This window comes from Camelina sativa, chromosome 14 (assembly GCF_030686135.1).
Source record: "Camelina sativa cultivar CO46 ecotype springtype chromosome 14, ASM3068613v1".
In the NCBI taxonomy this organism is placed as follows: Eukaryota; Viridiplantae; Streptophyta; class Magnoliopsida; order Brassicales; family Brassicaceae; genus Camelina; species Camelina sativa.
Window position 1 is genome coordinate 7,060,258 of NC_141893.1, and position 519,321 is coordinate 7,579,578.

Consider the following 519,321-nt stretch of genomic DNA (forward strand, 5'->3'; position numbering starts at 1 on the left):
TAATTTGCGGTATTGGCAAAAAAAATTATGAATAACGCACATAGTCACCATTCACCATTATTATTCAGTTGTTTGCGTTTTTCCATAAAGTAAAAAATGATTCATTTGTGTTTTTCCAACGAGTATAATAACTCATCGACCGCGTTTGGTTTTTGATCCTTCAATTATACAGCGGGTTGTTTTAAAAAACGCACCTAAATAAACAAATTATTTATTTATGTTTATTTTAACTTATGATTTGAAAATAACTAATCAACATTCTATATATCAACAAATTTCTCTGTGTTAAATTTGTTTTAATTTAAAATTTTGTTAAATGATTTCATAAATTTTTTATTTAAGTAAATTTGGATATTTAAGATTCAAAATAGTTTTTTATTAACGCAAAGAATATTATAATTTACAATTATTTTAATTATCTATATTTTTACTAGTTTATTCATATAACTATTTTAATAACTTTATTCATATAATTATTTTAATAACAACAAAATCTATACATATATATAATTTTATTGTGAACCGCAGTTATTTTTTTCACCAATCAAACATTATTTTGTACCGCTTATTTTGGAATAACCGCACTTGTTCCGCAAATACATTTGTCCCGCACATACCGCAATTGAACCGTACCATACTAACAAATTTTTTGTCCCGCACAATTAAAACCACAGTTACCATTTGGACCTTAATTAATTAGTTAAGTGAATAAGTGGCAAGTACGAAGCATTTACTGCCAGGCATAGACTGTAAAGTCTGTAAATACATAAAAATAAAAACTGGCGAATAAATATGAATTTAAGTGGGAAAAACTAGTCATTAAAGTTTTGCTGACGTAACTTCACTTTCATAACTTAACGTTGATACCAATAAAATAAATAAAAACTTCACTTCCGTAGGGCAACGATGCATGTTATCGTTCATCAGTTCATGCTCACGCAGATACATACTACTACTACTCTACTTATATGTAAAATATCAGTCCAATTTAATTTGTACCGGGTTTCAGTTTTAATTTATTTTTAGTGCATTAAGACAGAAATAAAATATAAAATTGTATGTTCTTGACATAATTTAATTGAAAAAATAATATATATATATATATATATTGATAAAATTAATTTCAGCAGTCTAATAGATGTATACGTTAATAAGTAGGACCTAAACTAACTTCGTAGAATAACTTTTTCATTAAAAACATTCCTGATGGATTACGGTATGCTATACGCTTTGGTTGGTATTTGTCTTTATCAAGTTATTGAAAGCTCTAGTCTATTTATGAGTCTACTGTTACAAACTTTAGTTTAAGTGTCAATACATGATTTTATATCATAACATTATTTGAATTAAATAAACATTTAAAACTAAAGATTATTGGCAACAAAGTTTAATATACATAATAAACTCCACGGTTCAGCATGTCCAAAAACAGATTAATAGCATGCATTCAATACAAACAAAAAAAATTGCATATTTTCTTCTTCTTTTTTACTGTATGCAAAATTATTTATTTTATGAATAACACGTATATAGCTGATATAAACGATTCTTATTATAAATTAATTTGATAACTCATATCCAAAATATAAGTTCCGAATAGTGATATAACTAACAAAAACATCTCTATATACAAGTTTTGTTATTATTCGAACAATAAAACTGCATCGCACTTGCGCATGTTTCTATTTGGGGTCATAGGTGAACTTTTTGGTATAGTATTGTATATTTTTGGACATAAATTATCGAGAAAATCATGCTAGTGTAAACAAAACCAGTTAATTGGATGGCGACCTTTACTAATAAATACCAGTTAATGCTCTTAAAAACATTTTTGAGTTAGTTTTAAAAAATCTTTTAGGAAAAGTCTAAAATCTTCAAGTCAGCATCTTACATTAAATTATGCTGGCACTTAGTATTGCTTCAAAGGCAATCCCGAAAAGGGAGAAATACCATTTCTGATTGTAAATAATAATAATATTCAAACGTCATTATATTGCACGTCAATCGTTATTAAATAAAAAGGGTCATGGAAACAGCGAAAATTCAACTTCCCTAATTATGCAATTTTTGATAATATATTTAGTGCGATATACCTCAAGCATTTTTGTATCCAACATTGCTTTCATTTTCTCAGATTCCTTTTGTTTTTTGTTTTCACATTATTTCTCAGCCCGTAACGATTCTACCTACAGTCTCCACTCTCTCCGTCTTTAATAAGTCCTCAGCCTTTGTCTTATTACGACTATCAGACTATGTTTAGTCAGCTAGGATTTCGAAAAGGTGTGGTGGAAAATTTGAGGTTAAATGACGTTACTGTTCTTGGATTTCACTAAGTTAGCTTACATAGTAATTTAGACCCATCTAGAAGTTAACATTACCATAACCAGCTCAGGCCCAATACGATGTTAATTTGTGTGATCTCAGTTTAAAAGTTTCTTCCAAATTACACTTCTCTGTTGTTGTTATTGGTATGTAAATAAGCATAACATTTTTTTCTTATCGGTATGTAAATTTATACAGGTATTATAAATACTCAGTTACTTACACACATATATGCGTATGAATTTATGATATACAAAGTCGTGGTAAATACATCATTAGTAGTATTCCTTTAATAAGAGACACTAACCAATTCTTGATCTAGTGGTGTCTCCCTAAAACCCTCTAAATTTTGTAGTTTCTAATACCTTAAGTTCGAGTGATCATATGTAGAAGAAATTATAGCAAACATGGTCTCGGCTATAAAATTATCGAAAATTTTCACCTAAAAAAAAAAACAAACATATATACAGAAGTTAGTATTTTTAAATTTTAATAAGTGTAACCATATACTACAAAAGTTGGTGTACGGATTTAAGGTTGCCAGCTGCAAACTCATGCTTTGTTGTTTTATTTATGTACCTTATTTTACTTTATGCGAACTAGTTAGCTGTTAATTTAGTTTCCCCAACTTCGTACGAAATGAACTAGCACACATATGCCATAGATTTGCCAAACCAACCTTTAAAGGCTTTTAGCAATCATAGACAGCCACATCACTAGTCGTGCTACTTCTTTTTATTTTGTAGATCTCGATAATCCGGAGTACATAGTTCAACACCGTATCATTCATCTCGAAAACATTATTACAGATATATGTATATATATAGATACATGATAATTTATAACCGATAATGCTATTATATACTATAATCCATTTTCTAAATTGTTCTTTATATTTACCAAAATATCATCACCATGAGTCATTGTAACAGTAATGTATTTTCATAGCTTTAATTGTTTGTACGAGCTTTGGTTTTGGCTATTACAATTTTGAAGATACAATGCTTCTATTTTATTTCCTTCATATAATTGTAGACATGTATATAAATATGCATAATCGATTTTAACTTTGAATAGTTATATTAAACACACACACAAAGAAAACCATATATGTATATATATCATGTTTTCTTTTTGTTGGTTATATTACAAATAATTTTTTTTGTTGTTGTTGTAATTTTGGTCGAATGTCTTCGACTGGACCACCTGTAGTATATATATATACAAACGATTAACGATCAACCGTTATCAACTTATCATAGCTACCATCGTTGTAATACTTTTTGTCAATATATAAAAATTCCAATGCAAATACTGTATACTAATATATAGTAAGACCATTTTTTTAAATTTTGCTGACAATGATTTATTCTAATAAGCAGTAGTGGATTATCCACTCAATTAATGTAGTGATATGTATTATGTACATTTAGAACTTTCGGTGTCAGATAGCCTTAATTAAGGTTATGTTATATAGAAAGGGGAAACAAAATTGAAACCTGTAAATGAAAGGTTAAAGTTTGACCTAAACTAAATACTCCCTCCGATCCCATATAAGTCGTTCTCGACTTTTTTTAGTAGATTAAGAAAACAAACAATTTCACTGTCTTAATCTCTGAAATTAAACTAATTTACCATGTTATTTTTTATTTTCTTTTTTATTCAATAAATTATTTTATTTTTTCTTTTCTTTATCTTTTTCTTTGCGAAAATAGAGTCATAACTCCAATTTATTTTGTCTGCACCGATTAGTTGATTAAGAAACATAAATCTCAATTCACTTGATTCCTCAATTGATCTTATCAGGGAGATAAGCAATTGGGAGTGCAAGCTGAAGCAAATCAAAACCAAGAGCGGACTCCATAACTGTTTTCAAAGCCATGGCTTCGGTCGATAAAGCTGACGCCGTGAATCGATGGGAGCTTGAACCTTCAAAAAGGGAGAAACCTAGGGCATCTTTGATAATCCAACCCAGTCCACAATTTTCTGAGGATCTGGTCCAAGCGGTGTCGATAAAACAAGAGAGCTTTGCTGGGTTTGGTTCATTGGTTGCAAGCGTCCGAGGTTTATGCAAATTGACAAGGGATTGTTGAGCTTTGTGCCAGGCTTTAGCTTCGATTATGGCTTTAAGGATGGTTTCTTCTTTGGTGAACTTTCAATCTGCAAAAATCCTCTGATTTTGTGCTTTTGAGAGGATTTATCGGCCAAAGTTTCCGTGAAGCAGAAGTGTTTGCAATAGAGAGACGATGACGAAGAGCTCTGTTTCATCTATTCTTCTTACTCCTTTTAAATCCTCAGTTGGTACATTTTGCTCTGTGTTTTTCTCTATTGGCTTAAGCATAGAGGGTTTTGTAGAGAGACTTAACAATGGCTTAAATCTTGATTTTTTGCAGGCAAAGAAACGCAATTCACCGCCTCCGAGTATGCGTATTAGAAGAGCAACTGCAGGTGCTTTGTTGGAAGATGAAAGAGAAGCTCCAAAGTCAATTTCAAAGTTGGCTTCTCCAAATCATGAATCAAGTACAGTAAGTTGGAAAAACCAGAGAAGATTTTCAGTCTACGAGGAAGACTTAGCACACTGAGCAAGGTTTGTATAAATTTGAATGGTAATGAATATAGTATGAAATTCACAGATTCTACTTATGTAATCTCTCTAGATCCAGAGGAGACGGAGAAGCGCGGCGGCGAGTTGGTGAGCAAAGAGAGTTGGCAAGAAGGATTCCATTTGTATGACTTAGAGAGCTTCTCATTGAATTCTTTGAGAAGGTTGTGATGCTTTATCAGTCGTTGCAGAGGTGAAAGGTATTGTCTCTGTATCCTCTTATTCTAATTCTGATTTTTAATCTTCTCATGTCTAGACCTTTGTTAATTTGGTTTCAGCATCTATAGACCATTATGGTATCGATGGTGTATGAAATTCACAGATTCTAATTCATTTAATCATTGCAATTTGGCCTTTTAGTATTCTTCCCAATTTCAATTACTAACAACTTTTACTAAATTAAATACTTCCATGACTACGATGAATAGAAGTGGAGGGAAAGGAAAAAAATTCATAGAAGAAGAAAGCTAATGGAGGCAAGAATTAAAATTCAAATATTTTCACAATTCTTTATATTTGGAGTAACGTGAATTTTATTGATCATCTTCCATGGCTAACTTCGATCTAAATCTTTCACTTTCAGAAAATACAAACCATTCCTTTGATTTGAATACCATTCCAGCGAATAGTGATGATCATGATTCTGAATATGGAGGTTTAAGAGATGACGGTGGCTACGTTCTTGCGGGTGAGGAAACAATGGAAGCAGATGTAGATCCAGCTGTAACGATTATAGCATCATCTGAAAGTACCATCGTTATCAATCTCAACATCAATCCAACAGATGAATCAGTTGCTGATATTTTAGAACTACATGCCGATGAATTGTATGAAGAAAATGAAGATCACATTGGAGACCAAGGTAAGTTGAATTTTTTTTTAGTTGATTTATATGTACTGTTATTGATGTCAATCCATATTCTCCATTTTGGATCAAGAGCAAACGAAAATGAAGAAACTCAAGATCACTTTGTTGGAGAACAAGGTTAGTATTCTTGTTAACTTGAAGAAGATTTTTTAAAAAATTACATCTGATCTCAAGTCTGAAGCTTTGTTTAGTTGCAGCTTGATGATGATGGTAATTTTAGTTTGGTTGTTCAATCACTTCGTCCTTGTTTATAGTATTCCAGCGTTTAGCAAATGACATGTTTTGCAAGATGAGCCGCTGCATCAATATCACAGTAAGCACCGCAGTTGATTTATTCTTACTGATTTCAGTTTTGACTATTTTCCCTTTCCTTTCTTTCCAATATTTGTTTCACATCAAAGGTACGACTGTTTTTTTGCAGAGAAGAGGCTATCATGATGTCTCAACAAGAAGGTACATACTCTAATCCCAGGTTTTTGGAGTACTATGGCAAATATATCTCTGAATAGATATATTCTTTCCAGGTTCTTGCGACTCCTTCTTTACTGCTTCCATATTTTAGACCGACCAATTTTCACTCACAGATAAGAAAAGAACTGAAGCAATGTTGCTTAGATGCTACCTGAAGCGTGAAATGTCACAATGGAGGTATCCTCACTTTTGTTACTCAGCAACCAGTTAGCAAGCTTTACTTGTCTTGTGATTCCTTGTTTTCATCTCTCTTTTTCCTTGAAAATTTAGGATTTAGTTAAGTCCAAGATGCTAGCAATGGATGAAGATAACTTCAAAGAAGCCATTGAAAGGTGTAAAAGATCATTTCTTTTTACGTGAACCACTTTGATCGCTTCATCGTTGAAACATTTGTTTTTTGTTGCTTGTTTCTGGTATGGATATGTGAACCTCTGATATTTTGAAACTGGATTTCTCTTTTTTTTATTATTTGGAGAACAAACCATAGGATAACTTATTGGTGATCATATAAAGAAGAGACCACTAGTAGAAAATTCAACAGCAAAATCTAGTAATAATATGGAAAATAAATTTTATAGAATGTCAGAATCATGTCTTGTATCTCTTTGTCAGGATGAATTTCTCCTTCCGCAATGAAGTGTTTGTTGAGATCAAAGTCATGCACCACTTTTGGCTTCACATCAGTAATCTCCTTGCTCAAATGAAAGTCTTCTTCTTTCTCAGGGACTTTGTCATCATCTGAAAGTACCATCGTTATCAATCTCAACATCAATCCAACAGATGAATCAGTTGCTGATATTTTAGAACTACATGCCGATGAATTGTATGAAGAAAATGAAGATCACATTGGAGACCAAGGTAAGTTGAATTTTTTTTTAGTTGATTTATATGTACTGTTATTGATGTCAATCCATATTCTCCATTTTGGATCAAGAGCAAACGAAAATGAAGAAACTCAAGATCACTTTGTTGGAGAACAAGGTTAGTATTCTTGTTAACTTGAAGAAGATTTTTTAAAAAATTACATCTGATCTCAAGTCTGAAGCTTTGTTTAGTTGCAGCTTGATGATGATGGTAATTTTAGTTTGGTTGTTCAATCACTTCGTCCTTGTTTATAGTATTCCAGCGTTTAGCAAATGACATGTTTTGCAAGATGAGCCGCTGCATCAATATCACAGTAAGCACCGCAGTTGATTTATTCTTACTGATTTCAGTTTTGACTATTTTCCCTTTCCTTTCTTTCCAATATTTGTTTCACATCAAAGGTACGACTGTTTTTTTGCAGAGAAGAGGCTATCATGATGTCTCAACAAGAAGGTACATACTCTAATCCCAGGTTTTTGGAGTACTATGGCAAATATATCTCTGAATAGATATATTCTTTCCAGGTTCTTGCGACTCCTTCTTTACTGCTTCCATATTTTAGACCGACCAATTTTCACTCACAGATAAGAAAAGAACTGAAGCAATGTTGCTTAGATGCTACCTGAAGCGTGAAATGTCACAATGGAGGTATCCTCACTTTTGTTACTCAGCAACCAGTTAGCAAGCTTTACTTGTCTTGTGATTCCTTGTTTTCATCTCTCTTTTTCCTTGAAAATTTAGGATTTAGTTAAGTCCAAGATGCTAGCAATGGATGAAGATAACTTCAAAGAAGCCATTGAAAGGTGTAAAAGATCATTTCTTTTTACGTGAACCACTTTGATCGCTTCATCGTTGAAACATTTGTTTTTTGTTGCTTGTTTCTGGTATGGATATGTGAACCTCTGATATTTTGAAACTGGATTTCTCTTTTTTTTATTATTTGGAGAACAAACCATAGGATAACTTATTGGTGATCATATAAAGAAGAGACCACTAGTAGAAAATTCAACAGCAAAATCTAGTAATAATATGGAAAATAAATTTTATAGAATGTCAGAATCATGTCTTGTATCTCTTTGTCAGGATGAATTTCTCCTTCCGCAATGAAGTGTTTGTTGAGATCAAAGTCATGCACCACTTTTGGCTTCACATCAGTAATCTCCTTGCTCAAATGAAAGTCTTCTTCTTTCTCAGGGACTTTGTTGAGATCAAAAGCATCCACCACTTTGACATTAGTTTGCTTATCTCCATTTTTTTCTACTTGCACTGGATTTGCCATTTTGTTGCTTTTCAGGTTTGTAACTAACCCAATATATATTGTTAAGTGACTCTTGTGATATCCATCATTAATGCAGTATGTTGATGTAATATTTTCAATATTTGGTATTTTCAGTTTTAGTAATCTGTGTTAGTTTAATTAAGGGTATATTAGTAATTTTGGTTGTGTTATTCTATTTTCCAAAACTAACGACACTTAATAAAATAAAATAAAAATGTCCTAGAACGACACTTATATGGGATCGGAGGGAGTATACGCTTGCTGATATGCAACTAATAACCTCTTATCTATAATTTCTGTATAATTTTATTTTACAAAAGCTCTAAAAAAGTATACGCCAACAAAAACAGAGTGCATGTCGACTGTGCAATTATATAAAGATATACTTGTATATATAGTAGTATATCTTTATATATTTAAATATCAATGGATCCCTTGGACGTTTTATCTGATGGATCCGTACGGTGCACACAACTCCATGCTTTATTAGAAAATGACGAAACTAACCAGGTGCTTGTCTATAAATTACCATTTTCGGGAACTTAATATCTTCGTTTTTTCCGTTTGTGGATGCAGAACATATCCTTCCTAGTAGTATGTATGACTTGATCAGTAGTATATTAAACTAATGAAACAAATCAACTGTTCAGATTCCCATTTTTTTTCTTTCCTGTAAGCTCAATTGTTTGTTACATAGTTGAAATCGAATTTTGTAGTCCTAAGTTTGCGGTGGTCGAAATCCATAAATGTACCAACTCGTACGGTTTCTTGGTAGCACACCTATGACTTGTATAACTAAAACGTGCAATTCCGAAATTGAGCTAATCTGATTCATAAACCAAACGGTACATATAACGTGTGGGACGCACGTTTCTTTCGTCTTCTCTGTTGTTGTTATTTTACGCTTTTTATATTGGCGGCCAAAACCCCCCCAAAGACGTTTCAATTTCTGCATTTTCAGATTATATCATTCTCATATTATGTTTCTTGATCGGCTAAAACAAAGATTTAAGTGAGCAAAGTATATATATTTACAAAATCGAGATATAGAAAACGGAAACTTGAAAAAAAAAAAAAAAACAGAGAAAATATCAAATCGCCGAATTTGGATTATTCATGTTCAAAAGCTAGCTACTCTGTAGTTTCAAGTATCAACTCATCATCACCGGCAAGCAAAGAAGCGACGAGATCCTGTATATTCTCACCGGATTCCTCGAATCCCCCTAACCGGAGCGTCTCCACCACGCGCTCAAACACGATGACGTGGCAAGGGATATGAAGAACTCCTTTCTGAGCGTAACCGTATTCTTGGGCTGACCGGTTAAGCAGACCGACGAAGACCGGGTGGTTCATAAGCTCTGCGCTCACAACAAACCTCTCCATCTCTTCGCCGACGTAGACAGGCACGTGACCGGCGGGGACGGTGTTGACTCTTCTCGCCGGACATATCGACCACGGAGGCGGCGCGTGGATACGGTGGTGACCGCGGCGGTTACGGAAGGAGGAAGCTGAACGGCGGATGGAGAACTCGGAAGATGAGTCGGCGACTCTAGAGAGGCGGCGGATGAGATGCTTCATTTGACTCCGGCGGTTTAAAGTATAATGAGAGATAAATTTGAAAACGAGAGAGAGAGAGAGAGAGAGAGGTTGCTAGTAGTAATATATATATAGAGAGAGACAAGACATGTAAAGATTATGACGAGAACATAGAGGCGAGGGTACATAAGCAAGTACTTGCCAGGTACAACATCCGAGAAATTTACTTTTATTTGAGCTTGTACAATTTTAAAATAGGGAGTACAATTCTACTACGTAAAACAAAAAACGTATTGTTAATGGACTTACAAAATTATCAACTGAAATAAATTTGACCTAATTAATTTGCCATTAACATAGTGATGAGTTGATGATAAACCTATCTCTATTTTATTTTTCGTGGTGTGTGGATTAATATTAGCTAATAATATAAATTTATATAAATGGAGCTAGTGGAGTTTAAACCAATCAATCGAAATAGTCCGTGATTTCGATTAAAATCAGAATAGAGTATGATTAACAAGTTGTTCTTACGTCATTAAGGTCAAAGATGAAAGAAACAGGAAATGTTTTGATTAACCTTATTTGTGTGGTTGGTGGTTCAGTAGAGTTGATTCATAGTATAATAAATAAAAATATTCTGAGTTTTTTGTTTGTTTTTGTAAGAAAAATTGGTCAATAGATTACAGATGGTTTGATGAGATATCTGCGGCTAATTTAAAGTTCAACATTCTTTAAGATTACTCGAAGACCAAGAAGTCAAATAGAATAGTACTACAAGTAAAATCATATTAAGCCGGCCCTTCGTTTTCATTATAATTAATTTGTTTTCATGATAACTTTATTTATTTGTTTAGTGATATTCTTAAAAACGTATACAGTATGATTTGTTTTACGTTTATTTCTATTCTTCGTGATCTGCCCGACAAGATTTATAAGTTTCTCAACATTACAAATACATTTTTTGGTTCATTTAAATAAGTACTTCTTGTCTGCTAAACGTCATTCGCATGTCTCACAAATGTATAATTACTTGTCGCAGGAAAAAAAAAACCTCAAATAGTGACAAAGTATGTAAATAAAAGACATCGAGGCATAACACACAAAACATCGACAGAGTTCGGAGTCACTAGACAAGTTGTTCACGATACTCTTGTCCCATAGCGTTTTGGAAATTTACGATTTTGTTATTATTTATAAATTTAAATGTTACATAAACTAAACGGCATGTTTTACAGAAAAAAACAAACTGAAACGACATTTCTATCAAGTTCTCCGGTACGACTTTTCAACAGTTTCCATATATACGTATGTAGTTATAAGTGATATTCCTAGAAAATGGATGGGTTCAAATATTCAATTCAAAAGTTATTTTTATTATTACTATTATAAATAGTAATATCAAAAAAAAAATCAAAATAAAGAAACATTTTTGGGTTAAATGACGTGTAATTAAAGGTATTAAAGAGTGGCAGGTGGGTTTGGTTGTACGGTCATTTATTCATACAGAGTGTGACCCACCAACTCTCTGCCTGTCCTTCTTTTTGTTCTCTCTTACCCTCAGTACGGACCCTTCTTATTTTTCTTTATATATTAGATTACAGTTTAATTATTTTATTTTTATAAAGTCATTAATGGTTGGCGACAAAAACAAAGTTTTACTATTTAAACAGTTTTGATTTTTTATCAATCACAAAAAACTTTATTAAAAGCTTTATTTTTAGTTTTTTTGTACAACTCTATTTTGCACTATTAAAAACTTTATTAAAAACTTTATTTTGCACTATTCCGTAAAAACTTACAGCTTTTTCTGTACAGTTTTAGGTATGTTATCAATCAGACAATATCTTATACATGACCTTATGAAAACAAAAAAAATAATATATATATATATCTCAAATAAGATAAAAAGAAAATTAAAGCAAAATAAGTGAGACCTATTGGTTCGGCCCAATATAATTGAGGTTCAGCTTGGGCCTTTGCATGGATGAAGGTCCATTATTTTCTTATCGGACATAATTCATTTGTGTATTATTTAACTATATTTATAGATACAATTAACTGTATTTAGTATTACATACGATTAACGAAACTATAAATGTAAGTTTAAGATTAACAAATAATCTAAAAATAGAAATATTTGAAGAGGAAATTAAACTAAGTTGGCGATTAGGACATTTCTTGATGAATCGATAATTTGCGGCTACTTTTTGCCAAAATAACTTATTTTTAAACCGGTCTATATATATAGGATCGAGCTTGGAAGACTGTCTTATTCAGAGTCCTTGATTGGTTGGCAATTGGCATTCATTGTTGTTTTTTATCTGACTGCCGTAGACTAATTAATACAGTATATATTAACTGTCACGAACTCATGATATCAAACCGAATAAAACATTTTCTTTCTCCTATTACGAACGTTCGTTGCTTGATACCAAACCAGACAATAACAATACCACTTATATGATAATCACTGTTCTATAAGTTCCGGTCTAACCCAATCAAGGTTTAATTAGTTCTTAAAAAAAAAAATGAAAGAATTAAGTAAAGGAACTTATGATCGTGATGAGACTGGAACGTCTGCTTCTAACATCATTATTAATTATGATTTAATTATAACGATAAGTACATAAACAACACAAAATTAACTACAAAACTATACCAGCAATATCTTTGATTGCAGATGCTAGGAAAACACCAGAGAATGTTACATTAAAATCTCCCTGAGCTTGTTGTTTATCGGTGAACCTCAACAACGACGTCGTTCCAAGCTCGCCGACTTGATTTACTGCTGAGATATTTTGGAACACATCGAAGAATCTGAGAAAGACAAGAATAATTAGGGCAAGAAGATAACATATCTGAGATGCGTTGAAGAACAAGTGATAAGCTGCAACTTGAAGAAAATACATCCTTCTTTTTTCTTGTTAGCTAAAGAAAGAATTCTCAGAAGAAGATATCGATGTTTTTTTCTTTCTTCGCGTCGAGATGTGTGTATATATAATAATAGTATACCGTATACGTGTGTGTGATTTTTGTGTATGTATACGCACACAGACAATCAGACATACTCGACGAGACCCACTCTGTACCGAACAAACAATGCAATAAATGCTCAAAGCCGATACTTGTCTCTCTCATCGATTTTGGTAGTACTGTATAGTCCGGTTTTCGATGATATACCGGGCGATACAACCGACGTGTAGGAGATTAGGATCGATTAAATCGTCCAAATAATTAATGCAAACCGGAAAAAACCGGATATGTTTTTATACATTTAAGGAAATTTGAATATACGCAGATACGAAATTGATATGCATTTCAATACGTGTCTGGTATTTTCTTCTGCTCAACTGCATTAGATGTGACATCTCAACTTCATAACTACAAAATTGCTGAAACCTTTATTATTGCAATTCTAATAACTTTTTGAGGATTTTATTATTTATATTATTACCCAACAGGCCAATATGCAGTATTATTATACTATATTTTAAAACCACATAAAATTAAATGCGATTTCACGTCATTATTTGTCTTTTTGAAATGTAGGACCAAATATGCACTCACAATTTAATTTTCTTGATTTTATTTTTGTAAATACAATTGTGAGAAATATAAAATTGTTGTTTTTTTTTTTTTTTTTTTTTTTTTCTTTAGTTTGGAGGGAAATTAATGAAAAAGTGGTTTTCTTAAAATTCAAAATAGAGACAAGAAAAAGATAGATAGCCAATGACAAAATGACAAGTGTAAAGGCGTTTTGTCTTCTGCAACAACAAACAACAAACAACAACTAAGGCATTCGGACAATTTCAGAGCTGAAAACCCTAATCTATCTTCTCGGGGGTTGTCATCTCCAAAATTTTAAGGGTTCAATCTCTAACCTTATCTCCGGCGTAGAAGGGGACGTTAAGGGGGGGGCGGAGAAATGGGAGACGACCAGCTAGATTTCGAGCTCCCCGAAGAGGTTCTGTCGGTGATTCCGATGGACCCTTTTGAGCAGCTGGATCTCGCTAGAAAGATCACGTCAATGGCGATAGCTTCAAGGGTCTCTAATCTAGACTCTGAGGTGGTGGAATTGAGGCAGAAGCTTGTGGATAAGGAGAATGCTGTGCGTGAGCTTGAGGAGAAGGCTTCTCGCCTTGAGAGCGATTGCCGCGAGGCTGATTCGAGATTGAAGATTGTTCTCGAGGACAATGTGAGTTTTTATTATAATTTCGTTTCAGTATCCAATTCTGCCGAGATAATTTCTTGTTGATGGAGACATAGTCTTAGGGGAATGACTAATTAGATTCTGGATTTTTTTTTGTGTGTTAGAGGACAATTTTGTGTGTTTGATTTAATATTTGGTGTATTGGTTTGATGTTTAGACTTGAGAAGTGTTGTATAATGCTGTGAATTTGGTATATAGGTAGTTATTTATTCAGCTGTGGTCTGTATATTGAGATTTGTTTGCTCTTATCCAATCAGTGTATGAACATATCTGGTCAAGTATAACAAATGATTATGGTGTCACGCTCTTATAGACTGTAACTGTCTTTCTTTTTCTGCTAAAGATGAACCTAACTAAGGAGAAGGATTCACTGGCAATGACTGTAACAAAACTCACTCGTGATTTGGCTAAGGTGATACTTTTTTGTTTGGTTTTCTGATGCATGTTTGATTTTGTGTTGCAAGAGAGTTTCATATCATATACTTTTGGGAGCTAATGTTTCTACTTTTTTAGTTGGAGACATTCAAGCGGCAGTTAATCAAATCCCTGAGCGATGAGAGTGGTCCTCCGGTAAGAGATTCAAGCTTTTGTTTTTAGTGCACTCCAGTGAGGGACTAAAACATTTCCTACTATTACTCTCTATCTTGCAAGCTTCTGGCCTCTGATTTAAGAGATTGATAGTTTGCTCCTTCTCCATTTGTTATTACAGCAAACAGAACCTGTTGATATCAGGACATGCGACCAGTCAATTCCTGGATCATACCCAGGCAAAGGTACTGCATCAATATTCAATTCGCAATTAAAGAGTTGTCTTGTTTTGGTCCATCTGTGAGCTAACTATCTTTCAAAAATGCAGATGAAAGAACCCATGCGCACTCAACAAACTACAGTGGATCTACAGACATGACCAATCCAGGTGTGGAAGGTAACATGGAATCAAATATCCTCTGTTATTTCTGCTTTTATCTCTGTGCTGCAACTGGTGAACAACGTATGAGTTTTTAATCTACAGCTTCAAAATACACTGGAAACAAATTTTCAATGACACCGTACATCTCTCCACGTCTCACACCAACCGCAACACCAAAGATCATCTCCACAAGTGTATCCCCTCGAGGCTATTCTGCAGCAGGTTCTCCTAAAAGGACATCAGGTGCGGTTTCTCCTACAAAGGCAACTCTCTGGTACCCATCAAGTCAGCAGTCATCAGCTGCAAATTCTCCTCCTCGCCACCGCACACTCCCAGGTTCATAGGATCTTAATGAGAATGTTGCTTGTATAAATTGGTAAAGCTCAAGTATATGCTTCTCTCATAGATATTAATGTATAAAACTCTTTTTTTTCAGCTCGAACACCGCGGATGGATGGTAAAGAATTTTTCCGGCAAGCTAGGTGAGGCTTTTCATCAGTTTGTCTTTGTCCTAACAAGTGTCGGTTTTATCATTAATCACAGTTTCAAATTATTGATCTTTTTCACCCATCATTCTCAGGAGCCGATTATCGTACGAACAATTCAGTTCCTTCTTAGCTAACATCAAGGAGCTCAATGCTCAAAAGCAAACCCGAGAGGTAAAAAACCAGTTGTAGTTTTTGTGCGCCATTTTTTGTTTTTGCCTCTCGATATGTCCAGATTACAGATTTGAAAAAGTTGATGCTTTTGACAGGAAACTCTGAGGAAAGCAGACGAGATATTTGGGGAAGATAACAAAGATCTCTATTTATCTTTCCAAGGCCTCCTTAACCGAAACATGCGTTAAACTTTCATAAGCCCATTATCTTGAACTGCCCAATGTGATAGGATCATAACCATTGTAGTAGTATGTGATGTGTATTCTCGATGGGATTTAGTGACATGCAAAGTGTGCTTGTGCTTCGCAAAAAAGAAAGAAACATCTCGTTTTGGAAAGTGTTCTGTTTCTTCCTCGTAAAGTGTTCTCGCTTTGGTCCCAACTCTTAAATGCATTTTAATAGATATTTTTTGCTTTGAAATTTAATTGAAGTTTTTATAATGATATAAACCAACATATCAATATGTAACATATACATCCAAAAGAAGGCAGAGAGAAATAAAGTCCATAATCTTAATACTTGTAGCTGCTACTTGATAATAACTACTCTAGACAACTACTTAAATTAATTTAATCGTATACTTGTTCATATACACATCTTATAATTTATTTAGTTATAACTAATGCAAAGATAGAGTACTAATTGAAAAGCTAGCACGACCAAAGGGAGTCTCCGGAACCATCCTCGTACACAAAAGCCATGTCGACGTCACTAGAGAAGTCTTTGTTCGTCGGGAAAGTAACGGTGCTCGCTGTGTATGGCGAAGGTTTGGTGTCAATACGGCAGAGCGTCCTTATATGCATCAACTCGGCCTGAGTAAAAGCGAGCTGAGTTTGGAGAGCCTCGAGTTGCCTTTGTAATGAAGAAATTGTCCCTACACGTCCGTACACAGGATCTTGCACCCTCGCGTTGGCCTCGTACACCATAGAATTCACGGCGTCGCCCCGTTGGTTCTCCGATAGCTCCTACGATCGGTGAATTAATAAACTTAATTAGGATATTTGTAATATTTACTTTCACCCCTTATTATGGAAGTTTTAGTGATAATCAAATAATAATTTTAAGTATGTTTAAAACAAGTGATGCATTTGTTGTTTCATTGTTTGTAATGATTTTGTCAATGATATCATAGTAATATTCATTATTCAATAGTGGAAAATAGTAAGAAGTCGCTTTTAGACATGGATCAATTATTCACCGCGTCATACTTTGTCATAAGATAACAAATTATAACGTGACATACAATGTAGACTTTTGATATCAAACTAGAAAGAGACTTCCTACAATATTCTTACACGCGGTTTCGATATTTTCCAAAAATAACAAAAAATCTTTAATAAAGCAATGTCATCATCACACTGAAAAGATCGAACAAACCCCAATTGTTAAAACGTTAAATTGCAAAAATCAAAAACAATTTACAGAATTTAACAACCAGAATGATCCATCCAAACTTATTTAAAATGTGAACATTTAGGTAAGAAGATTATACAAACCCCTTTCTCCCTATAGCTTACACGACTATAATATCTTAATTGCGGGTTAACATCACACAATGATACAATTGAATCAAGAAGAGAATATATATCACAAGCCTTTACACAGCTTAAAAAATAAAAAAATGGCTAGAGAAGTGAATATTCACCTGCAACATCTTATTGACATTACTAGCACCAAAAATCTTGTGGACAATGGCAAATTTGTAAGGTTCTTTAGACGGAAAATATGGAGCAAAGACGCAATCTTTCACACACTTCCGCCGGAGAAGCTTACACCCGGCACAGGGCGATACTGTTCGTCCGTGTCTGTGGCCCTTTTGTCTCATTTAGAAAAGAAAAAAAAGTGTTTTGTGACAATAAGAGAAGAAGAAGAAGAAGACTTTAGAGAATAGTGTGTGACTTGTGTTTATATAGACAAAGAAGAGAAAGTGAGACATCAAATCTTCTTGTGGGTCCGACCCAAAAGTAAATAAGTCATTTAGATTTGCTTTCTTTGGACAAAAAATCCCATCTCTATTCCTTAAGATTTCTTTGGCCCACTTATAAAATTCTCATGGTTTTTGTTATTTATGTGTTGAATCGGTTTTTGTCTGTATATTGAATTCAATACTAGCTAGTTTCCCCTATTTGTTTCTTGCAAGTTGAAGCAACATTGCTTCACTATTTTTTCTCCTTGTTTTATCAAATGTTATTTACATTGTAAGTTGTGTTGTTTTATCAAGACAACAAATGTATATAGTTTATCAAATGTTATTTACATTGTAAGTTGTGTTGTTCAAGTGATTCAAAATCGACGAAAACCGTTTGGGGCTCTACTAGTATAGTAACAATTTTCGTTTTACTTCTGCAAGAAGTTGTATAATAAATCGTAAATACCAAACGCAAGATCTTTGGGTGTAGATATCAATATACATCTACGCTCACGTAATGAAATAGTTGGTTGCTCTTGGTCGGTTGTTATAACTTCTACCTAATAGATAATTAATGATATACTTTGAAACGATTTCAATCATTGGGATAAAATTTCTAAATAATTTGTATCTTGGATGAGACAAAATTCTAACTTTTAAAACTTATTAATTAGTACTAGCGTTCGTGTTTGTGAGAACAATATTTACGTTTTCGTTTTAGCGTATGTGTGCGTGTCATGCGTATATGTTTGTACCAGTGATAGCATTTTAGATGTTTGTTTCACCGTGAGCATAGAAGTTACATTTGTGTCATTGTGTGTATGTTTCAGTTTAGTGTATTATGTTTCAGTTTAGTGTATGTGTTCGTGTAATGAGTTTGTATCGGTGTTAGCACTAAAAATGTGAGAACTTAATTAAGGTTTCGTTTCCTAAATCAAATAATCTTGAACGAACCTCATGCGACCTAATAAAACAAGGGTTAGGTTACGGCATAATAAAAAAACTCTGAATAAATTCATCAGAACAAATTAGAGATATAGAAACCTTACTTGCAGAGAAGAAGAACAAGGAAACCTTACTTGCAGAGAAGAAGAAGAAGGACGATGATCGTCGCCTTCGCAAACGGATTTGAAAGAGAACGACAACAATTGTGAGAGAGAGTGATTTTTTTTTTTTTTTTTTTTAGTGAACGAACAAACATCGCGACCTCTTTATATAGGCATTCACAATATCAGGTAAGTCGGTTTAATTATAATGGGCTTAGGAGCGTCGGCCCATTACTTTTGTTTTAGGCAATGTTTTGAAATCCGATCCGGATGGTGAACTGGACTAGCTCTCAGTTCACCAGATCATCGGATCAACCGGATTCGACTACGAGTTAAATGAGTAAAATATATTTAATGTATTTATATAAAATAAATATTTTTAAAAATATTATAAAAAAGAATATCATATTTAACAAAATATAAGTTTAATAATAATAATAAAATGATTAAAATTTTTAAATCCAAATAGAAAAAATAAAAAACACTAATAAAACATCTTCAAAAATAACTAATTGTTCTTACCCAAAGTTCGAGAGATGACAAAGAAGTTGAAGACCAGAGCTGTGTCGTGAGTCATGTGTTACCGTCTAAGTTATAAACGAATAAAAGGTTCTAAAACTAATTGAAACTGTGAATCTCTTTACATTTTTTCAAAAATTAAATAGATTTTTTTGAACCATTAACCGGCCGAGTCAACCGGTTCACCTGGTCGTGGATTAATAACGATTTTTTCTGAGTTTTACCGGTTTTATTACTACCGGTTATTAGTACTATATCCGAACCGGTGAAGTTTCCGGGTCGAAGGGGCGTGAAAACATTGGTTTTAGGTTTCCTTTTTTCTTAAACTATTTTCCTTTGTTTTTATTTTTTAATTGTTGTTTCGTTTTCTCCTAGAACCATATTTCCTTTTTGCTTATGTAAGAGAGAAAATTAAAAAACAATTACGTGGCAAAAAGGAAACAACTATTTTAAATAAGCCGGGAACGACCGTCTTACTTCTCCCCGGCGATTTATCAGAGAAAGAGAGAGAGAGAGAGAGTTATATCCTTCGTTTCGCCGGAAAAAGGAATCGGAGGAGTCGGAGATGGAATCGTTTCTGAAAAAATTCGGAGATTATTATGGATACCCAGATGGTCCCAATCACATCAATCAGATCCGCCACTCCCAATTCAAGCGATTAGAAGATCAAGGTCCGTTTTTTTTTTCTTTCTTTGGATCTAATACAGCTCTCACTAGTTTCGAATTGAATTTCAAATTGAGTTAGGTATGTAAATTGAAGATATTTTAAATCCGGGTTTACGGTTTTTTAAGACTGGTGGTTATCACTCTCTTATTATCCATCCACACGGTATTATTATATTGGAAATTGAAACTTATGAGAGCTCTTGTGGGTATATATGCAGGTTTTGTTTACTTGGATCATGCTGGTTCTACTTTGTATTCTGAGTTGCAGATGGCTGATATCTTCAAGGACCTTACTAGCAATGTTTTTGGAAATCCACGTATCCTTCTCATCTTTTTCAACCTCATAACACATTGTCTTTTTTTTTTTACTAGATGAGCACTAAGTTAATGACTTGAATATGTGAAAATTTTGATGTTGATTGGTGAAAATAGGGTAGATAATCTCTTTTTCTGTACGTCTTCTTTGTTGGAAAGAGGTTCCTTAATGATGATTTAGATAGTCAAAGTGATATCAGTTCTGCGACCAGTGACCTTATAGCTGATGCTCGACATCAGGTATCTTAACATTTCTTCAACTGATGTATGGGAAGTTTTTATATTATTACTGCTATTCATCTTCTAAGTTGGTTCTATATGTTTCAATCATTTCTTCATTGCACACTGGAGTTAGGTGCTTGAATACTTCAATGCTTCTCCTGAAGATTACAGTTGCATTTTCACCTCCGGAGCCACCGCAGCGCTTAAGCTTGTCGGAGAGACATTTCCGTGGACCCAAGACAGTAATTTTTTGTACACCATGGAGAATCACAACAGTGTACTTGGTATCAGGGAATATGCATTAGCTCAAGGTGCTTCAGCATGTGCTGTGGATATTGAAGAGACAGCTAACCAACCAGACCACCTCACAAATTCAGGACCATCTATCAAGGTAAAGCATCGTGCTGTGCAGATGAGAAACACTTCTAAACTCCAAAAGGAAGAGTCAAAAGGTCCGTTAGCTTGATAAGCTTTTCTTTATTTATTCACGAATGCATCACATGTCATATTCTTGTACGGTGGGTATATGATCGACTTTTCTGGTTTGCTTATCCTGTGTTTCACTCTTATGTTTACAGGAGATGCCTATAATCTGTTTGCTTTCCCCTCAGAGTGCAACTTTTCCGGCGTCAGGTTTGATCTAGATCTGGTGAATTTGATCAAAGAAAATGCTGAAACCACGCTAGAAGGTTCTCCCTTTAGCAAGTATGTGGCACTTTACTTTCTCTCTTCCTCTGCTTGGATACATATTATGAGGTTTAGCGATGCTATGCATAGAACAATTCAACTCCTTGAGCATAGTGAATTTTTTTTGTCATGGTCTTTGAGTGTGAGTTAAATACAGCCTTGGAACAGGAGAAGTATTACAGGAATCGGCCATATCTTTTTGATATGATTTTTCTTCTGTTAATGTTAAATAATAGAGAATGATCTGTGCACATTTTGATGATCTATAACAATTGATAATGTAAGCCTAAAACCACTAATTGTTTTTTGGAGGAACTACTTTGGCTTGATTTGATACTTCCTTCTTTGTTAATTCTGTGTATAAGACTTAAGAGGGTCGTTCGTTTTGGTTTCTATTATTTCTCGCTCATCATGGCTTATATACGTTTTTATAAGGAGCAAGCGGTGGATGGTCTTGATTGATGCTGCAAAGGGTTGTGCTACACTACCACCTGATTTATCGGAGTATCCTGCAGATTTTGTTGCTGTGTCATTCTACAAGGTAACTCCTGGATCTTTCTAAAATAAATGAAGCTCTTTTGTTATCAGATTTTGACTTTCTTTGTTTTCTGCTGTTTTTATGAAGTTATTTGGTTATCCTACTGGGCTTGGCGCTCTCCTTGTACGTAATGGTGCGTAATTTGTTCCCTAGATTTATCTCCTTCAGTAAATAATCACAAATATGACTGTAGTTCAGAAACATTCTCGTTAAATTCATCACTTAGATCAGAGCATTTCTTTTGTTAAGATCTCCAATATTTTTTTCCATTTCATTCTTATCACCTTTGAGACTAAATTCTCAAACAAGATCTGACATGATATTTTTCTCGTTATTATAATCTACAGACTCAGCCAAATTGCTCAAAAAGACTTATTTTAGTGGAGGTAAGCATCTCATTTAGTTGTGTAAAATGTTTATATTTGTATGGGCATTTGTTGAACGTAATACTTACAGGCACTGTTGCGGCTTCTATTGCTGACATTGACTTTGTAAAAAGAAGGGAAAGGGTGGAAGAGTTTTTTGAGGATGGTTCTGCTTCATTCCTGAGCATAGCAGCCATCCGTCATGGCTTCAAATTACTCAAGTCGCTTACACCTTCTGCAATTTGGATGTGAGTAGAACTTTGCTCCGTTCAGAATTTCCAATCTTGAAAATGACTTCAAAATTTCCTTAGAAGATCGTCTAGTAGATTCAATATGTTATTTATTCTTGTTAATCATTGTTTGAAATTTGCAGAAGTTTAAAGTCCCCTCCAAACGATCTGATATAGTAGAAGCTAAGTGTGTTCTGTATCTATTTACTAGGCACACAACGTCACTTTCCATATATGTGAAAAAGAAACTTCAGGCGTTACGACATGGAAACGGAACTGGTGTATGTATTCTGTATGGCAGTGAAAATCTGAAGGTCAGTTCTTTCATGATTAAAAAGTACTCAGTTCATATATGTATATTTTTAAATGTCATCATTTACTTTAGAAGTCATATGGAATTACTCTTCTTGTGACCATAGTATTTGATTCATTCTATGTTTTATGTTTCAGTTATCTTCACATAAATCAGGCCCAACGGTAACATTCAACTTGAAAAGACCTGATGGCTCTTGGTTTGGCTACTTGGAGGTGGAAAAGCTTGCTTCTTTATCTGGAATTCAGTTACGGGTATGTTTTGGAAACACAGTTTTATTCTCTTTGAATTCTTCCACCCCAAAGAAAAGAAGTTATGTAAGTAAGATTAGGGGCTTGCACTCGCTGCCAAGGGGTAATCTTGCATTAAGTCATTTGACGCTGATATTTCATCTGTCATTTTACTTCATTTTGGTGTAGACAGGATGTTTTTGCAATCCTGGCGCATGTGCAAAGTATCTCGACTTGTCTCATTCTGATCTATTGTCTAATGTAGAGGTATAATTGTTCTTTTTTTTTTGCTGGCCCTGATTTTTTAGCAGTTCTGGTATTATATAGTTGAAAATGACATCCTTTTAATTTAACCTAGGCTGGGCATGTTTGCTGGGATGAAAATGATGTGATAAATGGAAAACCAACAGGGGCTGTTAGGGTTTCGTTTGGTTATATGTCAACCTTTGAAGAGGCCAAGGTATGTATGTTCCTTTATTTAGATTTTCCCCAAATCCATGTATCGGAAGTTGTCGTAAACAAAGCTCATTTTCAACATTTTTTTGTTGCGGCCACCTAATTCAAAGTGTATACTTCATTCACAGAAATTTGTTGATTTTATCATAAGTTCATTTGTTTCACCTCCAAAGAAGATTGGGAATGGAAATGTCGTCAGTGGAAGGTTTTCTCAACTTCCTAGTGAAGGTACTTTCTTTGAAATCTTTTATGGTGCTTTGTTCCTAGTAACACTAGCTGCTGTTATTTAACTCTCTTGGAGCAGTATTCACTCACGTTGACATAAAATGGACTTAGTATAATTGATTCCACCACTCGTTCTCTGGGATGTAACTTTATTAAAAGTAACCATCTTCACATGCTTACCTTTCCGTAATTTTTGGTAAAAGATGCTTCTGTTAGCCACACAAATAAAGTGCATGGAGCTTGTCGTTACTTCGTATGATCTTTGGAAAACCACGAGACATAACTTGCTAGTTGCTAGATAGCAAATATTTCATATATTATAAATGGCGTCTTAATTCTATGGATCTCCGCTTTTTGTTGATTTGCAGAACTTGAAAGTAAAGAATCTTTTCCAAGCCACTACCTTAAGTCAATTACTATATACCCAATCAAGTCATGTGCTGGATTTTATGTGATGCGTTGGCCACTTTGCAGAACAGGTATTTCATCTAACTTGCTTGGTTACTCCAAATCGGTGCTGCTGTTTGTGCAGGTATTAGTGGTTGGGATGATCTCTTTGGCATTTATGCATAACTTGTGTTTATTTTTTAAAACATAAAAGGCCTGCTGCATGATCGAGAATGGATGGTTCAGGGTCTGACAGGCGACATACTTACCCAAAAGAAGGTAATACAGTATCTTCTAGCTCGAATCTTTCTAGGTACGGCTATAACGAAATTTTGATTTACGTGGGAATGGCTTCTAGGTACCTGACATGTCTCTTATAAGAACCTTTATCGATCTTGAGGAAGGGCTACTGTCTGTAGAATCTTCTCGCTGCAAAGACAAGTTGCACATAAAAATCAAGTCTGGTTCACATGCCAACATGTATGCATTGCTCCGTATCATGTGATGTCTTACATCAGCTGCTTGTAATATATTTGATTTTGTGTTGCAGACTTGAAAACCTTAATGAGGAAACTAGAATCAATAGTTGGTTCACCAATGCCATTGGTCGACAATGCAAGTTGCTACGGTATTCTAGCTCTACTTCAAATCACTGCTTGAACAGAAACAAGAGTCCTGGATTCTGCAGAGATTTGGAAAGCAATATCAACTTTGCTAATGAAGCTCAGTTCTTGTTAATCTCCGAGGAGAGTGTTTCCGACTTAAACAGAAGATTAGAAGCAAGTACGTTTCCATCACCTTTTAGTCTTACATCTTGTTCCTTTTCGCTTGATTAAAACTGATTTGGTTGCAGAAGATGAGGATTACAAACGGGCTCATGAGAAACTCAATCCATACAGATTCAGACCAAATCTGGTTGTATCTGGAGGTGAACCATACGCAGAAGATAAATGGAGAACTATCAAGATAGGTGACAACCATTTCACAGTAAGTCCATGGATCCACACAAGATCCGTAATCATATGTATAAACGTCATGGTTCTCTGTTTTTTATAAAGTTCATTTCTATTGATGCAGTCGTTGGGCGGTTGTAACCGGTGCCAGATGATAAACATAAGTAATGAGGCTGGACTAGTGAAGAAATCCAATGAGCCCTTGACAACTTTAGCTTCATATAGGAGAGTAAAGGTTCAACATTCTGAAACCAATCATTTCCATTAAAAAGGGTATTTTTGATCATTGTTTGTGAAGTAATGTAACCATTCTGGGTGTTTCATTGGATTCAGGGAAAGATCTTATTTGGAACTCTTCTGAGATACGAGATTGATGAGAAAACACAATGTTGGATTGGAGTTGGGGATGAAGTAAATCCAGATATTGAATAGGTTCAAGCTCGTGTGTATTACTAAACATAAAAGCATAAGGAGAAGCATCAAGCATATTAGAAAAGTCTGTATACCATTGTATTACTCTTTCAAGTTTGTAGAGAAAAAAAAAACAAATTCTCGACCATATAGCTCAGAGCCTCAGACATTAAAGTCTTGAGTATACCAAATACTGTAGTGAGAAAATCAAACAATATGTAATACTGTAATAGAAAAGGAATAATACAAAAGGTTACATTTTTACACATTTGAGAGACACTAAATTAGGTTTTTCTTAATCCGCTGCCTCCTCCGGCTGTGTTAGTTGTCAAAAAGCCTCCAAAAGTAAGAAAGACTAAGACTTTAGCTACTGAAACCCGCTCTAAGCAGTAGGATGATGAGGAGAGGGCGTGCCCGCGGTCGCGGCGGCGGAGGGGGTGGTATGGGCGGAGGGATAAATCGTAGATATCTGAGTCAAGTTATTGATTCATGCGGGAAGGATTTAACAACGGCGGAGGATATCGCTGATGATCTCCGTTCTAGGTACGGTAACTTTGCCCGGTTGACTCGGCAAGTGCTTCTGCTCAACGTCAGACAAATCCTTAATGCCAGAAACAACAAAGCCGAAGAGGAAGATGATAACAACAATGGCGATGAGGAACCTGCTGCTGCTGCTAAGAGGAAGAAGTTTTCGTCTTCTCCGTCTTCTTCTTCGACTTCGGAGGACGAGGACGCTGTTTACAGCGAGAAGCTGAGTCCGCCGCGGTTTAATTTGATCAATAACAGTCTACGAGATAACTATGTCAAGTTGAACAACTCTTCAAAGAAACCAACTGAGTCGCCTGTGAAAATTAACGTCGAAGTTGAGACTGTGAGCAACAAAGGTAGAAGCAAGATGGATACTATGGGGTTGAGAAAGAGGCTAACGGCTCTCGTTCTGTCAGTGGAACTACTGGTAATGGTGATTTGGAAGTGGTGGATGATAAAGGACCTACTTTTAAAGATTTTGGTGGGATAAAGAAAGTGTTGGATGAACTGGAGATGAATGTTTTGTTTCCGATTCTCAATCCTGAACCGTTTAAGAAAATAGGAGTTAAGCTACCAAGTGGGATTCTTTTTCATGGACCACCTGGTTGTGGAAAGACCAAGCTGGCCAATGCCATAGCCAATGAAGTTGGTGTTCCGTTTTATAAGATTTCAGCTACAGATGTGGTTTCTGGAGTCTCTGGTGCTTCTGAAGAGAATAGTAGAGAGCTCTTCTCTAAAGCATATAGGACTGCGCCTTCCATTGTGTTTATCGACGAGATTGATGCAATTGGATCAAAGAGGGAAAATCAGCAAAGGGAAATGGAGAAGCGGATTGTAACGCAATTATTGACTTGTATGGATGGACCTGATAACAAAGGTCCTGAGTCTAGTGCTGGATTTGTTCTCGTCATTGGAGCTACAAATAGGCCTGATGCTCTTGATCCTGCTTTGAGGAGAAGTGGAAGATTTGAGTGTGAGATTGCTCTGAGTGTTCCAGATGAAGATGCAAGGGCTGAGATACTCTCGGTTGTAGCCCAAAAACTTAGACTAGAAGGTCCCTTTGACAAGAAAACTATAGCTCGTTTAACACCGGGTTTTGTTGGAGCCGATTTGGAGGGTGTTGCTAACATGGCTGGCAGGATAGCCACAAAGAGAATCTTGGATTCAAGAAAATCTCAACTCTCTGCAAACGGTGAAGATGATAATTCTTGGCTAAGGCATCCCTGGCCAGAAGAAGAGTTGGACAAACTTTTTGTCAAAATGTCTGATTTCGAGGTATGTTAATTGCAGGGGTGATATGAGTCTACTTTTCTGTACTTCAATGGTTACAAATTCTTGTTCTCTGTTATCTACCAGGAAGCAGTGAAGCTAGTTCAGGCATCTTTAACAAGAGAAGGATTTTCTATCGTGTCTGATGTCAAGTGGGAGGATGTTGGTGGACTTGAGCATCTACGACTTGAATTCAACCGTTATATAGTCAGACCTATCAAAAAGCCTGATATTTATAAGGTACTAATACAAATCACTTGACACTGTCGTATAGACAAGCATACTTGCTTGTCACTTGAGGTCTAACTGTGTGTCTTTGGATCTTTTTAGGCTTTTGGGGTAAACTTAGAGACAGGATTTTTGCTCTATGGACCACCGGGATGTGGGAAGACATTGATTGCCAAGGCAGTTGCTAACGAGGCAGGAGCTAATTTCATGCACATCAAGGGTGCAGAACTTCTAAACAAGTACGTTGGAGAAAGCGAGCTTGCTATTCGGACATTGTTTCAGCGTGCCAGGACATGCTCGCCATGTGTAATCTTCTTTGACGAGGTGGATGCTCTGACAACAAGCCGTGGCAAAGAAGGTGCCTGGGTTGTTGAACGGCTTTTGAACCAGTTTCTTGTTGAGCTGGACGGTGGGGAGAGACGTAATGTATACGTAGTGGGAGCTACAAACAGGCCAGATGTAATTGATCCAGCTTTCTTGAGACCCGGTAGGTTTGGGAATCTACTTTACGTACCCCTCCCTAACGCGGATGAGCGTGCTTCGATTCTTAAAGCTATAACAAGGAAGAAGCCCATAGATCCTAGCGTTGATCTGGATGGTATAGCAAAGATGGGATGTGAAGGTTTCAGCGGAGCTGATCTTGCTCACTTGGTGCAAAAGGCTACATTCGTGGCAGTGGAGGAAATAACAAGCACCAGTGAAGATGATGATGAAGATGTTACAGATTTAACAAAGTGTACCATCAAGATGACTCATTTCGAGCAAGCCTTGTCCTTAGTATCACCATCTGTGAACAAACAGCAACGAAGATACTACGAGGAGCTTTCAAAAAAGCTCCAAGAAAGCATAGGAAGGAAGGATTATATATTTGAGATATATAAGAAAGGTTTTGTTATGTTACAATGTTTTTATTTTAGGTTTTGTTACAATGTTTTTATTTTATTTTGGCTTGATAAAATACAACAAAGGTTTTGGTATGTATACTTATGATAAATTTTGTATAGCCAAGATAATAATGCGAAAAACGGCGTCGTTTTCTCTTAAAATAAATAAGGCACGTGCTCTTTACTTGTCCTTCGTCCTCTCCATTATTTTTACAGCGAGAATAATATTCTTTGGAGCTTTTTTAACCTTGTTGCGAAGACTCAGGCTCAGGCTCAGGCTCGGAGGTGCTCAGTCTGATCTGCGATTCTTATTTTTGTGTTGTCCTTGCGTAATTGGTACATCTCTTGGGTGTTAGGCTCTCAATTTGATTTTACGTTCTGAGTTTTCGATAATCTGATCGAATCTGGAAATCGTAGGATTAGATTATGAAGGAACCTGAAATTTTTATGGTTTTCTAACAGCGAGTTCCATTGTTGACAACGAGATTCTCTAGTTAGTTTCCACAAGTTCCAATTAGATAGAAAACGATTTGTTTTGTTTTTGATTTGTAAAAGTTTCCTTCTTTCACTGGAATGAATGATCACTTCCTTTAATGGAATTGAAGATCTTCATACGGCCTAATCCTATTTTTTATCTTCCGATTTTGATAGTCTGATTCATATTTTTTCGTGTGTAGATTGCATAGTTGTTGTTCTGCTCAGATGGCAGTCCGCTACTGGACAGCCCTGTTTCTAGTGTTGCCATGCCTTTTCAGTATTTCTAATGCTAGTGCTGGCGATGCTGATCCAAGTTACAGGTATTATAAGTTAATTCACTTTCCTTAGGATTTATACATAACTTATCTTACTTGCTTTGATATATTAGAATTTGTGTTCAAGATAAGCATGTATCTTTTATTAAGTTTATAGCGTGAACTTGGTTTAGTAGCCAGGATGTTAGCAGTCTTTTACTCATGGACGTTATGAATGAATATATCTGGCAATTTCGTATCAGGTCATGTGTTTCAGAATGTGAGGTTAGCGGTTGTGTTGGACAAGAGTGCTTTCCCCAGTGCAATTCTTCATCCAGTGGTGCTCCATGGTACATCCAAGAACCTCTGTATCTACAATGGAAACAATGGGGTTGTCAAGGTGATTGCCGTTATCAGTGTATGGTTAATAGAGAGGGAGAACGAGAAACTCTTGGTCAAGCCCCGGTCAAATACCATGGTAAATGGCCCTTCAAGCGTGTACTTGGGATTCAGGTTTGTTTATTTCTTTCAGTCACTTCTGGATTTCTGGTTGTTTCCATTAATCAGATTGAGCATGATTTTTGACTTTACCTTGTTCTTTGATAGGAGCCTGCTTCTGTTGCTTTCTCCGTGCTCAACCTAGCAATGCATTTCCATGGTTGGCTTTCCTTTTTCATTACGCTGTACTACAAATTGCCTCTGAAACAAGATAGAACAGCTTACTATGAATACGTTGGTTTGTGGCATATCTATGGTCTCCTATCCATGAACTCGTGGTTCTGGAGTGCTGTTTTCCACAGCAGGTAAATCATCTACCCATTACTTTTTTCATACACAATCTGCTTCATCTATCATATGATTTTCTAGTAATCCGTCCCCATGGTTCTCAGGGATGTTGACCTCACAGAGAGGTTGGACTACTCATCAGCAGTAGCCGTTCTTGGATTCTCACTTATCTTAGCCATCTTAAGAACCTTTGATGTTCGGGTTGAGGCTGCAAGGGTCATGGTATCCGCTCCAATACTAGCTTTTGTAACCACCCACATACTATACATCAACTTCTACAAACTCGACTATGGTACGCTACAAACTCTTTCACCTATCTGAAACCGAGTCAATATTTTTTTGGGTGAATTTCACTGGTTTTGAATGTTGTTTACAGGTTGGAACATGATTGTGTGTGTGGCAATGGGAGTCTCTCAGCTTCTCCTATGGGCAAGATGGGCCGCTGTCTCGAGCCATCCATCTAATTGGAAACTTTGGGTGGTTGTGATTGCTGGAGGCTTAGCCATGCTTCTAGAGATATATGATTTTCCTCCATATGAAGGCTACTTTGATGCTCACTCGATCTGGCATGCCGCCACAATTCCCCTTACCATTCTGTGGTGGAGCTTCATCAGAGACGATGCTGAGTTTAGAACTTCCACTCTCCTCAAGAAATCTAAAACAAAGGCAAAGTGAGTCGCCAAATTTCACAAGGTTTTCAATTCGATTGCACGATTTCTCTTAGACCACATAAGCATTGGGGAAAAAAAAAACAAAAGGAATGGATTCAAATATCAAGAAGGCAGAGTCTTTTGTTTAAAGCTAGCTGGTCTGGATTTAGTGACACAGGTTTCTTCAGTTTTTTTCCAATGTTGTTTATACGTGAACTATTGAATTTGCTTTGAGCCTTTCCGAATTTTGCCTTTGCCTTAAGTTTGGTCAATTGAGATTTTGATGTCATTTGCTCATTCATACAAACTCATGCCAAAATCGTTTTGAAATCAGACTTTTGTCAATATTTTTGAGACAATCTTGTGATATATATGATCGTGTACAAAAGTTTGAATCTACAAAATAAGTTTTTTAAGCCCACCAATTTTGAGTCTTCTCTTTCATCAATCCGCTATTTGAGATACGACCTGCATGGATCAGACGAGACATATAATGAGAAATAGCCCAACAAAATTATGTGTCGGATATAGAGACAAAGCTGAAGGATTCCTACCTGAGTAATCAAAGGTTTTGCACAATCTTCCCACTCTGTAGCCCATCGACCCGAAGAACCAGTCTCCATTGCACCCGCTTTAAGCGACATTAGTGCATCACAGTTCCGGGGAAAACCCTTGAAGAGAATCTGTTCAGAAAAACAGGGCACAAGAACATTACTACTAGTGTAGATTAGGTGAAAAGTGGCTTTAAAAGAAAGAAAAGTTACTAACTAATAATTGATCTGCTAATTCCGTTGAAGACGAAAACAAGAGTCCGTTCTTCCCATCCTTAACGAGTTCTTGAATGCTTCACAAAAGTTCAAGGTTTAAGTATTATAGTCTTTGTTCGTGAAAGTATTGAAAGTCGCTGATTATTTACCATGAGTAGGAAACCGAGCAAACTGGGAGGCCACATCCAAACATATCAACAACCTAAAACGCCAAACATCCGTAACAAGTTGACAGAAGGGAAAATCAAACCTAAGTCTTTACCTTATTAGCACATATGGGCTCTAATTATAATGGACTTACCTTCATGGGAAGGTCTAAACCTGATGACGAAGTGTGTAGGCAAACACCAAGATCTGCAGAACCTAAAAGCAATGGATAATCTTCAGCTGCAAGCCACATTGTACGGAATGCCACATGTTTGAGGTTTAATCGTTTAATTTTCTCCTCGTACATTTCCTTTTCAGGTCCTTTGCCTTCATGGACAGTATAGATAGCTCATGATCAAAGACAAAACAGCAAAAATTTGTTGTGTTCTAAACAAAAACGAAACCATCTTTACCTGTAATGATGAACAACAAATTGGGATAAAGGTGTTGCTCTTCTGAAATTTCAGCTGTATCACTTCCTTTTAATCTTGCAGCAACACGCCGATCATACATCACTGCAGCTTCCAATAGGATACCAAAATTTTCATCAGGGGTCCTGAAAATTTCATGTCTAGTATTCAATGTCACGGAAGGCTGGTGTCACAAGAGTAGTGAACAAACAATGATGAGGTGTCCTCACCAGCTTGTACTGCTCACAACAAGAGCTGGTCTGTTTTGCTTCAGCGAGATGTCCGCATTGTTTTTGGTAGTAAAAAGGGTTTCATTAAACTCTTGATTCTCCAACTCTAAATTTGAATTACAAGATTGGGCATCAGAACAAATGGAGAAGCTGAAAAGGAATCAAAAGATGAACTTTTAATTTAAAGGGGATACCTCCACTGATGAAATCATACACGCCAATTGGATGGCAAAGATCTTTCTTCACTCGGCAAAACAACTAAAGAAGTAACAAAAATTTACATTGCCCTCGATACAGTACTCTCTACCCAGAGTGAAAGTGACTGATAAAAACAATCTAGGATGGAAGAAACAAACAGCTAACCTCGTGCCTTTCTTCAAGCAAAGCAGGGCGGAAAAACTCAGGAGGCTGATCATATAAAACTTTGGCTCTGTTTCAGAACATTATTTCATACGCAATCAGAATCACATAACTTTCTTTACTTCAGAAATGTTACAGGTTACAATCTATGAGATATTCCATCTCACCTCACTCCCCAATTCTGATCCAGTTCATGTTGCATTGCTTTTGTCACACATAGCGAACCTGTTGCCATCTTTCCATAATGATTCTCAAACCTAAATCATCCTAATCTTATTATTCCACCCTTAGAGATAAAGAAGTTCCAGAGATCGTTTAAGCAACTGGTTGAAATACATACCAGCGGTATAAAAATACAAGCAAATTGTTTCTTCCTAAAGACAATGCCAACAACGTATATCCAAAATTATGCCAATCTACAACAAACGCTGCACGTCTCCATGAGCTCGCCCACTTAACAGCAATTAGGGTTGGAACAGAAGGAGGATTCTGCAGAAATAACTACGTGTAACTTCTACAAATTCTGCAAGAATATAGAATTTACTGGAAATTTTTAAAGTGAAAACGATAAAGACTTTTACCTGGACCAAGAAAATGTCAGGCGCTGGTACTTTTACGAAAAGAAACCAGAGAAGCATTGTAAACTGAATAAATGCCTTGAGCAAGAGAGTAACAGGGTAAAGTATCTTCGGCAAGAGCTGAAGGAATCGAGGCTGCGCCTGTTTAATCCCCCAAAAAAACAAGAAACTGATGATCATGAATCTACAGATTTACTAGTAGCTAGCTTATATAGAGGATTTGATTGTAGCATACCATTGTATGGATGTGGATTGATGGATGATTTAGAACAGCTTCATGGGGTATAGAACCTATTCATGAATGTTAAGAACATTTAAACAATGCATTCTGATTCACAAGAACACTGAGTTAGGAATCCTTACCTCCATATGAAACAATGTCCACTTGAAACGATGCCTGCAGTTTTATGTGACAAGCAGTGTATTGATACATAAACTAAATCCAATAAACTAAGGTATTAAAATAAACTCAAAAATCGAATCAACTGAGGTGATTAGGATTTGACCAAATGCAACATTAATAAAATGAACCTGACGAGCAAGAGAAAGAGCGTGATATTGCATCCGAGGACTTCGACCAAGATCTCCAAGTACCACTACACAAGCCCTTCCTCTTTTCCCCATCTTCACTAAAATCTCATCACAGAGTTAACCATTAGTATACTATGTCGAGCTCACGATCATGTGATTTTTTTAGTCAGACTCTACTGATCCATAGGAAACTAGGGTTACAAACAAATTCAAAGAGAGAACACGAACAAAAATCTCAGAAAACAAGATCAAGCAATCGTTGAATCAAATCTTACCGGTTCTCCCAGATCTCGTCGATATTGCTCCGGGCAAAATTTTCCGATGAAGCGGAGGAGAAAGAGTTACATTAATGAAAAAAAAACACAAAATTGGGCCCTAAAAAGAATTTGGGCCATGAGTTACAAGCCCATGTCTTATAGTTCTGTAAAGGAACAAAGAGTCACGTGTCTGTCACATGTTTTGATTATCTGACGGCGAAAGAAGGAGGACTTCGTATTCACGGCGAAGGCGCCATCGACGGCGAAGTTATGATTCGTTCCTTAAATCACAGAGGAGGTTTCTGAGATTGTGTGACGCTAATGAATCGGAAGGATGATAATCATTCAGGTAACTCACTCATTTTCGATTTTCAGTCTCATAAAAACATTATAGTATAGTACTCCTATCTATGAATTTGGTTTCTCAAAAAATTTGTGACTTTTGGGTCATTCAGGAGAAGTTGCTCGCACTGTGGTGGAGTTTTTGGAAGTAGCCATCACAATGATTGTATCCCTCGAAGGTTTTTACCCATCTGGTGAGTAAAGAGCAATGGATTGTGTTTTTCATTTTGATTTGCATCCATCCCCAAAGTGATTGATTGATTTGATCATCTTGTGTGTTGTGAAGCGGCATTTGAAAGGCGGAGATATATGAATGTTGTGGTACAAAGAGCAAGGCATCCTGAGCTACGCGACTATATCCACTCTGCTGCTTCTGGGCTACTTCCTTTTATTGAAAAGGTGTTAAGTCATATCAATTCCAGTATTATCATAATAGAATATCACATGAACAGTGTTTGTTGTTGCTCACTGAAACTTCAGGGTCTTGTTGAGAGAGTAGCAGTCATATTTTTCAGTGAGGATAATGTTCCTGTGGAGAGATTCGTCTTTAAGCTCACAATTAACACGTCTTGCGCTGCTTTAGTAGAAGAGTGTCAGTTGGAGTTCGCGCTTAGGTCCTTCTTAGTCAAGCTTTCCGTTTCAAAATCCCTTGTCAAGCCTCTTCCTCAAAGTATATATATGTTTATGTATACATTTCTAGCTCCACCCTTTTTTTTACTTCTTATTCGCCATATTCTCTGTTCTTAGAGCAATGTTTCCCACTCGAAAACAGATTGTAGATGGGAGGTAACGGCTTATCTGAGGTCACTTCCTGAAGTGGGTTCAAGCAAAGAAGGAGAGCTATGGATTCCAACAGACACAAAACAGTGGCAGAAGCCACCAGTTATAACGCCTGTCAAGTCTTTGAACAGCGAGCCACTCTGTTTGCAGCTTTACTTGGAACACCCAAATTTCTCTGAACCACAACCTTGTCATGCCCAATGATGTCTCAGGAAATGCACTCCATGAGCCATAAGTCAGGTAACACACGAGCTTGGGGGCGCAGTTGGACACAATTTCTATGCAAAGATGCATTATTGTTTTGTATTATTTACTCCCATTTGTTTTTGCAGGGTGTGAAGTTGAAGGAGGGCCATCGTTGAATAAGGACCATTTGTTAACAAATTCCAAATATGCATTTAAAACATGTTTGAGATTGTGAAGTCAAATGCATATATGGCATTAATTAACGATGAAGATGAAGACTTCATTCCAAAGATATTAAAGTACCATACTGTATGTATTAATCTCGCTCACATCCTCTCTCGAGTAGATGCAGAAAATAGTACAGTGATGTAATAATTCATATTATATATAGAACATCTTGCGGAGTGCTCCATATAAAATACGATGTTATGTAGCTCAAGTTAGGATTTCAGCAGTAAATTTTGAAAATCGTTTTCCCCTGTGTGAAAATATGATATTTTGTTGTTGTTGGTGTGATTAAGAGAAAAACGTAAAGAGTATAGGAGAAGAAGGTCCGTATTTGTTGGTGGAAGGAACCTTTATAGTTGATGCTACTAATTTCTTCCGTTAACTTAATCAACTAATTTGTTGTGTATTTGATATATAGTTTATGTGACATGTATAATCTTAGTGAAGGAGCTATTCTTCGAGAAGACTGAATATATTAATTAAATACTTTTAAATGGACAAGTCAAAATATCACTGCAAGATCTAATGGGAGATCCATACATAAAAGAAGATTAAAACATCCAACACTACAAAAGCCACAACTCTCATTTGGTCTCTGCTAAACATTGTATCTGTTATAAGAAAAGAGGGCGAGACAGACGATAAAGATAAGGTTGTTGAAGAGAGCTACAAGAAGACTCAAAGCTTTTTTTTTATAACACTTTTACTACCTTTAAGTTTTGCGAGGTGGAGGTGGAGGTGGCGGCGGTGAACTGCTGCTGCTGCTGTTACTGCTGCTTCTTTTTCCTCTCAGTGGCCTAAACATACCCAACAACAACAACAACATTTTTTCTTTGATGATTAGACAAAATTATTCACGGAATCTTTAAACCAATTCTAATCTGTCTTTGTATGATCACAGTCTCATTAACTAATCAGATCCAACATAAGCAAAAGTTTTATTTGCTACCATATCTTAAGCTTCGGTATCTAATTGCCCGGAGCTATCTACGTACGAACTCAAGATTTCAACATAGTGTAGGTTTCAGATGTTTATGGTGTCTTTTTTTTTATCACGAACTAGAGTAACCTAGTCTCACTACATATAACTTAACAGTGGAGCTTTTTTACTAATGCATGCCACAGACTAAGGTGTTCCCAGTTTAAGAAGAGGAGAGGACTAGTCTTAAGACAAAGAAAGTGTTTACCTTCTAGGGCTGCGGCTTCTTGAAACCTTCCTAGGAATCTGCAAGTTTTTATAATGCACACAGTATAGAGAATTAAAACACATAACTCCACAAGGCACCAACAATTTTATAGCTAAAGAGGGATCTGCAACAGCCCCTTACCCTTCTGGGACTTGGTGAACTGGAGTAAGAAGATGACCTCCCTCGTCTCCCAGCTGGACCTCGTCCCCTGCTTACAATCAAAGACATAATTACACCACTAATGATTGGAAAAAGTAGGATGCTGGGGTATACTCAGTAATTATGCAAGGCTCAAAAACATGTTATGAATCTTATATCATTATATTTACTATCTTAGCTACTCCTCTGAAACAAAATACAATCAAGGAGACACCGAAGATAACCGTGGTAAAATTTTAAATGAGTTCAAACATACCTGCGGGGTGAGATGGACCTTGAACGAGAGCGACCAGCTCTACGAATTGGGGATCGGCTACGCCTGCGGATTGGGGATCTTCTGAGAGGACTGCGTACTCTCCTTGCAGGTGACCTGAAACACGCCCAATACAAATCATATATATAAAACTGCACATTTCTCAAGATCTAATTTACTGAGTACTATAATCTCTAAAGCTGTAATTCCTATCATCCAATTACTACAGCCGTAGTTAGGGTACCACAAAAGAATTACCTTCTCCTTAGAGGAAGAGGAGACCGTCTTCGAACAGGACTGCCACGAATTCTTCTAGGGGAACCCCTGTTCACAGATAAAAATGGTGAGCTCTCAATTCTAAAAACATCACACATATCATATGGTGCCACAGCTAACCTTGGAGGAGATCTATATCGTCTTGGAGGGGGAGAAGATGGAGAACGGCCTCTAGATGGCGATGCTGGCCTGCGTCTAGGTGGTGTATCACCACGACGGCGGATAGGAGATCCAGGCCTCCGGCGAGGGGGAGAATCAGGCAATCGCCTAGGTGATGCGCCTCTCCTCAGTGGAGGTGATCTCCTCCTTGGAGAAAGTACTGTTTTCCGTTGCGGAGATGCTAAGCACATATAAATCATAATCATTGACACAATACAAATCATGGACTACAACAATAACAAAAAAAAAAACGTAGACTTACTATCTCTTGGGCGCCTGGGACCATCTTTCTCAATTTCAGCACCGGCATTATCAGATTTTGATGCATCTCTCTTTGGTGCACTTGAGACAGGTTTAGGGGGTGGAGATACTTTGCGACGAGGTGGTAGTGTGAAACTTGCTTTAACAACATTTCCATCAATTTGGCCCTGCGTTAAGTACAAAAAAAAGTTTGCATAAATCTTCTCAGCAAATATGTTAAGTACAGAAATATAGCAGTTCGTATCTGGAAAGAGACGTACACCATCCATGAACAGCTGCGCTTTCTCAGCATCAGCTCTTGCCTTGAATTCAACATAGGCATGTCCTCTTGGAAGATTAACCTATTAAAATAGAAAAGATATATGAGCAACTTTCATAACAAGTGATACCAGTAAACAAAAGAGAGTAAAGAAATAGCAACTTACAGCTCGATCTATCGCAAGTTCCACATGTATAACTTCACCAAAGTTGCCTAAAAATTCAAAAAAACAAGCCATTAATAACATAAAGAGTTAAGACTTAACATCTTCGCCAAGCAAACTAGTCATCCAAAATAAAGTAATGACAATGCTAGTAATGGGTGATGACCTATACACTACTGATCAAAGTTGAGGCGGCCCTAAAGCACTGGTTTAGTAGGTTATGGTGTAATAAAATCAGAACAAGACAAAAGACCAATCAACATACCAAAAATTTCTTTGAGATGGCCTTCGTTCACATTCCTACTAAGAGAACCAATATGGAGGACAAGAGATTCTTGAGTAGGAGCAGCTTTCCTGAAACCATAATTAGATTGTAAAGTCAGCAAAACTGAGCATCTGAAGAAAGCATGAATTATGTGCACGAGACAGGAGTTTCGAGATTACTTAGAAGGTGATGAGGCTCCTTTAGATTGTGGAGGAGGAGAGCGACCTCGCCTAGCAGGTCCAGCAGGACTGCAAGAAAGAAAATATTTATCAGAACATCAATGTCACGATTAGATATATATATATAACCCAGAAAAATAGGTCAAATTGCAACAGCCTCCGTTCTTACAAACTTCTTCTTCCCACAACAAGGATGAAAGCCAGGAATCAAATTGGAAATTGGAAAAACTTTGGAAGAAAACCAAACCTTTTTCCACGGCGTGGAGGACTACGACTCCCAGAACTGACGCTCCGGGAAGGAGATGAAGATGAAGAGAGCGATCTAGAACGGGAGCGGGAGCGCGAAAGAGACCTAGAGGGACTCGAACCAGAGCGGGAACGGGATCTGGAGCTGGAACGAGAAGAAGAGCCAGACAAGGAAGGGGAACGACGGCCACGACTTAGTTTCGCCATTGGCGATATCGACGACGCAACTAGCGAAACCTTGCTTCAAAACCCTAGCGGATAAAAAAAAAAGATTAGAGGAGAGAGGAAGGAGAGACTGTCAATTTTTTTATTATGTGGTCCTTTTTTTTTTTTTGCGCACTGTGGATTTATTTACACAACTAACATTATAATCCGCGAGATGACACGTGACAGGTTTTTATTTGCTTAATGTTGAATAAAGGGATTTTTAGCATTTGTTAAGAAATTTAAACCATAAAATTCCAAGTTAAAAATTACTGCCATGAAACACTAAACAAAGATAATCCGTGTCGAAAAAAAAAAAAAAAATGCTCTGTTCTCTCTCCTTCGAGACTTGTCCTTTATGGCGTCTTTTGGGTCTAGTAACTGCTCTTATTTTCTCTGACGAAGCAATTGTCCACCGACATATTCCCAACGGAGTAATTTGCAGGCTTCCCCATGATAAGGTTGAGAATCATTTTAAACGAATTGATTCCATTTGCTTCCCTTCTACCAATCAAAACCTTTTTTTCCCTAAAATTTCAGATATCGAAATCTATCAAAATATTTCAGAAATTTGGAGAACTATTTCAATTTCGACTTGGAAGAAGAAGAAGCAAATATGGATAAATTTTTCTCTCGTCCATTGTCCCTCTCAACAGAGGTGTTATCTTCCGTTCGATGTTGATTCGTTTACTCGTCTAACCATTGGCGGTGTTCTTCCGGTTACATCCGGCGTTGTCTTTCCCATGGATTCATATTCCATCGGCCGTTGTTTCATACTTATGCAAATTAAGGGGCAAATCCTAACGGCTTTGCTTTGGAAGAAACCACCATGGAGAATAGTACGAGATCTTGGTTTTGGAATCGTACTTGCCTCCATTATCAGTGCACATGAGGTTAGTAATTTACCATATATATGGCATTCCAAAATAGAACCAGTGCAACAATTATATGGATGTTGGAGAGACACACTGATATTGGAGGCTAGGAGTAAGGGATATTTATATGAAAAGCCGGTCAGAAAATATTTATCATTATGTCGACAATCATGGATATTATCTACAATCAAGAAAGATGTCATTTCTTGGTACAAGAGATGGCAATATGTATATGGTTTGCGATGTAACAGATGGATCGCAACTACTGATTTTCGAAGAAATTATTGGAGTTTCATCAAAAAGATGATAGCCAGAAAGAGAAGATCGAAGACGAAAACGAAGAAAGAAAATAACCGAGTTATTACTCTGTTAGCATATAAGTCTTACCTAGTAAAAGAAGCAGCGTTTAATTTTGCTTTTTCGATTATTTTGTTTTACTTTACTATTGGTTATATATATATGTTTATGAATAACTATGTATTTTCTGATTCAAGATAATAAAATCAGATGTTAAAAAAAAAAAAATATATATATACTGCCATGAATATTATTTTTATGGCTTTTTTACAAATGAAAAAAATACGCTTTAGTTGAATTTAAAATATCAAAAAACTAGTAACTCATAATTAAAACTTAACCACTTGTTTGAGAATGTTCTAATTAATTTAACAATGGTGCTAATCTCTTTGTACACAGTACACACCACCAACTAAATTGGCTTACATTCGTAGTTTCTAATAAAAAGATTATGGTCGGTTTAATGTAATAAAAAATATAATTAAAGGATTTTTAATATTATTTTTTAATGAATAAAAAAATAAAGGAAGATGATGATATGTAAATATCGTTTTCAAGTTGCTGCTCCTTTTTAACATATAAAAAAAGCTGGCAACCGCCCAACCCCACCCCACCTCCTCTTTTTCTCTCAAATAAATTTTTGTTTTTTCTTCGTCAGAATTATTCAATTTATCATTGCCTCCTCCTCCTCCTCCTCCTTCTCAATCACAAATTTCTCCAATCTCGCTATCTTCTCTTCCCATCTAGGGCTCTTCTTCTCCTCCTCGTCCCTGGAGCCTAACAAAACTCCAGGAACCCACCCAATCTTGCCTCAAGTCACAAAAAGTTCGATCGTGAACCGATCTTCTCAGTTCTGCTACATTTACGATTTACGAATCGTAATTTTGAAATTCGTTTGGGGATATTTCTGGTTTTATTTGTCGATCACGACTTGTTAAAGAACGCTAGTAGGGGTTAAAAAGATTTAACTGAAGATTTTGGATTGATGTGGGTAAAGCTCTATAGATTATGAACGGTCTTGGCTCTGGGAGTAGTATCGAACAAGCTTCCCAATCCATGGATCTTAAGCAGATTGGAGATAATTCTACAGGTTTTATTCTGTTTTCTCATGTTTACTAATGCTCTTTTGAGTTAAGTTTGCTTTTGTTTGGTCTTCAATGGTTTACAAGTAGTTTCTAATATTGCTCTTATTATGAATTTGGAAAATAAGATGATATGTTGTCGATCCAACCCTAGAGTTCAAATAATGCTTGCTTCTCATGAATGTTGATTGATGGTTTCTTTGGTGCAGGTGTCTTCGATGCATCTCAGTATGCTTTTTTTGGTAACCATGTTGTTGAGGAGGTTGAGCTGGGTGGATTGGAAGACCAAGAAGAGGATTTACCCTTAGCTGGAAAAGAAGAAGATTTTGCCTTTGATAAGGAAGAGGTTTGTTCTAACACCATCTCTATCTTTTCCATGTCTCCTTGTTGAGAGTTCAGGGGAATTTGTGGTGTTTTTTTTTTTTTTTTTTGGGATTCATCTGCTGGTGTCTCATAAGATTCTCCCCAATCTATGCAGGCTGAAGTTTCTAGAACTCTTTTTGACGCTGATGATCTTGCTAGTACATTTTCGAAGGTCAGCTTACATATGCCCAGCGAATGTTCTTACTCTCGTGTCGTAGCTTTTTCTTTCCTTTTGCTCGATCCAGACTTGTTAATTTATGCTTCAAACAGGAGAAGATTTCATTGAAGCTTATAATAATCTGAAGATTTTTTGTTTTTTCTTGTTACAGTTGAATAGGAATCCTGAGAAATATAGGAGCACGGTACCCGTAGCTGGTAACGGTTCAAGACAGAGTGAGTTCTTATGTGCACTGGTTTTTAACTCAAAACTCTTTACATTAGAATGGAAATTTGATTATCGCATACTGTCTGTAGACCTTGTGTCAGGGTTTCTCTATGGTGAACTTAAAACATTTCTATTTTACCATATTATTGTATGGGTATGATCTATTTAATTGTGTAAATAGCTTTAGATTTATGGTGCGACAAGTTCTTAGCCCATTATTTCTCCTCCGGCCATGCATTATTTCTCCTCTGGTGTCTCATAAGATTTCATTTATGCTCTTTGTTTACATTTTACTGAATTTGTAATTCACCCTTTTATCATTCATCTTTTCCCCCAGATTATGTTGGTAATGGGTGGAACCATAGGGAGGAGTTGCCAAATCGGTATAACCAGCAAAGTTCAGACTCTGAGGCCATCCAAGATGACATAAGGTGGCCATCACAGCCTTTTCCTACTCCAAATCTTGTTGAGCAAAGAAACCTGCATAGAGCAACATCATATCCTGAACCACAGCATCAACAGCCCCCATACCAGCATCAACAACAATTTTCCAGCGAACCGATTCTTGTGTCAGATCAGCATGTAGGCCCTCATATGGGATCGCCATTTCCAAGTTCTCATCCTCAGTTGGTTGGCATGCATCATGAATCACCGCAACACACTGGAAACATGCCTCAACTGCGACCTTCTCTTCTCGTGAACAATCGCCCCTCAGCTCAGTGGATGAATCGCCAAAATATGTTTCCTGGGGACAGTTCTGGGATCATGAACAATATGTTACCACAACAGCAGTTATCTCATCAAAACGGTTTGATGCCGCAACAGCAAAGGATACCTAAGATGCAGGTTCCTCAGAGTAGGTTACTACATCCGATGCAGCCTCACGGGCATTTGCCAGGAATGCAGCCTCAACCATTTAACTCCCACCTTTCTCGATCAGCGTCCTCGGGCAGTTATGATGCAATGCTTGGGTTTGGTGATCAGAGGGAAGCAAGACCAGGATCGGGTCAGGGGAACAGACACAACATGCGCTTTCCTCAACAGGGTTTTGATGGTGGGCTTCAGAGGAGAAATAATGCATGGCCTCCTTTCCGGTCTAAATATATGACAGCTGATGAAATAGAGAACATCTTGAGAATGCAGCTTGTAGCTACACATAGCAATGATCCTTATGTAGATGATTATTACCACCAGGGGCGTCTTGCTAAGAAATCTGCTGGCGCCAAACTGAAGCACCATTTCTGTCCGAATCATTTAAGAGACCTTCCATCTCGCGCACGTACTAACAATGAGCCCCATGCATATCTTCAGGTTGATGCTCTTGGTAGAGTTCCTTTCTCTTCGATCCGCAGGCCTCGGCCTCTGCTTGAAATGGATCCTCCAAATTCAAATAAATCTGGTAATCTGGACCAGAAAGATACAGACAAGCCCCTTGAACAAGAACCAATGCTTGCAGCTAGGGTGATTATTGAGGAAGGTCTCTACCTCTTCCTCGAGGTAGATGATATTGACCGATTCTTAGAGTTCAATCAACTCCCAGATGGTGGAAACCAGTTGAGGCAAAAGCGACAAGCTCTGTTGGATGGGCTTGCAGTGTCATTGCAGCTTGTTGACCCACTTGGTAAAAACGGGCAAAACAGTGGGCTTGCATCTCAGGATCTTGTCTTTCTAAGGATCACCTCCCTTCGAAAGGGCCGGAAGCTACTCACAAGGTACCTCCAGCTTCTTTTCCCCGGCAGTGATCTAATGCGAATCGTCTGCATGGCTATTTTTAGACACTTAAGGTCTTTGTTTGGAGTGAGATCATCAGATGCCGAAACCACAAAAACAACAATCAAACTTGGAAAAGTTGTCGCGTTATGCATTCACACCATGGATCTTGGACCCGTAAGCGCTTGTCTAGCAGCAGTTTCTTGTTCTTCCGAGCACCCACCACTTCGCCCTTTGGGTAGCCCTGTTGGAGACGAGTCTACTATTATACTGAAAACTGCACTCGATAGAGCTTCCGAGCTTCTCAGTGCTAACAATTACAACAACGCAGGCATGAATCTGTGGCGTGCTTCCTTTGATGAGTTCTTTAACTTACTGATGAAACACTGCATAAGCAAGTACGACAGTATAATGCAGAACCTGAATTCGCAATTGTTACCACACTTTGCCACAGAGATGTCTGACGCTGCTGCACAAGCTATTGTCAGGGAAATGCCTATCGAGCTTCTACGTGCAAGTTTCCCGCACATTAGTGATGAGCAAAAGAGAATACTTTTGGAATTCTTGAAGCCTGGTAGCCAGAAAATCGGATAAAAACTATAAGTACAACATGGAGCAGAAATAGTTAGCAACTGAGAAATAGTATCCTACTTTTTCTTCCACTAGTGGTTCTTCTTTCTTTGATTCTCTATTTTTGTGTGACGATATGAATGATGTAACCGAAGCAGGAGAAGTTAGGGTTGGCGTGTACAGAGAAAGATCTGAAGCTTGTTTTTATCCATAAGATAGGCAATAAAGATGACAGTTACTACTTTCTGTGCATGTTTATCTCACAAAGGTTTCGATTTTTTACTCGGAAATCAATAAATCTTTTTCACATGTGTTTTGAGTATTTCTCTTTTGTTATTCATTCAAATGGTTCCTAAACGAATATAGGGTAATAAATATTTTGCTACGAGTGTTTGTCTTCATCTTTTGTCACATAAGTTGTTGATATTGTAAATTGTTTTTGCCCTTGTTACAGACAAACCTAAAAGCAATTCTCAAAACAATGAATCTTAGATTGAATCAATAACATCAAAGCCATTAAGGTTAATCATACCAAAATATTCTTCAATTCTTGCAAAACTTTTTTATTATCATCATGGTGTTTGAAAGTGTCCATCGTTTTACAATATACGAGAAGAGAATTCAGAAAAGATTAACAATATTATTTTATAACTAGACGAAAAGGTTCATCATATGTGTGGAGTACAATGTCTCAGACAATTCATAAAGCCAGAAACTTCAAAGGAGAAAATCAAAACTAAAAAGCAAAGATTCCCAAGAACGCAACATACTACTTAAGAGCTTCAGTGAGATGGAAAAGCTTCCTACCAATCAGTAGTTCATAAAGTCAAAAGCTAAATCTAACTCATTGTCCAGAATGTTGATGGTTCCTGATCCTGCTTGAACGCCTCACAGGTGTTATCATCTCTTTCTCTTTGTCACCACTTCTCTTTTGTATCTTCTCGTATGTTGTGAAACTCCCATATGAAACAGTGCCTATGGAGTATTCTGATGCCGAGGAAGCCATGGATTCGCCGCTATGATTACTCTTCTTGCCTCCTCCTCCGCTTTGATATTCTTTAAGATCATCTCTGTTGTTGCTGCAGCTGTGTAATGATTTGTTCTTACTGAAACTGAAGCTCATCTCAGAAGGGAATGATGATACCTCTCTTTCTCTATCATCACCAACTTCTTCTTCTTCTTCCTTGAAATTAAGTGAAGAAAGCCTTTCTTTGATCAGATTCTCTACTGGCACGTGCTCAACAGTTGCAGAGACTGTTGTTGGTTCACAATCTTCACGTTGTTGCATCTTCACTGGTTTTGTCATCTTCTTTGCTAATAAGAAACCAGCTGCTGCTGCTGCTGCAAGTAGAACCATCACAGTCGAAAACACGACTACCGCTTTCTTCTGATTACTCAACGCAATTCCCTCCGAACCTGCATCATTAACAGACTCACCAAACCCACTCTCTTCTTCTACTTCATTACCATCATGTTCTACATCTGTAACTTCTTCTGAAACACCGAAGCTAATTTCTCCAACACCTTCTTCTTCTGATACAGTTTCAGCATTGCCTACTTCTGTTTCTTTTTGCTGATGACCACTGATTGTAGCAGACTCCACATCATCATGCTGGTGGTGTGCATTGGATTCAGATTCTTCCATGTTCTTCTCATCGTTGTGGGTAAATCCAGTTTCAGATTCGTGACCTTCCTCGATGTTCTTCTGGTCATTTTCTTCATATTCTCTCTGCCGTTCAACAACTTCAGTTTCCTGGCCACCTTTGCCTTCTTCAGAAAGAGGTTCTGAATATATTTCACCTCCATTCACCTTGTTCTCAGCCTGCTCATCATATTCAAGACTGAATTCGCCACTGGTCTCCGGTTCTTCTTCAGGTTCCTGATGACCAACAATTTCTTCTTCTATATCCATTTCTGAGCTCCAGTCTTGGCTATCAACTAAGAACCCATCAACACTGATTTCACCACCAGTTGTCTGAAAAACAGAATCAGACAAACTTTTATCATCCAAAAGATTTGTCAAATTATGAAACTGAAAAGGACCATATCCCTCTTCCTCTCGTAGACTTGAGATCAGCTTATCAATATACACAAGAGATGATTCTGCGCACATCCTCAGCTTTTCACCCAACTGCTCAAAGCTCTCGCTTGCAGACATTACAATCTCTTTTGGGATGTGGAACTGATAGAAAGGTGAACCTTCAATGATGCTTGGTTGAGTAAATGCCACCGAAGAAACCAGCAACACATACGCCACACCAAGAACCATAATCCAACCAAGCAGCTTGGACATCTTGAAACGAGACTGTTTTGAAACCTGGTGAGTTTCTTCTTCAACGCTTTCACACACCACATCTACTTCTTTATCACTCTCTGCTGCTTCCAAACACTCTTCACCATCGACATCTAGAATCTCCTCTGTCTCTGCTTTTACTGCAACTTCTTGAGAATCAACTTCCTCTTCTTGCTGGCTATCCTCTGCTGACAAATCAGTCTCAGAAGAAGAGCTGAAAAGCTCCTCTAGCTGCTTGCACTCATTGAAACGAATTCTTGGATTCGGCTTGTAATGAAGAAACTGAGGCCTTGGTGACAAGTAGTTCTTCTTCGGATCATAAGGTGCCACCATAGGATCCACTTCATGAGACTCAAACACAGGGAACGTGTATGGAACAGAAGGAGGAGGAGGAGGAAGAGGGCTGATCTTGAAGCTTGAACCATCATCGCTCTTATTCTCAAGATTCTCATCGAGATCAGTTACAGTAATATCATCATACGATTCCTCCTTTTCATCGATGCGAATCTCGCCCCCAATGATGCTTATCACATCAGAGAATGAGACAGAAGATGATGACTTCACCTGATGATGTGCTTTGTCGAAGGATCGAGACATTTCGTTTTTATCAGACAAGATCTTCTTCCTCGGGGATGGGTTGATCTTAGAAACTGCTGAAATCGTCGGTGACATGAAGTGCTTGGAAACTTTGAGACCTTTGTTGACCACCACATTGGAGGAGATTAGATCCTTGTCGTTCTCTTTATCTCCGAACTCAACAAGATTGCTGCTCTCTTTACCAAGAGAGTTTCTCCGGGACGAATCTGCCGAGAACGGGTTGCCACGAAAACTCCTCCGCATCAAGTCTCCGGTCTCGGAGTTTCTGGGTTTAGGGTTTGGTCTGGAAGGCATTGAAGGAGAAGAGGAAGAAACAGAAACAGAGATATTGTTCTTCGCAGGAGAAGAAGAAGAAGCAATAATTTGAAAAATCACTTGTTAAATTATTACTTAACAAATCTCAGATCTTTTCTTTTTTATCGCTCGTTAAAGGAAAGAAAAAAAATTATCTAGAATCTGCAAGATTGTGAGAATGGCTTTTTAAGATCCCAAACTTTTGAAATTTTTTAAAAGAGATCGTAACGGCTAGTTCGTCTATTTATTTTATGTCACTGCAGAGATACTTTTTGTTTTGTTTTTGTTTCACCCCTCTTGTCTTTATATTTTTGCATCCCCAAGTTTTTCAAAGATCTCTCTATTGTCTTTCTCCCATAAACTTTAAATGTATATCTTTAACTCCTATGCTTCTTAATAGTGTTCATTGGAAATTTTTAATAGAATAAGGTTAAAAGGGCACATAATTTTAGTTTTTGTTCTAATTTTAAGGGATTTTATGAAGAATGTAGAAACAGTTGGAAGAAAATGGTATTTCTTAAAATATTGGGGGTCTGATTAAAAAGTAAAATTTTCAATTTATGTTGCCGGGAATGGTGGACCACGTGATATAATTTGACCGTTACGATGATGACACGTCTGATCCTTGTGGGTCTCGTAAAAGAAAAGAGCCGTTAAGAAACCATTTAATATAACAATTTGGATCAAATATGAAAAGCAGCTGTTGGGCCTATAAACTGATGAATTAGTTCAAGTAGCCATTATTAGGATGGTTGTAGTCTATTTATTTATTGGGCCTTTTTACTGAAAAACGGAAAAAATTCAGTTATCTACTACGGCCCATTTAGTTCACATCTTCTCTGACGTCAATCCCAAATTAAACTACCCCTTTGCTGTGTAAATCTCAAATCCCACATTAGTCATGACACTTTTTACAAATATCTGCAGTTATTAGTTTATTTCCCCAAGGATATCTTATTTTAATTTATTCTGTTTTATTTTTGTTAAAGACTTAATTTTGGGGTCTAAAGGGTTTCTTTTAAAAAAAAAAATAATTCAGATCAAATTTGGCTATTGAATCCTTACTTTATTTCCATTGGATATCTTATTCTTTTTATGATCATCTTTTGAATTAATTTTTGTCCAGAAGGTAAAATAATTATTACTGAAGGGTTCCTTTTTTTTTTTCTCATAATTCAGCCTTAGGTTTATGAACATATATGTATTTACGGCTTATGAGCGTACATGAGAACTGATCCAAAAAACAAAATTGAAAGGTCTGTAGTAGTAATCAATTTACAAACATAATTAATCAGAACCAATGGTTTGTAGTAGTAATTAGAACGAATCTTATCACAAGTTTATGCCGAAACAGGATCCAAAAAAAAAACACTTCCTTAGCAAATATTTTTTTTTAAAAAGCCATTAAAAAGAAAACGAAAAAGAAAAAGAGGTAAGGGGAGAGGGGGAGATTCAGATGGTAGTGCATGATGGAATGATCATCAATGATGGTCAGAGTTGGATTGTTCTATGGAATCATCTTTCATCATCATTATCATCCCCTCTCTCTCTTCTATTCACTATTTTTTACAAAATAAAAACAAACACAAAAAAAAATCGATTTGTATATTTTACTGAAGAACCAACGCTACTTCTACAGATCGACAAAGAACTTTTCAAGAAAAAAAAAACCGAATCGAGGTTTACAAAAAAAAACCTTTTTAACATTGAAATTTCTAGAGCTGAAACTATTTTGAAGAGAACTATGCATCGTACAACTAAAGATCTGAGGCTTATATAGCGGAGAACTCTAGGGTTTTTGAGTTGCTAGCTCGAGGCTCGTTACTGGGCTAATGGGTTGTATCATTTAGCCCAATAATAAGAGCTCATCGGTGATGGGCCTAGTGAAATTAGAAAAGCAGTGTGAGAGTGAGACTGGTCAAAAGGTGTGGCAAGGTGTTTTAATAATATGACATCAATTCCTTACTTCAGAAAACGACAAATTAAATTTTCCTATCTTTTTCATTTACAAATAAAATTTAATAAAGTAGTTGGTGAGAAAATTGAATAGTCGATTAGTCACACCATTAAAGCTCAATGTCCCTGTCTCAACCCTTTTAAAACAAAAGGGTTGTTTTAAAAGTGTCTTCTCTTTCCATAAACTACAGACCTCTCTTTGTTCCTTTCTCTTCCATCTCTGGACTTCTTTGCTCGTAGCTACATTTGGTCTCTCACTCTCTCTTTTCCATGGCTGCCATTAGTAGTGAGGTTCGGTTTGTGAAGGCTTTCATCTCGCAGAAGTCATCTAAATCATTTGTGAGAATCTCTTCCTTCCTTCCTTCTTAAAAAGATGTGTGTGTAAATGTTTCTGTTTTTAGGGTAAACTGTTTTATTTAAACTCTATATATAATATATGGAGCTAAGAACTAATTAAGGTCCTATAAATCTCTTTCTCTAGCTTCAAATTAGCAAAAATATACAAGTTCAAAGCTTTCAATTGCCTTTTGTGTAGATTCAAGAAGTTATAGACTCTCTTTACTGAATCTTGCAAGATTTAAACTGAAATTATGTGTTTTGCTCTAGCTGCTGAAACCAAACATCTCTTTGGTAGTGTAAACACCAATAGTACTCAGATTTCAAACTAGAGTTTCTTGTTTCTGCGTTGCTGGTCTTGTCTCCTCCTTCCTAAGATTTGTTTTGTTTTTCTGTTCTGTGTTTGATTTTAGGCGATTCCATTGGGATTTAACGAATACTTTCCAGATCCATTGCCAATTACGGTGGACCTCCTAGACTATAGTGGGAGATGTTGGACGGTTAGAATGAAGAAAAGAGGAGACAAAGTGTTGCTAACACTTGGTTGGGAGTATAGCTGTCAATTGGGCGGGCCGCCCATGTCCATGTCCATATACGTAAGGGCTGACCATGGTCAGACCAAAAAATAAATAGTCTATTTGAGCATTTGATCATTTTTGTCTATTGACCATATAGGCTTAACCAAATGAACAATGGGTTGCCCACTTACCAAAATGAGAAATTCCATTTACAACTAAATAATTTTAAATTATTATATTTTACATTTATAAATTTTTATTTTCATAAAATACATTTATAATTTTTTTTTCATAAAACAGATAAATTATTGTATTTGCGGAAAAGTGATTTTACGATTTTAGCGGGAAAACACAGTTTTACAATTTTGGCGGGAAAATGTAATTTTACGGTTTTGGCGGGAAAACACAATTTTACGGTTTTGGCAAAAAATGTGGATACTCTAATTTTGGTTTTGAGGAGAAATTGTAATTACATAATTTTCCACCAAACTCATAATTTTAGAAGAGAAATAACAAAAAAAAATTAGATTTTATAAAAAAAACAACAAAATAAAATTCAGATTTTATAAAAGAAAATAACAAAAATAATACTCAGATTTTATAAGTGAATAACAACAAAAATAAATTCAGATTTTATAAAAGAAAATAACAAAAATAAAACTCAGATTTTATAAGTGAATAGCAAAAAAAAATTACAAAAATAAAATTCAGATTTTATAAGTGAATAACAATAGAAAAAAAAATAGGCTGTCTATGGTCATGACCATTTGGAAATGGTCTTAATGGGCATGAACACTTTGTGGACCATTGTCCATTGGGACTGTCCAACTTTGGCCCATGCAAAAGAATGTCCACATAGACTCGCCCAAATGGTCCATGGACGGACCATTTGACAGCTCTAGTTGGGAGAATTTTGTAAGAGATAACAATCTCGAAGATGGCAAGTACTTGAACTTCATCTATGACTGCGATAGGACCTTTTATGTTATCATATCTGGTCATGACATGTGTAGCGAGTTCAGAGACTTTCCTCAAGTCGTTGTAGATGTTGATGACTATGCAACCGGTGAAGATGATGAAGAAGTTGAAGAACAAAAACAAAAGTAAAAATAGACTTAAACTTGGATCTATATCCATCCATGGAGGGGGAAGCAAATGTTGCTTTTAAGTTATAGTAATCAGTTTTTATATTTGGATTTATGTAACCAGATGTTTAGTTTAAGTATCATGAATACTCTCTTGGTATCTTCTACATTATGTGTTTAGAACATGGTTTATAAAATTGACTGCCTTTTGTAATCTTTCTTTGTGATAATTGCATTTGGTGAAGAAGAGTGTAACAAGAGAATGTGTTTGGTAGTAACAGAAGAATACTATTGTTCATCTGATAGTGGTGTGGTGACATGAATCTAAACCTTCCATCCCAGTCAGAGTTTCTTGAAGATGGGTGTTATTTGTTTACGAATAAATAAATGTGGGGGTAAATTGAATCAATTTCAAAGTTACGAGGTAGTTTTTAGAAAACATGTAGACGGCTTGTTTCTTCTCAGTTCAATTTGGTCGGCGTTTGGCGGCGGAAACTAGGATCTCCATCGTTACTGCTACTCAGGTCATCGGGAAAATGAAGAGCAGCAAGTATTCTTGCAACACGAGAGCCGAAACCCTAGAATGGATCACCGCCATTATCGATTTCCTTCAACCTTATTCTTTCCTAATCAGTGCTCACGTTGTCAATTTCTTCAAGGTATGTATGGTCGGTGATTTGAAACAAAAATCTGAAATTTTTATCTTCCAGCTGGGTTGTGTTGTGTTGTGTGAGTTGATTGATGGGTTTTGTTTTCAGGATAAACAATGGGAAGCTGTTGATGAGGAATGGATGAGTTGCTTAAAGGATGAGAAGCCAGAAAACATTCTTCTTATCCCCTCCGGTGGTGTCCAGGTAAAGTTCTGTTCTTATATGATTGAGATGTTTGATTAAAAGGGTACATTTTTTTTAACTATGCTTGATGGTATGCGTCTGAAATTATTTTGTGTTATTGGATTTGTTTATTAGGATCACTGGCCTGCTTCACTCAAAGACTTTATTCACACGTTGCGGTCTCTATCGTTTCCTAGAGAGCAAGCGGATTTACAGGCGGTACTGTTTTTTCTTTGCTCTACATTTAACATTCTTTGAATTGTATTGCGGTAGGAGTTTCTCCATGTTAACTTCCTCTGGGAGTGTATGAATACTGAAGGTGGTATGTGTTTTACTTCTTTCTGCTGTATCTAGACTGCATCAAGGTTAATTATTTTTTTACTTTTGGCAGATACTTGCAGATGTGGATATGGTACCGCTTAGCACTGTTCTTTCACAGGGCATGAATCTAAAGAAAAAACATGAGGTATATTGTTATTATCACTTTCCTAGGTGAATTTCCATGTCTTTCTGTAGTATGTCTTCTTTGGATATGGACCTTCAGTAGTATGATTTGGTGACTAACCCCAACTTAAATTGAAAAGAGATGATCAATGTTTTGTAACTGTTCTGGTCTATTTACCAAAAGAACCCGGAAAAGTCATTTGTCACTTCACATGTAAAATAGAAAATTTAAGCCGTGATGATCACCAAAAGCTCTTAGCATTTATAGAGTTTTTCTTGGGAGTAAACCTATGTTTTACTATCTGTTAAATGTATCTTCATGTACCTTCTACTGGTCACTTTGTTTGAATGGATCTGTAAGTCACTTATAAAGGTTCATGCAGGTTGAAGTTCTTTCCGCTGTTGTTAGTTCAGTCGTTAACAGTGTTGGAGCTCCTACTGTCGTTGATGTCGGCTCTGGTCAGGTATCTTCAGTTCCTTTCTCATGTTTAGCAGTGTTGGAGCTCCCTTTGCCATAATTTGCGTGGTTACTTTTGTTTGCTGCATTGATAAATTCTCTTTCTGGTTGTCTAATGAATATTTCCTTTGATGATTTTTGCTTTATATTTGAGTTTTAGTAACTTTGTAGTTTATAGTTTTAACTAATTGTGTTAAATAACATCATTGGCAAATATGTTGTTCACTTGTTAAAAATATTATTTCAGGGTTATCTAGCGCAGGTTCTTTCGTTCCAATATAAGCACTCAGTGGTTGCAATTGATTCTTCTTCTCATCACGGAAAGGTAACAGATGCACGTGCAGCACGTATCAGAAAGCATTTTGCAGCACAGATGCGTAAATCTGGGTAAGGGACTAGCAGATTATAATTTTTATATTTAAACATTTTACAAAGTAACAGATGGTCCTTATTCTCGATGCACATTTCTGGTCTTTTATACTTGTTGATGCTACTTAACCTTTTCACTGTTAGTTCAGGAAACAATTGCCCTGATGTTCCAATGACGATTACATGCCGTGTATTATCTACAGAGATGTTGAAAGCCTTGACTGATGTTCCTCTGGAGAAATATGACTTGGATTCAAATGCAAGTGCGTTGAATGAATGTCCAAGGAGATCACTATCACTTGATGCAAACAGATCTTGTTCACTTGTTCTTGCTGGCCTTCATGCATGTGGAGATCTATCTGTTACAATGTTGAGGTTAGTTGGAATGCTTGCTGTAATTGTTTCACCGGTGTTTTCTGTTATCTTCTGAACACATTATTAGTTTGGTCCTGATTGTCCCTAAACACTGAAACAGTGTGCTAACTTGACTCGTCAGGACTTTTATGGAGTGTGAAGAAGTAAAAGCAGTAGTGAGCATTGGCTGCTGTTACAATTTATTATCTGAAAAGAGCAGTGAGAATTCTTGTTCCAAATGTGGTTTTCCTATGAGCGCTGGACTCAAATTCTTGAACTTTTCGCTTGGCAAAAATGCACGTGATCTGGCTTGTCAGGTATAGTCCATTATTTTATCTCTTTTGGATGCTGCAACATTTTTGTTTTATATCATAATGTTTCTTCTCAGTAATCTAATTTTGTAAAGAACTCACATGTGTTCTCTCAGAGTGCTGAGAGATGGAGCAGCTTAGGAGAAGATGCTGGTCTGCAGAATTTCGAGTTGCATTCTTTTCGTGCAGCTTTTCAAATGGTAATATAGGTTTGGTTCTGTTTGTGAATAGACTTTTTGTAAATCGGATCTGAATTTATAGCAACAAGTAACAAATCTATTTACTCTTTGAAGGTTCTCTCACAACATTATCCAGAGGTTTTGGCGACGAGTCCTTCCATTGGGCGCCAAGGGAAGGCATTCCGCCGTCAACAGCAAAGAAAAGCCCTCGAAACCCCAGCAACAGTTGATAACACTAGGAAAGGTCAGTAGGCCGATGGATTAGACTTTATAATAAATGAGACCAAGATCACTTTTTTAATATCTATAGTACACTGCAGACACCGATGACAAGAACTCCATGAGGCAGACAAGCTCGAATTCGTGTTCTTCTTTCGAGAAGTTTTGCCTGTCAGCATTTTCCCGCCTGAATCTAGAACATCCTCAAGATCTCGACCTGGATGCCACATGGAACGAAGCTGATGCATTCTCTGTAAGCTATTTCTCATCCTCTCTTGCATTCTCCTCTGTCCCTGATTCTCATACATTGATGGATGCTTGTATTTGGTGTTGTCAAACTTTATAAAAAATGAAAAAAATGCAGGAACTGATAGGGCCGTACTGGTCTATTAGAGCTGCATTAGGACCAGTGCTTGAGACATTAATCTTGCTTGATAGACTTATGTTTCTCCAAGAACAAGGCGAGTCCATTAAAGTTATGATGCTTCCCATATTTGATCCCAGCATCTCACCTAGGAATGTCGCCATTATTGCTAGAAGACTTTGACACCTAAAACTTTAAAAACCTCTCTTTTGATTCTGTTGGAATTGACGTTGAAGTTTTTTTTTTAATAATACATGTTGGTTTCATTTATAAAACTTCACTGAGCTGTGAAAAGAGAGAGAGAGAGAACTCATCTGAAGAGTAATTAAAGAACCTTTGGCTTCTTGTTTTAGCTGTCCTTCATTTTCGTGGTGTGAACACATGTCCCATTATTTCCGCCCGTCTCGCCGTGACGATTCCTCCTGACGACGAGTAGAACAAAAGAAAGAAATTGTGATAAGGTTTCCTTCCTTTGACTTTTTGACCCGTGTTAGGCTCTCTAATTACTGTCGTTGTTTATGTATTTCATCATCTAACGCTATATTTTATTTCTTATTTTAATGGATGCATCATTGAAACTTCTCATATATATATATATATATATATTTTAATACAACTGTACAAGCAATGCTGTTTTGTATTGGTTAAACACGTTTTCACATTATAACGTGTTAAATAGACTCTTAACGCATCAATTAAAGGTTTCAAATCAAGAAGATGCAAATAACCTAGTCCTACTAGACGATGTTACAACATCACTAATACAAAAATTATGGACTGTTAATCGTCATACTTATCTTTTAGTATAGTAACTTATATTTTCACAAACAAATCATAAGATATTAAGATTATAGTGTTTGTAGTTCCAATATTTCAATATTTTGTAACTACATTTTTCACTTGACATATTACAGAAATAAAATTATGTCAATACACTTGATCGCGTTGAACTGTGTGAAGAATATTTATATTAGAATAAAAATAGAAATAGTACAAAAACATAATCATGTTGGATCTTTTTGACAAAAGATGCTGGATTTTTTTTCTTTTTCTGACTATACATGTTGAAAAAATTTATTGCAATATTATAATCAAAAAGACAAATAATTAGCTCCAACTATAAATGAACTAGACAATAGTTTAAAAAAAACACAATATTTATGCCCATAAAAGAGAAAGAATTATGGGCAATGAGGCCATGACTGAAGCATAAAGTTAATGAATAATGAAGGAGTCAATAATTAAAAATTGAATCATATAATTCATAAAAGGCATTTTAAACACGAGGACAAAAAAAAATTAAGGAAAAAAAAAAAAGAGAGTAGATTTGGTCGTCGGAGCAAGCAACGTATTAAATGCTGACGTCTGGCTACGTTTGAAGGGCATTGACTTTTACCCGCCACCATTACAAGACGAAGACGGTCTTCCTTAATGTATTATTTCATTCATTCGTCTTTTAGTCTCCCATTTCAACAAATCCGTAATCTGATCTTCACACACGGCGAGGGACAAAGGACTCTCATCTCTCGTAATAAAGACGCAGCCTTTTTATACCAACTCTTCCCAAGTAGCATCAAGTTTCTCTCTCTCTCTCTCTTTTGGTTTTGCTTCAGCAGCGCTCTTCCAAATTTAGGATTTTTCTGAGGTGGGTTTCTCCTATTTTCTTTCTAATCTCGGTAGTCTGCTTCTGTTTCTAGCTTTTGTTCTGAATCTTGACAAAACCCAAATTCCAAGTTCACAGCTTTTCTAATTTTTTTGGTCCTCCCACTACTAGGGTTTCTGACTTGGACTGTGATTCTATTGAGTAATTGAGTAGTAATTGAAATCGATCTGTGGTTGTTTTACTAGTTAGAAGTCAAATCTCTTAATTGCTTCTGGTTAATTCATGGCAGAAACAGGTCACAGGTCTCTGTCTTACATTGATGGGCTGCTCCTGGTTCGCATGTCTGAGTGGAGAAGCTAGAGAAGTTGACGGAGGTACAGATACATACATGATCTAGGGTTTTTTTAAAATAGGATGATTACTTATTTAAAAGTATGGAATGTTAATCCTGTATACTCCTCCTGTTTCTGGGTGTCTCTAACTTCAAGTGCTTGATATGTATACAGAAATAGCAGCGATAGACAACGTAAAGATATTCAAATATAGAGAGATACGTCAGGCCACTGATGATTTCAGTGCTGAAAATAAAATTGGAGAAGGAGGTTTTGGTTCTGTGTACAAGGTGAATGAGATAATTAACTCAGTTGCTTCAATCTTCTTTTTTCACATTCTCTCTTTCATGTTTTTAACTCTTTTGGAAACAAAATTTCAATGTTTAGGGCCGTCTAAAAGATGGAAAGCTAGCGGCTATCAAAGTCCTCTCGGCTGAGTCAAGACAAGGTGTAAAAGAATTCTTGACTGAGATCAATGTGATATCCAAAATACAGCATGAGAATTTGGTTGAGTTGTATGGATGCTGCGTGGAAGGGATTCACAGGATTCTTGTTTACAATTTTCTTGAGAACAATAGTCTTGATAAGACGCTTCTAGGTGAGTCTCTTTAGTTTCTCACTTTTTAAGTGTCAGCTTCTCTGGCTTTGTAATGTTATTCCTAACCAGATGAAAGTTTTTCAGCTGGCGGCTACACTCGGAGTGGGATACAGTTTGATTGGAGTAGTCGGGCCAATATTTGCGTTGGGGTTGCTAAAGGTCTTGCCTTTCTTCATGAAGAAGTACGGCCACACATAATCCATAGAGATATCAAAGCAAGCAACATTCTACTCGACAGATATCTATCTCCTAAGATCTCTGATTTTGGACTCGCTAGGCTTATGCCACCTAACATGACTCATGTCAGCACTCGTGTCGCTGGTACAATGTGAGTTCCATATGTTTCTTTCTCCCTTTTCCCTAATTCCCCACTAAAAACTGCAGGTCTTAACATGTATTCACACCTGTTTTTGGGCAGTGGTTATTTAGCACCTGAGTATGCGGTTAGGGGACAGTTGACGCGTAAAGCGGATATATACAGCTTTGGAGTCCTTTTGATGGAGATAGTCAGTGGAAGAAGTAACAAAAACACCCGGTTACCCACGGAGTATCAATATCTTCTGGAAAGAGTAAGTCTTGCTACTCATCAGAATTGGTCATTCTTGCATTTAGCGTATGTTTAGCCAGATGAATCCGCATGATCGATCTTACCCTTCTTTAAGCTCTTGTTTTGGAAAGCTAACCTCCTTTTACATTTCAACAGGCTTGGGATCTTTATGAGCGGAATGAGCTCGTGGATCTAGTTGATTCAGGTTTAAATGGAATCTTTGACGCAGAGGAAGCTTGTCGGTACCTAAAAATCGGTCTTTTGTGCACGCAAGACAGTCCTAAGCTAAGACCAAGTATGTCCACAGTGGTGAAGTTTCTAACAGGGGAGAAGGGTATAGACTACAAGAAAATAAGCAGACCGGGTTTGATATCTGATTTCATGGATTTGAAAGTGAGAGGACCGGTGGCAACAAAGGCAGAACAAGTGAACAGACAAAACTACACAAACCCTTCTTCATCAAATGCCTCGTCTAGAGATCACTCAAATGCTTACTCATCAGGCGCTTCATCAGCTAATGCTGGTAATACATTCAGCAGTACCATTTGAAAAAGAAAAAAAACAATAAATCCCTTTTTTCAAAATTTTCTTTGATTTCTGTTTTTGAGATGTAAACGGGAAAAGGAGGAGTTTGATGTTTCTGCGTCTTCTCTTCTTTTTCTTCTTTCTTTTGGTTTTCTGTTAGATTTTGAGCTGATAACGACTGCAGAAAAGGTGGTCTCTGGCTCGCTGTTGTTCAAGTCGTCTTACATCTGCAAAACAGAGATTTGAGTGTATGTATGTATGTGTGTATATATCCATAGAATGAAGTTTGAATCTGTTTCTCTCTATTTAGTAGCTTCAACTGCCTTGCTTGAATGAGTTTTATTAAAACCAGGAGGTTAAACCAATTCCGGTCCGATTGAATCCCATCTCCTCGGTTTGATTTAACGGTTCAAGAGCTCTGGTTCTGTTAAGTCGTAGGACCCACAAAATTCCGGTAATAGTATCACTTAATCCTTTTTTCCGGTAATAATAGTATCACTTAATCCAATTCCAAAAGAATATGATTCATTCGCTAAGAAGTAACAACTAAAGGTTAAATATTTAAGTGTTGCCTTCGTCTCTAATCTCTGTCTCTATACGCCACTGTCTTCTCTTTCTCCTCGAACAACTTTTATTGAATCTTTTAAAAGGTTTCTTCTTTTCATCTTTTTCATGAGCTCTTTTTGGGGTTTCATGTTTCCCGAGCTTATCTTTACTGTTGTTGTAACCAATTTTGCTTTAATAAACTAAAGCTCGTTGCTTCTTCTTCTTTTTCCTTTTTCTTTCACTCTCTTTCTCTCTCTCTCTCTCTCTATCCACTCTACACCGACTCGGTGAAATGCTCTAAAGAACCTATTTTGTTTTCTGGGTCTGCGTTGTTCCGCCGGAAAATACTCCGATTGATTAAGCTTCTTGGATCTGAGTTGAGGTTATGTACTGAACTGGATTGTTGTTGGGTAATTTTAGGGTTTTGTGAGAATTGATTTCTGAAAAGAGGGGAAGAAAGGTTCTGGGATATTCTGGAGGTTACTTTTCCTTTTTGTATGTTTCTTCTTTGCTGGGGAAAACTTGTATCTGAAGGGATATGCGTTGAACGAATAAGCTTAAAGCCGGGTTTTGCTGTCTTTTATCTGCTAATTATGTTTTGTTGTATCTTCTCTCTCTTGGGAAGACCAGTTGAATAAGCTACGAGCCTAATGTATCTTCTAGTGATCAAAGCAATGGCTGAGAAGCTAGATTTCTTGATATTCCAGGTTTTTCAGTGCCATTGTTCTTTCTGCTATCAATTTACCTGAGCTTTGGTTTTGGAGGACGATTTTAGGGTTCTTATTATTTTATCTAGCTATGGAGGATATAGGATTGGTTAAGCAAGGTTTGATATGGTTGCAGTCTCAGAAACATGTATGCTCATGGGTTTGTGCTGCAACTCGATGTTTTGGGGAAAGGACAGAAGCTTTGGCAGAGCGTCATTGGCCACTAGTGTGCCGTGGATGTGGGAAGCTTTTAGGGTTGCTTAGTTTATCGTTTGTTTACTGGAAAGACTGCATTTTGAGGGGTTTCCAGTCCAGTGCTAAATTTGGTTCAGCTGCTTTGCTCCTGATAATGTGGAGTTGCTTCCTTAGCCTGACTTCACTATCTTGCTTGGTTTATGTTCTGCTTGGTATGGTAAGGCCTCTAGACCCCTTTGAATTCTTGATTCTGAAGTTATATCTTTAACTAGTGTAGATTGCTAGGTGTGCTGAGAGCGAGTGCCTAAGCAGATCTCTTATATGGCCTTAGTTGTATGAGGGAGAATTAATATTGAAAATTATCTTGAAGGCAAAACACAGAAAGGCGATATATTGATCTTAGAAGTTATTTGAGTTTTTCTGTTAAATTTACATTTAACTTGTAGATTTGGCTGCAGTGCTTCACTGATCACTTATCAAGTGGTATTGAGTTATGCATAAAAACAGTTGAGTCTCACATATATCTGATTTACCATCGCAGGCAGCTGCTGGTGCTGTTGTCTTGTACTTGGGTCGCACTCCTGGGATCTTCATTGTAGGACTATTTGGAATTTTGATTTTGTGGATGTACGCTAATTTTTGGATCACCGGAACATTATTTATAGTTGGAGGCAAGTGTCAATATTTCTTTTCCAGAAAGTCTTATTATGTCATAGTTATCTTAATACTGTTTTTGTCTCTTTCATACAGTGTTAATGTCTGTAGTTGTTTGAATCAGGTTATTTGTTCTCCTTGAATCACGCACGGGTGGTGGTTCTTATGGCGACGATGTACGCAATGTACTGTGTCAAAGTCAGACTTGGATGGCCTGGAGTTACTCTCTCAATGAATCTTGCATTCTTGTCCAACGATATATTTATTCGTCTTCTTCAATGGTGTGATAGTGTTAGTGAAAAAACACAAGCGGAGGAACCAAAGAAACCTGAAAGTGTAATAGATGATGAGTTTCCAGGAGAGTTTGAGTATTCTTCTGTTCCTGTTGAAGAACCTGAGAAAAAGGTTCATGAAGATAAGTCGTCCACTAAGCCAGCATCACCGTCAACTGTTGTTAGTAACATGAAGGAGATTTCTAGTGTTAAGGTAGTTAAAATAGAAACGGATTCAGCTGATGAAATGAAAAGAATACTTCATAGTTTAAATCACTATGAAGCTTTGGGAATCCCTCGGTATAAAAAGATTGATGACGCACTGCTTAAGAAAGAGTATAGAAAGAAGGTCTGTTTTCTTGGCTTCTGAGCTCTCTCTGCTAATGAATTAAGTTTGTTCTAATTTGTGTGCTGTGTTTTACTTTATATAGGCAATGCTGGTTCATCCGGATAAGAATATGGGAAGTCCTTTGGCAAGTGACTCATTCAAGAAACTTCAAAGTGCTTACGAGGTTATTCCTGAAAAATGGATCCGTGACCAGTTGTTTTCCGCTTAGATTTTGCTCAATTTATTTTCTATTTTGAATATTGATACATGGAAGGTTGAATTTGCAGGTTCTTTCTGATTCTGTCAAAAGGAGAGATTACGATGAGCAGTTAAAGAAAGAAGAAATAAGGACCAAGAGTGTCTGTCAGACCTCGCACGCTTCTTCGCATCAGGTAGTTGAAATAATCTGTGAGATTTCTTTGCGTCCTGTGTTGTTCTATTGTTTTCCTATAAAAGGTGATGAAAAGAATTTATAATTTCTTCAGAATGTTCCGGGTTATCGATCCGAAGAGTCAAGGCGCATACACTGTACGAAATGCGGGAATTCACACATTTGGATATGTACAAACAGGAGTAAGGCAAAGGCCAGATGGTGTCAGGTTAGCCAACTCACACTTCTCATTCCCGAGCATTTTGAGTTCAAATTCCTCCTCGGAACATTTAATTTGTTTTAATGGTTATTCCTGTTATAGGAGTGTGGTCAATATCATCAAGCCAAAGATGGTGATGGATGGGTTGAACACAAAGGGACCCTGGTATTCGAGAAAGCACATAAGGTTAGGCTTTCAGGTTTTTAGTCCTAGTTTGTTTATTGGTAATGATGAATTAATTGTTATATATCATGTGCTGTAGATTGAAATACCACGAGCATTTGTTTGTGCGGAGGGCAAAATCTTTGATGTGTCCGAATGGGCTATTTGCCAGGTTGGTGTTTTCATTCTTTACAAGTAACCAGATGCGATAACTCTCTCTTCAGAATTATTTGGTTAGACTGATAAGACAGAGATTTGAGATAACTACTTTAAGACTTTTCTGTTACTGCATGTGAACTTGATGATATGTATATACTTTATTTTCATTGAAGGGAATGGCGTGTAGACCGAACACACACAGACCAAGTTTCCACGTGAACATGGTTGGTTTAGAAAAGGCAACCCAGAGATCAAACTCGAGCAGGTTCCCTTGGGATCTAGATGTGGAGATGATGGATGAGGATGAGGAAGAGTTTGAGTTATGGCTTCAACAAGCACTAGCTTCTGGTCTCTTCTGTGAGACATCAAAACGCAGAAAAAGCTGGAGTCCTTTCAAGTTAACCAAGAAACAATCGCGACGAACATCAACTTGACCCAAGAACAACAACACAATTAACAACAATGGCAAGATCAACAGCAAGGGCATTTCATCGCTTGTTCTTTACGACAACTGAAAATGAGGGAAGATATGAAGGAATTACCCTGAAAAGGAAACAACTTGAAAGGTGCCAATGAAGAAGAAAGGGACATGGAAAAGCATGAACCTAATCGTTGGATGATCATTTTTGGATCCCTTCTTTGTAAATGAAATCGAAAACTATTGTAACGAGAAAGTTTATGACAATTCAATATCTGAAGAAACGTTTTAGTTAGTGAAGTTTGAATCTTTTATATGTTTTTTTGTTTGCATTGTTCTCATATTTGATTAAACCGGAGCTGATATTACCAAAAAAATTTCCCTCCTCGGTTCAACAATTTTCCTTGTCTGTTCGAGATTCTCTAATTTCAATTGTTGAGTGAGAGATTCGCAATTTCGCTTTCGGACATTTAAAAAGCTTCTTTCTTCCTCAAATTTCAACATTTCTCGGTTTCTGGGTAAGCTCGGAAAGGAGAATTGAACCCCCATTTTTGATTTGCCGGTACGATTCGCCCAGAAGAGAAGAAAAAAAAAAACCCTAAAAAACTCGACTTGTAAGTAATTTAGGTCTCATTCGCTTTCTTTTTTGCCCGGTGTTACACTGAAATTGTTCGCATTTACGAGTTTAGGGTTTTGGGATTTTGAATCTGTGCGGTTTCTGTTGTTTCTTTCCAATTGCAAATTAGACAAAAGCGTTGATGAGGTCTTCGTACTCAAAAAGCTAGAGAGAGTAGGAAGGAAGGTAGTGAAATGAGTAGGCTATCTTTCCGACCCCGTCCATTGGACATTCACAAGAAGCTTCCAATTTTAAAGTCCTTTAAAGACTTTGAAGATGAAGAGACTCCTTCTTCCATTACTAGAAATTCTCAGTTGCTCCGTATAGAGGTTGACAATGAGGTGAACTTCTCAAGTTTATCTTCTGGGTATCATCATCAGTTTGGGTGTGAAGTTGTAGAGTGATGATTTTTAAGTTTCTTTGTTTTCGCATTATAATCAGGTGCAGCCTCAAGTGCCTACCAAGAAGCTGATTTCAGAAATACCAACGCCTCAGTATCTTGTTGTGGATACATATGAAAGAGACTACTCTAGGACTTTTAATCAGCCTGCTTCCTATTTACGCGCAAGAGGAGGTAGCTACCACTATCTCCAAGAATTCATTTTTGAGAGATTGTTATCTTTTAGCATGGAGAATGAAAATCTGTTTTGCAGCCCGGGCTGAACTTGGGGAATTTGTGGAGTATGATCTTGACAACGACGATGATGACTGGCTTTTTGAGTTTAATAAGGAGAAGATGGTTCTCACACCTGAAATGTAAAGTAGTCAACCACTTAATTTAAGATTTTGTTAATGTTTGTTTTTGGTTTCCAAATTTCCCATCTATCTGTATTTTTTGGTTTCCAAATTTCCCAGAATATGACGTGCTTTCAATATTTAAGCATTGAGATCATTTGGATTATCCAGATTTCTAGTTTGCTGTGTGGTAGATGGATTTAGCTCTAGACTCTTATTCTTCTCTCTTTTCTGGTGCCTTAATTCTGGATTTTGCTAATAGTGCAAAAACCATATGATCAAGTGGAAACTGAAAGAAGAAGTAGTTATAACTGATATGTCCCTAATACTGAGTTGAGATAGTGCTCAACTTTTCTTTTGTTCTGAAACAAAAATCTTCTGCCCGTAATCTTGCTACATTACAGGCTTGAGCTTATTATTTTTAAACTAGAGGTATTGGATCTTAAGGCACGGGAAAGAGCTGGAGTTATTACTCCTACCCTTGGTTTGCCAGTTCCAGTGCTTTTGCAGTTTGATGCTGCTATTGAGGTATACACTTATTTTGCTTTTGTTCTCTAGTTTTGGTCTATATTTGATTATGGAAGTTACAATGAGAAAAAAATGGCGATGGTTGATCAACTACTTCTCATTGTAGTGAATCATCTTTCTTCGGAGACTGTTTTCCGAATTATGGCAATTTACTCTTCCTCGCTGCCTAAAACTGTAGCAGGAGCATAGATCTAGTATTAATAATAATATTGCATCCTCTAGGAGGAGTGCATTCTTCTAAATCTATATTTCTTTTGGAGAGTGTGCCATATCTTGTATATTTCTGGTGCGTATTTTACTCAGAGGCAGTGCATTACATTTAAATTGTTCTTATTGTGCTATTTCCATTTTTTTACAGGCGCTGCAATCTTTACCCATCAAATATGGAGTTTTCCAGGCTATATTCAGTTATTGGAAGAATAAGGTTTGAGATAAACCATTGAGAGTTTTTTTGGTTATAGTTGTTGTGTAGTTTGATGATAGTTGAAATATTTTTATGAGAAGTTGTGAATGGCTCTTTGGGCATAGGCCTATAACACCAACTAACCTAGTATAGTTTTGTATTTGTATTAGCGTGAAAGATGGCAGAAGCCTATTTTGCGGCGTTTACAGGTATTTCATCATTTGGACTGGTCTCAATCGTACATGTAGAAGAAATGAATTTATTCGGAAATTTACTGAAGTAATTAGCTAATCTTGTGCCCTTTTTGTTTGGAACAGCCCCCACCACCAGTCAATGATACAAATCCATACAATGTGTTTAGGCCACGGGAGAAAGCTCATAGACTACACACAAGAAGGGTAGGTTTTCTTGCTGTCTGTAGTTATATCAATTTCCTTAATTTACATTAGTGAGTATGGAAAATGCACCATAACTTACTGACAAGAGTTGACCTCCCTTCAGATGCAGCAGAGAGAAAACAATGCGCAGTCATTTGAAAAGCTTCGACAGGTAAGGGAAGACCTCAATCTATGTTCAACTTCTTATAATCCTTCTTGGATTCTCAAACATGTTCTTCTGTTCTGTTCTGGGATATGTCATTACCAGGTCAGGCGCAATCTTGACCAAGCAAAGACCATTCTAGAAGGTCTAATCAAGGTAAATATTTGTGACATGAATGTAATTTTATTCTTATCTTAAGAGAAACCTGCATGCTCCATAGGTATGGAGTATTAACTTAACTAATAACATGTTACCTTTATAGAGAGAAGAAAAAAAGAGGGATTTCATGGCGAGTGAGGTTAGCCTTCAGAGAATCCAACTCAAATATAAGGTACTTGTCTAAAAATTTGCATCTGAGTGCTCTTTTGTACCTGGCAGAATTGTGCATTTCGATCTCCTCCATGATTAATCTTTTTGGAATTTGATCTGGTTTGCAGCACGAAACTGAACTCTTGGAAGATAGTTTGGCTCTGTCTGGGTTTCCACTCTCGACGTCTTACAGATTTGGCTCAAGCGAGGATGAATACATGGACTCGGATGAACCAACCACCATCCAAACACTCGCAAGGCCTTCCTTTACCCCACATCCTCGTTTCTACGACTCAAATTTCGCTCGAGCTCAAGCCGGGAGCATAAAGCAAGAGGCAAGAAGAAGACTCGGATGGCTCCACAAACTGGTAAATTCCTTAGATCATCGTTGTTGTTGGCTGTAATAGAATCACGTGAGATTATAAGATAAGTACGTTTAACTGTTTGTTGTTTCTATGTAGAATCCTAATGAGCCAGTAATGGTCTTCACAAAGCCGCTGGTCCCAGATAAGCTGGCTGCTGCAGGAGTCGTCCCTCCAGTAGAATCAAGAAGCGGAAGAGCTCGATTTCGAGGAAGAATTGGGCGGGGCGGTAGGATTGTATATGATAGATGGAATCCGCTAATGCAAACCCACATTAACTGTGGCAACAGTTTCTTCTACATAGCACCATAAATAACATCATCATCAACTGATTTTCCTTTTTTACTTCTTGTAAAAAGAAATTCCCCGTTAGTTTCCTTTTACTGTTTGTATCTCTAAATTTTGGGTATTACTGTATTTGGTTTTGCCGGTTAAATTGAACAATCTCGGTCTCCAGTAATCGGTTATGATCTGAAATTTTAGGTCTGGTTTAGTGACAGAACCGTTTAGTAATGGTCTGGTTTGGTCCACGTCTTGAGAACTTTGGTTCGTTAATGGAATTGACTGTCATACCAAATAAAACCGGTTTGATTTAAGGTTGAATTCCCGGTTATTGCTGAATCGAGTTTAGTTGCCCGTCTTATTCCGATGACCGTGAATCACTTTTATAGCTAAAAAAGGAAGGATTCGTGCCAATATGTTCTTGTGAGATCGAACGTTCTCTGGGTTCTTCCTGCAGAAGATTTTTCTTCTTTCCTCTTGAGTATCGTGTGTTGAGAGGTTCGGATGTTTTTGTTTGTCTTATATCTTGTTATAAATCCTTCTTTAGCTTGATTGGGCTTCTCAGTTAAATCGGGTTTATTCTCTCTCTCTCTCACCAGGCACAGCGGAAGAAGAAAGACCCTAATTTTGATATTTGGATTTGTTGTATCGATGGCTTCGTTGCTGGCTCGCAAGTCCTTCAATGCTCTCCGAGCTCGACATCTCGTATGAATCTCGTTCGCTCTTTAATTTATTTTTGTTCATTTAATGTCGAGTGTGTTCCTAGAAATGCGGTGTTTGTGCTTCGTTGTTTGATATTTGTTCCACTCTGCATCATTGTTTTCGTCTTGCGTCGGTAGAGTTTGGGATTGGACAATCAATAGTAACTGGAGTGAATCTGTTATATTTCTGACTTAAATTTTTTTTATGTTGTGTCTTCCTTGGAGTTAGAAGATTTAGGGATTTAGATTATAGTTATAGTTGATTCTACGTGTAGCTGAGAGGGGAAATTTTCATCAGTCAAGTCAATGTAGTGAGGCTTCATTTTTCCTGTAGATCATTACTCGTCCTTGAAGGTAGAATGTGTAGGCAAAATGTTGTTATCTCAACTCAATCTCTGCAAATACAAGTACTTTTACATTGTTTAGCTTCTGGTGCTTATGCTTTAGGATTTTTTTTCGCATTTATCATCTGCTTTTGTCTTCGTTGATAGGCTTTTTCAGGGCAAGCTTTACAGGGATCTCATCTCTGTTTGCTACAGTCTCGTGCTATATCTTATGGAAGCAACAAAGGTGTAGTTTCTTGCTCTTGTTTGGGTTTTCTTGGTTAATTAGGCTATGAATTTTCAGGTATGTATGTTACTAACCGCTTTGCCTCTTGTAACTTGTAGATGATAGAGAAGCTGAGCAGCTTGCTAAAGAGATCTCCAAGGACTGGAGTACTGGTAAGCTATTTGATCCAAACACTTTTCTAACTTTCTATCTGTCTTAGCTTTTCTTTGTGGTTACTTCCATCTGTGAGTGTTGGCGATTCCTGATATTTTCTTACTTTTACAGTCTTTGAACGGAGCATCAACACCCTTTTTCTCACTGAAATGGTCAGGGGTTTGTCGCTGACCCTCAAGTACTTCTTTGATCCAAAAGTTACAGTGAGTGGCAGTCTTACCAGACTTCAGTAATTAGGTTGAAATAAACATAGTTTATTTCTGAAGCTTTTATCTTTGTGTGCAGATCAATTACCCTTTTGAGAAGGGTCCATTGAGCCCTCGCTTCCGTGGTGAGCATGCTCTTCGTAGGTATCCTACTGGGGAAGAACGCTGCATTGCCTGCAAACTATGTGAAGCTGTGAGTTTTTTTTTGTTATGTCTATGTTACTCGAGAATTCGTACCATAGCATCACTATATGACCTGAAATTTTGATTTTGGGTGGATACTGGTCTCTATCTCGTCAGGTATGTCCAGCTCAAGCAATCACAATAGAGGCAGAGGAGCGGGAAGATGGAAGCCGCAGAACCACTAGGTCACCCCCTTAAGTTCCCATTTAGTAACCATTTGCTTTCTATTACTGTCTTTTCTCGCTGGTTCAATACATGTCATAGTGTAATGATGATCTGGAGCTATACAGGTATGATATCGACATGACAAAGTGCATCTACTGTGGTTTCTGCCAAGAAGCTTGCCCTGTTGATGCAATCGTTGAAGGACCAAACTTTGAGTTTGCAACTGAGACACATGAGGTCTGCATAAACACTTCATAGAGACATAAGATTGCAAAAGTAATATTTATTATGATTACATAAATGGCATTCTGATTATTTTTGGTGTGCAGGAACTTCTGTATGACAAAGAGAAGCTTCTTGAGAATGGAGATCGGTGGGAGACAGAGATTGCAGAGAATCTGAGGTCGGAGAGCCTCTATCGCTGAATATATAATCTGAATGCCTTTTGCTAATTCTTCAGAAAACATTTTCCTTTGCTTCAGTTTACCAATAAAGGATACTTCAGCTTCTGCACTGTTATCTGTATTGCTTGTAAGTTCATTACCGATGGTAAAACCGATTTTGGTTTAGTTTCCGGTTTGAGCTGTCCTCTATCGCTGAATATATAATCTGAATGCCTTTTGCTAATTCTTCAGAAAACATTTTCCTTTGCTTCAGTTTACCAATAAAGGATACTTCAGCTTCTGCACTGTTATCTGTATTGCTTGTAAGTTCATTACCGATGGTAAAACCGATTTTGGTTTAGTTTCCGGTTTGAGCTGGACCGTACATTATGGTATATACCATACCAAGAACTTTTGAAATGAAGTACGATTCAATGGTGTTGTTTGTTTACTCAGTGTGTGTCGGTTGGTCAAACAAAGAAATGCTAGTAGTTGTATCCGAAACTCCGAAGAGAAAAAATGAGAAAAGATGTAGAGAACTGCAAGGATCACGTCCTATGGTTTTCGGTAACCACTTGCTTTAGATCTTTCAATGTTGTGTGGCAAGGTGGCTTTATCTCGGATCCTTCTTCGGGCACTTGACTCTTGGGAACTTGTTTCCACCTTACATGTTGCCTTCCTTTTCAGGGAGATGAAGATGATTCGTCATCTTTAGTGCGAGTTAGGTTTTTAAAAACCCTTCGGAATATTTGTATTCCAATGTGGCAATTTGTCGTATTGTGACCGGCGAATCGTTCTTGGATTGTTCCTCGCCATTTCATGTAGACTATCTTCTTTGTGGTTCACCTTATCTTTTTTGCTTTTACGCATCTTTATTATTTGTACTCTTGTTATGTTGGGTTGTTATGGTTCGTTAGGAACCCGTTGATCTTTGTATTATTACTTTCCCATGTAAGTTTCTTGACCGCTGAAAAACTCACTTTAAAGGAGAGTTTCATGTCACTAACTTAATGAAATGGGGTTTGCACCAAAAAAAAAAAAAAACTGCAAGGGTAAAGTCGTAAATTATTAGACGGGCATAATAAACATGCATAATTTGCAATCCGAGTCAGAGACTCTAAAAGAACAGAACTTACCGGATTAGGAATTTTCGTCTAAAATTAGCTTAACTTATCTCGGTTACAACATCTCTTTCCGAGAGATTTCTCATTTTAGTTTTACTCCTTGCTTGCGTGAATTTTTAGAAGCGCACGCGAAATCGTCTGTTCATCCGACTTTACTTTACCGTTCTTGTGTTGTTCGGAGAATCGATCATCATCGTAATTACAGGTAACATTTTCTCTGTGGGATCCGATCTTTTGCGGTGGAAGATTGATTCTTTCATTTGAGTAGCAATTTAAGGTTGGATGGAAGTCTAGCTAGGTTTTATGTTGGGGATACAGACAATATATCTCAATACACTTCTTCTGATCGAGACAACTATTAGGTTTGCTTATAGTTGGTGTTTCTACTGATGGATGCTTCCTCTGCTGTTGAATTTGGTGTTGCTTTAGGGCTTCCTCGTTACAGTACTTCTCTCATGGACAATGATTTTTTGCAAATTCGCCGTTACATGCGAGACGTTATGTAAGCCTTCAATTATATTATTTTTCCCGTTAGTTGCTGCTGTATCATGAACTGAGTTAATGTTACTGGCAAAGAATTTGTTACTGTTTTTTCGGTTCTGTAATCCTGCATAACTGCTTTGTTTCTTAAGACCTAACTGATCTTACAATCTTTCCAGCTTCGTCAAGTTAGAGAAGCAGAATCCCTTTCCGTCTGATGATGAATCAAAGGCCAAGTGTTTAGATGTTGCTAAACGCTTAGAGGAGGGACTTTATATAATGGCTATGGCAAAGGTATACCAAATATATATATATACTTGATTTAGTAATTAATTAGCATTTAGGATTTGATTTACGGAGGAGATTCAACTAATTAAACAAGATAGTCTGATGCTTTTCTGACATGTTGTCACTGAATCCAGCTTGTTGACGTTATGTCGTTACTTATAGATATTTCTTTTCGTTTGTGAGGCTTTCTAACTTTAAAAACTTACAGGAGGATTACTTGGACCTGTCAACCCTTGAATCTCGCTTGACAAGCTTAGTAAAAGGCAGACAATTGAATAACTACGATCAGCAAAATGCTAATTCTTCTTCGCTTGTATCAACTACGCCAGAAGTTTCTGCTGAACCAACTATGGTACATTGTATATTTAATCATGCTCCATGAGCTTTGTGAACCCCACTAAGAGGCGTATCTTCGAACTTTCCATATAATAAACATTCTGAACTTTGTGAAGTTCCAATATTTAATTATTTTATGTGTGCAGAAGGATAATGAGAAGAACAGAGATCAGTACGAGACAGAGATTGCAGAGAATCTGAAGTCGGTGGTGAGCCTTGAGAGCTGAAGATTATCATTTATCAGAAAGGTCTATTCCTACTTGCTTGGAAACGTTTACATGGTTGATGTTACAAGGCAAGAGATCATAATATCATATATTGCACAATATACTATAATAGCTGTTGCAGTGTTACTGTATTATTTGCTGCTTGTAAGTTGTAAGATCTTACCAATGGTAAACACAGGTTATGATTTGTTTCCGGTTATGGCTTGGAGTATGTGTAAATTTGAATGGTTTTGTTACACTACTCTTTGGTAAATTGGTACAGAAAATAAAAAGTACACTTAGCTAGAAGTAGTTTTGTGAAATTAAAATCAGAGCAAAACTACAAGGATGAAGATTCAAATTATTAGAAAATTTTAATCGGACGGACAGGAGCGCATGTATCTGGTCAGCTGTTCGATTTTCTTCATTGGTTCCCACAATTAACTTTTGATGATTTTGTATTCTGACATAAGGTAAGTGTTATTTAATGTGTCTTTTTTTTTTTTTTCTTGTTACTTTTACTTTTTTTTTTGGTTTTGCCAGCAGAGTACAAAAATTAGCACAAACGAGCCAATTAGACGGAAAATTGTTCACATAGGTAATTGGAAGCGACTCCACTCTAGCTCTACGTGCCAGCTTGTTCGCTCTACCATTTTGTGATCTGAGAATCTGAACAACAGAGAATGAAAGAAATTCATCCTTATCTTCTTCAATCACGTCCAGATATGTCTTGAAAGCACGCCACTCGGAAGGCGAAGAAACCATCTTCACCAAATCAGAACAGTCTGTGAGAAAAACTACTTTCTCATTATCCGCACCAATCATACATCTCATTGCCCAGATTAGGGCTTCCACTTCTGCATGGAGAGGTGACAAGCTACGTCGGGAATTAGATGCACCCATAGCGGGAGATTCTCCCTTAGGAGAAATGCAATACCATCCTCTACCCATAAACTGGTCAGTCACCTTCCAAGATCCATCTACAAAGCATCGATGACTAGACCCATAACCGTGAACCGTGTCACAAGTCTAAGCCATAAACCTGGATAGGGGTCGAGAATCACTCTGAGGGAAAGATCCTAGGGGTTCTTCCTGCGCTGAGGACCAAAGCTTTGATTCCTCTTCCGCTATCCATAAGATTGCTACCGGATTGGAGTCCAAATTGCTAAATAATTTATCATTGCGAGCCTTCCAGATATACCATAAAATCCACGGAAACACTTCTACTGAAGGAATGTCCTGAAACCTCCAAAATAATGAGTCCATATTATCATAGACAGAGTTCGAGGGAAAACAACCCGAAGATGTCAGGAAGTGGGACAAACCCCAAACCTGCCGAGCTGGAGGACATAAGAAGAGAGCATGGTTGACCGTCTCCTCCGCCCCTCCACAAATTGCACATTCCATGTCACAACTTAGTCCACGACGTCGTAGATTAGTTGTTGTCGCCATACAACCCATAATAGCTTGCCACAAAAAGTGTTTGAGCTTCGGTGGACACCGAATCTGCCAGACAAATGCCTGTAGAGGAATAATAGTAGGGCCGGAAACAGGGGAATCACTCTCCGGTTTCTGGCGCAAAGCTTGATATCCTGATTTAACAGTATAAACACCAGTTTTTGTCAAATGCCAACCCAAGCTATCCGGAGTAGTAAGATTGCCAAGGGGTAAAGCAGATATAAAGGCTACATCCTTCGGCTCGAAAAAAGCCGAAAGCAACGCCAAGTTCCAGGAATGTGAAGTCCTGTCAATGAAAGTTTCAACTCTAAGTGTTGCATCGATTGGCGATCCTGAACACAATGCTGGTCTCGGGGATTGAGCAGGAATCCAGGGGTCAGACCATACTGAAATGGAAGCCCCAGATCCGACCCTTTTAATGAGTCCTTTGTTCACCTGAGAGCGAGCAGAAATCATAGTTCGCCATCCATAAGATGGAGAATAAGATTTAATTGGATCAAATGGATCAGAATGCCTATAATATCGTCCTTTGAAAACCTTTGCAAATAAAAAATCAGGGACAGAAATCAACCGCCATAGTTGCTTAGCCAGCAATGCGGTATTAAAATCATCCAGACACCTAAAGCCCAAGCCTCCCTCCCTTTTATCAACACACAACCTGTCCCAAGCGATCCAATGTAAACCCCATGTTTCCCCTGAAGAACTCCACCAGAAGTTGGAGATTGCACTAGTAAGTTTCTGTGTAACTGTTTTCGGGACTCGAAAACAGGACATAACAAAGGTAGAGACAGGGGTCGCAACCGATTTGATCATGACCTCTTTCCCTCCCCGAGACAGTAACCTAGCCGGCCACCCACCAGCTTGTTTTTGCAACCGATCCTGGACAAAGGAAAATATTTTGGTTTTCGACCCACCAAGACTTTCCGGGATTCCCAAGTATGAGCTCATACCACCCAAAGTGGTAATACCCAAAATGCCTTTTAAATCCTCACGTATATCCGCATCTACTGTATGTCCAAATTGAACAAAAAATTTCTGAAAGTTTATTCGCTGTCTAGAAATCCGTTCATATTGTCTGAGAATCCCCAAAATAACTTCACATTGCTCCTTCGTAGCCCGACAGAAAAACAGACTGTCATCTGCAAACAATAAATGAGAGATCGCCAGACAAGCAGTGGAGACCTTAATACTCGTAATAAGTTTAGACCTTTCCGCTTTTCGTAGATTTGCAATAAGGACCTCAATACAAAGGATAAAAAGATAAGGTGACAAGGGGTCTCCCTGCGGAGCCCTCTAGATGGAATTATGGATCCCTGTCACAAAATCCAAATTTCCGCATTAAATGTTCAACAAAAGACCATTCTACCCGATCATAAGCCTTGCTCATATCTGTTTCGATGGCCATGAACTTACCCTTGCATGAAGAGTTGGTGCGTAGTCCATGAAACATCTCCTGAGCAATCAAAATATTATCCGAGATCAAACGTCCTTCTACAAACGCCGATTGTGTCTCAGAAATCAATGCTGGCAAAAACTTACGTAGTCATTGGCATAAGATCTTCGAAATAATCTTGTACCCAACATTACATAAACTAATTGGGCGCCATTCAGACATCCGGGTTGGTTTATCCACTTTTAGAATAGGACAAATATTTGTCCTATTTAGACGTTTGTCAAAGCTATCATCGTGAAAGAAGGAATCTACTGAAAGCTTTAGATCAACCTTAACCGTGTCCCAAGCTCGCTGATAAAAAAGGGCCGTCATACCGTCCGGTCCAGGAGTTTTATCAGGATGCATCATAAACTGAGCCTCTTTGATTTCCTGTTCTGTGACTGGTTGAGTCAGTGTCTCATTAATCTCACTCGTGATAGACATGCTTATTTCTCCCAACGATTCCTCAATATCTAAGGGATCTGTGGATGTGAAAACCTCTTGAAAATAAGAAACTGCAATATCCTGCACCTGAGTCTCCTCCGTGGTCCAACGCCCGGACTCATCATGTAGCCCGACAATACGATTTTTAGCTCTTCTCAATTTAGTCTGGGCATGAAAGTAACTTGTATTTTGATCCCCGAAACGCATCCACCTACACCGGATTTTCTGATACCAGTAGATCTCTTCATCCCTATAGGCTTCACGCAGCTTCCAATTCAATTCCGAAATAACCTCCACGGAAACAGAGTCAGCCGCCTGGGCAGTTGCTAAGTGAGATTTTAAGTCCTCAATCGTTTCCCGGCCAAACAGGGCCTGCGCTTTCCGCCATCGGGAAATTGCTTGGCGACACTTTATTATTTTGTCCATTAAATTCCCAGTTACCCCTCTCTCCCCAGAGGCCCAACCCTCTGATATGGCTCCAAAGAAGCCCTCTTTCTCAATCCATCGTCGGTCAAACCGAAAAACGCTCCTCCCTCGCCGGACTTTATCCTCTAGAGAAGCTAAAACCGGTTTATGGTCCGAGACTATCATCGGTAAATACTCTGTAAACGCATCCCTAAATAAGTCATGGAGCTTCTCATTGGCTAGAGCTCTGTCAAGACGACAACGAATTGGCTTCTTATCCCGCCAACCACGCCAAGACAAGCTATCTCCAACTGCAGGAAACTCTAGTAATCCACAATGCTGAATCATTGTGTTAAAACTCACAAAAGAAGATGCATGACGGAGCTTTCCACCTCGCTTTTCGTGGTTTCCTTTTAACTCATTAAAATCACCTATAAGAAACCAAGGGAAATCTCGAGATAAGCCAATCCGTGTTAACCGTTCCCACACAATATCTCGGTTTGTTGGAACCGGGTCACCATAAATAAAGGTAAAATAAATAACATGACCTTTATAAGTAAGTTCCAGATCAATCAAGCGATTCGACTCAAATAAAATAGAAACATCATAAATATTATTATAAAATAAGGCCAAGCCGCCACTACATCCGATAGGATCAACCGTTTTTAAATTTGAAAAACCAAAATGACCAACAAAAGGCTCTAAGACAGATAAAGGTTGCCTAGTGTCAGATAAAAATAAAAAGTCAGGTCTATGCTTCCCCCACAAATCCTTGAGATACCCAATAGTTGCTTTATTCCCGAGCCCTTGACAATTCCAACTCAAAATCTTCATTTATCCATGGTTGATTTGGGTGGCTTTGCTCCACCAGTTGGGCCTTCTCCTGTTCTTGGTTCTTCGGGTTTGCTCCTTCCCCAGCTTCTTTAGGGACAGGGCGTTTCTTTGGTGTTGTATGCAAGTACACACTCAACTTCCTAGAAGCAGCGCCTTTGAGAGCCAAAGGAGGCTTCACCTTGTTGGCCTTCTCCACTTGTGGAGCCACAACATGAGCTGTACCTGTGTCGATTTTCGTATCCATGGGACCATTCCCTGAATCCGCTGCCTCTCCCCCAATATTCGCAATGACCATGGCAGGATCCAAAGTAGGCTCTTCCACCGAATCATCCATGTATCCATCAGCCTGCTGCTTTGGATCACCAACCGTTTTGTCCTCAACCTCTGTCTCGGCCTCCTCCATCAGCTGATCAATGCTCTCCTCCGAAATTTTCCCTGCTGCTATCGAGTCCTGCAGAGCCATTATCGGACCTATCGCATTTGCCGGTACCAGAGTTTCACCATGGACCACTTCGGTTGAAGCATATTACATAGCATCAAAGTCAATGAACTGTGAAGCCAAACCAGCATCCGGAACTGATGACCATGCATCTACCAAAGTCGTTTCTTTTTCCATACTAGAGTATGAATCTGACTCTGGTTCCTGGAAGAGGGGTTTCCGAACCCGCTTCAATGGTGGAACCCCGAAAGTTGCAGTCTGGACCGCCACTCCGGGATTTGTCCCTGTTCCAACTCCTCCACCGGAGCTACACCCAAGGGCGGTGCAACGGTCGTGGTAGGTCTAGCCCTGTGGCGGTGATCATTAAACTGCACAGAGTTTTTGGACCGGCGGGGTTTCGATGAAGGTTCACCCGTTTCCCTTGAAGACTGATGCTTTGCCCCTCCATCCTGTTTTCCTTTAGGTGGACGCTGACTGGGCTGAGATGATCCTCGACTTTCCACATCCTTACCTTTTCCCTTATTCCTGTCATTCATGACAGCTCTTTTGTAACTCTGTAGCGGACGAACTGAAACATCTTCTACTAGATCATGCAAAGCCGGAGTAATCTTGTTGGTAGCCCACAGTGGGCATTGATCCACATCGTGACATAGGCTGGAGCACTTCTTACAACAGCCATGAAGACGCTCATAATGAAGGTTGACAATGGTCTCTTCCCCGTTATAAAACTCAATCACCGTATCAAAGCACAAGGGCTTAAAACCATTTACTGTTACTTTCACTCTCCCGCTATCAATATCCACCGTCTCCACCCGACCAAGCTCTGAACCAATGCTGCGGAAGGTTGGTTCAGCCCAGAACTGAAATGGGACATCCAAAACCCTGACCCAAAAGGTTAAGTCCGAAGGGTAGGCAGGATCCACTGTTGGACTCCAACGCAGCATGGACACCATCCAGCCATCGAAATGAAATGGACCCATCTGTAGTACCTCCAAGATATCCTCTTCATTGTCAAAATCAAACTGAAACGTCCCAAGCCCTAAGTCAGCTCCCACAACTCTTCCTTCCACATGCCAAAACTTGGGAAGCATGATCAGCAGAGATTTCATATCTTGCATCCTAGGATTCATACAGCGACCCACCATTGTTTTTGAGTATCCCGCTATCAAAGCTGAGTTATCAAAATATGGGATTTTGATTCTGCGTTTAGGAGCCATACCCTCATCATTCTTGTTCTCCAAATTCTTCCCCAGTAAAGCACTGTGAGATATGATGAAACTCAGCACCCAGACTCGTACACACCAACCATCCAAGGAAAGAGAACTCTCGGAAAATATAGCAAGGAAACCGAGAACTGAAACAAGGAAATAGAGAAAGTTGTGATGAGTACTAATGGCTACAACACGGTCCTTTATATATTCCCAAACATTCCAAGTCAAATAAGCTATTAATCCTACCGATTTGAAACATAAATGGCAAATGATAGCCACTTGATATGCCAGCACCAGAATAATATCCAAAATTCCCCTTGCGTTAGTATCTTCCAATCGTATCCTCTGTTTGTTTTCGAAGCAGAAAAGGCTAACGAAATTCTTGTGATACACCGGAATCAAAAGAGAATCTGATATCAACATTAATCCTGTCAAATAAAAGGAGCGAACCCTTGATATTCTCCCTTGCAAATCAATTCTCAATTTGGTTCGAATTGAGTTCAAAAATCTTACCCAAATCCAGCCTCTGCCATCACCGTTAATAGCAGATCGGGCAGACTAGATAGATCGCAAGGAATGAGAGATTTGGAATATCTCAATCACGAGGCCCATTAAAGCCTATCGAATCCCTCGACCCTGAATCCGCTTATCCCAAGAGAACCAAATAACCGAATTAACACCATATGATTTCACAATTCTGACCCAAATCAAGCCTCTGCGATCGCCGTTAATAGTAGATCTGGCAGACCAAACAGATTGTATGGAGTGAGAGATTTGGAATATCTCAATCACGAGGCTCACTAAAGTCGATCGAATCCCTCGATCCTGAATCCACTTATCCAAAGCGATCCAAAATACTAAATTAACACCATAGTTTCAAACGAAGATTAAATCGTCTCCGCTAAAACCATCGATTCGTATCCTTACATGCCAAAAGAGGCAAGATAGAGAAGACGAATCAGATATCCCGAGGACTGCACGAACCTGAAACCAATCCAACGCGATTACACTAAAAAACATTCAAAAACCTATATTCGCCGTCGCCTCCATTATATTTTTTCCGGTCATTTTTTATTATTTTTTTTTTTTTTTTGTTACTTTTACTTACAAAATCAAAACGAAAAATCCCTAACTAAGGAAGAAAAAAAGAAAAATCAAAAAATCAAAAAAAAAAATCAAAAATCCCCAAATCGAGTGAGCGCCCGAAGAGCGTCCCCCAAATTCGAAGAAGTCCGACTGCGAAAAACAAACTCTCTTACAATTTTTTCAAAAACAAATTTGTGGATAATTCGTTTTTTATTTCTCGTCTTCTTGGGTTTATTTGGGTTTCTGGGATTTGTCTAACTTCGCTTGTTTGATCCTTCGTTATTTTTTTCCTTCCTGGGCTTGGCTTCGTGTGAGTTCGCACGTGCGACATCGGCTGTTTTTTTTTTTTTTTATTGCTCCGTTCTTACTGCGTTTTCGAAGATTCGATCATCGTAACGTTTTTTGTATTCGTGACCTTTGTGTGAGGGGTGGAATTATTTTATGCTGGGTTGTGCTCTTTGCGGCTGAAGTTTGCTACTTCTGTGAATCATCTGCAAGGTTGGATTGAATTCTAGGTTTTTTTTTTTTTTTTTTAAATTATTGTCTTTAATTTAATTCATATGTTTTTTGGATACACTTGTGCTATTCCTTGTATGATTCTAGTTCAATTGAATTGAGATAATATCATGTCACTCCAGTTTTAACAAGAGTAAGAGAATTTTTTCATTTTCAGGACATTTTCACGGTGCTAAGGTGTTAAAGAGATCATCTGAAGAATAATTTTGAAGAGCAGGAGATGAACTTTCGATCATCTGGATTCTCTGGGACACAAGAGTTATGCAGTGTCTGTTAGTGCTAGTTGCAAGAAGTTTTAGGAGAAGGCGACGCAAATTTAAGAGATAACATGAATGTTCAGGCTCACATGTCGGGACAGGTTCCGAATCAAGGGACTATGCCCCAGAATAATGGCAACTCTCAAATGCAGCAGAATTTGGTTGGTGCTGCTACTGGTGCTGTTACTGCTCCCGGTGCTAGTACTGGTGTAGTAGGGCCTTCACGAAACATCATTGGTGCCATGGATCATGAGGTTCAGAAACTTCGACAATACATGCAAACTCTTGTGTAAGCCTTCAGTTTTCAGCTACATTTTTTTTTGTATCCTCCCACTTTAGCATGTCTATGAGTTGTGGATTTGTTTCATTCATCTTGCACTCCTTGTCTGTTAGTTGCCTCTGTATTATGGATTACGTTATTGTTATTTCTATGTGGGCTGGGAATGATCAAACATATTACTACTGCTTTGGTTGCATTATGGCATATCTGCTTCATTTCTTAAGAACCGGAGATTTTTGTGTTCCGGTACTTGAGATTTCTTTATGGTTATTGCATAGGGGACTACTGCTAACTGATTCTTCTTGATCTTCCGTTCTTTCCAGATTTACCATGTTACAGCAACGGCAACCATCTCCAACTGATGCTGCATCAAGGGCAAAGTATATTGATGTTGCTAAACGTATAGAAGACGGGCTTTTTAAGATGGCTACCTCAAAGGTATACCAAAATATTTCTGTCTGCCTTAAGGAAAAATAATTGATTGGTACGTAGCATTTTAGGGTTTGGTTTACTGGGGAGTGGGGAATTCCAACTAGATTGGCTGATACTTTTTGACATGTTGCCTCTAGATCCAGCTTGTTGACTCTTGTCCTTACTTAAATTCTTTCTTTTCATTTGTGGCACTTTCCAACATGTACTTCAGGATGATTATATGAACCGCTCAACCCTTGAACTTCGGATTACAAGCCTAATAAAAGGCAGACCTGTAAATAACTACAGTCAGCGACATGCTAATTCTTCTTCGGTTGGAACGATGATACCTACTCCAGGATTATCACACACTGCGGGTAATCCTAATTCGATGGTTACATCCTCTGTTGATGCTACAGTAGCTGGCAACACCAACATCACAAGCACAGCCGTGAACACTGGAAGCCCTCTAATTGCTGGTGGGGTGCATAGAGGTTCTTTTATTAATGTGATCGTAGATATTTTTCCTGGATATTTTTTTATCTCTTGTTTCTCTGACACCTTGAAACTTGTTTGTAGGTAATATGTCTAATGGATTCCAGCATTCTTCGAGAAACTTTTCTCTTGGTTCTGGAGGGAAAATGGCTTCCATGGGTTCTCAGAGAAGTACTAGCCAGATGATTCCGACACCCGGGTTTGTGAACAGTGCTAGTAATAACAACGGTGGTGGATTTTCTGCTGAGCCCACAATGATACCTCAGTCGCAGCAGCAGCAGCAACAACAAAGGCAGCATACAGGTGGGCAAAATAGTCACACGTTGTCCAACCAAATGGCTGCTGGCCTTAGACCTGACATACAACCAAAGCCGTCTGGGGTGGCCAATAGCTCTGTAAATGGTACTGTTGGAGTGAACGAAAAAAGTGTAGACTCAGGTTCATCTTACACCAATGCGTCCAAAAAACTACAGCAGGGTAACTTGTCTCTTCTTTTTTTTTCTGTCCTGATTATCATATCTCACATGTACTGTCATTGTGGTTTGGCGATTGTGAATGACTAGTACATACCACTCAGAAAACTGAAAGCTTGTTTCATGTTTCAGGGGAAGGTTATAGCACAACAAATCCTGACCCCTTCCATGGAGCTATAACATCGGTTGGGACGGTGACAAATGCTCAAAATATCAAACCAGCAAGTTTCCAGTCGGTGTCCAGAGTTAACTCTTCTCTGGTGAGCAATCAGTCAACCTCACTATGCATGCAACAATGCAGACAAATTAAACACTTATCACTTTGAGTATTCGAAATTTCAATCTTCTTTTCTCATTATCTGCAGTCACATCAACAACAATTTCAGCAACCGCCTAATCGATCCCAGCAACAACCAAATCAGATTCAACAGCAGCAGCAGCAATTTCTCAATCAAAGGAAATTGAAGCAGCAAATCCTGCAGCAACATAGATTAGCAAGTAATGATGGCTTGGGGAAAGCTCAGGTGGATTCTGACATGATTACAAATGTGAAACATGAGCCTGGAATGGAGAACCAGAATCAAGCTATGCACTCCCAAGCATCTGAACGATTCCAGCTTTCTCAGCTCCAGAATCAATATCAGAAGTCTGGAGAAGACTGTCATGCAGACGCTCAGCCTCTCCCAGTCAAAAGTCAGAGTGATATATGCACATCACTCCCTCAAAATAGCCAACAGATTCAGCAAATGCTTCACCCTCAGAATATAGGTACTGATTCTATCAACAGTTTTAGCAATCTTGCTGTTGGAGTAAAATCAGAATCCAACCCACGAGGTCAGTGGCCTTCCCAGTCTCAGGAACACACGCAAATGCCTAATGCTATCTCAAGTGAAAAGCACATTCAGCAGGATTTCCACCAAAGAATTACCGGATCTGATGAAGCTCAACCTAATAATTTGACTGGAGGGTGTGTTATTGGTCAAAATCATACTTCTAGTATATCAGAATCCCCTAATATGCAAAATTCTGTCGGTACGACATGTACATATGGTAAAATAAGTCGCGATCCCAAGTTCCGAAATCAACAGAGATGGCTCCTGTTTCTACGTCATGCACGGAGTTGCAAACCGGCAGGAGGGAAGTGCCAAGATCGAAATTGTGTAACGGTTCAGAAACTATGGAGTCACATGGACAATTGTTCTGAACCAAAGTGTCCGTATCCCCGTTGTCTTCACACAAAGGCATTGATTGGCCACTATAAAAACTGCAAGGATCCTCGATGCCCGGTCTGTGTGCCTGTGAAGACCTATCAGCAAGCTAATGTGCAAGCCCTGGCCCGTTTAAAAAGTGATAGCAGTGCAGTGAGTTCAGTGAATAGATCTGTAGTATCAAATGATGCATTACACGCTAATGCTGGAACGGTTTCTGGTGCCCCTCGTTGTGCTGATACTTTAGATAATTTGCAACCTTCAATAAAGCGATTGAAGGTGGAGCAATCTTTTCAACCTGTGGTCCCTGAGACTGAAAATTGTAAACGCTCCATTGTTTCTACTACAGAGGCAGATTTACCTCAGGATGCCGAGAGAAAGGATCATAAGCCATTGAAGTCAGAGACCGTGGAAGTGAAAGCAGAAATTCCTGATGTTCCTGTTCAAACAGGATTTGACATTAAAGAAGTGAAAAATGAAGCTGTTGATAATGTTCCCAAACCTAGGCTTGTCAGTGAACATGGTTTATCTGGTGACTCGCCAAAGCAAGAAAACATCAAAATGGAGAAAAAGCCTGAGCCGAAGGAAGAAGATCTGGTGGACAATCCTGAACGTGCATCGAAATCTGGAAAACCAAAGATAAAAGGTGTTTCCTTAACCGAATTGTTCACTCCCGAACAAGTGAGAGAACATATTCGTGGTCTTCGTCAGTGGGTTGGCCAGGTTTGCAATTTTTTTTTCGAAAAATTTACAGAGAAGCAAGTTTTATTCATATATGCTATATGTTTTTACTCTTTGTTGTATTGGTTTAAAGATGAATCTCTAGCTGCGTGATCACTGATGAATACCTCATCATTTAACTTCCATGTGTCTGCAGAGTAAAGCCAAAGCAGAAAAGAATCAGGCAATGGAGAATTCGATGAGTGAGAATTCCTGCCAGTTATGTGCGGTGGAGAAGCTTACATTTGAGCCACCACCTATCTATTGTACTCCTTGTGGTGCTCGTATCAAGAGAAATGCGATGTACTATACTATTGGAGGTGGTGAAACTCGTCATTACTTTTGTATTCCCTGTTATAATGAATCCCGAGGAGACACTGTTCTCGCTGATGAGACTTCGATACAGAAGGCAAGACTTGAGAAAAAGAAAAATGATGAAGAGACTGAAGAATGGGTAAGATTATCCACTCAGTAGAGTTGTATTGTCATTTACTCCCGGTTTTATAGGTTTTTCTGAGTTTGTCTATTGTGTTCCATGTTTTTTGCAGTGGGTCCAGTGTGATAAATGTGAAGCCTGGCAGCATCAGATATGTGCTCTATTCAATGGGAGAAGGAATGACGGGGGGCAAGCTGAGTACACCTGTCCAAATTGCTATATAGTTGAGGTGGAGCAAAATGAGAGAAAGCCTTTACCTCATAGTGCTGTTCTCGGAGCGAAAGACCTGCCAAGAACAATTCTCAGTGACCATATAGAGGAGCGGTTATTTAAAAGGCTGAAGCAGGAAAGGAATGCGAGAGCTAGGGTTCAAGGAACAGGTTATGATGAGGTAAACTGGCGGAGTACATGTAGAAGGTCTAAAGTCTCATATGATTTTGCATTCGAGTCCTATCTTCTATGGTTTTCTGAAGTGCTACTTCACTGGAAACATTAGATTGAAGCGTACTGGTTGGTCACTCATCGTTTCCTTTTTTTAACTGGCACTGACAGATTCCTACTGCTGAATCCCTTGTGGTTAGAGTTGTTTCATCTGTTGACAAGAAGCTGGAAGTCAAATCTCGATTTCTCGAAATTTTTCGGGAGGATAATTTTCCGACCGAATTTCCATACAAATCCAAGGTATGAATTATCGACACACACCATCATCGTATTTGCTTCATGTCCACATTTTCTGAGTTCCTCTCTTGAAATAACGCATTTCGCGCTCCACATTTTTTTGTCAGGTGGTTCTGTTGTTCCAGAAGATAGAAGGTGTAGAAGTATGCTTGTTTGGGATGTATGTCCAAGAATTTGGATCCGAATGTTCATCTCCTAATCAACGCCGTGTTTATCTCTCATATTTGGATTCCGTGAAGTACTTTAGACCTGATATTAAATCTGCTAGTGGAGAGGCACTGCGCACTTTTGTTTACCACGAAATTCTTGTAAGTCCTGGTTTTTCAACCAAGATTTGTGTGGTCTTCTACATTACATGGAGGATTCAAGAATATACTTTGATGATTTTTTTCAGATTGGTTACCTGGAATACTGCAAATTGCGTGGTTTCACGAGCTGCTACATATGGGCTTGTCCACCACTGAAGGGTGAGGACTATATCCTATATTGCCATCCAGAAATTCAGAAAACGCCAAAGTCTGATAAACTACGAGAATGGTCAGTCCAATTGTCTTTGGTCATTTTCTTCATAAAGTTTTCCTAGGAAAAATCCTTTACATCCTCCAATTGCTCATGGTCGACACAGGTACTTAGCAATGTTGAGAAAAGCTGCAAAGGAAGGGATTGTTGCGGAAACTACAAATCTATATGACCATTTTTTCTTGCAAACTGGTGAATGTAGAGCTAAGGTTACAGCAGCTAGGCTCCCCTACTTCGATGGTGACTACTGGCCAGGTGCAGCAGAGGATATTATATACCAAATGAGTCAAGATGATGATGGTAGAAAGGGAAATAAGAAAGGAATACTCAAGAAACCCATTACAAAAAGGGCTCTTAAAGCATCTGGCCAGTCAGATTTCTCAGGGAATGCGTCCAAAGATCTGCTGCTAATGCATAAAGTAGTCGTTTCTTTCCATGCCCCTTCCCTTCTCTGCATATCAGCTTTAGTAATTCGATTCTTTTGTTTAGTTTTGTGTTTTTGGTTTTTGCTAATATTATTTCTGTATGTTTTTAGCTTGGTGAGACCATTCACCCAATGAAGGAGGATTTTATCATGGTTCACTTGCAGCATTGTTGCACGCATTGCTGTACACTGATGGTTACCGGAAATCGTTGGGTTTGCAGCCAGTGCAAAGATTTCCAGTTATGTGATGGGTAAGAATTGTCCTTTTTCGTTTGCTGGTTAACTTTTTCTCTCTTTTTGGTGTTTTTGTTGTTGCGACCTGGTTTGTACAACTTGGAAGCTATGGTAATTATCTTCATGGAAGAGACTTATTGGTAAACCTATGTGTGCTTAATCCTGGTAGAGTACTGCAATCTATAAGACGTTGTTCTACTTTTTCAGGTGCTATGAGGCTGAACAGAAACGAGAAGACAGAGAAAGGCACCCTGCTAATCACAAAGATAAACATAAACTGTATCCTGTAAGTTGCATTGGTTTCTTTTGGGTCAGGAATTGAGAAGAGGGTCTGTCATTTAAGCTCATACGTTTCTGTATTTTGTTGTATCTCACAAGATAGTTGTCTTGATACTGTAGGTTGAGATTGGCGATATTCCTGCAGACACTAAGGACAGAGATGAGATACTTGAAAGTGAATTTTTCGATACGAGGCAAGCATTCCTGAGTCTTTGTCAAGGAAACCATTATCAATATGATACACTGAGGCGGGCAAAGCATTCTTCCATGATGGTGCTTTACCATCTGCATAATCCAACTGCTCCTGCCTTTGTGACAACATGTAACGCATGCCACCTCGATATTGAAAGTGGTCAAGGCTGGCGCTGTGAAGTTTGCCCAGACTATGATGTCTGCAATGCTTGTTACAATAAAGAGGGTGGCGTTAATCATCCTCACAAGTTAACTAATCATCCATCACTAGCTGATCAAAACGCTCAGAATAAAGAAGCTAGGCAATTGCGTGTCTTGCAGGTATTGTAATATTCAGTTTCTTTTTGAAAAGCTGCCTCTTATTCTCTTGATTTAGGCTTCTTCTATTTTAAGAAATGGATGGGATTAGTTTAGTCATATGGCTCCAAAATGTCTCTGAAATGCTAAAGTTTTCATTTATCTAAAATATGCAGCTCAGGAAAATGCTCGATCTTCTGGTGCATGCGTCACAATGCCGTTGTTCACTTTGCCAATATCCCAATTGCCGCAAAGTGAAGGGGCTATTTCGACATGGTCTCCGTTGCAAAATACGTGCCTCAGGAGGTTGTGTTCTATGCAAGAAAATGTGGTATCTCTTGCAACTCCACGCTCGGGCCTGCAAGGAATCCAAGTGTGACGTACCTCGATGCGGGTAAACTCTTTAACTTCTATCCCTGTCTCTTAAGACAAGTAAAAACGTAAAATTAAAAGTCAATCTTTTTCTTTACTCGAGTCATTTTTGGATATTAGAACCCGGGCATAGTATATGGCAAAGCTTTATAAAACTAATGTTCTGTAAGATTTGTATTGATCATTGTAACTCTCTCTATTCAGGGACCTAAAGGAACATTTGAGAAGGTTACAACAGCAATCGGATTCACGGCGCAGAGCTGCCGTCATGGAGATGATGAGACAGAGAGCTGCAGAAGTCGCTGGAACCTCTGGTTGATTAATTTGTATATACTAAATCTATTTAGGATCTAAGCAGAAGTGGAAATGTAATCTTCTTCCCAAGGTTAAGAAGATTTTGTTTCTGAGCTCCACTTGAAGAAGACGAAGGAGAAGTGAATTAACACCTGCTAGTGAAGGCACGTAAGAAGACAGGAAACAAACCCTATAACGGTTTAATTTAGATGGATTCATATTTAACAGACACAAATCATGGAGTAATTATGATGATGATTGATTGGGAGGGGGAACAAGCGCTTGTGTGATTTTGAAGAGTTTCTCAGCTTTAAGTGCCAGTGAAGCAGAAGAATCTTGGTAGATGCTAACTTAGGATCTGGGTCAGGTCGCGAAAAGGAAGAAATCAGATTCGAGACTCTTCGATGCAGTTCAGTGTCTTGATCTGGTGTGTGATACTTTGATTATATATATACATACACTCTGTGTCTTTACTGCCTTCTTCTTCTTCTTCTTCCTGTTTTTTGGAGCCTGGTACATTTTGTAAAATGCCTTTATACCTTTTGGTGGGGGAATGTAATATATATACATAGTGACATATTAACTTGCTAGCCAAGTAAGTTGAAGAGAGTATCTAATAAGGATGCATCTCTTACATTTTTTGGGTGAACCTGTATTAACATTTTCATATCTTCGTTAATTGAATTAGGCTTTGGTTTAATAAGGTAAACGTTATCACGACCTGCTGCTACATATTCTAAAGTTGTCTAATGCAATTGTTAGATCTAATTTATAATATGCATAATTTGCTTCATATTCTACTGTTGCTACTATCTAAACAGTTTGCTTAACTCTTGTGTTGTCTGTCATATACGAATACGAATACGAATACGATACTCTTTTATGTAATCTTTAGTTCTATGGAATTTTGTTTTTGTAATGAAGAAATAAAAAATAAAGAAAAGAAGAGGAAAGGCGAGAATGTACGTGGCAAATTAATTGGCTCAGAAGTGATATCACTGTCCAAAACTCACAAACCAGATCCTGTGGTCATCTTCTCTCCTTATTCCTCTCTCTCTCTCCTTCTTCACCTTCTTATTTTATTTCTGATATGTCAAAATCCTCCGATCCAACCATTTCTCAAACGACAAAAAAACTTGTAAAGTCTCACTTTCGTTATCCATTTCCAATTTCGACCAAGAAGAGTCTTCTCAATGACAGTCTAGCATGCAAAAAGATTCATCACATAACACAACAAGCGTATGCCTTTACAACAATTTATCCAAACTACTTTAAACAATTTTTTGTTTTCAAATATATAATTTTAAAAAAAATTTGAGCTCTGTTTTTGTTGCAGAAGCAGAGTATTGAATAACAATGGTGGGTAGTATCGTTGGCAGTAACATGGCGGCGACTGATGCGAGGTTTCTAAGTTCCAATTTTGGTAACAGTTTCAGCATCAACACTACCAGACTTCACAGATTCCATGATCGCTCCCAAATCGTAATCCCTAGGGCTCAGTCTTCTTCTCCGTCTCCGTCTCCACCCTCCGACAAAAAGAAGGGCAAGACCCGACTCGGTACCACAACCACTAAGGAAAGCGAAGAGACGGCGGCGAAGAAACTCGACGCAGCACCAGCAGCTCCGCCTTCGGCTCAGTCTCCGCCGTCACTGAAGCTGGACGATGTGAACCCTGTGGGATTAGGACGGCGATCGCGGCAGATCTTCGATGAGGTGTGGCGTAAATTCTCTGGATTAGGTCAGATGTCGAGGACGACCCGACCCGATGAGCAGGAGACTCTTGATAGTCTTCTCATGAGAGAAGGACCTATGTGTGAGTTCGTTGTTCCTGGCGCTCAAAACGTCACCGTTTTAGTCGTCGGAGCTACTAGTCGAATCGGCCGTATCGTCGTCCGTAAACTCTTGCTCCGTGGCTACACCGTTAAGGTTGTTCGATTACATTACTGATTCCTTTATATAATAATGGTCACAAGTCTCAATATTCGTATAATATAAAGTATTTGGTGTACTTATATGCAATTGCTGCTTTTAAGAGTTTTTAAAGAGTGAGGTTGTTGTGTTTAGGCACTGGTGAGGAAACAAGATGAGGAAGTGATGAGTATGTTGCCAAGATCAGTGGATATTGTTGTTGGAGATGTGGGAGAACCGTCAACGCTCAAATCTGCAGTTGAAAGCTGCAACAAGATCATCTACTGCGCCACTGCTCGGTCTACTATTACTGCTGACCTTACCCGGGTTGATCATTTGGGTGTTTATAACCTCACCAAAGCTTTTCAGGTATAAACTAAGTTTGATCACGTGGTTGATTCGGTTACTTTGTTTTTGTTGAGCACAGAGTAGTCATTCCTGTGTATTGGTTTTGTGTATTATGCAGGATTACAATAACAGACTAGCGCAACTAAGAGCGGGTAAAAGCAGCAAAAGCAAGCTTTTAATTGCTAAGTTCAAGTCGGCCGAGGCTCTTGAGGGTTGGGAAATTCGTCAAGGAAGTTACTTTCAGGACACAACTGCTAGTAAATATGATGGTGGAATGGATGCTAAGTTCGAGTTCACCGAAACTGAGAGAGCCGAATTTTCAGGTACACTCTTATCTTCTGAGAATATGCCAATGTGAAACTTTTTACTTTTGATGTGATTTTTAAGGTATAGTGGTTTTTAAAATGCAGGTTATGTTTTCACCCGTGGAGGATATGTTGAGTTGTCGAAGAAACTTTCACTTCCACTGGGTGCCACTCTTGACAGGTAAAGTCTGGTTTCAAAATGTGTCAACCATCCTTACTCCCAGCTTGTTCTGTGAAATGATTCGATCATAGAAACTTAGAGAATGGGGATAACTTGCAAGTAGTATTAATGGATTTTATAACACCGTCTGAAACCAACTAGAGCCTTAGCTTCCTTTTTGTGCTTATGCTCTTATATAAATAGGTATGAAGGCTTAGTTCTTTCAGTTGGTGGGAACGGAAGATCCTATGTTGTGATCCTTGAAGCTGGTCCAACATCAGATATGTCTCAGAGCAAACAGTATTTCGCTAGGATCAATACCAAAGCAGGATTTTGTCGGGTATGAAAAGCATCACCGGTCTTGCTAATTTAATCTGACCCCTTTTCAGCTATTTATCTGGCTAAAGCTTTTGGTTCCTTGGGCAGGTAAGAGTGCCATTTTCAGCTTTACGTCCGGTTAACCTAGAAGATCCACCGCTAGATCCATTTCTCGTTCACACATTGACAATACGTTTTGAGCCTAAGAGACAGGTTTGCCGACGCTTGTCAATGCTTCAGCAGTTGTTTCTGGCGCTTGATTTGTTTAATCATTGACCAAAAACTTTCATTTCGTGGAGTCTGAGTGTAGCAATCTGTTGTGTGTTTTCCTCTTTCAGAGACCTGCTGATGGACTTGCTGGTACGCAACAAGATCTGAGAAGCTTTAGCCTTGTATTCGAGTACATAAAAGCGTTACCTGTAAGTACCCCAACTTAATTTCTACTTGCTGAAGACCATCACCGAGAGAACTAAAAAACAGAAAATGTATAGATTTAAACTTTCCACATTTTTGTCTACAGGCAGGTCAAGAAACTGACTTTATTCTGGTATCGTGTACTGGTTCGGGAGTAGAACCCAACAGAAGGGAGCAAGTCCTCAAAGCTAAGAGGGTAAGTCTATTTTGTCTGAAACACACACATTAGAAAACTCTTGAATCTTGAGGCTACGTATTCGCAGGGCTTTGTGCCAGTAAGTTGCATGTTTTCACATCTCCCTCTCTGATGTCTTCTAAATTTGTCAGGCTGGCGAAGATTCTTTGAGAAGGTCAGGCCTTGGATACACCATCATTCGTCCTGGTCCCTTGAAGGTACTATTCTTTGAGTTGCCACCAATGTGTATAAAGATGGCTTTAATAACAACTTTACTGATACAGGAGGAACCAGGCGGCCAGCGAGCTCTGATATTTGATCAAGGAAACAGAATTTCTCAGGTTACTTTCAATCATGAAAACGAAACTCAAGTCATAGGCTTGCATACCACAGAAGATTCTCTGGCCCGAGCTAACTTGTAACTTGAAAAATGCCCAACTCTGTTTCAATTTCAGGGCATTAGTTGTGCGGATGTGGCGGATATATGTGTCAAGGCACTGCATGATTCAACCGCTAGAAATAAAAGCTTTGATGTGAGTGGCAGTTCATAAAAAACATGCTGAAAAATAGAATATTTATTCTTTGACCTATAAAGAAGAAATCACGACATGGATCTCTCACATTTTTCTATTGAATTATGCAGGTTTGCCATGAATACGTTGCTGAGCAAGGAATAGAGCTCTATGAGCTGGTAAGAGTAGTCACTTACTATATATAAGTCACATCTTCATCATCATATCATCTGATAGAGTTTCTGTCTGTCTCTGTCAGGTGGCTCATTTGCCAGACAAGGCGAACAACTATCTGACTCCGGCTCTATCTGTACTTGAGAAGAACACATGAAAAGGAGAATCATTGATTCCATTTTGGCTGATGTATTCATCCCAAGTACGCATTACATACATATATACATACGTACCTGTATAACTTGTACATACAAGAATCTCTTTGGTCTCTTTATGTCCATTAACATTGATTTCTTATATTAAACTCTAAATTTGTGTGCTAAAACGGCGTAGAACATAAGACACCAAAAGTGTGGAACTCTATTCTGTATTACACAAAACTCACACTATAAAATGAGCAATAAACATGTAAAGTTCATATGATTCAGAAATCTCGGAATTTTTTCTTATTCATCTTAGATTAACTTGTACACGTAAGATGCAAAAACTCAAATCAGAGCTTCGAGAATGGTTTGGTGAGAGAGCCGAAGAATGACGACGTCGGAGACACATACGGCAACTTGCTGGTGACTTCGTCTCCGGAGCTTTCTTTTGACTTTCTCTCATCGTCTTCCTCTCCTTTAATGGCTTCCTTCTCAGCATCGTCCACTATCTGCTCAGTCATTAACATAATTCAGACAAAAAAAATATTCCCAAAAATTCATTTTGCCGGTGAACTAAAAAGTTTTAAAAGCCAAACCTGTCCGGTGACGTCAGGAGAAACAGAGGGGAGAATAACAGTGAGATGGGTTTTAATCCGGTGCAAAGCGTCTTTTGTCATCCCCTGAGCCGCTCCGGCGAAGTCCTTAATCACACCTTCCAAAAACTGTTTAGTTTTTTCGAGCGACTCCGACGGAACCGAAGCAGCGGCTAGTTTCTCTAACACTCTATCCTTAACCGATGCAAGACTCTTCAGCCCCAACACCATCGTCGTCTTGCTCTGCTTCTCTCCTTGTTCTGAATCTGATGATTCCACAGGGTTGTTGGGGTTAGGCTTCTCTGATAATTTGATCGCGTGGTCAGGAGAGTAGAGGTTACCCTGGTCCACGTTTTCGTCGCGTTTTGTAGCGATTTTGATCGCGTGGTCTGGAGAGTATAGCTTCCCCTGCCCCGCAGCTTCTACGCCGTCGGATTTCGTGGCGGAGATTTGGCGAGGATTATCCATTTTGTTGTACTTGACAGTTCAAAAAGTCTTTCCTCACTCTTTTTTTTTGGGTTTTTGCGTGTGACGACGAAACAGAGCAAAGCCACTTTAAACCTATCATTCTGGTTTTGTTTTTGTTTGTTTCCCGGGGAAAATGAAGAAGAACCTATGACACGTGTTAATGTCTCTTCATGACGTGGCAACACGTGTATTATGTTATGCGTTACTGGATGGTTAATGGGCTCTGTTTAGTTTATGTGGTATCAAATAACATAGGCCCATCAGACGGAGAATGGATTTTGATTGTTACCGGATTTATCTCAGACCCGGACCGGCTCGATTGACCCGGAAATGAAAACAAAATGGGGAAAACACAGAGGCGGCGTTAGGCGAAGGAAGTGGAGTTACACAATAGTGAGAGAAGGGAGGAAGAAGAAGAGAGGAGAAAGATGAACAAGAAGGAGATCTTCAAGCTAGCGAAAGGTTTCAGGGGAAGAGCGAAGAATTGCATAAGAATTGCAAGGGAAAGAGTAGAGAAAGCTCTTCAGTATTCTTACAGAGATAGGCGTAACAAGAAACGCGAGATGAGAGGTCTCTGGATCGAGCGCATCAACGCCGGTTCTCGCCAACACGGTGTACGTTTTTCCTTTTCATCGCAAAAATTGATATTAGGTTTTTGCCTGATTGCTTCGCGTCACTGCTAAAATGCCTTGATTCTAGAAATTATGATTTAGTTTAGAAATGATATTTCTGAGATATTGATTGCAGCTTTTAGGTCCGTGATCGAATCCTAGGGATTTAGGGTTTTGTTATGTTTAATTGGGATGCTTAATTTCGCCGGAGTCTTGCGCTGTTGACATAAATGCTTTTTGTTATACCTAATTGCTTTATTGTCTTCGCCTATCTCACAAGTTGTAGTTTGATTGTATTTGTTTCTGTATCCTCGATAGTTTTTTCTTATGCAATGGATCTCTGTGCTTGCATCCACATAGTGATAGAGATAGAACTTGCTGTTACTGGGTTTTATTATTAGAAGATGGACATCATTAGACTGAAATGTTGAATGAAGGGCATTTCATACTGATTGTATCTTATCTTTGATCAATTTTGGAGTTTTCAAATGTATGAGATGCTATCCAAATGGAGATTTTAGGATGTGAATGTCTACCCTGTAACTCAACTATGCTTAAAGTATCATTTCGTGTTGGTAATATATGACTGATACTTTTTCTGTCAATTGTTTCCAACTAATCGAAACTGTAATTAATTCCTAATACAAGTAGAGTAACATATTTTTCTAACTTTACCTGGTCTCAGATTTGTAACACATTTGTTTTTGTTGATGACTTCTGTTCACTTATAGTCTTGGTTCCATTGTTTAATGCCCTTTCAAATCTATGCTATTAGATGTGGATTAATACTCTGTTTCTTGTGAAAAACATGGAATTGACATGTTTGATTGGAATCCTAACTTGTAAAACTTGAAACAGGTGAACTACGGTAACTTCATCCATGGACTGATGAAGGAGAACATCCAGCTGAACCGGAAAGTCCTCTCTGAGTTATCTATGCACGAACCTTACAGCTTCAAAGCACTTGTGGACGTCTCCCGCAAGTCTTTCCCTGGAAACAAGAACGTGGTCCAAGCATCTCGGAAAGTAGACATTTCATCCATCAATGCCTAGTTAGGACCAAGTTAGTTTCATCTCCACCTTCTTAAGGACACATAACATTTAGTAATTTGTCAGAATAACGTGTACCCTGGCGATACTACTATACTTTTGCAATTTGAGAGAATGTATTTCGTCTTCTTATTTCGTTTAGCAAATCTAAATACATTGGTTTGTTTATTACTTTGAGAAAAGAAGATTGAATCACCTAAATAGTTATAGACCTAAAACCCTAGGATCGGAACAGTATTTGCTATAATCACGTCATTGCGCATCAATGCCCCTGTTATGGAAGAAACAAATACCGAAACCGTGAATCAAAGGGAACTACACCGCATTTGCTACTAGATGAACCCAGAAAACCCCACCGTTGTCGCCGGTGAATGCATTGCTCAACAAATGCGGCTTGGCGAGGAGGCAAATGACGTGAAATCCACAGAGAAACCTTGCAGTCATCGACAAATTTCTTGGCGAAGCAGTGAAGCATGTGAGGCACAATCAACTTCCCCCTGGGGCTCACTCCCACTGACGCCTGTATATAATCTTTCTGAGCTTCTTCAAGTTCTTCGGCTACGTTCTCGGCTGAGTATATTCTCACCTGCAAGTGATTTCTGTGAGAAATTTGCAATGTGGGTTTAAAAATGCTGATGTGAAATGCAGATAGATGTGGAAATATTACTGTAGGAGATGAGTGCATTCCACAGCTGAGAGCGAACGACACTAGAGGTTCAGGTGTGCTTATCCCTGCTTGTCTCTGTGCTTCTGTTACTTTCAGCTTGAGAATGGAGAGAAGCAGAGCCTGAATATCCCGGTTTAGGTAAGAGATATAGTATAGAAAATGAAGAATTTGCAGAAAATAATGAAGTTTGAGCTGAGTTTAGTACGATTTGAGGTCGATGCAGAGGAGGGTTCATCTTTAGAGTCATGTATTCTATCGTTGCTGCGTTGTATGAATGCCCACCAACTGTATAAGCAGCCTGATAGAACCTCCAAACCAGAGACTTACATTAAACTCTGTCTGAACCAAACCAATAAGTGTTAAGTAGTTTTGTGTTTGGAGATCAAACCTTTTGCATCAAGGAGAAGAGCTTTACGTCGGTTTTTGGTACGCCGTAAGCTAAGTATGCCTGATTCAGACAATTAGGAAAATGTAAGTTTTGTATCTGCAAATTGAAGTTTAGCGAAAATTCGGAAGACATTATTACATGCATGATCAAGGCATTGTATATGTTGATCCAGAAGGCGAGCTTCTCGTTGTGGCTTAGTTCTGTTGGATTTACTCTGGCAAGTCTTTCGACGAGGTTCCTGTAATAAAAATGCCACATAGGAGTTTGTCAAATTTCAAGGACCCTAACTAAATCTCAGAAGATGCTTAAAACTGTGTACATACCTGAATCTCCATAACTCATCTGAAGCATATCCGAGCCTCTTCTCCTCAACAGACATTGAAGCCACTTCAGTTGCAGATCTGTAACTCCCTATGTCAGCCAGCTCAGCTTTCCTTGGACTCTATAAGGATCAAATGCATTGCTCTCTGTTGCTAAAACATCTGAGTTCTTCTGAATATCGATCCGTGGACTCTGTGCCCACCTGGAGATCCGTGAGTGTTCTGAAGGAGACCACCACGATGTCGATGACGATGATGTAGGATTCTCACGAGAAGAAAAACTGGTAGTCTCTTGTGAGGATTTGGATCCTGCAGATGTCTCTCCTAGAGACACAAATATGTTTCTCATGCATCTGATCATCTCCTTGGATAGTTCATTAGCATTATCAAAACTCTGCAAGGACTTTGCCAGTTTGCTTCTAGGTTGTCCTTTGTGATCCTTACGGCGTAAAGTTTCGCTCTTTTCGGAAAGTCTAACCAAATCTATAGCATTCTGGGCAACAATGTTGTAATCAGAGCCAGGCACATGAGACAAATATTAAACATACAGAAGAATTTAATTAACATACAGGTGGAGATAGAGAATGCGTGAGGTTATACTCGGCGAGTTTTCTCTCGTTTCGCTCTTGAATCAGCAAGAAATGCAGAGACATGATCTCTTGTTCGAGCTTAGAGACCGTAGCTTCCATAGCTGCTATATTGGAGAGAAGTTCTTGAACCTGCCGGTTTTATAGGAACATTCACAAGGTTCAAGCTTTTATCCATGAACGTCTAAGCTTAGAACTTAAGACAAGTTGGAGAAACATACGCTACGTGGAAGAGAAGATGCGTGAGACAGCTCAATCTTATGGCTTTGATCAGAAGCCTTCAGCAATAGAGCGCGTAGTGCAGTTTCCTTCTGCAATTGATCTCTTAATCGCTGCACCTGTTTCAGACCGTAACAGAGTCTGAGCTGTAAGAAATTTTTACGGATTTCTCGACATGATTAAAAGAGAGGTGAGTGAAACTCACATCGTACTCGAGTTCGAATCTGTAAAGGTGAAACTTGCTCTTCTTGGGGGAATCAAGACCGTTGATCACTGTAGTAACATTCTTTGGCTATATTTTCAGAGAAAACAGAGTCATAAGAAATAATGTTCTTGAAGAAATAAAGAGGAAATAAAAAGCTTAAAGTGAATTGACAGCTTGAGGAGCAAGTTAATGGAAACTCTTTCATTGGATTCAAGGAAACTGAACCTGTGAGAGATTAACGGCTTTGGTCTGAGAGAATCTGGACAAAGAACTTGCTCTGCATAACACATCAATGATAGAATTAGGAAGAAACAGAGAGGAGGAAGAAGAAGCACCATTCAGACAAGAAAAGAAACTGGAAAAATAAAGGAATGAAACTTTACTGTTTAGATGCGATCAGAGAGTCTCCAGACATTGTATGATCGATGAATTTGGCTTTAAACTTGGTCTGGATCTCTCCAGACGCTTAATAATGAAATGACTCAACAAAATGAGATTCAGACAAAGAACCTTGTGATCAGGAAAGAAGAAACAGAAGAGAAGAGAGAGAGAGAGAGTGAGAGAGAGAGAGAGAGAGAGAGAGAGAGAGAGAGAGAGAGAGAGAGAGAGAGAGAGAAGAGAGAGAGAGCTTGGGACATCTGTGAAGATGAGTTGAATGGGATCGGGTCCAAAGAGGAGACTCAATAAATGCATGAGAAATATTTAGCTATTTGTCACTTTCATCACAGCCCCCATTGCACGAGTTGTTCTACCCAAAAAAACAGAGTAAATTTTAAAGCTCGAACCTTTACCTTCCAAGAAACTTTTTTCTCTTTTAAACCATTCGAGTAAATCTAATCAAAGTTTCATTATTCTTAGGCTTTTTATAAATTTTAAAAATTTGATAATGATGTGTGTATGATTGTTTGTTTTCATGTTATGTAAGTTGGAATATAAAAGGAGATTGCTTTTTTTTTTTTGCAAAAGAAATCAGAAGATATGATTGATGATCTTCAAGACTTGAAAGCCAAATAAAATAAATGAGCAACAATAAATGTTTTACCAATTAAAGTTAAAAAATATATATAAAAAAGAATGGTAGCAAAGTTGAGGAATCTCCATAAAAGCACCTTCCCACTACATGTACTATAGTCCATAACACAGATAAAGTTTACAGTTTAATAGTAATAAATATCTACAATATGTAAGTGTATGATTTGGAAACTCTTTTTTCCAAAGTAAGTCGAACCAAAGTAAATATTCTGCAAGTCCCAATAGTATTATTGTAGTTGACAATCCTCTCCTCTTTATAACAAGGATTGGAAATAAATGAAAAGAAGAATAACAAAACCAAAAAAAAACTATTTTTATTATGTCAGTGTATGCAACAAATAAATGCAGTGTGTTAAAAGAGATCGAAATGCGAAGGTAACGTATGCATTTTCTTTTGTACAGGAAATAAATGCTCTAGGAAGAAAAAAAATAGTGCATGGCCCAAAACCACGCGCTCTCGGCCTTCTCAATTTCTAAAATATGCGAAAAAGGCCCAATTTCGAGAGTTATATAGTCCACGGGTTTTTGTATCACGTGCTTAACGCGCGATAGGTGCGCGTGGGTTTTCTTCTTATAGCCTCATGAAGAAACGAACTTAACTTTAGAAGAATATATATCTGCATTAACTTAGTAATGGAATTAAATTTACTTCTTTAATCCAGGATAAAATAGTCAATTACTTCCAATTATAATTTTTATGATTGTGAAATGTTCAAAAGTGATATTATACAGGATATATATGAAATTCAACAAACGAAAAGAGGAAAAAGCATCATAAAGATTAAAAGACTGATCTTAGTGGTCCTTTTCTTTTCCAGTTCTTTCTGAACTATATTGTCGAAACATATATAACTATAAAATCCATTAAACAAAATCAAAATAAATGGTATTTATGATGTGATAATATCATCTACTTCAACATGCAAAACGTATAAATGATTGACGAGAAAAAAAGTATAAATGATTATGATTCTTTATCTTCAAAATTCCTCAACCAAACTACTAATTTTGGCGGTTTATGCGATTTAGAAGCAGAGGAACAACATCCTTCACAACTCCGAAGCCATTCCTTTGTCTACCATTTTCAAATCAATAGACCGAGAAATCATTAACATTACCATCGCCAAAGGATATAGGAAGAACTTCAAGAAGTTTTTCACTCTCTGGGTCCGCTGACTCGTGATTAGGTTCATCCAGCTCCTTGTTTGAGCAATTGTTGCTTCTTTATTTTTTAATCTTTTTTGCTAAAGAACCCATATATTGGTAATCCCCTATGTAAATCCAAACATTTTCATTTTTAATGATATTTATTCACCTAGCAAAAAAAAAAATGCTAATTTTGTTATGGAATTTTTTTAATAGAAATGTGCTTTTTATAAGTAATTAATATGTATATTTTTAATACTGTTGATTTTCTTCACTTTTGTTGTTGCACCTTTATATTTTGAAAGTATTCAATAGAAATATATATTTTCTTGTATCTTATAGCTTAGTTTAATACTTTTCTAGTTTCCACAAATTAAAGAGAATTCAGATAAGTTTCTACCCAAAAAGAAAAGTATTTGTGTGGTTTGAGTTATTACCTCTGAAATTGGATTAGTTTCATCCAATATAGAACCTTCAAATAGCTTCCATCAGATTAAGAAAAAAAAAAACAGAAAAAATCTCTCAACCCATAACATTAATTACTTCTCTTTTGATCATTATAGAAAAATGCGGTGAATCTATTTTTCTTTCTCAAAAAAAAAAATCTTCCAAGTTTAACACTTAATTACTAAGGGGGAATAGTAAGGAAATTTCTCAATATCTTCTAGTTTGTTCCTTTTACAAAAAGAACGGAAGAAGAAGAAGAAGAAGAAAAGCTGTTAATAATAATAATGTGGCTACCGAAAGCAGACGCGACAAATAAAGGAACAAAAAGTGGTTCTGTGGCGATTGCAATAGATAAAGACAAAAGTAGTCAAAATGCTATCAAATGGACTTTGGATAATCTTGCTTCTCGTGGACAAACTCTTGCTCTTATTCATGTCCTTCCCAAATCTCAATCTTCTTTAGGTTAACATTTCACTGCATTCTCACATACTATAATTAGAATCCATATTTTGTTAATTTTGCTCAATGTTTTTTTGCGCAAAGTTTTGAGTTTCTTTTTAGGGTTTTCACTTTTGTGTTTCATACATGCAGATATTGAAGAAGGAATATCACATAAGCAGCAAATGGAGAAACAAACGAAAGATCTATTTGTATCCTTCCACTGTTACTGCAGCCGCAAAGAGGTGTTTAATTATAATAATACCTATTGAAACAAATTTAACTGTTAGTTGAATATAACAAATGAGTAGTTCGAAGCTTTTTTAATAATTTTATTTTTGGATCATTATTTCTGCATGCAGATTCATTGTCAGGACGTTGTGCTTGAAGACGCAGACAAAGTCAAAGCGATTGTCGAATATGTTACGGTTTCTTCGATTGAGAATTTAGTTCTTGGTGCTCCATCACGGAACAGCTTTATGCGGTAATAAAACTGATTAGGGTTTTGGTTTATTGGTTTACGTGCGGAAGAAGAATATAATAACCAAATTTAGGGTTTCCTTTTATGATTTTGATCCTTAACAGAAGATTCAAAACGGATTTACCAGCGAGTGTGTCAAAGGCAGCTCCAGATTTCTGCAATGTTTACGTTATCTCCAAAGGAAAGATCTCTTCGGTACGAAACGCCTCGCGTCCTGCTCCTTATCATCCATCAGCTCTTAACGAATCAGAGAGTCATCATGACACTATTCCCCTTGAGAGAAAACATAAAACAGGTCAGAGTTTTAATCTTGAGAGGAAATATTGTTGCTTGCGTGACAAGCATATCTCAAAACACATTGTTAAATCTGTCCCATCTTCCTTGTTTTCAACAGCTAACACACAGGCCTTGCATAGAGGACGAAGATCAGTAGATTCAGATGTTACCAGGTATTATATTCTGTTGGTTAAACAATTGCTGTGTAACTCTACCTCAACAATTTCGTAAATCTTGGTTTCGACTTTTGTAGATTAGGGGTTCCGAAACCGCCACAAGGACATATGAAATTAGTGGGGGATTTCTCAGATTCAGAGTCCGAGTTCTCATTCATCAGTGCTTCTCAACATGAATCCGACATTTCCTTCATCAGCAGCTCGGGGAGGCCGAGTGTAGACCGATCTTCTTTCACCTACGATCTACCAGAATCAGCAAGATCCTCAAGAATGTCAACGAGCTCAGATCAGAGCATTGGGTCACATAGATTAGGAATCAAGTTTACGGATTTGAGTTATCTCAATGGTTCTTCTACGGTTTCTGAAGAGAGTGGGAGAAATTCTTGTTCTTATTCATCTCAGAGCTTGGTATAAGTTGGAACCAAATCATGATTTTGTGTTGCTCTCCGATTTGTTTTTCTATTACATTCCATGAAAATGTTTGTATTGTTGTTGCAGGATGATGTTGAAGCTCAAATGAGGAGACTCCGTTTAGAGCTGAAGCAAACTATGGATATGTATAGCTCAGCTTGCAGAGAAGCTTTAACCGCAAGGCACGAGGTAATTGTTATATATACATCTATATCTCCATGTTGTTCTTCACCTCAAGAGGGTTGATTCATAAATTTGGTTACAATATGGATTAGGCGACAGAGCTGCAAAAGCTAAGGACAGAAGAGGAAAGACGATTCGAGGAACTAAAGATGACAGAGGAAACAGCAATGTCAATAGTGGAAAACGAGAGAGCAAAAGCCAAAACAGCCTTGGAAGCTGCTGAAGCTGCAAACAGGCTTGCTGAAGTGGAAGCAAAGAGGAGGCTAAACGCAGAGATGAAGGTATTGAAAGATAGCGGTTCTTTCTCTCGACATAGCATCGTTCGATACAGGAAATACACTGTTCAAGAAATCGAAGAAGGTACAGATAACTTTGCAGAGTCGAGAAAAGTTGGAGAAGGAGGGTATGGACCTGTGTTTAGAGGTCATCTTGATCACACAAGTGTCGCTGTTAAGGTTTTACGCCCTGACGCTGCTCAAGGAAGATCACAGTTTCACAAAGAGGTAACAAAACATCTATCTTCTCTACAATTTTTCTCCATTAACTCTGTTTTTCCCTATAGTTTTTACTTGTGTTACAAGAAAAATGTTATTGAATGAAATTTTTTTATAAACTTGATGTGTTTTGACGCTCAGGTTGAAGTACTAAGCTGCATAAGACATCCAAACATGGTGCTTCTCTTAGGAGCTTGTCCAGAATTCGGTATTCTCGTCTATGAATACATGGCCAAAGGAAGCTTAGATGACCGCCTTTTCAGACGCGGAAACACGCCGCCGATTTCATGGCAATTGCGTTTCAGAATAGCTGCTGAGATCGCTACGGGTCTCCTCTTCCTCCACCAGACCAAACCAGAACCAATTGTCCACAGAGACTTGAAACCAGGAAACGTACTTCTCGACCACAATTACGTCAGCAAGATCAGCGACGTCGGGCTTGCAAGACTCGTCCCCGCTGTAGCTGAAAACGTGACCCAGTACCGAGTAACATCAGCTGCAGGAACGTTCTGTTACATCGATCCTGAGTATCAACAAACCGGAATGTTGGGTGTGAAGTCAGATGTTTACTCTCTCGGAATCATGCTTTTGCAGCTCTTGACCGCGAAACAGCCGATGGGTTTGGCTTATTATGTGGAACAAGCGATCGAAGAAGGGACATTGAAAGATATGCTTGATCCTGCAGTACCAGATTGGCCAGTAGAGGAAGCTTTGGCTCTTGCGAAGTTATCGCTACAATGTGCAGAGTTAAGAAGAAAAGATAGGCCTGATCTTGGTAAAGAAATAATGCCTGAGCTTAATAGACTTAGAGAGCTTGGTGAAGAGAGTCTTGAGTCTGTGTATTTTGCTGGACAAGGAAGATCTTCACATCCTAGTCAAGTCTCTTATTCATCGGTAAGACTTGTTAATCCGAAAACATTAGATGTCTCTCTAGCTATGATGGTTGATGTTATTGTGGGTATTGCAGGATGGTAGGAGTGCTCCTTTGATATCAAATACAGGATCTTCTATATCAAACCCATAGTTTTGAGGAATTTGGTAAGATATAACTCTCTTGTCTCATCTTAAGTTAAAGTCTAAGTTTCGTTGAGATAAACACTAATGATTGAGATTTTGATTTGCAGAGGTAACTTCAGTAGAAGCAAGCCAAGAGTAATTTATTCAGAAACGGAGTTGCTTATTTTGAGCTGAAGAAAAGGTGGCTGCCATTTTATTAGATTCGGATTTGTGTATAAAAAAGTTGTGTATATTTTTTATTAAAGAAACAATATGTAAATATGCGGAAAAATGAATTTCCCATGCACATTCATGTTGGAGAAAATGTGAAATTATAATTTTAACTATGAATTACATGTTGGTCGACACGTAACTCACAGTAGAGAACAACGTGGGAATGTTCTGACGTTGTCAAGTGTTACGACAAAAAATATCGTTTTTTAATCGAGTGTTTAAAAAGAGAAGTATTTTTCTAAGGTACGAGAATTCAGAAACAATGGGACAAGGTAAAGAAGTTAAGACGAGACCAGATCCTCAAGTTGAGATTCAGGTTTTATTTACCTCCCTCTGTTCTTGGCTGATGCATCCAAGTTCAAAAAGACTCTATGGTGTCTGTTTTTGTTTTGTTTGTTTGATGAGTTCAGTTTATTGTATTAATCAGGAAAGAGGAGAAATATTTTTCTTTTATAGGCCAAAGGTTAACAAAGAAGAAGCTCACAGTGTGGACGATGTTCAAAGGTTATACATAGTGATGCGTCCTGAGTCCGGTGAGAATCCCACCGAGGAGAAACAAGACCCTCTTTCAGGTAAAGAAGGTTCCCATAAAGATTCCGGTGACGGAGACGCGACTACTAGCTCTTCCGGCGACAAGAACCAAGGTGGTGAAGGAGGACACGGCGTCGAGGTAGCTAGAACAAGAATTAAGAACAAAACAATACTGATTATTAAGCTCTAGTCTTCATTACTACATGATTAAATATGATTGATTTTTCATCTCAATCTTTGTAGAAAGTGAACATCGAGAAACAGCTTCTGCTACGATTCATTGTGATGGGTAAGAAAAGTTTACCTGCTCCGAGCAAGAAGTCGCAACCTTTTTGGGGATTCGTGGAGATGGTGACCACAAATGTTGAAGATGTTAAAAATGAGCTCAAAGGAGGTAATAATTTCTTGAATTTTATTATATTGTTTGGTGAGTTTATCTGATTATGATTTGTTTGTCAGAGGAGTATGAGACGAAGACTCGAGGACATAGACACAAACCGCCAGCGAGAGCTGTCGGAGAAGGAGTCTATCGAATTCTCCGACATAAGCCTAGTCCGACACGAAAACACCATACACATCTTGTCTACAAGCTCGAGTTCCCATCTGAGTCGCAGAACAGAGCACATGAGCCACAAGAGTCGATGAACATTGAACCCGAAGGATCCTTCTTGATCCAAATACGAAATCCAGAGCAAGGAGGTGGAGGAAGGTCAGGGTTTGGTGGGCTGCAGAGAAAGAGAAGGGCTCAGTTTCCGGCACATCTTCAAGCCCATCTAGGTCATACCCGGTTTGGGGCAGCGGACCCGCCCGACTTCCTGAATTACGAAGGATGCGAGTTGTTACTGATCTCGGCGTCCGACGATATAGAGGAAGAGTTAGGGATGGAGTTGGAGCCTAAGGGTGACGGTGATGAATCGACGTGCGATCTTTTGAAGACTTTTGGGGACGATGTTGAAGCCACTCCCCTGCTTCGCGGTACATGGGAGTAATGGTGGGATGTTCACTAGTCAGTACTATTATTATCTAGATGATAAGCTACTAGCTAGTGTTGTAAAGACAAGTATGGACGGCTTTAGGTGGTTATTTTGTATGTGCAGCTCTTGGGGGTCAAGTTTGGTGTATCTATAACCTGTTTGAAAACATGACTCATAATTTTGGTTTAAGATATCAAATGTCACTGAGAAGTGCTTGGTCATCATTTATTCATTCAAAAATAACATTGTTTATTCAGATGAGAGGAAAAAAAAACCTTAAAACATGTTGCATGAATTCATAACCTAACTCACTCAGTCATTCACTCACTCTATATATGTGCAAAGAGGATTTTATCAGAGAAAGATTGGAGCTATGACAAGAGTGATAGTCGCCAACATTTTGATGAGAACGTGAATCGACGGTCCGGCTGTGTCCTTAAAAGGGTCTCCCACACTTTGCCATTTTCAAAAAAAGTGGTTTCTCATTAGAAAACAGTTTTGACTTTATAAAGTAAAAAGTAAGAAGGAAATGACCAATGAAGAAAAGACTAAGAAGAAGACGAAGCACACGAAAAATGAAAGATTGCTTACGTATCACCAGTTACTGCAGCTTTGTGGGAATCACTTCCTTTGCCTCCAAGTGCTCCAGTCTCAATGTATTTCTTAGCATTGTCCCAAGCACCTCCTGCTGTGTTTAAGAAGAGTGCCATTAAGATACCACATACTGTTGCAAACATTAGCATTGCAGCTACTACTTTTGCTCCAAGCAGAGGTTGTCCCGAGTAGTATCCCAAGATCCGGAACAAGAAACCTGAGGACACCAAATACAGAGGGTTTTATCATTATGTCTGTTTCTTTCTCGTTCCACAGATTAACCAACGTGTTACTGACTCACCAACTGCAATGGGTGATACTATAGCCAAAGCTCCTGGTTTTATCATTTCCCTCAAAGCTGAAGATGCGACAATGGCAACACATCGACCATAATCTGGTTTCTCCTTGTAGTCCTGTTACATAAAGTTCAGAAAGTCCTGTTACATAAAGTTCAGAAGGACACCCAATGGAAAAAGGAAGAAAAGGGAACAGACTTGGGAGGAAGTATATTTACCATTATGCCAGGCCTCTCAATGAACTGTCTTCTTACTTCGTTGACAACCTCCTGTGCAGTTCGACCAACTGCTGCACAAGCCCAAGCGCTAAAGAGGAAAATAAGCATGGCACCTAACAACCCACCTATGAAGACTTCTGGGATAGCAATATCAACCTGGTTAGATAAGAGGATAAGGATAAGTACGAGGAGGTTCCTGAAAAAAGAATGGAATAAGAGGTAACAAAATTCAACAAAGAGACTTAATATACATACCTCTTTGAAAGACACATTAGCAAAAGCTGAAACCTCGTCCATATAGGCACTAAAAAGAAGGAATGATGCTAGGGCAGCAGATCCAATAGCAAACCCTTTGGTTGTTGCTTTTGTGGTGTTCCCAACAGCATCAAGAACATCTGTGATCTCACGGACACTTTCTGGCTGCAAGAGACAAGGGACTATTATTTTTCTGTGAGCTTGAAAATCAAAGATACAACATAGACATAGTAATGATTCCAACCACTCATGTGACACCTACCTGCTGGCTCATCTCAACAATTCCACCTGCATTATCAGCTATAGGACCAAACATGTCCATTGTAAGTACATAAGCTGCAGTGCTTAGCATTCCCATTGTAGCTACAGCGGTTCCAAATAGACCTCCAATGGGGTTTCCATTTTCATCCATAAGCCCCGAGGTATTTCCCAGCCAAAAAGCAGAAATAATAGCTACACTTATAACTAAAACAGGAAGAGCCGTGGACTCTAGACCCAAGCTGACCCCAGCAATTATATTGGTTCCATGACCAGTGGAGCTCGCAAGAGCCAATGTCCGGACAGGCTCATACTTATAGTCAGTATAATATCTGGATATCCAGACAAATACATAAGCTGTGATGATCCCAACCAAGCCACACATAAAGAAATTCAACCAAGCAGCTGGAGCTTTTTCAGTGTATAGCAGCCAACGAGTCGACTACGACAAAACAGAGGTAATTCTGTCAGAAAAAATCATCAGAATTACCACAATAAAAGGATTTCACTTGCTTAGAAGTGCCCTTATGTGCATGTGTGTGTAAAGTCAACTATCGATAAAAATGACAACTAACATTAAAAAGCTACTGTTTAACAGCCATGGAATGAACAACATAATCAATGACATATGTAGATGAAATTACCGCGCCAAATGTCAAAACAGCTAATATAATAGTTAGCGAATATCCTTTCTGAAGCACAACCATTGGATCCTCTACTGGAGATTTCACACTAGCATTTCGAGTTCCCTTGATTGATAGAATACCAATTGATGATATTACCAAGTCAAAAGAGTGAACGACTAGAGGAAATAGAATAAAGCCAGATGGATCTGCATGATAAACGATAAAACCTGGGTAAACAATAAAAAATCATGAAGCAGGAATAAAGGTGAACCTTAGTCACAGAAGGATTCGTAATTGTGGATCTTAAACCCTTTATGCTAGTTTGACCACAGTAGAACTGGCCATGCAGTTTTTACTAAATAACTCTATAAATAAAACAGAGACTCCTCACAAACCTTCAATTTTGCACTTCTGAGCCATTGTACCCCCAAGTATCATTGCACTAATGATTTCCGCAGCTATACTTTCAAATAAATCAGCACCACGAGCAGCGCAGTCCCCAACATTGTCTCCAACCTTCAAAAAGATGCGATTTAAGATTCAATGATGAAGAAAATGAATACTTTCGGCGTGATTGATGACCAAAGGTTCTAGGCCGGAAATAATAATTAACATAGGGTCCAAAAATGAAAAGAACTAATACCAAATCAGCAATAACAGCAGGATTTCGAGGATCATCCTCAGGAATACCCTGCTCAACTTTCCCTACCAGATCTGCCCCAACATCAGCTCCCTTAGTATATATTCCACCACCCAACTGAGCAAATAAGGCAACAAATGATGCACCAAATCCATATCCCACAAGAAGAAGAGGCACTGTAAGAAAAAAGGAATTACTACAAGCAAGCACTCTAGTATTCTCTATGCAAATGCAATTTTGGGTTGGAAAACATTACGCATTTGAGAAAAACATCAAAACAGTTTGCATTCGGATTCTAGAGATGAAGATTCAAGCCATGCTGCTAGTTCTTGAGGAAATAGTCATTTGTCAAAATTTGGCAAAACAAATTCTTTTGAAACCCAAGTATGTATGATGCGAACTTATGGTATATGACATAAATCATATAGTTAAGAAGATACAGTTTGTGACTGAATTCGAGCCTCAGACAAGAAACATAACCTTCTTAAATCAGCACACTGATGCATAGAATATGGCTAGTTACTATAAAAATTGCCTAAAATAAAAAGAAATTTCAGGGAGCAGGAACCTATGACTTACGATCAGTAACCTTCATTGAGCCTGGTGAATCCACGTCCAACCATACATAAAATGTAGAATACAGGATGGCAATACCAATCACAGCCATACCAACAACAACCAGCGCTGAGAATCCACCAGCACGAACAGCTATCTGAATTAAAATTTATCACTTAGTATTTGGCCATGTATATAGGAGGAAGTCCTATTAAATTCTAAACAGCTAAACTAAGCAAACCTGCAATGCTTCCCTTGCTGAACGTCTAGCAGCACTGGAGACCCGCACATTAGCACGAACTGACACCCACATTCCAACATATCCAGCATTACCTGAACATAACGCGCCCAAAAGAAATGCAGCAACAGTAATATATGCAGACATTGTCCTGAAGCAAAAAATTAGACAATTGAGTGTTATTTATAACACAGCACAAAAGATAAAACAAATGATTGTGTACAAAATTGTGCATCATCACCTTCCAAGACCAGAAGCCTCTTGCTGGGGGGTTAAGTTACGGAACAAGTATATGCAAAGAATCACGAAAGCTAGCAAGGACGCCATCTTTGATATAGTACCATACTGTGTTCTGAAAAATCCTTCAGCTCCATCACGTATAGCATCTGATATCTAGACGGAAAAGAATAAGCTCATAACACAGAACTAAAGATGCAACTGAGTGCAAAGAAAAAACAGAGTCAAAATCACATAGAAACAACCTAAACTTGTTTGAAGTTACCTGAACCATCTCTGGAGGTCCTTCATCTTTTGCTAATACCCACTTGGTCAGATATACAGACAACATGAAGCTGATGATGCATACTACAAAAACGAACACAATGATGGGAGAAGTGCGTGCTCCCATGTAAAAGATCCCTCCAAAGCTCAAAAGCAGAAGTACAGAAAGGGCACGAACATTTAAATTTCTCAGAATCCGGATAATCTGCACAAAGAAACTCATAAGTTTTACAAAGAGGAAAAGAATATGCTCAAGGTATTGGGATGCTAAAAGAAATAGAAATGAAATCAGTTATAAGGCTAACACATGTTTTAATACAAATGATGGTGTTTTGGTGCAATGAATAGCATAAGAAAAACATGCTCAAGACAGAGAAGGGTATTTATATACTAACCAATGGACTGTAGGTTTTACTACGCATGTCAGGAAACGTCCTTGGCTTTTCAGTGTAAGAGATAAGAGTGGCTTGCTCAATATCTTCATCCATCATCATGTTTTGTAATGAATTAGCCCTCCGAACAATGGGAAGAGGTATAAAGTCAGTGCTACGGGGCAGCTCGGCCCCAGAACTTGGACGCTGAATCTTGGTAGGCTACAAACTACCCTCCAAAGATTTACCGCAGCAGAGAACCCACTAAGTGTGACTATATATTGACCCGACAGGTTCTTCAAACACTCGGTATTGGCTTCCCATATATAGTTTTCGGCATAAGAAGGGTTCCTGAAACAAAAGTGACAAGAATTAAGCCCCGGAAAATTTTTACTCTTTTTATTAATCGGCAATCGAATAGCATATTGTAATTAACATACATATATGCAAAACTGCTCCCAATACTCAACCCATAAAAAATATTATACGGTAAGCTTCAACTATACTTATCGTTACACCCAATCAAAATTTCAATGTCCCTTCAGTCAAGCCTCTCAATCATCAGGAACCCTCCCGGGATCATGCTTGACTAAGTCCTCAGTTTATATATATATATATATATATAATAATAATAAACACAATGAAGCTTCAGCTACACTTATAGGAACTCACACCAACATTTCATCGGTAAACCAAAATCAGATCTAAAATGTCACTTGCATGATCTAAGCGAAAACGGAATACGTTAAGAAACGACAGAAAATTAGCGAAATTGTAGGCAATAATTATAAGAACAACAGATACCAATAATTTCTTACCCCGATGTGAGTAGAAGAAAAAAACCTAAATCGGAGAAACAGTAGCGAGAGAGCGGCTGCGGAGAGTGATCAAGAAAACCGCCATTTAAACGAAAGCTTGTCGTAGCCGAAGAAGCGTTCTCCACTCCAATAGACTTAAGGGAATATTATTACACTTCTCTTTTTCCTTAATTAATTTCTACAGTATGGTTAATATAATAATCTCCCTCAAAACGTTATATAAACTTGAGAGCTCAAAATTGCAAAAACTGATCTTATGATTCGTTGACACGTTATCAGAAAAATCGCTGCCGTAGACTATGCGCAATAACCACCACATTAGACAATCATACCCTTAATTGTTAGGTAATCATATCTAGTAAAAAAATCATACCCTTAATTATCTTCACAATATTCGTGGGCCAAAAGCCCAACATACGGTCCACGAATGAAATTATTACCCAGAGTTTATTTTTACGCAGCTGCTTCTTACACTCGAGAAAAAAAGTTCTTAGATAGGAGAATCCTTTTCCGAATTTGTTTCTCCGGAGAAGAAGATGAAGCAACCGGCGACACCGAACGAGGCGGAGGAAACTACAGCAGAACAAAAGCAGAAATCGAAGAAATTCCCTACTCCGACGGAACTAATCTCTCACTACCAGAAACGAGGCCTTGAACCAGCCGAAGCTTCGATTAAGGTCATCGAAGACCTCCAAAACGCGCTAGTCCGGGTCGTTTCGTCTTCCAGAAACCAATCCAGTAAGGATAAGCTTGTAACCGACGCCAGAAAAATCGACGCCATTAACGGAAGGCTCGCCGTCGTCGACGCCAAGCTGGAGACCAAACCTGGATACGTTGAGACTTTCGTGCTGGGTTTAGCTTCTGGTGCTGCACTTAACGGAGTTAGCGCCGTCTTGCCTCACGTCACCAGAGACATTGGCCAAATTTGGTCCGCCGTTAAGAGCGGGACTGATCCTTCTTCATCTGCCCCTTGATATGTTAGAAATGGATCATCTTCTCCAATTATTTTAGTTTCTTGTTTTTTTTTTTTCTTTGTTCTTACGGTGTTGTAGTATCGAAACTGAGTATCAGCGACTTCGATATTTTTGTATTTGTTGGAACAAATACTCTCATTACAAAATTATCCTAATTAGTTTTGCTTAAAAAAAAAAAAAAAACCAATTGATGTTAAAATTGATACGAGGCATGTTTTACTTTTAATTAAAGATAATGTACACAGCAAAAGGAAAAGAAAAAAAATCTTAGCAGGCAACTTCACAGACAAAATTTTGCGACTGGAGTTGCAAACACTACATGTTAGCCAAAATTTTCTCTCACTGCTAGTTTCAGAGAGAACCTATGATGATACCAGAGGAACGTCTAAAACTTACCAATGTAACCGGAATTTAGCAGCAGGCAAGATTGTGGGAGATAAACTTCGTTACATCAGTTTCTGTGTTATCTTTGTTTACTGTTGTTCTTGCTGGACTCTGCAAATAAGAAGCATGAAGTGAAATTCAGTATTAGGACAGTAATTTACTATTGCACATCAGCTTCTGAGGCGAAACATAGAGACGTTGGATATGTAATGAAATCTTACCTTTAATTGCCTTAGGCGGTCTTGTGTGACTGCCAGCGGTTGAACCTGGGGACAATGGTCGCTTTGGAGGTTTGGGCTTATGTGAAGGAATCAGAGACGAATTCAGAATGGCAGCAACAGCTTCACGCTGTTGCTTTCGTTTGTATATCATATCTTCAACACCTCCTTGATTAGAAGCATTGCCTTTGTTTATCTGTCTATCTTTCTGTCCAACTTCATCTGTCGGGTTTGCCATCTTGCTACCGTCAAGCTTTGATGAAGCCTTCTTAGATTTCTTCCACTCATTTGAATTTTCTTTCTTCGAACTAGTTGCATCTGTATTCTCTGGATTACTGCTTTTTTCCCTACCTTTCATTTTTTCTTTCTTTTCATGGCTCCCTCTCAGAGTCTCTTCGGATGTTACTTTCTCACTGCTTGCTACTAGTTTTCCCGTTTGAGAAGAAGCTTCTTCTTTGGCTTTTCGTTTGCTGTGCTTGCTCTCGGATCCTTTTGATGAGAGAGACACAACTTCTTCATCAGATTTCCTCATTTTTCTATTATCAAATGTCCCTGCTTTCTGTTCCTTGCGACGTGAATGCTGCTTCTCAGGCTTAGAAAATTTCTTTGGAACATTCTCAGAATGGTTTTGATCCATCACTTTTTCGCCGAACATGGAGTTGTACGGTCGCTTAACTGGTATGATGACACCTCTTTCTTTTGCATCTTCCACAAGAGCAGCCCAGTTATGGTCTCTTTGCAAGGTTCGTGTGTTACCCAAAACCCAAAGGGAGAGTTTTGCTCTAGTGAGGGCAACATTCATGCGTCTAACATCTGAAACAAAACCAATTCGACTCTGATTGATCCCTTCAGGAGCAGAATGTGTAGCTCTTACAGTGGATAACACTAATATGTCAACTTCTCTGCCTTGAAAACCATCCACAGTATTCAGTTCCATATCTGCTGTTACTTGAGCCCCAAATGCACCAGTGAAACGCGAACGCAAAAAGGCAAGCTGACGTTTGTAAGGAGTTATAATGCCAATCCTTCCAGCGACAAATTCAGAGGGGTATCTGTAAGTAATAAGCTAGCCAGTGAGTAAAATGATATCATAGAACTTTCTTAAACATGTGTGAATAGATAGCTTAAGATGAATAATGACCTCTTCTTGAAAAATCTAAGTAGCTGAACAGCAGCTTCAGCTTCTTGTTCATTGCAAACGGAGCTAGAATCTCCACTTCGATGCTCTTGGCCATCAACAATATCATAGAAAACGTATGGTCCAAGATGACGAGTTTCGTGAAACGGGGCTGACTTGTTTGACATGTCGACGCCGTTTAGTAACTTGCCATCGTAGAAGTGCATGGACGGGAATCTACAAATTTCTGGGTGCATCCTATACTGTTAGGAGAGAAAGTATTATTAGCTCAACTTCCAGACACAGACATAGTTTTCTAATTTCAACCGAACTTTCAAACATTTTGCTAACACAACAAAGATAAATAAAAAACGTGCAGGAAAAACTTCCAAACTAAACGAAGGCCAAAAAATCAATTAATCAGCGTACCTGTTGGGTAAGCATAAGGATAGGATACCCAGCCCTTTGTAGACGTTCAAACATGCTGCACTCATACATAAATTTACTTGCGACGTTAGAGAGAACGGTTGCTGGAAGCTGCTTTGGGTCTCCAACCTGTAAATCAGAGACAAGGTTATTTAGATACAACTGCAGATATAATAGAAACTTTTCTAACGCAAGTGAACAATACTCACCATTATACATTTCGTTCCTCTTGACTTCAACAACTGTAGAGGAATCAAAGTAGCGGGCTCTAAAGCCTGTAAAAGCCACAAAATCCAATAAGTGATGAACTGTGTCGAGAACACCTTATGCCAAACAATCAAGCATGTCGAATAATTACCTGAGCTGCTTCGTCAATCACTACCGCATCAAATAAATTATCTTCAGATGGACTACCAAATTTATGGGCTGATAAAGATTCAGCACACACATTGTACAAGTCTCCTCCACAACCACTTAAAGTTGTAACGACTATTTGAGCTTCTTTAAGAATGGACTTCCGCAACTTATGTTTCAATGCTCTTAATTCATTGTTAGCTTTTCTCTCTTGAGCCTGAACAGCACTTAGATCTTTGTAAATCTTTCTCTTTTGCTCATATAACCTCCGCAATCTTATTCCTAGCTCCGCATCGGACATTGGCTTCCCATCATCATCTTTGTTGAGGTGTTCATTCTCCGGCTTATCTTTGGCGTCTAAACTTTCTTGATTTATGTTTGCACGCTTAGCTTCAAAATGCGTGATCTGATCGACAATCTTTTCTAGACTAGAGCGCAGTATTGCAGAAGAATCTGCACCCTTATTACTCTTAGATTCGTTTATCCGCATTCTCTCTTCTCCCAAACGCTGATCAACAAGGGTATCAAGAAAGAAGGGCAATGAATTTGGATGAACAGTTTTTGCATTTCCAACCCTTACAAGATAAGGTTTGAACATCTTCCCATCCCCGCCATATATGCCTAGACTGGATATTCTTGAAACTAATTCATCAACTGCAGCATTTGACTGGGCACAGATCAGCACCCTTCCTCTACCAATCTTTTCTGCTATCTTTTTTTTTGTTTCCCCGTCATGATTAAGCTGTTTAGCCATAGCTGCATCTTGCCATGCCCTTGCAATAGCGACATTCGGATTCATTCTCTGCCTAGAAGTTGAAGAACTATGATCTTGTTCAGAATTTCCCCTACCACTTGCTTCATGTGAAACGGATGCAAGCAAGCCACTTATAATGGCAACAATAGTGCGAGTTTTGCCAGTCCCTACAGAGCAAACAAACTTCTTAACAGTTAAAGTCCAACATCAACATCAATTAGTGCAAAATGCTAATCTTTCTCCCGGAACATCTTATAGATATTATCAGCTTTATTGACAGAAATACAATTACTAACCTGGAGGACCCTGAATAAGTGAAATGTCAAAAGCTTTCATCAAATTGGATGAGCCAATAGCAACACTAATAGCCTGAAGTTGACTCTCATTGAAAGATGATTTAAGTATTTGCTGTAGAGAATGTGGTAGTGAACGCAGATCTGATCTTTTAACTTCGGAATCATAATTAGCATCACTCATAGGACTTAAGATCAGAGGAAGTACAGGTATATCCTTTATGGATGACAGAGCTTGAAATTCGCGAACTTGGGATGTAATGTTGAGAATGCGACTTGCATGCCACTGGCTACGTTCCAAGAGATTCCTTCTAGCTAGATTCAGACGTGAAGACGCATTCTGAAGATACAAGCGTACATTCAAAATGCTGGACCGTTTTTTGTCATCCCATTCCCTTCCTTCCACCTAAGAAACAGCAAGGTAACTAATATATATCCTGATCTTTCAAAGTATAAATCCAACAACTATGTAGAGTATTAGACCATCAGGAATAACCCTTTATCTTATCTTAAAATTTGTAAATCAAATTCCACTGAAGCTCCAAACCAGCACCATGAATATATCAGGTCAACTAACTATAGTGTTCTTATGGTTTTCAAGCATATATATTCCTGATTCTACTTTATCAAGCGCATGCAAGTAAAACAAACTACCACATACCTTTCCCATCATATTAACACCAACATTACTGTTTTCTGGATGCTCTTTTGTAAACAAAACCAAGTCATTCTCAGAGAAACTTTTCGAGTTGGTACCATCATTTTCGTCTTGCATAAAACGAACAAAGTGAAAATCGTCAACCCTTTCAATCGATAAAACTGACAAAACACCATAATATATCTCCTCCAGTGACGATATCTCCTGGAAGCAACTTTGCAACTGTGCTTTAAACTCCTCCAGAACCAAGGGTTGAAAAATCTGAATATATTGCTCAGGTGAACCAAAGCGTACAGGAACTTCCCTAAACTTTCCAACATTCTGATTCTCATCTTTATTTGCTGATGCCAATCCCACTATCGCATAGTAGTCCATTTGCAAAATCTTTCTAAACCAATCTTCAAGCCTTGGTGGTCTGAAACGTTTGAATCCGGCTTCTTGCCTCTGCCAACGATCGGATGTCTTATTGACAGGTGCACAAAGTTGAATGACTTGTCTTTTGGGAACAATGGGCCCTGGTTTTGCCAGGGGTAATTGCTGCACTTTCCGAGGTTTAAGAGCCAAGTCCAGTGGATCAGCCTCCGTCTCGTTCACTACCTTTCTCAAATCCATGCCTTTTGCTTTGGAAGAAGTCACAGATTTCTGAGCCTCTTTTGAAGTTCCACGAGGGACGATTTCATCAGTAGCCTTCTTTAAGTTGTGTCTGTTTCCAACTGAAACAGGATCTTCCATATTCTGTCTTTTTTCCGCTTCCCTACTCATACTAGCAGCCTTGCTTGGCTCAGCGTTTGTCGGGGGAAGAACCTTAACAATATTACTGGAGCTAACTATAACATCTCTCTCTGAGAGAACTGACGCTGAAAGCTTTGAAGCATCCATACTAGAAGTACTCTTGGAAGAGACCTGTGAGATACTTTTGATAGGTGGAGGAGCTTTATTGATTTCAGGTAGATGGGACTTATGCAGACTAGGTAACTCCTTCAATGATTCCTTTTCTGCCCCATCCACTGTTAGATCCATCATATTATCTAGTACTTTGCCAACAACATCAACAGGTTTGAGAATCTGGTACTCATTTGCCTTGGGAACCAGGCGTGAGATTTGTTCTGCTAATTGGTCGATGTCAACATCATCTGAATTAAGAAAAGACACAGCATTAAAGAACTGTATCACAGGGGGAAGAAAAACAAGTTTTATAATGGCAGTTATATACTATCGACAAGCAGGAAACCACTTACCAGAGAGTAGAACATTTCTGATAGCTTGGACAGCCGAGGAACAAGCGTCACTGTTTGAACCTTGTAAGATGTCTAGCAGAGCCACTAATGCTCGTTTCCAATACGCAACAACAACCTTAAGTTGTGACCTTCCCCAATCAATGAGATCAGGAAGCCATTTAAGATCAGATGCATCTTTCAAACTTCCTCTAGTATCACAGGAGTCTTCACCGCTTACTCTAAGTTTTCCCAGAACAACAGGAAGAATCTCAAGCAAACGCACACATGTCATCTGCCAAATTATAAAAATGGAACCTTAGCAAAACAAAAAGCAGACTCGATCCATATGAAGCACATACAGCTCAAAGATGAGATTTGAAGAGTACAGTAGAATAAAGAGCAAGCTATAGAAGTATAACCAAGGTTCACCATGAGAACTTTCTAATAATACCTGGCAAAGACTTTGATGGATAAAAGCCTTTCCCTCAACTAGGCACTTCCTTATCACGCCCCATGCAACTTCTGCCAGCAAGTAATGATACTTCAGCAATTCCGGCGTAGCACTCGAGGAAGTTCTGCCCTCTCTCACGGGCAAAGCATTAAAGTTCGGTTGCCTCAAAAATCCCCCTGCCGAACTCTTCACTCCCTCAGTAATTGCCACCTCCTCTTCCTTCAGCAACTTAAACAATAAAAAGAAAAAATGGTGCAAGATCTGAAAGCTTTGTAGAACGGAGCTCAAATGGACCTGCACAAATCAGGAAATAAAAAACAGATATAAGCAATACAAGAACAGTTGCAGTCAAAGATTAATCTACCTAGACACTCATCTTAAAACATCAAAAAAAAAATTGAACATCACAAATAGAATGTGAGATGCTCAGCCTAGACTTTCAGTTTCTAAAGTGGAAAAGGGTGGACGATTTGTAGCCTTAACAAAGACTAACAATAAGAACAACAATACGTACAGAGAAAAAGGATGCAGATTACTACTGTACTTGCATTCCGAGAGACAAACTTCAAAATGGATAGTTAAAGGACTCATTGTATGCATATCCTCCTATATGTTGAAAGAAAATTAGTTGCTGCCTACCTGCTGTAAGACACGTCTAACCCCGGAAGAAACGAATAGGAGGTGTGAACTTTGAGAGCAGAAAAACTTCAGCCCACAAGACAGACCTCTGGTATTTGAAACGTGTTCCAGCATAGACTTTCCAAATTGCCTTACATTCTGTTAACAAAAACAAACTAGCAATAATGTTCAACTTTAAAGATAAAAGAACCAAAACAGAGAGTAATAAATATCAAGTAGTTATCTTTTATAATGGAACCCAGCAATCATTACAGGTCGTTACGTACATCATCTGGGTCTGAAAGAGAAAGGATGAAGGTTTCGGCCATCCCTGGTACCCAGGTCCACTGTTTTCGACATTCTTCACCCATTTGGACCAGATAACAAGTGGTCAATCTACATATTTAAAATCCAAAAAATAAGTATTACAAAGCGTAATAGAAAGATTAGTAGAGTTCCTACCACAATAGTGAAATGCAAAAATACCTCTTCAATGTTCGTGTCAAAGTAAGACACATCTTTGATACTGCCACAGAGTTTTTGGACTCCTTTCCTGGGCCCCCGTCATCAGATCCTGTTGTTACCTTCCACCCAAGCGTGCCTTTGATTTCAACAGCAGAAGATGAAAGCCAAGTTTCTATATCAAGTGTCATTTCATCATTCTTATCAGATTCCACCAAACAAAAACGTGATCGAGACCAAAATACTGCTTGGGATAGCGATACTGGAAGGTTTAGAAGATTTGTATTTGTAAGAGTAGAAATCCACAGCATCGGGATGCACATCCACTCTTTGCATTCCCCAAGGGTAATTTTGCTCTGCTGGGTAAAGTCACTCCAGGGACGATCACTTACATCTTCAGCAGTATGGGAAAATGGGAGATTACTGTCATCGTCGTCATATTGCAACTCATCGCCCATATATTTACCAGTATTATTACGTAGCAGTGCAGCTAGTAAGGCTGTTGCATCAGATACCAAGATAGCTTGGACAAGATCAATAGCAGGTTGCCGCAATGAAATATGAAGTGAAGAATCTTTATACGACGACACAAGAGATGGGCCCCTGTCAAATCAGTTGACTTCCATGAATTGTCTATGTGAAAACCTAGTGTCTTTATCTAAAATACACAAAAATATTTCCAAACCATACAAAACGAACGGGACAATACACCGAACACAGCATTCAAAACATGACAAATATCTATCTTGGCATGCTGCAAATAGATCTCAGTGAACTTTTTGTATTCTCCACATAGGACTGTCAATATAGTTGGCATGCATATATAGCTATAGCTAACATGCAAGTTGCCAGGAGAAAGAAACGATCACAACTATAAATATTTATATATGAAACTAGAACCATCCTACTAAATATCATTCATGTCATATAATAATTACTGAATGGAAATTCAAAACCAAGGATGAGAGAAAAGTCAATTCCTTAAGAAAGTAACAGACACAACAAACAACTGCAAAACAAATGATAGGCCCAGTTATACTAACCACATGTGTGCACACTCAAAGGGAGGGCAAGGTGGGTTCATCTTGTAACCTCTGAGTACAATAAGAAGAGCAATCTGAAGATAAATTTCAGAAGTTCGGTAAAGATAAGAATTTAATGGAGCTTCATTCCAAGATAAAAATTGTCACAGATGTGTGTTAGTGAGAAAGAACTAGAACTACCTTGTGGCCAATTCTTCTTGCTAAAAGGCTGAAGTTACTGCTAACTGGGACCTGATGAAGTAGAAAGTAGAGAAAGTGTCTACGTTGCTTTTCATGCTCACCATCACGCAACGCTTCAAGGGACTGGACAAACAAAATATGAAAATTATGGCAAGGTTAGTAATATGAGGTCATGTCAATCTCATTAGAGAATTATATATGTAAGAGAAACTAATGCAGGCTTGCCTGTAATAGAGGCTGGAAAAGATCAAAAATGGCTTTATGGATCTTCTCAGCTTTTGTATGGAAACACTGACCCAACAATGTGTTACGCATCACACTTGGGGATAAGGTGGACCTAAGCCAGAGCTTACAACCTTTCATCATATGCGAATGTGTCAATAACATAATATAGAGCTTCAAGATATACTGGCTATTTTACAAAAAAACAATAGTTACCATACCAAGTGTCTTAAATAGCTCTTTTAGGCAATTAACAGCCAGCGAAAATTCAGGCGAATCACCGCTTATATGATTCAACACTGTATCGACAAAAATGGGATAAGGCTCTAATATCCCCTCTTCAAAAGCAGGGCCTTCTAAGAACTCAAGCCTTTAAGAAGCAGGAAAAATTCAGGGAATCAGCAAATCAAGAATAATATCGAAAACAGTAATCGAGAAACAAAACTATAAGGGGAGAATTAGTCACTAACTCTTACAATGATGTCATCCCAAGCCATATGGATGAGCGATCTAGATAAATCCTCGGCCGTGGCTCCTGAGACGCAGAAGGCAATCCCTCCATCTCCAGAATTCCAATGAATTTCTTGAGCAATGGCTGGAAGCGCTCCAACTGTGTTGCTGACCTGCCATGATAGCAGATAATATTACATACATGATAGCTATCAAAATTTCACAAGCACTAAAGACAGTCCTGAGAACAGAGTTAGCTATGAATTTACTTAGTCGCTGTATTAAAAAGGGGACTATACCTCAACTTTCCCATGGCCCTTGCCAAGCGATAACCAATTATACGCACCCTTCTATTGAGAAAAAGGAGTGCATACACACCCTAAGAAGGAAGAAATATGAGGAAACACCAATTCATATAAATTGTTTAATAGGAAAGGAAACACGAGAAGCTCTCCGCGGGAAATTAACATACCGGAAATTCTTGATTCTCAGCAAATGCAAGCTCGTGAATGTTGTCGATTGACTCGATAAATTTCTCAAACTCAGCGCATAAGGACATATCATCAAAGAAGAACGGAAACATCAAAACCTGACACCAAAAACAAGGCTCTTAAGTTTACATGATGCCAATTTCAGGATGCAAAGAAACGATGTGACATGAGGATTCAGAGCGCAAATGATTCATCAATGAAAATAAAATACAGTAACTATAAGGAGAAAGAAAAACCAAACTATTGCAAAAAAACTCAGACCACATATATACACACAGTACCTCGTACATAACACTAACAACTTGTGCATGATGATGATCCGGATCATATGTTCCTTTTTCAATTCTCGAGTTAATCTCTTGCAAGTGCCCAGTCACCCTTTCCTCATCAAGTTTTCGCAACACATCAAGTAGTGGACCAACAGAAGAACACTCATACTCTTTTTCATACATCTCTTGAGTCTGATGGTGCTGACAAATGCATTGAGCACAAAGCCGCATTTCTTCAGAGATTCTCTTCCACAAAACCTTGAGAGGTGAATCAACTCTATCATCTTTGAAGTAATTGTAGAATGTCTCTATAAGAGGTCCCATAACATCCCCATTCCCACACCAAATATGAGTATCCTTAGGCAATGATATCAATAAAGTGAATGCATCTGTAAACCTAAACGATATAGAAAACAAAATAGTCAGCTAGAACTGAAATCAAAGCAATGCAATAGCTGAATTTTGTCTAAGTTTCGGATTTCAATTAGATTTTTTAACAATGAACTATCAGAGCAAGCGAGAGAGAGAGAGAGAGAGAGAGATAGCAAAAACAAACCATTGTTCTTTGCGCTGGTTAAGACGTCGTACTGCAGAGGGATCAGAATTGTCATTCTCCTCTTCGTCTTCCTCGATTCTCCTCCACCGGCTCAAGAGCTCTCCACTTGAGAGTTTACTCGACATTTTTTTTAAGCTCTCAATTTAAAACAACGGCGGAAGAAAAGAAAAAACAATCCAACAGGGCCGTAGTCAAAAGTTCCGGCGACTGGAATTAGGGTTTTGTGATGTTACACAGAGGAACCAAATTGAAATCCCTTAATGCGGATTTCTTGGTTCTCGTCGACAAATACTTTTTGATTTCAAAGGGGAGGAGAACCGATTTTGAAAGCCCTTACTGTTTAGTGGGAGAAAAAAGCGAGCGTAGAAAAAAAAACAATGACACGACGTCGTTTTTCCGAACGTGGGAAACAAAAACAAACTGGGCCTATTGGGCTTTATATTAATTGAATGGAAAATTGTAAAAAAAAAAAAAAAAAAATCCTTTTTTCTGGTCTTTTTGTTTTATAAAAAAAAACTCGCCCTTCTCTGTCTCTCTCTCTCGCGTTCTGCAACATCTTCTTTCGATTTCAGGTAATTTGATTGGGTTAGGGTTTTCAGTTTTAGCTCAGTTACATGTTTTTGCTTCAATTATTGTTCTGTTATTGTTATTTATATGGAAACCTTGTAGAGTATGCTTTTCGGACTTCGGTGTTACGGATTCTCTGTTGATTTTTAGGGTATATACAACTATATAGATCTACTATGGCTCCTTCTGTGTCATGTAATGGCTCCTTACTTGTTTAATTGAAGGCCTAGGTCTAGGATCTCTGGGTAATTGATACACAGGGAAAGAAAGAGAGAAAAAAAAAAGGGTTTGGGATAAATTGAGCTCTCTCCGTTTGCTAGTTAAGTAGGTAGTTTTTGCTTATTAATGTCTTGAGAAGTCACCATTGTTCAAGCTTTCAGACTTGAAATTTCATTCTTGCCTTCCAATTTGTAAAAATCTATATTTATGTTTTTGTGGTATTTGTAATATTACTGTACAATGTGCCACAGTCTTTAGTCTGTTAACGAACCTCATCAATGAAATCAAAAGCTTCAAGTCTCATTCTTGGCTTTCCAATATGTAAATCTAAATTTGTGTTTTGTGGTTCTGTGTTGTAACTAGCAGCCAAGAGATGTCAGCATACGACAATGTTATTGGTGGGAAGCTGAAGCTAAAAGGGAAGGCTTTGGATGTGAAAGCAGGTGGGGTAAAGAAGAAGAAGAAACATAAGAAACAAGAAGAACAAGCTCTTAAAATTACTGACCATGATCTCATAGAAGGTAAAGACTCGACCACTTTCTTCTCATAACATGACTTTTTAATTGTTCCTTAACATTCATTGACTATGGAAAAATTGATATGTTGTTGTTTGGCTATTAGGAGAAAGCACAGAAGCACTGGGTAATTTGATCGAAAGAGAAGAAGAAGGTGAAGAAGCGGGCAGGATTGAGAGAGAGGATGTGAACTTGCAGCACGATGATGATGAACTCTTAACGCCTGCAGAAAGAAGGTACATAGAGCAGAAACAGAGATTGGATGTGCAGAAGCTAGCTAAGGAAGCCAACAAGTCTCACCGTAACAGGATTGAGGATTTCAATCAGTATCTGGCTAACATGAGTGAGCACTACGATATCCCCAAAGTCGGACCTGGTTAATATAAGATTTTCCTTGGCTTTGTTTTTACTCTGCTTCTCAATTTGGCATCGTTAAAATGTTGGTTGTCTGTTATGTTTATTCCTACAACATTTCAATTATGTAATCCCCACCTCTCTACTCTCTAATGCCAAAAGAACACATTTTCTTGCAAAAATGTCTTCTGCATTCCTCAATTTATAACATTTTCGTGAGAATTTTCAACCTTTTTGAACCACATGTCGTACGAAACTGATTTTTGTGGAAGACCAATCAACTATCTTGTGGACAAAAGTATAAACGATATTAAAGGACCAATAATGCAACTTAGAGAACAAATGGAATGATGATCCCTGAAGGGTATCATCTCTTATTAAGTGATGAAGGAAGACCTCAACAAATTAATGTTGTGCGGTAAACATAATACCAAATTTATTTGGCTGGAACTCCCAAGAACAATCTTTGTCAAGAGCTGGAACAGACGAACCCGCGAGAGATGTATACATCACCAGATAGTTTTGCAATAGTCTTCAAGTTCAAAGGCCTCTGTAAAGTTAACAGATTGATATCCAGCAACAGTGAGGAGCTAGAAAGAATCTCTAACTGGTAATGTTATTTCCAGTCCAAAATTTGAAGTTTCCAACTGAAGCCAACTTCCATCAAAGATATTTCCCAGTATTCTTGATCCAAGCTCTACTGTCTGATAGTGGCTGTAAACTCAAGCAGAAATACAAATTAGCTGCAATTGAACCATCTCAAAGACAACATAAAGACCACAAAACCTTGTGTGTTCTAAGAAAAATACCAAGATGCAAGTTCAGAGATCCTATGCCTAACAGACAACCATCTGAAATGTATCAAAATGAGATGATTGACTTTAAACAAGTTATACCAAAATAAGCAGATGAGAGCAAACTTTGGATTGTGGCCTTAATAATTTCACCAATTAAGTTATTTTACTAAGTACTAAGCAGTAACTCATACATAGCCGTACCAGCCATTGGCCATACCGTCGGCAACAACAAGAGAACCTGAAATCAACAGTACATTTGATAAATGAATGACAAGAGTTCGTAGAAGTTTTTTTTTGATTCTGAGAACTACATAGGCGGGTAATAATCTTGTACTCGCGTCCACATCCTACTCTCTCGTACCGTACACCATTAGTTTAGTTTTAAGTCCCACATCGGTGAATGAGGAAACTCTCGCTCTAACCCGAGTGGTATAAATAAAACGTCGGATCCAGCTCACAACTCATACCTTTCTCGGCCTTTTGGCTAAGATCAAGTGTAGTATCTGTTCTTATCAGTTTAATATCTGATATGTGGGCCATCGGTCCACACGATATTAACTCTATTTTTTAAGGGAGAAAGCCCGTTAAGATAGCTTGCTATCTGGGCTTTCACGAGTCGCCCATGCGTTGCACTACTGCACGGGCCTGGCTCATCCCACCAACATCAGTCTAAAATAATTCATGAATTTAAACTAAAAAATAATTTATAAAGAACTGAAAACCGACTTGAACCACAATTAATTGCAAAATTGGTGAATTTTCTCTTAACCAAACCGACCCCAATTTGAGAGTCAGAACCAAACCGAAAACTCGTCGCTGTTTCTTCAAGTGAAAGAAGCAAACGGTAAATTTGTGAGAGGAGAAGAGATGAGAGAAATGGGGAAGGCGATCGGATTGCTGATGAGCGGGACGCTAGTGTATTACCATTGCGTTAATCGGAACGCGACTCTTCTCCCACTCCTCTCTGACGTTCTCATTGTTCTCTTATCTTCCCTCGCCCTCCTCGGCCTTCTTTTCCGTCAACTCAATGTCTCGTAAGATCCCCCCCCCCCCCCCCCCCCCGCCCCCTAAAATTTGAGATTTTTCTGCCAAATTCTTATCGTTTCGAGTTTTGGGATTAATCATACGTCTCCAATTTTCCGGTTGAAGGTGAAAAATTGTGACATTGTTTGTTTGGCTGTATGATCTGTTCCAAGATCAAATTGAGTGTGCTTATGCTGTGTTTGATCTCACATAATCACTTGTTTGATTTGCTTTGCCTTTCAATATAACGAATTAGGGTACGAAGCTCAAGCTTATGTGTGAATGTATCAGCTTTTGATATTCATAACCATGAGCTTTGGGTTTTTTTTTACTGTGTCGTACTCATAAATTCTACAATTTTCATCCCTCTTATTTAATCGTATGTATAAGTTATCAACACGAAAAAGTCTAAATGATTTGATGATTTACAAAAAGACTCTCTTGTATTCTCAAAAGTAGAATAATTTACAAAGTAACAAATATATGTTTTGTGTGAAGAGTACCTGTGGATCCATTAGAGTGGCAAATATCACAGGACACAGCATGTAACATTGTTGCGCGCGTAGCTAATACCGTTGGAGCAGCTGAATCCGTTCTGCGGGTTGCAGCAACCGGACATGACAAGAGGCTATTTCTTAGGGCAAGTGCATTCTGTTTTTCTTCCTTGTTTACATTATTGAAGCCTAAAAGATGGTTAAAAGACCATTTACTAAGATTCCGCAGAAACCTGTCAGTTGTGATTTTACCCAATTTCCATACCGATGCAATACATTTCTCTGGTTTTATACTTAGTGGCAGAATTACAAACCTGTCATTTTGTTTTCTCTGGTTTTATACTCTGCATCAGAACTTTTGTTTTATACTTATGCTTTTACATCTGTATGCATGTCTCTCAGGTTGTGGTCTGTCTTTACTTCTTGGCAGCTCTAGGACGAATCATATCGGGTGTTACCATTGCCTATGCAGGTAAAAGCATAATGGTTTGCTCTTAACCATATTGTTAACTTAACGCTATCTTGTAGCATTTATAATGATAAACATAAAGATAATGTGGAATGATGCTTTCAATATTTATTTTTGATACTTTTCTTCTTCTTCTACTTCCGGTTATAAAATGTATCTGCAGATATTGTTCTTGACTCTGTTAATTCTTCTGTCTACAACAGGACTATGTTTGTTCTGTCTCTCCAGGCTTTTTCAGAGTTCTGATCGAAACTCTGAATTGAACCGAAGAAACCGAGAGATTTTGGAACGAGAAACACCTTGAGAGTTCTGATCTACAATCAAACTATCTGAACTTGTTCTCTTCTTATTTTTTTGTTTTCTTTTCACCACGCATGTTCATAGCTTTGGATAGTTGTAATAATTCTTGCAGTTCCTAATTGAATAAATATTTTTCCTAATTTATATCTATCAATTTTAACTAAAAGGAAAGAAAGTAACAAAGTTTTGCTGACAATTAAATGACTGTATGTCCTAAGCAAATGATACTATAACTTTTATAAATTCATCATGTTGTTGATGATGTGACTGTTCAGGAGATTCTCAAGCTGTAAGAAAAAAAATTCATTACTATAGCAAAATCTTAAACCGGACTCTACCAATTTCCATAAGAATCGAACCGGATCCGGTATAGTCATCTATTGGCTCCGCCGCAAGTTCGAGTGTTCCTCCTAAATCTTCTTCAGACCCAACCAAAACCCTTCCCCCGTCTCTTGCTTTCACTAATCTCGCCGGCGGTTTTTTTTCCTTTCAAAGTCGCAAACTTTGTCCTCGATCTCAATTGGGTTTCTCAGAAAAGTTCCCACTTTCCCGAGAAAAATTCGTTTCATGGTTAGGACCTTGGAGTCGCGGGTAAAATGCTATGGAGATGCAATTGGGTGAAGCAGAGGAAGAGAATCCTTAACACACTCAGTTTCTCTTCGATTCAAGATCATTTCACCACGAAGCCAAGTGAATACTCTCCAAGAATTGCTCCGAAGCCACCACTCACGCACGATAATGTGTATTCTTACTTACGAGAATCACCATCCGATCTCAAAACTTTGAATTACTTCTTCTGGTGCGCGAAGCAGAACAACTACTTCCACGATGATCGAGCATTTGATCACATGGTTAGTGTTGTTGAGAAACTAACTCGTCAATACAATAGCATTGATCGAGTCATAGAGGAACTGAAGCTATCTGGTTGTGAGATTAAGCCTCGTGTTTTCTTGTTACTGTTGGAGATCTTTTGGCGTGGTCATATCTATGATAAGGCTATCGAGGTTTACAATGGCATGAATGGTTTCGGTTATGTGCCCAACGCTCGTGCCATGAATATGATGATGGATGTTCATTTCAAACTCAATCTTCTTTATGGAGCTCTTGAAATTTTCGAAGGGATACGTTTTCGAAATTTCTTTAGTTTCGACATTGCGTTGTGTCATTTTTGCAGTAGAGAGTATTTAGTTATGGTTAAGATAGTTTTGAAGATGATGATTAGAGAAGGTTTTTATCCTAACGGTGAGAGGTTTGGCCAGATTATTAGACTGTGCTGTAGAAAAGGCTGCGTCGCTCAAGGGTTTCAAGTGGTTGGATTGATGATATATAGTGGAATCTCTGTTTCTGTTCATGTCTGGAACATGTTGGTTAGTGGTTGTTTTCGATCAGGAGAGCCGCAAAAGGCGGTTGATCTGTTCAATAAGATGATTCAGGTCGGTTGCTCTCTCAATCTCGTGACATATACTAGTCTGATCAAAGGGTTTATGGATTTCGGAATGGTTAACGAAGCGTTTAGTTTGCTAAGTATTGTGCAATCCCAAGGTTTAGCTCCAGATATTGTTCTTTGCAATATGATGATACAAACATTCACGAGACTCGGAAGATTCGAAGAAGCTCGTAACGTTTTCACCAGTTTGCAAAAAAGGAAACTTGTGGCGGATCAGTATACTTTTGCTTCAATACTGTCTAGTCTATCTTTGTCCAGGGAGTTCGATCTCGTTCCTAGGATCGCCAGCGGTATAGGAACAGATTTTGATCTGGTAACTGGAAACATACTCTTGAACTGTTTCAGCAAAGTTGGCCACAATCTGTACGCGTTGAAAGTACTCCGCAGCATGTCTAACAAGGACTTTGCCTTGGATTGTTATACATTTACTGGTTATCTTACTGCGCTTTGTCGAGGAGGAGCATCTCGTGAGGCTGTTAAGATGTATGAGATCATAATCCGGGAGAACAAATGTCTCGATGCTCATTTTCATACTGCGGTAATCGACAGTCTCATAGAGCTTGGTGAATACACTACCGCGATTCATTTGTTTAAACGTTGCATCTTGGAGAAGTATCCTTTAGATGTTGTGTCGTATACAGTAGCTATGAAGGGACTTGTGCGTGCGAATAGGATCGATGAAGCTTGGTCTTTGTTTCACGAGATGAAAGAAGATGGGGTTTCTCCGAATCGAAGGACTTACCGGACTCTTATCTCTGGTTTGTGCAAGGAGAAAGAGAATGAGAAAGTGAAAAAGATTTTACGGGAATGCATTGAGGAGGGAGTTGAGTTGGATCCTAATACTAAGTTTAAAGTTATTAGTCTATTGTCTCGATATCGCAGAGATTTCTCTGAGTTTAGATCTGTTTTTGAGAAATGGAGATCAGATTTCACAGAGAACGTGGATGTTTCTGATTCCGACGATAATTTAGCTGTTTCTGTTGGTTGAGTTGGAGGGATATGTATAATGTACAATTGGCTTGGCGCTGTAATTATACATTTTATAGGTTGTATCATCAAAAATGTGAGCACTAGTTTACAATTTATCACAAAATCAAGCTTCACTGCTTCTGCTCTCTACCAAACCCGTCTCCTATCCAATTCTTATTCCTTTCTAACGTGAGTTCCTTACCATCCATCAAAGTCTCGAATATTGGAACAGAAGAGGTTTTGCCTGAGCTGATTGATGTACGTACCATTTCTCATTTGTACAGGAACCAGAGAGAATACGCATAATAACAAAACGCAAGAGAAGGGGATGAATGAGAGAGACGAAATGGAAAATTAGATTGCAATTTCTTTTCGTCAAAGTATAAAAACCGTACCATGTTAGATTACCTCATATTTCTAATTAACATAAACAACTTGTTAATAACTGAGAGAGCAAGGAAAGAGAAATATATATACACACCAACTGTTGAAAAGGAACAGGTTACAAATTTAAAACAGAAGGAAATGCTACAAACCTACAACAAACTACTCTTTATTCAATTTTCCCACATTTCGGGATCAGATAGAGAAAGATGGTTCGTCTATATCGCATCTTTGCACTTGCTCTTGGACGTCTGAATTCATTGTCCCGGTGGCTCCTGCACTTGACAAATCTACAGATCCCTGAAAACACAACAAATCATAATACCTTAAAATATAATTTTGGAATACAGAAATGTGGTTTGATCATTCCATTATTAAGGTCATCATAACTTAAGTTTAGTTGAATCAACTCACCCAAACGAGAAGTGGGGTTATGTTTTACACTTCCTCGTCCTCGGAGTGAGACTCAGTAGTTGAAACTGTGTTGTCGGTCATGTTCTCCATCAACTTAGGTGTACCACCTAAATAAACCACCCCGAAGGAACAAAACAATAATGTTAATAATGAATGACCGACACCAAAATCGATTCACAGAACACACAGCTATCTATTAAAAAGAACCTGTTCCACCACATTCGCTACTCCCTAATGAATAATGATTCTCTAAATATAAATCACATCCCAATCAGAACCTGTAACAACAACATCGAGCAATAACTAGCTAACGATGATTAAAAAGCTTAAACATATTAAACACTCCAATCCCTAATCAAAAATTGGATTATCAACAAGCACTGATTAAAAAACCATGAAATCGCATTTTTCATCAAATCCAGATAGGTATGTAACAAATATAAGAACCTTTAAGGAAATAATCAGAGGAAGGCCATCCATGAGAAGAATTCGCAGATAAAGATCCTTCGTCGGTTAACGGATTCGCGAGCTTCACAACGAGCTGAGCGATTCCATTAGACTGGGTTCCAGATCCAGAAGGAGGCACCCAATACGAAGCACCGGGAACAAAAGGGAGCCAATCAGGAGCAGATCGGCGTACGAATATCCGGTGAACGGCGTCCTCTAGCTTCTGAATCAAAGGATCAGACGGCGATTGCGACGCCTCAGCGGTATCGATTTCGTACAGATCGACACGGCGACGGGAGGATTGTGATCGGGAAGAGACGAGGTGTGATGATGAAGGGAGGAGAGAGGACGATGCAGCGGCGGTGGCGAGACGGCCTTTAGAGAGAGAAAGAGATCGAGCCATCATCATCATCTAGAGAATAGGAAAGAGCGACGAACGAGATCGGGGTTTCGGTTTCAACGCTGTAATTAAGTTTTGGATAATGTTGAGACAAAGCTTTGTTTTTTCCCACCTTTTTATCGTAATTATTTTTTGTTTTATTTTACTTTTCAGCCGACTTAAAACTGAATTAGCTGTCGTTTTAAAGTACTACGGATTTACTAGGACGCCCATGGTTAGACTTTTTTAAATCCTAGGGGCGTTACATAGACTGATGTATGAACAAGATACGTATTATTGTTTAAACGTATGAATCTGGACCGAAATTTAAATTGTGTTTATCTTTGTTACCGTACCTCCAAACAACCAAGACTGTGAAAGATGTAAAAAAACCAAATACGTATGTATGTCTCTCATCACTATTTTAATCTCTTATTACAAGTAAAAAATTAAACAAATAAAAGGTGTATCTAAATTCTAACGTGATGGAAAATATCTATTTTTCAGCAACGAAGACTAGTTGAATCACCGTCATATATCACAATAATTGGTTGGTCTTATTGGTAGTACTGTATTATATTTCCAGCCTTTTAAAAATATTATATAGATATTTCTGGAACAGACATATATTTTTCGACCGTATTGGAATTTTCTTTTGTTAAAGTGTGTATTAGATATTTTGCGTCGATGGTCTTACGTAGAAGAACACTATTACTTTATAGCATACACGAGAGGGACTAATCCCTCCCTTTAACTTGTGGACAACCCATCCTTTTATAGTTACTAGGCTACGTTTCCTTCTAGGTTAATAATTAACCTTATAGGTTTTAGATATGGATTATGAGTTCTCGAATCCTCAATGCAAAAAACACATTCGTTAGATCCCAGTTTTGTTTCATCAAAATGTAGAATCTTTAAAATATTATTATATTCGTGAACAAATACGAAGAAGGATAAGTTCATGTGGATCTGGTCGTCGTATACAAGAGAAACCATGTGATGTGGTTATGCATACAAGAGAAACAAGCATACGCTGTGGAGTGTGGATCGGAGATATCATCCCCCAAAACTGCGTCGTTTAATACTCAATAGAACAAAACACACAAAACACACTGATTATTTTCATTAATAAAAGGGTCCCGTAACCTAAAGACGACAGGCGTATTAATTTATAGCTCTTCAGAACCCGTCGGGTGCGGCGTCGCTCCACCGGAAAAGCTCCTCTTCACTTTTTCTTTGACCGCTTCCGCCGAGTCGCTCACCACTTCCGCCGCTGATCTAGCAGCTTCCTCCACCGTCGCTTTACTATTCTCAAAGCTCCTCGTCGCCGCTTCTTTCATATTTTCACCGGCTCCCATCGGGGCATCATTCTTTCCTGTAAAGCTATACATATATATACAAGAAACGGTTCAAAACAAAGATTCTCCGAACCAAACGAAGAGTTGAGAGTAATTTATCTAGTACTTACTATGTGTTCGGAGGAAAGAAGTGGGACTGTCCACGATCCAAAGTCTCTCTGAGTTTGGCCCAGTAATTTTTACCAGTACTTCTAATCTTAGTTAGCCAGACCGTCGTCGTTTTATCTTCACTTGGCACCCCTCTCATATGAGAATCGACATCAGCCGAAACGTGTACTGATAATACGAAGAGGATGAAGAAGATAGATAATATGCATAGCAGGTGAAAACCTTTCCCATGCTTTACTATTTCAGCCATCTTTTGATGTTATTTTAGTTGTTTTTTTCTGTTTTTAAATTAATGCAGTAAGAGAAAGCTAAAGGATGAAACTCAAAACTTAAAGGGTTTGAGTTTGCCAAGTGAGTCGGCCATAAAGTCTTGGTAGGGACATACCACGCGTCCAACGGGTTAAGCACGCAACGACAAAACTACCGACGTGAATCGGTGAATGAGGTGGCCCATGGAACACTGAGACACGTGGTGTTTCACCACTTTCAGATTATTTCGTTTTTTCATTTTTGAACCGACCGGTTTATTTTAGTTGAGCTAACCGGTCTTCTCCGACCGTTTCGATTTATCATTTCGAAATTATGTCACGACAAAAGAAAAGCGTAAAACTCTAATTGGTTTGGTAGTCCAACGTAATGGCACGGCATTAGGTGATTAATCATGATTAACAATTATTAAATTCCCAAATTTGAAAAATCAAGAAGTGACTGATATTTTTATATTCTGTTATATAGTATACAACAGTGTCAAGTTGTGATTTTTAAAAATGTTAAAATGACGAGACCTATACACCTTTGGTTTTGATTTGATTAAGATAAAGTAAACTAAACAGTCCAAAGAGCATCAAGACAGGTAACCACGTTTGTGTGTTTATTATTTATAGATATTTTAATATGAAGGGCCTGACTCAAAATTGTTCTCTGGTTATTTCATTTTTAAGAAACATCTAGTTTATTTAGTATATATATAATGTTGTTTTCGTCTTGCTTCAATCATTATAAATGAGTAACATTATTAGCGACTACGTGTCTTTCGCGCGTCGAGGTTTTTCGCATTATGCATGCTAATGAATGAAACCACATGCTCTGCAAAAAGGAATCATAAATTTTGTGTATATATCTCTCTGATTAAAATAGTTGATGTAACCTAAGCTCTTATAGTCTTAGATGTTAAGTTTTCAAGATACAGATTAAATCATACTAAGAGTTATGATAGAGCTTGATTAACGGGGTAATAGATTGACTAACCAGTCGATGTGACCAATCATAATTACGAATTTTACTTTGCTTGAAAGAAAAGCTTTCAAATTCAATAGATTAACTTAACCCAATCGACCAAATAAAACAAACCAATAACACGTCTCTGCCTTGAGGAAAAGAAAACATCTCTTATCGTGTACCAAATATATGTGTGGGTGTATTTTCTTATTTTGGCCGACTTCAATTACCAAGGAGCAAAAATAAAGACATTTGACAAATCTAATCGCCCACATAAACATCAGACTGTATAAACACACTATCGAACAGAGTTTATAAATTATGTCTATGGAAAACAAATCGCCGTAAATGTAACAGTTCTTCTTGTATAATCCAACTTTTTTTTTTTGTGGTTTATTTACAGAAACAATTAAAAAGATTATTTTTCCTACGAGCAATTAAAAATGGATTAAAGGATGAGTTATTTTTAGATAGTTTTATTCCCATGATTTAGATGTATTATATTCCCTTGCTATAATAAAATCTATAAATATTGTAGATTTATAAACAGAAAGACCAACTAATTTATACAAAAAGGTTAGGTGGAAAGAAGCTTATTTACAAATGATTAAATCTTTCAAATGATGATAAAAATACGTTTTCGTAATGTCGATATTGAAAAAAACATTACATTATATTATTTGAATTTACATTTTTTTTTTTTTGTTTCTCTTCTAAAGAAAAAAAGTACACAGAGTGTTTCTTCTTCCTCTCTTCCTATCAGTTTGGTCGACAATTAAAAATTAAAAAAAAAAAAAAATCTTAGCCCTTTTAGAGAGAGAAAGAGAGAGAGAGAGAGAGACTGAGACAACTCATCAGTTGTTGCGGCAGAAATAGAGAGAAAGAGAGAGAGAGAGAGAGAGAGAGAGAGAGAGAGAGAGAGAGATCGAGATCCACACGACGGAGAGAAGAGCCGGTGATGGGATCTTGGCTTCCCCAGTATTGCTTCCGCTTCGTCTTCTACTGTCACTCTTACAACAATAAAATAGCAATTACTTCATCTTCCTGATAGCTTAGCTGCATTTTTTCTCCGGAAACTTACAACAATACTCCTACTACTCAGGTACCAATCAATCCCACCTCCTCCGTTTCTTGTCATTTTCCTAGATTCGATTCTTTCTTGGGGGATGATCGTGTTTTATCTTTTCATTTTTGGGGTTTATCCCTTTTTTTTCTTTTTTTTTTTTTTTTTTTTGCATTTTCACCTGATTCTAGTTTTAGGGCTATTTTCGGGGATTTGTTTGGGAAATGGCGATCTAGATTTCACACTTTTGTATACTATTTGATTTCTGGGTAATTTTACTTGAAATGGAAACTGTTTCGGAATCTGAGAGAACTCCTTTGTTTGGTGTGTGTGTGTATGGATACGGCGTTGAATTTTTCAAGTGATAAGTCCACCGATCTTTTTTTTGGGTAGTATTTGGAAATTTTCTATAATTTGGATTCTGAGCATTCGATTTATTTGTTGTTCTGCTGATTCTCTTGTTTTAGGAAACGTTTTTTTAGATTGCAACTAGTCACAATCCCTGGTTAATAATAATCGCCGCTGGTAGAAAGAAACTTAGAGATCTGAGCCTATACTTATAGTGGTCCATTTAAGAATACAAATGGCTGTTCTGCTTTCTGTGTAATAATAAAAACTCACTTCTGGCGGCTAGCTTGTTAGTTGTCGGCATAGGTCTCTGTCTTTGAAGCTTTTTGTTATTCCTGATTTGTGATATTTGCCCATTGTTTCATCCGTCACAATCTTAATCTGACGAGAGGACTTTTTCTTCATTTTTATAATGTTTGTTATCTCTATACATGTGAAGCAGTTATGCATTTGAGCCATCATTGCTCACTACTTCTTCCTCTGTTTCTTTTTTTCTTTTTGTTTTTTTTGCTGTAGGATTTGAAATTCTTACGTTAGAACAAAGTGTGGTGTTCAGAGTAGTTTGCTCTGGGTTTTCTTTCAAGTAACCAAAATGGGTTCGAGATACCCATCTCATCAGCTCAGCAATGGGCTATTTGTGTCTGGTCGCCCTGAGCAACCCAAAGAACGTCCTCCAACCATGAGCGCAGTAGCCATGCCTTACACGGGTGGCGATATCAAGAGATCAGGAGAATTGGGGAAGATGTTTGATATTCCAACAGATGGGACTAAGTCAAGGAAGTCTGGCCCCATAACTGGTGCTCCTTCAAGGTCTGGCTCATTTGCAGGAACTGCTCAATCTGGTCCAGGTGCTCCTATTGCCACTGGCCGTATGTCTGGCTCTTTAGCTTCTGCTGGTTCTGTTTCTATGAAGAAAACCAACTCTGGACCTTTATCTAAGCATGGAGAGCCTTTGAAGAAATCATCTGGACCGCAATCTGGTGGTGTAACACGGCAAAATTCCGGACCTATTCCTATTCTCCCAGCTACAGGTCTCATAACCTCTGGGCCTATTACATCAGGTCCTCTGAATTCATCTGGGGCACCCAGGAAGGTGTCTGGTCCTCTAGACTCTTCTGGTTTGATGAAGTCACATATGCCTTCTGTTGTCCACAACCAGGCGGTAACTACACTTGGTCCAGAAGATGACTTTTCCTGCTTGAAGAGCTTCCCAAAGCCTGTGCTGTGGTTGGTTGTTCTTATATTCGTAATGGGGTTCCTTGCCGGAGGCTTCATTCTTGGAGCAGTTCACAACCCAATTCTCCTCGTTGTTGTCGCCATCTTGTTCATAGTTGTTGCTGCGCTTTTTATTTGGAATATGTGTTGGGGGAGACGTGGTGTCACCGATTTCATTGCTCGTTATCCTGATGCTGATCTTAGAACCGCCAAAAATGGTCAATACGTGAAGGTCACTGGGGTAAGCATCCGCTCGCCAGTCCTACAATTGACTATTTTGTGGTTTATCTTTCTGTTGCTTGTCTACTTGCCAGAAATGTGACTTCGGTCTCTGATCATACAATAAATTATTTGGCTGCAATTGAGAGAAGGATATAGCTGTTTAGAATAGTGGAATAAAACATATTTGGATGGATAGAAAGCAGATATTGGAATGCATTTGTAATCTTGACTTGTTATGTTCATGACCTTGATTCTTGTTTTATGGTTTAAAGGTGGTTACTTGTGGTAATGTACCGCTTGAGTCATCCTTCCAAAGAGTTCCCAGATGTGTGTACACGTCGACATGTCTTTACGAGTATCGTGGATGGGGTTCAAAACCAGCCAATTCTTCCCATCGTCACTTCACATGGGGACTGCGATCATCAGAGGTTAGTTATTCCCCCAGTATCTCGTTTTCAGATAGGAAATGTTATATTATCTTCCTCAATGTCATCAAAGAACACTTCCTTGCTTTATTATGTGGCAGAGACATGTGGTGGACTTGTACATTTCTGATTTTCAATCTGGGCTCAGAGCCTTAGTCAAAACCGGAAACGGTGCAAAGGTAACACCTCTTGTAGATGATTCTGCTGTCATCGATTTTAAGCAAGGAAGCGAGCAATTGTCTCCCGAATTTGTTCGATGGTTAAACAAGAAGAATCTAACAAGCGATGATCGAATAATGCGGCTCAAAGAAGGGTACTGAACAAGCACTTCATTAACAACTCTTGCAGTAGTAAAAACTTAACAGTAATAAAAAAGCTTAGATCCTGATTCTTGGATTTCAATTTCAGGTATATAAAAGAAGGAAGCACAGTGAGTGTGATTGGAGTGGTGCAGAGAAACGATAATGTGTTAATGATAGTTCCCTCATCTGAGCCACTTGCAGCTGGTTGGCAATGGAGGAGATGTACATTCCCTACAAGTCTTGAAGGAATCGTATTGAGATGTGAAGACTCATCGAACGTCGATGCCATACCGGTTTGAGTCATCATCATCATCATCACCATCCGAGTTTGGGTTCATTAAATATTTTTTCATGAATCTGGAAAATGTGATCTTCCTGGTGGGTTCGTTTGTTGGTGGTTGTAGTGTTATTTTCTTTCTTTTTAATTCTCATTAATTTTTTTCTGTGTTCTCGGACTTATTACGGTTAGGATGGTGATGGTGATGGTGATGGTGATGGTGATGGTGATGGTGATGTTGATGGTGGAGGGTGTGGTTTCATTTTCTCAAGATGAGCTAATTGTTTTTTCTTCTTATTCTTCTTCTTCTTCACCATTTGGTTTGTATAGCTCTTCAAGTCAATTCTTTTTTCAATAGAACTTGTGTATTTTTCTCAAGGTGTTATGTTGTCTAAATCTTTCCTTTTGTGAAAACAAAACTTTTTGCTGTTCTTTCTAAACCCTATCTGTCCATGTCATGTTATATGCTATTTTTGTATTCCTAATCCACAGAATAAATAGGCAAACCAATTTTATTTTTTCCATTAAATAGTGAGTTCATATCTTTTCTTATATTTCCCCATTTCTACATGACTACATTGTTGTCAACTAATAAATGAGAGGCACTGACTTTATTAAAAAGAAATTTAGGTTCAAAAACCAGTGTTTTACAGACAACCAAAACCTAAAAACTACGAACGCAAACAACAGAAATCTTCCTTTAATTCAGAAAGGTCATTGAAACGAGTTTCTTTCCCAAACTAATTGGATAACTTAAAACACCGGCAAAGGCGACATTAATGTAATCAAAATCACAATCTATTTTTGTTTGTTTGTGTGTTTGCTTCTCAACGCAACAATGGGGGACTAACCAACGTCAACGCATGAAAGGGGCTAACCAACGCATCTCAGCTCCATTTCCATTTGCCAAATAGTATATCTTCTTCCAGTTTTCTTCTGTGAATACTTCACGCCGAACTAGTCTTTGCCTGAAACAATAGCAGATTCATGAAATCAATATTTACTTTAATACATCGCCTCAAGTAGATAAACTCCATGATGAACCAAAACTAAAAAGGGGGGTTTGATAAGTAGAGAGGACTACAGAGCTGAGTACTATCATCTCTTAAGACATCGAAATGGTTTCATGTAACTCACCTAAGATAGTAATAGCAGACAGCTTCTGCTTCTTCCAAAGAATAACGTGGGAAAGGCAGACGAGCATCAACTGGAACATCTGGCAAGTCTTTACGTAGTTTTCCCACTGCTGTTGAATGTGAAAATGCACCCACCATCATATCTTCATGCATCATGCTTCTGAAAGCATTCACCTGCCAAAAGAATTGAGTGAATTGGGGTTTTCTTTATTTCTCTGAATCAGATAGAATTTGGAAGAAAAATCCACCGTTGTAAGTTCTCTGGCATGTATAGGTCGGCAAGAACGTGGTGTTACAGGCTCCTCAAACTCACTGAATGTAAACCAACTGTTATACTGTAAGACGAGTCAAAACAAACAAAATTAACACTAGTGGCAAATGATGCAGCTTTAAAATAATATCATATGGTATCACAAAAGGGAAATCCGGGGACTAACTTGATCAATTGCAATCAACACAGGTACATCTTTTACGAGTGAGAGTTCTTTTCTAAGTCGCACGACAACATTAACAGATGCATGAGTGCTCTTAATCCCCATTTGCACAAGGTCATACAGAGTTGAATGCTCTGGAACTGGCATAGTATCTGCTCCTTTCAAGTATCCAACACCCGCACCCTCTCCAAGCACGATGGGATCATGAATTTTGCACCTTAACTCTCTTAAGCGGGATTCATTGAACTTGACAAAGTCCTACAGAAGTTAACTTTTAATTAAGAGATACTCCTAAACTAGGATGAATTCCATTGGCAAAGAGGAGTCATGTGAAATCTTGCCTTGAGAATACTCTCAGCTTGCAGAGGAGTGTCCCATAAACCTGAATGAGGATTCTTGTAGAAGTAACCTCCATGAGCCCAGTCACGTCCTTTCGGCGCATATAAAACTAGCCAGCCTTCATCACGTGCCCAATGAACAAGCATCGCCAAAGCAATACTCTTTCCACATTTAACAGGGCCATCCAAGACAATCTGTTTCTTAAGTTTGACACCTTTTACCCAAAAAGAGAAGCAATGATTAAAAAAAACTTAACGGCATTACAGATCCCAAATAAGGTCATATGACAAGCAAGACTAAGCCAACAGACTACATTGCTTACGTTTCTAAGGAGAAAATACAACCTGCTACTATACTTAAAGAAAACAACCTAACGGACAAAAAGGATCAACAAAAAAAGACTCACCTTTACCGTCACTTGGCCACATGGGAGGATCAGCAATGCGTCTGAAATTATCCCTAAGAGACAAGAAACTTTTTCTCACAAGCAAAGCAGGTCTCCATGATTCCTTAAACTCATCTTTAATCCCTGAAGCCAAACCCTCCGGCAGAACTGTTTCCAAAGCTGCCTCACTATAACATTTCCACATTATACATAAACATCAACACACACAATGATACATACAAAAAAAATTCTGAAAAATATTAACAGAAGAATATCAGATAGAATTTGAGATTACTCGAATTTGAAGTAGGAGCCGATATCCTTATGAGAAAGCTGCGATAGTGTAGTATCTTTGGGAGTAAAGAGAGGCCTTCCATTAGGACCTACATCTAGAGACGGGATCTTCTCATCATCAGCTAACCTTTTGGCTCGACCGGCTTCGAGGTCATCTCCACCGCCGGCTCCAAACTCTCCGTCCTCGGCTCCGGCTGCATTAGGATCGCCGCCGCCTTTAGGTTTGGATTTTTTGCCTTCAGCCTTCTTCGTCTTGGTGATTGAAGATTTCGTACTCTTGGAAGATGAAAAGCATCGATGATGCGCATGATCTAAACTCGGGACAAGTGTTCCCACGGCGGCGGCTGAGTTCGGCGCTGAGAAATGAGAAACGGTATCATTTAGAATCGAAGAACTCCGATTCAATTTTAGATTCCCGGCGGCGATTCTTACGAGGGGCCTCCACATTTCGCTGGCTTCGTCTCTCTCTCTCTCTCTCTCTCACTCACACACACACTCTCTCGTCACCGTCAAAGGTTTTAGGGAGGGATTTGGACGCAAATCTGACGACCAAAAGGAAAGAGGGGCTGAAGCAGCGAGCGAGCTAACTAAGTGGCAAACTTGTAATTTTTGACTTATTTTTTTACTTATGACTTTAAGCCCATTATTGAATGGGCCGACAGATATATAGCGTGTTTGAGATGAAAAGATTTGAGTCCATTTCCTGATATGATTACGTCACGTATCTATTTAACCTTCTCGTTTGTGTAATTTGTTTTCTTTTTGCCAGCTATAATTTATTTTTTTAATACATTTGATATAGAAATATCGTTAGTTTTTCTAATCAATAAACGAATATTTATTTTATTGATATCCGCCGATATATGTAGTATAAGGTATGAGATAACTATTTTGTAAAAATATCAAGTTATTTGTTTTAACTTTTTTAATCACGAGAAATAATTATATTATTTAATTTATGGTTTTGATCCCACGATTTTTTTTTCCAACTTTGTTATATATGTAGGTTTATAGTTAGGTAGCCAACTAGCAAAACAAGCATTTTCTTTTTTTTTTTTTAGGTCAAACTAATACTATAGTTTAAAAAAAACTTTAACGCCATCTAATTTTATTTAACTACGCGGTAAAGTAAGAGCCAATAGAGAATGTCACATCCGATAAAATTGGGGCCAATAGAATAACGAAATTTGTCGAATTGTCAAAAATGAATAAGCAAAAAAAAAAAAAAAAAGAAAGACCAAAGTTTTTTAATAAAGTGGGGAAGGAAAGAAAACAAAGGAAAAGGAAAGCAAGAGAAATGGCGATCTAACGTTGAAGATAATATAACAAGACAATTTGTGTGTGTGTGTGTGTGTGTGAGTAAGTGTGTGTCTCCGATATCCTTTTATTATCCTTTCATGGCGGATAACACGAGAACTGTCCAGAGGCTCTTCATCTTCTTCTTCACTACTACTCCTCTCTAACGTTTTCCTCTCTTTTTTTTTGTTTCCTTTCCTGAAATACTGGGATATATCAGCTATGGCTGCTGCTATGGCCTCTGCTTCTGGTTCTGCTCTTTGCTTCACTGATGCTTCTACCTCTCGAGCTCTCTGCTTTGCTCCCAGTCCTAGAAGATCAATTACGTTTGGCTTTGTTGATAAATCTCTTGTCAATCTCGATCAGCGATTAAGGTTTCTTTTTCAATTCAATCCATTGGTTATATATCTATCAAATCAAGTTTGTAATTACTACGACTTTGTTTCTGAAATCTAGTTGTATCTTTTGGATTGGGTTGAAGATGATCTTTGTTTCTCTCTGCTTTATTTGGGATATTTATGTGTTCTTCTTCTCTACTAATTCAATCAATTCTGTGTTATTCTTTTTTTTTTTTTTTTTTTTTTTTGTGTATTTAGATTATCCAATTTGAAGACCCGAGCATCAAATGCTACTGCTGTGGAGGTATATGGAAATGAATTTGGATTTACACAAGAAAGAGGACACTAATTAATAATAAATAGACTCTCAAGTTTGATTTTTGTTTTTCTTGATTCAGAAGAATGGAAGTGCGGCTGATTCTGATAAAGTACCAACTCCAGTTGTCATTATCGACCAAGATTCTGACCCTGATGCTACCGTTGTCGAAGTTACCTTTGGTGACCGTCTTGGTGCTCTTCTTGACACTGTAAAATGATGACTTGTTCTTTTAACTCCCTTTTTTTTCCTTTGCGAGTTTTTGATTGCTTCTTGATCTGATCAGTCTTTTATAATATCCAGATGAATGCGCTCAAGAACTTAGGCTTGAATGTCGTCAAGGCAAATGTTTACCTCGATTCTTCCGGAAAGCACAACAAGTTTGCCATTACTAAAGCGTATGTCTTTTCATACCATCTAAGAAGTTTTTTGAGTGATAAGAGTCGTTTAGATTGTTAATGTTGTTTACTTTTGACTTTGTAAGAGAGAGTTGACTTTGGAATTGAGTTTTGTGCTGACTCTATTGTTCTGAAACAGGGATAGTGGCAGAAAAGTAGAAGACCCTGAGTTGCTTGAGGCTATTCGTCTCACTGTCATAAACAATTTGCTTGAGTTTCATCCTGTAAGCTACTTGTGTCCTAATAATATCCTCTCTTTTTAAATTTCCTATGTTACATAGTTTCTCAACTCTTTAACATTGCTTCTCGATGATTTGGATCAGGAATCAAGTTCTCAATTAGCTATGGGAGCAGCTTTTGGTGTTCTTCCTCCAACTGAACCGGTAAACAAATCCTTAAAATGTGATGTTGTTTGTATATAACTTTATCATCTAACATTAACTGCTCTTCCTCTTCCCGGTCATGTACAGCTAAGATATAAGAATTAGAGATAACAAAGACTTAACTAATAATAATTAACAATTTTTGATTTGGCGGGTCAATGTAGAGGACAAGTATTAAAACTTCATTATAGTATTCACTTTTGATGAAGAAGGGAAGAAGCACGCAACTTCGAAGTTAGTCCCAAAACTTATTTTGATTGTTTGTGTTTATTGTCAGATCGATGTGGACATAGCAACACATATAAGCATTGAAGATGATGGACCAGACCGCAGGTTAAACAAAACCCATACCTTATCAACAACTCTATCACCATATCTTCATTTATCCATCGAAATGCATATATTTTTTTAGTACTACTATATGATTTTATCATTGATTCGTAACTATATGTTGAGGATGCAGTTTACTCTTCATAGAAACAGCGGATAGACCTGGACTATTAGTTGAGCTGGTGAAGATCATTTCAGATATCAGCGTGGCTGTCGAATCTGGAGAATTCGATACTGAGGTAATTAAGAATCTTAAGTTTAAACACTAGACCTTCTTACTATGTGTAAAGTTTAAACATACATATAATATTCCTCTCTTCTCTCATGTTGATGATTCTTATTGTTGTATGTGAAACAAATAGGGTTTGCTGGCTAAGGTAAAGTTCCATGTAAGCTACAAGAACAAAGCCCTAATCAAGCCTCTCCAGCAGGTAAAAGTTTACAAATCAGACTTTTCTCTTAATGAATGAGTCGAAATGATTTTACTGAAATGAAAGCAAATTTGGTTTTGTAGGTTCTTACTAATAGTATGAGGTACTTCTTGAGGCGTCCATCAACTGACGAGTCAAGTTTCTGATAATGCCATTTTTACAAACTCTGAAAATCTCATTCGTCTGTGACTACTTTTTTACCACTTTTTTGTTTGTTTCACATTTGACCAAAATAAACTGCTTCATTTAAAGTAGACATCTCATACACCTGTAATAGTAACATTCTCCATTATTCATCAAATTTACCTTCATCCACAACCTGTCAAATCTGATTATCTAGATTGCTTGAAGTAATATAGAGGATTTTTGTTTGACACAAGCAAAGATCAAGCCAAGCACATTTGAAGAAAGTTAGATTGCAAATACGGGCAAACAAGTCTTAAATTCCCCTAGTTATACAAATTCAGAGAGTACAAATCTTTTTCCCTGTTTTTTTTCAGAAAAAAGGATTCAGATAAAACCTTGAGATAGAGTTTCACCATATATAATGTTATTTAAATGACAATGATCTTTCTCCATTTGCAATCTTCATTCAAGCACCACTTGCGTAAAGACGAGTCCATTCCTTAGCTGCATGTGTTCACATTGATATGAGATTACCAGAATTAAAGAGGAGAGGACTATGTTTTGTTATATAACTTATTGAGTTTTAAGTTATCACCTGTTTCAACAGCTTCTGCTTCGTTACTTTTCCAATGCTTAGCTATGTTCTCAGACAGTGGATCATCTGGGTTGGGTGCACTTAGAAGAGCTTGAATACTATTTTACACGGCATGGGAAAACCATAATAAGTCAATAACTAATGTTAGTTGCAATAATAACTAATGTCTATAGAAAATATTGATACCTCAAGAGCACAGTTCGTATTTGTAGTGCAGGGCTCCACTTATCTTTCAGTATGTCAAGACAGATTCTTCCAAGCTATATATACATGATAAAAAGCAAACAAAAAATATTTCATAGGGATCAAAGACCATGTGTTTGGTTAATGATATTGCTATTAAGAGAAGAAAAGGAAAGATTTCACAACAGACCTTGTCGATGTTAGGATGGTATATCTTGGTGAGAAACCTAACCTGTGTTTCAAATAATATCATCAATAAGGCCCACAAACTTTTATATCAAATGTAAACACTACGGGTACCTTGTCTCATGCTAAACGTGAAAATATATTTGGAACCAGAATCATCAATCTAATAAAAAAAACCCATTTGGTATAAAATCCAAATATTAAGAGTTAAATAGAATCTTAAAACCAATCCTAAATAGCCATTTACATTTAACACGATGTGGGGGTACACTAATTCTACTCAACTAAACCCAGGAAATGTAATAAATGCAGCGAAAGGATCAGAAACGTGAAATGAAAACGGAAAAAACTCACAAAAGTTGAAGCAACTTACCTTGGGAGCTGCCATAGGATATTCTTCAGGCAAAAAGAGCTCCAACTTGAAAACTCCTCCTACGAAATTCGAAACCAAACAAAATGATTTGGTAAACATCAATTGATAGAAATATGATGCTAGTGAAACCAACTGTGTAAATATGAAATCAAAGGTAGCTTATAGACTAATCATTATTCATACCACCACAAATCCCAAACACCAGCAATCTATAAGATCAATAGAAACTCTAGTACCTAAACAGACATATTTGTTTGTATTAACAAAGATCAAGACCGTGACATTTCCATTAGCATGCAATCAAAAAAAGCACCTTAAGAGATTAAAACAAATTAAGTACCTTCATAAGGAGATTGAGTAGGACCAAGAATCATAACATTGAAGTAGCGCATATTTTCCTCTGATGGAGACGCACTTATCCCAGGAGCTGCCCAAAAAAAAAAAAGGTCGATCGAGTTTACATCCATTAAAATCCATAATTCCAGCTACCAAAACCAACTGATTCAGCTCAAATCGACTGTAAAACTAAAAATAGATGGAATGAATTGATGAACTTACCAGGTTCACTAAGTAAACGTTGAGTTTCCTATCAGATCGGAGAAAGAAAAAAAAAGAGTAAAAGTCAGATCACATAAGTTGCAGAAACGTAGATGGGAGATAAAAAAAAACTCAAACAAAGCTATCAAAATTCTTCGTAACCCAAATTATACTGAATTAGTAATAAGGCAAAGAGAGGTTCCTTCTTCTGATTTCGGATTTACAAATCCCCAAAAATGAAATCTAGGGATCGGAGGATTGAACAGAGGATCGGGAAAACGTACCTTGATGATTCTTCGGGGAAGATTACTATTGGCCATTATCTCGGGCTATCGGATTCGATCGATCACAGGAGGAGAAATTAGGGTTTTTGAGAGAGAGAGAGAGAACGAAGCTCAGCAAAGAAGGTGAGGTGATGATTAATCGAGTTACGCTTCGTTGTCTCTCGTTTCGTGCTCCCCTTTTGATGCTTTTAATTCTTCTTTTCTTTTTCTCTTTTCGGAAAATATTTTTTTTCTGATTAATATGTCTGACCAAAAGAAAAGAAAAGGAAACATCACATATGTAATTCATTTGTGAAAATCTAAATTCTAATTTATACTACTATTTTTTCTATAAGAATAGTAGTATGATACATATTCTTAAAAATCATTTCGGAAAATCCGTTTTCTTGTTAACATAACGACATGCACTGTTGAGCTCGGTTGGATGGTAACATAATGACGATATAAAACCTTTTTTAGTTCAATAATTTTTTTTAAGATAACCTTCGTTCGTCACTGCTTTTCATATCTGTTTTGTTCTTTTCGTGCCTTTTACTAATGCGTTGGTCGAACGCTAACTCAAGATGACAGAAATATCTAGTCCTCTCCATAGTCTTCTCGTTTTAATCTCTTTTTCTCAGTAGTCAAAATTGGAATCCGCAATACCAAAAGGTCAAATAAAAGATACAGACTTTGAAGAGCAACAAAATCTTTCATGTCCTTCCGACCGTTTGTACCTCAAAAGTTTACGACTACAACCGTGAACGTGAGAAAGCCGATACTAATCAGTTATATTAGTTCTTACATCTCGCTCAAAACTGGCCAATGAACTGAGTTAAAAGCTACAAACAAGTCTACAGAGTTTAAGGATTCGTGTTTTATTTATTTTGGGACTCTTCTAAGTGCGACGTATTTGCCAAACACATTTTTCTCCTGCCACATGTGCGGGATGAAAAACGATCTATACTTAGCTGGGGAAAGCTCTCTGTCCAAATAAGGTAACACCGCAATAGCCTGAAAAAAAGGGCATTAAAAACAAGTGGAGATGAGGTAAGTGAGATTAAAGATTTGATTTTGTTTCAGGAAATGGTTTATTTCTTATACGGTACCTCCCATGTAGATAAGTCGCTGCCTATATATTGATATGGTCTGCTAAGCTGCAACTCAATGAGGAATGTACATGTTTCGATGTTCTTTAACTGAAAACAAAAGATGGAGAAAATTAAGCGATGCTCGAGTTTATGATTCAAGAAGTTTGGAAGGGTTTCATTGTAAAAGAGTGCGAGTTTTACATATTGTTCTTCAGACGCTTGGTTCTTGTTGTTGAAGTATGGAGGTGACGCTGCAGTGCCTCCAAGTGTACTGTTAAATGGGAATGGAAGAAGACCACGGAATCCATCATCGATCCACCGTACTTCGCTAATGTAGTCAGGCACAAAAAACGATGATGGGTATCGATGCCATTCACTTCCCACACATAGAACAGAACCTGATTTACCAAGAACTCATCAGTGATCAGAAAACTTTTGACAAAAGGACTTCATTCCTCTTAGTCCGATGGCAAATTCCTATTCTTTGAAGTAAAAGTGAGATTTGGCCTTTCACTCGTATTTGCATCCTAACGATCAAGGAGTTCTGTTCCAAATAAATATACCTGGTCCTGCATCATCATGGTGCTCCAGTAGTTTGTAGACCTCTAAGGGAGCGGAATAGCCATTAATCAGAGCAAATGTGCGAGAATGTGAAGCACATAAGATAACACCAAGAATCACAGGTCGGAGATATTTGGTTATCTACATATTAAAAAAAAAATGTGACTATCGGACATTTCAATTTATGGAAAGGAATAAATCAGAGACAGATATATTGCAAGTTAGAACTTACTGTCACCAGAAAACTTTCACGTGAGCTATACTTTTCCCGGAAAAGTTCAGGGATGTTCTCGATAACAGCAGAAGCAGAGACACATATAAGAGGGTATATAGGATACAGGAACCTGCAGCAATCAATTGAAAATCAAAAACATTGTTTGTTGGATACCGTGATTTAAGTATCATAAAATCAGATTCATCAAGATCTAGAAGCCACCAAATAACTGCTCCAAGAACTACAAGATGAAAGATAAAGAAAGTCACCTTTCTTCTTTGTGGGACTGAAGTGACATGAACGCCAGCCAAATATACATCGGCGAAATCACAACTAACAGGCCATGGTCATACTTTTTTCTGATAACAGGATATATTGCGACAAACAATATTGCCAAGATGAAACAGAAGTTGAAGTTGTTGAATCCATTTCTTATATAAAATAACGGTCCTTCAGTTCCATAGAGATGGCTCTCTCCACCCCCTAACACATTGTATATCAAGAGATTCAAAACCGACGATGTCCACCTCTTGTAATAATAGTAATCCACAAGTACTGAGAGTCCCTAGAAAGTATTAAGAAAAGTACCTTTCAGTTCCAGATGCAAATGAAAGTCAGCAACATGCAATAATTCCCATACAATCCACACAGACAAAGCGCCTAAGATTGGTGTAAACTTACTAGGATAAAAAAAGAGGTGACAGCGCCAGAGATAAATGCTTGTTTGAATCTCTTAACCAGAGAGTAAATAACGACAGGTAAAAATGCCAAGATAGAAAATGGCCAGCCAAGAAGCACCCCGACCACCGAAACTGCAACAGCCATGGCATACTTCTCGAAAAGTAGTAAACCAGATGAGAGGCTAATGGCGTACATGGAAAATGAACTGGGGAGGAAACCTATCCAATTTAGGGAAAGATGAATTAGTAAGAAACCAGAACATAATGCCAAGTTCGCACCAAGGCAGAAGAAAAATGTCATCGGAATAACTTCTACAAGCATTTGAAACTAAAAAATCTATCAGATGCAAGAACACCTTGGAAAAGTCTATATAAGCAAAGCAATATGAGAGCTTAAGAAAGATTAAAAAACCAACATTAAACAAAACACTCACTGGTGCTAGCAAAGAAGCAACCACTGGTTAAGCAAAGCATCGCAACTGCATATGTAGCAATACGTTTCCCGTACTTTCTGGAGAGCGCAACAACCAGGACAGTGTCTGAAACTGCAGAAACCAGTCCGAGGAAGAGTCTTACTGCATAGAAGACTCTAACCTACCCAAAATGGTAGATAAAAATTGGATAAGAGATATGCAGTTATATATACGAATTAGAATGTACATCAGTAAGTTTGCATTGCTTACCTTCTCATCACCAAACCACCAAGAAGCAGGCCGCCCAGCCAGTTCATGAAATAGAATGTACAAGTAGGATCGAAGAGCAAAGTTGGAACTGTAAACAAACAAAAAAATAACAGTAATTATTAAGTTTGATAACTCAAAATTTGAACATGATTATATTTGTTTTCATATAAAAACTCAAGTTACAATCATATTGATGATACACAGAAAATAAATTCAAATTTTATTAGATGGAGGACAAGCATCAGATAGTAAAATAGCGATTGAAGTTATCTGAACTCAAAGCATCAGATACTAATAAGCAAGGAGAACCTAGCCACACTTGTTTTCTCTTCGAGAAAGCAGGATACGATACACTCTAAATACAAAGCTCGATAAACGATTCCATCGAAATCAAATTTCACATTTCAGATTTCAAATTCGAACTAACTTGAAGCAGCTATTACTGATACATACACATAGAACAACAGCTCAAGTAATACGTGAATGCGCATTATAGAACAACAGATAAGAGCAGCGCAAAAAAAGCAAACCTGTATTCCCAGGTCTGAAATCCCGACTTGTAGAGAAGATAATGGAGAGGCTCCCAGTAATTGAACACTTCATCGCAGTCATGAATGATGTTAGAAGTCGCGCTCATGTAGCGAAGATAACATAGCGCTATAAACGGCAAGAACCACCGGAGACCAGGATCCTCCGCATCGCCGCCGTTAGATCGGCTGGGCTTATCGGTCTTCGAGTAAGACTTGGTAGAAGAAGAAGAAGATGAATCAGAGAGAAGTGGACGCCTCTGCCGCGTCGTCGTTAGATCCATCGAGAGCTTTGGTGAACAATGGAGATTGCAGAACGAAGTTAGCTCTTCTTTCCCTTCTCGACGAAGCAAGCAATGAAAAAAGGATTAGTGACAAAGTTAAAAGTATCTTAGCGAATCAGAGGGTCAGTGTGGTACATTTTAGATTTTAGATTTTAGATTTTAGATAAAAAAGAAGGCTTTTTGATGGGCTTAAGTTGTTCATTTAATGGGCTTCTTAAAGCCCGTTATGTTTTCACCTTTTCTACTACACGCCTAAAAAGACTACCACACTAGAAATAGAAAGTAGAAAAAAAAAAAACAACCAAACTGGAGAGTGGAGATGGATAGAGATGAAGAGTTCTACGAACATATCATGTTCAAACCTAGGAAGAAAACGAGTTTACGACTATTAAACTACTATATACGAATACGATTATATCATCATGCTAGTTTGCATACTAATTCTGTATTTGGAGACTTTACATGTTTAATTTATGCTAAGTAAGTAACTAAGAAGCACAATTTTGATTAAAATATTTGTTAGATGACAATAGTTGATAGTTCTCTGTTGGATACTTGGATATAGAGGCTTAATTAATCATAACAAAATTCAATTTTGGTTTATAAGAGTACACCGTACACCGACTTACTTGATAGTTGACATAGATTTAACGCTCGTTACTGATCAAACGTTAGGGGTTTTGATATAAGCCACTTTTCTAGAATCAGACACTTTGACTAAAGTCCCAAGCTCATAACCAATCCAACACTTGGAGCTACTCTTATCGTAAAAATATCCCACGCATTTGCAGTCTCGACTACACGAACCACGACATTTACTCTCTCCAACCGCAAGACCAGCGCTGTACTTAGTCATGAAATGGTGAACACCTCCTAGTCTATAATAATGAAACGTCTTCGGATCACAACTCTTCACCTTCTTAGGCTTACAATCCTTAGTCCAGCCCTGTAAGCCCACCTCCAACGGGCAAGCCACACACTGATTATTCTCACAAATCCCAAACTCTCCACACTTCGACGGTAACCAACACTCGTTGTTGTCGTGGTTGAAAAGCTCGAACGTTACTTCCCATGCAAGAAAACTGACCTTGAAATCAAAAGTGTAGATCCTAAGATTTCCATCAGCGTCAAGCCTGAGGAAACTTTGTGACGCGTTGAATCTAGGCCTCGCGAGAAAATGTTTATAAGGAAACTCAGGCCTAAGCCCCGGTGTGGCTAGGCCCAATTGAGTCGCGGTCCCTTGGTCTTTAGCGGCGTAAAACGTGGCGCTTGGAATAAACCGACCTTCTATAGCATAATACAAAACGGATTTGTTGTTGCGCTTAGAGATTGAATGACTTAGAACGAGTCGGTCGGGCTCTAAGATAAGATTAAACCTGTTGTTGCGACTTACGAGTTTGTTCGGGCCATCGAGAGTAAGAGACTGACCGACCAAGAGCGTATCCTTAGGGAAATCAAAGCTCTTCCATACTGGCCATCCTCTATCATTAAACAACACAAGATTGCCATTTTCATTCATCGTTAAGCCTATAACACCTTTATTTTCCGTCTTAGTCTGCCAGACTACTTTTCCATTCGGTTGGGCCAGGACGAGGTTTCCCTCCGGTCCGAACGAAAGAGAAGCCTCTTCTTGGACTGGATTTTGCGGGTTAGCCTGCCATACCCAACGAATGATGGAATCAGATCTTCCTGTTCCCATCCCGATACCGAGTGTGAATTCGTTTGGCGTGGTGTTGAAGAAACATAGACGAAATTGGTTACGGATTACACCTAAATCTCTGTAACTTGCGCCGTACTCCACCGTGGATTCCCCGAAGTCGCCGTTGTTAAGGAATCGGAATTGCTCTAACTGAGGAACTTGTGATCGGACAAGCGAGATCAGAAGAAAAAGAGAAAGAAGAGTAAGTAATTTTGATGCTAATGTCATTTTTTTCTTCTTCTTCTCTGTTTTTGTATGGAAACAAAGGGAATCAAACGGATGTATTTATAATGCAAGAAATAAAGTAGTCAAACTGGCTTTACTTAAGTCTGAATGTTTATATTCTTTGACAATTTGAGTAATTTCTTAAGCCGTACTATACGACATCGTACATGTGGCTGGGGGTGCGTATAAGACTATATATTACTCGCGCTTCGCACTACAAATTTTAAAGATCATTATCGTCGTATGGTGGATGATGAATTTGAGGTTGCGGAGACAAACAAATTATAAGCTGTGTTTGTATAACGTACATAATGGTTCACCCACGTTTATACTTGATAAAAATGGTTCCGAAGTCAATAACTTTAAGTTGAGGTAGTAATTGAAAAGAAGACATATAATTAGATCTCCGTACACACTGATCCATCAAATAATATATCGTTATTCATTAATTATTCATCAACTTGAACTGCGTTGAGATAAAGATGTCGAATAAGTTTTAACTTGAAGATGTCGACTCTTAAATCTCTATTGGATTTATGGTTTTCCAGGAGAGTTATTAAATTATGACACTATCTAAATTATGTGACAACCCCAACAGTAACTAATCACTAAAAAGGAATCTATATTATTACAAACGATCACCACAAATAGAAAGATGTCAACTAAGAACTGTTTTCTCGCTTATTTTCACAGGGGTTTGTACTAATGGTCGTGTTATATACTAATTTTTATCGTGTCTACGTATACTGTATACAGTATACATCTCCAAATATTCTTTTACTCGTAATTAAATCTCCTTATAACCAAGGCTCATACCATTACAACTCACAATGATGAGCAAGGACCATCCAATTGGGTCTCATTTTCTTCTTGCGTCCCGTAGCCATCTGTGTGTACACGCGTCAGCGACCAGATCTTATAAAGTTGTATGAAAATATTCGAAAATTCCCACTACTTGCATATAGTCCTTATCCAAATCCTCACACTAATCAATAGGTGAACCCAAGTGTTACCATTCAACTCGAACTAGTCAATTATAAAGACTACTAAAAAAACAAAAACTCTAGATTACCCTTTACCCTCAATAATATATATATACGCATCCAACATTTGAGTTCTAAACACAACACAATCATCAGACTTTCATTACCAAAGAAAATAACAAACTAAGTAATGTCTCCACTTAATTTCTTCCTAACCCTACTTCTACTGTCCACTACTCAGACTATAGTAGCCCAAGTCCCTTCCAACAAAACATTCAAGATCATAAACCAAGACGAGTTCGGCGACTACATCACCGAATACAACGCTAACTATAGAATCATTCAGACCGAAAGCCAGAGTAATATTTTCTCTTCAGGTCCTTTCCAACTATTTTTCTACAATAGTACTCCAAACGCATATATCTTAGCCATCCGAGCTGGTCACCCAAAAGACGAATCTCTCATGCGCTGGGTTTGGGACGCCAATCGAAACAACCCTGTGGGAGAAAAGTCCACTCTCTCTCTTAACCGCGACGGAAACCTGGTCCTCGCGGAGTCTAACGGTCGGGTCAAATGGCAGACAAATACCGTTAACAAAGGCGTAACTGGTCTCCGTCTCATGCCTAATGGTAACCTCGTACTACACGACAAGAACGGCGGGTTCGTTTGGCAGAGCTTAGACCACCCAACCGACACTCTTCTCACCGGTCAGTCTCTTAAAACCGTCCAAGTCAACAAACTCGTGAGCCGTAAATCCGATACCGACGGCTCAGACGGTCCTTACACTATGGTTCTCGACAACAAAGGTTTAACCATGTACGTTAACAAGACTGGTCAGTCTCTTGCTTACGGAGGATTGAATGAGAGAGACTTCAACGGTTCCGTCACTTTTGACGTTACAAGGGAAATAGACAACGTAACTGTTCCGTCCGCTTACGAGCTTGTCTTGAAGTTAGGCTCTGCCGATGCGAATCCAGGGAACAAACGGCGACGGTTGCTACAGGTAAGGAAGATCGGAAACGCCGTGACGATAATCCTTAACAAGATTAACTACGACGGGACGACGTCGTTTCTTAGACTTGGCTCAGACGGAAGCCTCAAAGCTTTCACTTACTTCGAAAGGGCTACGTATCTAAAATGGGAAGAAACTTTCGCTTTCTTCTCGACTTACTTCGTCCGACGTTGCGGACTCCCTTCATGGTGCGGTGAGTTTGGTTACTGCGACGACGGGATGTGCGTCGCGTGTCATACGCCTAAGGGCGTGTCCTTATGTTGAACTGTTTTAAACTATTTGATATTGTTGAATAAATTAAAAAAAAATGCAATGAATGATCCATCACAAATCTCTAGTTTGATCTCCAGAAATTGCAAATCTTTTTTTTTTTTTGGTGGGAGAAATTATAAAGCTTTCTATTCTAGTAAGCAAGGTTGTTTGCACTTTGCAATTAGGCATTTCCCAGTAGAGGGTTGATGGGCCCGATGGAATTGGGTTTGGGTCCATTGGGCTGTTTGAAAAGGTCCACCGTAAAGACGAGTAGATCGAACAGATCTCACGACGGAGACGGAGAGAGACCGCCGCCTGAAAGATTCGTTAACAAATTTGGGTAAATAAAATCGATCATCAAGAACTCCACCACCTCGTTTGGATTTTGGAAATGATGTGTGTGTCGATAAACATGCACAATCGGGGATTGCACTCAAATGCTAAACTTATTGGAAACCCTTTTTGATCAAATTGACACAATCGATCCAATGAGCTAAGAAAGCTTAACAATCTTTGCATTGAGCACAAAGCAGGTGCAATTTCATTTTTCCACTGAAGAGTGAAAGATAAATCCAAACTTTAAAGTCAACAACGATACTAAAATCGCAAGATCAAAAAAAAAAACAAAATCACAAGAAAAGGAGGAGGTTAGCGATGATCATTTCATAGCTTTCTGAATCGAATTTGTAGGCGATTGATGCAATAAAGCTACATCTCCTTGTTGTTGATTCTTTTGCTCCTCCTCCTGCTTCAGAATCGAGTTTCTCTCCATCTCACGCCACTTATTGATCGCGTAAGTACATAGAACTGCCAGTCATTAGAAATTGTTGGGTTTACTACTCGATCAATATAGAGAAGAAGAAAAAATCACAAAGAGAACTTACATCCGGCGCCGACGAAGTAGACCATTCGAAGGATCTTCGGAGCTGGTGGACCTTCCTCCATCATTTCTTCTTATCGCTTTCTCTTCTTCTCTGCTCTCTTCTCTCTGAGCTTCCGAGTCTTTTTTTTCTAAAGAGTTGCTTCAAACGTTGTCGTTTTGTAGTTCTGTGACAAAATGAGACCTAAACCCGACAACATAACTCAACCCGACCCGGTTCTGAAGTTATGGTTTTATGATTTCATCACATCTGTGTACTCAACAACAGTAAACAACCAAAAGAAACTAGCTTCTTTCAAATTCCTTGCGTGTTCTCTACACAGAGACGGTAAAAATGCAGCATCGTATCTTGCTTCTACCTTACAGTCTTGAGTTTATTCATTCTCAGAGTCAAATGAGAATCTGTTCTTTATTTTAAAAATCAAGCCGAAAAGTTCAATGTTGCAGGAGGATGAACGTTTTGCCATTGTTCCATTAGAGGCAATGGCAGCTTACAAACCCATGATCCTGTGCAAAAGCGGTGGTCCCTTTAGAACGAACCAGTGAATAATGAAGTAGACTGAGATTCCTCTGCCTCATAACTGATGTACATTGAAACTGGTTCACCTACAATTCTTGATATAAAAGTTAAATAAACATTATGTAGTAGTGTATAGTCTAAAACTCATATAAATGTCGATAGTATTACAAAACAAGGACATAATCAAACAATGGACCATGGGGGGTTATAATTCTCTCTCAACAGTAAAAAAAAAAAAAAAAGCCTTTAATTTGAGCAGCACCCGAGTTTCTTCAGAGCAGAGACATCGTTTTTAACTTCGATTTTCTCACCTTTTGGGACTGAGGCGTTCCCATCTTCACCAGCTTCTACTTGCTTCTTGCTTGTGATGCGATAGATCTGTGTCAACACCTCTGCAAATGCGTCCTCAACATTGGTAGCTTCAAGGGCAGATGTTTCCATGAAGCAGAGCGATTCTTGTTCCGCGTAGGATTTCCCGTCTTCTGTAGGAACAGCTAGTAAGTGACGGAGATCAGATTTGTTACCAACCAGCATCACTACAATGTTTGGATCTGTGTGGTTCTTGAGCTCCTTTAACCACCGGTCTACGTTCTCAAATGTTGCACGGCGGGTTACATCATATACTAGGAGTGCACCAACAGCTCCACGGTAGTATGCACTAGTGATGGCACGGTACCTGTGATAAGAATTAAACTGAGTCTTAAAATTGTGGCGCAAATGATAAAAAGAGCAAAGGTGTCAGGGAAGAAAACTGTTATACGCTTTTTATGTTTCATTATCCTGAAATGTATTTATCAAGCTGTCAAGGATGTGCATACTTTTCAAAAGTGATTAAAACAATGGTTTCAATGGTGGAAACTCAACAAGCAGAGATAGCAAGTTCTTTGGCTACATTCTAACAATAGTCTATGGAAGTGTTTCTGATTCTAGCGATCATTAACCACAAAGAATCACGAGTTCTTGATCATCCATCCAATTTAAGATGTAATTCAAGCAATCATGGTCCTATTGAGTCAAATCAAAGATGTATTTCCAGAAGAAGGGAGTTTTTTTAATCTACATTAATAGCTACCTCCATACTCTATCTTTCAATGGTGGTCAAATGCAGTCAACCGTTTTTCAGAAGAACAAAGTCAACGGAGAGACTCTTTAGTAAATGGGTGTTGAACCCATTCTCTACTCAAAAAGGGACAAAAAAACTAAAAACAAGCATAGAAGCCAGTGAATGAATCAGACATTGAATAGTCACCACACCCGTAGACCTAGAGAAGATAAGATCAGCTTCATCTTAAGCTTTCATTCACTCTAAATAACTATTTTGATAGCACATATAGATTGGGCTTAAAGAGCTCAATTTCGATACAGTATAATGAATTTAGATCAATTCAGACAAACGCTAGCGTCCCACTGTAAAAGTAACCAGAACGATATAGATCTGTGGAAACTCGATTAAAAAAGGCACTGTTAGATCGAGAACCTAAGTATGTAAGCAAATGCGCTAAGAGTGATCTCCTCCGTGAAAGTGGCTTCTAATTGCAATGTACTCAAAAGTAAATTACCAAGATCTAGCTTGACGGCCGATTTACATACAAATCAAAGACGACGAAGGAAGTGAAGAAACGGAGAAGAAGAAGAAGAAGAAGAAGAAGAAGAAGAAGAAGAAGAAGAAGAACGACGAACGAACGAACCTCTCCTGACCAGCCGTATCCCAAATTTGAGCTTTGATGACCTTACCATCGACTTTTAAGGTACGAGTAGCGAACTCGACGCCAATGGTGGATTTAGACTCGAGGTTGAACTCGTTTTTGGTGAATCTGGAAAGGAGATTCGATTTCCCGACTCCAGAATCGCCAATAAGAACAACTTTGAAGAGGTAATCGTAGTCATCTTCCACTCTGTACCCTGCCATCTCTCCGCCGTCTCAGGTGGTGGTTTGCTCTTCCACAGCGATTAATCTGAGAACTAGAGAGAGAGAGAGAGAGACGCAGTGAGGTAAAGAAAGGTGTAAACTGAGATTTGAAATAACGCGAAGAAATTGGAAAAGAGTTAAAGTGACGAGCGGTGACAGTCTGTGATTGTAATCTTATATCTTGTCCGTTGATCTATCTGTGCGCGTTGGTGATTGTAGTGATTACATCTGTCTTGGCTTTTTACACTTTTACCCTTAAAGTCTAATAGTCATATGTGGGAGAGGTTTAAATAAGAGTAATCACTGTATTAGCAAGGTTTGAGTGCCATAAATGCCGTCGATACCGTGTATTCAAACTGTTTTTAAATATGTCTCTAGATCATTATTCTGTCACAAAATACATAAACTAACGACTCCATTGGTGACTTAAAAAAAAAACTAATAATTCGATTTTTTTTTTACTAGAATAAATTAATAGAGTTTAAAAGCTAACCATTAATTTTCAATACAGAGAAAAACTTAAAACATTGACGTGTGAACCACATACTGTATCTACTTTGTTACTGAAATGGGATGTTTAAGAGACTAATTTCATTTCGAAATAAATAATATTAAAAAGTGAGGAATTTTTTGTTGTTGGTCGGAGGATTTTGACTGATGATTTTATTGTCGGATTCAGAGAATAAACCTATATGCTTTTCGCAAAATCATTTTGAGTTTTTGTAATTAAAAAGTGAATTGTGTAATAACATTAAACTTATACAATTTGCATTACATTTCTCAATAGGGTTGATTGTAACACTAATCATTCATGGTTGTTGTTCGAATCTACAATCCCTCATCCTGATGCACCTTATTTTTAGATTCTTATTCTTAAAAATTTAAACTTTTATTTGGTTATATTATCATAAACTGAAAATCGTACACAGATAGAACAAAATAAACTCTCATTTGTTTATATGAAGGCATGTTACATATGGACATCAAACAAGAAGAATTTGACAAAATATTTTATGAAAATTGCGTAGTTATATTGAAATTTACGTTAAGAGTAAAAATATTTTAATCGATAATAATTTGTCAAAAAGATTTCAAGAATGATGTAAGATTGTCATGGAATGGCATGAATATTTTTTCTTTCAACGTCAAGGCTTGTCAGATCTAATCCATCCACACATAACCAATGCATGCAGAATAGAGAGATACGATCGTTCTGTCAGATCTAATCGATCCACACACAACCAATGGATGCAGAATAGAGAGATATGATCGTTCGTCGTTTTTGCAACCACGACTTCAACCACGGCTTCAACCACGTAATCTATCAAATCATCTATAAAGTTATACACAACAACATGTTTTACAGTTTGTAAGAGATTTAAAACATAAAAATATATAAATAATATATTTTCAAAATATTAAAAAATTAAAAATTAAATATGTATTAATACTTATTTTTTAAAATTTTTAATAGAGTTTAAATATTATATTATTTTAAAATTGAGATGTAGATTAAATACTTGTAATATTTAAAAAAAAATTAGAGTAAAATATTAATGATACTTAAACTTTTCATAGAGATTAAATATTTATAATATTTTTTCACCTTTTAAAAATTTCATTAATTATAATATTTAAATTTTATATTTTTTTTTTTAATTTGAACGTTTGGTAATTCAAGCTTAGTATTATTTATAATGGTTAACAGATTATAAAGTTTAAAGTAAACAAGATTACAAGTAGTCAACGTAATCTTTGATTATGGTTAACAGTCGAGTAACATGAAGCTAGATTTGAGCGTCTCTAAATACAAAATCGGAAATTTATGGAACTTAAAGTTAAAACCTTAGCATTCAATTATTTGGTCTGAGCTAAGTTACTTTTGTGAAATCAACAGTTTCATGGGGTTGCTTGTTGGAATTAGATTTATATCATCAATAAAATCTAAATTAGAAAAAGGAAAAAAAAAAAAAAATCATAAAAGTACTGAGTTGACTATTATTGTCAGAAGCAATCTTTAGAATGTCAAAAAGCAAGCGAGACGATCTCTGTGCCATTTCCCCGGCAGAATTGACGCCGATTTCTTCATTATTCTTCCTTTCTCGCCGTCATCTCTTCGGACACCTCCCGCGCCCTCTTTAATTGCAGGTAAATTTTTTTTTTTTTTTTTTTTTTTTTACTGGAGATTTGGAGTTGACTTTTTTAGGCATGTTAGCTAACAGATTTGTGATTGATCTTAGTTCAATTGTTATTTCTACATGATTGAATCTTAACACTATACTTTCTCCGTGATTCAGAGTTCAAAGGCAAACATGGATGATGGAACCTCTGTCAAAGAGAAGCAGAGGAACTCTTCTGATAGGATCAGCAATTTACCTGATTCCTTGTTATATCAGATTCTCTCCGATCTCTCCACAAAGGAATCCGTCCGCACCAGCGTTTTATCCAAACGGTGGAGAAATCTATGGTTACATGTCCCTGCGTTGGATTTGGATTCCAATCACTTCCCAGTTGAGGATGATGTTTTCGTGAGATTCTTAGATAAGTTTCTAGGTTCTGAAAATGAGCAGTACCTGAAGAGTTTCAAGCTGATCTATGAGGTTTATGAGCACGATGCTTCTCGTTTCAAGTCTTGGATCGATGCTGTGATTAAGCGTAGGGTTCGTCGTTTTAATGTTCATAGTGATGTGGATGACGATGAGATTGTTAAGATGCCTCAATCTCTTTATTCTTGCGAGAGTTTAGTTGACTTACGACTTTACCGCGTCGTTTTGAATCGTCCCGAGTCTGTTTTGTTACCTTCTGTCAAGGTTATGCATCTAGATATGGTCAAGTATGATGCTGATTCTACTCTGGAGAGTCTGATATCAAGCTGTCCTGTTCTTGAAGAGTTAACCATTGTCCGTGATCCCAATGATTGTCTTGAAGTTGTGTGTGTGCGTTCCAAGTCACTGAAAAGCTTCAAGATAGATTCTGAGCGCTATGAAAGTCAAGATCATGTTGTTGCAATTGATGCTCCAAGACTTGAATATATGAATCTCAGCGATCACCGATCTGACAGCTTCGTTATACACAGTATTGGTCCATCTCCAAAGGTAGACATTGATGTTCTCTTCAATGTGGAATATAGTGAGCCATTAGATACAGATGATTCTTCCAAGTTAGCTATGCTTGGTAAATTTCTCACCGGTTTAGCTACAGTCAGCGACATGACCATCTCTGCTGAGACTCTAAATGTAAATATATACATGGTTGATTCAATAACATTAACCTTATCGTTATCTCATTGATCTCATGTTCTCATTTATTTCTCGCTGTACAGGTTATTCATGATTACTGCGAGATTGAACAGCTACCTCAATTCTCCAACTTGTCTCACTTGCATGCTTACTTCCAAGAAACTTCGTGGGAAATGTTGCCAGCCTTCCTTGAGAGCTGCCCAAATCTACACTCTGTCATCCTGGTGCGTCTCATTTTACCTATGCTCTCATGTAAATCACATTGAGAATTATAATTTACAAAAAAAAAACTCAAAACTTCCCTTGGTTATATATATCATCAGGAATTTGATTTGCTTCCGGAGACAGAGGAGATTGATCTTTCATCTGTGCCACAATGTTTCCTATCATCTCTTGAGTTTGCTCACCTGAAGGCTCCATATGTTGTAAACATGCGAAAGGAAGGGAGACCACTCACAGGAACATCAAGTAAGATGAAATTAGCAAAGTATTTTTTAGAGAATGGTGCAGCTCTCAAGAAACTGACAGTAAGTGCGAGTTTCTGTAACATCATCAATGAAATCAAATCGATTCCAAGGAGTTCTACCAGGTGTGAAGTCGTCATGGATTAACTGAGCCAGCATACAAGGTAATTCAGTTCTGTATCCAATGATCTACAGAGAAATCAAGAGTTGTTTGCGTCCTTTAATTAACCAGTAATCGCGGAAATTTTGTTGAGCTTTTTCAGACCAATTTGTGTTCTATGTAATGGGAAATCGTTGCAGGAGCTGCTTAGGAGTAATGTAATTTTCTTTCAAGGCAGAAAAAGCTCAGGCGATTAAGTGAACTCCCTTCTTTCTTTTCTTTTATTTTTTATTTTTTTGACCGCAAGTGAACTTTCTATTTACACACCCTGTTTCTACTTAGTACCTAACTATAACACTCTGTTGGTGTTTGGAGTTGTAAGAATAAAAAAATCAAGTGAACATTTTGGTGAGAGTGAGATATGATTAACCAATTACCAGAATCTTTGCTTTGTGTGTACTTTTCAATCTTCCCAGGGAGGGTGTGGTCAAGACACTAGCCTTTATGTCGTAGATGAGGAAATTTTTGGCAATCTGTGCCTGGACTGGATTTGGTGATCAATGGCTTCAAAGATTTTGATAATTAAGGTCAATTTTCTCAATTGGTTTATAGGTTTGAACAGTAACTTGTGCTTACAGAGAGTTAAGCTAAGTTTTGTTGGAAATGGGTACAATACTTTGAACCAGCTGTCGATAAACGCATTAAGCAGAACTTTCAACAGAGTTACGATACCTTCAACCATTTACACATCATTTGAGAGATTGGTATCCTTTGAAACTCTATGGCGTTAGCTTGCCTAAATAGCCGGACTCAGTTTCTTTGCCTTGTCTAAAGATCATGGATCTACAACCAATCAAGTTTGTTGACAATCTGGCAATGTAGATACTGATCTTAGGCTGCCCAATTTGTACACCAGATGTATGGAGTTAAAGTCTCATCTCAGTCTCTGTTGAGCTACTGTCTGACCACAAATAAAATTGGCTATCTGAAAACACAAGTTTTACTTTATGTATATAGAAGATAATGTTCAATCTGCTATATACAACCAAATTCTCTGATATATCATTAATTATCTAAAATATTTTAGTTTTATGTTTTCACTAGAAGCCATCAATAATAGAGAAGAAGAAGTATCAAAAGTAAGATTTAAAAGCATACATATATAATTGTATGCGCCATAGATAAAATTTTGCTATAAACAGTTAAACACAGAATACTCCAACAACAAAAAGCAGTCATAGTAATGAACCACACTGATAATGAGCCATAGAAAATAAGTGTTCATCGACTATGCACTATGAAGAAAATAGCACTTTCTTAAGTTTTCTTGTCTCTTACGGAACATCTCAATCATGAACTTTTTTTCTTTTTTCATTTTTGTTAAAGATCTCTATTAATAAGATAGATATTGGACATATATATTTAAATGAATATAATGACAAACAAATTAGTTTCGTATTTTTATATTTTTGTAGTGGTGAAAGTAAAAAAGAAGAAATATATATATATTTTTAATGATGTTTCGTGTATAAAATTTAATTCTGCTAATTTTATATTAATGCTAAATAATATGCTGGATTCTAATATGAGACGATGTTATTTATCTTTTGCACGAATATTTACTAATGAGATAGTGATGACAAGCATGTAACGTGAGTTTTTGTCTAGTGTTCTTGGAGTTATAAGGGCACAATGCTGTTTCAGATATTTTAAAAAATCACTATTAGAAATTCCACATTGAGGGTTGGACAATGTGTGGAACGGGGGTTATGATACCATATTATTTATGAAATTATATGTCGGTTTGAGTTCACAAATGTGATGATTAGAGTTTAGATTTTACAAGTAGAACGAAATTATATGTCGGTCTGGGTTTATTAAAGAACGGTTTAAGTTTTTAATTTATAATAATGTATACAGATTTTATTTCATTACTTTATAAGGGGTGAATGAAGAGGTTCACCCTACTTAAAGGTGAACCTCAATATTATTTGTTTATTAAAGAGTGGTTTAAGTTTTTAATTTTGAAAAATACTTAGGTTCACCCCTAGAGATTTAATTTTAAAATCCACTGTTATTCAAAACAGTTTATGGATTTGGATTTTAATAAGTTTTAGGGATTCTGGAGGATTTGTTTAGTTAAAAATACAGAAATCCAAATCTCATAGTTTTAGGTGGGATTTGAAATTTTTTTACCATAAATCATATCAACTTCCCTAAAATCTATCAAAGTTTTAAATTTACTAAATCCTATAAAATCCTCCAAAATCATTGTTTCAATACACTCCCTTTAGTAATACTTTTAGGTTTACTTTATTAGTATTATAAGATAAAAAAAAATCTTTAACAAGTGTTATAATTTAATTAACTACAGAAAATATATATCTGTCATATTAAATGAAAATTATATAAAATTAGTGTTATTTGGGTCAAGAGATAGAAAGTTCAACTAAAATAGAATCATTTGATACTCAAAGAAAGAGGATCATTTTTTTTTTGTCAAACAGAGGTATATATTAAAAAAACAAAAAAAAGTGATATACTTTCAAAGGAAGTAACCAAATTAATACTTTTAGATTTACTTTATTATTATCTAATGTAATAAAAAAAATCAGAAACAAAGAGATATTTTTAGGTTTACTTTATTATTATTGTAAGATAAAATTTGTGTACTTTAACAAGTGTTATAATTTAATTAACTACAACAAATATATATATCTGTCATATTAAATAAAAATGATATTAAATTAGTGTTATTTTGGTCAAGAGATAGAAAGTTCAACTAAAAAAGAATCCTTTGATATTCAATTAAAGAAAATCATATCTTTTTATAGTCACAAGATCTAAAATTACAATTACCCACTCGATACAACTTATTGTCATTATATATATCCTCAACATGTAAAATTATATCCTCAACATGTAAAATTTTGTTAACTCAACTCTTACATAAATTTCTACAGTGTAAAGAACATTAAAAAATCGATATATTCATATAATTTTGCGTTCGAACTCATGGCAGATGATGATGATCAACATCCATATAAGCCGTTTGATGCAGAAAGCCCATGGAACATCCTGGTAATGTTGACACCATCAGACATAGACAGAGAATTGAGTAATACAATAACGTTTCCCCAAGAGTTTGTAACAACGCAAGTATTATCCACCTTGACTAATGGTACTTTCACAGGATATTTTAATTTTCTCGATGTTGAAACTAATATTGTATCAACTCTTACCTTACAAAAACATGAAAATGGAAATTATCTATTTCATGGGTGGAGTATGGTTCTCCAGCGACATATTTACAACACAGGAGATATTGTTGGATTTTGGTGGGATATATTCAACAGTAGATTTAATTTTCAGCGACTCATTCTCGCAGGGACGACCCAAGAATAATGGACAGTGTCTCGCTTAGTTGATGGAGACGATTTTCGCAAGTTCATTTCATCAATATTTTTATTTAATTATATTTCTATTCCATATCGTATTTTTTATCTAACCTATGTTTTCTAGAGATAATGTATTTTCTTTTTTAGTAGTAAATAAATAAATTTGACTGTTTCTATTAAATTTAGTTATATGGAACCATTCATTGTGTGGAGGATTTTGGCTGATGGGTAAGGTCGTAGTCGTAGGGGTGATATATTGGGATTGTTGGCGTAATGACTCCCAAGAGTCGGGTGCTCGAGTGCGTGGTGTTGTTAGATTGGCGAATTATAGCTTTCACATGATTGTTTCATGCAATTTTATATAAACCAATGCTTTTTTTTTTTTTTTTGTTAAAGTATATATAAACCAATGCTGCAATGCATATGGTTTTTTTTTTTTTTACTGTTACAGGAAAAGTAGACAAATGATCAATATAGTAAAAAATAAAATGTGTTTCTTTTCAGTGTTAACACCTTAACTTTTTTATTGAAGTAAGAGTTAGACACATCAGTTAAAATATATAACTAATAAAATTATAACATTAATAAAGTTTTTTGTTTGTCTACGTAGACATATAATCGTCTAGTATTTAATGTCAAAACTGATTTCTCAATAGAAAAAGTCTTTCTCTCTTATCACACTGTTCATCTTTTAGAGAGAGAGGTGGCGATTTCCGGTTAACCGGAATTTTGTATACCTTTTGTTTTTGTTTTCCGACTTTGATCGGATCTTGATATCCTACTTAGTCGCTGTTAGTTTCTTAGCTCGTTTTGTATTATCGACTAAGTTAGGATTTTGTTTCTACCTTCTTTCTACAAAACTTTATTCAAATCCCGTTTGTTTTGGCTTGGATTAACAAGCAACTTGATACTTCTTCATGGATGGAGTAATTTCTTCGTCGTTATGTCCTCTACGTTTAGGATTGAAGACCTCTCCTCCTTTAGGTCTTAGACGAAGCTTCCACTAGGAGTTAGTTTGAGTTGTCTTCTGATGAATCTAATTTAATTGCAGCAGTTTTACCTGTAGAAGGTTGGCTCCAGTGGCGGATCCAGGGAAAAAATTTACCCAGGTCATAAAAATTTTTTTTAATGCTTTTTAAATAGAAAAAACAGACAATTGGTGTAGGAGGAGGAGTCGAACCGAGGTTTGGGAGTCAACCAATTAAAGTAAGACCAACTATGCTACTGAAAATTTACAACTTTACATGCAAAACAGTACTATTTCAACATTTTACCCGGTCAGTTGACCCACCTAAGCTCTACCCACTGGTTGGCTCTTAATCTTTTGATTGCAAGCTCACGTATGCGGGAAGCAACAAAAAGAAACGAGAAGAAATATGGTGGGCCCTCTTTTGCTCTTCTTCATACACGACGTATCCGGGTTTAATAAGGCTTGTAATCACGTTTGTAATCTGCTCTTTGTGGGTTTAATAATGGTTGACCGTTAAAAAAAAAAAAAAAAAAACAATTTTCACTGTTAAAATCGATTTCTTCTATTTCCAATATCGCTATCTCACTCCTCTTTAGCGTAGTGGTTCTGATGATCGAGGTTCAGACTTATATATAAACTCTGATTTCACTCCTATTTGAGGATATATAAAAGACTTTTAAAACTTAAAAAAAATAAAAGTATTGACAGCCAATGATTTGCCAATCAGACTTTTTTATTTTTATTTTTTTAAAAATTTTGTAAACCACTTTTTTTTTCTTTGTTTACTAAACTTTTTAAAATTTTGAAATTAAACAAATAAAAAAATTTATTTTTTTCTTCCCATTATATTTAAAATCTCTCCACAAGTTTATATATATATATATATATATTTTATTCTTATAAATTAATTATTCTCATCTCAGTCTACGGTGAGCTACTGTCTGACCAAAAATAAAATTAGCTATCTGAAAACACAAGTTGTACCTTTTGTATATAGAAGATAATGTTCAATCTGCTATATACAACCAAATTCTCTAATGTATCATTAATTATCTAAAACATTTTGGGTTTATGTGTTCACTAGAAGCCATCAATAATAGAGAAGAAGAATTATGAAAAGTAAGATTTTAAAGCATACATATATAATTGTATGCGCCATAGATCAAATTTTCCTATAAACAGTTAAAACACACAATACTCCAGCAACAAAAAGCAGTCATAGTAATGAACCACACTGATAATGAGCCAAAGAAAACAAGTGTTCATCGACTATGCACTATGAAGAAAATAGCACTTTCTTAAGTTTTCTTGTCTCTTACGGAACATCTCAATCATGAACTTTTTTTCTTTTTACTTTTTTTTGTTAAAGATCTCAATTGATAAGATAGATATTGGACAATATATTTAACTGAATATAATGAGAAACATATTAGTTTCGTATTTTTATATTTTGTAGTGGTGAAAGTAAAAAAACAAGAAATATTGTTCTTTTTTCTTAATGATGTTTCGTGTATAAAATTTAATTCTGCTAATTTTATTATAATGCTAAATAATATGCTGCATTCTAATATGAGACGATGTTATTTATCTTTTGCACGAATATTTACTAATAAGATAGTGATGACAAGCATGTAACCTGAGTTTTTGTCTAGTGTTCTTGGAGTTACAAGGGCACAATGCTGTTACAAATATTTTTGAAAATCACTATTAGAAATTCCACATTGAAGGTTGGACAATGTGTGGAACGGGAGTTATGATACCATATTATTTAGTAATTTGAGTCGTCTCTTTCCATTCATTGATTATACAATATATACAAGTACTTACAAAAATGTTTTTCAAGTAAGTAAGGCAGGTGAATTATCATATTCTCTCTTGCCTATCATATTAAGGATACAATATCCACATAAAAAATTGGATAAAGATCATGATAGTATATAAGAGTGTTCTCCAATAATATAAATACAAGTAAATAAAGTGAATAATACATATTTCCATATACAGTATATGCAATTATGAATTGTGCCATATAAATTACAATCACAATCACAGTATTAATATATATGAACTACTCACCAGTTTAGTTCATATGTACCTAACTCAAATAAATTACCATTGACCTCGGCCATCTCCGTTCTCTATATAGATCCACTCTATGATCAAGTATATTCATTCACACAAAAGCAAAGCCAAATACAAAAAAAACACCCAAAACTTTTTCTCGCTTCAACTAATTAATAGTTAGGATTATATAATAAAAGCAATAACAGGAAATGGCTCGTCCAAGGATCTCCATTTCGATTGTTTTCTTACTGATTATTTTGACTCTTAGTTTTGTCTTGCAATCTTCTGAAGCTAGAAAGGTTCTAGTTCCTTACAATACAAGCAAGGGTTTGTTTCTTAGTGCCCTACCCAAGGGCAATGTACCACCCTCAGGGCCAAGCGGCAAGGGTCACACAGCTCCCCCGGATGATTCCCCTAGCCCGGGCGAGGGTCATTAGCCACATTAATTGATTCTCGAGTTTACACTTCATATATGTAGTCGATTTCTTTTCATAATATTAAATATCAATAGTATTTATCATATAATCGTATCTGCCTCTTATTATGATTATGAAGATGTTTGAGTCTGTCCGCTTCATATATGTCATATGGGCGGACCCAGGAAATTTTTTTAGGGGGGTCAATAATTTTTTTTAAACAGTTGAAATGGAAAAAACAATTTTTTGTGTGGTATTGGGGAATCGAACTCGGGTTTGGGGTGTCACACTTAGAGGGGAAAACCAACTTGGCTGCAGAAACTTCAATAATTTACAAGCAAAAATATCTATTTCAATAATTTAACCAGGTCAGTTGACCCACCCATTTCCTATGTAGGTCCGCCATAATAGATTTGTTTATGTTGTGCGTCACTAAGTGATAATAAATCAATATTCTACACTTTTATGTCTTTTTTTTTCCTTTCAAAATAAATATGTATGTTATGGAATATTAAAAATATGTCTTCAACTACATGAAATTTCAAAAAATAACAAATTAAAAAACACTACATGAAGCTCTTTTTGCGTTTGTTTATAAATAAGACAAAACAATCAAGAAGAAATTATATTAACGTTTTATAAAATTTGAGAAAAAATAAATAACTCATTGTATTATTGAAGATAATTTAAGTACTATATTTCTTAATTTGGTGGAAAAAAATCATTTGTGGATACTCATATATATGAAATTTCTAGTCGACTAATAAAATGCACAATTAGTTCACACGATGAATATAACTCCAAAGGCAGGGATGAGTAATCACCGAAGCTGTGGTAGTAAACTTACTCTTTTAATTTGTTTTATCAGGTGTTTGAGAGAGAGATCCTCCTATTCTGATTGAAGTATCCATAATCCTTTTATTTTCTTTAGATGCACTTATTGCTTATTGCATTCAGGCTTGATTCTCTTGTGGCGTTTATCAAACTTATCAGAGTTGTTGTGGATAGTTAAGAAGTAAATAATCCTCTAGTTAATTTTCCGTTTAGTCTTTCCCCAAAGCTGTTTACTGAAGCCGAGAATGAAATAGCTTCAAGCTTGGCACTAATGGAACTCTTCCTCCTCCATTTCCTCTCCTTCCCCTTCTCCAACCTCTTGGAGGGAGTTTTATGCTCTGGGATTTTATGCTCTGGGATTTCGCTCCATTTCCCCATTCTTCTGCGAATTTCTTCGTCAGCCACATATTTCCCTCCAACGTCGAGGCTGGTGAGGTTTAGTCCGCCTTGACAGAACCAGTGGATGGAGAAGAGCGATATGCGGTCGTTGGTCGTTTTTGCAACGACAGCTTTGGTGAATGCGCTAGTCCTACCGCACCGAGAATGAAATAGCTTCTGGGCATGACGAGACGAGGATCGAGATCCCTCGGTATTTTGACGCTCTCGGCGTCCCATATATTGAGATATATCATCAATTTTGACGCTCTCGGCGTTCCACATATTGAGATATATCATCAATTTTGCAATATTTTGCAAATAGTAAGATCTAAACCATCAATATTTCTATAATGAGTATATTAAATATGATTATAATCTTAATTCTTAAAGTATTCAAGCATGTGAAGTCGTGTGCTTTTGTTTTTTGTTTTTAAATCGTATTGAGCCAGAAAGATTCGAATCGTCAAAAGAGTCATCAAACTAACAACACATGATATATATCTATCCCGGGCGGCCAGTATTACTCTCGTACGCTGAAATTATAAACTATATGAATACATGTCATGAGATTCGTACGTATATCCGCGAACTTTAGTTCTTGGGCTTCGTATATCTCAATTTAACACTTGAGTTTAAGGTTCCATTTCCATACAAGGTTGATCATGAGTATAACAAATAAGGTACGCGGTAGATCCTTGGCAGATATGTGCATCTATGCCAAACAAACTATGTGATTCTTCGAATATCTAAAAATATATTTACATTTCTTTTTTATTAGCAATTTTTAACCCAAGTTTTTTTGAAAATCGGATAACTTTATTCTATAATAATTAAGCATTTATGCAAAAAGGAAATTGCTCGTCCAATGATCTCCATTTCGATTGTTTTCTTACTGATTTTAACTCTTAGTTTTGTCTTGCAATCTTGTGAAGCTTGAAAGGTTCTAGTGCCTTACAATACAAGCAAGGGTTTGTTTCTTCGTGCCCTACCCAGGGGCAATCTACTACCCACCCTCGGGTCCAATTAAGCGGCAAGGGTCACACAGCTCCCCCGGATGATTCCGATCAGCACATGGTACCAGTTAACCCGCAGCCAGAGATTTACCGTCGACTTGGATCATCCGTTTTATCGTTAATTATCTGATGTATCGTTAATTATCTAAAACCAAATTCTCTGATGTATCGTTAATTATCTAAAACATTTTGTGTTTATGTTTTCACTAGAAGCTATCAATAATAGAGAAGAAGAAGTATGAAAAGTAAGATTTAAAAGCATATATATATATATATATAATTGTATGCGCCATAGATAAAATTTTCCTATAAACAGTTAAACACACAAAACTCCAACAACAAAAAGCAGTCATAGTAATGAACCACACTGATAATGAGCCATAGAAAATAAGTGTTCATCGACTATGCACTATGAAGAAAATAGCACTTTCTTAAGTTTTCTTGTCTCTTAGGGAACATCTCAATCATGAACTTTTTTTCTTTTTTCTTTTTTGTTAAAGATCTCAATTAAGAAGATAGATGTTGAACATATATCTTTAACTGAATATAATGGCAAACAAATTGGTTTAGTATTTTTACATTTTGTAGTGGTGAAAGTAAAAAAGAAGAAATATTGTTCTTTTTTCTTAATGATGTTTCGTGTATAAAATTTAATTCTGCTAATTTTATTATAATGCTAAATAATATGCTGCATTCTAATATGAGACGATGTTATATATCTTTTGCACGAATATTTACTAATAAGATAGTGATGACAAGCATGTAACCTGAGTTTTTGTCTAGTCTTCTTGGAGTTACAAGGGCACAATGCTGTTACAAATATTTTTAAAAATCACTATTAGAAATTCCACATTGAAGGTTGGACAATGTGTGGATCGGGGGTTATGATACCACATTATTTAGTAATTTGAGTTGTCTCTTTCCATTCATTGATTATACAATATATACAAGGTAGGTGAATTATACATATTCTCTTGCCTATCAAATTGATACAATATCCACATAAAAAATTGGACAAAGATCATGATAGTATATAAGAGTGTTCTCCAAAAAATATAAATACAAGTAAATAAAGTGAATAATACATATTTCCTTGTCTATCAAACACAAATGAACGCATATAAATGCAAATTATGAATTGATCCATAAATTACAATCACAATCACTGTATTAATATATACGAACTACTCACCAATTTAGTTCATATGTACCTAACTCAAATAAATTACCATTGACCTCGGCCATCTCCGTTCTCTATATATAGATCCACTCTATGATCAAGTATATTCATTCACACAAAAGCACAACCAAATACAAAAAAAAAAAACACCCAAAACTTTTCTCGCTTCATAACTAATTAATATTTAGTATTATAAAATAAAAGCAATAACAGGAAATGGCTCGTCCAAGAATCTCCATTTCGATTGTTTTCTTACTGATTCTGACTCTTAGTTTCGTCTTGCAATCTTGTGAAGCTAGAAAGGTTCTAGTGCCTTACAATACAAGCAAGGGTTTGTTTCTTAGTGCCCTACCCAAGGGAAATGTACCACCCTCGGGTCCAAGCGGCAAGGGTCACACAGCTCCCCCGGATGATTCCGATCAGCACATGGTACCAGTTAACCCGCCGGAGATTTACGGCCGTCGACTTGGATCATCCCCTAGCCCGGGCGTGGGTCATTAGCCACATTAATTAATTCTCAAGTTTACACTTCATATATGTAGTTGATTTCTTTTCATAATATTAATAATGTATATCATATATCTTATATGCGTCTTATAATTACGAAGAATGATTGATCTGTCTGCTTCATATATGATATGGTATATGTAGATCGTGTTTGTGTGTTATGCGTAATTGAGTGATAATAAATCAGTATTCTAGACTTTTATTTGTCCTTTCCTTTCAAATTAAATATGTATGTGTTATGGAATATTAGAAATATGTTTGCAACTACATGAATTTCACAAAAAAAAAAAAAAAAAAAAAACACTACATGATGCTCTTTTTGCGTTTGATTATAAATAACACAAAAACAATCAACAAGAAATTACATTAATGTTTCAGGAAATTTGAGCAAAAAATAAATAACTCATTGTATAATTTACCATAATGTATTTACAAGTACTATATTTCTTAATTTGGTGAAACAAATCATTTGTGGATAAGCATAATATATAAAATTTTAGGGTAGACAAATAAGTTCCACAATTAGTTCACACGGTGAATAAACTCTATGAAATTAAAGGGACAAAATATTTACATCATATACAAGATTTTGACACACTATATATAACATGAACATATGCGCACTACACGAGACAATGTAAATACTAGGTTGCGTATGTAAATTATATTCTTCATGGAAAAAGCTACATTTATAAGCCTATATACGGCTATAACTTAATTAGAAAGTAAAAAATTATTCAAAAGCTTACTTTGGCACCTTTGTAGCAAAAGCTGATGCTTTGACATTTTGTCTGTTTACGTAATAAGAGACGTCTTCCTCTGTCCCGTTGACGTTTTTGTATTATGATATCGCAATAGATTCAGGGTTTAAAACGAAAGAGAAGTAGAAAAACATGGTAAAAGTGAAAATAGACATGCAATAATATAAGGAACACCATTATTGCTCATCTCCGGGATTATACTATTTAGGGACTAACTTTTTTGTCGTGAAGACCTTCTCTCACTTTCCTTTTTTGTATTTTCTTAAGAAGTTTAACTAACCAACTAATAAGATGGAGCCGCTTATCACACATTCAATGCATGTGATATCTTTAAGTCGTGGTTCTTCTTCTTCTTTTTTTGTCAACTGTTAATAAATAATTAATATAGTTATTTTAAGTAGTTTTCCCCTTTCATTTTCAAAATAGGTAAACCTATACAGTATATGTATAGTCAAAACTCAAAACCCTCGATCCTTCGATACTGGGATTAAAAGTTGAGGTATTCTATCAACAACAAAAATCCAAGCTAGTCCTATGACTTTCATATGTAAAATCATGTCAGATGAATGTGCCATCAGATTTTATTCATAAATTCTGAATTTGACTTGATTCCCAAACTAGTAGGTTTATAATAAGATTATATGACACGCTACTGTTATATCAAAGGTAGAATTAGGCTATTTTCTGAGATAAATGTGGTTTTCAGATTCCAAATCTTGGAAACTGTTGAAAAGACATTTATAACGTGTTGTATTCGTAAACCCAAAGCTAAAGTTTTAATAGTTCAACGAGTCATTATCATACATTAGTCTACATACATAAATCTTGGTAAATTTGCATTATTATAGATTTGTTAGCAACTTGTAAACCACGTTAATTTCATTATCAGCATGTGAATCGTACCAATGTGACTGTTATTATTTTATAACATCGTCGGTGCGTCGTCTTAGAACAAAACCCATTCTTTTCACTTCACATTCTTTGATAATAATGTATAAAAGTTTACTTCACTTAAATTAAGACATCTGCCATCTTTATTTGACATGACGACAATATAAAATAATCATACTGTCTGGAAGATTTCTTTTTCTTTTCTGAAATATACAACATAATTAACAGTAACACGATAAATACTAGGTTATGTATAATGTATATAAGTATTAATTTGTATAAACATATATAACACTTAGTCCACTATATCACAGTCCTGTTGACCGACTGATATTATTATCTACCAAGGTGAAAACCAGTTATGTATCCTTCATTTTATTATACCTGTCGACTGTCGTTATAAGGAAAAAAGACTCCAAAATATTGAGCAGTATTAAAATAAAGCACTAAAATAAGTCAGTTACATATTACTGTTATAGATGATTTCTTTTATATAATAAGTGTAAATTTACTATCTTCAAGCCCATTATAAATTCACTACCCTCTACCAAATATATTTCTAAAGTTGTCGTATACATTTTTTTTAGAAATCTTGACTAATAGTCTAGTATGATTCATATAGGTACGGGCCTTACGGCCCATAGTCCTCAAACTGAAAGCCCAATAATACAAACAAAAAATGGCGTATGAGAGCATGTATACAAAACTCAAATGGCGCGTCGTCTTGAGATATATTATTATATAAAATAACTATTTGGGATTCATATATGAAATGGGAAGTTTTTCTAGCAAACATTCTCCAAAATTTGCCTTTGAGATGATATGTTATCTGCTGTTTGTAGTATGAATGATTCTGTAAAATATTATAGAGTTACGTATGATCTTATCTTTAACCATAAATAGTTATAAGATTGATGAAATTCCAACAACTACTACAACCACACCTTTGTGGCTCACGAGTATCTCACTTCGAACAGACCAAACATTATGGAGAGTAAAAAAGAAGAAGAAAAAGAGAAACCTTGTGATTCACGAGATAACGCAAACATCATTATTGTCTATTTTCATACAAAAAATATCTCTCGTTTTCTAGTTTATGTGTCTACAAATCTTGCAGACTTAAATCTCTCTCTCTCTCTCTCTATTCTCTATCCCTGCCTCTGCTCTGTATTCTCTGCTTTGTAGATTTTGTTATGTTCGTTTGTTGTTATCTTCTACGAAGGAATATACAAATAATGGGTTGTTCTAGCTCGAGAACCATTGTAGAGGGTACTCTCTTTCTCATGTGATCTAATGTTTTCTTCTTCATGAATGTTCTTAGTTAATTTCTAGGGTTTCGTTCTTTCACCCTCTCTCGGCGAACAGATGGAAATTGTAGATTTCTTTCTTGTAGATTCACATTCAACCACAACTGACGTGCTATGTGGTTCGATTGTGTTTTGTAGGGAAAAAGGAAAAGATTCGAAGACCAAAAACATGGAAACATCCTCAACCGATATCAAGAGCTGAGCTCACGCAGATGCGAGAGGAGTTCTGGGACACAGCTCCTCACTATGGAGGCAAAAAAGGTGGAAATCACATTTACTGAAACAAGTTAATTCATTAGTCATGTCAAAAATAGTTTCTTTTTTATATATCAATGTGTATATACATATGTAAAACAGAGATATGGGATGCGTTACGAGCTGCAGCAGAAGAGGAAGATTTATCGCTTGCGCAAACCATAATTGAGAGTGCCGGTGTGATTGTTCAGAACACTGACCTCACCATTTGTTACGACGAGAAAGGTAAAAAAAAATATATAAAAAAAACACTTTTACTACTTTCCACAACTAGTAAAAGCAGTAGTGTTGAGATGATAGCTTTTGCAGGTTCCAAGTACGAACTGCCTAAATACGTTCTCAGGGATCCTTCAAACTTGATCCGAACCAAATAGAGAGATTCAAGAGAAGTAACAAGTAAGAACGACAAAAAAGCTCGCTTTGTGTATGTATTTCTAAGGAATCATGTGTGTTTAACTTTAAATCAGCTACGTTTTTTTCTTGTTTGGGATATTGCCATCTATCTGTGACTCTGCGTTACTTAGGTATGTGAAAAATCTGCGAGGCTTGAAATGGATTACAAAGGTCCATAAATTTCTTTATAACCTTTTCCAATAGAGAAGAACCTTTAACTTGATCAATAAAAATCTACCTACGCTCATAGTAATTGTAATTTACTTATCTATCTTGTTGCTCAAGATTCCGACTTTTTTTTTCATTATTGTAATTTAATATGGAGAATCATAAAGATTAAAGAATTTTATAGATTTCGCAGATATGAATTTCGGCACTTAATAAAGAGATAAACCATAATGTTAAAACAAAGATAACAGATCATTTCATAATTACATGATTTGGTTAACCAAAAGAGATAATTGTGGGGTGAACCGGAAGGTAACTGGGTCCGGTTCCCATAAAGGACCAGACAAGTTTCAATACCGGAAACTAAAACGTAGCTTCTACAGCCGGAGTTATATATAAGTCACGGTTAAGGTTATTTACCAATGTGAGTCAGAATCCGATTGATCAGAACTTCTTTCTTTCCGCCGACGGGAAGACTGTTGGCAGTCAGATATGTCTTCAGTTCGACAACAGTCAAGTCCTTCAGCTAAACAAAGAAAACAGAGCATTGAAGATGATTAGTTGAGATAGAGAGATCTAAAAAGCAATGAAACAAAATGATTATCATTAAGCAGAGAATCTAAATCAGTTTATAGATCACCTTTCCCGTTTTTGCAAGCTCTATATAGTCATATTTTACGTCATCTGCGTTACCGGCTTTGCGCTTTCTTGATTTATCCTTTGCCCCTGAGTCACTTTCTTCATCAGGGTCATCGCCGTATATCGACTGCTTAAATTGTTCTATCGCTTTTACAACTGCAGGTCTACAAGACAAAACAGCTCATAAGATCGTTTGCTAGAGGAATGTCGAAACAGAGAATTTGAAAAGTTTGTTGAAAACCTATTCATTCCTTCTTCGTCAGGAAGTGTTTCATCTCTGGTTTCACGAAGCTCGTTTTCATCCAGTGCAATGGCTTGTAAGATCGCATAGTGTCTCTGCAAAGCTGAAACAAAGAGGGACGTCAATTTCTATATATGAACGGTTTCCAGATCAGCAGCTCAGCAAGTATTAGGAACAACACTAATAGTGTGTTGGACATACCGGGATTAGCAAATTGGCAAACCGAAAAGTCTTTCAACTCTAGACGTCGCATTAGAGCTGATGCCTTTTTAAGCTGATCATCTGATGGGCGTGGAGCAGCTACACCAGGTTTTGAATGCAACTGCCAAATATCCCACCAATTAGTCAAAATTTAACATACATGAATAATGTTGGAACCAAGTAACTTTTCAAAATAAATAAAAAAGCTCATGCCTCTTCTACATCTCTAATATCATTAGCATATGGAAGATATATCATGTTCATCCCTGGTGGCTCCACTTGACCACCATCACTCTCGATTTCCTCCTGTTTGGGTTTAAGAAAAAGACATTGAGTTAGATTGTTTAACAAAGCACAAATCAAAAAGGAATGAAGTTTCAAGATGAAATATATGTATGTGGACGAAAGGCCTTTATAGTAGTTCTCTCACCTGAGCAACAAGCGCAACCAATCTCGGAGGTGTAGTGCCACCATAAAATGCAACAGCAAAACTGCAGCACAAGAGGATGCAGTTATTATTGGTTAGTATATCACAGCAAGTGCTAGAGTGTAATAGTCTGTCTAATATCTAGACGTTATATTCAACTTCGAGTTCATAGGAGTATATCCAATGTGCATACCGTTGAAGCTGTATCATGGATCTATGCAAGGCAATGAATGCACGAGTGCTCCCTATAACTTCCTGCATCATTAGCTCTCAAAAATAAGAGTTTCCATGATATACAACTTTTGACGGAAAAACTAAGAGAACTTGCTTCAGAACTTCTCAGCAAATTTTTTATCTCTGTAACTTATAATGATAAAGTCTGGTAAGTATCTGAAGCTCCCTACTGATCATAGGACACCATTTGATGAACGAAAAGTGCATAAAAAGAACTGAAATTAATGTTGGTAGAAACAACAAAGGAAATAAACATGATATAGCTATATAGGGTCCTGAAGCTCTATAACTAAGAGAACGACCAAATTTGGATAAACAGTTTCAGCATCAAAGTGAAATTCTTTTTCTTTTCTAAGTGCCAAAATAATGAACAACTACAAGAATATTAGCAACAGCCATCAGATAAATGAGATGCGGCTAACCTTATCACTTGGATAGAGAAATGTAGAAGGCTTCAAATTGTGATAATCTTTGAGGCAATTAAGTGGCTTGAAACCCAGCAATCTTAAGTGTCCAGTTGAGATTCTTTTCACTTGGGATAGTTCTTCCACTGTAAACATGACATTCTGACTAGAAAGGAGAACAAACAAAAATTAAGCCACCTTCTGGTGGGGGCTTAAGTAGATATTAGATTGCCAAGAGATTCACATTTCCTGTATTTTAATTTGCTCGCATAGTTTCTTCCTTGAATTTATTTTTGTAATGATATTGAAATGTAGACATAACTAACAGAAAACGACCACTGCTACTATGCTTACAGGAAACCAGAAACAAAACAGGGTGCTATTCAGAGGCTTACTTTTTGTAAGGCTGAATCCGTTGTATAGGACCTTGCATTATGGCTCCAGTGTCCGTACAGATATATGATCTTTCGACCTGCAGACAAGCCCGCACATGGTGCTTAAAACCCAGACTATACACCAAGGAAAGATGGATCTTTTAAAAACCAAAACATAGATATCAAAGACAACTCTTGATTTATGATATTAAAAAAGTGGACAGTGTTGATCTGAAAACAAAGGTGTTCACTTGTAATAAAAGCCAGAACAACAGAAGACAAGTAAATGCACATACTTTTAATTCACTTGAAGGAGCTTGTCTGTTAGATTACCTTTACAGGAAGATTAGTAGTAGAGTCAAGCCAGGTTATGCTGCCAGGAATAGCCGGACGAAGTAAAGCATAACCATTCAATTCAATAGACAAGCCATCACAGATCACAAACGTAATTCTTTTTGCTATTCTCTTGGCAAGTACACGCTTCTTCAGTTGGTCCTTCATGTCCTCTAATCTGAAATACATACATTTCAGCAAAAAAGGTACAACAAACTGCGTGAATCCTATAAAGCCAAATTCATATTAAAGAGAAATTACAAACTGGGTGTTTTTAAAAGTCTTGAAACTTCTCAAAAATCCATCACTGCTCTATCTGGGTGTAGCACTATGAAGCTATAAGCAACGGAATGACAAAGACATAAAAGGAATTTCACCAGACAAATAAATGAAAGAACATACTTCTGTCCAACCGATGGCATGAACTCTATAAGTTCATCACTGTTTAATCCAATTAAATCCTGGAAATATGTTGACAAAAAATCATGGAAATATAAATTAAAGATAAAAATGCATATAGAAGTCTAGGTGTATAAGGTCAACAGAAGACGTAGATGGTTAAAAGATTAACCTTGTAGAAGAGAGTTATGTTAAATTGCTTATCAGGTTGACTGAGAGGAAGAAGCTCGATTGAGATGCCAAGGTCTCGTGCATCCTTAGGAAATCACCAAAAAGCAATAAAAAGTAAACCCATTAGTCTTTCTACAGTTTGATTACCAAGAAACTAAAAATTTCATTGGTAACTAAACTACCTTAGCTCTCTGCAACGTCGTCCTTGTCATATCCTCTTTTACAGAGATCCTCATATTCCCAAAAGGATCATCTTCATTAGTGAATAGAAACATGCGCTTATCTGCTGTCTTTGAAGATCTAAGTATGTTTTTGTTACAGAATATTACCAACACAGGGATCAGATGGCAGACCAGATTGTAATGCGTATCACAAACGTGGCACCATATCAATAATTGAAATTAGATGGTTACCCTTTGCGCAGTAGTGCTTGTGCAACCCAGAGGGCACTATAAAGGGAATTCTCTCGAGAATCCGAGACGATACCAGTTTGACTGCCAATATCCTTATCAAATGATTCTGCACCCAAAAGATACCGTATACATTTCCCCCTTAGAAATTTTAAGCGTACACACAAACACATACAAGTACGACCGAGCAACAAAGTAAATAACTCTCTTTATGCACACTACTCCACTCAATAATCTTTGATTCATTCTGAGAACTACCATAGAAATCTCAGGCGCTAAAAGCTTGCTCAACCGTTCTATATGTTAATTCTAACATGTAATGCCTTTTCTTACTAAGTGATTGCTAAGAAAGGGATTCGAAACTCTTGTGTTAAAACTTGTATTGATACAAGGGTAATAAGGCACATATAATACCTTCTATGAGATCAAATTCTTTAATCAGCCTTGCAGTCGGACGGTCAATACACTCTCTTTCTGGAACATTAAAGGCATACACACCATTAAGGTCCTGAAGATTCTTCTTTTCACGCTGCAAACAACAACAAGATTGGAAAGAAAAAAAAAGTGGATAGCCAAATACAATGAAGAAAAAGAAAACAATTACAACACATATCATCAAGAAACTTACAGTGTTGAAGAAACAAATTGCAATTTCATCATTTGAACGATTGATAATATGAGACTTGAGTGACTGAGCAATGCAACTAACTGCAATGTGAAAATGACTTTCTTGTTTGTCCTCTTCCTCCTGCCACCATCATATTTTTTTTTGTTTAAAACAGAACATTTTGAGAAATTTTTCAGCGTACCCCAACAAAATTTTCAAATAATCAAACATAAAAATTTGAATTTTCTTAGGTATACTCACAGAGTGGGAAGTAGAACTGAACATTTTGGGAGAGGCATCGATTAGATAGACTACAAATTCTTTGGAAGCCTCTTTTTCCTGTGACACGAAACATACAAACACACTCAATAAGCAAATCCAAATTAGGGTTTCTTGTTTTATTTTTTTTGCTTTGACTTGTAAAAAAAAAACTCAGAAGAAGAAGAAGAAGAAGAAGAACATGTGAAAACCTGAAAGAAGTCGTTTTCTGGGTCTTCGTCTTCATCTCTGAAAACATCATCTGGATCCAATTCCATCTCCTAACAAGGGATCAATGAACAGACAGCGATACAGCGACTGAGTCAGTGACTAACGATGGCTCCTCCTCCGCAAAACCGCGATTATTTGTCAGAATGGTTTTAGCAGAGAACAATTTTACCTGAGTGAACCTTATTATTGGGCTACGATGTGAAGCTTTTTTAATGGGCTGCGGATGTAAACCTTTTTGGAATTGGCCCAAAACAAACATAGATTAAAACTACATTAAATAAAATTATTGATGATGATGATATAGAGAAATTAATTAAATATTTCATCTTCATATACAGAAACTAAACTGACATGTGTAAAAATTATGTCATTGTTGGAAATAATATGATCAGTACGACAGTACGACAAAACTTTATAGATAAAAACGGACATTTGTAATTGACATGTGATGAGCTATTATAGATAAAAACTGACATATCTTTTTTGGGATTATCTTATTTTTCCTTTTATAGATAAAAACTGACATGTGATGAGCTATTAATTGTTTGAAATGTGAGTATGTATGAGAACATAAATAAACTGATATATTGATTGATGCCAGATGGTTTAAAGAAGCTCCAATTTTTTGGGGTAAAAAAAACTATACTAATATATAGGTATACATCTGTTAATGAGTCAGTGGCTGAAAATATAGATTTTTAATTAAAATTCAGTATTTCTCTACTAAATTATTACCAAATAAGATGGTATAGATTCATAATGTAACATAATCTATAGAAAATCAATTTAAGTCTGGAATTTCTTAAATTTTATCCATTACAATAGGTATAATTTTATCCCAATGTGGCTAAGATATTAGTGAAAACCAAAAGCAAAAAAAGATATATGTGTACATATTAGATTTCATAAATCTTGTGGAAAAGGATTAGTAAGATAAAAAAAAAGATTGAAGGGTAATTAGTATAATCTAATGACATGTATACAAGGAAAAGATTAGATCACATAATTAGAGGGGGATATAGTCCACCAAAAAGTTGAATCTTAGACTTCCTATAAATTTGGAGGAAGACAAGAACAATATTCTCACAGTCTCCATCTCATTCTTGACAATTTTCTGGTAATCAAAAATACTTACATTGCTTGTCAACCAGTACTAAATCCAGCTATATCAGCTTTTCATCAAACAAATAAGTGATGACCATATCACCTCTTATCAAACAAAAAGTGTTTATAGTTTTTTTTTTGTTTTTTTTTTAAACAAAATTTATAATTATCATATAGAGTTTTTTATATTTTTAACTTCTTTTCGTCAGGATTCAATAAATCATATTTATATGTACATTAAAAGTTGTCTTTTATTTTTACAATCTGATTTCCACACTGGTTTTGTTTTTATATATATATATATATATATATATATATTTTGCAGAAAAAACAATGAAAACATAATAAGTTACTCCATTAATTAAAGGAAATTTTGTTACCTTTTTTTTTTTTTGTTAAAAGTGGTTCTTGTTATCTTTCTGGCGCCCTTACATGATATTTAATTACTCGACTTATTTACAAATCCTGACTTTGTTTGGAAACCCAAACTGTGCAGATCGTTGATTAGTTTTTTTTTTTTTGGGTAGAAGATCGTTGATTAGTTTGACAAGTGCTTGATCACTAAGTTTGAAAGAAAATGATGACTAATGATGGTGCATGTGGTCAAAGGCAAAGACTGCTTGTGGTTGCTAACCGGCTTCCCGTTTCTGCAAAGAAAACCGGGGAAAATTGGTCTTTGAAAATGAGTCCTGGTGGTTTAGTCAGTGGTCTTCTAGGTAAGCCATGAGACATATATATATTGGATACCTAAAATCACAATAACAATTACAATTTTTTTATTGGTGGGATCTTGAAGGTGTAACTGCTCAATTGGATACCAAATGGGTTGGATGGCCTGGAGTTGATGTGAATAATGAAGTTGAGAAAGCTGCACTCTCTAAATCGCTAGCTGAAGTGGTACGAATTTTTTTTCTAAATTGAAATATTAGCGATTACGAATCTTACGTTTTTTAAAATATATATATTAAAACGCGTATAGTCTCCTCGTTTAAGAGTTATAGATCACCCATCTCAATTTTATTACTTTTGAAATATTAAATATTTTTCATGTTACAAGAGTCTAATTTGAAATAAATATCAATCATGCATCGATGAAAACTCACAAATATTTTACAAAATATGATGTTTAATTACTCTGTTTTTTGTTCTTTCTGTTTTGCAGAAGTGCATCCCTGTGTTCCTTGATGAAGTTTTTGATCAATACTACAATGGTTATTGCAATGGTATTCTGTGGCCAATCCTTCATCACATGGAACTTCCACAAGAAGATCCTCATGACACAAACAAAACTTTTCAAACACAATATGATGCATACAAGAAAGCAAACCGAATGTTTCTTGATGTCATAGTTGAGAACTATGAAGAAGGAGATATTGTTTGGTGCCATGATTATCATCTCATGTTTCTTCCCAAATATCTCAAAGAATACAACAACAACATCAAAGTTGGATGGTTTCTCCATTCCCCATTTCCTTCCTCAGAGGTCTACAAAACCTTGCCATCGCGATCAGAGCTTCTTCGTTCCATTCTTAGAGCTGATCTACTTGGGTAAAATTCAAACTCTTAACAAACTCGTATATGGTTAGGAATCATTTGATTTGAGTCAGAAGAGTTTACAATTTTTCTATATGGTTTTTTTTAGGTTCCACACATATGATTTTGCAGGACATTTCAAAAGTACATGTACTCGAATTCTTGGAGTTGAAGCAACACATGAAGGAGTTGTGGATCAAGGCAGAGTCACTCGAGTAGCTGTTGTATGACTTCATATTCAAATCTTTAACATCTTAATCATACTTAGTTTCTCCAAAACTTAAATCAGTACATCATAACAATATATATCTTCTATTTATGTTTTCTTTTGGTATTTTCAGTTCCCCATTGGAATAGATCCGGATCGGTTTATAAGAACATGTAAGCTCCCTGAAGCCACACAACAAATTAATGAGCTTAAAGAGAGGTTTGCTGGCAAGAAGGTAAAAATTTGTTTCTAACTTTTTTTAGTTTGATGCTTAGTTAAAAAGAAGAGATCATTACATAATACATTTTGGTGTTGTCAGGTGATATTAGGAGTTGATCGTCTTGACCCCATCAAAGGGATTCCAAAAAAGTATCTTGCATTTGAGAAATTTCTTGAAGAAAATCCGAATTGGCGCCATAAAGTAGTGCTAGTGCAAATTGCTGTGCCAACAAGAAATGATGTCCCTGAATGTAAAAACATTTACATTCTATTATGCTTCTTGACTTATATAACATTGATCATCAATTTTATGAGATTATGTTTTATGTACAGACCGAAAGCTCAAAGACCAAGTTCATGGACTGGTAGGACGCATCAATGGTCGATTTGGTTCTGTCTCTTCTCTTCCAATTCATCATCTGGTTTGTTTGCTTTCTCTATCTGTAACTCATGTTGTCATAATTTATATGCATTTTTTACAGTTTCTTGATAAAGTTCTCTCTTATATTCTCTGTTATATATAGGATTGTTCTGTTGACTTCAGTTACTTGTGTGCACTGTACGCGATTGCAGGTAATTAATTAATCTCCTTCACTATATGTGGTGATCATTCTTGATATGGTTATAGTCCTTTTTAGAGATATATATCACTTCTTTGATGAGTTTATTTTCTTTTTTTCTTTAGATGTAATGCTTGTAACATCATTGAGGGATGGAATGAATCTTGTTAGTTTTGAATTTGTTGCTTGTCAAGAGGCCAAAAAAGGAGTTCTTGTTCTCAGTGAGGTAGCAAAAATAATTGCATTTTTTATATTAGCAGTAAATTTACTGATGCTTTAGATTAATTTTTAAAGTAACTGATTCTTTGCATATAATCTATACAGTCTGCAGGTGCTGCACAGTCTCTTGGTGCTGGAGCCCTTCTTGTGAACCCTTGGAATGTTACAGAAGTTTCTTCTGCCATTAAAGAAGCCTTAATTATGCCAGCTGAAGAAAGGGAAAAAAGATATAGAGTAAATTTTCAGTATGTGTATATTCATTCTGCTAAAAAATGGGGAGATGATTTCATGAGGTAATCGAAAGAGTAGAAGAAGAAACCATAACTTTTCTTGAAAACAGTAACTCTTATGCCAAGTTTTTGGTCATCTCTATGCAGTGTACTCGATGACACTATGGCTGAATCCGAGATGCAACTTAGGAAAATCCCACATGAACTTCCACAGCAAGATATGATTCAACGATATTCGCAGTCTAACAATAGACTGATAATCTTGGTAATTATAAGCTAGCTTGGGATATTTTCTTACTCTTTTAAAGAGTTTCATGGTTTTGTTGTTTACTTGGCTTTAATTAATAAACTGTAAAATATGTTTTCAGGGTTTTAATGGAACACTCACTGCGCCAATGAGTAGCCAAACTAAGGAAATGGATCTTAAACTAAACTCAGAGCTAAAAGGAACACTGAGAGCATTATGCAATGATCCCAAAACAACAGTAGTTGTATTGAGTAGAAGCGGAAGAGACATATTAGACAAAGTATGATCAATATCTTTCTTATTCTCTTATCTTTGCTTGTTATCACACATTTTTATATTTATTTGTGACTGATGTCGTACTATATACAGAATTTTGGAAAGTATAATATGTGGCTGGCTGCGGAAAATGGAAGGTTCCTAAAGCGTTCTACTGGAGAATGGGTAACAAATATGCCTCAAAACATGAACCTCGATTGGGTTAATGGTGCCAAGGTTAGTAATTTCCTATATATATGATCTTTTAATTTATATCTTTCTTCAAATCTTTTGTGGGTTAATTTTGTTGTGTATTGTAGAATGTTTTTCAGTACTTCACTGATCGGACTCCAAGATCGTTCTTTGAAGCAAGCGAGACTTCGCTTGTATGGAATTACGAACACGCAGGTGAGCTATAATAGTTTATTGTTGGGATTTATTTTTCCAGCTTGCAAGATAACTTTTTGTTAAATTTTTCCATTTTTTTTAATAACTATTTTTGTAAGATGTTGAATTCGGGAGAGCACAAGCAAGAGACATGTTACAATACTTATGTGGAGGACCAATCTCTAATGCATCAGTTGATGTTGTTCGAGGAAACCATTCTGTTGAAGTCCATGCCATTGGTGAGACTAAGGTAAATAAATGCTTCTCGTTTTTTTTTTTTTTTTTTTTTTTTTTTTTGGAGATATTCCGATATATATGAGCTACACTATTATGCAACATTCGAAATATCAATTTGATTTTATAAGTTGTTCTTTCTTTGTTTCTTAGGGGACAGTAATTGGTCGTGTTTTGGGAGAAATAGTGCATAGAAAATCTATGACTACACCGTTTGATTTTGTCTTTTGCAGTGGTTACTTCTTGGAGAAGGTAAAGCTTGTCATACTCTTTATACTACTAATAAGACTTTAGATTATATCCGTCTGGCTTTTTCATACAAATGGGTCGATAAATTTTACAGGACGAAGACATTTACACATTCTTTGAATCAGAAGTCTTGTCGCCCAAGTTATCTCATGAAACTAGGTCCAAGTCTCCATCAAGTAATCATTCCCTAAAGAAGAAAAGGAAGGTTTCGTTGAACGTTCTTGACCTCAAGAAAGAAAATTACTTCTCTGCAGCTATTGGACAAACTCGTACAAAAGCTCGCTACGTCATTCACTCATCTCACGATGTAGTAGATTTGCTCCACAAGCTTGCAGTTGCAGTTCCAACGACAAGATTGACAGACTCATTTTCTGATAGCGAATTATATCGGACTCGCAATGACAACACGAGTTCAAAAAGCTGGATCAATTCTGTCAAAAGAAAGGAATTGGTGAATGGAGACACTGGACAAATCGACATGTAAAAAAAGTACCAGGTCTTGGACTTAAACCGTTTGTAAACCTTAATTACTAAATAAAAATAAAAAACCTTAATTACTAAATAAAAATTAAAAAAACCATAATTACTAGTTTTTTTTTTGTCAAAATTAATTACTATATGTTGTATTAATTTGTAATATTATCAGCAAATAATACATAAAAATCTAGTTTTTTTGCAAAATAAAACAAAAGGTTTACCTATTATAAATCAAAAATACATAACCTTCTAAATGTCGTATATAGAAGGTTATATATTTGGCTAAAGTCTATGTGGCATAGTATTACTGGCCAGTGATTTATGTTTTATAAGATAAATATAAAATTAATGTTTGAAATATAACTTTGACTTATTGGAAAATTAAAAAAAAAAAAAAAAAACTAAACACGTTTTATGGAGAATTTAAGGTAAATGTTCTCTTTTTTTCTTTTTCCTTTTTCTTTAAATCCCCACTTTTCCTTTTTGTACGCAGAGGTTTAATCCTATAAATATAACGAGAGCAAACTTGTCATCAGATCCTTAATTAGGTTTTAATCGAGAAAGCAAAACTAAAGGAAACTGATACCTAGAATGGATACGGAAGTGAAGCTTCCAAACAAAACTCCGGCAACGGTGCAAATCACAGCCGAACAGATTATAAGCGAGGCTCGAGAAAGGCAAGAAGCTGATGAGATCCGGCCGCCCAAGCAGAAGATTGGTGATTCTATGGTTTCCGAGTACAGACTCCGACGTCGGAAGCAGTTCCAGGACTGGATCGGCGGCGGAACATGTACCATACATGTTTGGATCAAGTATGCGGAGTGGGAAGATTCACAGAATGATTACGCACATGCTCAGAGCGTGTGGGAACGAGCCTTGGGAAGCTTTGACCGGAATTATATGATTTGGTTCAAGTACGCCGAGTTTGAGATGAAGAACAAGTCGTTCAAACACGCGAGAAACGTTTGGGACCGTGCCGTTGAGAACCTCCCTCTCGTGGACCTGCTTTGGTACAACTATATTCACATGGAAGAGATGCTTGGAAATATCGCCGAGGCTAGACAGGTATACGAGCGGTGGATGGTTTGGTCACCCGATCAACAAGCTTGGCTCTCGTTTATTAAATTCGAACTTAAGTATAACGAAATCGAACTTGCACGATCAATCTGCAAAAGATTTGTTCTTTGCCATCCGAAAGTTCCCGCTTACATCCTATACGCTTAGTTCGAGATAGAAGAAGGTGAAACTGCACGTGCAAGGAATGTGTACGAACGCGCCACCAAGAAGTTTGCAGACGATGAAAAACTCTTGTGGCTTATGCTGAATTCGAAGAAGGTTGCAAGGAAGTAGAACGAGCTAGGTCTATCTACAAGTCTCCTCTGGATCGTATTCCTATAGGAAGAACTGAGGATTTGTACAGGAAATATGTTTCGTTTGAGAAACAATATGGGGATAAGGAAGTGATTGAGGACGTCATCGTTGGCAAAAGAAGGTTTCAATATGAAGTTGAAGTAAGAAAGAACCCTCTGAACTACGATTCATGGTTCGATTACCTTAGGCTAGAAGAGAGTGTAGGGAACAAAGATAGGATCAGAGAAATCTACGATAGAGCTATTGCTAATGTTCCACCGGCAGAGGAGACTGAAACTGAAGATGTGGAGCGTACGCGAGTTATATACAGAGAATGCCTCAAGCTTATCCCGCACACCAAAGTTTCTTTTGCTAAAATATGGTTGCTCGCTGCACAGTTTGAGATAAGGCAATTGAATCTCACTGGTGCTTGGCGGATACTAGACAATGCGATCGGAAAAGCTCCAAAAGATAAGATATTCAAGAAATACATTGAGATGGAACTCCATCTGGGAAACATAAATAGGTGCAGAAAACTATATCAGGGGTATCTTGAATGGTGTCCTGAGAACTGCTATACTTGGACCAACTTTGCTGAGTTAGAAAGGTCTCTTGCTGAAACAGAGCGAGCCAGAGCTATATTTGAACTTGCAATATCTCAGCCTGCTCTTGACATGCCCGAGGTGTTGTGGAAGGCATACATTGATTTTGAGATATCGCAAGGGGAACTAGAGAGGACACGAGCTTTATATGAGCGACTCTTGGGCCATACAAAGCATTACAAGGTCTGGGTTAGTTTTGCAATGTTTGAAGCGGAACAACAAGAAGATGATGTTACTGACTCCATCAGACATGCCAGAGGGGTTTCGACAGAGCCAACACGTATTACAAGGACTGCACACCGGATTTGAAAGAAGACCGTGCGTCACTATTGGAAGATTGGCTGATCATGGATACGAGCATTGGTAAGCTAGGAGATGTTTGATCTCGTTCAAAAGAAGCTCCCTAGGAAGCTCAAGAAAAGAAAGGCGATCACTAGAGAAGACGGTTCTACAGAGTATGAAGAATACTTGGATTGTGTCTTCCCAGAAGAATCGCAGACTAATAATCTCAAGAATATTGAGGCTGCATATACATGGAAGAAGCAGAAGCTTGCTGCTGTTGCTTCATAATATTCAAGATTTATGGTTTTTCTTTCTTTCTTTCTTGAGTCCTATATTAACAAAACAAAAACGGTTATAGCTGTTGTTGTATTCTTGTCTATTAAAACGTTACCAAATAACTCAGCTATAAGTATTCTTCTCTGATAATAACAACAAATTCAAGCAAGTAACTAAGTTTATACAGACCTTGAAATCCACCGGGTTAGGTATCTAAGGATTTCATTGGTAACCATGTTCACACCATTCCAGCTCCATCATCACGTAATTGTCATTCCAGCTCCACCAGGTATATATATAAGCTCAAGAAGAACGTGCGTCACTATTGGAAGATTGGCTGAGCATGGAGACGAGCTTTGGTAAGCTAGGAGATGTTGATCTCGTTCAAACGAAGCTCAAGAAGAGAAAGGCGATCACTAGAGAAGACGGTTCTACAGAGTGTGAAGAATACGTGGGTCGTCTCTTCCCAGAAGAATGCCAGACTAATAATCTCAAGATTATTGAGGCTGCATGTACATGGAAGAAGCAGAAGCTTGCTGCTGCTACTTCGTAATATTCAAGATTAAAGTTTTTTATTTTTTTTCATGAGTTTATATCAACACAACAAAACGGTAATGTAAATCTCAAAAATTTAAACACTTAAGAATGTTTATTATTTTTGAAATAGTCCAATGGTAGAACACTTAGTTGAGGATCTAAAAATTTAAATTTCAAAAAACTTGTGTATGAGTAGAAGGAAGAATACTTGACACACATTCTAAACAAAACTTATGAAGGTTTTCACTCTATCACCAATAAAAGAACAAACTGTGCAAGACAATGAATATCTTAAGGAAGTGGCTCGAAGGTTTTGGCAACATTGAATATGACAGCAAGCACCACTGCAGTTGTTAAGCTGCAAAGCATTTAGATAAAGTCATTCAACATAAGGCATTTCAAGATTCTAAAAACTCAAGAAAGAACAAACTTGACAAAGTAAAATCAGCTAAAGCACTGAGATTCTAATCAGTTTATAAGTAAACAAAAAGAGCTAGGACTGTGATTATGTAACTGCTTGTGTTCCATCATCTGACAGTTTGCATTGCTTGTGTTCCGTTATCTGACAGTTTCACTCTTACTGACCTGAACTCTAATTCGTAAAGACATCACCTTTAGCACTAAAACAATGTTGGGATTACCTCTGCCCACCTTATTGATGGTTCTAAAAGAAGCTCCTTCTCATTGGTCTCACAGAATTTAACACCTGCAGGAGATTAGACAAAATGTCGTTAACCATTAGCAAATTGAACACAACGGCAAGAGATCACAAGAGTTAAATGGGACAAGGATTTACCGTTAACAGTTGGTGGAAGCGGTCCAAGACTCATGTTTTCGAACTCAATAGATTCTATACAGAACTTCCCAATATAATCTGCAAATATAGGTTGTGCAGAACTCCGGATGATCCCACAAATAGCCTATAGAAAAAAAAAAAAAAAAACCTAATGTTTTAAAACAGGGAGCCAAATTTGATGTAAAGCAAATGAGAACAAGAAGTAGAGAGCACCTTATCGAGGTAGGGCCACATGTATGAGAGAAATCTGTTAAAAACCAGTCCACCTTAATGTAAAACCACCATCAGTGATCGAGCTTTAGATGCTAAAGTCCAACAACATAATCCTTAAAAAAAAAAGAAAGTGACTTACTATTTCATAATCTGGATTCTTAATCCATAATGGAATGTCTGGTAAAAGATCAAGAAGGACACTGATGCTAGTTTCAACAAGTGGCCTCGCAGGTGGATACTGCAATGTGTTAAAAAAAAAAAAAAGACATATTCACAAAACTAAGTAGTTAAATCACTAACCAGCAATCAAAACAGTAAAACCAAATTAAAGATTCAAAATTGATGCAAGCTACACCGAATCTATAAATGTGTATGTCCACCGAATTTATAAATAATAAACTATAATTTTGTTTTAGATTTAACAAATATTTTTTTATCATATAAAATATGTGTTAATATAAATGTTTAACAAATATTATTAATCAAAGATGATAAGAAACTTTTAATCTAAATATCTCTAAAATAATTATAGAACAAATAAATATGATAGATTTTGAACATTTTCTTCTTTTTTTTTTTTGGCAAATTTTCTTCAACATTTTCTAAACTTTTAATTATATAAGAACTTACCCATTAAACCAACATAAATTGTACCATAACCGAAATAAAAGGCATAAGTGACTAAACCGATTTATTGCCTTCTTTTTCTTCTTTTTTTTAAATCTTTTTAAGAAAGGATCTTAGGGTTTTCGATGGCGATTATCACGGCATTGAGCATCAAAAAAAAAAAAAACAAGGGAGAAAGCTTTGGAGTTTTCTAATCGGCTTTTGATTGAAGGAGAAGAATTAAGTTATCTGTGAATTTTGGTTTAGTTCTATTCGGACTTCGCTGTTGTTCCAAAGGTATATCTGCTTTTGAGTTTGTATGTCTTGTCGAATTCAATGTTTGGACTTTGCTTCTGGTCTCTCTCGTTTGTTTAAATCAGTGTATATATACATCTCCAGTTTTATAAACTTTTTTTTTTTTGTTTCCAGAGATCAATTTTGCCATCTTTCTCTGTTTGTTGATACTTGTTGTTGTTGTTGTTGTTGCAGTGCTGAACCAATTGAGCGAAAAAGGAAGGATGGATAGCATCAGCATCAGCATCAGCATCAGCATCACTCTACCTGATGATATAATTATCCACATTGTATCTCTTCTTTCGGCAAAGGAGGCTGCTTTCGTATCTCTTCTTTCAAAGAGGTGGCAGAACATGTTTACAATCATTCCAAATGTTGAGTTTGATGATGACTCTATCCAGGTTCAAGGGATGATGGATTTCTTAAACGCAGTGTTGGTTCTTCCTCCCAGTTCCCGCGTAAAGAGCTTGTCTCTAAAATGTCGAAAGGATCGGACACGCTATGATCATATCAACCGTTGTCTCTGTAATGTGCTTAAACGTGGAGTCATGGATCTTAAACTGGACTTAAGATGTGGACATGGGTATCGTCTGCCTTTTTATGTCTTCTCTTGCAAGACGCTAGTTGAGCTGCATCTAGGGACTGGTCTTGTTGTTGATCTTCTCACTAAGAATGCTCTTCTCCCTGCGCTTAAGACTCTCATTATTGATTCGGTTCGATTCTATGACCATTGTGGTTGTGCGTTCCAAATGCTTCTTTCTGCTTGCCCTGTCCTTGTGGAGTTAGTGATGCGTGATGTGGAGTTGGAGCATTGGCAATGGTCACGCACTGTGTCCAGTCCGACCCTCCAGAGACTTGCTATTAACCATAGATATTTCTTTGATGTCATTCATTATGATTTGGAGAGCATTACTTTTGATACTCCGAGTCTTACCTCCCTGAGTTACTTTGATTTTGCTCCGCGATCCTATCCAATTGTTAACCTTTGCTCCCTTGTTGAAGCTTCTGTCGGTCTTTCTTTGCCAGATGATCACGTCTGGATCCGACAATATGCAGGTGATCATGATACTATTACTCTTGATATCACCAATCTGATTAAGGGGCTTAGAAATGTCGAGATCTTGAAGTTATCCACTCCTATGACGTTGGAGGTAAGATTGCTCTCTTCTTTTTTTTCTTTCTTTGTTAGTTAATTCATTTAGGAACCAGACCCGCCGCTTAGGATCGCTTAAATCCATTTAATAACAACAATGCTTAGAACACTGCTTGTCGGGGTATAAGAATCAAAATCTTGTTTGATATGAAAATGTTTCTTGTTTAGGTTTTGATTTTATTTTTTTGGTTTTCAGGCGTTTTATTGCTTCCTTGAAGTAATTCCAGTATTTGAAAACCTGCATCGTTTATGTGTTACATCTGAGCACGACTTCCGTTGGCCAACTCTGCCATATTTGCTAAAGAAGTCTCCAGTTCTAAAGACTCTCTTCATCAAGGTATGTACCCCTAAAAAAATTTCAGTTATACACGCTTAAAATCTCCAATCTCTAATCGTCTTTGTTTCTTTCTTCAGGGTCCCTTGCACTATAATTATTATTCGGACGATGATGATGAAGAACCTGTTTTTGAGTACTTGCCGGAATATGATTTCCTATTGTCATGTCCTGTGAAGGTCCTGGAGATAACCGAGTACAGCGGAACTAGAGGAGAATTGGAGCAAATCAAACTTTTCCTGGAGAACTTGTTATGTCTTGAGCTTGTCAAAGTTTGTGTTTGTGAAACAGACTACGAGGAACAGATTCAACTAAAAACTAATCTGCTAAACCTTCCTAGATCGTCCAAGTGCAATATCCAGTTTTTTATGCCTCATGGGAAGTCCGTCTGAGGATGACTCTGTTTTGTAGTCACTGTTACATAGACTGTCTATATAATGATGATTTTTCAGCAGTTAGTTATTTACTTATTTTTGATTTTTATCAGTTATTTGCTTTGATTGACTGACTGCTTATGGATTTTGTTTTGGTTTGATCTTTTCAATAGCAATTCGGTTTACCTGATTTTCACTCAAAGTGACAAAGGGTTCACAGGATTAAACCAATATATGTTAGCTTTTTGTATACACAAAACATTAATAATAAAGTTTAAACTAAGATTCAACAAATTTATACTGTATGATATCAAATAGCCTTCGCTTTCATTTATTATTATATATTTAAATTAAAAGATCTACTGTATATGGTACTGGCCCAATGATCTATGTTTTATAAGATAAATAATGTATAAATTGATGTTTTGAAATATATACTTTTATCTAAAATCTAACTTTAACTTAACGGATAATAAAAAAGTAAAAAATTAAAAAAACACGTATTCTTGATTGGAGAATTTATGGAAAATCTCCCTCTTTTCCTTTTTCTAATTGGAAAACATGTATAGGTTTAATCCTATAAATAGAGAGACATAGGTAACGAGAGCATATTATACTTGTCAAACACAGATCCTAAATTAGGTTTAAAGGGAACTAACTGATCATGACGACCTACACGAGTGATCATGAATAGGATGGATACTCAAGTGAAGCTTTCAAGACCTACACGAGTGAAGAACAAAACTCCTGCAACGGTGCAAATCACAGCCGAGCAAATCCTCCGGGAGGCTCGACGGAGCCAAGAGTCTGAGATCCGGCCGCCTAAGCAGAACATTACTGACTCCGTGGAGCTTTCCGACTACAGACTCCGCCGTCGGAAGGAGTTCGAGGACCGGGTCCACGGCATAGGAAGTAGCATCCATGTTTGGATCAAGTATGTGCACTGGGAAGATTCACAGAAGGATTACGCACGTGCTCGGAGCGTGTGGGAACGAGCCTCGCGAATCTATGACCGGGAACATACGCTCTGGCTCAAGTACGCCGAGTTCGAGATGAAGAACAAGGCGGTCAATCACGCGAGAAACGTTTGGGAACGTGCCGTTGAGATCCTCCCCCGCGTGGACCAGATTTGGTACAAGTATATTCACATGGAAGAGATGCTTGGGAATATCGCCGGGGCTAGACAAATATTCGAGCGGTGGATGAAGATGGGTCACCCGATCAACAAGGTTGGCTCTCGTTTATTAAATTCGAACTTAGGTATAACAAAATCGACCGTGCACGATCACTCTACGATGGACTTGTTCTTTGGCATCCGAAAGTTTCCACTTACATCTGATACGCTAAGTTCGAGATGAAAGGAGGTGAAACTGCGCGTGCAAGGAATGTGTACGAACGCGCCATCGAGGTGTTTGCGGACGATGAAGAACTCTTTGTGGCTTTTGCTGAATTCGAAGAAGGCTGCAAGGAAGTGGAACGAGCTAGGTGTATCTACAATTTTGCTCTGGATCAAATTCCTAAAGGAAGAGCAGAGGGTTTGTATAAGAAGTTTGTTGCGTTTGAGAAACAGTATGGTGATAAGGAAGGGATTGAGGACGCCATCGTTGGCAAGACAAGGTTTGAATATGAAGATGAAGTAAGGAAGAACCCTCTAAACTACGATTCGTGGTTTGATTACCTTAGGCTAGAAGAGAGTGTAGGGAACAAAGATAGGATCAGAGAAATCTACGAGAGGGCTAATGCTAATGTTCCACCGGCAGAGGAGAAACGGTACTGGCAGAGATATATCTATCTTTGGATTAATTATGCACTCTTTAAAGAGATTGAAACTGAAGATGTGGAGCGTACGCGACTTGTATACAGAGAATGCCTCAAGCTTATCCCTCAAGCCAAAGTTTCTTTTGCTAAAATATGGTTGCTCGCTGCACAGTTTGAGATAAGGCAATTAAATCTCACTGGTGCTCGGCGGATATTAGGTAATGCGATTGGAAAAGCTCCAAAAGACAAGATATTCAAGAAGTACATTGAGATGGAACACGATCTGGGAAACATAGATAGGTGTAGAAAACTATATCAACGGTATCTTGAATGGTCTCCTGAGAACTGCTATGCTTGGACCAAGTTTGCTGAGTTAGAAAGGTCCCTTGCTGAAACAGAGCGAGCTAGAGCCGTATTTGAACTTGCAATATCTCAGCCTGCTCTTGACATGCCCGAGGTGCTGTGGAAGGCATACATTGATTTTGAGATATCACAAGGGGAAGTAGAGAGGACACGAGCTTTATATGAGCGACTCTTGGACCGTACAAAGCATTACAAGGTTTGAGTTAGTTTTGCAAAGTTTGAAGCGCAACAACAAGAAGATGATGTTACAGACTGCATCAGACGTGCCAGAGCGGTTTTCGACAAAGCCAACACGTTTTACAAGGACTGCACACCGGATCTGAAAGAAGAACGTGCGTCACTATTGGAAGATTGGCTGAACATGGAGACGAGCTTTGGTAAGCTAGGAGATGTTGATCTCGTTCGACCGAAGCTCCCTAGGAAACTCAAGAAGAGAAAGGCCATCACTACAAAAGACGGTTCTACAGAGTACGAAGAATACTCTGATTGTGTTTTCCCAGAAGAATCGCAGACTAAGAATCTCAAGCTTGTTGAGGCTGCATATAAATGGAAGAAGCAGAGGCTTGCTGCTGTTGCTTCGTAAAATTCGAGATTAATGGTTTTTTCTTTTTCTTTCTTGAGTTTATATCAACAAAACAATAGGGTTATAGTTGTATTCTTCTCTATACAGAGGACTCATCTTTTTGTTTAGCTGTTATTTTCATCGTTAAGGAAATATTCTCTTCTTCTTTTTTTCGATCCCTTTAATTTTCTTCATGCAAATATTTTTATCCTATTAAAGCGTACCAAATAACTAAAATTGAATATTATTTGCACATGAAGACAGACCATGGAGTAATGAATGGGCACCAACGTGGTGACAGAATTTGTTACCGCGTTGTTGTGTTTGGGACATTGGGTTATGTGGCACCGCCTAGAGGCTTTTCCGTCATTTGCACTAATAATTTGGATTTGGTAATCTATACTCTAAATGATAATGTGTAATCTTTGACCCCCAAAAAAAAAATTGATAGATGTAATGAAACAGGCTCCAATTTGAAATTTTAGAAGAAACCTCGTTGAGTGAAGTCAGCATATACAATGAAACCCAATGGTGGAATTACCAAGAATTGTGTTAGATAGGCTCATACAAAAATAGGAATCTGCTTTCTAGAATTAGAAATCTACTCTTCAGAAAACTTTTAGTCCCGACAAGGAGAAGTCGAGGCTAAACCCAAAATTATTCGGACCTATTATAATCAATCTGAACAAAAACAAGCTTTGGTGGAATTCTAAAAGTTGTTGACTAGCCGAAGGTCTAAAATTATGCCCACATAATGCAAAGAGTTGTGATCTCAAAAATAAACCAAACTTATGAGATTGTCCTACTTCCATATAAGTATGTAGTCCAAAAATCATAGACTATATATTGCAATTTGCAAATAAATTAAGATTAATAGAAAATGAAATCCTTGGTTGCTGTGAACCGCTTTACTTCCTTCAAATTGATTGTTATGGGTGAGGGCGATCATTCATTCTATGCTCAAATAAAACCAAAAGTAGTTTCCACTTTCCACCATAAATCAGGTAGAGTTGGGTTTTTGACAAAGCTGCACTACACTAGGCCAAAAATAAGAAATACTTGTTAGTGGAAACTAGTTTTGGTATGTGTGGATTTATGCATTTGTAAACAAGTATTTCTTATTTTTCTGTCACTTTGATGTAATTCTTTAATTAAGGTATGAGTAAAAATTCATTCCATTTTTTTTTATTTGTTTCTAATGACTTAATATTTACCTAAAAATAAAATATTTTTTTTTGTTATGTTTAAAATATTGTCAAATAAACAGTGATGTTAATTTGTTATCTTATGTTGCTTTCAAATAAACCAGAATATCTATAATATCATATTTTTATATGTTAATACTTAAATTAAATCTAAAAGTAAATTAATGATCTCCTTAATTTTATCTTTATGTATATTTTGATAAACTTTAATAGATTGAATTTTTATATTAGCTGATTCATATATATACAATTAATAGTTGTACACATACCAATTTCATATACTCCCTCTATATCATAACAGATGATTTTTTAGAATTTTCACCAAGATTAAAAAAAATAATAATAAATGTTGTATTATTATTAAATACTCTGTATCATAATAGATGATTTTTTAGGATTTTCACCAAGATTAAAAAAATAATAATAAATGTTGTATTATTATTAAATACTTTCAAATAAACCAGAATATCTATAACACTCATATTTTTCTCACACTTACCATTCAAATGCATGTATATATTTAATTATTCATTATAAAAGTAAAAACATTAATTATTGATTTGATTTTAGGAATAAAAATACATTAAATACACTAAAAAAATTATCTTTTGTGATACAAGGAAAAAGTTTAGAACATCATCCTTTATGATATAGAGGGAGTAGTCAATAAAAAGTTAAATAGTCAATGCATGATTTATTCTTTTACCAAAAGTAATTGGAAGTATAAAATATGACATGATGACTTGTTAAGCTATGAAGATTTCCCTTTGAACTATAAATAAGTCTATAATATATAGGATTATATACACACACAGACATATATGCTCAAATAAAACCAAAAGTAGTTTCCATAAATCAGGCTTTTAGCTTAAAATCTACATCATTTTTTTCGTTGCTCCAGAAGAAGAGAACCGCCATGGAAGCCAAAGGAGAAACCTCGTGGAGCTCTATCATAGTTCCTTCTGTTCAAGAGATGGTGGAGGAGAAGATGATCACGACCGTTCCTCCCAGGTATGTCCGGTATGATCATGAAGACAAAACTGAAGTCCTCGATGATTCTGGTCTCTCAACCGAGATCCCAATCATCGACATGAAGCGGTTGTGTGCTTCAACCGCCGTGGACTCTGAAATTGAGAAACTCGACTTCGCTTGCAAAGAGTGGGGATTTTTCCAGGCAAAGTCTCAACCTTTACACTATTTTTCCAGGCAAACTTTACACTGTTACGTACGTGGAGCTTATTAGGCTTGTTCAAGCAAGTATGGGAATTAATTATCATCGTTTGATGAATATATCCCTATGAAATCGTTTCATTGCAAAACAACCCCCTGTTTTTTTTTATTACCATGTTAAACCCATAATGGAGCTTAACACTTTTTGTTTCAAATTTATCATTTTTAATTACGCCTTTGTGATCATCTACAGCTTGTAAACCATGGAATGGACCCAAGTTTCGTGGAAAAAATCAAGTCAGAGATTCAAGATTTCTTCAACCTTCCCATGGAAGAGAAAAAGAAGCTGTGGCAGCAACCAAAGGTGATGGAAGGGTTTGGACAAGCTTTTGTGGTTTCAGATGATCAGAAACTCGACTGGGGAGATTTGTTCTTCCTTGTAACGCAACCTGTTCAATCCCGCAAGCCTCACTTGTTCCCCAAGCTACCTCTTCCTTTTAGGTTTTGCATTCCATCAAAATGTGTTAATTTAACATTCTTAAGTAACTCCAAAAAGTCTATCTGTTTACGTTTTGGTTTATGTTTTTCAGAGATACGGTAGAGATGTATTCCACTCAAGTGGGGAATATAGCTAAGATCTTAATAGCGAAAATGGCGGAAGCCCTGCAGATCAAACCAGAGGAGATGGAAGAATTATTTGGTGATGATATGTCGCAGAGTATGAGGATGAATTACTATCCGCCGTGTCCACAACCTGATCAGGTTACCGGTCTAACTCCCCATTCCGATGCGGTCGGACTCACCATACTTTTGCAGGTTAATGAAGTTGACGGTCTCCAAATCAAGAAAAACGGCAAGTGGGTTTCTGTCAAACCTCTACCAAATGCTTTCATTGTCAATGTTGGAGACATCTTAGAGGTAAGCCATATTATATGAAGAGAGGGAGAGAGAGGATATGGTATCAATATAAACAGAGAACTTTTGATGACCTAACCCACTTTTTGTTAACTGATTTGAGTTGGAAGTCTATCATTCTCAACAAACCCTGACAAAACAAGACTATCGCTTTTGGACCCACCGTGACATGTGTTACTGTAAATATTTTGACGATCAATTAATGGGTAATGGTATTGCAGATCATAACGAACGGGACGTACCGGAGCATCGAGCATCGGGGAATGGTGAACTCGGAGAAAGAGAGACTGTCCATTGCAGCATTTCATAGTACGGGACTGGATAAAGAAATTGGTCCGGCGAGAAGCCTTGTTCAAAGGCAAGAGGCAGCAAAGTTTAGAAGCCTGAAAACTACAGACTACATGAATGGCTTGTTCTCCCGTGAACTCGAAGGAAAATCTTATCTTGATGCTTTGAGAATTTAAGGGACCCGATATCTTGTTCGCCAAGAAACTCTGTTTTCTCAAACTAGTCACTGTCGTGCGTACACCTACCCTAGTACCCTGTTTTACCCTTCTCTTGTTTTTTTTTGTTTTATATTAAGTAAGTTCCGTCCTTCTCTTTTATGGGTTCATATCTGTTAAAAGACAAACTCACTAGTATTTACTATCTAGTACTTATGTGTTTGATATAATAATACTCCCTCCCTTTCATAATATAGGATATTTGGAGAAATATTTTTATTTCATAATATAGGATGTTTCCAATTTTCTATGCAACTTTTAGATTAATTTTATATTTTATATTATGCAGTTTATGATTGGTTAAATTTTTTAAAATCAACTATTTCTTAATATGCGTGTTTTATCTAAAACATCTTATATTTTGAAACGGAGGGAGTAATACATAAGCTTGCCATCGTCCACATGCAGTAATACTAGTACCAGTTTACTGTGTACAACATCTTTATTTGGAGCCTTCACTTTCGTTGTCTAATATTCCTTCTATTCTTTCTTATTTATCTAATTTCTTGGAAAATAAATTGTTGCAAAAAGATACGCAGATTTTAAATCTGAAATCAGTTTTTAATATGTTTTCTTAATATCGGACTAATAAAACAGAGAGAATACTTTTTTTGGGCAGGGCAAAACAGAGAGAAGAGTAAAAGTACTAGTTGTTCATAATACACCAATTATTGACGATATGTCATTATGACATTACCGATCATGTCTTTATTTACGCCCAACTTTTGGGTCATGTGTCTTTTTTTCAAGATTATGACATGTTATAGTACTATATTGTAAAATTCCAAGTCCCAATGTTCAAACTAATCAATCAGTTACCGTAGACAAATCCACCTACCGTGCCTTTTCAGATCAACCAACCGAAGAATAATCACCCTATAGATCAGTAGCATCTCCAATTCCAATATATATCTTTATCTTTATATCGCTTAATTTGTTCTGCAAGAAGCCACCATGGAAGTAAAAGGAGCAGCACAGTGGAGCTCTATTATAGTTCCTTCTGTTCAAGAGATGGTTAAAGAGAAGATTATCACGACCGTTCTTCCAGGTATGTCCGGTCTGATCAAGACAAAACTGACGTAGTCGATGACTCGGGTCATCTCAGTACCGAGATCCCAATCATCAACATGAAGCGGCTGTGTACATGGATTTTGAAGTTGAGAAACTCGACATGGATTTTGAAGTTGAGAAACTCGACTTCGCTTGCAAAGAGTGGGGATTTTTCCAAGTAAAAGTCTCCAACTTTACTGTTTAGTGTTTACACAACAACCAATCTTCTTTCTTTCTTAACTCTTCATACGGAATAGCCTATTAGTAGACTTGTTTTCTTTTTTTTTTATAGGGAAGTCTCTCAAAAAATTTACTATTTTTGCTTGAGGAAATTGCTCTGCATGAACACATTTTTTACAAAATAACTCCCTGTTCTATTTTTCTTTGCAAGCAAGTCTCAGGAATTTACCGTTTTTATTTGAAGAAATTATCATGTTAAAATCGTTTCTTTCAAAGCAACCCATGTTCTTTTTTTATTATCATGTTAAACCCCAAGGCGGAGCATAAGTAACTCTGTTTCAAAATTTTATTTTGGTCATGTATTTATGCCTTATGGTCATCTACAGCTTTTAAACTCCATGGAGTTATGTATTTCTACAGCTTGTAAACCATGGAATAGATCCAAGTTTCTTGGATAAAACAAAGCTGGAGATTCAAGATTTTTTCAAACTTCCCATGGAAGAAAAGAAGAAGTTCTGGCAGCAACCAAACGAGATCGAAGGTTTCGGACAAGCTTTTGTGGTTTCAGAAGATCAGAAACTCGATTGGGCAGACTTGTTCTTCCATACAGTGAAACCTGTTGAATTACGGAGGCCTCACTTGTTCCCAAGCTACCTCTTCCCTTTAGGTTTTGTTCTAACTTAACCTAAATAAACTCCACAAAGTATTTCTCTGTAAGAATTTGTTTTTATTTATTTATTTTCAGAGATACATTGGAGACATATTCTACTGAAGTACAGAGCGTAGCAAAGATCTTAATAGCCAAAATGGCAAAAGCTCTAGAGATCAGGCCAGAGGAAATGGAGAAGTTGTTTGATGATGTTGATTCAGCTCAAAGTATGAGGATGAATTACTACCCGCCATGTCCACAACCCGATCAGGTTATCGGTCTAACTCCACATTCTGATTCGGTTGGACTCACCATACTGATGCAGGTGAATGAAGTTGAAGGTCTCCAAATCAAGAAAGATGGGAAATGGGTTCCTGTTAAACCTCTCCCAAATTCTTTCATTGTCAATATTGGAGACGTTTTAGAGGTAAATTAAATTGTATAAAATGCATATGGTAATAGACAATGGTCAATGATTCTATAATGAATGGATTTTTGGTCTAATGTAGATCATAACGAATGGGACATACCGAAGCATTGAGCATCGAGGAGTAGTGAATGCAGAGAAAGAGAGGCTCTCTATTGCGACCTTTCACAATCCGGGAATGTACAAAGAAGTTGGTCCAGCGAAAATCCTCGTTGAAAGGCAAAAGGTTGCAAAATTCAAAAGGCTGACAATGAAAGAGTACATTGATGGCTTGTTCTCTCGTACGCTCGATGGAAAAGCTTATCTCGATGCTTTGAGAATCTAAAAAAGGAAGCAATTCCATGTGGCCCTATAAACTTTATCATAGATTATGTTTTCTTATTTTCTACAATAGGCAATCTCTATAATCTTACCTCATCTCTTATTGCTTCATATCATATAAAGACAAAAGTTCTCCAGTTGAGAATGTTTCTACATACATATTGCTACAATAAGACAACAAGCTTGCTCTTTTTTTTTTTTTTTTTTTTTTGTGAAAACACAACACAATTAACACATATCAAAGTCTTAAAGTTCAACCAGGGGTCAGGCAATGAAACAGTGAACCGTCATCTTAGATATGAGTGGATGGAGGAGAACTATTGTTGGAACATTGCAGTGGCAAGTGAGGGATTCGATGCATAGTAGGAAGAGATCAACAAGCTTGCTCTTATATACATTTAGACACTTATCTATGTATTAGACCATGGAAGTTTTGACATAAATTAATAAGTAGGTTTGGCTAATACATTTTCTTGACTAACAAGAAATAAAAAAGCATACAATATAAGGTGACCTGGATTGCCGAATTGCTTTCTAGGGTGAGTTTCCAATAAGTCCATGCTACAGGAATTCAGTGGTTTTGAAACTAGTTAGTGTAGCTTAAGTGGAATCTTTTATTACTAAATCTTTTCACATTATTGTTTTAATAATTTTAATAATAAACTGAAAATTACTTGAGAGTTGTATTGAAATCTTTACCATGGTGTAGAGGACGATATAATAATAAACACAAAAACGTGAAACTATATATTTATCCTGCAAAACAAAAATTACCTAGTCCAACTACTAATTTAAATTGATTAGTGGAAAAGTCCTTGAATAGCGTGAGTGTTATTGATGTTTCCTTAAATTTTAACTTTTCTCGGTCAATTTCCGTAATCATTCATCCCTTAAATTCGTGGTAGAAACTAGAAAAGTCCACTATATAGTAGTTGTTGAGAAGATGAGATCATTCGAAATAGTTACCTAGCGACAGAGTCTTTATTTGGTACATAGACATATATCAAGTGTGTATTGGGCTAGAAGTTAAACATAGTCCCGGGAATTAATTCAAAGTAGTAGTAGATTTGGGGAGACTTTGAAAGATATGCAATAATTAGGTGAAATTTTTAGTTTTATAATTTAAAAATAAACCAAAAAATCTTTCGAAATCCCTAACCCAGCCACCTGTCTATCGACAAAATTAAATATTTGTTGGGCCATATATATTTTTCTTCACTTGTGCATGTCATATATTTTTAGTTATATAGTAGTAATTAACTAACAAAAACTGAATAGTGTAACTAAGAAACTATCAGTGATATGATTTACTATATATACATATATATATATATGTCTTTATAAAAATGTTTTTTCGTAATATTTTGTATACGACCATCTAATATTTATGAGATGGCACCCTAACAGAAATGATTTTTTAAAAAACATTGGATGGATAAAATTAAACCACGTCAATCAAGTTGTTTTCTCCCCCTAATTATTGGATATGGGTCAATTAACCTAATCAATTATTTACATCAAGTAGTACAGTACGTACGCTTTTCAGACCACCTATATAGAGGGACAATATCTTACCATGAGTAGCAATATCTTACATTTCGTACAATAAAGAAGTCTCCATGGAAGCAAAAGGAGCAGTGCAGTGGAGCTCTATTATAGTTCCTTCTGTTCAAGAGATGGTTAAGGAGAAGATGATCACGAACGTTCCTTCCAGGTATGTCCGGTCTGATGAAGACAAAACTGAAGTCGCCGATGACTCTGGTCTGAATATCGAGATCCCAATCATTGACATGAATCGTTTATGTTCTCCGACCATCATGGACTCTGAGGTTGAAAAACTCGACTTTGCTTGCAAAGAGTGGGGATTCTTTCAGGTAAACTCTCTTACTTCTATAGGTGATTTTCAAAAAAAAACTGAAATCCTATCTAATTAAATATGAATATTTAATTTGTTAAAATTATATGAAATCGAGGATTATTTGATTGTTTATTAATATTTAAATTATCTTCCTATTGTAAAAGAAATTTGTTTTTTGGACTTTTTACACAAAATTTGTGTCAAATCTAGTTACGAGGATCGACTGGTTTAATTCAGTTATTTTTGGTCAAATTTGTGTCAAACTAGGTAATTTTAAGAAAAATTAATGGGTGAGAGTTAACAACAGGCTCGCATGTAAAAACTAACAACTCAATCGTTCAGAAAATAATTCCCATTTTACAACAACATTTTAATTATTTCTCTCTTGTCTTAATTATTAGTCCCCCATCATTTAATTTTACTCCATTTCACCCAGCAATAAAAATCATAAACAAAACCTTCGAAAGGGACAACAATGTAGGCTTTGATAACCGAACCTTTAATATATAGAGAGCTCCACCACGGCCACAATATTCACAATACTCATAGGTTTAAAAATTCTTCTTACAAAGAAATAAAAGGATATGGGTATGATTTACAGAAACAAACAGTTAACAAGTGAGAAGAGCAATAACGGCTCATGTTAACAAGTATAAACAACTACCTATCCAGTTTTGGTTTGGAGAGGTTACCCAATTTACCCAGATAAAATCGTTTCTTACAAAAGAAACCATGTTCTTTTTGTATTATTAAACTCAAAAATATGGAGGACAACACTATATCATATATGGTTATGTTCAGCTTGTAAACCATGGGATAGACTCAAGTTTCTTGGACAAAACAAAGTTGGAGATTCAAGATTTCTTCAACCTTCCCATGGAAGCAAAGAAGAAGTTCTGGCAGCAACCAAATGAGATCGAAGGCTTCGGACAAGCTTTTGTGGTTTCAGAATATCAGAAACTCGATTGGGCAGACTTGTTCTACCATACAGTGAAACCTGTTGAACTACGCAAACCTCACTTGTTCCCCAAGTTACCTCTTCCCTTTAGGTTTTGTTCTAAACTTCTAACTCAACATTTATTTACTAACTCCACAAAGTATTTCGAAGTATATATTTTTCTGTAAAAAACTAAAAATTAATATTGGTATATTCTTTTTCGTCAGAGATACATTGGAGAAGTATTCTGGTGAAGTACAGAACATTGCAAATATCTTGACAGTGAAAATGGCGAGAGCCCTAGAGATCAAACCAGAGGAAATGGAAAAGTTTTTTAATAATGTCGATTCAATCCAAGCTATGAGGATGAATTACTACCCACCGTGTCCACAACCCGATCAGGTTATCGGTCTAACTCCGCATTCTGATTCGGTCGGACTCACCATACTGATGCAGGTGAACGAAGTTGAAGGTCTCCAAATCAAGAATGATGGGAAATGGATTCCTGTTAAACCTCTCCCAAATGCTTTCATTGTCAACATTGGAGACATCTTAGAGGTAGAATTATATAAAATGCATATGGTAGTATATCATTGTAAATGATACTAATGATGGTTTTTTTTTTGGTTTAATGCAGATCATAACGAATGGGACATACAGAAGCATAGAGCATCGTGGGGTTGTGAATGCAGAGAAAGAGAGGCTCTCTATTGCAACGTTTCACAATCCGGGAATGTATAGAGAATTTGGCCCCGCGAAAAGTCTCGTTGAAAGGCAAAAGGTTGCAAAATTCAAAAGGCTGACCATGAAAGAATTTAATGATGGCCTGTTCTCTCGTACGCTCGACGGAAAAACTTATCTCGATGCTTTAAGAATCTAAACAAGGCAATGCCTTGTGGCTCACTGCTCTGTTTCTCCTCTGTTTTTTTTGTTTTTTTTTTCTAATAATTTATGCAACAAATAATATCTAGTATCTTTTATCTTCATTGTTTTTCTAGTTGCTGCATATCTGTTAAAGACAAAAATCTCCAGTGGAGAATACTTGTACGTATAGTTACAATAAGACAATAAGCTTGAATATTTTGGTTACTTGACGTTCCGTGTTGTTCGAATACTTATCCAATGATAGTGTGATCACATGATTCACAGACACTCTGTTATTTTGAGTAGAAGCCGACGGTTTATCGCAAAATCCAAATTTTATTTTCACCTTCCAAATTTAGTAACTTTTGTGTTACTACTTATTAGCGTGCGCTGAGAAAAGACTATAGCTCACAATTTTTTTTTTCTAAGATAAGTTAATAAGAAACGTCGACGTAAGACACACATTGCACTTAACGTATTACCAATCTCTTGCTCAATCTTGTGGGTAACATCAAGAGCGTTTACAGTAACGGATGTAGATTTTTTAAAACATGTATATATTTCCCTAAAAATGGATAAACAGCCAAATTTTATTTTAAAATTAGGGTTAAACGTTCTTTTAGGTGGTGGACAAATAGGCAAATATGCAGAGCTCCACAATTTGAGAATGATAAATAAACTAGATTAAGACCCGTGCTAGAGCACGGGTTGAAATTCATTTTATTTACATTGTAATTTTTTTTTGTAAAATATAATTTATGTGATTGTTTTTTTAAAAAAATTTGGATAAAATATTATGCAAAAAATCATACGCTAAGTATGATGACTTGAAAAAACACTTATTTTGTAATTTTTATATTGTAAAAGATTCTAGATAAGTACCCGTGCTATAACACTGATTAAATTTTATTTCATACAAAATTTTGTATATTTTCTAGTTTAAAATAAAATTTTAATATGTTATATTAGTTTATGTACGTGAATGTTATTTCAACAATGTATATTCTACCTCATGACTTGCATGTCATTATAAGATATAATTTTGTGAATTTGGTATTTAAAAAGCAAGTTATTATATTATGAGTAATTTAATATATTGTTATACTTTTTGTTTTAATATATTTGGCTTTTTTGAAATTCTTTCATATTATAGTGACATATTATTGACATTGCTATAACAAACCAATTTAGAGTGTTTATAGTTTCTAACTTTAATATCAAATTTCAATATTTTAAAAATATTTCAAAATAAATTATTTAAAGTTTATTAAATTATATAAAATTGAATAAATTCAACAAAAAAGTATGAAATTGAATTTAAATATTCAAAATTTGACCCGTTACTCAGTAAATTTTTAATTCAATAGATATTATTTTTAGAGAATAATATTAATAAAAATTAAATATTTTATAGATTGAATCATTTATATTTGTTTTTAAAAATTTAACTTATGGTATATCCAGAAATAAAACTATTTTTTAATCATAATAAATAATATGATGATTTATTTGTTTCACAAAATAGACTCATATATAAAAATGAGAGGTGAAGTATAATAATAATTAACAAATTAATATGTTAAGTTAGATATCAAAAGATTTTATTTGATGAATAATTTAATAAAGGAAATTAATATGATAAGTTAGATGATATCAAATGATTTTTTAGAATATTCTTTTTAAAATTTTTGGAAACAATAAATCCATACTATACAAATAATATAAAACTTAATCTATAACCTATTTGTAACCAACTTATTAAAATTATATAGTTTATAAAACAATGTTTTGTATTTCCATTTTATTATATAGGGAATTAGTTAAAAGAGTTTTATTTTATTTTTTGAAATCAAAATGATAACCTTAACTATATCATTTATTCTCCATACCAGCCACATGGGTTTTTATTTAAAAAATAACACGTGGGAGCTAATTGATTTCAAATGTAAGGTTTAAAATAAAAGAAAACTCCATTTGAAATCAATTAGCTCAAATTTCAAAAATAAAATCAATTATTCTCCATACCCGGCCACATGTGTGTTTTTTTCTCCTTTTCTTTTCCTTTTTTTCTTTTTCTTTTTTTTTTTGTTTTTTTTTCTTTTTCTTTATTTAAAGGCATGTGGGTTTGCTTATATTTATACAAAATAACATATGAAACCAAATATAATAAGGATATTGTCATATTTTGAGCTCTGTAATGGGTATGGGGAAGAGTGTCCATGAATCATGCAGACTCATGAAGAGACTTATGATTATACTTTCTTGTCTTTCATATTCATTTGTTCGAACAGATTTTACAGAAACAACAAATATCGATTATGTATCAGCTTTAGGAGATCCCGGGATGAGAAATGATAATTTAAGGGTTGCTATAGAAGCTTGGAACCAATGCAACGAGGTCGGTGAAGAAGCTACGAACATGGGAAGCCCTCGAATGGCAGATTGCTTTGATCTCGACAACTCGAGCTTGCCTGGTAAACTCATAACGTTGTCTTTACTTGCAGGTTTTAGGTCTCTCCAACGCAATTTTTTGCGTTTGTGCTAACATGAGAAAAACAAAACTTCACACTTTGAAACCACTTTTATAGTTTTTGCATAAACTTATTACTTATGGCACACGCAAACAAACGATCGAGACATTGATTGTGTTCTTGGGACATTTTTAGGGAGAATAATCCACAAAGTCGACGAAAAAGACAACAAACTCGGTGTACGAAATGGAACCTACGGAGGAATAAGCGCTGGAGACAACGCAGATATCTACGCTGCACAAAAGGAGATATACTTAGGAAACAAATGTCAAGTTATGGACAAGCCAAACCCATGGCAGTTCTGGATGATAATGCTGAAGAGCGGTAATATGGATACCTTAGCCGCGATTTGTCCTGAAAACGGGAAAAAGGCAAAACCATTTCCTCAGACCGGGAGGTTTCCATGTTTCGGAAAAGGATGTATGAACATGCCATCGATGCATCATGAGCAGACAAGGTTTGTGGATAAACAAGGTCATCATATGAGTGGGAGTTTTTACGGGACTTGGGACTTGGATAATGACCGAAAAGATCCGGTTGGTAATAATTCGTATTATAAAGTGAAATGGGAGAAGAAGATTGGTGGGAATGAGAGTTGGGTTTTTCATCATTTGTTAAAGACTTCGTCTAAGTATCCATGGTTGATGCTTTATCTACGAGCTGATGCTTCTCGAGGTTTCTCTGGTGGTTATCATTACGACACTAGAGGAATGATGAAGATGGTAAGTTTCTAATCGCGATTTTACTCTGTTTTTGAAACGCAAACGCAGAAAAAAACTAAAAAAAAAACCCTGTTTCGTAATCTTTCCATGGCACATTTAAGACACTGAAATCGCCGGACTTCAAAGTTAGATTCAAGCTGGAGATTCTAAAAGGAGGCGGTTCAGGGAGCCAGTTCTACCTAATGGACATGGGAAGCTGCTGGAAAAACGACGGCAGGTACTGCGACGGCGACGTCACAACCGACGTCACGAGGTACAGCGAGATGATAATCAACCCGGAGTCGACCCCTGTATGTAACCCCAACCGCATAGGGGCTTGTCCGCCGTATCACGCGTTTCCAAACGGGACAAAAATTCACAGGACGGAGACTGAGAAGTTCCCTTACGAAGCGTATCACTACTACTGCGTTCCGGGAAACGCGCGTTTCGCGGAAAAGCCGTACGATGTATGTGATCCGTACAGCAATCCACAGCCGCAAGAGATTATGCAGATCTTGCCTCATCCGGTGTGGGAACAGTTTGGGTATCCGACAAAGAAAGGACAAGGTTGGATTGGAGATCCAAGAACTTGGGAACTTGATGTCGGGAAACTCTCTCAATCACTCCACTTCTACCAGGTATCTTTAGAGTTTACATATATCTCTGGATTTACACTATTACAAAAGAATTTTGTTAAGAAAATTTTATAAAAAAAAAAAAAAAAAATTGCAGGATCCAGGGACGAAACCGGTGGAGAGACATTGGTCGTCAATAGATTTAGGAACAGAGATATATATGAGCCAGAATCAAATTGCTGAATGGACTGTTACTGATTTCGACATTGTTATACCAAATGCAGGTATTTAAAATTTTAAGTGGTGTAAATTACACCGTGTAATCTATCTTTTATAAATTGGTAATTGCTGCTAATACACAATTACATAGTTGTTATCGTCGGGACTTTGAGATAATTTGCATTAGTAGTTAGTCTTTCAAAAGTATTTTGCAAACCGGCTGGTTGTGGTAATTTAAATTAAAAAAAAAAACCCAAAATCAATTTTACACTAGTGTAACCAAACAATTTGATATTTATTTTCTAAAAAGTTTTTAATATGAACAGATGTATTAAAGTAGACGTTCTAAAAATATTATTAATTACTTCATTTTTTTAATAAGTTTTCTTAATTAAATCGAACCAGATTTAATCCAAAAAAACTTTTAAGAATAAGCGCAAATAAATCGAAATCAAAACGAATTTGTAACTGCAGATTTAATCCAAAGAAAATTAAAAAAAAAAAAAAAAAAAAAAAAGAAAGAAAAGAAAAAGGTAGTCAAGGCAAGTCAATAAAAGAATCAAAGAATTTTGATTGGCTGAAGAATAGGTTAGAACAGTAGTCGTGGATGCAGTAGATTATTTTGCTGATCTAGACTGAAACCACCACGGCACCACCGGAAGAAACACACGACGGTACCAAACCGTTAATTAACAGCCGTCAAAAAACGTGACGAAATTTTCCTCATAGTTTCTTCTTTTCAGTTTCCCTTTAAAGCTCCTCCGCGATTGAGTTTTGTTTAGGTAACGAGCAAAAAAGCAAGAGAAAGATCAAGTTTTCTTCTTTTCTTCTTCTTCTTCTTCTTCTGTGGGTGTTTTTATTTCCTGGGTTTTAAGGGTTTTGCTTGCAGCAAAGTCGACAACTTTTTCTCTTTCTTTTGGGAGGGGGTTATAATAATGGCGGGTGATTGTGCGATTAACACCGAGAAATACTCTCTCTTGGAGGATTTTAATGTCGATGTTCAAGTCCAAAACCAAGGTTTTGAGTCTTTCTCTCTTTGTTTCTGGGTTTATCTTTTAGATTCCACCACTTACCCTTCTACAATCATCAGACAGGTCAGTTCTCCGATTAGCTTTTTTTTTTTTTTTTACTCTCTTGGGGGAAAAAGGTTTGAACTTTTGAGTTCAATTTTGGCTTCCCATTTTTTGGTTTTGGTTGTTTATATACCGGTGATGATGTTGATGTTTCATCATAGTTTTCTGATCAAGGGTTCTTTGATACGGCAAGCTTCTGATTCATGTGGCTTTCTTCTCAGGTTCACTCAGACATGAGTGTTAGTGCACCTTTCCTTGTTCTAGATGACAAAAAGAAGTTGATGCTTTTGCCATTGACTCTCCTTCACAAGGAAGCTCCTGATCCTGTCAACATTTCTTCTTGGACCGAAGTTCCTAATGTTTCTACAACAGCTGAGTTTCCCCTTCAGAAATGGGTTCATGTGGGCTGTGAGGTATTACTGATATGATCTCTTCTTAAGATCTTTGAAGATCGCTGAGTTTCTTGGAATTTATTGATTTCTCTTGTTTCTTAGGTTTCCAGAAACTACATGCGCCTTCATATATGTGGAGAGTTAGCAGGAGAGCAAGTCTTGACTTCCCTGATGACCAATGGCACATATTTTGATTGCACACGAAAGATGTCGCTATTTAGTGTTGGTGGAGATGGTTATAGTGTTCAGGGTTTCATTCACTGCGCAGAAGTCTTGCCTTCTTATGTCCCTGCAAATTATCACTACAAAAAGGTACTAGTTTCTTGTCCTTGCTGGCTCTTCCTTTTCAACAAAAGACTCTTGTGCTGTGTTTCTTTATTTCGGTTCATTTGTTTGCCAGGACCCACCTTTGTTGTTATCTGTTGACAAGCCATCTACATCTGAAATCAAATTAGATGAAGATGGTGTTTGGAGTATTGTTGGCGGAACTTTTTGTTCCTTGGATGTTGTTTTAACCAATGCTATTGGACAGCCTGTGCACAAGGATGTGAAGGTTCATTATCTCCCTTTCTTCTACTCTTTGTTAAGCTCTGGAAGTAATTCTAATAGCGAATTGTCGGTTTGATGTTGCAGGTTGTGGCTTCTCTACTGTATGCTGATAGTGGGACGCCTGTTGAGAAGATGAGTGGCTTTGAGGCTCCCCTTTTGGTAAGCTATGAAGGAGTTGAATTCTCAGCTGCAGATAAGCCGTGCAACTTATTGAACGGATGTGCTTCTTTCAATCTCAAAATATCTGAGGTGGTAATTATAAATTCTAGGCCATTGGATTTGGATTTCACATCCTCGCTAGAATTCTTGTTTCTGTCGAAAGTTATTGAAGGATTCTTGTTTTTATTTTGTTTTGTAGCTTTCTCCCATGAGTGATGAGAGGTTGTTCTGCATCAAATTCGAAATACCAGAAGTGAAGTCTTGTTATCCTTTTCTGGAAACTGTTACCAACCAAATCCGTTGCATGTTGAGGAACCGTGAGTCTGTTACCCCTAAAAGGTCGAACCACATTGATTATACATTAGATGGAAGAGAACAAAAACTTGCTTCAAGAAATGGAACACCAGATATTCTACACAGCACTTCCTATATGAAACGTATCAGATTAGGTGAAGACAAGGTTTCTGAGAGTAAGGTACATAATCCAATCTCTCTGCGTTACGTTTCGTTCTGCTTCGTATCCACATCCCACTTACTGTTATTCTGCATTGTTGTTTCTCTCGAGTTAGTTTCAAAATGGAAATGGTACCAGTATGGAATGGAGACCTCAGGCTCAGAACCATGAAGAAGAAGAAGATAACTCTTCAACTGATTCTGAAAACACCAAAATTAAAGACTCGACTGGTTTCAGGAGATATACAATCCCAGACTCGATGATTTTCAGATACTGCCTCTCTAACTTAACAGAGAGATCTCTTCTTCTGAAGGAAATCACAAACAATTCATCAGATGAAGAAGTCTCGGAATTTGCAGATCAAGTTTCTCTCTATTCTGGATGCTCCCACCACAGGTAAAAAAATATAATTAAATTCACACCTGCCTCAAATATGTGGATTACGAGGAGGAATAGAACACTAATCGTCCAATTTTTCCAGCTATCAAATCAAAATGGCAAGAAAACTGATAGCAGAAGGAACAAATGCGTGGATTCTGATCTCTCGGAACTATCAACATGTTCATTGGGATAATGTGGTAATTGAGATTGAAGAACATTTCATGAGAATAGCTAAATGCAGCAGTAGATCTCTCTCTCACCAGGTCTTGTCTCTTTCTATTCTCATATAAGCTTATACTTTCACCAAGATCAAAGCCTTGATCTGGTCTTTGTGATTCTGACATGAAAATGTGATCAGGATTTTGAGCTTCTAAGGAGAATATGTGGATGCCATGAGTACATAACTCAAGAAAATTTTGAGAAAATGTGGTGTTGGTTGTTCCCTGTTGCTACGGCTATATCCAGGGGATTGATCAATGGAATGTGGCGCTCTGCTACGCCTAAATGGATAGAAGGGTTTGTGACTAAAGAAGAGGCAGAACGTTCACTTCAAAATCAAGAACCGGGCACTTTCATTCTCAGGTTTCCTGGTTCAAGAAGCTGGCCACATCCTGATGCTGGTTCCTTGGTTGTGACTTATGTCGGTCATGATTTAGTTATTCATCATAGATTACTCGCAATCGATCACATGTGCGAGTAAGTAAATCTATCTATCTCTCCACTCTCCCTCTGTGTGTGTGTCTGTCTGTCTTGTGACATTTCGTTTTGTTTTCAGTTCTAGTGAAAGGTATACAGATGCAAAACCGTTGCAAGATATGCTTCTGGCGGAACCTGAGCTATCTCGGCTTGGAAGGTGAGAGAAGAGAAAGGTTTTACTTTTAGTTATTATCGTTGAAGCAAGGAGAGATCAACTTCAAAATCTCAAATTGGTTTTTGATTTGGTTTGTTGCATATTTCAGGGTCGTAAGAGGCATTTGAATATCAAAACACACTCAACAAGATAGACAAGGCGTCGGATATATTATTGAGGTTTATACTTTTACTAAGTATATAGAGAACAGATTTGCTAAATCCCCTATTACTGATACTACTAACTTCTGTAAAGCTCAGTGGTTGAAAACCAAAGATTATTTCTTTTTTAGTCTTTTAGTATTTTGTTTTCTAAATCAATTAATTTTATTGAGTTTGCGACAAGAAACAAAACAAAACAGGAGTTACGAGATGACGTCAAGAAAAAAGGAGAAAGGAGTTACGAGATTTGCTTCTTCGGCTTGGTTTTTTTATAAAAATATGTGTGGCTCATTTATGCACACAAGTGACACAACACATGAACACAAGTTACACAATACTGTTACTAGTGTAAGTTTAGATTTGAATATTTGATTATGATTTCACGTAGTCTGATGATTTGTTTAAGTGAAAAAGTACAGTACACCTTAAAACCTAATTGTTGTCGGTAAGAAAGAGATTAGAGATGGGTGAGATCTAGAATGATAATGATATATTATAATGGTATTGAAATCAGGATATTCTCTCTAATCTCGAAATATTTTGATACGAGTTGGATGATTGACCAACTGCTAGTAAACACGTGGTAATATCTCAGCTTCTGATTTGATAAAAGAATAGAACGATGGACTCTTTTTTTTTTTTTTTTTCCCTCTCTCTCTCTCAACTAATTTGCTAGAACCAGTACCAGTAGTAGTACAACTACAAATGAATTAGAAAAAAAAACGGACAGGACACAACAACAACAACACACAAATCTGAAATCTCTCTTTCGTCCTCGAAAGGACAGACTTTGAGGAGAGAGTTCTTATGTGGTTTTGTCTCGTCCACCCAAACAAAATCAACCAAAATAAAAATAACTATTTTCACTTGTAATTTCTTCTCTCTTTTATTTTTTTATTTCTCATTTTTTCTCCAAAAAAAAATTCATACACACACCCAATCTCTCTCTCGTCAGCCAAAAAAAAAAAGTAACTTTGGTTTCCGAAGATTCTCTTCTGTTTGGACTCTCTGTTTCCGGAACTTATTAACCGTATTTGGTTCTTTTTGTATTTGGGATTGCCTAAAAAGTTTTTCGTCATTTTGTCTGAGAAAGGATGATGTCATGTCGGAATGTTGACTTGGGTACGAGTGTTCTTGATCTGATGCCATGTGGGTGTTCTTGTACCTCTTCTCCTACCAGTCGTCAACTCTTGTTTAGGAATTGTTCCAAGAATCTTTGTAGGATTGGTGGCAGAAGCTATGGTGGCAACTTGGTCTTACTCCGTCCAGATTTGGGGACTTGCAGAGCCGTTCCTGCTAAACCAAAGGAGACTTATCTCCTCAATGGTAACAACCATATCTACTCTTTCTCTTAAAACTATCTGATTTTTGGTAGTGATATAATTGATTTGAGATTCTTTAGTTTTGATGTTTGGTTTGCTAAGTAATTGAATGATTGGTCTTCACTTTTTTCTGGTACATACTAATGTCAATTAGGAGTACTATCCATTATTTTTTCTTTTTTTTTTTTTTTTTCTTTTTGAGCATGCATGCTATAGAAATATAAATCTTTAGCTTTGGTTGAAGCAACAACAGCTTTTAAACATATAAGACTTTTCTTTAGGTTTTGAAATTTTCTGAAACTGGAGTTTTAATTAATGCTTATGAGAATAATGATGGTTGTGTAGGCATTGGTCAAGATAAAACAGTGATGCTCAATCTGAAGCCAGAATCACAAAAGCCTATATCTTTGGAAAATCTGTTTGAGGTTGTTGCTGATGATTTGCAGAGGTTGAACGACAATCTTTTATCGGTTAGTACCCTCAGGCCAACATTTCTTTTTCTTATGGTCTCTTAAAATTAAGAGAGTTATGTTTCTAATGTTTCAATGCTCTTCTTTTATTAGATTGTTGGTGCCGAAAATCCGGTTTTAATATCTGCAGCTGAGCAAATTTTCAGTGCTGGTGGCAAGAGGATGAGACCTGGTTTGGTTTTCCTTGTATCACGAGCCACTGCGGAATTAGCCGGCTTAAGGTAATCATGTATATTACTGCCATTATCATTACATCTTTGACCTTCGACATTGCCTATAGTCTCTAGCAATATATAAATGATGGTTTCTAGCTGATCTTGGTGCAGGGAACTTACAGTAGAACATCGGCGTTTAGGTGAGATCATTGAGATGATTCACACCGCAAGTTTAATACACGATGATGTCTTAGACGAAAGTGATATGCGAAGAGGTTTGTTTGAGACAATTTATTATATTCTCTTGATCAGAATGTACATGTTCTCTCTGCAAAGTTTTAAAAGCTTTCACTTTGTGTTTGTTAGGAAAAGAAACGGTTCATGAACTTTTCGGAACAAGAGTAGCTGTATTAGCTGGAGACTTCATGTTTGCTCAAGCATCATGGTACTTAGCGAATCTCGAAAACCTCGAAGTCATTAAGCTCATTAGTCAGGTTAGAATTCTTTTCTGAGGCTAGAAGAAGCTTTTTTACAATACAAAGACTTTGGTCTGAATCTTGATTTATGCATTTCAGGTTATCAAAGATTTTGCGAGCGGTGAGATAAAGCAAGCATCGAGTTTGTTCGATTGTGACGTCGAGCTTGATGACTACTTGCTAAAGAGTTACTACAAGACAGCTTCATTAGTAGCTGCAAGCACAAAAGGAGCTGCAATCTTCAGTAAAGTTGAAAGCGAGGTTGCAGAGGAAATGTATCAATATGGGAAGAATCTCGGTTTATCTTTCCAAGTAGTGGATGACATTCTGGATTTCACTCAGTCCACAGAGCAGTTAGGGAAGCCTGCAGCAAATGACTTAGCCAAAGGTAACATAACCGCGCCAGTGATATTTGCACTAGAGAATGAGCCGAGGCTAAGAGAGATCATTGAGTCTGAGTTCTGTGAGCCTGGATCGCTTGAGGAAGCGATTGAAATAGTTAGAAATCGAGGTGGGATCAAGAGAGCTCAAGAATTGGCTAAGGAGAAAGCTGAACTTGCGTTAAAGAATCTGAATTGTCTTCCTAGGAGTGGTTTCAGATCGGCGCTTGAGGATATGGTGATGTTTAATCTTGAAAGGATTGATTAGTTTCAAAGGGTCTTTTGGCACAGGAAACTGTAACGCTCTCCATTTGTTCAATCTTCATTCAAACACAGAATTTTTTTTACTGTATGTCATAAAGTAATAATAAAAACATTCATACTTATTATTGCAAAATCATACAATTTAGAAAGAAAAATGTTAAAACATCTGATCTTGAAATAGTATTTCTGTGTGATGTGTCTCACCAACCATCTAGTCTTTTATTATCTCATCTTTGATTCTTTAATTCTTCTTCTTTTATTCATTGCCTCTTCCCTTATATTAGACTAAACTAGCTAAAAACATGTTGGTTAATTATTTTGTCTGTTATGAATATATTGTATTATGTGGATGCCCATTATCGGCCCATTAGTATAACCCTAAACCCTATTATGTATCTCTATATATATGTTGTATCATATGGAACAGATGAATAATACAATAATTCTCTAAACCTCTTGTTTATAACACGTTATCAGCACGAGTCTCTAACCCTAGCCATCTTAAGAAAAAAAACCCCTAGCCGCTGAAAAAAAAAAACTCAGTCGGTTGTATCTCCCTTTTTCTAAGGTTTCCGTTCTCCGATAAACATCAATATACAGAGTACAAACCGTCCATTGTTCATCGGTATTTTCATACCCCAACTAAGGGGGTATGTTGAATTCATACACTAGCTATAACACTGAGTAAATCCATACACAAAGTTTAGTAAAATTCAAATTGGCTGCACCAACTCGACAAACGGTGTAAGAACATGCACAAGCCGTGACGGTGTTATCTGACCGTTAACAGCTGCTTACGTGGATGCCACGTAATAAACGACGTCGTATTGAGATACGAAAGAAAGAGCTTCTTTTGTCCAAAACGACCTCGTTTCCATTGTCTTCTTCCTTTTTACTTCTTTCACGAGTCGAGAGAAAGTTTGTTCAATTGATTTGGGGATTTTTAGAACATTTAGGGTTTTTGGGCGAAATCGATTAAGATGTCTTCATCATCAGCTTCTTCAAGTGAGTAATTGAGAACATAATGTGTTTAGTTTCCTTGTCTTTGTGTATTTTGATAGAAATATTATTTGATTGTGAATTGGTGAATCCGTTATTTGGTGAAGGAGTGAGCAGCGACAAAGTCAATGTCATTGGAAGAGGAATCCCATGAAAATGTAGATGTGGTCGATTCTCTGTAATGAGAACTTCAAACACAGTGAAAAATCCTGGAAGACTCTTTCATTGTTGTCCTAATGGATCCGACGAGGTAATCAATATAGTTGGTCATATGAAAATTGTTCTCATAACCTTCTCATAATGTGTATTTTTGTATTAGAATCCGAATCATTTGTTTAAGTGGACCGACATAAGCATGGTTGAGGAGATGGAAGAGGTTGAAAGTGTAGTTGACAAAATAGAAAGAGAAGTGGGAAGCTTAGCAAAGGGATTAGATGAGGTAGAAGCTATCAAAGAAATCGCAGAAAGATGTGAAAAAGATATTGTAGAGCTCAAAGGTGTGGTGAGTTCTTGTGAGAAAGAGATTCAAGAGCTAAGAAGCTTCAAGAACATGATTGTTTGTGGTGGTTTAGTTGTGGCTTTTGTCTACTATGTAATATTTGTGTAATGTGTTGTTAAGTGTTTTTGTTGTGATTAAGCATGTAATCATGGAGTTGTTAAGTGTTTTTGTTGTTAACTATGTTAAGATTAACATAAAACTTCAATAAGTTTTGATTAGATGAAAAATAGAAGCTATGTTTTGAGTACAACAAAAACTTGAAATTCACCGAACTACAACCATAAACTACCATGAGATTACCACAAAAACTTTCAATCTCATCAGACAAAAACAAAAAACTAACTTCCATTCGTCCCTTCCTTCTATTCAGTTCATTCATTCCATTCCATGGCTTGGTCCTTGGGTTGGTGCTTGACTAAGTCCTTGGCTTTGTCTTTGGCTTGGTTCTTGGCTTTGTCCTTGGCTTGGTTCTTCACCAGTTTTCTTCTTCTTCCACCTTCTACCAACAACTTCCAGAGTCGGACAACTTCTAGTATTATGACCGACGGTACTACACCGGCCACAACGACTATCTCGTCCAGCTTTTGAAACTTTGATTCTCTTCTCCGGTTGTTCTTGTTCTTCTTTTCCTTTTGACTTCTTCTTTGGAGACTCATTCTTGCCCTTCTTTCTTTTTTCTGTCTTTTTGGGACCTTTTGTAACTTCTCGTGGTGGTGGTTGAATCCTAGGCTCCTGAAATCTTATCCAAAAACCAATGCCATTAACTTCTGAGATTGACTCAGAGTAAATCTTGACATTTGTTGATGCCAAGTACTAATCACAGTTAACATAATCTTCAGGATTGTGCATCTTGGTCAGTATGACTCTTAAAACATGGCGGCAAGGGATCCCTGTCATACTCCATCTTCGACATGCACATGTCTTTGCATTCATATCAACCTTGAATCCATGTTTGTTTTCGAGAACCTCATACTGCCCATTTCCACAAGGAATTACCTGACAATACTTTCGTAAAAGCTCTTCCTCTTTGATGGTGTTGGCGACCTTGAGAGTGTATTTCCCTTGACGTTTCATTTCTTTTTAAGCCTCACATCTATGCGCATCATAGTTTGTCTTCTTATTGTCTCCAACATCTCCACTAATGGCATTTCCCGTGCTTTGTTGATAGCATTGTTGTAAGACTCAGAAAAGTTATTAGAAACATCTTCACAACTGGATTTGCAGCCAAAGAAGGCACGACTACAGTTTCGCGGATTCCTTTGCATGACAGCCTCATACACTCTTTCATCAAACTTCTTCAATTCGTCAATGGCTTTGTTATACTCTGATGCATTAAAACTCTTTGCAACTGCCCAAAACAACTTCTTTGGCAAATCTTTACCTGGATAAACTCTTCTAAGGTTACCATAGATATGGCGTGCACACATCCGGTGTTCCACCTTTGGTAGATCTTGATCAACGACATTGAGCAATCCCTTTTGTCTATCAGAGATAAGGGTAAATCCATCACCATCTTCAAGCTTCAAATCAACTTTCAGCTTCTTAATGAACCACAACCAAGCATCATAGTTCTCTGTTTGCACAACTGCCCAAGCAACCGGATAGAACTGATTGTTAGCATCTCTTCCTACAGCTGCCAACAGTTGTCCTTTCACACCGTTTTTTAAGAAGCAACCATCTATGCCAATTATTGGCCGACAATATGCAAGCCAAGTCTTCCGAAGGGCTTCAAAGCAGACATAAAACCTATCAAACCTGACGATACCAGCATCATCAGTCAATGTCCCAACCTCCGCTGTTGAACCCGAATTTGATCTACAAAACAGAAATCAAACCCATATTACCGACTAACTCCAAAATTATAAGAAAAGCAAAGTAAAAAAAAGCTTGACTTACTCTAAAAGATGTTCCATGTAATCATGTAGACGAGCAAATTGCTCATCATATTCCTCTTGAATCATCTTCAATGCTTTTGCTCTAGCTGTCCGACACTGATCATAAGTAGCAACTATGGTGTAACGCTCCTCAATCGCATCTTGCATCGCCTTAGCATTGAATGTCGGATCCTTCCTTATGTCATTCAAGAACAACTGAGCAAGGACTCCACTCTTGATCACTTTACTAAACCCGTCCTTTGTACATGCATGGACATCATTGCATGTCTTCACCATGTACTTTCCAATTTTATCTTCATAGGAGCAGTAGATCTTGAATTTGCAATTCCCTCCAATGGAACACCTTACTTCACTCTTCTCTGAACCCCATCTTGTAAACTTTATATTCTCTTCATTCTTAAGAGCATAGTCAACCACAGCTTCTTTAAACTCACCTATACTATCAAAGACTTGCTCTAATTTTATTTCTCCACTACCTTTTTTGCACCTCATATATCTTCTTTCAACGTCCTCGCAATCTGAGTTAGGAGGAGTATCCTCATCATTATCATGCTCTTCTTCGTCAACAAAACCTGCTAAGTTCTCCTCCACTCGATCTTCCATGTCAACAAATACCCTACGAGCATCTCTATCATCACCATGAGAACCATATCTATCACTATGAGCACCATCTCTATCATCGCCAACAGAACCATCTCTATCACTATGAGCACCATCTCTATCATCACCATGAGAACCAGCTTCAAGAAGCTCATGCTGTTCTTTCTCTAGAAAGATTTCTATCGACTTAACCCAAACCGCAGTTGTACACATTTTCTGAAAATTCTCACCTTCATTTATTAACTTCAGCTCTGAAAAATCTTCAAATGGATACTTATACCAGATTTTCTGCCCATAAAGAGGATCGTCCAATGCCGCCATCAGATTAGTCACAACACTTTCTGGTTTGCTTTCAAGGGTTAGAGCCGATCCTCCAACATAAGTAATTTTTTTCCCATCAACAACTCCAAACGCTCCACCATTGTGGCATTGGAATATGACATCCTCATCGGAGCTGAAAAAAAAACTTAAAAGAATTAGAGGGTTTTCTAAATAAACACTCGTAAGTATCTCAATTAAGAAAATCCCTAAATTATAAAAACCCTAAAAATTGAATTAAAATTACCTCATTTTCCGATGACAATACGGTTAACAACACTTTATACACTCTCCACGGTCGACAATCGTTGCTAATTGAATCAATTGACCAATTGATTTTGATTTATTGGTGAAAAGAAGAGAAGAAACATGAGTCGGGATTGAGAAACATAACTCGAGTCGGGAAAGAAGAAGTAGATGGCTTAGGAAGAAGACAATGGAAACGACGTCGTTTTGGACAAAAGAAGCTCTTTCTTTCGTATCTCAATACGACGTCGTTTATTACGTGGCATCCACATAAACAGCTGTTAACTGTCAGATAACACCGTTACGGCTTGTGCATGTTCTTGCACCGTTTGTCGAGTTGGTGCAGCCAATTTGAATTTTACTAAATTTTATGTATGGATTTACTCAGTATTATATATGGTGAATTCAACATACCCCTTAGCTGGAATACGAAAATACGGATTCTCCTCCTAGAGATAAGTTTTGCTTTATACTTTATATTTATTGCATATCGCTTATACTATGCTTATGCTTTGACTATTGGATATGTTAATTCAATTATAGGTTCACAAAAAACTGTGTTTGTTATCAGTATTATTTATTGCTTGTGGTGTTACCCAATCATACGTGTGCAACGCTTTATACGTGTGTATGATCATAGTTATTGATCTATATTATTATTATACATGTTTGAAATCTGAACGGTTCAGTTAATTTGTTTAAGCTTGAAGTTAACTATATGTATAATATTGCAATTATTATTTTATCCATCATCGATTATTATCCCTTTGTTTTACTGTTAGTAAACTGAGTTTCACGGTTTTAATATTTAGTTATCGAGATCTATACTTTATTGTCAATTGAACTCGATTTATAATATACTCATCATGAGTAACTCATGTGGTATCGTTTATATGCAGTTCGGGCTGGGTTTTAGTGCGTCTAATAATTGGACTAAGCAAATAATCGATCACCGATGGTGTCTCCGTCTCTTGATGTCTGTACCGAGATAAGTACTACTAATCCATCATATTATATATAGTTAATCGTTACACTCATATATGACATAGTAACAGACGGAAACAATTTTATAGAAATTGATCGTCATATAATTATAATTGTTATAGAATCATACACACATGTCATATTATTGCTATATGATTGTTTATAACTTTTTGTGATATATTTTATTTGTTTAATCACAAATTTAAATATAATTAAAATTAGATATAATATCATAATGAAATCTTTTAAATCATGTTTCCAACCTTCTTTAGTGAATATATCAAAAATTTAGTAAAAAATTACTAAATAATAATTATTGATCATGTTTTCTTGTCATCACTTATATGGAAAGGTTTAAGTCCAAGTATATGACCATAAAATTCATTAGTTCTTTAGAATAATCTAAAGAAAGTAAATGATTAAAATTCTATAAAAGAATACAAATCAACTTGATTCTAATTATTACCAAGATTATATAACTGAAAATGATATCTTTGATGGAAAGATATTGGAAAATACATAATTTACTTGTGACAAAATATTGTTGTCATGTAGACACAATATAGTGAAAAATATATTTTTAAATTTTATAATCTTGTTATTTGTGAATGAGTAAAATTATGAGATGTTGATGTGAATCACATCCTATTGGGCTGGTTTATTCTTTGAAGTGAATATGACTTTATGCTATAAGTGGTTTCCACTATTCTACTACAATATTAAATAGTAGAAAAAGTATTGAAAACTCTTGAAGAGTATATATACAATTGTCTATGGGAACACAATTTGATATTAATGTGTTATAGTCTCCCAAGTCTCAAAGTTAAAAAGTTATAAGATATAATACGTGAACAATTTGGGAATATTATTGATTTCAGAGTGGGATTCAAATCGAGATTGATAGACATGAAGTTTCATCATCTCGAGGGGGAGAATTAATGAATCCCACATACAGAGGTGATGGATAAAATATAAGATTATGTTCACACCCGAAATGAGTTTAATCACTTATATGATAGAACAAATTTTGAGGATTTGAAAAGTAATCACGTTGAGACAATAAGAAAGAAAAAATACTTTGAAATCATAAGTATTACCCAAGACAAGAAAAATATTTTAGAGATTACATGCATTATCTAGAAGATAAAGTGCATTGTGAAAATCTCATTGTTTGGCATGACCGGTTAAGCCATTCCGGTTCACTAGTGATGCGAAAGAATAATCAGAAATTTCTGAAAAGATTCATTAGAGAACCTAAAGAGTTTCCCTAGTGATTTCTTATGTGTGCTGCTTACAAAGCAAGCCGATTATATGGCTCACCCCATGAATTTGGATAGTGTCAATTTTCTGGTACGTATACAAAGAAATATTATGGATTGATCATCCACTATATATGTTTGTTATTAACTTGCAACATGGAGTTTGCAAGAGTATTTGGTTAATTGACAATGGTGGTGAAACCATGCCAAGTAATTGACATAAATGACTCTATATGTCAATAAGTTTGCATCAGGTCAACATATTATATTATGAGTACTCCCCACTATAATTGGTTTGGGTCAAAAACCATATATATTCCATCTAAATGTGTTTATACATGTTAAGTTGCTCCACCACAGTGATTAAGATGGAATTTGAAAGAATGTTGGAAATATGTTGGATATAAATATCTCTTGATGATTGAATATCTCGAGATGCAAAGACTGTTGGTTCAGTGAGTCAGTCTTTCCAACATGAGGGGGAGAAAATAAACAGCTGATAAAGAAATATTATGGAAGAAATTATCTTGATCCTCGTACTTTGAAATGTGCGCTAGAAATTGAAAATATAATTTATTGGCAAAGTTTGCAAAGATGCTAAATGCATGCAAGAGCCATTTTCTGACTTTGAGTGAAAAAGTCACATATACCAGCTGTGCTCCAATTAATGTCCTAGAAGGATAAGATCAACTGCTATTAAGTCTAAAGATCGCATGAAGTGTGATAGACTTATGGTTCCAAATATAAGCATCCTCGGAAAATAAAAGGAGCATAAATTAATATGGCACCGAGGACGCAAAGAGTCATGAAAATCTCTAAAGGAGATGTAAACATGAGTAAGAAAGTGTGATTCAGGTACCTGAGAATCATAATGAAAGGAAATCTCAACAAGTTGAGTCATGTCTAGAGTGAAAAGGAACCAATAATAAAATCGACGTCGTAATATGTTTGCATGCAGTGTTGCAGTTGATGATGTTATGATTTAAAAATCGAGGATCATATAACGCGGTTAGTAGAAAAACTTTGATTGAAAAGTGTAAACAAAGAATGATTGATTAATCATTAAAAGAAGTAACTATGAAATGGTTATAGTCTCTTAAAGAGATAATATTTGGACTTGTAGTCTTTACACTTGAAAGTGTAAAATGAGTGGGACATAAAAGGATCTTTATGAGATATAAAGTACGGTTAGTAGTACAATGATTCTCATAAAATCTTGATATTGATTATGAGAAATGTACTCTCATATGGTGGAAGCAACTATTTTAGATCTCTTATGAGTTTGACAATAAGAGTAAGACTTGATTCAGTCTATTGAGAAGTTTTCAAACTATCAGAAGTTTCCCTTAAAGTGATCATATTGCTAGAAGCAATATTTTATAGTTCTCGGGAAAAAGTTTTGTAGACTTTTGACACCTTTGAGGAGAAAATGGTGAGAGTTTATCTCTATTAGAGTGTAGATCATTGTTGTTGATCTTAGGGATCTTATAGTGGGTTGAAAATAAATCGGGAACAAGTTAAGGAATATCTTAGGGTTGTGTAAGTCCGAGATTGAACATTAATTGTAATTATGTTCAAGAAGTATTTTCAACAAAGTTTGAGGATGTAGGCATTTGTTGAACCTCGTTAAAAGAAAAATTATATGTGTCTCTTGTCTCTTCAGCACTTACAAGTGGGTCTTGTTAAAAGAAAGGTACAAGAACAAGTGCAAATATGTTGATGATGAAAATGTTATGTAATCTCTAGTAGAGATTTCGCATACCAAGGAATATATGGAGAAATAATCAATGATGAAATATTACTCTTGAAAGATAGAGAAATCAGATTATATAAGATCAGATATTTCATGAAATTTCTTGAGGTTACAGATTTGACATCTGATGAAAGAGATGTTATCTCAGGATGCTTACATCAACATAGAAAAATGGTCTTTGTAATACCATACTAAGAAGAAGAGTTGAAAGAGAAAGTTTTACAAGGAGATTATGAATAACTCCTATGTATAAGATGATTGTTTGGAAGATTGTATGTAAAAGAAGATTTGGGCTTAAAGTTCAAATAGATCTTCTATATAAAAGGGGTTCAAATGACTTGAAGTTCAATGACCTAGTAGAATATATGATGATCATATGAGTTTGTACCTGAAAGCGTTGTTTATAACAATTCAAAAAAGATGATATATATGATCATAATGCATAACCTGAAGATGATATTTTCAGGGGGAGAAATATAATCATAAGTGTGGTTGTACTCTTTTTTTCTTATCATGGTTTTTATCCCATTGGGTTTTTCCTTGAAAGGTTTTTAACGAGACAACAAAGAACACGCGAAAGATAAATACCTGAAGAGAATATTATGATTCCAATGGTGAAAGATTATCATCTTCAAAGTTTTTGAAATACATTGATGAGATTGTGAGAAACAAAGATAATGATAAAGATGAGTCACTTGCGAGACCCACAACCAGTAGAAGAATGGCGATACACGTTTACTACATATTCGTTCAAGTGAAGATTTGGCGAACCATTTACCAAGGCGTTTCGAACCACTACTTTTAAGAAGCTATTTCATCATATTGGATCGTCATCTCAAAGATTTCAAGTGATGTACTCATGAGGGAGAGTAAAAGCGCGCTGCACTCTTTTTCTCTTAACCATGGTTTTTCCCATTGGGTTTTCCTGGTAAGGTTTTTAACGAGGCAGCATATCATATGCGCATTTAGAACTACATTTTTATAATGGTCATCCAAGGAGAAGTGTTATGAATATATTGTATTATGTGAATGCCCATTATCGACCCAGTAATGTAACCCTAAACCGTATTATGTATCCCTATATATATATTGTATCATATGTAACAGATGAATAATACAAAAGAATAATTCTCTAATTATTTTATAACATTGTCGACTTTTTATATAAGAACTACATTTTCATATATTACGTATTGTTTATAACATTGTCGACTTTTTAACAAATATATGATTATTAATCTAATTATTTCACGTGACAATTTCTTTTCACATGGAACTTAGTTTGACAAGTTTTTTTTTTGGTTGGGATAGTGGAAATTAAACAAAAAAGGCCTCTATTAATTAGCTTTTGCCTTTTGCTGCCACATATTGCAAAAAACGTACAAACACATTACTTGAGCTGTTTCGATAAGTGTATTACTTGTCTATTCAAAACAAGATTCTTTCCTTTTTTCTCTTAAAGGGCCACTAGTTTCAGCAGGCACTGGATCTTTATGGTTTAAATGTTTAATGTGCTATTGAACACTTGCAAATAGGAATTTTAAACCCAAAAACAAAACAAAACAAAAATATTGCAAAGAGCAGCATTTGAGGAAAATTAAGAGGAACAATAGCAAGAAACAAATATAATGAAATTTCTAGATTTAATTCTGTTTCATATATACAAAAAAAAAAAAACAACCAAATAAAGATTTCTTGACAGGATTCAAACTGCATTACCACTACAACACCTTCAAGGTTCTGTTTTGATGACAAAAACAAAAAAAAAGGGAAGCACCTTTACTTTTATAATTCTTCTTCTACCACCTAAACTTTACGGATGGTCAAATGAGCTCCATGTTGTGGGAATGTAGTTGCAGCCGGGAAAGGAGCATGAGTATACGATGGTGAGAGCTCTACACTGAACCTTTGAAGTACCATTGCCAAGAAGAGCTTAGCTTGCAACATCGAAAAGTTTTGACCGATACAAGTCCGAGGGCCTGTGCTAAACGGCAAGAAGGAGAGTCTTCCTTTGGTTGCACCCGCTACACCATTAACAAATCTCTCGGGCTTAAACTCTTTCACATCATCTCCCCAAAGATCAGGATCATGGTGCACTAAGAGCATTGGTATTGTAACTACAACTCCTTCTGGTAGAGAGAATTTCTCTAGCTTCACTTCTTGTTTAGTTATCCGGCATGTGAAGTAAGCTGGCGAATAGAGTCTTAGCACTTCATGCAGGATCATTGTTACCTAATGATAATAGTCAAAGAAGTTGTTAAGCAAACAACCCTTTTTTCTTGTTATAAAATGGTTTAATCGGTTTTGAAAATGTCTACTTACGACTTTTAGATGGCCTAACCCTTCGAAATCTGGTTCGTTGGTACCGAACGCCTGAGAAATCTCGTCTCTTGCTTTGTTTTGCCAGTCTTGATGTTGGCTTAAAGCAACAAGTGACCAAACAAACAATGAAGAGGTCACATTTTGACCAGCTAGATAGAAAGCCTTACAATCATCTATGAGATCATTAAGACTCAGCCCTGAATCTGGTCCTTGTTCTTTGATAACTTTTGTATTGGAAGCCAACATAGAGAACAACAAGTCGCTGTTCTTGTCGGTACCTCTTCCTCTTTTTATCTCCTCTTCTTTAGTCTCAATCATAGCTTTAAACATAGCCCTCATGTCCCTTTCGGTTTCTCTCAACCTCCAGTTGAATTTTGTTGGCAAAAATCTGCAAATGACAAATCCACAAAAAAAAAAAAAACATGAAAACTGAATCAGCAAAATTAGCTTTCCACTTTTAAACTCAGTTGTTAAAAAGAACACATTTTATTTTACTTGGATCCAGGAATGTAGACGGCTCGAATAGCTTGGAGACCAAGATCGATCTGTTCTTGTTGGATTTCGAAGATCTTGATTCCATCTTTGTAGGAATCACCAAAAGAAGCACGAGCAAGCATGTTTCGCGTTAAGTCATGACAGTGAGTCCATGAATCAAGTTCCACTGTTCCTTTTGCTGACGCTAATTTCTCCCATTCTTCTAACATGTCTTTGCAACTCGTGTTAAATGCTGGTAATATGCTCTGTTCATTTTTATTTAGAAAAATTTATCAGATATTATTATTCCAATTTCAAAAATCAAAACCAACATTTCACACCAAAAAATCACAGATGGTTTCTAGTAGAATAACTAGCTTACACACATGACACATATGGATGTTGATATATTAATCATTATTGGCTCATAATGTTGTTAAAGAATACTGAATGCTCTGCATATGTGATGTTTCTGTACAAAATTCATAAGTTCTTTTGTCCGAAAAAAAAAAAAAAAAAAAGTGGATATATCTTTAGAAATTCTTGAAATATGATTTCACTTTTTTTCGTTAATGTGTCTTTTTGGCTTTTTCTGTTTCTCGCTTTTAGACTTTTAGTAGGTGGCGTGGCGTGGATTCTAGTCTCCTGTGTGGACTTTTTCTCTGTTTGTTCTTTTTTCTTCAAATACCTTTTTCAGTTTTTTTTAATACTAATATTTTGTTTTTTTTTCTCCAAGTGACAGTTAATATTTTCTTTTTCTTTTTTTCTGATTTATTTATTTTTGTTTAATTGTCTAGGGGAAAAATTAAAACTATATATTTTAAATTAATAAAAATATTGTTTTTTTTTTGTATTGTATAAATCTCTCAACTACCAAACAAACAAAAAGACGTTACTTATCTGACTTTCTTTTCGAAAAAAAGTAAAAGAGAATGAAACTGACCAAAATCTAAAGAATGAGACGAAAATGATGTTCACATTATGTCAGAGTTAAAAAAAAACAAAAAGTAATTATTATTAGAGTCAAAATGAGCAGTGTGTGTAATGTATACTATTTCTTTAATACAGCAAATAATTAAGAAAAACATACCTTCAAATTATCGATACGAAAAGCAGGATTAAGAATGCTTCGGTGTTTGGACCATTTAGGACCTTCGTGGTTGAGAAGACCACTGAGGAAAACATGATTGTGTGATCCAATCTTTGGTTTTGGAAAGAGTTCGTGCCTTGACATTATCTCTCGTAGTGCCTCTGGATCCATTACTATCACGTTCGGGTACGGTCCGTACCATGTGAAACACTTCTTCCCTATTAAAAACAAACAAAAAAATATATTGATTAATTAACTACCACCATTTTTAGTTTAAACAACCTAATATGTATGCATATGAAACAAAACACAACACATACAAGAATGCTATATTGGACAAGATTATCTTTGATATGATCCGCTGAGAGTGCTTTTATTCTATTTTATGTGACTATAACCAGAAAAATAAAGATATCAGATTTAGATCTAAATTATGCAAAATGTGTGTATATGTATAATACACAATTAAGACTTTTAGTTCCTTACTCTGAATTTCCTGTTCATATATATGCCTTGAAAATGCTAAAAACTGAAAATGAAGAAGAAGAAGATGACCAACTCCTAACCAAAATTAGAAATAACGTTTGTGAATCTAATAACACAAGATCAAGTGTACTTGTTGGTTCTTATTTAGATTCTCTTGTAAGTGTAAAAAACATACAAAACTTGAGAACTAATAAGTTGAGAGTAGTTGATGTGGGGGATCATCATACCATGTTTTAGAACAGTGTGATGGAGAAAAGGCATGACACGGGGAAGAAAATCAGCGCCGAGAGGAAGAGGAAGAGAGTGAGCAACTTGATCCATCTGATTACTCTCTCTCATATCTCCCATCAAAATCCTATAAGAATTCCCAGAAAATCCTTGTTTCTTGAGATATCTCTCCAGTCTCTTTGGCCTTAACCAAACCCAATTCACAGCTCTCCATACCCAATTCAGTATCAAGATCGAAACCCCGATCAAGAACACTCTTTTAACAGTAGTTATCTCCATCATCATCTTTGAGAGGAGGAATGAAAGAAAGAAAGAAGGAAAGAAAGGAGACAAAACTATAATGATGATGCTTATAATTTCATCAGTTGACTATATATGTTGGAGGCAGCTGTACATCTATCTAGCTATATATATATATGCGTGAATAGGTGTACTGTAGGATACAAAATGTGATACAAAAACTTGGTTTATAATAGATATAGACACTATAGAGAGAGGATATAATGTAATAAATCGCTGTATCTGCAACTGGCAATGAATTTATAACAACAAGTTCTTTGGTGTATATTTCCAAAAATTTAATTTTGTCTTCCTTTCCTTACGCTACATCCATGTGGCTTTATTGCATGAGTATTTAGTATATGTATATATTTGTTTTTTTTTATATAGAAAAAATATTATACTGTATGACGATGCTTCCATATTCACATTTTTGTTTGCGTCCCCATATCGTAGATATCGTAATTAGAGAAAGGAAAATTCCCACGTAACTCTCTCCTGAATTTTTTTTCATTAATTGTTTGTTTCTCTTCAATTAACTAACCTTTTTAGGTGGATAACTCGAAATTAACCTTAAAAACAATTTAAAAAAAAAAAAGATTTGGTCACCTTAAAATATATGTCATTTGTTTTACAAAAAGTATTATTTTACCATTTGTCAGTTTGTTACACATATTAAAAAACTGTACACGTCTTTTTAATTATCTTTGTTAATAAAGTTTAAACTGATATTCTAGTGGTAGAAATACAAAACGATGTTTTTTGTAAAATAAAAATATAACTTTATAATGATAGTGTTTAGAATGGAGGTAATATGAAAGTAAAAAAAAAAAGTAAAACATGATTACATGAGTTGGTAATGTTAACTGTTAAATTACCCTTAATTTAATATGGAGACAATAAATATGGAACCAGGTGGCGTTGTTCTTTGGAGACGATGAATAGCAATGTCAACTCTCTTACGAAACGCATGTGATATATAATATCATACTAATATATACACAAAAAGATAATGTTCGTCCAACCATATCAATTAATTTCTGTTTTTAAATAAATTATAATGCAATTACGCGTAGACTAGGGTCATTATCATTTACTAATTCCACCTAGGACAAAATAGGTCTAACGGCTACGAGCGTCGTTGGTTAATTAAAATAATTATAACGTATGCTTTTTATTTGATTAGCAGCTATAGATTAGATAGTAATTAATTGGTTTGTTCAAGAATAATAAATAGCCTAGGCTTACAGAAAAACAAAAGGAAAAAAAACGTCTTGTCGCGAAGCTCAAACATATTTTATTTATTTATCGGAGATATTCAAAAGAATTCTAATAAGTTGATCATGAAAGTTAAAAAAAAGTCTAGTCATGGTTAAGAAAAGTAAGTTGCGTTATTCAAGCAACGTGTGCGATTAAGTGACGACATATATAAAATACATCTACCATGTGAGATATATATACGTTTAGTTATTAATTTCAACAAGGTAACAACAATGGTAGCTTTTGGCGTCAAATTATGAAATATGACATCGAAGCCTACGTAAGATTTTTCAAAAAATTTCAACTTAATAGAAAAAGGCGAGTCATAGTCAGTCACAACCGACTTTTCTTTGTTATAAAAACATCTAAAAAAAAGGTGGGGTTTTCTTTATGTGTTATAGTCTGAAATCCCAAAATTTATGTGATTTGTAACAGAAAAAATGGGATTTTGTTGTTACTAGTTCTGAAAGAATATAATTATTCTTTCTTTAATTAATACATTTTGTTGCAAATAACAAAAGTTTGGTTAGAGAAAATAAAGTGTTCCTAAAAATTCTTGACTTAATATATAATACGTACTGTGTGAACCAAAAATATATTGACTTATTATAATCCAAAGGAAAACGAATTCAATTTAAGATAGAACAAAGATACTGTATATGCATTTTTTTGTTGTTGATAATAACGTAGAAGAAAAATATATCTTAATTAAAGAGACAATTAATTCTTAAAAATTATAGGGATTAATTAATTAAGGAACACCAAGTGACAAGGATAAACCTAACATTTCAAAAGGAAGAAGTCAAAAAGCGACCTAAAAGAGAAGAGAAAAATACATAATCGATATCAAAATTGAGAGTGATCATATCGACCAAAAACTGAAATAACCAACGAAAGAGGATAAGAGGACAGAGACACGAAATGTGAAAAAAAAAAACATAACTATAGTTGCAAATTGAGAAAGACGGTGCCGTCTAAAATATCAACAAGTGTGTAGCTTTTACAAAGTAACAAAGGGATTATATAATTTGAATGCAGTTATGACTCCATAATCTTACAAATTTGTTAACCAAAAGCAGTTGATAAACCAGCCAGCAAACCACAAGTTGTGAAAGTGATAAAACAAGTGTAGCAATAGGTTAACGGTTCATCTATTTAACAATCTGCCTCTCCATGGATCGATACATAAATATAACAACTAGAAGGAAATGTACAAAATGCACTGATCCAAAGGCTTTTATCTTCAAAAACCTACATGGTATGAATGATACCAGAGTAAGACATTGTGGCACACAAAACTAATTGAATGATAAAATTAACGTTTTCAACATTTTTTATGATAAGTTTATGTTAAAATTTGCTGTATTTATAACAATTCATTCAACAAGTAATAACTTAGCTACATCCATAGTCTAAGAACCACATTAATCAACCAATAACACTTGACTGCAAACCCAGCAAAATACAAGCTTTATGATGACATCTCAATGCATGACTCGAATATCAAACATAATCTCTCACTAGGAGAAGGTTAAGCGAGTGAAACTGAAACATTATGGGCTCTGGTTAAAAACTAAATTGGGCCTTTCTTATTTAAAAAGCCCAGTTCGGTTAACACTTTCTCTCCGATGATACGCTGCGACGTCGGCGATTTGGGAGTCGAATAAATCCGAAAACCTTAAAAATTGTTCGATTGATTTTTGATTCTTGTGTCTCTCTCAGATAGTTTGGAAAAATTAATTGGCAAGAGATTGGGATCTAGCTGCTTCGCCATGGACGAGTATCAAGAGATGGAGAAATTCAGTATGGATAATGACTATGAAGGAGGTCGATGGGAAGGTGACGAGTTTGTGTACGAAAAGAGGAAAGAGAAGCGGAAACAAACCAAACACGACGCTACTTATGGAATCTTCGCTGAGAGCGATTCTGATTCCGATTACTCTAGCGGCGGAGGATCTAGGAGGAAGAGGCGTAAGGATCGAGACTCGGGAATGAAGGCCGGCTTAACCAAGCCTGTCAGTTTTGTTTCTACAGGTACGGTATCGCCGACTCGAGAGATTGATAAGGATTCTAGAGAACATAACGGTGATAAAAATAGTGATAAAATCGAAGATGGTGATATGATTGATGAGGATGTTTCAGTTAGAGGTGGATTGGGTATTGGAAGCTCAGGTTTAGGGTTAGGGTTTAATTCGAATGGTTTTGATGATGAGGACAATCTCTTACCGGGTGCACTGGGGAAGAAGATAGCTGATAGGGCAAAGATGAGAGGGAAGGCAAAGATGGAGAAGAGAGGTCAAGAGGTTGGTGGTGCAAAGGGAGGGAAGAAGAAGACTTTGAGCAATGATATAGGACAGTTTGAGAAGTCTACTAAAGGAATTGGTATGAAGCTGCTTGAAAAGATGGGGTATCAGGGGGGTGGCCTTGGGAAGAATCAGCAAGGTATTGTCGCTCCTATTGAAGTGCAGTTGAGGCCGAAGAATATGGGTATGGGGTACAATGATTTCAAGGAGGCTAAGTTGCCTGATTTAAATAAGGTTGAGGAGAAGAAGATTGTTGGTGTCAGTGTTAGTGAGATTGAACAGCGTCATTGTGATAGCGGAGGGAGAAATCTTTGGAAGAAGAAGAAGAAGGTGAGGAAGGAAGTTTATGTCACTGCAGAGGAGTTGTTAGAGAAGAAGCAGGAAGAGGGTTTTGGTGGTGGTCAGACCATTATTGATATGCGAGGACCACAGGTTCGGGTTGTGACGAATTTGGAAAATTTAGATGCAGAGGAGAAAGCAAAAGAAGCAGATGTTCCAATGCCAGAGTTACAACACAACTTGCGCTTGATTGTCGATCTAGTTGAGCATGAAATTCAGAAGATTGATAGGGACTTGAGGAACGAGAGAGAATCAGCCTTGAGCTTACAGCAGGAGAAGGAAATGCTTATAACGGAGGAAGAGAAACAAAAAAGACACTTAGCCAACATGGAATATATCGCAGATGAAATAAGTCGAATCGAGCTGGAGAATACATCTGGGAATTTGACTCTTGACTCACTTGCTAATCGTTTCGAGGACCTGCAAGCAAGCTACCCTGATGATTATAAGCTTTGTAACTTGTCCACCATTGCTTGCTCACTGGCCTTACCTCTCTTTATCAGAATGTTTCAAGGTTGGGACCCTCTTAGGGATGCAGTGCATGGTCTCGCGGCTATATCTTCTTGGAGAAAGCTTTTGGAAGTCCAGGAAGACCAAAATATCTGGGTAGTCTCAACGCCTTATAGCCAACTAGTCTCGGAGGTAGTGTTACCTGCTGTGCGAATAGCAGGCATTAATTCCTGGGAACCTAGAGACCCTGAGCCGATGCTTACATTTCTAGAGACATGGGAAAATTTGCTGCCTTCCTCTGTCTTGCATACGATTTTGGACACAGTAGTGCTGCCAAAATTGTCAACTGCTGTTGAATATTGGGATCCCCAAAGGGAACGTGTTGCCATCCATGTTTGGGTGCATCCTTGGTTGCCTATACTTGGTCAGAAGTTGGAGTTTATGTACCAGATAATTCAGATGAAATTGAGTAATGTTCTTGATGCTTGGTATCCTAATGATCAGTCTGTCTACACTATTCTTTCGCCATGGAAGACCGTTTTTGATGCTACAAGCTGGGAACAGCTTATGCGCCGTTACATAGTTCCCAAACTTCAGGTGGTTTTGCAAGAGTTTCAGGTAAACCCGAGAGGCCAGGATTTAGAAAGGTTCCATTGGGTTATGATGTGGGCATCTGCAGTACCCATACATCTAATGGCTGATTTGATGGAGAGGTTCTTCTTCCCAAAATGGCTGGATGTGTTGTACCATTGGTTACTGTCTAAACCGAGTTTCGAAGAGATCCACGGATGGTATTCTGGTTGGAAATCATTATTCCCGCAAGAGCTTTCAGCAAACGAGAGGATCCGAATCCAGTTAAAGCGTGGTTTAGATATGTTGATGGAAATTGTTGAAGGAGTTGAAGTGTCTCAGCCAAGGGCAAAGGCAAATGTGCATAGACAGTCCGAGCCAGCTAAGGCTCAACCTCAAGCTAAGGCTCGGCAGATGGATAGCACTGAGGTGCTGAGTTTGAAAGAAGTGTTGGAAATATTTGCGCAAGAGAAGGAGTTGCTGTTCAAACCTAAACCGAATAGAATGCACAATGGTCTTCAGATATATGGGTTTGGGAACGTAAGTGTGATAATAGACTCAGTGAATCAGAAGCTGTTCGCTCAGAAAGATGGAGGTTGGTTTCTTGTAACTCCTGATGACTTATTGAGGATGCACAACAATACCACTGTTTCTGGGAAACGATAGACCGCGTTTTATTTATTTATTTATTTTTTATTTTTTATTTTTCGTGCGAACCCCATTTTATTAAGACCGCGTTTTATATTGTAAGGTTTCTGATGTATAAACAATGTTCAATCTTATCACATTTTGTCTTTTTAAGTTTTCATAAAATTGACTTCTTCTTATTTAGATAACAAAACCCAAAATAATCTTCTGTGAAGTTTACAGCTTTTTCTTTCTTCATAGAGTAGCTAGCAAAAAGAAGTTGATAATACAACACACGATAAAGAAACCTATACAACCGTTTTGAGAATAACTGACAAGATGATTGATCGATCAATCACCAATCTTCTGCTCCTTTAGATACACCCAGAATCACAGCTATTGTTGCAAGAATAGCCTGCAATGTTGAGACATGGATCAACTAAACTTGTTAGGGTCCCATGAAAGTTAGAGAAACATGGTGAAAGATAAAGGAGAGAGCGTGTAGGAAATATTACAGCGATAGTGCAAGCAATGTATCCTGGTTTCTCCCTGTAATCGATCCTTCGTCCAAACATCATGATGAACAATCCGACATACCAGGGGACTGCTCCAAGGAAAAATCCAACTATGAACCTTCAAGAAGACCAAAAAGACATTCTCAGGGATATTATAACAACCAAACAAGCAAAGACTTATGTTAGCAGAGACATGTTTAGAAAGAAGCAAGGGCATATAAGTGGTGCAGTAATGTGAGTGATAGATTCACAAGATTTCGAGCTCATGAAGTTTTGAAGATAACTTACAGGAACCATCCAAGACCAATTCCACAGCAAGGAAGGCGGCGTTGTCTCCCAGTTACAGGTCTTCCTTCAGCAACACCACCAGGGACTGAAAAATAAAACGATAAGAACAGCTAAACAAGACATACATGTAAATCCTATACAACCTATAACTGAGCTGTTCCTAGAAAGTACTCAAAAGCTCCAAACTTTAAAATTCTCATCAAAGATTACACCATCATAATCCATCTCAATGCATGACAAAGAAGTTAGATTTTCACATACAGATCCTCTTTTCCCTAACATTTTTGATTGAACAAACCCTAAAATGGTTTCTCTTGCTAAACAAAACAACGATCCCGTGATCGAATTAGCATCTAATCTAGACAATTTCATGATCGCTGTCAACAATTTAACAAAAATATAATCCAAACCTAAAATTCCCAAATCTGCAAACAAAACTGAAATCCGCATGATCCAATTCAGGAAGAGAGAAGCTAGATACCTGGAACAGTTTGATAACCATGAGCGTAATAAGGAGCTCCGGAATCGTAAACTCCAGGGGGAGCTGAAGGTTGAGGAAACCCAGTGACCGGAGCAGAGCTCTGCGGCGGAGGGTAATTGGAAACACCTTGAAAGGTACCGTATTGATGATGGTGATGCTGGTTACCTTCTTCCGAAGCAAATCCTTTGCTCCTTTTCTCTTCTTCTCCGTGACCCATATCTTCTTCTCCGTGATCGATCGCTCTTTCTCTCAAAATCGAGATTGCAAAATTCTTTGAATCAATATTTGGAAGATGAAGAAGAACCAAGTCTTCTGTTGTTTTGTTTATTTGCTGTCAGACCCGTGATAACGCGTATTTTCCAATTTTGGCCCGGAGTTATTATTTTTGTTTATCTACAACCACCGACTGAAATGTTTGACATTTGTACAACAATTACTCTATTTATTGATTTTAATAATAAAGTTTGGGAAATTTATTAAGTAACCTGTGGTGAGAGATTTATAAATATATTAAATGCGTCCATCGAAGCTTCGAGTTCGTGGAAAGGATTATGGAACTAACTCATATTCTTTATATATTAGTGATCTAACATCTAACTAACTACTAATCAACGATGAATATGATTCAATCATTTTCCCTTATTATGCAATTATAAAGTTCATAGAAAATAATACAAAAAGAGTTTTTTTTTGTTTCCCATAAATATGTGTCACTATTAGCACTTCGTTTTTTTTGTTTTTCTTTTTTTTTAATTTCTTAATTGTCACTTTTGTCAACTAACAACTTGGTTGTTAAACTTTTATATTTTACTTTCTCTGAGTGGAATTTGTTTTCTCTTCTTCTTTTCCATGTCTTAGTGGAACCTTTAAATCTCAGCCTCCAAAGAAACATAAACCTAAACTGAATCAAGAAAAAAAGAGTATTACAATACAAAACTTTATAACTTTCCACAAATTTTGTGCACCTCCATTTATTTTATTTAACTTTGCAGACTATATGACTTTCTTTCAACATTCATAATGAAAAAAACAAAAAAAAAAAATCTGGATTCTGAAACAGAAGATGTCATGCTCTCTCAACCTATGGGTTTAAGACCATTTTACATGTAGAAGGAAGATGATGGAAAAAATTGCAAAACATGAGGAGAAGAACTCTGTAATGAAAAATAGAAGCCACCTTTTTCTTTTAACAAGCACAAATATCCTCATGAGAGCAATCTTGGCCACAATCATCATCAATGGAGTCTGAGAATCCTTGGCTACCCGAGACTGTAATGATCATTACCTTCTCATCCGGTTTGGCTTCTTCTCGTTCGATAAGATTCTTCCTGAGATCACTCAAATCCTTGTTTTCCTCTGTCATGAATAGAATGGAGAAGCAAGTGAAACATGAAAACACTAGATTGATTGCAAACAAGGCGATGCAGAAGATTATGACGGTACAATTGTAAGCATCCATTCTTCTTGGAATCTGAGCATGTTGGTTGGCTAACAAACACCAGAATCATTCAAATTGGAGAGAAAAACATTGGAGAGAAAAACAAAGTACTTCACTTTTCAAGAGAAGTTGAACCAATATATTTTTGATTCTCTGGTCCCCCTAGAAGATATAAGAAGAAAGCTCAAATCTGAATGTATTTGTGTGTTTTACATCTCTTTATAAGAAGACAACAAAAAGGATTAAAGAAAACAATATTATTATTTTTTGGGTCTGCGGTGGAGAAAAGATTTTTCAACGGATAAAGGTGGTAAGCATGACAAAAGCATTTGTCTCTTTCTTTCCCTTTCCACCAAATCTGTGAGTTTCATAGATATACAGATATATATTTATTGTGTTAAGACATTAGTGTACACATATTGATAAAGAAGTACACGTTTATATAAGTTACAGACAAGACATATTTTATTGTATGTTTCAGTTTTCAGATAGGGAATTGCATCTTACCCTTTTACCATATCGCAGGGTATTTGGTTTCACCTGCACAGTTTCCATCAGTGAATGGCAATAGCAACTGAAGGGATCATCTCACCATCTGTCTGTTTCAGACATTGAATCTAAGATTTGGAATCTAAGTATGACCAAAAAAAACATTTGTTTATAAAGATTATCTGATGTTAGCATTCAATATGTGGCTTTGAGTGTGGATGATAATCTATCTACAAATTATTTGTTAAAAGGGTTTGAAGATTTCTAAGTTTGATGTAAACAACAAGAAGGCATTACTATGAATACAATTTCATTGACAAATAAGTTTTGTGGCAACCTGAATTAGTAAAACTAGACTAGTTCTTCCACTTATCTCTGAATTCATAGATTATTTATCACAATAACCACACAACTTTATCATTGACTACCTGCATTTTGCAATATAGAAAGAAAGTCTCAGGATTTTACAATCTATTATAAAGTACATTTTTGTAAAGACAGCTATGAATTCGAAAGCCATGAACAAAACATAGACTACGAAATTACTAAAAAAGTTAACCTGTTTTTAGTAAGCGTTGCCAATTCTTCTGCTTTGAATTTTCTCCTTTAAAGACAAGTCTCTGCATAAAAAACACAGTTGACATTCGATCACAGAAGTCAAATTGTTTTAAAAACATGGCAAGATGAAACAAGAACATGTCAATGACTTGCACAAAATACAAAAGTGGAGAAAAAAAAGAAGAGATTCAGATGAATAAGGCAAACATCATGTTGAAACACAGAGAACCACCAGCAGCTAAGAGCTGGGCAGTACTTTAGTCTTTCATATAATTCAGCCATTACTGTTTTCATCATAATCCCAAAATTGAGTCAAAACAATACAAATTTTTTAAAAAGCTTTGATTGGAATAGTCTTAAAGCAATAAAATCATCATTTAAATGCACAAGTTTATGAAGCAATCTATAAACATTTGTAGAGTGCATTTATCAAGTATAGGATTGTGCCATGATCATTCGAAATACATTTGGATTCTTCAAACTCAGATGCACAAAGGTTAGATATTGGAAGAGAAATCATTTAAATCATTTAAAGAAAACTGATAAAAGTGACAACGTCGCTTCAAAACTCATAAACACACACACACATATATATACCGTCCAAAACAACTTTCCTTTCAGGCATTTCGTCGAACAATTGATGGGCAACTTTCCCAACCGGACCGTGTCGGGTTCCTTTTTAAGTCTAACCCGTGCCCCGTGTTGACTGGTTCTCCCGCTACCTCCCGCAAACGTTGCGTTTGTGGGTGGTAGCGGTTGCTAGCGATTAGAACCAATTACACAAAACGCTTTTAATCGCTTCTAACCGTTTTAAACCACTGCATTCCAAAAGTTGCTTCCCGCAAACGTTTGCGGTTGTGGGCAATTGCGGTTGGATTTTTTATTTTATAAAAAACTTAAAAGAAATCAAAGATAATGAAATTCTTTTGTATTATATTTTCTATCTAACCATTTTACTCATTAAGGATGAGAGAAAATGAAGTACGGATACGATTACAGACATTATAAAATAAACAATTAGAAAAAAAATATTATTCTAATTAACAATAACCCGGAAAATTTGATGTAAATTTAATGACACATCGCACATAAGTTCAAAAAAATCTAAATAAATCTAATATTTCATCAGAAATTTTTAAAAAATAAGATTATTTGTGAAAAATATTAAAACAAATCACCAATGACTCTTCTCAACTCTCACTTAACCATTCCTACCGATGCAAATACTGACCCACGATCGAAGAGAAAAGAGAAAAGATCTACGATCTAAAGCATATGTTTTGTCATTTATCAAATTACCTGATTAAATTTTTGGTGAAAAGCCAAATGCATAAAGGAATAAGTATTTCAATATGAAATTTATTTGTTTTTTGAATAATTATTTTAGTATTTTTTTAATAAATTTAAATTATAAATCAAGTTTAATTAAAATTTTTGTGTTTTTAAACATTTATATATTATATATCACATTTATTATGTTCCAACCGCTATTGCACCCGCTGGTCAACCAGTCGTAAACCTCCCGCAAACGCACCAATTTTAAACCGCTAAACCAGTCGTTCAAAACGCTTAATAACGTTTGAAACCGCAATCGCCCGCTTCCGCAATCTCCCGCAACCGTAACGTTTGAACCAGTTAGGCCCTTAGACGTACATAAACAAATACCAAAAATATGAGAAAAAGCTAACAACATTTTTTTAACACACAAAACCTTATCCCATCCCATGTATGAAAAAGGTAAATTTAAACCCGTACTATTTCAAAAGTATAAATTCCTACCCAGACAACAGATCTATATGTTTTTTAACCTGAACCCTTACATAATTCAAATTTACTATCTAGATTTCGAATTATTACCCATATTCCTACAACGTTAGTCGACCGTTAAATGTTTTGATCAATTTGACACATAAGCGATGATGTGTCAAGGTCGTTGGACTCGAAACTTTAAAATGACATTGTTTGTAATGAAAGGTTAAAACGACGTGTTTTGAATTGGGGGAAAGACCTTAACTGCAAACGACGTCGTTTGCAATGATAGGTTAAAACGATGTGTTTTGAGTTGGGGGAAAGATCTTAATTGCAAACGACGTCGTTTTAAGGTTTTGAGTCCAATGACCTTAACACATTATCGCTTACGTGTCAAATTGATCAAAACATTTAACAGCTGACTAACACTGTTTGAATGAATATAGGAATATGGGTAATGATTCAAAGTCCAGATAATAAATTTGAATTATGTAAGGGTTTAGGTAGAAAAATACATGAATCTGTTGTCCGGATTGAAATTTACACTTTTAAAATAGTACGGATTGAAATTGACCCTTTTCCGTATGCTTTGCCTATGTTTTAATAAAAGAGTTCACTTGTGAAAGAAAAAAATAAAAATAAAAATAATATTCGCCTTGATATCTTTATAGTAAGAGAAGCTTCTGTCTGTTTTTTTCTTTTTCGGATCTACAGTTCTCAGAGAAAGGAAGAAGTATCTACAAATCTCAGATATTTTCGCATAAAGCTTTCTTCTTTTGCACCCAATTTAATCACAGCCCACTTGTAAATCATCTCCAACACTTGCGCGTGTCTTTTGATTGGATCGACATACATACGGCTTCTCTCCTCCGCTTCCTTAGCTTCCAAATCCCAAGTATCATTTTGTTGTAAAGCGATCATGGAGGTATCTCAAACAACAGTCAACGTTGTGGTCTTCTTCAGTGTGTGGCTTATCTTTCCCTGCATCTTTAGGCTTATCAAATCAAACTTCTACATGACCAACTATCACCAGAAGGTCCAGGAGCTAGTCTTCTTCTGGTTTATCGCTGAAACTCTCTCAGGCCGTCCTTGTATCGACATACCAGAGATAGGCTCTGCTTGGGAAATGAAGAAAATGGTTAAACGTGGCTTCGGTTTGAAGATACAGACTGAATCCGAGGCTATAATTGCTGCTAAGAATCTCTTCCAACACTGTAGCCAAGCCTAGATCCGAGTAATTTGAGCTCTTCTTCTTATATGTGTTTCTTTCCCATAACATATATGTAATTTATATGACTCGTGATTCCAACTTCTACTGTTCTAACAGTTTCATTGAGTTGGAGGACTTAGCTCGCTTCCTTCCAGAATATGATGCTTTGGCGACTTTTAACATCCTACAAGGAGAGGGTGACAAAACCCCAATCACCTGCTCCTCTCTCCAACATTGGATGGTATAAATCTAAAAATCTTGCAACTTTTCCTGTGATCATCATGTCATGAAATTTCTTCTTACTTACTCCTTTTTTTTCTCGTGATGCTAGTTATATGCATTCAGACTTGAAAGATCTCTTGTCTTGTCAATGCAAGACACAGATTCTATACTCAGTTGTGTGACCATCACAGCACACCTGGTTGTTTGGATTGCATTAGCCATTTCTTCTGTCCCTATTGTGCTACAGCTAGGCGGATACAAGCTCCAGATCTTCTATGTTTCCTTGGCCTTTCTCGCCATAACCCTACTTCCCACGCAGAGTTTGGCCCAGCAGTCGATTCAGTATTTCGTCCTTGTTCATCCTATGTTAGTTGGCGAAAGATGTCGAGTTGATGGTGTTGAAGTAAGTAAATAAAAATAATAATTTCCAAAACCACAAATTTATACTCTGACGATTGATTTCCTGATTTCGCTTTTTTTTTTTTTGGTTTTGATGTTGGAATCCAGTTGGTGGTGAAGAAAATAGGCCTATTCTCAACAGTGTTTATAGGACTCGATAACAAGGAACAGCAAGTTAGCCATAGTACTCTATGGTGCAAGGGCATTCATAAATATAAAGGCAGTTCTCGGTTGGAGAAGATGTCGTTGGTTCTGGGTTTAGGCTAAGAGGTATTTGTTTCCATTGACTACTTGCTATGAGGTATTTGTGTTTAAGGTACAACAGTAGTTTTCTTTGTTTTCAAGTCTTTGAAGATCAAGATATAAAGATGATTTGTAGAGGGTTCAGTGCATCTATCAAGTATAGCTATATATGATGCTTTCGAAATACATTTTGATTCTTCGAACTCAAATGCATAAAAGGTTAGATATTAGAAGAGAAATCCTTTAAGAAACCTGATAGTTTATGAAGATCTCAAAGATAAGTCGGTCAGTACTCGTCTAAGAAAACAACTTTCCTTTCAGGCATTTCGTCCAACACTTGATTGGGCAGGTTTTTCAACAGATAGTAGCAGAGAGAGAAGCAGAGATGACTTGGGAGAAGTTTTTAGTAAAGTTCCTTGAGTAGGGCAATTCGTAAATAAGGGTACAAAATCAGTTTATTGGGTTTTAGTGTTCGACCATATTGTTGTAATTTGCTATAAGGATCCCTATGCAGTTTGCAGTTTCATTTATTACGATATAATCCTCCTAGTATTTTTTGGTTAACCCTCTTAAGAACGCGTGGCAACTACAAAACTCAGAACTGTTGACAAATGGCTCATAGACACATATAAAAAGACCAAAAGTGATATAGAACTCATAGAAGCTCAAAACTTGTTAAACACACGAAACCTATCCGAAGATGAACCACACATTCATAATTATAACCAATGTTACCATTCCTTATATTATAAGGGCCGCTTAAAAAGAAGAAACAAGACAAGTAGCTCCTCCATACCCCCAAAAAAAAACCGCCATGGTAGCCGGTTTAAGCTTCTTCAAGCTCTCATTCCTCCTCAGCCTCCTCTCTGGTGGTTCAGACCTACTACTGCTAGGTCCCGGAGCCGGATCCGGACCTGCCCAAATCGGAAAGTTCCCGCCGTCTTGTAACCGAATCGAGTGCCCGAGCTACGAGCTGGTTCACTCAGGAAATGGATACGAGATTCGCCGGTACAATACCACCGCCTGGGTTTCCACTAAACCGATTCAAGATCTCTCTTTCGTCGATGCTACAATCTCTGCTTCCTTCCAGTAAGTTGCTAAACAATTCCAATCTTAATGCTTTACTTAGATAAAGATCGAGTCTTTTAATACTTTTTTGTTTTTGTTTTGGGGATTCAGATTGTTCGCATACATTCAGGGGAAGAACGAGTATCACCAGAAGATCGAAATGACCGCTCCGGTCATAGCTCAAGTCTTACCAAGCGATGGTCCCTTTTTTAAATCTTCCTTTGTTTTGTCTTTCTACGTTCCCAAAAAGTACCAGCCTGATCCTGCTCCGGCGGAGGATCTTCATATCCAGAAATGGAGCCCCAGGTACGTGGCGGTCAGACAATTCGGTGGTTTCGTATCCAATGACGGCCTAGGAGAAGAAGCTGCGGCGCTGGACTCCAGCCTCAAAGGTACGGCGTGGGCTAATGCAATAGCGAAAAGCAAAAAAGAAGGTGGTGTTGCCTCGGATTCAGCTTACACGGTTGCTCAGTATAACTCACCTTACGAGTTCACCGGTCGGGTCAATGAGATTTGGTTTCCGTTTGAAATGGACGTTTAAGCCTCTCTTTAGTTTAACAACCCTTTTCAATAAAATAAGAGGTTAATACGTAATAAAAGTACATTTTTGTAAACAGCTATGAATTCGAAAGTCATGAACAAACATTAAAAACTACACTCCCCTTTTAAAAACCGTTGTCAACTCTGGTGCTTTGAACTTTCTCCATTTGGATATCAAAACTTTTGCCCAGCTCGAGAAAACTCCGAAAGGTATAGTTTTAAAGACAAGTCTCTGCATAATAAAAAAACAGAGTTGACATATCGTTCACACAAGTCAAATCGTTTTAAAACAGGGCAAGATGAAGTAAGAATATGTCAATGACTTGCAGAAAATACAAAATTGGGGGAAAAAGAAGAGATTCAGATGAGTAAGGCAGATATCATATTGAACACAGAGAACCACCAGGTCCAGCTGCAAAGAGCTGGGCATTTGTAGGGGGTTCAGTGCACAAGTTTGTTAAGCAATCTGTATAAACATTTGTAGAGTGCATCTATGAAGTACAGGATTGAGCTATGATGCTTCGAAATACATTATGATTCTTCAAACTCTTGCATAAAGTAAAGGTTTGACAAAATTGTACCAAATTGGGGTGTGTATAGCCTTGGGTTTTAGTTTACCATATTTTTACCCAAAAAAAGAAGATTATTATTGGGTTTTAGTTTACCACGTTTTTACCCAAAAAAAGAAGATTTTTAATTGGGGTTTAGTATTTTTTTTTTTTACCACATTGTTGTAATTTGCTATAGGATCCCTCTGCAGTTTCATTTGTTATGATTTAATCCTAGTGTTTTTTATATAACCCTCATAAGTCTTAACGCGTGGCAATCACAAAACTCAGAACACAAACGGTTCATAGACGTACACATATAACAAGACCAAAACAATTAAGAAAAGGTCCAAACTTTTTAACACACAAAACCTATCCGAAGACGAACCACACATTCTCAGACGTAACAAATATTACCATTTATAAGGCCGCTTAAAACGAAGAAGAAACAAAGTAGTTCTACGCCATGGCAGCCGGTTTAAGCTTCTTCAAGCTCTCATTCCTCCTCAGCCTCCTCTCCGGTGGATCAGACCTACTACTTCTAGGTCCCGGATCCGAATCCGGACATGCCCAAATCGGGAAGTTCCCGCCGTCTTGTAACCGAATCGAGTGCCCAAGCTACGAGCTCGTTCACTCCGGAAATGGATACGAGATTCGCCGGTACAATACCTCCGTCTGGGTTTCCACTAAACCGATTCAAGATATCTCTCTCGTCGCTGCTACAAGAACTGCTTTCTTCCAGTAAGTGCAAAACTCAAATCTTAATTTTTTTTCCTGTAGAATTCGGATAAAGATTGAATTTTTAATATTTGTTTGGGAATTTCAGATTGTTCGCATACATTCAGGGGAAGAATGAGTATCATCAGAAGATAGAAATGACTGCTCCGGTCATCTCTCAAGTCTTACCAAGCGATGGTCCCTTTTGTAAATCTTCCTTCGTTGTGTCTTTCTACGTTCCTAAAAAGAACCAGCCTGATCCTGCTCCGGCTGAGAATCTTCATATCCAGAAATGGACCCCTAGGTACGTGGCGGTCAGACAATTCAGTGGTTTCGTCTCGGATGACAGCGTCGGACAAGAAGCGGCGGCGCTGGACTCCAGCCTTAAAGGTACGGCTTGGGCTAATGCAATAGAGAAGAGCAAAAATGAAGGTGGTGTCGGGTCGGATTCAGCTTACACAGTGGCTCAGTATAACTCACCTTTCGAGTTCACCGGTCGGGTCAATGAGATTTGGTTACCGTTTGAAATGGACGTTTAAGCCTCTGTTTAGTTTTTAACCCTTTTCAATAAAATAAGAGGTTGATCTGTTGTAAAGGGTCAACCTTTTTTTTTTTTTCTTCCGATTCAAATTTTGAAGATACAGAGATACAGAAACAGGGGAATTTGATAAAATGAGATTTAAACATTTTGCCTTGATACCCAAACACACAGATGATTTAAAGACAAACAAAAAAATCTCAGGGCACTTGAGTTAAGTATCCCTAAAGAGATCTCTCTAAACATATTTAAAAATCAGGGAGGTTCAAAAACAGAATCCTCTCTAGTCTCTTCTACTAACTACCAGTAACTGTAAGTTCGATCCTGATCCTGACCATTGTTAAATTCTGGGTTAGTCTCATAATTTACATACATACCCTGCTCGTAATAATCTTGGGACGGATGCGTTGCTGCTGATTGACTTGGATATGGTGATGGTGATGATGATGAGCCCAGCACGACCGTGTTGTTGTGATTTTTTTGTTCCTCGACGAAATACCGGGTTTCTGGTTTGGTCCCTGAGAACATTCTGCAAGCGACAGTATTGTGCGGCGATGGCTCAACGTTGTGGTATAAGTTGTTGAAGATGGCAAAAGGAGAAGAAGAGTCTCCAACGTGGCAAATATCTGTGTAGTCTATGGTGCTGAAAGAGTCTCTGGTTGATTCTGTGGTGAAAGAAGCTTCGTCTGAGCTCGTGAAGAGAGACCATTCACTTGATGATGATTCGGGGTTCTTGTGGTCTGCTCTCTGTTTGAAACGGTTCACCGGTGATTTCCTCTGTTCCTTCATCTCGTATCTTGGTTGCAAATGCTGAACCTGAGCTTTTCCGTAGTGTTCTCCTTTTTGAGGACGCGGACAAGATCTGCAAAAAAAATGTATATTCAGATTCCATGACCGCAAACAAGAGAAAAACCATTACAAGTTGCAAACCGGTATTTTCTTACCTCATGTAGAACAACATATAAGCTCCTTCTGACATAACTTGAGTCATTGGTACTCGGTGAATCTGCAGAGTTTTAAAAGAAAATTTCACAAGTTCGTTAACAGTTTCGCTAGCCACATTAAGGAAGAGGAGGAGGAAAAATATACTCTACCTCGGAATCATCGATTCTGTACCAGTTCCCTCTCAAATCTTTGACATAGGAAATGTAATGACCCGAGAAAGATGCGTTGAGAGTATCCAAGTGAACTATGACAGCGTAAAGCATATAAAGCGGAGGAACATCTCCGGTTCTTGTCATGAAAGGAATCATGTCCAGCATTTCAGGAAAAGTTATACATTTGTTTATTTTCCCATATTTTCCCTCCTGCATGCACAAGAGATTTACAAGTACCTTAAGGATTTTTTTTTTTTACACCGTGTAACCGAAGAGTAGAAACTGTAGACATCTATAAGTAATTGATACCTGGAATCTCTTGAGAACAATTGTGAGAATATTTGGTGCTTCATGAATGCTCAATTCTTTCCTTGCTCTAACATATCCAGCACACCTTTTTTTCAAAGCATTTTCACAAAATGACAATTTAGTTTCGATACTACAAAAAGAAGGCCAATCAATTTGGTTTTTGGATCTAACCTGCTGCATCGATACATGTTTTCTCCATCGAGATCTTCCGGTCTAGTAAACTGAGTCAGGGCGTCTTGAAGAGACTCTACCCAACCATATATCTCTAATGTGAGATCCATTATATTCTCGTATCTTTCTGATTCATGATCACACCTCAAGCATTTCACCTGATTTTTAATGTAGACAGCAGCAGAAACAATGAGAATGTGTTAAGTCAAAGTAGAGATAGTTATGAGCTAGGAGATTTAAACACCTTTGAGCGGAGACGTCCACCAAACATATGTTGAACTAAGGTTGTTTCTTGCAGTCTTGGATCCACTTTGGTCTCACCTCCAAGCCTCTCCAAACATATGGACTGCATAGAGGCAACCAAAAGCCTACATCCAGAATAACAAAATATGGTAATTTCATGAGAAATCAGCATAAACGGTGTTATATATTAATCACATTCCGAAGAAAAGATCCACAAACTCAGATCTGAAAGGACACGAAGAAAAACCTTAGGAACTCATGCGCATCTTCTTGACTCCCATCACCAATCTGACAATTTATACTTCGCATGTGTGAGAGAATCCTGCTAGCAGAAAGTGGACCTCCAGATTCCCTAAGCATCATTACATGTTGCTCAAGTTCACACATAAGGCACCAATCTTTCCCAGAACCTATTGGGAAAGAATATCATAGCTTTGTCAGACGTAGTATACTAAATATGCAACAATTTATGCTACGAGATTAATTGGGAAAAGCATTACATGATCTTGAATGTGACCGTCGAAGCAAATAAGCAACGAGTGGTTTTGTACATGTCAAGGACTGCAAGACTGCGTTTGCGTAGCAACTGGAGAAGAAAGATGATAGTAAATTTAGTAAGCATATACAACAATAAGGAAATTTATACAAAAATGAATATTTATCCATTTGACAATCAATTTTGCAGTTAAACAGAATGTGAAGAAGTAAATGAGATAATACCTGTTTCCACAATTTACAAGGCCCCTAGGTGACAAGTCAAACACTTCACACTGAAAGAATTTAAGAAATTCCTCGTATGGAAAAAGCATCTGAAACATAAGTTATTGACTCAGAAAAGTAGGAAACTAAAGATATAAAATTGAATTAGCAAAGATGATAATATCAACAGGGAACTAACTTTCAGGTTCTTATGTCGATCATCATGCTTTGTAGAATTTCTTAAACCCATCATCTTCATTATTCCCATCGTTGTGGAGATGCCATTGCTTTCTTCAGCGATGTCAGTATCCTTTGACCTAATAGTCTCTGGATTATAGATACAAACATGAGACACTCTGTAAAAGAATTCTTATATCGAAGCAAAATATCAGAGACACACACTTGATACTGCAGCAACTTGCCCCTTCTTACTTGTCTCGGTGTATGCTTGTTCTCCAGATTTGTTGACACCTGTTTTAGGCAATGTAGCAGTTTCGTTCCCTATATAATTCAACACACATTAGAAGATGCAAATCTCAAACTGACTAAACCTATACAAGAGTAACTTTTATCAGCTTAGGTATTAGCCTCACCGTTTGCAGGAATTTGTGCGTTTGGGCAACCAAAAGAGCTTCTTGCTCCCAAATTGTTTACATGACTTTCCTGCATACCACTTAGAAAAGGCTGTCCTTTCATTTGCACACCATAGCTGTCAACAGAATGCCTTCTAGGATTTGTTTCCGCAGCATAGCTGTTGCTTCTCGACTGCAAGCAAAATCACCAGGTCTAAATTCAAGCACAGTGTTGAGTTTTTAGTAAGAAACAGTTTTGCTTCTGTTATTTAATACAGGGAGATAAATAGTTCATGAACTGCTTACCTTATGTTTAGTGTGACCCTTCGTGTTATCGCCACCAGCACAAGCAGCTTCACCTCGAGAAACTTCTTCAGAAGAATCAAACAAAGTAGCACTGTCTCTTCTAGATGATTCTCGGTTGGATTTGGAAGAATTTTGTTTTCCTACACTTTTTCTCCCTTGCGTGTTGACTTGTGGCGTAATATCTATCTGAGAGATACCAGAGCTAACAAAATCTACAGAGCGTTTTGAAGTCTTTCCCTTTGCTGCCTGGGTAGTATTGTTACTATACATTGTAGAATCCATGCCATGGTCATACAAAACATCTTTCTCAAAGGAAACCCTCTCAGATGAAGAAGAGCAAGCCTCAACAGGGACACATTCATCTTTATGAGCTAACCTCCAGTGAATTATTTGGCACTTCCCAGAGCTACAAGCATCAAAATTCAAGACAATTATGTGTAGAAAGATCAAAGAAATAGAAAGAAACATATCTGAAGTAAGAATAATGTGGAAACTTACCAATATCTAACAGATTTGCATCTTGAGCAACGTGTCTTAGCAGGACCAAAACATTTTGCACATACATGTAACTCATTATTGTTGAGAGGAGCCACAGCTGGGACTCCACATGTAGCAGCCACGGAATCAGATCTCTGCTCTGCTACAGTCCCACTCACACCAGCCACAAACTCGGCTCTTACAGTACCACTAGAAGCAGAAACAGTCTTGGTCTTAGATCTTGGAGCCCTAATATCAGTAGCTACAGCCTCATATCTACCATCACTACTCGCATTAATCATGGTCTCAGCTCTAAAAGCTTCTTCAGCTGCCATCTGAGCCAGCAAGTTAGCCCTTCCTCTTTTAACAGAAATATCACTCCATTTTCCTAATAATATGTAAGCTACAACAGGAAGTACAACCAAAACCAGGAACAATATTGGTATGTCCGCTCCCCTTGGTTCAAGCATGTCCTCAGACACGCATTCATGACCCGATCACAGCCCCTGAGAGTCCCTACAAACTACATATATTCAGATAACCATAATGCCTACAAATCACACTCCTGAGATGCACCAAGATCTATTTCCAGGTTTAGGTTGTCAAGCTACTTGATTACTCGGAAGATAGATAACACTGCAATAAAAATAAAAAACACCAATAGAATTAGTATAATTTTTCAACTCACAATATTCCATCATATAAGAAACAGGTAACAAATCGGATGTACACAATCAACAGAACTAGAGCAGTAAGCCAAATTGAATCTAGTCCCCGTTCATTACCTCTAATCCCTAGAATCGAACAAACCCCCAAAACTGAGAAAAGCATCTCACTGAAGAACCCCCGATTCAAAGCAAAGTAGTCGGAGATGAGTCAGAAAAATCCCAAATTTTTCAGACAAACAAACACAAAAGAAACCCTTTTCCCGAAAAACTAGCGCGAAACACTCGCGATCCAACTAAATAACCCCAAATCCATACAGAACCAAGCACATTATCCAACCAAGCAGCTCAATGAATTTATTCCTAAGAACTTCACTAACCATAAAAATCTGAGGTTAGTGAAAGCCTCCACTGCTCTCTCGAATCTAGGATTCCAGTACCCACAAAACCCCCTTATTACAGAGTAGCAGCTCAAGAACAAATTTGACAAGGACTAAAGACACAAGTCCGACGAAAAAGGAAAGATTGAAGCTTTAATAAGAAATTTTGAGGGCATACCTTATTTAGCGAGCTGAATGCAAAGAAGAAAGATAAAGGAAAAAAAAAAACCCTAATTTTTCAGCCCCTTCCCTTATCTTTTAGCCTCTCGTCTTCTTGAGCTCGAAAAAAGATGCTTTGATTCCTCGAATGGGTAAGAAGACACAAACAGTCTCTTTGTCTCTCTCTCTCTCTATCTTTCTCTTTCTAAAGACTAAAACACACTCTCTCTCTCTCTCTCTCTCTCTCTCTCTCTTCGTCCCGTGTTGTTTATGCTCTTCGTTTTCACACTCTTCGCATATACTCTGTCGCTCTCGGTCCTTCAGGATGCTGTTAAAACCAAAATAAATTAAAAAAATTAACCAAATTGCAAAAAAGGAAAATAGACAATTATTACTATAATTTAATATAGGGCTAATTTGGTTAATAACCAAAAATATAGGTAGCCAAATTAATTAATAAATTCCGGAATACTATGTTTTCTCACCTGTAATTATGTTTTAAAGCAAATTTATGGTTTATTTTAGTGTTGGTGATTTTTTTTCTATTAAGAAGAACTAATTGCTATAAAATAAGTCTATCATTGTCCTAAAATACATGTCACATTAGGTTTACTAGTATGTTTCACCACCTTAATCCTTAAGAACCTTTTTGACAGGTAACATGTAAGTTTTTTTTTTTTTTTTTAAGTATGAAAATGGCTGTTGTGACAAAATCTACTACAACTATATCCGGTGGTAAGTAATAATGAATCTGCTAATAATTAATCTTTACTTTTCTCATATAGTTAAAACGTCACGTAGAATATCAGCAAAAATAATAATCGAAAAGCAATTGTATACTACTATTCTACTACATCAGAAAAGTAATAACAAAAACTGTTATTGTCAATTCAAAAGCGAAATATTCAGTTTTAAAAAGAAATATTCAGTTTAAATTTTTTTTTATTTATACTAGTAGCAAACTAGCAAGTTGATGAAAGAAATCAGTCAAGCTCGCTCACATCCACGAACGTGGCATGATCTCGTAATAGGCATTTCGTCACGTGGCGTTTAGCCATTTGATCAAAACTTGTCAGAACAACATGGGTCCCACTCTTTGTACGATTCATCTCAAAAGGTGAGAGAGATGAGAGTCTTACATCTTCCAATCCTGACCGTCGGAATTATTATTTTCTATTTCAATTTTTTTAAGGCAGAACCTAAGTGTGGGTCCCATGTTTTAGGGTTGTAGTACTGTCACGACCCTTTTTAGTTTCAGTGAACTCTGCACGAATTTTAACTACAATTATTTGACTATTTACAATTTTAATCCTTTAACTGTTTTGTAATTAAATTAAAGACGCTTTAGTTTTTTATATTATCAATCTTTTCCACTATTTTTAGAGAAGACGAATTACGATCCTCCTCCTGCTTCAATGGAAGCTCACCAGCAGCAGCCTGAGTCGGGATCCGATGACTTAAGTCAACGGAGGAGGAGCTACTGGAGATGGAGAAAGCAAGCTTTTTTCCCGGAATTCTCGTTCCAGAGCTTCTCTTCATACAAGTCAGCTCTCTCCGCCACTTGTCCCCGCCTCGCCGATCGTCTACTCTCTCGTTCTTCCGACGCCTACGAGATCGATGCAGCGCGCCGGGAAAGCGAGAACCCTATGCGTCGTTGTCTCACTTGGTGGGACCTTCTATGGCTTAGCTTTGGTTCTGTTGTCGGCTCTGGTGTGTTCGTCATCACGGGTCAGGAGGCTCGGACTGGAGCGGGTCCTGCCGTTGTTCTCTCTTACGCTATCTCTGGTGTCTCTGCTTTGCTATCAGTTCTCTGTTATGCTGAGTTTGGAGTTGAGATTCCTGTCGCTGGAGGCTCTTTCTCTTATCTCAGGGTTGAATTAGGGGATTTTATTGCGTTTATTGCTGCTGGGAATATTCTGCTTGAGGCTATTGTTGGTGCTGCTGGATTAGGGAGGTCATGGTCTTCGTATCTAGCTAGTTTGGTCAAGAATGATTCTGATTATTTCCGGATTAAAGTCGATTCCTTTGCTAAAGGGTTTGATCTTCTTGATCCGGTTGCTGTTGCTGTGCTTTTAGTTGCTAATGGTATTGCCATGAGTGGAACAAAGAGGACTTCTTGGTTGAATTTGATTACTTCCATTGTCACTGTTTGTGTTATTGTGTTTATCGTCGTTGTGGGGTTTACTCATTCTAAAAGCTCCAATTTGGTTCCGTTTTTCCCTTACGGAGCCAAAGGTGTGGTTCAATCAGCTGCCGTTGTGTACTGGTCATACACTGGGTTTGATATGGTGGCGAACATGGCTGAGGAAACCGAGAAACCTTCGAGAGATATACCTATTGGTTTGGTTGGCTCGATGTCTATGATCACTGTGGTTTATTGTTTGATGGCTTTGGCGTTGACTATGATGGTGAAGTACACTGAAATTGATGTGAATGCAGCTTATTCTGTTGCTTTTTCTCAGATTGGGATGAAATGGGCTAAGTACTTGGTTGGTATATGCGCTTTAAAGGGTATGACCACAAGCCTGCTTGTTGGATCTCTAGGTCAAGCTCGGTACACCACTCAGATTGCTCGGTCTCATATGATTCCTCCATGGTTTGCTTTGGTTCATCCCAAAACAGGAACCCCTATCAATGCTACTCTCCTTGTAACTATACTCAGCGCAATAATCTCCTTTTTCACCAGCTTAGATGTTCTATCAAGTGTTTTCTCCTTTGCTACCCTCTTCATTTTCATGCTTGTGGCAGTAGCATTGCTCGTGAGACGTTACTACGTGAAAGATGTAACTCCTAAGACCCGTTTGTTAAAGTTTACTGGTTTTCTGTTTGTAATCATTGCTTCTTCCATCGGAGTATCAGCGCTTTGGAACGCAGGCGTTAGAGGTTGGATCGCTTATGCAGTAATCGGAGTTATTTGGTTCATAGGCACTTTGGGATTGGCATTGCTACCAAAATCCCGTGTTCCTAAGGTTTGGGGAGTCCCGCTTGTTCCATGGCTGCCATCGTTTTCAATCGCCATGAATCTTTTCCTTATCGGATCACTCGGATATGTAGCATTCTTGAGATTCATTATCTGTACCATGGTGATGCTTGTGTACTATCTGTTCGTTGGTCTTCATGCAACTTATGATGTAGCTCATCAGCCACCGGAGCAAGCAAAGTTTGAGGGAGAGAGATGATAAAAGAATCGATCACAACACTTCAGTATGGTTGGTAAATTGTATAAATTTCCATGTTTTTTCTTATGTAACTTCAATACTCATGTATCAAATGTACAATAAAATTAATCTTTCCACATCCATTATTTTCATTACATATTGAAAAAAAGCTTGTTGTACTGTGTGTTGTATACTTGTATTTGTATCATCTATCTTGGAATTGAACAACCTGTTCTCACAGCTTTATTTAGCTACTTTGTGATTATATAGTTAAGCACTACTCGTATTCCTATATATAGATTTTATTTTATCTGTCCCTTCCTGTTCGAAATAGAGTTCCTCAATTATTAAGATCACAGTTTCTAACGAATCATGATAAAAACTTATCATCATATGCCAGCCATATCATTATCACACCATACCATTTGATGGTAAAGAGAAAAATATCATTATGATCCGAGCTACCGGTAACCCGGACACATATCCCGGTAAGGCGGTAACTGGGATCGACCCGGTTAATTAAGCCGAACATTTAAAACAGCCCGATAAGATAACCTAGGCCCAAAGCCCATGACCCGATTTTTAACCCGATTTGTAGTAGCGGTTGCATCAGACGGACTTTATATCAAAGGAGAAGCCGGGATAGAAGAAACGAAGCGTGAAATAATAACGCGAAATTTCCTTTTTCCTGTGATTTTGCTCAGAAGGAGGAGGAAGAAGAAAGAGGCGACATGGGAGAACGGAAGGTGCTTAATAAGTATTATCCGCCGGACTTCGATCCTTCGAAGCTTCCCAGGCTCCGGCGACCGAAGAATCAGCAGATCAAGGTTCGTATGATGCTTCCAATGAGTGTCCGATGCGGTACCTGCGGAAACTATATCTACAAGGGAACCAAGTTCAATTCCCGTAAAGAAGACGTCATTGGCGAGGTAATTGAATCGATTCGATTTTTTTTTTGTTTGATCTCCGTTCTGTGCAATTGGTATGGAAAGTGTTGATACGAATGCTTAGGAATGTCATCTATTTTCTGTTTTTTGGGTTTCAGTGAAGAATATCGAGATTACTGTCGTCAGTTCGTTCATTTGAGACTTATCTTGAAAACGATTTCAGATTTGTGGGGTTTTAGGGTTTCGAGAAATTGAGCTGTTGTTTGGGCTGGTGGTAGAGAAGCTAGTTTCTACGTCCTGTTATAACTGAGTACCATTACCTCTTGATATTACTAATTTCGCTTCTGAGCAAGGAATTTTGCCTTTACCATAATCTAGTTCGAACTACTTGAATAGTTATTCGTGGCTTATTCTAATGAAAGGTTTTTTTTTTTTTTTTGCTGATATGCAGACGTATCTTGGGATTCAAATATTTAGATTCTACTTCAAGTGCACCAAGTGTTCTGCAGAGCTGACAATGAAGACGGATCCACAGAATTCTGATTACATTGTCGAATCTGGGGCATCTCGTAATTATGAACCCTGGCGTGCAGAAGATGAGGTAAGGACTTCAGACATTTAGCTTTTGAGGATTATGTTGTTCTTGAATGGTATTGAAGCACACCTTTCTAGTATACTAATTTACTTTGGTTTTTTCTGTGTAGGAGGTTGATAAGGATAAACAGAAAAGAGATGCTGAGGAGATGGGGGATGCGATGAAGTCCTTGGAGAACAGAACTTTGGACTCTAAAAGAGAAATGGACATTATAGCTGCACTTGATGAAATGAAATCAATGAAGGTATCTTCTCCTTTTTTTATCACAGTGTCCAACCCTAAAGATCTGATTCGTCATACTTTGGTTACACTGCCGGATAAGTTTTTTTGTACTGATTTACTTTTTATTTTTCTTTTTGCAGACTAGACATGCTCATGTCAGCGTAGATGCAATGCTGGAGGCCTTGCAAAGAACAGGTGCCGAGAAGGTATGTTCCTTTCGCTCTTTGCTTGTTAATACACATACTGTTTTTTAGTTAATAAGAAACAGAAATTTCAAACCTTGTTCTTAATAAGCGAGTCATCTTATTGCTCTTTGCACATCTCATAGTGTACCTCTCTCTGATAAAAGTCGTCTTGATTATTGATATGTTAAGTTCTATTGCTGACTGAGGCAATAATTTGTGTTTCTTTTGACAGGTAAAACGAATAGAAGAAGAAGATGAAGCAGTTATAAAGTCTATATTTGGTGTAAGTTTTCATATCATTCTTGTGTAAATGTTGGTTCTCCACATGATACTAAGCTTTGCTAAACTTTGTTCATATCCCCTATTTTCATCTGAAATGCAGAAACAGAAAGAAGTTATTAGGAGGATTGCAGATGACGACTTTGATGATGATGATTATGATGATGAGAGCTTTGATTATCCCAGCCATAATAAGGAGAAGAAAGGATCATCTTCAGATCTTTCAAAGGTATCCGCCATAAAAACATATTTCTTTCAGATCTGCCTCGTTCTATCACAATGTGTCGATTTTGTTTTTGAATCACGACTAACTGTTAATTCTTTTAATTTGAATGCAGAAGAGAAAGGCATCAGAGGATAGTCCAAGCAACCCCACAGATATTTTGACTAGTTCTTCTGCAGGTAGGTTATCTATCTATCTTTTTTGAAGTTTACGACTTTGATTTTATTTTGTCACTTGAATAATTTTTAATGGTAATCCTTTTGCAATCAGATAAACCAAAGGAGCCTAAGAAACAAGCTACCAGTAAACAACCGTTCAAATCCGTTCACATAAAAGTCATCAAGAAGGAATCCCAACCAACTTCTGCAAAACCAGAGGAGAAGAAGAGCGATGGTGTGGCTAACGCCAGTTTAGTGTCTCTATTCCAAAACTATGGTAGCGATGAAGACGAGGATTAATTGTTTTTGTTCTAAACAGAATTAGCACTTTCACAGATTTATCACTGTTTTAGAATCGGAGAATTGGAGCCCATCCTTGTACTGTTCATATATGAGATCTTTCAGTAAATTTGAAGTTATATTACGATGCATATTGCTGTTCATGAAATTGTGTTTGCAGGTAAGAAGCAAGAGAATCGGCAATTGATTTGGATTGATAGTTAGGTTAGCTTCTGGTGAAGCCGACCAACTTACAAAAATCTCCAGATAAGTTCAGCAACATGCATCCTAATAAAAAAAACAGAAATGGTGAGCACACCATTTCTTGAATCACACTCCACACCAGATGCATCTCACTTCTGCCCTTTCTTCCTCCACAACTCACCAAACATCTTCATCCCAGAACTCTTCCTCTTTCCACTTCCCGATCCATCATCAGAATCATCTACCATTCCTGGCGGTTCAATAAACCCAGCAGATGTCGTGTCAAACAGCCCACCTGCAAAACACTTCTCAGTTGATCCAGAAAGAACGGCAGCTGCAGCATCCGCGGCTTTCCTCCATTGCTCAGTTTGAACTCTAAGCTTCTTCATCTCAGCCTCTAATGCGTCTTTTTCTTCTTCCATGAACACGAGCTTCTCCTTCAGGTGAGCCGTCTTTGCTCTGCTTTCTTCTAACTCTTCCCCAATCCGAGTCACCTTTGAAGCCATATCATCTTCATGTGCTTTCACATTAGACATCTTTGAAGCTGAATCGCTTAATTGACTCTTCAAGCTGTCGTTTTCTTTGCCTAGTGATTCATGTTCTTTCTCCATATCATAGAGTCTAGCTTTCAACATCTTGATCTCATCTTCCTTTGCAACCAACTTCTCAGCTTCTTCATTTCCGCTTCTCGGTTCTACTTCCTCTACCGCAATCTTCTCAACAGGAACCTCAAACACATCAGTCTCTTTCTGTGCATCACCCGGGATTTCGTCTCTATCGATCGTCTCAGCGGCCTCATCAGATGCAGATCCCTCCACCCGAGCCAACGTGTTTGGTTTCTTTGACTTGATATGAAGCTCATCTTGAGCTTGTTTCTTGACAGCTTCAGCATTAGCCAACTGCTCCTTGAGCAATCTTAGTTCCTCTTGCGCTTGTCCTAACTGCGACTCTAGATCAGATATTCGGCCCCCAAGTTTCTTCTGTCGAAGAGGATCACTGTGAGGTCCAGCGCTTCTAGGAGATCTACGGTCAACAACACCAGGCTTAAAACTCCGGTCCGTAGTGATGAGACGGTTGGGATGATTGGAGACAGAAGTAGATGAGGATGTCCTGAGCCTTGGAGCTTGCCTCTGAGACAACTCCGAAACTCTAAAGAAAGACAACACCGCAAGAACTTATCTTAGTCACACAATTTACTTGAATCAAAAGATCAAAATTCCAACAAATATATAGTCGAAAACCTTTTACCTTGGTCTTGGCATTATGATATTCTGCAGAGGATATAACACTACAGACTACAGTTGCTGGAAGCTCGAGGGTTTTATGGATTGCTTATGAGAGAATCTGGAGCATAAAAGAGAAAAAAGAAAAAAACATGTCATTCATTACTTCAACTACCAAAGCCATCATCAACACTCCATGTCTGAAAATTCCGGAGAACTGAGATAAGATTGTAATCACGCGCCGTCAAAATCGCGCGTGAATGTTTACAAAAAACAGTAATCTTCAAACTTTCACCCAAAATGAGAGAAGAAATTTCAAAGCAAATAGAAAAATAAAAGAATTTAAACTCACCTAGAAAGATGATGATGAGGCCTACTTAGCATTTGAAATCCAACAAAGTGAGAATCTATTAGAAATAAATAGTCAAAGAGTGAATATGAAAAAGATGGATTTGCGTTTTGGCTGATTGCGAGTTAATAATAGTAACAACAACAACATAAAACCAGAAGAAGAATACCCAAAAATGAGCAGAAACAAAGAGAGAGAGAGAGAGATGGCTGTTGTAATGTAACGCATGTACCTTTTCGAAACAGACAGCTTTATTTGAAGACACTCTCACTATCCAAGAAGCCTTGAGAGAGGGAGAGAGATAGAAAAATGAATAGTGTTAATTTTTTTTGAAGATTTGAAATAAAGCTGAGTGAAATTGGGCGTGGTGAGGATTTAAAATTGAGGGACCATTGGTTAGAGAGAAGAAGGGGACAAAAAAAGTAATTCATTTTTTAATGTCTTGTAATAACGTCCACATATACACAATTTACATAACATCTTGTATATAATAAGTCCTCTTTATTGTTTTGAATTGCAAACCATCTATTTAATGTCATTTCTCAAATTTAATGGCATCACATAAATTTTGTAGTTTTTTTTGTGTGTGCCTGATAATGAACAAGAAATAAATCATTGAAGTAGAATTAAAAAGATCTGTAAGTTATAATGATGAGAATGTAAATAAAGTTCAGGAATTAGCCTAGACAATTATGCATATATAAATGTGGATTTATGTGACATACATTATTATAGTTTATCATAAATACACACACACATGTATTTCACCTACATGTCCATATTTCTGACACTCTTGTTTCCTTTTGTCGGTTTTCTACAAATTCCAATTTTTTACAAACCTTTTTTCTATTACACCCTTCTCTAATTTCGACGTTTCTTTTTGTCATCTCCAACACGTCGAGAAACCAATTTGATGTTTCTTAAGGAAAACAAAAAACCAAAAACGAGACTACAAAAAAAGTGTAATTTTATATCGAGCATTGAATAGCCGTTTAATATATATTGATGGCAGGTTGTCCAAAAAAAATATACTACATATATTGATGGCATGGGTGTCCATATCAATAAACAATTATTCTTAATTTTATTTAGTATTTTTGCGTGGATTGTGGTGTAGTTGACACTTTCTTGTTTTTTAGTTTTTTTCGTTTTCTTTTTTTGTATTATTTTGTTTTAATTAGGTATATATGGGTTTTGCAGTCACTTGTATTTATACACTATATGTTTATACCATTTCGTTTAGATGTGTACAATTGTGGTGTTTATTTTTTATGAATTATTAGGATGTTGTTTCTTGCTTTTGAAGATCCAATCTTATCATTGACTGATATTGTTCCCAATACATTTATTGTATTTTAGATTTTCTGATTAACTGCTTATGTAAACCCTTCATACGTTGATGTTGCAATAATAAGTTATTTTTTAAAAATAATTATCTTATGTGTAAGTGATTATGTTTGTATGCCCATGTTTTGGTCTATTATCAATAAGATCGTTTCTGTTTTTCTTTAGTTGGCTTTGAAACCAATTTTGAGTTAAGCAAATAATGAGTCGAATTATGGTGTTAATAATTAATATAAATTCTTATGTATATATATTGTATATATGTGACTATAAGTTTAGCTAACTAGAAAATTCTGTAATATTTAAATATAATCTTGAACATATATATATATATATATATATATATATATATATATATTTTTTATTTGTGGGAGGAATGTATGAAATTATTGGATAGAAGTTATTTTTGAGTTAAATGACCTTTTATGCCTTCAAAGTGAGTTAAATATTAATAAATTTTTATATGTGTCTTGACTTTTTTAAAAAGGAATACCAAGTGTTTCCTTCCAAATTTGAAGTGACATAGTATTTTAGTTTTCTTATATGATTTTATGAACTTCAATGTAAAGGTTTTTCAAAGTAATAAGTACACTCACACTGATTGAATTCTAAATTTTGGAGAAATGTTTATTTCGATTAATCATCTGCTCTTATAAATATATTAAATAAGTATGTTGTTGTTCCTACAAATAGGACAACATATATTATAGTTTATCCATAGAGTTAAGCAATAAAAATGGAACTTGTGATTGCAAGACAAAATGTTTATATATATTATGTTACACATTGATCGTTTAAAAATGAATAGCAACATCTAATTCTCAAATAAAGTTGATTTTTTTGTTAAAACCAACATATGTGAATTTAAATTTAACTATGCAAATTTAAAAAATAAATATGAATAGATTAGAATGGCAAGAAATATAAAAGAAATATTTTATTTTTATATAAATAAAATAAAAATTGAAAACAATGTTAAATATATATAATACTTTCTAAATTAAAGTATAGAATCAAACTCTTACAAGTTACGACACATATGAGATATAACAACATTTGATATTGGTAGGAGAGGAGGAGAGAATGTTACTATAAGATGGTAATCCAAATTAGATAATGAAGATGAATATTTAAAAAATAGAACAATGTAAAATATATATATATATATATAATACTTTCTAAATTAAAATATAGAATCAAACTCTTACAACACATATGAGATATAACAACATTTGATATTGGTGGGAGAGGAGGAGATAATGATTACTTATAAGATAATAATCCAAATTAGATAATGGAGATGAATCTTTTAAAATAAGAACAATGTAAAATATATATCATGTAGTCTCTAAAATTAATATTTAGCATTAAAAATTTACAATGATATTTCATTTGTTTTTTACAACCCATACAACATAATTAAGAAATCAAAAATGAAAAATGATTTGAGGTATTGTAGAGAGAATGTGAAAATGAGATAGTAAAAGAATGGCAATATGAGAGAATGAGAGATTGAGAGAATGCTTATTTATATGATAAGAAATGATGGAAGTTACATTTAGAATTATGGAGTTACAATAGTAATTTATTGTGTTTGAATAAAATTGAGTGGTAGAATATGATTAATGTATAATTTATTTTATTTTCAGTTATAATTTTATTTTAATGTGTGAGTTAAATGTATTGTGTTTTGTTGGGTCTTAAATATTGTTTATAACAATTAGAAAGCAAATAAAAAAATAAAAAAAATTAGAAACATTAAATGAAAATCAACCAATAAGGAGAGACCAAAACCTTACTTTTATATATATGATATATTGCTTTAAACTTTGAAATGAGAAATATATTATAAATAATAATTTTACATGAGAAATATATTAATTTAGCCAACCAAAATATGAATATAAGTTTAGCCAACCAAATTAATTAAAAAGTATTAAAATCTAACCAAAAATATTTTCTCTTGAAAGATAAATCAGTTAGTAGGAGGAATGAATTAATGTACAATTATTGGATAGGAGTTACATTTGAGTTAAATGGATTTTCATAACTTTAATTATAAATAAATATTTTAATTTTTTATAACCTAAAATAAAAGGAATACCAAGTGACCGAATCAAAATTCACATGATTTGGCTGTTTGTTGATATAAACTCAACACTTACACATAATATTTCAAAATAAAAAAATATTACTTCTGAAGTGACAAACTAAATTAGTTTTCTTATAAAATTATATGAATTCTTCAATCCCAATAATTTTTAAAACCCCAAGGATGACTTATCTTTTTTAGGTTTTTTTTTTTGTTTTTCACTCATCAATTTAATGTATAGTGCTAGATTTCATACTAATGGTTTCATCTTTAGAGAATTTAGTTAAACGGTATTTTTAAAATTATATTTTATTTTTATATTTAAGTTCCAGTTGAATATGATTTTTTTTTGGATCATTTTTTATTTTGATTAAACACACAAAAACCAATTGTTTAATTATGTTCTTTTTGTTTTCAAAAACCTCAAATCATAGAAATATATATATATATATATATATAAATTATATTGATCTTTGCAGATTTATCAATTGGATCACAAAACAAAATAGTTCTTTATAAATAGAGATGATAGACTTTACAAAACAAAATAGACTTTATAAATGGATAATTATATTGATCTTTATAAATTATTAAAAATGATACATGAATATGTGAGATAACCAGAGACATAATAGATAATTAGATATGGATCATTTCAACTTCATGATCTTATTGTGTGGTGAATATTGTAAGAAAGTATAAAATAATGACTCCTTTTAAAAGATTAAAATATATATATAAGATATACATATCATACAAACTCTAAAACTAAGCTTTTTTACAATGATATTTGATTTGATTTTTTATAACCCATACAACAACAATAACAAAAAAAATACAAAACAAAACAAAACAACAAAAGAGATTTGAGAGTAGTGGAAGAAGATGAGAGAATGAAAGAGTGATAGACTAAGAGAATATGATCATGAGTATTTATAGGAAGAAATGATGAAAAATTACATTTAGAAAAATGAGAGTTACCATTCTAATTTATTGTTTTGTTTTAATACAATTGATTGATACAACTTAGTGGAGAAATAAAGTTAATGCATAATTTATAGAGGAATTTATATAATTTCAGTTTTATATTATGTGAGTTAAATGTAAAAATTAATTATTTTTAAATTTATGTTTTAATATAAATACTTTTTTTTGTTAAAATTGCATTGTCAAATACTAATAAAGAGAGAGTGAAACCTTACTTTATATATTTATATATATGATTGTCACCGGCAAATTTGAATTTCATTTTAGTTGGTCATTGTCATTACTTGGTCAGTGTAATAGACTATGTAGTTGGCTCTATTACTTCAAATAGTGCGCTACAAAATCATTCACCTTCAAATTTAGTTTCACGTGTTTGAAAACAGTATAATAATAGTACTCCTGTTTCATGAAATTTGATTTTTCAGTTCATAATTTGTCGTACTCGATATTCTTTATAGTTTTAAAATAAAGGTGAATGGTGTGTGTAAAAAAGAAAAACTAATAATCACGAACTTCCAAAACATATACAACTTTGTTTAAGTTGATCATTCCCCATTTCGAATATAAATCCCAATAGGACTCGGACTAACATGGGTTAAATGGTTTGGTCAAAAAGTAGAAACTATAATAGTACTCAGTACTCACATTTACGTTCTAAGGAATTTTTATTACTTGTGGGCAACTAAATGTAAATGGACGCTCCGAAAAGGTGAAGTGTTCTTGATATTTCAAAAATCAAAGACAAAGGCATGTGAGTGGAGGAACTCTAAGCAAATCCCTAAAAGGCTATAATAAACCCCTTAAAAGTTAAAACCCCAAAGATGACCACCACAATTCAATTTTTATGTTCTCTTCTCATTTAATACCAAAGAGACCAAAGCATATGAATCTTCATTTCTTCAACTACTAACTAACTTTTCTTTTACTCCCCCTTTGCATCCCACAATCATCCATTTGTCACAAACTCATACAAACTGATAGTTCATGGGATGGCAAAATCACTCCGCATTTATGCAAGGTTCTACCAATATAGATTCTCACAGAATAACGATATATATTCCATTTTTTGTATTATCAATCAATCGCAAAAGACTCGCTGCAAATCTAAAGCAAAGTTTCTTTTCCTGGCCTTTACAGATTTGTACCGGACCCGTATGTTACCAGTCAATCGGAATATATAACCAAACAACCAACCTTCTCTATTGGAATTGAAAACCATTTGTCTTTTCCTATTGGCACATGTACGAGTGATCAACAAACACCCTGAAAACTAACTAACAAAACTAAAATCATTCACTCACACTAACATATATAAGCAACGACTATATAACAACTCTTAAAACTTTCTACATTTAGGAACTCTATTGCCATGTTACTTCCCTAGAAACCTCACTCCCACTATCATCAGCTATATCAGATCTTGCATAGCTGGTTCCTGCTCCTTGAAGGTAATGGTTACTATCTTCGGCTATGGTATTGTAATGGCTGTTGTTACAACTGCCTATAACCATGTTGTGTGATGCAACGTTATCGTTTTGATTGGAGGAAGATTCACCAACCATTTGCTGGCGTTCAGCAAGAACAGCGATTGCACAAGCTAGCCCACCCGATGGAGATGATGATGATGGAGTCGATGGTTCCACGTTATGATCTTTCTCTGAAATTTCACCAGGTGAAGTATTTCTCTGAATTCCAGATTCCTGATTCAAAATGAAAAGAGTTAGGCTTATCTTATTCAGGAAACACAACATCCTTAAAAGTTAAAATACAGCAATCGAACAACTTACCTGCAATGAGAGCCATATTGCTTCCATGACCATTATGTCCTCAAGATCGAAGTCAGATTGGCCATCCCTGAAGAGTTTTCCAGATAACCACATAATAAGTAACCTGATGTAGACCACTCAGATTGAAATTTCTAAAACAGGTATTACCGTTGTAAATATAGTTTTAGCCAGAAAAGGAATGATGTGAAAAATGTAATACAATGATTGATTAACTAGAGACAACTTAACAAGATGTTGTGATGATTGTTCTCGAAGCATCAGAGTTTCTCAAGAGAAAGAACTAATCCAATGAAAATAAAACAGCTAAATCGAGAAAAATGGTTGTGGGGATGAATCTTATGCACCTCATGGCATGAAGCGACATAAAAATTCACTAAGATCCATTTCTAGGAAAAATGACAAACCTTGTAACCTGAGGATGCGATGGAAGACATGAGTCTTCAGATGAAACAATTTCCCCATCATCCTCTGCGTTAAAACTATTTGATTGTGATTGCAAACCAAGAAAAACATAAATGGAAGTTCTGAGACATGCTGAAACCGAGACTAACCTGCAGCAGAACCATATTCTGTATCAACAGCTGCTGCACTAGTGCTAGAACTAGAAGAAAATGATTCCAGACGTTTCTGCATTCTTTCTTCATCTTCTTCAACCTCCTTCTGCCTCATCCTTATTTTAGCTTCTATAACTCGCTGCTCTTCCTTCAGAACACAAAAAGAACAGATACGGGCAGAATCAGCCAGTACTTCAATCGTATACTCATTGAGAAAGTAACTGTATTTCAAGATTTAAGTCTGGCTTACAATTTGTTCAATGTTCTTCTCCTCTTTAGTCTTCCCTCCACGATACTCGACAGCATAATTGGAAGTTTTGCAAAACGGGCATCTTACATTTTGTTAAGGGTGACAAGGAAAGAGAAAAATGTCCATATGTGAAGAACAAAACCTTAATACGTAATATGAGAAATCAAAGGATACTGAGTAGGTTGAGCTGAATTAGGACTCTTCATCCGCAGAAAGCACTCTGTGTAAAACCAAAACACAAAGTCGATGAATACAAGAATATAAAAGATTCGATAGTTATGAGATGGCCGACGAATATATTCAATTTACCTGTACAAATGCTTTTCATACAACATCTTGACCTATTAAGGCTCGGATAGTACTAGAAGCACACAAGAAAAAGAACAAGAACAATAAATTACACAGAGTTAGTCAATTTCATCTTCTTAATTGAGGCAATAAGGAAGGAAGAAAGACAGACTTGAAGAGACAAAATACAAACCAGAAAGCAAATAGGACACTCTTCAAGATCATGATGGCAGGAGCTTTCTTCATGACCAGGATAACAAGGAGCAAGCTTAGACTCTAAGATGAGCTTCTTAAGCTTTTTAATGTCAACATCTTTGCTCATGTATAAACCTTGTTGTGGCTTAGTGAACCTTTCGTCCACAGTCTGTCTCTTCCTTCCCAGCTTATTACCCATCACAATTGCCTATTCAATGCTTTATGCCTTCAAATTAAGATCACAGAGAACACACACATTCACAACAAGAAATCAAACACTGTATTTTCCTTTCTACAATCCACAAACGCAATTGAGAGCACGCAGCAATCCAAAAAAGATTCCTTTTTTCACGAAACTAACAAAGATCAAAACCCAAAATTTCCAACCTTTAATATCAATTACAGCAACTCCACGCAATTGAAGGGTCGCAGAACAACAATTTCAAACCCTTGAATATAAAATAAGTAAGAAAAGTTGAAAGAGTCGGCGAATATACCTTAATGGAGTGGAGAATCTCGAGGCAGAGAGAGAGTCAGAGACTTAGATAACGATAAGAGAAGACAAAGATCAGAACTTTTCCTCTGTCAGAGAGAGAGAGAGAGAGAGATACAGTAATGTTGTTGTGTAGCTCTACCGCTACGTACAATGTGTATAATCGCAAAGATTTTTTCTTTTTTCCTTTAAAAAAAAAACAGAGTTTCGTGTCTGAAAGTTTTGAGTTTTCGGTATGATTTACCGATTCTTTTGACTGAAAAAGATTGTAAATTTCGACAAAGATGATGGAATTGAATTGATGAAGAAGAATCGTAAACGGTGGAGTTAGTCCGATACCAAAGAAATGAACCTTCGTCTATCTTTTTTGTTTTTGTTTTCACTCTTCCTCCTTCGTTATCTCCCACGCGCCCCTCTCGCGCGTTAAATTTCTCCACGCTTTTTTTTTTTTGATACTTTATTCATTTCGACTTTTGTCAATTTAAAAAAAAAAAGTTTGTCTTTTTTGCTATAAAATAATACACTAGACGAAAAAAAAAACCGTATTAATGATAATATAAATCTGGTTTTAAAAAAATATGTAATTCTGCTACATATAATTTCAAAAAGTGCATATTATTTCCTTATGTACATTAAAAATGCATTAAGAAAAAAAAAAAAAATGTTCACATTCTAAAGGAGTAAAGGGATCAGATCACTCGCGTATTTTACAGAGGCTTGAGATGATGATACTAAGATTAAACCCAATGGGCCTCAAATAGACCAAATTTGTGAAATTAAAATAAGTAAAAAACTAATTTTTTTCACTAAGAGTCAATTGGCTGACCAAAGATTGTACAATTCGCCGACGGGAGGGGTCTCCCTGAAAAGGCTATCGAACTCCGTCGTCTCTGCACCCCCTTCTGTTTCTTTTCCTGTGCTGCAGAACCTCTGCGATGAATCTTTACCACCGTAGCCTTGACCGGAGAACTCGAAAGAACCATCGGCCACGACGGCATTTTTACCGGTGAGTTCTTGAACAACCGTCTTGAAGCTCCGAGCATCTGTCTGAACGTACTGTGTGTTTATGAATACAACCTTCATCGGCTCTGATCTCACTCCAGCCATCCTTTTGTTTTCTATGAATTTTGTTACACGATAAAAAATAAGTCACTTGGTTTTGCTCTGTTGAGTAGTTTTGCCTTTTGGATCTCCGGAGATGTTTCTTGTATTTATATGTGTAGATAATTATGAAGATATATACATAGAAAATGAAAGATTATATTCGTGGGAAGACTGAACTTTTGTCATGTTAAAGATTTTTAATTATGTTCATTATGTTCAAGGAGGTCAATTTGGAGAAATCGTCCATTATGTTCGGCAAGAAAGTCCCGCCTGATGTAAGATCTCGGATTAAAAATGTTATTGGTATTTCTAGAGAGGGTGGAATGGGTTCCTATTTGGGCATTCCTGAAAATCTCCAGGGCTCGAAGACTGAAGTTTTTAGTTATGTTAATGATCGTTTAGATGAGCGAGTTAATGGCTGGTCGGCGAAGATTTTATCAAAAGGGGGTAAAGAGATTATGATCAAATCAGTTGCGTTAGCTCTTCCGACTCATGTCATGTCATGTTATAAATTAACTCAGGAGTTAACGTCCAAACTTACGAGTGCTATTTCAAAATTTTGGTGGAAGTCTAATGATAAGGCCAGAGGTCTACATTGGGTAGCTTGGGATAAGCTCTGTGAGGATAAATGCGATGGGGGTTTGGGATTCCGTGCTCTGGAAGAATTTAATGATGCAATGCTGGCTAAGCAGTTTTGGAGGTTGATTCACTACCCAAATTCTCTAATGGCGCGGGTGATGCGCGGTCGATATTTCAGGAGAAAACATCCTTTACTGGCGACTAAACCCTATTCCCCATCCTTTGCATGGAGGAGTATTTTTTCGACAAAGGGTTTAGTAGAAAGAGGGGCGAGGTGGCTCGTCGGGACGGGACATAATATTTCCGTTTGGAGAGACCCGTGGATCCCGGATCATCAGCCAAGACCGGCGAATGGCAGGGGTAGAGTTCTCCATCCTAATCTGATGGTCAATCACCTAATTAATCCCCTTACTTTGGATTGGCATTTGCCTACTCTGGAAGAGTTTTTGGATCCTGCGGACATTCAGTTTGTACGGAGTTTGGCGGTCAGTAAGTCATTGACTCCGGATAAATTGATTTGGCATTATACTAAATCCGGCAAGTATTCAGTGAAATCTGGTTATAGGATAGCACGGGAATTTCATAAGCCTCTCGTTTATGGGCCGACATGCACAGTTTTACGGGCACAAGCTTGGAAGCTTGATGTTCCCTCAAAGGTCCAACATTTTTTCTGGCAGGTGGCGTCTGGGTCCCTTCCCGTGAAAGAACGGCTTGCTCACCGGGTTGTCCGTTGCGTCGATACGTGTCCGCGGTGCGGTTTAGCGGTGGAGACTATCAACCACGCTCTTTTTGCGTGTGTTCGCTCGCTTTTGGTGTGGGAGCTATCTCCGATCCAGTTGTCTTCGACTGGTTTTCCTTTTGGATCCGTGTATTCGAACCTAGATTTTCTTTATTCCAAGACTTTTTCAAATTCTGGGGGACCTAGCATTGGCTATAGGTTGCCTTGGATATTGTGGACAATTTGGAAAGATAGGAATAATAGGGTGTTTCAAGGAATAGAAGCAGAGCCCATTGATATTTTAAATCAGGCGTTAAACGATAAACTTTATTGGGAGGAGGCCAAGTCTGGCCCGGAGACTTATGTGGTTTCCCAGCCTTCCCTGGAGGGTAGGGATTCTTCGATTCGTTGCCAGGTTGATGGTTCCTGGAAAGGTACGGATTCTTTGGAAGGCTTGGGTTGGTGGTTTGGTAACGATGATAGGACGGTACTTATGGGAGCCCGCAGTTTGCGTCGTAGTCCCTCTCCCCTTCATACGGAGTTTGAAGCTTTGATTTGGGCTATGGAGTCTCTTCGGTCGGCGGGGATAGATTGCTCCAACTTTGAGTCTGATAGTTCCGAGCTGGTGGCGATGGTACAGGCTCCCGACGATTGGCCAGCCTTCTCGTATTTGTTGGAAGACTTCCAAGCGCTAAGATCATCCTTCTCCACCTTCACTCTGACGAAAATACCGAGGACGTCTAACGTGAGAGCTGATTGTCTGGCGCGCTCTTCTAGATCTCTAGTTTCTGAACTTTGTTTTGTAAACTCTTTCCCTCCAAATTGGGCAACCAATTCTGGAATCACCTTTTAATTTATTTAATTGTTTGGTTGAAAAAAAAAAAAAAAAAAAAAAAAAAAAAAGATTTTTAATTATTTTTTAGAAACATTTATTATCATGGGGACTCCTTTATATGTACGTACTATGGATAAGAGTTTTTGGTATTTTTTTATTTATTTTAGCATATAGTTTGTATTTGGTGTATTTGGAAAATAATAATTATATAGGTGTGTCGAATGGTTTTTTTTTTATTCTAGAAAAAATGCTTTCGTATGGTGTTACGATCATATGAATAAAAAAAAGAATATTTTATATACAGATATCAGGATTCAGTAGTGGCGCAAATTTTCTACGTACTAATTACTAAAGAAATTATACACTCAACTAATTAACGTTACATTATAAAATCTTTTATCTAGAGTTTTGTAACGGCGGGGTCAACTGAAACAGGAGATTATTACTTGTTGGTTTGTTTATTTTTTGCTACGTTTCACTTCACTGATAATTGATATGTAGACAAATCTTTGATTGGGGTTGTTATTTGTTTTGGTACACAAGTTCGACGATATATTTTATTTAGCATTATCTAATGATCTAATCTATCTAAAAGAGAGTCAAGAGACTCGATAAAAGTTAAATATTTATGGTCTTTGGGGCAATACGGAACTATTTATGGTCTTCACAATTATTGTATTGGTCTTCGACGTGATTCTTGTACGGGTGAGACAGGTTTGACCGTTAAAAATTCAAGCAGCCTTGACGGACCAACTAATAAATGGACTTTTGTTATTATTATCTGACCATTAATTTTTTTTTGTTATGTTGAAAGAAAGAATCATACTATTTATATAGTATATACTATTGTTTAATGGGTCAAAGCACGCCTTATTTGATTGGATGTGGAAATCACATCACGTGAAACCAGCCTACGATATATATTAGCAGGACCGGTGTTAATAGTAAAGCCCGATTGACACCCCTAATTTGATGTGTGATTGATTGTCGAAAATCTTGGGCAAGTATACAATCTAAAAAATATCACAATTAGGGAATAAAGTAGAAGATTTAGTATTTAGTTAAGGAATATATCACTAATAAGAAGTGTATGTTTAGTAATTTGTTTAATTTACTATATTTTCTTGATTGCATGTATAAAAATTTTAGAAACTAAGGAATTTATTTCAATTTAAATATTTTACGTAGCATTAAATCATCATAATGGATTTCTTTTTCTCTCAAAATCCTACTACTAATAACCGATTGTTTCTATTGAATGGTGTTAAATTTTCATAATTGATTTCTTTATCTATAAAAATTCTTATACATTAATATTAAATCGATTTTGTATATTAAATTGATTTCCCATATTTTTATTTATTGTCTTTTTATGCAATTTTTTAAAGATTAACTTTATAAATAACTTTTTAAACAAGTATAACTAAAGGGTAGAACACCAATGTACTTAAAAAATGTTAATATAAGATGCAACCAAAATAGGACCATGACATTTTATTAATTTATAGTGATATTAATTTACCTATAAATTAATAATTATTATTTTATAGTGTAAACTAATAATTATTAATTTATAGATATACATTTTAAGTGTTTAAACTTTTTAAAATTATGAATTAAGACAATTTTAGCAAAATAAGATTAGACTTTCGGATGTTATCAATTTACAATTGAATTTGTAATATTTAGAAAATATTATTGACAATCAATTACAAATAATCTATAAAAATATCAAAATGAAAATGATGCATATGTTAAAATTGAAAACTTCAAAAAAAATTAGCTATTTTTATGACATGTTATAGATTATTTTCTATTATTATAGTTTGAAAATAAAACATAATAATTTTTTATAGATATGAGTTCTATGAGAAAATTCAAAATTCTAAACACATACATATATCCATATATATATATATATATGTAAATTTATATATATATATATATGTAAATTTACATAATTATTAATTTACAATATTATTGGAACTATATTTTACTTGGAAATTTTTTAAAAAATATTTTATTATTTTATCAAATTTTTAAAATTTATTAATATATAGAGTATTTATTTATAGAGTATTAATTTATAGAAGTTTTACTGTAATAGTTTTCTTGATTGTGTTTGTGTAATTCGTATGCATGAATTTCAAGAATATTTTATACAGCTAGCTAATCTCAATTGATTCAGACCCCAGACCCAAATAAAATACATATTGAGTAGTATCTATAAAGATTTTAGAAAGAAATTGTTTTTTTTACCCAAAATTGGTAAAAAAAGATACATATATCCAAATAATACACATGTCAAGTAGTACATATCACTTTTATCATTCTGGATTTCTTAGCATAGATCGTTAGGATATATTTCTGTATAAGTACACGAACACCTGTAATCATATTGCCTCCAAAATCATTTGAGAAAATTAAGCATATTTTTTTGTCTTTCTTTCAAAACTTAAAATAATCCAAAACAAGAGAGGGAATAGAAGGTACTAAAAAATAAGAAGATGGCTTACATAGATTTTGTGTTTAAGGTTTCTAGTTTGACTCTTCTTTTCATCATCGGCACAACAAGTCGCCCAACCACTGTACCAAAAGTATTCGACGTTCGAAGATATGGTGCTAAAGGTGACGGTAAAACGGTTAACACCAAGGTATTGATATGGTGCTTGACTTTTTTATATATTGGATTTCAGATCTGTTTAATTTAACTTCGTACATCCATCCTATTAATTAGTATGATGGAATTATAATTAGTTTTTTAATTTATTGAAGAGCATATTTTTTTGTTTGTGACTACAAGTTTTTTGAATCTTATAAATTACTAAAGAGTTTTTGTCTAATAAAATAGTCTACCTTATTTGTTAATGTATATCATATAAGGCGTTCACAAATACATGGAAGGATGCATGCACATGGGATGGACCGAGCAAAATGTACATACCAAATGGAAGATTCTATCTTGGTGGTGTATCATTTGTAGGGCCGTGCACTAGTAAGATTTCATTTGTCATTGATGGAACTTTGTTGGCTCCTCCGAACAACAATGACATTAAAAAAGAAACGTGGATCAATTTTGGCTACATCGACTATCTCACAGTTTCCGGCAGTGGCACCATCGATGGTCAAGGAAAAAAGTCTTGGTTACTAAATGACTGCCAAAAGAATACTAATTGTCCTAAACTTGCTATAGTACGTACCATTTCTTAAAAAAAATTTATAACATTTTTTTAATCATATTTCCACAGTGTTTGTATACATTACAGAATATGGGATTTGATTTCGTAAATAAATCAAGGATGGAAGGGATAACATCACTCAACAGCAAAGCAGGGCACTTTAATTTCTTCTCTGTTGATCATTTTAACATCACAGGAGTACACATCACAGCTCCCGGCGATAGTCCCAACACTGACGGCATCAAAATAGCTTTATCAAGCAACATACAAATCTCAAACACTCACATCAGCACTGGAGATGATTGTATAGCAATGCTCTCTGGAAACACCAATTTTGATATTTATAATGTCACATGCGGTCCAGGACATGGGATAAGTGTTGGAAGTTTGGGAAAAGATAGAAATGAGAAGAACATCAACGGCTTAACGGTTAGGGATACAATATTTACTGGTACGTCCGACGGTATTCGGATCAAGACATGGGAATCTTCGGCTTCCACGATTGCAGTTTCCAATTTAGTTTATGAGAATTTACAGATGATTGATGTTGGAGCTCCTATCAACATTGACCAGAAGTATTGTCCTTATACATCCTGCCAGAAATTGGTAACTTACTACGCAAAAAAAAAAACAAACTTCTTTGTTTTAAAAATCTTAGTCGAGTTTAATTTACATGTTAAATTATCATTTTTGCAGGGAGATTCTCACATTCAGATTCAAAACGTGACACTAAAAAATATTTGGGGAACATCAAGGAACAAAGTGGCTGTGAAATTTCAATGTAGCAAAAGTTTTCCTTGCAAAAATGTTCACTCAAGTGACATTAATTTAAAGCACAACGGAGTCGACGGTCCTGCAATCACCTTGTGTGAAAACATTAAAGGTTCTGCTACCGGCAAGATGATTCCTCCGCATTGCTTGAATTGATTTTGTCAAAACAAGTCGTTTTGTTGTATTTGATATTTTCGTGATAGCTGTGGTGTGTTTATGCATGATCTAGTTGTGATGATGAGATCCTAGAGTAGATTAATTAATAAATTCTCTAAGTTAAAATCCTTCAACGTTGTGATTTTGTATTCAACAAATCTGTTAATATTTTCGAAATAAAGTATCAAAGTTGCATACTGAATTGTCTTTTAGATATGAAAAGTCACTAACTCACACGGTTTATTTTATACATAATCATATCTATTTTTTTTTTGTAGTATAACTTTTTATTGAATGACAAGACTTCGTATATATATGTATAGCCTCTAATTAATTACAAAGGGTTTTAAATGTTACTAGCAAGGCAAATGTAAGCAATGCTCGAATGAAAAAAACTAACAGTAGTAATAGCATTTGTTGGTGCGGGATTTAGCACTTCCGACATACCGAACTAAACCAGAAAGACAATTTGGTTATTTAACTGGGAATCCGGTTAAGAACTCAATTAGGTCATTTAAGCCCAATTCGGATAGAGGAAGCCCAGCCTCGAGGGTGAAGAACCGACTTCCACTTCGCCCGGCGGCCGATCCAAGAGATAAATCAACTTTCCTTATTTCAGTTCGTCTCATAAGGAAAGTTAATATATTATGCGATCTATGAATATGTATAAAGAGGGAGAGACTTCTCCATTGTAAAGCATCTATTATTGAATACGATTATTCAGTTCTCTTCTTGTTCTTAGCAATAAAAACCCTAATTCTTCGAGATCAATTCCCTTTCTTCTAATTTCAAAGCTTAGATCGGTTTTCTAGAGAGTTTACTTTACTGAATTTGTTTTCCCCCATAAACAAATTCATCGTGGAAACCAGTTTCTACAGCATTCGAACCATCGACGGCCAAGGAAGTGACTCTTGGTCCTCCTCCTGTGCATGCAAAAAATTGTAGGCCTAGACTACCTGCTGTACGATTTTAAACTGTTTTAAATACTATAATGAATTACATCTATATTTATATTACGTTTGGCATATAATTTTGCAGAACATGGGATTTTATTTCGTGAGATACTCAAGAATCAGTAGACTAAAATCACTCAACAGCAAAGGAGAGCACTTGAATATATTCACCGTCGATCACCAACATCACCAGAGTCAATATAACGGCACCTGGAAACAGCCCCAACACCGACGGAATTAAGATTGCCTCATGCAGCAACGTGAACATTTGGGAAACTTCCACCTTCTTTATTCTTTTTGTTCGATACCCTCCTACAGTCCTACGTACTGCTTTGCTAACTCTTTATTTTGTCTGCTTCGTTAAATTGACAAGAAACCATCCCACTAGGGTACTAGTATTATTAGAATTTTGTAAAAGTTTAAAAAAGAAAAAGAAAAAACGAGATGTAACTATGTAAGATTGGATATTAAATGTTGTGGATTTTGGAAGTTTTTACTAACTTTCACACTTTGTTGAATTAAACTTGTATAGATTAGTCAGAACGTATTATGAATAAGAAAATTTGAGCTTATAGGTTCCAAAAATTATACTGCTCAGTTACAAGTACACTCAAACAAAGCATCGATCAGTAAATATAATCTTAATCTAAAACACTAAGATTAGTAACAGACTAGTGATTTACTTGCTATAGTTTCAGAATCCGAAAAAGAGAAAAGGAACGATAATATTTCCGGAAAGCATAATCAACATTGAACCTACTATGAATTTCTATCAGATGGCCCCATGAATTTTCAAATTTTCAAATAGGCCCGACGTTTCTTTTTGGGGGCGCACCGTTTTCGGCCATTAGGTAGAGAAATGATTTATTTTATTAGCTTCTTATTATTTCTTTTACTAGGTTTTGAACCGTGGGTTTATTTGATGATAAAAATTATATATGATTGATTACGGTAATAAAATATTATCTCATAAAAAAAACTAAAATTAGTACTAAGGAAAAAAAAATTAAATTTCAGATACACAATTTTTTAAAATATAAAAATCAGTTATGTTATAAAATCAAATTTGATTAAAAAAAATCATAAATTTAACTTGACATCCAGGCGAGACAAATCAAACTGATGTCCTCACATATCCTAAACCATTTTCTTTGACCACCAGAAAAACGAAACAATTTTATAATCATGAATTTAACTCGTTTTCATATTTAATTGATCCCTACTACCTGTGTTTTTTATTCAATGTTTTCTTATTCTTCATATTCTTTCTTGTCATTTTTATTGTCAAATTTTGTGTTAATTGTTATCGTAACTTTTACCGTTTGGTTATTTGTTATACTCTTTTTCTTCTTCTTCCTCGTCAACTTCTTCACATTCTTCCACTGAAAAACCTTTTTTTTTTTACTACCACACAACTTGTTAACCCATCAAACTTCAAGAACAAAATCATTTCTTTTCTCATAAAATTTGTGAAATTCATGATTAACAGCATAGTCAACACATGCACCCAATTATTGACAATTTTATCCATATACTTATTTGGTTTTAGATCCACGCGTTTAGAAACTTTTCAAACCAAAATCCTTACTTGGTTTATAATATTTTAAAAACATAATAAAATATACTAATAATTATTTATTTAATATGAATCATATGATATATAGAAATATGGGTACACTATAAGAACATATTAATTATAAATAAATAATATCAATTATATTATATCATCAAATAATATCAACCGTATAATATTATCAAATAACCGTAACCGTATATAACAGTAACCGCTTGAACCGTAACCGTATTTAAACGTAACCGTTTAACCGTATGTTAAACGGTTCTGGTTAAGGTTAAACCGATGGTTAATAAACTTTACCCGTGACAACCGTAACTCTGATCATGCCTATGTATAACTAATAAAACATGTGTGTTTGTTGTCCATCTTTTTTCTTTAAACCCCAAAATTTGACTCAAACATCAAATTAAGGTCTTGCGATATCAATCCTTCTTTCTTAGACCCAAAAATAAAAAATTAATGAAAGAATATCAACTCATCTATAAAATCATACACAAAAATATGTTTTACAGCTCATAAGAAATAAAAAGCACAAATGTAGATAAATAAGATAATTTATGTTTTGCATCAATATTTATAATAGTTTAAACTTTTAAAAGGTTTCGAAATATAAAATTTGAACATTTTAAAAATTTTCAATATTTATAATATTTTAAACTTTTAAAATTTAAAACTTATAATATTTAAAAACTTTTTAAAAGCTAAGAATTTTTAAAGTTTTAATTTGATCAAATAAAAAACCAGATCAAACCAAATAAAACTTTTAAACTTGGACGCCTGATAAATCAAGTTTTCCTGCTCATTCGTTGTTGGAAGCATATTAATCTTATTTATACTGGTTCTGAACCATTGTCTAAAAAAATTCTAGCCGATGTAGGATATTGTGCTTAGTTCTTTGATTTCCATAAATTTAAAATTTTCTTTTTTCTAAAAAATCTGTAAATTTAAATAATTTTAATGAATGACATGTCAAATCATGATAGGTTATTTAAAATAATTCTTAATATAGAAAATTCTGGAAATTGTATAAAATGTTAATAAGTGATATGTCAAATTTCTATTGGTTGTTTAAAATCCTATGTGGACGGCCTTAGGAGCTTATAGCTCATATTTTTTATTAATATAGATTTTAGTGAGAAAATATAGTAGATATTAATATTTTACATTTCAGTGGCTACGAAAAAGAAATTATATATTTCAGTGGCTATCAAAAATAAACTATTTATTTGAGTGAGATTATATAGCAGACATAAAACTTCAATACCAGAAGTTACTATTCATTTTTTTAAACCATTAATTTGTAATATGGTCGATAAATTGATGTTTTCACATGTGATTTCAAATTATACAGTTTATATCCAAATATTTTTTTTTAATCGAATTTTTAAACCATATTAATTTATTCCAATTATCGATGATATCAACACATTTAATTTCAAATTATATATATATTTCTGTTTATAAAAATTGAATATATTAGTAGATACATAAATTTGTTTATTGATGACAACTCTCAACGATAACATTGTGATTGATAACTTTGAGAATGATGATTATAGTCAATTCACATGATTTAGAAAAGTAAGGATTTTTTTTTTTGTAGACAAAAAAATTTAAAGAATTTGATCTTAAAAATGTTGTTATGGTTCTATATTTTTCAATTGAAAATTCATATGATATTGGCACTACAAATCAATAATTTAATTCAAATATTTTTCAAAACAGCAAATTAAATTTTTAATGCATTTAAATGAAGCGATATTTTTACTATACATGTACAATACAAAAGAATTATTGAAAATTTTGAAAAATATAAAAGTTGAAAAAAATAAACAAAATATAAGCAAAACATAAGCAAATATAAAAAAATTAACAAAAAAAATATAGGGGATAAGCTCAATTATCAGTTGGTTGAATAGAAAGAATGAGTTTTTTTACTACTATAACATCTCTATTGAAATAATAAATACATGGATGTTGATTTCATACTAGAAGATTTTATGATCATCCCATCAATCTAAGAGCTGCTGGGGTTTTTGAATGAAATTCATAAGATTTTTGTTCTGCTCTTGTATGGCTTTTTTGTAGGTATGGCTATTGAGCTTGCTAACGCTGGCACTAGCTCTGTTGTTATCAACGTTCCTGATGAGGAGGACACGCCACTTGTGTTCCCAACATCGAGAAGCAGACCGTCTTCTTCACATCCATTTCAAGTGTCGGTTCAGGAGGCGCGTGAAGAACCATCTTCTGGACCTTGGCAGAGGAAGCCTCCTAGTTTATGGTTGTTGTCTTTATCTGCACATCCGCGCTATACTCTTTGCTCGTTTCATCATTGAGACGGACAACAATGTGGAGCATCAAAGTATGAAAATGAGAGTTTCGTCTGCCGGTGACCGTCATCTCTAGACGCATCAGTGATCAGTAGCATCATCGTGAGACCTCTTTGGCGCTTGCTCTTAACTCTGCTCAACTAGGAGCCGCTGGGAGTACTTCCTTCATGGTACTAGCAGAGACGTGGAGTTTTTCTTCACATGTGCAGTGATCACATACCAGCATATTTTTGATTTTCTTGAATTTATGTAATTATTGTAATTATCATATTTTTTTTCTTGAATTGATGTAATTATCATATATTTTCTTAGCACAAAAAAGTTTACATTTTTATATTTTATATAACTAATAATTATCCAGTCGCATCATCTTGAAATGAAATGATGATCATTGGCCGAGAAAACTATATATTTCACCATGGTTTTAAAACAAATAATTTACTGTGAACTGGTTTTAGGATTTATACAACGATTTAAACCTTATCCAAAATTCTGTAATTTATTAAGTAATTTACGGTTCAAAAACTACAAACAACAATACCAAATATATAATACATTTTATTCATGCTAATGTAACGTCATCGCCAACTTCAACCTCTTCCCTCTGTGATCTGAAGAGCTTTTATTGATAAAAAGAGTTGACAAAAGTATCACGTTTTAGATACTAGATTTAAGGAGCTTCAAGACAGATGTTCGGTCGGGCATGCTCGGTATTGCACCTTTTACTTGGACACAAAGAGAGGCAGCTGCAGCTGTAGGCACCGGAAGATAGAACCAAAAGTGAGACAAAACTAATCTGAATTATTTTGTGTTAGAAAACTAGATTTCTTTGGAGTTTGTCCACTAATTATTACCAGCAAATCTCAAGCATTCCTCATGGGACTTGCCCTCAACCATAGCCACTGCAAATGCTGCCGTGAAAGTATCCCCAGCTCCTGTAGTATCGACCACTTGTGCAGCTGGTATTATAGACTGCTGGATTGGTTTTTTCCCTTCTATGAATAGTGCAGATCCTTTGGACCCGAGCTTCACTAGGACTTGCTTAACTCCCTGAGAAAAAAACAGCTTAAACCTTATAAACCCCAAAAACCACTAAACGAGCGAGTTGCAGCAAGGATGATTAGCCAAAATTTAAAGTCTGATGTATTGACAATAAGCAAAAAAAAAAAAGGACTTACCAACTTATGGCACTTAGCAACAGATTGGATTCAGTTGGCATTCCAGTCAAGCGACTGAGCTCAGTTTCATTCGGACTCAAGATGTCAACAGAATCCAATAGCTCATTCGGGATTGGCGTATCCATTCCTCCAACATCAAGGATGACAGGAACACCTGCTTTCTTCACAGCCTGCAAAACAAGACCCCACCACCAGCAAACCTAAGCTTCTAGGAGAAATAGCAATCCCATCAAGATGATCCAACCATTTGAATGATCAACCTATCCCAAAAGGTGACATCGTCTTCAAGACTCAAAAAATTCAAACTAAAGCTGCATCATCCATTCAACAGAGCTTTCCTAATAAATACTACTAGACCAACTCTCACTGAAGTAACCCAATACTGAAAGCAAGTACAAAATGTGACCTTAGCAACTTGAATGTTGATGGAATCTGGGATCTCTCTTTGAAGCAGGACAATACCAGCACTCGTGATCAAGATCATCATCACTCATCTTCTCAGGCCAAGCTTTCATATTAGCACCACCAACGATAATGATCGAGTTCTGACCGTCGGATTGAAGCATGACCACGGCGTGTCCCGTCGGCTCATCATCCACGGATCTCACGTAATCCAGATGAACCCCACACCCAGCCTCGCCCAACGCCTCGGCGATAAGCTTCCCATGCGCATCCTCACCCAAACGACCAACGAAGTAAGTCGGATACATAAGCTTCGCTCCACACGCCGCCTGGTTCGCGCCTTTTCCTCCGGCGAGCGTTTGCCCTGTCTTGGCCGAGATCGTTTCGCCTTCCTTGGGCAATCTCTCGATCTCAACGTAGATGTCCGCGTTCGCAGATCCCACAACCACCAAAGGCGGCGCGTGGGCTTCGACGGCTGATTTAACATTCCGATTCGCGGATGGATCGACGGAGAGCGAGAGAACGCGGAGGGGTCGTCGGGGAAATCGAGAATGGGTTGGATTAGGATTGATCTGAAGCTTGTTGGGTCGATTGAATTCGATGTTTGTAGGATTAACATTGGTGGATTGATAAAGTGAAATCCCTTTCATCATCCTCCAAAGTTATTTTTTTAGTATATCCAAAGTTTTGACCCTTCTTTATGTAACAACTTTGTGATCTTGATGACTATAATATGAGTAGTTTAAAAAACTCACACTGACACACACACACGTCCGTCTTTCGCACGTGGTTACGCTCTAAAAATGTAATAATTGCTATATATTAATTCGAATTTAAAGTGATTAATACAATAGACCATTGCTCAAATCAACGTCAAAAGCACGATGACGCAGGCAGTGGCATCAGCAGCAAAGAGATCTCTTCTTATTTAGTGAGCTAAATCGAGAGAGCAACAAAACAATTAATGGCGGAGGAGGAGGAGGTGATTCTTCTGGATTTTTGGGCGAGTATGTTCGGGATGAGGACGAGGATTGCTCTGGCGGAGAAAGGAGTCAAGTACGACTACAGAGAACAAGATCTATGGAATAAGAGCTCCTTGCTCCTCCAGATGAACCCGGTTCACAAGAAAATCCCGGTTCTCATCCACAATGGTAAACCGGTATGTGAATCTCTCTTTCAGCTTCAGTACATAGACGAGACTTGGCCTGACAACAACTCTCTCCTTCCTTCCGATCCTACTTACAAGAGAGCTCTTGCCAAATTCTGGGCCGACTTCATTGACGAAAAGGTATAGATTTTACCGTTTGGTTTTGGTTCATTTGTTGTTTCACTTTATCTGCTTTATACCGGGTTACCAGTTTGATTTGATTTTGGTTAGGTTTGAATGTTTGATGCTACTACTACTGTATGTATATTTATTTCCTTTCAAAACTGAAAGCTCTGTTTTCAGTATGTTAAGTTAAACCATTTGGTTTTTACAAAAATTCTGGTTTTGGTTTCGTCTAAGTATGTTGGATTGGTTTGGTTCTGTTATTTCAGCTAGAGTCTCTTGTTTGTGATTTTTTACTAATGGATCAGGTGAATGTTGCGGCGAGGAGGATTTGGGCGACAAAAGGTGAGGAGCAAGAAGCATCCAAGGAGTTAATCGAGATACTCAAGACGCTTGAATCCGAGCTTGGAGACAAAGATTACTTTGGAGTCGAAACGTTCGGGTATGTGGACATAGCTCTCATTGGCTTCTACAGCTGGTTTGGAGTGTACGACAAGTATGGGAATATCAATATCGAATCAGAGTGTCCAAAACTGATCGCGTGGGCCAAAAGGTGTTTGCAGAGAGAGAGCGTCGCTAAAGCCTTGCCTGAGTCGGAGAAGGTCACTACGTTCATTTCCGAGCGTAGGAAGAAACTTGAGTTAGACTAAATCTCTTCTTTTGTTCTGTTTCCATGTCTCTTTTCTTGTTTCGTTCTATTTTGTTTGATGTCTTGTCTGCATAATAATACTCCTTTGTATACTCAAAATTAATAATTATTAGGCATATAACTTCTCTTCTCTCTCTCTCTCTCTCTCTCTCTCTCTCTCTCTCTCTCCCTCTCCCTCTCTCTCTCTCTCCCGTTGATTAGTGATCACAAACCACTTAATGATGATGAAATCGTTTTGCAAATTGGAGTATGATCAAGTATTTGGCAAAGAAGATCATTCATTTTCATTTCTAAACCCCTCATCACTTTACTCTCATCAAAGGTAAATTTAATTCACTCATCATGCATGAGTGTTTTTAAACGTGTTTCTAGCTAGTAGTTCTTGATCCATGTTTTAATTGTTGTGTGTTCTTAATGCAGCGACTTAGCGAATCTTTTCTTCGGCTTAGAAGAAGAACTTCCTCCTTCTGCCTCAAGCTTTCTGGCTTTACATGATTGTCTTCCTTCTGCGCCTCAACCTTTCTGACTTTGCCTGATCTTGATCCTATATCCATCGTATCTCTTGACGGTATGCATATATCAGTACATGTTGCACTTAATTATGTTTTGTTCTCATGGATTTTATGTGTGCACTTCTCATTCTTGTCGTTCTGTTTTAGCAGATTTACTTAGTGGGTACGGTTCTGTTTCATGGAAAAAGAGTGAAACCATCTCCACCAAGAAGAGGAGATGCAGAGAAGAATGTGTTTCTAGCTGTTCTGTTTCGAAGACATTGTCGAAAGAAATCATCTCATTGTACTTCTACATGCCCATAACTCAAGCGGCTAAAGAACTTAACATTGGTTTAACTCTTTTGAAGAAGAGATGTTGATGTTGATGTTGATGTTGGATGATCGTCAAAGACGAGGTAAGAGAAAATGATGGTTCTATTTGTTTATGTGTTGTGTAACGTGTAGTACTGTAGTGTTTTGGACTCTAATTGCAAAACGATTTTGACTCATTATTACTTAAGTAGTAGTAGCATATGTTCTACACTAGTTAGTTCTTCAATCACGAATATGTTAAATTAAAAAACTCAAATTATATATTGCTTCTAAATTTTCCATAAGTAATAATAGAAATTCACCTTTAAGGAAAAGGAAATTATCAAAATCAGTAAAGGAAGAAGAGCTAATATGGAAATCGTAATGGACTTGACAAAAAAAATTGGAAAATGTTATCTCAAAAATCCCAAAAAAATTTAGGAACCGACAAAGGTCTCTGCTATAAATACTGTATATGAGTTCATTCACTCTAAACCCTTACATCATCGATTCAATTTCTTCTCGGGTGACCACAACAACAAAGAGAGAAAGCAAAAACAGAAACCACCAGAATTATTATTGTTACTTTATAATCATGTTCACGGGGGTTTTCGAACACGAAATCAAACACGATCCTGAACCAGAAGATGAGGGCACAGTTAGAGTCAATGCAAGGATCTTCGGAGGAGACGACGAAATCTTGACATGCACGAGAAAGTCGTCCGTTGACGAATTCATCAACGGTGAACGCAACGAGTGTCAAAGCAAACTGGACTTGGATTATTTCTTAAACCTTTCAGGGATCAGCGACTACGATATTGCACATGCCATGCATCACTTAGTTCGCTATGTTGCTAAAATAACTTCTTCAGAAAGTGATGGGTATTCTCCGGGGTGTGCTTTACAAGTGACGTTGGATCTTATTTTTTACGATGAGCCTCAAACTTTAGAGGATGTTCAAGTCTCGCGTGGACACAAAATCAAACACGATCCTGAACCAGAAGATGCGGGCACAGTCAGAGTCAATGCGAGGATCTTCGACCAAGATCATCACTCGTCATTCACGACTTTATCGTTTGCCGACGAGTTCATCAATGGAGACGAGTGTGGGAGCAGACTAGACTTGATTAATTTCTTGCGGGAAGCAGGAATGAGCGACCACGAGGTTTTATATGCGATGTACAAATTAATCCCCTATGTTGCTCAAGTAACTTCTTCCAAAAGTAATGGCTATTCTCGAGGGTGTGCTTTAGAAGTGTGGTTGGATCTTCTTCTTCTAGAGCCTCGATCATATCAATTATGAATCAGATTGAAGAAGCAGTTCGAGTATGAAAATACAAATTATTACGAAGATTTGTTTTCTACAGTTTATACAAATCCCTTTTCTTTTTAAATTCTACTTCTTTTTTTTTGTTTTTTTTTGCTTATATAAATTTGGAGAATGTTGTGTTAATCATAATAAGACTATTTAATTTACTCAAATTTACCTGCAACTACTCGGGAGTACTCAAATTTACACCTCTAGCCTATTTATGTATGTTAATCCTTGGCTTTGAATGGTTATCCAATACTCTGCTGTATATCCGATAGTACTGGACTAACTTTTTCGTATGCTAACCCCTATATATTAGAGTAGAGAGCGGAATATATAGTATGCAATGTAATTAATATACAATAGTATGTGATATAGAATGGACTGAGTTGAATGATGAAATATATAAACATTTGTATGCAATAAAGTGGATATCAATATGGTCTATTATTTTACCGTTTGCAGGAAATATAAGAACGAAACAAACTAATTGAAAACTAAACCTAACTGAGAACTTTTTAACCGAACACATCTAAAAATCATTGGATAGTGTTTGGTTCTTCGTTTCATCATTTTAAGTATTGGAAAAATTGGTTAAAATTTAGTAGCTAGTTATTATTTACTGCAAACCGATTCTACACCATTTTTATTGTTTACTTAATTTGCATATCATTTTTTCTTTTCAGTTTGATCTGCTTGTTTCTTTTATCACTTTGTTCTTTGTAGATCCACAAAAGAAATTAAAAAAAATGAGAATAGTGGGAAATGGATGCCAGAGACATATGATAACAGATGTATAATAGATCAATTTGAGTATGTTTTAGACAGCTAAAATTTGATCGTTTTATCTTTGTTGTTGTTGGCATCCTTAAAAGTAAGTAACAGAGGCCCGAGAATAAAAAAAAGGTAACCAATACAAATTTGTTTTTTGGTATCAAACTAACACCAATACAAATTTGGCAAGGAATACATTTGAAAACCCACCGTCCAAACTCAAAACTCAAAAGTAGGATGACGAAAGCAGTGACATAATCAATTCAACTCTGTAAATCCTGTGGTCAATGTAAATGAATCGAAAACACATTAATAAATTGAGTAGGTCAACGACTTGCACCTCTCCAAAAAATGAATTTAGCTTATACTTTATACTCGGTAAGCATTTGATTAGTTTGTATCAAAAATGTGTGTGTATCAAGTATGATGACGTAAGCAGTGATTTGTTTGCCCCAAAGAAAAAAAGAAGCATTTGATTTAAAAAAATTCCCGTAAATGTTAACATGTCTGATAAATATAAATATTTGAATTACTGGAATGATATGAACTTAAGAAAACAAGAAAAAAAAAACATGAAATTTTATCATACTAATCACACAAAATTACAATACCAATTACAAACCCCCTTGATACATGCACTCACATTCAATAACACGAAACAATAATGAAACTAAACGAATATCTTAAGCTGAAAAGCTCATGAAAAAAAATGATTAGTGAAAAGTATATTCCCTTCGTATTAAATAAACTACTTTAACGTGATTTATTAATTTTAGATATTAGTGTAATGGGAAAAGTTGATGTATTTCTGACTTTACCAGCAAGCAAAATGCGATTTCGTTTTGTAGTTAATGTTTCTCCTCTATAAAACCTTCTTCTCTTCACCATATGCTTAAGACACAAAAAAAAACAAAACAAAAATATCTCAGTGAGCTTAATATCAACAACGACAACAATGGCGGACGAGGTGATTCTTCTTGATTTCTGGCCGAGTATGTTCGGAATGAGGACGAGGATTGCTCTAGAGGAGAAAAATGTCAAGTTCGATTACAGAGAACAAGATCTATGGAACAAAAGCCCGATTCTCCTCGAGATGAATCCGGTTCATAATAAAATCCCGGTTCTCATCCACAATGGTAAACCGGTCTGTGAATCTCTCATCCAAGTCGAATACATCGACGAAGTTTGGCCCGGGATAAACCCACTCCTTCCTTCTGATCCTTACCAGAGAGCTCAGGCCAAGTTTTGGGGAGATTACATCGACAAGAAGGTAAAATCAATCTAGCTTCCAAAAAAATAACCTTATTATTAAAGCAAGACATCGACATTAATGTTTTGGTATATAATATGTGATTTTAGGTGTATGCTTCGGCGAGGTTGACTTGGGGAGCGAAAGGAGAAGAGCAAGAGGCAGGGAAGAAGGAGTTCATCGAGATACTAAAGACACTAGAGTCTGAGCTTGGAGACAAGATTTACTTTGGAGGTGAGACGTTCGGTTACGTGGACATAGCTCTCATTGGGTTTTACAGCTGGTTTGGGGCGTATGAGAAGTTTGGGAATTTCAGCATTGAAGCAGAGTGCCCAAAACTGATAGCTTGGGGTAAAAGGTGTGTGGAGAGAGAGAGTGTGGCCAAGTCTCTTCCTGATTCGGAGAAGATCATTAAGTTCGTTCCTGAGCTAAAGAAACATTTTGGGATCGAGTAGAGAGATCTTTTGATTCTACTCTGTAATGTTTCTACGTTTCTCTTTTGTGTTTGCTGTTTTTGCTCTGCTCTTTTTTTTTTTCGAAAATCTAAAGGTGTTTCAAAATAATACACACATGACACATTCCGCATGCCTAATATTTTGCATTTGTTTCAAACTTCCAATGGTGGTTAGTTTTTGCGATCTCACCCATTGTCATGAGAAAGTCTTCCATATCGAATTAAAACAGTACCAAACTAATCCGGTCCTTTTTTTTTAAACAAAGGGGGAAACAAACGGACTGGATCCTTTTTAATATTGCGAACCGAATACGTTAGGTCCAATGTTAAATGGGCTTTCTATCTAGCTTATAAACTTAATCATTAGCAGGTATTTTATATTTGTAAATTTAAATGGGTAAATAAATCCCTAAATCATTAAAAATCAGTTTGTCAACTAAATAAAAACTCATGGCAAAAGAGTTTGTCAAATGAGAGAGACCGTTTCTATCTTATTTCATACATTTTTATTTTTAATAAAAATATTATTTTACTAAGAGTATCTAGATTAGATATTCTTTTTATTTTCTTTATGATATTAAAAAAATTGAAAGATTTAAAATTATGGGACAGGCGTGAATAATATTAATTTATAAGAAAACAATATTTATTTTTGATACAAAAAAAAAAAAAAAAAAAAAACTAAGTCATGTTACGTGGACGTGGTTACTACCTTGAAAAATCCCCAAAAACCCTCGACCTCTTAAATATACGCATCTACATTTCAACAAACACTACACAAACAGTTGAAAAATATCAATTGATCAAAGCTAAACCGGATCTTCAAAAAAAAAAAAAAAAAAAATGGCGGACGAAGTGATTCTTCTTGATTACTGGCCAAGCATGTTCGGGATGAGGACAAAGATGGCTTTGGCTGAGAAAGGAGTGGAGTATGAGTACAAGGAAACTGATCCTTGAGTTAAGACTCCTTTGCTCCTCGAGATGAACCCTATCCACAAGAAGATTCCGGTTCTCATCCACAAAGGTAAACCCATCTGTGAGTCTCTTATTCAGCTTGAGTACATCGATGAGGTTTGGTCCGATACATACCCGATCCTTCCCTCTGATCCTTACCACAAGTCTCAAGCGAGATTCTGGGCTGATTTCATCGACAGAAAGGTTATTAATTAATTAATTTTATGTACTTTTATTAACTGTGATCCCATAATTTTAGTGTTTTAGATGATGTTTTGTTGGGCCTTTTTGACGTTATCATAGTTGATATCGCATAAATGGTAGAAAATGGAAAAATGAAAAACAACAATTATCATATTTCTCGGTTAAATACTCCTAACATGCAAATTAACGCCAAAAACATAAAACATTAGGTCTTTAAGGTTTTAAATTCGTTTAGGAAGAAAGAAACACACACACAAACGAAAACATTAAATCGAGTTCCAAAAATTATCAAAATGCTCGTTTTTGAACAATATTGACTTTGGTGATTTTGATTTGGTTCAGTTTTACGACCCATCATGGAAGATATGGGCAACAGTGGGCGAAGAACATGCTGCAGTGAAGAAGGAACTGTTGGAACATTTCAAGACACTTGAAACAGAGCTCGGAGACAAGCCTTACTATGGTGGTGAAGTGTTCGGATACATGGACATTGCATTAATGGGATATTACAGCTGGTTCAAGGCCATGGAGAAATTTGGTGATTTCAGTATCCAAAAAGAGTTTCCGAAATTGACTACGTGGACCAAGAGGTGTCTGGAGAGAGAGAGTGTGGTTAACGCATTAGCTGATTCTGACAGGATCATTGAGTACGTTTATGTCCTGAGGAAGAAATTTGGAGGAGAGTGATCTTTTAATGTTGTATACCAAAAATATGGTTGGGTATCAAGAAGACTGTATGTAATGTTTCTGTGTTTTCTGTAAGATTTGTAGTTTTCTTTTTCTTGTTGTTTTGTTGAAACCGTAATAAAAATGTTTACTGTACTATTTTTTTTTTAATACAATTAAACTAAACAACAAGAAAAATAGTATTAAAAAAAATATAACAATGCAACCTAAAACATTCAATTAGAGTATTTGTTATATTCTTTCCTAAATAATACGATGAGACTTTTGTATTTTGATATAGTATATTTTTTCTATCAATTATATCAACATCAGCATCGACATGATCACATAGTCCACAATTGATCATTTTCCATTTACAATATAATGTCTCTATGTAGTATGGCCTTAATGATTAACTGACTAATTTTGTTGTTTATAATGGAATATGTAATTTACAATAAATCCAACCAGTAATACTTAACTGACTAATCTATCAATTAACTGTCGAGCTTCTGAATTAAATTCGAATAATAATGATGTGACAACCGTATTACATATTATAAAATTATTTATCTCTGGTTAGGTTAGCCACAAAACTAAGAACAATATTTTCATTAAGTGGGCACATATATTCTTCTTTTCTTTTTGGTTTTAAGTTTAAACCTGATATTTGAAGGAGATTGCGAGTCAGTTTAAATTTTACATTAAGCAAACAAAAATACATGGTCAAACTAAAATTTATTTATTTTTGTGAAGTATATATGTGTCCACTTCCACTTAATGAAATACAATATTACTACTTCCAAAATACTATTTGTGTTCCTTTTTTCTTGCGTAAAATATATGTTAGGTTGTTTCAAGTTTCAACACTTACAAAAGACTTTAACATAACGTTGATATAAGATGTCTCCCATCCTATCATTATCAAACTGATTATTAATAATATCTGCGCTATTATTATTAGAGGGTAAATTAGGAAAAAAGTCTCCTATATTGTTTTACAAAGACGATTGAATTTTGTAATTAAGTAAAATATCCCACCTCATCGGTCACTAATTAATAACCTGAATTTGAATGACGTTACTCAGCGGAGCACAGCACGGAAGATCTCGACGATATAAAAATGATTGTTTTGAAAACAATGGAATCTACACTTTCCCTGCATAAAAAGAGTACATCGTCAAGTAGATACCATATATATATTGTCCTTGTTAAGATTTTTTAAGGTTTTAGATGTTTTGTAATCATTGTACCCTATATATATATCCAAAAATATCAAATTAAACAAATCACTCCAGCTTATCCTTCAACCAATGCTAATACTTATAATATAAGATTTGAAAATATGCACTATACAGTATTAACAACCCCCATTCGAATAACTTTGGATTTTTGGTTTTTTTTTTTTTGTTAAAATATAACTGTAGATCTTTTAATAAAGAGTAGGTACATTTATTATACAAGAAATAAACCATAGTATTTTCTAGTTTTTATAATTAATCAATAAATGTATTTTCTCTTATACCATTTGAGCATATATAAATCATTATAGAAGTTCGATTGGATACACCCCAACTTTTTAAAAAACATTAGAGGTCAGGTCATGGTTGCAACTTGCAAGAAAAAAAAAGAACGAATAACTATAAATGGATTAAGAAAAAACTAGTTAAAATGAATAATTAATTCACGAGACATTTTCAAAAGCAAGATAGATTTCGATTACCTTACCGTAAACAAAAGCATTTTGATTCAAAGCTACTATCTCGTAATATTCAATATATATTTCATAATATTTATTTAGATTCTTGATTCACAAAGGTAAAAATTTAGAGGTGCCTAATTCTTATGCTTATCAAAATTTGCAGTAGCATTCATTTGATCCACCAAAAATAGTCAGTAGTGGGGATACAAATTTAGAATTAGTTGCTTTTATTAAACCAACTAATCCGGTAACCATACTATTATGAGGAAACGTGCGTAGCCACACTATTACTCTATACATTTATTATCTACGCCACGAAGAAACAAACTTTATTCTGGATCTATTCTCGATCACGAGATTGAATTAGCTCCAAAATTTGTGTATCCTAGTATCCTATAAACACAGTTTACTTATTTGAAAATATATACACGAAGACGAAGTAGTCTTGCAAAATATTTTCTTCAAATTCAAAGCTAGGGTTCTTTGATTGCGATTTGAGATGGTAACCGGTTTTTTAACTTGAGCATGAGCCCGTACTGAAAAAATATGATTTCTTATGCAACGTCGAAAAATAAATACATTAAGTTATCAATATATACAATGTTGTTATATATATATATGTTTAAAAATACAGTGTTCTTTAGATTGAACTGAAACAAAGGATGTGAAAAAACCGTGAGAAGCGAATAAAATAAACATGTCCACGAGTGAGTAATTGATTTTCCAATTTTATTAAAGATAAAAATGTACTTAATTAGATTAAAATGAGTAGAATGAGCTCCTGATTTGTTTATTTTTCTTTATAAAAATTATTTTCTTAGACAAATCGATTTTTTTTTTTTCTGTTAAATAAAATACATTGTAGTGGAGTGATCTATTTTGTTTTGCAGTTTTAGTGGAGTACTTATCAATTTCGAAGCCTTTAAATGTTTTCTTCTAGGGAAGTGTGAGAAGCGTCATGAATATCGAAATTAAATGCATTCACCAACCTATCGATCCAACACTTCCTTTTATTTAATGTCACACATTAAAATCATCACCACTTGTTATAACCACATTTTTCCTCAGGAACCACAAAAAGAGACAAATAAAATTGAGAAGATCAAAATGGAGAAGAGTAACGATCATGACAAGGCTAACCACGGCGGTTCCGGTGGCGGTGCGACGGAAAAGTGGGAGGAGGTTGGTCCCGGAATGCGAACCGCCGAAACAATGCTCCGGTTAGCTCCAGTGGGGCTTTGTGTTGCGGCGCTTGTTGTCATGCTTAAGGACTCCGAAGACAATGAGTTCGGTTCTATATCTTACTCCAATCTCACAGCTTTTAGGTACGTATCTTATCCATACATATGTAGTTATGCAAATAATTGTAATAATCTTTCATCTCTAAGGTTCAGAGTCACATCTCCTCGCATACTATATATAATTAGGGTTTGTGTGTTGTGAGATGGTTTACCGAAGTTTTACATGAAATCCAAAAAAGGTTGTAGTTTCAAGAAACTGATGTATATATCTATGTTTATACATATTTTACCCAAAATTTGTAACTGGAGTTCCAATATTTCCCTCAACAGTTGTGTTAACTATGAAGACACGTAGAGCCATTTCTAATTTGATTTTTTTTTGTTTTACTAGATTGATTATGATCGGTAATCTTTGGTTTCAAACTTGTCATTCATCTTAATTTGGTCCCAATTTTGTTTCACTCTTATCATGAAACATGCGGCTCTGATGAATTACAAAATGGAGATTTTTTTTTCCTTTTTTAATTTCGTCTAGGGCCCCAAAATGCTAGGCGTTGACACGTTCTAGTTAAGCTACATTTGTTGTTATCGAAGTTAGCATAGATATAGCCGTATAGGGTTTGATTAAGAGTGCTATTATGGCTGAAATAATGTTTTATTTATTTATTTTTTTGAAAATAATATTAAATTATATTCAAAAGTAAAAAACTGTTTTACAACTAATGCATCATTATTCAAAAGTAAATAATGTTAAATAATGTTTTATTTATTAATATCGGTAATGGTAAAAATGTCATTATAAAATTAGGTACTTGGTGCATGCAAACGGAATATGTGCGGGCTACTCTCTTCTATCAGCAGCCATCGCAGCGATGCCTCGTTCTTCTTCAACCATGCCTCGTGTTTGGACCTTCTTTTGTCTCGATCAGGTTTAGTATAGAACATTCGGTTAATCATCAACAAAATGATCCCCCTTATTACTGATATTAAATTTTCAATATTTAATTGTCTCAGCTTCTGACATATCTGGTTCTTGCTGCTGGAGCTGTGTCCGCGGAAGTTCTATACTTAGCTTACAATGGAGACGCAGCCATTACTTGGAGTGATGCATGTAGCTCTTATGGCAGTTTCTGCCATAAAGCCACTGCTTCTGTTATAATCACTTTCTTCGTGGTTTGCTTCTACGTTGTTCTCTCTTTAATCTCCTCCTATAAGCTCTTCACTCGCTTTGACCCTCCCTCCATTGTTGACTCCGACAAGAACATCGAAGTCGCTGTCTTCGGAAGTTGATCCTTCATTTGCTTTACAAATACATCTAATTAGTCAAGTTTCACAAGCTGTCTTTTTAACTTGGGTCAAGAGAAAGAATGCTTTTGTGTTTGGACCACCTTTTCTATTGTGCTTGTATTGATGTTACGACTGGGTTGTAATGTTTATATAAAAGGTACGAATCATAAGAATCACACAAACTTATGGGAGACTAATGATCCTTAACACAACGGTTCCATGCACACATTGTCTTGAAAATTGATTAAAACCCAACTAAAGTCGTAGAATTCAGGACTAAACAGGACAAAAAGTCAATATAAGATTATCAAACTAGATTCAATACTGTCACCTTTGTTTACGCGTCTTTTAACAGTTACTACACAAACTTTTACTTTAACTTCAAAGAAATACAAAAGTTTGTAGATCCGAGAGACTATAGAAACTTCTTTATTTGTCCTGCGAAAAAGGAAACACAAGCTAAAGAGCCCCCTAACCAAGTGTTGTGCAAGCTTATATGCTTCACCACACCAATATATATCAATTTCTGTCTGAAATCAAGAAAATTTGCAATTGTACCTTTTTGTTTTTATTCGCAAGTAAATAATCTTACTTTTTCCCATGGCTGCTGATAAAAGATTGGCGTTTCAAGAGCTTCTGGGAAGGAGTTCGATGGTCATCCTACAAGCAAAACTAATTAGTATTAGTGTTAGATCATCAAACGAAGGAAGAAAATTAAGTAACGGAGATGCAAGTTGACGCAAACCTTGCACAGAGATGCAGCTGATTCTGATTCCATTGTCTGGTTTTGAGGATTTTCAAGCGACTGGAACGAATCAAGGGCATCAAGAGTTAGTTGCCACCCACAAACCGCCTCAGCAAAACCCGAAGAACCTGAACTGTTGCTGCTACATCCAGCAGCAGCCACATTTTCATTAACCCACGGGCAGTAACAGTTATGATACTTTATTGGATCAAATTCCACAATTTCATCATTGCTGTCTCCGTTTGGAGGCCCTGAAAATGAAACAGCATATGCTTATTCTATCATTTTTACACTATTTTTACGTGATGAAGTTTGGACTTTATAAACCACAGGAAGAAATCTACAGACCTTGGTCATTCGCAGTGTAACTTGATCCGGGGAGTGCAAAGCCAGCATTGAGCGGGGACTCCCACGTCTGGGTCACTTCTTCTTTAGATGCTTCGTAACCAGAACACATGATCGCATTGCAAGACAAAGATGGATGAACACTGTCGTCGGTGATCAACACATTTATGTTACTCATCTTTTCACCACTTTCAACAGATTCAGCCTTCAATGAATCAACAATTTTAGAGCCACTGTCCGCCCTTACAATTGATTGAGACACCCTATCTTGACTATCCCCAAGCCTACCTTCTCGATCCATTTCTTCAGGAACAAAATCATCAGTAAGGCCTTGCTCTGGTGCAAATTCACCGCTTTGTCCTAGATTCTCTATGACCTCTGCAACTGGTTCCATGTCTCCAACAACGCTATCTCCCCTATGGACTGAAACATCAGCTCCGTGGATTTCTGCCTCGTGACTTGCACCCATTCCGACACTACCCCCACTGACACCTAAACTTGGTCCATCCCTTCCCTGGGCAGTGACAGTCTCTGTGTTCAGTACTTCCTCACCGTCATTTATGCTGCTAATGCCTGGTTCAGCATTAAACCGAGCAGGAGCTGGTTGGAAGCAAGCACTCTGCTGAGCTTGATTGCTGAAATTCAGTTCCGAAGGATCATTGAGATCCGCACTTTGAGCTGTCGCCACAGAGGGATAATTTATATCATCAAAGTCCGCTGGATGGTTTTCCACACTTTCCATAGAATCATCATTGGCACTGTGGCAAATTGTATCCATTGCAATGACAGAGGAAGCCCGCGTGGAGTCTCTAGTACCTGGGAAAGCCATAGCTTGTTCATTTCCTTCACTAAATGGGTCACTTCTATTTACTTCCCTCTCGTTTTCAGTATCCAGTGAGTGACTTGGCCCCCCTACTGATAAGTCTCGCCCATACAAGGGAGGATAAGCTTCATGGACATAAGAGCCTCGGGTACGCTTTGAAGGCCCTGCTGAATCATCATTAACCTCATCACCGTCACGGTCAACAACAGTCCCTTCAACACTGTCTGCATGTTGTATCCGTAGATAAGGCCTATCAACCGTGCTTCCACCATCATCCAGACTCCGTTTACGAGTACTAGGCCCTCGTGATTCATATGAAGCAGCACGATCACCAACCTCACTTCCTGAAGGCTGCCTCCACAACACTTCCTTTCCTCTATCACTAAATTGGTAATTATCGCGCGTCACGGACATGTTCAGTTGTGCAGAGGATGATGCACCAGCTGCAGTTTGATATAAGTTCAGACCTACATTTGATACTAATCTTCTCTTAACTGAAGTTTCAGCCTCGTCAACATCTTCATTTTGCTGCTGTTCCATGCCCTCATAAGCAAACCATCCATTTATCCCACTTGTTGCACTAATGCCACGTGTCACTCCCATTTTCTTGCTCGTTTCAGGAAGATTGGCATTAATAGCGGCAAACGGAACCGGGCGAGAAGTGGTCATGAAATCCCAAATCCTGATGGTTACACCACATAAACTACAATCCAGTAAGGGTAATCTGGATTCCGATTTATATTCTGGACCCAAAACTTCATAATTTCCAGAGGCTTTTCGGGATGAAGCCGAAAACTGTTTCCTGCTTGGACCAGGATCTTGTAGACGACTTTGATTTCTAGCTGCGCCAGAAGGGCACCCATTTCTAGCTGACTGGGCCGAATGTTCTTCACAATCTTGGATATTTGGAAGCCATCTAGGCTCCCATCCACATAGGCTTATCAGCTTTTGAGCCTGTAAGATAAAAATTAAAATAAGAAACAATGGTAGTTTATTGCTAGTAAGCTTAAGAGCACATTTTACTGAGTTCTTACGCGATAGTAATTACTGAGAGCCACTTCTTTGGACGTTTCTGCAGCTGAGATATTATCCATTCTGAAACTGAGATCATCATTGGCATAGACTTGAGGATGTGCCAAAAGGCGGTCAATTTGTGGTCGTCTTGAAGCACGCATCTGGTCAATCGCAGATGGCGAGACAATTGGTAGAGAATAGAACTGTAGGAGCCCATCACAACGATCCTTGTAACCTCCAATCAAGGCTGATGGAGGAGTTGGAGGAAACTGAACTAAGCTTTCTGCACAACTTTGTCCTACCCATGGACAAGAGCTCTCATGTGCAGCAGCAAGCTGGTTGGAGAATTCTTCTCCGATGTTATCAGCTGTTATCAAATATGAATAAGGAATATCAAATGTGAGGACCATATAAAAAAGCTGATTCATGCCTACTGATTTTTCTTGCTTAAGAGCAAACACAAAATTCTTTTCATTGGTATATGTTGGTTATTGATCAAAACTCTTGGCTCTGAAGATGCCCAGAAAGGGTTTGAGAGATTTTCTCTTTTTTGATACAGTACAAGTGAAAGACGAAGACTTAAATTATCCCCACAACACCTCGGGGCCGAGAGTTAGATAGAAAAAGACGATCAGTTTAGTTACAGGAACAAGAATTGACCTTCAGGATGATTCAACGAATCTTGTGGAGGAGAGTAATGTAGAGTAGACCCACAGTATTCACATTGAATTTTGTCCAGATCAACACTAACCCAACCTTTCTGAGCACAAGCCAAAGAACTAGCTGTCTGCAAACAAAGGAATAACATGGCAGGACACAGCATTAATCAAACAACATTTCTTTCCACCAGCTGAAACTTGCAACAGATACCAAAGGAGATAGAAAGAACCAATCCAAAACAGAGAAAGACGATTAAGTATAAAACCAGACAAATGAAGCAACCTAAGTTACTAGGATTAACTTCTCAACATAAAGCCCCATTAGATATACTGTCGGATCAACTATACCAAATCTGTTTGAGCCAAAACCAACTACAGGAGGCTATATGCCAGGTTTATTTGCATTCATTCCAAAGAAAAATTCCCATCACTATATCAACTAGATAAGGAGAATTGAACTTAAGAATTAGGTGGGATATGCACTACCGCTTTGCCAAAGAAAATCTAGTTTATCTGAGTGTGGAGAAATGAATTAGCAACTGAAAGTGAATATAAGGAGAAAAAGAAAAGAGTCATACTTTGGGCTTCCCAAGCCAATTTGAAGGCTTGAAAGTGGCAAGACGTCGAAGTAAATCTCCTCTATCCCAAGTTCTACAGGAACGACCTGATAAAGCCAGCCCATGACCTGACCAGTCCACACTGCCAGCGTTAACCAGAACAGCAGGAGATGATGCACCTGCAGAGCTGTTAATGCTTGAATTGAAATCAAATCGTCCAATACCCAAAAATCAAAACTTTGAAATTTTTTGAAAGCATTGCTAGCAAAATTAAGATGCAAATCTCAAACAAGCGAAACCCTAGATATATATATATATATCTCTCGTATCGGCTCAAATTCAACAAAACGAATTAAAAAAAACTCATAAATTTCGCACTAGTGAAACTCGATCTGCGTTACCTAGCAGCAGCAGTGAGAGGAGGAGAAGGCGATCTAGCACGACGTCGGAACCTATCAACGGGAGTAGCAGAGGCGGAAGCAGAAGCTGAGGCAACACTGTTCCGATTACTCCTAGGGTTTACGTTCTGCGAACTCACATCCTCTTCCTTCATCCTCTCCCTTCGTCAACTCAACGACACACACTCTCTCTCTCTCTCTCTTATATCGGTCGGGGCTTCTTCACTTTCAACAACAGAGTAAAAGGTAAAGAGAGAGAAAATCTCAAATCTCAAAACTCTCTCTCTCTCTCTCTCTCCTTTATCGAATCTATATTTATTTAATTTTAATATTAAATGCTCTTTCTTTACTGATAATAATATTAGAATTTTTTAATTTTATCTTTGGTTGTTTCGGTGACGAATTTGCCCTCTCTATACCATTTACGGCTAATATATTTTGTCACGTGTGCCAATCACGGAGACGGGTTTCATTTATAAATGGGCTTTTCTGTTGAGCCCAATATCATAGTTTATTTTCAGACAAGAAAGTAAATTGAGTTTTTTTTTTTTTTTTTTTTTGTGTGGATAAAATGGTTTATTAGAGTAAAAATAATCATTTATTTGTTATTTGTAAAAAATTGGCCTTATCGGAAATCCGCGAAAAAATTCAGGCAGAGAAGCAGCCACACCCACACCCACACACAAACAAAGCTCTCAAGTTCAAAGTTATCTCCGCTTCTTCTTCCTCCACTTATCTTCTTCTTCTTCTTCTTCTTCTTCTTCTTCATCCGCTCTCTCTTTTTCTCTCACCATCTCTCTAAATTGCTCATCATATTCTCAATTCAGCTTGATGATTACGGATTTGATGAATTTATAGCCCCAATTTCTTTCGGATTTTGTAGCTTTTTTGTGTTATTTCTGGTTCGAAAATTCGTTGGAAAACTGGAATGAGATAAGAAAGTCTCTGAATTTGCTCTATTGCTTTGTTTTTTTTCGTTTTCTGGGTTTTATTGGAGATGCCGTCGATGCTTGTTCTCGTCGGCACAATGCCATCGCTAGCTTCTCTGGTTAGTCTAGGTGGTGCTTGTGCAAGTGTTTCAGGATCGACTTCTTCGGATGCGTCATATGCATTAGTTAAAAGGGTTTCTTTGTCAAGGAGAAGTGTTAAAGGTACTAAGAAATGGCTCTGTAGATATTCAGTTTCGTCTTCAACTACTACTACTACTACTTCTACTACTGCTGACTTCATTGCTGAGCAAAACAACAGATCAGTTTCTATAGATTCTAACTCGTTTAGAGGGAGTATAGATGGTGGGGATGATAGTGAGGTTGTGCTGAAGCAGAATCCTAAACCTGTGTTGAAACCCCCTGTGCCAAGGGTTGAAAGAGGTTTGGGGGTGAATACTGCTCCTTGGAGTAAGGATTTATCCAATGGGGGTAAGTTCGATGTGCAGGAAGAGAGGAATAAGGTTATTGAGTCTCTTGGTGATGTGTTAGATCAAGCTGAGAAATTGGAAATTCCTAAACCAGGTTATAAAGAAGGTGGTGAGGCTGTTAAACCGTCACAGCCTAGTGCCAACAGTAGTAACTCGAGAAATGGTAGCTATGCGAGTGCTGCAGCTACAAAGAAGACGAAAACTATGAAGAGTGTGTGGCGTAAGGGCGATGCTGTTGCTGCTGTGCAAAAAGTTGTTAAGCAGTCACCTAAAATTGAACCTAGAACGAAAGAAGAGGAGGAAGAGGTTAATGCCAAAGCAGGCACTCAATTGGCACCACCTCAGCCACCTTCTAGACCTCAACCTCCTGTAAGACCCCAGCCAATGTTACAAGGGAAGCCTATGGTAGCTCCGTCACCCGTTAAGCCACCTGTAAAGAAATCACCCATCTTAAAAGATCTTGGTATGGCAGCAAAGCCTTTGGTTTCTCAAGAAGTTGATTCTAGCGTTAAAAGTAAAGAAAGGAAGCCTATTTTGGTCGACAAATTTGCTTCCAAGAAAAAAGGTGTTGATCCTGTGGCCTCTCAGGCTGTGTTAGCTCCTACTAAGCCTGGAAAGGGTCCTCCCTCTAACAAGTTCAGAGTTGAGCACCGTAATAAAAAAAATGCACCAGCTAGTCCAAGACGAAGAGTTGTTGCTGAAGATGACGGCGACGAAGATACATCCATTTCTCGATCAGGTAGAAAAGGGAGAAAATGGAGTAAAGCTAGTAGGAAGGCTGTGAGAATCCAGGCTGCAAAAGACGCAGCACCTGTCAAAGCTGAAATCTTAGAGGTAGAGGAAGAAGGCATGTCCATCGAGGATTTAGCTTACAACCTAGCCATCGGCGAAGGTGACATCCTTGGGTATCTATATTCAAAAGGGATTAGACCTGATGGTGTGCAGACCTTGGACCGCGAGATGGTGAAGATGATTTGTAGAGATTACGATGTTGAGGTCCTTGATGCTGATTCAGTTAAAGTAGAAGAGATGGCAAAGAAAAGGCAAACTTTTGATGAAGAAGATTTGGACAAGTTAGAGGACAGGCCTCCTGTCATAACGATAATGGGTCATGTGGACCATGGAAAGGTAGGCACAGTTTGCACTACTGTTTTTTTTCTCTCATATCCTACTCGCCCATAAAAGATATGTAGAGTCCTAATGGCATTTGTTACCTATTTTGCAGACTACTCTTCTGGATTATATCAGAAAAAGCAAGGTATGGATGAGACTAGATATCCGACGTAACATGGATTTGCCTTTTTATTTATCAAAAACTTTCATTGTGGCTTCTTAAATTCTTTATCAATTCTAAAGCATGGCTAATGGAGATTAATGTGTTGAGGATACAACTCGTCTTTAGCTCAGGAGTACATATTTCTGCTTTGTTTCTGAAATACTATTTGTGTTAGTTCATTTTGCTTACTGCCTAGGTTAGTGCTACATAGCATTTTCAGCTAATCTCGCTTTGCTGGATATCTGTAGGTTGCTGCTTCAGAAGCAGGGGGAATTACACAAGGAATTGGTGCCTATAAGGTGTCGGTCCCTGTTGATGGAAAGTTGCAGTCCTGCGTTTTCCTTGATACCCCTGGACATGAGGTAGATCCTTTTTCTTGCAATTGAATCTTCACTTGTTCGTTTCTGATGCTGAATTTTCATTGATTATACTTCCTGAGCTTCTATTTTTCCATGTAGCATGTTCTTGACTATCTCACATCTCGTGTTAGGCATACCATAGTTTTGCTCATCTGACTTTTATGTGCTCATCTAGGCATTTGGTGCTATGAGAGCTCGAGGGGCACGAGTCACTGACATTGCAATCATTGTGGTTGCTGCTGATGATGGAATTCGTCCTCAAACAAGTGAAGCAATAGCTCACGCAAAGGCTGCTGCTGTACCAATAGTCATAGCTATAAATAAGGTATTAGATTCATGTAGCACATGTATTCTTCTATCTACGAATAGAAAGATTGCTGAGTACTGTTTTTGTTTTGTTAATTCTTCTTTACCTTGTGAATATGTAATTTCTCTCAGTCTGATTCATTTCCTGTTCCAGATAGATAAGGAAGGAGCAAGTCCAGAGAGAGTGATGCAAGAGCTTTCTTCAATTGGTTTGATGCCTGAAGACTGGGGTGGTGATGTTCCAATGGTTCAGGTTGAAATACATACTTTCATCACATATATGTTTCAGGTTCCACATGTTCCATAGGTTCTCATATCATGCTCTATATTTGTCCTTAACAGATCAGTGCGTTGAAAGGGGAGCATATAGATGATCTGTTGGAAACTGTCATGCTTGTTGCAGAGGTTAGTTTGCTATAAAACCCATGATAACAAGTTTGCTTGATTTTTCCGTCTCTTTTTGCTAGATCCATAATGAAGCTTAATTTTGACTTCTTCTTGTAAGCTACATAGTGGCTACGAAATTACTTACATACTTGCTCCAAAGTGGACCCAAAATTTTGTTTTAAGGAGGAATATAGACTAATAACACTTACATATGGGATTAATTCATATATTTTCTCTTAGTCTCTGCTTTTGCTTCTCATTAGCTTTTGCTTGTGGACTGACCCTATTTTGGCTGTTACAGCTACAAGAGTTGAAAGCAAATCCACACAGAAATGCCAAGGGCATTGTTATCGAGGCTGGACTTGATAAAGCAAAAGGACCATTTGCGACATTCATTGTTCAGAAGGGCACTTTGAAAAGAGGGGATGTTGTTGTTTGCGGAGAAGCTTTCGGAAAGGTCTACCCAAAATTTTAGTTTTCTCCTGAAGCCGCATTGTGCAGATGTTATAAAATGGCTAGGAACTTACCTACTTTGGTTTTGCTCTGTTTTTGTGTGTTAGGTACGAGCTTTATTTGATCACAGCGGGGAACGAGTTGATGAAGCTGGGCCCTCCATACCTGCACAGGTTTGTAGTTTCATAATCTAACCTAAGTTAAACGTCACTGCACACTCACTAATGGAAATACTCTATGCAATTTCATGTTTATTTTCTTGGTGACACAATTTTGATACTATGTTCTCATGTGTGGATTGATTTAGATATCTAATTTGAGAATCTAAATTACATTTTGCAGGTGATTGGCTTAAATAATGTCCCAATTGCTGGTGACGAATTTGAGATTGTCTCTTCCCTTGATATGGCGCGTGAGATGGCAGAGGCACGTGCAATATCACTAAGAGATGAAAGAATATCTGCAAAGGCTGGGGATGGAAAGGTCACGCTTTCCTCCTTAGCTTCTGCTGTATCAGCGAAAAAGATGTCAGGCTTAGATTTGCATCAGCTTAATATCATCTTGAAGGTCGATGTACAGGTAAAGGGTCTATTTGGTTTCATCCGCTCATCTTCTTAAACACTTTGGTTTCTGTGGTCTCTTCTAATTTATGCTGATGCAAATCGTCAATGTGACAACTAGGGATCCATTGAAGCCGTCAGACAAGCCCTGCAAGTCCTCCCTCAGGAGAATGTCACCTTAAAATTCTTGCTACAAGCGACAGGGGACGTCAGCAACAGTGATGTTGATCTAGCATCAGCGAGTGAAGCCATCATTTTTGGATTTAATGTCAAAGCGTCTGGTTCTGTTAAAAAAGCTGCAGAAAACAAAGGTGTTGAAATCCGACTATACAGAGTTATCTATGAGCTTATTGATGATGTGCGAAACGCAATGGAAGGACTTCTTGAGTCTGTTGAGGTTAGCATTGATTTCTTAAGCAATTCGGAAGCGTTTTTTTGTTGCCTTATCTGATAACAAGCCTCTTTAGAGTTACACACGATGAAATATCTGTTCCTTCCACATGAGTAGGCATAACAACTGGAATTATTTTATGGTTCAATAGCCTGAAAAGTAAATCTCTGTGTCATGTCATGGATTATCATAAAACATAGGTTTTGGTCTCAGTTGATGTGCCTTATTGGATTTTTCGAAAACTGAGGATGTCTGTTGCTGTTGATAGGAACAAATCCCGATTGGCTCAGCAGAAGTTCGGGCTACTTTCAGCAGTGGTAGTGGTCGTGTGGCTGGGTGTATGGTGAATGAAGGGAAATTTGTCAAAGATTGTGGCATCAGGGTACTCCGGAAGGGTAAAACTGTCCATGTCGGTGTCCTTGATTCTCTTAAACGAGTTAAAGAAAACGTGAAAGAGGTAAACTATCAACTTCTATCTTACATGCTGAGATATGTTCAAATCCAAACCAAATCCTGTTTTTTTTAGACTTTCTTACTTGATCAGTATAAACCTCTCACGCTCATTATGATTTTCTAGGTGGGTGCTGGATTAGAATGTGGTATTGGTATGGATGACTACGATGATTGGATTGAAGGAGATATCATCGAGGCCTTTAACGCAGTTCAAAAGAGGCGAACGCTAGAAGAAGCATCGGCTTCAATGTCTGCCGCGATTGAAGAGGCTGGAGTCTAATTGTGATCCTGGTTTTGCTTCAAAAGACTAAAGTCATCAAAGAAACTCAAGCAAACAACAAAATCAGACCCTCAGGGTAAGATTTGGGTCACAAGAGTTTGGTTGGTACATTGTTTGTATGGTCTCATATTGTACATGGCAAATGTTTCTACATGTGGTTGATTGATGTAGGAAAAAAAAGGAAGATTCAAATGAAACAATATTTATCTTGAAAAAAGTCACAAAATAATATCCTTTATTTATTTTGTCTATAATAAATTCATATATCTTGTTTTATAATTTTTGGGTTTCACGCAACGGTTTATAAAAGGATTATACGCCTCAATTGGAAAAGTTTTTATAAAATTATAAAATTATAAAAATAAGTTCACAAAAATCATATTTCTGAAAATTCATTTCCTAAAATGAGAAAGTGGGAGAACATTGGTGTAGTGGAAATTTAACAGACAAGAGATGGGCGCGAAAAAGACAGCAATAACTTCCCCACTTGTGTGTATATGTGAAGTGGCTTTAACGGTCAACGATAGAAATGATGAGTTCACAGACTCCAACGCTCTCTTCTCACCCATCACCAAGAAATTAAAACAAAAAAAGCAAACAGGTGCACTTAAAAAGATCATTGTCCTGAATCATCCTTTTTCACGTGTCGTCTTCATCAAATCCTCACCGTCACAACAACCAAGATCCTCTGTTTTCTTCGATTGACAACCCAGAGAAACACTAAAAAGGATCCCTACATTTTTATTCAATGGATTTGTACGACAAAACCAGATCACCATCACGTGATTTGAAACCACTAGCAGCTCAAAAATATGGTGAACCAAATCGGAGAAAGAGACGATGTCGTCGACAAAGAGAATTAAAACAGAGTTGACTTCTTGAAGAGACAGAGAAAACAGAAACCTTTCCAAAGTGTTTTGCAGATAGTCTTTCTTGATCAATCAAAGCCAGTCTGTAATTTTCTCAATCTCAATCTAATCTTTTTTTGTCCTCGTAGCCAAAACCATTCCGTGACTGCCCCCCCAAATCGACGTTTCTTTTCGTTTCTTCCTGATGTTTTCGGAGATCACTCTGTGTTCTTACCAAAGCTAACTTGTAAAAACATGAGAGGAAGTATCTGTTTCCTGGCAATAGTGGTTCTCTGTTCTTTCTCTTTCATCTTTGTGAGATCCTTAAACGAGGAAGGGCGTGTTCTTCTGGAGTTTAAAGCTCTTCTTAACGACTCCAATGGCTATCTGGCAAGGTGGAATCCGTTGGATTCAAATCCCTGCAACTGGACCGGAATCGCGTGTACCAGTCTCAGAACTGTAAGTTCTGTTGATCTAAATGGGATGAATCTTTCAGGTACACTATCTCCTCTCATATGCAAGCTTAATGGTTTGAGAAAACTGAATGTTTCCACCAACTTCATCTCTGGTCCGATCCCTCGAGATTTATCTCTCTGTCGAAGCCTAGAAGTTCTTGATCTCTGCACAAATAGGTTCCACGGAGTAATACCAATTCAGCTAACCATGATCATCACTCTTATGAAGCTGTATCTATGCGAGAATTATCTTTTCGGTTCGATCCCTAGACAAATTGGTAGTTTGAGTTCGCTCCAAGAGCTTGTGATCTATAGCAACAATCTCACCGGTGTAATCCCTCCTTCCATGGGGAAATTGAGACAGCTGCGGGTCATTAGGGCAGGGCGGAACACGTTTTCGGGTGTGATTCCGTCTGAAATCAGCGGATGCGAGAGCCTAAAGGTACTTGGACTAGCAGAGAATCTTCTTGAAGGTTCTCTTCCTAAGCAGCTCGAGAAGCTTCGCAATCTTACTGATTTGATACTCTGGCAAAACCGTCTATCCAGCGAGATACCTCCTTCAGTAGGAAACATCACCAGTCTGGAGGTGCTTGCGCTCCACGAAAACTACTTCACAGGATCAATTCCAAGAGATATTGGGAAGCTCACAAAGATGAAAAGGCTGTACCTTTACACAAACCAGTTAACCGGAGAGATACCTCGTGAAATAGGCAACTTGACAAATGCAGTTGAGATAGATTTTTCCGAGAATCAGTTAACAGGTTTCATCCCGATAGAGTTCGGTCAGATCCTGAATCTCCGATTACTTCATCTTTTTGAGAACATCCTTGGAGGTCCAATTCCTAGGGAGCTTGGGGAATTGACACTGTTGGAGAAGCTAGACTTGTCTATCAATAGACTAAACGGTACTATCCCACAAGAGCTTCAGTTCCTAACTTACCTTGTGGATTTGCAACTTTTTGACAACCAGCTTGAAGGGACGATTCCTCCTCTAATCGGTTTCTATAGCAATTTTTCTGTTCTTGATATGTCTGCCAATTCTCTGTCTGGTTCAATTCCCGCCCACTTCTGCAGATTTCAGAAGCTAATACTTCTGAGTCTTGGTTCAAACAAGTTATCAGGAAACATCCCTCGTGATCTGAAAACCTGCAAGTCACTGACAAAGCTAATGTTAGGCGATAACCAGCTAACAGGAAGCCTTCCCGTTGAATTATTTAATCTTCAGAACCTTACTGCATTAGAGCTTCACCAAAACTGGTTATCAGGGAATATATCTGCAGACCTGGGAAAGCTGAAGAATTTAGAAAGACTGCGTCTTGCTAACAACAATTTTACTGGTGAAATTCCTTCAGAGATTGGGAGTCTCACAAAGATTGTTGGCTTAAACATCTCCTCCAATCAGCTCACTGGTCACATCCCTAAAGAGTTGGGGAGTTGTGTCACTATCCAGAGGCTTGACCTTAGTGGCAACAAGTTTTCCGGGTACATAGCAGAAGAGCTTGGTCAGTTGGTCAATTTAGAGATTTTGAAATTGTCTGATAATAGATTGACCGGAGAAATTCCTCATAGCGTTGGAGATCTTACTCGGCTCATGGAGTTACAACTAGGAGGCAATCTCTTGTCTGGAAACATTCCAGTGGAGCTTGGAAAGTTAACCTCTCTGCAAATCTCCCTCAACATTAGTCACAATTATCTCTCAGGTATGATTCCAGACAGTTTAGGAAATCTACAAATGTTGGAGATACTTTACCTCAACGACAACAAGCTTTCAGGTGAGATCCCTGCATCAATCGGGAATCTCATGAGCCTCCTCATCTGCAATATCTCAAACAATAACTTGTTAGGAACAGTACCAGACACAGCAGTGTTTCAGCGGATGGATTCATCGAACTTTGCTGGAAACCACGGTTTGTGTAACTCTCAGAGAACCCACTGCCAACCACTTGCCCCAAATTCTGATTCGAAGATAAATTGGTTAATGAACGGTTCGAAAAGGCAAAAGATCTTGACAATCACTTGTCTTGTGATCGGCTCGGTTTTTCTTATCACTTTCCTTGGTATCTGTTGGGCCATAAAGCGGCGAGAACCAGCCTTTGTTTCTCTTGAGGATCAAACAAAACCGGATGTCATGGACAGCTACTATTTCCCTAAAAAAGGTTTCACATATCAAGGCCTTGTGGATGCAACCAGAAACTTCTCCGAAGACGTGGTTTTAGGGAAAGGAGCGTGTGGAACGGTCTACAAAGCTGAAATGTCAGATGGCGAGGTGATAGCCGTGAAGAAACTAAACTCTCGCGGCGAAGGAGCTAGTTCTGATAATAGCTTCAGAGCTGAGATATCAACACTTGGAAAGATAAGACACAGGAATATTGTGAAGCTATATGGTTTCTGCTATCACCAGAACTCAAATCTTCTCTTGTATGAGTACATGTCAAAAGGAAGCCTCGGCGAACAACTACAGCGAGGAGGTGAGAAAAACTGCTTGTTGGATTGGAATGCTCGGTACAGAATCGCCCTCGGCGCTGCAGAGGGTCTGTGTTACCTCCATCATGATTGCAGACCTCAAATAGTTCACCGCGACATAAAATCGAACAACATTCTTCTTGATGAACTGTTCCAGGCTCATGTTGGAGATTTTGGCCTGGCTAAGTTGATTGACCTCTCTTACTCAAAGTCCATGTCAGCGGTTGCAGGCTCTTACGGATACATCGCTCCAGGTGAGTAAAACATCACAGGATTCTTTCTCCCACACTAGCTAATCTGACACATATCTGATTGATGTTTTGCTTTGTTTCAGAATATGCTTACACGATGAAGGTGACAGAGAAATGTGATATCTATAGCTTTGGAGTAGTGCTTTTGGAGCTAATAACAGGAAAGCCCCCAGTTCAACCGCTGGAGCAAGGAGGGGATCTAGTCAATTGGGTTAGAAGATCAATCCGTAACATGGTTCAAACCATTGAAATGTTTGATCCGAGGCTGGATAGAAATGATAAGAGAACGGTTCATGAGATGTCTCTTGTCCTAAAGATTGCACTGTTCTGCACCAGCAATTCTCCGGCTAGTAGACCAACGATGAGAGAAGTTGTGGCAATGATTATCGAAGCTCGGGGATCAACTAGTCTCTCTTCCTCGTCAATTACATCAGAAACTCCTCTAGACGAAGCAAACTCCTCCAAAGGTAAATGTACCCACACATACTTTTCTCTGCAAGTCCTAACATTCATTCAATTTTTCTGATTCTCATATGAACATTTCTTGCTGTTCTGCAGGTATTGACTTTGTTGTATCACCTTAAAGTCAGCAAAAAAATCCAGTTCAGTCAAACAGTGGAAAATAGGATGTTGACTCTCTGATTCACAAATTCACAATGATATCTGCAGTTATTAGATAAACCAACACATTGTTCAGAAACATTGCAGAACATGTAAAGCATCTATTTTGCAAAAGAAGAAAACCAGAGTCCAAGAACAGATAAGCCGCTAAGATCTTTCTTAAAGGAAAATATAATTAGTTCTACAGATCACTTATGTTTCAATTTAATACGGATTCAGAGGGGGAAAAAAAATCCATAAACGTATCTTCCTAGAACCTTCGTGGCTCTCTGATAAACTCTCGTTGACATACATTGAACATAAACAAGCTTACTTCTCCAACAAAATAGAAGAGCAACCCAAGAAACGAAATAAAAAGATAAACTTGAAACCGAAGTCAAGTGTTGATATTTTTTACTTTCTAAAACAAAATCTTCTGTATCGATAGGATAAAACTGAGAAAAAAATGAGTATGATACACTCCATCGTTTCGTTGCGCAAAATCCCCGAATTGAGCTTTAAAACAAGACCAAGTTCAGGCTTCCTTCTGTATTAAATTGGTCTCTGGGAAGCCATATGCATATATATAAATTAAATATAGAAGAGGGTGATTCATCAAATTTTCTTCAATAGGAATCGAAATCAAATTCCCAAAAGATGGGTGGATTTTTGGCAAAGAAGAACCCTAATTTCAAAACAAGGAACAGCTTCACTTCGAAATGCTCATCTTTAATGAAACAACAACACGCTCGTCTCTGTATAATTCGACTCTGCGCCACTATGCTCTTCCGCTCGTACATGGATCACGACGATTAACTAAATTACGTTAACTAATGATGTTCTTTTCCTTTCTTTTTTTTTTTGTCGATCTCTCTGATTCGACTAGTGGGTTCTCTTTTGGGCCTATTGGGCCTCTTTCCCCTCTTAACAGATATGGGGTTTTAAAGCTACAGCGACTAAATTAGGGGTTTTTTTTATATCAGTGTTTCGCCGGCGAGGGAAGCTCACGGCATCAATTCTTACATTTTTCCTATCGGTCCGGAGTTGTTTTTCTTTTTTTTCCTTCAAAAAATTCAAATGATGTTTATATGTCTGCTCATGTCTAGAGTGTGTAAGCAATGTTAATCCAACAATCGCAAAGTTGTGAGGCCTCAAATTGTGAAAATATGAAATTTGAGCCAACAACAATCAAATACTCTAGTTGAATACAGTTCTTTTACGAAAACAACCTAGATTCAATTTGTTCTCCGGCGACGAGAAACCTATCCTTATGAATTACTCCTCTTCTCTCTCATCTCCCAGATACGAAGCCTCCAGGTTCTTCGCTTTTCATCTTGTTCTTCTAGTAGTATACTTCGGTTTCTGCACTTTTTTTTCCAACGATCTCTCTTTAGTTGATGAACTTGTTTATTGTTGAAATCGATGTGCTTTTGGCACTCTGATGATGAAAGAAGTTTCTATATATTAGTCCTAGCTAGACACCAAATCAACAACACGCAGTAGTCATCAAATCAATCAACTCCTTCTGCTACGAATTGGATACGACCAAACTGTTAGTAAGTAGTAACTGGGTGGGTCTTTTGTATATTATTTTGATAAGCTCACTATGTGTATACAAGGAGGAGGAATAGAGTGGAAGCAGCACATGAGACATGTGGGAGCACGTGCAAGGGACTGAAGACATTTGTATATAAACTGAGAATAGTCATTGTAGTTGGGGGATGCATTGTTTGTTGTATGTTGAGTGACGTATGTGTCGCTTAGGGAGATAGAGTTGATGAATCGGTGATGTGCCGGTGGCTCTATTCTTTGTAACAGTGCATCGGAAGTAATAGATAAGAGTTTACACATTGATTCTTATCATATTTAGTCTGTTATGAATACAAAGAGTTGTGAGGGTCTCGATCAAGGAAATCACACAACTGAATGAATGATCTCCATTACTTAAACTTACTTAAGAAAGATTAGTTAGTAGTTACTACTCACTACTCAGAGCATTGAATCTTTATGCTCATCTCCTAGCAACTGAGCACCAGTAAAAACAATAAGAAACAGAAAACCCAATGGCAACCCCTATAATAAAAGTTCTCTTCAACTCTGTATCCTCTTTATCCATGGTTGTAGCAGGCGGCTTTATTGGAGCCTTGCAAGAAGTCAGCAGTATGCCACCGCACAACAGGGGGTTTCCTTCAAAATATGCTCTTGGATAAGTATCAAACTGACTTCCTGTGGGTATTGGCCCTTCAAGAGTGTTGTTCGCCACATTGAAGTAATACATGAAATGGAGGCCCGTTAGCGACCAAGGAATTCTACCAGATAAATTATTGTTGGACAGGTCTAGCCTCTCTAAGTTGGTGAGTTTCGACAACTCATCCGGGATGCTGCCAGACAAATTGTTGCCAAGAAGCTCAAGGAAATGAAGAACCTTTACCTGGCCAACCTCAACTGGTATACTTCCTGTCAGGTTATTCCTTCTGATGTAAATTGCAGGTGGGAGGCTGGACAGCTGATTGTATTGCTGATTGATTGTACCGTTACTGGGATTGACAAAAACAGGCAGCTCTAGATATTTCTTTTCTGTTGCGTCGTAGGCCTTTTGTGACATCAGAGCCCTTAGGTGAAAGATTTTCTTTGGCAGCGCTCCTGAAAGTAGGTTATCTGAGAGGTCCATGTAGAAAAGGTTGGGGAGAGTTCCCAGCCAACCAGGAATTGACCCTTCTAGTCGGTTGAGGGATAGGTCCATGACTTCTAAGCTCTTCAGTTTGATTAGCCAAGCTGGTATTTCACCTTTCAGTCGACTTCCACCAATGCCAAATATTTGAAGTTTTGGGAATCCATCTGGGGCCAGAAAGTCTCTGTTGTTTGGAACTGTCTCATCATAGAAATTCTTAGCCATGATTAGAGTGGACAACTTCCTGCAGCCCTGTAGAATGCTGAGAGCGCCTCTAATGTTCGTCAGTTTATTGTCTGAAATAGTCAGAAACGACAAGGACTCGAGTTCCAGTACTTGAGGAGATATCTGCCTCGTTAACTTGTTTCCTGAAAACCTGATTGCCGTGAGTGACTTGCAGGAGAAAACCTTATCAGGGAGATAACCGGTGAAGCTATTGTTTCCAAGATCCAGAACAGTAAGACGTTGAAACTGAGAAAAATCGAGCTCTGTTAAGTTTCCGCCCAGCTGATTGACCCTTAGATTCAACTTGACGAGATTGGTGCAATTTGCTAGAGATAAGGGGATTAAACCAGTGAGTTTATTGATATGAAGCTGGAGGCTACGCAGGCTGGATAGGTTACCTATACCCATTGGTATTTCTCCTTCAAGCTGATTAAAGTAGAGCTCTAGTGAGGTAAGTTTCCTGAGCCGGGTGATAGCATCATTGATCTTTCCAGAAAGACGATTGACTGGTAGAAAGAGTTGCTCGAGCTCGAAAAGATTGTAAATGTCACTTGGGATTTCACCAGAGAGATTGTTGAAGCCTGCTCGTAGAACTTTTAGCCTCAAGCATCTGCCTAATCCTTGGGAGATATGGCCGTTGAAATCATTATAGGAGAAATCCAGTTTGCTGAGCTGCGGTGAACTCGTGCACATGAAAGAAGGGATTGGACCTGTGAAGCTGTTGTTGCTAACATTGAAACTGATCAAATTGATAGCTCCCTGGAGATAAACAGAACTATGGTGGGGACTTCACCCTGCAGAAGATTGCTCGACAGATCAAGTGTCTGAATAGAGAAGAATCTATTGCTTCCGTTTCCAAATGCTTGTTCAAGTGGCAACTCACCATCAAAGCTATTGTAACTAAGATTAAGAACCATGAGCTGATCAAGGGTCGAGAAAAGACCTTGTGGGAGAGGACCCGAGAGATGGTTATAAGAAAGATCGAGACGAGAGAGACGGTGAAGTTTCTGAACAGACGAAGTGAGAATCCCAGAGAGTCCTCTAAAGGGCAAGGAAATCGCAGTGACGTGACTATCTGATGAATCATCGCAGGTAATTCCCTCCCAGGAGCAACAATCAGTGGACAGATTCCAATTCAAAGGAGAAATATAAGAAAAAACATTGCCGGAAAACCACAGGAGAGATTCTCGATCTTGCAAGTTACAGACAGCTTCCGAAGGTGTAAGAAAGAGGGCAGATAGGAAAAAAACACAGAGGAAGAAGAGATGCATGTAGGAACTCAGAGGTTGTATCGGTGTTGTGATTAATGGTCTCACAAGACCTTTGGCTTCGGATCTCATTTCCTTATCTATCATAGCGAGAAGAAGAACAATACAGAGAAGAAGAAGAAGAAATAGAAAACTTCATGTCAATACAGAGGTGACCAAGGCAAAATAGTCACCCAGAGAGAAGTGTGATCTTGTCAATACCATCGTTGACCAAGGCAAGTAGTCAAAAGCTTTCATTTATATTTATTCATTTAATCCTTTCATTAATTCTCTTATACCATTGTTAATTCTATGTTAATTCCATTGCAAAATTCGTGGACCCTTTTTAAGGATCCCTGTTTCACTTCTGTTCCTGTATTATTTTCCTCCTCCGACACGACGAAATTAGTGGCTTCGTGCCATCATCATATTAGGGGTCCTGGTAAGTCCTTCTCGATCAGAAAGATGGAACATTGGTGTGTAGCTTACTTACACCATGGTCTTGATGGTTTCCTATTTACTTGAATAATTATATTCATCGAAGAAATTTCTGGTTTTTTTTTGGGTTCTTGTCCACTAGTTCCACAGTTTGAAGCTATACGGTGGCATTTGAGGCTTTAAACCATGGCCGAGAATTTAGACAAACCATTGCTGGATCGTGATTCTTTCGATAGAAAAGGAATTGACTTGGTAAATTTATTCGTCATTCCTTTATTTTTGATTCAAAATCTTGGATCCTTTTTGTGACGCTTGAGCTTGACAGGGTATATTGCCACTGGAGGAGGTTTTTGGATACCTAAGAACATCGTCTCAGGGGCTTCTATCTGGTGATGCTGAAGAAAGATTGAACATATTTGGTCCTAACAGACTTGAAGAGAAACAGGTAATCTCCTAAACAGCTTATCTTCAAAGTGTGTGTCTCTCTCACTCTCTCTATTGCATTATTCTTGCCAAGTAGAAAAGAGAAGCTTATGAGTTCTGAGATCTTCTCTTCGATGCATAATGTCTAGTTATTTCTGTACGTAAAGTTGTGGTTTTTTTTACAGTGACTCTTGGATATTATGTGGATGATGTGCTAATGCTATTGAAAACAATGATGCAGGAGAACAAGTTTCTGAAATTCCTAGGTTTTATGTGGAACCCATTGTCATGGGTTATGGAAGCTGCAGCATTGATGGCCATCGCCCTCGCTAATAGTGAAGTAAGACAATCAGAGTTTTCATTCATGTTTATCAAATCGTTTCTCTTCTTTACTATGTCAATATACTACTTGAAACTCTTGGTGATAATGGTATTTACAGAGACTGGGTCCTGACTGGGAAGACTTTGTTGGAATTGTTTGCCTTTTACTGATCAACGCAACAATCAGCTTCTTTGAAGAAAACAATGCTGGCAATGCTGCTGCAGCTCTTATGGCTCGCTTGGCTCTAAAGACAAGAGTATGGTTCTTTACCTGATGCATTTTGACTCCACTGAGCCAAAATGGCAAAGCTAGCTGCACTATCGTTTCTATATTACCTTTAATTTTATTTACATACGCCTCTTATAGGTACTTAGAGATGGACAGTGGCAAGAGCAAGATGCATCTATCTTGGTACCTGGTGATATAATTAGCATAAAGCTTGGGGATATCATTCCTGCAGATGCTCGTCTTCTTGAAGGAGACCCCTTGAAGATTGATCAGGCACTTACTTGCATCCCTTAACTTTTACTGTACTATGTAAAGACTTTATTGTTCACTTATCGATTTATTTTTCTCTGACGCAGTCAGTGCTGACTGGAGAATCACTACCTGTGACCAAGAAGAAGGGTGAACAAGTCTTTTCTGGTTCTACTTGTAAACAAGGTGAAATAGAAGCTGTTGTGATAGCAACTGGAGCGAGCACCTTCTTTGGAAAAACAGCACGCTTGGTGGACAGCACAGATGTAACCGGACATTTTCAGCAGGTTCTTTGCTGTTCATTCTTTCCCAGTTTCAGGATGCTTTGAACCAATTGTACTCTTAATATGGTGATATACACTTTGCAGCTTGCAATAACATGATTTTATATTATTTTGACATGTATTCTTCTAGGTTCTTACAGCAATAGGAAACTTCTGCATTTGCTCTATTGCTGTTGGAATGGTTCTTGAAATCATTGTCATGTTCCCTATACAACATCGTTCCTACAGAGTTGGGATCAATAACCTTCTTGTACTACTGATTGGAGGGATACCCATTGCCATGCCTACTGTACTATCTGTCACACTTGCTATTGGGTCTCATCGACTTTCTCAACAGGTAACAAATCTTGGTTTCATTTCTCTTTAGTATATAATTATAATAATAGTGTGAATTGAGAGGAGTTCTACTTTTATGCTGCTGAATGCAAAAGGAAATCCTTTTTTTGTTATTCTTGTAAACAGTTTGCGAGCAATAATGTATTTCTACTTGTTTGAAAAGGGTGCCATTACGAAAAGGATGACCGTAATAGAGGAAATGGCTGGGATGGATGTACTCTGCTGTGATAAAACTGGAACCCTTACATTGAATAGTCTTACCGTTGATAAAAATCTTATTGAGGTACTTATAGTCATCATATAACTTGAATTTCAAGTTCAAAGAGTACATTTCAAAACAGTTGCCTTCATGTTCCTTGTTTGTTCTCTGTGTTCACTATCTTGGTGTTTAAATGTGAAAATTCATCTGCACAGGTTTTCGCCGACTACATGGACAAGGACACAATTTTGTTGCTTGCAGGCCGAGCTTCACGACTAGAAAATCAGGATGCTATAGATGCAGCCATTGTTAGCATGCTTGCTGATCCTAAAGAGGTAGAGATACTTCTCTTGAAATGAACAATCTATTATAAGACTATTGTCACTTGCTATATAGTTTTTCTCATACAAAAGTTGTTTATCTGTAGGCACGTGCAAGTATTAGAGAAATTCATTTCTTGCCGTTCAATCCTGTGGACAAACGTACTGCAATAACATATATTGATTCAAATGAGAGATGGTATCGTGCTACCAAAGGAGCTCCTGAACAGGTAGCTAAGTATAATCACCCTATTCTTTTGTTCTGTATCCATAAATAAAAAACATCACTATCTGTACTATATTATAGGTTCTAAGCTTGTGTCAACAGAAAAATGAGATTGCGCAAAGAGTTCACGCCATCATTGACAGATTTGCAGAAAAAGGTTTGAGGTCTCTTGCGGTTGCTTATCAGGTAACATAATTTTCCTCTCCCTTTCTCTCTTGATCTGGTTACAACTGTACTTTTGACGAAGAACCTTGCAATGACATTAGTTACTCTAATCCATTGAATCATTTTAACGATTGGTTCCAGGAAATTCCAGAGAAAAGCACCAATAGTCCTGGAGGACCATGGAGGTTCTGTGGTTTGTTGCCACTGTTTGATCCTCCAAGGCATGACAGCGCTGAAACCATCCTTAGAGCTCTTAGCCTTGGAGTTTGCGTTAAGATGATCACTGGTAAGCCTTAACCTTAACAAATGAAAGCTAGAATCTTTCTTAAACACCTATCCTAGAGCATGGCCCAAGTGAGACACATTGGTAAAACTCCGAGAAAATGAGTGAAAAGCTAATGATAAGTTTGGACAAAAATGTAGGAGATCAGTTGGCCATTGCAAAGGAGACAGGCAGACGTCTTGGAATGGGAACCAATATGTATCCCTCTTCCTCTTTGTTAGGCCACAACAACGATGAGCATGAAGCCATACCAGTGGATGAGCTAATTGAAATGGCAGATGGATTTGCTGGAGTATTCCCTGGTCATGATTACAACACAACTCTTATTTCTACCGAGTTTCAGATTTGCTCTCATTTCTGATCCTCAATCGTTTGTCTCTAATGTTACAGAACACAAGTATGAGATTGTAAAGATTTTACAAGAAATGAAGCATGTGGTTGGAATGACCGGAGATGGTGTGAATGATGCTCCTGCTCTCAAAAAAGCTGACATCGGAATAGCTGTCGCGGATGCAACAGATGCCGCAAGAAGTTCTGCTGACATAGTACTAACTGAGCCTGGCTTAAGTGTAATTATCAGTGCTGTCTTGACCAGCAGAGCCATTTTCCAGCGAATGAGGAACTACACAGTTAAGTACTAAAGATATGGTGTCAAAACTATCATCTGATTCCACATAGCTAAAGATAAGCAAATTCATATTTTCAAGTAGTTTGATGAAATTCTTAATTTGCTTATGTTTTTCTCTGAATTACTGACTAATCTGTATGAATCTGCAGGTATATGCAGTCTCTATCACCATACGAATAGTGGTAGGGAGCTAACTCATGTCAGTTAAGTTACTTCTACTTGAACTTTCTCATCTTATCATTGTTTCCTGCAGCTTGGTTTTACACTTTTAGCGTTGATATGGGAATACGACTTCCCACCTTTCATGGTTCTGATAATCGCAGTACTCAATGACGGTAACCTTTTAATCAATAGCTTCATGTTAATGTAGGAAAATTAATATTAGCATTTTCAAGCTAAGTGCTCTTGTATATCTCCTACGCATCAGGGACAATCATGACTATTTCTAAAGATCGAGTCAGGCCATCTCCTACACCCGAAAGTTGGAAGCTCAACCAGATATTTGCGACTGGAATTGTCATTGGAACTTACCTAGCATTGGTCACCGTCCTCTTCTACTGGATCATTGTCTTTACAACCTTCTTTGAGGTATCTTCCCATCGGTCAAAGTAAGTTAGATTTTGCTTTCTAAAAAAGAATGCATACCACTGACCATCCCTGGATCTTTAATGGCTGCAGAAACACTTCCATGTAAAATCAATCGCCAACATCAGTAAACAAATTTCATCCGCTGTGTATCTCCAAGTGAGCATCATCAGTCAGGCACTCATATTTGTAACACGTAGTCGAGGCTGGTCATTTTTCGAACGTCCTGGGACCCTCTTGGTTTTTGCCTTCGTTCTTGCTCAACTTGTAAGAATTCGCCATCCTTCACATGTTCCATCACAGAATGCTATATATGCATACATAGGCAGCTGCGCTAACATTAATTTTGACTTGTCAATTCATGTACACAGGCAGCTACACTGATTGCTGTCTATGCCAATATCAGCTTTGCTAACATCACCAGCATTGGATGGGGATGGGCAGGTGTTATATGGTTATACAGTTTAATATTTTACATACCTCTAGATATTATAAAGTTTGTCTTTCACTACGCATTGAGTGGAGAAGCTTGGAATCTTGTATTGGACCGTAAGGTTAGTGCATGTTATGTCCTCTGCTTGTTACTGAGTCTCAGATATATACTCTGCATTTATTAAAGGCGAAAATGTTGGTTTGTCTTGTAGACAGCTTTTACTTATAAGAAAGATTATGGGAAAGATGATGGAACGGCTAATGTAACCATCTCTAAGAGAAGTCGTTCTGCAGAAGAAGTCAGTGGAAGTGGCGCTTCTTGGATCACTGAACAAACCAGGAGGCGTGGAGAAATTGCCAGGTTCTCTTTGGTCTGTACAGCTATTTGAGTATTCTCTTTCCATTTGACATACTACCAGAACCGTTTCTGATCCATGAAAATGACTATATTTTTTGTTCATCTTGTAGGCGGCTTGGAGAGGTACACTCGGCGTCAAGCATTTAGAATCGGTGATCAAGCTCAAACAAATTGACCCAAAGATGATCGGTGCAGCTCACACCATTTGAATGAAACACTCATGATTTTTCCCTAACTCAAAATTTACATAAAGAGGGATTCATATAATCTGTAGTAGTCTATATATACTATAATGTTGTTTTCTGGTGATAGCAGAAATTTCACCTGATCTAGTCTACGGTTGAGCACTTGAGCTCAGTTGTAAACCATATATGTAGTAGGTGTGGCAATAAACTTGTTATAACTCTTCACCACTTTGGTTACTTGCATCAAGAAAATCTTATAATTTACAATCAAAATGCAGAAAAAAATGAAGGGAATTTAGTAAATTTCTCAAAAATGAATAAAGACAACGATGAAGACGACGAGGAGAAGACGGTTACGTACGCCGTGAGGTTGCCTAACGGATCTCTCAAATTCTCCTTCAAGTTTGGTGAGAAATACACTTTTGGATCTTCGAGTGCTCCTCACGCTCCTGTTCCATCGGCTCTGGATCACAAAACCATGGATTAACCCGTTACCGCTTACCCGCCCGAATTTGGTGCTCCGGTTGCAAACCCTCCTCCACCCGCTGGTTCTTCTTCCGGATATCCACCACCGGGACATGACGATAAGCACGGTGGTGTGTATGGATTATCCACAACAAGCTGGTGGTTACCCGCCATCTGGACCCGGTGGTTATCCGCCACCTGGTGCTTACCCGCAGCAAGGAGGTTACCCGGGGTATCCGCCACCGCAACAGGGTGGATATCCGGGTTATCCGCCACAGGGTCCATACGGTTACCCGCAACAGCAAGGGTATCCGCCTCAGGGTCCATATGGATACCCGCAACAACAGGCTTATGGTAAACCGCAGAAACCGAAGAAGAGTGGTAAGGCTGGAATGGGACTAGGTCTTGGGCTTGGAGCTGGTTTGTTGGGTGGGTTGCTTGTTGGTGAAGCTGTTTCTGACATTGCTGATATGGGTGATATGGGTGACATGGGTGGTGATTTCGACTTCTGATTGCTTATGTTATAGTTTATTAGGTTTCGTTTAACTACTACTGCTCTTCTATGTTTTTCGTTTAATGAATCATGTGAAGAACCTGAGAGAGATCAAGTTTTATCCTGTGTGAATTATGTGTTTGGTTTCTTTGTTTTCTTCTAATGAATGTATTGAACGCTTATGCTTTTTCTAATCACTAGCTGTTGAATAGATAGTGCTCTGTATATTCTCTGTTCCGTGGGAAAAGGTCCACCATATATTCGTCTAAGAACAATGTAATCACAAAAAGACTTATTACTAGTAAGAAGCCTTACTTGGTGATATTCAAAGCCTGAGTAGTTGAAGTAATTTTCAGGAATGACAAAAGGAACATTCTTCTTAAGAAATCTTTCACCGGTTATAAAAGCTTCCAAAAAGTTCAGTTATTAGCCCAATACCATCTCTTTGTAGAATGATAAAACTATCTCAAAATCTAAGATATTAGTGTCAACTTTTTACATATCTAGCGATCCTTAAAAAAATTTAAGAGAACAGAAAAAGATGAAATAACCAACAACTGCAAATCCAATTGCTCTAAACCAGTCAATAACCGACTCAAACAATCTACAATCACCTGAACTCTATAACTCATGAAGATCATCTTCATCGTCGTCTTTACTCTCTTCACCGGTTATCTCCAAGACATGGGTACACCCTTCTTCATTTTCTACTACAATGTGGAAAAGAAAGACATGAGAAGAGTAAGGATCCATGGAATTGCGGACAATGAGGAGTTTCGGCGCCAATATGGACTCGTAGACGGTCCGGGCGTCACTATCTCACCCGAACACATTGAAAGGAGGTATTGCCTCTTTGTAATGTGTTTTATTTTATATTGTTTCTTTCTTCTCTAAGGACCTTAATAGAGAGCTTGGAAGACTCTTTTCTTTTTCGTTTTTTTTCCTTCTAATAATCGATATTTAAGCGTTGGCTTTTGAACACCAAGCAAACTTGTTTGTGGTTATCTTACCACTGATGATTAGCATTTTCTGACATGTGTATAATGTTGTTTTATTGTTGTTCATATTTTGTTTGTTTTTCTAGTTGCTTTTTTTTTTTTTTTTTGCTCAGAAGGTAAATTAATATATGCGCAAGAGAGAGCTTGGAAGACTCTGGTTTTTTACACTGCTTTTTAGGAGCTCCCACACAACTATACTTCTGAACAAGCTCAGTCCCTATAACCCGAATAAAAATATGATGCAGTCCTGTTAGCCACGGCTTTAGCCAAGAGAGTTTTACCGGTTCCAGGAGGACCATAACAGAACACACCCCTACCTTTAGCCTAGAGAGTTTGACCCTGCATCGTTTCGTCAGAGTGGGTAAAAAGATTAAATAATATTCACCCCTTTTAGTTCCTGTGTGATCAAATATCACCCCCTCGTTCAATAACTGCTAATTTAGCCCACGTTCCGTGTTCAATAATCTTTGGTTTACAATTACATGTTTCAAAAGCAATCAAGCTGTTCCGAGAGTTCTCAAGGAAAAAAAAAAACTATAGTTCACCGGCACAAGAACAAAATCGTCGGAAGAGAATTAAACTCGCCTATTCTATTATAATACAGGTAAAGAAGAAGAACCATGGAATCAGAGACAAGATGAAAGTTAAACGAATGTGTTTACTTTTTTATTCATTTTCAGCTATGAAGTTTGGTTCTTCGCCTCGACAGAGATACTCATCGCACATAGATGAAGTTCCCCAGTCTTTTCTTAGCCGCAAGATATCCTCTGTAAAAGTAGAACCCGATGCTCCAATGAAGACACTGGACATTGCACATATTGTCTTATCCAACATAGCATCCACCTACACATTCCACAAACCAAAGCATAAGCATGTGAATGTCTCGTCAAAGAAGACAGGAACAAAAGAGTCTTCAAGGAGTTTTCTCAGACCAAAGACTGTTACTAGATCATAGTCCATTAGAATTGATTTCTTTTACAGTACCACACTGGAGTTACGATTCCAGTAGAGAAGAAAGTCTTTGGCCCATAAACAAGTAATAACTTCGTTACCTGTGTGTCATCTTCTATACCATGTCTATACAACAACGAATCCCACTTCTCTGCTGAGTTGCGAGGTGGACGCTTGACAAGGGGGATGACTTTTCCATCAACGACTACTAGTGACTGAAGCAGACCCGTTTCGCTTTCTGCAGCATCTGTTGAAAGGTAGATGACTGGAGCATTGGCCCTTTCCACCATCCGACTGATGCAGTCTGCAGCTTGTGGTATGGGATAAAAGCAACTTGGCGATTTTGCATTGCTGGACAGAAATCATTTTATTAGACAGAGACAGCTATAAATGAGACACAGTTATGTCAAAATCCAAACCTAGTTGCTACACCGAAGTGCCTACGTAAAGCGAATGTCAACCTGCTCGATGGAGATAATATACTAATTAACAAACCAGAACGGAAAGGTGTTCTGATATCCTAATCAAATGAGTGTGGGCTACAGTATCAAGATATATAAATGGCACAAGGTTCTGTATCGTAAAAAGAGAGAGAGATGCAACAAAAAAAAAAAAAAAAAAGACTCACCAGAACTTCAGAAACCCATGTCTACGGAGATGAAGCGAGATGAAATTCTTTCCTAAGAATGTCTGGATGAATCGTTGTGCTGTCACCAAAATGAGCTTACTGGGTTCAATCAGTGTTTTGCATTTGTGCTTGATGGGTCCACCAGGTTGCATCACCAAATCTTGCTCCATATCAGCATAGAAGACATCCCCTATGGCGATCACACCATCATCAGACTTAAACTTTTCCACTACCTCTTGAGAAGTTCTCTTAGTTGGTTGTTTTATATCTTCACTCCACGGAGCCTCAAGCTTCCCACCAATGGAAATCCCCAATCCTTTCAGCTTCTTAATATGCTCCTCGTCCACATAACAAGGCTGTGGCGATGAGAAGTAACAGATGAACCTGTCAATGTGAGCATTGTTCTTCTTATCAATCTCCTTGAACTGATCAAAAGAAATGACAACAGTTCTTCCCAAGCACGTGTTAATCCGATCTATATCTATCACTCTATCATACTGGTAATCAAACTTAGGACTTGGGATCACCAGAACTCGATCTAGCAGAGCAGCAAAGAACATATGTTTCTCTAAACAAATCAAGTGGTTGCTCATTTGACCTGAGAGACAGATAGCAAAAAGGAATCTATCTGATCTAGGATTCCATTCAATTGTTTTCCGATCCAACAACTTCTTCTGATCTACCTTTCTACATCTAGCATCATCATAGTAAGAACCACTGATACTATCTAAACCAGAACCAGTGATAGAGTAATTCCCATTCCTGTGTGGTGATAGAAGCACCTCTTCGATTTCCTTATTCACTGAGATCTGCTTCACTAGAGCTGCTTTCACATTGTCTATTACTACAGACGAACCAATTGCATTCGAAGAATTGAAATTGGCTGATTGATCTACCAATGTACGGTTCAAGAGAGATACAAGCGCAAGCTGTTGCTGCCTCAGGAGATACAGAGCTTGCAGCTCAGATTCCTTGACCCGACTCGTTAGTGGATCAAGCTTAAAGCTCGAGAGATCCACCGAGAAGAATCTACGAGTATCAGTAAATAAGAACAAAACCCCGAGGAATAGAGTTAGAGAGACGGCACCAACGACGTAACGCTTGTTGAGTGAGATTTTCCAACGGTTGCGAGCTGGCGATGCGATTTCGTCGATCTGGAACGCCGATCTCGGACTCCTGCCACCGCCGTTAGCCCTGGCGGAGAGAGGCTTATTTTCCCGGTGGAGGTTGAGATCGTTGTCTCTAGTGTCGTTCTGTGGGATCAAATTCTGGTGGTCCTCTTCTTCGTCCGACGAGTTACGCTCCATCGCCGAGACACAGTGAGCTCGGGATTCACTTTTCTCATTGTAGACATTTATTTATTTATGTAATTATCACGTTAATATTAATATTATTCTTAAACAATAACTATTGTGATTAGGCATACATATCTAAAGATTAGTCTCGGCTCTTAATCACACAGTGAGTGTGCTACCACTTGATTGACGAATCGCTCCGGAAGATGAGTACAATTGAAAACCCATACGGTTGTTTCTATTTATGAAAAGCAAACCATTACCCTCGATTCATATACTATACAAAGTAGTTCCAACAAAGCTACAATATGTATATATATAAATGTGGAAACCAAACTTATGTTATCTGCTTTTAGAAGAAGCACAAACCATGAGGGGGATAAAACGAGTAAATTCAGAAGAAGAGCACTAGACAAAAGGAGACTACTCTTGTTACTGAGGCGAGAAAGACCAGGAGAGACTTTACTAGAAGACTTGTCCAGGTTTTTGTTGCATAGACATCACAGTTGGAGTAAAGGCAACGCCATTACAACACCGAAAACCGACACTAGCAACAGTATTATCCACGCTGGTAACCCCTGTTTCTTGTTCTTTACCCTCCCCTTCAAGACACCTTCTGAGTCCTCCTTTGCTGGGTCAACGGTTTTCTCTGACTCAGCTTTGGTACTGCTCTTTTGAGGAGACTCTGGTGCTGTCGGTTGCGTGGCAGCTTCCTCGGCTACTTGCAGCTGGTTGTACTTCTCTACGTACTCTGGAAATAGCTTACGAAATGCAGGGCTGTGACAAGTACGAATATTGGATTCAGGTGAAAGACTGAAAACATGTAAGCTCAGGACTGCATTGATTCATACTGTTAGTTCTTTAACCAGTTCTTATGACTAACCTAAACTCACATAACTAAAACTTAGCTTCTAAATGAAACTAGAACTTGACAACTTTTAAATGGTGGGATAATCTTACGTTTTACAATTGAACGCGAGAGATGACTTAGCCAACCGTTGTTTCTCAGCTACAGTAGTGTTTACACTTCCAGTTGTCGGACTGGTATCCATCTGTGCCACAAGGACAACGTTTAGAGAAAGGTTGAGAACAGAAACACAAGACACTGCCATGTTATAATCAGATCTAAGCTAATAGGCCTTCACAATATAGGAATATGAGATCTTTCAAACAAGATGTCCATAAATCTGTAGAACCAGGCTACAATGAGCTTACCATAAACGAGAGAAGTCCTGTCAGTATGCTGCATTCACGAAAAAAGGTTGGTTATCAACAGGTATATCGATCGTTATCTTCCAAAACTAAAGAAAGAATTTATACCTTGACACAGACCACATCGGATTCCAGCTTTCTGGATGAACTGTAGATGCCATGTAAAGTTATTAGATATTGTACAACCTAATTGATACGAAATAACGAACAGATAGTGCAGATTGTCCTTACAATCACTCATAGACAAACAAATTTTCTTTTGTGTCATGAATCGACCATTTGGTGTAGTCATTCTGAGGCAAACAACAAAAGATTTGGTTCATTAGAAACTGGATTAAGAAACTGAGGGAAGAGTAATGTCGAGACTAAATTAGGAAAAACCATTGGGACATACGTAATCCCGGGTGGCTTGTAAGGATACTCGGGAGAGAACTTGATCTTTCCATAGTAAAATCCACCTGTTAAAGACAATTTTAGTATCAAAGATAAGATACTGCAAAAGACAACACTAACAAGCAACTTCAGAAAGACGATTTTCACCTGCAAAAGGTGTTCCCTCACTACCTTCCAACACATAATCTGTAAGATTAATCCAATAGTGTAACTCTTTGTTAGTAAGAGATCAAGCTACCTTTTAAACATACTAAATGAAGTAATACTAAAATCACTGAAACTCCGTAACCGCTATCAGGCTAACAGTAAGGACTGACAGCCTTGCACAATTGAGAAGAAAGATTACAAATATATGCATTTACTCTTGAAGCATATAGTACTACTTATAAACCTTTGATAAATAAGTATTCACCATTCTATCAAAGTAATCATTAGTATGTGATTACGGGGAAGCCACTTGGAGAAATAAAGAGAACCAAAATAAATATATATAGGAAAGGCTTACGCCACTCGAGAATGTCATTCGGGGAAGGACGAGCAACAACATGGGAGACTGGTTCCTAAAGTAACAAAACAGAACATATATTACAAATAACCCACAAAAAATATATATATATGAACCTTACTCTAGAAACAAAAAAAAAAAAAAAAGCACAGGAAAACAATCATATACAGATACAGCATCAACTGGAAAGTAGATAGAAAACTGGTTGTGTATTAAAAATGAGGAATCCTGGTTCGGTCTCGAGAGAGGTAGGAAGAGCAAAAGAGAGAATGTACCTTGCAAAGTGCTCTATATTCCTTTTGAAGACGTTTTATACAAGCCTTTTCTGCCATCTAAGTGCTATGGACTAAGTGAATACCTGCAGCCTGTTGAACCCATTTAACATATTCAACCAAACGAATTAAAATCAATCAATCCGTGTATGCCAAAGAGAATCAGTGGCATCAATGAATGGTTACAATCAAAATTCCTGTAAACAAATAATATCAAAAATTTACTTCCGGTCAAGTTTAAAATTTTTTGTCATGGACAAACAGAAAAAAAGTAACAAATGCCAAACCAATTTTGGTGCCAAACCTTTACCTATCACTGGAATTCATCACAACGCATACAGATTACACAGAGAACAAACAACAAAACAATACTTGGTAGGCTACTATAACTATGCAATACTTTCATGACCTGATTGAAAAGATAATTTAACCAGATCAAATGGAAACTTTGAATCAAACAAACAACATTATGACAACCAAAGACACCCTAATTTAAATAAAATCCCCAAAATCAATGAGCTTGAGGACATACATACTTTTTTACCCCTAAAACACTGCAAAAACAATTGAAAGCAACGAGAATTCAATCGAATCCCAAACAATTGAAAGGAAATTATCTGAGAAATCCCTAGAAAATGAAAAAAAAAAAAAAAATCTTTGATTTAATAAACCGAGAAGCATCAGTTTTGATAGAAGATTCCAATTGCAATACCAAACTTCGGTCTATCAAGTAAATAACATCAGATCCAAGAACGAATTGCGAAAATATGATAGAAATCGAGTACCTGAATCCAAATTTTGTCGAGAAATATCTGGGGGTTTTCTTTTCTCTGTTAATCACTTTCTCCTCTTTCTCGTGGTGAGAGAGAGAGAGAGAGAGAGGGTAGAGAGAAAAAGGCCTAACACTAACTTCCAGCTGGTTTAGCTTAACCGGTATTCTATAATCCACTCCGGTTCTTTAATTCAATAATTCCATTCACCCCATTCTAATTGAGGATTAGTTAGTTATAGTGATTTCATTATTACTTCTCCTAGTTCTTTAATCTCCCAACTTGGGAGGATCTACTCATCAAGAATCTGAGCCGGTTCGTTCTCGGAATCAATTTTTTCTTCTTTGTTTTTGTGTATTAAAAATATAAATAACTGAAACAGTTTTCCGAGAGTTGTTTAGTGAGATTATTATCAGTAGTAGTAGAGAGAGACAAAACAGCTGTTACCTGCAACTGCAATTATTTTCTTTTCTGAAGTTGGACTTATATTACTAATACCTCCAATTTCCAAAGTTATGTCTTATAGAAAACTTATAAAATTCAACAAAGTTATGTTTCAGCCTCTTTTGAGTTCCCCAATAAGACTAGGCAGAAATCACGTGCTCTTATCACATGACCACCATCCATCCTCTTCACTTGAGTAAGTTTCAAAGCAGTTACATGAGTTAGGTAATGTGTATTTGTGGTGGATCTTTGTCTCTCTCTCTCTCTCTGACATATGATTATTGTATCATCGTTTCAATGTAGATGCTTAGGAATATCATCATCATCAGTAAATGATTAAGAATAAGATAAGTATCTCACCATCTGGATTATATAACAACAGTCAAAGTAAAACATCACGTGATCAGATCCCAATAACTATGTGTTCAAACACTAACTCATCATATTTTTATTCTATAAAGTACCAAGCTTAACTCAGAAGTCTCTCGTCTCTCTCCATCTCTCTTTCTCTCTAACTCACATCAAGACTTTCTCAGTTACAAGAACAGAACATAACAAGCACAAGCACAAGTTCAGAGGTTTCAAGACTCCTAAAGATTTGCAAAGAAGAAATTCACAATGAAGAGATATGGTTTAGTGGCTCTGGTTCTGTTACTTGTAGCTCTCTTTAGCAGCAAGTATAGTGTAGAGGGCCGTTCTCTGTTAACGATGACACCTTCTGGTCAAGCTGTGAGAGATTTACAGATAAGCAAGGAGATGAAGAAAGGGCCGCTTAGGGGAGAAAAAGATAGCTTCAGAAAAATCCCAAGGAGCGGCTCAAACCCTATACAGAACAAGTAAAGAAGAGACGATACACAATAATTCTTTTATGTATCTTCCAAAAGGGTTTTAGGGTAATTGACATCAAGAGTGTTTCTTTTTGTATCAGGTGTAATCCACCAGTAGATGTTGAAGGAAGTAGGAAACAGCAGGTCACAGCATCAAAAAAACCTTAGGATGTTTCATTTGTTTTTCTTTCTTTCTTTTTTGATCTTAGATCCTCTTTACGTTTGTTTTTTTTTTCCTATTTTGTTAGACTAAGGTACCTAGACATGTGTTTCTTAATGCTGTAATCTACTTGATATATAAAACTCTTTTATCTTTTAGTTTTGGTGCATTCAAATTTCATAGATCAAGCAAGAATGGAGGAAACTTTATAACGCCTCACTCTCACTCGTGTAGTCTTAACCTTACTTTTCAACTCTTTGAGTCTTTATGTTTTCTCTCTTTTTTTTCTGCTTTGTGGTTTCTATTCTTTTCCGTAGCATGTTCTTGACAATGGTTCTTAATTAAACCCTTAAGTACATAATGATCAAACTCTATTTCCTTGTGTAAGTGTTCTTTGGTTGTTACTTGTTAAGCTACAAAACTCATCCCTGAGAGTCAGACTGTATCAAATGAAAGTTGGTTCTCAGGAAAATTAGGATTTCCCAAACCAAATACAGATCAAAACTAATTATATGCTGATTGTTTAGCTGGCTGTCTTGATATATTAACTGATTGATTACTTCTCACTGGAGAACAGCAATAACGAATTATTTTTGTAGATCACTTCAAAATGAAAGAAGAAATTCACAATGATTTACCAACACTTGTGAGTAGGAGCATTAGTACATTATAACAATTGCTAATGTTTTTTGAAATGATCAGTTGAGATTTGAAAGAAGGATCTATTAGAAAATCATTTGTAAAACCTAACTTAGTATCTAATAAATGCCTAGCTAATAATGCCTACAAAGAATCAAAAACAGTTAGCAGCAATTCAAGTATGCAACAAACAACAATTCAACTTATCAGTGATTCCATTTCAGTCATTGAGGAAGATATTGAAAAAAACTGCCGCCGGTTATAGCTTTTGCAAGGATAAAAAGGCGACGCCGTTATGCTGTTTAACAATAATATGATTAAAATAAAATTGAACACTAACAAGTTGGGCCGGAAGAGAATCTAAAAGTAATTGGGCCCATAATGATAAAAAATTCTATACCATTCTTTTTAATTAGCGAGATTTGTCTAAGTTCTTAAACAGCGGTTTAAACGCTGATCCCGCAAACAATAAAGAGTTAAAAACACATGGTTTTGTCTGAATCCACGATCCAGAAGTTGTTTATATTCACAGTTAATTTGTTCATTAATATAATGGAAGACGTTTCAACTAAAAATGGCTTTAAGAAAAATCAAAATTGGGATGATGTACGAATTGTGTAGAAAGAAACTGAAAAAGACAAATACTTTTTTTTTTTTTTTTTTGTGACAAAAATATTAGGGGGAAAAAGGTAATAAATAAATAAAATATTCGTTGAAAAAAAAGGCAAATTCCATAAATTCCAAATCGGTGGACGAAGGAAAAAAAAATGTCAAAATCAGTGTGAAAAGGAGAGAGAGAAGACAGGAATTAGGGAACTTTCGTTTTTGGAGAGCAAAAACAAAACAAAAAAAAAAAAGCGAAATTTGGTTTGAGCACCAAGGAAATATACAAGTATAAATCCCTCATCATCACACAACACAGATGCGGAGATTCGTGATTGGTCAAGCCAAAAATCTTGTAGATCAGACTCGTCGTCGTCATCATCACAAAAATCTCACCTTCCTCTCTCATCTTCCTCCTCCTCCTCCTCCCTTTTCAGCTCCTTCCGCCTCTTCTTCTTCATCGCGTCTCTTGTCTTCTTCTTCTTCTTCCGATATGTCTGCTTCTGATTCCTCTTCCTCTCTTCCCGTTACTCTTGACTCCATCAATCCCAAGGTTGGTTTTTCTTCTTTTTTGTTTCTCTCGCCTTTTATTTCTTCTCTTTGTTCAATCGTTTAATCTTTTGGAGGGGTTTAGGTGATTTTGCATTCTGGGTTTGGATTATTCGATTGATTTGGTAAAAGCGAAGAGCTTTGTTTACTTTCTTAAAGATTGCTCTGTGTTAGATTTAGGAGGGTATATTGAGAATATGCTTGTGTGCTTAAGGGTATATGATATGATTCGTATCCTCGTCTTACGCAGCTAGATCATTGACACTTTGATAGGTTTGTTTCTTTTACGTATTATATATTTTTATATATATATATATATATCACTAGTTGATCCTTTGTTATTATACACATATAAAACTGGGACTTTTTAAAATTCTTTCTGTTCTTCACCCTTTTTGTGGATGTTAAAAAAGTCTGGATTTATGTGTTCTTCCTAGATTCGATCCTTGTGATTAATTAAATGATTGTTTGATGCTTACTTTTTCTCTTTAATTTGTTGAATTGATTTAGCTCATATATTCCAGTTGAATAGTTTCTTGTCAAGGAACAGTTCTGCATCTTTAATCTAGCTCTAGTGACTGATGATGTCTTGAAGCTTTTGTTTGGGTTTTTTTTATTCTAACGATAGAGTTTCTTTTTGGGGGATCTTAGGTTCTCAAATGTGAGTATGCTGTCCGTGGAGAGATTGTCAACATTGCTCAGGTAAAACATCTTTTTTTTCCTTGATTGTATAATTTTTCTTAAGTGGATACTGTTTTGCTCATTTTGATTTCTGCTTTCACCTCACAGAAATTGCAAGATGATTTGAAGATTAACAAGGACGCTTATCCCTTTGATGAGGTACGTTATAATCGGTGTTTAGCCCCTTTTTCGTGTTGTCTAACTTGATTCTTATCTTGAATGAAAGCTTACAAGGTTCTATGCTTTTGACAGATTATCTACTGTAATATCGGGAATCCTCAGTCTCTTGGTCAACAGCCTATAACATTCTTCAGAGAGGTAAAATAAGTGAGCTTCTATGGTGCTGAGTTGGTCCATATGTTACTTGTGAGTTAACTTGTAACATCTATGTCTCAGGTTCTTGCACTGTGTTCCCACACTGCCCTGCTGGACGAGAGTGCAACACATGGTTTGTTCAGGTACTAACACTGGTTTATTATTTTTTACCTCAGTATACTTTTCAGCTTCTGTATCGTGTTGCTTTCGTGGTATAAGACTTGGTTTAAAATTGATTGCAACTTTTATTAGTTCTGATTCAATTGAGCGGGCTTGGAAGATTCTGGACCAAATTCCCGGGAAAGCGACTGGTGCTTACAGCCACAGCCAGGTTTGTGGCATTATAACTCTTGATAGCATCTCTTCCTTCCTCTCAATATACGATCCTGTCTCTTAATCTTATGTTCTGCATCAGGGTATCAAGGGATTACGTGATGCAGTTGCTGCTGGAATTGAAGCCCGTGATGGTTTCCCTGCTGATCCTAATGATATTTTCATGACAGATGGCGCAAGCCCAGGGGTAATGATTATGAAACTTCTCTAAACTCTTAGAATTTGAAACACCTTGTTTTGAAGGTGACAATAACGTTCCTCTCGTTCTAGGTTCATATGATGATGCAACTTCTCATAACTTCAGAGAAAGATGGAATCCTTTGCCCTATTCCGCAGTACCCATTGTACTCAGCATCAATTGCCCTTCACGGTGGAACTTTGGTATGTTTGTAATGTCTGCTTCTGATGATGATATCATTTTGATTGATGACTATATCAACTGGGGTGATGAATCCACTTCCCGAGTTTTTTTTTTTGTCTTTCTTCTGATTGTTGTCATCTTTTTGGGGTAGGTTCCATATTACCTTGACGAAGCATCAGGATGGGGCCTTGAAATATCTGAGCTGAAGAAGCAACTTGAAGATGCTAGGTCAAAAGGCATCACTGTGAGAGCTTTGGCTGTCATCAACCCTGGAAACCCGACAGGGCAGGTAAATGGATCTTCGATACTAAAACTCACAGATCTATATCCATGCAAATTATAGTTTCGTCTAAATGTGACATCTGCTCTTGTTAAGGTTCTTGCGGAAGAAAACCAGCGTGACATTGTTAATTTCTGCAAACAAGAGGGTTTAGTTCTTTTAGCCGACGAGGTTTACCAAGAAAATGTTTACGTCCCTGACAAGAAATTTCATTCCTTCAAGAAAGTAGCCCGGTCTATGGGCTACGGTGAGAAGGATCTTGCCTTAGTCTCGTTCCAGTCTATCTCCAAAGGTTTGAAAAAGAACAATCATCTTAGTTAATTGATAAGCTTCTCATTATTGGCGATATGAAATTAGTCTTAAAACTGGATTCATTCTTTCGACAGGATACCATGGAGAGTGTGGAAAGAGAGGTGGTTACATGGAAGTTACTGGATTTACTTCTGATGTAAGAGAGCAGATTTACAAAGTTGCTTCTGTGAATCTTTGTTCCAACATCGGTGGTCAAATTCTTGCTAGTCTCATCATGAGCCCTCCCAAGGTATAAAACATCTATATGACTTTCTCATCACAGATTCTCCCAATTGATTCAATTTCCACCAGGTGGCTTGAACTTGCCACTCTAGATAATTGACTTTAACAGCTTTTATGAAATTGTATCAGCCTGGTGATGATTCCTACGAATCATACATAGCAGAGAAGGATGGAATTCTCTCGTCTTTAGCAAAACGTGCAAAGGTTAGCCACATATTATAGAGAATTAGGACTAATCATTAAAACTTTCTGTTCTTACTGCGTTTGGATTCTAACCGTGCAGACTCTTGAAGAGGCTCTGAACAAGCTAGATGGTGTTACGTGCAATAGAGCAGAAGGAGCTATGTATCTATTCCCTTGCCTTAACCTTTCAAAGAAGGCGATTGCAGCTGCAGAGGCGGAAAAGACAGCACCAGACAACTACTACTGCAAACGCCTTCTAAAAGCTACTGGAATAGTTGTAGTCCCTGGTTCTGGCTTTAGACAGGTTTGAAAAAGAAAAAGCTTTCGATTTAAAGAACCGAACCAAAAGCTCACTTACTGTTATTGATCTTGTGTGTGTGTGTTTTTGGGTTTGATATAGGTACCCGGAACATGGCATTTCAGGTGCACTATACTTCCCCAAGAGGATAAGATTCCAGCGATTGTTGATCGTCTAACTGCGTTCCACAAGAGCTTCATGGACGAGTTCCGCGACTAAGCATTCTGTTTTGAAGATCTCTCTCTATAGATTTATGATCAATCTTGAGTAATAATAAGAAAAAGGTCCCCATGCATTCCTTTTCTTTTTCACCGACATCGTGTTTACAGAAGCTTTTGAGATGTGAGAGCATTAGTTAGTGCTCTTCTCTTCTTCTTTTGTTCTGTTCTTTTTATATTGGCTGATAAACCATAATATGTTATTGAAAGAGCTTTTATAAAACGGTTAATCAAACTCTAAATTTCTTAGAAACACTTACTGAACTCTTTTCCATCTATCCCATGTTTCAAGTCACGGTTTCATAGAATCATTTTCGTTCTTTCTTCATTTGACATAAAAGTTATTTAAATATAAATAACTCTGCATTGCACAAAAAGTACTGATGATTAGTAGAGAGCTGTTACCTGCAATTTTGTTCCTTTGTGAGATTGGATTTTACACTAATACCTCCAAATTCCGTTAATAACACTAGGCAGTAATCACGTTCTCTATTCACGTGGCCACCATCTCCAAAGTTTCAAAGCATGCACAGTTGCACATGAGTTAGGTAATGTGTATAGGTGGATCTGTCGTCTTTCTCTACATATGATATGATTGAATTCAGATGCTGAGGACTATCATCATCATTAAATGATTGAGATTAAGATTATAAGTTTTCTCACCATCTCATTAGCATAGCAGTAGTCAAAAGTAAGATCACGTAGTTAGATCCCAATCGTATTATAAAGCACGAAGCTTCATAAGTCTCTCTTTATCTACTAACTCACATCTATCCAAGATTTACTCAGTTAAAATATAAACAAAAAACATAAAAGAACAAGAACAAGTTACGAGCTTTCAAGACTCATAACGGAATTGCAAGAAGATAACTCACAATGAAGAGATTCTTTTCAGTTGCTCTCATTGTGCTACTTGTATCTTTAGCAGCAAGTATGTATAGTGTAGAGGGACGTTCTCTGTTAACAATCACACCTTCTGGTCAAGTTGTGAGAGATTTGCAGATAGGCAAGAATCTAAAGAAAGCCCCAGTTAGAAGAGAAAAAGATAGCTTCCGAAAAGTCCCAACGAATTCCCCAAGTCCTACTCCTGCTTCTTCATCACGTCACTTGTCTTCTTCTTCGGAAATGACTTATTCTGCTTCCTCTTCCTCTCTTGACTCCATCAATACCAAGGTGTTTTTTTTCTTTTTCTATGTCTGAATCCAACTCTAGTGAGTGAAGTCTTGAAACTTGTGTTACTCTAATAATATGATATTTCTTGGAGATTTCAGGTTTCCACGTATGAGTATGCTGTCCGTGGAGAAATAGTCAACATTAGTCAGTGATGAGCTAGCCTGGATGTGTTGAGGCCTGAAGGAGCGCAGTACAGACGGACCAACGTGAAAGAGAAAAGCGAGTTGCAAGTTTTTTTGGATTAACCTAACACTTTTACTCTATGTTTTTTTTTTGCGTTGAGTCAAATTCTAAGGAAAAATAAAAAAAACATTGGAAGCTGGATTGACTGATTTAATACTTTTCTACATTATGAGTACGTAGTTCAAATATTATTAAATAATTCAAACAACTTGATTTCCAAAGTATAAAGTATACAAGCTATAAGAAAACAATGAATCAAATATAAATAGCATAAAATCATATAACTAAACTCATAAAACTAAATCAAATACTTAAGAAATTCTCTAGAGGAATACTTATACAAGTGACCAAAAGCAATCACCCGTTTTGACCTACACGGCAGCGATTAATCCCATCCGTAAGATTTTCCAAGTTTTGCATATCCATCGTCGGTTTCCAACCCATCATGTTGATTGGCCATGCCGGAACAATCTCAACCGGCCGATCGTTGCTCATGGCCATGATCTTTTTCCCTAAATTTTCTCTGAACACACTCAATGCTGCCACGTAATCTTCAAGCTCCTCCTCTGGCACACTCTCCACCGGACGCTCCCACCACGGCCTCCTACCTTCTTCCTCCGCCGCGTTATTACCGGCATACCCCTCCAACTTCACCGGAATCTTACGAAGATACTTATCGATCAATGCGTCTACGTGGCCAAACCTGTAGATCCTACCGCACCGAGAAAACGTTATGACGGCGATTTTTGCACCGGTGAGAACGCTAAGTTCAGCTGATTTCTTGAACAGCCCACGGCGTCGTTTGGAGAAGGTTACTTGTCTCTTGCTCTCTTCCTTGATCTCCTTGATCTCTATCTTCTGTCTACCTCGTGTGGTTTTAGGGGTTGTTTGTGCTGTTGTCTCCTTTTGGGGTTTACTAACAGACACGTTAGGGGTTTGAAGTGGATCCTTGGACGTCGTCACGCAGGTCATCGATGATGATGTTTCTCTTTCTTCTTCCATGACAAAAGCGAGAAGGATTGGAGGAGAGATTAAAGAAAGTATATATCATTAGGTTTTTCTTGGACGTGGGGATTTTATAGCTGTTCATCGTCATGCTGTAATAAAGGCAATTGTAATATTTTGCTTTATTTATGGAATGTTTGGTTTAAAAGCACTCCCAATTATTTAACATTTTCGGAATGATTTCATGAATTAAAGATACCCTTGCGCTAAAATGTAGGACACGTGTTTTGTTAGAAAAAGAAATAAATATATATCTCCGGGATAAGTTCCTATTTTACTCGTTCGTTGAATAATCAGTTGTGATCAGTGTTCAAGAAAAAGCTAGGCGGTATCTGGGCGGTGATCTAGCGTCTAGCGCCTAGAACACTTAGTCGGAGTCTACACAATTTTTATACGGTTTAAGCGTTTATAACATAAAATATTATATATATAATTATGTCAAAAAATATGTTATAAAAATAAAAAATTATAAATTATAAATAAAAGTAAGAAAAATACATTTATTTAAGTTATATTAACAACATATAATTGTTCATTAATTATGTATACAGATATAAAACATAATAATTTAAATATATGTAATTTAAAAATCAAAAATAAATATTAAAATAAAATTTATATAATTTTAAGCGGTTTAGGCCGTTATCTAGGCGTCTGTCTGATCGTCTAGCGCCTAGACGGCGTCTAGGCGGCTGCCTAGACCGCTTTCTTGAACACTGATTGTGATCCTACTTAATTCTTATAATCGACCAAAAAAAACAAAATGTGCATATAAATATATGGTCCCCCAAAGATGAGCGAATCGTGTATCATTACCCATCCATCATCACACACACACGTACAAATATGCGTGTAGCATCATGCATGGCGGCAGAAGAAAATAACATGACGTCTTCTTTGCTTACATTAACTTAAAAAGTATCCCATTTATCACGGTAAAATGCAGGTAGGAAAATGTCTAAAATGATTAGTTGATCAAAATTAAATAATCTCAAATCGTGGCCAACAAGTGATTGATATAAGTGATGACATCATTCCGATCCTATTCATTAGTTACAATCCAAATCATGATTAACGGGAAAAAAAATTAGAAGGTACTTAACGGAAAATTAAAGTAGCTAGTTATATTTTTATATGCATTTTTGTGTATATAATAATATCTTGATATGAATGTTGCCCAATTTGTGTGCAGTCCCGATCTCTTCTCTACACTATATGTGGAAGATTCTCTCTTATCACTAAGGTAAGGGTAAAAGAGTAAAACCATTTTTTCCCTCCCCGACGACTCCGGTAAAGGTGGTCAACGTCGAGAGAAGACGGCCGAGTTGAATCAATTGAAAAATCAAAAATATCTATCCACCTCCGTCCGAAGATTTGCGTATTTGAGAATAAGATAAATGACGGCGACGGTGGCGGTAATGAAGAAGGCGGAGGAGCTGGTGTGTAAGGCGATGAAAGGAAACGATGCTTCTCATGACGCCGCGCACGTGTGGAGGGTCCGAGACCTTGCTCTCTCCATTGCTCGCGAGGAAGGTCTCTCTCCCAACTCCGACTCCATGGAAATTGTGAGTTTTTGGAACCCTTAATTTGCTCTCTCCATTGTGATGTTTCTTGTCAATTTTTCAATTTTTCTCTCTGGGTGAATCATTTCTGTTGATCTTTTGCAGGTGGAGTTAGCTGCTCTTCTCCATGATATAGGTAGTTACCTTTTTCTTTTTTTCCTCTTCTTTAAGCCATTTGTTTAATACTCCAGAGATTGATCATTGTGTGTATCTCTCTCTCTCTACCACTCTCTTATCAGGTGATTACAAGTACATAAGGTTTGTTTCTCTAAGTCGTATTTTCATATCACCAGCTCCCTTGCAACATTCTTGATCATACTTCCACGATATAGAAGTTTTCTATGTTCCCCTGCATTTACATTTGTTTGAAGTGAACTAACCTGGATGGATTGATACACTTACAAGTGTAGAGCCTCCTCGTAATTTTTTGGTAACATAGTGCTAGATTCCATCTGTTTGCAAATGCTTATAGGATACCATTAGGTGAGAGATTTCTTGCCAGAATTTCACACCCTAGGATTGGTTAGGCTCTACTAAGTAAATATTACTGTTTATATAGATAATAAAACATTCCTATATGAATGATGATGACTTATTCTCTGCCCCTGACATGTTGCTTCATGGCAAACTTATATTATAACCGGGATTCAGAGACCCTTCGGAAGCAAAACTTGTTGAGACTTTCCTGGATGAGGAAGGTATAGAAGAGACCAAGAAGATGAAGATACTAACGATCATCAATGGAATGGGTTAGTCTCCAGCTCCTACTTTTACTCAGCATATCCAATGTACTGTTACTAACTTGCATGAGTTTTCAATGCGACTAAGCAAAATATGTGCGTAAATTGCATTCTCTTGTATCTACATTTGTGAACAGAACAAGTGTATTGTTTCCAGGTTTCAAAGACGAGTTAGCTGGGGCAGCACTCTGCGAATCTCTTCCAGAATTTGGGGTAGTTCAAGATGCTGATCGCCTTGATGCAATTGGTGCCATAGGTAAGAATGCTCTCTTGTGTGTATTTCGCTTCTCAACAGTTTTTTAGAGTTTTGATATGTCATTGCCAAATATCTGCTGTGATGTCATCAGGAGATTCTCTAATGTTGTGGTCGTAGTTTGCTGACTTGCTGTTGTTCTCTTTCCGTTTTAGGAATTGCTCGTTGCTTTACATTTGGTGGAAGCAGGAACAGAGTGCTTCATGATCCTGACATCAAGCCCCGAACAGAGCTAACCAAAGAGCAGTACGTTAAGAAGGAGGAGCAAACAACTATTAATCACTTTCATGAGAAACTCCTCAAGTTAAAGCAGCTGATGAAAACCGAGGTAAGATTAATAGAAAAACAATTTTTATCCGGAAAGTTGTTTGAGATTTGAGAGAGTTGAATGTGGGATTGAAAAAAAAATATCAGGCGGGTAGAAGGAGGGCAGAGAAAAGGCACAAGTTTATGGAAGAGTTTCTTAAGGAATTCTATGGAGAGTGGGACGGGTCAGCTTGAAAAGTTAACGAATGATGATGGATGATGCATGAAGAAGAAAAATGCAGGGGATGTTTGATGTGTCAATCGGTTACTTAATTTTATATTAAATCAGTAAGTTGTACCCGACCAAACCGACCTAACCGGTTACATACCTCGGGATTAATTTACATTCATGTATGTCAAAATGCTTTGGGTTTCTTTTTAATAACTGAATTTTTTTTAGTTATATTATAATTTTATAATAAAATATAATTTATATGATTATTTTAAAAAAAATTTGGATAAAACATTATGCAATAAAATCATAGGCTAAATATAATGATTTGAAAAAAAAAATCTATTTTGTAAGTTTTATATTGTTAATTTTATGTACGAGAAATGGTTATGTTTGTTGTTTGTTTTTATTTTAATTTTTGAATATATTTGGTGAAAGTTTTTTAATATGGCTCGTGCTTAGGTAAAATTTTATTTTCAGTTGCACAATAAGATCTTGAAAATCACGATTAAGTGTGATAAATTTTCAAGATTTTACTTTTTTACGCCTAAAAATATATTTTTATGCCTAACAATATATATTTTGTAACAATACACGAAATACTAAAGATTTTATTTAGGAAATTGTATAAATCATTGAATATTTTTTTTAATAAGATTTTTTGGGATATTCTTAAGTGTATTCATATAGCTATGAATTGACTAATTAATTTATAACGGTTTTTCGTAACCAACTTATATTTAATGTATAACATATTTTGTAATCAACTTATAAAAATTATAATCTACAAAAAAGTTGTGTACTTCCGTTTTATTATATAGGAGATTATAAATGTGCTCTTTTTTGTTATAGAGAGCCAGTCTTATTCTTTTCATTTTTTTTACGCTAAAGTCAGTTGTTGTCTTTTTTGTAAAGGATTTTTAATTTTTATAAAGTTAGTGGTTTAAATATTGACTTTCTATTTTCGTTTTTAAGTCTTCTTTATATATAAGTGGAAGATGATGATACCATCTAGCATGAATAAAAGATGTCTTCTGGAATTTTTAGTGGATTAAGTCATTGCGAGGCTATCATCGGTCGGCCATAATATATTATTTAACATTACATTGTTTAAATATGTATATTTTTATACCAAACTGACGTGATTAAAAAACGTATCGACGAAAACCTTGTGTTAATTACATTTGTTTGTCTTTTGTACTGTAGTTTACCTAAGATACTAGTTTTTGTTAATTGAGTGATCTTTATCTTATCTGTGATGGTAGTTAAGTTCGATTTTATTAACACTAAAAATAATATCAGTTTCATGGCCAGTTTAAAAAAAGACTACCAGCTAGACCTTAGCATTTTTGAGTTCTCCAAATAAGTATTAAGTATAGAGTCTATATATGATTTGTGTTAGCTATCATTAGCGAAGTTCAAATACCCTTTGCTATTTAAACATGATTATTCTTACTGACAATTATTTTGCAGTAATTTTTAATTCAGTTTTTTCTTCTTTTACTGACAATTATTCCTCACTTTTTTTTTTCTTGGACTTTGCTTTCATAATCAGTTGTTAACATTTAATATTAGGAAAGAGAGTTAACTTCGTGCACAAGGAATTTATGTTGAAATTAATAATAATGCATCGAATGGATTTAGATTGTTCACGTTTAGCCAAGTCGTTGGTTTGGTTCGTAGTAAATAAAAAAGAAGGAAAGGAAGGACTAATCGCGTATAGACAATAATCTATTACCATTCTACATAACACACGTCCAACACTGAGAGGATTAGTGATTCAACTCATCGAACAGGTCGGCCATTACGCGTTCATTTTTTGTTCTTTTTTTGGCTCAACATCAACTTTCATTCACCAATCATAATACACTCTGTTTATCTTTCACTACAAAACGCTTAATCCATGAAGGCATCATCGAGTATAACTTGGGATCATAATTCTCGAAAGAAAGAGATTCCCTTGCTACTCGATCGGCCACACTATTACAAACTCTTAGGACATACACAATTTTAAAGTCTTGGAAGGAAGAGAGCAAACCTTTTATGTCATAGAGCAAAGGAGCAAATGCAGGCCAAATCTCCTCACTATTTAGTAAATTAACCAGGCCCAAAGAATCTGATTCAAATATAACCCTTGTATAGTTCAGACGGAGCATTGAGTGTATTGCCCCCCCACATTGCTTCCAGCTCTACTTCCATCGCCGAATATGCACATCGAATGGCTTGCGCTCCCATCCAAAGAACATCCCCTGTGTCATTACGAAGTACCCACCCCGTACCACTCAATGTATCTCCACCCCTCCAAGCTCCATCAGTATTGCATTTGACCCATTCTCTTCGAGGTAGCTTCCACTTTGCGTCCTCAGTCCTCTTTGGTACAGGGTGCCCTCTAGTCAATTTCTCATGCTCATTCTTTTTCCTTTGATCCCATTCCTCAGCATCCTCTAATGCCTTCTCTACTGTATTTTGGGGATTAAAGTCCTTTCCTTTGAAGATGAGTTCATTACGAGACTTCCAGAGCCTCCAAAGTATCCAAGGAACATCCTTCTCCAAGTCGTCTCGTTGTGGGTAGAGCGAAGCAATATTCAGGACGAAGAACATATTAGCATAGAGAGAATTAGACCACTCGCCTCCAGAGGGTGACGGAATGGGGGATAGTGCCCATACCTGCCTTGCATAGGTGCATTGAAACAAAAGGTGGTTCGTCGATTCTGCTTCATGAGGACATCTCACACATGAATTATCTCTAGAGAGATGACGATGAGATAAGCTTTTTGCCACAGAGAGACAATTAGAGAGACACATCCAAAGGAAATGTTGGACCTTAGGACTCGCCTTTGTTCTCTAGACTTGACTTATAAGAGGATTTAGGCTAGGTTGTGTAACTGCTTGAGGACCTTTCTGAGTGTTGATGACCTGAGTCAGAACCCAATATCCAGATTTTACCGAGTATTGTCCTGTCCTAGCATAATCCCATGTATAACTATCTGATCTGTTATGTCCACCAAGCCTTAAGTTCCCAATCAAGTTCCTATCTTCCATAGTAAAAAGTGTGTCTAGCAAATCCTGTCTCCAGGCCCGCTTGCTATCCTCCATAATATCTTTAACCTTCATCAATTTTGAAACTGACTCGTGTAGGTCGGAAGGAATGATACAAACCTTATGTAAGCTCCGAGCAGGTTTAGAGCCAAGCCATGGGTCCTGCCAGAGATTCACAGACTCTCCATTTCCAATAATAGCTCTAACTCCTTGCTTCAATAACTCTTGTGCCTCGTGGATACTGCGCCAAGCAAATGAGGGTCTGGAGCCAAGTTTAGCAGATAAAGGACTGGATTTGCTGAAGTATCGACTTTTAAAAACCCTAGCCATGAGCGAATTGGGGTTCGTCAACATTCTCCATAGTTGTTTACCAAGGAGAGCTATGTTATAAGCTTCAATTTCCTTGAATCCCAATCCCCCCTCTGATTTGGACTTATTGAGGTGTTCCCAAGCCCGCCAGTGCATGCCTTTTGAATTCTGTTTGTTCCTCCACCAAAAATCAGCCATTACAGAAGCTAGTTGCTGACTGACTGTCCTAGGTAGCTTAAAGCACGACATTGTGTGTGTAGGCAGTGCCATGGCAATCGATTTTAAGAGGATCTCTTTACCGCCAAAGGAGAGAAAGTTTGTTTGCCATCCCGAGACTTTTTGCTGAAGTCTCTCCTTTAGGTATCGGAAAGTAGTGACCTTAGATCCGCCAAAAGCTTCTGGCAATCCCAAGTAAAAACCTTGTCCTCCCTCAGCAGCAATGCCAGTTAGAGCTTTGATAAGGTCTCGACGCTCCTGAGTTATTCTTCTCCCGAAGTATATGCTTGACTTTTGGTAATTAAAACGCTGGCCTGATGCAATGTTGTACTCATCCAAGATACTAATCAAATGCTGAAGCTCATCATCATTCTCCTTACAATAGAATATACTGTCATCCGCAAACAGGAGGTGAGAGACTGAGGGTGCACTCCTTGCTACTTTGAGCCCTGTGATTTTGCCTCGACTTTCCGCATCTTGCAACATTCTAACCAATATCTCTGAACATAGAACAAATAGATAAGGAGACAAAGGGTCTCCTTGTCTCAAACCCCTGGTGGGAGTGATTTCCCCAAATGGGGATCCATTGATTAGCACCTGGTAGTTTACTGTTCTCACACAGGTCATGATTAACCTTATCCATCTCTCCGAGAAACCTAGCAACTTCAATGCATCCTGTAGAAACGACCATTCTACTCTATCGAACGCTTTGGAAATATCGGTCTTGATTGCTAAGGAATCCTCAGAGCATTTATTTGGTGAATCCAAAGCATGAAGAAGCTCATGTGCCACGAGAATGTTGTCTGTGATCAATCTCCCCTGGATGAAAGCCGCCTGAGTTTCAGACACTACTCTAGGCAACACCTTCTTAAGCCGATTAGCCATCACCTTAGCAATAATTTTATACACTACGTTGCTAAGGCTGATTGGCCGAAAGTCAGTCAGTCGCTCTGCCTTTATCTTTTTTGGGATCAGACAAAGATTAGTCTTGTTCATATCTCTATCCAAACTGCCTGAGTGGAAGAAGCTTTGAACCATCATCAACAAGTGTTCTCCCAAAACATCCCAGTTCTGCTGATAAAAGTGACCTGCCATACCATCCGGTCCAGGACTTTTACTCGGATTCATAGCAAAGACCGCATGCTTGACTTCCTCTAAGGTTACTTCCTTCAAGAGTTGAGCATTCTCCACCGGAGACACTTTATTACCTTCACCCAGTTTATCTGTAACCTTATGGCCCACGTCCTCAGAGGTAAATAACAGTTTAAAGTAGTTTTCTGCCAATCTACCCAGATCATTGTCCCCAAACCACGCCTTACCCTCATCGTCCACAAGCCTCTGAATCCTGTTTTGGGCTCTTTTGTTCTTGGTTGCAGCGTGAAAAAATTTCGTGTTTTGATCACCATTGTTAAGCCAAGTCAGCCGGCTCTTATCCTTCCAATAAGTCTCCTCATGGCGATACTCTATCTTCAACTCATTCTTAAGCTTAAGGAGCTCCTGTCTACTAAAGGGGTTCTGCCTAGTAGCGAGATCGATTTGATGATGAAGTGCTTGGATTCTTCTTGCTGAACTAGGCTGATTATCCCTCTTCCATCTAGAGATTTCCTTTCGACAGGCAGCAATCCTACTCATCATAGAGCCATGGGAAACCACACCCTCCCTTCTCCAGAAGTTAGAGATAAGCTCTTTAAAGCCCTCTCTCGCTATCCATCGCTGATCATACCTAAAGGTAGCCCACTTCTTCCTTTTCTCACCCAATAGGCTCGTTATTAGGGGACTATGATCAGAGCTCACCTTCTGGAGATACTCTGCTTGGGCCGAAGGAAATAGCTCCATCCAAAGTTGATTAGCTACTGTCCTGTCGAGCCTACATTGGACCAATTCATCATTTCTGTTCCCATACCAAGAAAACTGATAACCAGTGTGCTTTATGTCCCACATGCCACAGACTGAGAGCATCTGTCTGAATTCAGCACATGTCGCATCTTTTCTTAATGGTCCACCAATCTTCTCTGAGGGATCCACCAGTTCATTAAATTCCCCCGTTAGCATCCAAGGACCTCTTCTGCTTACTCCAATACGAGAAAGTCTTTCCCATAACTTGCCTCTCTAGCTCTCACATACTCCAGAGAGTTTGAGTTTTTTGCATGAAGCTCAACCGCTTCAACCTTACCCCGAGGCTCAATGATACTCTCCACTGCCTGCTTCTTTAAGAGATGAATGGGGATGTTCCTTATACGAACCCAAAATAGGATTTTGTTAAGAAAATCTGGTCCTGGATTTGGTTTCCATTGATCAAGCGAGACTATCCACCTCTGTATAAGACATGATAGAGATCACCTTCCGTTTCAAAGATAAACTGGACCCGGTTATCACCCACTCCTCTCCCCCTTACTCTGTCATCCAAACCCCAGATAGCAGGCAACGCTTTAACTAATCCACCAACCTTATGAACCACAAGATTCAAACAGCGAACTATGACGCTCATCGAATTTTCCTCTATCAAATCATTATTCTGTAGATCTGGGATTTCCACCACTTCACCTTCGCTTAGCAGATTTCGTTCTCTTAGTTCATCCATGAGAGTCGGCTCCTTCTTCTTCCTTGGTCTATTCATGGCTGCTATCTCTCAAATTTGGACGCCTCCTCACAACCAACACAGATCTGAATCTAAAGGGAGTTGGATAACTAGATCTGAAGATTAGTAACGAGATACCGAAGCCACAAGAGCTTAATGAACAGCAGATGAGCTAAACAAATGCTGAGAGAAATCTAGGGATGCTAATGTAGGAAGAAGAGATCGCCGCCAGTGCACCGTAGCAGAACCCTAGCCATCGCCCGACCGCGTTCATTTTGTGTTTTAATAAAAAATCTTAATAAGCTAATAAAAATTCAAAAGTCACCTGTTTAAAAACTTACACTTACAATTATCCATTTTTTCGGGAGTAACACTCTTACAATTATCTGTAATATGTAAACAACGAATATTCGTAAATGATATCGAGGATAGATCATGATATATGATTTATGCTAATTGATATGCAGTATCGTCTATTTATGTAAATATGATTCTGTAATTACTCACTCTAGAATATCCTAACATCGTATGTTCTTGTATATAAACTCTCTCGATTGTACTCAATAAGAGATCGATCATATTACCTTTTACATGGTATCAAGAGCCCTATACGATCTATAAAAAAAAAAAATTTCCTCTGTTTTTCTTACTTTTCGTTTCTTCTACTCACCTTTTACAAATGACCCTAGCTACGGTTAAATTTTTGTGTCGGAGGAGGAAAGAGTTGTAACTAGAACGGAAAGATGTGAAACATGTTGGTGGTGCCGTGGCGGTATAGTAAAAAATATAGACTATATAGTTCCATGTACCTAATTTAGGGTAAATGAATGTCATTATATTCCTCTACTGTTGAAGTTAGAATTAGTCGTAATAATAAATCGGAAGCCGGACCAAGATGAACCAATAAGACTTATTAAAGAAAGAATAATAGAGAAGAGAACTAAAAAGATCGTGAATTATTTTAGAAAGCTTCTAAGAAAAGATCATCATCATCATCGTGAATTAGATTATTATGGATGATGTAATGTAATGTGGACCCAATCTCTTCCTCCATGTGTTTAGCGTGCATCTATACGATACGACATTCCCATCCCATCGTAAAAAAAAAGAAGATACTATTACTTATTACCATACTTATCTTCGCTTGAAAAATAAAATTTATCGTGATCTTAAAATTCTATTGAAACCAAAAGATATATTCCTTATTTATGAGAATATAATCTACACTCTTTTTTCTCAAAAGAAAAAAAAAAAGAATATAAAAAGTGACACACAGAAGAGAAAACAAAGGTTGCCTTTCTAGATTATTAAAACATTTGACAATTAGAAAAGTAAAAAAATATGTATAAAAATCAGAAGACGCAAAAGGCAAGAGCCTTTTAACAAATGAATACTTGACGACAAACGACAGCGTATCGTAAGGCCTATAAATAAAAAAAAGGGGGGGGGGGGAATTAGCGCCCAAAAGGTAAACAAATAAAAGCAGAGAGCAGCTAAATTCCAAATTATTAATTTTACCATTTAAAAGAAAAGAAAAACAAAAAAACAAAGTCTTCTCTCCTCATCATCTTTCTTCTTCGACCTGGTCACAATCCTTCGACGGCTCCACTCCTCTCTGTCGTCTCTCTCTCTCGAATCCTCTTCTTCCTCGTTATCTCCTTCTCCCAATTCGAAACTTTCCTGGGAAAATTCCCGTATTGATTTTCTAATTCCTCACGCTTTAGTTTTCTCTCGTCTGCTTTCGGCTGTTTGTTTCTCTCTCTGTTATCGACTGATTTCGAAATCGGGGGGGGGGGGGGGGTCAAAAACCGGGTCGGAGCTTCTCTTCAGGTTTCGTAATTTCAGATATATCTGGTCTGATGGGATCAGAGCCTCGGTTCGAACCGAGGCCCGAACTAATTGACTTGCCTGTTCTTCATAAATTCAAACTCTACGCTACTCCCTCGGTAACCAAACTTAAAGCTCCTCCTTGTCCTGTCTCTCTTGATTTCGGTCCGATTATGCTCTGTGGTTATGTGAATCTTATTTCTGTTCTTCGTTTCTTTTTAAAATTATGTTGATTTGCGTCAATGTCAATCTTTTTTTTGTTATCCCATCATAATTGCGTCAATACTACTACTGTTATGGTTTTTATGGATTTTGATTTTTGGTTTCACATTCTCTAAGATGGTTTTGGTTTATTATTGATTAGTCTGTTGTGTTTGCTTGGTGGTTCAACTTACTTGTAATGTGTTAAGTCATGAATGAGCCTTTAGCTTGACTTTTATGTATAGAGTCTAATTTTGGTTCTAAGTTATTCTTAGCCTGTTTTTTTTTTTTTTTTTTTTTTTTGCTTACATGAATTTTAGCAATTTATACTCTTATCACTTGAATTTGATCAAATGGTGTTGTTTGTGCAGAATTTTTACTTGATTGGAAGAGATGAGAACAAGAGCTTTAGGAGGATTCTTAAGATTGATCGAAGGGACTTAAACGAGTTGAACTTATATGAAGATCCTACAAGGTATACTAAAGAAGAAATGCGCGAACTTAAAAGGCGGATGAGTGTAGGTAACGAGGATTCTGGTGGCTTTAAAGCTATCACTACTTGCTATGGTATCATTGGTATGTCCTCTTTCTTTCTTTCTTTCTTTCTTTACCAGTTTACCACTCTGTGCCTTGTCCTTTTCTCATTGTTTTGTTTTTTGGAGGTTTCATTGTATCGCTCTGAACTCACTGAGCAATGTTGATTTTTTTTTTTGGGTGCAGGGTTTGTGAGATTCTTGGAGCCTTATTACATGCTGGTGATTACAAAAAGAAAAAAAGTGGGTGAGATCTGCGGCCATACAGTTTATGGTATTGCTGAGAGTCAAATGATTGTGATTCCACATCCTTCCATTCAGACCAAAGTGGCTAAGTCTGACGCTGAGCAGAGGTATTTCTATCGATAACTCTTCTAATGGTTATGTTCTTTTAAAATGAAAGTCTCTGGTGTGAACTTTATCAGAACGCGTAAAACATGTATTCCCTTACTATATATATAGGTACAAGAGGCTCCTAAGCGTGGTGAATCTTAGCAAAAACTTCTACTTCAGCTACACATATCACCTCATGTATACCCTTCAGAAGAATATCGGCAACACTGAGAGAGGAAACGTTCACGACAACACGATGTTCGTGTGGAACGCCTTCTTAACACGCCAGATCAGAAGGATCCTCCAGAATACCATATGGACAGTTGCACTGGTATACGGCTTCTTTCAGCAGGTAATAAACAAATGCATGCCTATCTGCATTGGTATACTCACAAGATAAGACCTAGCTAATATCTACGGATCCTTTGCTTTGTCTAGACTAAATGTTCAGTATCTGGTGAAGAGTTTGTATTCACTATCATTGCTCGGCGTTCACGTCATTATGCTGGCACAAGGTAGTTCTTCATTCTGAAAGCTTTTACCTGCTATATGTTCTTCTTATCTTTGTTTCCTTTTTCATTTTTTCTCACGGCCTACTTGCTCTTTTTCATAATTGTAATATTGGGGGATTACGCAATACCATATTTCAGTACTCCCTTTGAAAGATCGGGGCTAGTATTGATATCCCTTTGATCTTAACTCCTCCATTTTAATGTGCAGATATTTAAGGCGTGGTGTAAATGATATAGGCAGGGTAGCCAATGATGTTGAGACGGAGCAGATTGTTTCCAAAGTGGTTCCTGCTGGTCAGAAAATCCCTATAACCTCAATTGTGCAGATTCGAGGCTCCATACCCCTCTTTTGGTCACAGGAGGCATCTGTTTTCAACCCACAGCCCGAGATTATATGTAAGCACCATATGAATTTGCAAAAAGGATCCCTTGGTTTTTTCTTATCTTTAATACTCTTGGTTTTGTCTTGTTTTTGGGTCACAGTGAATAAGAAGGACGCGAATTATGAGGCTACCAAACAGCACTTTAAGAATCTGAGAGAGAGGTATGGGAAGAAGATAATAATTCTGAACCTCCTAAAGGTAAGCTGCTCTCTCATTTTCTAGGAAAACTCAAATTGTATACATTGCTTCTGCCTGTTCTTGGTTTATCGAATGATAATATTGAGTGTATATATCGTTGCTATTTTGTGTTATCAGACAGGTGAGAAAAAGCATCGAGAAAACATCTTACGGGGAGAGTTTGCAAAGACAATCCGATTTATTAACAAAGGCGTGGACAAGGAGAATCGTTTAAAGGCAATCCATTTTGATCTAAGCAAACACTACAAAAAGTACTGCATTTATGCACCCTTTAAACAGAAATTAATGGGTTGGTTTGTATAATAAGTCTTTATATCCTAGAATTGTTAACCATTTTTCCTTTCATTTCTCAGAGGAGCTGATGGTGCATTCAATCACTTGTGTATCTTTGCAAGGAAAGCATTGGAATTAACTGACTTGTTTTACTGTAAAGTTCCTTCAGGTGTAGGAGGTGATGGAGTAATTTATGACTCGTTTTACAAGTAAGTTTTGTATGCAATTTTATGATTATCTCTCTAATACATAGTTTTGAATTTATTGCACGTTTGTTGGTGAGTCCTAATACTAATGATACTATGCTTCAGTAACCCTCTTCCGAGTCAAGATGAAGAAGCAAATAGTCCAGGAAAAGAAGCTTCCAAGGCGGAAATATATTTGCTCCAAAATGGGGTCTTGAGGACAAACTGCATAGACTGCTTGGATCGCACTAATTTTGCGCAGTACGCCCACGGACTCGTAGCTCTTGGGCATCAGCTACGTACATTGGAAATCTCAGGACCTCCAGTCGTCGATCTTAATAATCCTCTGGCAATAGAATTGATGGAAGCTTACCAAAACATGGGTAATACACTTGCGCTGCAGTATGGTGGCTCAGAAGCACACAGCAAGGTGAATTGGTTTTACAACACATTTTCTGACTATGCTTTAGATGGATTTTTGAACTATGTGTATCAACTTTAGAAAGTTTGTGGTATGCAGATGTTTTGTGATCTGAGAGGTAACTGGAACATGGTGACGAGGCAGCGTGATATATTCACAGCTATGCGCCGTCACTACAATAACGCCTATCAGGACAGTGATAAGCAGAACGCCATCAATGTGTAAGCTATATTTTACAAACTTCTTGTCTTGTTTTTTCGTCTTTAAATTTGCTACTTGTTCGTTTAGTCTAACTACTGTCTCTGGTGACAGGTTCTTGGGGCATTTCCGGCCTCGAGTGGGGAGGCCAGCACTATGGGAGCTGGATTCTGATCAGCACAACATCGGAAGAGCTGGTTCTAACCTAGATATCGAAAATATGAGGTACCTAATTTTGTTGAAAATTTGGCTAAACCGGAAACTATTCTAAATTGAGTTGACATGTAAATTACAAATGATTAATATCTCTTCCAATACACTATATGAACTGCAGGCCACTAATTAGGAGATCATTTTCCGATAACATTCTCATGGACTGTGATTTAAATCTGGGGGAGCTGGTACGCGAAAATTCTCAGCCTTCACATGAAGGGTTAAACGGGGGTGTCTCAGGAGCAAATTTAGATTTTCCATTCTGTGAAACTGAACCAGCTTCTTTAAGGTGTGAATCAGATTCTCTTTAACTTGTTTGAAGCATTTATTAACACTCTTTTTCTGATACTTCTACCTTTGTCTTTGATCACATCTTCAGCTTCCTTTCGGTTATGCGCAATGAAGATCTTTTAAGAGAAACAAGGTCAGGGCAGATGTTTCCAGGCAGTTCCTCTAATTATGTAGCTCACAGGCCCACTGATGTACCTGGCTTTGCACACTCATACAAAACTAAATTTACTCCAGCAGAAGAAATGTTTGAACGTTGCAGGTAAAAACATTCGTCCGTGTGCATCGTTCCTATAGCATTGTGATACATTTACGATATTCAGACATGAACCTTCTTTCATGTTCTAAATGTTTCTTGCAGCTCAAGGTCTTGTTCCTCAGATAACTTGTTCACCGACCTGGATGAATCCGTTACTTCGTTAACTAATACAAACTCCAGTTTTGATGTATTTTCCTTCTTCTCCATATCATTTTCTATTCAAGTTATCGATTTTTTCTTAACGCGTTCGCAGAGAAAGACACTGACTCGATTAGATTTTCCCATTATTTACAGTTTCCTATAATTGGTGGTTCCGATTTGCTGTCTGGTTTCTCAAATGAATTCGCTCGGTGGGTATTCTCAGGAAGACCATGGTAAAGAGGCAGTGGGTTTGGAGATGAAATTGTTTGTGCCTTGCATCGGAAGGTAACGTTGGTTACTTGCCAGGTACTCCAGGGTTGAACAGCCATAAATAACAGGACAGCACACCATAACGACACATCTCTGTATATATATCCGACTCACCTTTGTAAAGGTCCATGTTTCTTGTTTTTATTGTTTCCCTAGCAAACTTGATTTCTCTCTTTTTTTCACCACCCACAAAATTTGATTTTGTTTTTTCTGTTTGGTATAGAGAGGGTTTGGTTTGATTTTTCCTTTTTTTTTTCTTTCCGTATAGTTACGGCCCATTCTTGAACCGAAAGAAATTGTGTGATTAGAAGGAGTTGGAACGCATAATACCGCATTGTATTGAAAAAATTACAACCAAGAAACATCATCATCATCATCTGGTTTTAAACTTTTAATCCTATGTCGCGCGAGCGTTTAGTGCCTCAATACTAGAATCAACACCAGCAAATACGTTTCTTAATTAAATCCTAACTGATAAAATTATTGGACCAAAAAGTTTATTTAGATTATACTGTAAAGGCAAATATACATACATTGGTATGTCTCAAACTCTTTAAACTGGCTGGCTAGTGGTTAAACCCCTTACCAAAGAAGTTGTGATGCACTCTTTAAGAACAACAACATCCCTACTGGCTTTTTGCTCTTGCAACTAACTAATTTGTTCAGAATATTTTATTTATTTCTTCTCATTAAATATTTTGATTTTGTTGGCTGTTGGCTGTTGGCTGGCAATTGTATGTTCGCCCACCAAAGATAAATACAGCTGGCCGATCTTTTTGAGATAAATAAAAATAAAAATTCAGTTCTTTTCTTCACTGTTGGAATTTAATTCGATGATTGTTGGATTTAATCATTTAACAAAACAATAAAAATTTAGTCAATAGAGTTGGTACGTCTAGACACTGCATTGTCTACGAGGACCAGGGTTGTGTCTACAGTGCAGGGTATATACCAAACAAGTTCTTAATTAGAAAATTATAGCATTAGGTTTTGAAATTAATATATCTAAATTACAATGTCAACATTTTAAAAAATACCTTCTTATGAATGTACAAAAAAAAATTGTAGTAAATGCACATAAGCAAAATATTATTTGCGTTGTTTAATTAGCTAAAGAAAGTTATATCTGGATTCCATTTTTAGTAAATCATTACAACTACTTACTAATAAGCATTAAAAATCACTAGTATTACTTAGGTGATGAATAGCTAATGATGCTCGTGGTTATTTTGTTGTTTTGATATCTCTTAGACTAAACTATTTAACAGTGTGTTAATAGCTAATGATGCTCGTGGTTATTTTGTTATTTTGTTGTTTTGATATCTCTTAGAAAAAATAAAAAGTTTTACAAAGAAAATGTGTTACTTTGCTCTAAACCATTTAGACAAATTTTAATAAAATTTTGCACCAAACCAGACTTGAATAGTCTCTTCTCTCTCCTTCAAAATACGAAACCGTTTAAGTACCATGAGAGGGGGAGAAGAGAGTATTCAAGTCTGGTTTGCTGCAAAATTTTATTAAAATTTGTCTGAATGGTTTAGAGCAAAGTAACACATTTTCTTTGTAAAACTTTTTATTTTTTCTTTTGAATATAATTTAACATTAAATTCAAAAAAAAACTATTTAAGAGTGTATGCTTGGACCATCTTATAGAGGTTTTCTAAACCTCCTTCAATTATTAGCTTATCTCTCAACAATTTGTAGTTTGATATTGACAGATGCTAAGGTTTTCTTCCACCAAATAATGTATATTTGTTATATGATGTCAATTGTCGAATTTGTTTTTATTCAAAATAGTACATATATACAAAGAATTAAAATGTATGGACCGCTTGTTCCGTTTTGCTGTCTTGGTCATTTAAAAATAAACAGTTAATTATTAGTTTTTATGAGTAATTACTATTTACTAGTTACACCGACACCGTACGTACTATTTCGGCCAAAATCATAACGTTACGCGCGACACTAAATATAATTGTCATAAAGATCTCTTATCTAAAAAGAATCATAACGTTAAACATCGTCGACATGATATGTAATCTATTGTATAAAAAGAATCGATCACCCTTGGTCTGATACATTACACAACAATACACAAGAGAAGAGGAGATTGTCCAGCCCACATACACACGTATGCACATATCAACATGCATCCACACACCTACATACATATAATAAGATATTCTATAGATATTAAATTAAAATAGAAAAAGGAGACACTAGTCTAGTTTTACGGATTCTGTAGCCTTTATATTTCTTATATTAAATTAAATTATCTTTCTTAGCTGTTCTCTTTCTCTATCTATCCCTCTTTATAAATACAAACGAACCCAATACTTCGTTTACGTACCAAGAAAGTTTGTTTCTCATCTTCAATACCAATAATACCTTGCCCATATTCACTAATTATGGCTAGATTCGGGAAACTGACAAAGCTCAAGTCAGCCATAAAGAAATGGCCTTCCTTGACGAAGAACCACCATTCAACCACCGCGTCCACCGCCTCTGAGGTCTCAAAGTGCGACGATCTCCATATGGTTTACATCGGAAAGTCACGAAGACCTTACATGCTTAGTTCCCACATCATTGCTCATCCTCTTTTCCAAGAACTACTTGATCGGTCTTCGAGATTCATAGAAGAACGTCACGACCAAGAGACTGTATTGGTAGCTTGCGAAGTCGTATTGTTCGAGCACTTGTTATGGATGCTCAAAAACAGTTGCTCTGATCTCGGCGATAATGATGATCACGAAAGAGGATCCGTCGAGGAGTTGGCTGAGTTCTATACTTATTGATGACGCAATTCTTACATTTAATTTTTTTCTTTTAATATATACTTTTTTGGTTTGATTCGACATAATCCAGTCACAAACCATTTTCTTTGCTTTTCTTTTTCCCCGAGCAATTTTTTTAGATTTAGTTCTCTTAACTAATTACTATTATAATTATGTCAGACAAGAGGGTGTCTAATATAATTATCCCTAATGATTAATAAATTGAAACAATGCTAAAATTGATATTTTATTGATTTTGGTCCGTTTTATGTGCATGTCCTCTATAGTACGTATTTATTTTTGTTTACGCGTGTTACTACTTTTCAGAAGAATGAAATTCGCCGCCACATAATGTGCAGAACCATCCAATTGCACGCACGGTCCTACTTGCCTTTCTAGTGGCAGCAATGGTTGTCATGGAAAATAATTATTTAATATAACAAACAAAAGTATCTTACTAATTATGCCCATAGTTTGCCCGAGTTGTAAATTTGAGATGATATGAATAAAAAATGACTTTGTCCAAAAAAAAATGAATAAAAAATGACTATCATGATTCATGACGTGAAGTCTGAAGTGTAACTACAAGTATAATATTCTTTGAGTATAATTTAAACATGACTAAGTAAAGTACGTATGGCTCCATTGATCTCGATGGGTATGATGCAATAGCCCTGCGGCTCAGAGGAGATAGGAGATGTTATATCTCTACTGTAAGTTTCATGTTGATTGATACTCACCTTTCCTTTCCTTTACTCCAGATGAAACAAGGATTGTTGTAGGAGCAACAGAGTTGTTACTTGTTATACTAAACCTTCGATTTTGATTCAGATCTATACCGAAAATTGGGTGAACTCCCCGGGGCAAACAGAAGATAACTCGTGGCAAGCTTTTGTTTTTGCTCCAAAGGACAATTGGTATATTGCTAAGGCAAGTCCCTACTTCCATAAATGTTATGTTACCAACCAAGAGAGCGTTAGAGCATTTTACACATTTTTTTTTTTTTTTTTTTTTGCTGTTAAGTCTTTTTAGATAGGTATATTGCTGAACAAGACAGATCGTGATTATGAGTATATTGCTTGAATTCTCTTTAACAACCTGAGGTTGAATATATATGGGCTGTAAATATGTAAGTTGTATGTAAGGCCTCTCAATGTATTGTTTATTATGAATAATAAGGTTACACACACTTATATAGAGATTTAAGAGAGCCCTAGACTTAACCAGACTTGACTAAAAGAGCTCTAGACAAGTTCATAACAAACAAGATACCACATGAAAGTTAAACTTGTATTAAAATTTGATATGAAAGAATATTTTTAGTGAACTAACAAAATGCTAATGTGACAATAAAAATAGATGGTATAATATATGAGAATCTCTATTTTATGTGTTATAAAATACATATATAATTTTTTTTTACTTATGTTTTGTTTATATTTTACATATCTTTTGCTTATTTTTTGCTAATATCTATTAAACATTTTAAAGAACCAAAAAATAACTAATTTGATGCCATATATAAACAATTACACAGTACAATTTATTTTTATACTATACTCCCAATCAGTTATTGTTGCTGGAGGTTGTCGCTGCTGCTGCTTCTCCGAAACGTGGAATAACCCTGATACAAAAAACCAAAATTTGATATCAAAAATCATTCTCAAAATCATATAATACGAAAAAATAAAATTCGTTTATAAAAAAACCTTGCCATTTCCTCTCCATTCCTCAAACATCTAGCGAAGTTTTTTATAGACCTGGTCCACAGCTAGATGTAGAAATTAGGTTTCCACAATAAATTTGTTTGATGGGGGAAACAAATTCAAGGAAGCAATCTCTCAAGAAATTCGATCTGAGCTTGAAATCAAAAAAAGATTTAGATCTCTTAGAACTCAAATTAGGGTTTTGCTAAGAACAATGAAAAAGCTGAATTATTGTATTCAATGCTGGATGGATTACAATGAAAGAGTCGTCCCTTATACCTTTTTCTAGATTACCGAATATATTAGCTTTCTTTATAACTCGAACTAAAATAAGGAAAATTGCTTCTTATCTTCAAGTCGGCCATCGGGCGAATCGAGAAGTCGGTTCTTCATCTCCGGGCTGGGCCTCCTTCTTCCGATCAGGTCTCAAGTAAACATTCAATTGAATCCTAACCGGATTCCCGATTAAATAATCGAATTATCTTTCTGGTTTATATCGGTATGTTGGGGGTGCTAAATTCCGTATCAACACTAGACATTGGTGAACTGTATTGGAACCTTGTCAACTCCACTGAAAGTGGAACATGAACATATCTTTTTCCCCGAGCATTTTTCTTTAGATTTAGTTCTCTTAACTAATATTATAATTATGTCGGACAAGAGGGTGTCTAATATAATTATCCCTAGTGATTAATAAATTGTAACAATGCTAAAATTGATCTTCTATTGATTTTGGTCCGTTTTATGTACATGTACTCTATAGTACGTATTTGTTTATGTATACGCGTGTGATTAGCTTTGGAAAGAATAAAGTTCGCCGCCACATAATTCGCGGTCCTACTTGCCTTTCAACTTCAAGTGGCAGCAACAATGGTTGTCATGGAAAACAAATTACTTTAATGGTATAATAAACAGAAGTATCTTATAATTTACTTATTAACCAATAACGACGTCTATAAGTGTGCGGCACACTGTGTGCCCGAGTTGTAAATTTGTGATGCACTGATAATCGTTCATATGTATAAAAAAAAAAAAAAATCATGGCGTGAAGTGTAATTACAGACCTAAGGCTAAGTATAAACATACATTTTTTTTGGTATCAAATCTAGGTATAATGGTGTTGGATAGTAAAGAAGACATAGGAGAAGCTTTTCAACTCGACCACCATAATGAATGAACCTTATTTATTTATGTAATATCTTTGTATCTCATCTCATGTCCAAATTATGCAGATAATACATAAGATATCGTTGCCTAAAGTATTCTCATAGTCTTAGTCGTACGTCTACAAAGTTTTTTTTTTATATATATAATTTAATCGCTGGACGGAATACTCCTATCAATTCAGTATTGTGACTACCTTTATCATTGGTTTTCTTGATAAAAGAAAAAAAAAAAAAAGGGACAATTTGTTTAAAAAATAATTAAGAGAACCAAAAAGAGTATTTTACTAGTCTATTACGCATGTATTGGAGAACTTGGGCCAAATAGGCCCATGTATGTTAAAAGATTGGCCTCAGGAAACGAAACCGTATAATATAGTGGAAACGGCGACGTGTGTCTTCGTCGTCTTCAAGTTTGACTGGTTAATCGGTAAACCGAGGCTGATTGTGCGACGGTGACGGCAAATCCAGTGAGTGAGTTCCTTTGATTATCGCTGCATTAACTGGGAACCCTAAACATTGAGTTAATAATCGTGTGTTGTAAGCATTTCACTCTGTTCTAATCAGGATACATCAGATCTTCTTGTTCTGAGCTTCTTTATTTTTTTTTTGTTCTCCTGTGAAAGATGAACTGTAATGGAAATATTTTGGTTAGCTTCTGCTGATATGTGTCGGGTTTATTTCAGAAGGATTTCCGACAAGTTTTTTTTTTTTTTTTTTTTTTTGTTTTCGCTGTCTACGCTGGTGATGACTTTATCGGTTTTTGGCTCACAAGGTGTTTGTTGAAATGCTTCAACGGGTACTAGTCTTAGTCACTAGTTTATGGTCCAACAGTTAAAAAGTTTTTGAATTGAATCGTAGCTTCGGCTCACTATAGACTTAGGCGTCTTCGATAAAATAAAATACTAGTCCTGTCTATAATGCGTAGATCTTTTTCTGATATAGACCTTGCAATGACATTATCTTTTTATGTACTTTTCTTGGAGTCTGGTTCTGGTCATGGAGTCTTGTGTGTGTGTGTGATTTGGTGATTAACATTGAAGTATAGGAGCTTTAATTCCTAACAGTACATGTTTTATATCTGTACTAGCTTTCTTTATTTTAGTCTGGGAAAGCAGCTACAGAGAGAGACATGTCAAGGTTTCGATCATTGTTGCAAGCCTCTGTAAATGCGACAAAGAAGGGTATTCACCTCCGTCAATTATGATACACGTCTTACTTAATTCTTTGATCTATTAGTTTTTCTGTTTGTGTTTCGATGCTTCCTTCTATTTAATTGTGCTTGTAAGTACTTATAATTAAGAAATTGACTGATAGCAAGTGTGATGTTTGAGGGAAAAAATGACGTTGGTTCTATTCTATTTTCCAATACTTACAAATTTTCGGGATTATGTTTCTATTATGGTGTTGACTGTAGCAGGTAGTGCTAGTTTCTGACTTATTTTCACCAATCTGCAAACTGTTAGCTCTTACGTGGAACGTTGAAGAATGGGTACCTCCTGCAGAGAAGCATATATTTAAGTTTCACTCAAAAGAAGACTTGAAGAAATGGCATCTCTACTCCGATTCTGAATATGGAGGTACTTAAGCCGACAGGTTCAACTTCAAGTATCTGCTCTGTAAAGAGTATCTTATATTGTTTCTGTTGTTATTTATTCTTTTCATCTCCATGCATTGTTGATTCAAATGAACAACTACTGGGACAAATTAAGATTTTGAAGTATGTATTTTCTGGCAACATGTTTGATATTTATTATCTGGCAACATGTTTAATACTTATTTTACAGGATTATCTTCTGCTTCCTTGGAGATTCCAGATAAAGGAGATGGATCAGATTGCACCGGTTAGAAACTTAGTATTTTCTTCTATGATCTATCTTCTGCCATCCTGCATATCATTGTCATGAAGTTCATCAATACACAATATGAGATTCTTCTATGTTTTGATACCATCGTTTCTTAATGTCTTGTCTTGTTTTGTTTTCTACTCTGCTTCACTTGTTGATGTTTTTCATCCAAATATCTTCTATAGGGATTTTCTCGGGGAACCTATCCGTTGACCTTAGCGAAGGATCAAAATGGAACATCAGTCGGAGTGGTTTCTGTGGAATGCGCTCAAAGAAGGTAACAATACAGAGCTTTCATTTTTATTACAAAGCGTTCCTATTTCAAAATCAAAACATATTTTCTGCATATCAGTTTTTTTTGTTTGAAGAAAAGAAGGAAAAATGGTTATTTTATTTGTATCTTGGTTTTGTCACTCGGAGAATTTTTGAGGCAGCTGAGCGTTCAATTGCAACCAATTCTATCTTACTCTGTTTTTGTAGTTTGATGGCTTCATTGATCTCGATGGGTATGATGCAATAGCCCTCAGGCTCAAAGGAGATGGAAGATGTTATATCTCTACTGTAAGTTTCATGTTGATACTCACCTTACCTTTCCTTTACTCCAGATGAAACAAGGATTATTGTAGGAGCAACAGAGCTGTTACTTGTTATACTAAACCTTGATTTTTTTTTTTTGGTCGACGCTAAACCTTGATTTTGATTCAGATCTACACCGAAAACTGGGTGAACTCACCAGGGCAAGCAGAAGATAACTCGTGGCAAGTTTTTGTTTTTGCTCCAAAGGACAATTGGTATATTGCTAAGGCAAGTCCTTATAGATGCTACCAACCAAGAGCGTTAGAGCATTTTACACTTCCTTTTTTTTGCTGTTAAGTCGTTAGTTAGGTATATTGCTGAACAAGACAGATCATGATTATGAGTTTGCTTGAATGGTTTTATAATTAACATAAGGTTGAATATATCAGATCCCTCTATCTCGATACTTGCCAACATGGAGAGGAAATGTTATAGATGTGGAAATGGAGATGAATCCAGGTCGCGTTCTAGGTATGTCACTGTCAGTAAACGCAGAAGGTGGTGCGGTTGGAGCTAAATCAGGAGCAGGTGATTTCCGAGTAGAAATCGACTGGATCAAAGCGTTGAGATTGCCATGAGTTGAACATTGTAGCAATGCATGGTGTTTTTATTGTTCTTGGTTTTAGCTTGTAAAAACCAGGCCTGAGTTGATACTTGATGGCCAGAGCATAGTTGAATTGTGTAGCGGCAAAGTTGGTTATCACTTTGAGTCATGTTTTTTTTTACCATGTCATAAAATAAAAGAATTGACACAAATCAAAGATGTGATTACCTTCTGTTTACCTTGTAGTCTATCCTTTTCGGTCAACTAGTTTATTTATCGTAGACCGCAAGCGATCTGTTGGGTGGAGAGATTCAATATACACAAGGTAATAGGTTATGATCGTGATTGAATAGGGGAGAATACGGTCATGCTAGAATAGGGGAGAATACGGTCATGAATCGGGGATGATACTTACGGGCAGAGCATTGTTGAATTGTGTAGCGGCAAAGTTGGTTATCACTTAGAGCCATGTTTTTAACCATGTCACAGAATAAAACAAATTGACACAAATCAAAGATATATTACATTCTCCTTCTGATTATTTAGTCTTATATCCTTTTCGGTCAACTAATTTATTTATTGTTAACAATGGTTATGGTCGTGATTGAATAAGGGAGAGTACGGTCATGCTAAATTGGTGGAACAAAGAAAATAATAAAATTGTATAACGTGTTTGATGTTTCCATTATGAACTTGCAAATAGAATAGAGGATATTGATGACGACCAATAAAAGAAAAAGAAGGGAGGATATTGATGAGTAATGACTAAATGACTACATTAGCTTTCAGCTAAATCTCAAATCTGAAGTCAAAGAATATTTTTGCAGGTTTTGACTTTTGAGTAATTTGTAGATTCATGCTATTCAATTATTGAATAAAATACATATGTGATCAAATCATCTGGAAATTCCAAAAAGGGAAAACACGATTCAGAAATTTTGTGTTTTTTACAATAAATAATACATATGAAGTTTTGTGTTTTACATAGGTTACTTCACCTAGTTGGACCCTAAACGGCTCTCTCTGTGTTACTCTATCTCTTTGAGAATCTCGAGTTCAAAGTCCAAACTGAATTAAAAGAAGGTTAGATAGAGAGACACACGTGTAGTCACCGACTCGTCAGATGGTGGGACAGCTATTTATTCTTACTGTCAGAATCTGCACCGTTGGATCTACTCATTGTCTTATTTTTTTTGCTTTTGTTCTGGACATAGTCGCTTGATGATGCGGTTGTTTCAGTGGATAACGGGACCCATTAAACCACCACCCCCTGCTTTGCTTTGTGGGTAAAAAGCTGCTAACGTTTCATTTGGGAATTCTGAACCAATCGAATTTTGATGGCTTGAGAGAGCAGAGGAGGAATCGGATAATACATTTTAAAAAATTTGAAGTGCAAGGACCGCAAGGTTTCATGCATTTGAGAATTCTCATGTAGATTGGTTTTAGTTTACAATGTTACATACTAATCCAGTTTGATTTGTTTATAAGTAATCAATTACTAAGATTGATTTGATCAATCATTATTCAAAGTTATACAATATATTAAATTGTAGCATGAAGATTAATAAAGAGACATTGAATTATTGAGGAAAAGACACATGGGACAAAAGGAAAAAAAGGAAAGAGAGAATGAGAAGAACATGTCGCATGTGCTGAAGCTCACGTCATACCGACAATTAATCTAGAAGCATCTTGTTCACTAAAAATAAAGTTTCTATAGGAAGAAATAAAAAAGATTTGTGTGTTTTCAAATTACCACCATATGATGTACTACTTGTTTCAAAATAAAGGTTTAATGTAGGGTTTAGCCCATTTATGGGTTTTTGACTATTGTTACATTTTTTGATTCAATGTTATTAATTTGAAAACATAGACACTAAATATTGGCAACGATTCAGATTTTTTAAATTATGAAGAAGAATACTTTTGTTGAAACTAAAAAGTGAAGAATAATATTACGCGTTCACATCACGTGTAGTGTTAATAATTATTCCATGAAGATTCATCATAGTATTAGAAATCAATCATATGACACATTATACTGTACGATTTCTATGAAAATAACGTATATATTTTTTTACGACTATAAAGAAGACTTTATATTATTTTCAATAAACATCGCTTTTATAAATGTTAGAAATTAGAATACTATGATGTTACATGTTATCTGTGTGAGAAGATCGATATTTTCCCTTACATACATTAAGAAGAAAACAACGCAAAGAAGTGGATAAAATTACGAAACTTTGGATCAAGGATTGCCACGAAAACAATAGATCAAATATATACTCTTTAAAAATTTTGATCAGAAGAAACAAAAAAAGAAAAAGGATATGAGGTTGACAAAATTAAACAAGAAATAAATATATAATGCGACTTTTGTTTCATTGTCTATCTCAAAGTATTTCTATATATGTTTGTTTCCCCAAACAAAAGAGAAAAAAAAAAAAAAAAAAAAAGAAGATATTATTACCGTTAAAAAATTGGTCATTGGATGTTTCCATGTTTGGTCCACATTTAGTAATAAAACCTTGACCACATCTCTCCAACTGAGTTTGGCTATTACACTATTACCCCCAATACTACAAACAAACCACTTCCAATACCAAAATTTTATGATATTATTGTGGGAATGTGGATGCAACATGGTCCAATAGGAGGGGTGATTTGGTAAAATATGGCCGCCGTGGTATCTTCTTCTTGACAACTACGACTACTAGTAATGCTGCGTCTTTCGTATTTTTCCCATTACAGACTGTTACGCCAAGGAAACAATAAAAAGGTGAAAGGTGTCTCTCTGAAGCAAGCTCTCTCTCTCTCTCTCTCTCTTTTTTTTTCTCCACACATTATATATCTACAGTATCTTCTTCTTACATAAAGAGAGACTCTGTGTGTGTGTGTTTCAGGGCATGGTGAGAGAGAGAAGAGATAAAAGCAAACTTCTTTCTTCGATTTGGGAATATTTAAAGATTGCATTTTTCAGCAAACACCATTGTAGTAACAAGTATTCATACATAACAACACTGTTAAAAAAAAACCTTTACTAAAGTTTGAAGATTGATCGGAAGAAAATCGAATTTTGATCAATGCTGGATCGGCTAATTTGTCGTAAGTTCTTCTGACTTTTTTGAGTAGCTCAAAGTTTCTTGCTTTTGATTATTTTTAGCATAATTCTGGGATGGATTTGATTTTTTAGAGTTAGAATTTTGGGAATTCTGTTTTGTCGGATGAGTCAAGTTTGGATTTTTTGGAATTTGTCTTTTCGAATTTTTAGTGTTGGGGGTGGTCAGATCTGGGAAGTGATCGGTTATACTATTAGTTATGGAGCTGCGTTGTATCTAAACTATCTATAATTGTTGCATTGATTTCTAATACGTTTTTTTTTTCTTTTTCTAAAGCTTTTATTGTTACATTTATTTACTTACCAATCTCGTGAGATTGATTGACCAAGTTTGTTGATTAAACAATCAATTCGACTCTTTTGTTTCCTCAGGTAACGCTTCACACATTTTGCTCTAAGAAAGAGTCTTTTCACTTGTGCGAGATATGAAGGCGGATACTGTTCTTGACTATGCTGTGTTTGAGCTTTCTCCCAAACATTCACGGTGAGTTTGTTTTTGTCCTGTACAAATATGGTAAACGGTTTGTAGGTTTTGGTCTCATGAGTTTGGTTCATATCTATGTTTCAGATGTGAACTGTTTGTATGGAGTAATGAAGAAAACGAGAAACTGGCTTCAGGATTGATACAACCATTTCTCAATCATTTGAGAGTTCTTGAATCACAAGCTTCGCAGAGAACAGAATCCTCTATTAGACTGGATTTTGAAAAAAGCGAAAATGGCCTAAAATCTTGGTTCACAAAAAGAACACTCGAAAGGTTGGTTTCAAAAAGAATTCATTTTTTCTTTTGTTATGAGTTAGCTCCTAACGATCTGTGGCCTTTTTTTATATTGTTCATTTCCAGATTTGTTCAGTATGTTAGTAGTCCAGAATTGTTGGAAAGAGTCAATACATTTGATTTGGAGATGTCACAGTTGGAAGCAGCTCGGACATTATATTCTCAAGGTATGCTTTATTTCTCATTAGCTCAATCAAATTCAAAGCTTACGTCCAAACTTGATCCTATTTTTTTTTTTTCTCCTATTCTTTTTCAGAAGATGGAGGCGTAGCAGATGCGACAAAGTAAGTAAATGTCTCTGCTGTTACATTGGATCAAATTGCGTGTTTAAAACTGTTTTGTTCATTGCTTTTTCTTTGTCTATGTATAGGAAGGAGCTCTCAAGAGCTATAGATTTGAGACTCGAGGCAATTAAAAAGGACTTAACCACCGCGATTACTCATGCGTCAGCTAATGGTTTCGACCCTCAAACTGTTTCTGATCTCCAACATTTTGCTGATAGATTTGGCGCACATCGTTTAGAGTAAGCTAGTTTTTTCTTGGTGCTTCATCTTCTTGCAATTATTATCTCTCGATTTTGATTTGAGTATCTTTCTTTTATCAGTGAAGCATGCGGCAAATATATTTCACTATCGCAAAGAAGACCAGACCTGATCACCAAGAACTTGAATACTAATACACAAACATCAGTCAATGAAACACATATCAGTACCCATCAAAGTACTAAGAGCAGCACAAAGGATGAAGAGGAGAAAAACGATGAGAGTTTGGAAGAATCTTCTACGGTTAAGACCATTCATCATACAAGGAGACTTAGCGTACAAGATAGGATTAACCTCTTTGAGAGCAAACAAAAGGAAATCTCAAACTCTACGGGAAACAAACCGGTAGTTGTTGCGAAATCCACAGAATTGAAGAGACTTTCCTCTGATGTCTCATCAGCATTCCCTGAGAAGTCTGTTTTGAGAAGATGGAGTATTGTTAGTGACATGAGCTTTGATTTTACAATGGATAATAAGAAGTCTGACTGTGGTAGCACCGAAGAAGGTCTTTTGAGTACACCTTCGTCCATTCCTGATTCCACATTCCCCAAGGAGTCTGAAGAGAACAGTACAAAGGAAGAAGATGATGTGCGTTCAAGTAAATCTGGTGATTTTCAAAACCAGACTGATAGGCCAGGGAACGTCATGACTGATAGCAATTCCATGCAGAGTGAAGAGGAAAACTATGCATCCAAATCACAGAATGTGGCACAGTCATCAGTCATGTTTCCTTATCGACACTCGCGTTCTCGGTCGGCTCATGTTGCAGGTGGTATTGATATCAAAAGTGATGAACGTCAATCGAAAGGCAGGAAGAAAGAGCTGTTTCCATCAGATAGGCAACCAGCCTTAAAAACCTCTACAAAACCAGTTTCTGCAGGTTAGTTTTAGCAGAAGAGTATAAAGAATTGATAGAGAAATTTACCAAACAGAGTTCTGAATTTAAAAGATCTTGAAAATCATATTAAGGTCTTTTGAATACTAAAACTGAAAGCTATTATTTGTGATTCTTAATGATTCTGCAGGATCTGATGAACAGAGACAAAAATCATGTGGTGTTGAGGATGATCTTGAGGTTAGTCTTGTAAATGCAGAATCAGCTGGGAAAAGTTACAATAATAGAGTTCGTGCGACATCTGTGGATCAAACACAGAGGACAAGAATGTCTAGAGAAAGCCTTCCAGGATTTAATGATGAGTTGCAAATAAAGGCTGGTGACGATAAAGACCACGGTAATGTTGTAATGCGGCGGAACTTATCTGAGTTAAGATTCTCAGATGACTCTAAAGGAAAGTTGTATGAAGAGTATATGACGAAAAGGGATGCAAAACTAAGAGAAGAGTGGAGTTCAAAAGAAACTAAGTTGAAGTCAATGCAAGAAGCTCTTGACCGAAGTAGAACTGAGATGAAGGCTAAGTTTTCTACTGCTTCCGTAAAGAGGCAGGATTCGATATCAAGTACCCGCCAACGTGCAGAGAAGTTCAGATCTTTTAATTCTCGGACGAGTACAAAAAAGTGTCAGGTATCAAATCATTTAGTTTCTCTTTGATGATGATGATGATAGCAAAATTTTGTCTAATTCTTTTGCAACTTGATTGAGTAGTTACTTTTAATATTTCACAGCATCCTATAAGCTCATTACAGAGTGAAGAAGAAAATGAAAAAGAGAAACCAGTCAGTGGACAGCCCACTGGAAAAAGTGCTTCTAGGAGCTCCCAAGTAAGAAAGGCTCCATCACCAAACCGAAGCTCGAGAGTCTCGAAACCGTCAGGTAAAGTTTCAAACACAAACATTAATACTTCCGGGAGAGGGAGAAAAACAGCAGACATAAACCTGGTTGCACAATCTTCTCTCCCTAAATTCTCTGATCTTAAAAAGGAAAACACAAAACCATCTTCTTTAGCTGGTAGAAATACTACTACTACTACCATGATGCGAACACAGGTGAGAAGTAGTAATAAGAAGACTTCAAAGGAAGATATACCGTCTCCTGTTGTGCCACGAAGACCACGATCACTAAGGAAAAGCTTCTCTGCAAACATAGAATTCACAGAGTTGACAACTCTGTATTCTGATGATATCATGAACAATGAGAGGAATCAGAAGCAGAACACAGAAGACAATGAGGATGTATCAGAGAATTTTAAAGTTGAAGAACTTGATGACCTTGAATCCGAAGCAGAAGAAGAAGAAAAAGAAGTTTTGGATAATGCTGTCAAAGAAGAAGAAGAAGAAGCTAGAGAAATGGAAACTCTAGTAGTTGAGGATATTGGTGATGAAACGCCTTCACTTACTGAAATAGTTGAGAACTCATCAGAGGATGAAAATTTCACTACACTGAGATCAGTTTCTCATGTAAACTTACCTGCGAATACTCTACCGTCATCAACATTGCAGCATAATGTTGCCTCGTTATTGGATTCACCTAGTGAGAGTCCCCTTTCGTGGAGCTCAAACTTGCAACACGCGTTCTCTTATCCACACGAGCACTCGGATGTTGATGCTTCAGTGGATGATTCTCCCATGGGAAGTCCAGCTTCTTGGAGTTCAAGAATGAGGAAGAAATGGGGATCAACAGCTCAGAGTCCTGTTCTTGTTCCTAACTCTACGGAAGGATTTAACGAAAGGGATCAAACGTTTTCTCAAGTTTGGGAAGAAAACTCGTGCTGCGGATAGTCTAATGGATTGGGTTTCCGTAACAACATCTGAAGGAGACGATGACTTTGCTTACCGATCATCGGATGAGTTAAGAAAATCAAGAATGGCATCTTCTCAGAGTCAGTTTTCTGAGGATGAACAAGGTAACATCTATTTATATCTCATTTCTTTACGTAAAATGGTGTTATGAAAAGTCCTATGATCTTCAGCTTTGTGTTTTGTGTTTCGTGTTTCATAGCTTTAAACAATTTGATTCAGCCGCATCATCATCAAGGGAGCTTTAAAGTGAAAGATGGTGAATTTAAGCGATCATTCTTCTCACTTTCTACATTCCGTAGCAAAGGAAACGACTCGAAGCCAAGATAGCAGAAGACCAGAACCGAACTCTCTATGTTTTCCTTTACAACAGCACAAGTACAAAGTTTGCAGTGTTGAAAGTTAAATACTTGATTCGATTTTTAAATCTAAAAGAGATCAACATTATTTTGATACTTATGAACTTCAAATTAAATATACATATATCAGAGCTAAATGGCATTGTTCTGCATTACACATTGCTAACTGTAATGATCACACCCTATACAGTATACTATTCTGAGCACGATCTTTGGAAGTGATCATGATGATTGTGACCATTGTTGTGACGAAGAATAAAGAATTCTAAATAAGATCTAAGAACACGTTTATAGACCCAATATAAAATAAGATTAAGTTAAATCAAAGTACACAGGAAGAGAAACAAGTGAAGACGAGCAAAAACGTAAATCGTAGTTAAGTAAGGAAAAAAACACAAACCACAAACCCACAGGCCACAGCTACATGATAACATTATAACAAGAACATAAAGTTAGAAGAAAAGAAAAAGATACAGTAAAGAAGACGTTACATAACAAAAAGAAAAGGAAAGAAAAGAAAAAAACTCTTCACTCAAATAAATGCTCCAAGGAAGAACTCACTGGTAGTACATGAGCTGCTGAGCGTTCTGGAAACCACCATCATACATTCCTTGGCTTGAACCAGTGGCTCCCATTGCAGCATGCTTAAGAGCATGTTGTCCATGCGGGTGATGCATCAGCGGATTCATTCCCACCATCTTGCTCATCGCTAGTTGCCTCTCATAAGCCAAAAGATCGCTGGCTGAGAATCCCGGGATTGGTGCAGGAGCTGGCGGAGGAAGCGGGTTTGAAGCTGTTCCTGCTGGAGTTGGCTTGCTTCCCCAAGAACACTAGGAACAACAACAAAAAGGAAGATGTTTAGCATTCCCAAACCGAAAGAATGGTGAATCCCACCTAAAGAAAAACAATTTAATTTTAGCAAGTTTTTACCTTCATTTGCCTGCCACCGAGGTAGGAATGTGTATTTCCCATCTGAATAGCGAGGGCTGCCTCTGCATGAGTAGAGTATCTCACAAATCCGAAACCTTTATCTCTTTGAACACGGACTTCCTCAATGACCCCAGCACCAAGGGAATGAAAGTGGCGGTGAAGATCAACCTGGGAAACCTGAAAAAATCCAACGATGATATATTTGTTTGATCCAAGAAATAATAACGGTGTTGATGAAGGTTGTAATAAGTCAATAGTATATGTATCACCACAATGTTTTGTATTTTTACCTCTGGAGCAAGATTGCCGACGTAAACAGTTGTGTACTGACCATTGTTCTCAGGAGCTTCACCATTACTAGAATCTTTACCATCCTCTGCAAAAACAAATAAGCCAATATATAAATATCAACGTGTAAGAATTAAGACCATTTTGAGGCTTCTCTCTGTTTCCATTTGATTCTCTATCTAATGAGTGGTAGTAGTTAAAACATACCAGAGACACCACTGGTTAGTTCCACGACACTTTTGGAATCAGAGCTCTGTTTCTCCTCACCAGAAGTGGCTCCCTTTGTCGCCCAGTTGCAACGTATCTGCCTGGTTCCAAGCCATTTCCCTGAAAATCAGATGAGAAATATTCCAGTTAGCCAAAAGGGCAAATGACAAAGTATGAACACTAACTATCAAGGCGATAAAAAGTAGCAATACTGACCACCAATTTCATCTATTGCAGTCTGGGCCTCCTGCACAAGGAAACAAGAATGGCAGCAATCAATAAAATGGCCAAGGTAAAGGACAATGCATACAAACGGACTTGAGAGTTAGACAATCAAATACCTGTTGGTTACGGAACGAAACAAATCCAAAACCTCGTGAACGTCCAGTTTTCTGATCCCACATAACTCTTGCATCCCTACATACAACAACAATGTTAGAAGATTTCACGCACATCTTGTACTTCCATGCTCATATGGCATCAGCAGTATACAGCAAAGAAACTTACGAGCAAGTCGGATAGACAGAGAAGCAATTAAACAGCATTGCATCAGTAACCTCCGGACTCAAATCCCCAACAAATATATTGAAGTGACCTGCACATGAGCATCACAGAAGTGCGTTATTCCACCAATAGAATACCCAAAATCCTGTTTTAGAAAGAAAATTAAGCATAAGAATATGAACTGACTTGATGTATCCTCCCTCTGGCCACTGGCATAAGCCCAGTTAACCTTGATAGGTTGCCCAAACCTGCACATTACATTAACCAATGTAAACTAATCCAAACTTAAGGAAATTCAGAGTATCTTATTCATGCTAAATTAACCAAAGGCTATAACCAAGTACGTTAACTTACAAATGCCTTCCATTGAGAGAAAGGATTGCAAGACCAGCGGATCTTCGATCAAAGTAGTGGACAAACCCATAAGAAGACTGCTCAAAATCAAAACATTAGCGATAATCCAAGGAAAAACTTTCTTAATAAGAGATATAAGGATACATTTTTAAGACTATAACTATAATAGTTCTAAGAGTGCAAGATAACACTAACCTTGTCTTTTCTAATTAGTTTACAGCTTTCTACAGGACCAGTGCTAGCAAAAACCTCTTGAAGCAGAGGTTCCGTCACCTGAATATGGATGTTTCCAACGTACCTGCAATTTCTCAAAGAAGACAAACTAAAAATCTCAACAGGAAACAGAACCAAGAAACAAAACCAAACCAAAAATTAAAAGCGGTATGTCTCCTAGTTCCACAATTTCAATTTTAAAAAATCACCAATAAAGGCTTAATAACAAAGGATAACCTTTTCAAGAAATGGTGTCAAATACAAACATATTTAATGAAAAACTTTCTCAACTGCATAATTGTAAGTTTGTAACAATATATGTGTTTATATATAACTACAATGCACTATTGTTTCCCCTGACTAATTTTAAGGCTTTAAGACTGTAAACTAGAGCTCACTACTGAGATTATAATAAGCGGAAAGACACAAAAACATACATAAAAGTGAACAAAAATACTATGAAAAAGAAAAAAAGAAAAAAGAAACCTAACACTCACACACTGCGGCAAGAACTTGGATCAAAACCAGGGGGAAGATTTCCACTTGGGATTGGTTCTATCTGCAAAAAGGAAGAAAAAAGAAAAAGGAAACGAAAGAAAATGAAAAGAAAGAAACAAAAGGGAAAAACTTTACTTCCTAACGTCTCAGAGACTAAGCCAATATAACGAATCAGTATCATCTCAAAGGTTTGTCATGGAGTTGGTGAACCAAAATCAAATAATAAGACAAACACTTTAAAATAAACTTAACTAAGACTACAACAACAATGTCTATTAGAGATAATCTCATAAATTTCACTACTTTGTTATCGTTTGACCCAGTCAGATGAAACAAAAACAAGAGGAACAAACATCTCCAATCAAAATAAAACCATAGATAGGAGAGTTTCTAATCCTGGTCCTTATACGAACAAAAAAAAACAAAAAGGAGAACAACAAGTGAAACCGAGTTTGGAAAAAGCCCTAGAAACCCAAATCGAGCAATGAAATGGAAGAAGAAACAAACAAACAGAGAAAAAGAGAGAGCAAACCGGAGGAGCGGCGAGGAGACCAGGATGGTAGAGAGACTGTTGTTGCTGCATAACAGCTTGTTGAATCATAACTTGTTGCTGCTGCTGCTGCTTCAACCTCTGCATTTTCTCTCCCGGAAAAAAAGAAAAAAAAAAAGAAAAAAACTACTGTGTGTTCTGTCTTTTAGGGTTCGAAAAAGTGTTTTCGGTGTTCGAGAAAAATTTATGACAAATAAAAAGAAAAAGAAAAAAAAGTCTCTTGATACTTGATAGAAAGCGAAGGAAGCAATCGAGTGGCTCTTACGAATTTATTGGATTTACTTATTTATTTTTTTGAGTGTTCGAAAAAGCGTTTTAGGCGTCTGCCGCTATAGCGCCATCTAAACAATAGTTTTAAACGCTTAAAATTATAATATTATTATTTTAATATATTTAAACATTTTTAATTGTATAAATTTAAAATTTATAAAATTTATTTCTATAAACATAATTATAAATGTTTAATATATTATTTAAAATGAATTGAAATAATGTTTTTGTCTATTATTTTGTTTTTGATTTAATATTTTTATTATTTTTATATATATTTTGTATAATTATGCATATAATATTAAATATATATTTATTATATTCGCCTAAACCACCTAAAATCGTCTAGATTGTGAACATTCATTTTTTGAACATCGATTTTTTGAACATCGATTTTTTGACGCATGGATTCGATAAGCTAAATATAATGTCACAGACCTGTTTAAATAATTTTTTAAAAAAAAATTAAAGAAAAACACAACAGCCAATGAACTGCTACCACGTTATTAGTTATGGACTTATGGCTCAGCCCAAATCACTGTCTCAAATCAGACACGCCTTCAATGAACTTTAAACCTGACACGTAATTGCAACAGACATCCCCGTATTTAATGAAATCTTGAGATACACCCTATCAACTTAATAATTTAACGATTAAACCGTTTAATTAACTAAATTGATTTTTCAGATTCCTCATCTACAATCCAGTTCTTGATTAGAAAGATGATGATGATCTTTCATTGTAAAATTGATTCATAATGTTTGTTTTCACTACCATCAGTACTAATTATATTTTTTTTTTTTAAAGAAAAAATCGTTTAATTCACGTATCAGCTAAAAAATGTTTGGTGGAAATTAGAGTAGACACAAAATATTGAAGGAGATAACGAACCAGTTTGGTCCTAAACCATTTGGTTACTTAACTGACACTTGGCTTGTTTGGTCCTTAAACCCTTTTGTTACGTTAGTGACACTTCTTGGGTTCCACTCACTTCACTTGTCAGGGAGTCAGAGCGAATCTAACCCTAAAATCGGGATTCCGCTTTCAGTCTTCGATCAAGTCTTGTTCTTCATCCATCGGTTACGCAATGTCTGAAGAATTGAGTTCAAACCCTAATTCTCCCGGTTCGAATTCCTCTAGTTGTAAACCTCAACTGTAATTGCAACGCCAGGGGCTTTTGCTCGTGTTCTTGATTCAAGTCACTGATAATCTATCTAAGAGTGTACTTAAAGAGGGTGAGAGTGTTGACGAGATGACTCTGTGTCAGGATAAGAGTGTTTATTTGAGATTATTTTAGTATATATTAAGGAAGTCGAGACTATTGGAGGGACTTATGCTTCATTGTGGTTTGTGAAGCAGAGGTGATAAACTCTGTTGGCTACTAACTACATATGAGTTTCTTAGATGCTGATTTACATTCTAGAAAGTATCCATCCAGATTTCGATATTAGGGTTCTTGTTTTGTAATGGTGGATAGTTTAGAGTTACAAACTCTATCAGTCCCTCTGTTCTATTTAAATGCAGTGTAGTAGTAGTCTTTGATATTTCTGGTTTTGTAACTGAACTTCCTATGTATGTCGTTATCTAAATTTACCATTGCGTTTATAAATATTCAAGTTAGATTATGATTACATACTTTAGTACAAAACAAAAATCAATTCAAATAAGTCAAGAGGATCGAAACGTTAATCTAGAAGCTCAGTTCCTAATAAAAACATTTAACAAATATTACGTACTATAGCCTTAGATCGAGATCTTTCGCGTTTTGGTCTTCTTCAATGTCCATAGTAACATCTTTATCACCATCTGACTTGGGATGGGCCATGGTTTGAGCAACAGCATTGTTCGTTCTTTGTGACGACTGTGCTGGCTCTAGTGGTTGACCGGCTACAGTCTCTGGCTTGGGAGGATAACGATGATGATCACCCGCGTTTTGGTTAACTTGGTATGGGGCTCTAGCTACAGCTCTGTAATAGAAAAAAAATTGTAAACTACGCAGCTTTTGAGGATAATGGAACATTCATGTTCCAAAAAGTATATGATAAAGTCAAAATACCTGTCTTTCCGTTTAGCAAAGAATCGATGAAGCGAGGCTCTACGTGCTATACGGTCCCCGATCTGATTTTGTTCTTGCTGCTTCTGTTGCTCCATTGTAGGGTGACTATGATCAGTATCAGCAGTATTTGTAGGCTCATTAAGATCAGGAAGAACCATACTGCTTTTGTTGTCGTTGTTGTTTTCGACATGGATTTGTGTCTGAATGTTACTTTTGCTGTTGTTGCTGTTTTCGACATTGATTTGTGTCTGACTGTTGTTAATCTCAGTCACAGGCTTGGCTTGTTTAGCGACGTCCATTATCACTTTAGCTTTGTCTGCAGGGAACTCATTGTATACTATAACTTTCCCTCCGAAGAATATGGTCAGCTGAGAACTTTCTGGCTGTGATTCACTGTAAACCAAAAACCAGATATCAGAACAAGACCATTTAAAACCGGGGTTAACTAGGTTTCCTTTTCCTAGTCCCCAAACAAAAACAAAATCCAAGGATTAAAAGAGAGACCTGAGGTCAGCATCTTTGACTTTGCATCCAGAAGAGTTAGAGGGTGCGCCTTTGAAATGGTCTGCCTTCTGCAACGCATTTTGTTTCCCTGAATAATACAAGAGGGTATAAACTTTGGTGAACAATTTAATAGTCCAGCTTTACTAGAATCAAACGAATTATTTCCCTTTTTTTTTTTTTGCAAAATTAACTATGTTTTTGGCGTTATAACATGTCGTATGGGATTTTTATGAACCGTATAAAATTCAATCAATATCTATCACACCTAATTTCTCTATTTTGTTATGTACTTGTCTTAGGGATCATTTATTTCCGATTCTAATGAACTGGCTTAGAACTCTGACTTACAACTGAAGAAACAAAACAAACAAAAAATAGTAAATCTGGCAAAACCAAAAAAAAAAAACAGAACTAAATTAAAAGTGGCGGCCATGAGAGAGGAAGAGATAAAGTACCAGGTGGATCGGATTTTCCGGTAAACCCTAGACCGGAAGAAGGTTTTTGGAACAAACCAAGATCTATGTTACCGAAGCTACCCTTCTCCTTCAAGTAACGGCTGAGCAAACTACATCTCCGGGTAAAATCTGATTTCTCCGGCGCTTGTGCCTTAACATTTTCATTTCTTGACGACATGTTGTACATGAGAAGCAAATATTCTCCAGACTTTTTTATTTTTGTATGTATTGTTTATCTTTTCTTTTCGTTTTTTTTTGTGGGGTGCGTAGAGGATGTGTCGAGCTAAGCTCATATATGTTTTATATATAAAACTCATTCGACCAATAAGTTTAATAGCCTCATGTGACTTTAATAGCCTCCCATAAATTAATGGGGAAAAAAAGAAGAAGGAATTTTCTATTATTAAAGTTTTATTTCGATATACTTTTACCAAAATCTAATTAATATAAAATACTACAACACAACTTTTTTTTTTAATTATGGTATTCAAGCCATTGGAGTATATTATGGTAATGAAGCCATTAGATTATAGTATTAACATATTTAGTAATATTCCATCAAACGACAACAATTTTCACTAAATATAACTATATCAATCTCGTGTGAAAGAAGGGAATTTTTTGGTTAATTATTTATGATAAGAAAATTAATTTCACTATGCAAGTAATTTATATATTTGCTGAGAGTTGGTATAACAAATTTATTGCCCTGTCTTATCATAAAACATATGTTCACCTTTATTTTTCTTGTTTTGGTACTGTTTGATTTGTTTATCATCGACGGTCAGATTTTGTAAAAAAAAATTGAACTTCAAAAAAAAGATTTCGTTAGAATTCCCACGCACGTTTTCCTTACGATTAAATAAAATATAATAAAGAATTCAGAACCGACGGTAACCGTTATTAAACGGCGTTACTTACTATACCTTAAATTCCTAAAAAGCCTGAATACTCCTCGTAATTTACAAGAGCCCTCTTACACAAGAACTCGTACTAATTCAATACGGTGGCATCATCGTAATAAAAAGCACTGTTTATGACCTTTTCAGACATTAGACAATTTCGACGTTACTCACGTTTGTTAAGAAACTTAAACGGCAATACAAATTGAATTAAGTCTGTGGACCAGATGTGTGGGATCCCACCATCCATCGGACCGAACATCCCCTAAGAAGTTTCGTGTTGTCTGTCTGAAAAAATAAAAATCAAAGCGTACCCATCCATCATCCGACATAAGTGTTTTAAACACGTGTTTTAATAGAAGAGACCGTTAAGATTGTGACACGTATCGCAATCTTACAGGCGCACTCGCAACAGTTTTGTGTGATTCGCGTTTTTCCCACTTTCCCTATAAGAAAAGAAAATATGAAAAGAAAAAGAAAGGACAAAAATCAATCTTTTAGAGATCACCTAATAAGTTTGGTCAAAATATAATACTACTAGTAATCCTGATAAAATCAATTGGCCGAACTGCCCCTTTCACGGACGCAACAATCATCATTACTTACGTTGGTTGCTTCAATACTACGAGTTGTTCCAACAACAACAACAAAAAACGTGTTCAGGAAAATGATACTACTAGAAAAAGTTTAGATGTGACTAAATTTATTATTATTATGTGTTGTTGCTGTTGATTGGACTCAAACGAAGTCGGATTGTGGATCAAACCAAGCGATCCGCTAATCGAACCAATAATTATTGAACCGGTTTGGACCAAACCGTTTGGTGTAACTCGTTATCCATACTCCACTACTAGTTGAGATGCGCAGGCCAAGTGGCTGGTGTGTTTTGGGGGGAAAAAAACGTTTGGAATTAAAATTGGGTAAAGATTGGGTCCTTTTGAAAGTGACATATATTCTTGGTAACAATAATTAAAAAAAAAAAAAAAAAAAAAATTAAAGCTAACCGGAAACGTCACAGATACCAAGGCTAAATTTTTGACCCGTTTCAGCCTCTCATTAAATATTCCACTTTTCTTAGTATTTCTTTTTCTCTGATCGTAGTAATATTCCAACATATCATATCACTAAACTTAAGATTAGCTTATGGTTTTGTTAGAATATTTGTATCTGTGACGTTTTACTAAATTAAACTCTATCGGAGAATCTGGCATTTCCCTCTTATCTACAGTAAGTTCTCTCTGTGTAAGACTACAAAGTTACAAACTTACAACTAAATATATTTTTTTTTGGTCTTTTAACAAAAATATGTTTGCATATACACAATATGAATGTCACGACCCAAAAGAAGAAAAATAAAACTTATAAAAATAAAGTAAGCAAAAGGATTCGTATTTTAAAAAGGCTACGATAGAACAATCATATTTCTTTGAAATGTTCGATATTCGTTAACCTTTTGGTTTTATACGCTGATTAATTTCCTAATTTGTGTGATTGGAATACATTTATCAAGTTGACGGAAAAGAATATCTATCCTTTTCCAATTTAGATATTTTTTTAGTTTTAACCTAATTTCTTCTTACAATAATACTATACTAATTAAAGTTCCGACGTTCAAGTTAATTCTGGAGAAAGCTAGCAAAAGCTAATTTATTTATATCGTAAGACTAATACACCATGAAGGAGAAAACGAGAGGGGAAATTTTACTCATCTCAAGAGTTTTGACTTGTCTTTTACAATAATAAAAAAAAAGTTAACCCAAAGACACAAAGAATACGAAATAATAATCTTTATAAGCTGAGGTTATCCACCTTAAAATTACACAAATCACACGCACACATGTATGTAACACATTTCATATCTATACATACGCATGTATGCAATTCAATTTCAAGAACATGTTTGGTTCTATGGACCCAAATGCCCACAGATCTAATCATGCAAAAATAGAAGTTAAAGCATTCTAAAAGCCCAAGGCTTAATCTGCAGATGCACCCAAAAATTTCCTCAGAAATGAAAGACTCATTTCATTATTTCTTTGAATTTTCTCGATAAGATGTTGTATCTGCATATAATGAAAGAATATCTTTCATGAGTTCGTGAAAAAAGAGAAACATCGAAGCTTAACAGATTCTACTGTCATGTCTTAATTACCTGTACTTGGAAAAGATTTTGCAAGAGCTTTAAAGACGAAGGTTGGATCAGATTTCAAGAACTATGACTGTACTCAAAAGAAAGATCGAATCAGTTGTTAATTTGTTTTTGAGTTTTATTGAAATGTAACGAGGATCTGATGAAAACTCACAGTCAGAGTCTGTTTTGACCCATTTATATCCATCGCTACTACTTCTTCTTTCGTTGGTTTCTTCTTCTTCTTCTTCTTCACTCTTTAGTGAGAGCTGTTTCTTGTCTCGCAAGCATCTCTTTGTTGTCGATGATGTTGGTTTCGATGAGGTTTGAGCATTAATCTTCTTATGTAGCATCATCCTCAATAACTGTAATTTGATTTTTTGTCATTAGGCTGAGTTATATATATATATCTATTATAAATTCATCACTCAGTTGTCTACCTTCTCCATTCTTGATTCTTGAAGCGTGTCTCTCAAGCTAGGTTTTGGGGCTGTAGAAAACCCATCTGCGCATACAAAGATCTTCTTGAAAAGATATGAGGCAGAGGTCTTGCTTATGTCTCTCTTCTTATTATTCTTCTTACTCTCTATTGATATCTCTTTGCATCTACCTAGAATAACGTTAATCGTTCGCTCCATATCTTCCCCCTTCTCCTCTGACAAATCCACAACAGCGCTAAGCGCATTGCTGATTCGCCTATCGACTTCTAAACTCGATGGACAGTTCAAGAATCTATCCAAAGGAAGATTTTTCATGAGCTCTTTATTCACATCAGACTTCCTTTTCTTTGTTCTTGACAAGAGCTTCATCAACTCTTTCTGCAGCTTTCCGACCTCCTCAGGAGTAAAATCTTCAAGATCGTCAGAAGAAGAAGGCTCTTCTTCTTGCTCGGCTTGTGTGGTACACTTCTTTTCCGTTTCAATCTCTTCATGAACAACGCTCTTCCCCTCGTTTTCGCTCATACTGTTGCTTGTTGTACCGAATGTTCCAATAGCTAGCAGCGCGTTAGGCCAGTCGTTAAACTCCTCTCTTGGCTCTTGCTTCACATGATCTAAAAGACAAGATTCAAGTACATCAAAATAATTTCAGAGGACCAGTAAAATTGAAGAAGTAAAGACAATAATCTTGTCAGAATAAGGTCCCAAAACGAGATCTAAGACAAGCAAGTTCTACGAGACAAGAATCTTGGGGCATTGCTTGCACATATCCCTAGTAGACAATAAATCTTGAAGTTAAGATATTATGAAAAGTAAAACTTACGAGAAGAAGCAGAGGAAGTGCTTGGTCTGTTATGATCCCCATTAAGCTTGGTTTGCATCCACCCGAAGAACTGAAAACAAAAGTCAGAAGAAAACACTTTAGAGATCATCTGAGAAAGCAAAAAGTCAGTGAAACCTACTTGATAGATATGATCGAACTAAACGCAAATGATAGTAAAACTAACCTTCATGTTTTCTTTTTCTGTTTTGACAATTGTGTGTAAGAGAGAGATCAATGTATATGTGTATGAACTCGAGTTATTGATGAATCAAGATTGATTATAATAGAGATTAAAAAGATAAGATTTTTAGACAAGTTGGAGTAAATTGATGAATTTGATGGTGTTCAAGTTCCAAACTTTGACTACTTAAAAGAGAGAATTTTAAGTAAAAAATAAAAACTTTTAAACTGTTTTTGTAATCTTGTGTTCAGATGTTAGTTCATAGTTGCTTCTTTATACAACTCACAAACTCATATTAATGCACATATCCCAACGTAACCAACGAGTCCACCAACATTCTTCTATGGCCCGTTGATTAATATTTGTACTGGTATTAACATTCTTTAAAGTTAAACGCCCAAAAAACTTAGTTAATAATAAACCCCCGTGTATGGGAGAGAACGTCACGCCACTAATCTCGGTTCATACACCGTGGAGCCACCCTTAACGACATATAGACTAAATTTTGATCTGTTGTACCAGTCGAAGTTCTAAGAACGAGAAATTGAATCCCTAGAAATGCATAACATTGAATGGTTACTATGGTGACACGGAGAGTGTTCGATCATGAATTTTGTTATATATAATTCATACGAACTTGTGATTATATAGTATCCACATTTCTGACTATCATTTTTTTTCCTTGTGATCCGATATAAAGTTGTGTTTCTATGCACATTCCTATTTCCAGCGTTAATATGGGCATGTAAAATAATAAAAGAAAAAAAAATATCATAATTACCGAAAGTTGTATTAATTTCAAAATAACAAAAAAAAAAAAAACACAAATTCTTGTGACGAAGGAAATTCACTTCTTTACATACTTGTTTGTAACCATTAGTCCGGAAGACTTTTTGTATGTATTTAATTTAGAGCCTTTTTAATTTGCTATTTTCTTCTTTTTGCACTTTTATTGTCGATCCAATACATCAAGATAATGTTATATGGTCCTAAAGTTCTAAGATTTATTTATATCGTCTTATTATGTCAATTCGGTTTTATAAGTCTCATATATTCTATATTTGCATCCTAGTATCTATCATTTCTTAAGTTAATTTAATTTTAACACTCGAATTACATATGCGCTGATATTGGATTTGGAAAAATGCATTTAACCTAGACGGATAAATTTTTGTGTCAATTCATTGTCGTCATAACTCATACATACAGATTAAACGTCAAATATAGACAATAGAGACAAGACGGTTAAATCCAAGTTTTGGAAGATCGACTATTGAAATGTATTATTGCTCACCAATTATGTATCCACTATAGTGTTAGATAATATGGGGGAAAATTATTGAAATTGTAAATATAATTATAGCTCTATATACAGTATGTTCTTTTCAAAGAAAACCAAAAGGAAAAGAGTCAGAAAGAAAGAGCGAACCAAATGACGAAAATCCAAGAAGAGCGCTCGTGTTGATGTCCCCTTAACTCTTAACTCTTTTTTTATATAAGGGAATGTGCCCTATAGTTGTTTAGGGAAAGTGTCCTATATGTATATATTTTTCAATCTTGTGCTTACATAAATATCCCTAAATAAACCATACTATACTGAGATCATCAGTTATATGATCCATTAGTAGCTAAATCGCCACTCAAAATCTGCATGGAGTTTTTAAAAATTACGTAAAAAATAGAAATTACACATTGGGTTCTTTTTTTACTCTCGAATTAGCTCTCAATCAAATGTATATATCTCAAACGAATCAACTTATACATTTTCACGTGCGGGAAAAGAGTTGAGAAGTAGTAGTAGTAGACTAGTACACACTCGACAGTAGACAGATGGAAAGTGAAATTATGAAAGAGCAGCACTGACGCTTATTCTTTCTTTTTTGCAGATAAAGGAAACTTGGTGAACCCCACCACACATTCCCAATCACGTAAACTCATCCAATTAAGAATTGCCACATAATAATATCAACGTAAATGGCAAATTAATAGAGTATACAGAATTACAGATGTAAAAGAGAAAAGTATATGTACACGTGTCCGAGAACAGAGGCTATTTTGGCAATCTTCTTCTGTCGGTTTAGCCCTTTACCCAAAGAGGTCGGGTTGACTTTCAAGTTTCAAATGCCATTACATATTTTTATACTTAGATGAGAGTAGTAAGTAGTAGGTGGATAAAATCATTTAAAATATCAGTCTGTTTCAATACGTATCTGCTAGACAAGAATCACCTATCAAACAAAGCAACAAATCCAAGAGATTAAGATTTTCTTAGTTTTGAGGAGCTGCTTCGGATTTGTGGTTTCTTCTACTGTTAACAATTATAATCTGCAAATTAAGCATATGAATATACGATATGATGTTAAGATTTGTTATTCCCAATGGGCAATGGTCAACAAACTGTACAGCTAGCTAGTAAGATTTTAAGATATGATAAACCTAAGGTATTATAAACTTCATTGTGACAGTTGAATGGTTAAGGAGCACATTCTCTTAAGGTTTCCAAGGGGTTTTCCGTTTGTATTTGTTTAGTAGAGATATTAAGGCATTCGAGATGTGTTTTTTTTGGGTTATTACAAGTTAAAACTCACACTAAGCAAAACTAGATGAGTTTGAATTGGTATTTATTGAACACACATATATATATATACACCCATATGTTTAAACAAGGTTGTCTGATGATGAACTAATATATACTGCATTAAACTAGTCACTTGTAGTTTTGATTTTCTTTTTCTGTTCATGAACACAGTATATGGATCTTATATACTGTAGTTTTTATTTCTTTTAGACAGACCAGTAACTTTTATATTGTTTCCATATCGTTTCAGTTTGCAATTATTTTGATAACGCAATAGCCATGATAAGAGAAATTCATCCCACCTATATATGGATCAGTCAAAAAGTCATTCAACTTGCTTACAAGATAATATGCAAGTAAAATAAAATATAAAATGATCAGCAAACTCCAATATATAGATAATTGCTGCATGTTACCGAATGAAGTAACATCATTCGATAGCTTCTTGGTCTCCATGAAACTTTGTCTTTTACTTCAACTTGCTCGGCTACCTTCTTCTGAATACTATCTTAAACTAGTTGATAATTACATAAGAAGTGGAATATCATTATAAAAAAGATCGAGACTATTTACTATAAGGTAATAAAACTAAACATTAATCCGAATGTTTGTAGCGACAGAATACTGACACGCACACAGGATTGATTTAAAAGTGAAGTTTAATTAAGAAAAAGTGGGACATTGGGACAAGGGTTAGGATTAGGGACCAGTTTAAACAGTGATTAATATGTGGATCATACAGTTAAGACGTTGCCTAAACTCTTGTGAATTGTGATTAAACACAAAATCTAGGGAGTTCTTAAGTTGTCTTTGTGATTTTCAAACAGTACACGTGTTAAGCATCTAAATTCTTTTGTTTTACTCCCTTTTAGAAAACATATATGTATTTTCTTATAGGTTCCTGAAATGAAATATATATTATGTTGTTAATGGGATGCTCAATCGTCACGCAATTCGTCAGGATTACTTATATCCTAATCAGTTAAGTACCAACAAGTAATAAAGAATAAAATAATTATAGTTATTCGAATTAAACAAAAATCATGTTGTTAAAGCAAATTTTAACCGAATGTGTAGTGGAAAACAAAAATACAAGGGAGGCATAGTGACCGAATTTTGGAGTTGGTATTGTTACACTGTTTCAGTTCAATGCAGCATATTAGTTAAACAGGATTAGACACAAAATTTACCGCAAGTTGAATACCGAACATCGGTAACGTATTGGTCAAAATCCTACTCGTCACTATAGTCGTCAATGACAGGAAAAGTGTTTAGTTTATTACAATTAGAGAGTGAGGGAAAGAGAGAAAAAAAACCTCGAGATCACAAAATTCACTAGAAACGATGAGAGATGGTTGAAGAAGAAGAAAAAATATCACGTGAGGATTGTTGAGGACGAGGCCCTTTCTGTGTTTTTTTTCCAAACGTTTCCGTCACTTACTAAGATTTCCATTTCGGGAACAAAATTTCTATTTCGGGAAATATTTATTTTCTCTCTCTTTCTCTCTTTTGCTTCCGTTCTAAGTTTTTTTTATACACTTTTCTTTTCAAAATTTGTTTATTATATAATAATTCTAACAAGTTTTATCAGACTGAGTATGACCAGTGACAACCAACAACCACTAGGCCTTCTTTGCACATATTCCCAACTTACTTGGGCCAGGCCTGAGTTATGCATAAAGCTTTGGCTTTGGCTTTATGTACATTATCCTGATCATGTGTCAATGATTGAATGAAAATTAGGTGATATGATTGCCCTCTTTCCCAAAATGTTTTGATACAATTATGAATTATGGTGGATAGTGATTCCTTTTTCACTAGTCTTAATCATTTTCTAGAAGCAAAATTCAAAAACTTGGATGCAAATCATAGACTAGTAAACCAACAGTTACAAGATTACAACACAAAATGGGGTTAAAGAACCTGTATTGGTGTGTCTTATAGCTCGTCATGTTGTGAAGCAATGTCACCTGGCATTACAATGGGTTTTGGTAGGTCAGTGATCATAACAAATAATACTATATCGAAAGAAGGAGACAGAGTGTTTAAGAAGCAAGATGGGTGACCTGGAACAACATCCTTGAAGAAAAACTTGATCTCTCGTTCAGCTGACGATGTTGAATCCGAGCCATGCACACAATTACTTTGCGAGTCCTTACCACATAATGCTCTGATGCTGCAAGAACAAGAAAAGACCATATAGTAAACAGGATCAAAGAGCAACCTAATTAAGATTCATAACAAGTCAGAGAACGGTTTCAGATGACACAGCCTCAAGTTGGAGTTTGCAAAGTCAAGTAATACAAGAAGAATCAAGCAAGTCTCAGAGCATCATCGGTGGAGGGGAGCCAAGTGTGTTTTGGGGGAAAATAGCAAACCTGTGAGGGTGAGATATCTTAGCCTTTTGGGCATCTGTTGGCCCGATTAAACCACGCCAATCAGAAACAGCGTTTGGCTTCTCCAATACCATCACCAACACCGGACCACTAGTTTCAGTTCACACACACAAACACACACATTAGCAAAACGCAGACAGAGCAGAGATGGAGCAAAGGTTTATGATGGAGGCTCTTAAAAAAGAAGTTACCAACCTTGTCATGTATGTAACAAGATGAGGAAAAAAGCTCCTTGATGAGTGCTCGTGGTAAAACGCAGAAGCAGTCTCTTTGTCCAGCTGAGCAAGCGTCTCCGTGACGATATTAAAATTAGCCTCCAGTATAATCCTTTTGATATCATCGCTGTAGTTACCAGAGACTCCATCTGGCTTAATCATAGCCAATGTTCTCTCTTCACTACCTAAACACCTAAACAGAGGGGTTTTTAGCACATCAAACATCGATTACCACAACAAGTTCAAACAATGAAACACAATTGGATTGAACTTATTAACATCTACGAGACTCATCCGGGAATCACTAGTAATTTAGGTTCGGAATGAGAGAGAGCTGTTAATCAATTGGATTGAAACCCCAAATCGCAGATCCATTTTCAATTGAGTTTCGACTGTTCATTCATACGAAGGAAACCCTAAGATTTGTATCGCTTACCTAACTGGCGACAAGGAGACAGAGAGGAGAAGCAGGGGGAGGAAGACTAGTTGACGTCGGAATCCTGACATAAAATTGATCGGCGAACAAAACTTTCAGTGAACAATTTTCTTCGGTTAAAGCAAAATTGTGTTCGTCGACTTTGCTCCTCCGGCCGGCAAACTTCGAAACGTGCGTTTTAAAACGTTTTTTTTTATTTTTTATTTTCCTAGAACTCTACATGAAGAAAAGGGTTAAAAACGCGCGTTTAACATAGATTATTATTCCCCCTGAAAACCCCCCAAAAAAATCTTCATATAAAACTAATTTTAAGTTTGTTTGGGGCCTTTGGGCCAATCAGTTTTTTTTGAAAAATTAATATATAAACAAACATTTGTTCTTCATTTTATTTGTTGCTAAATTGATGAACAAACAACCTGTATTTTGAGTACTAATTCTAAGTTTGTTTAGGGCCATTTTTGAAAAATTAATATATAAACAGACATTTGTCCTTCATTTTATTTATTGCTGAATTGATGAACAACAGTAGAGAATCAATCATATTGATGACTAAATCAATCACAATATACTACTTTACATAAGTTGGTGATTGATATCCGATCATCACTATTATGATTGATTTAGTCATCAATTTGATTGATTCTCTACACAAACAACCATGTAAAGTATTTTGAGTACTAATTTTGTATCCCAAAAATAATATAGATGAAGATAATAATATAGTTATAGCTAATACTGATGGAGATTGAGATTGTTGGCGAACAAATGACAGTTCTCTAGATTTTTTACTTCGAGGAACCGTTCTCATTTGCTGGAAAAGCTTTCATTTCTTCCAGATGGAAAGAGGAGAGTTGTGCCAAGTTTCAGGGACGACGGTCTATTTACCCACGAGAACTATTGTATCGAGCCAGATAGAGCCCGTTCTTTATCTTCGGTCTATTTGTCCCTAAAAAAAAAGTTCGAAACTATTTTCTCCCCGAAGACAAAGTTCGAAATCTATATTTCTCCAGTTGTGGATTATATCGGTTTAACGTCTAAACCCGAGACCAACCCAGATACGTTCTTTACCCTCCGTCTATTTATCTTTCAAAAAAAAGTTCGAAACCATTTTCCCCCCGACGGCGGTGGAGGATCTGCTCTGTTCTCCGTCGAATCACTTAATGAAGAAAATGACCATTTCGGCGGTGGTTTAGGGACTCTCGGAACCCTAGATCTGACAGTTGAGAGTGACGTTGACTCGGTGAGTTCGTCCGAGTTACAACTCCGAGGATAATTCTCGATCTCGTCTTTTCAATAAATGTCGTCGTCGTCGTTGCTGAATGAAAAATCGCTTTTGATGTTCTCTTGGCTCTGAATCGGGTCGGGTATGGTCCTCATCGACTTCACCGACACATCCATTAAACCCTGAAACCTCTGCGAATTCGAGTTATCGGGTCGAAATCGGGTTAAGTTTGGTCAAAATTAGGTTTAGTTTGGTTTAATCTAGGTTTAGTTTTCTTCTAATCGGTTAAGTTAATAGTAAACAGATATAATCCATGATTATGGGTTAATTGATGTAGAAGAATAAAACTGGGGAGATATAGATTTCGAACTTTGTATTCGGGGGGAAATGGTTTCGAACTTTTTTTTGAGGGATAAATAGACCGAGGATAAAGAACGGGCTCTATCTGACTCGATACGATAGTTCTCGTGGGAAATAGACCGTCGTCCCAAGTTTCAGGAAGAAGTTATTTTCATTAGTTTCAAGGAAAATGTTAGATAACAACGATGGAGAAGAGCACAAATAATACTCTGTTTATTGGAAGTACATTGACTGGTTTCTTGTGGCTGCAATCACTGTCATGATAATTTCAACCGTTTTGATTTGTTTCTTGTGATGCAAGCGATTTTTAAGAATATGTTTGTGGAAATTCGAGGTGTTTCTACTAATGACTTATAGGATCAAGACTCGTTAGTGCAGTTATGGTTGGAGTAATTGTATGCCTTCTTGTTGCATGGTTCTACTATGAACATACAGAGAAAATGTAGCAAGTTTTTTTAATTTATTGATATGTGGTTGAAATTCTTATGGATCTTCTATTGGTTGAATAGATAAGAAGAAGATACTTGCCTGTGGAGACATGTGAAATATTAACAGACCGACTCAAGCTGAATCCAAAATAACTCTTTTTGCATATGTTTTGCATAAGATTTGCATAAGATTTTCATATTTGCATAATAATTATTATTTAATTTTTGTTGCAATTCTCTTGTTTAATTATGATAAATAAATTATACCACAATTTAAAGAAACAATCCTAGCTAACAAAATAGATATATCTTTTATTTTCATTTCTTTTAAAACTTTTTTTTAAAAATTATATATATAATTTAATATATGAGTATTTACCAAATTATATAAAGATCTTTCAAAACGTGGCAAAACCATCATCTCAGCAAGTCTCACATTTTTCACTATAATGTTTATGTGTTCGAAAACTCATGGTTCGCAAAAAAAAAAAATGATAGGTTTATTAAGCTGGAAGATCTCAATCGCTTTTTTCCAAGAAGTGAAGCTTTGAAGACTTTGAACATCTTCAGGACAACATTTGAGGAGGATGAAAACATCCACATCAACTTGGTATCTCTACAAGAATGGATGGTATTGTACAGATTCATGATCTAGTTCGAACTTCAACTTAGGGTGCACAACCTTGAATATTAACCACGCGTGGTATTATACTTTTCAGGTGTTCTCTTTTAAACGAGACAGAAACCTTCTCTTGATGCTGAGAGACACGGACGATGCATCCATGAGAATTGGGATCATCCTGAACACAAATTGCCATTCCACTGATGGAATGGGGGGGGGGGGGGGGGGGGGGGGGAGTTACATATCTCTCCTTTATTTCCACAAGCTCTTTCCTTCTCACATTCTTGTATGCACAGAATTGGAAGGATCACTATTCCGCGTTGCAATTGTTGTACATCAGGCGCCCATTTGAAGTTGCGGACGAGGTTGAAGTCGAAGGAAAGGAGGTAAACAAATATTTTTCTTAACTTTGTATTGTGGATATACTTATCATTATATTGTCTAACATGAATTTGGTTTTGTGGTGTTGCAATTAGTTGCGTGTGGAGAAAATAAATCTGTTATCCACAAATTTCAGGGGACAAGACGGCAAGAAGTATACAGTCAGCAATGCCGATATATCCGAGAAGCTTGTGGCTAATATTAGCCGCAGTGAACTCCCAGCTTGGTCAACAGCAGATAGCTTAGTTTGAGTTTGTATGAATTTCACTTTTCAGCTATTGCTTCCTTAGTCTATAACTTTTGTTATTTATCATAATCAGTGTGAACTTGCTTTATTTATGATGGATGCTATGTAATGATTTTCAGATGGATGCTATGTAATGATTTTCAGATGAATGCTTTGTATGGTTTTCTTGAGTGTTCTTTTCTTATTTACCCTCTCTACCATAATAGAGTTGTTATCTCAACTTCCAGGTTTTCTCCAAGAGAGTTTGTTAGATTGGGAGAAAATTGTTAACCTTCATTTAAATGGTAATTATATACAAACTTTACAAGAATGATAACCCAACGTGCAGTGAGGTTGGTAAGATACTAACAACTAATCCTCATGCTTCCTCTGCTACTTCCTTGTACCCATTCTCTGTGTGGACAAAATTGGTTTCTGATACTGACAAACTTGCTAGTGTTCTAGTTTTGGTGATAACCATTTTGATTACCTTGCAGCGGACACGGTAGCTTCTCCAATGATCCAAGGCTGAACAGTGCAGCAGGGCATCTTCTTCATTCCTCAACTCTGGTCCCTTACCATGGCTGGTGAGTTTTGCTTCCAATCCTTTTCTCTCTCTGAAACTGAAACCTGGTTCCAGTTTATTTTGCAGTTTACTTAGATAGAGCTTGTGTTTTTGTAACTGCAGTTTACTACTTCCGTAATTTTCTCAAACACAGTTTACCCTAACATAGCCTTCCTGGTTACGGTCAAAGAATCTGAAAGCCTGAGCCAGAGACAAATGATCAAGTTGGATATCTGAGTTCGGAGCTGAACCGGCACGTCAATGTGTGAGCTCCTCTTTCAAGATGTCTTTTCCATCCTCTCTTCTCTATAAGCGCTTTCTCTATAGCTTTTGGAAACTGCATTCACATTCAGCTTAAGTTCGGATTCCAGACAGTTCATCAGCAAACAAATCCTCCGCCATAACCAGACAGACACATCAAGACCTCCATAGATGCAACTAAAGGAGCATATAGAACTCTTACATGCTGCTAGCAGCAACTGCAGCAGAAAAGTTGAACATTAGCACTGAACTAATGATAAACCGGAGTTCCTGCAGATATCAAGAAGATAGGTAAGCCTATGTAAGAAAATGGTTAAGACGATGGCTACTGAGATAAGTAATCCATCAGATTACCTTGTGTGGAAGTTTAGTATAACGAAGGATAAAACTGGAAGAATAAAGAATGGAAGCCTCCTGTCAGCTAAAGCACCAAGCTGCATAAGAAGAAAACAAATGAGAAAATTTATAGAGATCCTAACTAGAAAGGAACACGACAATATGACAGATGTTAGGAGGTCTAGTATTTACCAATGAAAGTGGTAAGGAATATTCAATGACCACAACTCAGGAACTAGTGTCTCAAGGGAAAAAGCAAATAGATTACGAGGTATTCTAACCAACCTACACAGCCAACAGAGTGGTTCTAACACAACAACTTAAGGTGCTTTCCAGAAGGAGATCGATTTGGTTTGTCATTGAAAAACGTAAAGCACCAGCATCAGATGGAAACAACAAAGTCCACAGCCAACCGCAAATATACAGAAGCTCAGGCTCAGTACCTAAACTATTCAATATTCATGACCAAGTAAAAAAGTTCAGGACCAATAGGTCCAAGCAGTAACATCGTATCATATCTGAAGATTACAGTGGCACAAATTTGATTACTAGATAAAAGACATGTCAGCAAACCCGTACATAGTTCTGGATACCATGACTGATATTCTGATTTGGACTTCTAACTCCATAAGAGTTCATATATCCAGGCATGTTCAATCAAACAAATCTAATAGTATCATCAAAGCTAATCTGAATTCGATGCAAACTAAATATACATAGACAAAAGGCACCTAGAATTCTACACACAAAAGTCAAAACCCAATTCGATTTCCGCCATGAAATCAAAAATTCTTCATTCGAATTTCGCATAGATTCTCCAAAAACTGATAAATCAAAACATACATGATGATAACACTCAGCAGCTCCAGACATCTCTTTGTTTTTTCCAAGTCAAAGGAGATGCTTCAAATTCGTCTCTTTGTTTTCCGAGAGACGAGAGAAAGAAGACGAAGAATGGGGAAAAGAAAAAGAAAAAATTTATTAAAAATTCATCGACTAATCAGAACGTGTCACGTCAGCGGTTCTTTAGAATTCCAAAAGTTGAAGAAAAAGACTTTCCTAAGAATTGAACCTGTAGCCACTAGGTGGCTAAACCCAACTCAATACCAAATGTGATACAAGATTCTCGATGTATTTCCCATCATTAACGAAAGTATTACGTCGTTTATAGTTACGAAGAGGTCACCGGTTCGAATCTATAGATAGTCATTTTTTCAAAAATCAATACAATAAAAAATGAAAGTGTTCTCTCCGGAGGTTGACACCTCAACTTCAACATTGAAGCATGTGTTGACACGTCACTAAAAAACTCTACTTTATCAAATTATAACATTAATACAGCTCTGCTAAATTTACTCATACGTGGACTAAAGAAAATAGAAGCGAACGTCTGAGTGTTTTTTTCTGTTGTTTTTTCTATTCTTCGATTTGTTCTTCTTCTCCGTCATCGATTTGAGCTCACGACGGAAACTGCCTCCTTCACGTTGACTCGGACTTGGTCTTTGCTATCTTTTTCTCTAATTCTCATTGATGTCTCTGATTCCACTGTTATTGTAAATGGCGCTCCAAATTCATCTCTTGCCTATCGATGTACCTGTTCACATACACGCAAAAATTTGTTATTGAATTTTGGGTTTCTTTCTTGTGGTGCTTGAATTTTGCAATTTGTTTGTTGGATTCATCAAGATTTTGTAGTCTGTTATATTGGGGAATACTTCATGCGCTTGATATTTGTTTGTTTGTCAGATTCGAGATTATGTAGTGTGTTATATTGGGTATTTCATTGAATTAAATCTACGTTCTTCACCTCCGGTTCTTATTGATCTCATTGTTCAACACTACTTGGTTTATATTGTAAGCAATCAATCATTAGATAAGGCTCGGATTATTGAATTGAGTTGTGCTTTTTCAGATGAGCTGTTAGTGAGTCCTGCTTTTAGTGTTGGATTGACCAGGTTGGAAAACCAAATTTTGTAACGATCCTCTTCTCATCGACGATGGTGAAAAGGTAATTGTGTGTAAATTCATCAATTTTGCACTATTTATAGGATTTGAGGATAATGAACTCTATCTTGCCTTTGAATTGCAATTTTCGTAGAAAATTATGTCAATAAGAATGTGATCACAAGCGTAAAGTTTCGACTTTTCGAAAAGAAGTTTTCTCTCAGGCACTTTTTTCGAGAAACACGAAAGAAGAATGAGAGACTCTTTTAACCGGATCTCACCTACTAGAGTTTACTAAAAACGGAAATACATGCTGGTCCATAGCAACAACCGTCAACTCCGACGAAATTTGAACATGCTTCCGACGACCAGAATGTTTTCTGATACCATAACTGACGCTCCATCGCCACTCCTGTCTGAGATGCGAGCCCCTCAACTCTGGTAAACTCTCTCCTCCTTTCTCAAACATCACAATAGTACTGGAACCAGACTAACGCGATCAAGAGTTTCTGTTCTGAAACTGTGTTATTTCGGTTACCACTACATTATTGTGCTTGTCTAGGCTGCTTAGATTGAACACTCTCACCTTGTGTGAAGAACTCTCTTGAAACTTATAGAAACTCTCTGTCCTAAAGGACTGAAACCCTCTCACCTTAGTGTGAAGAACTTTCTCCACTCTCATACTCGACACAATTCGGCAAATGGATGCTCGAATACCCTACCACATGAAAGGTAAAGGCAAAGAAGATGACTTTGCTCCACCCCCACGAAAACGGATAAGAGCCCCGGAGATGGACAACTCAGATCTGATCCAAGAAAACTCATTAACACTCATAGGACGCCTCACAAACCCTTCAGCTCAGAGGCTCTGGTCCTTCATTCCATTCATCTCCAACAAATGGAACCTAAAAGGAAAAGCTATAGGGTCAGATCTGGGAAACGGCTGCTTCCAGTTTAGGTTCGACTATGAAGAAGACTTACAAAAAGTTCTCGATAATAGACCATACCATTTCGACCAATGGATGGTCATCCTCCAACGATGGGAACCAGTTATCTCTGCCTCCTTCCCATCAAAAATACCTTTCTGGATCGATGTACAAGGGCTCCCCAAGCACTACTGGAAACCGGAAATGATCACAAGTATAGCGGGAGAAGTGGGAGAGATCCTAGAGCTTGACATCACACCCTTTCAAGCAAAGGTCAAAGTTTTACTTGACGGACTTAAGCCAATACTGAAAGAGACGATAGTCGAATTCCCTGATGGAAGCGATATACTCGTATCTCTGGATTACAAAATGCTGAAAAATCACTGCAACCACTGCCTCCGGTTGACACACGAGAGGAAAAACTGTCCTGGCCTTCTGAACACTACTGAAAAACAAGATCAACACCCTATAAAAGGACCTGGTTCAGAAATTGGCACCGGAATACATGGTAGCCAGAGAGCTTCTCAAGGGAGAACCGAATCAGGAACTCACGAAGCCTCTCCTCCAGAGACCAAAGAGGAGAACCTTTCTACAGAGGATGGAATCACAGGGAGAGTACCCCAACAACTCTTCAATGGAGGGAAAAACCCACTGCAAACACTTCCAATGCTACAGATACCTCTGAAACCTCAAGAACACGACGCCCTCTGTTGGAGAGAAATGTTGAAACTTCCCCCAATGTTGCCCTGGAACATCAAACGAGGACTTTATCACTTCCCACACTAGAAGAAACTATGGGAGAATTAAGAGAGGTGACAGTCCAATACATATCTTGTGTGGATCCTACTGAAAGTGCTGCTCGAAGGAGAAGAGTGATCCAAGGAGAAGATAAGGACTTAATGGCTGAGACGGCTGCAAATATTATTGCAGCTGCGACTGAAAATGTAACAAACCATAGCCAAAGAGGGGATTTTTTAGCAGAGGACAACCTGGTAACCACGCAAGCCCCCCCCCCCCCCCTTGAGATACCAGAACAGACGACTCAGCCAGAGACAACTGGGAAGAAGCGGAAGGGCAGACCTACACAAAAAAAGATGGTTAGTAAAAGTCCACTGAGGATCTCAGGAGTGAAATCGCAGAAAAAGAACATGTATACTGCTTCAGGCTCACCCAGAAGAAGATCAAATGTGGAAAGAGGATCTACAGTAAGAGGTGAATCTCCTAGAGCAAGTCAACAAGCAGGTCCTTCGGGTAGTAGAGAAACCCAAGGCAATTCAGAAGCAATAGTGACAAGACAAGGAGACTCAAAAATCAAGCTCATACCTGCAGCAAAGAAAAGATTGGTGGATTTTCAGAATCCACCAAAACCTCTTCCTTAAGAATTGTGAGCTGGAACTGCTGTGGGCTGGAGAATCCCATAACAGTTTGCAGGATTCGAGATATCTGTAAAAAGATATCTCCTGACTTTTTATTCCTCATGGAGACAAAAAATAACACTGACCTTGTTCTCCAAAAACTGCAAGGGTTGACTTACCCTTCGAAACTGATTGTGCCACCAAGCTCACCAGGTGCGGGTGGCCTTGCACTGTTTTGGAAGGATTCGATTGAAGTGGAAGTTCTGTCTTCCTGCAAGAATTACATAGACATAAAAGTCAAAGCTAAAGGCAGAACCTTCTATGTAACATTCCTGTATGGTGAACCCATCAGGGCAAACAGAATCCAACTGTGGAATCAGTTACGCACCTTTGGCGAAGGGAGAAGTGACCCATGGATCCTTGCTGGTGACTTTAATGACATTATCAACAACGCAGAGAAGAGAGGAGGACCACCTAGAGCTGAGGGTTCATTTGTGGACCTAAGAACCTTTATCTCAGTATGTGATTTGTATGACCTAAACTATTCTGGGAACTTCTTATCGTGGAGAGGAAGGAGACATACCCATTTGGTCAAATGCAGACTTGATAGAGCTATGGCTAATAGCGCATGGGCAGAGGCGTATCCCTCAGGCAGAAGTGAATACCTCCGCTTTGAAGGGTTGGATCACAGACCAATAGTAGTATCTTTCAACCCTGAAAAGAAAAAAACAAAAAGGCTTGTTCAGATTTGACCGCCGCCTCCGAGAAAATGCAGAAGTCAAAACGTTGGTCGAGATTGCCTGGAACCTAGATCCTGAAGACTCGGTTGATGAAAGAATCAGTAAGTGCAGAAGAGTCATCATCCAATGGAACAAGGAACAACAAATCAACAGTCAAAAGAAAATTGAAAAGCTCAGAACTAACCTTGAAGAGGCTATGAGTAGTGACTGTCTGAACTCAGAACAAATCTCGAAGATAAATCACGAACTTATGCTAGCCTACCAGGCAGAGGAGGAGTTCTGGAGACAAAGAAGTCGACAACTTTGGCTTGCTCTGGGAGACAAAAACACTGGTTATTTCCATGCGGCAACAAAAGGAAGAAAAGCAATCAATAATATAGTTGTACTGGAAGAAGAGGAAGGGAATCCTACTTATGAAGAAGAAGGGATAGTGAAACTTATCTCTGAGTACTATAATAACCTCTTCCAGTCCGAAATGGGAAACAGAAGCCAAGTGGTCAATGATGCTATAACTCCATCCATCACCCCAGAGATGAACGCAAAGTTAATCCTTGAACCTTCATCAAAAGAAATCAAAGCTGCTTGCTATGCGATTCATGCAGATAAAGCCCCAGGGCCGGATGGCTTCTCGGCGAGTTTCTTCCAATCGAACTGGCACACTATGGGAGATGTGATAGTGCAAGAGATCTCAAACTTCTTCTCCACTGGAATGCTACCTGAAAAGATCAACCACACACATGTCAGACTGATTCCAAAGATAACAAGCCCAAAGAAAGTAATGGACTATAGACCGATTGCTTTGTGCTCAGTTTATTACAAAATCATTGCAAAGATCCTCTCGAAGCGTCTCCAACCTTTCCTCCAGCAGGTGATATCTGAAAACCAATCAGCTTTCGTCCCACAAAGAGCTATCAGTGATAATGTTCTTATAACCCACGAAACCCTACATTATCTGAAAACTTTAGAGGCAAAGGAACGTTGCTACATGGCTGTTAAGACAGACATGAGCAAGGCATATGATAGACTCGAATGGGATTTTATAGAACAAGTCATGGTTAAGATGGGTCTTCACCAAAAATGTATAAGATGGATCATGCAGTGTATCACCACAGTATCTTCCTCTTACCTCATCAATGGGAATGCCAAAGGACTAGTCAAACCTGAGCGTGGAATTCGACAAGGCGACCCTCTGTCCCCATACATCTTCATTCTCTGTAGCGAAGTCTTGTCCGGTCTATGCTCCAAGGCTCAAAGTGAGGGCACCCTAGAAGGTATCAAAGTGGAAAAGAACTGCCCCCGCGTCAACCACCTCCTATTTGCGGATGATACCATGTTCTTTTGCCGGTCAGATAAGCGGAGCTGTAAGACCCTCCTATCCATCCTGCAATGCTATGAAAAGGCATCAGGTCAGAAAATCAACTTCCAAAAGTCTGCAATCACCTTCTCAAAAAAGACAGCAGAATCTGTAAAGATCAGGGTGAAACAAGATCTTAAAATAAATCACGAAGGAGGTCAAGGTAAATACCTTGGATTACCTGAACTTTTTGGCCGCAAGAAGAGAGATGTGTTCACCTCTATCGTTGATAGAATTAAACAAAGAGTTCTGAGCTGGTCGACCAAGTTCCTCTCCACGGCAGACAAACTCACCCTCCTCAAATCCGTACTGACAGCTATGCCCTCATATGCTATGACATGCTTCAAGCTACCTACCTCCCTGTGCAAAAGAATCCAAGCTGCACTAACTAGATTCTGGTGGGATGGACCTGCAAACAAAAGAAAGATGTCATGGATCTCTTGGAAGAAGATGACAAAATCAGTGAGTGAAGGGGGTTTAGTATTCAGAGATATACAAAAGTTTAATGATGCCTTACTAGCAAAAGTTGGTTGGCGACTGCTCTCCAAGCCGGCTTGTCTGCTCGCGAAAGTTCTCCTGAATAAATACTGCCAAAACTCGCACTTCCTGGATAGCACTGTCCCAAACAACGCATCTCATGGGTGGAGAAGCATCTGTGTAGGAAGAGATCTCCTTAAAACACATATGGGAAAGCTAATTGGTGATGGACAGTCTACCCTCCTCTGGAAGGACCCCTGGCTATCACTAGAAAATCCAGAAACCCCCATGGGACCAGTTAGTGAGCAAGCTCAAATGCAAAAAGTAGCAGACCTACTAATAGAAGGATCACAAGAATGGGACCTGGAGAAGATCGCTGAAACCATTCCAGGCTATGAACACAGAATTACAAGCCTGAGACCAAGCAAACTGGGAGGCAAAGACAAATGGGCGTGGCTACCTTCGAGTTCTGGGATCTACACGGTGAAGTCTGGCTATTATATGGCTCTACACGAGGAACCCAAGGATAGTCCAGAGCTACAGACTACAACTGCCTACGATTGGAAAGCAAAACTATGGAGAATCAAATGCAACCCAAAAATTAAAATCCTCCTATGGAAAGCCCTTCATGATGCTTTACCTGTGGGAGAGAACCTGAAACATCGACAGATCAATACGGAAGCAAAATGTATTCACTGTGGGGAGGAGGAAACGACTCTACACCTCTTTTTCAAATGTCAAGTTGCAAGAGAAATCTGGAACTCTAGTCCCTGCGAGGGTTTGATAAACGTTGATCGACTTTCTACCTTCCAGCAGGGATTTGATGCAGCTAAGAGCCTAAAATGCTTACCTCCGGTGGGGCTTGAAGAAGGAAATCTAACTCCATGGATATTCTGGGCTATTTGGCATAGTCGAAATAAAAGAATATTTGAAGATAAGCAGCTACAGCCCATGGAGATCATTACGCAAGCTACCATTAGAGCAAAAGAGTGGACGCACAATCAGATCAAATCGAATCAGCCAACGAAGGTACAAGAACAGCCAGATCTGAGCACGGAAGATGCGAACACTATAAGATACAACACGGATGCGGCATGGAATACAAGCAAACAAGCAGGACTAGGCTGGATCTCCAAGAACCATCGCGGAATCACTGTGGACCAAGGATCCACACCGGTGTCGAATGTACAATCTCCGCTTGTAGCCGAAGGACTGGCGATGCTGCAAGCTGTATCCTCGGCCTCAACCCTGGGACTCACCCATTTAACCTTTGCTTCTGACTCGATGAACCTGGTCAAAGCCATTAATTCGGAGAACCAACCAAAGGAACTCCACGGGATTCTCTGCGATATCCTGAAGATCTCCCAAATGTTCTCTCATGTTTCGTTTCGTTTCACCCCTCGTTTAAACAATGTCGAAGCCGATTGCTTGGCAAAAAACGCTTTAGCTTCCTATGTAATGGGCCTAGCCCACTAATTAGCTAATGAATCAATTGGTTGCACAAAAAAAAAAAGAATGTGATCACAAGCTTATCTGAGAATGTTTCTGCTATTTTCTGGGAGCAATTTGTCTGTTTCTATGTAGTTCTGATACTGATTCTCTGTGCTTGTTTGGGATTTTTTTTTTCCGGTATATGAAAGAGCATCTGGTTAGAGGAAGGGAGTGGGAAGAGGTGTATCATGTTATCTACGATGAATGGCTTCTCAATCGCATGGGAGATATTCCTCACTTTTGGGAATGGATTTCAATTCCTGAATCTAGGTATTTTTTTATATTATATGTGCAATAGCTCGTTGGGATAGTGTTTATGGAAAATTGTTGCCCTGTGTTATGAAGGTTTGAAAAGGTAACATAGCTTCTCTATGTATGTTGGTTCGAGATTCGTGGCAGAACGAATAGTAAAAAGTTGATGCTTGGATTAACATATATAGCTTCAAGAACTTGATCATAAGTTTGTCAAGTGACTGATAAGCCTCTAGGTAATATAAATCATTCACTTTGTTTGCATCTTTTACTGAATTAGTGAATCATGTGGTTGTTGTTGTTTTTATTTTTTTGAAACTGAATTTCAGGAGCGTTGGACAAGAAGGCAGTAGGAAAGGAAGGAGAGACTAGAGATGTCATGGGACATGTGAGGTTGAATAGAGAACAAGGTTATTATACCAGAGGATGACTATAATAAGAGTCTGCATTCTCATGCATGAAATTTTATTAATATCAGATTTGTGTGTCAGAGGAAGATTGAAAAAGATGTTCACCGCGGAGTATAGGTATGGCTGGAAGAATTTTCAGTCAAAGCTGAAAAGAGAAGACGCAGGGAAAGAATGGTATGTATAATAATCATTACTTATCATATAGGAAAGCTAGAAAACTTTTTATTTTCTCGATGTCCTTAACTGTTTGTTTTATCTTTCTGGTGGAATGAGCTTTATGGTTTGTCTTAAGCACTTCAGTTCAATGCGCAGACAGAGGTATAAAAGGGTAAGAGGAGGAGAGAAGAGAGAACGTTGGAGAAAACTGGACATGCGAAAGAAATGGTAAATTCTGTCTCATGCTATAATAACCAGATCCCTAACTTTTTCACAAAATCGTTTGGTACAAAGAGATGTATAGGGAGTATATGACTGAGTTTCATATTCACCCTATCATCTCTCTAATTTGGTTCATACTGTATATCTACTGACTTAACATTGTTTTATTGTATGCAAGCATTATTAGATAGAGAACGTGCTCGAGCTGAGTTCCATGACTGGGAGAATAAAGAGGAAGAAGTATAACTGCGTGTCTTTGTTTTTGCAATTAGTTCCTCTTTTAGATTTTTTTGGTGTATGATGCTTGATATATCTCCTTGATCTACAGTTCCATTTCGATCAAAGCAAGGTGAGGTCAAAGATCAGATTACGTGAAGGTCGACTGAAGCCAATCGACGTCCTCTGCAAGCACTTGGATGGTTCTGATTATTTAGATATCGAGCTTAGTAGACCCAACATAGTTTTCAAGGTATTTATTTAGATTATGTTGATTTGTAAAAGCATATTGTGTTAAGTTATATTACCTGGAGGCTTATCAGTCACTTACAAAATTATGATCAAGTTCTACAAGCAACATTTTAAAGAAGAATAAATCAATCATCACCTTACCTTGATCAATCCATATAACTTTAAAGAAACAAAAACTTATTTTTCAGGTAATAACATTTAAAATATATTAAAAAACCAAAATTTATGAAATCAAAAACTCAAGTATCATGATGCAAATAATAATAACCAAAAAAAAGAATTAGCATTGTAATTATCAAAAGATTTTAAACAACATATTAAATTATGAATTCTAGAAAAACAGGTTCAGCACAATATTGCAGTTTTGCATTGCCGCTTTTGAAGCCGGTCTGCGATAATAGTTTTCAATGTGTAATGACACAAACTTTTAAATTGTTTTGGTTTTCTCCACTAAATTTTCTACTATCTGCACTTGTTGTAAAAACAGTTTAATTAATTGAAAACAATTTTACATTCATACAAAAAAAAAAAAAAAAAAATCATGAAATATATAACAAAAACTAACTCCGCTGCGTAGCGCGATTCCAACCTAGTTTTAATATTAATAAAATTATTACGTCGTTTATTTTAATTACTTTTATCGTTGAGAACTTTGCTAAGACCATTAAGAGTCACCGTTACAGTTGCTCTAAAAACTCTTATTTGAAACCCGATTCTTAGCTTATTTTGGAATTTTGATTAATTTTTGTTAGCTTTTAAACTAAAAACCTCTACTAAAATCCACCATTGGAGGTTGTCTGACAACATGAGGTAGAAGGAATTGGAGAGCCACCATCACCTCTCAGCATTTCTTTAAAAAAAAATATTATTTTAATCATAATTAATAGTAACAACAGATGTTTATATTTGTTGAGAATTGTTGCTTCCACAAGCAACAGAAGAAATAATTCTCTTCTTTATCTCTTCTCTTTCATTATTATATTAATTTATATTAGCAACCTTGTTAATTAGTCCTTACCGGTGGACATGTCCTTAGCATTCTCCAATTTAGTTCTGTACGGAGGTCATCACTGAAGTTTTCAATGTGTCTGTCCCTAAAATCAAGCTCAAAAGCAAACTTTGTACCCTAAAAAGAAATCGTGTTGAAAATTAACTCTACTGTACTAATTAACAACGAATGTGGTTGACAACTTTTTCAACTATATTAAAGAGTACGTCTTGAAAAGTACTTCTATTAACGACGAATGTTGTTTATGTAGTAGAGTAACAATTTTAATTAGATGAATCAATACAATCAAAACTTAAACGTATTAACAATACTAATTATGAAAAAAAACAAGATGGACGGTGGAAGACAGAGGACATGACCGTCTTAGAGTGGACGGATACATAAGCCGGAATTCGCAAAGACGTCTTGTGGTGTAGCATTCCAACTTAAGATCTACCAAAATCTCATAGTTTTGTTTCTCTTTTCTTTTATATATTCAATTAACTGATATTGACATGTACAAATATAATCTACTTGGCTTCGTTGGCAAAAAAAAAAGAAAGTTGACTTCTTTAAATTCTTGCTGTGACTGATGATACCAAAATCAACATAGATGTTTTAGCTGGACGGTGCAAATACTCTCAGTATTTTATTTTATTTTATTTTAAATCAAGTGTTATGGTATTATCAGTTTAGTTGCAAAACAGTTCGGTATTAACATAATGCAGAGCTTATGAATAATACTGGTTATAGTTTAAGCATATAAGTAAGCAGCGACGGATCTAGAACAAATTTTTATTAGGTACAGAAATGGAGAAATACTAATATATTAAATTATATATTATAAGAAAATTAAATTAGTTTTAAAATAAATGAAGATACAATTATATACATTTTCTAGGAATATTTATTTAAATTGTGGATTAAATATTGATCATAAAACCCAAGAGAATTGCAGCAAAAGTTAAATAATAAGTATTATGCAAAGCTTATGCAAAAAGTATAGTTATTTTGCATTAAAAATATAATTCTATTGGAAAGAAAGTAAAACTCATGAAAACTATTTAAATATAAAAGAATAGTACGTCATTATAAGTTTTTGATCCAATGAAAGAGAATTATTGAACGATGCAAAATTGTGTATTTTTGGTATTGAAAAAAATACATCCATGCTTCAATATATTAACTCTAATAAGGTCTCACGAAAAAGAAAAAAAAAACTCTAATAAGGTCTTAAGTTTTTAAAGCCGCAATTTTCATGGACGGTGCAAGTTAAAAAGGAAGCAGTGGGTGCAATTATATATACTTCATAACATAAAAGAAGTACGCTATTAATTTTCTGCCCATCAAAATAGACCTGAACCGTCCATAGACATGCTTTCTCATCGTTCCCATTAATCATTATGATTTAATTTATGCATGTTACACTTCTTCATTTCTCCTAAATTAACATTTTCATTTGTTGGTATTTATTAAAAAGTAAGTAAACAGAATTTTATAATAAAATGATACTCGATCCACAAAATAAATAGTACTTTTATAGCTAAAAGAAAGCGCAAGTGACACAATCCAAAATCAAAGCTAATCTATACTATAAATCAATGCCCCGCGGTTGTTTTGACAAAAATGTTGACACGCCGATAAGTTTACTACTCCATGTCGAAAGTTGGACCAACTCAATAATTTGTTAAACCGAGTTTCACGAATCAAAAGTCTTAAGTACTATTTTAATTATACATGCATTTTAAATTGTGTTGAATATTTCTGTTTGACTTTGTTTATTGTACTTGATTTTATTTTTTTGGAGTAATAGTATAGTTTAGCGTGCTAGCTGTTCAAGAAGCTGGAAATCGATTAAAACACTAAATTTTGACGTATAGCAACATAAACATAATATTTAACGACATGAAATGATGATTCGGGATCAATCACATAGGCACGAATAAATAATTAGTTAAATAAATATAGATATGAAATTATTCTATGTTGGTTGTGTTGTGTGTGTTCATGGACCACGTACGATTACTTTCGATCGTAACACACCATATAATTAATATATGATCAGATAGGATATTTTGAATTATACATGGAATGCTTTTTGGTCACACACCATCTTGTACATATGCAAATTAGTCGGTTGCAGATGAGAGTGTCTTAGGCTTTTTCCATCGAGCGAATCTGAGACCACCGAGTTCTATTGATTCACATATCATCTTTTTCTTTTTTCATAATCTTGTATGATTGGAGACCAAATAAATTTTTATTTCAAAGATAACATTATATTTGAATTCATATCGATTTAGTCTCTAACCTGTTAAACAAATCACATTTGATTTTACACTTATAATTTTACCCTAAATTACTACATGGGCAATTCCATTGCAAAAAAAAAACAAATAGATTTAACATTGAATTGATTTTAATTTGAACCATAATCTCTTCAAACCGCATAACAAAAACAGGTTAGTTTTTCATTTTTACGAAAAATGGTCAGAATGATATTGGTTAAGTTTAATTAACGCTAGGCAGTAATTCAGCTAAATAATAATTTTGTTTTGTATGCCGCATAGTACTTATTTTAAGCAGAAAGTACATATTTATGTCCCATCTATTTGCGGCTAAGTTTTCTTTTATGATTGTGTGTAAAACTATTCATAACTTACCAAAAAAAATATATATATATATTCATAACTTACCAAACCCCATTTGCTTATGATTTTTTTTTTTTTTCTCAAAACAACTACCAACCGATCTTCAAAGGTCTTGGTGTCGAATTATTTATTTACTTCTCGTGGCTTTTCTTAGTTTATAGTAATTAAAAATAATATATATATATTTATAGAGATAAAAGACGATGGTCAACATTCTCCGGTGAATCCACTAAAGTGCAATCCGTTAATTTGGGGAAATTGGAGGTTACAATAGTCATGAATGGAGTTTCTCCTTTGCTTCCTCGCCGGTAAACTACACGCGTCCGGTTAGACTCGGAACTCTCTTTTGTCTTTGACTATATATATATTACCCCACCTTTTTCACACACATTGCTTTTGTTCTATTTTTTTGGCCTTAGTGAAATACAACATATATGTCTTCTCAGGTTGGTAAAACATAGCCAGCCAACTATGATGTTCATAACGCAACTCGCAAAACTTTATACTACAAAGATAAAATATAACACTGGTTGACGAAGTAAATTCCCTATTTACCCAAACAAAGAGAGAAGTAAAAAAGTAAAACAAACCCCTCATGTGTTCTCACGTTATATTGATTAGTACTAATTAAGAAACATTATTTATCAGTAATAAAAAATCACATATAGTTGCTTTGACAAATTGGTAATTTTAATTTATACAAATTAAAGATTAATACTTACTATGCATTAGTAAAACTCCTTGAGAACAATACTCTGGTTTTCAAATATCATTACTAAAATCATACCCTTTCATTCAAAACCTTAATTTCTTTATAAAAAAAAATAATAAAAACTTTATTTTGTTCCAATCATATCTGTAAATTTTAATTAACATGTTTAGGAATCTTGGATTGGACAAGAAATTCTACTACTATACGCCACGTAAATACAACGTATGGCTCTTTTCACGTTAATTTTTTTGTATTATTCCTATAACATACGTTTTTTCTAAAAATTAAAAGAAAGACATGTATCATGAAAGGTATCATAATCAGAATAAGAGTAATCAGTTTGAAAACTAGCTCTAGTTGACTAAAATTGGAACGAAAAATTATCTTACTTCAAACATGTGTTGAGTATTCACATTTTATAAAAAGAAAAATATAAGGTGATGGTATTGGATTCTAATTTATTAAGATTTTAACAAAATTCTTAAAAATGAATAATTGAAAGATAGTTAGAGATTGCTAGAGAATTTTGTTGATTAGTTTTCTAAATTTTTGTAAAGTTTTCTAAACAATCTATGTATTTTTATGATACTTTTCATGACTTTATTTTGTAAAGAAAATGTCTAAAATCATAAACCAATAACATAATAATTAAACTCATTAACAATTCTAGATTTTTTTTTTAATTGACTAACACAAAACCTTTAATGACTTTAGAAAAGTATGATTTCAATAACCCAGGTTTATTAAGATTTAAAACGACTTTAAATAACGTTTTACAAATCACAAATTAATAACAACAGATTCTATATACCATTTAAATTTTTTAAAACTCTATTCAAACCAATAACTCCCGATAGGACATTACTTTTGCCGTAGAGACAATCCTCTTAGTCCAATCAACAAAAACGTGTGGACGGCAAGACTTCTTTCTCTATATATATCTCTCTCACTTGCCGGATTATTAGTAACCAGAAAACGTACATTAACAACTCCTTCCTTCTCCCTCTCTCACTAATAGTATACCTCAAGATTCATTCAGTTGAATACTTACTAATCACTCAATTAATCTACGTCATCGTGATGGCCTTAGCTAAAGAGTTAATGGGTTATCCTCTTATCACAGAAAGGTCATCATCATTTGTTTCGCCGGCGTCGCATTTCAAGAAGAGGACACAGACAACACATTTCTCCATCAACCCTTTTGATCGGAGACCAAGAAAGACAAAATCCGGTGTGGTTGCGGCCATCAGCGAAGATTTGATCAAAACGCTGCGTACTTCTACAACCACCGGAGACAGAAAGAGCGAGGAGGAGGAGAAAGCGGCTGTGAAGTTCAAGGTGAGAGCTGTGGTTACTGTGAGGAACAAGAACAAGGAGGATTTGAAAGACACTATTGCTAAGCATTTTGATGCTTTTGCCGATAAAATAGGTAGAAACATCGTCTTGGAGCTTATTAGCACCCAACTTGATCCAAGTAAGTTGTTTTCTTAAAAAAAAAAAAAAAAAACAGAACAATCATATATATTTTTATTTAAATCCAAATGAGATTTCTAGACTCGTGTTTCTAAAATGGTTTTTTATATAATTTTTTATTTAAACCTAAATGAGATTTCTAGACTCGTGTTTCTAAAATGGGTTTGTAATACTAAGAAAAAAAATTAAACCTATTGATATAAACAGAAACGAAGTTGCCAAAGAAGAGCAATGCGGCGATTTTAAAGGATTGGTCAAAGAAATCGAAATCGAAGGCAGAGAGAGTTCACTACACGGCAGAGTTCACGGTGGACGCAGCGTTTGGGATGCCGGGAGCCATCACCGTTATGAATAAACATCAGAAAGAGTTTTTCTTGGAGAGCATAGCCATCGAAGGCTTCGCACTTGGTCCTGTTCACTTTCCATGCAATTCTTGGGTTCAGTCCCAAAATGATCACCCAGAGAAACGAATCTTCTTCACTAATCAGGTAACTGATTAATTTAAGTAATTAATCATGGTTCCTAACCAAATCTTTAAAACACGTCATTCTCGATCCCCCCACGAATTGATTACAAATCTTAATCAGTTTCAAAATCTTCTTTAATATTTATGTCATGAGGGGTCCATATTATAATAATACCCATCTCCCAACTATATAGTAGTACTAGTATATTCTTTTGTGGTTGGAAATGATATAATAATAATAATAATAACTAACGTTATGTAACTTGAAATATAATTCTCAGCCGTATTTGCCGAATGAGACACCAGGCGGACTAAGAGTACTGAGGGAGAAAGAGTTGAAGTATCTAAGAGGAGATGGGAGTGCAGTGAGAAAACTATCAGACAGAATTTACGACTTTGATGTTTACAACGACCTTGGAAATCCTGACAAGTCGTCTGAACTCTCTCGCCCCAAACTCGGCGGCAGAGAGATTCCTTACCCTAGACGATGTCGTACCGGTCGTCAATCAACCGTTACTGGTATATTTCATAGTGAAATTTTAACAAAAACATCACTTATGTAGTAATATAAAATGAACACAACCTTAATGAATGATCTGTAACGTTGCTGACAGATAAAGAAGTGGAGAGCCGAGTAGAGAAGCCATTACCGTTGTACGTGCCACGAGACGAGCAGTTCGAAGAGTCAAAGCAGGAAACTTTCGCTGCAGGGAGGCAAAAAGCGGTCTTACACCACCTAATTCCGTCGCTCAAAGCTAGTATTGTAGCTGAGGACTTTGCTGACTTCGGCGAAATCGATAGTCTCTATAAAGAAGGCTTGTTACTCAAGTTAGGGTTTCAAGATGACATCTTTAAGAAGTTCCCTTTGCCTAAGGTCGTCGTTGATACCCTCCAAGAATCTTCTAAAGGACTCCTCAAATACGACACTCCCAAAATACTATCAAGTAAGCACAGTCTAAATTGATCTCTTAGCATCAATTTTTAAACTAATAAATTGAACTCATGCCATTTAAATATATGCTAACGCAAGCATGAGACATCCCCTAACAATATTTCCAAGAGTTTTACTTTATTTTATTGGTCATTGTTTGGCCATTTGTGTATCGTTAATTGGGACCCATTATGAAATTTTCATCCCACCAAGAAAAAGAATTAGATAAAAGGGAGCTAGCCCTCTAGTTCCAAAAAGCAGACAAACGCACTATAGTAAAGTACAAATACAACAAACATATGTTCCACGTGCTTTTCTTAATTCGTTTTGCGGATATAACAAAAGCGCGTTTGCTTTATACTACTCACAATGTTATTACTAATAAACTGATTTCTGAAAAATAAATAATGCAGAGGATAAAAACGCATGGCTACGAGATGACGAGTTCGCACGTCAAGCAATAGCTGGAATCAATCCAGTGAACATTGAGAGAGTCACGACTTTTCCACCGGTCAGCGATCTTGACCCCAAGGTCTACGGTCCACAACACTCCGCTCTTACTGACGACCACATCATCGGCCACCTTGACGGATTCTCCGTACAAAAAGTACGTTTGTCTAAACAAATCCCCATATATACGACAATGGATTAACTAAACTAATCAAAAAAATAATTAACTTTGTCTTTTGTAATATTTCAGGCGTTAGAAGAGAATAGACTGTATATGTTGGATTACCATGACATATTCTTACCATTCTTAGACCGGATCAATGCGCTAGACGGACGCAAAGCTTATGCTACAAGAACCATTTTCTTCTTGACCCGTCGAGGCACACTTAAGCCGGTAGCCATTGAGCTAAGCCTCCCATTTCACGGCCCCAAACATCGGTCCAAGCGTGTGGTTACACCTCCAGTCGATGCAACCTCCAACTGGGTGTGGCAACTCGCTAAAGCCCACGTTAGTTCTAACGACGCTGGTGTCCATCAGCTTGTCAATCACTGGTTAGTACTCAATACATATGTTATCATTCAATTTTATCTATAACAAATAGTATATACGTATCTCTACTGATGACATGTTTTTGTTATATTTGTTTGTGAAGGTTACGGACCCATGCGTGCTTAGAGCCATTTATAATAGCTGCACATAGACAATTGAGCGCTATGCATCCCATATTCAAGCTATTGGATCCGCACATGAGATACACGTTGGAAATTAATGCATTGGCTAGACAATCGTTGATCAGTGCAGATGGTGTGATCGAAGGAGGCTTTACTGCTGGCGCTTACGGCATGGAAATGAGCGCCGCCGCATACAAAAGCAGCTGGCGGTTCGACAAGGAAGGCCTCCCCGCCGATCTCATTCGCAGGTACTTTAGTTTAGCTAAACTATGTCACTAATAAAACACACACACACTGCGTTGCCTTTTAAATTATTACATAGAATCTAATTTTTAATTTATTTATTTTTTATTTTCCAGAGGAATGGCAATACCAGACGAAACACAACCACATGGTCTAAAACTCCTAATCGAAGACTATCCATACGCCAACGACGGCCTTTTACTCTGGTCCGCTATCCAAACCTGGGTCCGAACCTACGTGGAACGATACTACCCAAACCCGAACCTAATAAAAATAGACACGGAGCTACAATTATGGTACTCCGAATCGATCAACGTCGGCCACGCCGACCTCCGCGACGCGGAGTGGTGGCCGGAGTTATCAACCGTCGACGACCTCGTCTCGATCCTCACCACCATAATCTGGCTCGCCTCAGCTCAACACGCCGCTCTCAACTTCGGACAATACCCGTACGGAGGATACGTCCCAAACCGGCCACCGTTGATGCGGCGGTTGATCCCAGACGAGTCGGATCCGGAGTACGCGAGCTTTATATCCGATCCGGAGAGGTATTACTTCTCGTCGGTGCCGAGTTTGGCGCAGACGTCGAAGTTCATGGCCGTGGTTGATACGTTGTCGACGCATTCGCCGGATGAAGAGTATATAGGGGAGAGACAACAGCCGTCGATATGGACCGGAGATGCGGAGATCGTTGACGCGTTTTATGGGTTTGCGGCGGAGATAGGAAGGATAGAGAAAGAGATAGAGAAAAGGAACTCTGATCCTGACCGTAGAAATAGGTGTGGGGCTGGTGTTTTGCCTTATGAGTTGTTGGTTCCCAGTTCTGAGCCTGGTGTTACCTGTAGAGGTGTTCCTAATAGTGTATCCATATGATACGATTCCGTGTAACCAAATTTTAATTTGGCAAGTAATTAAATGTATAAATTGTTATAAATAATTGATCTTCTAGTAAAACCAGGCTCAAAAAAAAAAAATGAACAAGATCTCGAAATAGAAATATTTCAGTGGGTTGAGACAAAAGAAGAAAAAAAATCAATGTTATTATGAAATTTGAAGTACAATAATGTCTTTTCCCCCATAACGTTCGAATACATTTTTTTGCTAACGTTCGAATACATTTTTTTGCTAACGTTCGAATACATGTGACGTGTTATTGTAAACAGAGAATATATTAATTGCAAAATGAATCCGAAGTTGGGCCTGAAATGTGGCATGGCTCCTTATATTTATGAGTCATAAATATGACCTAACTTGGGTCTCAAACTATCATCTTTTCACAACAATGAGATATATAAAGTTGCAACTTCGTTATTTTATTTCTAGGAACTCAAACTAGAGACACTCAGTGTCAGTCATAATGTCAAATGTTTCTTCTTTGGCTTTAAATTTAAATTGGACCGGAAGACATAATATCATTGGCAGTATACGTACGTATATAGGAGGAACTTTGAGTTGGCAAGAGAGATCCAACGGGTTATACACTGTTGTCTTCCTATAGTTGAACCTGAACAAACGATGGAGATTCACAATCGAGCTGGGCTTATTTAATTATGACGTAAAGAAGAAGACAAAATTAAGAGACAGTATAATTTATATCGATCGACCAGTGGCGCTCTCATGCGAGAGGACATACTTGTTAAACAGCTGTAATAACTATAGCTCAATTTAGTCCTTTTTTTTTTTTTTCTATTCTCGTTTACTTTCTTTACAGTTTCTAATTTGCATTGAAAAATGAACATAGAGGGTAGCAGCTAAGATGGGATTGTAAGTCTAGATGTCGAAACGCTTCCATGCAATTTGCCACGTTTAGATGAACAACACCGGTTAACGTGGGTAACCGTAATAAACCGAATTGGTTTAAACTCTGTTTTCAAATTTAAAAGCACACTCTCTCGCCACCTTTGTCGTCTCTGCAAAAAAAAAAAAGGATCGGATCTCATCAGAATCTGAAAATGGCGTCGATGAAAGACGTTCATCTCTTCCGTCGTTACCTGTCAATCTTTCTCAGTCTCTTTCAAAGCCTGTTTTCATGTTTCTTCGATTTCCCCATACTCATCAAAATCGCCGACTCGTTCTTATCTCTGTATTTCTTGGTTTTCTGCGATCTCCGACCTGTAACCGTCGATCTAGACGACGGAGAAACCACTGTACATTTCTGGATCTCCGGCCACCGTAGAATCTCCCGTCCCAATCTCGTCATGCTCCACGGATACGGTGGAAACTCCAAATGGCAGTTCGTTCACCAAGTCTCCGATCTCTCGAGATCTTTCAATCTCTTCATTCCCGATTTGCTCTTCTTCGGGAAATCTTACTCGAGGAATCCAGATCGGAGCGTCGAGATTCAGGCGAGGAGCGTCGCCGGAGGATTGAAGAAACTGGGTTGTTGTTGTGTCGAAGGAGTAGGGGGAGGAAGGGTCTCGGTGTATTCGATAAGCTACGGTGGATTCGTGGCGTATGGAATGGCGGAGATGTGGCCGGAGATGGTTGAGAAACTGGTGATCGTGAGCAGTGGAGTGGGGTTCACGCAGAAGCAGAAGACGGCGGAGATGAAAAAACACGGCGGAGATTGTTCCAAGATTCTTGTTCCGAAAACTCCGATGGATCTGCGGTTGTTGATTAAGATCTCTATGAACACCGGTTTAACGTTCGTTCACTGGGTTCCTGATTTCATCCTTTCCCAATTCATCTCTGTAAGATTTTATTTCTGTTTATTTGCAAATTTGGTCCTTTAAATTGTTTGTTCGTTGATTATGAGCCTAAAGGTATGAAATTGGTGAATATTATCCTATTTCTCTTCTTGTAGGTGATGTATGAGAAAAATCGGCAGGAGCTTCTTGAGCTAGCTAAGAATTTGTTGGAGAGAGAAGAGGAACCAGAATTGACTGTAATCTCACAGGTGATTTTTAGTAAATTATTTCGCTTTATTATTATTCAAAATTGATATTTTGTGATTCTTAATCACTAGTAATGATAACTTTTAAAGCATCAAGATAAAATATTAACAAGTTGTTGATGAGTCGCTTATACTTTGGTAGAAAATATTAATTTTGTGACTGGATTGTTTTGGAGACCAGACATACTATTTTTGTTTCTTTGCTTCAACTTTTCTATTATTTATAAGCCAGTGGAGGACACTATGGATTAAGAGATGCTTTACTAGAAATCGAATCTACGAATATAAAAAATGATGTGATTAATATGATATTCATAATGCAGAAAACGTTAATCGTTTGGGGGGACAAGGATAAAGTATTTCCCTTGGAGCATGCTTATCGGCTGCAAAGGTAAACTTATACTATATACACTCATTACATTATCGATCTTCTCTAATGCGTCCCATAAATTAATAAAGTGTTAATAACTACGTACATAGTTTATTTCCATCGTAGTCGACAACATCGATCGTTGAAACGCATGTAAATAAAAATGATCGTGAATCAATATGTCGAAATTAATCATATATATTTTGCAGGCATTTAGAGAGTTCAAGATTAGAGATAATAAAGGAAACTGGACACGCTGTTAACATTGAAGCACCAACTACTCTCAATAATTTAATCACTTCGTTTGTCTTATCTTAAATGTTTGATTTCTGTTTTTGTATATACTTCTACTTCTATTAGATATCTATATGCATTTGATTTGAGTAAATAGTATATATAGTGGACATTATTTCACACATTGCAGCAAAGCCAAAAAAAACATGGAACTCGCTGCTGACTTGCTGATTCAGCAAAAAGACTAAACTTTCAAGCTTAAAATGAAGTGGACAACTAAAAAAAATATAAAGAAAAAAAAAACTCACTGAAAAGAAGAAGAAATAGTTAGAAAGTCGCAACTATGAAAAAAAACAAATCACCTGTATTATTTGATTGCCTATAAGACTCATGAATTAATATATATAATACATACAGTTTGACTCCTTGTGCCTTCACTCTCTCCATAGATGTGTTAACTCCTGAAACCTAAAAAAAAGTAAAAGGTGAGGACTATAACCATATAAATATTCGAGCTTCTCTTCTTTATGGAAAATATGGTAATTTTTTGTTGTGTTATAAGTTTACCAAGAAGATGAACATAGCAGTGAGAGCTGGCTCAGACTTTTATATTCAAGTACTTCAGTAACGTGTCATATGTTGCAACATGTGAGGACCGGACGTTTGCGAAACCAATTGCTCTGAACTTGGTGATGGTCTTAAGAGATGATTTCCACCATTTGGGTTCACCATCACTTGTCTCATAGTTTCCTTAGAGTTGCTTGCATTCGTCTCTGGTTTTGAGGATTCTAGTAAAGCACGCACCTGTTGACCCAACAACACATTGAAGAAACTTGAGAGAGATGTCCATAAATTTGACTGTACACAAAGAGATGCGATAGTTACTATTTAACTAACCATTGCAAGTCGCTTCTTGTGGAGATCAGTTGGTACCTGCAAGTTGTCAACCTCAGATCAATATCTAGCAGACTCATGTTTTTCTTTCGTAAATTCTCATTTGGACATTCAGATAGCGATGCACATTCACGTGTACTAAGTTCTCGGATAGTTTTAAAAAGTAAATCACTTACGGTTTTCGTTTGGTTTTTATCCTCACTTGAGAATCCAGGAATTGTCAAGTGCAAGTTTTTCTCTGCATATCCAGCAAACAGCAAAATGAGAAACAATAGCGACTACTTATAATCTACAATTAACAGAGCTCATCAGTCATCACCGAAATTAAAATTTTTAAGTACAGACCTAGGTGGAGTAATATATCCTTGGGCTCCAATACGGATGATTTACGATGCTTAGCCAAGCTACATGCAAAAGACGTCACCTGCAATCAAGTATTGGTAAGATAGAGATAGTTTTCCACAAATATGTAAAGCGAAAAATGAAAACTAATACTAAATAACTGATATTAGCTCCTAACCGAATCAATGAAGTCATCTGCTACCTCCAAAAGGAGGTCTTCAACATCAGGATCCAATTTAGCGTGTACATCTACCTGAACATCATAAATACAACAGGATGAGACATATTTTTAAATGAACAGAAGAAGATAGAAACATGCTAAAGAGTTCAATAGAGACAATCACCTGCGAAACCAAATCCTGTATCTTTCTTTTACCAAGGAGTTGGTTTGTTGCTTCTGTTCCCTGGCTTGAGCTACCACCTGGTGTTGTTGTACCCGATTGTGTGGCATCCGGTTGTGACCCCGTTAAACTGACAGATTTTTGTCCTGCATGATTCGACATCCTTGGAGATGGCTGTTGTTGATTAATCTGCATTAGCTGTTGTTGTTGCTGCATCTGCTGTTGTGGTTGCTGCTGTAGTTGCTGCATCTGTTGTATCTGTTGCTGTTGCTGGGATTGGTTCATCTGCGCCTGGCCTATCTGTGACTGTTGCTGCTGCTGATGTATAATCTGTGATAACTGCTGCTGATTCAAGGACATACCAGATTGGTGTAACTGAGAAGAGGGTAACTGTTGCTGCTGCTGCTGTAAGAGTAGAGCCTGCCTTTGATTCGGTTGGAGTCGGAATGAATTGGAGCTAGTTATTCCAGACATTTGCTTCAGCCACTGCTGCTGCGTCAAGGAGTTTTGCATCATACCAGCTTGTCCATTCTGGGCCAGACCCGTTAGCTGAGGATTCATGAATGCAAGAGAAGATGATCTTTGGAGGCTCTGGACCTAGACAGGGGATTACAAAAAGTTTCCAAGTGAAGTGGAAACGTCAGATGGTAACTCTTTTTTCTACTTGAAAAGAACAAAACACATGCGTATAAAAGGATCAGGAATTTTGTGCATTTTGCACAACATAAATGTATTCGTACCTCTATAGATACAAATGTCAGTTTTACAAGACATGGTAATTTTGTTAAATTTAAGAACCATTCCAGCCTCATTCAGGTATTTTAGTCGCCAATTACAGAAACCGCTAAAAAAACCTCTGCAAGCCAATATTATGTGATTAAACTACCAACATCTCACGGATTAGTTTAACTAAGACTGGGCAGCAGTAAGCCAAAACCTAAGTATAAGGGTCCAACACGAGAAATCATTTGTATCTACTAAACAAGTTCACAATTTAAGAGAAAAGCCAAAACCTAAGTATAAGGGTCCAAGACGAGAAATCATTTGTATCTACTAAACAAGTTCACAATTTAAGAGAAAGAAGTGTAAGTAAAGTAAACCAGAAAGGTCATACGACTTTTTTTTCTGAATTCATACCTGAGGTGAAGTAAGAGTGTTTTGCTGTGACAATTGCTGTCTCATCTGCCCCGGGTTGATTCGCTGCTGAGCATAGAGAGCAGGGTTGCCTCTCATTTGCGAGCTCAAATTAAGTGATCCCATCATTCCCATAGCTTGCATCCCTTGTAACTGTTGTCCAGAACTCCCCGGATGAAACTGCGAACCTTGGACCAGGCCAGATTTCTGCCTCGGCTACAACGGAAAGCTCACTTGTCTCAGACAGAATAAAAAAAAAAAAAAAAGTGATTTTGTTCACACAATAGGAGAAACCATAGAATTGCAGTCACCTCCATCACACACTAGTTGTTAACTCCAATTCATAAAAAAGCTACAACTTTACACTCTAATCCAATTGCATTCTATAGGACCAAGAGAACGAGAAACACAAAAAAAAAGAAAGAAAGAAATATCTATATCTATATCTATATGATGTAATGAACTGAATCAAAAACAGAGTAATAAAGTAAGGAATGTAGTACCGAAGCAGCAGCCAATAACTGAGGTTGAATGTTCATCTGAGCAGCACCAGCTGCACCGTTAAGCATAGGCAAGTGACCGCTTTGGCCAACCAAAGATGCTCTGGACAAATTAGGGTTACCACCCACCTGCTGCTGATTCTGCTGGCTCTGTTGAACTGAACCAGAGCCACCAAAGTTCATGGTACCGTAAAACCCAGCTTGCTGCCTCAAAACGTTGCCGTATTGACCACCTTGCTGCTGCTGTTGTTGTTGCTGAATTTGGCTCATGCGAGACATAGAAGGGGATCGCTGAAGAGATTGAGCAATTTGGTAATTCGACATTGGGATTTGCTGTGGACTCATATGTTGTTGTTGTTGCTGAAGAATCTGCTGCTGTTGTTGCGATAATTGAGGAATCGGAGATGAAGAGATTTGCTGCATCATCTGTTGTTGTTGTTGAGGTAATTGCTGATTTTGATTTTGATTTTGGTTTTGGTGTTGGTGAAGCTGTTGAGTTTGATTGAGTTGCTGAGTTTGCTGATCTAAAGATGAAGAAGACGAAGGAGGAGGAGGATGAGAGAGAGGAGAAGGAGACGGGATCTGAGCTCCAACAACGGGTTGTGGGTTCGAAGTAGGGTTGGGAGAGGAGATGTTGTTGTTGGGTTGCGAATTGTTTTGAAGGACAACACCGTCGGTCGTAGTTGCAGTCATCGCCGGAGACGCAGCCGAATTAACAGAATTGGAAATCGCCGGAGGAGGAGCTGTCATGTGTTGTTGTTGTTGCTGTTGCGATGATGATGAAGGTGGAAGAGGAGGTGGTGCTGCAGGAGAAGGTTCCATAGGATTAGGAGATTGTAGTGATTTCGGTGACAGAGACGACGATGATGGAATTGATTCCGCCATTACAAGAAGAAACTAAACTAAAGTCCTTTTTTTTTTCTTTTTTTTTTTCCTTTTTTTCTCTTTCGATTTTTTCTCTCACGAAATCGTAAAAGAAATTTCCCCAGAAAATAAATACTTGAGAAAGAGAAATAGAATAATCTGAGCCGTACACGTCAGTAGATTTTATAGGAAAAATAATAGATACTGTATGTGTACCTCTTGTGTGTTTCATTATTCACAGACTCTCACACACAACTAACTCTTTAACACTTTTGAGTACTTCCCATTGATCAAACCTCAATTACAATTAACATTTTTTTATGTTTTGTTTTTTGTTTTCACCATTTACATCAGATAATTTTTGCTTTTTTTTTTCTTTACAAATTAAAAAAAAAAAAAAAAAAAAAAAGTCAAACAGTTTCGTTACTGAAGTGATGAATAGTGTGTGCAGTGTTGTTGTGATCTCGCTTTTATAAAAGAAGATTCTGCTGATTTACATGTCATTTGTACTCCATATTTTCACGTTTTTTTTTTTTTTTTCAATTGTTTTTTAATTCTGCTCAAATTTTGTTTCTCCCTTGATTCTTACAACTATGCTACTATTTTGTTTTTTTATATCTAACATACAGATTAAGCCTTAACAATTATTGGTTAGCTAAGTAAACTATACAAACTAGACGGAATTTTGTTGGTCTCTTGTATGGTTTACCTGAACTACAAAAAACCTACTATATATAATAGGGATATGGATCCGGCACCATGAATCTAGAAAGAGAATTAATCATTAAACCAACCATCAAGAACCTATATCTGTGCAATTACAACAAACTGCACACTTTCAAATCACAAAAACTACTAGTATATATAAGTCATATAACATTAATAATTTATTGCATGGTGTAGAAGACTCTCTGAACTAGAGAGAGATTTTACAATATTACAAGGCAAAGAGTCCCGTGGAGTTGGCGAAGAAGTGTTTCCGGCGGATAAGCTCCGGTTTTCTTGGACCGCTTGAGAGAAGACCGGCTAATAGAGACGGAGGACCCGTGAATTTGGTTTGCACCATTTCCTTCACTCTCATATACCCGTCGAGTGTCATCAGCTCCAGAAGCTTTCTACAGCTCTGAGATTGAAAAGCATAAAAGTTACAGAGTGTTATCACAGAGCAAACACACAGTTCGAATATTGAAACGAGACGAAGTGTTTTAAGAGATTTTGATTAGTCAGTAGATGAAACCACAAGAAAAAGAGATATGGGTTTACCTGAGGATTTAGTATGTCCATTAAGTTTATGATCTCGTCCTGCCACAAATGAAATGTTTTGATTAGTATTTTCATAGAGCTTGAAACCATGATGGTATGAGCTTATCGGGTGAGAAATGGAGAAGTATCTACCTCTAGAATACCAGGGTTTTGCATCACGGTACCAAGAACACGGCGAACTAGTCCATCAAAGACAACTTTATTTATTGACCCATCTGCGTTTACCCATGGAAATATAGGCACAGGTGACTTTCCAGAAGTTGGACCCTTTGTTTCACCCTCAATACTCGTTCCAAAAGTAACAGATGGAGCTTTGATAGATGCTTCGTGCGAACCGCTCGTTTGAGCCATTTCAGGAAGGTTAAGTATTGTAACCTTGTGAACGCTATTCCCAGCGAGATGCTCTTGCTTGTCCTGTGAAGTACTGTAGCCGCTAGCAATAACATCTGTTGACCTATGTTCCCCAACAGCTCTTTCCAGGTAGTTCACTGGTAGAGTCTGTGGACCTTTTTGGGAAGTTCCACCCTCCTCCAATGTCAAGAAGTATTTTGATTCGTAGAAGGAATGGACAACACGCAAGCTATTATATCCATTTACCTAAATAAGATAGTGTCTGGTTAAAAAATTAACTTGTAAAACGATGTAACATAAACATAGTTCCCAGTCCGAAAAGTAAAATGATGTAACATGAACAGAGTACACAATCCAGGAAAGGAGAACTAGTAAACCAAGCACTGCAACTTTCTTCTTTATAAAGGCAACGATGTTTGTCAAGTAAGAAATAATAGTACAAACCTTTAAAGCTACCCCAAATGTTTGAAGTACATCTACAATGCAGTCACAAATTCCTTGGCCTGCAGATGAATAAACAGAGGTTAAATTCATCACGACATGCAAAAGTCAAAGCCTGTTAAAGAACTTTGCCTGATGCTTACTTGAGATATCAATAAGACGGTGGACTTCTTCAATGCTTAAACCTTGGTCGCCAGCCTTCTGAAGGGCATTGGAAACGGTTTCAAAAACCCTGGGACTGGATATACTCACTTCCTCACCTGCTGATTCGGACATAATGCAATTAGTAAAACTGGCCATCACTTGCCAGGGAGAATCACCTAGACTGCTTGGTACGACAGTAAAATCCGTAGAGTTAAAAATTTCTTTCATGTCATCAGAATCACAGCCATTATTCGTTTCTTCCGACTTGAAATGAAGTTCACCAGTGCGAGAGTCATCATCTTTAAACAACTGTATTGTATTAGCTGCTGGTAGAGTTACACGTCGAACAGATACTGCTATACCAGGGAAACCCTTTTCCTTTCGGAAGTTGATTTCACCTTCACCTAGTAGCTTTAATTTCTTAGCACTGTCACCTTCAGATTCTTCTATGTCATCAGCCCTACGTTTTAAACCTCTTCGATCTCCAGGCTCTCCAACACCTTCTTCAGGTAAGGATACAGATATAGAGAGTTCACCAGAAGAAATCAACGAAAAGAAATTTAAAATATCGCCACATTGCAAATCTGAAGTAAGAGCGACTGCCCCAGACATAAGGTCTCTTTCACGTTCGAGAAGCCAGCTGGAGAACTTGGCTGCTCTTTTCCCAGTATTAACTGGGAATGGAGACTTTGAAATACTATGCAAGAAGTTTTGAGAAAGCACAAACGGCTGTCCACCACTTCCACCAACCTGGAACAATTTCATACAAAAGACTTTTCAGTTTTCTCTTACAAATAAAGTTATTAAGTTTGCCTAAACAAACAAATAAAATTGATTCAAAGTGAAATATCAAAGTAAGGTGAAGAAAACTGATTCTTATTCACCATCTCATTCAAACATCAAGCATGCACATTGTGTGGTTGTGACAGCAACACCGAACCAAAAAAAATGAAGAAAAGATGATACTTAATAACTAAACATGCTATGCTATTGAAATAGAACTTCACATGGACACTCCTATGCCTCTTCAAACAACCGATAAGCATATAACAAACCAGAAATTTTAACACAGCAACAGGAAAGTAATAGGTAATTTTACCAGGAATTTTTTGTCTCGGAGGTAGCTATAGGCTGTAAAGAGGTCTCTCTCCGAATAACGTCGTAAGGTATCTTCCAGCAAATTTGGCATACCAGGTGCGGTAGGCATACTCAGAAAGACAAGCTTTAACAGTTCTGCAGCAGTAGAAACTGCCAGAGATTTCCGTACTTGTATACTACCATTGTCCTTTTCATCTGCAGGCTTAACATTTTGATGAAGGCGATAATATCCAGATCGTCGAGATGTATCTTTAACTTGATCCACAGACACATTGTGAATGTCTTCTGAATGAATTGAAGGTGGAACCATTTCACTCCCCTGCGAGTTCATAATTTTAGTTTATCTTAAATTGCCAAAAGCGAAAAAATCACTGAAATTGAGACCTTCCAGATCAGGGTGAATGAGATGGCACATGTTTCCAGCAAAATGATGTATGAAGGGTTGCAGCAATAAAAGTGAAACGTCACAGTAAGGTCAAGAAATTGTGAGGATGTCACACAAAAGAAAATTAAGAAATAAGGATGCACCTCTTCGACTATATCTCTGTTTGACCATTCCCGAGAGCCAGGTCTCGTCCGTTTAGGGGCCACCAGTTTAGCCATCTTCTTGAGCTCAAGAACATCATTAAATGCTTGACTTATACTCTTTTCATTGAAGTCATCCCATTTTTCTTCATCAGAACATATATCTTTACCATGCTCAACAGAACCAGAATCCGTTCCACCAGCTGCAGGGGATATATGTCTAACAAGAACATGTGACTTGTTGCTCTCTGGTAAATATTTCTGTTTTGTCTCAAGATGTTTTGCACAACGCTCACTTAGCAGATTGCAAAGCCTCATGATTGCCTTCCGAAATTTATCATTCTTCATCAATATTTGAACCCTTCGCTTGCAAGCTAAAGGAGAGGCAGGCAGTTCTGGAACTGAAGCCCATATTACTCCATGAAATTTCGCCCCAAGAGCTGCACGGTGTCTAACATATTGAGTCAACAATTTCCTGACAAGAAAATAATTGTGTCAGTGGTGCAAATCAATCAGATATAATACGATCTTAAAAGATTTGAGAGGTTTAAAGAATGCACGACTGAACACTCAATCATATAGAAGTTAATTGGCGATAAAAAAACATGAGCTCATCAAAATTGACTCAGTTAAGGAACTCCTGAGGTATTGACTATTGACCCTCCTCTGGGGTATGAATTCCCTGAAGAGAGACTCCTAAAACCAACATTACATTGGACGTTTACAACGAAAACAAATTGATATATGAACAGCATTCATATAAACATACAGATATACTACCGAATTTTCATTGGATGTGTCAAGTACCTGTCAGCCTCATCTGTCCACCAAAATCTTTGTGAAGAAGTTGATGTGGTCTTTGAACTTGCATGCTGGTTGATAATAGAAGAACACTGGCCTTCATCTTCAGTAAGATCCCTGATCTCTGCATTTTCTTGGTGACTATGCTCCTGATGCATCGGAATGGGGGTCTGGTCCTCTTCCAATGAATTTTGAAAATTCTCACTATTTGAGGCATCAACGGCATCAGAATTTAGAACCTTTTCTCCATCTACTATCATGGATCTGATACCTTCTCCTGTAGTCTTTACGAGAGTTGCTCTTTTTCTTTTCCCGGAAGATGAACAAGGGCTATTATCTACAGTTAAATATTTATCTTTCGATTTGGATTTCACGCGTCTTCCATGCTTCGCATGATAGACGTGCATAACCTGGAGTATGCAACCAAAAACTATAAGCTACCTCACCCCAAAAAAACAAGAGGAAAAAAAGAGAACATTCAGGTCAGTCTCTGTTCATGGACCAGAGATGAGAAAGCTTAAAATCGGAAATCAAGCTGAAACATTGAAGAAATCAAGAGTCTGGCATGATCTCTAAGATCAAGGACAATAAGAAAATTATTTGGCAAAGTACCACCTGGTCATAAATAATTTTTTTTTCAGGCAGGTGACCTAGACAATATACAGCACACACAAAAAACATATCTTTACCTGCTCTAAGGCCAGATTCAGATCCTTAGCAATTTTCTCACACTCTTTGAATGAGAGTTTTTCCTTCTCATCGTTTGCAATGCGCTGTAAGAGCTTAGCACGCTGTTCCGTTGTCATGACACAATCTGAGGCCCAAGAGCGGAAACGGAAAACCTAGAAGAACTGTCAGTTAGAAACAGTTTTCTGAATACCTAACATAACTACACAACCGTAACACACTTACATATTTTAGGTAGGTTATGATAATTTAGTTTTATGGACTCAAACTGTTATACATATAATAAGCCATAATATAAAAGATCAAACTTATACCCCTTGTACAACAGATCCCGGAAATGCTAGCTTAGCAGCTCTGTGATCGGCAGCAGCATAGCAATATTCTAAAGTTAGCCAATATTCATCAACAGCATCTCTATTTGATAGAATAAAATCGTGTCGAATACGTGGACGAAAATCAAGAGATATAACATTGGATGTAGCAGCAACAAACACAGGTTCCTCTATGTAAGGCTTAAGCTCCATTGCATGTGTTAGATTAGCATACTTCTCCTCAATTTCATCGCGTCTGAGTCTACTACTTACCATCTGAATCAACTACAAAATAAAAATAGGCACAGGCAATAGAATTATTCATTTTTCGAACTTCTCTGAAATATGGTACTTGAGTTGATATTTAATTAATATTTAACAATACCTTCAACCGGCGTAAAATATCAATAAGCATCGATAATCTCCCAGTCGCAAGAGTATCCATTAGAAGCTTATACTCTTCGCCAGAAAGCTCAGAAAGACGCATGTTCTGTTTGCATTTCTTCATCATATCATCAGCTTTCTGAGTAGATCCAACAACTTGTAAAAATAGTTCGAGTGGCATGGCCCTAAAAGCATCTTCAAGTGCAAACAAATTCTCAAATTTCTGATCATGTACAGACGAAAAGGCATTGTCCCAGCTAGGCAAAGAACTAAAATAGTCCCAAAGGAAACAATGTAAGAGTTTCACACGAACCATCTTTGCAAGCACAAACCCATTGGCTCGCATGGCTCCTGATTTGCTAGCACGCGCATCCAAGTCTACATTAGTTTGACCTCTCTGAACGTCATTCAATATCGGAATTGGCTCGTTACTTTTCCTCTTCCATACGTTCTGGCCACGGACTCCCAGTTCAAAAGACCTAATCTTATTATGAATTTCACCAATAATGTCAGGAGTCAGACTTTGAACAGATGGATGAAAAACTACTACAGAGCTACGATTACGACCACAATTAGTAACATTTGGGACACTAATGTTCATGCAATTGCAGAGTCCTTCTTCTTGAAGCCTGTTCAGAATTCTGTCTATGGTTTTCCTATCCACTTTGGAGCTCCTGTCCTTCTCAAGACTGAGAAGCCATTTATGTAGCTCGGCTCTCACAACAAATTTCTCCTCCTTTGGCCAGCCAAGAAAGAAGAAAGAATTAGTCAGTTGGAAGGGAAAAGGATACATAAATTATGGCATGCAGTGTCGATATAAAGAGAACAGTAAGTACATTTAAGCGCTCAAGTATTCTCCGCTCTCTTCGAGAGTTTTCAACAGTAATCGGCTGAGGTTGATGCACCTTTGGTTTGACCAGCTGAGATAGAGCGAGATGGTTCATTTCTGACAAGGCCAAATCAGGGGACCCCATTGTAGCATCAACAACCTTATCACAACTCTCATGGAATGATTCTTGTAAGTTACGGCGTGTAAGGACATTTCTTCTTATGGCATTAGATGGGGAATAGTTGGCAACTCCTGAATTGCTTTCCGGATCAGTTAACCTTCCAGGTGTAGCAAAGTGGAGAACTCCTGAACTGTTTTCAGAATCAGGTAACCTTGCAGGTGTAGCAAAGTCAGCATCAGAAACTGCAAGACTGCGTTCAATGGAGGTCTGAGCCAATCCCCCAGTATCATGAGGTGTGCCAAAATCATTAACTGGTGCACTATTTTCCCTGCTAAGAATTTCAGCTTTCTCAGGAAACAGATCAGAACACTCGGACCCAGCATTACCAGAAGTCCAAACTCGAAATACTCTAGTCTTCTTGTGGCTTTCTGCCTGTAAATGCATCCCCACTCTTGAACAAATACTATAAAGCCGAGAGTAGCTCTTCTTCTTGTCAATTCCAAGTCTTTCGCATACCTGGTAAAATAAAAATTACTACACAACCCCCAACCTTAGGAATACCAAAAAGATGTAAGACAAACCAATCAAACGATTACCTCCATCACAGGCAAGCCTTTGGATCCTTCAGCATCAACCATATCATAAATTTGATTATCTATCGGAAGCTCCAAAGTTTGTTCTGTTTTTTGAATACTCCTTCCAAATTTTAGAAGTTGCTTTTTCCCAGAGTAGTTGAAATCTTTGGCTGAAAATCTTTTTAACAAACGGAGGCAGCGTTCAACCTGCCGAAAGGACAATCCACATGAATATTCGTTATATATCCAAACAAAACCGACCAGAAAAAAAAAAGCAACTGGCCACGATATGTGGTGAAATCTGTTTGAATGATGGAATGCAATGTAGTTCACCTTATTGTTCACCACAGCATCAAACTCCTCTACTACATGAGAATCTGTCAACCGGCGACAAACCTGATGTTGGCCAAAATAAACACTTTTTTTTTTAAAGTTTAAAAGTCTGTTTTTCCTTGCATATTTTGCTTGGAAATATTCAGTTCCAAGCTGATGAAAAGTAAGAGGATAAGGGAAAAAAAAAAAATTTACACTTCTCCAAGCTCTATGCCTTGAATGTGATCCCAGATAACCAAGGTCTTGCTTAACGTCCGAGACAACTAGAACCTGCACTACAAGGACATGAGTATATATAGAGCAAGAATGCTCCAGCTTGATAAAAAAAAAAGAAAGAAAAGAAATAATTCTGCAGTAACTAACCTTGTCTTTAGCTTCTTCAAGCTTATCACAAATTGCCTGCATTGCTGGTAAAAAATCTTTAATAAGCGTATCATCCTCTTTTGTAGCCTCTTGCTCCTTCATTGGTGTGTCCAACAAAGAGTCCTCTTTGCAAATCTCAAACCTCTGCTGGGAACCCAAAGGCTTGGCGTAACGACTTAAGTAAATCATATTGGTGCTAATGCATGAGGTGGTTTTGGAATCACCTTCACCATCAACTTCCTTTGTCCTCACAATAGCTGGTTGCTTAACAACTAAACCTCGAGACTCAAGATGCTTCACGATATAGAAGAAGTTCCTCCCTTCGATACCAAACTCTTTAGCAAGCAGATTTTGTGCAACTCCATTGGCTCTGCACTCAAAACACAGACATTATATGCTTACACACCCATCGCAACAAACTCGAAACTCTTAATTTGAATTAGCGCTTACCGAGCAACAGCAAGGCGCTCAAGAACGCGGCGTTGAATGGCGGAAATGGTCGTGTTATTGGACTGAGCATCGTACAAGCCAACGAAGTTACCTCGGAGCTTCTCATTGGCGACGATCCTCAAATCGAGTCTCAGAGCTTCTTCCAGCTGTTGAATTGAAGAATCAGATGGTTCGTAGACAGTGTTCTTGGCCTTGAAGTGGAGCTGAGGGACAGCGAGAAGATTTATCCAGACATGAGACTTGACGGAAGGAGAAAGAGGAGGAGGAGAGAGGCGTGACCAGAGAGAAACGAGTGGGATCCCTGTATTTCCTTGACAACAGATCTCCTCTAGTGCCGTGCATAGAATCGAATCCATCTCTCATCATCCAAATATAGTTACTCCGGTAGGTTTTAGGTTAACGGAAACAAATTCCGCCGGTAAATTAGTCGGTCAGATGATTTCTCCGGCGACACGAAATTCTCGCCGGAGAGGGAGGTTTGGGAAATGTTTTTTTAGAGTTAGGCGAAGATGGCGGGATCAGAGGACGATCGAGGCGAAAAACATTCCGAGGTCTTGGTGACGGGATCGAATCTCGAAAGAAACTGCGAAATTAAAAAAAAAAAAAAAAAAAAACGTATTAGGGATGACCGTGAGACAAAGTAAGTGACGAGAATACCCCTACGTACGTGTCGTTTAATTTGTAATTGAAACGACATGGTGTTTAACCGAAGTAGACACAAACAGCACGAAGCTTTTACGGGTCGGGTTTCAAACTTCGGGTCAGATTAATTTGATCCAGATTGTCTCTGGCTTCTCTAACCTCTGTATCTCTCTGCAACAAAATCGAGATTCAGAGCAAGTACAGGCAAAAAAGATCTTTTTTTTTTAAAGGGGAAAATTTTTTGAAACAAAAGGTTAGTTCAATTCAAATATCTCTGTCTCAAAAAGACACATGTCGATTTTTTTTTTTTGTGTGTGTGTGTGTAAACAGTAGCCAATAATTGTTGTCACATATAAGTTATCGATGAAAAAGAAAGATTCTTTGTTTGTTTCCCGAGAATAAAAATCTCGACTTCCATCTCCAATCTGTCATCAGACCTTTTATTATTCTTCTTTCTACTTCCGAAGGTTAGATCGGAACTCCTTTCAATTCTGGGCTGTGTTCAATTTGTTATGTCTTTGCTTAGGATTGTGTCGATTAATGCATTTGTTTTTGGTTTCGGGGTGTTTTGTATTATTGAGGATTGCGAATCTTATCTGCTATTTCTGGAACAGCTTTTTACTTCTTCCTTTTTAGATCTCTTTCCCTCTTGGTTCATAAGAACAACAAACTCGTGTTTTTTTTGTTTTTCCCCGTACGAATCATGACTTTTTTCAGCTGAGTCCTGTTGGGATCTTGTCTGAAATCAGATTGGTTTGTAACTGGAAAAGGTCTGTGTACTAATGGAATCTTTATGTTAAGAAGATTAAAGGATAGATAGCTCTGAAATCAAGATAGGGTCAGGTCAACGCATGAAGAATAATCTTGTGTGTTATTGATGAAACTATTTCTCTAGTCAACGTTTTATGTAAATTTGATCCCTTTCTTGGCTTTGACATTACAGGAATAAAGAGGATCAATCAAAGATTTTGGTTTGTCCGGGTAAAAAAAACCGGGAATGGAAGGAGATGTGTTGTCAGGATTTGGAGACAGACACAATGTGGATGGTAAATTGTTGCAGGGTTTCCAGAAGAGCTTTGTGGATGTTCAGGACATTTTGGATCAGAACCGCTTACTGATCAACGAGATCAATCAGAACCACGAGTCGAAACAACCGGATAATTTGAGTAGAAACGTGGGTCTGATTAAAGAGCTCAACAACAATATCAGAAGAGTGGCTAGCCTTTACGGCGACCTCTCTCATTCTTTTGCAAGATCAGTTGATGCTTCATCAGAAGGCGAATCTAGTGGTACTTTGAAATCTGATGGGAAAGCTAACCAAAAGAGATTTAGATCCGGTTAGTATATTTTTTTTTATCAAGAACACCAAAGGTTGAGTATCGTAGATTCATATATCCAGAGCTAATTTGATTGAGAGGTGAAAAGAAGTAGAGTTCTACTATTGTAATATCTTTGTTGAAATGATAGTGTTACATCCTATATCAAAGTTGATTCTCAGTTTTATAAGAGCTCTTCTTAAGTTATTGTTGGTTTTATACATTGAAGAAACTTGTTTTAAAGTTTACACAAACATTTCGATTTGATTCTTCTTTCATTGATCTCAATCATTGCCTGTTGGTGTATGCAATTCAAACCATGCGAGAATTTCATGTGTGCAATTTAATTTGTTGAACTTTAAGACGACACGTAACTCGAATCCGGAAATGTGAGACGGCACGCAGTCGTAGTGCACGAGGGTAAGGACGGAACGTAGTTCGCTCTTTTTTCGGCAGATATTTCGTTATTTGATGACGTGGCAACATCTAGTAGCTTCCCGCAAAACTATGCGGATCCCAATTGGCATTCTGAAATCGAGTGAATAAAAAACTTTGGAATCCGGACCTGTGCTGCTGCAGTGTATTAGCCTATTAGGGAAAAGGAAAAAAAGGCGAAAGCGAGCCAAAAAAAAAAAAAAAAAAAAGAGCAGAGCAAAAATTTTCTAAATTTCCCAACTTTTTTGCTTAGTCAAGAAGCTTCTCCTCCGATGAAATTTCGAGTTCACTGGAAAGTTTAGTTTTTTCTTCTCCGTTCGCGTTCTACTTTCTCTGGTAACTCGCTTCTGTACTACTCGTTTACTGAGGTTTTTGATGTTTTTTGTTACTTTTCATGTTTCTAGCCTGAAAATTCAATATTGGGGTTTGTTAGATTTAGTGTATTCGGAGTTAAACTTAGTAGAATCTGTCAAAACCATGACTGTGAGGACTCTTAACATGCAAATTTGTAAAAACGTAGCTCAAATTTACGACCTTTGGTTTACCCCCAAAAAAAAATTGGAAACTTTTTCATTTATTTAGAAGATGTATTATTGTTGCTTCTCTCTTTAAAGTTTTCCAAAGGTGAAACTAGAATTTTCAGTATAAAGTTATGGTATTGTGTAAGATTTGTTTCTATTTTTTGACAGTATATTGTACAGTAGATAAGTTTATTTCCTTATTCCATCTGTTTTTGGGATTTCAGTTTGTTCGCATGAAGCTGCATTTGGTAGATTAATATTTGGAAACAATGTTTGGAACTGTGGAAGACTATGAAGAGATGCTTCAAGACAGTACTTTTCTTGAGTCAAGAAGTAGATCACTTTCTTCAACAAAACAAACTGGAAATCCTGTTGCGTACAAGCTTGTCCGGGTATGTTCATAAATGTGTATCTTAGAGCTATAGAATAGAGAAACATGATGTTTTTGCTGGTCCTGGAATTGAGATTTCTGACTACTGCGATTACAAGTTTTAGCTTTTCGGTATCTTATATGAGATTGGTTATGTGAATGCTTTAGGTTGCAGGAGATGGGAGACTAGTTCCTGCAACTGATGAAGAGATGTTGGAGGTCAAAGAGTTACTTGAGAAGAATGAGAATGATATGCCTGTTTTGCCAGATCCAATACAGACTGAGGAGTACATTCCCGACGAAGGTTCACCTTCTCAATTTCTGCAGCTAGAATGTTTTGAAGGTCTGGTCCTTTTCACTCTTAGCTTATATATTACATGTTGAATCTCTCTTGTTAGAGCCTTTCTTAGTTTAATCCGTCTAATGTGCCTATATTGTTTGGAAAGACTAATTGCATACACGAAATACCGGGTAGAATTCCTTAGGACTGCACGAAAAAGGTATTTATTGGATTACTTGCAATGTAGGAGGTCTGACTTGACTTTTGTGTAAATGTGTTTCCTGCTGCATCCCTATATGATCTCTACGACTGTCAGTTCTCTTGTAGTTTGCAATCATTTGTGCCTCTTGGCTTATCTAACTCAGCTATTGAATCCAGGCTTATATGAGCCGGAAACTGCAGAAGCATATACAGAAATTTTTGATCCGGGCTTATTTCAGTCAGAAACTGCAGAGGCATATACAGAAAATTTGAATTCTCGACTTAAGGTCTGTTTTCTTTCTTCAAATTCTAGAAACAGAAATTTCTAATATTTGTTTCTTTTATGATAACTATCTTGTATCAGATGGATGTTTAATCCATCAATTTTACGTCGCCTTTGAAACTTTTGCAGTCTAAAGAAGAATTGATATATGAATCTCAGATGCTTTTTGCTCTTCCGGAGACCAAATTTCAGATTTCTAATGTGCAGGAAGTCCAATCCGAGGCTTTGCTGCGGGAGCCAGTTCGTTTTCCATCAAATGGATGCAGTATGCATCAATGTAGGGATGTGTTACCATACTCAAATGCTACAGGTAGTCCTAAAGAACCTGCATTGTCAACTGCTGCGTCTAAACCTGAAGTTTCTAGAGTAGCAGGCGAGATATGCTTGGATAATCTTTCAATCAAATCATTACAAGATACAATCAGAGCAAAGTTTGGTCGTGAAACTACTTGCAAGAGCAAACAATGGCTGAAAAGGAGGATCACAATGGGAATGATTGATTCATGTATTGTTCCAACAACTAGCCTGGCAATTTATGATAACAAACTGGTTGGTGGAGGTCAAGATACAAGTGATGCTTTTAGCAACGATACAGTAGATGAATCAAGAGCTATGGAAAGCAAAGATACGCCATCTAGGCCTGATTGCTTAAAGGGACATTCAAGTGATCTTGGGCGTAGTCCTGTTGAGACTTTTGTGGACCATTATTTTGGGAATGAAGATTTTGAAGGTGAAGATAGGTCTGCGAAAAGAGTTAGGAAGCGTACTAGAAGATACATTGAAGAAATTTCAAAACCCAGTGAAAAACAGCAAAGTGATGAGTCAATGATCCCTTCAAAAGATCAGAGCTCTATTGAAGCCGTTTCTTCAGGAGGGAGAGTTGTTGTCACCAGGATGGTACCCCTTGCTGGTTCCAGAATTCAGGTTCCCTATGTTTCTCATGTAAGGAGAAGCCGTCCAAGAGAAAACATAATGGCACTTGGGGTATGTCTCTGTTGCTCATGCCCTTCAATATCTTAATTAACCCATTCCTTTTTATACGAGCCTATAAAATCTTTCTATATATCTGGTCCGTGCTAGATGATCTATGCCTTTTGTTACACACTGGAAAAAAAGGAATAAAGAAGAAATTATCTTTTATTGTGCTGGCAGCTGCAAGGTAATTAAGAATAACGTAGTTTACCTGAACATTTTATAGGAATTTCATTCCAAGTCATGGGAGGTGAAAGCTACTCCAGACAAGAGTAACCTGAATCTAAGCCCATCTCAGTGGAACAATGATGTGAACCGAGTTTCAGGTGTCAAATCTGCTTCTGGACCTGTCAAGAAAGAAGTAAGATCACTTAAGCATTTTATATGACTTAACCATTTCTATCATAGTGGATACAATTTTGTCAATAATATTTTTGCAATTTTATCTATCGAAAGATATCCTTAAACTTTAGGAAAATGGTCTCATTCTCATTCTCAATTTGCAATTTTATATGCCAAATTACTTGGATTTCTGGTATGACACAGTTGCTCACTGCTTTATCTCTTTTGGTTATCAGAGCAGTAAGGGCCATTTAAAACCAATTTCTAATGAGGTGGATCAAGACTACATGGATTCAGAGAACTTAGATTCATCTGGAGAGAGCTCAGATGATAATAATCGCGTTGATCTACCAATCACGCAAAGTGGAATTAGAAGGAAGCATCATCGAGCTTGGACTGTCACTGAAGTTGAAAAACTTGTCGAAGGTGTGACGAAATATGGAGTAGGGAAATGGTCTGAGATCAAAAAGGTTTCATTTTCATCATTCGTGTACCGTACCCCTGTGGATCTCAAGGTTGGTTCCACATAACTATGAACTGCCTCTATTATTAGTCCTCTTGGTTTTTTTGTTCGCTAACACTACAACTGTCTCTCATGATAGGACAAATGGCGAAATTTACGGAGAGCATGCTTTTCTCAAACTCCGTCAAACAGGATGGTTAGCACTTACCGAGATGATTTTTTTTTAAAACATAAAACAGAGTCAAGTTAACGTATAATTATAGTATTTGGTGTTAGACTAAACCAGTGAATGGTCGTGTCTTTGCAGGGAGGTCCAAATAAACAGGGGTCAATGGCCATTCCTACACACATTATGTTGCAGGTAAGAGAGCTTGCTCAGAAACAGTCACCGGTTCGCAAGGGTAGTAGAGTAGTAGTGAAGGGATCATCAAGAAATGGTTTCTTGTAGCGTTTCGTTTCGTATAAATTGACTGGCCTGGATGTGAGATTAACTCTGCTCTTTTAGTTTGGATTTTGTAGACTTAAAGGTAGCTTTTGTGATTTAAACCGGATTACTAACTGGTGTTATTGGAATTGATATGAGATGGTTGGTTCCTTTACTCTATGCGTTTTCGTGCGAAATGTTGAAAGTTGAAAAAGCATATTCCAGTAGACTAGTAACGTTTAAAACGCAGCGTTTAGTATCGAACCAAACTAGATGGTCGGATCCCACCACAAAGACCGTACCGAATTAATTTTTATATATAAAACCAATGGATGTGAGAGGGCAAAAATCGCATAGGTTGCATCGTAGAGATGGGAGAAGATATAAACGACGCGATGGTTCACAAAAGAACGTGAACACAAAGGTTGCAAGTGAAAAGTCACATCTTTGGGTTTAATCAATTTTGACAATGAACGACAACCTTTACATCAATAATAAAACTAATCTCATCCGACCAAAAAAAAAATAATAATAAAACTAATCTCAAACATTGTATTAGAAATATGATCTAGCAGACCATTTCACTGGCTTGTTGTAGTGCCTTGGAAGTATGTTTTAAATTTGGCCCTGGAGGAGATTTCTTTCAAGACGAGAAGCTCGTCCAGTTACAAAGACTAAAGAGCTTACTTGATATTGAATTGTCTCTGTATCTCCTTTCATCCCACTTGTATTGATAATAATATAGTACTATAATATGATCCATATACGCTTGCTGAAATCCCACTTATATATATATTCTACAATCGTCCGGTGGTTGACAGTTAACATAAAGACAGTTTTACCTTCTCCAAGAAGTAACCACTGCAAAAGACAGTATCAAACGGTGTTGCCATAGATTTTATATGCACTATTTCTCCCAAAATATGACCAATTTATGTCCCCTAAGCAACAATAAAAGAACTATATGGAGCTTTGACGACAAAAAAAACAACAACAAAAAAATACTTATAAAATCAAATTGCGCCAATGTATATATTTAGACTCTTGCATAATGTACATCATCCTCATATACATCGGAATATCTCATAAAAGAAAAAAGATGGACTTCAACTGAAGAATACAACAGCTATAACCGTATTGTTTTGTTGATATAAACTCAAGAAAGAAAAAGAAAAAACCATTAATCTTGAATCTTACGAAGCAACAGCAGCAAGCCTCTGCTTCTTCCATTTATATGCAGCCTCAACAAGCTTGAGATTCTTAGTCTGCGATTCTTCTGGGAAAACACAATCAAAGTATTCTTCGTACTCTGTAGAACCGTCTTCTGTAGTGATGGCCTTTCTCTTCTTGAGCTTCCTAGGGAGCTTCGGTCGAACGAGATCAACATCTCCTAGCTTACCAAAGCTCGTCTCCATGTTCAGCCAATCTTCCAATAGTGACGCACGTTCTTCTTTCAGATCCAGTGTGCAGTCCTTGTAATACGTGTTGGCTCTGTCGAAAACCGCTCTAGCACGTCTGATGCAGTCTGTAACATCATCTTCTTGTTGTTGCGCTTCAAACTTTGCAAAACTAACCCAGACCTTGTAATGCTTTGTACGGTCTAAGAGTCGCTCATATAAAGCTCGTGTCCTCTCTACTTCCCCTTGTGATATCTCAAAATCAATGTATGCCTTCCACAGCACCTCGGGCATGTCAAGAGCAGGCTGAGATATTGCAAGTTCAAATATGGCTCTAGCTCGCTCTGTTTCAGCAAGGGGCCTTTCTAACTCAGCAAACTTGGTCCAAGCATAGCAGTTCTCAGGAGACCATTCAAGATACCGTTGATATAGTTTTCTACACCTATCTACGTTTCCCAGATCGTGTTCCATCTCAATGTACTTCTTGAATATCTTGTCTTTTGGAGCTTTTCCAATCGCATTACCTAATATCCGCCGAGCACCAGTGAGATTTAATTGCCTTATCTCAAACTGTGCAGCGAGCAACCATATTTTAGCAAAAGAAACTTTGGCGTGAGGGATAAGCTTGAGGCATTCTCTGTATACAAGTCGCGTACACTCCACATCTTCAGTTTCAATCTCTTCAAAGAGTGCATAATTAATCCAAAGATAGATATATCTCTGCCAGTACCGTTTCTCCTCTGCCGGTGGAACATTAGCAATAGCCCTCTCGTAGATTTCTCTGATCCTATCTTTGTTCCCTACACTCTCTTCTAGCCTAAGGTAATCGAACCACGAATCGTAGTTCAGAGGGTTCTTCCTTACTTCATCTTCATATTCAAACCTTGTCTTGCCAACGATGGCGTCCTCAATCCCTTCCTTATCACCATACTGTTTCTCAAACGCAACAAACTTCTTATACAAACCCTCTGCTCTTCCTTTAGGAATTTGATCCAGAGCAAACTTGTAGATACACCTAGCTCGTTCCACTTCCTTGCAGCCTTCTTCGAATTCAGCAAAAGCCACAAAGAGTTCTTCATCGTCCGCAAACACCTCGATGGCGCGTTCGTACACATTCCTTGCACGCGCAGTTTCACCTCCTTTCATCTCGAACTTAGCGTATCGAATGTAAGTGGAAACTTTCGGATGCCAAAGAACAAGTCCATCGTAGAGTGATCGTGCACGGTCGATTTCGTTATACCTAAGTTCGAATTTAATAAACAAGAGCCAACCTTGTTGATCGGGTGACCCATCCTTCATCCACCGCTCGAATATTTGTCTAGCCCCGGCGATATTCCCAAGCATCTCTTCCATGTGAATATACTTGTACCAAATCTGTCAAACACAGATCCTAAATTAGGTTTAAAGGGAACTACTCAAAAACAGGTTCTTCATCATCATCATCGTCCAAATGATAATTATAGTGCAAGGGACCCTGAAGAAAGAAAGAGGATTAGATATTGGAGATTTTAAGAATGTATAACTGAATTTTTTTTTCTTTTCTTTGGGAACCATACCTCGATGAAGAGAGTCTTTAGATTTGGAGACTTTAGCAAATATGGCAGAGTTTATAAGGCGAAATATTTCGGTTATGGCAGAGTTTAAAAGGCATAAACCAAATATACTTGAAGTCATTCGTCTGATTAAAAAAAAAAAAAAAAAGAAAGAAAGAGGCAATAAATCGGTTTATGCCTTTTATTTCGGTTATGGTACAATTTATGTTGGTTTAATTCTGAAGTACATTTTGGAAAAAAAAATTCAAAATACAATAATTTATTTGTTTTAACTGCGACTGAAATTATCTACAATACTTAATTGCAATTAAAAAGAGTAATTTTAATTTGGAATCAAAATAATTCAAGTTGATAAGAAATTTGCTTAGGAGATATGGAATTTCTCCACTTTGCAATGTGCCAAGTGTTACTCTGCTCCAACTCTTAATGTTGACACATTAAATGCATTAGAGAAATGAGAGAGACATCCAAACTTACAACTTATGACTTATGAGTAAGAACAACTGGAGTAATGGTGTAGTATCTACTGATTTGATCAAGAAAACTTCACGTCTGAATACATCAAAATTTAGAAACTATGTCACGTTATCATAATAGGTAAAAAATCATTTAGTTATGAATGTGTCACTTTACAATAGGTAAAACACTCAATTATCAAATCAATTCACCTTATACAATATTCCACTTTTTAGAGAAAAACTCGAATAATCTTGAGATGCAGCAAGTTGTGCTCAAAGGATGCTCTGAAACTCTTTTCTACAAGGATGTGTGAAGATAGAATACTTACTTACCACAAAATAGTTGATATACTCGTAGTCTATTTCACTTGGTGCTGCCATTGCACCAACCTGAAATGGTAAAATAAATCAATATGTTTTTTGCATAAGATGGAACCTAAATCCAGGTATGGAAGTTGGGATCAAAAGCATCATTAACCACAAAAACAATATCTGTTGTATCAAGTTGTCAGAGTTGTCAGAATAGATATTCTGGTTTATTTGAAAGCAACATCTACATTAACATTTTTGAAGTACATTTTTGTGTTCTACCATTTAAATTATATTTATTTACAAAGTTAATCTTTAGAAAATTGCACAAAATAATATCTAAAATATGGCAATTCTAAATCGAATACTCAATTAATATTAAACCAATTTGATTCCTAAAAAAGCTCTTCTAAATTAATTTCTATTTTCCTAAATCAATTTTTGTTTATACTTATACAATCTTTTCATTTAACATCATATTCCTAAATTGATATCTTGAATAGGATATTATCCTTTCATTGCTATTTTTCTTTATCAATTAAAATTTTACAATCATTGCTTAGAAATAATTTAAAATACTATATAATGTAGGTTATATGGCCGGACGGGTTATAGACTTGACGAGTTTGAATTAACATTAGTATAAATTTAAAATATTATTAATTCGATGTTAAAATACGGATTAAATCCTCATTTAATTATTTGGTCAACACTAAAAATATTAGAATACTAGACATATTAAATCAATGTAATTTAACTAAATTCTGTAAAAACAGTCTTAATCAAATAATATCTTATAAATTAGTTATTATGTATTTTATTATTTATACTAATAATTAACAATCCAAATACTCATTAACTAAATATAACAAATAAATAGAAGCTAAAATTATATTATATAAAAAATTGTTTTATGGTGTACTGTAGATTAAAATCTAGTAAGATAACAAATTACCATCACTATTATTTTAAACTAAAAAGAGATTCCCTTTTCTTTTCTTTTGTTTAGAAAATAAGACATTCAAAATAGAAAACGCAGCGTTTTTTATACGCTATTAAACGTCGCGTTTCACGAGAACAAGATAATAAGCATCGAAATAGAAAATAGACCTTTTGGGCTATAGAATACAATAAAATCGGCCCATGTAATTATTTTCGTGCGCCCTATTGCTCTTCTCTACAGGCGTGCGTGCGTGCGTGCTCTCTCTCTCTCTCTCTCTCTCTCTCTCTCTCTCTTCTCCGGAGATCGCCTTCATCACTTCTTCTACTGTGAGTCGCACATCAAATCTTCCCAACTTGTTCATGCATATGCTTTTGATTTAGCTAAACTTATATATCTTGAAATCGCATATCTTTACATGTTATTCTGCATATCGAGCTCGTTTTATAGAAATTCATGTTGGGAATCGATGTCTCGACGACATACATACGTTTTGGTCGATTACACAATTGACGTGAAGAGCTCAGCTTTTGCCATTTATCGAAGAATTCGTTTTTTTGGATATTTTCATTGGCTTGATTTGGTTTGATTGATAGCGATGCTAATTTATGCTTTCGATTTATTATTCTTGGGTTAATTTAGCTCTGACTTTTAGTTTTAAGATACCACTCTGAAGTTTTCCGTTTTAGTTATATGATCATCTGTGAACTCTCTGATTGTCGTTACGTGTGTCTGATTCTGAGTGAGTCTAGAAACTCAAATCTTTTGTCTTTTCTTCTTTCTAGTGATAGATAGTGGCTGAAACAAGTAAAGCACAATGGGGATCATCGAAAGGATTAAAGAAATCGAGGCCGAGATGGCTCGGACGCAGAAGAATAAAGCTACAGGTTCTCTTTTCTTCACTTATAGAACACGTAGTTTATAGGTATCCTTAGGAGACGAATTTAGATGAGGAATATTACAGTAAACAGATTTGCGATGTATCCTTAGGAGACGAATTTAGATGAGGAATATTACAGTAAACAGATTTGCGATCCTCTAGAGTACATTATAAATATACTTCAGATAGCAGCTTTGACATTTTCGTTTGCTGCTTATGTTCTCCTTTTCCTGATCTTACATTTGCTGAAATTAACAGAGTAACTGTCAGCTAATTGATAATGTTCTGTTTGATGGGCAGAGTATCATCTTGGTCAGCTCAAGGCAAAGATTGCAAAGCTCAGGACACAACTCTTAGAGCCTCCTAAAGTAATGCTAGTTCTTTAATAAATGACTAAACCATTAGCCTATGCGCTTGTTTCGTTTTAGCTGATTGAGATTATTGAAGCTTATTTCGATTCCTTTCTTACTCGGGTCATCGTTATACTTTTCCTTGCTATTTCTGTATGTTTACAACTGAAATAGACAGTGTGTTACTGCTTTATTTGTCACCTTTTAGCTTATATTTTTAAGGCTATCTACTGGGGAATTACCTGCTACGTGGCCTCTGTTTTTGTACCTGAAGTAGAGTCTGCTTTTAGTTTGTAATTGTCTTCCGAATTCCTTTAACAGGGTGCTAGTGGAGGTGGGGAAGGTTTTGAAGTTACCAAGTATGGTCATGGACGTGTTGCACTCATAGGATTTCCGAGGTTGAATGTCTTAGATACTTATAGTCTCAAACATCCATTTACATTTATTTCCCATTTTGGTTAAATTATATTGCTCCTTTAGAAATTGCTGGCTTGGGTTTGGAAAACTGATGGAAGTGGTTGTACTTCGCAGTGTCGGAAAGTCCACGCTTTTGACTATGTTAACTGGAACTCATTCTGAAGCAGCCTCATATGAATTTACAACACTTACATGCATCCCTGGCGTTATTCACTACAATGACACAAAGATTCAGCTTCTCGATCTTCCTGGGATTATCGAAGGTGCTTCGGAAGGAAAGGGGCGAGGAAGGCAGGTTGAAATCTAGTTTCTTTCTTTTCTTATTGGTTATCTGATTATTCTTCTTAGGGTGCTCAAGTTAGATTTTTTCGACTAATTCCAAAGTTTCTTATCAGAAAGATATAATCAAAATGATACGAACTGTGATTATGATTGCTTATATCTCAGGTTATTGCTGTTGCAAAGTCTTCTGACCTTGTATTGATGGTTCTTGATGCCTCAAAGGTGAGTTATGGTTTAGCTGTCCATGTGAATTGCTATTTGGTAGGCTTGCTGCACTCTTTTATTAATCCTTTTTTTTCTGCTCTTCAAAAATTGTTAGAGTGAAGGCCACAGGCAAATTCTGACTAAGGAACTTGAGGCTGTGGGCTTGCGGCTAAACAAAACTCCTCCACAGGTAAAGCTTGTCTTATTAGCAGTGTCAAGTTATAGATGTAGCATTGAATAGTCTGAAGTCTAAAAACTCCTCCTCTTTTACGTGGTATGCTTCATCCAGAAACTTGGTTTCTTTTCCCGTGGAATGTGATCATGTAATTTTTTCTGTTTACCAGATATACTTCAAAAAGAAGAAGACTGGTGGAATTTCTTTCAACACTACAGCACCCTTGACTCACATTGATGAGAAGCTCTGTTATCAAATTCTGCACGAATACAAGATTCACAATGCTGAGGTAGAGGTTCCAACTTTATACTTCTATCAGTTCAGCCTCAGACAAGGTTTTCCTGGCTTGTCTTGTCTTGTTTGAGTGTTATGAGTAGAATTAGCAGACATTTGTGAGTATTTTTAAAGTTTTCTTATCGTAGTCTGTGGTGAGGAGTATTGCAGGTGCTATTTCGTGAGAATGCCACAGTGGATGACTTTATCGATGTCATTGAAGGCAACCGCAAATATATTAAGTGTGTATATGTCTACAACAAAATAGATGTGGTTGGAATTGATGATGTGGATAGACTATCGCGGCAGCCACATTCCATTGTTATTAGCTGCAATCTAAAGGCAAGTTTTGTAACATTTCGAAAGAGTAGTCTTAGATCTGCAAAGATGGAAAATTCTATAACTCCAATTTGTTGCGGTTCTAGTTTCCATAATTATTCCGAGTATGATATTCTTCTGCTCCTTGAAACAGCTAAACTTAGACAGACTACTTGCAAGGATGTGGGATGAAATGGGCCTTGTGAGAGTTTACTCAAAGCCGCAAGGCCAGCAACCAGATTTTGATGAGCCTTTTGTCCTCTCATCTGTAAGTGTATTTTTTCTTTTCTTATTTACAAGATAACCCTAGAAACTCTTCCATATCTATGATATATTCATCTTTGATTACTTGTAATTCATCAGGATCGAGGTGGCTGCACAGTGGAAGACTTTTGTAACCACGTCCACAGGACTCTCGTGAAGGATATGAAGTATGCACTCGTTTGGGGCACGAGCGCAAGGCACAATCCTCAGAATTGTGGTCTTTCTCAACATCTTGAAGACGAAGATGTTGTTCAGATCGTCAAGAAAAAGGTACATAAACGGAAAATCTATCCATTCAACTATTCAAGTAGACTAGTAGCGCAAATCTAGAAAATTTTGATCTCTGTTCCATGATGAGACTAGCTTAACGTATACTGCATATCTTGGAATCTTTAGGAGAGAGACGAAGGAGGAAGAGGGCGGTTCAAGTCACACTCTAACGCCCCTGCTAGAATTGCAGACCGAGAGAAGAAAGCTCCTCTTAAGCAGTAAGCTGATCAGTGTTCTCCATATACCCATCTCCACCATCATAGTTGTGGATGATTTCATCTGATTAAGATTTACTATGTTCAATCCTGAATCTTTGTACCTTCTCTCACATTATAAAATTCAAAACAAGTTCCCGTTATACTTTTCCCATATATTCTGTTTTTGATCTTTGTTTGAAAGTCCACCTTTAATTCTTGAAATATTCAAGTAAACAGTGAAAGGCATCCATAGTGAAAAGATTTTACAAACAAGGAGGAACAAAATCGACTCAGATTCGAAGTTATTGAGAAGTGGCTTAAGTCGCCAAATTACAAGCTCAAATAACTCCAATCAATATTCTTATATGTAAACGGTACACAGAAGCTATTTCTGTATCTATAGTTCGTGTATAAGTTTCTCAGGAACCGTTCCCGAAGCAAGACAAAGATAAACCAACAGGCTGTTGAAAATTACTCGATAAGAATCAGCATTGCTCGCTCTTTTAGCTTCGCTGGCTCTTGGCCCAGACATGTCTTCCAGTTACTATCCCTGGTGGGTATAGATCAGTACACTGGTTTGAACCAGCACTGCGTCTTGCATCTCCATTGCAAGATAGTCCTGATTGTCTCTGCTTGGCTTGAGTACATTGTGTCAGGCTCATGTAGCTTGGCTTTCGATAGTATCCCCCACCATCAAGAACACTGCTAGAGAATGCAACTGGTGATTGAGATGTTGACGACGTTGATGTCTCATCGTATAAAGAATCATAGCTCATGCCTGACGAAACCGGAGGAAGAAGAAGTGGAGGTCTAGCAAGAACTCTAGTTGAAGTTAGATTGTTCTTCCTGACTTTTACAGTCTCATATTCAGATACTACACTGCTCTCACTACTTTTCCTTGAAAACGTCCCTACATCTTCATGCCAGTTCCAACCAGGACTGCTCTTGCGCGAACCATGATGTGTAAGCACTCTTCCGCTTGGACTTGGACACGCCCTCGACTGCCAAAACAAACTCATCAGACATTATTACAATCAGCAAAACACTAAATTTATGTTCTGAAAATACATTGACCAACCTGATGTGTGAGAGCATAAACCATAGCTCTCTCCCTCTTGATAGCTCCTTCTTGCCTCATCTGTAACTTTGTTTTCACTTCCTTTACACTTTTAGGGCTACTACACCAACCCTTCTATAAAAACATCAACCAGATTCACATACTTAAAAATAATGTTCAATAAGCATACTCAAAAGTCCTGCAAGTTTTTGATTTATATTTACCTCGGTCTGCTTTACAGGATCTTTTAGCTCAACTAAGTCTGAAGGCGCTCTACGATGAGCTCTTACACGCGACTGGACACGAACAAGAGCTTGCATACACCTTAGTGTAACAGCTGCCTGTTTCCTAACTTGTCTGCCACGAAATATTGCCTGAATTCTCACTACAGCCTTCAGAGCTCTAAACGCCTGTCTTGCCTGAAAAAAGAAAACAAACGCAGAGAAGCTTTAGATGCTAGTATCACAGACAACATAATGAACAAGTATACCAAGATTAAGTTTCTTACGCAAAAGATCATTGAAGTTTAAAACTTTATAGAAGCAAAAAGACACCACCACCAAAGCAATATATAATAACTTTGTAAGCAATTGTAATTGATTGTAGTGCAGACTCTTTTAATTCAAAAAGATAAATCACAATAATATTAGGAATGGCTAAACTACAGAGTAGTCAAGAAGGTTACAAACCAGGAAAGCACGAAAAGCAGCTTGAATTCTTGTTGAAGCCCACTCACGCTTAACAACCAAGAAATCCTTAGGAGGAGCTCGAATGAGAGCAGCCATGGCCGTAGTGAAAGCCTCGTCAGCCGAGAAAGAAGGTGGCTCGGAGCCTAACGAAGAAGCACCATAGCTTGCTCGGCTCTTGAAAGAAGAAGATGTGAAGCTCTCCGATGAAAGCCCCCAGAGCTTCCATTTCTTCTTGCTGCTCTTCTCGCTTAACTTATCCTGCTTCACAATTTAGTACAGATTATAAAAAAAAATGTTTGGTATATAGTAAGAAGAAACAACAAAGATGGAGGCTTTTGGTAGAATACCTGATCATCTACGTGTTTTCTATGAGAAATTAGTGATCTAATCCAATTTCCTGATCCACCCATCTTCTCAAAATCTAGACCTTGGTTTGTGAATTCTACAGAAAAATCAGAACTTCAGAAGCTATTGATTCACAAATTCAAAGCTTTTAGGACTGCAATGTGGGAAAAAAAGAGGAAAGATTGTTTTCTTGGAATTGGGTGTGTGATTGGGATTGATGTTGACAAAAAGTTTGCAGTGTTAAAAAGAAGAAGAAGAGAGAGAGAACGTTCTGTTCAAATTAAATAAAACAAAAAGAGAGAGAAAGAACGTTTGAATTTTGAAAATTTTGGGGTACGAAAGCAATTTCTTAAAAATAACGGTAAAACTTTAATATTTGTTCCTAATATTTTCTCTTAAAGTCCCTTTACGTTTATTGTTTCTCAAATTTAACCCCGTTAGTTTCTGTATACCAAAAACCCATTCGTGTCGGGGCGGGTCGGGTTTTCACAACAACCGACTGTGACGTGTCGGTTTTATCTAGACGTTCATCTACAATTTTGATCGGACGGTTCATATTAGAACACATTGTTTCGTCTCTGACCCCAACGGCAACACCTTCATCTCCATTTCAGGAAACTCGATAACAGAACAGGATCAAAGACAGAACCTGGAAGAGAAAATCCATGGCGGATCCGAAACAGAGCTCTCTTACTGGTAACACCGACTCTTTCATGAATATATATATATATATATATGTAAATCAATTTCACAAATTTATGTTTCGTCGTTTTATGGATTTGACTTATTTCCCATATTTAGGGTTTTTTCTATGTGTAATTTGAATCAACGAGCTTTTGGGTTATTGAGGTTTCTATTAAAGATGGTTAATTTGGGAATCTCATTTGATCGTTTCTGTTTCTGGGTTTTGATTTTCTTTCCCAGAGGAGAAGACAAATGTGACTGGAAGCAGGAAAGAAGAGAAAGAATCGATGTTTCATGGGAAGGAGACTCATGGAAGAAGTGAAGACATTGATGAGAAGACGAGAGTGGATGATGTTAAGGGGCCTGGTGTTCTCGGCCGGATGAAGGAAGAGGTTGAAGCCATTGTTGACGCAGTTACTCCTACGAAAAGTTCAGACAAGTGATGAGAGATTAGTATCTCCCTCTTTCTTGTAATGTTTCCTATACATCTGTGTAAGAAAATGTAACCACCCCCCTTTGCTTAATAATAAAAAATAAAACACGAGCTTTTTGATTATTGACTAAACCATATATCATCTTTGAGAATGGAGACTTTGCACCAGATGAGATCTACCCCAAGTTTGAGTTTAACCATCTTCAAGTCTGATCAGGCTCTGCAATGGTTGGTTACATACCAGGATGAATCAGGATTCCATTGCGCAGCTAATTAAGGAATAACAAGCTAAGGTTTGAGATTCATAGTGAAAACTGTATGAAAAGGTTAATAGAGAACCAAACAGGTTAATGTCTTCTGAAGCTTTTGATTTCACATTCTCTATTCTCCATTTGGATATGAAGTAAGGTTCGTCTTTTATTGGATACTATAATCAGTCCATTCCTAATTTGAACAACTTTTTTCCATGAAAGATCAGTTTCTCCAAGGGTCGAGGAGGGAGTTAATATTTCATTTTGTTGTCCTGATTCTTGAATGACTTCACTATTTCCCAATAAATGTTAAGAAGAACCAAAAAATGAAGTCAGTCATGATCCCAAGGTACTGAATTAAGTTACTCATCAGGCAGCTAGAGAGACCTCATCAATAAGAAATTCGTGGGCCGAAATGTAAAATGCCCTGTTTGTTAATGGAGTAGTCATTTTGTGGGTTATATATATATACAAGTCGACCATTCTGCATATTTTCAAAACTACTCCCAACGACTTGTTTTGTAAAACGGAATCCGTGTTTCTTTGAAGTTTGAACCACTTAGATTTATTGATTCTCCGTATGTTGTCATCATCTTGTCACCACTACTTTTTTCTTCCAACAGAATCGGTGCTTGTTTAAACCATATGGATTTTATAGTTCTTCATATGTTGTCATCATCTTGACATCATTATTTTGGAGTTAATGAAAGTTAAGATATTAAAATCCTTTGAAACCAAATGAAAAAAAATATATATATTCGAGACACACAAAAGCAAACTTCAAAATATATCTTTAAAATCCTATTAAGATAACCGTGTGCGTTTTACGATTTCAGTTCAACTGGTGTGATAATAATTCAAACTTAAAAAAGACACAGCGAAAAAGAAAAGAAACACACACAAAAGCGAGCACACCGTATAATATTTTAAGACAACACTACGTCCAATCGTTTTAAACTTTGGTATTGGAAAGGAAAAGAGAAGAGAGTGACACACTGACTTTAAGATTGGCTAAATACCAAAAACCAAGCACATCATTTTTTGTTCTATGTCTCTTAGTTTTGTCTCAATGCTCTTGTCACGTCAATGTGGTGTATTTTGTGCTTTGTGCATGTGTTTTTTTTTTCTTTTGGATATTTGAACATTCCCATCACAAAACCATCTATACAAAAAGTCATGCTAAAAAAAAACATCTATACAAAGTCAACAATTGTCACCATTATCGTATTTTACTTCTAAGCGAAAATTGGTCCATTTGCTTTTTTTTTTTCCTTGCAAATTTGAATGATAAAAGCAATGATATTCTTTTTCAAATTTGACTGTCCAGACAAATATTAGATCCTTTGCATTTTTAGCGTTTGGTAAATTCTGAAATATTATACAATTATTTACAGTTATATTTGGAATTCTGGTGTGCCGCATTGTAAAAGTTCATAAAATGATATACTAAGCTATAATTTTATATATATATGTGATTAATTAGTTTATATACTTGTATAATTTGTCTTTCATATACAAATCACTTTTTCGCGGCCGACCCCACTCACTTACTCTCAACAAGTACTGAATTACTTACATATTCCACTATTATCGTTTGTGGGAGGAATGTACGGAAAATAAGTAACACAGTAAATAGCATACGACTGACGACGTACGAAACCGTTTGGTAGAAAGAATTAAAAACGAAAAGTGATTTAAATTTAAAACGACATAAGAGCACCTCCTATATATCAATCAAAGATATTAATGAAATGATTTAATATAACTCATGGAACTTCATAAATACGGTTGTCCTTTTTGTTTTGTCATATTATGATCACAGTGCGACATACCCATATGAAATTGAAATGCATTACTATAAACGTATGCAATTTTAAAAATATATACAACTGCATATTGAAACAAAAAATGCCTTAAATGGATAATATATAGTCATGGGACGCCACTATGTGCGAGTTCTCTCACGTTTTATGTGATGGCTGTTCGATTTCTTAATCAACGACCCTAAATTGTTTCTGTGGAAAAGTCAAACAAATCAATGGCCCCAAGCCCCGAGGTGAGCTGTTTAGGTGAAAATGAAATACTAGCAATTAGTTCTCCTTAATTACAACGGTTTTGTCTCAACTCTCTGAGTCATGTGTGTGTATCTTATCTTATCTGTTCGAAACAAAATAAAAATATCTCGGCTTTGTAAAGGGGCACTATATATTATTAATACCTCCTCATCTATATATATATATACTTTTTTTTTTGTCAACCTCCTCATCTATAATTACACTGTTTTCCATGTTTCATGTTTAATCTATAGCTTAATCAGTAGCTAGTATAACCTTTGATATTTTTGTTTCTTTCTTTAATAATCTCCATGTTATTTAGACAAATATTGTGATGCTGTTGGAGATCAATAATGGATATTTGGAATGAATTCATAAACGAAAATTAACTAGTAGTACTAGTTATAGTTTAATTTATGGTCTTCTGATTTCTAAAAATTAATGTATTTTTTTTTAATAGAATTTTTTTCAATAGCTAAATTGTTTAAGCAAGGGATATACTACTGGAAAAAGTAGGTCAAATGTAGTGCACGGGAAAAGGAAGTTCAAATCATATTGATGGGGCGATAGACTCGATAAAGCTCCCATGGAATCATGGTGGTGAGATCCCATGCATGTGAGTATCCTTCCTACCTAAGTTTTACTTAATATTAATTGACCGTTCACTTTCAAGCCATGCTTTAATTAATCCTCATCAGAGGCGGACCCACGTTCATTAGAGGGGGTGCAAGTGCACCAGATAAAATATAAAAAACTTAGTTTATATGTATTTATTAGTGATGTAAGTAGTCTGGTGGTCAATGATGCACCACGTACCCTTTGAGTTTTAATTTATGGTCTTCTGATTTCTAAAAATTAATGTATTTTTTTTTAATAGAATTTTTTTCAATAGCTAAATTGTTTAAGCAAGGGATATACTACTGGAAAAAGTAGGTCAAATGTAGTGCACGGGAAAAGGAAGTTCAAATCATATTGATGGGGCGATAGACTCGATAAAGCTCCCATGGAATCATGGTGGTGAGATCCCATGCATGTGAGTATCCTTCCTACCTAAGTTTTACTTAATATTAATTGACCGTTCACTTTCAAGCCATGCTTTAATTAATCCTCATCAGAGGCGGACCCACGTTCATTAGAGGGGGTGCAAGTGCACCAGATAAAATATAAAAAACTTAGTTTATATGTATTTATTAGTGATGTAAGTAGTCTGGTGGTCAATGATGCACCACGTACCCTTTGAGTTCAAGGATTCAAATCCCCACAAGAACACTTTTAGATTTTTTTTGCATCCCCTCAAAAGATTTGCTAGATCCGCCACTGATCCTCATCCGACTTTGATTTGGCATGTTGCACTCTTTTTGTAAGCCTGCTGTGCTTATACATTCAATTTGTCCATATACTGGATGTCACACCAGGCAATGTCATGTCACCATCTATCATCATAACTTTCATTATAATTACATGTTCAAACGTATAAGTTGGGACCAGAAGAAAAAACATAAAAAAGTAGACAATGATATCTATTGATTTTATAGAGAGTGTTGTAATACGCAGAGTGTGTCTCTATAATAAACACATGTGACCAATAAACGAACGAAACATCATCCATGGATCAGTTTTAAAAGACACGGAAACGGTGCGGATCGGTTCAATCCACTGAGTGTAATTAACCTCGCCGCGATCTCGCTTCGTAAAAGAAAAGGAGGTTACTGACACGTCATCTCCCAATGGGGCTAAAATACTTTTAAAGCAACACTTTTTTTTCTTTAGACAAGGGAGGGGAATAGTAAAATACTACTAATCTTTTTTTAAAAATGTGTACCTAATAAATACAAAGACTTTTTTTTTTAAACTAGTTGGAAATACCAATAATAAAGAGTTGTCGGCATTTATTATATGAATTTATTAAATTAAATAAATCTTTGAACCTATATAAACTTGAGTGGATTTAGTGTTTATATTTTCTTTCTTTTAATTTTGTTTGTTTGACCAATCAAAGAGTGATCTAATTAATTGAAATGGAAAAAATTATGACCAGTCTTCCTTTCACATAAATGATTTTATATTGTAAATTTAAGTCCATTTGATCACAATTTAAATCATTCATCTTGCAAATTGAAGTAATCTTTTTTTTCCTGCTAAAATTACAATTTTTAATAATCTTTTATTTACTTTTTAAAGTCAGTGGTGACTTTATTATATTACTGATCATAAGATTAGTGTGAGAGTGTTTCTACAAAATAACAGAGACATTTATTAATATATTATTACAGAAGTAAAATTATTTCTTAAAAAATACTTCTTACTGTAGTTAGTAATTTGCAGATAGTTTGAAGTTAATTAATTAGAGATCATCATAGTCCAAGAGAGAGAGAGAGAGAGAGAAGAAGAAGACGGGGAAGAAAGAAGCAACACAGAAAGATCCTTTGGCAGCAAAAACTCTAGTGCTTCAGATTTCTCAGTCTTAAGCAATAAGCAAATAAACAAAAAGCTAAATCACAAAAAGAGAGAGAGAGAGACCCAAATCTGTGTCTTTCTCCTAAAACCCTCCCTTCCCCCTGTGAATTGTGTTGCTTTGCTGCTACTACTACTACGTCTCTGGAGAGAAAGTCAAATTATCCAAGAGAAAAAGAGAGAGAGAGAGAGAGAAAGTTTCTTCATATATTTGTTGTTGTGTTTCTTTGCGTCTTTGATCTGCCATTGTCATCAAACTTCTCTCAGCTCATCAATCAGCTTTCTTGCTTTAAATTTTTCGGTCTCCTCTCTCCTCGGTAATTTTTCTCATGTCCAAGATCTTGTTACTGTGTTTCAAGATCTTGGAATTGCTTTTGCAGCTTTGCTCACTTCGTTTCACATTTTCCTCGGATCAATCGGAATTGCAAATGTGTTTGGAATTTTTAAAGTTTTTAAATTTTGTTTTCCTTGTCCTTTTCCGAGTTTCATGCTAGATTTGAAATCCAAAATGTTAAAATCGTTTCATTTTGGTCCGTTAAATCTGACAATATTGGGGGCTCAATTTAGTTTAGTTTTGCTAGATTTCTTATAAAGTATGTTTTTTTTTTTGCATACATATATATTTTCATTCAAAAGGTTGAACCTTTATCTAATGAGAAATCTAATCGTGTATTGGGTTTAATCTTCTGTGCAGACCAACATTTACTAGGGATATGAGACATTGACCATAATTGAGAATCTTGATGAAGAAGAAGAGTTCTTGATAAAGATTCCTGTATTTGTTCTTGAGAGGAATGGCAAGAGGTAGAAGAAGGTCAAAGCTCAGACTTAGCCATATATACACATTTGGATGTCTTAGACCAAGTGCAGATGAGGGTCAAGATCCTCACCCAATCCAAGGTCCAGGATTTAGCAGGACTGTCTACTGTAATCAGCCTCATATGCACAAGAAGAAGCCTTTGAGATACCGCTCTAACTATGTCTCTACCACCAGGTACAATGTGATCACTTTCTTTCCCAAGTCACTCTACGAACAGTTTCACCGCGCTGCCAACTTCTACTTCTTGGTAGCTGCCATTCTTTCTGTGTTCCCTCTCTCGCCGTTCAACAAATGGAGCATGATTGCTCCCCTGGTGTTTGTTGTTGGACTCAGTATGTTAAAGGAGGCTCTTGAAGATTGGAGTAGGTTTATGCAAGATGTGAAGATTAATGCGCGGAAAGCTTATGTTCATAAACGTGATGGCGAGTTCCGTCGCAGAAAGTGGAAAAAGATTAGTGTTGGGGATATTGTCAAAGTGGAGAAAGATGGCTTCTTCCCTGCTGATTTGCTCTTGTTGTCTTCCAGTTATGAGGATGGGATTTGCTATGTAGAGACTATGAATTTAGATGGTGAGACCAACTTGAAAGTGAAAAGGTCCTTGGAAGCAACATTATCGCTGGATGACGACGAATCTTTTAAAGATTTCACGGGGACAATAAGATGCGAAGATCCAAACCCAAGTCTTTACACATTTGTTGGCAATCTTGAGTATGAGCGGCAGATATTTCCACTGGATCCAAGTCAGATTCTGTTGAGAGATTCAAAGCTTAGGAATACACCTTATGTTTATGGAGTGGTGGTATTCACAGGGCATGATACCAAGGTGATGCAGAACTCAACAAAATCGCCTTCCAAAAGGAGCAGAATCGAAAAGACTATGGATTATATCATCTACACGCTTCTCGTCCTACTTATTTTGATCTCTTGCATAAGTTCATCCGGATTTGCTTGGGAGACAAAGTTTCACATGCCGAAATGGTGGTACTTAAGACCTGAGGAGCCTGAGAACTTAACCAATCCAAGTAATCCTGTTTATGCTGGAGTTGTCCATCTGATCACTGCTCTGTTGCTGTACGGATATTTGATACCAATATCTCTTTATGTCTCCATTGAGGTTGTGAAAGTGTTGCAGGCATCTTTCATCAATAAAGATTTACACATGTATGATAGTGAGAGTGGTGTTCCAGCACACGCACGCACATCGAATCTAAACGAAGAGCTAGGACAAGTGGATACTATCCTTTCTGATAAAACGGGAACTTTGACTTGTAATCAGATGGATTTTCTGAAATGCTCAATTGCTGGCACTTCTTATGGAGTACGTTCCAGTGAAGTCGAAGTTGCTGCTGCACAGCAAATGGCTGTTGATCTTGATGATCACGGAGAAGTATCCAGTAGGACAAGTACTCCAAGGGCCCGGGCTCAAGAAATTGAGTTAGAAAGTAGCAGTCATCATCGAGCTGAGCATAATCAAAGAATTCCTATAAAGGGGTTTGGTTTCGAGGATATCAGGCTAATGGATGGGAATTGGTTGAGAGAGCCACATACAAATGACATTTTGCTGTTTTTTCGAATATTAGCTATTTGTCACACTGCTATTCCCGAGCTTAACGAGGAGACTGGCAAGTACACTTATGAAGCAGAGTCACCAGATGAAGCTTCTTTTCTTACTGCTGCTAGTGAGTTTGGTTTTGAGTTCTTTAAGAGAACCCAATCAAGCGTTTATGTTCATGAAAGGTTATCTTTTTCAGGGCAAACTATTGAAAGGTGAGACTTCTTAGAGACCTATTCTTGATTCTTTGATTATTTGTTTTAAACACACATCCTGAATGTGTACCAGAACGATGCAGGGAGTATAAAGTTCTGAATTTGTTGGATTTCACCAGCAAACGAAAGCGAATGTCAGTAGTTGTACGTGACCAGGAAGGGCAGATTCTTTTGCTATGCAAAGGAGCTGACAGGTCAGACGAAAAGCTAGAAAGATACAGTCCGTTTTAATTTTTATACCTTCATGAATATTTGAAGCAGTTCTTATAATTTTTGTTTTTTTCCAGTATTATTTTTGAGCGACTGGCGAAAAATGGGAAGACATACTTGGGACCTACCACTAAGCATTTAAATGAATATGGAGAAGCAGGACTCCGTACTCTTGCACTTTCATACAGAAAGCTTGACGAGGATGAATATTCAGCTTGGAACGCTGAGTTTCACAAGGCCAAAACTTCTATAGGATCTGATAGAGATGAGTTGCTTGAGAGGATATCCGATATGATTGAAAAAGACCTTATTCTTATAGGTGCAACTGCTGTGGAGGACAAACTCCAGAAAGGGGTATGTAGATATCAGACAAGACACCTTAGTTCCATCTCCTCCATCTTGTTTATGTAAAATTGAGTTTCCTTTTTCATTTGAATTAGGTGCCCCAATGCATAGATAAACTTGCTCAAGCAGGCCTCAAATTATGGGTTTTAACTGGGGATAAGATGGAAACAGCAATCAACATCGGGTTAGAACACCTTTAATACCTTTAAGCAAATTTATATTTGAAGTTCTCTGACCAACTGACCTATATGCTTTGAACTGCAGATATTCATGTAGTTTACTTCGGCAAGGCATGAAACAGATATGTATAACTGTGATGAACTCAGAAGGAGGATCTCAAGAAGCAAAAGTAATATGGGGCTAAATTCATTCCCCTTTCTTAAGCGTAAGGACCTACAATTTGAAGATCTAATTAATATGTCTGTTGATGTAAGCAGGCTGTGAAAGAGAATATTTTGCTTCAAATCACAAAAGCTGTACAAATGGTGAAGCTAGAGAAAGATCCACACGCTGCATTTGCCTTGATCATTGACGGCAAAACCCTATCGTATGCGTTGGAGGATGAGATGAAGTATCAGTTTCTTGCTTTGGCGGTCGATTGTGCGTCAGTCATTTGCTGTCGTGTGTCTCCTAAGCAGAAAGCTTTGGTATTTCTATCCTTCTCTTGTGCCATGTATCTGCACACATTGGCATTGTGAGTTTCCTTATAATTATTTTTATTTCAAAAAATTTCTAAAACAAGGTAACGAGGTTAGTTAAAGAGGGAACTGGGAAAACCACATTGGCAATTGGTGATGGTGCAAATGATGTTGGAATGATTCAAGAAGCAGACATTGGTGTTGGTATCAGTGGGGTTGAAGGAATGCAGGTTAGTGTAGTCTCTCTAGAATGTATTTTTGGTGTCCCACCGTGTACCAAATGTACAATGATATTGTTCCCATCCGGACATTGCTTTTGCTGATTATCATTCTTTTGCAGGCTGTTATGGCAAGTGATTTTTCTATTGCCCAGTTCCGGTTTCTTGAAAGATTGCTCGTCGTTCATGGACACTGGTGCTACAAAAGAATAGCTCAAATGGTATATATGTATACAAGATGTCTTCTAATTCTTATGCATCTTATGTTACTCTTTTGGTTTCTAACATATATTGTTCTGTATCCAGATCTGCTATTTCTTTTACAAGAACATAGCATTTGGTCTCACTCTCTTCTATTTTGAGGCTTTCACTGGGTTTTCTGGGCAATCAGTATATAATGACTACTACCTATTACTCTTCAACGTCGTCCTTACTTCATTGCCAGTGATTGCCCTTGGAGTCTTTGAACAAGATGTTTCCTCGGAGATCTGCTTACAGGTAAGATTCAACTAAGCTGCTGTGAGAAGTCAAACCTTAAAACTTCTATGAATTTCTCTCTCACAACAAAAAAACTCTTTATTTGTTCTGCAGTTTCCTGCGTTATACCAACAAGGGAAGAAAAATCTCTTCTTTGACTGGTATAGAATATTCGGGTGGATGGGAAATGGTGTGTACTCCTCCCTTGTTATATTCTTCCTCAACATTGGAGTCATTTATGAGCAAGCTTTCAGAGACGGTGGCCAAACTGCTGACATGGATGCTGTTGGTACTACCATGTTTACATGCATTGTTTGGGCTGTGAATGTGCAAATCGCTTTGACGATGAGTCACTTCACTTGGATCCAGCACGTCTTAATCTGGGGAAGCATAGGTCTATGGTATCTTTTTGTTGCGCTCTACGGGATGATGCCTCCAAGTCTTTCAGGCAACATATATAGAATTCTAGTTGAGATTCTTGCTCCTGCACCCATATATTGGGTAACCACATTTTTGGTCACAGTGACCACAGTCCTCCCTTACTTTGCCCACATATCTTTTCAAAGATTCTTATATCCGTTGGATCATCACATCATTCAAGAGATCAAATACTACAAGAGAGATGTAGAGGATAGAAGAATGTGGACACGAGAACGGTCTAAAGCACGGGAGAAGACAAAGATTGGATTCACAGCTAGAGTTGACGCGAAAATCAGACATCTAAGGTCAAAGCTCAATAAGAAACAGTCAAATATGTCACATTTTTCAGCTCAAGATACAATGTCCCCAAGATCAGTATAGCTTCTGGGGCATTCTGAGGGATCTCTCTTAAAGGTTAATTATACTTTTAAGATTTCCAACCTGTAGAAAACAGTATCAGGTTCATGGATGGAGGTAGGGCTCTGGATTTTGATTTCAGACTGGAGATAGCTCTTGATGCCGTTGTGTGTATGACATGGAAGAAGGGAGAATTTTATATGGCGTGAGCTTGTGAAAGTAGCTGACTGATGGTTTTGGGTTCTTGTTGTTGTATCAGAAACAGTAACTATACATAGATTTTTTTTGTGTATACTTAGGACAGATTGCAACACCAACCAAAAAAAGTATCCTCCTCCTTTTGTTCCTCCCTCAAATACTATTGTTTACACTGTTCTGACATCAGATTCCAAAGGTTATTTGTGACAGACAAAACATATTTTCTCATGGTTCTTGATTTGCTAATATTGACTCAGAGAATGTTTGAGACAAGAAAGACCATATATGATAAAATTGATTTTTTGGATCTTATATAGTGATTCATACAGCAACTTGTTGAAATCCAAAAAAAAAAAAAAACAAACTTGCAAACCAAGAATGCAAAAGCTCGAAGATGTAACAGAGGAACTATTTTTTCTTGGCTTTGGGCTTGTCAATGGATTTGTTTTTAAAAGATTCAATACCAGTTTTGCGGCCCTCAAGCAAATTCATGGTCTCACCAATCCCAATCTTGTCTTCACCAGCCAACAACTTCGTTAGCTTCTCCTCTGTGAAATCACCTTTCTTCGTCGTCAATCGTCCCTAGAGAAACAATTTAAGCCAATTGAACAAACAAGATTTAGTCTCATCGATTCATCACTCACTCTATGAGAAATTTCATCGAACAGGTGGTGGGCTACTCTACTATTATGTTACAAATGTGGTGAATTTTTGTTCATCAGATTTTATAACCTGGCAGAGTCTGATGTACTGGGAGATCAATAAATCGGATTCAGAGCGAGGTTCCTTGAGAATACCCAGAAATGATCCAACACCGGAAGATGAAGAAACAGGCGGTGTGGGTGTAGTAGATGCGGACGATGCAGCTGAGAACTGTTTCTGATGGACCTTCTTCGCCACAGCAGTAGCCGTTCTCAAAACCCTCCCCGCTTTGATCGCCATGGACAAGCACCACTATGTATCGTCTGTATGAGTGACTCTATCTCCTTTGCTAAAATAATCACTTTTTTTCTTTCAGATCTCGGTTTACGAGTAAATTAAAAAAAAAAAAAAGACTCTACTTAAACCCGAGACCATTTTTTTTTTCTGGTTCAATTCAACCCCGCTAATCTTTAATTCTTTATCAAAATTTCCCCAAACTATAAAAATTCAATCTGAAATCCATAAAATGAAGATTTTATTTTCTTTACTTAGAAAATTACGTCATTAAGATTTAAAATTCATTCATGTCATCATAGTCCATTCTTCCAAAAACTGTATTGGTAAACATTTAAATAACAGTACTATTTTATAGAAAGACAAGTTAATATTGCGTGACACTCAAGAGTCTCAAATACATGGTCAAATCTATACATTGATCATAGGTAAATTTGAACAAGTAATCTCTGCCAACTGGTTCTTCTCGGTTGGTTTACGACTGGTCAAAGTCCTTAAAGGCTTAAACACCAAAAAAAATCCTTGATTATATAGTTTTTCAAGCTAAAAAATCATCTTGGTCTCAAAGCACACAATACAAAAAAATTAATACGATCCTTTCCAACCACACCAAAAATTTATGTTATGGGCTAAATAACTCAACTACCTAATTTTATGATGATAAAATGAAAGAAAGTTAAGTGTTATTTTTGTCCAAACATATTTCTAAAGTTGGTAATCATAAAAGCAAAGGAAGAAGATAACGCAAAAAGCTAATAAGCCTATTATCAACAAGCAACTCCAAAGATTCTGTGCTGCTTCCTTTTTTGTCCCATCATCCTCAATCCAGGAACATAATATTTCCCTGACAACCTGCAACAACAGAACAAATCTGACAAAGATTAGACACCAAAGATTTCTACAAGGAAGAATACTGATGTGAATATAGTGTGTCAGGATTCTTTTTAATTCATTTACATTCTTCGTGCATCTCTCTCGCTATCACTAGCATATACTCTGCGTGTTTTGCCAGATTCATCATTCTCTCTATCTCTTCTGACGATCCTTTCACCACATCTAATTTGTTCTCTACTTCCACGAGCTTATAAGCTGCGGTTATTGAAGCTTCACCAACCATCTCCTGTGAAATAGAGGGTCCTTGACTGTGTGTCTGCCGGGGTTTCGCGTTCATCTCTTTTGGTCTCGCTACTTGTGGTGTTCTTGGTACCAAGCTATTGTCATTCATCTTGTAGAAGTTCTGTGTCTGTTGTGTGTATTGTTGCATTTTTGAAGAACCAAAACATAAAAAAATATCATAATAAGCAGGAATGAGGAAACAACACAGACCAAGAAAGATTGCGCACTTGTTCAACCAAGGCTTTCAAGACTTACTGATTTTAAGTGGCTAACCTTTTCAAGTTTTCCCTGAGCAGCAAGCCTCCTCAATCTTGAACTAAGAATCCTTCTGAAATTTGGTGGTGCTCCATGTCGTTGCTGCTATACACATACCAGACCGTTATCATGAATTTGATCATTACATCACAAACTTGTCCATTACAGGGTTAGCTGCTAAGACTGATAATGGATACTGAACCTAATAGAGCTCTATAGTATTTTTTTTTAAGATTATCATACTGACATCAATGCAATAACTAGGATCAAACTATAATCGTAATGAATGGTTATAATATAAGACTTTACATTGATAACTCCAATTGACAGACGAAACGTTGAGACAGATGGATAGATATGACTCAAGTAATTTAAATTTGCCAAAACCGATGCTTCATTCACATCTTTAAGTGGTACAATGATTGTGTATTTCAGAATTCAAGAAAAGATTGGTGTTTAACTGTTTATATTGCTCATTAGATTAGATTGACTATGCTTTCAGCATAACTGAATAAGCAGCTTGCGAAATAGATCAGCGTTTCAGTGATGACAACTGGCAGAATAAAGAGAGCGCCAAAATATGAGTATATGACTAACCTCAATGCAGTTGTAAATTGCACTGACATCAGATCCATTAACATCCGTCAAGGCTGAAAGAGCTTCAAATATCATTCCATCATATCTTCATAAAATAATGGCTCATCAGAAGCGTAACAATGCAAGTAGACTAGCAATTTACAGTACTTATGAATCGCCACAGGATTAAGTACTGGCTCAGAAAAGAAGGAAGTAATGAAAACAAACCTGGGAACATTCTTCGCATCAACCACAATGTTACAAAACTCCTCAATGTTTTCAGAAGATACATTACGGATAAGTTTAGCTACTGGAGAAGGGATAGCATTAGGGATTTGATTATAGGTAGCGGCAGCTGCAGCGGAAGCCAGATCAAAAGCAGCAGCTTTGATTTTTGGTGTCCTTATCTTATCCTTAGAGCCTTGAATGCCAGGGGCAACACTTAAATTACGCCACTTATCCTAAAACATATGAAACATCGGATGACTAAGATACGTGATTCATAGGTAAACAAATAAAGGAGACAGTGCTAATTCTCAAATCCTGAATAGATGAAATAAAATGAAGACAGAGATATCAATCTCAAAGTTCAGACTCAACAATACATACTTTCTTTAAGTTTGAAAATTTGTGTTCGTATCTCGATTTTCAAAAAAAAAAATCCTATGACATAAGAAGACAAAAGTCATCATAGACAATGATCGACTAAAATTGGTTCTCCTAAACTAAAATCAGAAAAGAGTAAAAAGAAAAAGAGAAGGATACCGATCACCTGCGTTAAACCTAAAGTTTCAAAATTTTGTCGTGCAAACCATAACTAGAGGTTCTACTTGCATTGCATTTGATAGAAAAAGTACACATTTTCTATAACTGTCTTAGCAAATCAAACACCCAGGTAATATGAAGACCTTCTCGCAGGTGAAAACTAGAGAAGAAACAGAGAAGACAACCTGTCCACTTGACTCACCAGAGTCAAAAACCCCCAGTAGAAACTCAATTCAAGAAAAAAAAAAATCTACAAATGATAATCTTTCTTCAGCAAAACTAATACTCAAATAAAGCAACTAAAATTTAAAGTCTAGTAATTAGTAAAAGATGATAGAATACATAAATAGCCAATATTAGAAGTAACACATTACACTTCAATAATCATTACTGGGGGAAAAAAACAAACACAAAATACATACTCAAATCATATTAGTAACCTACTCTCAAACCAAAGCATCGGGAGAAGACTGAATCAATAAAAAAAATTTCAAATTTCAACTCCAAAAAAGTCTTGAACTAAATAAGACGTATTCAATTAACAAACTGATCAATCCCGTTACTCGATAATTAGGGTTTCCCATGTTTCAACAACAGCTAGTAAAAAAAAAAAGGAGTAATTGAAGAAGAAGAAGATAATAATTAAAATAAAAATAAAAACCTTGAGGTCGATGTTGGAACGATTAGAGAGCTGCCCATCGAATTCAGAATCGCGGAGAATATTCTTCCACTTGCCGGGACCGTGCTTTCTAACACCGGCGAGTAACGCCTCCTCTTCCTCCGCCGTCCATTTAAGCTTCTGGTTTCCCATCTCTTCTTCTATTGCTTCTGTTATCGCCTCTTCGCTCCGTTTTTTTTTGTGTGTGTGTGTGTGTAGCTTCTTCGTTTTGGTGTATATCACACAAATCAAATATTATTGGTGACAAAGAACTTCTCGCCGCCGATTCTTCCGCCGCGCTTTGTCCCCAATAACTCTATTGCTTTTTTATTCAATATCCATATAAAATCTTTTATTTATTTATATCTTGAAGAGATAAATCTACAAAGTGGGTTGTTATGGTAGCATTTACAATTTAAGTAACTTATTATGTAAAAGTTTGAAAAATATAGGGTCCAAATTGGAAAAAACTTAAATTGGGGAGAGATTTTGGGTTAAATTATTCTAAATAAAACATCAGGGGTCAAATTCGAATCAATCACAAAATCTTACCAACCCTAAAAATGTCTCTTTTCGAATTCTGAGCTTTTCTCTCTCTCACTCACTCACTCACTCCGTCGTCTTCTAATGGCGATCAATCATGGCTCGGATCACGACTCCGACGAAAACACGCGTCTTTACCATCCTTACCAGAACTACCAAGTCCCGATCAAAGCTCAGTATCTTTACAAGCTCCCTACTTCTCCAGAATTCCTCTTCACGGAAGAGTCCCTCAAGCAGCGTCGATCATGGGGAGAAAACCTCACCTTCTACACAGGGGTAGGTTATCTCGGCGGCTCTGTAGCCGGTGCTACAGCTGGGGTCTTCTCCGGTATCAGGAGCTTTGAAAATGGAGACACGACTAAGCTTAAAATCAACAGGATTTTGAATTCGTCTGGTCAGGCAGGTCGCACTTGGGGTAATAGGATTGGGGTGGTTGGGTTGATCTACGCAGGGGTTGAGAGTGGTGTGGTGGCGGTTACTGATAAAGACGATGTTTGGACCAGTGTTGTGGCTGGTCTTGGAACCGGAGCGGTCTGTAGGGCAGCTCGAGGAGTGAGATCTGCGGCTGTGGCTGGTGCTCTTGGCGGAGTAGCGGCTGGTGCTGTTGTCGCTGGGAAGCAGGTTTTCAAGCGGTATGCTCACATATGAAGAACCGGAATGATCTTTTAGAGTACCTGTATGGGATAGGGAAATCATAAAAATCAGAGCTTTCTGGGGTTTCTAGCGTAGAATTGACCTTGAGAACCTTTGTTTATATATAATAACAATAATAATAAAGGTTTTACCGTTTGGTATTTGAATCTCCATGAGTTCTTGCTTATGTTCATGCTAGTTTTTGTTATTTGTTGTCATCAGACTGACTCAAGATGTGAAATGGTTTTCATTCTCATTTCCTCTATCTTTCATCATTTTGTAAAGAAGAGTAGTTTAAACTGTTCACACTATGTGATTGTTCGGCTGTGTTATTCACCAGTGTTGAAGGCTCATTTTTTAATAGTTGGCCATCTAATCTCTACTAGCATTACTGAGTTATTTTAAGCTCTTGGCTTCTCTAGCTGGGACTTCTTCTTATTGTATGTGATTGTTCGTTGATCCAGAACGTGCGAGTATCCCACATGTTCCTTACTTGTACTCATTTTATTACCTTTCCGGACTTTCTGTTGAAGTTTTTCGTTTTATCTCTGAAATTTCTCTAGGTAACGACTTCAACAACATGTTTCATTATATAATGTGGATCTGTTGTGGATTTCTCCTTTTTGCCTCTCAAGTCTCATCAAGTATCTTTTGCTTTTTGCATGCTGTGTATTAAGTCTAAGCCAGTGTTGTCTCAAATTGACAAAGTGCCTTGTCTGCTAACATTGCTGGTGCAGTTCTGACAGGTATTCCCTTGGTTTTGGGTTTTTAAAAAAATATTTGTGTGTGATTACTTGCATCAAAAAATTATATTCAAAAAAGATAGGCTGAAATGATTTTATTGTGCTGCAGATGGAATGCTCTTCCGCAAAGGTGAGTTGAATTTGCAAGGGCGAGACAACTCTACTATAAGAAAGGTGTTTTTTTCAAGAGACCAAAAAATAAAGTGTTTGATATACAAAATAGGAACTTCGACAGTATGGGAGATCAACATTGAACTGGTGGAGTACAAATCATGAAAGACTGGCAGCAAATTCCATCGTATTGGCTTGTTTATGATCATGTAAATCGCTTTCGTCTAATAAGTATGGGAGGGCATCGGATGCTTAAACTGAACAAGTTCATCGCAGATCTCAGAGATAGCCAATGTCGCTTCACTTTGTTCTAAGTTGAAGTTCCAATGTTTTTGTCAATAGGATGTTCTCAATGCATCCTCTATCTGCATGATTGAGATAGAGACTCAGGAATCAAAGAAGTTGAAATTGTATTCCTTTTCGAGATGAAGATTAGATATGTGTTATTGCAGGTTCTAATAAACCAACCTGAGAGGAAGATATTGGGGAAAGAGGAACCGAATTGTGAGCACGTGACACAGAAAATATTCTGTTGGAGTTACGTACTTCATGATCCTCTGTTGCAAACTCCCGTAGTTTGCTCAGTGCAGGCAGCAAAACGGAAGCAAGATCAGGTCTGTCCTTTTTCCGCAGCTCGCAGCACTGCAGAGCCAACTGAGCTAGAATCAGAGTCTCTTCTTCAGGCCAGTCTGATATTTTTGGATCCAAAACTTCTCTGAGTCTCTTCTTCTCAATTGCTTTCTCTACTCTATGGCTTAAACCCATTGCTGGCATCGCTGTGATGATTTGCAGAAGCACCACACCAAATGAGTACAAGTCAGACTTCACTCCAAGCATTCCCGTTTGCTGGTACTCGGGGTCGATGTAACAAAATGTACCTGTTTCAGCGATTGGATACATGTTAGGACACCAAAAGGAGATGGAAAGATTAGATTTGTTTGGTTTAAGGTAATATGAAAGTATTACCGGCTGCAGCAGTCATATGATACTGGCTGAAGCTATCAGCAATAGCGGGAGGTACCAACCGAGCTAAACCAACATCACTGATTTTGCTAATGAAATGTCTGTCTAGCAGAATGTTTGCTGGCTTCAGATCTCGATGTACTAGTGGCTCGGGTTTGGCCTGGTGAAGGAAAAGAAGTCCTGTAGCAATCTCAGCAGCGATTCTGAACCGTTCTCTCCAAGATAATGGTGGAGTATTATCTTTGCAGAAGAGACGATCTTCTAGTGTTCCATTTTCCATGTACTCATACACAAGACAGCCATACTCGGGACAAGCACCGAGGAGGATCACCATGTTAGGGTGCCTCATGCAACTTAGAACCTCGATCTGGTGAGAAAAACATATGCAAATTAGTATGGAGAAGACATGCAATATATTAGGGATGATGTCAGATTATATTACTACCTCTTGGTTGAACTGCTTCAGGCCTTGTGAGATATCTGACTTCAAGATTTTGATGGCAACAGAAGTGTTTTCAAGAACGGCTTTATACACAGGTCCATACCCTCCTTCCCCAATCTTTAGAGTATCTGAAAAACCGTCTGTAGCACTTTCAACATCTCTTATGCTATATCTTCTGTAGGATATGCTATTGGCCATCTTCTGTTCCTTGAACCTGGCCTGCATCTCCACAAGTCTTCTCTTGTGGGTCTCCATTTCCGCTAGACGTTGTGCCATTTCAGCTGCTTCGATCGCACTCTTTGTTTTTTGCTTATCCATCTCAGACAAAGCCCTAAGCATCTCTCTTGTTGCCTTTGATTCCTCCAGCTTTTCAGTTTCCGCGGCAGCTCTAGGTACTTGAAGATGAGGGGCCTGCAAGCATTCATTCAATGTCTGATATTAGTCACTCATATTTGGGACCTTTTCAAGGAGGCATTCTCGGCTGTCCACATGGAAGTAAGTATCTTACACTTTCTCTACACATGGAAGCGTTAAACTGCTGCAATTCGAGTCTCAATCTTCTCACCTCTGCTTCAAGATTTTGATTCTGAGCATATTCACGCACAAAGAACACAAACATCTCAGAACCATGCACTTGACATTCTGCATACCCGAAAACACCAAATCGACGTTTTTGGAACATTAATTTACCTGGTGTTCAGTGATAATACCCTCAGATAGGCCTTCCTCTCCATCAGTCATCTCAGACTACAGATTTGAAAGAAAATGTAAAAGGCCAGAAAAATTGGAGGCAAGAATGTCGATTTGAAACGTGATGAGGATACTACTAACCATGGATGTGGAAGAGTGTGAGCTTCCACCATAGGTGGATCGTCCTAGGATGCTGTAGAAACTAGCATTTGATTCAGCACTGTGACCGCTGGAAGAGGATTCATTGCTAAGCTCTGACAGAGGACTCCTGTTAATGGTTGGCTTGTAATGAGGTTTAGGTGGAGAAAAATCTCCTTTTAACGCAGGAGATGACCTGAAAGAATGATAAACCAATGATTCCTGTGAGGCAAAAAAAGCAATGATTCACCAGACAGAACGGGATGAAATAATCATGTTAATTACCTTCCGGGTTCACTGGAAGGGGTATAACTTGGTGGGCCAGGATCAGACATCATTGCGGGTTTTTTTGAAGGAGGAGGAGAGTGTTGAGGACCTTGAGGTGTCTGAGTCCGAGTCGCTGATCTGCTTGTTATGAGCCTACCTTTAGACACAATAAAGACAGCACATGTATCTGGAGCTGTTTTAAGCAGTGTGGTTGGCACATCTGCGCTCTTAAACTTCCTGGTTAAGACCATAGCAAAGAGTTTTAGCATTCATGGAACCGAAGTTTGAGATTACATTAGTAGGTTATATGAGAGAAAGATAGAGACTTGAGGAAGGAATTCCGCGCAGAGGCTCCAAGGACTATATTTGCAATGGAATTATTGGTGATGTAGTCAATAATTGCACTCGAGATGTCAATATCGTGAAGAAGAACCTCAGTTGCTATAATCTGAGAGAACATATATCACGAGGTCAGAGCTATATATATACATATGTGTGATTGTTGTAAACAGAAAGAGAGATTGATCCCTGACCCCTTTCCGAGCACAGAATCCTCTAAAGGGAAGGAAGAACTGGTGCGCCTCTTCCTGGTTGTCATGTGTATCATCTGTGTTCTCTCCTGCACCAATTCCTGTTATAAGATATATCATTAGATTGATTGATGATGGTGGTGATGATGGTATAGATGATGATGATAACGATGCCATTACTCAATTTGGTTTGAACATGGAGAAGGATACAGTTTGAAGAATCGACAATGATGTTATCGACAGCCCATTTCAAAGCGTGTTGGCTGTTTTTATCTTTATCAATGGCTATGGCGGTAACTGATTTACTGTCTTTTCCTTTAAGTCTTCTTGCAGCCATCTTTCTCAGCCCTCGAGATGATAATGTCTCAAACTTGTTTCTCGAGAAACTAGAAAGACTTGTGGCCTTTTAGCCTCAGGAGGAGGAAATGAGGAGACAGAATGATAATGAAAATGGTAAAAGAAATTGAGAAGAGAAGAGGAGAAGAGAAAACAGATGTTAACTGTTTTTGTTTGTTGGGAAAATTCAAACCTTATAATGGTTTCTGCACTTTGCTAAATTTAGTGGGTTTTTTTTTCCCAACAATTTAACAGTCTTTTTCAATTTTAGTTGATGACTTATCTTTCCAATGTTCTTTTTTTTTTTGGAAATTCCATCTCATATCTTGTAAGCTGCAATTCTTTTTTATTATTTGACAGCATCTTGTAAATTGTATAATTAGAACAAGTATTTGTGTAATGACATCTTATTTGCAATATGTAAACTAGGATAATTTGGAATCCAAAAAGTTCAAACTGATTTTATGATTGATTGGACCAACGTTTTAATACCTCAAATGTTTGTGATGATTTGAAACTATGCGGTATACATGACATACATACATACCACAGAAATAGAATCATCACTACTCTCCGCTCTCGATCACTTGCGAAACTACGAGCGCATATGACTGCTGACTGGGCCTGAACTGTTTGTTAGTCCATTAAAACTAGTTCTGGTCGGCGTGACTTTTCTTGTAAAAGAATAGGCCTGCCTGAGACTGGGACATTAAATTCGAACCTCATTAATTAGACCGAACTGACCAAAACCGAGGATTTGAAGATTTCGGGTTTATCACCCTATTACAATGTTGCTCTTTGTTAGACGAGTTCAAATGTTTACAGAAACGATGTTGGTTGTATATATTCAAAAAGGATCATATCGTTTTCCGTAATTCTGCCTTTTTTTTGATTACTAATTTTGACAATGAGATTCAAATTTCATGCCATTTCACTCTATAGTCTTATACAAATATACGTGTGTATGGAATAAAAATTGATCTAATTCATTTTATCATAGTGTACTTAAAATCAATAAACTAGTTTGTTGTTGTTAGCTTGCTGTAATAAGAAGAAGAAGTCTAAAAGAAGATAAACCCAAGAGAAGACTTGAGCTTTAAAGAGGAAAGGACACGCGGCAACAAGCTTGCCATTATTGAATAAAAGAAAGATTAATGAATGAATTAAATAACTGATTGGATCAACGTGTTAATAATATAGAGGTCGTTGTCACATAAAGAACTTGGGATTCCGTGGAGAGAAGAGAAGAGAGCTTTTTAATTCAACCCTCTTTTTGTTTTTCTTTTCTTTTAATAATTCTCTGTTTATTATCTTTTTGTTTTGGGTAAAAAAAAAAAAAAAAAACCATATAGATCCAGGAGAACCCATGTTTCGTTTTGGAAAGATAAAGATAAAGGCTTCGACTTTTTAGGGTTGTTTTTTTTTTTTTTTTCCTTCTTCTTTTGTTGTTGTTGTTGTTGTTGTTGTTGCTGATTCAAATCAATCCTCTCTGTTTCTTCTTGTCCTTGCTCTTATTCAGTTTCACCTGACTTTTGTTTTTGGATAAAGTTTTGAGCTTTGTGTGCAGTACTCTCTCTTGTGATCTCTCTTGGAAACAAAGTAAAAGGTTGAATTTTTTTTTTTGAGGGGGTTTCTAAATTAGGTTTAGTGTGGGATTATTGAGTGTTTTATCTTTCTGATTCGATGAAGATCAAGAGTTATTGAGGATCGTAAAGAGTGATCACAATTACAGAGGATCCGTCTCGTAGATCCGTCAGATCTGTTCACCTGGAGGTACGCCACTTCTTTTTGACTCACTACTCCGTCGTTTAGTTAGTGTGGAAAAAACGCCGGTTGGGTTCCTGTGGAAAGCTGAATTTGGATGTAGTATCACTATAATCAGACCATAGCTTAGAGAAAGAAAGATGAAGGTTATTGAATCCCTTAGCTCTGTTTGTAGCCGTTAAAGGTGTGGCAGCTGCTTAGGAACTCATGGAAGAGATTGCACCGGCGGTTGCACTGACTTTGAGTTTAGCCAACACCATGTGTGACTCTGGAATCTCATCTACTTTAGATATTACCGAGCTGGAGAATGTTACTGATGCTGTTGACATGTTGTCTGATCACAAAGGTCATAGATATTGTAATGGAGTGGTCGATTCTATGATGGAACATGTTTCAGAAGATCCACAAGAGAACACTTTATCTCAAGTGAGAAGCTTGTCTTCTGATTTTAGTGGAACTGTCCAAGAATCAGAAGAAGATGAGCCTTTAGTATCTGATGCCACTATTATAAGCGAGGGTTTAATAGTTGTGGACGCTAGGTCTGAGATTAGCTTGCCAGATACAGTTGAAACAGATAACAAGCGAGTTCTTGCTACGGCCATTATCCTCAACGAGACCACCATAGAACAGGTTCCCACAGCTGAAGTCCTTATTGCGAGTCTGAATCACGATGTGAATATGGAGGTGGCAACTTCAGAGGTTGTCATTAGGTTGCCTGCAGAAAATCCTAATGTAGCAAGAGGAAGCAGGAGTGTCTATGAACTAGAGTGTATACCTCTTTGGGGCACAATTTCAATTTGCGGCGGAAGATCTGAAATGGAGGATTCTGTTAGAGCTTTACCTCATTTTCTGAAAATACCCATCAAAATGCTTATGGGGGATCATGAAGGGATGAGTCCAAGTCTCCCATATCTCACTGGCCACTTCTTTGGTGTATATGATGGCCACGGAGGCGCTCAGGTATACTGTAGTTTGCAAATCCTTATATTGATATTAGCAATAGAGAGTCAGTTCAACTATGAACCTGGGAGATAAATGAATTTATGTTTTGCTGTCATAGGTTGTATGTATATATGATAAGGGTTTGCTGGAAACGGGATTCTTTGCAGGTTGTTATGTAATATATGATGGCTTTGGTGGAAATGGGATTCTTGCAGGTTGCTGACTATTGTCATGATAGGATCCACTTTGCTTTGGCTGAAGAAATCGAACGGATCAAAGAGGAATTGTGTAGAAGGAACACTGGCGAGGGTAGGCAGGTCCAGTGGGAGAAAGTCTTTCTAGATTGTTTCCTAAAGGTCGATAACGAGGTTAAAGGGAAAATCAACAGACCTGTTGTTGGTTCTTCTGATAGGATGGTTCTTGAAGCTGTTTCCCCTGAAACCGTCGGATCAACTGCTGTGGTTGCTTTGGTTTGTTCATCGCATATAATAGTCGCAAACTGTGGTGACTCAAGAGCGGTTTTACTCCGAGGCAAAGACTCCATGCCTTTATCAGTTGACCACAAAGTAAAACATTCTTCTCTTTCCCTCTATAATAATTTAACACAATCAGAGAAAGCTCCAAACTTCTCATTCATGAAACTTCTTACACTCTTTCTGCAGCCAGATAGAGAGGATGAGTATGCAAGAATAGAAAAAGCTGGAGGGAAGGTTATACAATGGCAAGGTGCTCGTGTTTCTGGCGTTCTTGCCATGTCCAGGTCCATCGGTAGGTCAACCCCGCACTGTTTTTCTTCAATCTTGCTCTGTGACAGAAATCTTAAGAGAGTTCTATGGGCCAAAGTTGTCGATAAATAGAGCATTCAGTAACCGTATTAAGAGATGAGGATCATTACTGTTACAGTCTCTGCAAAATTAGTATAACTCCTCAAAATGGGTTTCAATCTGCTTCATTTTCAGGTGATGAATATCTGGAGCCATATGTAATACCAGACCCCGAAGTGATGTTCATGCCACGAGCTAGAGAAGACGAGTGTCTTATATTGGCCAGTGATGGACTTTGGGATGTAATGAGTAACCAAGAAGCTTGCGATTTTGCGAGGAAGCGGATCTTGGCTTGGCACAAGAAGAATGGAGCACTGCCTTTAGCTGAGAGAGGTGTAGGGGAAGACCCCGCGAGTCAAGCAGCGGCTGATTATCTCTCCAAGCTCGCTCTTCAAAAGGGAAGCAAAGACAATATCTCGATCATAGTGGTCGACTTGAAAGCTCAAAGAAAGTTCAAGACCAGATCTTGAAAACACTGTACGCTCGAGCTCTTACACTATTATAATTTTATTATTTCTTATTTTTTTTAAAAAGTTTCAACAAGTTTACATAAAAATAAGAAGTGAAATGTTGGGGGAAGAAGATTCAAGACCTTGATGATGCATAGCTAAAAAAGTCCATTCCTTTTTCTCATGGACTTGAATGTGTATGTTTGTTATGTATAAGAAGAATAGAGAAGAAGTGTTTCTTTTTATAATTTTTATCTTGGGATCTTTCATAAAAAGTGTAGGTATCATGTTGTAATATTGGAGATGTGACGTATGGGAATTGTAATTGAATTTTATGTCACTTTTGATACTTTTCTGTAATATATTTTCTTCTTTATATAAATACTTGTTGTAATAGAGTAACTATTGTCTTTTTTATCTGTTGTTATGCAAAAAGTAACAGTATTGATTACCTAACTATACTATAAACTGATTTATAAAACATAACAAATAATGGTGTTTCAAGAGGGTTGTTCTTGTAACAAAAGTCTCTCCAGTTTCATTGTGGAGGTGTAGAAAGGTGGGATTGATCTTTTAGACTCTACAGAAAAGTCGAGAGTTTACAGAGTGAAACTGAAACCTAATTGACGGATGGATGAGAGTTACATAAGAGATCATAACTGGTGTTTTTAGTGGTGATGTATACTCTCAAACCATGTGCTGAGCCAAAGCAAGGATCTTGAGCTGTTTCTTGTTCCGCATTTCATGTGGGACAGGACCAAACACTCGGGTACCAGTTGGTTGGTTAAACTCCACTTTGTTCTTCTTATTCTCCTCCGGTTTCTTCTTCTTCTTCTCCTTAATGCCCACAACTACAATCGCATTGTCATCAAACTTGACTTGGCTTCCATCAACGCGCCCTTTCTGCATCGCAGCACGCACAACCACACCATAAACGACCTTTCCTTTCTTCACTTTACCTTTTGGAATCGCCTCTTTCACAGAACCAACAATGATATCGCCAAGTCTTGCTCCTTTCTTATTAGCTTTCAGGGATTGAATGCACTTCACCTCTTTTGCACCTGAGTTATCCACGACTTTGAGAGTCGTCCCCATTTGAATGAATGTCCTTTGTTGCTGCTGTAACTTGGAAAAAAAAATCATCAGGACACAATTCACAGGCTAAGAAAGTTTCATCAAGATTGGCAAATATTATATATCTTGAAGAGGCTTTTTGACCTGAGAGAGGATGTTTCCATTCATAATTCCATTGGAGGAATTCATCAAACCAGAGAAAGCATTGCTAAGACTTCCAAGCAATGAGCGTCCTGCTCCATATTTTCGATGAATCAAATCAAAACAGAGAAGCATTAGTTAGTGACATCAACAAACACAAGAACAAAAAAAATGTTTACTCTTGACTCTGCATTTCATGAACCAAGCAAAGATCATGACTCAAATCAATTACAAATTCAACGAGACAAATACGTGAAACTAACAATGACACATATCTTCTTCTCAAAGATTTGATTTGATTTTTTTTTTTTTTTTTTTTTGTGCCAGCCAAACTCACAAAGAGTGTAGAAGAATTAAGATCATTTCGAAACTTTAAACACGGTTCTTCGTAGTACTCTCAGTGTTGCATAAGATGTAATAGCATGGGAGTAGAGATATTATTTTATTGAAAGAAGTAAACTTTATCGAACATATATAATAATATAAACCCAAAAAAAATTGGGCCTAAAAGAAAGAATGAATAGTAGGAGATGAAAACATAAGTACCTCGGGAGAATCTGGAAGCTAAAGCTGCGGCCATTTCTGCGATTTGGAGGTTTCAGTCGTAGTGTACGGCTCAGGGCCAGGATCTGAGAGTGAATGAATGAATCGTACGATTGATTTGCACAAATGTAATGTCCGAAGTTTTAGGGTTTTCCTTTTACCCGTCTCCATCATCAGGGATTTGTGTAGTGATAAGCTCTTAAGTTATATAAACAGAGAAAGCGATAAAATGTTCAAAAAGTGGGCGTGCCGGAGTGGTTATCGGGCATGACTAGAAATCATGTGGGCTTTGCCCGCGCAGGTTCGAATCCTGCCGCTCACGTTTTTAAAATTCTCCCTTTTATTTTCTATCATATTTACCCTAATATCTCAAACAAAACGAAAATATATTTTCTTATCTTTGCATTTATCAGCAGGGCTACAGCTTATTTTCCAACTATCTTTACTTTTTTTTTTTTTTTTTTTTTTAAATACCTTATGGTGCCCCTAATAAGTAAAAAGATTTATTTCCACTTATTCACCTTTTTTTTTTTTTTTTTTGGCGAACGACTTATTCACCTTTTTTATATATTCCTTTTTATAATAGTTGGTTCATGAACATACATAACAAAATCCAAATTTTCTAAATGTTTTGAAAAATTCCTTAATAAAAAGAAAAAGAAAGAAACGTAGAGTGAAGCGATGCCGTCCATTTTGAAGCGAGCCGGTGGGACCCAGTAGTATCCGTATCAGACAAGAGACAAAATAAAAAGAGACCTCAAACGCTCTTTTCTTCCATTCAACCGGAGCAGCAGCAGCAAAATCAAACGAAACGCTTTTTTTTTTTTCTTTTTAATTTTCATAATTTGAAACTCTCCACCGCACACCAAAAGAGAGATTCTCGCCGGAGAAGAAAAGGGCTTTCCTTTCCAGATATTTCCGGAGAAAAGTTGTTGACTTTATCACTCCCCAAGTCCTCTCTTCCCTCTCCCAGAGATTTTTCTACTCCAATCTCATCATCATCATCTGGGGTTTTGTTTTGCCCCCTTTCTTTTCAAATGGTAAATTCAAATGCATTAACTCATTCCCCTTTGGCAATTGGAAACCCTAGTTGTTGTTAATGTTGTTGTTGTGGCGTTTGCTTACCTTTTTGGTTTTCCTTAATCGAGACTCTAATTCTTTTTGCCTCTGATTGTTTTTTAACTTCTGCAAGGTTTTGGTTTGACTATCTCTAGCTCTCTTCGACCAGCTTGCTCTTTTCTGACTTTTTCGTATAGTTTTTTTGCTTAGAGCTGCAATGTAGATGATATATGTGTTCCTTGAACTCGTGATTTAGTAGAGGCAGTATTGTTGATGTGTTTTTTATTGCAATGCAATGGTTGCAGGCTGCTCCAGTCATAATTGTGGGCTCACATGTGTGGGTTGAAGATCCACATTTGGCATGGATAGATGGACAAGTTACTCGAATCGATGGTGATAACATTCATGTCAAAACTAACAAGGGGAAAACTGTAAGTTTCTTTAAGATTATACCTTTACCTTTAAGATTATATCAACGATTAGTTTTGATAACTTCTTTGCTGTCAAGTATAAATGTTCGGACTTCCTTGTTGACCATGGTTCTCCTCACATATCCATCCATGTGTTGTATATTTCAGGTTGTGACGAATGTATATTTTCCCAAGGATACTGAAGTTCCACCTGTTGGTGTAGATGACATGACAAAACTTTCGTATTTGCATGAGCCTGGAGTCTTACAAAACCTAGAGACAAGATATGAACTCAATGAAATCTACGTAAGATATTTTACCTTTTTTTTCCTAGCATCTCATACTTTTTATTGCTGCATACTAATAAGTTTTGTGTTACTTCTGTAGACCTATACAGGGAATATTCTAATTGCAGTTAATCCATTCAAAAGGCTGCCTCATATTTATGAAACCGATATGATGGAACAATATAAGAGAGTTGCACTTGGAGAACTAAGTCCTCATGTTTTTGCAATCGGGGATGCCGCATACAGGTTTGTGCATGTTCACACCCATCTTTTTATCATACTTCTATCTGTTTTGTGTGATAATTTGCTTATTTAGTCACGGTGTGAGATATTAGGGCGATGATTAATGAAGGAAAAAGCAATTCGATTTTGGTAAGTGGCGAAAGTGGTGCTGGTAAAACTGAGACGACAAAGATGCTCATGAGGTACCTTGCCTTTTTGGGAGGGAGGTCTGGTGTAGAAGGAAGGACAGTTGAACAGCAAGTCTTAGAGGTTTGTTTGAACATTCATGTTTTAATGAAGATTGTTCCATTTATGGTTGTATGCAACTAAATGCTTATATCCCCACTTGAAATATTGCAGTCCAATCCGGTTCTTGAAGCGTTTGGCAATGCAAAAACTTTACGAAACAACAATTCGAGGTGCATTCTCCACCTTTCCAAATCTGTTTTTTATCAGCTAAATTCATTAATTAGTAATTAGTTTATTACCAGGATTTATTGTTAAATGCTTGGTTCCTTAGATTTTTTAAAAATGCTTCTAATTCTTCTGGTTGTGCCTTAAGAAAATTCGTACTCATGATTGTTTGGCCATTTTCATTCTTCTTGATGGCACCACCTTGCAGTCGTTTTGGTAAATTTGTTGAAATCCAATTTGACAAGAATGGAAGGATATCTGGGGCAGCTATTAGGACTTATCTGCTGGAGAGGTCCCGTCTTTGCCAAATCTCAGATCCCGAAAGGAACTACCATTGCTTTTATCTTCTTTGTGCTGCTCCGCCAGAGGTATTACATAATTCTTTTGGTAACTGACACATTATGTGCATGTTCTCCCCATGCCGATATCACACACTTTATTTTTGTAAATTCTTGGTTATTTTCCAGGATATAGAGAAGTACCAGCTGAAAAACCCACAGTCATTCCATTACCTAAACCAGTCAAGTTGTTATAAATTGGATGGTGTTGATGATGCTAGTGAATACCTTGAAACAAGAAAAGCTATGGATGTAGTTGGAATCAGTAATGATGAACAGGTCCTCAAATTGATGTGTTAAAGAGGTTAGTTTTCTGTTCCGCTACTTTCATGTTAGGGTCTGACATCTAAAGTAATATTTACAGGAGGCAATCTTCAGGGTGGTTGCTGCAATTCTTCATCTTGGTAACATTGATTTTGGAAAAGGGGAAGAGATTGATTCCTCTGTCATCAAGGATGAAGAATCCCGACATCATCTTAACTTGGCGGCAGATCTACTTATGTATGCTACTTCGTTTCTTACTATATTTGACACTGTTATTCCATTTTTGTTTTAGTGGATTATTCTCTAAATTGTGCACTTGTTTTGATAGGTGTGACGCCCAGAGCCTAGAAGATGCTCTTATTAGGCGTGTGATGGTTACACCTGAAGAGATTATCACGAGAACGCTTGATCCCAACAGTGCAATTGTTAGTAGGGATACCCTGGCCAAGACAATATATTCTCACTTGTTTGACTGGTGAAGCTATTCAAGCGAACCCCCTCTTCCATTTTCCCGCCTGGCATTTATATATTTATATATTCCATAATACATTTTATCCTGTCATCTACAGGATTGTGAACAAAATTAATACTTCCATCGGGCAGGACCCAAGGTCAAAGTCGATTATTGGAGTTTTGGATATCTATGGGTTTGAAAGTTTCAAATGCAATAGGTATTGTTTTATGTAAAACATAATTTGCTTTCACCTTTAGCCCATTTCATTCCAGGAGTGTAGGGACGACCAATCTAGACATGTTTAGATAGCTTTAAAGAAATAATTCCTTGTCATGTTCCGCTATTTGAACTGAAAATTGCATGTCTCTATTTTATCTGCAGCGTCTCAAAATTTAATAGAATTACAAGAACTAGCTGTGAACTTTTGTGATACTACGTTGGTTACATATAGTTTCATATAATGTCTGTCAAGATGTTGGAAGGAAATGCCAAACGTGGAAAGTTAGTAGATTTATCAATTATTGAAGTTGTCGTTGATTTCATGTTCTGCTTATGATACAGTTTTGAGCAATTCTGCATCAATTTCACGAATGAAAAACTGCAACAGCATTTTAATCAGGTTAACGTTTTTATATTTCCCTAATCGATCAGACCCTTTGGTTTTTGATAAGTAGATTGGACTTATTCTGGTAGCATTTTTTGCAGCATGTGTTCAAGATGGAGCAGGAAGAGTACACCAAAGAAGAGATCGATTGGAGTTACATAGAGTTTATTGATAACCAAGATGTTCTCGATTTAATTGAAAAAGTATGTTTCTCGTTTCTTATAATTTAACAGACTTGCATTTTCAGTTTGTTATACCTGATTGCTTGATGACAACTATATTTAGGTTTAAGAGCAGAGATCTTGTTTATTGCACAACTATGTTATGCTTTCCCTTTTCTTATGTTAAAATTGCATGTCTTCAATCAGAAACCAGGAGGAATTATTTCACTTCTAGATGAAGCCTGGTAAGCTTTATCGTTCTCTGATTGACTTGTATGCCTTTCATATAATAGTATAGTACTATCCACTCATGTTTACTGGTTGATTCAACACAGCATGTTTCCCACGTTTAAACATAACGACTTCTCCCAAAAGTTGTTCCTGACGTTCAAAAATCACAAGAGATTTTCTAAACCGAAGCTCTCTCCCACTGATTTTACCATATCCCATTATGCGGGAGAGGTACAGTATTGCTTCTTCATGATGTTTTTTTTTCTTTTACTTTCCTAAACGAATTGAAGTTGAAGCTTTCTGTTCTTGATGTGTTTCCAACATTTTGCAAGGTTACTTATCAATCAGACAATTTTCTCGATAAGAACAGGGACTATATAGTTGCTGAACATCAAGCGCTATTTACTGCATCTAATTGCTCATTTGTGGCGAGTTTGTTTCATGCACTTCATGAAGACTCATCCAGGTCATCAAAATTTTCTTCCATTGGGTCACGGTTCAAGGTATTGCATATTTGCATGTAAAATTCCTAAACATGTATTGCAAGCTTTAAAGTAAGTTTATTGATATTACTTATCTATATTGCAGCAACAACTTCACTCACTGATGGAAACGCTGAATGGTACAGAACCTCATTACATCAGATGTATAAAGCCGAACAATGTTCTTAAACCTGGTGTCTTTGAGAACTTCAACGTCATTCATCAATTACGTTGTGGGGTAAGGATGTCCCGTGTATTTACATCTCTTGTTAGACCTATAATACACCGCTCCTTTGTATTTTTATATAAATTTATAAGTGCAATCACCAAAGCAAGTATACAATAACACACTTACTTAAATACGATGGTTCTTTATATGTTTTGTATTCATTAAATGCAGTTTCTCCTCAGAAAATAACAACTAGTTTCATTTGTAGGGTGTTCTTGAAGCCATTAGGATCAGTTGCGCTGGCTATCCTACCAGGCTTGCCTTCTATGATTTTCTTGACCGTTTTGGTCTCCTTGCTCCAGAAGTTTTGGAAGGAAAGTAAGTCTCTCTCTGAGATTTATCTCCATGAACACTTTTGTTGAATAAACAATATATTCTTTGATGATAAGCAATTTTATCATATATTCTTTTACAGTTATGATGATAAAGTAGCTTGCCAAATGATTCTTGATAAGAAAGGTCTGAGGGACTACCAGGTGTGATATGAATTTTCATTCTGGTTTGCTGCTTTTCTTTCCAACTTATTTTCTTACAAGTTCATGGATACTTTTAGCGTTGTGGTCTTGATAAAAAAAATCTTTCTTCCATCATTCTCACTATCGACGTTGTCAGTATTTGTTCAGGTATCACATACGTACCTTTACCATGTTGTTCCCAGGTAGGAAAGACAAAGATTTTCCTTCGAGCTGGTCAGATGGCTGAATTAGATGCGAGGAGAGCAGAGGTGCTTGGGAATGCTGCCAGAGTCATTCAGAGGCAATTCCGCACATGTTTTGCCAGAAAGAATTTCCGTTCTATTCGCAATGCTGCTATTGTTTTGCAATCCTTCCTACGAGGTATTTTCTGCACAGCAGTAAGGTTTGACTACGGTGTAGGCTGTTCAGTCAGAATCATAGTGCTTACCCATTTTTTCTCATTTCCTCCTTTTGTTTCCATCATTTGAAGCATAATCCTCTCTTACCAGCTGATTGTTTTCTGTCTGATCATTTATTCTCCTTTTCTATTGGTAGTACTTAGCTGGTAGTTTTAATTTGTTGTATATATATGCTTTATTAATTGCAGGCGAAATTGCCCGGACAGTACACAAAAAAATGAGAATAGAAGCTGCAGCTCTAAGATTCCAGAAGAATTTCCGCCGGTTCATCGACAGGAAATCTTTTGTTACCACAAGATCATCGACAATCGTGTTGCAGACTGGCTTCAGGGCTATGATTGCACGTAGTGAATTCAGGTTAAGAAGGCAAACAAAAGCCGCCATTGTGCTTCAGGTAGATCGCAGTTTCCTTGTTACTGGGAGCGAACTACATATAACCTTCTTAGGAAGGAAATAGGCAAAGTTTGGTGACAGTTTCTTTGATGCATAAAAAATTCTTTTCTCCTTTATTTTCAGGCTCATTGGCGTGGTCGCCAAGCATACGCATACTACACAAGACTTCAGAAGGCAGCAATAGTCACGCAATGTGCCTGGAGATGCAGACTTGCTAGAAGAGAGCTTAGGATGCTGAAAATGGTTAGATTCTTTGCTTTATAACTTTTTGCTGCTTGTGTGCATGAAAAATATTATTCAGCTGTTTACTTCCATGTTGACATTGATTTAGGCTGCAAGAGAGACTGGTGCTCTTAAAGATGCTAAAGATAAATTGGAGAAGCGGGTTGAAGAGCTTACCTGGCGTATACAACTAGAGAAGCGGTTAAGGGTAACTTAGATGTCAATTTTTCGTTTGGAGATTCTTAGGTTAAACCAGGTTGCAGGTTGTTTCTGCAAAGTCAGTTACAAATTTGGATTATATTGTTATCTTTATACTGATAAACAGACTGATCTTGAGGAGGCAAAGGTGCAAGAAGTTGCAAAGCTGCAAGAGGCATTGCATACCATGCAGTTACAATTGAAGGAAGCTACTGCAATGGTAGTAAAAGAACAGGAGGCGGCTCGAATAACAATTGAAGAAGCAAGTTCAGTTAATAAGGAACCTGTTGTTGTTGAAGATACAGAGAAGATTGATACTTTGAGCAACGAAGTTGACAGGCTAAAGGTAAAAAACTGACATATTTAATCCAAATAGCTTCAAGATGTAACTGTCTGCACCATAAATGCAGATGTGTAAATTTAATAATGAGAATTCTTTCTGTTTCTGGATTCAAGAAAGAAAATGCTTGATGTGGCAAGCCTCCATATTTGATTTTTTTTGTGTCACTGATCTTTAATCTGAACATGGTCCTAATGCAGGGACTGTTGTCATCAGAAACACATAAGGCAGATGAAGCAAAGCAGGCTTATAGTAGTACTTTGGTCCAAAATGAGGAATTACGTAAGAAACTTGAAAAAGCTGGGAGAAAAATAGAGCAGCTTCAAGATTCTGTTCAGAGGTTTGTTTTCATTTGCAAATTTGAGATTATGATGCATTTGTTTACCCTTGTTAATAAGCTTTTATTTTCTCACGTCAATACGTCATGCAATTAGAGCTATAATTAGTATTGGATATTGCATTTAGGGCCTATTTGTTCTCTTAATTAAGAAGACTAACAAAAGATTCCCTTCCTATAAATTAGATTCCAAGAAAAGGTCTTTAACTTAGAGTCGGAGAATAAAGTACTTCGGCAACAAACTCTTACCATCTCACCGACTTCTAGAGCTTTGGCTCTAAGACCAAAATCTACCATAATTCAGGTACTAGTGGACACCGGCTATGTCTTTGCATTGATCTTCTTAACTGTGAGTATGACCTTTTTGATATTTCCTTGGAATTTCAGAGAACTCCCGAGAAAGATGCTTTCTCGAATGGAGAAAGAACACTGCTTCAGGTATGTTAACAAATAAAACAAGCCCCTTGTCTAATTACCATTTCCAGTGATGGAGATCTAATACTTGATGATATGCTCCAGGAACCTGAAACTGAGGATAGGCCCCAGAAATCACTTAATCAGAAACAGCAGGTAGCTATCACTTTGAAGCCTTGTCACATATGTCATTTGCGGCAACAAGATACTCTGTTTTGTGTCAATATGCATTTTGCATACTCATTATGTGCGGTTTTCCATCTTGCAGGAAAATCAAGAGCTATTACTGAAGTCTATTTCAGAAGATATAGGATTTTCTGAAGGCAAGCCTGTTGCTGCCTGCCTGATATTTAAGTGTCTGATACACTGGAGATCTTTTGAAGTAGAAAGAACCAGTATATTTAATCGTATTATCGAGACAATAGCATCTGCAGTCGAGGTAGTATTGATGTTCTTTCATACCTACGCAAATCTTCTTTTAGGGCTGTAGTATGTGTTCCAAGTGTTGGACAGTTCACCTGCTGCATGGGTGGTCGCATGCTAAATTTTACATCTTTGCAGATGCAGGAAAACAGCGATGTACTATGCTATTGGTTATCCAATTCCGCCACACTATTAATGTTGCTTCAACGCACTCTGAAAGCCGGTGCTACAGGAAGCATAATTACTCCCAGACGTCGGGGAATGCCTACATCTTTGTTTGGACGGGTGTCTCAGGTGGTTAGAAGTGTTACATATCTCTCTTAAATGCTTTGATTTCATTAATCTCACTTTTCTCTGCATAATAGAGTCTCCGAGGTTCTCCACAAAGTGCTGGATTCCCATTTATGAATGGAAGAGCGATTGGCGGTGGGCTAGATGAACTACGTCAAGTCGAAGCTAAATATCCTGCTTTGCTGTTCAAGCAGCAACTCACCGCTTTCCTAGAAAAGATATATGGAATGATCCGAGACAAGATGAAGAAAGAGATTTCTCCTCTGCTTGCTTCTTGCATCCAGGTAGGCATTCTTTTTAGTTTCCTTTTGCTCTCACAGAAAAATATCGTTTTTCTATAAGTATGGTATTAAACCCCCTAAGCCTGGTTTTGCTTTTGTGGTTTGATGGAAACAGGCTCCAAGGACACCAAAGGCACCACGTTCTGGTTTAGTAAAGGGACGTTCACAAAATAATTTTGTTGCTCAACAAGTGCTAATTGCTCATTGGCAAAGCATTGTTACATGTCTAAACGGCCACTTGAGGACTATGAGGGCCAATTATGTGAGTAAAATAAAAAAATTAGCCACAGCTGACATGTATTAGTTTTCGATTGTCTTTGTGTTTTCCTCACAAACTTTGAACTTTCCAAAAATGCAGGTGCCTTCGTTGCTAATTTCTAAAGTGTTCGGGCAGATATTTTCGTTTATCAATGTTCAGTTGTTTAACAGGTAAATGTGTTATAGTTGGCACTGTCATGTCGCTATATAGTAGATATCCACTTATGTTTTTCTTTTTTGTCAATCGTGTAGCCTTCTTTTGAGACGTGAGTGCTGCTCGTTTAGCAATGGAGAGTATGTAAAAACAGGGCTTGCGGAGCTGGAAAAGTGGTGCCATGATGCAACGGAGGAGGTAATAGATGTTCAAATCCTCTTTGGATTTTTCCGACAGTTTGCTTATTAAAAGATGCTTGTTGTGTTCCAGTTTGTTGGTTTGGCTTTGGATGAACTAAAGCACATCAGACAAGCTGTTGGCTTCTTGGTTATACATCAGAAGCCTAAGAAGAGCTTAAAAGAGATAACTACCGAACTTTGTCCGGTTAGTTCAATTGTTTTTTGCGCCCTTTTCTTCATCAGTTAATCTCATGTAAATCGAATGAAACTTCTTTGTTTCTCTGCAGGAGCTTAGCATTCAGCAAGTGTACAGGATCAGTGTTATGTATTGGGACGACAAATACGGTACACAGAGCGTATCTCCAGAGGCAAGTGAATATTTTTCTGTCTTGATTTCACTTTCATCTGATTGATAGACACGCTCGAGCAAACCGTTTACATTAGTCTTACTTGGAGTCATGTTTTAAGAAAACCCAAGATTATCGAGAGCGGATTGTAACAGAAGAGCTAAGTACGTTCTTTTAAATTCGCTTGACAAAACAATGGTGATGCAGGTGATAGCAAGCATGCGGTTTACGATGTCAGATGAATCAACGAACGTGATCAGCAACTCGTTTTTACTAGATGACGATTCGAGGTAAACCCCAGAAAGAAAAAGAAAAAGAAAAACATTAACAAAACAAACGCTAAGATTTCACTTTTAAAAGGGTTGATCTTTTGAAAAAATTATGGGTCTTGGTGATTTTTTTTGCAGCATCCCATTCTCGGTTGACGATATCTCGAAATCGATGCAAAACGTAGAGGTTGCAGAGGTTGATCCTCCTCCGCTGATTCGCCAAAACTCCAACTTCATGTTCTTGTTGGAAAGGTCAGACTGAAGTTGCAGACAGAAGTAGTAAATTCCCTTTACCCGATCGATCTCTAGGACATTCTTCAGATTAGGAGATCAGAATTGTGCTGTACATTAGTACATTAGGCCTATCTTGCTAGTGGCTTTGGTACTATTTTTCTATTAACATGGGGTAATGGGTAGGAAAACTATATATATATAAAAAAATAACCATTTCAACTGTTGTTATTTGTGAATTAAATGTTGAGAAATCTAACAAATGTGCCATGTACAGTGAAAAAACTTATGAAATCTGCCATATACGCTAAAGCCTTTCGAAATATGCCATGTCGATGGCATTGGGTGTGAGTTTAATTACCCAATTGACCTTGGGAGTTAACTGTAGTAAATAATTTAAAGTAACTCGTATGTAAACTAACTCGTATGTAAAACTCAATCGTCGCCCTCTTCTGCTTCTTCTCCGGTAATTGCTATTCCTCATACGTCTCTCCGTTTTCGACGTTGTCACCGTTTGCTGTTACTCTACTAAGTCAATTCTTCTGTGGATACCGCCAGTCGTTAGTAAGACAAAATCTCCTTCGTGAGTTATTTCCGGCGGAAATCACTTCGCCTTCTCAGCTATGAGTTTCTCTACTCTCTTGGCCGTTGTCGGAGGGTAATTTTCCGATTTTACCGCCGTCATATATATATATAGATACTTACTTGTAAAAATTGATTGACTTATAATCTCTTTCAATTATTTCACAGTCCTCGTCGAGGCAGTCCAACAGATGCCTCTGATTTCGTCAACGACACAACCGAAGCCGATTATCAGCCTGCCCCCACCGTAGGGTAAGCATATTCAAAATTTTATTTTGAAATCTAGTGGACCACATCGAACTAGGTTTTCCTGATATTGTGGACCAGATCTGTAAATATCGATTATGTTGTCCATTGTTTCCTTATATTACGAATGTGGACGACACTTATGTCTTTTTAAGTTGTCCACCATAACATGTCTACCGTAAGTTTTATTTTCTTTATGTTCCAGCGTTTCCTTTTGACTAGATTGTAGTTGTCTACCGTCTTTTACATATTGTCTATTACTTGATTGTAGTTGTCTACATTGTAGTTGTCTACCGTGTTTTACATTTTGTCTATCACATAGTCTTATTTTACTGATGTCTACCAGTCAATTGTTGTCCTCTTTTTCACCAACATTATTGTCCTTCATAAAAGTTGTCCTCCCGAGTATATGTCGTTTAAAGTACTTGTCTATCTTTTCACAGGAACCTGAACCCCACACTGATAGTCTTGCGGAGTAATAACGAAACGTTGCCTCCTCGGCTATTTGCATCTGATCGCTATCCTCAGAAAGGACGTATTAACTCTTACTCGAAACCAGAGTATCTCCTTGACATTGTTGAAGTCTTGGATGGGACGAAAGAGTTTGATTGGCTTAAGTCGTCTTCCTTTGGTTGTTTGTTCCACCTACCAGTAAGGAAGAGTTCGCTGTTAGGGAAACTGGTCCATCAAATACTTTGTCGATTGATTCTTACTAAGAAGAGACATGAGCTCTGGTTCGTTTTTGGCGGTCATTGATATGTTACAGTTTTGACTCACTTTGACCCCGTTTATTTGATAGTTTTGTAGTTGTTTGAGTCTTTTTCAGGTTATAATAAGAGGTTAGGAAGCTAAAAACAAGGATTGGAACAGCAGGAGCAATGGGAGCAGAAATGAGTTGAATTGGAGCAGAAAAGCTGATTTTAAACCCAGGAGCACATGCTCCCGATTTCCGAGCACATGCTCCCAACTCTACGGATTCATGACGACACGTGGCAAGCATCTAGGCGCCGATTCCCTGCCTAATTCCCCTTATTTTAGGCGATCCTTTGTGAGAGAAAGAGGGCTGAGATCGCTTTTTAATAGGAAGATTTGAATTTGGATTCTTTCCTTATTTTTCTCTACTTGTATGCTATTTAACCTAGGGTTTTTAGGAGAGAAAATATACCTTTTCTTTTGTTTTTGAGCGACGTTTTTGTGAGAGGGAGAAGAGCGGCTACCTTGTGAAGCATTCTCTGAACCCTTTTTATTTTTATGTCATTGAATTTCTCATCTTTTGCTATGATTCATTTCTCTATGTCTGAGTAGTTTTCTTTGCTAGATTAGGGGTTTCAAAAGGGGTTTCATGGGTTAGCAACAGAACACAAATAGGGCTTTATATAATCGATTGTCTTCACTATTGTTAGACTTAATGCTTAGGTTGATTTGATCACCCAATCTATGATTCTAGGTTTATCTATTCATCAAAAGTGTAATAGGTTGCTAGAAAAGACATTAGTGGGCAAATTATCCTAGACCTGCGAAAGTTGATGTGTAGGTGATTTGTGAACTTATCATTCCTGTTCTTTAATGTTTGTCTGCGATTCTGGGCTCAAACGACAGTTTAGGGTTTATGGACCGCCGAGCATGTGCTCCGGATGTCTGAGCACGTGCTCCGCGTTTCCGCACAGAATCGATCAGATAGAGTTATTGATACCACGACAGTGGATCAGTTTATATTTATGTTTGAGTTCTAGACTAGTACTTAATCTATGCCCTGAATAGTTGTTTAGTTGCTATCTCTGAAATTCCCCTGATCTAGTGTTTTGCTTATTGCCTTTTTATACCGTTTTAATCGCGTTACTGTTACCAAACAAACCCAACTTTGAATTGTCTTAGCTTGAAATTGAACCAATAGAACCATAGAGTAAAACTTGGTCTTCGTGGGATTCGACCCCTATGTACTACTTCTTTGCTGTGCACTTGTAGTAGGAAAATAGGGTTTAAAACTCTGTGTATCAAGTTTTTGGCGCCGTTGCCGGGGACCAAATTTTTACCTTTGGTTTTCGGCGAAATTACTAGACTAAGACTTTACTGATTTGTCTTTCTGCTTCTTCTTTGCGTGTGTTTCAGGTGCATGTCAAGAAGATCTACAAGAAGAAACAACACCGAAGAACTAGTTGCTTTGTCAGCCGCAGAGCTCTCTTTGGCAGAAAGAACAAACCGCAAGAACAGAAAGTTTCAATCCGTCAACATGGGTGACAACAGAAACAATGAGGATATGGCTGCCGAGTTGCAGCAACTTCGACAACAGTTGGGGCAGTTGCTCCGTGCTCAACACGAAAGAGCCGCGCCGCCACAACCGTCCATAGGGGACAAGGACAACCCGCATGCGTTCTACACCAACTGAGCGGCTATTGTTCCTCCCACCATCCAGAGACAAGATTTTGAGATCAAGCCACAGATGATCTCTCTAGTGAAGCAGCACCTATTTCACGGTCTCCCAGCTGAGATTCCGATGGACCACATCGAGAATTTTGAGGAGATATGTAGCACCACTGGTTCAAATGGGACACCGCCAGACTTCCTAAAGTGCAAGCTCTTTCCCTTCTCTCTTGCGGATAGAGCTTCATGTTGGCTGAAGTCATTGCCACCTGGGTCTCTGACATCATGGGAATAGTGTAGATCTGCATTTCTGGACCATTTCTACACCAAGGCTAAGACCGCTGCCCTGAGGAACAAGATTTCATCGTTCCAACAGCACACTGGAGAAGCCTTCTACGAGGCTTGGGAGAGGTACAAAGAGTACCGTAGAGAGTGTCCGCACCATGGATTCAGTGATGAACAGATTCTGGGCATTTTCTATGATGGAGTTAACTGGGACTACAGAAACGCTCTCAACTCGGCCAGCAATGGGGATTTTATGACAAAGTCTAAGGAAGGAGCATATCAGTTGATTGAGAACCTAGCTGCAAGCTCCAGCAACAAGGCTCCTGAGTATGACAGGTCCGTGAAGGTCAACAGTTTCGATACGCAAAAGATCGACGAGTTGACAGCCAAGGTGAACCTTCTTCTGAAGGGGAGCTAGAAAACTGTCCATTTTGTCGATGAGACCGGAGACATGCCGCTAGCTCAGGAGATTTGTGATGGAGAGGATGAAACGATGGAGGTTAATTATGTGAGTGGGCAAGGTTTTGTGCAGAACATGGGTTTCAACCCGAACTACAGAAGCCATCCGAATTTGTCCTATAGAAGCACCAACGTGGAGAATCCTTAGGATCAGGTGTATCCGCAGCAAGGAGCTCAAAATCAGATGGGTTATCAGAAAACCTTCTCAAACAACTTCCAAGGCAAACAGTTTGTGCCCACTCAAAACCGTTTCCAAGGGGGGAACCAGCAGGCATATACAAGCGCTCAGCAAGCACTGCCTTTCACCAACCAGCAGTTGGGACCTTCATCTGCTAGCAGCTCTCAGGATGAGCTGAAAAACATGATGCAACAACTCTTGGTGAATCAACAAAAAGCTTCAGTGGAAATCAACGCTAAGGTCGATACCATGTACAATGACCTTAATGGGAAGTATGAGGCAGTAATGTCACATGTGAAGAAGCTTGATGTTCAGGTTGCACAGACTGCTGAAGCCGTGAAAAGAACTCATGGGACTTTGCCCGGAAAAGGGGAAGCAAACCCGCGGAACGAGTATGTCAATGCGATTGAGCTAAAGGGAGGAAAGAAGTTACCCCCTAGAGAAGCACCATCCGCTAGGATTGACAAGGGCAAGGGTATTGCTGAAGAATACCTTCCTCAACATGCTGCTGAGACTCCACCGTTGAGTCAAAAAGAAGTCGAAGCATCCGGCGAGCATGTGCTCCCACCCAGCGAGCACGTGCTCCCGACTCCCGATCAGACCGTTTCTACTGAGGTACCTCCTGTACGTGTGTACACCCCTAGGGTTCCTTACCTTGTTCCTCCTAAGAAATCTCGCAAGGATTTGGAGGATGCAAAGTGCAAGGAGATGTTGAGAGAATTGACGGTAAGACTACCCCTAGCTGATGCTGTTCAGATGATACCTGCTTTGAAAAGATATGTGAAAGGGTTAGTTTCTGGGCGAGTGTCAGAGGAAGAGAACATGATGATGGTTTCAAGAGAGTGCAGTGCTGTGCTGCAAAACAAAGTGCTAAAGAAGAGAGATGATCCAGGGCGATTTGTCTTATCCGTGAGAATCGGTAAAACGATTTTTGCAGACTCCCTCTGTGATCTAGGTTCCAGTGTGAACCTTATGCCATATTCAGTGGCTAAAAGGCTGTGATACACGAAGTTCAAGTCTACACGGATTTCGTTAGTATTCGCGGATAGATCCACCAAGCGCCCCATAGGAGTGTTGGAGGATTTACATGTCCAGATAGGGGACACGCTTATACCAGCAGACTTTGTGGTTCTAGAACTTGAAGAAGAACCATGTGACCCCCTGATCTTAGGTAGATCATTCTTATGCACAGCTGGTGCGATTATAGATGTGCAAGGGGGAGCGATCGATCTCCAGCTGGGGGATATGATTGCAAGGTTTGAGATGAACAAGCTGCTCAAGAAACCTATGATAGATGGTCAGACTTTTGTGGTTGATGATGGTTCGGAGGTTGCACATGAGGTTACCGATGAAGTTCTCACTCTCGACCCGTTGGAGGTTGCCTTGACAAAGGCAGAGGGTAAGTATGGATTCTTGAATGAGGAAGCTGATGGTTTTACACGCATTTTGGATGTAGGTACACGGTTCCAGCAACTGGTAGCTTATGCCAGCCTAGACGATGAGAACCAATCAGGGGAGGAATCCGCCGAGGGAGCACCTGCTCTGGATTCTGGAGCACATGCTCCGGTAAAGTCAGCGGACGGTCCTTGGAGCGAGTTAAGAGCTCCAAAGGTAGAGCTAAAACCACTTCCAGCCGGACTAAGGTACGCGTTCCTAGGTCCTAACTCTACATACCCCGTGATAGTGAACTCTGAACTAAACAATGTAGAGACCGCTTTGCTCCTTTGTGAACTTAGGAAGTATAGAAATACTCTAGGGTATTCGCTAGATGACATCCCAGGAATCTCACCAGATCTTTGCATGCATAGGATACATCTAGAAGATGAATCAATGACTTCGGTAGAACATCAGAGGAGGTTGAACCCGAATCTAAAGGATGTTGTTAAGAAAGAGATAATGAAACTTCTAGATGCGGGTGTAATTTATGCTATTTCTGATAGTTCCTGGATTAATCCAGTTCATGTAGTCCCTAAGAAAGGTGGAATTACAGTGGTTAAGAATGATAAGGATGAGTTGATTCCTATTAGGACAGTTACGGGACATCGCATGTGCATAGACTATAGAAAACTTAATGCTGTGACCCGTAAGGATCATTTTCCTTTGCCGTTTATTGATCAAATGCTTGAGAGACTGGCTAACCATCCTTACTACTGTTTCTTAGATGGCTATTCAGGTTTCTTTCAGATCCCAATCCACCCCGACGATCAAGAGAAGACCACATTCACATGTCCTTACGGCACCTTTGCTTACCGCAGAATGCCGTTTGGCTTGTGCAATGCACCAGCGACCTTCCAACGATGCATGATGTCCATTTTCACTGACCTGATTGAGGATATAATGGAAGTTTTCATGGACGATTTCTCCGTCTATGGGAGCTCCTTTTCTGTTTGTTTGTCTAATTTGTGCAGGGTGTTGCAGCGGTGTGAAGACAAACATCTGGTGCTGAATTGGGAGAAATGCCACTTCATGGTCAGAGATGAGATAGTGCTGGGACACAAGATTTCTGAAAAGGGGATTGAGGTTGACAAAGCCAAGGTTGAGGTGATGATGAGTTTACAACCGCCTAATTCGGTAAAAGGGATCCGCAGTTTCCTTGGCCACGCCGGTTTCTACAGACGGTTCATTAAGGATTTCTCCAAGATAGCAAGACCACTTACCCAGCTGTTGTGTAAGGAAGTGAAGTTTGATTTCGATTCTGCTTGCTTAGAGGCCTTTCACACGATCAAAGGAGCTTTGGTTAGCGCTCCGATTGTACAACCGCCAGATTGGGACCTTCCCTTTGAGGTCATGACTGATGCGAGTGATTATGCCGTGGGAGCAGTTCTGGGACAGAGAAAAGACAAGAAGCTGCATGTGATATACTATGCCAGCCGCACCTTGGACGAGGCTCAGTGCAAGTATGCTACAACCGAGAAAGAACTTTTAGCGGTTGTGTTTGCTTTTGAGAAGTTCCGATCATACCTTGTTGGTTCCAAAGTGGTTGTTCACACTGATCATGCAGCATTGAGGTATCTACTGACCAAGAAGGATGCAAAACCAAGGCTACTCCGTTGGATTTTGTTGCTTCAAGAGTTTGACTTGGAGAATGAGGATAGAAGAAGAGCTACCCTTGGATGATAGCCTTTCTGAAGAACATGTTTACTCGATCAGCATCTTTGATCCCGCCGAGCACATGCTCCGCCTGGGAGCACATGCTCCAAAAACCCCGTGCAAGGCAATCGATACCAACAAACAGCCGAGTTTTCCCTGGTTTAGAGAGTATGCAAACTACCTAGCAGCAGAGAAAGAACCTACTGAGTTTGTGGGGAACAAGAAGAAGAAGTTCCTAAAAGACATAAGGCGGTATTTTTGGGATGAGCCTTACCTCTATAGGCATTGCTCGGATGGTGTTTTCAGGAGGTGTGTGACTGAGGAGGAGGTTCCTGGAGTCTTGTTTCATTGCCATAGCTCACCCTATGCTGGACACTTTGCTACTTTCAAAACCGTGTCCAAAGCTCTTCAAGCGGGTTATTGGTGGCCTACCATGTTCAGAGATGTGCAGCGGTTCGTGTCTACTTGCGACACATGTCAGAGACAAGGGAACATCAGCAGGAGGAATGAAATGCCTCAGAATTTCATCTTGGAGGTTGAGGTATTTGATGTTTGGGGAATTGACTTCATGGGACATTTCCCGAACTCATTCGGCAATGAGTACATATTGGTGGCTGTAGATTACGTGTCCAAGTGGGTAGAAGCTTTGGCCAGCCCCAATAATGATGCAAAGACCGTGCTCAAGATGTTCAAGTCGGTTATTTTCCCACGGTTTGGTGTCCCACGGGTAGTCATTAGCGATGGTGGATCGCATTTCATTAACAAGGTCTTTGAGAGTCTTCTCAAGAAGAATGGAGTGAGGCACAAGGTCGCCACCCCCTACCACCCACAAACAAGCGGCCAAGTTGAGATCTCTAACCGGGAGATCAAGAGCATTTTGCAAAAAACAGTGAACATAACAAGGAAGGATTGGTCTCTGAAGCTAGATGAGGCTCTATGGGCTTATAGAACCGCCTACAAAACACCCCTGGGGACTACACCGTTTCACTTGGTGTATGGTAAGGCGTGTCACTTGGTGTATGGTAAGGCGTTTCACCATTTCACAAGGCTGCTTGGGCAGTGAAAATGCTGAACTTTGACACTAAGAGCGCCCATGAAAGGAGGAAGATGCAACTGCATGAGCTAGAGGAGATTAGGCACCTCGCCTATGAAAACTCAAAACTCTACAAGGAGCGTACCAAAGCCTACCATGACAAGCGGATCATCACTAGGACCTTTGCTCCTAATTATCAAGTCTTGTTGTTCAACTCTAGGCTGAAACTGTTTCCCGGAAAGCTAAGATCACGATGGTCCGGACCCTTCACCATCAAGGAGATTAGACCATATGGGGCTGTTGTGTTGCTGGACACAAAAGAAGGAGAATTTGTGGTGAATGGACAGAGGCTGAAACCATATCTTGCCGCCTCTGAGCACGCAAGGGGTGAAACCTTCGCCCTAGGCGACCCTCCTATTGCCTAAGGAGCTTTCGAGTCAAGCTAATGACTTAAAACAAGCGTTGGGTGGGAGGCAACCCACCAGGTATATATTGCTGAGTTTTTCTTTTTAGGATTTGTTTCTTCTCTTTTCGGTTTCAGGAATGTTGGAAGAAGATGCGGAGCACATGCTCGCAGGACGCGAGCAACCCGATGCACATGCTCGGCGAACTGAGAAAAAAAAAGAAAAAAGATGCAGAGCACATGCTCGCAGGACGCGAGCAACCCGATGCACATGCTCGGCGAACAGAGAACAAAAGAAGAAAAAGAGAAGAGCGATTGGGCCAGGTAAGTTTAATGAATTTCAGGTCCAGGCCCAGGTAACCCACCAAATCGCACACCCTCCTCTCTTCTTCTTCTCCTTCTTCTTCTTTTTTTCTTATTTTCTAGGTCTCTCTTTGGCTTATTTTCACACCGGAGACGGTGTGAAGTAAGTCCGGGGGAGGGCACCTATGACATTTGTTTTCTTTATTTTTCTTTTTATTGAGTCAGTTTGTCATGTGAGTCGAACCAAAACTTGTGGGAATTAGGACCGAAATCTGTGATGCTTTTAACCATTTGTGAGTTTGACCGTTTTTCCTAGTGACCATTGTTGCAGAACTAAGAGTACAGAGACGAGCTAATACCTCTTCACATTCGGACCCTTCTCCTGGCCAGAAAAGCTTCATCCCATTAAGGTTTCACCGGAAAGACTTAGACTCTACTTTATTGGAACCTAACCGGATTTAAATTCTTCTCGTTTTGGGTATTAGGATAGGGAACGTGTCACATATTCAGGACTTCTTATTCATTTTGTCAATCTTGCTGATCCTGAATAGCTAGCTCATTTTAAGTTAGTACCCACCCCGAGCCTAACCTCCTTTCAAACCACTTGCACTTGTATTTTTGTTTTCTCATTCTGTGCAGCTATGTGCAAAACGGTCGGGGAGAGCAGGACTGACACAATCTCTAACTCGCTCTTGCTGGAGAACCAAAGAGGAAAGAGCCGGACGGACAGAGCACGTGCTCCAACCCAGCGAGCACCTGCTCCGAAATTATATACATTCGAGTCCGCGAGTTGTTTTGAGCAGAGAGAGAGCCTAGGATACGGTCCGCATGCTCCAGGGGCAATATCAGAAGAAGATCCCCCATCATCCTTCATATGTCTAAAAAAAAAAAAAAAAAAAAAAAAAAAAAAAAAAAAAAACGTTTAAGGATGATGGAAAGGGACCAGAGCTAGTGTTACACACCCCCGAGCATGCGTTGTACCCTGAGGAGAAAAGAGAGGCTGAGTTTGAGAAGATAAGAAGAGGAGAGTGATTAGAGGTTGTGGACATCAATGAGTCCACTCTCCCTTACCATTTTGTGCGATATCCTGCATCTCTTTCGAAGTAATGGTAACCCCTAAACATTCTATAGCTCCACCATTAAAACAGCCTTTTATCTACCAAGCCTCGATCTCACTAGCTTAATGCCCTTAATGAGAAGCTCACGCCAATTTTAATTGAATGTAAAGAGTCTTTGTCTGGAAAGTGATATTTTTCTGGGTTTGATTGCCAATTATGGTTCTGGTTTTGGAGATGTTTGCTGGAGAAGTTTTTGGTATAGCTTGTTCTAACACATGTGGTCTGCAGGTCATGGTCTACTCACGGTTTCTGAGATTTTTGCGAGTTCCCACCTTGGCTCTCTTGGCGCTTGGTTTGAGTTTGTTTGAGGACAAACAAAGATCTAAGTCCGGGGGAGTTGATATGTTACGGTTTTGACTCACTTTGACCCCGTTTATTTAATAGTTTTGTAGTTGTTTGAGTCCTTTTCAGGTTATAATAAGAGGCTAGGAAGCTAAAAAAAAGGATTGGAACAGCAGGAGCAATGGGAGCAGAAAGGAGTTGAATTGGAGCAGAAAAGCTGATTTTAGATCCAGGAGCACATGCTCCCGATTTTCGAGCACATGCTCCCAACTCTATGGATTCATGACGACACGTGGCAAGTATCTAGGCGCCGATTCTCTGCCTAATTCCCCTTATTTTAGGCGATCCTTTGTGAGAGAAAGAGAGCTGAGATCGCTTTTTAATAGGAAGATTTGAATTTGGATTCTTTCCTTATTTTTCTCTACTTGTATGCTATTTTTATGTCATTGAATTTCTCATCTTTTGCTATGATTCATTTCTCTATGTCTGAGTAGTTTTCTTTGCTAGATTAGGGGTTTCAAAAGGGGTTTCATGGGTTAGCAACAGAACACAAATAGGGCTTTATATAATCGATTGTCTTCACTATTGTTAGACTTAATGCTTAGGTTGATTTGATCACCCAATCTATGATTCTAGGTTTATCTATTCATCAAAAGTGTAATAGGTTGCTAGAAAAGACATTAGTGGGCAAATTATCCTAGACCTGCGAAAGTTGATGTGTAGGTGATTTGTGAACTTATCATTCCTGTTCTTTAATGCTTGTCTGCGATTCTGGGCTCAAACGACAGTTTAGGGTTTATGGACCGTCGAGCATGTGCTCCGGATGTCTGAGCACGTGCTCCGCGTTTCCGCACAGAATCGATCAGATAGAGCTATTGATACCACGACAGTGGATCAGTTTATATTTATGTTTGAGTTCTAGACTGGTACTTAATCTATGCCCTGAATAGTTGTTTAGTTGCTATCTCTGAAATTCCCAAGAATTACTCCTGATCTAGTGTTTTGCTTATTACCATTTTATACCGTTTTAATCGCGTTACTGTTACCAAACAAACCCAACTTTGAATTGTCTTAGCTTGAAATTGAACCAATAGAACCATAGAGTAAAACTTGGTCTTCGTGGGATTCGACCCCTAAGTACTACTTCTTTGCTGTGCAATTGCAGTAGGAAAATAGGGTTTAAAACTCTGTGTATCAGTCATCCCATACGCTTTTCCCTGAAAGAGTTTGCTTTTGTCACTGGTCTGAACTACGACCAATTGCCAAGTCAAAATGAAATTGCCAAATTGCAGAATCCGGGGGAAGGTGATTAACCTTACTGTAAGTCTCTTTTAGGACCTAACAACTCATATACTATACAAGAGATTGTTGATATGTTGAAACTAGACAAGAGGATGCCAAAGTCGAAGAAAATGGATGGCGCAAGGAGGTTGCAATTGGCGCTAATTGTAAATGTTGAGGGTATATTGCTTTGCGACTCATCTACTGTTAGAGATTCAAAAAAAATTGTGGAGATGGTGAAAGATGTAGAAGCATTTGCCAAATATCCGTGGGGGCGTCTATCATTTGGCAAGACAATAGAAATGGTGAAAGTTGGTGATAAAGTCGATTGTGTTGACAAACTAGTTGACAAATTTAACCAGTCACATAAAGCAACTCACGGGTTTACACTTTCCTTCCAACTGTTGATTTTTCATGCTATTCCCCTCCTGGAAAAGTACCTTCCAGAAGCAACGGATGAGTTGAGGTTTACGGATCGTTCAGTCCTCCAACTCACCATGCTTAAGACCTTCCACAATTTCTCAAACCGAGATTGATCCTACTGTAAGTTTTATAATCTATTCCACCATTTAAATTAAATATTTAATTTGTTTGGTATATAAGTTGGTGATAATTTTTCCAAACGCAGGTTCAAATTCAAAGCATATTACCCTATGCAGACCGGAACTTTGACATTCATGATTACTCTTGGAGTGATGAGGTTGGCGATGTTAGAGTGGATTACATTTTGGGTAAACTTGAAGATGGACATAGTTTTTGGAAAGAGGACTGGCATGGTGGGTTTGCACAGTTGTCTATGCTAATTACCACTTTCGTTGAGAAACCCAAAAAAGTTGCACTAGGTAGAATTAACACCCCCAAAGGAAGAGGCAAAACCAAAAAGGCAAATATCAAGGTTGCAAACCCGCGAAATCTGGATGGTGATTTAGGTAATATGCTTCTAGATGGGTTAACTGCTGAAGAACTTTTGGAGGAGGTCGACCGTAGAAATGATGCAGCTATTGCGAAGATAGAGTTAAAGCTTGAGTTGGAGAGGGGTGCACTGAGAGACGAAATAGTTGATGATGTTCTGAAAACCCTAAGGGAGAAAGGTGTATTTGATCATTGTGGTCCTATTACCCAGTCGGAGCTGAGAAGTCATATTAACAAGTCCTCATGGTCAATACAGGGAGACGGATCAGTGAAAATCCCACGAGCAGATGAGGTATGTTATGTATGAGGCGGGTGGATTAGCGGGTGTAATGTTGTGTTATGGAAACCCCCCTAGAGTAACATTAACTTTTTTTTTGTTTTTGGTGGTTCAAAGGTAATCCTGCAAACCATTGGGGAGTGCTCAGGAAACTCTGCTACTGAAAAAGTTGCCGATTTTGGGCGTGAAGGTGTAGAGGATGAGTCAAATCAGGGGGATGTCGATTTGGCACTAGATCACGGTTACAATGGATGCGACAAAGGTGACGAAGGTGGTAAAGGTGGCAAAGGTGACGAAGGTGGGAAAGCTGGCGGAGGTGACCCACGTGGAATAGCTTACCAAGATGACAAACATGAACAAGATGGAGAAGGTGATGCCCAAGGTAAGCGACATACTGACGGAGTTAGAGTATTGGAAGATTTTGGCAGAGAAGATGTTGGCGGAGATAGTGATGAGGGACAAGGAGTTGGTGGAGATAGTGATGCGGGAGAATGTATTGGTGGAGATACTGATGTGGGAGAAAAGGATGGTGGAGATAGTGATCAGGGAGAAGAGGATGATGTAGCGGGGGATCATGTGGAAGACGATGATGGAGAAGAGGATGATGGAGAAGGTGATGATGTAGGAGGGGAAGATGGAGAAGAGGATGATGGAGAAGAAGATGATGTACGAGGGGAAGATGGAGAAGAGGATGTTGGAGAAGAAGATGATGTAGGAGGGGAAGATGGAGAAGAGGATGATGGAGAAGATGATGATGGAGAAGAGGATGATGGAGAAGTTGATCCTCACAAGCACGCCGAGGACGCACAGTTATCGACAGTACACGCTGGCGAGGTATTTAACTACATGGAAGTTTTAAACATATTTATATTGATCGTTTGCTGAAGTCCTGATGGTTGGAAATTTTTATGACAGCGAAAGAAAAGGAAGCCATGTAATGAGTTAGAAGACCTTACCCCTCTTCCCGCCAAAAGAGCTAGGACGAAGACTAGAAGGTTTGGTTTCTCATCAGGATGCTCGAAAGAAAAAGCACATGTGCACGAATCTGAAGCACATGCGTACATTACCTTCCGGCCGGTGGAAGCACATATTAAGAAGAAATTTTTAGCAAAGCTAGCATCTTATCGGAAGAAGTAAGTTACAATAGATCAACTATCTGGTCAGATGGATTCGTCTGATCTCAATATTTTGTGGATTTCAGGGAGTACATCGTTGATGGTCATAGGGTGAAAATCAACTTTTTTGAATGCATATACAAACCGCGAAACTGGGTTGATAGTTCAGTAAGTAATTGCCTGACATGCTCTGTATTTCTTACTCGTTATTGCCCTCAGACTTCATATCTAATACCAATATTTTCAGCATGCTGACCATTTTGTGGAGAAGATTGGGTGACTCATTTCTTCAGTCAAGGGTTGTGGTGATGGATACCTGGTTTTCACAAACTCTGGCTCTTGATTACAGTCGATACCAGAAGACAAAAAAGAAGTCGACTTTTGTTTGGAACAATTTCATTAAGAACTATATTAGAGGTGTAGTCCCGAGTCGGTCAACGAGGATGGCTTGGTTTATTGACGTCGACATTGTCTATGTACCTTTGAACTGGGGAAAGGGTCACTGGGTTGCAGCGGCTATATATCTGAGGTTGGGACATGTATTCATCCTTGATCCCCTTATCATAAAGAATGATTCGAGAAAGCTTCCGCGACACATGAAACCGATCGTTGAAATGCTTCCTATCGCAATCAGGGATTTTGTGAAGAAGGAAAGTACTACATGTCCCGTACCTAACGTCTTTACGTATGAGAGGGTCATTGATGTTTACCAAAATGATTGGACCGGAGACTGTGGCCCTCTGACCGTGAAGTTTATAGAATTACACGCGCAAGGATTGGGGTTGGATGGATTGACAGTTGAGACTGTGGACGAGATGCGGATGCAACTTGCTGTTGATGTTTACGACGAATTTGTACTCAGCCTACGTGGCTGATCGCATACACATTTCTACGCAACCTATTTCTCTTATTAACCTAAGTAACTACTTCTATGGTTTGTAAAACTTATAGCTATTCTTATTCATCTAAGTTTATTTTTTAGATTTTGTTGTCTTTTGGTTACTATAATGCTTTGCTACTCATACAAAATGTGTTTCTGTACCTAGTACTATGGATAATGACATGTGTTAATTAACGTAGTACTGTGTTAGGTTAGAAAGTTATTGAAACTTAAAACCACACGTAATATCACACTACCTCCCAACCAACTTGTCATTTATAAGGGTGCTTTTCTACCTACTAATGTCTCTTCTTATATTTAGTATTTACACTATTATTCAGAGGTTACACTTCAACCATGACGAACCTCCTTACCATCCCACACCATCTAGCTATATACATTGTTAGCCTCCTCGCAAAGGCAGGATTCCAGCACCTAATTCCTCTTATTGCTTCTGGTCCGGATGGTATGCGACTTGCGTTTGATGAGGGCGTTTTGAGAGAAGCCTCAATACTCCTTATTGACGACAATCCAATTGTTGTCAATAATGGATCTCTGTTTCGTCCATTCTTTGAACGTACCATTATGGCTAAAACCCCTACGGCAATGTATTTAGAGGCTATAAGATTCATTGTCAGATATGGCGACTACCGTGAAGCCATACCCTTGCTTTCATACAAGTGGAGCTTGCTCTTCGGTAATAAGCATCCATCCTCATCCATGACTTTCACTGTAACCCTTTTGATGTTATGTGTTGGGGAAACACTAGAGGGAGTTGCCCTAATGACAAAGTTCAGGAGTTCGTTCCTTGATGAGGACGCAATAGATGTCGTCGCACAAATGGTTTTCTATGATATGATTGCAGTTGGTGGACAATCCGCACATGGGCGAGTTAAAGTATTGTTAAAGTTACAAAGGAGAATTCCTACCAACCCTGACGTTTGCGCGAAGTGTTGTCCATGCAACAGGTGCCCGACATGCTACACTTGGTGGCGATGCCAAAGGTTTAAACAATTGTTCCTAATACCTTAAACAATGGTTGTTGTCCATCAGTTGTAAAAGTTTCTTAATGTTGTCCTTTTTTTTATCTGTTGTCCGTTTTAATAACTTGTCTACCTAATTTCGATTTACCCATCAGTTCCATAAGTTGCTTAATGTTGTCCTTCGTTTTATGTGTTTTCCGTTTTAATAACTTGTCTACCTAATTTCGATATTGTCTACATTAATGTTGTCCTTTTTTTTATGTGTTGTCCGTTTTAATAACTTGTCTACCTAATTTCGATTTACCCATCAGTTCTATAAGTTGCTTAATGTTGTCCTTCGTTTTATGTGTTTTCCGTTTTAATAACTTGTCTACCTAATTTCGATATTATCTATCACAAGCAGTGGGCTCCTCAAACCCACTTGTTACCACTGTTTACTTACATCAAAAGTCAAATATCCCTTAGCGTGTTGTCAGACGATACAGTTTTGGATTTTTCTTTTTTTTTAATAATAAGATATCTCGCCATTAAGTCTCTTTTAAATCTAATCACACAGTGGTGCCCGAAACCACAAATACCAAAGGAAATTACAGAGAAAAATAAAGAGATGGGGCAATATAGCTACAGCCAACCCTCTTCCTCATCTGCCTTCTCCGCCTCCTCAATCAATTCCCGCGACCTTCGAAACGGAAAGTTTGGGATCCCTAAAAAATGTACATGTGGGGGTGCTATCATGTTGGAACCAGACACGAACCACGACGGCGGCCGCTTGTTCTACAAGTGTGAAAATTATTTTGTAAGCCTCTCTATCATTACATAAAAATATTCCTCTGGCTGATTGTCATAGTGTGTAATCATAGATCTAACATTAATATCTTCTGGGATAATTTTTTTTTGGGTGACGCAAAAGGACGGTGGTTTTCATCTCGTCAAGTCCTGGGAAAATGCTGTGGTAGATGAAATTCACGACCTCCATATGAAGATCCTTGAGCAAGAAGACCGCATTGCGTACCTCACTTTAGGGCCTGATGGCGACACCAACAAACCTTTCATGATGTGGGCCTAAGTTAAATTCATGGGAGAAGAAATTAGGGAATTGAAACACCTTCTCCGCCCAACCATTGACGGTTACACGAAACTTCTAGATGAGGTGAAGGGTATAACGAAACCCGACGTTTGAACTATTTTGGGTTAGCCTTGGGTCCCAAATCTCTTCTGGTCGCCGTTCCCATTGTGTTTCTTCTCTTTCTTCTTGTGGCGTTCGTGTATTATGTCTCAAAGTAGTCCACTGTAAGTTTTGGACAAGCGTAGTCTTCTTGCCCACTTATTTAAACATGTTTTTCTACCTACGTGTGTTAACGTCTACGTAGAATGTTGTCCTCGTTAAAAGGATATTTTGTCTATCTAGAATATTTTCCATGTATGATAGGATTTTAACTTGTCCACCATGGTATGGTAATTTGTTCTTCGCCCAATAAATGTCCTCCCAATGTTGTCCTTCATGATTGTTCTTCGCCCAATAAATATTGTCCTCCAGAATGTTTTTTATGTGGACATTAAACAGAATTAATGTCTAACATATGTTGTCCATCAACCAAGACTATTATAAACATCATGCAAGTACGTTGTCCAACGACCAAGACTATTTTATGTGGACATTAAATAAAATTAATGGTTCTAACATATGTTGTCCATCGACCAATAATATTATAAACATCATGACGTTGTCCACCAAAGCAATACTATTATAAACATCATGACGTTGTCCATCGACCAATAATATTATAAACATCATGACGAAGTCCATCGACCAATACTATTATAATCGAGTAAACGTCCCACAATTACAACCGTCACGACAAAACCGTGAACATAAAGACTTAGTTTTTTTTTGCTTCTACGCAAGCCAAACATGCTACTACCGTCCAAACATGCTACTACCGTTAAGGTGGTCCATACAAAATTTAAAAACCCCTGAAATACATATTGTTCTTTAAAATGGCAGCCACCCCTACCTACCCTTTCATATAAGAGTGGAGCATGTCTTCCTGTTGTGGCCAACTTTGAAACATCTACCACATTTGCGGATTTTCTTCTGCTTTCCTCTTTTTTGCTTGCCCTGTTAAACAATGATTATAACATGTTAGATGTTTAGTATACAATAAGCGTTTAGTATACAATAAGCGTCTGAAGTATAGAGAGAATTTACACTACTTACGTGATGCCCTTCCCCCTGAGATGATATCCTTTTTTTACGTGGTCTTCCACCACCTATTTTTGTGTTTGGTGGATTCACATCCACCTCCGTACATGTTTCTGGGACATCCGTGTCTTTCTCATTAGGGACTGGCATAATTATATTCTTGTACTTGTTGGTCCACGGACCTACAAAATAACTTTCATCAACGAACGTGTACTTATCAACTCCCCGAACTTGTGAGGCTGCCAAAGCGTGACAACAAGGAATCTTGAGCACGTCAAACATCCTGCAGGTACATGTTTTATTCTCCAAATCCACTATAAACACACAACCGATTCTCTCATTAACTTGATATATCCAATCACTCGCGGATGATACAGCACAATCCACCGACTCTTCTAAATGGTCTATCAACATGTCCTCTATTTATGGTGTACATCTTGACTTCGTTTACGTGCTTTTGTCCTCCTACACAAAAACCACCTCATCAACATAGCCCTTATGAATTCTACCATCAAAACAATAGGGTAATCCACCAACCTAACCATTGCTGCATTCAGGGACTCAGAGATGTTGCTACTCATTATATTGTACCGATTTCCAGAGAAGTGAGAAAGAGTCCAATGAGACAAACCAATTTCTCTAAGATAGACCGCACAAGCTGGCTTCCGATTCTCAATTTCTTTCCACCAGTACTCGAAATCACCTATTGTGTATGCCCTTGCAGCTTTTGAAACCATGCTAGCAAGTGCACCGCATTTAAATTTATGCTTCACATTCCTAAAAAGGTGGACTGCACATGCGACATGGTGCAGAGTAGTGGATAAACCTTGTCGAGTGCAGAGTAAATGGATGCATGTCTGTCTGATACAAATACCAAATCTTCTTCGTCAGGAACAAACTGTTGTAAATGTTTAAAAAAAACCATACCCAACCACTATCATTCTCCACTTCGACTACTCCAAAAGCGAGGGGGAAGATCTGCATATTCCCATCTTGGCCACTTGCAGCAACCAAACATCCTTTGTATTTACCTTTCATAGTTGTGCCGTCAATGACAATAACTTTTCTCAGATACTTAAACCCGCTGATGGACGCACCAAACGCAAAAAATAAATATTTAAACTTCGTGTTCCCTTTTTTATCAACGCATGTCTCAATATCGTAGATAGTCCCAGGATTCGTGGACTCAACCAAATGCAAATATGTTACCAAAAAACGATAACCTTCTTCTTCATTCCCACGGGCAGCATTCATGGCTAATTCCTTTGCGTTCCAAGCTTTCATATAGGAAATTGTAACGTTTTGCTCTGCCAGCACCATCTCAGGTAGCTCACACGCTCGTGGACCTCTCTTCCCGTTTGCAAATTTTGCTTGTATTAATTCGGACAAAATCCTTGTTGTCGCTTTATCCCCATACTTAGACCTCAACGAAACATCACATCTATGTTTGAAGCATACAGTCTTGATTTACACATTGATCGAATTCAGGTGGTTGGTTGCAAATACTCGCCAACCACAGTTCTTGTCCACGCATGTTGGAATGACCCGGCCTTTGTCGGACTTCCAAATTCTAAATTTAAATAGCCTTTTCATGGCATATACACACAGTGCTTCTCGAAGGGCTCCTTTGCTTTCAAAAATTCGACCTATATAAATTGAATCTTCTGCTCTTTTAAGGTCCATGTTTCTCTCCTGGTGTGGAGCACCTTTGACATTATCATGAAATGGTGGAGAATCTTCCAACAGCAAGGGGTCATGAACGTCAAGTATTGAAGATCTAGCTCTCTCAAACTCCTCATCCCCAATGCTAACCTGGCTACCTGTTCTTGGGTGTTCTTCCAAAAGAGGATCATTGCCTAAACCATGCCTAAACACATCTAATTCATCACCCATCCTCAAACCACTGTTTCCTATAGTCGTCTCTCCTTCAACAGGCACAACACCCTCCACTGTACCCGTTCTTAAGTAAGGATCCTAGTCAAGTGGATAATCGTTGTTAATTCTCTCACTCCACTCGTCGAAATTGTAATCTGTCTCATCATCACAAATGCAAACAGAACCTTCTGCATCCCTCATATCTTCATCATTAGTAAATGTATTCGATAACCTAACTTCCACTTCTACCAGGCTGTCTTCCGTCGACAAGTCGGTCTGTGACGCATGAATTTCACCTGTCCTCTCAACGCATAAATCTATCACAGCGTTACTCATGCTGGACCCCAAAGAACATACCATCATATTACTCATCGGCCTGTTTGGACGACCTTCGCATTGTCCACCATCATTCTCCAATATTGTCGTGGTGGACGACAACCTTGTAGACATATAGTCGTCCATCATAGTTGACGGTCTTTCTTGTTCTTTATCGTGCGACTTTAGCCCTTCTTGTCCAATAGCTACACCGTCAACTCTTTCACCTTTTTCATGTGCTTCTAATCCCTCCACATACGCTATCAGGACATCATCCGAAAGACCTTCTTCTTCCACCCCGCACACATCAGCCTCTCCAACTTCCTTAACTGTAACGTACAACCTCATCCCAACAAATTGACTATTTCTCCTTTTCAATAGCGCCAACTCCACATCGTTGCTTACTAAAACAGGGGGCATTTTCCCATTACTTAATGGCCCCATTTCACCTGAAGAATCACAACAAGTCAAAACAACGCTACACTCCTTGTTTAAACGAAAAATGGTTTTTATGCATGTTTCAAACTCCCGGAAAGATGTGGCAATTCCATATGACACACATCATCCCATTTTCTCATGGGCAGGGAAAATTTTCCATTCTCCAATTTCACAACATTCCCATTCGCCACCAAGGGGACATACGGTTTCTTCCATGTCTTAAACCCTAATCCCTGCCAAAAACCAGGAAAAAAATTTCAAAAATTACACCTTTATATAAGTCCCACGATATTTATTGAGAGAAAGTTATACATCTCCCCAATCACCATCATTTATGGCAGACGACTATACCTTATATGCCTGCCTCAGAGGACAACACGTAATGTTTCTCCGTCGAATTTTTGTCCACCACAACCATACAAATACTCATGACAGTCGTCTCCTAAAAAATCACCTCCAACTCTTTTCCAGGTAAAATTTATTTTGTCCAATTTCTCAGAATCTTTAGAGAACTGGATCCTCTGCAAATTATTCAACAAACATCCTATTATCCAACCCATTGGCATTAACTACACGTCTTGTCAATCGCTAGTGAGGCCGCTCAACACCCACATTTCATCCCGCCAATTTGGAGGGTCTATTAGTAATTCATACCATTCGCTTACTTTTGTCCACATTGTATCTTGTCTACATTGTATCTTGTCTACGAACTTATGGTTGGTTGACAACTTCAAATAAGATTACTTAAAGTCCACCAAATTTATATTTCGTCTATAATTAAATTTTTCCACATTAGCTAGACATTGATTCTCGGGAAATTGCCCACGTATTCTTAACAACGTCCCGAGTGCCGCGTAAACTCGCTCAGCTTCTCACGACGCGTCCTTTTTGACTCGCTCAGCTTCTCAACACGCGCCCGTCCCCTCTTCTCGTGCCGCCGTCGAACTAACGTAATCAGGAAGGTAATCTAGTAAAACTTATATTGCCATGTTTACTGAATATGGCAGATTAGAAAATGTTTCTAACAATATGGCATATTGAAAAACAATTACCAAAAATATGGCATAAATGGCAAAAATACCTTGAATGTTTGGGGGCATGTTTTGATAGACCATTTGCTTAATGAAAATTTCCCTTCGTTCATAATATTTTTTTCAAATTGTTAGGCTGATTTCGTTATTTGAACACGTGTCTCTTTTATGCTGACTCAACTGCTAAAAGGCTCAACTGATTTTGTCATTTAATCCTAATATAGTTGGTGAACAGTAATGTTTCCTGATTTGGATTTCAACCGTTTTATCGGATTTACGGTTAATATGATTAGTACGTACGAATCCTGAAACGTCTTTCTATAAAGAACCATGACATGTTTCACTCTTGATCATCGTGACAACACACAACCGGACCTTATAGAGAATCTGTAAGTATATGTCTCAAGGTGGCTTCTTCTCTCTCTCGTTTACTGGTCATGTAAGGAAGGCATCAAGTCCAATTGTTAATGTATCGGTTCATTTCCAGGTTTCTGCTTCGGTTTACCCTTTAGCTGTCTCAACATGATATATGCAACACTGAAATGGTGTGTATGAAGCTGGTTTAGGTTTACTAAACTATGAAAGAGCGAAAAGCAGATGTTTTCACATATACATTTAACAATCCTTTTTTTTTTTTTTTTTCAATCCGATTCCAAATATATGTGAAGTCAGTGACCTTCATTCTTGATTAGTTGAAATGTAGTAATGTTTGTTGCTACGACCTGGTAAGTCTTAAGGAAGCTGCAGCTGGTGACTGGTCTCTGGTTTGATTCTTGAGTTTCAATTGAAAACACGTAAGAGCAAAATCACAAGAACAGCCACTAGCGTCATGCAGAGAGGTATGCCTACAAACATGAGCGAGGGTGTGATCTTTGGAAGGCGGATGTTTCGGCCACTTCTTGTGGCTTGGTTTTTCAGTACATAACTCGGCATCTCACTGTCTTGAAAGCAGTCATTTCGCGGCTGTACCTATAAAAAGGATGGAGATTATATATATTTCAAAAAAACAAAAGGATTACATATACAGTCATAGTAGATACGGAACAAGAGCCACCAAGACCTTATCAAACAAAAAAAAAGAGCCACCAAGTATTCACCTACTTGTTTGGTAATTCCTTTGAATATTCTACAGAATCAGCTTCGAGTGAATCACACCCGTTTGCATCAAGAAACTGGAGGCTCAAAGGGAGCTCTTCCAGTGATATGAGTTTCTTGCAGTTATTGAGGCAGAGAGTTACCAAAGAGGTAAGATCTCTGATGCTTGATGGTAATCTCTCAAAATCATGGCTGCTAAGATCTAAATATGTTAACCTGGTGAAATGTTTAAGCTGATCTGATAATGGCTTAACACTGTTGCAGTTTTCAAGGCTAAGCTCAAGCAAACAGAATCGTCCCAGATGGCTTGTGTCAAAGAGTTTCACCAATGATCTGAGATTTCTACAGTTGGTAAGTGTCAGTGACTGTACCTGATGTAGCTCTGGTAACTCCTTGAGTCTGCAGCAGTTTCGAAGCCAGAGAGTTTTCAACCGGGAGAGGCTATTCATAGCTTCTGGTAAGTTCTCAAAATCGTTTCCGCTGAGGTCCAGCTTCTCTAGGAACTCCAAGTAACAAATCCCAAATGGGATTTTCCGAATGTTTAAGTTCACTAGTGTTAGCTCTTTCAGGTCGGGAAAATCAGGAAAGCTGTCAAAGGAGAAAGATTCACCATTTTCTTTGTGGCTGAACCTCATGATGCTGAGGGAATTGAATCTGTTGCACTCTGAGATGACCCAAGGTGCTTGTTGCAGACTCATCGTCGATATAACGGGTATCTGTTGCTCAGAATTAAGAGAGACGTACTCAGCAAATCCTTTAAATTTCGAACAAAACTCAAAACTTATGTCTCCCCCAATCGTTATGTTTATAAGTGAATCCATTTTCACTTTTGCGTCTGGGAACTCCAATCCAATATGTTGCTGTCTTGTAGATTTCCGTATGAAAAACCGCAGGGCACTTCTAAGCCTGCCACCACAGTAGGATAGCTTAAGCTTCTTCAGGGAAGACCTTTTTCCAATACACTCTGGGATGCCCTCCAGTCTCGTGCAGTGTTCCAGAATCAATTCCTCAAGACTCGTTATACTTGAAAGATCTGGAAGCTGCTTGAGATACTTAGATCCCGTCACATCTAGTCTCTTCAAACTCTTCAACATCTAAGCAAAGATACAACAACACATGGAAATAGTTGGAAATATGTTTCTTTCAAGGATTCCAGGTTTTCACATGATTTGCTCTATCAAAACACACAAACACAAGCTTCAGAAATATCATACCGGTGTTCCACTCCAGAGAGTTTCTAAATCACTGTAACGCAGATTGAGTTCAACAAGAAAACATGGATCCGAACCGGAAGGCAGGGCTCTCAATGGAAATGCATCCCAATGGAATAACCTTAGGCTACGAGGCAGGAACGGTTGCTCTGGAATGAGTTGCAGCTTCGACTCGATGTAATCTACATGCTTGTAAACTTTGAGAAACTTGAGATTATGCATACGGCCAACGACGCTGGCCTCCATTGAAAACACACAGGTCATCTCACACGTGTGCAGGGATAAGCATTCAGTTTGTTCTCCTCCCTGATGATAAAGAAGAAAAAAAGCAAGAAAACCGTCAGGTCATGGTGCAGGAGCACACTAAAAGAATAGGTTAATATAGAGATGCATAGGTCTCTGAAAGCCAGGGCATCGCGGATTTCTATAGGATCCCTGAGGAATTTTCGAGCCAAAGACATGTCGTCGTGGATAATTTCTCTTCCCATTTGTTCTACCAACTTGTGCATAATAACACATCCATTAGTTGATATTTTGATGAGAGACTTCTCTGCTAAAACTCTAATCCACAAGCTGCTCTGAGGTATGGGGCCATGAAGAAGGGAAGTGATACGCTGGAGAGTGTCTCCATTGAAGAGACAGACCATATGAAGGAATACATTCTGATGTGGTTTAGGTAAGCCCTCGTAACTAATTTTCAAGATTTCCATTATATTCTCGTCAAGACTGCTTTCAAGTGCACCCAAAGATTCTTCCCACTCCTCAGGAGTCGCCTTCCTTCCACGGAGAAATAAGGCATGGGCTTGAATGGCAGAAGGAAGCCCGTGAGCAAGCCGAGAAGCTCGGATTGAGAGTTTGTCAAAACCATCAGAAGGAGGACTTCCTCCTTCAAAAGCAATCTTCTTAAACATCTCTAGGGAATCCTTATCATCCAAGCACTTAACCTCATAGACGATTTCTACTCCACAGGTATTGAGCAATCCCATATCTTGAGTGGTAATGATAATTCGGCTGCCAGGACCAAACCAGTTCTTCTCTTTGGCCAAGGCATGCACCTGCGCCACTTTATCCACACCATCAAGGACAAGAAAAACCCTTTGATTCCCAAGTCTCTTCTTTATCTCTTGGCATCCAGCTTCCACGCTCCATAACCTAATATCATCACAGAGGATACTGCAGAGCAGTTCCTTTTGCAAATGCTTAAGATCATGGCCATTATCTTTACTAACACTACTCTTAATGTTTTCGGTGAAAGAATGAGCTGGAAATTTAGATGAGAGCTGGTCATAGAGACACTTAACAATGGAGGTTTTCCCAATTCTTCCCATTCCCCAGACTCCTACCATGAGAACCTCATCGGATTCCAGATCCAAGAGATGACTGAGACCTTCCATGTGAGCTTTCTTCCCAACAATATTGCCAGAGTCTATTTTATGCATCAACGTCACACGTCTCGAAATATCTCTGGCAATCTCTCCAACCATTATAGCCTCATCAACACTAGTGAAATCGAATATAAACACTAATTAATTAATAAAACTCAAATTTCCAATGCGAAAAAGTTTGAGAAAGTGTAAAAAGGGTTACCAGTTTCTTGAATCCACGCCTGAAAGATTGGCCACTAAGTTAAGAGCTTCTCTCCACCGGAGAACCTTATCCGCCATCTGAGGACGACCTTGGTACTTTTCTAAAGCGAAACTTCCTAGCTGATGCCTTACCACGGAAGGATCAACTCCATAGAAGATGGGAAAGACTTCAAGTCTCCCCTCCTTCATAAGCTCCATTATCAACTGAAGTTCCAATAAGCACCACCTCGAAGTAGCGTAGTTCTCAGAGAGAACCACAACAGCGAACTTGAACCATCTAGGGCTCTGCGGAGTTCGTCGGAAAGGTGATCGCCTATCTCAAGCCTTTGGTCATCTTTGAAAGTAACAATTCCTCTGCTTTCAAGTGCTGCGTATAAATGACTGACGATTGCTTTGCGTGTGTCTTCTCCTCTGAAGCTGAGGAAGACGTCGTACTTGGATACACGAGGTGCAGAGGAGGAGGACGCCATTGTTCGTAGAAAGATTTGGTCTCCGGAGTTTTATGCATTATGTACTTGTTAAATGTTGTCTTATTTTCTGGGAAATTGCAAAAAGTGAACACAAGTAGGAAAATGTTGAACTCTCATATAATGCTAGTAGTGGTTGACTGACTTTACAGTGACAAGTCAACGCTAGATGCATGGCCTTGTACTCCTTATCTTTATTTCCTTCAAAATTTTAGAACTCACACAGTCGTCAAAACAAAAATTAGAATGTCTTCTTCTTATTCATTTTTGTTGGCAGGAAGAGAGTTGGATGTGTTCTTGAGTTTCAGCGGCAAGGTAGCTCTTGACCTTGATCTCGGTTATGATTTGTCTCGAAATGGTATCAAATCTTTTAAATCCGAAAGCTGGAAGGAGAATACTTTCAAACCAATTGATCAACGAACACTTGAGGCTTTGACAGAGTCCAAAGTTGCAGTTGTCATGACGTCTGATGAAGAGGCTTCTTCAGTTGGCTTCCTTGAAGAGCTTATGGTAATAGTTGAGTCTCATGAGAAACGTTCACTCACTGTCATACCAATCTTCCTCACAAAACACCCTTTGGATGTGGGACAAGTCTTTCAATCATTTCCTGAGAGAGCCCAAATTTGGAAGACTGCAATTGCCAAACTGGACAGCATAGCTGCACAGTATTCATTTTCTCGGAATCTTCCGGTGATACACGGAACACACCGGATCAAGCAAATTGCTGATGACATTAGGCTTATGTTTCTGTCCTCTGCATCAAGCGATTTCAAAGGCCTTGCAGGAATGGATCGTCACATGAAAGCGTTTCATGACTTGTTGGCTTTAGAATCTGACAAAGAGGTTCGTACCATTGGCATTTGGGGTGGTGCAGGTGTGGGTAAGACAACACTTGCAAGGTACACTTATGCAGACATCTCTGTTAAATTTCAGGCACAAATTTTCCTAGAAAACATGAAAGAAATGCTTCTACCGTCAGAAATTTTCCAAGGGGAAGATCTTAGAGGTTTGGATCATGAGTTGAATGAATTGACCGAAGCAAAGAAAAAACATCGCAAGGTTATATTTATAGCTGATGGTGTGCGCAACATTGAACAAGGTAAGTGGATCACTGAGTACGCCAACTGGTTTGCTCCAGGAAGCAGAGTCATTCTAATCACTCAAGAAAAAAGTTTGCTTGTGGAATCTGGAGTGAATCATGTGTATGAAGTTGGTTCTCTAAGATATGATGAAGCTCTCAAACTCTTGTCACGTTTTGCTTTCAAGCAGTCATATCCTCCTCCTGATTTCGAACGCCTCTCAGTTCGTGCTGTCCAGCTCGCAGGGTTTCTTCCTGTGACCATTAGACTGTTTGGTTCGTTTTTAACCGGTAGAGATAAAGAGGAGTGGGAAGCTACACTGTTAAAACTCAATGCAAAGCAATGTAAAGATCTAATGGAAGTGTGGAAGATTATGGAAGCATCAGAAGATGAAGAGATAGTGGAAGCATCACAAAGTTAGGCATGTAACTAATACAAGTCTGAAGAATCACCGGTTTGGTTTCCTCAATGATGATATATATGTATGTCAACGCTTGTAAAATGTTGGTATCCACAAACTCCATAAGCTTTATATTTCTTGAAACTGTGGCGACAAGTTTTAACTGTTTCTGTTAGTAGATAGATTATAAGCGCACAGCTTTGGTCATAAACACATTGGTATTTGTGTGCTATCTCACTGATCCAATAAAAGTACACGTAGTAGCAGAAATAGAGGACTCCTCTAAGAGGAGATACACCTGCTTGAAACCGCTGATACAGAGAATGGACACTATTAATGCATTCAAAAACATCTAAGACCCTAGTACGACTACTGTCATTGAAAGGTTCTGGTCACACTCATAATAGCATCAAGACCTGATCTTGAGTTTATAAATTACTATTATTATTTATCGTGTTAAATGTTCCATCCAAGTTCTAAATTTCGTTTCAATTTTTTTTGTGTGTATTGAATTTTTTCACTTTGTTATTTTCTGAAATAAACCTTTGTAAGTCTCCTCATTGAACCACAAGAACTTTAGTCAGATTAAAAATATAAAAAAGACTGTAATTTTTTTAAGGGAATAAAAGAAAATAAGAATAGCTGGCCAAGGATGCAATGATAATAATGTTTAAATTGTAGTAAACTAAAGGAAAAAGACTAAGGGAGATTATTCTCTTTCTAATAATTTGCCACGACTAGCAAGCACGTCCAGCACACTGAGGGTAATGGGTATGTACATGTCATATGTTATTCAAATGGTATCTTTTACATTAGCAATGTTTAGATTATCAATCTATTTAGTAAATTGTTATAAAAGTACTAAAACTATAAGTAACATGGTAAGTATATGATATGAGGATGGATTAAAGGATACAAATGACTAGATGAGTAAATGTATATATTTGTTCTTTTTTTCTTTTTTGGCATAAAATACAATTTGTATGAACTGGCTGGTAGAGAGATACAAACTCAAAAAAATAAAATGATTATTCACAAAAGTAAGCATGTTTATGGAGAAATGACTTTAAAACCTCAGAATTTTCATCAAGGTGTGCATGCGTTGACTTTGGATAATGAAGCTTAGTTTCCCCCTTAACTAAAGCTGCCTGTCTCAGTCTTGATCTCAATGTTGTTGTCGAAATCGCTTCCGTCATCCTTCTACTTGGTAGCATAATTGTCCCAAGAGCGAGAGAGAGAAGGAACTTGAAGTCAAATGTCCTCGTCCTCGTCCCCTGCACCTCCTGGTAACTACGATGTCTTCCTCAGCTTCCGAGGTGAAGACACTCGAAGAACCGTCGCTAGCTATTTGTACAAACAACTTGTCAACAGAGGGATTTACACCTTCAAAGACGATCCAAGGATTGAGCTGGGAGACTCCATTCCCGAAAAACTTGAAGAGGCCATCAAGAGTTCAAGGTTTGCCGTTGTGGTTATCTCAAAGAGCTACGCTACTTCAAAGTGGTGTTTGGACGAGCTTCATCTGATCATGAAACTTAGATTGGAAGAAAAGATTTGTGTCATCCCGGTCTTCTACGACGTTTTCCCCTCTGACGTTAAAAATCTTCGAGGGACTTTTGGTTTAACATGCCACCGAAGTTGTAAATTGGCGCAGAAGATTCCCAAATGGAGAGTAGCCCTTAGGCGTATTGGAAACCGAAAAGGCGCAGAGTCCAGTAAATAGTAAGGCTTTTCTCCCGTTTATTTAACAATGTGCCAACGTATCCATCGAATCCTTACTGTTTGTTTATTGATATTGTCAGCAAGGACGATGTCACGATGGTTGAAGAAATTGTTAAAGTTATTTCACGCAAGTTGTTCTCTATGTTGCCAACGGTTCCCGAGGATATCGTTGGAATGGAAGCTCATTTGGCACACATCAACCCTCTCTTGGACATGAACATCCACATCAAGAATGATGAGGCTCGAAACCAACCCTCGGACAATGACACCAACACCAAGGAAGATAAGGTTCGAATGATAGGAATCTGGGGAATGGGAGGCATTGGCAAAACGGCCATAGCCAGGCATCTTTATGAACAACATAAGAAATATTTCTCCAGTCATCATTGTTTCATTCATAAAATTTCATCGGCACAACATGATCTCTTATATTTACAGAAACAGCTTCTTTCCAATATCCTTGGCGAAGAAGATCTTAAATTTCAGACCATTGAGCAGGGAGCTAGTTATATCCATTCAAGGCTTAGGAACCTAAAAGCTTTAGTTGTCCTTGATGACGTGGATGATGTGAAACAGGTGAATGCCTTGGCAAAGGTTGGATGGTTTGGACCAGGGAGCCGAATCATCATAACCACACGGGACAAGAGCTTGCTTAGATCCTCTAGAGTGACAAATGTGTACAAAGTTAAGTATTTGGATGATGATATAGCTCTCCAACTCTTCCAGCGGATTGCATTTAAAGGAAGGAATCCTCCTAGAGATAGAGACTACCAACATCTTTCGGAACGTTTCTGTAGGCTTTCTCAAGGTCTTCCTTTGGCCCTTGTGACTTTCGGCTTTCATCTCCATGACAAGTCCCTAGGAGGGTGGCAAGATGCTTTGAAAATGTTTGAGGAAGCTCCACACGAAGAAATCATGACGGTCTTGAAAACTAGCTATGATAAATTAGACAAAGTTGGTAAGACTGCTTTTCTTCATGTCGCATGCCTTTTTAATGGAGATCCTGTCGAACGAGTCATAACACTTCTTGAACGAGGTAGAGCGGGAATGAAGGTTTTAGTAGACATGTCTCTCATCGACATATCGGCTGATGGGCGTATAGCTATGCACCCTTTGTTAGAGCAAACTGGGAGACAAATTGTGCTTCAAGAATCAGAAAATAGCCCTGCCAAACAACGAATCTTGTGGCAACAGAAGGAAATCTGTCGAGTACTTGAAGACAACGCAGTAAGTACAAGCAATATCCTGAATTCTCTTTTTTGTTCACCATCTTAATAGTAAGTGTGACATACTGACATATACATTTAGTATTATATACATCAGGGTACAAGCAAAACCGAAGCCATGGCATTAGATGTTTCTGAGCCGATGTCCAGTGATTTTCATATCAAGTGGAATATGTTCAAGCCGATGCATAATCTCAGTTATTTGAAGATCAACAGGCACTCTGTAGGTTTAGAATCCCGCAGGGAAGATCTGATTCTAGAAAAAAAATGGAGTATTCCTCATAAGCTTAGATTCCTCCATTGGGATGCATATCCATTTACAACCTTGTCTACCAATATCAGTCCAGATTGTCTTGTTGAACTAAATCTATGTTACAGCAAGCTCAAAAGGCTCTGGAGTGGAACCCCGGTATGCTTCTTTTGCTGTCTCCTTATATCCTTGCTAATAACTGCATCTTCTTTTTTTGTTAACATTTCCCTTATTTTTTCTTTTACTACATTCGTTTCAGAGACTTTTGCATCTGAGGAAACTCGATTTGACAGGATCTAAGGATCTGAAAGAACTTCCAGATCTTCAGGAAGCAGTGTGTCTTGAGGAGTTGATATTGGAAGGTTGCACTTCCTTGAAACAGATTCCAAAGTCCATTTGTAGCCTATCAAAACTGCAGAAATTTGATGTGTCAAACTGTGATGGGCTTACGCATCTTAGGATCAAAATAACAGAATCTTTAAGTACTGTCATCCAAGACACAAGCTTGAGCGTTAGAGCTGTCTACCTGAAATTTTTTAGCACAGAAACGTTCGTGGAAGATTCTCAGGGAATTTCTCTTGAGAATCCATCAATCAAAGGCAACTTAAAACTGGAGTTAAAGCTTCTAAAAGGATATGCAGAGCATCTATGTTTTACCTCCGAGAAACGGATCTCTCGTGAGCTGATGAAGTTGGAGCTCGAGTCACCTCCCTATGTTTTAGTTCACTCGACATCATGCGGTTTAACAGCAACAAGAAGAGAAGTTTCAAGTGTATTAGCTTTGCCGGGTTTCCCTGGTTGATAGAGTTAAATCTAATCAACCTAAACATCCAGGTAATCCCAGATGACATCCACCATATGGGAGTCCTAGAGAAGTTGGACCTCAGTGGGAATAGCTTTAAAGGGTTACCTAATACAATGAAGCTTCTTAGCAAGTTGAAACAGTTGACGCTTTGTAACTGCCGCAGTCTGGAAGAATTGCCAGAACTATATCAGCTAGAGATCCTAACACTTTCTGACTGTACAAACCTCAGAACATTGATGAAGCTTGATCAGGAAATTAGATACAGTTTGCTCGAGCTTTGGCTTGACAACTGCAAGAACATTGAGTCACTATCAGATGAGCTACGTCATCTCACCAACTTGACATATTTAGATCTCAGCAGACAAGATTTCGAGAGATTACCGACAAGCATCATGGGCCTCACCTCCTTGGTAACTCTCTGCCTCAATTACTGCAGCAACCTCGTATCACTGACAGGGCTTCCACGGAGTCTCAAGAGTTTAAATGCACATGGCTGCAAGTCTCTAAAAGCTTCCACCCTACCGAGCATAATACATTCTATTGATCTAACTCCTTGCCCCCATTGGAAGCAAAACTCCAGTCAAATCACTCGGTTTCCAATGGGAAGACGCAGTAAACAGGTAAGAAAAATAAAAGATCTTCTACAGTCAATTGTCTCTCTGTACAATATATAAGCTCATTTCCTCGTTTTGTCACCTTGTACTAGGAGGTACCAGTATGTGCTTGCTTCAAGGAGACTACCAAAGGTACAACGGGTTATCAAGTGGCTATATCAATCCTATTGCAGCATTTAAAGCCATGGCTGTGGGGTTTCGCTTGGTGCGTATTGATTGCGTGTCTGGCTATTCTGCTTGTGAGTCTGGCCATTCTGCTGACGACCGGAACGAATCCTTTCGGCCACAACTAATCTACTTAAACACACATTAACTCATGATGATTTCTCTGTTGTAAGAAACTCACATTTCCAAAGGAGGTGTGACTTGTGAGTGAGTGTTTCATTCTACAAATTTTCCTAATAGAAAGAAAGACGAGTTGAGGCAGCAGCACAGGTGAAAATGCGTAAAGACTCCACTTTTATTATATGAGTAAATCACATTCAAGTGGTGGAAGACATTCATCACTAACCTTGGTTCCGAACCGATTAAAACTTTTAGTTGCGAATCGAATTTAAGCAGCCAAATACAAACCCAGATTGTGAGTCCAAATACTCAAATCGTTTATTCAAGAGTGGACTGGTGATGATGAGAGACAAGACGAGACGAGACGAGACGAGAGGTTCGATCGATACTCTTCTAGTCTTCTTCGAATTAAACCAACAAATGGGCCTTCTTTAGTTTATGATACTGCATGGGCCTTTGACGAAATAGTTTACCTTTAACATGACGAAATAGTCCTCCGCGTTACCTATGTCAACTCATACATCATAATCAAAAATAAATAGTAATATATTCCCCCTATGTAATAACAACACTGGCCACAGTTTTTCCGTTTGCTCAACATCAACATCAACTATTCAATTTAACCAACTCCGACCGTTTATTATTCCGTGCCGTACACTTGAGATCAGCACGTTTCCATCATATACACATAGAATTCGCGTTACGTCGTCATCTCATCAACGCATAACCACGTAGATCGCCAAATCGAATATTGGTCGAATAAGCTATGTGTAGATTTTATTCCTTTGGACCTGTTCTGTTTCATGACTTTCCATAACCAAAAACATTTCTTAGTAAATTCTCAACATTTTTCTCGGAAATTTCACACTCTTTTTAATCTTTTAATTATGGGATTTCTTGACACCATGCGATCCTCGAGTTATTATTATTCATCGTCTTACAACAACATACAAAGCTTGGAAGTAAAACCGATGCTTCCGCTCGAATTAAATGTATCCATCGTCTTCTTCTTCAACAGCTCCCCAAAAGTTCGATGTATTTCTGAGTTTCAGAGGCAAGGACACGCGCAGGACCTTCATCAGCTTTCTTTACAGAGAACTCATCCGAATGAGTATTCGAACTTTCAAAGACGACGTCGAACTCAAGAGCGGCCGTAGGATTTCTTCAGATCTCCTCACCGCAATCGAAAACTCCAAAATCGCCGTCGTGATTGTCTCAAAGAATTACCCTGCGTCTCCATGGTGTCTCCGAGAGCTAGCCATGATCATGGATGTTGAGAAAAAGGGTTCGCTCATCGTTATGCCTATCTTTTATAACGTCGAGCCTGCTCATGTGAGGAGACAAGTCGAAAAAGTAGCTCTACAGTTTAGGAAACATGAAGATAGAGAAAATCACGAGACTGTTGTGTCATGGAGACAAGCACTGACCAATTTGGCAAGTATCTCCGGTCATTGTTCTCGTGACTGGTAACTTATATTCATATCTTGATTTGATTTATATCACAACTCGAACTCATAGAGATTTTGTTGAAACAATTCGTATTAATTTGCTCTGTTTTTAGGGAAGATGATTCGAAGCTACTCGACGAGATTACCAAGAGAATTTCTGACATGTTGTTATGCTCTGCAACACCAGCAAGTGATGGGAACAGTAACGAATTTGGATTTGGTGCACACATGCAAGAATTGTATCCATTGTTGGATTTGGATTCTAATGTAGGTGTGAGAGTGATTGGAATTTGGGCAAGAGGAGGTAATGGAAGATCAGCTCTAGCTAGATACGTCTATCAGAAGATCTTTAAGCAATTCCAAAGCCAGTGTTTTCTTGAAAACGTCAAAGAGATTCCTCGTGATTGTCAAATGTCGAATCTAAAAGACGAGTTTCTGATCAGGATTCAAGGAGGGTACTCGAAGATGAAGACCTCAGGGTTGATAAAAAAAAGGCTCATGAGTCAGAAAGTTCTGCTTGTGGCTAACAACGTGGATAAACTCGAACAGCTAGATGCTCTTGCGGAAGATTTTAACTGTTTTGGTCCAGGTAGCCTAGTGATCATAACTACACAAGACAAACAACTTCTTGTTGCGTTTGGGGTTAAAATTGTGTATGAAGTTGAGTGCTTAAGGTGCTTTGAAGTTCGTCAACTGTTTCGTCAAATCGGCTTTAGAGAGAGAGATCTTTATGATGCTGGTTCCGAGTTTTCTGAATCTTCTTGAATGGTAGGTAACTTGGTCCTAGAGAAATGGTTAGGTTCCTCTGCATAATTCCTAGAACGACTATTATATAGGTAAGTTTTATTATACCTAAGACTTATGTAGATTTGGCTTAGGATTAGGAATATTGTTTATCTATTTTCCGGTGTGCAAAAGAAGTAATTCCACTGTTGATCCAATGTCAATGCATGTACAAAGCCACGAAAAGCTCTGTTTTTGTCTTTGAGCTTCTCTGTTTTGAAATAACAAATTACAGTATAGGGTCCTCTCTCTCTCTCTCTTTCTTTGTCTCCCTGTTTAATTTTCTCTATGTTTGTATATGTAATTTAAAGATTTCTATTGACCATCAAAGTATTAAGGAAAGAGTATCATCATATCACCTATGATTACTCAAATCCCATATATTACTTTAATATACATTAATTATATTATTCTATGTAATCCCTTTAATTATATCATTTGATTATGGTTTGTGCTTATATATAAGTTGTATCATTCTATTTGATAATAGTACACAACAATATAATACAATTATATTCTCTCTATTCACATGGTATCAGAGCCACAATGATCTAACGATCGACTTTGTTCCTGTTTCTAAGCTATGTGTTTCTATTGTTTATTTTTGTTTTAAGCCAAGTGCTTCCACATTCAAGTTCATTATGAACCTCTGAATCTAAGCCATCGAGTTTCTTTTTATTCAAGTCTACTATTTTAGACCTCTGAATCTAAGTCAAATATTTTTCTTTTATTTTAAGCCAAAAGTGCTTCTATCATTCAAGCTTATATATTATAAGTCTTTGAATCTATGTCGAATTTCATTTTTTTTTAAAAGAAAAAAATTGGATCTCCTTCTCTAACCATCGTTGATGTCGGCCACCTCAACATCACACAACTCGTCATCGTGTCGAGTCTTTAGCAAATCTTGCTCAACAACAGCTCATATTCTCAATTCATAAACGGATCTCCAACACTTGGACTTGTCAATCTCAAGCCGTTATTTTCGCTTCGCTTCATCACCCCTTGAGATTGAGGGGGCGTATTAAGGAAAGAGTATCATCATATCACCTATGATTACTCAAATCCCATATATTACTTTAATATACATTAATTATATTATTCTATGTAATCCCTTTAATTATATCATTTGATTATGGTTTGTGCTTATATATAAGTTGTATCATTCTATTCTATTTGATAATAGTACACAACAATATAATACAATTATATTCTCTCTATTCACACAAAGATGCCTCAAAACTAATACTAAGCCAGTCAAAAACCTTACGAATAAAAGAATAACGGGTTTATCTCATTTCTTCCCAGCTGTACCTATAGAAGGTAGGTAGTGACATAGTAGAAACAAATCAAAAGCAGAATATTCACCTCTTCGTTTTGAGACTCATCCTCAAAGAAATCATTGCATGTCACTGTGGTTTGGTGGCTTTGTCTAGTAATTTGGCGACTCCGTACATATCTCACTATCTCGGCTACTCGGGAGTGGTAATTTCGCGGATGCAACTATAGAAGGAAGGAGAAGTAATAAAATGATCACATTGATCATAGTAGACAAAATCAAAAGCAGAATATTCACCTCTTCGTTTTGTGAATCAACTTCAAGGGAATCACGTCCTGTCACTGTTGGTTGATGATTTGGTACTGTGATTTGGTGATTCAGTTCACAACTCAGCATATCAGTCTCTTGGAAATGGTCATTTCGCTGTGGTACCTGTAAAAGGAATGAGGTGATCAAAGAACTACTTAAATCATAATAACGACAAATTGAAAGCAGTATTTACACACACACCTCTTCGCTTTGTCTGTCTTTATAATAATCTAGAACACCAGCTTCATATAAATCACAGCATTTCACCGTAGTTTGGTGCTTTAATTCAAAACTATGTATATCGGTTTCTTGGAAGCAGTCATTTCGCGGCTGTACATATGAAAGGAAGGAGGTAATAACGGGACTACGTATAAATCTTTAGTAGAGATGGATCAAGAGCAGAAAACTAACCTCTTTCTTTTGTCTGTCTCTAAAACGTTGTACAGAATCAGCTACAAGGAAATCACACCCGTCTGTATCCAAAAACTTGAGGCTCGGAGGAAGTTCTTCCACTGAATTGAGTTTCTTACAGTTATTTAGGCAGAGAGTTACCAAAGAGGTAAGATCTCTGATGCTTGATGGTAATCTCTCAAAATCATGGCCGCTAAGATCTAAATATGTCAGCTTGGTGAAATAGCCAAGTTGATCTGACAACAACTTCACATTCTTGCAGTTGTCAAGACAGAGCTCAATCAAACAGAATATGCGCCGATCTTGACTTGCGTCAGAGAGTTTCACCAATGATCTGAGGTTCCCACAGTTGGAAAGTGTGAGTGACTGCACCTGAGTTAGCTCTGGCATTTTTTTGAGTCTTCTGCAGTTCCTAAGCCAGAGAGTTTTCAACCAGGACAGACTATTCATAGCTTCTGGTAAGTTCTCAAAATCATTTCCGCTGAAGTCCAGTTTCTTTAGGAACTTTAACTTACCAATCCCATCTGAAATTTTTTGGATGTTTAAGTTGACAAGTATTAGCTCTTTCAGGCTAGGAATATCTGGAAAGCTATGAAGGGTGACAGGTTGACCATTCTCTTTGTAGCTGAACCTCATGATGTTGAGCGAACTAAATCTGTTGAACTCCGAGATAGACTGAGGAGCTTGCTGGACACACATCGTCGTTGTAACCGGGATCTGTTTCTCAGAAGTAAAGGAGAAGTATTCAACATATCCCTGAAAACCTGAAGAAAGCTTGATGTTTCCATCGACCGATATACTCAACACTTCAACCATTTTCATTGTTGCATTTGGGAACTCCAATACAATAAGCTGCTTCCCGGCACATGTGTATATAAAAATTTCCAGGGGCTTGTTACGCTCATGATAGTAGGATAGCTTAAGCCTGTTGAGGGTGGAACTTTTGCCAATGGAGTGAGGGATTCCTTTTAGTCTCATGCAGCGTTCCAAAATCACATCCTCGATATTTTGGAAGATCTGGAAGTTGTGTGAGATTCTTAGATCCCGTCACATCTAGTCTCTTCAAATTTCTGAACACCTAAAAAATATACAATAATAAAAGGAATTACTTTGAAATTAAATATTCTCTTGCAAGGATTTCTATATCGCATTATATATTGATCTAACAAGACCACAGACACAAGCATTAGGCTCCTACGAAAAGTTACCAGTGTTCCACTCGAGAGCGTTTCTAGATTGCTGTGACGCAGGTTGAGTTCAACAAGAAAATATGGATCCAGCCTGAAAGGCAAGGTTCTCAATGGAAATGAGTCCCAGTGGAATAACCGTAGGGTACGAGGCAGGTCATGTGAGTCTTGAATGAGCAGCAGCGCCGATTCTCTGCAATCTACATGCTTGTAGACCTTGAGGAATTTAAGATTACGCATACGGTCAAGAGCAGTGGTCTTCATAGACAATGCACATGTCATTTCACACGTGTGTAGTGACATGCATTCAGTTTGTTCTGTTCCCTGTTGATAGAAACAAATAAGAAACTTGGCGTAAATATAAACCTTAACGCATACCAGCAGGAAACCTTGAAGTATTATATGAGTATATAACAAGACAACAAATTATGCATATGCGTACATTTCCTAGAGCCAGTGCATAACAAATTTCCTCAGGATCCCCAAGGTATTTTTGAAAGTCACGCATAATTTTTCTTCCCATTTGTTCTACCAACTTAGGCACATACCAAGTAGTTGATATATCGATGAGAGACTTCTCCGCTAGAACTCTTATCCCCAAGCTTCTCTCGGGTCTGGAACAATCAAGAAGAGAAGTGACACGCTGGAGACTGTCTCCATTGAAGAGACATGCAACATGAAGCAAAACATTCTGATGTAGTTTTGGTAAGCCCTCGTAGCTAATTTTCAAGATCTCCATTATGTTCTCGTTAAGGCTGCTTTCAAGTGCACTTAATGCTTTTTCCCACTGCTCAGGAGTTGCGTTCCTTCCACGGAGAAATAAAGCGTAGGTTTGAAGGGCAGAAGGAAGGCCGTGTGCAAGCCGAGAAGTCCTTCTCCAAAAGCAATATGGTTAAACATCTGGAGGGAATCCTTAGCATCCAAGCACATGGCCTTGTAAACTGTCTTCACTCCACAGGTATTGAGCAATCCCATATCTCTAGTGGTAATGATAATTCGGCTCCCAGGACCAAACCAGTTAGTCTCTTTTGCTAGGGCATGCACCTGCTCCACTTTATCAACACCATCAAGTACAAGCAACACCGTTCGGTGCCCGAGTGTGGCTTTTATCTGGCGGTATCCAGCTTCCACACTCCTGACGCCAATATCATCACGAAGAATACTGCAGAGCACTAGTTTTTGTAAATGCATTAGATCTTGGTCATGGTCTTGACGAATACTCTTAATGTTCTCTATGAAACAGCGAGCTGTAAATTTAGGTGAGAGGTGGTTATAGAGACACTTGGCAATGGAAGTTTTTCCAATGCCTCCCATCCCCCAGATTCCTATCACACGAACCTCATCGGATTCCAGATCCAAGAGAGGACAGAGACCTTCCAGCTGAGCTTTCATCCCAAAAATATTCTTGGAATCTATTTTATGCATCGATGTCACACGTCTTGCAATATTTCTGGCAACCCCTTCAACCATTGTAGCCTCATCAATGCTACATTGAAGGAGAATTTCAGTTAACGAGAGGACGTTTGGGAAATTTTTGCTGAGTAAGAAAGGAAGAGCTAGCTTACCAGGTTTCGGAATCGACGCCGGTAAGACTGGCGATTAGGTTAAGAGCTTCTCCCCATCGAAGAATGGTATCTGCCGTTTCTCGGCTTCGGTGGCTATCTAAAGCGAAGTTTCCTCGCTGGTGTCTCACGGCAGTGAACGTTTTCACCAACTTAGAAGAAATCTTAGAGAAGAAGATGAATATTTTACTCTTATTCACCTTCACATTGTCAATACAATGCTTTTAGATATATATAAGACAATCGGAATAATGAATTGTGTCTAACTCCTATTGATTGAGGAGCGTGAAGTCCATGTCTAGCTGCACCTAATTCCTGTTGATTGAGGAGCGTGAAGTCCGTTCGTACAGTCTTCATGACAGCTACGTGGTACTCTGCTTTTGACTGCAGCGACTGCAACGCTATTTGCAGGGTTTTGTTTCTGGTGAAACTCGTTCGTATGACAGCTATGTTTTTGGACTTGTTGGTAGGCTTTCTGGTGGGCTTCCTTAGGCCCATGTTCTGCATTAGATGACTTAGACAAAGTAAGAGGGATCTTACTGTTATTAGGCAGAAGGATCTACTCTGTAGAAGACCGGGAAGACATCAATTTTCCCATGACTCATACGCTCCATTATCAGTTGGAGTTCCATCAAGCATCACCTTGAGGTAGCATAGTTCTCTGAGAGAACTACCACAGCAAACCTCGAAACTTCTATGGCTTTGCCGAGTTTGTCGGAAATATGATCGCCTATCTCAAGCCTTTGGTCATCTTTGAAGGTAACGATTCGTTTTCGATCAAGGGCTGCGTATAAATGGCTAACAAAGGTTTTTCTGGTGTCTTCCCCTCTGAAGCCGAGAAATACGTCATATTTCAATACACGAGGTGCAGAGTAGAAAGCCATTGTTGACAAACAAAACAAGCTCGTCGATGAATTTAGTACTCTCTGGTGGGTCGTCTGTATTATGAAAAGACGTGCTCGCCCTCGCCCTCGCCCTTTATTATTGGAAAGTCAACGCCACTCGCCTCCCACTCTCTTGTTGCCTCTTTCTGTGGGATCTCTCATCCTTTTTTCCCAAGGATCTCATTCTTCAAACCAATGTCTTCTTCTACATCTTTGTTGGTTGAAAGGAAGGTGGATGTCTACCTGAGTTTTAGTGGCGAGATATCTCTTGGCATTGATTTTAATTATCATTTGTCCCAAAATGGAATCAAAACTTTTATCTCCGACAGCTGGAAGGAGAAGCGTTGCAGGGCGCTTGATCAACGGACTCTCGAGGCTTTGGCAGAGTCTAAAGTTGCCGTTGTCATGATGTCCGAGAAGCAAGCTTCTTCTGTTGGGTTCCTGGAAGAGCTCGTGACAATACTCCAGGTTCAGGAGGAAAGCTCACTCATTGTCATACCCATCTTCATCACAAACAACCATTTGGATGTGGAAGAAATCTCCCAACACTATCTTGGGCCTCATGAGGAAATGTATCCGTGGAAAGCCCCCATTATGGAGGAAAGCACTTACAAAACTGAAGAACATAGCCACCCAGTGCTCTTTATCTACGGACCATGCAGGGGTAGGCGGATTAAATCGGATCAAGAACATTGCTGATGACATCTGGCTTATGTTTCTCTCTTCATCATTAAGCAATTTCAAAGGACTTGTAGGGATGGATCGCCAAATGAAAGAGTTTCATGAGTTGTTGGCTTTAGAATCTATCAAAGATGTCCGTATCATAGGAATATGGGGTAAGGCAGGTGTGGGGAAGACAACCCTTGCTAGGTACACGTATGAAAAGATATCTGTGAGTTTCCAGACACATGTTTTCCTGGAAAATGTCGAAAATATTAAAGACAAGTTTCTATCAGGAAAATTTGTAGCGGATGATCTTACAAGTTTAGATCATGAGAGGCATGAAATTACAGAAGCAATGCGTAGACACCAAAGAATTCTGCTTATCGTAGACGGTGTGGATAACATTGAACAAGGGAAATGGATACCGGAGAACGCTAACTGGTTTGGTCCAGGAAGCAGAGTCATCGTTGTCGGTCTTAACAAGAATTTATTAGTTGAGTCTGGCGTGAAGCATGTGTATGAAGTTGAGTCCCTAAGATATGATGAAGCTCTTGAACTCTTCTCTCAGTTTGCCTTCAAGCAGCCCTATCATCCTCCTGATTTTGAACAGCTTGCAGTTCGTGCTGTCCACCTTGCAGGGTTTCTTCCTTTCGCCCTTAAATTGTTTGGCTTGTTTTTAACTGGTAAAGGTCAACATGAGTGGGAAGCTGTATTGCTTAAACTTAATGCCAAACATGGTAAAGACATAATGGAAGTTTGGAAGATCATGGAAGCATCAGAGGATAAAATCGAGGATGCATCAAAAACAAAAACAGAATAGAAGTATGAAGAGTCACGTGTGTACAAGTCTCTTACATCTTTCTCTGTTTCTTGATATATAGTTATATGCATGCGAAAGTTTGTAATGTTAGTATCCAATTCTTCTTCGTTCTTATGTTCCTTGAAACTGTAATGCTTCTGTTGTTATTGTTAGTGTATTAATGTATTATACCATGCGAAATTTTGTATATTTCTAGCGTCCGTTTTAAATCGAAACAGAGAATCACTAGATACAAAGACAAAGCCACAGTGAAGCAACCGGAACTTAGACAAGCACTCAAGCAGAGTAGTCGAGTAGATGATCACGACTAGTTTTCATCACATTGTTTGTAGGGAAGATGATTCTAAGCTACTCGACGAGATTACCAAGAGAATTTCTGATATGTTATTATGCTCTGCAACACCACCAAGTGATGAGGTCAGTAACCAATTTGGATTTGGTGCACACATGAAAGAGTTGTATCCATTGTTGGATTTGGATTCTAATGAAGGTGTGAGAGTTATTGGAATTTGGGCAAGAGGAGGTAATGGAAGATCAGCTCTAGCTAGATACGTTTATCAGAAGATCTTTAAGCAATTTCAAAGCCAGTGTTTTCTTGAAAACGTCAAAGAGATTCCTCGTGATTGTCAAATGTCGAATCTAAGGGATGAGTTTCTGATCAGGATTCAAGGAGGGTACTCGAAGATGAAGACCTTAGGTATTGCGATATTAAGCCCACTGGACTCCACGGTAGCCCACCGTACGTATACTTCATTGTCATCAAGTCTCCGTCAATCTCTCGTCAATCATCTCCATCTTCCTTATACGCTTCTGCATATTTCTCTGCGTATATTTATGTATCTTCTGTAGTTAATATTGATTGATTGTGTACGTATCCTCCAAGCTAGAAGACTGTATATAATTGTTGGCCATGAGTTCATGAATAACATAGAGAATTCTCGATTCTGTTCATGGTATCAAAGCAGGATATTTAAATTAAAAAAAAAAAAAAAAAAAAACTCTGAAATTTTTTTATTTTCTTAATCGATCATGACCGAGAACCAGTACCAAACCTCGAACCCGAACCCAACGACTGTGGAGGTGAGACGTACGATCTCTCCGTACGATCTGACAGCGGCTGACAATCCCGGCGCTGTAATTTCACATCCATTGCTGAAAGGGATGAACTACGAAGAATGGGCGTGTGGTATGAAGACAGCGCTCTGTTCAAGAAAGAAATTTGGTTTTCTTGATGGCTCTATCAAGCGACCAGAAGAAGGATCTGCAGATCTAGAAGATTGGTGGACAATCCAAGCTTTGTTGGTCTCGTGGATCAGAATGACAATTGATCCAGCCTTGCGTTCCAACATTTCTCATCGGGATGTGGCAAAAGATTTATGGGATCATCTGAAAAAGCGTTTCTCTGTGACCAATGGACCAAGGATTCAACAGCTCAAGGCAGAATTAGCTTGCTGCAAGCAGAGAGGGGCTGCTATTGAAACCTATTATGGAAAGTTGAATCGTATTTGGGATAGCATGGCCAATCATAGGCCGGTGCGTGTCTGCAAATGTGGAAAATGTGAGTGCAATTTGACGGTGCTGCAGGAACAAGATCGTGAAGAAGACAAAGTTCATGAGTTCTTGTTTGGACTTGATGACTCTTTCAGAACAGTTCGATCGAGTTTGGTGTCAAGGATATCAATCCAACCAATGGAAGAAGTGTATAACGTTGTACGTCAAGAGGAGGATTTAAAGAACAATGTGAAGAAGGGTGAAGATGTAGCTGAAGTCTCCGCATTTGCTGTGCAACAAAGGGCTCGTGTGAATCCACTTGTGCGAACTGATGTGACGACGGTGTGTAAACACTGTAACCGCAGCGGTCACTCTCCCGAGGGTTGCTTCGCTGTAATTGGGTATCCAGAATGGTGGGGTGAGCGTCCAAGAAACAGAGCGATGCAAGGAAGAGGACGTGGTAGTGCTGCAACTGGTGGACGTGGAAGAAACTTGAGCTACGCCAATGCAGTTCATGTTCCTCACATTCCAACTCAAGAACATGTTAACTATGTTCTCACAGACAAAGATCGTGACGGAGTAAGCGGTTTGAATGACAGTCAATGGCATAATCTTGTTAAGCTCTTGAATAATACAAACGGGGGAGCAAGCACTAGCAATGAGAAACTCTCTGGTAAGTCTTCTTCTCCTTCCTGGATATTAGATACAGGTGCGTCGCACCATCTGACAGGGAGTTTCGATTTACTCACCAACGTGAGAAATATGGAACCAGTTTTGATAATCTTGGCAGACGGTAGAGAAAGAGTGTCTGTTACTGAAGGTTCTGTTGTGTTGGGGTCTAATCTGCTTTTGAAATCAGTGTTTTACGTTGAAGAGTTACAATCTGATCTTATATCTGTGGGTCAGCTAATGGATGAGAATCAGTGTGTAGTGCAGTTGGCTGATCAATTTCTTGTTAT

General features: G+C 37.3%; 110 protein-coding genes, 6 long non-coding RNA genes, 3 other non-coding genes and 22 pseudogenes across 250 annotated transcripts in view; 87 read left to right on the forward strand and 54 right to left on the reverse strand.

Annotated features, from left to right (window-relative positions):
* Window positions 1–9,413: 9,413 nt before the first annotated feature.
* Window positions 9,414–10,263, reverse strand: LOC104743342 (auxin-responsive protein SAUR41). Its single transcript, XM_019235748.2, has one exon. It carries the CDS (start codon window positions 9,982–9,984, stop codon window positions 9,538–9,540), a length of 447 nt encoding a protein of 148 aa, XP_019091293.1. The 5' UTR covers window positions 9,985–10,263; the 3' UTR covers window positions 9,414–9,537.
* Window positions 10,264–12,523: 2,260 nt separating this feature from the next.
* Window positions 12,524–13,063, reverse strand: LOC109128784 (uncharacterized). The gene has a single exon (XM_019235751.2). It carries the CDS (start codon window positions 12,852–12,854, stop codon window positions 12,591–12,593), a length of 264 nt encoding a protein of 87 aa, XP_019091296.1. The 5' UTR covers window positions 12,855–13,063; the 3' UTR covers window positions 12,524–12,590.
* Window positions 13,064–13,552: 489 nt separating this feature from the next.
* Window positions 13,553–16,144, forward strand: LOC104740335 (uncharacterized protein At4g15545). The gene is made up of 9 exons (XM_010460890.3): window positions 13,553–14,140; window positions 14,499–14,567; window positions 14,669–14,725; window positions 14,865–14,928; window positions 15,012–15,080; window positions 15,168–15,401; window positions 15,502–15,547; window positions 15,646–15,724; window positions 15,820–16,144. Exons 1-9 carry the CDS (start codon window positions 13,871–13,873, stop codon window positions 15,910–15,912), a joined length of 981 nt encoding a protein of 326 aa, XP_010459192.1. The 5' UTR covers window positions 13,553–13,870; the 3' UTR covers window positions 15,913–16,144.
* Window positions 16,145–16,171: 27 nt separating this feature from the next.
* LOC104740336 (LOB domain-containing protein 3-like) lies at window positions 16,172–17,683 on the reverse strand. Its single transcript, XM_019235747.2, has 2 exons — window positions 17,370–17,683; window positions 16,172–16,689 (listed from the first exon to the last, which is right to left on the reverse strand). The coding sequence occupies exons 1-2, from the start codon at window positions 17,547–17,549 to the stop codon at window positions 16,375–16,377; spliced, it is 495 nt and encodes a 164-aa protein (XP_019091292.1). The 5' UTR covers window positions 17,550–17,683; the 3' UTR covers window positions 16,172–16,374.
* A 1,853-nt stretch (window positions 17,684–19,536) lies between these two features.
* On the forward strand, window positions 19,537–25,464 carry LOC104740338 (molybdenum cofactor sulfurase). 13 transcript variants are annotated; one of them, XM_010460892.3, is made up of 21 exons: window positions 19,537–19,869; window positions 20,083–20,181; window positions 20,361–20,419; window positions 20,535–20,853; window positions 20,980–21,106; window positions 21,524–21,629; window positions 21,714–21,759; window positions 21,974–22,012; window positions 22,083–22,239; window positions 22,433–22,535; window positions 22,672–22,788; window positions 22,954–23,031; window positions 23,123–23,224; window positions 23,349–23,448; window positions 23,814–23,924; window positions 24,047–24,111; window positions 24,191–24,312; window positions 24,383–24,615; window positions 24,686–24,819; window positions 24,910–25,020; window positions 25,119–25,464. In XM_010460892.3, the coding sequence occupies exons 1-21, from the start codon at window positions 19,764–19,766 to the stop codon at window positions 25,215–25,217; spliced, it is 2,433 nt and encodes an 810-aa protein (XP_010459194.2). In that variant the 5' UTR covers window positions 19,537–19,763; the 3' UTR covers window positions 25,218–25,464. The 13 variants fall into 13 exon arrangements, 6 of the variants coding, with proteins under 6 accessions (XP_010459194.2, XP_019091282.2, XP_010459195.2 ...); XM_019235737.2 differs by having other exon boundaries at window positions 19,543–19,869; window positions 24,689–24,819; XM_010460893.3 differs by having other exon boundaries at window positions 19,543–19,869; window positions 24,191–24,291.
* LOC104740339 (cell division control protein 48 homolog C-like) lies at window positions 25,463–28,271 on the forward strand (annotated as a pseudogene). Its single transcript, XR_015580929.1, has 3 exons — window positions 25,463–26,999; window positions 27,081–27,233; window positions 27,324–28,271. The product of XR_015580929.1 is annotated as a cell division control protein 48 homolog C-like (transcript).
* A 26-nt stretch (window positions 28,272–28,297) lies between these two features.
* On the forward strand, window positions 28,298–30,561 carry LOC104740341 (uncharacterized). 2 transcript variants are annotated; one of them, XM_010460898.3, is made up of 6 exons: window positions 28,298–28,441; window positions 28,783–28,902; window positions 29,100–29,349; window positions 29,443–29,639; window positions 29,727–29,914; window positions 29,999–30,561. In XM_010460898.3, the coding sequence occupies exons 2-6, from the start codon at window positions 28,808–28,810 to the stop codon at window positions 30,295–30,297; spliced, it is 1,029 nt and encodes a 342-aa protein (XP_010459200.1). In that variant the 5' UTR covers window positions 28,298–28,441; window positions 28,783–28,807; the 3' UTR covers window positions 30,298–30,561. The 2 variants fall into 2 exon arrangements, with proteins under 2 accessions (XP_010459200.1, XP_010459201.1); XM_010460899.3 differs by having other exon boundaries at window positions 28,323–28,390.
* Window positions 30,545–33,709, reverse strand: LOC104740340 (UDP-glycosyltransferase TURAN-like). Of its 5 annotated transcripts, none has more exons than XR_015580937.1 (16): window positions 33,571–33,709; window positions 33,296–33,393; window positions 33,128–33,161; window positions 33,000–33,055; window positions 32,768–32,905; window positions 32,527–32,675; window positions 32,354–32,443; window positions 32,190–32,256; window positions 32,021–32,084; window positions 31,827–31,932; window positions 31,600–31,701; window positions 31,341–31,513; window positions 31,189–31,241; window positions 31,041–31,116; window positions 30,827–30,955; window positions 30,545–30,740 (listed from the first exon to the last, which is right to left on the reverse strand). XR_015580937.1 is itself a non-coding variant. In XM_010460897.2 (16 exons), exons 2-16 carry the CDS (start codon window positions 33,386–33,388, stop codon window positions 30,717–30,719), a joined length of 1,395 nt encoding a protein of 464 aa, XP_010459199.2. In that variant the 5' UTR covers window positions 33,389–33,393; window positions 33,571–33,709; the 3' UTR covers window positions 30,545–30,716. The 5 variants fall into 5 exon arrangements, 3 of the variants coding, with proteins under 3 accessions (XP_010459199.2, XP_087342673.1, XP_087342672.1); XR_015580938.1 differs by having other exon boundaries at window positions 31,600–31,757; XM_010460897.2 differs by having other exon boundaries at window positions 31,600–31,742.
* A 29-nt stretch (window positions 33,710–33,738) lies between these two features.
* Window positions 33,739–35,279, forward strand: LOC104740342 (DNA polymerase zeta processivity subunit-like). 2 transcript variants are annotated; one of them, XM_087486549.1, is made up of 6 exons: window positions 33,739–33,901; window positions 34,008–34,088; window positions 34,181–34,293; window positions 34,375–34,564; window positions 34,667–34,914; window positions 35,007–35,279. In XM_087486549.1, exons 1-5 carry the CDS (start codon window positions 33,874–33,876, stop codon window positions 34,876–34,878), a joined length of 624 nt encoding a protein of 207 aa, XP_087342675.1. In that variant the 5' UTR covers window positions 33,739–33,873; the 3' UTR covers window positions 34,879–34,914; window positions 35,007–35,279. The 2 variants fall into 2 exon arrangements, 1 of the variants encoding a protein (XP_087342675.1); XR_015580939.1 differs by having other exon boundaries at window positions 33,761–33,901; window positions 34,375–34,580.
* Window positions 35,280–35,544: 265 nt separating this feature from the next.
* Window positions 35,545–38,836, reverse strand: LOC104740343 (serine/arginine-rich splicing factor SR45). Its single transcript, XM_087486548.1, has 13 exons — window positions 38,497–38,836; window positions 38,250–38,318; window positions 38,071–38,159; window positions 37,809–37,855; window positions 37,644–37,724; window positions 37,385–37,550; window positions 37,084–37,303; window positions 36,946–37,011; window positions 36,691–36,804; window positions 36,417–36,483; window positions 36,276–36,313; window positions 35,799–35,885; window positions 35,545–35,699 (listed from the first exon to the last, which is right to left on the reverse strand). Exons 1-12 carry the CDS (start codon window positions 38,700–38,702, stop codon window positions 35,801–35,803), a joined length of 1,248 nt encoding a protein of 415 aa, XP_087342674.1. The 5' UTR covers window positions 38,703–38,836; the 3' UTR covers window positions 35,545–35,699; window positions 35,799–35,800.
* A 1,590-nt stretch (window positions 38,837–40,426) lies between these two features.
* On the forward strand, window positions 40,427–44,290 carry LOC104740344 (protein PAT1 homolog). Its single transcript, XM_010460902.3, has 5 exons — window positions 40,427–40,961; window positions 41,163–41,299; window positions 41,432–41,488; window positions 41,646–41,709; window positions 42,039–44,290. Exons 1-5 carry the CDS (start codon window positions 40,880–40,882, stop codon window positions 44,003–44,005), a joined length of 2,307 nt encoding a protein of 768 aa, XP_010459204.2. The 5' UTR covers window positions 40,427–40,879; the 3' UTR covers window positions 44,006–44,290.
* Window positions 44,291–44,601: 311 nt separating this feature from the next.
* Window positions 44,602–47,525, reverse strand: LOC104743343 (uncharacterized). Its single transcript, XM_019235464.2, has one exon. It carries the CDS (start codon window positions 47,163–47,165, stop codon window positions 44,826–44,828), a length of 2,340 nt encoding a protein of 779 aa, XP_019091009.2. The 5' UTR covers window positions 47,166–47,525; the 3' UTR covers window positions 44,602–44,825.
* A 1,735-nt stretch (window positions 47,526–49,260) lies between these two features.
* On the forward strand, window positions 49,261–51,207 carry LOC109128786 (B3 domain-containing protein At1g16640-like). The gene is made up of 3 exons (XM_019235752.2): window positions 49,261–49,460; window positions 49,871–50,007; window positions 50,878–51,207. Exons 1-3 carry the CDS (start codon window positions 49,392–49,394, stop codon window positions 51,080–51,082), a joined length of 411 nt encoding a protein of 136 aa, XP_019091297.2. The 5' UTR covers window positions 49,261–49,391; the 3' UTR covers window positions 51,083–51,207.
* A 10-nt stretch (window positions 51,208–51,217) lies between these two features.
* On the forward strand, window positions 51,218–55,170 carry LOC104740345 (uncharacterized). Of its 3 annotated transcripts, none has more exons than XM_010460903.3 (12): window positions 51,218–51,719; window positions 51,819–51,914; window positions 52,029–52,112; window positions 52,285–52,359; window positions 52,721–52,801; window positions 53,042–53,181; window positions 53,308–53,538; window positions 53,660–53,834; window positions 53,945–54,028; window positions 54,122–54,251; window positions 54,328–54,479; window positions 54,591–55,170. In XM_010460903.3, exons 1-12 carry the CDS (start codon window positions 51,597–51,599, stop codon window positions 54,771–54,773), a joined length of 1,554 nt encoding a protein of 517 aa, XP_010459205.1. In that variant the 5' UTR covers window positions 51,218–51,596; the 3' UTR covers window positions 54,774–55,170. The 3 variants fall into 3 exon arrangements, 2 of the variants coding, with proteins under 2 accessions (XP_010459205.1, XP_087342513.1); XM_087486387.1 differs by having other exon boundaries at window positions 51,474–51,719; window positions 53,313–53,538; XR_015580842.1 differs by having other exon boundaries at window positions 51,476–51,719; window positions 53,639–53,834.
* Window positions 55,171–55,863: 693 nt separating this feature from the next.
* On the forward strand, window positions 55,864–58,500 carry LOC104740347 (cold-responsive protein kinase 1). 3 transcript variants are annotated; one of them, XM_087483492.1, is made up of 8 exons: window positions 55,975–56,235; window positions 56,483–56,567; window positions 56,700–56,815; window positions 56,913–57,123; window positions 57,208–57,451; window positions 57,542–57,692; window positions 57,827–58,193; window positions 58,356–58,500. In XM_087483492.1, the coding sequence occupies exons 2-8, from the start codon at window positions 56,513–56,515 to the stop codon at window positions 58,439–58,441; spliced, it is 1,230 nt and encodes a 409-aa protein (XP_087339618.1). In that variant the 5' UTR covers window positions 55,975–56,235; window positions 56,483–56,512; the 3' UTR covers window positions 58,442–58,500. The 3 variants fall into 3 exon arrangements, with proteins under 3 accessions (XP_010459206.1, XP_010459207.1, XP_087339618.1); XM_010460904.3 differs by having other exon boundaries at window positions 55,864–56,235; window positions 57,827–58,450; XM_010460905.3 differs by having other exon boundaries at window positions 55,877–56,235; window positions 56,489–56,567; window positions 57,827–58,450.
* Window positions 58,295–62,540, forward strand: LOC104740349 (uncharacterized). The gene is made up of 10 exons (XM_010460910.3): window positions 58,295–58,447; window positions 58,548–59,860; window positions 60,185–60,314; window positions 60,422–60,918; window positions 61,001–61,081; window positions 61,185–61,289; window positions 61,383–61,496; window positions 61,590–61,673; window positions 61,750–61,821; window positions 61,982–62,540. Exons 2-10 carry the CDS (start codon window positions 59,540–59,542, stop codon window positions 62,240–62,242), a joined length of 1,665 nt encoding a protein of 554 aa, XP_010459212.1. The 5' UTR covers window positions 58,295–58,447; window positions 58,548–59,539; the 3' UTR covers window positions 62,243–62,540.
* Window positions 62,541–62,668: 128 nt separating this feature from the next.
* On the forward strand, window positions 62,669–66,179 carry LOC104740348 (uncharacterized). Of its 2 annotated transcripts, none has more exons than XM_010460908.3 (13): window positions 62,669–62,840; window positions 62,973–63,183; window positions 63,284–63,416; window positions 63,496–63,598; window positions 63,982–64,105; window positions 64,464–64,529; window positions 64,679–64,717; window positions 64,826–64,906; window positions 65,010–65,057; window positions 65,154–65,204; window positions 65,311–65,379; window positions 65,486–65,725; window positions 65,819–66,179. In XM_010460908.3, exons 2-13 carry the CDS (start codon window positions 63,037–63,039, stop codon window positions 66,029–66,031), a joined length of 1,314 nt encoding a protein of 437 aa, XP_010459210.1. In that variant the 5' UTR covers window positions 62,669–62,840; window positions 62,973–63,036; the 3' UTR covers window positions 66,032–66,179. The 2 variants fall into 2 exon arrangements, with proteins under 2 accessions (XP_010459210.1, XP_010459211.1); XM_010460909.3 differs by having other exon boundaries at window positions 63,290–63,416.
* Window positions 66,180–66,342: 163 nt separating this feature from the next.
* Window positions 66,343–68,661, forward strand: LOC104740350 (NADH dehydrogenase [ubiquinone] iron-sulfur protein 8-B, mitochondrial). Its single transcript, XM_010460911.2, has 9 exons — window positions 66,343–66,499; window positions 66,601–66,706; window positions 67,194–67,272; window positions 67,371–67,424; window positions 67,537–67,628; window positions 67,711–67,824; window positions 67,932–67,999; window positions 68,105–68,216; window positions 68,309–68,661. The coding sequence occupies exons 2-9, from the start codon at window positions 66,653–66,655 to the stop codon at window positions 68,402–68,404; spliced, it is 669 nt and encodes a 222-aa protein (XP_010459213.1). The 5' UTR covers window positions 66,343–66,499; window positions 66,601–66,652; the 3' UTR covers window positions 68,405–68,661.
* A 710-nt stretch (window positions 68,662–69,371) lies between these two features.
* Window positions 69,372–71,055, forward strand: LOC104740351 (histone acetyltransferase HAC12-like). Of its 2 annotated transcripts, none has more exons than XM_010460913.3 (5): window positions 69,372–69,691; window positions 69,916–69,988; window positions 70,146–70,260; window positions 70,463–70,606; window positions 70,737–71,055. In XM_010460913.3, exons 2-5 carry the CDS (start codon window positions 69,942–69,944, stop codon window positions 70,815–70,817), a joined length of 387 nt encoding a protein of 128 aa, XP_010459215.1. In that variant the 5' UTR covers window positions 69,372–69,691; window positions 69,916–69,941; the 3' UTR covers window positions 70,818–71,055. The 2 variants fall into 2 exon arrangements, with proteins under 2 accessions (XP_010459215.1, XP_087339619.1); XM_087483493.1 differs by having other exon boundaries at window positions 69,515–69,691; window positions 69,849–69,988.
* A 70-nt stretch (window positions 71,056–71,125) lies between these two features.
* On the reverse strand, window positions 71,126–74,883 carry LOC147927912 (uncharacterized). The gene is made up of 7 exons (XM_087485938.1): window positions 74,022–74,883; window positions 73,621–73,778; window positions 73,462–73,567; window positions 72,129–73,393; window positions 71,861–72,035; window positions 71,348–71,776; window positions 71,126–71,136 (listed from the first exon to the last, which is right to left on the reverse strand). The coding sequence occupies exons 1-7, from the start codon at window positions 74,881–74,883 to the stop codon at window positions 71,126–71,128; spliced, it is 3,006 nt and encodes a 1,001-aa protein (XP_087342064.1).
* A 222-nt stretch (window positions 74,884–75,105) lies between these two features.
* LOC147927913 (uncharacterized) lies at window positions 75,106–78,332 on the reverse strand. The gene is made up of 3 exons (XM_087483496.1): window positions 77,533–78,332; window positions 77,266–77,447; window positions 75,106–77,162 (listed from the first exon to the last, which is right to left on the reverse strand). Exons 2-3 carry the CDS (start codon window positions 77,276–77,278, stop codon window positions 76,039–76,041), a joined length of 1,137 nt encoding a protein of 378 aa, XP_087339622.1. The 5' UTR covers window positions 77,279–77,447; window positions 77,533–78,332; the 3' UTR covers window positions 75,106–76,038.
* On the forward strand, window positions 78,087–86,890 carry LOC104743344 (histone acetyltransferase HAC12). 2 transcript variants are annotated; one of them, XM_087483495.1, is made up of 18 exons: window positions 78,087–78,603; window positions 78,779–79,167; window positions 79,482–79,596; window positions 79,802–80,048; window positions 80,149–80,541; window positions 80,670–80,797; window positions 80,903–82,468; window positions 82,623–82,919; window positions 83,014–83,292; window positions 83,454–83,582; window positions 83,687–83,887; window positions 83,974–84,116; window positions 84,205–84,517; window positions 84,634–84,773; window positions 84,964–85,042; window positions 85,156–85,548; window positions 85,701–85,918; window positions 86,101–86,890. In XM_087483495.1, the coding sequence occupies exons 2-18, from the start codon at window positions 78,950–78,952 to the stop codon at window positions 86,213–86,215; spliced, it is 4,974 nt and encodes a 1,657-aa protein (XP_087339621.1). In that variant the 5' UTR covers window positions 78,087–78,603; window positions 78,779–78,949; the 3' UTR covers window positions 86,216–86,890. The 2 variants fall into 2 exon arrangements, with proteins under 2 accessions (XP_087339621.1, XP_087339620.1); XM_087483494.1 differs by having other exon boundaries at window positions 78,287–78,603; window positions 79,802–80,063.
* A 262-nt stretch (window positions 86,891–87,152) lies between these two features.
* On the forward strand, window positions 87,153–90,829 carry LOC104775775 (protein HIGH CHLOROPHYLL FLUORESCENCE PHENOTYPE 173, chloroplastic). Of its 2 annotated transcripts, XM_010460914.3 has the most exons (14): window positions 87,153–87,429; window positions 87,527–88,116; window positions 88,255–88,467; window positions 88,565–88,769; window positions 88,857–88,932; window positions 89,116–89,251; window positions 89,338–89,442; window positions 89,568–89,648; window positions 89,750–89,839; window positions 89,971–90,036; window positions 90,103–90,159; window positions 90,274–90,351; window positions 90,462–90,509; window positions 90,590–90,829. In XM_010460914.3, exons 2-14 carry the CDS (start codon window positions 87,547–87,549, stop codon window positions 90,659–90,661), a joined length of 1,797 nt encoding a protein of 598 aa, XP_010459216.1. In that variant the 5' UTR covers window positions 87,153–87,429; window positions 87,527–87,546; the 3' UTR covers window positions 90,662–90,829. The 2 variants fall into 2 exon arrangements, with proteins under 2 accessions (XP_010459216.1, XP_087339627.1); XM_087483501.1 differs by having other exon boundaries at window positions 87,216–88,116.
* A 26-nt stretch (window positions 90,830–90,855) lies between these two features.
* Window positions 90,856–91,708, reverse strand: LOC104755993 (uncharacterized). The gene is made up of 2 exons (XM_010478488.3): window positions 91,244–91,708; window positions 90,856–91,156 (listed from the first exon to the last, which is right to left on the reverse strand). Exons 1-2 carry the CDS (start codon window positions 91,706–91,708, stop codon window positions 90,998–91,000), a joined length of 624 nt encoding a protein of 207 aa, XP_010476790.2. The 3' UTR covers window positions 90,856–90,997.
* Window positions 91,709–91,794: 86 nt separating this feature from the next.
* On the forward strand, window positions 91,795–93,537 carry LOC104740357 (uncharacterized). The gene is made up of 2 exons (XM_010460918.3): window positions 91,795–92,322; window positions 93,178–93,537. Exons 1-2 carry the CDS (start codon window positions 92,137–92,139, stop codon window positions 93,370–93,372), a joined length of 381 nt encoding a protein of 126 aa, XP_010459220.1. The 5' UTR covers window positions 91,795–92,136; the 3' UTR covers window positions 93,373–93,537.
* LOC104740358 (uncharacterized) lies at window positions 93,475–96,637 on the reverse strand. Of its 3 annotated transcripts, none has more exons than XR_015579584.1 (11): window positions 96,139–96,637; window positions 95,981–96,032; window positions 95,756–95,842; window positions 95,553–95,669; window positions 95,314–95,463; window positions 94,748–95,237; window positions 94,563–94,662; window positions 94,425–94,484; window positions 94,242–94,334; window positions 94,037–94,156; window positions 93,475–93,955 (listed from the first exon to the last, which is right to left on the reverse strand). XR_015579584.1 is itself a non-coding variant. In XM_010460920.3 (11 exons), exons 6-11 carry the CDS (start codon window positions 94,801–94,803, stop codon window positions 93,644–93,646), a joined length of 741 nt encoding a protein of 246 aa, XP_010459222.2. In that variant the 5' UTR covers window positions 94,804–95,237; window positions 95,314–95,463; window positions 95,553–95,669; window positions 95,756–95,842; window positions 95,981–96,032; window positions 96,139–96,437; the 3' UTR covers window positions 93,475–93,643. The 3 variants fall into 3 exon arrangements, 1 of the variants encoding a protein (XP_010459222.2); XR_015579585.1 differs by having other exon boundaries at window positions 94,748–95,227; window positions 96,139–96,437; XM_010460920.3 differs by having other exon boundaries at window positions 96,139–96,437.
* Window positions 96,638–98,319: 1,682 nt separating this feature from the next.
* LOC104740359 (U-box domain-containing protein 35-like) lies at window positions 98,320–102,186 on the forward strand. Of its 2 annotated transcripts, XM_019235898.2 has the most exons (11): window positions 98,320–98,842; window positions 98,972–99,063; window positions 99,181–99,302; window positions 99,404–99,594; window positions 99,694–99,748; window positions 99,829–100,159; window positions 100,250–100,351; window positions 100,438–100,848; window positions 100,981–101,733; window positions 101,807–101,877; window positions 101,964–102,186. In XM_019235898.2, exons 1-10 carry the CDS (start codon window positions 98,665–98,667, stop codon window positions 101,861–101,863), a joined length of 2,292 nt encoding a protein of 763 aa, XP_019091443.2. In that variant the 5' UTR covers window positions 98,320–98,664; the 3' UTR covers window positions 101,864–101,877; window positions 101,964–102,186. The 2 variants fall into 2 exon arrangements, with proteins under 2 accessions (XP_019091443.2, XP_087339626.1); XM_087483500.1 differs by having other exon boundaries at window positions 98,523–98,842; window positions 99,404–99,748.
* Window positions 102,187–102,315: 129 nt separating this feature from the next.
* On the forward strand, window positions 102,316–103,798 carry LOC104740360 (uncharacterized). Of its 2 annotated transcripts, none has more exons than XM_010460924.2 (4): window positions 102,316–102,385; window positions 102,497–102,739; window positions 102,844–102,994; window positions 103,060–103,798. In XM_010460924.2, the coding sequence occupies exons 1-4, from the start codon at window positions 102,332–102,334 to the stop codon at window positions 103,587–103,589; spliced, it is 978 nt and encodes a 325-aa protein (XP_010459226.1). In that variant the 5' UTR covers window positions 102,316–102,331; the 3' UTR covers window positions 103,590–103,798. The 2 variants fall into 2 exon arrangements, with proteins under 2 accessions (XP_010459226.1, XP_010459227.1); XM_010460925.2 differs by having other exon boundaries at window positions 102,323–102,385; window positions 102,526–102,739.
* On the reverse strand, window positions 103,773–109,365 carry LOC104740361 (pyrophosphate-energized membrane proton pump 3). Of its 2 annotated transcripts, none has more exons than XM_010460926.3 (15): window positions 108,945–109,365; window positions 108,151–108,477; window positions 107,757–107,960; window positions 107,496–107,647; window positions 107,258–107,405; window positions 107,041–107,173; window positions 106,465–106,637; window positions 106,217–106,337; window positions 105,840–106,027; window positions 105,200–105,637; window positions 104,938–105,102; window positions 104,683–104,838; window positions 104,470–104,581; window positions 104,166–104,385; window positions 103,773–104,028 (listed from the first exon to the last, which is right to left on the reverse strand). In XM_010460926.3, exons 2-15 carry the CDS (start codon window positions 108,247–108,249, stop codon window positions 103,929–103,931), a joined length of 2,409 nt encoding a protein of 802 aa, XP_010459228.2. In that variant the 5' UTR covers window positions 108,250–108,477; window positions 108,945–109,365; the 3' UTR covers window positions 103,773–103,928. The 2 variants fall into 2 exon arrangements, with proteins under 2 accessions (XP_010459228.2, XP_087339625.1); XM_087483499.1 differs by having other exon boundaries at window positions 105,840–106,048.
* Window positions 109,366–109,480: 115 nt separating this feature from the next.
* Window positions 109,481–110,073, forward strand: LOC104740362 (uncharacterized). Its single transcript, XM_010460927.3, has one exon. The coding sequence runs from the start codon at window positions 109,481–109,483 to the stop codon at window positions 109,916–109,918; it is 438 nt and encodes a 145-aa protein (XP_010459229.2). The 3' UTR covers window positions 109,919–110,073.
* A 32-nt stretch (window positions 110,074–110,105) lies between these two features.
* On the reverse strand, window positions 110,106–120,445 carry LOC104743346 (uncharacterized). 2 transcript variants are annotated; one of them, XM_087483498.1, is made up of 22 exons: window positions 120,082–120,445; window positions 119,538–119,922; window positions 119,238–119,354; window positions 119,065–119,144; window positions 118,786–118,938; window positions 118,537–118,685; window positions 118,319–118,449; window positions 118,094–118,216; window positions 117,914–117,987; window positions 116,895–117,473; window positions 116,696–116,804; window positions 116,430–116,567; window positions 115,791–116,084; window positions 115,361–115,631; window positions 114,126–115,255; window positions 113,468–113,870; window positions 112,422–113,338; window positions 112,273–112,338; window positions 112,067–112,192; window positions 111,662–111,900; window positions 110,524–111,572; window positions 110,106–110,413 (listed from the first exon to the last, which is right to left on the reverse strand). In XM_087483498.1, the coding sequence occupies exons 7-22, from the start codon at window positions 118,406–118,408 to the stop codon at window positions 110,382–110,384; spliced, it is 5,640 nt and encodes a 1,879-aa protein (XP_087339624.1). In that variant the 5' UTR covers window positions 118,409–118,449; window positions 118,537–118,685; window positions 118,786–118,938; window positions 119,065–119,144; window positions 119,238–119,354; window positions 119,538–119,922; window positions 120,082–120,445; the 3' UTR covers window positions 110,106–110,381. The 2 variants fall into 2 exon arrangements, with proteins under 2 accessions (XP_087339624.1, XP_087339623.1); XM_087483497.1 differs by having other exon boundaries at window positions 118,792–118,938; window positions 120,082–120,423.
* A 103-nt stretch (window positions 120,446–120,548) lies between these two features.
* LOC104740364 (uncharacterized) lies at window positions 120,549–121,918 on the forward strand. 2 transcript variants are annotated; one of them, XM_010460928.3, is made up of 3 exons: window positions 120,549–120,653; window positions 121,234–121,388; window positions 121,489–121,918. In XM_010460928.3, the coding sequence occupies exons 2-3, from the start codon at window positions 121,241–121,243 to the stop codon at window positions 121,761–121,763; spliced, it is 423 nt and encodes a 140-aa protein (XP_010459230.1). In that variant the 5' UTR covers window positions 120,549–120,653; window positions 121,234–121,240; the 3' UTR covers window positions 121,764–121,918. The 2 variants fall into 2 exon arrangements, with proteins under 2 accessions (XP_010459230.1, XP_010459231.1); XM_010460929.3 differs by having other exon boundaries at window positions 120,561–120,653; window positions 121,231–121,388.
* A 152-nt stretch (window positions 121,919–122,070) lies between these two features.
* LOC104740365 (uncharacterized) lies at window positions 122,071–122,813 on the reverse strand. Its single transcript, XR_760177.3, has 2 exons — window positions 122,735–122,813; window positions 122,071–122,450 (listed from the first exon to the last, which is right to left on the reverse strand). It is a non-coding gene; the product is annotated as an uncharacterized LOC104740365 (long non-coding RNA).
* A 183-nt stretch (window positions 122,814–122,996) lies between these two features.
* Window positions 122,997–123,192, forward strand: LOC147927914 (U2 spliceosomal RNA). Its single transcript, XR_015581236.1, has one exon. It is a non-coding gene; the product is annotated as a U2 spliceosomal RNA (small nuclear RNA).
* An 80-nt stretch (window positions 123,193–123,272) lies between these two features.
* Window positions 123,273–124,959, forward strand: LOC104740366 (reticulon-like protein B23). Its single transcript, XM_010460930.3, has 4 exons — window positions 123,273–123,567; window positions 124,055–124,196; window positions 124,453–124,522; window positions 124,723–124,959. Exons 1-4 carry the CDS (start codon window positions 123,401–123,403, stop codon window positions 124,821–124,823), a joined length of 480 nt encoding a protein of 159 aa, XP_010459232.1. The 5' UTR covers window positions 123,273–123,400; the 3' UTR covers window positions 124,824–124,959.
* A 259-nt stretch (window positions 124,960–125,218) lies between these two features.
* LOC104740367 (putative pentatricopeptide repeat-containing protein At1g16830 pseudogene) lies at window positions 125,219–127,328 on the forward strand (annotated as a pseudogene). Its single transcript, XR_015579586.1, has one exon. The product of XR_015579586.1 is annotated as a putative pentatricopeptide repeat-containing protein At1g16830 pseudogene (transcript).
* A 358-nt stretch (window positions 127,329–127,686) lies between these two features.
* LOC104740368 (uncharacterized) lies at window positions 127,687–129,404 on the reverse strand. 2 transcript variants are annotated; one of them, XR_760178.3, is made up of 4 exons: window positions 128,481–129,035; window positions 128,241–128,311; window positions 128,034–128,140; window positions 127,687–127,919 (listed from the first exon to the last, which is right to left on the reverse strand). XR_760178.3 is itself a non-coding variant. In XM_010460934.3 (3 exons), the coding sequence occupies exons 1-2, from the start codon at window positions 128,890–128,892 to the stop codon at window positions 128,058–128,060; spliced, it is 495 nt and encodes a 164-aa protein (XP_010459236.1). In that variant the 5' UTR covers window positions 128,893–129,404; the 3' UTR covers window positions 127,687–127,919; window positions 128,034–128,057. The 2 variants fall into 2 exon arrangements, 1 of the variants encoding a protein (XP_010459236.1); XM_010460934.3 differs by lacking the exon at window positions 128,241–128,311 and having other exon boundaries at window positions 128,481–129,404.
* Window positions 129,405–129,763: 359 nt separating this feature from the next.
* On the reverse strand, window positions 129,764–130,745 carry LOC104740369 (uncharacterized). Its single transcript, XM_010460935.3, has 2 exons — window positions 130,328–130,745; window positions 129,764–130,242 (listed from the first exon to the last, which is right to left on the reverse strand). The coding sequence occupies exons 1-2, from the start codon at window positions 130,573–130,575 to the stop codon at window positions 130,029–130,031; spliced, it is 462 nt and encodes a 153-aa protein (XP_010459237.1). The 5' UTR covers window positions 130,576–130,745; the 3' UTR covers window positions 129,764–130,028.
* A 1,144-nt stretch (window positions 130,746–131,889) lies between these two features.
* LOC104740370 (protein SHOU4-like) lies at window positions 131,890–135,919 on the forward strand. Its single transcript, XM_010460936.3, has 5 exons — window positions 131,890–132,645; window positions 133,471–134,410; window positions 134,664–134,819; window positions 134,918–135,129; window positions 135,225–135,919. The coding sequence occupies exons 2-5, from the start codon at window positions 133,547–133,549 to the stop codon at window positions 135,415–135,417; spliced, it is 1,425 nt and encodes a 474-aa protein (XP_010459238.1). The 5' UTR covers window positions 131,890–132,645; window positions 133,471–133,546; the 3' UTR covers window positions 135,418–135,919.
* A 72-nt stretch (window positions 135,920–135,991) lies between these two features.
* Window positions 135,992–138,619, reverse strand: LOC104740371 (uncharacterized). The gene is made up of 7 exons (XM_010460937.3): window positions 137,985–138,619; window positions 137,711–137,877; window positions 137,307–137,518; window positions 136,969–137,223; window positions 136,780–136,866; window positions 136,533–136,705; window positions 135,992–136,363 (listed from the first exon to the last, which is right to left on the reverse strand). The coding sequence occupies exons 1-7, from the start codon at window positions 138,428–138,430 to the stop codon at window positions 136,252–136,254; spliced, it is 1,452 nt and encodes a 483-aa protein (XP_010459239.1). The 5' UTR covers window positions 138,431–138,619; the 3' UTR covers window positions 135,992–136,251.
* Window positions 138,620–139,172: 553 nt separating this feature from the next.
* LOC104740372 (ACT domain-containing protein ACR11) lies at window positions 139,173–141,790 on the forward strand. 6 transcript variants are annotated; one of them, XM_010460939.2, is made up of 11 exons: window positions 139,173–139,342; window positions 139,500–139,653; window positions 139,876–139,921; window positions 140,016–140,144; window positions 140,237–140,331; window positions 140,471–140,555; window positions 140,655–140,714; window positions 140,992–141,047; window positions 141,178–141,283; window positions 141,407–141,475; window positions 141,559–141,790. In XM_010460939.2, exons 2-11 carry the CDS (start codon window positions 139,502–139,504, stop codon window positions 141,619–141,621), a joined length of 861 nt encoding a protein of 286 aa, XP_010459241.1. In that variant the 5' UTR covers window positions 139,173–139,342; window positions 139,500–139,501; the 3' UTR covers window positions 141,622–141,790. The 6 variants fall into 6 exon arrangements, with proteins under 6 accessions (XP_010459241.1, XP_087339629.1, XP_087339630.1 ...); XM_087483503.1 differs by having other exon boundaries at window positions 139,173–139,338; XM_087483504.1 differs by having other exon boundaries at window positions 139,196–139,342; window positions 140,019–140,144.
* Window positions 141,791–141,875: 85 nt separating this feature from the next.
* On the reverse strand, window positions 141,876–144,177 carry LOC104740374 (ubiquitin-conjugating enzyme E2 36). Its single transcript, XM_010460941.3, has 8 exons — window positions 143,760–144,177; window positions 143,497–143,524; window positions 143,279–143,365; window positions 142,939–142,997; window positions 142,570–142,611; window positions 142,383–142,456; window positions 142,197–142,294; window positions 141,876–142,105 (listed from the first exon to the last, which is right to left on the reverse strand). Exons 1-8 carry the CDS (start codon window positions 143,793–143,795, stop codon window positions 142,068–142,070), a joined length of 462 nt encoding a protein of 153 aa, XP_010459243.1. The 5' UTR covers window positions 143,796–144,177; the 3' UTR covers window positions 141,876–142,067.
* Window positions 144,178–144,430: 253 nt separating this feature from the next.
* On the reverse strand, window positions 144,431–147,911 carry LOC104740375 (alpha-1,2-mannosyltransferase ALG9). Its single transcript, XM_010460942.3, has 10 exons — window positions 147,498–147,911; window positions 146,968–147,055; window positions 146,719–146,878; window positions 146,286–146,503; window positions 145,874–146,169; window positions 145,623–145,734; window positions 145,393–145,531; window positions 145,031–145,227; window positions 144,848–144,937; window positions 144,431–144,752 (listed from the first exon to the last, which is right to left on the reverse strand). Exons 1-10 carry the CDS (start codon window positions 147,776–147,778, stop codon window positions 144,621–144,623), a joined length of 1,713 nt encoding a protein of 570 aa, XP_010459244.1. The 5' UTR covers window positions 147,779–147,911; the 3' UTR covers window positions 144,431–144,620.
* Window positions 147,912–148,355: 444 nt separating this feature from the next.
* Window positions 148,356–149,728, reverse strand: LOC104740376 (EP1-like glycoprotein 4 pseudogene; annotated as a pseudogene). Its single transcript, XR_015579587.1, has one exon. The product of XR_015579587.1 is annotated as an EP1-like glycoprotein 4 pseudogene (transcript).
* A 1,088-nt stretch (window positions 149,729–150,816) lies between these two features.
* On the forward strand, window positions 150,817–152,028 carry LOC104740377 (EP1-like glycoprotein 2 pseudogene; annotated as a pseudogene). Its single transcript, XR_015579588.1, has one exon. The product of XR_015579588.1 is annotated as an EP1-like glycoprotein 2 pseudogene (transcript).
* A 410-nt stretch (window positions 152,029–152,438) lies between these two features.
* Window positions 152,439–152,992, reverse strand: LOC104740378 (uncharacterized). Its single transcript, XM_010460947.3, has 2 exons — window positions 152,834–152,992; window positions 152,439–152,756 (listed from the first exon to the last, which is right to left on the reverse strand). The coding sequence occupies exons 1-2, from the start codon at window positions 152,895–152,897 to the stop codon at window positions 152,608–152,610; spliced, it is 213 nt and encodes a 70-aa protein (XP_010459249.1). The 5' UTR covers window positions 152,898–152,992; the 3' UTR covers window positions 152,439–152,607.
* Window positions 152,993–153,472: 480 nt separating this feature from the next.
* On the reverse strand, window positions 153,473–155,448 carry LOC104740379 (ras-related protein RABA1b). Its single transcript, XM_010460948.3, has 2 exons — window positions 155,038–155,448; window positions 153,473–154,025 (listed from the first exon to the last, which is right to left on the reverse strand). The coding sequence occupies exons 1-2, from the start codon at window positions 155,256–155,258 to the stop codon at window positions 153,596–153,598; spliced, it is 651 nt and encodes a 216-aa protein (XP_010459250.1). The 5' UTR covers window positions 155,259–155,448; the 3' UTR covers window positions 153,473–153,595.
* A 1,573-nt stretch (window positions 155,449–157,021) lies between these two features.
* Window positions 157,022–159,505, forward strand: LOC104740380 (F-box/FBD/LRR-repeat protein At1g16930). 3 transcript variants are annotated; one of them, XM_010460950.3, is made up of 5 exons: window positions 157,172–157,406; window positions 157,556–158,494; window positions 158,581–158,721; window positions 158,821–159,125; window positions 159,225–159,505. In XM_010460950.3, exons 2-4 carry the CDS (start codon window positions 157,571–157,573, stop codon window positions 159,106–159,108), a joined length of 1,353 nt encoding a protein of 450 aa, XP_010459252.1. In that variant the 5' UTR covers window positions 157,172–157,406; window positions 157,556–157,570; the 3' UTR covers window positions 159,109–159,125; window positions 159,225–159,505. The 3 variants fall into 3 exon arrangements, with proteins under 3 accessions (XP_010459251.1, XP_010459252.1, XP_010459253.1); XM_010460951.3 differs by having other exon boundaries at window positions 157,219–157,406; window positions 159,262–159,505; XM_010460949.3 differs by having other exon boundaries at window positions 157,022–157,406; window positions 158,821–159,505.
* A 2,472-nt stretch (window positions 159,506–161,977) lies between these two features.
* On the forward strand, window positions 161,978–162,969 carry LOC147927915 (uncharacterized). 2 transcript variants are annotated; one of them, XR_015579590.1, is made up of 2 exons: window positions 161,978–162,242; window positions 162,646–162,969. It is a non-coding gene; the product is annotated as an uncharacterized LOC147927915 (long non-coding RNA). The 2 variants fall into 2 exon arrangements; XR_015579591.1 differs by lacking the exon at window positions 162,646–162,969 and adding an exon at window positions 162,450–162,640.
* A 6,472-nt stretch (window positions 162,970–169,441) lies between these two features.
* On the forward strand, window positions 169,442–170,019 carry LOC109128847 (precursor of CEP13 pseudogene; annotated as a pseudogene).
* Window positions 170,020–172,497: 2,478 nt separating this feature from the next.
* LOC104740382 (uncharacterized) lies at window positions 172,498–173,619 on the forward strand. Its single transcript, XM_010460952.3, has 4 exons — window positions 172,498–172,742; window positions 172,919–173,041; window positions 173,138–173,260; window positions 173,345–173,619. The coding sequence occupies exons 1-4, from the start codon at window positions 172,667–172,669 to the stop codon at window positions 173,407–173,409; spliced, it is 387 nt and encodes a 128-aa protein (XP_010459254.1). The 5' UTR covers window positions 172,498–172,666; the 3' UTR covers window positions 173,410–173,619.
* Window positions 173,620–173,790: 171 nt separating this feature from the next.
* On the reverse strand, window positions 173,791–178,716 carry LOC104740383 (ATP-dependent DNA helicase 2 subunit KU70). 2 transcript variants are annotated; one of them, XM_010460953.3, is made up of 18 exons: window positions 178,507–178,716; window positions 178,298–178,375; window positions 178,058–178,177; window positions 177,844–177,958; window positions 177,433–177,538; window positions 177,202–177,319; window positions 177,021–177,104; window positions 176,852–176,910; window positions 176,450–176,627; window positions 176,138–176,214; window positions 175,761–175,908; window positions 175,298–175,359; window positions 175,108–175,168; window positions 174,891–174,983; window positions 174,678–174,798; window positions 174,477–174,579; window positions 174,237–174,399; window positions 173,791–174,122 (listed from the first exon to the last, which is right to left on the reverse strand). In XM_010460953.3, exons 1-18 carry the CDS (start codon window positions 178,570–178,572, stop codon window positions 174,009–174,011), a joined length of 1,866 nt encoding a protein of 621 aa, XP_010459255.1. In that variant the 5' UTR covers window positions 178,573–178,716; the 3' UTR covers window positions 173,791–174,008. The 2 variants fall into 2 exon arrangements, with proteins under 2 accessions (XP_010459255.1, XP_087339632.1); XM_087483506.1 differs by lacking the exons at window positions 177,021–177,104; window positions 177,202–177,319; window positions 177,433–177,538; ... (2 more) ...; window positions 178,298–178,375; window positions 178,507–178,716 and adding an exon at window positions 176,715–176,765 and having other exon boundaries at window positions 176,852–176,907.
* A 723-nt stretch (window positions 178,717–179,439) lies between these two features.
* LOC104743347 (putative alpha,alpha-trehalose-phosphate synthase [UDP-forming] 2) lies at window positions 179,440–184,661 on the forward strand. Of its 2 annotated transcripts, none has more exons than XM_087483507.1 (18): window positions 179,440–179,642; window positions 180,160–180,345; window positions 180,426–180,526; window positions 180,792–181,177; window positions 181,272–181,386; window positions 181,504–181,605; window positions 181,690–181,840; window positions 181,923–182,011; window positions 182,114–182,162; window positions 182,275–182,375; window positions 182,474–182,661; window positions 182,746–182,863; window positions 182,967–183,125; window positions 183,215–183,337; window positions 183,421–183,508; window positions 183,607–183,737; window positions 183,875–183,973; window positions 184,065–184,661. In XM_087483507.1, the coding sequence occupies exons 2-18, from the start codon at window positions 180,207–180,209 to the stop codon at window positions 184,452–184,454; spliced, it is 2,529 nt and encodes an 842-aa protein (XP_087339633.1). In that variant the 5' UTR covers window positions 179,440–179,642; window positions 180,160–180,206; the 3' UTR covers window positions 184,455–184,661. The 2 variants fall into 2 exon arrangements, with proteins under 2 accessions (XP_087339633.1, XP_087339634.1); XM_087483508.1 differs by having other exon boundaries at window positions 179,608–179,642; window positions 180,157–180,345.
* Window positions 184,662–185,016: 355 nt separating this feature from the next.
* LOC104740384 (uncharacterized) lies at window positions 185,017–186,349 on the forward strand. The gene is given in 3 exon segments (XM_010460954.2): window positions 185,017–185,750; window positions 185,753–186,151; window positions 186,154–186,349. Coding segments are annotated over 3 exon segments (1,158 nt in total). The 5' UTR covers window positions 185,017–185,038; the 3' UTR covers window positions 186,201–186,349.
* Window positions 186,350–189,199: 2,850 nt separating this feature from the next.
* LOC104740385 (putative F-box protein At3g58960) lies at window positions 189,200–191,344 on the forward strand. Its single transcript, XM_010460956.3, has 4 exons — window positions 189,200–189,406; window positions 189,599–190,554; window positions 190,753–190,893; window positions 190,971–191,344. The coding sequence occupies exons 2-4, from the start codon at window positions 189,628–189,630 to the stop codon at window positions 191,280–191,282; spliced, it is 1,380 nt and encodes a 459-aa protein (XP_010459258.1). The 5' UTR covers window positions 189,200–189,406; window positions 189,599–189,627; the 3' UTR covers window positions 191,283–191,344.
* A 615-nt stretch (window positions 191,345–191,959) lies between these two features.
* On the forward strand, window positions 191,960–194,064 carry LOC104743349 (uncharacterized; annotated as a pseudogene).
* A 1,677-nt stretch (window positions 194,065–195,741) lies between these two features.
* On the forward strand, window positions 195,742–197,951 carry LOC104740386 (protein SRG1-like). Its single transcript, XM_010460957.3, has 4 exons — window positions 195,742–196,326; window positions 196,576–196,823; window positions 196,913–197,240; window positions 197,459–197,951. Exons 1-4 carry the CDS (start codon window positions 196,069–196,071, stop codon window positions 197,699–197,701), a joined length of 1,077 nt encoding a protein of 358 aa, XP_010459259.2. The 5' UTR covers window positions 195,742–196,068; the 3' UTR covers window positions 197,702–197,951.
* A 595-nt stretch (window positions 197,952–198,546) lies between these two features.
* Window positions 198,547–199,654, forward strand: LOC104740388 (protein SRG1-like; annotated as a pseudogene). The gene is made up of 2 exons (XR_015579592.1): window positions 198,547–198,968; window positions 199,391–199,654. The product of XR_015579592.1 is annotated as a protein SRG1-like (transcript).
* On the forward strand, window positions 199,647–200,557 carry LOC147927916 (protein SRG1-like). Its single transcript, XM_087483509.1, has 2 exons — window positions 199,647–200,046; window positions 200,129–200,557. Exons 1-2 carry the CDS (start codon window positions 199,777–199,779, stop codon window positions 200,369–200,371), a joined length of 513 nt encoding a protein of 170 aa, XP_087339635.1. The 5' UTR covers window positions 199,647–199,776; the 3' UTR covers window positions 200,372–200,557.
* A 1,329-nt stretch (window positions 200,558–201,886) lies between these two features.
* On the forward strand, window positions 201,887–204,251 carry LOC104740387 (protein SRG1). Its single transcript, XM_010460958.3, has 4 exons — window positions 201,887–202,241; window positions 203,027–203,274; window positions 203,390–203,720; window positions 203,800–204,251. The coding sequence occupies exons 1-4, from the start codon at window positions 201,987–201,989 to the stop codon at window positions 204,040–204,042; spliced, it is 1,077 nt and encodes a 358-aa protein (XP_010459260.2). The 5' UTR covers window positions 201,887–201,986; the 3' UTR covers window positions 204,043–204,251.
* A 1,906-nt stretch (window positions 204,252–206,157) lies between these two features.
* Window positions 206,158–208,209, forward strand: LOC104740389 (uncharacterized). Its single transcript, XM_019235929.2, has 4 exons — window positions 206,158–206,500; window positions 206,693–207,279; window positions 207,381–207,896; window positions 207,991–208,209. Exons 1-4 carry the CDS (start codon window positions 206,224–206,226, stop codon window positions 208,123–208,125), a joined length of 1,515 nt encoding a protein of 504 aa, XP_019091474.2. The 5' UTR covers window positions 206,158–206,223; the 3' UTR covers window positions 208,126–208,209.
* Window positions 208,210–208,613: 404 nt separating this feature from the next.
* LOC104740390 (SH2 domain-containing protein A) lies at window positions 208,614–212,230 on the forward strand. Of its 4 annotated transcripts, none has more exons than XM_087483511.1 (11): window positions 208,614–209,146; window positions 209,347–209,538; window positions 209,620–209,829; window positions 209,918–210,070; window positions 210,151–210,315; window positions 210,425–210,700; window positions 210,795–211,075; window positions 211,161–211,323; window positions 211,419–211,756; window positions 211,836–211,913; window positions 212,020–212,230. In XM_087483511.1, the coding sequence occupies exons 1-11, from the start codon at window positions 208,988–208,990 to the stop codon at window positions 212,036–212,038; spliced, it is 2,034 nt and encodes a 677-aa protein (XP_087339637.1). In that variant the 5' UTR covers window positions 208,614–208,987; the 3' UTR covers window positions 212,039–212,230. The 4 variants fall into 4 exon arrangements, with proteins under 4 accessions (XP_087339637.1, XP_087339636.1, XP_087339639.1 ...); XM_087483510.1 differs by having other exon boundaries at window positions 208,639–209,146; window positions 210,151–210,318; XM_087483513.1 differs by having other exon boundaries at window positions 208,710–209,069.
* Window positions 212,231–212,745: 515 nt separating this feature from the next.
* Window positions 212,746–215,271, forward strand: LOC104740392 (solanesyl diphosphate synthase 2, chloroplastic). Of its 2 annotated transcripts, none has more exons than XM_010460963.2 (6): window positions 212,746–213,397; window positions 213,739–213,863; window positions 213,957–214,084; window positions 214,190–214,293; window positions 214,385–214,512; window positions 214,594–215,271. In XM_010460963.2, exons 1-6 carry the CDS (start codon window positions 213,166–213,168, stop codon window positions 215,140–215,142), a joined length of 1,266 nt encoding a protein of 421 aa, XP_010459265.1. In that variant the 5' UTR covers window positions 212,746–213,165; the 3' UTR covers window positions 215,143–215,271. The 2 variants fall into 2 exon arrangements, with proteins under 2 accessions (XP_010459265.1, XP_087339640.1); XM_087483514.1 differs by having other exon boundaries at window positions 212,767–213,397; window positions 214,175–214,293.
* Window positions 215,272–217,011: 1,740 nt separating this feature from the next.
* On the reverse strand, window positions 217,012–219,701 carry LOC147927917 (uncharacterized; annotated as a pseudogene).
* A 5,600-nt stretch (window positions 219,702–225,301) lies between these two features.
* Window positions 225,302–228,884, reverse strand: LOC109125129 (cytochrome P450 72C1). Its single transcript, XM_087483515.1, has 5 exons — window positions 228,291–228,884; window positions 227,578–227,795; window positions 226,509–226,753; window positions 226,014–226,401; window positions 225,302–225,923 (listed from the first exon to the last, which is right to left on the reverse strand). Exons 1-5 carry the CDS (start codon window positions 228,574–228,576, stop codon window positions 225,498–225,500), a joined length of 1,563 nt encoding a protein of 520 aa, XP_087339641.1. The 5' UTR covers window positions 228,577–228,884; the 3' UTR covers window positions 225,302–225,497.
* Window positions 228,885–231,461: 2,577 nt separating this feature from the next.
* LOC104740395 (septin and tuftelin-interacting protein 1 homolog 1) lies at window positions 231,462–234,305 on the forward strand. Its single transcript, XM_010460969.3, has one exon. The coding sequence runs from the start codon at window positions 231,603–231,605 to the stop codon at window positions 234,156–234,158; it is 2,556 nt and encodes an 851-aa protein (XP_010459271.2). The 5' UTR covers window positions 231,462–231,602; the 3' UTR covers window positions 234,159–234,305.
* On the reverse strand, window positions 234,280–236,177 carry LOC104756031 (large ribosomal subunit protein eL20z). The gene is made up of 4 exons (XM_010460968.3): window positions 235,404–236,177; window positions 234,923–235,007; window positions 234,635–234,752; window positions 234,280–234,534 (listed from the first exon to the last, which is right to left on the reverse strand). The coding sequence occupies exons 1-4, from the start codon at window positions 235,618–235,620 to the stop codon at window positions 234,475–234,477; spliced, it is 480 nt and encodes a 159-aa protein (XP_010459270.1). The 5' UTR covers window positions 235,621–236,177; the 3' UTR covers window positions 234,280–234,474.
* A 101-nt stretch (window positions 236,178–236,278) lies between these two features.
* Window positions 236,279–236,862, reverse strand: LOC104740396 (uncharacterized). Its single transcript, XM_019236248.2, has 2 exons — window positions 236,581–236,862; window positions 236,279–236,304 (listed from the first exon to the last, which is right to left on the reverse strand). Exon 1 carries the CDS (start codon window positions 236,860–236,862, stop codon window positions 236,590–236,592), a length of 273 nt encoding a protein of 90 aa, XP_019091793.1. The 3' UTR covers window positions 236,279–236,304; window positions 236,581–236,589.
* A 3,875-nt stretch (window positions 236,863–240,737) lies between these two features.
* LOC147927918 (uncharacterized) lies at window positions 240,738–241,134 on the forward strand. The gene is made up of 2 exons (XR_015579593.1): window positions 240,738–240,871; window positions 240,965–241,134. It is a non-coding gene; the product is annotated as an uncharacterized LOC147927918 (long non-coding RNA).
* A 658-nt stretch (window positions 241,135–241,792) lies between these two features.
* LOC104740397 (uncharacterized) lies at window positions 241,793–242,284 on the forward strand. Its single transcript, XR_760183.3, has 2 exons — window positions 241,793–241,930; window positions 242,033–242,284. It is a non-coding gene; the product is annotated as an uncharacterized LOC104740397 (long non-coding RNA).
* A 45-nt stretch (window positions 242,285–242,329) lies between these two features.
* On the forward strand, window positions 242,330–243,393 carry LOC104740398 (uncharacterized). The gene is made up of 2 exons (XM_010460970.3): window positions 242,330–242,800; window positions 242,891–243,393. The coding sequence occupies exons 1-2, from the start codon at window positions 242,526–242,528 to the stop codon at window positions 243,318–243,320; spliced, it is 705 nt and encodes a 234-aa protein (XP_010459272.1). The 5' UTR covers window positions 242,330–242,525; the 3' UTR covers window positions 243,321–243,393.
* Window positions 243,394–244,136: 743 nt separating this feature from the next.
* Window positions 244,137–245,199, forward strand: LOC104740399 (uncharacterized). The gene is made up of 2 exons (XM_010460971.3): window positions 244,137–244,608; window positions 244,694–245,199. The coding sequence occupies exons 1-2, from the start codon at window positions 244,334–244,336 to the stop codon at window positions 245,121–245,123; spliced, it is 705 nt and encodes a 234-aa protein (XP_010459273.1). The 5' UTR covers window positions 244,137–244,333; the 3' UTR covers window positions 245,124–245,199.
* A 32-nt stretch (window positions 245,200–245,231) lies between these two features.
* LOC104740401 (ubiquitin carboxyl-terminal hydrolase 15) lies at window positions 245,232–250,533 on the reverse strand. 5 transcript variants are annotated; one of them, XM_010460972.3, is made up of 15 exons: window positions 250,220–250,533; window positions 249,018–249,632; window positions 248,520–248,925; window positions 248,235–248,406; window positions 248,044–248,142; window positions 247,841–247,968; window positions 247,663–247,751; window positions 247,443–247,528; window positions 247,190–247,352; window positions 246,944–247,067; window positions 246,700–246,857; window positions 246,529–246,613; window positions 246,217–246,429; window positions 246,067–246,128; window positions 245,232–245,984 (listed from the first exon to the last, which is right to left on the reverse strand). In XM_010460972.3, the coding sequence occupies exons 2-15, from the start codon at window positions 249,464–249,466 to the stop codon at window positions 245,423–245,425; spliced, it is 2,796 nt and encodes a 931-aa protein (XP_010459274.1). In that variant the 5' UTR covers window positions 249,467–249,632; window positions 250,220–250,533; the 3' UTR covers window positions 245,232–245,422. The 5 variants fall into 5 exon arrangements, with proteins under 5 accessions (XP_010459274.1, XP_010459276.1, XP_010459275.1 ...); XM_010460974.3 differs by having other exon boundaries at window positions 248,074–248,142; window positions 250,220–250,528; XM_010460973.3 differs by having other exon boundaries at window positions 250,042–250,505.
* A 1,026-nt stretch (window positions 250,534–251,559) lies between these two features.
* On the forward strand, window positions 251,560–253,598 carry LOC104740402 (cationic amino acid transporter 8, vacuolar). Its single transcript, XM_010460975.3, has one exon. It carries the CDS (start codon window positions 251,616–251,618, stop codon window positions 253,377–253,379), a length of 1,764 nt encoding a protein of 587 aa, XP_010459277.3. The 5' UTR covers window positions 251,560–251,615; the 3' UTR covers window positions 253,380–253,598.
* A 164-nt stretch (window positions 253,599–253,762) lies between these two features.
* Window positions 253,763–256,338, forward strand: LOC104740403 (uncharacterized). Its single transcript, XM_010460977.3, has 8 exons — window positions 253,763–254,287; window positions 254,697–254,846; window positions 254,950–255,084; window positions 255,203–255,268; window positions 255,480–255,530; window positions 255,630–255,755; window positions 255,865–255,928; window positions 256,020–256,338. Exons 1-8 carry the CDS (start codon window positions 254,090–254,092, stop codon window positions 256,205–256,207), a joined length of 978 nt encoding a protein of 325 aa, XP_010459279.2. The 5' UTR covers window positions 253,763–254,089; the 3' UTR covers window positions 256,208–256,338.
* Window positions 256,339–256,381: 43 nt separating this feature from the next.
* LOC104740404 (interactor of constitutive active ROPs 1) lies at window positions 256,382–258,331 on the reverse strand. 3 transcript variants are annotated; one of them, XM_010460979.2, is made up of 4 exons: window positions 258,195–258,331; window positions 257,966–258,020; window positions 257,639–257,734; window positions 256,382–257,539 (listed from the first exon to the last, which is right to left on the reverse strand). In XM_010460979.2, the coding sequence occupies exons 3-4, from the start codon at window positions 257,650–257,652 to the stop codon at window positions 256,540–256,542; spliced, it is 1,014 nt and encodes a 337-aa protein (XP_010459281.2). In that variant the 5' UTR covers window positions 257,653–257,734; window positions 257,966–258,020; window positions 258,195–258,331; the 3' UTR covers window positions 256,382–256,539. The 3 variants fall into 3 exon arrangements, with proteins under 3 accessions (XP_010459281.2, XP_010459283.2, XP_010459280.2); XM_010460981.2 differs by having other exon boundaries at window positions 257,966–257,986; window positions 258,195–258,312; XM_010460978.2 differs by lacking the exon at window positions 258,195–258,331 and having other exon boundaries at window positions 257,966–258,190.
* A 5,232-nt stretch (window positions 258,332–263,563) lies between these two features.
* Window positions 263,564–266,430, reverse strand: LOC104740405 (E3 ubiquitin-protein ligase DA2L). 6 transcript variants are annotated; one of them, XM_010460982.3, is made up of 9 exons: window positions 265,957–266,430; window positions 265,458–265,685; window positions 265,286–265,337; window positions 265,151–265,196; window positions 264,977–265,058; window positions 264,724–264,874; window positions 264,577–264,640; window positions 264,173–264,239; window positions 263,564–264,085 (listed from the first exon to the last, which is right to left on the reverse strand). In XM_010460982.3, the coding sequence occupies exons 2-9, from the start codon at window positions 265,656–265,658 to the stop codon at window positions 263,747–263,749; spliced, it is 1,002 nt and encodes a 333-aa protein (XP_010459284.1). In that variant the 5' UTR covers window positions 265,659–265,685; window positions 265,957–266,430; the 3' UTR covers window positions 263,564–263,746. The 6 variants fall into 6 exon arrangements, with proteins under 6 accessions (XP_010459284.1, XP_087339645.1, XP_010459286.1 ...); XM_087483519.1 differs by having other exon boundaries at window positions 264,577–264,651; window positions 265,957–266,350; XM_010460984.3 differs by having other exon boundaries at window positions 265,458–265,667; window positions 265,957–266,292.
* Window positions 266,431–266,518: 88 nt separating this feature from the next.
* Window positions 266,519–269,250, reverse strand: LOC104743350 (VQ motif-containing protein 1). The gene has a single exon (XM_087483522.1). The coding sequence runs from the start codon at window positions 267,057–267,059 to the stop codon at window positions 266,766–266,768; it is 294 nt and encodes a 97-aa protein (XP_087339648.1). The 5' UTR covers window positions 267,060–269,250; the 3' UTR covers window positions 266,519–266,765.
* A 2,024-nt stretch (window positions 269,251–271,274) lies between these two features.
* On the forward strand, window positions 271,275–273,491 carry LOC104740407 (exopolygalacturonase). Its single transcript, XM_010460985.2, has 4 exons — window positions 271,275–271,842; window positions 272,072–272,380; window positions 272,455–272,973; window positions 273,064–273,491. The coding sequence occupies exons 1-4, from the start codon at window positions 271,696–271,698 to the stop codon at window positions 273,292–273,294; spliced, it is 1,206 nt and encodes a 401-aa protein (XP_010459287.2). The 5' UTR covers window positions 271,275–271,695; the 3' UTR covers window positions 273,295–273,491.
* A 5,142-nt stretch (window positions 273,492–278,633) lies between these two features.
* On the reverse strand, window positions 278,634–280,389 carry LOC104740408 (ribokinase-like; annotated as a pseudogene). Its single transcript, XR_015579595.1, has 4 exons — window positions 279,738–280,389; window positions 279,332–279,501; window positions 279,008–279,203; window positions 278,634–278,905 (listed from the first exon to the last, which is right to left on the reverse strand). The product of XR_015579595.1 is annotated as a ribokinase-like (transcript).
* Window positions 280,390–280,571: 182 nt separating this feature from the next.
* Window positions 280,572–281,784, forward strand: LOC104740409 (glutathione S-transferase U24). 2 transcript variants are annotated; one of them, XM_010460987.3, is made up of 3 exons: window positions 280,587–280,892; window positions 280,980–281,021; window positions 281,312–281,784. In XM_010460987.3, the coding sequence occupies exons 1-3, from the start codon at window positions 280,698–280,700 to the stop codon at window positions 281,651–281,653; spliced, it is 579 nt and encodes a 192-aa protein (XP_010459289.1). In that variant the 5' UTR covers window positions 280,587–280,697; the 3' UTR covers window positions 281,654–281,784. The 2 variants fall into 2 exon arrangements, with proteins under 2 accessions (XP_010459288.1, XP_010459289.1); XM_010460986.2 differs by having other exon boundaries at window positions 280,572–281,021.
* Window positions 281,785–281,853: 69 nt separating this feature from the next.
* Window positions 281,854–282,617, forward strand: LOC109128651 (protein RKD1-like; annotated as a pseudogene).
* Window positions 282,618–283,050: 433 nt separating this feature from the next.
* On the forward strand, window positions 283,051–283,758 carry LOC104743351 (uncharacterized). Its single transcript, XM_010464446.1, has one exon. It carries the CDS (start codon window positions 283,051–283,053, stop codon window positions 283,756–283,758), a length of 708 nt encoding a protein of 235 aa, XP_010462748.1.
* A 1,632-nt stretch (window positions 283,759–285,390) lies between these two features.
* Window positions 285,391–286,382, forward strand: LOC104740410 (glutathione S-transferase U25). Its single transcript, XM_010460989.3, has 2 exons — window positions 285,391–285,811; window positions 285,901–286,382. Exons 1-2 carry the CDS (start codon window positions 285,497–285,499, stop codon window positions 286,243–286,245), a joined length of 660 nt encoding a protein of 219 aa, XP_010459291.1. The 5' UTR covers window positions 285,391–285,496; the 3' UTR covers window positions 286,246–286,382.
* A 604-nt stretch (window positions 286,383–286,986) lies between these two features.
* LOC104740411 (glutathione S-transferase U26-like) lies at window positions 286,987–288,227 on the forward strand. The gene is made up of 2 exons (XM_010460990.3): window positions 286,987–287,402; window positions 287,745–288,227. The coding sequence occupies exons 1-2, from the start codon at window positions 287,226–287,228 to the stop codon at window positions 288,087–288,089; spliced, it is 522 nt and encodes a 173-aa protein (XP_010459292.2). The 5' UTR covers window positions 286,987–287,225; the 3' UTR covers window positions 288,090–288,227.
* A 2,564-nt stretch (window positions 288,228–290,791) lies between these two features.
* LOC104740412 (CASP-like protein 2A1) lies at window positions 290,792–292,489 on the forward strand. The gene is made up of 3 exons (XM_010460991.3): window positions 290,792–291,095; window positions 291,820–291,940; window positions 292,026–292,489. Exons 1-3 carry the CDS (start codon window positions 290,878–290,880, stop codon window positions 292,299–292,301), a joined length of 615 nt encoding a protein of 204 aa, XP_010459293.2. The 5' UTR covers window positions 290,792–290,877; the 3' UTR covers window positions 292,302–292,489.
* An 86-nt stretch (window positions 292,490–292,575) lies between these two features.
* Window positions 292,576–297,233, reverse strand: LOC104743352 (uncharacterized). 4 transcript variants are annotated; one of them, XR_015579598.1, is made up of 8 exons: window positions 296,843–297,233; window positions 296,463–296,628; window positions 295,886–296,012; window positions 295,246–295,592; window positions 293,392–295,165; window positions 293,044–293,294; window positions 292,857–292,970; window positions 292,576–292,736 (listed from the first exon to the last, which is right to left on the reverse strand). XR_015579598.1 is itself a non-coding variant. In XM_087483524.1 (8 exons), exons 1-7 carry the CDS (start codon window positions 296,992–296,994, stop codon window positions 292,887–292,889), a joined length of 2,889 nt encoding a protein of 962 aa, XP_087339650.1. In that variant the 5' UTR covers window positions 296,995–297,233; the 3' UTR covers window positions 292,576–292,736; window positions 292,857–292,886. The 4 variants fall into 4 exon arrangements, 3 of the variants coding, with proteins under 3 accessions (XP_087339650.1, XP_087339649.1, XP_087339651.1); XM_087483524.1 differs by having other exon boundaries at window positions 292,857–292,958; XM_087483523.1 differs by having other exon boundaries at window positions 292,576–292,958.
* Window positions 297,234–297,378: 145 nt separating this feature from the next.
* LOC104740413 (translation initiation factor IF-2, chloroplastic) lies at window positions 297,379–303,086 on the forward strand. The gene is made up of 12 exons (XM_010460992.3): window positions 297,379–299,384; window positions 299,482–299,514; window positions 299,781–299,894; window positions 300,067–300,216; window positions 300,352–300,450; window positions 300,540–300,602; window positions 300,886–301,041; window positions 301,145–301,210; window positions 301,380–301,616; window positions 301,719–301,994; window positions 302,257–302,445; window positions 302,566–303,086. The coding sequence occupies exons 1-12, from the start codon at window positions 297,837–297,839 to the stop codon at window positions 302,719–302,721; spliced, it is 3,087 nt and encodes a 1,028-aa protein (XP_010459294.2). The 5' UTR covers window positions 297,379–297,836; the 3' UTR covers window positions 302,722–303,086.
* A 169-nt stretch (window positions 303,087–303,255) lies between these two features.
* On the forward strand, window positions 303,256–307,545 carry LOC104740414 (leucine-rich repeat receptor-like serine/threonine-protein kinase At1g17230). Its single transcript, XM_010460993.3, has 3 exons — window positions 303,256–306,741; window positions 306,822–307,205; window positions 307,297–307,545. The coding sequence occupies exons 1-3, from the start codon at window positions 303,825–303,827 to the stop codon at window positions 307,320–307,322; spliced, it is 3,327 nt and encodes a 1,108-aa protein (XP_010459295.1). The 5' UTR covers window positions 303,256–303,824; the 3' UTR covers window positions 307,323–307,545.
* A 1,625-nt stretch (window positions 307,546–309,170) lies between these two features.
* On the reverse strand, window positions 309,171–311,706 carry LOC104740416 (receptor-like protein 2 pseudogene; annotated as a pseudogene). Its single transcript, XR_015579600.1, has one exon. The product of XR_015579600.1 is annotated as a receptor-like protein 2 pseudogene (transcript).
* On the forward strand, window positions 311,122–317,372 carry LOC104740417 (ATPase 10, plasma membrane-type). 6 transcript variants are annotated; one of them, XM_087483531.1, is made up of 23 exons: window positions 311,122–311,717; window positions 311,833–311,923; window positions 312,062–312,171; window positions 312,245–312,364; window positions 312,584–312,682; window positions 312,783–312,920; window positions 313,031–313,165; window positions 313,249–313,428; window positions 313,556–313,762; window positions 313,925–314,044; window positions 314,176–314,295; window positions 314,388–314,510; window positions 314,609–314,692; window positions 314,813–314,957; window positions 315,095–315,256; window positions 315,345–315,583; window positions 315,732–315,764; window positions 315,836–315,917; window positions 316,010–316,170; window positions 316,261–316,434; window positions 316,539–316,721; window positions 316,812–316,960; window positions 317,068–317,372. In XM_087483531.1, exons 3-23 carry the CDS (start codon window positions 312,106–312,108, stop codon window positions 317,102–317,104), a joined length of 2,757 nt encoding a protein of 918 aa, XP_087339657.1. In that variant the 5' UTR covers window positions 311,122–311,717; window positions 311,833–311,923; window positions 312,062–312,105; the 3' UTR covers window positions 317,105–317,372. The 6 variants fall into 6 exon arrangements, with proteins under 6 accessions (XP_087339657.1, XP_087339655.1, XP_087339653.1 ...); XM_087483529.1 differs by having other exon boundaries at window positions 311,610–311,717; window positions 314,588–314,692; XM_087483527.1 differs by lacking the exon at window positions 311,122–311,717 and having other exon boundaries at window positions 311,777–311,923; window positions 316,812–316,970.
* Window positions 317,373–318,325, forward strand: LOC104743353 (protein SRC2 homolog pseudogene; annotated as a pseudogene). Its single transcript, XR_015579601.1, has one exon. The product of XR_015579601.1 is annotated as a protein SRC2 homolog pseudogene (transcript).
* Window positions 318,326–319,521: 1,196 nt separating this feature from the next.
* On the reverse strand, window positions 319,522–322,070 carry LOC104740418 (O-fucosyltransferase 5). Its single transcript, XM_087483532.1, has 3 exons — window positions 320,678–322,070; window positions 320,151–320,400; window positions 319,522–319,941 (listed from the first exon to the last, which is right to left on the reverse strand). The coding sequence occupies exons 1-3, from the start codon at window positions 321,982–321,984 to the stop codon at window positions 319,765–319,767; spliced, it is 1,734 nt and encodes a 577-aa protein (XP_087339658.1). The 5' UTR covers window positions 321,985–322,070; the 3' UTR covers window positions 319,522–319,764.
* Window positions 322,071–322,188: 118 nt separating this feature from the next.
* On the reverse strand, window positions 322,189–325,443 carry LOC104740419 (ubiquitin-conjugating enzyme E2 34). The gene is made up of 10 exons (XM_010461001.3): window positions 325,140–325,443; window positions 324,358–324,447; window positions 324,083–324,137; window positions 323,725–323,763; window positions 323,579–323,642; window positions 323,416–323,477; window positions 323,293–323,332; window positions 323,188–323,215; window positions 322,933–323,024; window positions 322,189–322,749 (listed from the first exon to the last, which is right to left on the reverse strand). Exons 2-10 carry the CDS (start codon window positions 324,412–324,414, stop codon window positions 322,473–322,475), a joined length of 714 nt encoding a protein of 237 aa, XP_010459303.1. The 5' UTR covers window positions 324,415–324,447; window positions 325,140–325,443; the 3' UTR covers window positions 322,189–322,472.
* A 615-nt stretch (window positions 325,444–326,058) lies between these two features.
* Window positions 326,059–326,713, forward strand: LOC104740420 (uncharacterized). The gene is made up of 2 exons (XM_019236339.2): window positions 326,059–326,404; window positions 326,497–326,713. The coding sequence occupies exons 1-2, from the start codon at window positions 326,187–326,189 to the stop codon at window positions 326,561–326,563; spliced, it is 285 nt and encodes a 94-aa protein (XP_019091884.1). The 5' UTR covers window positions 326,059–326,186; the 3' UTR covers window positions 326,564–326,713.
* Window positions 326,714–327,811: 1,098 nt separating this feature from the next.
* On the forward strand, window positions 327,812–331,802 carry LOC104740421 (alanine aminotransferase 1, mitochondrial). The gene is made up of 14 exons (XM_010461002.3): window positions 327,812–328,350; window positions 328,998–329,048; window positions 329,136–329,186; window positions 329,280–329,345; window positions 329,424–329,485; window positions 329,595–329,673; window positions 329,758–329,862; window positions 329,946–330,056; window positions 330,188–330,325; window positions 330,413–330,608; window positions 330,703–330,857; window positions 330,980–331,054; window positions 331,134–331,337; window positions 331,434–331,802. Exons 1-14 carry the CDS (start codon window positions 328,117–328,119, stop codon window positions 331,548–331,550), a joined length of 1,644 nt encoding a protein of 547 aa, XP_010459304.1. The 5' UTR covers window positions 327,812–328,116; the 3' UTR covers window positions 331,551–331,802.
* A 623-nt stretch (window positions 331,803–332,425) lies between these two features.
* On the forward strand, window positions 332,426–332,874 carry LOC147927919 (uncharacterized). The gene is made up of 2 exons (XM_087485939.1): window positions 332,426–332,722; window positions 332,821–332,874. The coding sequence occupies exons 1-2, from the start codon at window positions 332,426–332,428 to the stop codon at window positions 332,872–332,874; spliced, it is 351 nt and encodes a 116-aa protein (XP_087342065.1).
* A 283-nt stretch (window positions 332,875–333,157) lies between these two features.
* On the reverse strand, window positions 333,158–333,948 carry LOC104740424 (agamous-like MADS-box protein AGL61). Its single transcript, XM_010461004.3, has one exon. The coding sequence runs from the start codon at window positions 333,905–333,907 to the stop codon at window positions 333,263–333,265; it is 645 nt and encodes a 214-aa protein (XP_010459306.1). The 5' UTR covers window positions 333,908–333,948; the 3' UTR covers window positions 333,158–333,262.
* A 1,114-nt stretch (window positions 333,949–335,062) lies between these two features.
* On the forward strand, window positions 335,063–337,174 carry LOC104740425 (uncharacterized). Of its 4 annotated transcripts, none has more exons than XM_087483534.1 (7): window positions 335,063–335,475; window positions 335,578–335,608; window positions 335,712–335,994; window positions 336,124–336,221; window positions 336,370–336,468; window positions 336,621–336,793; window positions 336,880–337,174. In XM_087483534.1, the coding sequence occupies exons 4-7, from the start codon at window positions 336,191–336,193 to the stop codon at window positions 336,964–336,966; spliced, it is 390 nt and encodes a 129-aa protein (XP_087339660.1). In that variant the 5' UTR covers window positions 335,063–335,475; window positions 335,578–335,608; window positions 335,712–335,994; window positions 336,124–336,190; the 3' UTR covers window positions 336,967–337,174. The 4 variants fall into 4 exon arrangements, 3 of the variants coding, with proteins under 3 accessions (XP_087339660.1, XP_010459307.1, XP_087339661.1); XR_015579604.1 differs by having other exon boundaries at window positions 335,095–335,475; window positions 335,712–335,730; window positions 336,350–336,468; XM_010461005.3 differs by having other exon boundaries at window positions 335,095–335,475; window positions 335,712–335,730.
* A 5,402-nt stretch (window positions 337,175–342,576) lies between these two features.
* LOC147927920 (uncharacterized) lies at window positions 342,577–343,124 on the reverse strand. Its single transcript, XM_087485940.1, has 2 exons — window positions 342,903–343,124; window positions 342,577–342,822 (listed from the first exon to the last, which is right to left on the reverse strand). The coding sequence occupies exons 1-2, from the start codon at window positions 343,122–343,124 to the stop codon at window positions 342,577–342,579; spliced, it is 468 nt and encodes a 155-aa protein (XP_087342066.1).
* A 1,416-nt stretch (window positions 343,125–344,540) lies between these two features.
* On the forward strand, window positions 344,541–349,693 carry LOC104740426 (phosphoinositide phosphatase SAC5). Its single transcript, XM_087483533.1, has 16 exons — window positions 344,541–345,031; window positions 345,485–345,689; window positions 345,834–345,999; window positions 346,109–346,331; window positions 346,418–346,494; window positions 346,700–346,887; window positions 346,975–347,072; window positions 347,190–347,323; window positions 347,426–347,554; window positions 347,657–347,960; window positions 348,051–348,172; window positions 348,264–348,374; window positions 348,484–348,651; window positions 348,742–348,912; window positions 349,012–349,096; window positions 349,204–349,693. Exons 1-16 carry the CDS (start codon window positions 344,945–344,947, stop codon window positions 349,285–349,287), a joined length of 2,352 nt encoding a protein of 783 aa, XP_087339659.1. The 5' UTR covers window positions 344,541–344,944; the 3' UTR covers window positions 349,288–349,693.
* Window positions 349,694–351,630: 1,937 nt separating this feature from the next.
* Window positions 351,631–352,367, forward strand: LOC104740427 (auxin-responsive protein SAUR77). The gene has a single exon (XM_010461010.3). The coding sequence runs from the start codon at window positions 351,729–351,731 to the stop codon at window positions 352,113–352,115; it is 387 nt and encodes a 128-aa protein (XP_010459312.1). The 5' UTR covers window positions 351,631–351,728; the 3' UTR covers window positions 352,116–352,367.
* A 2,769-nt stretch (window positions 352,368–355,136) lies between these two features.
* LOC104740428 (putative complex I intermediate-associated protein 30) lies at window positions 355,137–358,142 on the forward strand. 27 transcript variants are annotated; one of them, XM_010461017.3, is made up of 8 exons: window positions 355,137–355,437; window positions 356,054–356,147; window positions 356,430–356,543; window positions 356,751–356,807; window positions 356,996–357,087; window positions 357,291–357,371; window positions 357,516–357,614; window positions 357,776–358,142. In XM_010461017.3, exons 2-8 carry the CDS (start codon window positions 356,096–356,098, stop codon window positions 357,962–357,964), a joined length of 684 nt encoding a protein of 227 aa, XP_010459319.1. In that variant the 5' UTR covers window positions 355,137–355,437; window positions 356,054–356,095; the 3' UTR covers window positions 357,965–358,142. The 27 variants fall into 27 exon arrangements, with proteins under 27 accessions (XP_010459319.1, XP_010459318.1, XP_010459316.1 ...); XM_010461016.3 differs by having other exon boundaries at window positions 355,254–355,503; window positions 356,069–356,147; XM_010461014.3 differs by having other exon boundaries at window positions 355,272–355,437; window positions 356,069–356,147.
* A 2,460-nt stretch (window positions 358,143–360,602) lies between these two features.
* LOC104740430 (uncharacterized) lies at window positions 360,603–365,561 on the forward strand. The gene is given in 12 exon segments (XM_087483554.1): window positions 360,603–360,712; window positions 360,837–361,038; window positions 361,424–361,535; window positions 361,620–361,808; window positions 361,896–361,996; window positions 362,086–362,113; window positions 362,200–362,352; window positions 362,434–363,251; window positions 363,397–363,893; window positions 363,995–364,980; window positions 364,982–365,172; window positions 365,268–365,561. Coding segments are annotated over 10 exon segments (3,150 nt in total). The 5' UTR covers window positions 360,603–360,712; window positions 360,837–361,038; window positions 361,424–361,476; the 3' UTR covers window positions 365,396–365,561.
* A 150-nt stretch (window positions 365,562–365,711) lies between these two features.
* On the reverse strand, window positions 365,712–369,272 carry LOC104740431 (oligouridylate-binding protein 1B). 2 transcript variants are annotated; one of them, XM_010461022.3, is made up of 12 exons: window positions 368,951–369,272; window positions 368,418–368,479; window positions 367,903–368,005; window positions 367,708–367,784; window positions 367,540–367,601; window positions 367,357–367,444; window positions 367,191–367,266; window positions 367,066–367,096; window positions 366,850–366,969; window positions 366,645–366,730; window positions 366,355–366,531; window positions 365,712–366,254 (listed from the first exon to the last, which is right to left on the reverse strand). In XM_010461022.3, exons 1-12 carry the CDS (start codon window positions 369,053–369,055, stop codon window positions 365,982–365,984), a joined length of 1,260 nt encoding a protein of 419 aa, XP_010459324.1. In that variant the 5' UTR covers window positions 369,056–369,272; the 3' UTR covers window positions 365,712–365,981. The 2 variants fall into 2 exon arrangements, with proteins under 2 accessions (XP_010459324.1, XP_087339681.1); XM_087483555.1 differs by lacking the exon at window positions 368,418–368,479 and having other exon boundaries at window positions 368,951–369,220.
* A 1,547-nt stretch (window positions 369,273–370,819) lies between these two features.
* LOC104740432 (protein TIFY 11A) lies at window positions 370,820–373,246 on the reverse strand. The gene is made up of 4 exons (XM_010461023.3): window positions 372,255–373,246; window positions 371,800–371,887; window positions 371,296–371,688; window positions 370,820–371,206 (listed from the first exon to the last, which is right to left on the reverse strand). Exons 1-4 carry the CDS (start codon window positions 372,439–372,441, stop codon window positions 370,975–370,977), a joined length of 900 nt encoding a protein of 299 aa, XP_010459325.1. The 5' UTR covers window positions 372,442–373,246; the 3' UTR covers window positions 370,820–370,974.
* Window positions 373,247–375,305: 2,059 nt separating this feature from the next.
* Window positions 375,306–376,653, reverse strand: LOC104740433 (protein LAZY 2). Its single transcript, XM_010461026.3, has 4 exons — window positions 376,545–376,653; window positions 375,725–376,335; window positions 375,460–375,649; window positions 375,306–375,375 (listed from the first exon to the last, which is right to left on the reverse strand). Exons 1-4 carry the CDS (start codon window positions 376,651–376,653, stop codon window positions 375,356–375,358), a joined length of 930 nt encoding a protein of 309 aa, XP_010459328.2. The 3' UTR covers window positions 375,306–375,355.
* A 4,378-nt stretch (window positions 376,654–381,031) lies between these two features.
* On the reverse strand, window positions 381,032–382,683 carry LOC104740434 (putative nucleoside diphosphate kinase 5). 2 transcript variants are annotated; one of them, XM_010461027.3, is made up of 5 exons: window positions 382,351–382,683; window positions 381,895–382,107; window positions 381,682–381,789; window positions 381,370–381,479; window positions 381,032–381,273 (listed from the first exon to the last, which is right to left on the reverse strand). In XM_010461027.3, the coding sequence occupies exons 1-5, from the start codon at window positions 382,419–382,421 to the stop codon at window positions 381,242–381,244; spliced, it is 534 nt and encodes a 177-aa protein (XP_010459329.1). In that variant the 5' UTR covers window positions 382,422–382,683; the 3' UTR covers window positions 381,032–381,241. The 2 variants fall into 2 exon arrangements, with proteins under 2 accessions (XP_010459329.1, XP_010459330.1); XM_010461028.3 differs by having other exon boundaries at window positions 381,895–382,099; window positions 382,351–382,646.
* Window positions 382,684–384,765: 2,082 nt separating this feature from the next.
* Window positions 384,766–385,759, forward strand: LOC147927921 (uncharacterized). The gene is made up of 3 exons (XR_015579615.1): window positions 384,766–384,991; window positions 385,080–385,368; window positions 385,459–385,759. It is a non-coding gene; the product is annotated as an uncharacterized LOC147927921 (long non-coding RNA).
* A 103-nt stretch (window positions 385,760–385,862) lies between these two features.
* Window positions 385,863–387,720, reverse strand: LOC104740435 (uncharacterized). Of its 3 annotated transcripts, XR_015579612.1 has the most exons (5): window positions 386,944–387,410; window positions 386,770–386,849; window positions 386,401–386,685; window positions 386,080–386,219; window positions 385,863–386,003 (listed from the first exon to the last, which is right to left on the reverse strand). It is a non-coding gene; the product is annotated as an uncharacterized LOC104740435 (long non-coding RNA). The 3 variants fall into 3 exon arrangements; XR_760186.3 differs by lacking the exons at window positions 385,863–386,003; window positions 386,080–386,219 and adding an exon at window positions 387,595–387,720 and having other exon boundaries at window positions 386,944–387,036; XR_015579614.1 differs by lacking the exons at window positions 385,863–386,003; window positions 386,080–386,219 and having other exon boundaries at window positions 386,314–386,633; window positions 386,944–387,084.
* Window positions 387,721–391,590: 3,870 nt separating this feature from the next.
* LOC147927922 (uncharacterized) lies at window positions 391,591–396,559 on the forward strand. Its single transcript, XM_087485941.1, has 9 exons — window positions 391,591–391,655; window positions 391,723–395,002; window positions 395,188–395,308; window positions 395,620–395,700; window positions 395,769–395,874; window positions 395,974–396,028; window positions 396,115–396,154; window positions 396,257–396,318; window positions 396,407–396,559. The coding sequence occupies exons 1-9, from the start codon at window positions 391,591–391,593 to the stop codon at window positions 396,557–396,559; spliced, it is 3,963 nt and encodes a 1,320-aa protein (XP_087342067.1).
* A 5,150-nt stretch (window positions 396,560–401,709) lies between these two features.
* Window positions 401,710–406,106, forward strand: LOC104740437 (lipoxygenase 3, chloroplastic). Its single transcript, XM_010461029.3, has 8 exons — window positions 401,710–402,371; window positions 402,578–402,858; window positions 403,118–403,355; window positions 403,451–403,780; window positions 404,181–404,374; window positions 404,468–404,769; window positions 404,871–405,137; window positions 405,249–406,106. The coding sequence occupies exons 1-8, from the start codon at window positions 401,978–401,980 to the stop codon at window positions 406,003–406,005; spliced, it is 2,763 nt and encodes a 920-aa protein (XP_010459331.1). The 5' UTR covers window positions 401,710–401,977; the 3' UTR covers window positions 406,006–406,106.
* A 439-nt stretch (window positions 406,107–406,545) lies between these two features.
* Window positions 406,546–408,783, forward strand: LOC104740439 (uncharacterized). Its single transcript, XM_010461034.3, has 4 exons — window positions 406,546–407,822; window positions 407,936–408,028; window positions 408,349–408,416; window positions 408,605–408,783. The coding sequence occupies exons 1-4, from the start codon at window positions 407,085–407,087 to the stop codon at window positions 408,711–408,713; spliced, it is 1,008 nt and encodes a 335-aa protein (XP_010459336.1). The 5' UTR covers window positions 406,546–407,084; the 3' UTR covers window positions 408,714–408,783.
* LOC104740438 (transcription initiation factor TFIID subunit 12b) lies at window positions 408,769–412,879 on the reverse strand. 4 transcript variants are annotated; one of them, XM_019236240.2, is made up of 9 exons: window positions 411,844–412,879; window positions 411,344–411,556; window positions 410,210–410,803; window positions 410,044–410,118; window positions 409,869–409,947; window positions 409,700–409,761; window positions 409,527–409,562; window positions 409,197–409,433; window positions 408,769–409,097 (listed from the first exon to the last, which is right to left on the reverse strand). In XM_019236240.2, the coding sequence occupies exons 1-8, from the start codon at window positions 412,723–412,725 to the stop codon at window positions 409,251–409,253; spliced, it is 2,124 nt and encodes a 707-aa protein (XP_019091785.1). In that variant the 5' UTR covers window positions 412,726–412,879; the 3' UTR covers window positions 408,769–409,097; window positions 409,197–409,250. The 4 variants fall into 4 exon arrangements, with proteins under 4 accessions (XP_019091785.1, XP_019091788.1, XP_019091786.1 ...); XM_019236243.2 differs by having other exon boundaries at window positions 411,344–411,547; window positions 411,844–412,860; XM_019236241.2 differs by having other exon boundaries at window positions 408,769–409,090; window positions 411,844–412,842.
* A 589-nt stretch (window positions 412,880–413,468) lies between these two features.
* LOC104740441 (uncharacterized) lies at window positions 413,469–422,200 on the reverse strand. Of its 4 annotated transcripts, none has more exons than XM_087484472.1 (18): window positions 422,048–422,200; window positions 421,381–421,963; window positions 420,931–421,300; window positions 420,763–420,837; window positions 420,568–420,630; window positions 420,256–420,441; window positions 419,546–420,175; window positions 418,711–419,445; window positions 418,329–418,610; window positions 418,017–418,169; window positions 417,334–417,737; window positions 416,530–417,001; window positions 416,003–416,320; window positions 414,903–415,653; window positions 414,763–414,821; window positions 414,100–414,564; window positions 413,968–414,006; window positions 413,469–413,827 (listed from the first exon to the last, which is right to left on the reverse strand). In XM_087484472.1, the coding sequence occupies exons 2-18, from the start codon at window positions 421,734–421,736 to the stop codon at window positions 413,642–413,644; spliced, it is 5,544 nt and encodes a 1,847-aa protein (XP_087340598.1). In that variant the 5' UTR covers window positions 421,737–421,963; window positions 422,048–422,200; the 3' UTR covers window positions 413,469–413,641. The 4 variants fall into 4 exon arrangements, with proteins under 4 accessions (XP_087340598.1, XP_087340599.1, XP_087340600.1 ...); XM_087484473.1 differs by lacking the exon at window positions 422,048–422,200 and having other exon boundaries at window positions 420,931–421,074; window positions 421,155–421,300; window positions 421,381–421,992; XM_087484474.1 differs by lacking the exons at window positions 421,381–421,963; window positions 422,048–422,200 and having other exon boundaries at window positions 418,711–418,904; window positions 419,023–419,445; window positions 420,931–421,072.
* LOC104740440 (protein ELF4-LIKE 4 pseudogene) lies at window positions 422,145–423,545 on the forward strand (annotated as a pseudogene). 3 transcript variants are annotated; one of them, XR_015580038.1, is made up of 2 exons: window positions 422,145–422,275; window positions 422,966–423,545. The product of XR_015580038.1 is annotated as a protein ELF4-LIKE 4 pseudogene, transcript variant X2 (transcript). The 3 variants fall into 3 exon arrangements; XR_015580037.1 differs by lacking the exon at window positions 422,145–422,275 and adding an exon at window positions 422,352–422,489; XR_015580039.1 differs by lacking the exon at window positions 422,145–422,275 and adding an exon at window positions 422,759–422,865.
* A 323-nt stretch (window positions 423,546–423,868) lies between these two features.
* On the forward strand, window positions 423,869–427,804 carry LOC104740442 (uncharacterized). Of its 2 annotated transcripts, none has more exons than XM_087484475.1 (9): window positions 423,869–424,109; window positions 424,519–424,686; window positions 424,833–425,007; window positions 425,323–425,432; window positions 425,558–426,412; window positions 426,627–426,761; window positions 426,979–427,257; window positions 427,345–427,401; window positions 427,513–427,804. In XM_087484475.1, the coding sequence occupies exons 2-9, from the start codon at window positions 424,564–424,566 to the stop codon at window positions 427,651–427,653; spliced, it is 1,875 nt and encodes a 624-aa protein (XP_087340601.1). In that variant the 5' UTR covers window positions 423,869–424,109; window positions 424,519–424,563; the 3' UTR covers window positions 427,654–427,804. The 2 variants fall into 2 exon arrangements, with proteins under 2 accessions (XP_087340601.1, XP_087340602.1); XM_087484476.1 differs by having other exon boundaries at window positions 423,870–424,109; window positions 425,636–426,412.
* An 811-nt stretch (window positions 427,805–428,615) lies between these two features.
* On the reverse strand, window positions 428,616–430,658 carry LOC104743354 (uncharacterized; annotated as a pseudogene). The gene is made up of 2 exons (XR_015580036.1): window positions 430,583–430,658; window positions 428,616–430,500 (listed from the first exon to the last, which is right to left on the reverse strand). The product of XR_015580036.1 is annotated as an uncharacterized LOC104743354 (transcript).
* Window positions 430,659–432,476: 1,818 nt separating this feature from the next.
* On the forward strand, window positions 432,477–436,090 carry LOC147927923 (developmentally-regulated G protein 1-like). The gene is made up of 12 exons (XM_087484463.1): window positions 432,477–432,615; window positions 433,072–433,173; window positions 433,467–433,534; window positions 433,838–433,914; window positions 434,048–434,228; window positions 434,381–434,437; window positions 434,535–434,609; window positions 434,764–434,883; window positions 435,039–435,209; window positions 435,340–435,453; window positions 435,549–435,719; window positions 435,846–436,090. The coding sequence occupies exons 2-12, from the start codon at window positions 433,104–433,106 to the stop codon at window positions 435,939–435,941; spliced, it is 1,200 nt and encodes a 399-aa protein (XP_087340589.1). The 5' UTR covers window positions 432,477–432,615; window positions 433,072–433,103; the 3' UTR covers window positions 435,942–436,090.
* Window positions 436,091–436,146: 56 nt separating this feature from the next.
* Window positions 436,147–438,353, reverse strand: LOC104740445 (protein IQ-DOMAIN 7-like). Of its 2 annotated transcripts, none has more exons than XM_010461043.3 (5): window positions 438,010–438,353; window positions 437,663–437,920; window positions 437,198–437,392; window positions 436,995–437,108; window positions 436,147–436,917 (listed from the first exon to the last, which is right to left on the reverse strand). In XM_010461043.3, the coding sequence occupies exons 1-5, from the start codon at window positions 438,070–438,072 to the stop codon at window positions 436,420–436,422; spliced, it is 1,128 nt and encodes a 375-aa protein (XP_010459345.2). In that variant the 5' UTR covers window positions 438,073–438,353; the 3' UTR covers window positions 436,147–436,419. The 2 variants fall into 2 exon arrangements, with proteins under 2 accessions (XP_010459345.2, XP_010459344.2); XM_010461042.3 differs by having other exon boundaries at window positions 437,663–437,923; window positions 438,010–438,259.
* Window positions 438,354–438,431: 78 nt separating this feature from the next.
* LOC109128797 (uncharacterized) lies at window positions 438,432–439,247 on the forward strand. The gene is made up of 2 exons (XM_019235802.2): window positions 438,432–438,703; window positions 438,932–439,247. The coding sequence occupies exons 1-2, from the start codon at window positions 438,673–438,675 to the stop codon at window positions 439,132–439,134; spliced, it is 234 nt and encodes a 77-aa protein (XP_019091347.1). The 5' UTR covers window positions 438,432–438,672; the 3' UTR covers window positions 439,135–439,247.
* Window positions 439,248–443,612: 4,365 nt separating this feature from the next.
* On the forward strand, window positions 443,613–449,549 carry LOC104743355 (putative phospholipid-transporting ATPase 4). 2 transcript variants are annotated; one of them, XM_087483657.1, is made up of 11 exons: window positions 443,613–444,200; window positions 444,578–446,470; window positions 446,554–446,664; window positions 446,758–447,034; window positions 447,121–447,209; window positions 447,290–447,374; window positions 447,463–447,672; window positions 447,768–447,893; window positions 448,004–448,102; window positions 448,188–448,379; window positions 448,473–449,549. In XM_087483657.1, the coding sequence occupies exons 2-11, from the start codon at window positions 444,678–444,680 to the stop codon at window positions 449,157–449,159; spliced, it is 3,669 nt and encodes a 1,222-aa protein (XP_087339783.1). In that variant the 5' UTR covers window positions 443,613–444,200; window positions 444,578–444,677; the 3' UTR covers window positions 449,160–449,549. The 2 variants fall into 2 exon arrangements, with proteins under 2 accessions (XP_087339783.1, XP_087339784.1); XM_087483658.1 differs by having other exon boundaries at window positions 443,747–444,200; window positions 446,544–446,664.
* A 47-nt stretch (window positions 449,550–449,596) lies between these two features.
* LOC104740446 (uncharacterized) lies at window positions 449,597–450,469 on the reverse strand. Its single transcript, XM_010461045.2, has 2 exons — window positions 450,066–450,469; window positions 449,597–449,915 (listed from the first exon to the last, which is right to left on the reverse strand). Exons 1-2 carry the CDS (start codon window positions 450,273–450,275, stop codon window positions 449,742–449,744), a joined length of 384 nt encoding a protein of 127 aa, XP_010459347.1. The 5' UTR covers window positions 450,276–450,469; the 3' UTR covers window positions 449,597–449,741.
* A 302-nt stretch (window positions 450,470–450,771) lies between these two features.
* LOC104740447 (telomere repeat-binding factor 4) lies at window positions 450,772–454,024 on the reverse strand. 4 transcript variants are annotated; one of them, XM_010461048.3, is made up of 6 exons: window positions 453,643–454,024; window positions 452,445–452,677; window positions 452,238–452,322; window positions 451,659–451,742; window positions 451,227–451,512; window positions 450,772–451,121 (listed from the first exon to the last, which is right to left on the reverse strand). In XM_010461048.3, the coding sequence occupies exons 1-6, from the start codon at window positions 453,790–453,792 to the stop codon at window positions 451,090–451,092; spliced, it is 870 nt and encodes a 289-aa protein (XP_010459350.2). In that variant the 5' UTR covers window positions 453,793–454,024; the 3' UTR covers window positions 450,772–451,089. The 4 variants fall into 4 exon arrangements, with proteins under 4 accessions (XP_010459350.2, XP_010459349.2, XP_019090857.2 ...); XM_010461047.3 differs by having other exon boundaries at window positions 451,641–451,742; XM_019235312.2 differs by having other exon boundaries at window positions 451,659–451,745; window positions 453,643–454,008.
* Window positions 454,025–454,181: 157 nt separating this feature from the next.
* LOC104775865 (mitochondrial import inner membrane translocase subunit TIM23-1 pseudogene) lies at window positions 454,182–454,986 on the forward strand (annotated as a pseudogene). Its single transcript, XR_015579673.1, has one exon. The product of XR_015579673.1 is annotated as a mitochondrial import inner membrane translocase subunit TIM23-1 pseudogene (transcript).
* Window positions 454,987–455,640: 654 nt separating this feature from the next.
* On the reverse strand, window positions 455,641–459,206 carry LOC104775866 (U-box domain-containing protein 35-like). Its single transcript, XM_087483659.1, has 11 exons — window positions 458,880–459,206; window positions 458,703–458,800; window positions 458,496–458,617; window positions 458,188–458,406; window positions 457,906–458,098; window positions 457,765–457,821; window positions 457,583–457,660; window positions 457,078–457,485; window positions 456,636–456,999; window positions 456,138–456,547; window positions 455,641–456,034 (listed from the first exon to the last, which is right to left on the reverse strand). Exons 1-11 carry the CDS (start codon window positions 459,034–459,036, stop codon window positions 456,005–456,007), a joined length of 2,136 nt encoding a protein of 711 aa, XP_087339785.1. The 5' UTR covers window positions 459,037–459,206; the 3' UTR covers window positions 455,641–456,004.
* Window positions 459,207–460,236: 1,030 nt separating this feature from the next.
* LOC104775871 (protein phosphatase 2C 7) lies at window positions 460,237–463,396 on the forward strand. Of its 2 annotated transcripts, XM_087484097.1 has the most exons (5): window positions 460,237–460,808; window positions 460,975–461,759; window positions 461,957–462,307; window positions 462,404–462,509; window positions 462,701–463,396. In XM_087484097.1, the coding sequence occupies exons 2-5, from the start codon at window positions 461,007–461,009 to the stop codon at window positions 463,033–463,035; spliced, it is 1,545 nt and encodes a 514-aa protein (XP_087340223.1). In that variant the 5' UTR covers window positions 460,237–460,808; window positions 460,975–461,006; the 3' UTR covers window positions 463,036–463,396. The 2 variants fall into 2 exon arrangements, with proteins under 2 accessions (XP_087340223.1, XP_087340224.1); XM_087484098.1 differs by lacking the exon at window positions 460,237–460,808 and having other exon boundaries at window positions 461,621–461,759; window positions 461,909–462,307.
* Window positions 463,397–463,473: 77 nt separating this feature from the next.
* Window positions 463,474–464,971, reverse strand: LOC104740450 (large ribosomal subunit protein uL14my-like). Its single transcript, XM_010461051.3, has 3 exons — window positions 464,776–464,971; window positions 464,233–464,321; window positions 463,474–464,133 (listed from the first exon to the last, which is right to left on the reverse strand). The coding sequence occupies exons 1-3, from the start codon at window positions 464,807–464,809 to the stop codon at window positions 463,702–463,704; spliced, it is 555 nt and encodes a 184-aa protein (XP_010459353.2). The 5' UTR covers window positions 464,810–464,971; the 3' UTR covers window positions 463,474–463,701.
* A 41-nt stretch (window positions 464,972–465,012) lies between these two features.
* Window positions 465,013–465,094, forward strand: TRNAS-AGA (transfer RNA serine (anticodon AGA)). The gene has a single exon. It is a non-coding gene; the product is annotated as a tRNA-Ser (tRNA).
* A 443-nt stretch (window positions 465,095–465,537) lies between these two features.
* On the forward strand, window positions 465,538–475,401 carry LOC104740452 (myosin-5-like). Its single transcript, XM_087484004.1, has 38 exons — window positions 465,538–465,812; window positions 466,137–466,262; window positions 466,410–466,547; window positions 466,629–466,774; window positions 466,864–467,020; window positions 467,111–467,169; window positions 467,373–467,532; window positions 467,632–467,781; window positions 467,867–468,003; window positions 468,095–468,241; window positions 468,336–468,437; window positions 468,782–468,839; window positions 468,926–469,027; window positions 469,193–469,230; window positions 469,321–469,447; window positions 469,549–469,719; window positions 469,805–469,936; window positions 470,136–470,245; window positions 470,343–470,403; window positions 470,586–470,763; window positions 470,990–471,195; window positions 471,318–471,437; window positions 471,526–471,624; window positions 471,742–471,960; window positions 472,155–472,294; window positions 472,478–472,595; window positions 472,679–472,729; window positions 472,811–472,861; window positions 472,974–473,144; window positions 473,267–473,422; window positions 473,494–473,703; window positions 473,816–473,962; window positions 474,059–474,129; window positions 474,211–474,310; window positions 474,383–474,496; window positions 474,579–474,659; window positions 474,846–474,928; window positions 475,046–475,401. Exons 1-38 carry the CDS (start codon window positions 465,810–465,812, stop codon window positions 475,167–475,169), a joined length of 4,563 nt encoding a protein of 1,520 aa, XP_087340130.1. The 5' UTR covers window positions 465,538–465,809; the 3' UTR covers window positions 475,170–475,401.
* Window positions 475,402–475,656: 255 nt separating this feature from the next.
* Window positions 475,657–477,243, forward strand: LOC147927924 (uncharacterized). Its single transcript, XM_087484005.1, has 4 exons — window positions 475,657–475,796; window positions 475,889–475,972; window positions 476,410–476,700; window positions 476,793–477,243. Exons 1-4 carry the CDS (start codon window positions 475,762–475,764, stop codon window positions 476,797–476,799), a joined length of 417 nt encoding a protein of 138 aa, XP_087340131.1. The 5' UTR covers window positions 475,657–475,761; the 3' UTR covers window positions 476,800–477,243.
* A 1,427-nt stretch (window positions 477,244–478,670) lies between these two features.
* LOC147927925 (small nucleolar RNA R71) lies at window positions 478,671–478,777 on the reverse strand. Its single transcript, XR_015581143.1, has one exon. It is a non-coding gene; the product is annotated as a small nucleolar RNA R71 (small nucleolar RNA).
* Window positions 478,778–479,432: 655 nt separating this feature from the next.
* Window positions 479,433–483,402, forward strand: LOC147927926 (uncharacterized; annotated as a pseudogene).
* Window positions 483,403–492,949: 9,547 nt separating this feature from the next.
* Window positions 492,950–495,763, reverse strand: LOC147927927 (uncharacterized; annotated as a pseudogene).
* Window positions 495,764–497,349: 1,586 nt separating this feature from the next.
* LOC104740453 (TMV resistance protein N-like) lies at window positions 497,350–501,275 on the reverse strand (annotated as a pseudogene). Its single transcript, XR_015579424.1, has 5 exons — window positions 500,682–501,275; window positions 499,490–500,594; window positions 499,098–499,400; window positions 497,886–498,977; window positions 497,350–497,757 (listed from the first exon to the last, which is right to left on the reverse strand). The product of XR_015579424.1 is annotated as a TMV resistance protein N-like (transcript).
* LOC104740454 (disease resistance protein CHS1 pseudogene) lies at window positions 501,249–502,837 on the forward strand (annotated as a pseudogene). Its single transcript, XR_015579423.1, has one exon. The product of XR_015579423.1 is annotated as a disease resistance protein CHS1 pseudogene (transcript).
* A 902-nt stretch (window positions 502,838–503,739) lies between these two features.
* Window positions 503,740–507,669, forward strand: LOC104740456 (disease resistance protein RML1A-like; annotated as a pseudogene). Its single transcript, XR_015579399.1, has 5 exons — window positions 503,740–504,348; window positions 504,429–505,575; window positions 505,657–505,983; window positions 506,084–507,249; window positions 507,336–507,669. The product of XR_015579399.1 is annotated as a disease resistance protein RML1A-like (transcript).
* A 605-nt stretch (window positions 507,670–508,274) lies between these two features.
* LOC104740457 (disease resistance protein Roq1) lies at window positions 508,275–510,012 on the forward strand. Its single transcript, XM_010461059.3, has 2 exons — window positions 508,275–508,994; window positions 509,090–510,012. Exons 1-2 carry the CDS (start codon window positions 508,519–508,521, stop codon window positions 509,739–509,741), a joined length of 1,128 nt encoding a protein of 375 aa, XP_010459361.1. The 5' UTR covers window positions 508,275–508,518; the 3' UTR covers window positions 509,742–510,012.
* Window positions 510,013–510,905: 893 nt separating this feature from the next.
* LOC104740458 (disease resistance protein RML1B-like) lies at window positions 510,906–515,388 on the reverse strand (annotated as a pseudogene). Its single transcript, XR_015580769.1, has 9 exons — window positions 515,147–515,388; window positions 514,772–515,018; window positions 514,508–514,725; window positions 513,385–514,428; window positions 512,964–513,266; window positions 511,756–512,833; window positions 511,546–511,674; window positions 511,333–511,467; window positions 510,906–511,259 (listed from the first exon to the last, which is right to left on the reverse strand). The product of XR_015580769.1 is annotated as a disease resistance protein RML1B-like (transcript).
* A 68-nt stretch (window positions 515,389–515,456) lies between these two features.
* LOC104743360 (disease resistance protein CHS1 pseudogene) lies at window positions 515,457–517,051 on the forward strand (annotated as a pseudogene).
* A 117-nt stretch (window positions 517,052–517,168) lies between these two features.
* LOC147927928 (disease resistance protein CHS1-like) overlaps window positions 517,169–519,321 on the forward strand; it is a 5,785-nt gene continuing 3,632 nt past the window's right edge. The window contains exon 1 of the mRNA XM_087485942.1: window positions 517,169–517,568. Within this exon, the coding sequence (XP_087342068.1) occupies window positions 517,169–517,568 (400 nt within the window). The remainder of the gene's footprint in view (window positions 517,569–519,321) is intronic.

Bases quoted from the DNA above. Each gene is read 5' to 3' on its own strand.
- LOC104743342 (XM_019235748.2), bottom strand. From the start codon at position 9,984: ATGAAGCATCTCATCCGCCGCCTCTCTAGAGTCGCCGACTCATCTTCC.
- LOC109128784 (XM_019235751.2), bottom strand. From the start codon at position 12,854: ATGTATTTTCTTCAAGTTGCAGCTTATCACTTGTTCTTCAACGCATCT.
- LOC104740335 (XM_010460890.3), top strand. From the start codon at position 13,871: ATGGGAGACGACCAGCTAGATTTCGAGCTCCCCGAAGAGGTTCTGTCG. The intron at 14,568-14,668 runs GTGATACTTTTT...CTACTTTTTTAG, and splicing joins TCACTCGTGATTTGGCTAAG to TTGGAGACATTCAAGCGGCA. The intron at 14,929-15,011 runs GTACTGCATCAA...TCAAAAATGCAG, and splicing joins TGGATCATACCCAGGCAAAG to ATGAAAGAACCCATGCGCAC.
- LOC104740336 (XM_019235747.2), bottom strand. From the start codon at position 17,549: ATGAGACAAAAGGGCCACAGACACGGACGAACAGTATCGCCCTGTGCC. The intron at 16,690-17,369 runs GTGAATATTCAC...CACCGATCGTAG, and splicing joins ATGTCAATAAGATGTTGCAG to GAGCTATCGGAGAACCAACG.
- LOC104740338 (XM_010460892.3), top strand. From the start codon at position 19,764: ATGGAATCGTTTCTGAAAAAATTCGGAGATTATTATGGATACCCAGAT. The intron at 23,032-23,122 runs GTATAATTGTTC...AATTTAACCTAG, and splicing joins ATCTATTGTCTAATGTAGAG to GCTGGGCATGTTTGCTGGGA. The intron at 24,820-24,909 runs GTAAGTCCATGG...CTATTGATGCAG, and splicing joins TAGGTGACAACCATTTCACA to TCGTTGGGCGGTTGTAACCG.
- LOC104740341 (XM_010460898.3), top strand. From the start codon at position 28,808: ATGGCAGTCCGCTACTGGACAGCCCTGTTTCTAGTGTTGCCATGCCTT. The intron at 29,350-29,442 runs GTTTGTTTATTT...GTTCTTTGATAG, and splicing joins AGCGTGTACTTGGGATTCAG to GAGCCTGCTTCTGTTGCTTT. The intron at 29,915-29,998 runs GTACGCTACAAA...TGTTGTTTACAG, and splicing joins CTTCTACAAACTCGACTATG to GTTGGAACATGATTGTGTGT.
- LOC104740340 (XM_010460897.2), bottom strand. From the start codon at position 33,388: ATGGGGAAAAGAGGAAGGGCTTGTGTAGTGGTACTTGGAGATCTTGGT. The intron at 33,162-33,295 runs GTTCATTTTATT...ATAAAACTGCAG, and splicing joins CTCTTTCTCTTGCTCGTCAG to GCATCGTTTCAAGTGGACAT. The intron at 31,933-32,020 runs GTATCCCCTTTA...ATTCAAATTTAG, and splicing joins GTATGATTTCATCAGTGGAG to AGTTGGAGAATCAAGAGTTT.
- LOC104740342 (XM_087486549.1), top strand. From the start codon at position 33,874: ATGAATCGGAAGGATGATAATCATTCAG. The intron at 34,089-34,180 runs GTGAGTAAAGAG...TGTGTTGTGAAG, and splicing joins CGAAGGTTTTTACCCATCTG to CGGCATTTGAAAGGCGGAGA. The intron at 34,294-34,374 runs GTGTTAAGTCAT...CTGAAACTTCAG, and splicing joins TACTTCCTTTTATTGAAAAG to GGTCTTGTTGAGAGAGTAGC.
- LOC104740343 (XM_087486548.1), bottom strand. From the start codon at position 38,702: ATGGCGAAACTAAGTCGTGGCCGTCGTTCCCCTTCCTTGTCTGGCTCT. The intron at 37,551-37,643 runs GTACGTCTCTTT...TACTTAACGCAG, and splicing joins CGCAGCTGTTCATGGATGGT to GGCCAAATTGATGGAAATGT. The intron at 36,484-36,690 runs GTATGTTTGAAC...GATTGTAAGCAG, and splicing joins AGGTCCATCTCACCCCGCAG to GGGACGAGGTCCAGCTGGGA.
- LOC104740344 (XM_010460902.3), top strand. From the start codon at position 40,880: ATGAACGGTCTTGGCTCTGGGAGTAGTATCGAACAAGCTTCCCAATCC. The intron at 40,962-41,162 runs GTTTTATTCTGT...TCTTTGGTGCAG, and splicing joins GATTGGAGATAATTCTACAG to GTGTCTTCGATGCATCTCAG. The intron at 41,710-42,038 runs GTGAGTTCTTAT...CTTTTCCCCCAG, and splicing joins TGGTAACGGTTCAAGACAGA to ATTATGTTGGTAATGGGTGG.
- LOC104743343 (XM_019235464.2), bottom strand. From the start codon at position 47,165: ATGCCTTCCAGACCAAACCCTAAACCCAGAAACTCCGAGACCGGAGAC.
- LOC109128786 (XM_019235752.2), top strand. From the start codon at position 49,392: ATGGCTGCCATTAGTAGTGAGGTTCGGTTTGTGAAGGCTTTCATCTCG. The intron at 49,461-49,870 runs GTGAGAATCTCT...GTTTGATTTTAG, and splicing joins AGAAGTCATCTAAATCATTT to GCGATTCCATTGGGATTTAA. The intron at 50,008-50,877 runs GTATAGCTGTCA...TGACAGCTCTAG, and splicing joins TTGCTAACACTTGGTTGGGA to TTGGGAGAATTTTGTAAGAG.
- LOC104740345 (XM_010460903.3), top strand. From the start codon at position 51,597: ATGAAGAGCAGCAAGTATTCTTGCAACACGAGAGCCGAAACCCTAGAA. The intron at 51,720-51,818 runs GTATGTATGGTC...TTTTGTTTTCAG, and splicing joins ACGTTGTCAATTTCTTCAAG to GATAAACAATGGGAAGCTGT. The intron at 54,029-54,121 runs GTAATATAGGTT...TACTCTTTGAAG, and splicing joins TTCGTGCAGCTTTTCAAATG to GTTCTCTCACAACATTATCC.
- LOC104740347 (XM_087483492.1), top strand. From the start codon at position 56,513: ATGGGCTGCTCCTGGTTCGCATGTCTGAGTGGAGAAGCTAGAGAAGTT. The intron at 56,816-56,912 runs GTGAATGAGATA...TTCAATGTTTAG, and splicing joins GTTTTGGTTCTGTGTACAAG to GGCCGTCTAAAAGATGGAAA. The intron at 57,693-57,826 runs GTAAGTCTTGCT...ACATTTCAACAG, and splicing joins ATCAATATCTTCTGGAAAGA to GCTTGGGATCTTTATGAGCG.
- LOC104740349 (XM_010460910.3), top strand. From the start codon at position 59,540: ATGGAGGATATAGGATTGGTTAAGCAAGGTTTGATATGGTTGCAGTCT. The intron at 61,082-61,184 runs GTTATTCCTGAA...TTGAATTTGCAG, and splicing joins AACTTCAAAGTGCTTACGAG to GTTCTTTCTGATTCTGTCAA. The intron at 61,674-61,749 runs GTTAGGCTTTCA...CATGTGCTGTAG, and splicing joins TATTCGAGAAAGCACATAAG to ATTGAAATACCACGAGCATT.
- LOC104740348 (XM_010460908.3), top strand. From the start codon at position 63,037: ATGAGTAGGCTATCTTTCCGACCCCGTCCATTGGACATTCACAAGAAG. The intron at 63,184-63,283 runs GTGAACTTCTCA...CATTATAATCAG, and splicing joins GTATAGAGGTTGACAATGAG to GTGCAGCCTCAAGTGCCTAC. The intron at 65,380-65,485 runs GTACTTGTCTAA...TCTGGTTTGCAG, and splicing joins GAATCCAACTCAAATATAAG to CACGAAACTGAACTCTTGGA.
- LOC104740350 (XM_010460911.2), top strand. From the start codon at position 66,653: ATGGCTTCGTTGCTGGCTCGCAAGTCCTTCAATGCTCTCCGAGCTCGA. The intron at 66,707-67,193 runs GTATGAATCTCG...CTTCGTTGATAG, and splicing joins CTCTCCGAGCTCGACATCTC to GCTTTTTCAGGGCAAGCTTT. The intron at 67,629-67,710 runs GTGAGTGGCAGT...CTTTGTGTGCAG, and splicing joins TCTTTGATCCAAAAGTTACA to ATCAATTACCCTTTTGAGAA.
- LOC104740351 (XM_087483493.1), top strand. From the start codon at position 69,876: ATGGATGCTTCCTCTGCTGTTGAATTTGGTGTTGCTTTAGGGCTTCCT. The intron at 69,989-70,145 runs GTAAGCCTTCAA...CAATCTTTCCAG, and splicing joins CGTTACATGCGAGACGTTAT to CTTCGTCAAGTTAGAGAAGC. The intron at 70,607-70,736 runs GTACATTGTATA...TTATGTGTGCAG, and splicing joins TTTCTGCTGAACCAACTATG to AAGGATAATGAGAAGAACAG.
- LOC147927912 (XM_087485938.1), bottom strand. From the start codon at position 74,883: ATGATTCAGCATTGTGGATTACTAGAGTTTCCTGCAGTTGGAGATAGC. The intron at 73,779-74,021 runs GTATGACGGCCC...AGTTTTTGCCAG, and splicing joins TAAAACTCCTGGACCGGACG to CATTGATTTCTGAGACACAA. The intron at 71,777-71,860 runs GTGATTCTCGAC...GATGCTTTGTAG, and splicing joins CCTAGGATCTTTCCCTCAGA to ATGGATCTTGGAAGGTGACT.
- LOC104743344 (XM_087483494.1), top strand. From the start codon at position 78,950: ATGAATGTTCAGGCTCACATGTCGGGACAGGTTCCGAATCAAGGGACT. The intron at 79,168-79,481 runs GTAAGCCTTCAG...CGTTCTTTCCAG, and splicing joins CAATACATGCAAACTCTTGT to ATTTACCATGTTACAGCAAC. The intron at 85,919-86,100 runs GTAAACTCTTTA...CTCTCTATTCAG, and splicing joins TGTGACGTACCTCGATGCGG to GGACCTAAAGGAACATTTGA.
- LOC104775775 (XM_010460914.3), top strand. From the start codon at position 87,547: ATGGTGGGTAGTATCGTTGGCAGTAACATGGCGGCGACTGATGCGAGG. The intron at 89,649-89,749 runs GTAAGTACCCCA...TTTTGTCTACAG, and splicing joins AGTACATAAAAGCGTTACCT to GCAGGTCAAGAAACTGACTT. The intron at 90,352-90,461 runs GTGAGTGGCAGT...TGAATTATGCAG, and splicing joins CTAGAAATAAAAGCTTTGAT to GTTTGCCATGAATACGTTGC.
- LOC104755993 (XM_010478488.3), bottom strand. From the start codon at position 91,708: ATGGATAATCCTCGCCAAATCTCCGCCACGAAATCCGACGGCGTAGAA. The intron at 91,157-91,243 runs GTTTGGCTTTTA...ATGACTGAGCAG, and splicing joins CTCCTGACGTCACCGGACAG to ATAGTGGACGATGCTGAGAA.
- LOC104740357 (XM_010460918.3), top strand. From the start codon at position 92,137: ATGAACAAGAAGGAGATCTTCAAGCTAGCGAAAGGTTTCAGGGGAAGA. The intron at 92,323-93,177 runs GTACGTTTTTCC...AACTTGAAACAG, and splicing joins CCGGTTCTCGCCAACACGGT to GTGAACTACGGTAACTTCAT.
- LOC104740358 (XM_010460920.3), bottom strand. From the start codon at position 94,803: ATGTCTGTTGAGGAGAAGAGGCTCGGATATGCTTCAGATGAGTTATGG. The intron at 94,485-94,562 runs GTAATAATGTCT...TGTCTGAATCAG, and splicing joins ACAATGCCTTGATCATGCAT to GCATACTTAGCTTACGGCGT. The intron at 94,157-94,241 runs GTACTAAACTCA...CGGGATATTCAG, and splicing joins CTCTGCATCGACCTCAAATC to GCTCTGCTTCTCTCCATTCT.
- LOC104740359 (XM_087483500.1), top strand. From the start codon at position 98,665: ATGTGGCTACCGAAAGCAGACGCGACAAATAAAGGAACAAAAAGTGGT. The intron at 99,303-99,403 runs GTAATAAAACTG...GATCCTTAACAG, and splicing joins TCACGGAACAGCTTTATGCG to AAGATTCAAAACGGATTTAC. The intron at 99,749-99,828 runs GTATTATATTCT...CGACTTTTGTAG, and splicing joins GTAGATTCAGATGTTACCAG to ATTAGGGGTTCCGAAACCGC.
- LOC104740360 (XM_010460924.2), top strand. From the start codon at position 102,332: ATGGGACAAGGTAAAGAAGTTAAGACGAGACCAGATCCTCAAGTTGAG. The intron at 102,740-102,843 runs GTAGCTAGAACA...CAATCTTTGTAG, and splicing joins AAGGAGGACACGGCGTCGAG to AAAGTGAACATCGAGAAACA. The intron at 102,995-103,059 runs GTAATAATTTCT...TTTGTTTGTCAG, and splicing joins TAAAAATGAGCTCAAAGGAG to AGGAGTATGAGACGAAGACT.
- LOC104740361 (XM_087483499.1), bottom strand. From the start codon at position 108,249: ATGATGATGGATGAAGATATTGAGCAAGCCACTCTTATCTCTTACACT. The intron at 107,406-107,495 runs GTGATGATGCAC...TTTTTGCTTCAG, and splicing joins GAGGCTTCTGGTCTTGGAAG to GACAATGTCTGCATATATTA. The intron at 105,103-105,199 runs GTAGGTGTCACA...TGTCTCTTGCAG, and splicing joins TTGTTGAGATGAGCCAGCAG to CCAGAAAGTGTCCGTGAGAT.
- LOC104740362 (XM_010460927.3), top strand. From the start codon at position 109,481: ATGAAGCAACCGGCGACACCGAACGAGGCGGAGGAAACTACAGCAGAA.
- LOC104743346 (XM_087483497.1), bottom strand. From the start codon at position 120,206: ATGTCGAGTAAACTCTCAAGTGGAGAGCTCTTGAGCCGGTGGAGGAGA. The intron at 119,145-119,237 runs GTATGTTAATTT...CTTCCTTCTTAG, and splicing joins CTGAGAATCAAGAATTTCCG to GGTGTGTATGCACTCCTTTT. The intron at 115,256-115,360 runs GTAAGTGGTTTC...TTCTTAATTCAG, and splicing joins CAGAAATGTTCTACTCTCTG to ATGATGTTGACATCGACCAA.
- LOC104740364 (XM_010460928.3), top strand. From the start codon at position 121,241: ATGTCAGCATACGACAATGTTATTGGTGGGAAGCTGAAGCTAAAAGGG. The intron at 121,389-121,488 runs GTAAAGACTCGA...TTTGGCTATTAG, and splicing joins TGACCATGATCTCATAGAAG to GAGAAAGCACAGAAGCACTG.
- LOC104740366 (XM_010460930.3), top strand. From the start codon at position 123,401: ATGAGAGAAATGGGGAAGGCGATCGGATTGCTGATGAGCGGGACGCTA. The intron at 123,568-124,054 runs GTAAGATCCCCC...TTTTGTGTGAAG, and splicing joins TTCCGTCAACTCAATGTCTC to AGTACCTGTGGATCCATTAG. The intron at 124,197-124,452 runs GCAAGTGCATTC...CATGTCTCTCAG, and splicing joins ACAAGAGGCTATTTCTTAGG to GTTGTGGTCTGTCTTTACTT.
- LOC104740368 (XM_010460934.3), bottom strand. From the start codon at position 128,892: ATGATGATGATGGCTCGATCTCTTTCTCTCTCTAAAGGCCGTCTCGCC. The intron at 128,141-128,480 runs GTTCTTATATTT...TGGTTTATTTAG, and splicing joins CTCTGATTATTTCCTTAAAG to GTGGTACACCTAAGTTGATG.
- LOC104740369 (XM_010460935.3), bottom strand. From the start codon at position 130,575: ATGGCTGAAATAGTAAAGCATGGGAAAGGTTTTCACCTGCTATGCATA. The intron at 130,243-130,327 runs GTAAGTACTAGA...ATATATGTATAG, and splicing joins TTCTTTCCTCCGAACACATA to CTTTACAGGAAAGAATGATG.
- LOC104740370 (XM_010460936.3), top strand. From the start codon at position 133,547: ATGGGTTCGAGATACCCATCTCATCAGCTCAGCAATGGGCTATTTGTG. The intron at 134,411-134,663 runs GTAAGCATCCGC...TATGGTTTAAAG, and splicing joins AATACGTGAAGGTCACTGGG to GTGGTTACTTGTGGTAATGT. The intron at 135,130-135,224 runs GTACTGAACAAG...TTTCAATTTCAG, and splicing joins ATAATGCGGCTCAAAGAAGG to GTATATAAAAGAAGGAAGCA.
- LOC104740371 (XM_010460937.3), bottom strand. From the start codon at position 138,430: ATGTGGAGGCCCCTCGTAAGAATCGCCGCCGGGAATCTAAAATTGAAT. The intron at 137,519-137,710 runs GTGAGTCTTTTT...TTTGGGTAAAAG, and splicing joins GTGGCCAAGTGACGGTAAAG to GTGTCAAACTTAAGAAACAG. The intron at 136,706-136,779 runs GTGGATTTTTCT...TTCTTTTGGCAG, and splicing joins ATGCCAGAGAACTTACAACG to GTGAATGCTTTCAGAAGCAT.
- LOC104740372 (XM_010460939.2), top strand. From the start codon at position 139,502: ATGGCTGCTGCTATGGCCTCTGCTTCTGGTTCTGCTCTTTGCTTCACT. The intron at 139,922-140,015 runs GTATATGGAAAT...TTCTTGATTCAG, and splicing joins CAAATGCTACTGCTGTGGAG to AAGAATGGAAGTGCGGCTGA. The intron at 140,145-140,236 runs GTAAAATGATGA...TATAATATCCAG, and splicing joins TTGGTGCTCTTCTTGACACT to ATGAATGCGCTCAAGAACTT.
- LOC104740374 (XM_010460941.3), bottom strand. From the start codon at position 143,795: ATGGCCAATAGTAATCTTCCCCGAAGAATCATCAAG. The intron at 143,366-143,496 runs GTAAGTTCATCA...TTTTTTGGGCAG, and splicing joins ACGTTTACTTAGTGAACCTG to CTCCTGGGATAAGTGCGTCT. The intron at 142,295-142,382 runs GTATCAATATTT...CGTGTAAAATAG, and splicing joins ATACGAACTGTGCTCTTGAG to TATTCAAGCTCTTCTAAGTG.
- LOC104740375 (XM_010460942.3), bottom strand. From the start codon at position 147,778: ATGGATCTAACGACGACGCGGCAGAGGCGTCCACTTCTCTCTGATTCA. The intron at 146,170-146,285 runs GTAAGTTTACAC...AATACTTTCTAG, and splicing joins TCACCTCTTTTTTTATCCTA to GGACTCTCAGTACTTGTGGA. The intron at 145,228-145,392 runs GTATATTTATTT...TTGGTAAATCAG, and splicing joins CCATGATGATGCAGGACCAG to GTTCTGTTCTATGTGTGGGA.
- LOC104740378 (XM_010460947.3), bottom strand. From the start codon at position 152,897: ATGATGGAGGAAGGTCCACCAGCTCCGAAGATCCTTCGAATGGTCTAC. The intron at 152,757-152,833 runs GTAAGTTCTCTT...AATGACTGGCAG, and splicing joins CTACTTCGTCGGCGCCGGAT to TTCTATGTACTTACGCGATC.
- LOC104740379 (XM_010460948.3), bottom strand. From the start codon at position 155,258: ATGGCAGGGTACAGAGTGGAAGATGACTACGATTACCTCTTCAAAGTT. The intron at 154,026-155,037 runs GTTCGTTCGTTC...TTCTTATCACAG, and splicing joins GATACGGCTGGTCAGGAGAG to GTACCGTGCCATCACTAGTG.
- LOC104740380 (XM_010460949.3), top strand. From the start codon at position 157,571: ATGGATGATGGAACCTCTGTCAAAGAGAAGCAGAGGAACTCTTCTGAT. The intron at 158,495-158,580 runs GTAAATATATAC...CTCGCTGTACAG, and splicing joins TCTCTGCTGAGACTCTAAAT to GTTATTCATGATTACTGCGA. The intron at 158,722-158,820 runs GTGCGTCTCATT...ATATATCATCAG, and splicing joins ATCTACACTCTGTCATCCTG to GAATTTGATTTGCTTCCGGA.
- LOC104740382 (XM_010460952.3), top strand. From the start codon at position 172,667: ATGTTCGTTTGTTGTTATCTTCTACGAAGGAATATACAAATAATGGGT. The intron at 173,042-173,137 runs GTGGAAATCACA...TATGTAAAACAG, and splicing joins TCACTATGGAGGCAAAAAAG to AGATATGGGATGCGTTACGA. The intron at 173,261-173,344 runs GTAAAAAAAAAT...TAGCTTTTGCAG, and splicing joins CATTTGTTACGACGAGAAAG to GTTCCAAGTACGAACTGCCT.
- LOC104740383 (XM_010460953.3), bottom strand. From the start codon at position 178,572: ATGGAATTGGATCCAGATGATGTTTTCAGAGATGAAGACGAAGACCCA. The intron at 176,911-177,020 runs GTTAATCTTTTA...ACATATTTCCAG, and splicing joins ACATAACTCTCTTCTACAAG to GATTTAATTGGATTAAACAG. The intron at 174,580-174,677 runs GTATGTCCAACA...TCTTTGTTTCAG, and splicing joins TTGCCAATTTGCTAATCCCG to CTTTGCAGAGACACTATGCG.
- LOC104743347 (XM_087483507.1), top strand. From the start codon at position 180,207: ATGATGACTAATGATGGTGCATGTGGTCAAAGGCAAAGACTGCTTGTG. The intron at 180,346-180,425 runs GTAAGCCATGAG...GGGATCTTGAAG, and splicing joins TTTAGTCAGTGGTCTTCTAG to GTGTAACTGCTCAATTGGAT. The intron at 181,841-181,922 runs GTAAAAACATTT...TTTTATGTACAG, and splicing joins AAGAAATGATGTCCCTGAAT to ACCGAAAGCTCAAAGACCAA.
- LOC104740385 (XM_010460956.3), top strand. From the start codon at position 189,628: ATGGATAGCATCAGCATCAGCATCAGCATCAGCATCACTCTACCTGAT. The intron at 190,555-190,752 runs GTAAGATTGCTC...TTTGGTTTTCAG, and splicing joins CCACTCCTATGACGTTGGAG to GCGTTTTATTGCTTCCTTGA. The intron at 190,894-190,970 runs GTATGTACCCCT...TTCTTTCTTCAG, and splicing joins TAAAGACTCTCTTCATCAAG to GGTCCCTTGCACTATAATTA.
- LOC104740386 (XM_010460957.3), top strand. From the start codon at position 196,069: ATGGAAGCCAAAGGAGAAACCTCGTGGAGCTCTATCATAGTTCCTTCT. The intron at 196,327-196,575 runs GCAAAGTCTCAA...GATCATCTACAG, and splicing joins AAGAGTGGGGATTTTTCCAG to CTTGTAAACCATGGAATGGA. The intron at 196,824-196,912 runs GTTTTGCATTCC...TATGTTTTTCAG, and splicing joins AAGCTACCTCTTCCTTTTAG to AGATACGGTAGAGATGTATT.
- LOC147927916 (XM_087483509.1), top strand. From the start codon at position 199,777: ATGGCAAAAGCTCTAGAGATCAGGCCAGAGGAAATGGAGAAGTTGTTT. The intron at 200,047-200,128 runs GTAAATTAAATT...GGTCTAATGTAG, and splicing joins ATATTGGAGACGTTTTAGAG to ATCATAACGAATGGGACATA.
- LOC104740387 (XM_010460958.3), top strand. From the start codon at position 201,987: ATGGAAGCAAAAGGAGCAGTGCAGTGGAGCTCTATTATAGTTCCTTCT. The intron at 203,275-203,389 runs GTTTTGTTCTAA...CTTTTTCGTCAG, and splicing joins AAGTTACCTCTTCCCTTTAG to AGATACATTGGAGAAGTATT. The intron at 203,721-203,799 runs GTAGAATTATAT...GGTTTAATGCAG, and splicing joins ACATTGGAGACATCTTAGAG to ATCATAACGAATGGGACATA.
- LOC104740389 (XM_019235929.2), top strand. From the start codon at position 206,224: ATGGGTATGGGGAAGAGTGTCCATGAATCATGCAGACTCATGAAGAGA. The intron at 206,501-206,692 runs GTAAACTCATAA...GGACATTTTTAG, and splicing joins CGACAACTCGAGCTTGCCTG to GGAGAATAATCCACAAAGTC. The intron at 207,897-207,990 runs GTATCTTTAGAG...AAAAAATTGCAG, and splicing joins AATCACTCCACTTCTACCAG to GATCCAGGGACGAAACCGGT.
- LOC104740390 (XM_087483510.1), top strand. From the start codon at position 208,988: ATGGCGGGTGATTGTGCGATTAACACCGAGAAATACTCTCTCTTGGAG. The intron at 209,147-209,346 runs GTCAGTTCTCCG...CTTTCTTCTCAG, and splicing joins CTTCTACAATCATCAGACAG to GTTCACTCAGACATGAGTGT. The intron at 211,757-211,835 runs GTAAGTAAATCT...TTTTGTTTTCAG, and splicing joins GCAATCGATCACATGTGCGA to TTCTAGTGAAAGGTATACAG.
- LOC104740392 (XM_010460963.2), top strand. From the start codon at position 213,166: ATGATGTCATGTCGGAATGTTGACTTGGGTACGAGTGTTCTTGATCTG. The intron at 213,398-213,738 runs GTAACAACCATA...ATGGTTGTGTAG, and splicing joins GGAGACTTATCTCCTCAATG to GCATTGGTCAAGATAAAACA. The intron at 214,513-214,593 runs GTTAGAATTCTT...TATGCATTTCAG, and splicing joins TCATTAAGCTCATTAGTCAG to GTTATCAAAGATTTTGCGAG.
- LOC109125129 (XM_087483515.1), bottom strand. From the start codon at position 228,576: ATGATGATGGAGATAACTACTGTTAAAAGAGTGTTCTTGATCGGGGTT. The intron at 227,796-228,290 runs GTATGATGATCC...TGTTTTTAATAG, and splicing joins TCACACTGTTCTAAAACATG to GGAAGAAGTGTTTCACATGG. The intron at 225,924-226,013 runs GTAAGTAGACAT...TATTATCATTAG, and splicing joins GGTTAGGCCATCTAAAAGTC to GTAACAATGATCCTGCATGA.
- LOC104740395 (XM_010460969.3), top strand. From the start codon at position 231,603: ATGGACGAGTATCAAGAGATGGAGAAATTCAGTATGGATAATGACTAT.
- LOC104756031 (XM_010460968.3), bottom strand. From the start codon at position 235,620: ATGGGTCACGGAGAAGAAGAGAAAAGGAGCAAAGGATTTGCTTCGGAA. The intron at 235,008-235,403 runs GTATCTAGCTTC...TTTATTTTTCAG, and splicing joins TGGTTATCAAACTGTTCCAG to TCCCTGGTGGTGTTGCTGAA. The intron at 234,535-234,634 runs GTAATATTTCCT...TCAACATTGCAG, and splicing joins ACATTGCTTGCACTATCGCT to GCTATTCTTGCAACAATAGC.
- LOC104740396 (XM_019236248.2), bottom strand. From the start codon at position 236,862: ATGGATGCTTACAATTGTACCGTCATAATCTTCTGCATCGCCTTGTTT.
- LOC104740398 (XM_010460970.3), top strand. From the start codon at position 242,526: ATGGTAGCCGGTTTAAGCTTCTTCAAGCTCTCATTCCTCCTCAGCCTC. The intron at 242,801-242,890 runs GTAAGTTGCTAA...TTGGGGATTCAG, and splicing joins ACAATCTCTGCTTCCTTCCA to ATTGTTCGCATACATTCAGG.
- LOC104740399 (XM_010460971.3), top strand. From the start codon at position 244,334: ATGGCAGCCGGTTTAAGCTTCTTCAAGCTCTCATTCCTCCTCAGCCTC. The intron at 244,609-244,693 runs GTAAGTGCAAAA...TGGGAATTTCAG, and splicing joins ACAAGAACTGCTTTCTTCCA to ATTGTTCGCATACATTCAGG.
- LOC104740401 (XM_010460972.3), bottom strand. From the start codon at position 249,466: ATGCTTGAACCAAGGGGAGCGGACATACCAATATTGTTCCTGGTTTTG. The intron at 248,926-249,017 runs GTAAGTTTCCAC...TGATGCTTGTAG, and splicing joins TGCAAATCTGTTAGATATTG to CTCTGGGAAGTGCCAAATAA. The intron at 248,407-248,519 runs GTAAGCAGTTCA...TTTTGCTTGCAG, and splicing joins AGGGTCACACTAAACATAAG to TCGAGAAGCAACAGCTATGC.
- LOC104740402 (XM_010460975.3), top strand. From the start codon at position 251,616: ATGGAAGCTCACCAGCAGCAGCCTGAGTCGGGATCCGATGACTTAAGT.
- LOC104740403 (XM_010460977.3), top strand. From the start codon at position 254,090: ATGGGAGAACGGAAGGTGCTTAATAAGTATTATCCGCCGGACTTCGAT. The intron at 254,288-254,696 runs GTAATTGAATCG...GCTGATATGCAG, and splicing joins AAGAAGACGTCATTGGCGAG to ACGTATCTTGGGATTCAAAT. The intron at 255,756-255,864 runs GTATCCGCCATA...ATTTGAATGCAG, and splicing joins CATCTTCAGATCTTTCAAAG to AAGAGAAAGGCATCAGAGGA.
- LOC104740405 (XM_010460982.3), bottom strand. From the start codon at position 265,658: ATGGGTAATAAGCTGGGAAGGAAGAGACAGACTGTGGACGAAAGGTTC. The intron at 265,197-265,285 runs GTAAATTGAATA...GGTTTTACACAG, and splicing joins TATGAAAAGCATTTGTACAG to AGTGCTTTCTGCGGATGAAG. The intron at 264,641-264,723 runs GTTAGTCTCGGT...GTTTTAACGCAG, and splicing joins AGAATATGGTTCTGCTGCAG to AGGATGATGGGGAAATTGTT.
- LOC104743350 (XM_087483522.1), bottom strand. From the start codon at position 267,059: ATGGCTGGAGTGAGATCAGAGCCGATGAAGGTTGTATTCATAAACACA.
- LOC104740407 (XM_010460985.2), top strand. From the start codon at position 271,696: ATGGCTTACATAGATTTTGTGTTTAAGGTTTCTAGTTTGACTCTTCTT. The intron at 271,843-272,071 runs GTATTGATATGG...ATATCATATAAG, and splicing joins GTAAAACGGTTAACACCAAG to GCGTTCACAAATACATGGAA. The intron at 272,974-273,063 runs GTAACTTACTAC...TCATTTTTGCAG, and splicing joins ATACATCCTGCCAGAAATTG to GGAGATTCTCACATTCAGAT.
- LOC104740409 (XM_010460986.2), top strand. From the start codon at position 280,698: ATGGCGGAGGAGGAGGAGGTGATTCTTCTGGATTTTTGGGCGAGTATG. The intron at 281,022-281,311 runs GTATAGATTTTA...CTAATGGATCAG, and splicing joins CCGACTTCATTGACGAAAAG to GTGAATGTTGCGGCGAGGAG.
- LOC104743351 (XM_010464446.1), top strand. From the start codon at position 283,051: ATGTTCACGGGGGTTTTCGAACACGAAATCAAACACGATCCTGAACCA.
- LOC104740410 (XM_010460989.3), top strand. From the start codon at position 285,497: ATGGCGGACGAGGTGATTCTTCTTGATTTCTGGCCGAGTATGTTCGGA. The intron at 285,812-285,900 runs GTAAAATCAATC...ATGTGATTTTAG, and splicing joins GAGATTACATCGACAAGAAG to GTGTATGCTTCGGCGAGGTT.
- LOC104740411 (XM_010460990.3), top strand. From the start codon at position 287,226: ATGAACCCTATCCACAAGAAGATTCCGGTTCTCATCCACAAAGGTAAA. The intron at 287,403-287,744 runs GTTATTAATTAA...GATTTGGTTCAG, and splicing joins CTGATTTCATCGACAGAAAG to TTTTACGACCCATCATGGAA.
- LOC104740412 (XM_010460991.3), top strand. From the start codon at position 290,878: ATGGAGAAGAGTAACGATCATGACAAGGCTAACCACGGCGGTTCCGGT. The intron at 291,096-291,819 runs GTACGTATCTTA...TTATAAAATTAG, and splicing joins TCCAATCTCACAGCTTTTAG to GTACTTGGTGCATGCAAACG. The intron at 291,941-292,025 runs GTTTAGTATAGA...TAATTGTCTCAG, and splicing joins CCTTCTTTTGTCTCGATCAG to CTTCTGACATATCTGGTTCT.
- LOC104743352 (XM_087483524.1), bottom strand. From the start codon at position 296,994: ATGAAGGAAGAGGATGTGAGTTCGCAGAACGTAAACCCTAGGAGTAAT. The intron at 295,166-295,245 runs GTAAGAACTCAG...TTTATCTTACAG, and splicing joins CTCTCAGTAATTACTATCGC to GCTCAAAAGCTGATAAGCCT. The intron at 292,959-293,043 runs GTTTGCGTCAAC...TTTTGCTTGTAG, and splicing joins CAGCTGCATCTCTGTGCAAG to GATGACCATCGAACTCCTTC.
- LOC104740413 (XM_010460992.3), top strand. From the start codon at position 297,837: ATGCCGTCGATGCTTGTTCTCGTCGGCACAATGCCATCGCTAGCTTCT. The intron at 299,895-300,066 runs GTAGATCCTTTT...GTGCTCATCTAG, and splicing joins TTGATACCCCTGGACATGAG to GCATTTGGTGCTATGAGAGC. The intron at 301,995-302,256 runs GTTAGCATTGAT...TGCTGTTGATAG, and splicing joins GACTTCTTGAGTCTGTTGAG to GAACAAATCCCGATTGGCTC.
- LOC104740414 (XM_010460993.3), top strand. From the start codon at position 303,825: ATGAGAGGAAGTATCTGTTTCCTGGCAATAGTGGTTCTCTGTTCTTTC. The intron at 306,742-306,821 runs GTGAGTAAAACA...GCTTTGTTTCAG, and splicing joins TTACGGATACATCGCTCCAG to AATATGCTTACACGATGAAG. The intron at 307,206-307,296 runs GTAAATGTACCC...GCTGTTCTGCAG, and splicing joins CGAAGCAAACTCCTCCAAAG to GTATTGACTTTGTTGTATCA.
- LOC104740417 (XM_087483526.1), top strand. From the start codon at position 312,106: ATGGCCGAGAATTTAGACAAACCATTGCTGGATCGTGATTCTTTCGAT. The intron at 315,765-315,835 runs GTAGGGAGCTAA...TGTTTCCTGCAG, and splicing joins CTATCACCATACGAATAGTG to CTTGGTTTTACACTTTTAGC. The intron at 316,971-317,067 runs GTCTGTACAGCT...TTCATCTTGTAG, and splicing joins AAATTGCCAGGTTCTCTTTG to GCGGCTTGGAGAGGTACACT.
- LOC104740418 (XM_087483532.1), bottom strand. From the start codon at position 321,984: ATGGAGCGTAACTCGTCGGACGAAGAAGAGGACCACCAGAATTTGATC. The intron at 320,401-320,677 runs GTGAGTCTTTTT...ATTTCTGTCCAG, and splicing joins CATGGGTTTCTGAAGTTCTG to CAATGCAAAATCGCCAAGTT. The intron at 319,942-320,150 runs GTAACGAAGTTA...TGGAATGTGTAG, and splicing joins GTATAGAAGATGACACACAG to GTGGATGCTATGTTGGATAA.
- LOC104740419 (XM_010461001.3), bottom strand. From the start codon at position 324,414: ATGGCAGAAAAGGCTTGTATAAAACGTCTTCAAAAGGAATATAGAGCA. The intron at 324,138-324,357 runs GTACATTCTCTC...TTGTTACTTTAG, and splicing joins AATATAGAGCACTTTGCAAG to GAACCAGTCTCCCATGTTGT. The intron at 323,764-324,082 runs GTAAGCCTTTCC...TTAATCTTACAG, and splicing joins GAATGACATTCTCGAGTGGC to ATTATGTGTTGGAAGGTAGT.
- LOC104740420 (XM_019236339.2), top strand. From the start codon at position 326,187: ATGAAGAGATATGGTTTAGTGGCTCTGGTTCTGTTACTTGTAGCTCTC. The intron at 326,405-326,496 runs GTAAAGAAGAGA...TTTTTGTATCAG, and splicing joins TCAAACCCTATACAGAACAA to GTGTAATCCACCAGTAGATG.
- LOC104740421 (XM_010461002.3), top strand. From the start codon at position 328,117: ATGCGGAGATTCGTGATTGGTCAAGCCAAAAATCTTGTAGATCAGACT. The intron at 330,858-330,979 runs GTATAAAACATC...AAATTGTATCAG, and splicing joins TCATCATGAGCCCTCCCAAG to CCTGGTGATGATTCCTACGA. The intron at 331,338-331,433 runs GTTTGAAAAAGA...GGTTTGATATAG, and splicing joins CTGGTTCTGGCTTTAGACAG to GTACCCGGAACATGGCATTT.
- LOC147927919 (XM_087485939.1), top strand. From the start codon at position 332,426: ATGAAGAGATTCTTTTCAGTTGCTCTCATTGTGCTACTTGTATCTTTA. The intron at 332,723-332,820 runs GTGTTTTTTTTC...TGGAGATTTCAG, and splicing joins TTGACTCCATCAATACCAAG to GTTTCCACGTATGAGTATGC.
- LOC104740424 (XM_010461004.3), bottom strand. From the start codon at position 333,907: ATGGAAGAAGAAAGAGAAACATCATCATCGATGACCTGCGTGACGACG.
- LOC104740425 (XM_010461005.3), top strand. From the start codon at position 335,308: ATGACGGCGACGGTGGCGGTAATGAAGAAGGCGGAGGAGCTGGTGTGT. The intron at 335,476-335,577 runs GTGAGTTTTTGG...GATCTTTTGCAG, and splicing joins ACTCCGACTCCATGGAAATT to GTGGAGTTAGCTGCTCTTCT. The intron at 336,222-336,369 runs GTTAGTCTCCAG...TATTGTTTCCAG, and splicing joins AACGATCATCAATGGAATGG to GTTTCAAAGACGAGTTAGCT.
- LOC147927920 (XM_087485940.1), bottom strand. From the start codon at position 343,124: ATGAATAGACCAAGGAAGAAGAAGGAGCCGACTCTCATGGATGAACTA. The intron at 342,823-342,902 runs GTAAGGGGGAGA...TGTCTTATACAG, and splicing joins TCTGGGGTTTGGATGACAGA to AGGTGGATAGTCTCGCTTGA.
- LOC104740426 (XM_087483533.1), top strand. From the start codon at position 344,945: ATGGGATCAGAGCCTCGGTTCGAACCGAGGCCCGAACTAATTGACTTG. The intron at 347,555-347,656 runs GTAAGTTTTGTA...ACTATGCTTCAG, and splicing joins ATTTATGACTCGTTTTACAA to TAACCCTCTTCCGAGTCAAG. The intron at 348,913-349,011 runs GTAAAAACATTC...TGTTTCTTGCAG, and splicing joins GAAATGTTTGAACGTTGCAG to CTCAAGGTCTTGTTCCTCAG.
- LOC104740427 (XM_010461010.3), top strand. From the start codon at position 351,729: ATGGCTAGATTCGGGAAACTGACAAAGCTCAAGTCAGCCATAAAGAAA.
- LOC104740428 (XM_087483538.1), top strand. The intron at 357,088-357,290 runs GTAACAATACAG...CTGTTTTTGTAG, and splicing joins GTGGAATGCGCTCAAAGAAG to TTTGATGGCTTCATTGATCT. The intron at 357,372-357,515 runs GTAAGTTTCATG...ATTTTGATTCAG, and splicing joins GAAGATGTTATATCTCTACT to ATCTACACCGAAAACTGGGT.
- LOC104740431 (XM_010461022.3), bottom strand. From the start codon at position 369,055: ATGCAGAGGTTGAAGCAGCAGCAGCAGCAACAAGTTATGATTCAACAA. The intron at 367,785-367,902 runs GTTAGTGTTATC...GATTTTGAGCAG, and splicing joins AACTAATTAGAAAAGACAAG to TCTTCTTATGGGTTTGTCCA. The intron at 366,255-366,354 runs GTAAAAACTTGC...TGTTGTTCCTAG, and splicing joins TCGGTGGCAGGCAAATGAAG to TGTTCTTGGGGAAGCAAGCC.
- LOC104740432 (XM_010461023.3), bottom strand. From the start codon at position 372,441: ATGTACAACATGTCGTCAAGAAATGAAAATGTTAAGGCACAAGCGCCG. The intron at 371,888-372,254 runs GTACTTTATCTC...TGTATTATTCAG, and splicing joins CGGAAAATCCGATCCACCTG to GGAAACAAAATGCGTTGCAG. The intron at 371,207-371,295 runs GTATTTTGACTT...TTTCTATTACAG, and splicing joins TTTGCTAAACGGAAAGACAG to AGCTGTAGCTAGAGCCCCAT.
- LOC104740433 (XM_010461026.3), bottom strand. From the start codon at position 376,653: ATGATCTCTAAAGTGTTTTCTTCTGACTTTTGTTTTCAGTTCTTCGGG. The intron at 376,336-376,544 runs GTAAGTTTTACT...CTTGTCTTTTAG, and splicing joins CACTTCCTCTGCTTCTTCTC to ATCATGTGAAGCAAGAGCCA. The intron at 375,376-375,459 runs GTGAGTTTTCAT...TTTTGAGTACAG, and splicing joins GGTCAAAACAGACTCTGACT to TCATAGTTCTTGAAATCTGA.
- LOC104740434 (XM_010461027.3), bottom strand. From the start codon at position 382,421: ATGTCAGGATTCCGACGTCAACTAGTCTTCCTCCCCCTGCTTCTCCTC. The intron at 381,790-381,894 runs GTTGGTAACTTC...AACTGAAACTAG, and splicing joins CTTGTTACATACATGACAAG to TGGTCCGGTGTTGGTGATGG. The intron at 381,274-381,369 runs GTCACCCATCTT...TTGTAATGCCAG, and splicing joins CTTCAAGGATGTTGTTCCAG to GTGACATTGCTTCACAACAT.
- LOC147927922 (XM_087485941.1), top strand. From the start codon at position 391,591: ATGGCTAATAGCGCATGGGCAGAGGCGTATCCCTCAGGCAGAAGTGAA. The intron at 396,029-396,114 runs GTAAGAGGAGGA...TATAATAACCAG, and splicing joins GCAGACAGAGGTATAAAAGG to ATCCCTAACTTTTTCACAAA. The intron at 396,319-396,406 runs GTATAACTGCGT...CTTGATCTACAG, and splicing joins GGGAGAATAAAGAGGAAGAA to TTCCATTTCGATCAAAGCAA.
- LOC104740437 (XM_010461029.3), top strand. From the start codon at position 401,978: ATGGCCTTAGCTAAAGAGTTAATGGGTTATCCTCTTATCACAGAAAGG. The intron at 403,781-404,180 runs GTAAGCACAGTC...TAAATAATGCAG, and splicing joins CACTCCCAAAATACTATCAA to AGGATAAAAACGCATGGCTA. The intron at 404,375-404,467 runs GTACGTTTGTCT...GTAATATTTCAG, and splicing joins ACGGATTCTCCGTACAAAAA to GCGTTAGAAGAGAATAGACT.
- LOC104740439 (XM_010461034.3), top strand. From the start codon at position 407,085: ATGGCGTCGATGAAAGACGTTCATCTCTTCCGTCGTTACCTGTCAATC. The intron at 407,823-407,935 runs GTAAGATTTTAT...CTCTTCTTGTAG, and splicing joins TCCTTTCCCAATTCATCTCT to GTGATGTATGAGAAAAATCG. The intron at 408,029-408,348 runs GTGATTTTTAGT...TTCATAATGCAG, and splicing joins AATTGACTGTAATCTCACAG to AAAACGTTAATCGTTTGGGG.
- LOC104740438 (XM_019236240.2), bottom strand. From the start codon at position 412,725: ATGGCGGAATCAATTCCATCATCGTCGTCTCTGTCACCGAAATCACTA. The intron at 410,804-411,343 runs GTATGAATTCAG...TCCCCTGTCTAG, and splicing joins ACACTCTTACTTCACCTCAG to GTCCAGAGCCTCCAAAGATC. The intron at 409,948-410,043 runs GTTAGGAGCTAA...ACTTGATTGCAG, and splicing joins CAGATGACTTCATTGATTCG to GTGACGTCTTTTGCATGTAG.
- LOC104740441 (XM_087484471.1), bottom strand. From the start codon at position 421,736: ATGGATTCGATTCTATGCACGGCACTAGAGGAGATCTGTTGTCAAGGA. The intron at 420,176-420,255 runs GTAATCGTTTGA...TTATTTTACCAG, and splicing joins AAGGCTTGCCTGTGATGGAG to GTATGCGAAAGACTTGGAAT. The intron at 418,611-418,710 runs GTATTGTTAAAT...TTTATTTTGTAG, and splicing joins ATATTTTACGCCGGTTGAAG to TTGATTCAGATGGTAAGTAG.
- LOC104740442 (XM_087484475.1), top strand. From the start codon at position 424,564: ATGTTTGGAACTGTGGAAGACTATGAAGAGATGCTTCAAGACAGTACT. The intron at 425,008-425,322 runs GTCTGGTCCTTT...TATTGAATCCAG, and splicing joins GCAGCTAGAATGTTTTGAAG to GCTTATATGAGCCGGAAACT. The intron at 425,433-425,557 runs GTCTGTTTTCTT...AAACTTTTGCAG, and splicing joins ATTTGAATTCTCGACTTAAG to TCTAAAGAAGAATTGATATA.
- LOC147927923 (XM_087484463.1), top strand. From the start codon at position 433,104: ATGGGGATCATCGAAAGGATTAAAGAAATCGAGGCCGAGATGGCTCGG. The intron at 433,535-433,837 runs GTAATGCTAGTT...TTCCTTTAACAG, and splicing joins AACTCTTAGAGCCTCCTAAA to GGTGCTAGTGGAGGTGGGGA. The intron at 435,720-435,845 runs GTACATAAACGG...TGGAATCTTTAG, and splicing joins TTCAGATCGTCAAGAAAAAG to GAGAGAGACGAAGGAGGAAG.
- LOC104740445 (XM_010461042.3), bottom strand. From the start codon at position 438,072: ATGGGTGGATCAGGAAATTGGATTAGATCACTAATTTCTCATAGAAAA. The intron at 437,924-438,009 runs GTATTCTACCAA...TAAATTGTGAAG, and splicing joins GAAAACACGTAGATGATCAG to CAGGATAAGTTAAGCGAGAA. The intron at 436,918-436,994 runs GTTGGTCAATGT...TTGTTTTGGCAG, and splicing joins TTTATGCTCTCACACATCAG to TCGAGGGCGTGTCCAAGTCC.
- LOC109128797 (XM_019235802.2), top strand. From the start codon at position 438,673: ATGGCGGATCCGAAACAGAGCTCTCTTACTG. The intron at 438,704-438,931 runs GTAACACCGACT...TTTCTTTCCCAG, and splicing joins GAAACAGAGCTCTCTTACTG to AGGAGAAGACAAATGTGACT.
- LOC104743355 (XM_087483657.1), top strand. From the start codon at position 444,678: ATGGCAAGAGGTAGAAGAAGGTCAAAGCTCAGACTTAGCCATATATAC. The intron at 446,471-446,553 runs GTGAGACTTCTT...AGAACGATGCAG, and splicing joins TCAGGGCAAACTATTGAAAG to GGAGTATAAAGTTCTGAATT. The intron at 448,103-448,187 runs GTATATATGTAT...TTCTGTATCCAG, and splicing joins ACAAAAGAATAGCTCAAATG to ATCTGCTATTTCTTTTACAA.
- LOC104740446 (XM_010461045.2), bottom strand. From the start codon at position 450,275: ATGGCGATCAAAGCGGGGAGGGTTTTGAGAACGGCTACTGCTGTGGCG. The intron at 449,916-450,065 runs GTTATAAAATCT...TTGTTTCTCTAG, and splicing joins AGTACATCAGACTCTGCCAG to GGACGATTGACGACGAAGAA.
- LOC104740447 (XM_010461046.3), bottom strand. From the start codon at position 453,792: ATGGGAAACCAGAAGCTTAAATGGACGGCGGAGGAAGAGGAGGCGTTA. The intron at 452,678-453,642 runs GTTTTTATTTTT...CATATGTTTTAG, and splicing joins GTTCCAACATCGACCTCAAG to GATAAGTGGCGTAATTTAAG. The intron at 451,746-452,237 runs GTTAGTCATATA...GTATGTGTATAG, and splicing joins CAATTTACAACTGCATTGAG to CAGCAACGACATGGAGCACC.
- LOC104775866 (XM_087483659.1), bottom strand. From the start codon at position 459,036: ATGGCTGCAAGAAGACTTAAAGGAAAAGACAGTAAATCAGTTACCGCC. The intron at 458,407-458,495 runs GTCTCTATCTTT...GGTCTTAACCAG, and splicing joins GCGCGGAATTCCTTCCTCAA to GAAGTTTAAGAGCGCAGATG. The intron at 456,548-456,635 runs GTAATACTTTCA...TCGCTGAAACAG, and splicing joins TCATATGACTGCTGCAGCCG to GTACATTTTGTTACATCGAC.
- LOC104775871 (XM_087484097.1), top strand. From the start codon at position 461,007: ATGGAAGAGATTGCACCGGCGGTTGCACTGACTTTGAGTTTAGCCAAC. The intron at 461,760-461,956 runs GTATACTGTAGT...GGATTCTTGCAG, and splicing joins ATGGCCACGGAGGCGCTCAG to GTTGCTGACTATTGTCATGA. The intron at 462,510-462,700 runs GTAGGTCAACCC...CTTCATTTTCAG, and splicing joins TGCCATGTCCAGGTCCATCG to GTGATGAATATCTGGAGCCA.
- LOC104740450 (XM_010461051.3), bottom strand. From the start codon at position 464,809: ATGGCCGCAGCTTTAGCTTCCAGATTCTCCCGAG. The intron at 464,322-464,775 runs GTACTTATGTTT...AATATGGAGCAG, and splicing joins AGCTTCCAGATTCTCCCGAG to GACGCTCATTGCTTGGAAGT. The intron at 464,134-464,232 runs GTCAAAAAGCCT...TCCAAGTTACAG, and splicing joins ATGGAAACATCCTCTCTCAG to CAGCAACAAAGGACATTCAT.
- LOC104740452 (XM_087484004.1), top strand. The intron at 470,404-470,585 runs GTGTGATATGAA...TGTTGTTCCCAG, and splicing joins AAGGTCTGAGGGACTACCAG to GTAGGAAAGACAAAGATTTT. The intron at 474,929-475,045 runs GTAAACCCCAGA...TTTTTTTTGCAG, and splicing joins TTACTAGATGACGATTCGAG to CATCCCATTCTCGGTTGACG.
- LOC147927924 (XM_087484005.1), top strand. From the start codon at position 475,762: ATGAGTTTCTCTACTCTCTTGGCCGTTGTCGGAGG. The intron at 475,797-475,888 runs GTAATTTTCCGA...ATTATTTCACAG, and splicing joins CTCTTGGCCGTTGTCGGAGG to TCCTCGTCGAGGCAGTCCAA. The intron at 475,973-476,409 runs GTAAGCATATTC...ATCTTTTCACAG, and splicing joins CAGCCTGCCCCCACCGTAGG to GAACCTGAACCCCACACTGA.
- LOC104740457 (XM_010461059.3), top strand. From the start codon at position 508,519: ATGTATCCATCGTCTTCTTCTTCAACAGCTCCCCAAAAGTTCGATGTA. The intron at 508,995-509,089 runs GTAACTTATATT...CTCTGTTTTTAG, and splicing joins GGTCATTGTTCTCGTGACTG to GGAAGATGATTCGAAGCTAC.